This window comes from Natator depressus, chromosome 1 (assembly GCF_965152275.1).
Source record: "Natator depressus isolate rNatDep1 chromosome 1, rNatDep2.hap1, whole genome shotgun sequence".
Classification (NCBI taxonomy): Eukaryota; Metazoa; Chordata; order Testudines; family Cheloniidae; genus Natator; species Natator depressus.
Window position 1 is genome coordinate 219,236,382 of NC_134234.1, and position 576,716 is coordinate 219,813,097.

At 44.4% G+C, this 576,716-nt stretch overlaps 7 protein-coding genes, 3 long non-coding RNA genes and 1 other non-coding gene across 23 annotated transcripts in view; 3 read left to right on the forward strand and 8 right to left on the reverse strand.

The window, feature by feature from the left end:
- LOC141985069 (rho guanine nucleotide exchange factor 5-like) overlaps positions 1-4,001 on the reverse strand; it is a 17,096-nt gene extending 13,095 nt beyond the window's left edge. The window contains exons 1-4 of the mRNA XM_074948812.1: positions 3,201-4,001; positions 789-840; positions 329-393; positions 1-5 (exon numbers count right to left, since the gene is read on the reverse strand). The exon at positions 1-5 is cut by the window's left edge and continues 258 nt beyond it. Coding sequence (XP_074804913.1) covers positions 1-5; positions 329-393; positions 789-840; positions 3,201-3,933 — 855 coding nt within the window. The 5' untranslated portion in view covers positions 3,934-4,001. The remainder of the gene's footprint in view (positions 6-328; positions 394-788; positions 841-3,200) is intronic.
- Positions 4,002-43,620: 39,619 nt separating this feature from the next.
- LOC141981145 (U7 small nuclear RNA) lies at positions 43,621-43,682 on the reverse strand. The gene has a single exon (XR_012637687.1). It is a non-coding gene; the product is annotated as a U7 small nuclear RNA (small nuclear RNA).
- A 7,421-nt stretch (positions 43,683-51,103) lies between these two features.
- On the reverse strand, positions 51,104-57,948 carry LOC141975494 (zinc finger protein 92-like). Its single transcript, XM_074935885.1, has 8 exons — positions 57,896-57,948; positions 57,547-57,598; positions 57,282-57,390; positions 56,597-56,710; positions 55,059-56,051; positions 54,478-54,604; positions 54,279-54,392; positions 51,104-53,858 (listed from the first exon to the last, which is right to left on the reverse strand). The coding sequence occupies exons 5-8, from the start codon at positions 55,137-55,139 to the stop codon at positions 53,677-53,679; spliced, it is 504 nt and encodes a 167-aa protein (XP_074791986.1). The 5' UTR covers positions 55,140-56,051; positions 56,597-56,710; positions 57,282-57,390; positions 57,547-57,598; positions 57,896-57,948; the 3' UTR covers positions 51,104-53,676.
- Positions 57,949-65,110: 7,162 nt separating this feature from the next.
- LOC141986857 (uncharacterized) lies at positions 65,111-96,542 on the reverse strand. Its single transcript, XM_074951910.1, is given in 4 exon segments — positions 65,111-65,344; positions 65,347-66,194; positions 67,420-67,546; positions 94,654-96,542. Coding segments are annotated over 4 exon segments (2,193 nt in total). The 5' UTR covers positions 95,638-96,542.
- Positions 78,487-86,848, reverse strand: LOC141975509 (uncharacterized). Its single transcript, XR_012635943.1, has 2 exons — positions 86,576-86,848; positions 78,487-78,938 (listed from the first exon to the last, which is right to left on the reverse strand). It is a non-coding gene; the product is annotated as an uncharacterized LOC141975509 (long non-coding RNA).
- Positions 96,543-111,848: 15,306 nt separating the features above from the next.
- On the forward strand, positions 111,849-117,365 carry LOC141975485 (protein mono-ADP-ribosyltransferase TIPARP-like). Its single transcript, XM_074935873.1, has 5 exons — positions 111,849-112,154; positions 112,597-112,768; positions 115,147-115,334; positions 115,422-115,691; positions 116,921-117,365. The coding sequence occupies exons 1-5, from the start codon at positions 111,871-111,873 to the stop codon at positions 117,363-117,365; spliced, it is 1,359 nt and encodes a 452-aa protein (XP_074791974.1). The 5' UTR covers positions 111,849-111,870.
- Positions 117,366-132,371: 15,006 nt separating this feature from the next.
- On the reverse strand, positions 132,372-139,693 carry LOC141975502 (zinc finger protein 215-like). Its single transcript, XM_074935898.1, has 4 exons — positions 139,365-139,693; positions 136,388-137,166; positions 135,432-135,556; positions 132,372-132,509 (listed from the first exon to the last, which is right to left on the reverse strand). The coding sequence occupies exons 2-4, from the start codon at positions 136,751-136,753 to the stop codon at positions 132,503-132,505; spliced, it is 498 nt and encodes a 165-aa protein (XP_074791999.1). The 5' UTR covers positions 136,754-137,166; positions 139,365-139,693; the 3' UTR covers positions 132,372-132,502.
- Positions 139,694-139,739: 46 nt separating this feature from the next.
- LOC141975565 (uncharacterized) lies at positions 139,740-148,003 on the forward strand. 3 transcript variants are annotated; one of them, XR_012635953.1, is made up of 4 exons: positions 139,792-139,856; positions 139,998-140,021; positions 141,847-141,902; positions 144,322-148,003. It is a non-coding gene; the product is annotated as an uncharacterized LOC141975565 (long non-coding RNA). The 3 variants fall into 3 exon arrangements; XR_012635952.1 differs by lacking the exon at positions 139,998-140,021 and having other exon boundaries at positions 139,740-139,856; XR_012635951.1 differs by having other exon boundaries at positions 139,775-140,021.
- Positions 148,004-148,181: 178 nt separating this feature from the next.
- On the forward strand, positions 148,182-187,375 carry LOC141975574 (uncharacterized). Of its 2 annotated transcripts, none has more exons than XR_012635954.1 (4): positions 148,182-148,204; positions 151,622-151,719; positions 183,897-183,998; positions 187,123-187,375. It is a non-coding gene; the product is annotated as an uncharacterized LOC141975574 (long non-coding RNA). The 2 variants fall into 2 exon arrangements; XR_012635955.1 differs by lacking the exons at positions 183,897-183,998; positions 187,123-187,375 and adding exons at positions 155,414-155,470; positions 168,090-169,187.
- LOC141975556 (TRPM8 channel-associated factor 2-like) lies at positions 154,057-168,714 on the reverse strand. Its single transcript, XM_074936009.1, has 7 exons — positions 168,098-168,714; positions 165,052-166,037; positions 162,177-162,256; positions 159,507-159,720; positions 157,724-157,963; positions 155,408-155,745; positions 154,057-154,296 (listed from the first exon to the last, which is right to left on the reverse strand). The coding sequence occupies exons 1-7, from the start codon at positions 168,712-168,714 to the stop codon at positions 154,057-154,059; spliced, it is 2,715 nt and encodes a 904-aa protein (XP_074792110.1).
- Positions 187,376-218,918: 31,543 nt separating the features above from the next.
- Positions 218,919-438,250, reverse strand: FAR2 (fatty acyl-CoA reductase 2). Of its 10 annotated transcripts, none has more exons than XM_074935990.1 (14): positions 438,100-438,241; positions 432,991-433,090; positions 416,547-416,601; positions 344,034-344,270; positions 296,415-296,590; positions 293,785-293,964; positions 285,799-285,976; positions 278,070-278,114; positions 260,367-260,485; positions 250,887-250,954; positions 233,490-233,661; positions 228,576-228,705; positions 225,538-225,665; positions 218,919-223,636 (listed from the first exon to the last, which is right to left on the reverse strand). In XM_074935990.1, the coding sequence occupies exons 4-14, from the start codon at positions 344,220-344,222 to the stop codon at positions 223,474-223,476; spliced, it is 1,548 nt and encodes a 515-aa protein (XP_074792091.1). In that variant the 5' UTR covers positions 344,223-344,270; positions 416,547-416,601; positions 432,991-433,090; positions 438,100-438,241; the 3' UTR covers positions 218,919-223,473. The 10 variants fall into 10 exon arrangements, with proteins under 10 accessions (XP_074792091.1, XP_074792058.1, XP_074792051.1 ...); XM_074935957.1 differs by lacking the exon at positions 438,100-438,241 and adding an exon at positions 437,441-437,727; XM_074935950.1 differs by lacking the exon at positions 416,547-416,601.
- Positions 438,251-576,716: the final 138,466 nt, after the last annotated feature.

Here is a 576,716-nt window from a genome sequence, read left to right on the forward strand (position 1 = left end):
CCTTGCTGTGGAGAGAGGCCAGAAATTCAGATTCATTCGAAAGCAGTGACTGCGGAACTCCCTGTGTGGAGAGGACTCCATTACTGTCTCAATACAATCAGTCTAAGACAAATGGACATGTCAGAGCCTGTAGTGTTTATAATGCACTGATCACCAGCACAGCTCTCCACATCTCTAACCACATTGCATGCTGATGGTTACATGGCTCTCACTGATACTCCCACCTAATTTCCTGTAGCAGGGGGCTGCAGATCCCCTCTCTTTCCAGTGCTCCACAGGGGGGATAATGACTGGGGTTTTCTAGAGCAATTAGATGGGAGGTACTTACAGGAGTTGATCAGTTTGGAGTGTCGGCGCTTGAGATTCTCCAGTGTGTCTGCAGATTTCTTCTCCCTGTCCAGGGAGAGGAGAAGATTTGGGGAGCAAGAGGACAGGAGAAAATAAGACCTGCTGAACTGGATGTAGCTTATCCAGATCTCAATAATTAATCTGGAACAGCTGGGACTTCTCTCTCCATCAAGTTCAAAGTCTGCATTCCTTATTTCTACTGCAAAGGACCATTGTCAGGATGATGGATATTCAGAAGTAAAGGGACATGAATTCCCCTCTTGCCCCTTGGGGAAGGGGATCCCATTGCATGGGCAGCCTGGGATGAAGCTTAGGCAGGGGTCATTATCTCAGAGAACATTTGCTCTGTTGTCTGTTTCTTGGGCCCCTAAGGAGTTACTGGAAAGTTCTGGGCCGCTGTACCTCAGGTGGAAGGGATTAGAAGCCAATGGGAGACTCACCGAAGTATGACTGTATCTGAGCTAGTTGGCTGGTCCTTGTGTGCTCCCTCCTCTGAAAGGACAAGAGAGGTTATCCCATTTTCTTCCAATGAGACAGCAAGTGCACGCGCGCAAGAGAGAGATTCCAAGTAGCCAACTATAAGGACATGATGCAATGTGGATATCACATCCTAAACCCTATGTAGAGGCAGCAGTCTAGGACTGGGACCAGTGCTTTTCGGGCTTTGCAGCTTCGTGGTCTTTAACAATACTTGGCACTTACTTAACACTTCATACCTATCATTTAGACAATAATTCTTGTTTTTCATACACACATCTTTCCAAGCCACCAAATGGAAAGAGGTCAGGGTTTTCAAAAGTGACAATGACTTTGGTGCCCAATCTGACATGCCTGAAAGGGGCCTGATTTTCAGGGTGTGGATGGCTCGCTCAGCATTTTCTAGAAATTGGGGCCCCTTTAAAGTGCCTCAAGTTGGGCACCCACCACCTGAGTCACCCAAAGTCATTTCTGAAAATCTGAGCCTTATTCTTGGAGATGTTCAGACCCCAAAGCTCCGATTGACTTCATAGCTGTAAGTACTCAACACCTCTGAAAATCACCCTATACATGTGTTGGGAGCACTGTGATCTAGTGAATTAGGCATGGGACTAGATGTCAGAGCTGGGTTCATTGTGATTCTGATACTGACACTAGGTCACTGGTGACTTTGGGAAGTCCCTCTCTCTCTTTCTCTGAAACAGGGTTCCATTTGTAGAATGGGGAAAATATTTACCTCCTTTGATGGAGGGTGTTGGGAGAGGCCTAACTAAATCTGAGGAAAGAACTATATATCTAGCAAAGGATTATTAAAACCAGCTGGTGGCAGACATGAGAACAGAGCCCAGGGGGGCGGGGAATGGGACCACCGTTATCACTAACTTCTTCCACTTCGGGGCCAAAAATGTATAAATATAAAATAAGTGCAATATTTTGAACCAAAGTGGCTTCAATGTAAAAACACTTCCAGTATCCCAAAATGCCAATACTTATGCAGTGTGAAAAAATGTAAAAGGAGTTGAAGCAAAAATAAGCCGAAAGTGTCACTAATTTCACCCAGCTCAATGTGTATTTATAAAAGGGCATAGAGATCTCATCCTCCCACATACACACTAAGTACAATATTGGCTAGGTGCATTGTGGGGGATTTATGCCTTTGTCTAAAGAATTCGTCATTGGTTTCCACCAAAGACAGGACACTGGGATCTGACAGATTTGCATTCTGATGCAGTATCTGAAATTCTATGTTCTTATGAAATATTTCTCCAAGGGAGGCATGGGGTCAGAATGAGACCTGAAGGTTTCTGAATCAAACTGAACAGCTCTCAAGTCGGTCACTAAAGAGGTGGCACCAAACAGGCCAGGAGATCCAAAAATCTCACTGGCCATATAGCTATCTCACTGTCAATCGTTAAGTGTGTGCACTTTTTGTTGTTGCTTGAAAGTTGGCTATCACTTCATCTGCAGACATGGAACAGCCTTGCGGTGGCAGCAGAGGCCTCTACCCTTCATAGGCTAATGGCTTACTGTGAAAGGGTTAATACCAGTGGGGCCACTGCATGGCTGAGAAAAGGACTAGAACTCTGAATAAGGACGGAGTGCAGCTACACAGCATTTTGGAGCGAGCCTCCCAGCCCAGCTCAGCAGACATAGGCTAGCTCCTGCTAATGCTCTAAAAATAGCTGCATAGACAGAGCTTTAAAGTTGCCGCTTAGGGTGGGCTTCAGAGCCCAAGCTCCAGCCCAAGCCACAACTTCACAGAGCTATCTATACACCTATTTTTAGAGCCCTAGTGTGAGCCCTGGTAACACAAGTCTGTTGGCTGGCGCCGGGAAGCTTGCTCCAAAATGCTGTGTAGACATACCCCCGGGAGTTCAGTGGGCAGGCAAGGCAGGAGAGAAGGGAAGCTGTAGGAGCAGGCTGGGAAGGGGGTGAGAAGAGATGCTGGGCAAGTAGTTGAGGAGGGACTAATTTAGTGAAATGGGAGCTGGGTGTGCTGTTGGTAGCTATTATTGGTATTGGTCAGACTGGAGAGCGGTGATGGGGATAGCGGTCCAAAGCAGGCAAACAGCCTCGCTTGATGCAATAGCTTTTTATCTCTGGAAACCCCAATAATTCAGTTCAATTTTAGTGACAAGAGGGTATATTTCCACAGGGCAGGACTGAGGGGCATTAGCAGAGCTATGAGGGGAGACCAGGACTGGAATAGCAAGGGGACTGCAGGGCAGGATAGAGGGGCTTTGGCAAAGTTGTGTGTGGATAGTTTTGGAAGTGGGTCTCTAGCTATTCTCTGGCTATAGCTATTTTCACTCCCTTACTCCTCCATCTTTTGCTTTATGCTGAGATTTGGTATCTTAGGAGCAGAGGGGTCTCACCTTGTAAGTTGTCTGGCAGTACTGACATCTTCCTCAGGCCCTGCCGGTGCCAGTCTTTGCTTTTTGCTCTGTGTTTGATCCTGTTCTCCTGACTCCCTGAATTGAGTCCCAGCTCCTTCATGTCCACCCTGATGACTTTTTTATCTGGCCAACTTGGTGACTTCTCCAAGGGTACACGTCTGGCCACCTCCTCTTTTACCTGGGCCGCAAGGTGAAGCGGTTCTCCCTGCCTTTCCATCCTTTGCTTGCATGTCCTAGCACCCTCTGCTTTCTCTATCATCATTGCAGGGGCTGTTGTGTTCTTCGTATCCACGCTGGTGGGGCCTGCCTGTGCCTGGTCCTCAAAGACTGCCTCCTGTCGGTACAGCGTTGTGATGGTTGGTGGCGATGGAGGGCTGAACTGCAGGAAGTGGAGTGGGTTGGAGAAAGCTAGTAGTGGGGGTGGCTGTGCTGAATTTCTACTCTGAGAGTCTGTGGATGTTCCCCACCCTCCCAAGGAGGGCCTGGAGGTGCAGTCAGGTGTGGACTTTCCACAGTTTGTAGCCAGGTGCTGACCCATTGCTCCAGGGCTGCTGTTAGAGTGGCCCATGGGTGCCTCATTCTCCAAAGTGGGAAAATCTGAGCTCTCTGCCAATGAAGTGATGCCTGAGTCACTGGTGTCCACCACATCCGGTGTAAGTGAGACGACCGGATCCCACTGGGCACCAGACACTCCCCCATGGGTCATCTGCATTAGGAGGGGGTTCTCTTCTCCATCTTCCACAGCAGGGGCAGGGACCAGAGCATGAGCAAGGCTGTCAGCATCAGGCACAGAGGCTGGAGCCTGGCTAGGGCAGCTGGAATTGGGGGCAGTGGCCTGTAATTGACTAAAGTCTGGTACACAGTTTAGAGGTGGGTTGGAGTTAGATACATGAGGCAGAGGCTGGTCAATATCAGGTGCAGGGGCTGGAAGCTGGTTGGAGTCAGGCACAAGGAATCGGGACTGGAGAAGCTGGTCAGCATCAGGTGCAGGAGCCAGGGGTGAGCTGGGTGCAGGCGCCAGAGGGTGGGCGAGCTGGTCGGCGTCAGGCACAGGAGCCAGGGGTGAGCTGGGTGCAGAAGCCAGAGGATAGGTGAGCTGATCAGCATCAGGTGCAGGAGCCAGGGGTGAGCCGGGTGCAGGCGCCAGAGGGTGGGCGAGCTGGTCGGCGTCAGGCACAGGAGCCAGGGGTGAGCTGGGCGCAGAAGCCAGAGGATAGGTGAGCTGGTCAGCATCAGGTGCAGGAGCCAGGGGTGAGCCGGGTGCAGGCGCCAGAGGGTGGGCGAGCTGGTTGGAGTCAGGCACAGGAGCCAGGGGTGAGCCGGGCGCAGGCACCAGAGGGTGGGCGAGCTGGTTGGAGTCAGGCACAGGAGCCAGGGGTGAGCCGGGCGCAGGAGCCGGAGGATAGGTGAGCTGGTCGGCATCAGGCACAGGAGCCAGGGGTGAGCCGGGCGCAGGAGCCGGAGGATAGGTGAGCTGGTCGGCATCAGGCACAGGAGCCAGGGGTGAGCCGGGCGCAGGAGCCGGAGGATAGGTGAGCTGGTCGGCGTCAGGCACAGGAGCCAGGGGTGAGCCGGGCGCAGGAGCCGGAGGATAGGTGAGCTGGTCGGCGTCAGGCACAGGAACCAGGGGTGAGCCGGGCGCAGGAGCCGGAGGATTGGTGAGCTGGTCGGCGTCAGGCGCAGGAGTCAGGGGTGAGCCGGGCGCAGGAGCCGGAGGGTGGGTGAGCTGGTCGGCGTCAGGCGCAGGAGTCAGGGGTGAGCCGGGCGCAGGAGCCGGAGGGTGGGTGAGCTGGTCGGCGTCAGGCGCAGGAGTCAGGGGTGAGCCGGGCGCAGGAGCCGGAGGGTGGGTGAGCTGGTCGGCGTCAGGCGCAGGAATCAGGGGTGAGCCGGGCGCAGGAGCCGGAGGGTGGGTGAGCTGGTCGGCGTCAGGCGCAGGAGTCAGGGGTGAGCCAGGAGCAGGTACCGGAGGGTGGGTGAGCTGGTTGGCGTCAGGCGCAGGGGGCAAAGGTGAGCTGGGTGCAGGAGCCAGACTGTGGGCGAGCTGGGTGGCATCAGGCACAGGAGCCAGGGGTGAGTTGGGCGCAGGTGGGTGGTTGAGCTGGTCAGCATCAGGCACAGGGGTCAGGGGTGAGCTGGAGTCAGGCTCAGGAGGAGGAGGGTGCGTGTGCTGCTCCAAGGCAAAGACTACCACTTCTTCTGGGGGCTGCGGTATAGCCTTAAGGACACTTCCTGTTCCTGGAACTTCCACCTCTAAACTCAAATGTGACTCATCGAGTAAAGGGTTTTGTTGTGCTGTGTGAACCATGTTTGCTTCCATTTCCTTTCCCTGAAAAACAAAACTTCTCGTTGGGGGCTTTTGGTGCCTCTGGACTTTCTCCAGGTAATTTGGAGGACCGAGAGCCATGTCTGGTGCTTGGGATGACTCCAGGTGCATTGTAGCTGGAGCTGCAGGGGTAGAGTCTACTTCATCTCTGTCCTTGGGCAAGCTCTGCCTTGGAGGGGGACTTCTGAAAGCCTTGGAGATGCAAGGTTGGGCACTAGGCTCTTCATTAAGGCCCTTCTCAGGTGTAAGCAGCCCATGGGGAGTCTGAACACCCTCTGGGCTGGTGGACACTGATGCTCCTTCACTAGAAGCTGCCTCCTGCAGATAAGAAGTCTGGCTGGATGTGTCCTGTACAGAGACTGGTGCTTTGTCGAGGTCAGTACATCCCGCAGGGCTCACATGGGATCTTTCATCAGCATCCTCCTGAGATGGGCTAGCTGCTGATGCTGCTGAGTTGAGCTCTGATGGCGAGGCTGAAGTGAAATCGTAATGACTGGGAAACGCTGGGTTTTCTGCAACAGGATGAGGATCTGCGGGACCAAAAGAGCCAAAGTTCCTGGCACCAGAAGAAGGGTCCAGAGTCCTGGAAGAGTCTGGCTTCCCTGCACCAGATGAGGTTACTTCTCTGCATAATAGAAATATGGCTCCATCATCATGAAAGCTCTGGACTGTCCTTCCATCTCCATCACTATGGCCATCCTCACCATTACTGGTTCTGTTATCCTGACAGGTTTCTTCACAATCTTGGCCATTGAAAGAAATGGAGCTGGAAGGGTCAGAAACTCCCATGTCTCCACAGTGCTCAGAGATGTGGCAAGTGGGGGAGTGCATCATGGAACTCCCACCCACTGGGTTCTGACTTTTGGACATTATCACAGCAGGTGGCTGAGCTCTTACACTTGCTCCTCCAATGCAGGCCTTCAGTACTATGCAGGATAGTACATCCTCACCGGGATGCTGATCTTTGGAGAATGATTCCTGGGGCAGAGAGGCCAGCCCTGTTCCCTCAGCCGAGGAAATGCTCTTCCCCTCATCACAGAGGTCCCAGTTTTGCTTGGAGAGAGAAGGTGATGCCGGATTGAGTGCTGGTGGTGGAGCCTCGAGCTCCGCCTCTTCCCTCCCTGGCTCTTGTTCCAGCTCATCCCACCTCTTTTCCTTCTGATCTTCCCTGTCCCATACTGGCTCCTCCTGCACTGGTTTTGCTTCCTTCTCTAGCTTCTCCCATTCTGGCTCCTCCTGTTCCAGCTCTGGCTGTTTCTGTTCCGACTGCTCCTCCTCTTCTGGCTCCTCCCCCCATTCTATTTGCTCGTGCTGCCACTCCTCCTGCTCTGTTTTTTTTGCAGCATTTGGTATGTGGAAGACACACACTCTTGGAGATTCAGTGCTGCCTTCTGCTCTTCCATCATCTGCTCCTTTCTCCTCCTCCAGAAGGAGGTTTATAGAACCAGATGGACTTTGCCTAGTAGCCACTTCTGTTTTCTGGTCTGTGGCCAAGGCATTGTTCCCTCTCTCATGGGATGACAGAACCATCTTTCTGTCTGCATTTCTTCCAGTTAGCCATGAATTTCCTTGGCTGTCATCCGATAAGGGATAGGGTGAGTGATGTGAAGAGAAAGAGTCTCTATCCTCTCCCCCTCCCTGTAAGCCTCCTACTTTTTCATCATTATCTACAGAAGGCATGGGATTCATCCTGCCTGCTGCATCCATCCCAGGAGATGGCTCCTCGTCGGTCCCTGCCACTGCTTCAGTACGTGGTCGGAGCTGTCTGATGGTCCCATTTGCTACATCCAACCCCTGCAAGGGGGAATCCCCAATAGTGTCATCATGCAAAGTCTCAGTCTTGCAATGAACCTCTGAAACTTCTTTACACACCAGGAAGTGTTTAGTGGCTGGTTCCCTCTGGCTGGGAACAGTGTCTGTCATTGAGGTTTCCTTATGCTGTGCCTGGGGGACAGCAGTATGACATGTCAGGGACTGTTTCTGATCCTGAGGAAATTCAATATGAAGGGCTGGAGACTGTACCTGCGGGTTTTTTTCATGAGTGGCTGTCGCCTGGGGGACTGTGTTGGGAAAGAAAGAATACTGATTTCTTTCAGGATGAGCTAATTTTCCCTGTTCAGAGTTCAAGGAATGATCCCATCTCTCTTCTTCCAAAGATATCTCTTGTACTGCAGGATCTTTCTCCCCCTCTGAGAGTCCTCTCTGGTACCTTAGATCTTGCTCCCCTTGTTCCAGTCCTGACGGAACAGAGTTAGAGTATTTGCCACACATCTCTGCTGATTCCCCAACAGAGAGATGCCTCAGAGGATCCTGGGCAATGGAGACCTGTGCTCCTTCTGCAGAGCCAGGCAGCTCAGTGTTCATCTCTACAGACTCAGTGGTGGCATAATGTCCCCTTTTGGCTGGTGTAGGATCAGGGTTTTCCTCACTAGGGCTGCTGGTTTCTGGGGGAATGGGGTCTCCCCTATTGGCTTCTTCAGATTCCATCAGTGCAACATCCTGTAAATGAGAACACAAATATTTTATATTATAAAATGGCTAGGTTGGAAACTGAGAGTGGATTGACCCAAGGAGCTTTGAGGAGAGAAGCTAATGTCTCTGGGAAAAGAAGTGAAATACATACCCAATGAGTGGGAGGGAGTCAGAAAACAGTGATGGTAGATGACAAATTAGATTCTTTGTAACGTGATAAAGCAACAAATCAAACTGGTGTGGTATTGGGCTGCAGCTCGAGAGGCTGGTCTAAAACAATGAATCTAATTCAGCCTCACCTACACCAGAGAATCCTGCTGACATCAGTAGGGGGAGCATGTGTGGAAAACAAGGAAGATTCTAGCCTACTGCCTTTACCTGTCTGGGCCATGTCCTGTCTCTGTCCGCCCTGAGATGGTTCTCTCTTCCCAGACTCAGCAGTTTCCCATACTCCTACTAGCCTTGGAATGTTTTCTCTAATATTTCAGCCTCTCCTCTAATCAAAGCAATGGAAGATAGAGACCTGCTTTTACACTGCTGCATGCATCATGTGTTAAGTACCATACCATCATGCCAAAGCCACGGTACAATCCCCTCTGCATCTCAGTCCTTTCAGGGCCATTACCAAACAAATCTGTAACAACCTCCTTCCCCAGCTTTTCTTTCAGCTGTCAAACCCTCCAGACAGCCAGTGAGCAGTCCTGACATTCTTCGCTACAGCCATTATCCCATATCCCTTCAAGTAAAAAACCTATTTCACCTCTGTGCCCGATCCTGTCTCTGGAGTCATCAGATAACACCTCCCAGTGAAAAAAATCACCATAGCAGCCCTTCTAGCAGCAAGGAGCTGGGATTTCTTCCTCCCCCACCCCAAATCCGATAAGCAAATGTATGACCCTTCCCTCCCTGCGTATTGCCAGACCCTTCTGAATCAAAGGTCAGGAAACTGAATTCACAATGCCAGTGCAGGGAAAGAAGGGTGCACAGGATGGTTCAGGGCTGGGCCCTCTCTATGTAAAGAGAGAGAGATATCAGGGGGACTGGGGATGTGCATGGAGAGTGAGAATCATGTTAGAAGTCTGTACCGAGGCTATAGCTGGAATTATTGGTGTGCGCGAGTGGGACATGAGTGTATATGGAAAGGGAAGTCTCTCATAACAGAATCAGGTTATTTCACGGGGGCAGGGGTGGCAGTAGGGTCAAAGGAAATCTGTGTTCCCATATGTGTTCCCAATGGAAGGTAGGAAGGGCTTTTCTACACTCTCAAGGGGAAGTGGGTTGGCTAAAAGAGGTGTGGAGAGATGGTAGCTAAACATGGTGATACCCAGATAGTATCTGGAACCAAGGTGTTTAAATCCCTCACAACTGTACTGTAATATAGCACTGACACACTGGTTCTCTGCATGTGATTTGGCGGGGAGGGGATGACTTCTACACTCTCTCTGCCTGTGGGTTTAGTGGATCAGAAATCCTGGCTGTCTGGATCAAACTCTCCTGCTCAGCATCTTGGGCGTGGATGTTCTTCAGTTGATGTCAAAAACGTGACTAGGATCAGGGGTGGCCTCTTTGGCAAAAATGCAGTCCTACTCCTCATAGTAGTTATAGACCATGCAAGTTCTCCCTAAGGTCTTGTTATTGTCCTTCACATTTCTATAACCCTACAGGAGCTTCTTTCTTTGTTGATTGGGTTGTAGGCAGGGGTGGCTAAGGGGCCATGGCCCATCCACTTTTCGCCACAGGCCTGCCCCCTGTCCCTCTTCTTCCTCATGAGGCCCTGCCGCCTGGCCTGGGTAAGAGCGGTCTGGGGAGCCCAAGAATAGCCCCCAGCCCAGGTCCATGTCCAGGGCAGATGGGGGGGCTGCGGCTCCCCACAGCTGCCCGGGTGGCTCTTACCATGGCCCGGCTTCAGCTTTTCGGACTCCAAGGCCCCAGGCCAGAAGCCGGAGCCAGGTTGGGGTAAGAACTGTGTAAGCAGCTGTGGGGAGCTGCAGCCCCTCCAGCTGCCCTGGCCAGGGAACCTTGGGGGCGGGGACATGGGCCAGGGGCTGCTCCCGGGGGCCCCACCCCAGGCAGGTAGAAGGGCCCAGGCTCCCTGACGAGACTCCATCTTCCAGCTTTGCGGGGCGGGGCGGGGGGGGGGTTGCACACATGCTTTAAGGAAAAATCTGTTGCCCCTGGTCCCAGGAGCACCCCTTCTCCTTAATTTGTTCAGATAGCCACTTTTAGATCTGGGCATTCTGCTTACTTGGGCCTGGACACACACCTCTCCACAGAGGGCAAGGAAGTCCAGGACCTCAGCACAGGACAATGCAGAAGCATAGATCATGGGTGGAGACCCACATCTCCCTTTCCTGATCAGGATTTTTCCAGGCTGCACAGCTTTATGCTGTTATTCAGACGGCCGGAATACTCTATCATCTAAACTTTGCTTTCTCTTTGAAGACTGTGAACAACATAATTTCCAGCAGTTATACGTTACCACACAGCCCTTTATAAGCAAGCACATTTATTCTTAAGGTGAAAGCATTACAGTGAAAACATAAAACACAATAGAAGTTCTTATGCACGTGCTAAAAGCTTACCTGAGGTCATCAATCAGTCTTACGTGGTCTCAGTTGGCCAAAGTCCTCCTGACCCTTCCCAGGAAGGATTGGGGCCACCTTGGACAGGAGGTCCCAACTCTTTATTGGATCAGAAAGAAGGCCCTGAGTCAGTTTAAACTCAGGATATTTATCCAAAGTCCTTTCTTTGTCTGTCAGTCTCTGCAGAATCCAGTCTGAACCAGTACCCGAGCTTCTTCAGGTGCCGGCACTTCTCTGGAGGTGTTGCAACCTGAAAGAATTTGCCTAATCTCACACTACCATTTGCCCTCCCCCCCCCCCCACACACACACACACTCTCTCTCTCTCTCTCTTTCTCTTTAGTTCCTGGAGGAGCTGTGGGTCACCCTCCCCCATGAAATTACATAAAACCCCTGGCTCCCAATTATACATACATTTAAATCAATAAGGTCTCCCAAGAATGTGGCAGGAAACGGCCATATCTGTCACAGCTTCCACCCCTACTTTGGTTGTGGGAAAATTCATCCTGAGTATCAGTGAACTTGCTTCTAAAGTGGATTTACTAATGCAGGACCAGATGCTAGATAATTAAAAACAAACTTATGTGTGGATGAAAGGCAATTTATCCCCAAGAAACCCAAGTTAACCTGCAACAAGTTTCAAGTATAGATGAGCCCTTAAATGAAACAGGAACAGGGCACTCCAGAATAAGAGTGTCCCACGTGCAGTTAATCAGGAATGACTCCAAGTGTAGACAAACCCTAAGATTCTCACTCTCCTTAAATTAGAAAAGCTCTAACTTTCTCCGCCCTCTTTACCTTGATGCAACAGGCCCCCAGATTCTTTCCCCCAAAATACACACACACACACACACACACAAACACGGTGTATGGAACACATGGTGCTATCTATCTGTTCCAGTTCCCCCACCCTGGGACATGGCAGCTGCGCTGAGGCAGAGTGGAGTTTGCACATGCACACACCCGTACTGTTGAAACACACCACCTGGCTGAGAAAGCCCTGCTCCACCCTTAAAATGTCTCTGTGTCAGAGCTGAGCTAACACAGACTGCTCCTTGAGATGGCTGGTCTATTTGCCCTTCCTTTGCAGTGGAGCAGCAACCTGAGACATGAAAATCTCCCTTCTAGTAGGAGCTTTTGAGCCTACCTCACTCTCCCTTTGCTCTCCGGTCCCTCCCCCTTCTCAAGCCAAGCCCAGTTCCAGGAGTTCATTAGCTCAGGGTGTGGTCTTGTGTTTATTGCTTCACATTCCATTCTCTGCTTCCAGCGCTTCTCAGACACCGAACACCACTCCAGAGTCCTGAGGAGCGTGGGGGATAGACAGACGGAAACCTTCACAGGTCACCAGGGCCAGTAGTTCTCCTACAGCAGATCTGCTAGTTTTAAATGTCCTACTAAGAGCTGTGCACATCTTTTGTAATGAAACACAAAGGAAAGAAAAACTAGTCTGCTTTTGTAAGAAAATGAACATCTGAGCCAGTCACATGTACCTTTTGTTAAGGGCTTCTAAGAGAGTCAGGCTGGGCCACACTGGCTCAGGGTCTGCCTTTCTACCTCTACACCCTACCATTTCCCTCCCCCAGGCCCTCATTTCCTATCCCCTGTTCTCCCATGTGCACACCCACATACTTGCCTGGTGCCATTCCTAGGGAGTGGCCTATGGCCCCTTGCCTGTCCCCATGTCAGGCTTGCCGACTGTGCTCTACCAAGCTGTCTCAAGGGAATGGGGGTGGCTGGCCTGCCACCCAATCTTCAGAAGCAACTGGACTAAGTTGCTGATCTCACTGCACCACTGCCCTGCCTCACGGCATGATGCAGTACGGACCCTGTATTGGCAATGGGGCCAGCAACTCATTATCACTACTTCCTTGATTAGCCCAGTAGAGGACAGTGCTAGCCCCTAGAGATACATAGAGGGGAGGAGAGTGACAGAAAATGGCATCAGGGAAGAGGTAGGTATCCGCAGCTTGTCGAGAAATGGAACTGGGTGAGGTTTGAAGGGAGCAACTGATAGGAATTTCTCTAGTCATGACCCTGTCTCCTTGACCCAATCTGTAACAGAATGTGCTGTCATCACTCGCATTTATCTCGCTAGTTTGTGTACAGCCACTCCTGCTAGAGTGGCTTCCTTTGGGTGAATGTCAGTCTTGCATTTAGAAATCAAAGCGGTTCTTCCAGAAACCGGTGTCCTCCTGGTATATTTACATAAAACACAGAACTTTCCATCGGGTCAGAAATAGAATGTACTGCCAGCTACGCTGCTATTAATATTACTGACTTTTCTACACAGAGTGGACCAGAAATTTGGCACTGTCCCAAAACACACACGTGTGGGGGGGGGAGAATCAAAAAAATTATGAAACTGATGTTATCTGCTCCCCTAGAAAGTAAAACCCGAAAAAGGGAAGTGGAGCTATTTGCTACTGAAAATTGATTAAAAAGGAGGGGCCCTCCCTAGCAGAGAAGCACAGATCATGCCAAGGTACTCGGCTTACAGTAACACCTCACTACTTTACCCTAAAGGATGGCAGACTCATGGTGATGTACTGAACTTTTTAACGATCTGGTCACTCACTAATTTGAAAAAGCAACATTTACACTTTGTTCTTGTATCTGACCAGTTCAGTTTGGTTTAAATGATGCTACACTGTAGCATTTTAAAAAAAAATGCATGACGTCTCGGCACTATGGAACTCCACTACACCATCTGCTACTGAATCTTTGCTGAGTAGTGGGCAGTGACCATGTGTTGCACTTCCTGGAGGCACAGCAAAGACAACATAGTTCTGGAGCAGCGGGGACGAAAGGGCCTTTAAGTCACCTTTGCATCCTTCCTGGGTTGTATCAGGTGCCAGTGCAGCCCTCAGTCAAGAGCTGCTGTGTTTGATACCAGTCCCTTCTTCTAGGGCCTGACTATAAGATGCTCCAGAGCAGCCCAATAATCCACACAGTGATGTATGTCATGGGAATTCCCCATCTCCTCTTTGTGCTCCTGACACGCCCCTTTGAGCTCCACTCTCCAACCACTGCATGATGTTAGTGTTTGCAAGGAGATTTACATAGGGCCACTTACTGTGGCTGCAGTCAGTTCCTGCACTGGGACAAGTCTCTCCCTGGTGGCAGCAGTGTTTTATGGCCCTTATACACTGGCACAAAGGCAAACGGGCCAGAGCAAGAAACAGAATCCCACAGGTTAGCAAAGTGTGCAATAGCAAGGGTCTATTTTTGTAATTATAAAACATAGGTTTACCTAAAGCAAACGTGGGTTGTGAGATACAAATTCCATTAAAATGCCCCAGTAAAGTAAAACACTTTAAAGATTGGCCTTGTCTGCACTGAACCACTGTGACCCGTTACTGAGTGCAGGTGTCAACGATCACTTTAGCTGCAATGGTACTGAGCACAGTTAAGCTGCAAGTGTAGATAAGGGCAAACAACAGTCAACAACGTCTCAGGTAATGGTTAGCTGAAATAGAGCTGAATACAGATTGTCCTCTGTACTCGCAGCTTAACTGTCCTCACTATTGGGTCAGCTGAGCAAGACACTGGGTAACACTATTGCTGACCCCACAGGTTAAAAAATCAGGAGTCAGTCCCCAAAATATGAGACTTTTTTAAAAAAAAAATTAATACAAGATTATGTTTATTTGCCCTCTTGTTTTTGAGTCTTTAAAGTTCATAAATTTCAAGCTTTTCTCTACAACCATGAGGGCTCAAAACTTTTTTTTTTTTTTAAATAAAGATGACAATCTCACGTAATCACCTGGCTCGAGGAGCTGGGGCTTTAATACAAACAGCAAATAGCATGAGACGTGTGATAAAAATCAAAAGAGTTGGCAACACTGGAAAGGAGGATTCCTTCTCTGAAAAGTATTTCTCTAAGGCTGGCTGGGGAAGGGTTGTACTAACCACTACATTCTCTTTCACCATTTTATTATTGTCTGGATAGCTCTCATCTCTAGTTTGCAGTTTTAAATCGCTTGCACCTTCTCTACACTAAAAATGAAACCATTCACTAACTCAGTTTGAAAAATCATTTAGATCTGGCCTACTGTGCTGCACGTACTAGTAACCAACAGGTGTCAGACAATTTTGTGATCGCAGTCAATGCTAACAACACTCAACAATCAGATCCATCATGCACAAACTATTTGCTGAATCCTGTCAGGCCCATTTGCGTATGGTCCAATCCTGCAAAGATGCTCAGCAACCTCAACTCCCATTGCCGTCAATGCGAGTAAAAGGCACTCGGCACTTCACAGGATCAGGTCTGTGTATTGTTAGATTTCAATTTGACACTGAAGCCTAAGTAAACATACTAGTGTGTAAATTCTGCAAATAAATCCCTCCAGTTCCCATGCATCTCTCTGAATAGGACAGTGAATACTTTAGACTATGAAGGTTGTGCAAGCTAGAAAGCAGGCATGAGCCAACAAGGTTGAAGCATTCATTTTATGTTATAGTCATTTAAACACCACTAGTTACGCTCTCCTAATCAATTTAGGTTTTAAGTGTGCTGCTATCTCTTGAGCCATTGGAAAATATGAAGCTTGATATTTTGATCCCATATGCAGTCACTTTCAAAGGAGTTGAGCTATTCACAGAATGTGCCTTCTGTCCATCAGCGCTACCAGTCATTTGCAAAGAAGAGTATCACATACACTCTGTGATGATCAAAGGAAGGAACCAGAGCCAATGAAAACACAGGAATCCTCCCTAAAGGGACATAACCTATAACGTGGGTTAACTCTAGTTGTAGGGAAGCTCCGAGTGGACAAATTTGAAGCCTGAATGGCTCCTTGAGATATTGGCTGAGTGATTAAAAAGTCCACATTACTCTTTGCCAACCTTTATAGGCACAGGCCCCAATTCTTGATTGGCTTACAGCCTCCTTACCCCATTCCAGTGGCGTAATGACTTTATAAATTAGGCAGAAGCGACTCCCAGGGACTACCCTCGAGCAAGGGGGTTCACAATGGACAGCACAGAGCTAATGGAATGGCTCTTCACCACCCCTCCTCTTAGCCCCCAATGTAGGGGGCATGCTGGGGGAAGGAAGGGTGTGATCAAATGCTCTGTCCTCTGGCTGTCTTTGGCTAGCAGAGGGCTCACAGTGGGCCTTGCAGTCGGAACATAAGCTAAAGCAGCTTTGAGGCTGCTGTAATTTATGCCAGGGGCTTGGCCAAAAATATGGAAGTTCACGCAAGGTGCTTTAGACCACCTCTGTTTCCTCTACCCCATTCCTGTGCCAAATGGAGAAGCAGGGTCTATGTGCCTAAACACTCTGGTGCTCGCTACTTCAGTGTGCTGGCTGGAAGTCAGGGTGTGGGGCAGTTAAAGTCTCTGAACAGTCATCATGACTCACACTGTAGTCTGTGGCAGATACAGTTTCCCTTGCCTGCCTTACAACATCATCTCATCACAAACAAATTTCAACACAAGATACAGGAGATATAAAGGATTCAACAGAGCTGCAGCCAGGAGTGAACAACAGTGTATGCCGGGGCTTGCAAACTTTCCCTGGAGTACAGGCACCAGCAGAGTGAAATTTGCCAACCTTGACTCATTTTCACTGTTAGTGCTTGGAGCAATTTGAGTAGCAATGAAACTGCAAAACCATTTCCTCCATGTGTTCAATAAGCTCCTCTGGAACATCCAGCTCCTGCAGGCCGCCGCTGCCCCCCCCACCCCCCCACACACAGAGCTGCTGTCATCCCCCATTGAATTCCTCCACAAAAATCAGTGAGATTTGGCAGACTGAGCTCAGTAAAGCAGTCCAGAACATGCTAGAGGCTGCCGCAGCAGAGAACTGAGGCGGGTATGTTTCTGAGCATCTTGGAAAGAGAGGGAAACTGTCCAGGGGAAAAATGGGAGAGGGTGCAGAAAAAGGAGGAAGAAAGTGGAAAGAACCCACTATCCTATCTGGGGATTGGGAGGGCGGGGGGAGAGAGAGAGAGAAAGAGAGACTGTGGCCAGGGATGGTTCCCTCCGCACAGTAGATGAGGGGAACTGAAAAAAAGCAGAGAGGAGCTATCACAGCAACTGGGCAGGGAGGGACGGCGAAGAGACTCTCTCTTGCAGCATTAAGGGGAGAGGAGGAAGAGAAGAGACAAAAAGAGTCTCTCCCTTACAGTAGTGGAGAGGGGAGAAGACGGCCCCCACCTCCTGATAAGAAATCAGCCCATCTTTTGTAGGAGCCATGGGAAGAGAGGAGAGGACAGGAGTCCCCTTCTCACAGTTGTGATTGAGGCAGAAGAAATAATGAAAGAAGCTCCTCCCAGTCCTCCCTCACAGCCAGGGCCAGTCCGAGACCAAATGGTACCCCAGGCAAGGAGAGTCTTCAGTGCCCCCGGACATTTATTACATTTTGGAATACCTTATTTTTGTTGCATTTGTAGCTCATTTCACAACTTTGATGCAAGATTTGCATGCATGATTTACCCCTGTCAGATGATAAATTTGCATGCTAGGATCTGTAAATCTGTATTTATTTATGCCATATATAAGCAAATTAAAAAATTGGTTTCTTCCTAAGCTTATAGAAACTTTTAAATTTTAAGAATAACTGAAGTGTACTAACATCAAGAAATTGAACTGTGCACCAACATTGGGTGGACCAGTATTAAACAGCATTACAGTAGATGACAGCCTTAGAATGTTAACCCTAGTCCTTTAGTTCAAAAGGTCGCTTTTCTTGCCTTTGCCCTCACGAAATGAAACACAGCTTCAGAGAGATCCAAAGACTGGCCAACATCATTTTCAAGCAATAAAATAGCAAGCAATGCGAGTCTTTTGTCAGCCATCATCAATTGAAGATATGTTTTAATAAGCCTGAGCTTCAAAAAGCTCACCACTCATGACTGTGATAGGCAGCATGAGCAGAATCCTCAAAGATCTCCACATATTAGGAAAAGTGTCCTTCAGTTCTGCATCCTGAATGAATTGGATAACTTGGAGTGGAGAGTGCTTCCCATGTTGCAAAATGTGACGGATGTTGTCCAATTCAACACAGAGGTCTTTATCATTGACATCTGAACATTCCCCATGTGTCAGAGTCCAGTGAAGGTCCATACAATTGTTTGAGAGTATTTTTCCTATCTGCTGACAGCTTACTAAGGTCATACAACTCCTTCCCCTCCCCCGTCTTTTTGTGGTGCTTCATTTGTCCAAACCTTCCTTCGATGGATACTTGAGCAGTGTCAACAAGCGCTGAGCTTCCCATCACCTCATCTTTGCCCTCATAACAAACTATCCCTTCTTCCAATGAATACAAGTTTCCTTGAAGACAGGGTCAACTGTGAAGTCTTACGCCATTTCTTTAGCAGCAGTGATGGCATCTTCAAATCTGTTGTCTCTGTAGATCACAATGAAATCAAGGCAGCTTTTCATCAAACTAGTAATGGTTGTGATGTCCATCGACTGAGTTTGTAATGCCTTGATTACAATGTTTACTTGGAACAGGATATCGTGCCAAATCACAATTGAGACCAGATATTTGAAGTCAATGATCTGGTTTGCTAGGCTTTGTGCCTCATGTTGGATTCTGGCCTCAGCTTTACTTGACTACGCCAGTTCCATCAGGGCGTCGTAAACTTCAGTCACTTGGTACCTCACTGGCCTTAGGCTGTCAATGCAGCTCTCCCAGTGAGTGTCACTTAACAGCTTCATGGTCAGATTTGTAACATTGTCCCTGAGGATAATTGATGCTGAAAACGGGAGGTATATAGCCTTTGCAGTACTCCAAAGATGACACTACATCTGGCACAACCAGGATGAGGGAGTGGCAGCCACAAGACACAAAGAAAAATCTTGGATTCAGCGCAGTGATCCTTGCCTGCACACCACTGTTTCTTCCTTTCATGTCAGTGCCGTTGTCATAACCTTGACCGCAGCAGTCCTAAAGCTTCATTTTATTCTCATTCAAAACATTCATAAACAGTTCTGTTAGGCCTTTTCCAGTAAAGTCATCCACAGACCAGAAACAGATGAAGTGGTCTTTTACTTGGATACAGCCATTCTCGTTGTCAACAAATCTTACTGTAAATGGCATCTTTTCACTGTGACTAATGTCAGGAGTGCTGTCCCTTATTATGGTGTAGTACTTCGCTTTGCCGAGCCACATTAGTACGTTATCAAGCCCCTTCCTTGCCATAAGGTCAATCAATTCATTTTGAATTGTTTTGCTGCAGGAATGGTCCATAGCTTCTATACAAACTACTTGACATAGGTACTCATGCATGACATCATTGTATTTCTCAAGGAGCTCTATCAAACTGAGGAAATTACCATTATGTTCAGTGAACAACTTATCCAACGAGCCCTAGAAAGCCAAATTATTCTTTGCAAGGAAGAGGGTAATTGAGATCAGATGCTTGAGCATGTTCCTCCAGTGCTGGGTTTCTACATTAATAATGCACTGGTTTTCTGCATCTATGCATTTATTCAGGTTGAGCCTGGACTCAACCTCCATCCATTTGGAGTAGGCCGTAAAATGGACGGGTGACTTTTCATGTTGTTTCAGAGCATCAGCTAAATTATGCCAGTAATTATGCCCAGAAAGTGCAAGCAACGATTTATCATTCTTGTCAAATATTTTGCAACAAAACCAGAATACTTTGTCAGTTGATTTCAAGTAAACTAACCAATGTTGATTCACTTTCTCACCATTCTCGAACACTCTTTCGCAGTGCGACTTTGAGAAGTGTCGCTTCTGCTCATTTACTGGAAATATCATATCCTTGGTTTTGCCTGGCCCATTCAAAATTGTACAATCAATATCGGCAGAGTTTAGGATTGCTGGCCATAAAGCAGAATCTGATGTATCAATCTGTGGTATGCAATTTTTCTCATTGCTGTTTCTGTCATCATGCGAGGCTGATTCTTCTTTATCATTACTCTCCTTTTCATATGGAGTCATTTTCATGTGAGACACATTCTTGTTTATCACTTTCCTTTATGCCACCAGGAAAACTGGATGATTCTCCATCACTTTCCTCACATTTCCATTCCTTACCTTAGTATTAGGACTTCCATTGTTTATGCTTCGCTCCTCGATTTCTTCTGCACTGGGGACAATTGCTACTGCCTAAAGCCTGGTATATATTGTTCTGTTTCAGATATTTTCCCATCGAATTTTCCCCTTGCTGCAAACTAGATTGCAATTGAACTCTTCACTTCCTATATTGAGCTCCTGAAGGCTTCTTCAGGGGCATCTTTTATTTTCTACAGGGGAAAACAGACAGTATTAGGGAAAGCAAAAGTCTATTTTCACAGTCTTAGAAAATTATCAAACTTTACATGTTAAGCTTGGCAAAAGAAGTAACAGTATTTCTTTTATATTGTTGCATAGATAGGAGTTTGATAGATATCTCTGGCATCTCACTAAATATGTCCTTTATTAGTCACCATTTACACTCTTCAAGTCTTAAAACATAAGTATACTTTCACAATTACACAATAAAACAAGGGTCACAATGTTGCAGCTGGGCAGTCACTTCACTTCATTCTTATACTCACTGATTGACTGAAGATGCCCCGCCCCTTATGTATCCATGAGGGCCTGGCTGACAACTTTCTAGGAAGTTCAAGGAAAATGTAGTTCTCAGAAAGTCTGGAAGGTTCCATGATATTCTACAAAGGTCCAGAACATTCTAGCTGGTTCATGAAAAATGAATCCACATATGGAATACCTGAAACATTTTACTTCAAACATTGTATTTTCCCTTTTGTTGCAAACAACAAAAACAGCACCCTGAGCCCAGTGTCCCCCAAGCCCAGCACCCCAGGCAGTTGCCTGGGTCGCCGTCCCCTAAATCTGGCCCTGCGTCACAGCAGATAGGGAGGAGACAGAGGGAGGACAGTGTATGGGCAAAGCTCCCCCTCATTCCCAGTAATTGGGGCAGAGAGTTCTACCTATGAGCCTAAGGCTGAGCCAAAAGAACTAAAGATCCAGGGACATTGTGCTGGGAGCCAGTAGGGAGTGCTCTGGGCTTCTCCACATGGTGCTGTGCATCTTTTGCCTCTGCTGTTGAGTAGCAGGCTTAGTCCTCGGGCTAGTAGGTGTCTGCTAATTAAGCACCAAGAACAGCAAATTCAGACCTGAACCTGAGCATGCCATGACCATGTTAGAGCTGAATATGATCATAAGCCATCTGATTTAAGCGTCAAGAAACTTACTCATATATTGTAGGCCCTTTAGAATGATTCTCCAATTCCAGAGATATAGCATCCACATTTTGCACCTGCCATTATTAGTAGCAGTAGTACAGTAGTGTACAACTGAGATCAGGGCCCCAGTTGTGTGAGGCGCTGAACTAACAGTAGTCAGAGGCAGTCCCTGCCCTGAGAAGCTTACAGCCTCATTAGATGAGACAAACCAAGTGCGGAAAAATTATTCCCATTTTACAGCTGGGGAACTTAGGCAGAAAAATCACCTCACTAGTCTCAGATCACACAGGCAGTCTGTGCCAGAGTCTGAATTTGAGCTGAGATTTCCTGAGTCCCAGTCAGTGCTTAACAACCAGACAAGCCTTCCTCTAACATTCCCTCACAAAAACCCTCCACTGATAACACTCAGGAAGAAATGGTCATGCAGCTTCTTATGGTGCTCCAGAATCCAGCAGTAAGCAATCAAAGTGACAAATGAAAAAAGGCAACCAAAATGAATGAACAAAGGAAAGTTGTGAAACAAGCAACACCATATGGATGGCAATGCATTGGAAAGATGTCTTTGCGTAATCACAGAGTGCTATAACCACATTCATGCGGTTTTAAAAGCATACAGTTATTCTATTTTCATGGGCGGTGGCTATCATAGGCAGGGGGGAGGCTGCGTCTCCCCAAACAGCCTAGCATGGCCCCGCTCATGCTCCGCCCCCAAGCCAGGCTCCTCCTGCAGTTCCCAGCACTCTGCCCTAGGCTCGCTGGGGCTGCCTGGCCTGCCTCCCACAGGGACTCGGGGTGGCTGGTGCTGGGGCACCAGACTACACCTCCTGGCGCACCGGGGCTGGGGCGCTGCGGCTTTTGGAGCTATATAACTCCTTAGCATATTTGGCTATACCACAGTGATCATACTGTTAACCCAGTTGTTCAGTGAGGGTACTTCCTCAGTAATCTCCTATTTAACCAAACACTCACGTTCCTCTGCTATTTTATTTCTCAGGGCTAATAAGATTTTACATGGTAGCTGCATTTTGGTGGCTCACTGTGGTGAACATTGCTGGGATGTGTTACAGCAGGGTTTTTTTACCCTTTGTTTTGCGGACCCCTAGGTGTCTGCACACTATGTCTACAGATTTCCAGAGGTGTTTGCACCTCCATTCAAATTTTTTTAGGGATCTGCAAATGAAAAAAGGTTGAAAACCACTGTGTTATAGTGTACAGGCTTATACCATTCCAGCCTACTAAATGTCTCATTGGTTTTCCTCTGCAATCTCTTCTGTATATAAGTTACCTACCTCTTTGAATAACTACTGTTGAAATCAAGATTTTCAAAAAGGGGTGCCTGAAGTTAGGCTCCTAAATCCACAGTGAGTCACCTAAATAAGTGGCTTTCAAATGCAATTGCAGTATTGCCAACGCCACGTGTTCAAAAATCATGAGCCAGCCCCCCCAAAAGCATGAGATTATCTTAAATTTATGAGATTTTAAAAAATGATAAACTGGAGGCTCTTTTTCTTTGCTTTCTGGTTTGAACCTTTTAGATTACACTCAGATCCCATATTCAAGCTTTTCTCTGCAACCATGAGGGCTAGAAATTTTTAATGAAAGCTGAGATTCTCACATAATCACTCAGCTGCAGAGCTGTGGCTTTAAGAACACCACCAAATATTGTGATGCTTGTGAGAAAAATCCCAAACTGTGGCAACACTGCAATTATTCAGTCAGGCCATACTCATTTAGGTGCCTAGGAATGGATTTAGGAACTTAACTTTAGGCACTCATTTTTTAAACCCTTATCTGAAGGCTACTGTATAACCCAACCATGGGACCAAGGCTCTGTTAGGTCCATACCATTATTACTACCTCAGTAATATTTCCCCTTGCAATATGCAGGCCTGAAAATTTACGCTTTGCCACAGTGTTGTTTCCCTCAGCATAAGAAGCTTAGCTTTTGATTTCAGCACAGAATTGTTACTAATCTTTTTGCATGGACTTGCTGCAATAGTTCTATAGTCAGATCCTGCTTCTATTTTGAATGTGCTTTTTTGTTCATTCATTTCCACTGTCACAAATCAATCTATTGTAGAACTTCGCTGTTTAAATTAATGGATCAAGGGACAACAGAGAACTCTCTCCCCACCTCCTCCCCTATTGTAGTCTTATGTATATATTTTGTGTTTGTATGGCTTTGCTAGTTGTGCTGGGCAAGACATGCTTCTGTCAAATGCCTGCTTTACTGCATGCATGCCCACCACCCCTTGTACTAGACACTCGTTTCCATTTTGCTCTGACTGCCACAAACAAATCTTGACTCTGTTGCTTGTTGTTTACCTTTGGTGCTTATCTTCATGCCTTGACCTTATTTTGTTGTGTACAGAGCAGCGCCATAGAGATGCATGATATTTTGCATGGAGACAGAGAGATGACAGCTCCTTTTCACTAGCTCTGAAAACATCCAGCAGACAACTCGGCTGTCACGTTATTCTCCCACATAATCACAGTCTAAGGCTGCCTTTTAGGGTCCTGACCCACTCTAGTGACTGGGTACTGCACACGTCATGCTGATGAAATTGGCTTGTCTGGCCTTGTTGTTCCTAGATAAGCCAACTTCATGGCCCCAGTGTGTATCCAGATTTCTTGTCCTCATTCCCTGCAGCTGTAGAGGATTAGAGAAGTGCAAACAAGTAACATTGTTTGCTGTGCAGAGAGGAGAGGAGAAGGTGAATAAGAGGGGGATCCCTGAGAATGTCTAAACTTCCTAAGGGAAATCCTGTAGGCACAGGGAGGATCCTTTAAGCTGACTGATGTCAAGGTGCCTTGAGAGGACCCAATGGCAAGGATGCTGACTGCAGTGTTGACCCAGACTTCCATAGAGAGCACCTAGCATTTCTAGCTTTCTCTTCAGCTCATCACACTGGTACTGGATGGCTTCACAGGTGAAATGGCATCTGCCTGTGCCTTGAGGAAGCCCTCTGAGGCTCATTAGGAGGGTAGGATACCTGTCCTCTGAACCATTCCTTTTCCCAGAGCCTCCTTTCCCTGAATTGTATCATGATGTACAGCCCCAGTTTGGTTCTGTGCTGTACTGCGGCCTCCACACATTGCTGTCCCCCAAGTCCAAAACCCTGGTATGTATGTTCCTAACAGATTTCACCTCCTCCCCCTGGCCTCTCCTAGCCTGTATCTGAATCCTGACACTCCCTCCTTCATCAAATGGTTTCTGAAGGAAAATGGAAAGTTAGCTATCTGAAAACTTTCCACCACATTTTCCCCCTACAATTTTTTAACAGCTCTCAAGACTGAAATACTTAACTGTAAGCATGGGTATGTCTAACATGGAATGTGCACAGGGGAGGTGGGGACACATGGTGACAGTGGACAGGGGCAGAGTTATTATTACTAATTATTTATATACCACTAGCGCCCACAGGATCAAAACTCCATTGTGCTAGGCATCATGCAAACATAGAGCGAGAGACTGCCCCTGCCCCAAAGAGCTTACAATATAGTTTCAGACACAAAGCAACAAGTGAATAAAACAAACAATGCAAGGCAATATCTATATATACACACATTGTGTTTGAATGTTACTATACATTTATATATATAATACACACACATCACTTGGTGTTTTCTTGTTTTTCAAATTATTTCGATACTTGCCTTTTTATTTAAAGTAAAGTCCCCTTTACAGTACGTATCTAAACATCTTAATTTTATATTAACAAAACAGATTTGATTTGATTATTGATGGAAGATGTAACAGTAGCTATTGGAGTCAGGAACACCGTGCCACCTTGTGGCAGCCATGAACAATGGCAACATCCAACATGACAGGTTTCAGAGGAGCAGCCTTGTTAGTCTGTATTCACAAAAAGAAAAGGAGTACTTGTGGCACCTTAGAGACTAACCAATTTATTTGAGCATAAGCTTTTGTGAGCTACAGCTCAGTTCATCGGATGCAACATCCAACATGCTGTACAGCTGCCTGGAACCTAGACTAAGCTCTTGTATCCTGGGTCATCTTGTAAAGTTTGTGTTATTACCTCAGCACTTTTGAAACTTAGATTATCACCCGCCCTGGCAGGAACCAGCTCTGAGCAGAACCCTCAGGAGGCCTGGGCAGAACACTTCCTTCTTTGACCTGGACCAGATCCCATATGCAGAGACGGCAGGTTTGTATAATTTTTGGTCGTGCCCAGAATGGGTCCAAGTCCCACCCCACCACACCTGCCTTGTAAGCTGATATATATATATTTTTAAATAATGTAAAAATGTGAGGGCTCTGGGGTGGGGCTGGTGATGAGGGGTTTGGGATGCGGGAGGGGCTCAGGCAGAGGGTTGGGGTGCGGTGGTGAGGGCTGTGGGGTGGGGCCAGGGATGAGGGGTTCACAGTGCAGGAAGGGAATCAGGGCTGGGGGAGAGGGTTTGGGTGCGGGGGGTGAGGGCTCTGGCTGGGGGTGCAGGCTTTGGGGTGGGGCAGGGTGGGAATAGGGATGAGGAGCTTGGGGTGGAGGGAGGCTGCCCCCGGGGCTGGGGCCAGAGAGGAGGACTCCCCCCAGCCCTCTCCCCACTGGCAGCACACTCACCTCACACCACTGTCACTGCATGGGCTCCTAGGCTCCCACTCAGGTCCAGGAAGCCCCCCCTCCATGGTGGGTGCTGGGGCGGGGGCTGCCCTCATGTGTTTGCCTCCTCCCCTGCTGCTGCCCCTCACTGGGGGCAGAGGGTGGGGCTGCCCCTTGCCCAGCGTGGTGCACGAGCAGTGACTGCAGGTGGGGGGGGGGGCCCTCAGTGCTGGTGGAGGGTCCTACCAGTAAAGGGAAGGGTCTGAGGCGGAAGGGCGGGGGCAGGGTCAGCCTGCCCTGGCACTAGTGGATGGGGGGCACTAGGACCCTGAGGCGGCAGTTGATGCCGGGAGCGGAGTTGCAGGTGGCAGCTGCCTGCTTGAGACATGGATGCTCTGGGGACGGGGGGGGGGGGGGGGGGGGGGAACGCAGGGGCAGCAAGTGGGAGCCTGGGGAGAGACCCGGTCCTGAACATTGGTGGAGCTGGAACACCGGGTCCTGAATATTGCTGGAGCCCTGGCACCATGGGTCCATATAACTCGCCACCCCTCCTTTTGGTGGCCAGGCTGCTAATCTCTCCTTCCCTGATACATTCCAATCCAGACAAAACTTTCTGGAACTGGGCTGCTGCCCTTCTTCTTGTGAAATCATTCAGCTGCAATTCCCTAACCCTTGAGAGGCCTCCTCTCCTGACCTGATCCAGCTCTGGAAACATCCTGGCTGAGGCTGACCAAATCCAATTTAGACGCAACCACAAAGGCATGGTTACCGACTCTCCTTCCCTAATCTGATCCAGTTCTGAGGCACCCTCAGTAACTAAGTAGCAGATGCTTCCACCCATCCTCCACATCCAGTTCAAAATATACCCTCCAGCGTCTGTGTCCTCTGTTTGACGCAGTCAGGTTTCCATTCACCCTTTAGTGACCAGGTCACCAAATACTTCTCCCTGGCTGAATCCATCTGGGATACATCATCAGGGAGCTAGTTTATAGCCACCTCCTCTGGCTCAATCCAGCTCCATCGTGCCCTCTGAAGACCAGGTTCCTGATGTCTCCTCACCGGTTCCATCCATATGCCATACACTTTCCACTGATGACCTCTACACACCTTCTTACCCAGGCCTCTTCCAGCTCCAAAACACCCTCTAAGAACCAAGTCACAGAAACCTGCTCTCTCTCCTGATCCAGTTCAAAACCTTGTCCAGCTCCAGAGCCAACACCTTCCTCCCCTGATCCTAGGCAGCTCTGATGCACTGTCTAGAGCAGGGGTCACAGACCCTGCTCTTCTCTGCGCCTATTCAACTCTAATACATCCTCCAGTGTTATGGTCACACACCCTCCTCCCATGTTCTGGCTGAGCTCAGAACCATCCTTCAGCACTGGTGTCACAGGCGCTGCTGCCCCAACCCGATCCAGCTTCTGTCTCCCCTCTAGTAATTCCCCTATAGTTGTATTTGCATAAAAATATTTAAAACTTAACAGGTGAATTAGGTGGGGAGGGAGAAGTGTTTTTATTGACAGACTAATTCAGGGGGTCCTCAAGGGGATCGCAAGGTGGTTACATGGGGATCGCAAGCTGTCAGTTCCGTGGGGCTGACAGCTGCCAAGCCCTCATTAAATTAAATTATCCCCCCATTTTTATTTTATAAGGGGCAGAGGGTGTCACACTCAGAGGCTTCCTGTGTGAAAGGGGTCACCAATACAAAAAGTTTGAAAACCACTGGACCAATTCAACTACACGAGCAGGAGAGCCAGAAGCTCCTGTGAGCTGAAAAGACCAGTTCAGACAGGTTATCACAGACTTGCACCCACACAACTCCATCTGTAAAACAAGTTAAGAGCCCTACATCCACAGAACAGAACACTGTTACCTAGCAACTTTGGCAGGATGAGTGTCAGATACAGCACAACCAGGTCACAACCCCTCCTCACATGATCCAGCTTCAATGCACCCCTGCTGGATTAAACAACATCCTCCTCAGCCTGAATACACGGACCAGAATCCCATTTTTCAGGTCCTGCTAATACCCCCACTCCCCATCCCCAGCACAGAAACTGAGGGACAAACTGACTTGGACACACATTTGTGCCCCAACTGCATATTCTGGGCCCACCCCCCAGCATCACTTGAGGCCGCAGCATAAGCCTTCATGAAAATTTAGGGAATGGTAATGGACAATGTATTAGACAACGGACAACAGATAGGAGTTTGCAATGCAATATTCCAGCAAAAATGGCCTGTGTAATTCTGATAGCAGATAGCTCTTTAACCTAGCAGGAAAAGGCATAACAAGATCCAATGGCTGGACACTGAAGCTGAAGCTTAACAAATTCAGCCAAGAAATTTGTAACAGTGAGGGTAATTAATCTTTGGAACAATTTATCTGTGGATGTGGTAGATTTTCCATCACTAAGTCTTTAAATTGAGACTGGATGTATTTCTAACAGAAAGTTCAAACAGAAGTTTTGAGTTTGCTATCTAAATTATTAGGTGAGGTTCTTTAGCCTGTGATATACAGGAGGTCACACTTGATCCATTCTGGCCTCAGAATCTATTAACTTTGGGCTGCATAAGCAGAGGCTTCACATCTTGGAGTAGGGAGGCAATGCTCCCTCACTACATGGCTCAGACATAGGCACAAGTACATCTGTATCACTGAATTCATTTCTGGGTACCTCATTAGCCGAAAGAAAATAGGGAGTTCAGAGAAGAGCTACAACAATGAAAGTGCCCAGGGAGGCTGGAGGGATTGACTTCTGAGAAGACACTATTACATTATCTAAGCATGTTTAATTTAACTAAACAGTCACTAGGTGGTGGGCATAACAACATGGAATTGGGAGAATAACTCAAAACAATTTATTTGCTTCATTTTGCTAGTTGTCAACAGGCCATGGTTTTTTTCACATTTGTTCACCATACAAAGTTTGAGCCCTTTTGATTAGATACATAAGTCACCACGTAAATTTTGGTTCCCTGATGGGATGTCTGGTGTGAATACTCACAAGTCTGAATTCAAAAATCACTTTCCATAAATATTTTACAATCTTTCTTAAACCGTGCCTTGCTAGGGTAACCATGCAAAAGTGAACACAAAAGGGGCATGAACACAAATGGAGAAAGTTCATTTTAATTTTTTTCAGATTAACATTTGTAAAAAACTTTTTGCCACGTGCATGCACCGCTAGATAACAATCTAGAAGTCTTTGAAAAGAGTGAACCCCAAGGACGGAGAGGACTTATTAGGGCAGTGCAAGAAACTATGACTCAGAATAGTGGGATGAAATTAGGAAAGGCCTGAATATCAGGAATAACTTTCTGTCAGTGAGATTGATTAGGCTGTGAAATAGCTTCCCAAAGAAAGTTCAGAAGCTCCATTGCTTGGGGCAGTTAACACATGACTGGACTGTTTTTGAACTACTAACATGAACTATAGGGGACAATCCCATGTTAGCAGAGTGATGGACTGGATCTGAACTAGCAGGGCTTGTCCATCCATAAGGATGAGGAGTATTTTTCTCCTGAAATGCAGCTTCAACTTCATGGACTGGGTCACGTGTGTCTCTTCCCTGAGACCTTATTCAGTTCCAATACACTGAATGGAGTATGGATCATACATATACTTTTCCCCTGAACCAGTCCAGCTCACGTTCACCCTCCAGGAATGGAATCGGAGATCCTCCCCTCGTCCACTCCATCTCCAATAGATTATCCAATTAACAAGTCACCAGCTCCGTCTCTTCTGACGCTCTCCAGCTCCAAAACATGGTTAAGGACCACATCACAGAAACCTCTTCTCTGGCCCAATCCAGGTCTGCAATATCCTAAGGAACTGGCATACAGCCGCCTCCTCCCCTGACTATATCCACCTCCAATATAACCTCTGAAACAGTCACAAATGCCTCCTCCTTACAACCAGTCCTTCTCAACAAATCTCTCCTTCCCACTCCCAATCCAGTATTCTCTATGGGGCCCACAGAAGCCTCCTTCCCAGCTCTGATCCAGCTCCCATATAACCTCTGGGTCTGTGACAGAAGCAGCAACAGGAAGTGTGAGTGTTATGGGGAAGAGCAGACAGTGCAGTGAGAAATACGGGTGTTAAGGCTTTTAGGTAGGTGGTTGTGACCCCCCACTGTCTTTGCTCATCACATTAAGGTTGCTGGGGGAGGCACTGGAGGCAGAGATTGGGAGAGCAAGAGGAGAAGTGTCGTATTCAGGTACCCTGCACCCCACTCTCCTGACTTCCAGCAAACTCCTTCCCTTCTCCTATATGTCGTAAAAGTCATAAGACTCAGCAAATAAACTGAGGAAGAAAAAGTGTCTAGAGTTCAGACAGTCCAGAGCCCCCAGTCACTGTCCTCAATGACTTCCTCTGGACGAGAGTTAGCAGACACCTCTGAGGGCAGAGCGGGGGCTCTATTGAACTCTGCTGTGAACTGAAACCAGGACTAAACCTAGACCTCAGGCCCTAGTTATTGTCGGGGGGGGGGGGGAGGTTAGGAGATTTACCCCCTGGGCATTAAACCCAGGCTTTCTGCTTCCTGTACTTAGGAGCGTTCTAACCACAGCAGGTTGAACAGAACTCCTGATTACTTTGCCCACAGGGCTCCATCCACTGGGATTTGAACCAGGCCCCTTTGTTACTGTCCCTAGGGATGCAGATCTGCTGATCACTGAACCCAGAACTCCCAGGGTGCCCTCTCCTGAGAGGTCTGTTTCTAGTGAAGACTGAATCCAGACTCTGTGGATACTGTCCCCAAGGAGATATCCATGTTAAGAATTAAACTCAGCCCCCTGATGACTATGTTTGAGGGAGGGAAATATGCCTAGAACCAGGCCCCTGTTTATTATCCCTCGGGAGGGAATACTCCTTGGAGATTTCACTCTGTATCCTAAAATGGTGGGCTGATCTCCTCTCTCTCCTGGCTGCTTTGGTGAAGTTACCTGTCAGACACCATTACATTCTTGATTAACTCTTCTGACACGGCTCAGCTGGAATTCCTATACAAGGCCTCATGTCTCTCCCTCCCCAATTCCCCCAGGAATGTGGCAATAAAGCAAAGTTTTCCCTCCCATAGTACTGCTAAGAGAGACAGAATCCAGTTCTCTTACCTGCTGGGTGTCACATCCTTGATTTTTGGGCCAGTGCTTTACTTTGAGCCCAGTTCCGGTAGCTGCTCCTGCTGTCTGTCGCTCCTGCAATTGGAATCAGGTTTAAGTTTTTCTGTCTTCCCTGAGGCTTGAGGTATTTCATTTGTGTCTAACTTTTCAGGTGAGTAGGGCACACCTACTCTAGCTGGGAGAGACAGGAAGCAAGGAAAGCTACCGGCTGATTGGTCTTCTCTGCAGTGCAGAGTCTAGTAAGGAAATACAGAACTCACAATCACAGACCAAGTTAAGAGAGGGGAGAGAGAAAGCTGAGCACAAAGAAAAGTGAAAGAATAATACAGGTAGACAAGATGGGATGAAAGGAGAGACAGGAAGGAAGGTTACAACCTTAGATTATTTACCCATTAAGAAGTCACCACGCTTTTAAAAACTAAAAAATCTGAGTCTGGGATTTTTCTGGTGGCAAAGCTAGTGCTTGGGCCAGTATTGTCCAGAAACGTAAAGTTGAATCACAACTGGTTTGCTTTTTTATTTCACCTTAAAAACCTAAGCAAATCCAGTATTGCCAACCTCAACCATTCAACAATCAGGTCCTAAGAAATAATGGCTTAAAAATCATGAGGGTTTTTTATTTTTAAATAAGAAGTGTGGTGTGGCGGGGGGGAGAGAGGTGTTATTTGTGCTTTCTGGCTTCTGAGCCTTAAGGGCCCACTTGATATTCTCATGCCAAGCCTCAAATCCCAACAGCTGGACCTCAAGAGAAAATACCAAATCTTGTGTGAGTTGGCAACACTGCAGATGACAGAAATAAAAGGAACAAGAACCAGGGCTCCACTTCTGCAGCAGGAGACTGTGGGGAATCTAACGACTACCACTGGGATTTTCAACGAAGTCTAAGGGTGTTAGGCACCCAAAGCCCATAGAAATTCAGTGGGGTTTGGAACTCTTAACTGTCTTCCGCTCCTTTGAAACTCCCAGCCCACAACAAGCACACATACACAGACGCACGCATAACATGAGTCAGTTAAATATCCTGAGGAATCATCTCATGAATCCTTCCCCATATCCCTGTGCATAGGGGTGGGATGAGGGTGGACAGGAATCAGATACATGTGAAGGGAATGCGGAGGCTATCCCTCTCTGCCAGACAGGTTGCAGCTAGAGCTGGGTGAAATATTTTGACCAAAACATTTTTCAGCAAAATATGCAGATTCAGCCCCACTGAAACTTTAAATGAGTTAGTGTTGACTTTTTCAAATTGTTTCAGTAAAAAACAAAACCTAAACGAATGGCAAAAAAAAAAAAGCAATCAAAATGGTTAACTTCTTCAGACTGAAATGTTTTGATTTTTCAATTCAAAATGCCCTTGTTTCAAAGTTTCCTTTTTTTTTTTTTTTTTTTAAACAGGTAAAGTGTGCTCAAAAATCAGTGACATGTTTTGTTTGACAAACGAGATTTTTTTCAACTTTCTGATTCTCCAAAAATTTCTACCCAACTCAATTTTTTTTTCTGAATTGTCAGTGAACCAAAAAAATCTGTTATCCACCCAGTTCTAGCTGTAGACCTAGAGAGATTCTGTAGGAAGTTCCTTCACTTGAGACAGAAAATGATTGGGGTGTAAGAATACAATGAAAAATAAAAAGGCGTGGGGAGGGGTTGGAAACCCAAGCAATAGAGGAGATGACATGGCACAGGATGAGGAGGTAACAGTGGAAAATGAGATAACAGTGGAAAATGAGATAATATCGATCCCAACTGCCCTTTGTTCCATCCCCTTGGATAATGTCCCTCTCACAATTGACGTCCTGGGATCAGAAGAGAAAACCGAGGGGATACTGGTACATATCATTACGTCCATCCTGCTGGTGCTTCTTTCATTGAGATCACCCTGATTCTATACAAGTGAAAAATGGCAGCCTTCAGTACAAGCTTAACTGATGACGATGAGGATGTGATTTCAAAAGGAGTTTGCCTGAGCGAGGGTCTCAGGAGCTGGTGCATTGTGATTATATTTCCATCTGGCAGATAGGCAGCCACAGGCAGGATATAAAGCATAGTAAAAGGGCATATTAACATTTTGGCCCATCATTCTAGTGGAATCAGCTTATGTTTTTAAAATAAAGTCCAGAGGCTTATTTCCCATGTAACAGGTGTGCCACTTATCAGCCACGTTTTCAGGAGGGTTCAGCACAGTCCTAATCCAAAACTCATTGAAGCCAATCCAAGTCTTGCCACTGATTTCCATAGGCTTTGGACCAGGCCCAGATTTTGTGTGTGTCAGTTGTGGGGCTCCCAAACTTGAAGTATTGTGTGTCTGATTTGCACAAGGTATTGAGTACCCATAGCTGCCATTGACTTATTGCTGTGAAAGGAGGCAGTGTTGCCTAGTGGATATAGCACTGGACTGGGCCTCTGGGTGCTATTCCTGGTTTGGCCACTGGTGTGCTGGGTGACTCTGGACAAATCACTTCCCTTGTCTGTGCCTCAGTTTCCCCAGCTGTAAATTGGAGATAATGATATTGACTTCCTTTGTATAGTGCTTTGAGAACTACTGATGAAAAGTGCTATATAAGCTCTATTGTTAAATGACTAATATCCAAAATGCAAAATCATGACAGTTTTCATAGGAAATATCACTGATGTGGAAGAATTAAGTGCCACTTCTATATCGTGTGTGTGTGTGTGTGTATATAAAACTGAGGATGCAGCGTATAGAAGTGACACTGAACTTTACCAGACTGTAGATTTTATAATAATCTTACAACAGGGAAGGTCAGGAGTCACCTGACAATATAATAAAAGCAAAAAAAAAAAAAAAAAGGAGCAGCACACGAGGGTGAAGCAAAGATGAAACTAAAAACAAAGAGCAATTACAGATTATTGGGACTCAAATCACTTTTTGTGTAGCGAATGAGCTTTTAAACACAATTTTTAATTTTGCCCATTATGCATAAAAATATATTATCCATTAGAAGCCACTAGGCTAAATTAATCTCTGATGAAATTGACCTAGTTTCATTTATGATGTCTCAGAGTTCGAGCAACTCCTTTTGTGACATTTGAAATATCTGGGTTTTTCATCTCATTTCCAAACAATTAGGGTTGTTTTTTTTTTCAGTTTATTCAACACATATTGCTACACCAAGTAGAATTTGCTTTATGTTTGCAATCAGTCCAGTACAACGAGTGCTCAGTGTCACGAACAGTGTTTGGAGTGATGAGAAAAGTTAAATGAGTACAAATGCCATCCATGCTGCCCTTTTGCTCAGAGTGAACGTTAGCACTTGTTCAACGTTTCATGAAAAAAAAATCCACTCTAATAAGAAAGATACACACGTTATTGTTTAGTCAGCAACTGGCAGGGGTGACAGAAGCACATGTTTAGAAAATAAAAAGTACTTTAATCTTTTATATTAGATTTTTATGACCCTAAAACTATCACCCCCAAAGTGTGGGGTTTTTTGTTTTGGAAATATGGTCACCTTATCTCTAGGGAAAACTCAGTTTCAACTCTCTGATTAGATGATGGAGGCTGAAGTAAACTATCTGACCTGCAACTCAATGATGTACTAAAAAAACAAAAAGTTTCTATTTTACACTATGCTCTAAACAACACAGAGATAAGGGGCCTGAATATGATCAAACCAACACCAGTTTTACGCTGATGAAATTCCATTGTCTTTAACAGATTCATTCTGGACTTCCACCAACATAAGAAAGATCAGGATAAGGCCTGAAGTATTTCAGGTATAGAAGAGTAATTATTTGTTGCTCTTTGCTTGTGTGTATAGCGAAAAGGAACTAAAAATGCTTTTCTCGTGATAACTCCTAATGTAATTCTCTCTTCCACTGCACAGATGGTTGCTTGGAGTTGCTCAGATGAACAGAGGACTTTATCTGGTAAAGGGCCTTTATTACATTTTAGACCTTTGCTCATTCAGACTGCAAGGAGAGCATGAAGATAGGTTTGGAATTAGGCCATTCCTTCTGGGGAAGCAATTCTGCTTGTTAGATTAAGTTGTTTTCTGTCTCAGTGAATTACTGTTTTCTGATTGGCCCCTTCCCGATTCTTTGTCAACTCTCTCTCTCGCTGAGTCTGGAAAGCGACGAGGGCTGCACGCACAGACTCAGTTACAAGTGACGACACTTATAATGAGGTTGCAGTGACCTCGGCATGCTGGCTTAGCATGGCATGTCCAGGTGAAGCCTTAGAATTCCTCCCTGGCCTCAGAGTGCTGGAGATCCCAGACACTGGAACATGTTTATGAGGCATGTCTACTTTTAATTTTGTTAGCAAGTTCATCAGCAAATTAGAAATTATGACAGGTGTTTAACAGCCTTTGGAAAAGGATAACATGGGGAGGTAACAGTACAGCAGGGTGCAAAGCCTACAGTTAGCTCTGATTAATATTGGGGGAGATTTTCAAAGGCACAATTGGGGGTTAGATCCACAAAGGAAACAGGCTCAGCATTGCAGTGACTAACTTTTAGGTGTTCCGCCACCTAGTGGAATTCACAGTCCCAAGTTAGGTGCCCAGGCTCCCTGTGCACTGCACAGAGAGAATTAGGCACCTATGACTAGGTCAATGAGACAGAGGGCATGGCTAAACTTGCAGATGTAAAGCGCTTTGAGTTAAACCTGCCTTTGGCGAGCACAGTGGGGAAAGCTCTGCAGTCTGTCCACACTGACAGCTTCAAGTGCACTAGCGTGGCCACATTTGTGGCACTTGCAGCGGCATTGGGCGCTATCCCAGCATGCAAGTGACTGCAACATGCTTTTCAAATGGGGTGGGGTGGAGTGTGACAGGGAGTGTGTTGTGTGTATGTGGGGGGAGAAAGGGTGGGTTGGGTGGCTGAGAGCATGTCAGCATGCTGTCTTGTAAGTTCAGACAGCAGCAGACCTTCCCCCCCCCCCCCGCCTCTCTCTCTCTCTCTCTCTCACACACAGCATTCCACACTAACAGTTGTTGGTCTCGGAGCAGATAAACAGCCCGCTGTCAGAAACGGAGCTTTCAAAGGGCATATCCGCATTCCTACAGCGAGTTCAAAACAGTGACAAGAGTGGCCACTTGACTTAAGGGGATTATGGGATGTCTCCGGAGGCTGATCAGAGCGCAGTAAAGCAACACCTTGTCCACGCTGGCACCGTGGACGCAGCAAACGTTATTCCATTTGCCGAGGTGGAGTACCAGCAGCGCTGTAGCCGCGGAGTCAGAGTGCTCTATGTGCCTTGTCAGTGTGGATGGGTAGTGAGCTAGGGCGCCCTGGGCTCTTTTATTGCGCTGTAACTCGCAAATGTAGCCAAGCCCAGAGAGGATGACTCTATAACCCTGTGGCTGGGCACTCATATGGGAGACCTAGGTTCAAGACCCTGCTTCACATCAAGGAAAGGAAGGATTTGAATCTGCATATTGAGCACGTTTTCAGAGAACTATCCACCATGACTGCAAGATCTCTTTCTTGAGTGGTAACAGCTAATTTAAATGCCATCATTTTGTATGTATAGTTGGGATTATGGTTTCCAATATGTATTAGTTTGCATTTATCAAAATTGAATTTCATCTGCTATTTTGTTGCCCAGTCACCCAGTTTTGTGAAATCCCTTTGTAACTCTTCACCGTCTGCTTTGTCACCTCACTGTTTACCCCTTTTTCCAGATCATTTATGAATATGTTACTCTGTACCAGTCCCAGTACAGACCCCTGGGGAACACTGCTATTTACCACTCTCCATTGTGAAAGCTGACCATTTTGTTCCTACCCTTTGTTTCCTGTCTTTTAACCAGTTATGATTAAGGCTGCGTGTCTGTCATGGAGGTCATGGAAGTCACGGATTCCATGACCTCCGTGACTTCTGCAGTGGCCAGTGATGGCTCAAGGTCTGTCCCAGGCTCCCACCGGCATGTCCCTGCAGCTCCCAGGGGTGGGGCGGCCAGGGGGCTCCATGCTGTCCATGCCCGCAGGCGCCACCCCCACAGCTCCCATTGGTAGGAAGCCAGCCAGCCTGCCCCAACAACCCTTTCCTCCCCCCAGCACCAGCAGGGGTCCTGGGCCACCTCCCTAGCACCTGCAGCCACCGCCCCCCCCCCCGAGACCACCCCTGCCCAGCACCCATAGCCCCCACCTAAGTTTTAGTTAGGGTTATATAGTAAACATCATGGACGGGTCACAGGCCATGAATTTTTGTTTACTGCCCGTGACCTGGCCATGACTTTTACTAAAAATGCCCATGACCTAAAACGTAGCCTTAGTTATGATCCATGAGAGGACCTTCCCTAATCCCATGACTACATAATTTCCTTAAGGGCCTTTGATGTGGGACCTTGTCAAGTCTTTCTGAAAATCCAAGTACACTATGTCAACTGGATCATCCTTATCTACATACTTCTGGTCGTCCTTAGAGAATGCTAATAGATTTGTAAAGGAGAGTCATGCCTCACCAAAGCCATATGGACTCTTCCCCCAATATTTGACAAAGGTGGTCAGATTTACAAGGTAAAGTCTAGTGATGAGTGCACTCTGCACATCTGGAGGACAGACAGTCTGATCAGGATGGAGTCCGTCAAGGAATTGGGACTGTTCTTGCAACATATCTAGCAGAGCTGCAGGAAGGCAGCAGGCATTTGCCTGCAGTTGTGTCTGTGGCCACAAGATGCTGCTGGGGTGCAACACCTCTCCTGATGGAGCAAAGCCAGGAGAGGGCACTGCAGCTGGGAGACAGCAGTAGCGGTGGTAAGAGGAAGACTGCAGCAGCAACAGGACCAGCACCACCAGGGGGTGAGGTGGGGAAGGCTTCCCCAGCACAAATCACTAACTGAACAGTCCCTTCACCCTCAACAGCCCCTCACTGCAAGAGACCCCTATCTTCTCAGCAGTCCCAGCACCTCCTCCTCCAGGAGTTCTAGTACCCCCCTACCCTCCCATCCAGCTGACCCCCTACCCTAGAATTCTTTTCACCACAGCATGCACTTGCTCCCCACCAGCAGCCCCAGCACCTTCTACTCTCCCAGAAGTTCCCTGGAGCTTCAGCACCACCTACCTTGCGTGCCAACGATATCAGCAGTCCCAGTATGCACTGGCCTACCTACACCCCACATCAGCTTCCCACTCAGCATCTTCCCCTCCCGCCAAACACCCAGACAATTGTCCCAGCCAGAGCTTTGTGCAGCTCCATGGCTCACCTGCACCACTGCTTTGAACAAGGTATTCCGCCTATCAGCTTGAGTTTCTGGCTATATATAAAAAAAAAATGGGGAAATATGCCAATTAGCTCATTTCATAATTTGCATAAAGTGTCACCCACAGAAGAAAACTGCCGAAACTGGGCAGATCTGATTGTTATTTGCTGTTCGTTTATGGTGGTGCCAAGACACGCCAGGTAGTTCCAAACATCTCAGAAAGTACAGCCTGTGCTCTAATCAGCTCTCTAGCTACAGAGGGATCCAAAGTCTGAAGAAAAAGACCAGCTCAACATTACAAAGACACAGACACCCAGAGAACTCACAGTCCTAGACTTTACCGGTATTCTAGGACACTACCTCCCTCTACTGGGGGAAGTTATCTTAATCTGAATGCATCTTCAAAGTTCCAAACCTTAAAGTAACTCAGAGTTTAAATATAAGACACCAAAATTGATAATACCCAAAATTAAAAACAAAAAAAAACTTATTTGTCAGCCCCCCCCGCAATGGCTTCCTTATAACAAAAAGAAAACCTACCGAATAAACACTTTAAAAACAGAATAATAAAGGTTATGCTACCTACCCCAGAACAACAGTTACTAAGCTCAGAGTGACATGTCTCACTGTTATCTACAGGATTTTCAAATCTTGGGCCTCAAAGTACAGTAGAAGCAGCAAGTACTTAATTATTCTTACAAAGAATTACCCCCAAAATAATGTCAAAAGGCATACTTAATACTCCTACCTGGTTTGCAAACTAGCCCTTCCTCCCATTGGAGGACACTCACCAGGCCCTGCCCCTCTCAGGCAGATGGCCTGAATCAGGGTCTCTGCGAAATGTACCTGAGCCCCCAATTCACATTCAGATGCCAACAATGAAGAGTGGCAGGGGGAAGGTCTTTGTACTGGCCAACATCTACATGCAAAAATTATATATATATATTTTTCAAACGTGCACACAGGATTTTCGGCCTAGCCTAGATTGCTGATTCAGCCGTTGGTGTAGCTGTAGTGGTGTAAGCCTTCATGTCGTCAGGCAAAGCTGCTATTTGCACCAGTGGAGTTTACCCCAGAGTTTCAAGAAGCAGCAGTGTCCAGATGTGCAAATACTGGCATAGCTGGTTTACACCAATGGCTGCAAGCGTGCAAATTCCCAGTCTAGGCAAGATCATAGAGTGATTAGCAGTGGCACAGGTGTTCTCAACCCATTGGTGAGTTCATGGCAGGTCCTCTGTCGTATTACTGGAACCCAAACCAAAGAAGAGAAGCTGGAAACTCCCATTAATAAATGCTGTCATTCCTAATTCTAGCTCCCAGTGAATTAATGTACTGCCTCCTCCACCACCACACACACGGCTGGATTAAGGCAACCAGGGGTCCAATTATGGCCTTACCTTATTCACTGCCCCTCCCCTTGGAATAGCACTGCAAGGGGACCCTCTTCCCCACCTGCAGAGACAGGAGCAGTGGCATAGGACCACTTTCTTGGCAGCAGCCTCCCTTCTCCCCATCTTTAAGGAGCAGTGGGAATAGACCCTACAGAGAGGGAGGAGCAGCAGCAGAGGCTCCCTTGGCAGACAAAAGAAATCCATAGTAGTGGCTGCATGCGAGGAAGGGCTTGGCCTGCTGCGCTTTTCTCCTCCTGCCTGGTTCTGAGGGCAAAGAACTCAACATGCCATTGAGACAACTGGGCAAATTCACCCTTCACAGAGCTATTTTTCAGGCTGTTGACACACTCAGGCAGACGTTCCTGCATTGGTTACACTGAGGTCATGTCTTCAAGCTTTTTTTCACTACCACAAGAGCTGGAAATGTATTTTAACAAAGCAAACCCACAAAGGGTGAGATACTGATGTAGTCACGTAATACCAGGAACTGTTGTCCTAGGTACTGGCCAATAGTGCTTAGGCCTCAATCCATCCCTGCCCTCCCTTCCTCATATACAAACCACCTGTCAACAAATTAATCTACTACCCTACAGAGATACACAGAAATGCCTCAGCTAATCATTTTTGAAACACACAAATCCTCAATTTTTATTTTGAAAGAGTAATAAATGAGGACAACCCAAGGGAAGAATCAAGAACATGTAAACCAAACCAGGGCATGAAAGTTTGAGAAGTGAGGAAAAGTTTCCAGAGGCACTTAGGACCTGTACCAATGGATACAGTGAAGTCACTGGAAAGGGAGGGCATCCAGTATCTTGCAAATTTGTTCAATGATATCCTCAAGGAAAATACCAGATGAATGGCGTAAAAGCTCTGTGGTGCCTATTTTTAAACATAAAGCAGATATTACACTGTGAGCTAATTATTACCCAGTTAAGCTGCCATCACATGCTATGAAAGTACTGGAGAAGATCATTGTAAAGCATCTGCGTATAATGGTTGAAATGTGAAATGGTCAGTGTGAATTTGAGTTTGCACTATGCATCCTCATGGAGAAGTTCAGAGAAGGGCTGTCAAGTGATTAAAAACATAATCGTGATTAATTGCACTGTTAAACAATAATAGAATACCATTTGTTTAAATATTTTCAGATGTTTTCTACATTTTCACATAAATTGATTTCAATTACAACATAGAATACAAAGTTTACAGTGCTCACTTTATATTTATTGCTATTACAAATATATGCACTGTAAAACAAAAGATAGTATTTTTCAATTAACCTAATATAAGTATTGTAGCGTAATCTGTTTATCATGAAAGTTGAACTTACAAATGTAGAATTATGTACAAAAAATAACTGCATTCAAAACCAAAACATTGTAAAACTTTAGCACCTACAAGTCCACTCAGTCCTACTTCTTGTTCAGCCAATCGCTCAGACAAACAAGTTTGTTTACATTTACCGGAGATAATGCTGCCCGCTTCTTATTTACAATGTCACTGTTGTAGCTGACATCGCAAGATGTTTACATGCCAGACACGCTGAAGATTCATATCTCCTTTCATGCTTCAACCACCATTCCAGAAGACATGCATCCATTCTGATGACAGGTTCTTCTTGATAACAATCCAAAGCAGAGCGGACCGATGCATGTTCATTTTCATTATCTGAGTCAGATGCCACCAGCAGAAGGTTGATTTTCTTTTTTGGTGGTTCGGATTCTGTAGTTTCCACATTGGAGTGTTGCTCTTTTAAGGCTTCTGAAGCATGCTGCATACCTCTTCCCTCTCAGATTTTGGAAGGCACTTCAAATTCTTAAACCTTGGGTGAAGTGTTGTAGCTATCTTTAGAAATCTCACATTGGTACCTTCTTTGTGTTCTGTCAAATCTGCCGCGAAATTGTTCTTAAAATGAACAACATGTGCTGAGTCATCATCCAAGACTACTATAACACGAAATATATGGCAGAATGCAGGTAAAATAGAGCTGGAGACATACAATTCTCCCCCGAGGAGGTCAGTCACAAATTTAATTAACTCATGTCCTCTGAAATGGAGGCCGAAGCATGAAGGGGCCTACGAATCTTAGCGTATCTGGCATGTAAATACCTTGCCATGTTGACTACAAAAGTCCCATGTGAATGCCTGTTCCTCACTTTCTGGTGACACTGTAAATAAGAAGTGGGCAGCATTATCTCCCATAAATGTAAACAAACTTGTTTGTCTTAGCAATTGGCTGAATGAGAAGTAGGCCTGAGTGGACTTGTAGGCTCTAAAGTTTTGTATTGTTTTGTTTTGGAGTGCAGTTATGTAACAACAAATTGATATTTGTAAGTTGCACTTTCATGACAAAGAGATTGCATTACAGTACTTCTATAAGGTAAATTGAAAAATAATCATTTTTACAGTGCAAATATTTGTAATAAAAATATAAAGTGAGCAGTGTGCACTTTGTATTCTGTGTTGTAATAGAAATCAATATATTTGAAAATGTAGAAAAAATAAAAATATTTAATAAATTTCAATTGGTATTCTATTGTTTAACAGTGCAATTAAAACTGAATAATCGTGATTAATGTTTTTAATAGAGATTAATATTTTTGAGTTAATCGCATGAGTGAACTGTGATTAATCGACAGCTCTAGTTCAGATTAAAAAAAGATACTGCAACTGGGTATGGTTTTTGTGGATCTGGAAAAGGTCATTATCGTGTACCAAGAAAATTAGGTTAGTGGAGTTTGTGGCAAAGAGGTGTGCTGGAAAGATATGTCCATCTTTCCAGGATATGTACGATAGAGTGAATATTGTAGTCAAAATTAAATGGGACTACAGTAAAGAATTTCCAGTACACACTGGCCCTCATCAGAAGTCAGTGTTGAGCCTTTTTTGTCATGGATGTGATCAATGAGAATATACAAAGGGAGCTCACTTGGAACATGCTGTTTGCACATATCCCTGTGTTAGCAGCAGAAGATTGAGAGACCCTGCCAGCCAATTCTGAACAGAAGCAACATAATTTTGAGCGGGCTGGATTTATAGTGGATGTTGGTAAAAGAAACCTAGGATAACTGAGGGTGGAGGGCTCACCATAAAGGATATCACAGCCAGAGGGGTCAGAAGAGTGAAAATTTAAATACCTAAGTTCGATGGTTGCTAATGATGATGCCCTCCTGAATGATGCCTGGCATTGTACTAAAGCTGCTTAGTACACATGGTGGGAGTTGACCACACTTCTCCATGACAAAAAGATGCCAATATTATTAAAAGGCATAGCATATAAAACTATAATTCAACCTATCTTAATTAATGCAAAAAAGAGACTTGACCAGCCGCAAAAAAGGAAATCAGTACGCGGTCCACCATGGTAATGAAGATGTTGAAATCGTCAGATGGTTGGACACTCCACAATAGGAAACAAAACAAGGTTATAAGGAGTTTAATGTGGGTTTACTCCATTTGACAATAAGCGTAGTGAGACTAGGTTACATCAGCATGGGCATATCCAGCTGAGACTGTAAAAAAAAACAGAACAGCTGAGCCATTATATTCTATTTTATTTCTAAATTATAGAAGTAAACATATTTACACAGCAAAAGACAGAGAAATCAATTTCCTTTCCAACTAGCCTAATAAGAGTTTCTTTCAAAAAGAAGAAACACTACTGAACAAAAAAAGAGCTACAGTTACACAAACTATGATTCTCAGAGTAAATGCCCAAATCTGGAAGATATATGCTACTATCAAGATGACTCATCTCTCTCTCTCTCTCTCTCTAAACAGTAGAGAGGAAATAGCAATGACAGGATTCACACTAAAAAAGGATTTCCCCAATAATGGCAAAAATGCATCCTTACTAGTTTTATTGGGTATGCAAATTAGCACCTGCTCCCATTGGAGGACATGGAATAAGCCACACACCTTTTTAGGCAAAGCAGCTGGATGGTAGTCATGGAAAATAATCAGAATCAGAGAGAAACTTTTCCAAACTATATGGGCTGGGAGGAAATGATGTGCAGCTGGGTCTTCAAACCTGCGATCATCTTCAGACAGATTTTTTTTTTTTTTAAATGTGCATGAATGTTTTTAGGCTTGGCCTAGACTGGTGATTCACCGTATTACAGCCATTGCTCAGCCTCTAGCTGAAGAGGCTGTGTTTGACCCCACCCCACAGAAAGGCAGGAGCAGCATCACAAGGGCCCCTAGTACTTACCAAAAATCTATCCCAGTAACTGCTTATGTGGAAGCACTTGGCTGGCTCCACTGTTCTCCTTCTGCCTCACACAAAGTCCATGACTGGGTTGCTGTGGGCAATACCCTGAGAGCAAAGAAATTCACATGCCATTAAGACAACTCAGGAAATTAACCCCTCACAGAGTTATTATTTCAGGCAGTCTGCAGAGTCATCATTCCATTAATTACACCAATATCTCCCAGGGTTTCTTTACAGCTGTAAGTGCTAGAAACTTACATTACAAAAGAGTGAATAATGAGATATTAAGGACCTCTCTCCCCACATACCTCCCCAACAAAGACTAATTTAGAAAGACAGAACCACAACACAAGAAAACAAAGACATATTAACACAACCATTCTTTTCTTTCAAACTCACTAAATAGGGGTCTTCTACAAAGGCAGAAAACCCTGTTGAACAAATACTAAAAGAGCTATAGTTACACAAATTACACTGCCCAGTGTGACTGCCCAAACCTGGATGATATCTACTAAACTCAGGGTGACTCAACTCCATTTCTCCCTCTCCCTCTCCCTCCCCCACCCCCTAACAGTAATTCAAACTGATGGATAACACTGGAAATTAAAGAACTGTGTGATTCATTCTTAACCAGTATTTCCCCAAAAATGATGTCAAAAGGCCTATTTAATAGTCCCCTGTGGTATGCAAATTAGCACTTGCTCCAATTGGAGGATACTGAATAAGCCACAGCTCCTCCCAAACACAGGTGGTTGGTGGGAGGCTTTGGAGACATGGTACTGATTCTCCAAAATCAGAGACAAACTTTACCAAAGTATGAGGAATGGAAGGGAACCATTTGCAACTGGGGTCTTCATACTTGCATTCATTTATGGATAAAGGACCTTTTAATGGGACAAGAGTTCAGGCCTGGCCTAGGCTGGTGATTCTCTGGATTACAACCACTGCTGTAGCTGTAGAAGTACAGATGCTAGTGTTAACAGGCACAGCTGCATTTTGCACTTCAAGATTTCAAAAAGGCATAAACTCCTAAAGCTTATAGACACTATAAAGGCACTTATATATAAGCATAAAGTGCAAATAGTGTCTTTTCCTCTCTCAGCTCCGCTGAAAGCTGAGCATCAGTGGAAGCAACTGAGCAAATCCAAAACTTTAGAGATTTAATGTACTCCCCAAAAACAGACTTGGCCGGATAAAGGCAATTCTGGGCCCTGTAGTGGCCCAGCCCCATTCCTTGGCCTTCACACTCTGGCTGTACCCTCACAAAGAACAGAACTGGAAGGAAACCACCCCCCTTTTCCCAACCAGAAAGGCAGCAGTGGCATGGGGCAAATTTCTGTCCCAAGGAGCGGGAACAGACCCCACTGTGCCCCACTTCACCCTTTCAGGAGCAGCAGGAATGGTTGCAGGGGTCCTCTCAGACTCCATCCTGCAAAGGGACAGGAGCAGTATCACAGGGAGCCCCTGTGACGAAGTGGGACTGTTCTTAATGTTTTCTCTGAATATTGTGGGGGTGCCTCAGTTTCCCCTATGCAGTTCTTAAGTATTTAGGTGGTGGGATAAGGGTGTATGGGCGTTGCAGAGCCCTGGAGGGCAGGTGTTTCGGGGGTCTTGGGGATGCCTGGCTACTACTCCAGCTGCTCCCAGGTCCTGCTATAGCCCCATTTGGGTCAGGAATCTGTTCCTTAATGCGGTCATCTTCCTCCAGCTGCACGATTAACTGTGCTTTGGTGAACTTTCCAATGCGCAACCCTCTGTTTTTGCACAGAGTTACAATGACCTTCTTAAGGAGATGGTGATAGGCCATTACTCTGCTGTTCCCAAGTTGTTGTGGACTCGAGGCCTGTGTGCTCTTAGCTCCCCATGGTTTCCAGGGAGAACCCCTAGTGTGCCAGGCCTTCTCGAGGACACCACCTCTTTGCCAGGGTCGAGCTGCAGACTCCTCCGCCCCGGGGACCGCTCGCTGCAATCCCCGGGGGAACCCTGTTACTGCAAAAGTCCTTCTCTCTCCCAGGGCCAAGCTGCAGGCTCCTCCACCCTGAGACTGCTCACCGCAGTCCCCAGGGGTACCCCATTACTGCACAGTCCTTCTCGCTGGTCACACACTCCCAGGGGTTAACCGCCCCCCAAAACCACTCCTCTCTGAGCCTTCAGCACGCCTGGTCCTCGTCAATCCCCCTTCGTTTTACTGCTCCCCAGTCACTTACTGCAGGAAGTGCCATCCATGGGGTGCAGTACATCCCACCACTGCCACCAGTTGTCACGGAGTCCCTGGGCAATGCTCAGGAACTGCTCCCTACGAAGCCAGTCAGTATGAGGAATGGAAGGGAACCATTTGCACCTGGGGGTCTTCATACTTCCATTCATTCATGAATAGATAGACGAAGGAGCTTTTAACTGGACAAAAGATTTCAGGCCTGGCCTAGGGTGGTGATTCTCTGGGTTACAGCCACTGCTGTGGCTGTAGAAATGCAAATGCTAGGGTTAACAGGCACAGCTGCTATTTCATAGGTTTTCAAAGGGGGTCACGACCCCTTTTTAATGGGGGTCACCAGGGCAGGTATTAGACTTGCTGGGGCTCGGGGCCGAAGCCTGAGCCCCACCACCTGGGTCCAAAGCCCAAAGGCTGCAGCCCTGGGTGGCAGAGCTTAGGCTTTGGTTTCATCCCTGGGCAGCGTGGCTGAAGCACATGGGCTTTGGCTTTGGCCCTGCCTAGGGTGGCAGGGCTCAGGCTTTGGCTTTGGTCCCTCACGCAGGGCAGCAGGGCTCAGGCTTCGGTCCCCCTCCCTGGGGTCATGTAGTAATTTTTGTTGTCAGAAGAGGGTGGCGGTGCAATGAAGTCTGAGAACCACTCTGCTATTTGCACCTCAAGGTTTTTAAAAAAATGCATCGACTCCCCCCATTGCAAATAGTGTCTTTTCCTCTCTCAGCTCCACTGAAGGCTCAGCAGCAATGGTGGCAACTGAGCAAATCCACAGTGTTAGAGATTTAATGTACTCCTCCCCAAACACAGACTTGGCCAGATAAAGGCAATTCTGGGTCCTGTAGTGGTCCAGCCCCATTCCTTGGCCTTCACACTCTGGTTGTACCCCTACAAAGAACAGAACTGGAAGGAAACCACCCCCCTTTTCCCCCACCAGAAAGGCAGTAGTGGCATGGGGCAAATTTCTGTCCCAAGGAGCAGCAACAGATCCTGCCCCACCCTACCTCACCCTTTTAGGAGCAGCAGGAATGGTTGCAGGGGTCCTCTCTCAGATCCCATCCTGCAGAGAGACAGGAGCAGGATCACAGGGACCCCTACTACTTAACCACAAATCCATCCCAGTGGCTGCCTGGGCGGAAGGACTTACCCTGCTCTGCTCTTCTCCAGGTGGGCTGGTGTTGACGGGGGGGGGGCAAAGAAATTCACGTACCACTGAGACAATTGAGGAAATTCACCCCACACAGAGCTGTTGTACCAGGCAGTCTGCAGACTTGTCAGCATCAGCTACACCAGGGTCACGTTTTCAAAGCTTTCTTTAGATCCATGAGCTCTAGAAACTTTCTTTAAAAAGAAAAGAAAAAAACGAGATAGCAATGGCTTTTCTGGCCACCTAGAGCCCACCTACCACAGTGAATTCATTTGCTCCTTAGAAGTCAAAACTCAGCATTATTTGGGTGCCTCCAGACATGTCTTCAGAGGTTGATGGCTGCCTCTACTTCTTTGGCTTGTGCACTAGCCCAGACCTTACCTGGTACTTTTCTTCCCAACTCCACTACCTCACTCCCCACCAAACAACAATCGGAAAGACCTTAGAGATAAAACTCCTAGGCTTTAGTCAGATTCAAGTCTGGTAACCAAGAAGCAGCAAATCAGAGAGCAGATTACACTACTTCCATAATTCACAGGTATAAATTAAACTGAACAGCAGAAACAGAAAAATCAGCAATAACCATCTTTCAAACCAGCCAAAGGAAGATGCCTGACACGAATCCCCAGCCCAATCCCGGCAGAAAAAGCCCTTTAAAAACATTAAAGGAGCTGTAATTACACAAACTATCCTTCCCAGCGTAACTGCACCAAAAGTAAAAGATATATGCTAATATCAAGGAAACTTTCTTTCACGCTTACCAACAGTATTTTAAACCCTAAAGATAATGGTAGAGATACAATAGCAATGACCAGATTTATACTTAACAAGACTTTCCTCAGATATAATGGCAGACATGCATCCTTACTGAGCCTATTTGATATGCAAATTAGCACCTGCTCCCATTGGAGGACACAGAATAAGCCATCCCCCCTTTTATGCAAAGTAACTTGGTGGCAGCCATGGACTATAATCAGAATCAGAGACAAGTTTTCCCAAACTATATGGGCTGGAAGGGGATGGTTTATGGCTGGGGTCTTCAAACTTGCCATCATCTTCAGGAAGAAAAAAAAGGAGAGAAGGCAAAGAAGGTGGCCCAGGACTTGATTCTTCTCCAGACTCTCAGAGACCCCAGGAAGGGACAGTATCTCAGGGAGGAGGGGCAGTGATCAGGTTACGGTTGGATGAAAAACTGTTTGTTTTTAACTTTATGTTATTAAAACCAGACCCCAGGAAGGGCTGTTATTGAGGAACCAAAAGGGGAAACTGAGGCAGGCCACTGCAGAGCCACCCGTGGCCACTTATGTAAATCAGCCCACCAGTATCCATCATCCCATGGGTTCCGCTCTGGGCTCCCCAAATCCTGTTTGTTACACTACTTGTGGTGGGGCCACCCCTGTTTGCCAGGTTGTCTCTAATTCCAACCATATTTGCCAGCCTTTGGGGGGGGGGAGGAATTCCCCCATCAATGATTACCACAGGCAGATTGACTCTAGCACTGTTGCCAGCTACCTAGTGGGTAGCGACAAACTCAAACAACCATTAAAGGGGCCACCACTGGTAAATTGCTTCAAAGGAGACCCATGGGAGCCCAGAGTAACAAACTTCAGACACCCAACTAAACTGATACACTCTCCAAACTGCCTCTCCAGCCTGTGCCCCAGATTAATGCTCTCTCTTCCCCTTTGTGGGGGTGATTGATACCTGCCTGCTGTGGGATCTTGTGCCTAGGAGCCTCTGTCCTTGTAGCCCATGTGCTGGGCAGGGCTTCTCCTCTCAAGGGACAAACCTGTCAGCCTGAAAGACTGGCCTGAATGTGCTGCAGCTGCTCTCAGATCCAGGCCTAAAACCCCTTCTCTGCAGTCACCCAGTGTTTGGTTGCCAGCTGACTCTATGGATATGTCTGTACTGCCATTGGAGATTTGATTGCAGCAATGTAGGCATACCTGTGCAAGCTTTAATTTAGTTAGCACAGCTAAAAATAGCAGTGAAGATGCAGCAACATGGGCTTCAGTGCATGCTGTCCAAGTTTGCCCGGTCCCCCTGAGTATGTACGCTCATTGCTAGGCTGATGCAAGGTTCTTGGAGGGGAGAAGTGGAATAAGACTGAGATAAACCAGCTGGTGCTATCATACCATTCCCAGTCTCATTGTGTTGTCTAAGCAAGAAAAAACCTCTGAAGAATACGAAGGGGCTTCATCTCAGGCTTCTGAATAGTCCTAGTGCCTGGAGCCTCAGGACTTATCCTTTTCTTATGATTCTTTAACCAACAAATAGGGGCAGAAAACTTTCCCTGCTTTGCAGCCTCAGATTCATTATTATGTATATTCCAGTAGCAATAGCGGCCCCAACTTTAAAAGAAGTGACACATGGGCTTATGTCTGGGTCTCCTAGAATCTGACTCTAGCTTTGGAAATAGTAAAAGGAACTGGGGGCTTGATGAAGAGCTCTTACAAGGGAGTTTCCTTTAGAAATTTCTCCCCATAACTCTGGCAATCTCTGGTTAAGATTAAGGTGCTGGTGTCAGGGGAGCAGAGTACAGTAATCCAAATGTCCCCATCTGCTTACAAATGTGAAGGGGGGAAAAAAGGCACCTGTTTGGCCTTCATCCTATATCTCTTACTATTCTTCCAAAATTAATAGTCTTAGTCCTTTTAATATCTCCTCATATGAGACCTTATTTTCCAGTTACCACTCTGATGCACCTAATCAGTCCTGCTGTCCCTCTCCATTACATTTCTGTTGCTGCTCTCTTTTTGCTCATGAAGGATTCAAACTGAACACAGAACACAAGGTGAGGATATACTGTCAACTTTAATAGAGGCACGAAGATTAAGATCTATGCCTGCAGGACATCTCTAATAATGGAATCTTTCATTGTCCCCAAGAGATCTTGGAGAAATTTGACATTCACCCAGAGAACAACTGTTTTCCTTGGGATTCCTTAAGAGGATGTTCCAGAGCACTTTTTAAACACAACAGCTGAAATCAGACTCTAGCACCAAGGATTAAGCAACACAGAATATTGAAGAAAGAGTTCTTGTTGCATCTGAGTAGACATTGCAAACTAAACACTGCAAACTAAAGTGTTATGAAAAATACCAAAGTATTGGGTGTAGGATCTGGACATCTGTGATGTTCCCCTCTGGTGTTATCTGGACCGGTGATCTGCTAGGTCACTCCAATCCTTGACTCTGGGAGCCAGCCTTACTCTGCTCTGCTGTGAGAACCCCCACTCCTGGGCTGTTCACGCACAGCCTCTGGCATGTAAGCTGCTCCTTGGATTGTGCAACCAAATGACACTAGCCAATATCTCCGATCCCAGACACAACGCTAGGAACCTCCAGCTTGCAGCGTCCAGTTATGCCCGCTGGATGCTACAAGCTTATATGAATTCCTCAATTTAACAAAGAAATTGATATGTACCAGGCTTGTTATCCTAAGGAGAGTATCTGACACACTTCAAACCAAACACACTGCTTCAGGTAGAATAAACAAACAGATTTATTAACTATAAAGATAGATTTTAAGTGATTATAAGTCAAAGCATAACAAGTCAGATTTGATCAAATGAAATAAAAGCAAAATGCATTCTAAACTGATCTTAATACTTTCAGTGTCCTTACAAACTTAGATGCTTCTCACCACAGGCTGGCTGGTTGCTATTCAGCCAGGCTCTCCCCTTTGATCAGCACTTCAGTCGCTTAGTGTGATGCCTGTAGATGTAGGTGGAAGAGAGAGAGAGAGAGAGAGGATGGCAAATGGCTCTCCCTTTTATCATGTCCTTTCTTCCCTCTTGGGTTTGCCCCGCTCTTCAGAGTCAGGTGAGCATTACCTCATCGCAGTTCCAAACTGACCAAAGGAAGGAGGGTGACTTCCTCAAGAGTCTAACAGATTCTTTTGTTGCCCCCTAGGCGAGCGCCTTTTGTTCCTGTGAGGCTGGGCTGGGTTTGTCCGATACCTGCCCTGATGGGGTCTGCCTCTCTGCTCTTGAAGAGTTTTTGCCTGGCTTGCCTTAAGCCATGAGGATACATTTTCATCCTCATAACTATATACATGAAATTATAACCTATAACATTACTGTAACAATTACTATAACATTACTATACCAACCATGCTCAGTGCATCATGAGCCTTCTGAAGACACCCAACATGACAAACTTTGCATTGGATACCACACAATCATTTTATAAAGATGAACATGGGGTGTAGGGTGTTCCCCCGAGTACAGAGCGTCACAGCATCTAATGGCAATCAAAAGCCTCGGAGGGAGTATAGTCGGGATACATGGACACCTTCAAGGCTGTAATCACAGTAATCAAGATGTTTAAAATAATCTCCCGCTTTTATTTCACTATGTTCCACTCTCCTGCTACCCAAGCTGATTGTCAACACAGCACCCAGCTATGTCCCCTTCAAAACAAACACCACTCTTGGAGAGATATGTTTGTAGAATATTATAATTTAGAGACGCTCCCTCATAATGGACAGTATTGTGGACAAAGGAATTTGGAGAAGTGCTCTGGGGGCGGTGGGGGTGGGGTTTGGGAGCTTTGCAGAGCTGTGTGCGGCAGTTCACCACAGTAGCTGTCCAGTGCGTTTTATTAAAGTTTTGTTCCTTTCTCAGTCACTGGTTTGCTATTTAATGATCGTTACATGGTGTCATGATCGTTACATGGTGTCAGAAGTGCTGAATGAGAAGGAAACTGCAGTCATTTTGAAGTTAACTCCTGTGTTTGCAACTGAAAGAAGAGACAGAGGGAGAAACCAGAGAAGACTTTAGAGACAGAGCTGCAAGCCTATGTGGATTTGATTGTAAAGTCAATTCCCACAGCTAACAGGAAACTGCAACAGATAAGAGAGGAAAGGGAGCAAAATGAATCATTGGCAATCCTTAAAGAAGTGATAATTAAAGGGTGGCCTGAAGAAATAAGCAGTTGCTGTCCAAGTATAAGAGAGTATTTGAACTGCAAACATGAGCTTACTGTGATAGATGGGGTGATTTTCAAGGGCAGTAAGGTGGTAATTACAATGAGCCTCCATAAAGAAATGCTACAGAAGATCCACAAGGGTCATTTAGGAATTGAGAAGTGCAAACAATGAGCATGAGAGGTGCTGCACTGGCCATGGATCAATCATGACATTACTCATGTGGTCAGAAACTGCTTTTCATGCTTGAAATACAAGCCATGCCAACGGGCAGAGTGACTGAGACCTCATCCAGTTCCACAAACGATTTATGAGGAGGTAGGCATGGATTTATTTACTTGGCAACCAAAGGATTATTTAAGAGTCACAAATTATTATTTTCTGCATCCAGACATTGGCACAATGCACAATACTAATAGTAAGTCAGTGATAGTCGGCATGAAGGGAATCTTCTCCAGACATGGAATTCCAGATGAAGTCTTTAGCGATAATGGACTGCAACTTTCCAGGGCAGATTTTAGGAAATTTGCCATAGATTGGGATTTTCATCACAAAACATCAAATCCAAATTGCCCCCAATCAGATGGATTTGTGGAAAGATTTATACAGACAGTAAAGAACCTTATGAAAAAGACTTTTGACAGTGGGGATGATTTGTATAAAGTGTTACTGGTTTACCAAAGTACACCCCTGAAGAATGGCTTTTCTCAGCTCTGATGTTAATGGGAAAAAGGATCAGATCTAATTTACCAATTACTGAGAATTTACTGAAATCTCAAGATGATGAAACCATACAGAAGATGAAAGAAAATCAGAAGTGGAAGCAGAAATATTTTGACAAAAGGGCCCGTGATCTCCCATCTCTTAACCCAGGTGATGGAGTGTGCCTAAGGAATCACACCGCTAATACTTGAGACCAAAGAGGTACCATTAAAGAACAGCTGCATCCAAGGTCTTATGTAGACCAGACAGACCACGAAGACACATTTCGACGTAACCAAAGGGATCTATGAGTAATCTCAGAAAGTTCCAACACATTGATTGTAGATGTGGACTCTGGCATTTCCCATCTGACTGATCCTTTATCATCAACGCACAAAGGAGAAACTGTCAAGGAACAAGAGAACAACTCAGACTGTAATGAAAGGTTGATACTGAGAAGACCAAAGCAGGAGATTAAATGTCCTGAAAGACCATAGAGACTCGCTAACCTGCCCGGGGAATGGGTATTTGAAGAAACTGAGTGGTAAAGACTCAATCAAGAGTGATATGCTGGTAACCTCTCCTCACTAGGTAGATGACACATTGGGTTTATGGAAATGTACTACATAGGTTGAGAATTTAATGCATGTGTTATTAGATAGTTGTTAGCTATATATATGGGTTAATTCATTTCTCTTTAAGAGGGAAGATGTAGAGATATGTTTGTAGATTATAATTTAGAGATGCTCCCTTATAAGGGACAGTATTATGGACAAAGGAATTTGGAGATGTTCCCTGGATGCAGGGTGTTGGGTACACCACATGGCTGCGTGCAGTTCACCACATTAGCTCTCCAGTTTGTTTTATTAAAATTGTATTCCTTTCTCATTCACTGGTTTGTTATTTAATGAACCCCAAGATTGTTACAACCACAATGATCCCTAAATGTTTGATCCCCCCGGACCCACATTGCTCTCCTTCTGGCTCTACACACCCAATCCCCTAATCTCTACAATCACCGCTCCTTCTAGCACATAGTGCTTAGCATCCCGCTCCCTCACATTCTGGTTTATACCTCCCATCCCTCTCTCATCAATTCTAGGTGTTCCACTGTCCTCCTGGGGAAGGATTTTGCCAACAAAATGATCTCCAAAGGATCAATCACCTTAGCACATGCTCCCTCTCCTAATCACTGCTGCCCCGCTTCCCTCATATGATATTGTTTTTAATCTGTTTGTTTTGGGCAGTGCCCCATATTGCCCATGTGCCCCCAGAAAGTGCAGCTTTCATTGATTTCTGTCCCATCTCTCATGCATTATTAATGTATCTTCTACAGGAATCAGTGGGCATGCTCAGTCTGGGATAGGGTTTCACTCTCCCGTGGGTTCTCTGGTGTTGAGTGAGCGATGAATTCTGGCTGAAGCTTTTCCCACATGGAGCACATGTATAGGGTTTCTCTCCTGTGTGGATTCGCTGATGTCAAGTAATATCTGATTTCCGACTAAAACTCTTCTCACAGTCAGAACATCTATAGGGTCTCTCTCCCATTTGCAATCTCTGATGTTTAATAAGGTCTGCACACAGGTTCAGTCTCTCTCTCTTGTGTATTATCAGGGGAGAATTCTCCTCCTTATTTTCACTCAAGAAGATCGCATCATCTGCTGGAATAAAAATATATATGATTTCTTTGGGGGAGAACAATTTCAAACGCCAGAACTAAGAACAGCAAAGGATTTATCCCAAATCTAAAAACTATTTATGAGACTGATAATCAGGAACCAAATCTTTAGAGAAAGGGTGGGGCCAATTCTGAAGCAGAGTAATGAAGACTAAGGCTCATATCCTTAATGGTATTTAGATGCCTAACACCCATTGGACTAAAGGACTAAGCACAGGGCTAGCATCCAGGAATGACTAAATTCTAGTCACAACTCTGACCAATTCACTAAATGAATGCCCTTTAGACATGTGAAACACTACAATGGTCACCAAACATTATTAACTGATGGCTATCTTGGAATTCCAGCATTATACTTTACTCGTGCATAGTTTCACAGTTGGTTCAACAACTTACTCTTTACCTGTCTGGGTAGCTTTCAGAACCTCTCTTTGTTTGGTGCCCTGGAGATCTGGGACACATGGTTCTTCCCCTCGTTCCATCTGGGAGATCACATCAGGTTTGGGAACCAGAAATCCTATTCATGAGACAGAAAACAGTTGATGTCATGATTTGTTAAATAGTTGGGCAGTATTTATTAAACAATGAAAACAATCATTCACCCAGAGAGATCAGAGTCTCAAATGTCTCCCACATGACATCCCTGTAGAGTTCTCTCTGCCTTTCATCCAAAAGTGCCCATTCTTCCTGGGTGAAGTACATAGCCACTTCCTCGAATGTGATCTGTATCTGAAACAGGAAGATTTCCCTACTCAGCTGACAACCCTAATGGTCAGTCACTAGCTGGGTAGCAGAGGACAGAGCAGCAGCATTAGGGTAGTGTGAAAAGCATCCTGAGTGTAAGAGGCAGGATACAAGGGGAAAGGCATACATCTGCATATATCCCCCCTGAAAGCTTTGTGGGTTTGTTTTATGCAATGAAGGAGAGTGAGATGCGGCAAAGAAAAGAGAAGAGAGAAAGAATGCAAAAGATGGAGAGAGTCAGGGAGGCTTGTGGGCTTGTTTTGTTTAAAGACGAGGGAAGGAGGAAAAAATTGGAGAAAGGGAGAGTATTAAATTGCAAAGTGGCATAAATTAAATTCCTCCCACTGTTAAGAATTACCTCCGTTATGTGTGCTTTTAAATGTCAAGTGGATGGTAAGAAGATGTCCCCTTTTTGTCAGCCCAGACCCTCAGGACTCACCATTTTCTGGTGCTGGAAGAGTTGTAATTTCCGACCGAAGCTTTTCCCACACTTAGTGCATTTATAGGGTTTCTCCTCCATGTGGACCGTCTGGTGATGAATAAGGTCTGAGCTTCAGGAGAAGCTTTTCTTACATTCAGGGCACTTATAGGGTCTCTGACGTGTGTGGATCCTCTGATGTTTAATAAGCGTTGACCTGCAGCTAAAACTTTTCCAACACTCAGTACATGCATAAAGTTTCTCGTCCGTGTGGATTCTCTAATGTACAATCAGGTCTGAGTTCTGACTTAATCTCTTCCCGCATTCAGCACATTTATGCTGTTTGTTCCCTGTATGGATTCTCTCATGCTGAATGAGTGTTGAGCTCCGACTGAAGCTTTCCCCACATGATACACATCTGAAGGGTTTCTCTCTGGTGTGGATTCTCTGATGCTGTGCAAGCTTTGAGTGTTTATTGAAGATTTTCCCACATTCGGTGCATCTGTAGGGCCTCTCTCCCCTGTGGATTTTCTGATGATGAATGAGTGTGGAGCTCAGACTGAAGCCTTTTCCACATTCCAGACATTTATAGGGTTTCTCTCCCATGTGGATTCCCTGGTGCTGACTAAGTTTGGAGTCCTGAAGGAAACTTTTCCCACACCCAGTACATTTATAAGGTTTTTCTCCCATGTGGAGTTTCTGGTGTGTAATAAGATTTTATCTCAGACAGAAGCTTTTCGCACATCCTATACATGTATTCGGACTCTCTCCCTGGGCAATGATGCTCTTGTGTGTCCCCAAACCTCTTTCACAGTGAACTGATTTACCCTGGTTCTTCCCTACAGAATTTCCCTCTTTCCTTTCCTACCTGCCCTGACTCTCAGAGATTTTTTCCACAGTCAGTAATCTGGGCAATATCCCCTGCTGGTCTCCCAGCTAATGTCCAGTGTGGTTCTGTCTTTTCAGGACCTTCCTGCTGAGGAGTGACCTCTTCAGTGATGATCCTATCATCTGCTAGAATAAAAATAAAATGAACCATCATTATTTATAAGACTGAAAACCAAGATTTCAGTCTTCTGCATCCCTTCCACACAGGGTATCAGTTCTGCTTCAAGATCCCCTCCGAGCACTCAGATAAAAGATGGATAAAGGGACCACTGATAGATGACAGTGCTTTACAATACTGGTTAACTTGAGATGAGACAGACTCGGGAGACCATTGGGGATTAGTTGGAACTCCATGCATCAATGTCATCTAAGTGTAAGATAGCTACTGTACTAGTGTGATGCAAGACTGCATATTCAAGGCTCTTTGACTGGACTTTTTGGCTAGCTGTCCCTGTTGGAATTCCCCTCAGCAACCAGTCTCCTGGCTAGTGTCTTCTGGCTCTGATTCATATTGTTCTGACCACCATGTGGGAGAATTGAGTATATGCACCTGTTTCTCAAGGAAACATATCCTTTTGATCTAAGTTATGGGAAGGGAGACCACATACAGTACTACAATGAGGGAGACCTTAGAGATGCATATAAATAATGAACATAAAATAAACTCTCACCAGTGCAGATGCCTCTAAAGATCTCTCTTTTCTTGAAGTCTTGGAGAGTCAGGGCATCTGACTTTTCCCCTTGTTCCACCTGGGAGATCACATCAGGCTTGGAAATCAGAAATCCTACTCATGAGGAAACAAAACGAGGGATAGCAAACATTGTTAAATACCTGTAGAGTACTCACTACAAGCAATGACCTGTGATTTTAAAACTATCTCCTGTATGTGCCGGAGTGCCTGTTAGCTGAATAGACGGAGTATGTTTACAGAGCTCTTGTGGGAAAGCAAAACTTTTACGGTGGGAGATTCAGAGATATGCACACATATGGGGACTTGATGACTCAGCACAAGTATTAAGCTACTGGTACTTGATCATTTCCATACTTGCAGATAAGTCAGAGACCCTTCTGAGAATGAAGCCAGAGCCAAGGAAGGGGAATAAATTATTTTGTATTACTAAAAGCATGTACATGTAAATGCAAGCATTCTCCTTTCATAGAATGCTCTTAGCCTGGAAGGAGTAGCACCGCCACTGTATTTCTAAATTTAGTATTTAGTTGAAGGGACACAGTCTCTATCACACAGGCATCTGGGAATGATACACATTAATTCCCTGGAAACACAAGGAACCCAGAAAAGAACCCTGAGCAGAAGCCAGACTGGGCACTAAACAGACACAAAACGTTGCTATTACCTAGCAAGAGCTTGGTGTCACAATCCTCCTGCATGATATCCCTCCAGACACGTCTCTTTTCTTCATCCCAAAGAGTTCCCTCGTCTTTGATGTAGAATGTCTCTGCCACCTGAAAATACAACCATTTCCTGGTCACTGCCTACAGCTCCAGCAATAATTCCACCTCTGGACAGAGCGGGAAGGAGCTGTCAGTGTCAGGGCAGCATGAATAGCTTTTACCAGCACAGGCGGCTCTAGGGATAAGGGCGGAGCTGGTGCAACATACCTGCACAAGGTCTGTGTGTTTATGCAGGTTGATGTGGGCCAGGGTGTGGAAGCTAACAGGAGATAGAGAGGGACAAAATGTCTTTTGTGATAAACAAATTGATTTTAAACTAAAAGGTGAATTTTAGATATACAGTGTCCCCGCCCCCTACCCCCCCCCCAGACAAGGCAGCTGGAGCTCTGTGGAACATAACAACATTAGAAATATAATAATAATAATGAAAAAGTCAAACTGAAGCAACTGAGGAATCCAAGAGAAAAAAAGGAGGGAAATGACAGCAAAAAATAATAAATATGGGGCCAACAATGCACAGTCTGAAGAACAACAGTTCCAGAGTAAAAGTAGCTACCTTTTAAATGTGTGGTGCGATGGATTTCCTGGAGGGGAAATGGCTCTATAGCGTCAGGAAAAGTATGATCGCCTGCCAACTGAAGATGCCACAGTAGGATCCCTATAAGCCATGTTGTGTGGAACACAGATAAGCAGCGGGATGAGGTTCAAGTACGAGGTCACAAATATAGCTAAAACTGCCATTAAAAGCTTATAGTCAATTCACCATCTTAGACATAGCAAGTGTAAAGAACGCAAAGCAGCCATGGTTGCTCAAAACAGTGAGCACAGATGCTGCTGTGGTTCGAACAAGCTGCAAATGACATGGAAGGGTGCTAAGGGTGAAGCACAATAACTCAGCCTTGTGGTCATGAGGCAAGATGCTACTGCTGCAATGGTCATCACAGGACAAATAAAGGCGTACCGTCAAGATTGGTGTAACTCCAGTGAACTGTCACATTATGTCCAACTGGGAGTTTTCTGTGGAAAGGGCATGCTCAAAAGCAACAAAGCGATTCTTAACCTGACTCACTACTTCTGAATAAATCCTTTCAGTAAGTGGTGACAGGAAGGACAAGTGAGGCACCATGTAGAAAAGACCCTCTACCCAGAATCGAGACTTCCGCTCTCCCAGAAATAAGGATGAGGTAGCTCCAGTTCATCCAACCAGTGACAGCATCCGATAATTCCTCCAGAAGAGAGACCAAACTTGCAGGATCCACAGGGCAATGTATCTCATAAGCTATGTATCTCATAAACTATGTAGCTTAGTGATGATACCCTTCCACCTGGCTAAAAATTTTGGTACATTTTTAAAATATATAGCAACAGGGGAGACTGGATTGCTCAAAGAAGGACACTGCATTACAGACCTGTCCATGAGGATGTAATTTTCCATCCCCACTAACTGACTACTAACATTTAGGTATGACTAGATCCTCTGGAGGGCAATTTCTCTTATGGCTTGATCCAGAGCCCACTGAAGTCAAAGGAAAGCCTGCAACTGATTTCAGCAGGCACTGGATCAGACCTTTAGTCAGTAAAGCAACTACCCATGGTTAGTCATATAAAAAGACACCAAGAAGTGCAACATGTCCAAATTGATCCTGTCCTATAATTAACAGCATGATCCTGATCAGCATGGCCTCAGCACCAAAGGAAGCCCAGCACCTGGACTGGAACCTGCTATGATGTCATTTGTGTCCAAGTGCATGTTGGATAAATAGCTACCAGCTTCTCCATTTATCTCCTTCTCCAAAGATAGGAGGGTAGAGACTGGGCAATATTTGATGTTAAGCACTTCAGCATCAAGCAATGTTTTTTAAGGAAGGGCTGAGCCTCTGCAGACTTACAGCTATTCCACACCCTCCCCTTACAAAGTGTGGTGTTGATGATGCCGGTGAATAAATGTGGGGGTGCAATGGAGCAGATTCTGGCAATACGTGATGTTTGGAAGAGGGTGGTTGCAGTCTGAGATGTGGTGAGGAGATACGGGTATGGTAGGAGGCAATGTTTGTGAATGGTGTTTGGGGTAGAGTGTGTGATAGAGGATGCTGTGGAGGAAGCATGTGGTAGATAAAGATGAGCGGTGGGCAGGGTGTTTCCACTTCTGGTTCTACCATCGCTGCAGAGGAAATAGCACCTTCCCGGCATTTCCCAAACTTCCATTGGGTAGCACTAGCTAGTTCTTGGGGAATGTTTGGGCTTGGTCTACATGTACACATTTTATTGGGAGAGCTATGTAGGTCAGGGTGTGTGAGCTTTTACCAACATAGTGAGACCGATGCAACCTCTTGGGTGGACAGTTATACTAGTATAATGGTGCCATATACTGGTATAGTATTCCCCTTCCCAAACAGGAATAAACGATACCAATATGAACACGTTTATATCAATACAAGTGCATCCGCACTAGGGGATTGGACTGTTTTAGCCGCACCCGTACAGTCAGAGCTGTACAATTTACTCCTGTAGTCAAACTCTTACTCACCAATCCCCTTCCTGAAATCCTGGTAGAGAGGGTCAGCTGTCACCAGGCTGTGCTGAGGATGCACACACCCATGTGCGGTGCCTGAACTAGCTGGATTGTTTCTTATTTCCAGCCCGGTGCAGCTCAGACTCTAGTCCCCTTCCTGCTCTTACCAGGCCCTGCTGCCAGCAATTCCAGGCCTCTCTGCTGTTTTCTGTCCTGTGCCCCTCCCCTGCGGCAGCCCACGGCTCTCTCCGCTCTCCCTTTATCCCAGAACCCCGACTCACGGCTCAGCCGGCAACAGGGACGGGGTTGTTAATTTGATCCATGGCGTGTGCCGGGACACAGAGAGTGGGGGCTGAGATGGATCCAGGGTCCAGGTGCCGTGAGCGATCTCAGTGCAGAGGGACACACCAGGTTTCCAAGGGATGGCTGGGGCAGGATGTTCCATGTGCATTTCACTTCCCCTCACGTTACTTCCCGGTCCTCTCTGGGAAAGGGAGGCATCACTTGCTCTCTGGTTTTAATCCTTAACTCCCCAGATTCAGAGAAATAAGTAACTCTTTCCTAAAATGCTCTCAGTTCTCTCCATTCCCTTAGCTGGCTCAGAAACAGCAATTCCCATTCATGCCAGGTCAGATTGGATCATCTAGCCCAGCAACCCCGCCCTGATAGTGAAGAGAAAGTGTAAAGAAACCCTGTAATGGACAGGTTTCAGGGTAGCAGCCGTGTTAGTCTGTATTCACAAAAAGAAAAGGAGGACTTGTGGCACCTTAGAGACTAACAGATTTATTTGAGCATAAGCTTTCGTGAGCTACAATAAATTTGTTAGTCTCTAAGGTGCCACAAGTACTCCTTTTCTTTTTGTAATGGACAGGTAAGGAATAACCTGCCCCTGTGCTATATCACTAACCCCCAAAGTTACAAAATTGAGTTAGGTCGCCAAAAATCATGAGATGATTAAAAAATATAATTTAAAAATGCATTATGGTGGTGTTGTTTTTAATTTGCCTCTGGGTTTTGAGGCTTTGGGGTACAGTCAGCTCACCTTTTCAAACTGTTCTGGACAACCACCGTGGGTAGAAACTTATTTTTTTCAATGAAAGCTGAGATTCTCATATATTCAGACAACTCCAACAGCTGGGACCCTAAAACAAACACTAATTATTTACAAGACTCAGAATAAAATTGGGAGAGATGGGGGATGGGGGAAGTTTCTTCCTAGGCACTAGCAATAATGGGTTGGCCTATATCCTCTAGCATCTGGGATTATCCTCCCTTCTAATATTTATTCTATCTAATGTAATTGTGGATGTTCTCATTGTCCATATAAGTGTCTCATCCTTTTAAAAATCTTGCTGAAGTCTTGGCCTCAATAATATCTTGTGGCAGTGAGTCTCACGGGCCAATCATTCATTGTGCGAAATGTATGGATTCCCTTTAGTCAGCTTTAAAGTTTGTTTTCTGTTTCCTTTCATGTCCATGTGTTCTCCTGAGAAAGTGTAAACAGGAGAGCCTGACTGCCCCTCTTCAGTCTAGTGACCTCGGTCCTATTCCTGTCACTGTTAATGAAGAAAGAGCCTCCTCTGCAGCTCATGCCATCTGAAGCATAGAGGTATGAAGACTTTAGATACACATAATCCCCTTCTATTCCTTGTACTTCCGGGAAAGTATGTCTCTGATTCTGATTATAGGGGCTCAGATCCATGTTCGCAAGGCCCCAACCCAATATCTCCACCTGGAAGAGGAGGGGGCATAACCAGTGCCCTCCAATAGGAGCGAGTGCTAATTTTCATACCAAGTAGTACATTGAAATATTCATTTTGACATTATTTTGGGGAAAATTCATCATTGGAATGAATCAAGTCATTGCTATTTCATCTCTGGTGTTTCCCTATGTTTGAAAATATTTTTGGTAAGAGAGAGATGAGTCACCTGGCACTTAGTAAATATCATCCAGATTTGGGCAGTTATTCCAGGAAGTGCAATTTGTGTAACTGAAACTCCGTTAGTATTTGTTTAATAGTTTCTTGTTTCTGCAGGAGATCCTCATTTAGCTAGCTTGAATGAAAAGTATTACTGTTCTAAGGTGTTTTGTTTATGTATGTGTGTGTAAAAATAGCACATGGTATAATGCAGTCTCTGCTACTTATGGTTGACAGCTGACTAGGTAGGAATCCAACCAATGCGTGGGGCTCTGGGCTCTGTGCATTTTCAAGTTATCTGGAGAGGAATGTTGAAGCTGAGGAGCAGAGAAAAGAGCCAAAGGAAAAAGAGAGGCACCAATCTTTGATGAGGTGTGTTGAGGGAGTCCAAATGATATCAGGGGCTGTTGGGGCAAATCATTCATTGGAGTGGGTTCTCAGTCTGCAGGGACAGAGCCATAGTAATTCACTGTGTTTCCAGATTAGTTGTGGGCGGTGGGGGTCTCTGTGCATGTGCACAGGGGCAGATTAGTTTGTTGGGCAGTGGTTTGTGGGGGGGGGGGGGCAGGGCTGGATTGAGGAATAGATACCGTTGGCCTGAGCATAGGACAAGAGCTCCTGGGAAGGATATGATTACATCAGTATCTCACTTTTCACATTTTTATGCAAGTTTCTAGTGCTTGTGGTTGTGAAGAAACACTCGAAGACATAACTCCAGTGTAACTGATGTGGGGGCATCTGCCTGAGTCCGCAGAGAGCTGGGAACAATGGGGTGAATTTTCCAAGTCATCTCAATTGCATGTTGATTTCTTTGCCCTCAGAGCCCTGCCAATGTCATCCCAGCAGAGGACTCTGTGTGTGGCAGGAGAAGAAGAGCACATTGGGGCTAGCCATCCAAGCAAATGGATTTCTGGTAAGTACTAGGGAGCCTTGTGCTGCTGCTCCTGCCTCTCTGTGGGGTGGGTGCCAGAGACCACACTTGATGCCATTCATGCTGCTCCTGAAAGGGTTGGGGAGATGGGTTTGTTGCCGTCCCTTGGGGGGGAAAGTGGCTCCATGCCACTGCCTTGCTGGGTGGAGAAGTGGGCCTCCTTTCACTGTTATTCCAAGTGGGGAGTGGGGCCAGAGCGTGAGGTTCACGTGTGAGTGTGGGTTTGTGTGTGCATGTGTGTCAGACGGCAGGCCGCAGATTAATTCACTAATAGTTAGGAACGAAAGTGCTTGGTCATGGAGTGGGGGCTTCCAGCTCCTCTTCTTTAGTTTGGGTCTCAGTATTGTGAAGGGTTCATGGCAGCTCCTCTCTCAGTGGGTTGAGAGCAGCTGCCCCATCAGCTTCCCCTCTGTAGCCTTGTCTTAGACTAGAGAGTTGTGCAGTTTCAGCCATTGGTGGCCAATCATTAGTGTAGCTGAGACAGGCAAAGACAGGGTTTGCACCTGAGGAGGTTATGCCTCTTTGAAACTCAAAGTAAGCTCCCCCAGTGCAAATGGCAACTTTGCCTGTCAGCACTAGTGCTTGCACTGATACAGCTACAGCAATGGCTGCAACCCAGTGAATCACCAGTCTGGACTGGGCCTAAAAACATTTATGCAAATTGAAAATGCCCTGTCCCCCTTTTTTTTTGCCTGAAGATGCTGGCAGGTATGGAGACCCTGGTGCAAACCCTTCCCTTACCATTCCTCATTGTTGGCATCTCAGTTGAATCTAGGGGCTCAGGTCTGTTTTTCAGAGAGAACCCTATCTTCACCCATCACCTGAGAGGGGGCATGGCCTCGCCAGAGTCTTCCAATGGGAGCAGGGGCTAATTTGCATGGCAAGTAGGGCCACAAAATATGCATTCTGACATTATTTCTTAAGTAATTCTTTATAAGATCTAATCTTATTGAAGCAGATTGCTGCTTCAGCTGTCCTTTGAGACCCTAGATTTGAAAAACCAGTACACAGCTGCATCTGCTGGTGCTTACAGTGGCTCTCCCTCATCTCCAGGAGCTGCCCCAGGAGATGGCAGTAGTTCCTCCTGCTCGCCTCTGCTGGCCTCCTGGAGCCATTCAGGGAAGAGGAAAATACACTAGTTTGTACTGCTTAGAAGCACTGTACAGCCAGCCCTGAAGTTCCCATGCTACTCCCGCTCGCGCTTCCCCCAGGATTGGCTGGGCAGTAACAAGGGATTCTTGTATTATGAAAACAGCAGAGCCTGGTAATTCTTCTCTAGTACCATCCCCCTCTCTGTCTCTTTGCACATTCTCATCCTCATTGGTTTGAGAGCCTTCCTTTCTGCATCTCCTGTCATACTTCAGTGTCATAAATTCTCCTGTATCTTTGAAAAATGGTTCTTTATGTTCTCTGTAGCAAAGCCTATGAATCCTTCCCTCCCCCATTAACACACTTAGGAGTGAATGTTTCTATTTATTTCAGCTCCCTGTGCCTCAGTTTTCCCATCTGTAAAGCGCGTTGAGACCTACTTATGAAAAGTGATTATGTAAGAGCAAGGTGATAGAGTTATTCAACATACAATATTTTTACACCATTGACTGCTGCATTTCATTTCCCCCCCCCCCAAAGGCTTTCAGCTGTCCTGTAATAGATCCCCTCTTTCATCCCATTTTAAAGCAACCTTTGCCAGGAGAATTGATAAATCCATAGTTAAAGCAAACTGGAGTTTTACTGTGATCCAGTGAAATATTCAGAAACTATTTGCTCCTGCAGATAGACTATTGAAATGACACACTTCTCTCAAAAGCATTTATTAGCTTCAGAACCTTCTAGGCCCCTCTACAGGCAGGAATAAACAGACTTAATTTGTGTTCTGTGTGATTAAACAACTTCTGGGCTGTTTCATTCGTCTTTGTACACCTGTGATTACAAGAGGCTATTCTCTCTGTACACTTTGCAGAGTGTCTGAGTCTGCCTTCCAGAATCAATGTAACTTAATTTGCACAATAAAGAAACCCAAAGGTTTTAATGCTTCGTGGATTGACTTCAAGTGACTGTCTCTTGTGTCTTCTCTGTCAGTAATATAAATACATAAGAGAAGGAAAAAAAATCCCTCTTATCCCTCCCAGTCTCTAGTCAATGACCCCCTACAACTCCTCTCCCTGCTATTCTCCTGTTCAGAATCACTCCCCACAACTTGACTGATCACCCAGTGTCTGTTCTCTGCTTTCTCTTCACTTTACTTCTTATTACTCCCTCTACAAGCATCCAGTCTTTTAGTATGACAGCTCCACCCTCCCTCATGCTTTGAGTTCTTACTAGCCAATGTTCAGAACCCCAAATGAGCAGTAACCTCAGGAACATGCTTGCTCTCCCTCCAATGCTCTCTGCTCCAGAGGATGTATTTTGTTAATTGGAAGAATGACTGATGCACCTAAAAATGAAGCTGCCCCCTGATTTCCACTCCACGTGGAGACTCTGATGCAATAACAGAAGCGCCTTGTTTCGGAGGCTTTCCCCACACTGTGTACATCTATAGGGGCTTTCCCCTTTGTGGATTCTCTGGTATCTAACAAGGTGTACTCTCTGGCTGAAGCTTTTCCCGCACTGGGGGCATTTATAGGGTCTCTCACCCTTGTGAGTGTCGTGAGTGTCTGGTGTCGCAGGAGGTCTGAGCTCTGAACGAAGCTTTTCCCACACTCCTTACAAGTGTAGGGTTTCTTTCCCGAGTGGGTGCTCTGATGATGAATGAGGCGCGAGCGCTGGCTGAAGCCCTTCCTGCACTCAGCACACTGGCAGGGTCTCTCTCTCATGTGGATCCGCTGGTGGTTAATAAGGTGCATGTTGGTGCTGAAGCTCTTCCCACACTCAGGGCATGTATAGGATCTCTCCCCTTTGTGGGTTCTCTGGTGCTTGATAAAATGGGAAGGCTGACCAAAGCTTTTCCCGCACTCAGCACACTGGTAGCGTCTCTCTCTTGCATGGGTTCTCTGGTGGTTAACGAGGTCCGTGTTGGCACTGAAGCTTTTCCCACACACCTTACCCCTGTAGGGTGCCTCTCCTCTGTGAAGTCTCTGATGAGATGTAAGTGGGGAGCTTTCCTGGAAGCTGTTCCCACACTCAGTATATTTAACAGCTCTCTCTCCCATGTGGGTTCTCTGATGTTGAATAAGCTCCAAGCTCTGATTGATGTTTTCCCTACATTCGCTCCATGTGCCCAGCCTCTCCCCTATGGGGGATTTCTGGCAAAGACTCATTTCTTTGCGGTTCTTGAAACTTATTTCCTCGTGAGTGGTTTTACCCTGGCTCTTCCACACAGGGGTTTTCCTCTCACTTTCTGACTTGCACTCACTGTCGTAGACTTTTCCCCAGTCAGAAGTTTGGGAAATAGTGTTGTTGGATCTTTCCAACAATGTCTCTTGTGTTTCCACTGGCTCAGCTCCTTTATGAGAAGGAGAATCCAGCAGAAGCCTCTCCATCAAGAATGCCTCATCTTTTGGAATAAAAAGAAAATACGCACATGATCTGTGTACTTGGGACAAATACAAGTGCGGAATAGGTAAACTTCAAAATCACAACCCCAAATCAGAATAAGATAAGAGGGATAAATATTTAGGAGCCAAATCTTCATAATCCTTGATCAGAGTGTCAGAAGGGGACAAATTGTGCTTATAAACCCCATTTGAATATTAAGGTGCAGGGAAGGATGTCAATCAGTACGGATAGAAAGCCCTGCGTGACATCTGCAACAAGGATATGACGGCAATTGGAACAAGAGAGGACTATATTATTTGAGACAGAATCTGAAGGTCTCATGCTGGCTTTTCTGAAATTCCATCTTCTTATTTATACTCTAATTGTTTCAGATTGCTTATGCTCATTCCTCCCCTGAAGAGAAACCTTTCGGGATCACCCTATCCGCAGAGACCTGGAGATTTGGAAAACAAGTCTCTTCCCCTTGTTTCATACAGGAGATCACATCAGGTTTGGATATCGTAATTCCTGATCACAGGAAGAAAAGCAGGTGATATCACTGTTTAGGAAACAAATCACTGAGGACTTACAAAGAAGACCACGGACCAGATTCTGACACCTTTACTCATATTGGGCTAGAGCTTTCTCCATAAATAGTCCTACTGACTCCAGAGGGAGTATCTGTGGAGTAAGATACTACTCAGCATGCGTAAGTAAATTAGAATATGGCCTTGTGAGGTTAAACTCACACCCATTCTTTGTTGGAGTGGACATGTAATCCAAAACTGATGGGAAGATGTTTAGAAGCTATCACAACTTCCCTACATAGGGACTCATGGTGCACACTTATTATGCCACCTGCCAGTTCCTAAACAGTGCACCGCATTGGAATGGAGAATGGCTTCCTAAGCCTTGAAAGACCAGCGCTCCCTTTCCAGGATGAAGCTAATCTTATTATGAGCATGTGTCTGGCACTGGGGTAGGAGGGGAGTAGAATAATTCTTCATACGTATCATTTCAGTACACTGACAAAGACACAAAACACAGAGCCATTCTTCCTCCTTAGAAAATTCTTGGCATTGGGATGAATGGGGTGGATTTGCACTCACATAGCGTTTTGAAGTTTCCTTTCATACAGGGTGTTGATCCACCAGAAATATAAAAGACAGAGAAGAGCCCTGAGCAAAAGCCAAACTGGGAACTTCATAGAGCATTCTAGCAAACAAGAGAAAGTATAGCTTTACCCAGGGAGACTAGAGTATAGTAACTTTCCTGCATGGCATCCCTGCAGAAGTCCCACTTCCCTTCATCGAAGAGAGTCCCATTCTCCTCAGAGAAATATTTGGCCACCTGATCAAGTGTCACTGCCACCTGAAACAACAAGCAACCACTGCTCAGCACCAGCTGCGCTGAAAGGCCCATTGCGCAACTGCAGAAGGAAGGAAAAAGCTGCTGGTGTTGGACCATAGTAAACATTTCCCATGTCATGGCCCAGATGCAAGGGGCGGGACTTGCTCCCCCAGCAAAGGGCATGTACCTAAAAGGTCTGTGTATTTGTTTTATGTTGGGGCGGGGAGAGAAGAAGTAGTCAGAAAGAAAAGGAGAGGATAAAAGAGGGACAGAGGGATAGATGTAAAACAGACTTTATGAGGAGTCTGCTACAGAAAACCCCTGGCAAAAAAAGGCTGGGATTCACCTCAGATAGATACTCAGGGAGGCAGGATTTGGAACGGGGGGAGTATAAATTAGCCATAAATTCTACTGGTTATACATTTTACCTCCACTTGCTCTGAGTCACCATTTTGAAGTCACTCAGCCAGTGCCATAGAGGCAACATACTCAGGGCTTATTTACATTACCCGATCGACGGGCAGCTATCGATCCAGCGGCGGTCAATTTATCGCGTCTAGTCTAGAAACGATAAATCGACTGCTGAACACTCTCCCGTCCACTCCGGTACTCCACCAGGGCGAGAGGCGCAGGCGGAGTCGACGGGAGAGCATTAGCCATCGACTTACCACAGTGAAGACACCGCGGTAGTAGATCTAAGTATGTCGACTTCAGCTACATTATTCATGTAGCTGAAGTTGCGCAACTTAGATCGATCCCCCCCGCAGTATAGACCAGGCCTCAGTCCCATTCATCATCCAGGTCTACACTTGCTCCTCCTAGACACTGGAGTTGGTAACAGTGCTCCATTGACTCTCATGGTTCAGGTAGCCAATTTCCTAGGCCAGTAATTATTGGCTTTCTATATTATTGGGCTGACAGAGGCCCTCATTCTATGGATACTTTCAGAGCACAGGAATCAACAGTCACTGTCAAGTGACAGGGTTTACCACTTATTGTACAGGTCTTGGTATGAGGACAAAAACCAGATGCTAATCCCCATTTCTTCATGTTCTTTAACTCTGCTGGGCCACTGTTGCCAGCTCGTACAATTTTATTGCTAATCTTGTGACATTTAGTGTTCTTCTTACAGCCTCAGCTCCTGGAGGCATATGATTATGTCAGAATCTCAGCGTTCATTAAAAAAAAGTAAGTTTTTGGCCCTCAGAGTTGTAGTGAAAAGCCAAAAAACATGAATCGAGAGCTCAGAAAAAGAAGACAACATTGTTTTTTAAAATCTCATTATTTTAAGCCAATCTCATGATTTTTGAGCACGTGGGTTTGGAAATACAGCTGTTTGCTCACATCCTCTCTCACACAGAGACTCAGCTTTACTTCTCCATTCTGGTTTCTCATGGGAATAATCAGGTTTGAGTGTCCTTTCCTGTTCCCCACACCTCTCAGATGCTTGATGAATGAGCTGGAAAGCCTCAGTCAGTGTGACGGCCTGCTCCATGGTTTCTGGATGACGTTGCCAGACCCAGGTCTGAATTTCCTCAGGCAAGATGGTCAGTAACTGCTTGAGAACTATCAGCTCCATGATCTGCTCCTTCGTATGATTCTCCAGCTTAAGCCATTGGTGGGAAAGTTCACGGAATCAGCTGCACACCTCTTGGGGTCCTTCTGCCGCTCAGTAGCTGAACAGTCTAAAGGGTTGGCAGTGTGTCTACATGCCAGTATTGTAATCTCACAGGATGGCTTCCTTCACTTTATCATAGTCTCCTCCCTCTTTATTATCTGGTCTACTACATGCCTTTAGAGCTTTTGCACTGAGGCAGGGTAGGAGTCAAATTACCCACTGTCCTCTAGACCCCTGGCAGGCTTCAGCTGCTTGTTTACAGGAGCTGAGATAGTTCACCCTCTGTTGTTATCTTAGATATCTTTGAGTTTTCCTCTGCAGATGGAGGGGGCTAGTACTGGCATCTGGATTACCTCCTCCCATTAGTCTCCTGCTGCTGCTGCTCATTAGTGATTGTTGCTACCTCCTTAATTCTTCCATTATCCCAAACTGGATAACAGGACCGGCTTTCCCTGCTCAGTCCAGTTCCTCCTTTGGAGTTCGGCCTCTGGGCGATACACCTCTCTGCCAAGACACCTTCACCTTCAACAGCTCCTTCCTTGCTTCAGCCCTGTGCCCCACTCCTCCGCTGCTCCACAGATACACCTCAAAACTGACCCGCAGCAGCACCTGTTCTAATGCTGCATTCCAAACTACACTGCTAACCCACTCCAGTCCTGATGGGCAGGATCCCCTGCTGTTCCAGACCCTAAAAGAAGCCCATGTTCTGTCTAGGGCTGCCTGGTTTTTCCTCTTTCCTTTTCCCAGCTGTGACTCTGGCTTTGATTTCTTCTCTCTGTGACCAGTTCCTACAGGCAACAATTCCTTGCTTCTCCGTTGCTGCTTTCTGTCCTCTTCCCCTGGAGCCTCTGCCCTTGTACTCTCTTTCTGCTGTCTCCTCTAATGACAGATGCCCTGACTTACTTCTCCAGCTGGGAGCATGCAAAAGGGATCATTAATTCCTGCTGGTCTTTGGTGGGGAGCCACTTCAAACACCAGGTTCTGCTGTGTGCTCACTGCACTGAGCCTGGGACACCAGGTTGCAAGGGGACCAGTGGCTGAGAACAGGATGTTCCCTCTCTATTAAAAAAGAAAAAAGAAAAGGAGTACTTGTGGCACCTTAGAGACTAACCAGTTTATTTGAGCATGAGCTTTCGTGAGCTACAGCTCACTTCATCGGATGCATCCGATGAAGTGAGCTGTAGCTCACGAAAGCTCATGCTCAAATAAACTGGTTAGTCTCTAAGGTGCCACAAGTACTCCTTTTCTTTTTTCTTTTTACAAATACAGACTAACACGGCTGTTACTCTGAAACCTCTCTATTAAAGTCCCCCCTGGATGGTACTTCTTGGTGGAGGTCGTAAAAACTCTATAGTTTTAATCCTTAACTCCCCAGACAAAGGGAAAGTGCTGTTGGCGGGGAGGAGGTGGGAATTGCTGGATCTTTATATCCAGTTACTGCCCTCCTTCTGCCCCCTCCCACATTCTGCCTGCTGGAGCAGAGAGTTGGGTAGGAGGGGAGGTTTTTAGTAGGGGAAGTGGGCAGAGAGAGCCACAGCAGAGGAGAGGGGAAAAGAAAGGCCAGAACTAGACAGGATACAAAGGGAATCAAAGCCTGAACCACAGGAAAAAAATCAAAGCTCCCTTGGACAGCAGCACATTAGACAGGAAGGACTAAAATAGCAGCAAGGGCTCCCCAAATCAGTCAGCCAGCTCAGGAACTGCATTTGGGGGCACAGCTGAAGACCAGCAGGATTTCCCCCAATCTCAGGCTAGCAAAGTAGCCAGCTAACGGACAGCATGTGGAGTGGTCTGTGAAGTGCAGTTCTACCTAACCTCTCCTTTCCACAACTGAAAGCTCAGAGGGTGACTAGAGGGGACCAGAGTCATTTAGACCTGTGCAGAGAGAGAAAGAGAGTAGTCAGTGTAGAATGCTACCAAATCAGAACAGGGACATTCCCCAACTGCACTGCACTTTCCTGGCATACTGTAAACAAGTCCAGGCAGGCCACCAGGATGAGAGTTTCTGATCTTTGCTGTTTTCCAGATTCATTTAAAACAGAGGACTTGGGGGGTTTTCTGATTGACCCTCCCCCCGCAAAAAAGAGAGATTTATTTGATGTATTTTAATATGTTATTTCCACCACAAATGACAGAGAGAAACCAAGTATGGGTAGGAGTGGGGTCGGGGTGGGTTAGTCAGAAGAAAAATCTCATTCTTTTAAATTTCCCAGTGTAGACAGGAAATGTAGACAGCTGCTGCATCTGAACATAATCCTATGCCCTCAGGCCAAGATTTGCAACACTGACGAATGATTTTGGGTGCCCATCGTTAGACACCTGAAAGGCACCAATTTTTGGAAAATAGGTGCTCAGCAGTTTTGGAAAATCAGACCCCTGTAAAGTGACTCTGTCTGGGCCCCTGAAATCCCTAGTCACTTTTAAAAACTTTGGCCCCACTGTACCAAAAGCTGTTGTCTCAAATGGTACAAAGAGCTGTCTTCTTCTCAGCTGATTTCTTACTTTAATACTAGAGGTCCTATGGGTGGGAAGAGATGGGAACTGTGGACTAAAACCCATTACAAAGCATCCAGATGGGAAACTATTCTGGAATAGCTATAGCAGAATAACTGGTCCAGAATAGCTCTGCCGATCTGTGATAAATGAAGGGGGTGGGGGGTAACTCCCTTTTATGGACCCATCCAGCCAGTTACCTATAAAAGCCCTCTTAGTAGCTATTCTCTAATTGCTCTACCTATAAAGGGTTAAAAGAAGTGAGTGGGCACCTGGCCAAAAGAGCCAATGGGAAGGCTAGAACTTTTTAAAATTGAAACAAGACTCCCCTTTTGTCTGTCTGTTGTTGCTCTCCAGAGAGAGGGGACAAAGCAGCAATGCTATAAGACGCTTTGGGCCAGGTATGAAAAATTATCAGATCATACCTTGGGAGTTTAATATAAGCCTGGAGTGGCCAGTATTAATTTTTAAAATCCTTGCAGGCCCCCACCTTCTGCACTCAAAGTGCCAGAGTGGGGAATCAGCCTTGACATGGTCAATTTCCCTGTATAGACAAGCCCTTAGGATAGCTCTCTTGTGGTGTTGCCAATTTATCACGAGTTTTTTGCAATATTTGTAAAGGCCCTGCTCTAGGAGACTGCTGATTATATGAGAATTTCAGCTTTCATTTCTAGATAGGAAAGTTGCACCAGTTTAACTAGGCTTCGTCTACACCAAAAAGGATTTACCGGTATAGACATACTGGTAGAGCTGTATCAGCAGGCCCCCAGTGGAGACACAGCTTATGCCAGGAAAAGAGTGCATTTGCTGGTATAGCTTATGCCAGTTCAAATTATACGAGCAAAAGGACTTGTTTGACAGTATAATTGCATCCACAGTGCAGCTTTTGCTGGCACAACTAAATTGACTGGCGTGTGGTGTTTTCATAAAACTTTTAAGTGTAGACCAGACCTAAAACTGATCCAGTTAAATCATTATGAACCCTTCTGTGGATACTTATTTCAGTTTGAGTGACTTATTTAACTTAAATCTGTTCCCAGTCAACTTAAACTAAACTGCATAAAGTCACTCTTATACCAAAATAAGTGTCCATACAGGGATTTGCACTGTCTTAACTATATCAATTCAAAGTCACACCTTAGTTTATACCAGTGCAACTTTCCCTCAGATGGCCAGAAGATGGAGCAGTTGTGAAAAATAAAGTATCCCTCCTGTTCTCCTGCTCTCTCAGGAATTTTTTTGCTGTGCATGATGAAGTGGGTCCTTTCCATCAAACTCCACAACTTAAATCAGGTGAGCAGGCACTCAACTAGGGTAGACAGAAAACAATGATACAGGCAAGCATGCAGCCACACAGACAGCATTCACACTGGGATGCACGCACACAGGGAGGTAGTCAATTAGGTGCTCACCTAGGCCAACAGTGAGGCACATATCCAGGCAGAAAAACCCTAGACAAGGGAGAAGACATTCATACAAGCACCGTAGAAAGCAGAGGGACATACAGAAACTCATGAATATGCTCAGGCAGATGCCCATATGCGCTATCTGTCATGTACCTCAGAGGGTTGGAAGGCAGGCTCAAACTTTAGTATGCAGGCCAGCCTCTTGTCAGGGAAGAAGTGTGTCTAGCTAGGCACACAGGCCTAGATCCATAAAGATACTTAGGCCCTTATAGACTTAGGCACTTAAGTCCTGTTTTTAGGAGTCAGTGAGCCACAAACATCCCACTTGGCTGCTGCCTGGCCCTGTAGGCGCCTACATTTGCGAGGCACATACATTTTTGCAGTAAAAGTTCCCTACGTGCCTGTGTTTCTGCCTCTAAGCATGTGCACTGCTGCCTCACTCTAGGCCTAAACCCCAGAGCAACCCACAAAAGGGAGGAAGATAGGCACTCCTTTGCTTAACGTGTGCAGGGCCTGATCATGATTATAATATAGGTACAGGCCAATTTGGGCTATGTAGCTATGTAGTAGGGTCCCCAGTGGGTTGGATGGCCCAGTGGTTAGCATCCACTCAGCTATGGGGTAGTGGTAGGGGAGTCTATTCCCTCCCCCCCCAACTCCATCAGCTTCCAACCCCAGGCCCTAGGATGGTCAGTAGCATTGACTCTGGAGGGTGGGGACCCTCTGAGTTACCCTCCCTGGGATACCCCCTACCACTGCTCCCTCTACTTCTGGTCCCAGATAAGGAAAAAGAAAAAAGAAACCAAACTATCAGCCCCAACCAGACTCAGCATACTGTCCTGGTACTTCAGGGAGGGCTTGGGGGGGCCCCCTTTGGCAGAAGCCTGCAAGATAGAGCTCTACTCCTCTCCTGCCTTCTGAGCCGGGTTGCTCCCTTTTCAAACCTGTCTCCAGTTGGAGCATGCTCTGCAGGGTTGGACCAGCAGGGCTAACTGGGCCCAGGACTGTCCTTTAACCCCTTCTGTCCCTGTGTGGGGTTTGTATACCCCATCACAAGCTGCTGTAGTAATGCTTAATAATATGTGCACTTAAATGTTTGGAATATGTATTGTGGGTAGTATTATCAGCATAATATATATGTACGCTAGCCAACATATGTTAGTCAACACACCTAACTCAGGCTTTGTGGATTGCAGTGTTGTTCCCATAATTTTCAAGGTGCCGAAATGTTAGGTGTTGCAATGCTAAGCTTCACAATGCCTATGCCCCTTTATGGAGCTGGGTTCAAATATCCCCACAAAACAGCTGTCAGGTGCAGAGACATCAAGGAAGGCAGGCAAGCAACCACAGGCACTAAATGAATAGCAACCCACTGCAAAGGCAGACAGGTAGGGATCCAGCAAACATGGCACTTAAGCACATAGGCCAGCGAGCACAGAGAACTGCAGGTGGCTAGGCAGACTATGGGGAGGCTAGCAAGCACCTATACCACTCAATGCCACCTTGCAGGAGCAAAGACAGCTGAATCCCACTGTTTTATCTGGGGAGTCAAGTTCTCAGGTAGCAAATCCACTCTCTTCCCCAAATCAATTCACCGACTGCCCAGCACAATTGGACACAAATCCTGGGACCCACATTCCAGGCACCCCTATTATACCAATAAAATAAAAACCAGCAGGATCTTATTAAAGAAGTTCTGTATTAAAATCACAAATGAGTTTGATTCCCCATAGTTTAAATTTCAGGGTATTACTAATTAAGAGGTCTCCTGGTTTTTGGTACTGTTTCTCTCCCTCTCTGTGTGAAATTTGCAAGCTGCTAATTGTGTTAGTACATCCTAAGACAGAGTCTGTTCTCAAAGCAGTACTTTGTAACAACAACTACTCACACAGAGAGAGACTCAAAGCAATACTCTGTAACAACAGAAACAGCGCCCAGAGACTCCCCGCCCTTTTGTTGTATTCATCTTGCTTTGTTAACAATTGTGATTAAAATAGAGATAGAGGATGTATGTGGATGGATGCTTGGTGTGAATAATACCTGAATGATCAGGGAGGTGCCAGCCTAAGAATCCAGTGTCCATCGACCGAAGAAGGCGTCAAGTAGAAACAACCAGAGGACCCCCGGAGGGCAGACTGGAATCCACCCAACAGCCTCAAGGATGGGAGAACCGAAGAACAACACGGAGCCGTTAGGAATGTGTTATCTGCTGATTGATTCAGCAACAGCATGATGAAGCAATTCCCATAGACTGGCATAGGAATAAATTCCTATAAAAATGGACTCTAGAAACTGAGAACTTTGGGGTCTGATTCTGCAAACCAACTTCCAGGAGCGTCAGATGTGCATCTGACAAGGCCCTGCTCCCTCCTCGTGTCCAGCCCACCTGGCCAGTGGCTTGGCATGAGCAACTCTAAGGCTGGTAACTATGATAACCTTGCAGAACCTGTGTGTGTGTGTGTATATGAATGAATGTGTGAATAAATATGAAATTTAATGGAATGTTATAGCTATAACTAACTGATTACTATGTTTCTTTCTGTATTCATAATAAATGTGGCATTTTGCCTTTTCCTCTTTACTAAGATCCTGCTGGTTTTTATTTTATTGGCATAACACCCCAGATAAGCAATGGGGTGAATCAGCGTAGGCGTGAAGTCTGTTACTGCTCCAATGAGTATCTGCATTTGGCAGCCAGACCAATCTGTACTCCCACTGCACAAGCCCTTTTAGCAAAATACAATATTATTGAAAAAATTAACTGAGTACAAGGGAGTCATGGATTAAAATGAAGAAAGCTTGACTGTCTGTGGCCACAGCCATCCTAGAACACACATGGCTCTGGAGCTCTCACATGTGCCTTGAGGAACCAGTTATCTGTGTGTGATGGAGGGTTGCTAACCATCCAGGATTGTCCTGAAGTCTCCAGAAATTAAAGATTAATCTTTTAATTAAAGATTATGTCTTGTGATGGAACCTCCAGGAATGCATCCAACCAAAATTGGCAACCTTAGCTGTTTTGAGTATAGACCCTATGCTGCAACAGCCACAAAGGGGTTAATGGATAGACCTGCTACTTCCCCACTTGTGGCTAATTATTTGACAAGAAATAGCTGGGATAAAAGGCTGCAGCTTTGGCAGAAAGGGGCAGCTGCTGGAGGGAACTATACTGAGGGAGTGTTTCTGCAGGGAACTAGTGCTGCCTAAGGAACAGACCCAGAAATGCTATGTGGGACTGGACTTTCTTAGGACCATGTTGTTGGGTCCTTAGGAAGACTGCAATACAAGGATAAAAGTAGCTGATATGGGCCTGGAAGATCAAGTGAATGTGATCTTAAAAGGTCAGTATATTCTTAATAGCCCTTTACTGCTGGGGAATAAGCCCCCTCATGCTGGGGTTGCAGATAAACTGCAAGGCTAGACTACCCTGTGCCTATTCCAGATTACATCTCCCGTTGTTGTTGTTATGGCACAGGCATGCCAAGGCAAAAAAAATGCTTGTTAATCTTCCCAAATATAGACTGGGTCAGAGTGTCCTAGGGCAAGCAAGGTGTGAATTTCTTGGGGTCTAGATGTGGTAGTAACTGGCTGTCTGATCTCCAGAACCTCTGCTTTCATTTGAAAGCAAAGGAAACCCTTGAGTTGTTTCTTAGGACTTGTTGTCATTAAATTTTTTTTTCAATTTATTGGTTGCCAATTAATCTGAGGTAACTACCATCTTTGTAAAGCCTAATCTGGATGAAGTAATGGGTTTCTGGGAATTCTGAAGATGTGGGGGAGGAAGAAATTGTTCTGGGTCAACTATTTTGATTTTGACTTTAAAAAAATTAAAATGTTTAAAAATTGCCTCTTCAGTTTGAAATATTTCAAATTTTTTTAAATGTTTCACTTTGAAAAGTCACACAATACTTTTTTCAGAATCTTTAGTTTCTATTTCTAACAGATGCAGTTCAGCAACACCAAAACTTTGTAAATTTATATCCACTTTACTGAATTGGTGCTTCTTCCCCCTCGCCCCCAAAACCTTCAGCAGAAAAAATAGTACTTAACTCTAGTCTGGACATCTTGTAAACTTTTGTTCCAGACTACAAAAGTAGCCTGGAACAAACACTTAGGGAATGTCCAGACTAGGTTTCATAAAAGATATTAACTACATTGGGTAAGAATACTAGTGTAGACATACTCTAGTCTGGCAAAGGCCTATATGGCTCTGCACAGATCCTGGAACAAGAGGGTTAAGAGCTGTAAGCTGCCTATTGACCATTAGGGCTTGATTTAGATGCCTAGTGATGCTTAAACATCAATCATCACTGCTATCTCATTTCTTACGTGAGAAGGGGGGGGCCAGTCACAGATTGTCAAATTACTGTAAGTGACATCTAATTTTGTGAGTGGCATTTGGGAGACTTACAAGTGGTTCTAAGTCTAAAGATCCAGCAGAGCCCATGGGCCTAGTCAATTCTCAATGAAGGAGAGCCAGGTGGCATGCACCATCTACTGTAAGAGGCATCTGACTCTGCTAGGCAGAGTTTAGAGTACCACCACCTTCTTCTCCCACCCCTAAAAAATCTAACCCCTTGAATTTTTAATGTGGGGAAAATAAGCAGGTATTTTCTTTCTCTTTATGAAACTTTTTCAGGCTTTTATCCATCATCAAAAAAGGACAAGCACCCAATTCTTTTCTACCTTTTCAGGTCATCTTTAAAACAAAGTGCCAAATTCTGATCTGATTTGTGTCTATGCTTCTTACAATCCTTCTATTCCCCAATACTCAAGCCAGTCCCTTAACTTCTAATTAGCTTGCCATTAGGCAACTACCCCACATGCTCTCAGCAATCCTCTAACCATTGATTCTTAGACAGGAGTTCCTCAGGGCAGGAGATGTCTTCCTATGTGTTTGTACAGTAATTGGCACAATGGGACCCCGAACCTGATTAGTGTTTTGGTTGCTACTTCAATGCAAATAAAAATTCTCTAAATAGGGGCTTATCTACATGAGGATGTTGACTAGAATAGCTGTTGTGGAATTAAACTATTCTGCTAGAGTGATTCCAGAATAAAAGTAGGGTTTTCATTTCTTTTATTCCAAACCATAGAGCAGGCAGGGACAAACACACAGTAGAAACTTTTCTGTTTCAGCTTCTTTCTTAATTGCTAGTCCCATAGTAGTCCTGTCTCCCCTTTCATTGCCACCCTTACGTGTTGGATTCTTCTTTTCAGTTCTCCACATCTCTTTCCGATGGCACTGAGTGTCCCAAGTACATATTCATTCTTCTGATTCACTTCTCTCCTGAAATTTCAATCAACAGCTCTTCCATCTTCCCTACTAGCGTAACTTCATTTTCTTTGTGTTTGCCTTCAAACCATGGTTTTCAAACGCAGATGTCCACTGACGCCATATTTACCAATTTCTCTTTGCTGTCAGTCAAAAGGGCCAGATAATACGTGAGTTTTCTGTCTCCACAGGGTTAGTCTAGGATGAAATCTCGGTGTTAAAACTGAGATGGAAATATGCTGATTCAGACCTATAGCTAGGCAAACAAAAGAGGACGCAAGGCAAAATCAGGCCCTGATTCTGTAAGTTACTCCACATGGGCTGACCCTACTGAAGTCAGTGGGCCTTTGTGCAGCACAAGGGTCCATCTGCATGCAGTAACTTGCAGCATCACACAGAATTTAATATATAGGTCTTAGGCCTTGAAGTGCTCCCAAATTAGAATGCTGCCTTTCACAACCTCTTTGCATGGGTCCAAAGGCTATTCACCCATATGGACCTGATTCTCTTCTTCCTTTCTCACAGGGCTTACAACCAACCGACAGAGTCAATTCTTCTTTGCAATACCAGGACACTTCCCACGCAGTCTGCCAGCAACAGAAGGACGCTGCTCCTCAGAATCTGCAAGACAAAAGGATTTCCCTTCTCCTAGTCTGCCAGACACAGGGCCAGACTTTTGAAGGTATGACCCACTGGGTGGCAGTAGACAAGTCCCTTCACCACCACTTTGTGCCTTATCTGTAAAATGGGAATGACACAACCCTTTTTTTTTTTAAACTTTGAGATCTACTGAGGAGCGCTATTTAAGAGCTAGGTACTTTATGATTAAAGATGCAGATAGGCACCTAGTGGGATTTTCAAAAGCGTCTAGGCACCTAACTTGGCATGGAGGGAGGCACTGTTGCCTAGTGGACAAAGCACCACACAAGATACCTGGGTTCTACTCCTAATTCTTCTACTGGCCCACTGAGTGATCTTGGGTAAGTCACTTTAATTGCTCTGTGCCTCCGTTTCCCCATCATTAAAATGGGGATAATGATACTGACTGACTTTGTCAAGTGCTCTGGTGATTTTAGTGATTGCTATATAAAGAAAGAAAACAGGAGTACTTGTGGTACCTTTGAGACTAACAAATTTATTAGAGCATAGGCTTTCGTGGGCTACAGCCCACTTCATCGGCTGCATTGAATGGAACATGGTAAGAATTTTATATTAGAGAAGGTGGAATTTGCCATACAAACTGTAAGAGGCTAATTAAGATGAGCTATTATCAGCAGGAGGAAAAAACTTTCGTAGTGATGATCAAGATGGCCCATCTAGACAGCTAAGAAGGTGTGAGGATACTTAACATGTAGAAATAGATTCAATATGTGTAGTGACCCAACCACTGCCAGTCTCTAATCAAACCCAGGTTAATGGTATCTAGTTTGTGTATTTATTCAAGCTCAGCAGTTTCTTTTTGGAGTCTGTTTTAGAAGCTTTTCTGTTAAATTGCCACCCTTAAGTCTTTTACTGAGTGGCCAGAGAGGTTGAAGTGTTCTCCTACAGGTTTTTGAATGTTATGATTCCTGATGTTAGATTTGTGTCCGTCTAGTCTTTTACGTAGAGACTGTCCAGTTTGACCAATGTACATGGCAGAGGGGCATTGCTGGCACATGATGGCATATATCACATTGGTAGATGTGCAGGTGAACAAGCCTCTGATAGTGTGGCTGATGTGATTAGGCCCTATGATGGTGTCCCCTGAATAAATATGTGGACACAGTTGGCAACAGGCTTTGTTGCAAGGATAGGTTCCTGGGTTAGTGGTTCTGTTGTGTGGTGTGTGTGTGTGTGTGGTTGCTGGTGAGTATTTGCTTCAGGTTGGGGGGCTGTCTGTAGGCAAGGACTGGCCTGTCTCCCAAGATCTGTGAGAGTGATGGGTCATCCTTCAGGATAGGTTGTAGATCCTTGATGATGCGTCGGAGAGGTTTTAGTTGGGGGCTGAGGGTGATGGCTAGTGGCGTTCTGTTGTTTTCTTTGTTGAGCCTGTCCTGCAGTAGGTGACTTCTGGGTACTCTTCTGGCTCTGTCAAGCTGGTTTTTTTTTTTTTTACTTCAGCAGGTGGGTATTGTAGTTCTAAGAATGCTTGATAGAGATCTTGTAGGTGTTTGCCTCAGTTTGAGGGACTGGAAACAATGCGGTTGTATCTTAGAGCTTGGCTGTAGAAAATGGATCATGTGTGTCCTGGATGAAAGTTGGAGGCATGTAGGTACCATAAACCACACCCCACACACACTAACCCAGGAACCTATCCTTGCAACAAAGCCAGATGCCAACTCTGTCCACATATTTATTCAAGAGACACCATCATAGGACCTAGTCACATTAGCCACACCATCAGGGGCTCATTCACCTGCACATCTAGCAATGTGATATATGCCATCATGTGCCAGCAATGCCCCTCTGCCATGTACATTGGTCAAACTGGACAGTCTCTATGTAAAAGACTAGACAGACACAAATCTGACATCAGGAATCATAAAATTCAAAAACCTGTAGGAGAACACTTCAACCTCTCTGGCCACTCAGTAAAAGACTTAAGGGTGGCAATCCTGTAACAGAAAAGCTTCTAAAACAGACTCCAATGAGAAACTGCTGAGCTTGAATTAATACACAAACTAGAAACCATTAACCTGGGTTTGAATAGAGACTGGGAGTGGCTGGGTCACTACACATATTGAATCTATTTCTAGATGTTAAGTATCCTCACACCTTCTTCTCAGCCGTCTAGATGAGCCATCTTGATTATCACTACAAGATTTTTTTTCTCCTGCTGATAGCTCATCTTAATTAGCCACTTACAGTTTGTATGGCAAATTCCACTGTGTGTCCTTACTATATGTTCTATTCAATGCAGCTGATGAAGTGGGCTGTAGCCCACAAAAGCTTATGCGCTAATAAAATTGTTGGTAAAGATGCCACAAGTACTCCTGGTTTGTTTTTTTGCAGATACAGACTAACACAGCTGCTATTCTGAAACCTACTATATGAGTCAGTATTGTACTCCTGATTCTCTCCTCCCTCTGCCCCACATTGAAATCAATAGGTAGCTGGGTGCCAAATTTATATCTGTAACTTTAGGTATATAAATACAGAGCTGGATTTAGGGGGCCAATGACTCAGGCAACCACCAGGGGGCACCAGGCTCAGGGTGCTGTTTTTGTTAGCAACAAAAGGGAAAACAGAATGTTGGAAGTAAAATGTTTCAAGTATTCTGTATGTGGATTAAGCATAAAGGGAATTTTTTTGTGTATGTATATATATATATATATATATGGCATGAATAAATACAGAATTTTACTGATTCTACTATACAAATTGATTTATCCTTGTCAGATGATAAGTCATGAAATGGGCTACAAATGCAGTAAAAATAAGGTATTCAAAGGTTTAACAAATAAGGGGTGGGGGCATGAGTTCTGCAGATGCTCCTTGCCTGGGGCACCATTTGGTCTAAGGCCAGTCCTTACACCTTACACAAAACTTTCACCTTTCTCAAGAGTTAGAGACAAAAGCATTTATTCCCCCTCTTTCAGATGAATTTCAATGTATTAAAAAGTAAACTAAGAAATCCTATTTAGTACTAGCAGTGAATGACTGTAATGGAATCTTAAATGGTATTATACTGTTCCACCACTAGGTGGCACTGTATAGAAAACATTCTAAATTAACCTGAGCCATAACTGGCAGAGCATTAAAGGGTCTTATGAACACACCTGGTGTCTATAAGCAACCTCTGTAGCCAGTCCATATGTGGCACAGAAGTGTAACAGGAACCAGGCCCTGATTGGTCTAGGGATCTGAAGAGAAGGGGGGGGAACCATAGGTGGGGGAGCATGTTGGTGGAGAATGGCACAGTATGTGCCTTGCAGGGACCAACCTTCAGGACTGAGAAGTTAGTTCAGCCTGTACAGCCCACTCATCCTTGCCTTCTCCAGTGAAGCTGCCACAAAGGGGCCAGCAGTAATGGGGTGTGTTTGTGGTGAGGCCGCCCATCCATTTTTGGATCTGGCCTGAAACCACCCACTCCTCTCAAGGGCAACTGGCCAGCTGGGAAATGGCTTTCAGTCACTATAGACAGGGGCTAGATTGGAACCACTACCCTGCAACCTACAGCAAGAGAACAAGTTGATTGTGAAATGCCCATGTGGTGGTTTTCTCTGTTTGGGGGTTGAAAAGTGGGGGGAGAGGCGCTAGGGTAGAAAGTACAGGAGTGGGACAAAAGGAGAGTGGATGGGCAAGGTCCCCTGGGGTAAATGGGGAGAATCAACCTCAATATAACAAGTACAATATGGGGGGAATAAGTGAAGGACCAGGAAATACACATATGCACTTGTTCCCTACCCTCCAGCTCCTTCTCCAACTACTGCAACAGAGCTACTGCTGTAGCTCCCTTCATGTAAAAGTTTGGTGTAGTACCTGTGTGCTGGGTACCCCACACTATTCCTCCTCAGGCAAGTTCATTCTGTGGGATCAAAGCTCAGAAATGTGGGTTACCACCATCCCCCTTTGGTCACTCAAGTCTGACCTGAAACAAAAACTAGCAACACTTCTGCCCTGTGCTAGCTCCCCCTTGAATATAGGCTCTGTCCTGACCAAGGCTGCCTGTACTACCTGGGAGGTCATGTCTCTCTGTGTGATTTAAGACCACCCATGGGGAGCTAAGCAGTTCTCAACCACTAAGAGGGGGAGTGGACAGAACTTTGGCCACAGTGATACTACAGCCCTCACTCCCCCCCCCCCCCCCCCCGCAAGAGACCAGAATCACAGTGGACCTCACTGCATTCAGAATTGAATGCAAAACTCACCTCTGAACTAGCTTACCCTCCTTAACTCTTCACAGCAGTGTGTGCCCACAACAAACATACTCTAAACCAGGGCTTCTCAAACTAGGGGTCAGGACCCCTCAGGGGGTCATGAGGTCATTACATGGGGGGGGTTGTGAGCTGTCAACCTCAACCCCCGCTTGCCTCCAGCATTTATAATGGTGTGTGTTTTATTATGGGAGTCATACTCAGAGGCTGGCAATGTGAAAGGGGTCACCAGTGGTGTAAAAAAAAAAAAAAAAAAAAAAGTTTGAGGACCCCCCCGCTCTAAACTCATCAAGCTATTTTCTATTTTCAGATACAGTGATGGGCACTGTCTAAGTAGGCAGGTGTCTGGCCAGAGAGAATGCTACCCCATGAAAATTCATCTAATAATTTCAAGCTAAAGGAAGGAGATACGTGTCTTTAAGTATTCAGAGGGAATCCCCTTTCTACCTCTCCTTGTTAGCTATTGGGGGGAGGGGAGAGAATACTTTCTGTCCCCTACCAGTGGTGGTGTATAAAATGTCAGCGGTAGCAACACAAGACTCGCTTGTATTCCCACATACTGCATTTCTGGTAGCTGTTTTGCAGAGGGTCCTGTTGCACTGCAGCTGTAAAGATTCCACTTCCCTTTCACTCATGTGCTGTTCCTGGGTTTCCTCCACCTTTTCTTTTCCATCCACAGTTTATGCTTGGTGAGATGAATTATTACAAACATCTGTCATTTCCTCCTTTTTCCCTGCAAAGGACTTGATGCAGCTCCTTTGCTGTGAGTGTGTGATCTGCTACTCCTTTTCACAGATTCTTCTCTCCCTGTTCTGGGCTGGCTGATACTAAATGAAACCTTTCCCACGTATACCCTGGTGGGAGAATTAGGAGAGTATCACGGGAGATTGGGATTCATCTCTTGTGTGCTCCAAGCAGGAACACCCAGATAAGTGAAACACTTTATTAACATGTTACCAAAATCTGAGAAGAGAGGGTATTGGTCAGAGCTGGGTACAGAAACCTTAGGCTATGTCTATACTGCAATCAAACACCTGTGGGCTGGTCCATGTCAGCTGACTCAGGCTTGGGGGGCAGGGGCTCAGGCTATGGGGCAGTTTAATTGTGTTTGTAGATGCTCAGGCTAGAGCCTGGCTCTGGGACCAGCCCATTTCTTCCCCCCACAGGAATCAGAGCCCAGTTCCAGCCTGAACATCTACACAGCAATTAAACAGTCATGTAGCCCAAGCCCCTGTCAGCTGACATGCAGGGCCGCATTAACCTTTGGTGCGCCCGGCACCAACCATAGTTGTGGGCCCCCATGTAGTTACTATGGGCCCCTTCTGAGTGTGGGCCTGGTGTGGCGGCACAATAGTATACCCAGTACTGAATCTGAGATGTTTTTCATTTTGATCAGACACCTCTGCTTAACTATATGTATTGCCATACACCACTTCTGCAGCCCCTAGTTTTTCTCACTGAGCTGTACCTATGTAAGTTTACCAGTGTCCACTGTCAGCAGAACTTTCATAACGATCAGGGAAACTCCCCACAGATTTATCTCCTTCAGGCATGCTATAGCCATGTCTTCAGTACATGCTATTTCACCAGTCACTGTATGTGGTCCTAGTCTCAAATCAATAAAGTTCCATAGCTAGCAGATACCTGATCAATTCTGACACATTCCTCCCCCAGCACCCATCCTGTCATTTGAGCAAGCCACTTGCAAACATCATTTCTCCAACCCTGGCTCAGTGAGCACTTAAGGCTGGTGACTTTAGGTTCCCAGGGTTCTCTTTCCCTCTGCTCCCATCTATATGCTATTCCACTACCTGGTCATCACCTCTCCTCATGCTTCTTTCCCTTCTACCTTGGATGTGCTCTCCAGACAACTGGTCCTATTCTCCCCCTGCAAACCTGACCTGCTTCTACTTTCCCTGCTCCCCTTGACATTCCTTTCCTACTGGAGACCTCTGCTCCTTGAGGTTTAATGCCAGTTTCTTTATCTGCTTCTAGCTTAATAGCCCCCAGTAGTCAGAGCTACCTGTAGCTTCTCTGGCTACAGCCATAGGGTCAATTGCCAGAGGCCAGCCTTCGACAGGTGCATCTACTAGCTGCAGGAGAGGTGGCAATTCCAAGACTGAGCATGCTTGAACCTTGCAACGGCAGTCCTAGGGACTCTCAATCCTCAGTGCTGGACTTAAGCAGCTGTAGACTCTGCAGTTAGGTGCTTCCCTACTCCAGGCCAAGGCTTTAAGTACCTGAGATGCCTATCGCCTACAACAGGGGCCCCCAATTCCTATACACCCAACAGCTAACACATAGTAGTAAAGAAGGTGCAGCCTGGATGATTTCTGAGGCAGGGGTGCCAGGAGATTCCCATTCCTAAGCAGCAGCTCTGCAGCAAGCTCACACCATCCCCCTCTGCTGTGGGACTGGGACCCTATGAAGACAGTGGAGTTATCCTATGTATAACCAGTTCCACCCAAAGCATGTTGAAGTCAGTGGGAGTCTTTTCATTGTCTTTAATGGGCTGTGTACAGAAGCAAAGGAACTACTCCTAGACTCTAGGAGTACAGTACAATCTAAATCTATGCTGTACTAGTTTACTAGTGTAAACAGGAGGGACTCACATTACCTAGTGAATAATCAACACCTCCTGCAGCTCTTAACTTTTTCTGAGAGGCCTCCCACCCAATTACTAAATGTAAACCTGCTTAGCTTACAAGGTTTGACAATATCAGGAGGTATGGTTACAAAGCAAGGCACTTCTGAATTCAGTAGGAATTTTGGATGTGCACAGAACGCAGGACTGGTTCCTGCATAGTTACAGAACTGCAGTAAAGTGGAACAATTTTCAGTTTGTGTGAATAGAGGATATCTGGATCCTTATTGTAACACTGTCCCACATAATGAGGTAAAAATTGAGGTGCCTTTGCTGTTCTTTTGTTCCACTCCTAGTTTCTATGGGGAACTTGCCAATGCAATATTACTGTCACCTTTTTAAACAAAACTAAAAAGAAATGGTAATGGTGGTTGAAAATGGCAATTCCGGTCCTACTTAGCATCGGTAAGATGCCAGGATTTTTTTGCTCAATTTTATCCTACTTTGTGTACAGCAAATTACAGTGGATCAGTATTTGATCTGGGAGAAATGAAATAAGAGAGTGGCCCAAATTGAACTTGAGTGCTCCTGAACTTTGAGGGTGTTCAAATCTGAAAAGGAGGTATTAGATTCCCTTTCTGAATATCAGACAAATCCTGGAAAGGAAAAGCCAATTTCTGCTTCTATGGCTCAGAAGTGGAAACTGAGTCTCAACCTCCTGCGTGCCTGGTACTGTACCTAAAGCTGCCCAGTCCTCTAGCAGAGCCCTCCCTCTCTTACTTATCATTTTAACCTCTCCTGGGGGGGGGTCCACATACCTCCCTTGCAAGGCTTCAGATAGAGGTGCATTGGCCATTCGTTCCACCCAATTCCTTCTTTGGGGGCTGCCAGCCGAGGCCACCAGCATTCCGAATCCAGTCTGGGGAAGTCATCTAAGTGTGATATCTGGGCCAAAGCCTTCTACTCCTTGTGCACATGTTCCCCATTCACAGTGTCACCCTCTTCTAGCAGCCAGCTCCCCATTCACAGCAAGCCGGTGCATCAGCTTCCACCAGCCCTGGCAGCTTCCCTACTCCCTCCCCCTCCCTTTCCTGTTGATAGCGGCCAAGGGAATGCTGGGAAATGTAGTTCCTTCCCTGCTCCAGGGGCGACTCTCCAGGCAGGGAGCTGGCCAAGGAACTACAGCTCCCGGGGTCCCTTGGGCTCCTGGCTTCCGGGCCGGATCCCCGGAGGCAGAGGCTGCGAGCTGGAGCCTTGTTGCCAGTCTCTGGGCGGGGCCCGGGTGCCGTGTACAGTACGTCCCGCGGGGCGGGGGATTGGCAGCCTGCCGGCCTGTGGGCGATAAGTGTTCTCTGGGGCTGGAGGGTGTGCGGGCGCTGTGGTAAGCAGGGCGCTGCTCCCTGCTCTCTCTCGGGGCCTCTCGCTGCAGCGCTGCGGGAGGGGAGGAAGCAGATGTTAGGGGCCCCTTCTGAGCCTGGGGCCGGTGCTGCTGACACGTGTTAGCGGTGGGTGTCTAATTGCAATGTAGACATAACCTCAGAGCCCAGAACAGGCCTTTCCGTTGGGGCTGGGGTTTCATCCCTTTTGCCGTCACTGCCCATTCTTGATCTGGTGCCAGGTTTCTACAGAGGTTTCAGGGATAGAAAGCTGGGGTCAGGAAATTCACATTTTACCATACCCATACTTCCTACTCCTCTCTAGGACACTGAGGATTTAGAAGCAGTGTGGTTTTTAACCCTTAACTTTCCAGATGTGAGGCAAATGTTTGTTTTTTTTCCTTCACATTCCCCTTCACCTGTGTCATGCTTCACATGAGTGCTCCTTGAACACTTCCTTGTGCTACCATTTTAAAAACTGGAGCTGCATCAAGGTTTTATTTTATGATCTTTAGAAACAGCCATGAACTGTCTGGAAACCAAACATGTTTGCAAACAATCTTAGGGTTAAATTGCCTCTCCCCATCACCCCCTTCCCCAAGCACCTCCCATCTTCCCTAGTGACTTCAGAATGCAGCTCAAAGTTACCCTTGTGGTTTTCATTAGCCCCCCCCCCATAAACATTCTAGAAACCTCACTGATCTGGTTCGCTACTCCCTTGCAGGGACATAATTAATATTACTACTGTAACATCCTTGTCTCTGGCCTTGACCTATGCAAATTTGCCCCCTGAATATCCATGCAGAATGCTGCTGCAAAGATAATTTTTCAGCCGTTGCTTTGACGATGTACCCCTCTCTTTGAATCCCTCCACTGGCTCCCTCTTCTCTATTGTGTCAAACATAAGCTGCATGTCTTCATTTTCAAGGCCCTTCATGGCCCAATCCCCTCACTACCTATTACACTCATATTCTATTGAAGGCAACTCCAGGCTGACCAAGGCTCCTGGTATGTCAGGGAGATTCCCATTTGCAACCAAAAGACTCCTGACTCCCAATTTAGTGTTCTCTCCCTCATAAAAACAGTGTTACCCAGAACCATGTGCATCAGCCTCTCTCTCTGAGTCAGTGAGAGAGACTGATGACTGATGCACAAGATTCTGGGTAATGTAGGTGTCCTCTGGTCAGTGACTGCCAATGGGAATTTGTGAGGGGTTGAGTCAGCCAGGCTTAATGGCCAACGGCAGGGCAGTGGGATAGATGTGAGGTGTGGGGCTGCAGAGGTGGTGGCACAAGGTGGAGGCAGATGTGTTATCTGTTATAGATGTGTACATTGATCTGTGTGTTAAGGAGGGGTCATGCCCCATTCTCCCCCAGGTCTTGGCTGCAGCAGAGATGGGGTAGATGAAGGTTCAGGTGGGGGGAAACAGCCCTACTCACCCCAGAACGCAGTGTAGGTGGTGGGGTTTAGGGATCAGGCAGGGGCGTTCATCCCCCATTCTCTCCAGCAAGAGGGGGGAATTACAGAGGGGTTGTGCCCCCTCCTCTTCCAGGGCTCAGTGCAGGAGGGCCCTCACAGTTCTGTTCTGCTGCAAACGCTCTACTGAGCGTGGACATCATCTCTGCTTTCTTGGATGTAATTGTGGCCCTGCCTCCCTGAACGCTGCCTACAGCCCCACATTGGGGGAGTGTGTAGGAGGGGAGCGAGACTGCTCCCCTTGCTGTGTGTTCTACAGACTACGAGGCACTGGGTGGGGAGACTGAATGGGGGTAGTAGTGAGGGGACTAGGGGATGGCAGTAGGCGTTAGTGGGGCTGGAGGGGAGCAGTCGTGGGGAGTGGGCAGGATGCTTGCTGAAGTTAATTTGAAAATGTTGGTCAGTGTGGTAGACTCCCGCCTCCCATCAGCCTATGGTGCCAGCCTCCATCACCCACTTGTTAAATTGTCAAACAAGCCCCTACATGCTTTTTCCCATGCTGCCCCTCACATGTAGGAGAAACTCCCCGCAAACATCTGCAAAATGATCTCATTAGCCTCCTTCAAACTCTCCTGGGCTGTGACAATGGTTAGGCTGCTGGCGTGCGGAGACCACTGCCTGTCATGCCTACCACTATTGTCTCCGTGTGCTCCCCTGTCAGTCTATCTGTATTTGTCTTGTCTTATACTTTAGTTTAGTGTCAGTGAGGATTAACTTTTTGTTCTGTGTTTGTACAGCACCAAGCATGATGGGGTCCTGCTCTAGGAGCAGGGCTCCTAGGTACTATGATAATACTGCTAACATAATATTTACAAAAATAAATCCTGGGGACAATTATCCAGATATTGGATGGCCTGGACCAGAAGGTTGTATGGTCATTCCTGCTGATTTCAGCTTATCCTTTAATAGAAACATCTTAATTATTAAACCCTCAAGAAGTCTGAGCCATCAAAAAATGCCCATTCAGAAGTTTGTCTGATTATTTGTACAGAGATCCCCTTCACAAAGACCTGCAATCTTCCATCCCAAACAACCCCCTTCCTCCACAGGTTCCCTCTACTTGCAGTTGTCTTTGGGGAAGACAAGGCTCTCTAATGTCTTCCAGGGACATCTCCTCCACTCCCTGGAGAATTGAGGGATATGGGGCATCTCTACTCTCTTAAGGGAAATAAATTCAGGGCTTTTCCCCTGTCTTTTTCCCAACGCGTGACCCTTGCTCATATAGCTCATAATGGACTTATGAAATCTGTGCATACAAATCATCTTCATACAGTATTAAGATATCCATCATTGCAAATCAAGCCCTAAAAGCCAAGCAAACTTTACCAAGATTTCATTATGCCAATTACAGTGTAATGTTGGCATAGGAGTGGATGTAGAGCTGGAAGCCCCAAACTGAATTCTATTCCTACCTCTGCTACGGCCTTGCGGTAATAATGGTCTACACTTATATAGTGTACATGCTTTTGGCTCAACTCTCCATTTCAGTCGAGATATACTCGATGCAGAAATGGATGGGGGTCAGCGTTGCCAACCCTCCAGGAATTAAAGATTAATCTTTAATTAAAGATTGTCATGTGACGAAATCTCCAGGAATATATCCAACCAAAACTGGCAACCCTAACCAGGGGTGGGGGTGTAAATCTGTTTTCAGTCACCTTTGCATCTCCTTCTATTCTCATTTCTTCCAGGCGTCTGCATAGCTCCCAGGGTAAGGTAGAGTAGCCTCAGGGCCTCTCTAATTTATGCAGTGCTGTGCTACACCAGCCTTTCAGGAACTAATACAGCAGCCAATAGCTGGAGTGCAGCAGCACTGTGGCCACATCCTCTTCCCTGAGGCTATGCCCTCCAGCCCACCCGCCTCTATGCAGGAGCTGTCGGGGAAAGGCTTACATCAGCTCTACAACCCCTGTGGAACCCTCTTGCCTGCAGGTAGTCTCTCTGGTTCAGCCAGACTTCCAGCCAGAGGATCTGGCACATTATTAAATTAGGCCTCATAACACCTCTTCTGAGATAAGTAAATAGCGTTACCCCCATTTTGCAGAGAAAGGTTACATGGCAAGCCAGAGCACACCAAGGACTACAAAACAGTAATCTGCCTAGGCCTGATCCACAAGTCCCTACCTTCACTGTGGCCCCAACCTTCAGGTTCAGATGAGCTGTGCTTCGCACAGGACCCAACAGGGTAGGGGCAAAGGTGGCTGTGAATCCCTTCTACATGCTCTTGATCCCCGAGGCCAGTTTGAGCTGCTGTAACTGATGACTGCCTGCATTGGCCAATAGGGGTGCACTAGCACTGTGATCTAGTCATGGACTAGAGAGTCCAGACTTATGACTTTAGGCAAATTACTTAATCCCTCTGTACTTTTATGTCTCCACAATTTAAAAAGGCCCCACAGCATAAACTAGAGCAGCTCCAATTTGCACTTCTAGTCTATTCAGGTTGTTATGCCACACTCATCATTGTGTTATCTGAGCACCTTCCAGCAGTGCATTAATCAATGTGACTAACACATGTCATGGGTTTGTTCCTCATCCTCTCCCCAGAGGGAGAAGCACGTGCAATGTCTTGTTTCAGGGTTTTGGTTTTTTTAAAAGCCGCTATAGGGTTTGTGACAGCAGGGAAAAAGCCAGTTTGCCCTGGCTATATCCCCCTTTGCTGTCGATCTGCTCCATCTCGCCGCCATTCCACCCCTTACATGCCCCTGCCACATCCTGGATGCCCCTTACTCTGGAAGGAGGACTCCTGCAGAGGTGGCACAGAGCCCACATGCACGGGGCATATTCACTGGGTGCGGCTTATGACTGTTTTACGGCCCCCTTTGGGCTAGCCTAGTTGGTGCAAAGGGGAAGCGATTAATCTGGCTCAGTGTGGTCCACTGGGGTGGGTTGGCTTTTTTTGTATGCACACACTTCATTGATGGCTCCTGAGACCAAGCATAGAAAATTTCAATCCAAAAGGAATTTGCCAACATTATGAGCTACAACGAGACCTGGGGTTATAATGGAAATTGCATTTCAGCCTTCGCTGTTGCGCACTCTGTCACATTTGCTATTCTAAGGAGGAATTACAGAACAGATCACAAACCACCCAGCTGCCAGGACTGTGGGAATAACCCCTCCTATCCAGACCTCAGCTCTGTTGTAGCCACATTCATCTCACAGTGGATTATTCTAGAATGAGATTACACCACTCAGCCGCTCTTGTAAGGGAGTGAATAGGTTGTTTCATGCTCTGGGCTTTTATCTTAGAGTCACACAGATAGATCAGACGAAACTGAAGACAATCGTAAGAATGCCCATCGGCTCCAGGTTGTTATATGGGTTACATGGCAGCTTTGCTAGACAAAACCCATCTCACTGTGAAGAGGTCATAAACACTCATTTCCAAAACTGGTCCCTACTGGGGCCATGAAACTGGTGAGTTCAAGATCTCACTCGGGGGAGGGGAGGAGGGAAGAAGGGAAAGCAGAGAGTATTGGAAAGAGAGATTTTATTTCAGAGACATTATTAATCCATTAATCAATCTGTTTTAGGTACTTCTAAGGTGCCTTAGTATCACTGGTTTCTAAGCACCGGTAGCACAATAGGAAGCTAGAGTATTCTAAAAAGCACCATTAAAACTGACAAAAGGACCTGGGCACCTGATGGGAACCAATACCTGGGATGGGGTGTGGCCAGAACATTGGACAGTCCATGGAATTTCTGTTTAAATGAGAAAATTTACCAAGGCTTTTCCAATAACAGTTAATATGATCAAGAGAGAGGAAACAAACTGTAGAGAAGCTACTAGGGAGGAGACAGGCTACACCCTGTCTGCAAGAGTCCATATATCCAGCAGTTTGGGAGCAGGCTTTCCAGCTCTCAGCGACTTCTTAGATTTACACATACCTCTCTCTCCTGCATTCTGCTTGTGAGGCTCTGTGCCCCCGGTAGAGATTTAAGTCCTGCTGGAAGAGGAACACATATTGTAACCATTACATAAGCAAAAAAAATGGCAGTGCCCAGATTGCCCTTCGACAGCTAGAACACTATGGGAAGGACAGGATGTGGGGAAGCTAATGATTTCAGCTGTGTGGCAATGAACAGGAGAAATAAATCCAGTATGGGGCGCAAAGGAAATTCCAAAGACACCAATTACAGTGTCTTCATAAGAGTGGTGAATAACCTTAGCAGCTCTGGCAATGGGCCCTGAGCCCTAAGACCACACCGAATCTGCATACAATTTTAAATAAGTTTACATAAAGATTTTAATCAGAAATAAATGTACACAGTTATTTTTAATTTATAGAGCACTGTTAAATGTACACAGCACCTTACAAAGCACATAGAAGGACAACATATGCTCAGAGGACTGCAGGGGAAGGAGTTTTCAGTGAGGAAAGCGCCATTGCTTCTCTGAGACCAAATTCTTGATGCCAGGGTTTTCATTTGAGTTGGTCTCAAGCATTAGGAGTTGCTGGCTTGAGTCCATTAATTGGCTGCAGAGTTTTGATTTATTCAGATACATAACAGAAAAAGTTCCATTCACAAATGTAAATGATTCCAAAGGAACTACCCCAAACAGCAGCCCCCATCACTGAATTCTGGAGCGCTGTCACATTGGCCATGCAGCAGGCATTTACCAAAGTTCAGTATGTTTCCTTCATAAAATTTGGATGTGAAAAGATCAGACCATTAAAAGTCAGTCAACTTTAGCTGAACTTTGGCTTAATCTTTGAGTCTGCAAATTGAAAAGCATATATGCCCTTTGAAAGTACGTCAAGCAAATGAATCCTGGAATTTCTGGATCCATCCAGCATCTGGCTGACTCTCTGTCAGATTTCTGGAGCATTTGTTGGGAAGTCAAAACCAAAAACCCATTGGTCTGAAGTTGTCCATGGAAAATACTTGCAGTTGCAAGTAAAAGCCTCAGTTCCCCTGCAGCTTCAAAGAAAGGCATCCACTCCACAAAGTTCCACCACTTCCTTGAGCAGCAGGAAACAAAGGTCCCTACTCCTCCAGGAGTTGCAAGCAAGTTCCCTGCTCCCCTCAAAGTTTAATATTTCAAAATACGTAAAATAATATTTTGTCATCTGTTGAGAGTCCAGAAGTGGTTTCAGGCTCCCAGAGAGTTCTGATCCCTTCGAGAGTGGCAAGTTTTGCCAAGCTAGCTACAGAATGAGCCTTTCACAAGCTTTCTTGGCCAGCAACTGCTCAAACTCCTGGATCTGCTCGGAAGCTTTAGCGCACACAGGAGTCTCCTACCCCTTAGACCCTCCATTTGCTCTCACCAGCACTCCACCCTTCTGGAGATATTGTGAAGCCATGGAGCCAATTAGAGAAATACTAAGCACATCACAGAACTAATACGTCTTCTCTATTCCTAATTTCTAGGATATCCTGCCACGCTGGATAAACACATCAGCTTGATATTTTTGCTAAAATAACTAGCAGTAAAACAGCCAAATATATTACAATTTAAATGTTTCGTGGTGGGTCTTCAGTGTTAGCACCCTAACAGAGGAGCAGGGCATCTCTTGGAGTGGTTTCCCGCCTATTTGCCTGCAGATGCAGGCAGTTATTAGCACTATGTTGGGTCACATTCTGAAGTCATTCTTCACAACTGTAAGGGCTACAAACTTAATATAGGTACAGAGAGGAGAACGTAAATTCTGCAAAACTGAGGCATTACCAGCAGGGTGCAAGTTGTGTGCCACAATCTTATAAGCTGCAGGTGTGACCCAGAGCCAAATTACTGCTTGGCATTTTTACCTTCACTTCAAAATAAAATAATTTAAAAAGGAACAAACACCAAAACAAACAGGAAAATTGACCCTGTCATTTCATCACCTGCCAGGTCTGAGATTCCAGACTGATCAATGTCCCAGCACACAGTTCCTTGGCTCTCACCGTGACCCCAAACGTTGCCTGCCATCCCAGGAATGTGTTCCACTCTCCCCTTTGATCCAGTCACCCACACTCCCAATTGCTGCAGATGTTTCATGTGCCTGCATGGCACCATACTTGCCCAGGGACCATGCCACTGCTGCTTCCTACCACACGTGCACTCTCTGATGTGACACTAGGTATGAGTTGCGGCTGAAGCTCTTCCCACACTGCACACATTTGAAGGGCTTCTCCCCAGTGTGGGTCCTGCGGTGCCGGATCAGGGTGGAGTTGTCGCTGAAGCTCGTCCCACACTCGGAGCACTTGTAGGGTTTCTCTCCTGTGTGCGTCCTGCGGTGCTGGACAAGGTGGGATCTCTGGCTGAAGCTCTTCCCGCACTCGGGACACATGTAGGGCTTCTCTCCCGTGTGGGTCCGGCGGTGGATGATCAGCTTGGAGCTCTCACTGAAGCATTTGTCACAGTCCGTGCACTTGTAGGGCTTCTCACCTGTGTGCAGTCGCTGGTGCGCGATGAGATTGGAGCTGTCACTGAAGCATTTCCCACACTCGGGGCATTTGTAGGGCTTCTCACCCGTGTGGAAGTTGGCATGTCTGATGAGCCCTGAGTTCTGGTAGAAGTTCCTCCCACATTTTGCACACACATAGGGCCTCTCTCCAGTGTGGTTCCTTTGGTGCTGCACGAGGTGTGTGCTCTGGCTGAAGCTCTTCCCACAGTCTTTGCATTGGTAGGGTCTCTCCCCCGTGTGGATTCTCTGGTGCTGGATAAGGTGCGAGCGCCGGCTGAAGCTTTTCCCGCACTCGGTGCACACATAGGGTTTCTCGCCTGTGTGGATCCGCTGATGGCGGATGAGGTCTGAGCTCCGGTTGAAGCTCTGCCCACATTCAATACAGATGTAAGGCTTCTCGCCCAGGAGAGTTTTCTGGTGAACGATAGTGTCTTTGCGTTTCCTGAAGCCTCTTTCACAACGAGTAGGTTTTTCCTGTCTCTCCTCCGGAGAATGTATCTCCTGCCTCTCACAGGCTTTGTCCTGGTCAGAACTTGGAAAAGCTTCCCTTATGAAAAAGTCTGATAATGTCCCAGGGGCTTCCACTGGCTTGGGACCTTCCTGCTGAGGATCCTCCTCCTCATTTTCATTCATGTTCCCATCACCTGCTGGAACAGAATGAGAATCCAGACATACAGCACCCCCGGCTGTTCCAGTCCTGGGCTCTCCCTCTCTTCACTGTTCTGCCAAATCATTTCATTTCTGACCTATGCATCCCCTTGCTATTCCTATGGACTCAGAGCTCTGGCACCACACCTCAGTCCTGATCTGCATCTGTGACTGTCCTGCGCTATCTCTCTTCCACTCCCCACATATTTCCTCCAGTAGCCCAGACCCTCAGAGAAAGAGGACAAGAGCCTGATTCTGTTCTAATTTACACCAGTGTCATTCCAGTGATTTAATCTGAGTTGCCCTGGATTTACACTGGCGTAAGTGACAGAAGAATCAGTCCCCCAGAATCCAGGCTCATGAAGCAGACACCTTGACTGCAAACAATGTGATTAGGCAGCTACACTGGAAGCAGCCTTCCCTGACATCTCTTATCTCCTTCTCTGAGAAGAATGGGAAAGAATTCCCTTCATGGGTACTGTACACTGGCTCCCACACTTCCCCCTGTTCATAAATCCCAATTCACCACTCACTGGTATCATGGGATGTGTTTGGTCCCCCTTGACACCCTTTCACTTGCACAAAGCACTGAGCCTGTCCCCATAGAGACTTTAAAACGAGGGAAGTGACAAAGGGAAAAGGAAGAGAAGACGTAGAATATTGAAGACAAAGATGAGGGAGGTGAGGGTAGAGAGATGAGACAGAGGCAATAAAAAACAAGAACAAGCTCTGCTGAGGGCACAGAGCAGAAACAAACAGGAGGAAGAGACACAGAAAAAGCAGAGAGGGCTGAATCTTGGGATCCGCACATCAGCGTTCCTAGGCCAACGCAAAACAACCGAGTTTAGCAGTGATCTGCAGGGAAGGATACCTACTAGAGGGACATGCAACAAACCAGCATTTAGTCCTCTCCCCTGCCTCCCCAATTACCTCTCTCCGCAGATAGCTGCCAGCATTTGGGGCTACAACAAGAATAAATCCTCAGGGGACTCTCAGGTAGAGTGACCAGATGTCCCGATTTTATAGGGACAGTTCCGATTTTAGGGTCTTTTTCTTATATAGGCTCCTATTCTGCTCCCCCCAGTCCCGATTTTTCACATTTGCTGTCTGGTCACCCTTCTCGCAGGCAACCCACATGCCGCTATTTAGCCCCACCCTTTGTGAAAGTGGAAGGGGGAGCCTGCCGGGTTGTAGCCGCACAGACCCCTGGGCGCTGGCTGGTTTGATTTGTCTTTCCTTTCTCAGGCACAGCCCAGCCTTGCCAGCCCCTTTCTGCTGCAGCCCGGCCTCCCTGGGCAGCAATCTCTCGCCTCTCCGCTGTGGCTGTCTCCCCCACGTCCCCTGGAGCTGCATTTCCACCCGCTCCCCATTATGGTTGGCGCCCCCATCCCTGACTCACCTCTCCCACTGGCAGCAAAGAGGTGTATTTTATTCCCTTATGCTCTCTGGCAGGGGCGGGGGGGGGGATCATTGGAAGCAGGGACTCAGGCACTTTGGACACTAGCTGCTCCCCCAGCCCCCAGGCTCAGACAACAGGCTGCAGGGTAATGGGCTGCTGGGAATAGGAAGTCCCTTCTTTCTGAAGTCCGCCAGCCTCCCCCGTCCTGTCCCCCTGCCTGTAAATACTTCCTGCTTCTTCAGCGGGCGCTGGGCGAGCCGCCGCGCTCTATGGTTGTAACCCTTCCATCCCCAAGGCGAGGGGCCGGCGGGGACTGCCGACCCCGGGCCCCCCAGAAGCCGCGCGCGCGCCAGGCTGGGTGTTTTGCACGCGAGATTTTAAAGAAAAAAAATCAGATTTGCACGGGGTTTGTTTGATCCCGGAGAGGGCATCGACCTTTTGTTTGTGGGCAGTTCAGGAAAATCACCGGCACGATACCTAAAATACACTGGGGAGAAGGGGTGGGCAGTCTCCCTTTCACGTCTGACCAATGCCTCTCTGTGCAGGGAGGGCTGGGACAGTTTGTATAGTGGGGGTGCTGAGAGCCATTGAATGAAACTGCAAACCTTGTTTGTGATGGAAACCACTTCCAGGCAGGGGGTGCTGCTGCACCCCTAGTTCCAGCACCTGTGTCCCTGTGAATTCTTCCCAAGCCTCTCCTCTGCTCCTGTCCAAGGGACTTTCACTAGCGTTCCCCTGCCTCTCTGCTGCTCTCTTTCTTGCCTGGACACTGGCCCCTAGCCAGGTACCTTAACTTAGAGGTTGTCCCCTGAGTAGCTCTCTCTGCCAAGGGAGACATTGCCAGCAGCTTTCCCTGGCCCTGCCTCCTGCTCAAGCCTTTCCTTCCAAAGTACACAGCCTCCCTCCGTCCCCTGCCTTCTCCCTCCTCAAAACAGTCACGGGCCAGCTCCATCCCCTGACACCCTGGGCTGTGCCTCTCAGGACACTGTCTGTGCCCTTTTAGTCCAGCAGCTGGAGAGGTGGAAAGAGACAAGCACAAGTGGGCTGGAGCTGGCTCACTGCAGGTTGGAGAGGTGCATACACTCCTGGTGGGGTGACCAGATGTCCCGATTTTATAGGGACAGTCCCGATATTTGGGGCTTTTTCTTATATAGGTGCCTATTACCTCCCACCTCCTGTCCTGATTTTTCACACTTTCTATCTGGTCACCGTAACTCCTGGGTCTTTTCTCTCTCCTTCATTCTCCTCAATTGCTAAACCTTGTTCTTCACCACTCTGCAGCTGTACGTGGGGAAGGAGGAGGCAGGTACAAGCTGCTGACCCTGAGCCAGCTCCCTGCCCCGCAGTCGGTCTGGTCACCCTGACTAGGGTGACCAGATAGCAAGTGTGAAAAATCGGGATGGGGGTGGAGGGTAATAGGCACCTATATAAGAAAAAGCCCTGAATATCGGGACTGTCCCTATAAAATCGGGACATCTGGTCACCCTAGTCCCTCCCTACAAGTTGCTGCTTCACCATTTTGCACAGGTGGCAAGTGGCACAACAATCGCTGCTAGTAGCAGCTGGGGCTGCAGCCCAAAACCTGCAGCTCGGACCCCTAACACCAGCATCTAATGGCTGAAGTCAGAACTTCAGCATCTGTTACAGCACAGCCAGAAATCCGAAGCTGTCAGGATCTTCTCATAAGATTGTGGGGGAGGAAGTAAAAAATGCCTAACCATCACAGGACTGATGAAAATATTAGAGTTGGCAACCCTGCTATCCTGTCTCCCACCCCCTGCCCCATTCTCATTCTCCCCCTCATGCTGCCCCACAGTCTCCTGTCCCCCGTGTATTCCCTACATTCACCTGCCTCCATATTTTCCCTCCCCTTTCCCTCACTGTCTCCTACTCTCACATCTCATTCTCTGCCACCCCTACTCCCATGCACCACTCCGTTTCCCTCTTGCAATTCTTCAGTCTCCCTCCCACACCCCATATTCCCCTGTTGCCTTAATCAATTTCTACATCTTCTATCCCCCAATCTTCCTTTTATACCCCATATTCCCACCCTCCTCAGTCTCCTTCTGCAACACACATTCCTCTGTCACACCTGTAGAGATTAGAGAGACCACACTCAGCACACCATGCTTGGGATGAACACAACTAAAGACTGTCTTTATTTTCTGTTTACACCAACTCTTACCTTCTTTCTTTCACACTTCACCCTCCTCAGTCTGCCAAGGACTAAAACTCTTTAATCTAACTAAAGTAATTGAGCTCAACATAGAGATATCTGGGGGAAATGCAATGGCTTGTGAATTTACAGGAAGTCAGACTAGATGAGCTGATGATCCCTTTTGGCCTTAAACTTTATGAAACTACTGCCCCTACATTCCCTGTCTCTACCATTTTCTGTCTATTAACCAGCAAGGACCCATGAGGTGGCCATTTTTCCTGAAGGCAGCCTGGGATGTACTACTGGAAACAACAGAAGACAGCCATCTTTAGCAGGGGCAGACTCACATATAAATACAAAGACTGGAGTGACATCTTTACTAAAGTCAGCCTGTAGTAGGGTGACCACATAGCAAGTGTGAAAAATCAGGACAGAGGTGTATTGGGGGAGGGTAATAGGTAGCCTGTATAAACAAAGCCCCCAATATTGGGATGATCCTGATAATATCAGAGCATCTCGTTACTCTAGCCTATAGCTTTAGCTCCATTGTAAGCATGGGGAATGGTGGAATAAGGGAAATGTTTGCAATTTGCACTTCTGATGCCAGGAAGTGGGAGAGCATGAGAAATATTAAAAGCAAACAAACAAAAAGCATGAGACTTTCAATAAAGTCAGAAGAGTTGGCAATTCTGAGCTACCTTTTTATTATTATCATGGGTAATGAATACGATTTTATAAAATCAGAAGAAACCTTGAGTCTGTTTCTTCAGCTAAGCAACAGAAAGCCTATGCACGCATGAGAAAGTATGGTGTGTGCAAAATAACCTATTAGAAAATTGTGACTTTTGCACTATTTGTTTTCACGGTGTGAAATAAACAGGTGTTTTCAGTCTGTTTTGCCATCTCCCAGGACTCAGCTGTGAAGAGCCTTCAGCAGGTCATCTGTGAGTCTGCCAAATTCCACCAGTTATTGAGGGAGAGAGAACAGGTGTCCCTCTGACAACTGAGTCAGGAGGGCAAAGCCTTCCTCAGAGACAAGGAGGTAAATCTGAGCAGCATCAGAGTGGAACTGAACTCTGTGCAGGAGTCGGTTTCTGAAGGAGAGGCCAAATTGAAAGAACAAGATCCTACCACATTTTTTAAGGTGAGGATCTCAAACTCACGTTCCTATCCACTAGGGTTGCCACCCTTGAGGTATGAAAGCCCAGCATGTCCAGGATGATTGTGAGCCCATAAAGTTGGACAGCTGGCAGTGTGTACTGACCACCCTTACAGATTTCCCAGGACAGCTACCTCAGAAAGGGGACAATCCTGGGAAAACCTCGAACGCTGGCAGCCCTACTGTCCACATTACACAGACAGACACATCCACAGGTCTCTTCTATCTGCACACATACCAGCCACCCATTCACCCTTCAATACATCATATTCACCTACACTATGATTTTCAGTTTGGTAGAAAACAGATGATTTGGGCTCAGGGAAGGAGGATCCCTGTGCATGTGTCCTACTGCCCCACTACTGGTTGGGACTGAAACTGCCTGACTGTGTGTTTTACACAGCTAATGGAGAGTCTCTTTCACTCAGGTGATAGGAGCTTTTGCTTTCGAAGTAAGAGAATGGGTTTTACCCTTGCAGCCACCAAGAAATTCCAAGTGACCATGGAGTGCAGTAGCAAAGTGACAGCTGTGAAGAGCTATGTGGCTTGGATTTAGTTGGGGATCGGTCTTGCTTTGAGCAGGGGGTTGGACTAGATGACCTCCTGAGGTCCCTTCCAACCCTGATATTCTATGATTCTATGATTTGTTCCAATATAACCAGTGCTTAGCCTGCCTTAATTGTCTCCAGAAGGTTCCTGATTGTTCTGGAACCTTCCCTGCTCCCTTACCCAGGGAAAAGGGACCTCCTTCGCTTGCTGCTCAGCTATCTGCTTTTTATTCTCTCCTAAAGCCCCCTGGCCTGGGCTTTTCATACTTTTTGCCCCCACTTTAGTCCCCCCCCCAACCGGGCCAGACGCTTTTTCTTCGTTTTGGTTTTTTTGCTGTTTTTCTGCTGCCGTTCGAGTGCTGGTCGGCTGCCAGCTTCCTGCCAGCCCCCCCACGCCTGCCCTCGGACGCTGCTACTGCTCCAGCTGAAACCCCCGGAGGGGCGGGGGGAGGACTGCCAACCTGCTCCCCGGAGGAGGGGAGTGGACCCCCCCAGACCCAACCGTTTTGCTGCTTGTTTGTGGACCTGTAATTAACCGACAAGTTAATTTTTTCTTCTTATCTACTTGGCATTTTTGGAATGCTCCACAAAGCCCGGGAGAGAAGACAGCCGACAGAGACATCGCCCAGGGAAGCTACAAGTCATCATGGAGGGGGCCGTAATACTGAGTAACTTTTGAACTGTACTCTCGTGTGGGGGGAGTTTGACTGTGTCTTAACTGCGTTTGTAGGGGCACAGGGGGTGTGGCACGGAGCTGCCCCCCGATCCATCGGTGCCCCCCCTCAACACTACTACAACCGTCACGGCCCCCCCGCCGTCCGTCCCTGCTGGCAACTTGCCATCTGCCTCTGGATTTAGCTGCTTGCTCTGAATTACATCGTCCGGACCAGAAACGACAGCCGACCAAACGAGACTCTTTGGACAAACGCGCGTGGGTCCACGTCCACGTCCACGTCCACGTCCCCGTCCCCCCCAGGACTGTCCACCCCACAGTTTGCCCCTAATACCTGACCCCAACTCCTGTTTCCTCCCCCTGTCCAGTCTGACCCATTTGCCCCCCCGCCTGCAGCCCAGCAGGGAGAAGTGGTTAACCTGTTCCCCCTCCCCCCTCCTCCTTCTGGTGTCTCCCTGTCTCTCCCTGCTCCCGATGGCAGGGAATGAGAGGGTTGAGGCCCCTCTAACAACCTCAGCTGCCCCTCCCCCACCTACTCCCCTGCCCAACCCCCAAGCCTCCCCCCCACCACTGCTGCCAAAACACCTGCCACCGCCCCCGCTGGGGCATCGGCAGCAGGAGGCACCGGGGCAATTACTGCCGCTGCTACGCCCACTGCCCCCCCAGATTCTAGGAGAGCCCCCCCAGTTAGCCAGAAAGGCCAGGGTGCGAAGAAGGGAAAGGGCCCCTCCACAACCATCAGGCCCTCCATGGCAGGGGCTGCCCCCATCGCTGTGGCCTCGTCATCGACCATGGCGTCCCTCCCTGCTGTTCCCTCCACCAGCTCTGCGAGCGTCCCTCCCCCGGCCCCCAGGGTGTATGCCCGGGCGGCGGCAGCCCGCCCCCCCCGCCTGCCGCCTCGTCATCTCACCCACCCACCGCCTCCGCTACCATCAATAGCGGCCGGGGCCCCTTTCCCACCATGACCAGGAAGCACGGCGTCCGTTGCCTCCTGGTGCCCACCTCGCCCCACGTGGAGACATACGTGCAGGCGTTGGCGAGGGTGGTAGGGCCCACGGCTATTGTGGCGGCCTCCAAAATGTATGGGAAGGTTGTCTTTTTCTTAGCATCGGAGGCTGCCACCCAGGAGGCGGTGGAGAAGGGCCTGGCAGTGGGGGGGGGTGTTCGTCCCCCTGGAGCCGCTAGAGGACCTGGGCGTCCGCCTAGTCCTGATCTCCGTCACTCCTTTTCTACCCAATGCCGCCCTGTTACCTACTCTCTCCACTCTGGGGAAACCCGTCTCTGTCATCAGCCCTCTCCCGTTGGGCTGCGAGGACCCCATCCTCCGTCACGTCCTCTCCTTCTGCCGGCAAGTGCAGCTTCTACCGCCGCCGGCGGCGCGTGACGGAGAGGCGCTTGAGGGGTATTTCCTAGTCCCCTACCAGGGAGCCTGCTATCGGGTCTATTACTCCACAGGAGAGGCCCGGTGCTACCTCTGCCAATCAGCGGGGCATGTCTGAAGAGACTGCCCCTTGGCCCGGTGGGGAAGGGCACCCGAGACCCCCGAGACCCGGCAGGACATCGGCTCCATCGTTGCCGACGCCCCTGGCCACCCGACACCTGAAACCACCTCTCCTCCCGCTCGATCCACCGCTGCTCCCGCCCGGGCCCAGGAAACACCTCCCCTACAACGCCCAGACGAGCGAGGGAACCCCGCCCTTGCTGTTAATAATCTGGCAGAGCCTATGGAGGAGGGTGCAGCAAAGATATTACCGGGCATAGGAGAGGGCCCGCCCCAAGGAGAACCCCCTCCCTATGCTGCCTCACCGTTACCCCCCCCAGCCCCTGAACCATCGCCTCTGCCCCCCAACACAACCCCTGCTAACCAGCCCCCAAACGATGCTATGGAGGGCTGGACCCTAGTCCAGGGGAAGCGAGGCAAGTGGAAGGCTCGAGCTCCGCTGCACCCATCCGATGCGGAGGCCCCCCGGAAGACCAGGAAGGGAGGCACTGATACTGAGCCCTCCGCTATGCCCACGAGTGAGATCCATCTGCCGGTGTCAGGGGAGGAAGACAAAATAGCACTGGAAGGTAGGATCTCCCCTCCACGGGAGACCCTCCCTTCCGAGACCCCTGAGGAAGCCCCTTCTGCCCGAATATCACCCAAAACCCCCGCAAACCCCGAAGCGACCATTGTAGCGCCACCGGAGACCCCCGGGGTGGCAGAAGACGACTTCTCCTCCATATATGAGGAGATCGAGGCCCTAGGTTTGACCCCGGTCACCCAGGGAGAGGATGACCTACTGCCGGCTGGCCTCGATCTGGGCAACCTCACCCCAGTCCCCCTTTCCCCATGCTCCCTCCCCCTAACCGCCTTCCCGGGCGGGCACCCTACAGAAGGTGGTCCACCACCTGATGCCGTGGCTGCCAAATCCACCCCAGAGCCTGCGCCTAGCATCACTGGGAGCCCCCCCCCCCCAACCCTCGAATCTGCTCGGGAGGCGCCACCTCTCAGCTGCTTGCCTCCCGAAACCCAGAGCCTCACCTCTGCCCCCACCCCCACCCCTGTCCCTGCCCAATCCACGTCCTCCTGCAATGCTATTGCTGCCCCTGGGGTTATTTCTTTCCCTTTTCTTGCGGATCCCCCCCAAGGAGCAGCCTTTGCATTTTCCTGCCGCGACCCATTAGGAGCTGCAATTTTCCCTCCACCATCCTCTTCTACCCCAAGGCTTGAGATGGACCTAATAAGTTTAGCCTGTCAGATGCCCTGTCGGTGGTCTGCACCCTGCCTGCCCGCCACAGCGGACCACGAGGCTGCACCAAGAGCCCCACCGGGGAATAACCTGGAAATCGCAACCCCCACCCCCCATGAGCTGAGAAAAGCATTGCGGGAGTTTTTAGAAGACATCCGTGGTTCCCGCAACAGGGTACAGCTGGCTCTCCAGCTATGGGGGGACTTTGATCAAATCCTCCAGGCCACAAGGGCCCTTATAAAGGAGGGTAGAGGGAAAGGAAGGCACGGTGCCGTGGCCTACGGGCGGGCCCGCAGCTTCCGTGATGATTTACTCACTTATGGGATGGGTCACGGATTGTTGCGCGACCCGCTGGGGGCTGCAAACACCCCCGCCAACAAGGAACCCCCACCCCCCCAGCCCTCCGCATGATGCCTCTCATTATCACAACTTTGAACACCAGGGGCTGTAGGATGGCTCTCCGCAGGTCCCAGGTGCTCTCTTACCTTCGGGAAGGGGGGTACTCTGTGGTTTTCCTGCAGGAGACCCATACGGATCCGACCGCCGAGGACAGCTGGCAGCTGGAGTGGGGGGACGGGGTCTACTTTAGCCACTTCACGATTCGACAAGCTGGAGTGGCGACCCTGTTCTCCCCCAACCTACGGCCCGAGGTGCTAGGGGTCACTCAGGCCATGCCAGGCCACCTGCTGCATCTCCGAGTCCGTATGGAAGGGCTCGTGGTCAACCTCGTTAACATCTATGCCCCGACAACGAGCCCGAAGCGGCTGCAATTCTACCAGCGGGTGTCCGACTTCCTCGGCACCCTAGATTCTCACAAGTGCCTAGTCCTGGGAGGGGACTTTAACACCACCCTCGAGGAACAGGACTGCTCAGGGGCCGAGCTGAGCCCGGCCGCCACGAACATTCTTCGAGGAATAGTCGAACATCACTCCCTAGTGGATGTCTGGCGTGACCACCACCCAGATGACACTTCCACGTTCACCTTTGTCCGGGTGGAGGCCCATCGGTCACACCACTCTCGGTTGGACCGTATTTATTTATCCCATTTCCATCTTTCACGAGCCCACTCCTCCAACATTCGGCTGGCCCCTTTCTCCAACCACCATCTAGCCACCATAACAGCCTCCCTGCATGCAGAGAGGCCGGGGCTGGCCTATTGGCACTTTAACAACAGCCTGATGGAGGATGAGGGCTTCGTGACGTCCTTCCGGGAGTTCTGGCTGGCCTGGCGAGAGCAGCGGCGTGCCTTTCCCTCGGCGCGGGGATGGTGGGATCTAGGGAAGGTGCGCGCCAAGCTCTTCTGCCGTGACTACACCCGGGGCACCAGCCGACGGAGAAATGCAGCGATAGAGCAGTTGGAACGGGAGGTCTTAGAGATGGAGAGGCATCTGGCCACCAGCCCCGAGGACCCATTCCTCTGTGGAGTGTGCCGGGAGAAGCGGGAGGAGCTCCGGGCCCTCGAGGACCATCGCGCCCGAGGTGCCTTTGTTCGATCCCGCATCCGCCTCCTTCGGAAGATGGATCGCGGCTCCCGTTTCTTCTACACCCTGGAGAAAACGAGGGGGGCCAAGAAACACGTCACCTGCCTTCTACCAGAAGACGGCACCCCCCTCACAGATCTGGTGGAGATGTGTGGGAGGGCCCGTGACTTCTACACAAGCCTTTTCTCCCTGGATCCGACCGATCCTGACGCTTGCAGGGCGCTCTGGGAGGAACTCCCCATGGTCAGCGTGGGCGACCGAGACCGACTAGAGCTGCCTCTCACCCTGGCCGAGTTCTCAGAAGCCCTCCGTCACATGCCCACCAATAAATCCCCGGGCATGGACAGGCTGACCGTGGAGTTCCACCGCGCATTCTGGGACATCCTTGGCCCAGACCTAGCCACTGTCTGGGCCGAGTCTTTGCAGGGCGGGGTCCTCCCTCTTTCATGCAGGCGAGCGGTGCTCGCCTTGTTGCCGAAGAAGGGAGACCGCGATTTACGAAATTGGCGTCTCGTCTCGCTCCTTAGCACGGACTACAAAATCGTAGCGAAAGCAATCTTGCTGCGACTAGGGTCCATGATGGCAGACGCGATTCACCCAGACCAGACCTACACTGTCCCGGGCCACAGCATTTTTGACAACCTATTTCTAGTCCGAGACCTTTTGGAACTCAGGCGTAGAGACAGTCTGTCGTTCGCCCTCCTGTCTCTTGATCAGGAGAAGGCTTTCGATTGAGTGGACCATGGGTACCTCCTGGGCACTCTACAAGCGTTTGGATTTGGACCTCAGTTTGTGAGTTTTCTCTGGGTGCTGTACGCTTCCGCGGAGTGTCTGGTTAGGCTAAACTGGACCCTGACCAAACCAGTCAGCCGATGACGTGCTCCTCGTGGTCCAGGACCTGGGCGACTTGGCGCGGGTGTAGGCTTGCCAGGCCATCTATTTGGCAGCCTCCTCCGCCCGAGTCAACTGGTCAAGAGCTCTGGCTTGGCGGTAGGGGACTGGCGGCAGGTGAGCTCCCTCCCACCCGCGCTTCAGACCATCCGGTGGAGCACGGGTCCGCTGCTCTACCTAGGCGTTTACCTTTCTGCCACGCACCCTTCTCCGCCGGAGAACTGGCAAAATTTAGAAGGCGGGGTGACAGAGCGGCTCCGGAAATGGACGAGGCTACTCCGATGTCTCTCCCTCTGAGGGAGAGCGCTCGTGCTTAACCAACTAGTCCTGTCCATGCTCTGGTACCGGCTCAACACCCTGGTCCCGGCCCCGGGTTTCCTGACCGACCTCTGGACATCGATTCTAGATTTGTCATATTAATTTGTTGAAACCCTGGAAGGTACAGGAAAGCCTTTTCATCCACCCCAGGGAGGGAGAAGAGGATCTGGGGCCTCAGCTCTCTAACCCAGCTGAAGGGTGGGGATAAAGGAGCTAATGTAGGAGAGAGACTTAAAATGGAACAGGTGGGTTTCTGGAAATAATCTAGTCTTTTTAATTAATGTTGAATTAAATAAACCCACTTCTGAAGAAAGGGACTGAAATTCTGCTGCTGTTGGGAGCATATTGAATGCCCTGGCCGGTGAATTGGGCCCCACTGTCTTACAGACTCTGTCATCTTGCTCCTCCTACAGCAGCTCCCCCTTTGGATGGCCCTGAACACTTCAAATGCTTGTAGATGTTTTATCTTTTCTTTGTTTAGTCCACTGACACATAAAGTCAACATTTACCCAATAGAATGAAATGGAATTTCAGTAAACAAGAGAATGACAAGGTACAAATTAGGTGCAAAATTCTTCTTTGTTGTATTGACTTTTCTCCAGAGAGGCAGACTTTCGATGGGGGCTGCTATCCCATAACTGATGAGGCAGAATTAGGATGGACTAGGTGTTCCATGGTAAACCATTCTGAATATCTAGTCATAATACGGCAATTGTTTAATTTGGATAATCAAGGGAAATTCCATGAAATTAATACATGTTGAGAATGCATTACCTTTTTGTTTTTTCAGATAAGTGAGTTTTACAGGTAACTGAGTCTTGCTTAATCAAGATTTGATGGTGTTTAGTTCTGTTCAACTTTCTTTAAAAGAAATCTAAGGACCAAGTGGGTAAGAGGACTGTCGAGTATAAGGGTTATGGCCCTCCCCTACCCCATAGCATGAATTAACATACTTAGGGACTGATATCTTTCTTGTGTGCCTTACCTTTCTTATCTCATATTTGGAGGGAAATATGGCATGCAACACTGATTAATTAACATCGAAAATGGACTGTTGTTCACGTGTCCATGTCTCAGCTCCAGTTATGGTTCATGGTGGGAGCTGTCACATGTGAAGCTCCACTGGTGCATCAATCATTTTGTGTATTAACACTGAGGACTTAAGAAAAGAGAGAAATAATGAGTGTCCATGTGCAGTGGCTCCTATCAATGATACCAATGGAGGATTTTGATTGGCCCTTTTCCTGTGTTCTTCTAGGAGAAGCGTCTTGACCAATAAGTGCAAAAGGCTCCCTGCATGTCACTCTTCTGTCATTCAGTAACAAAGCATGATGTATCCTTGGGGTTTGATCATGTGAAGTCCCTTGGAGACAGGGTTGTGTTTAATAAAGTTATTTTGAACGACTTACTTCCGCGAAGGGCAAATGAAATTGTAATGTAGGTACTTTCTGCTTCATTAATGAAATACACACCAATAGCAAACCGTCTGGACTGTGGCTGAGGGCAATATGATTAAAATGGGTCAAAAATAGGAAAAAAAGTAGCTAGAAACTTTGGGCATAGTTGAAAGTGTGTTCTGTCTCGCGTTTCACAACAGTTTGACTTTTTGCATGTTCTGATTTTTTTCCCTCAGAATATTTTTCTCAGCAAAATTGTTCAGCTTTGAATTGGGATACTTTCAAAAATGAAAGCTTTGATTTTGATATAATCTCACCATGTGTCTGAGCTGACCCAATCAAAACTGGCATTTCAATAAAAACAAAACAAAGTGTGGGAAAAATACTTTGAAGAACAAGCAACAGGTTACTCTTTTTATTGAAAGTTTGCTTTGAATTTTTAAAATGTAATATTTCAAAAGAATATTTGAAAAAAAATAACTTTGATATTTGATATAAAAAATCTTTTGCTCAAAAAATTCTGACTATCTTTAAACGTGACTTGTTTTTCTTTCTTTTTTGTTTATAACTTCACTTCATGAAAATATTAATTTAATTCTTTGGTGTTGTCTGTCTTTTAAAACAACTACAAAAAAACTAGAATGTTCAGAAGAGATTTCACATGCCTGTAGTTAATGTCTTCATTTTACTGTTTGCCTTGATACAAGATAAACTTCCTCACTGCACTATTTGCCTAGATATAAGATGAAGGGATAGATTTTCAAAGGATTATATGGCATTTTGATCCTAGCCTACTTCCCATTGACTTCCAATGGGAATTAGGCACCTAAATATGTTTACACAGCCTGCAGAAGTGAGCCTCCCATCCTGGGCTGTCAGACTTGGGTTAGGGGGCAATAGCTGTGTAGACATTGCTTTGACTTTGCAGGTCAGGCTGGAACTCTGAAGCCTAGGGATGGAGTGGGCTGTCGACCCGGCTTGGGAGGATCACTTCTGTGCGTTGTCTAGACATACCCTAAGTGTGCCTTTGAAAATCTGTCCTAAACACCTTCATTTCGCTGTCTGGGAGAATTTGTGAAGAAAGCTGTTCTGTGATCGCTTTAAAATACATTCCTCTAAAAAAATCCACTCTTATTTGTAATTACATTCTAAACAAATAATATTTTTATACCAATATAATTATTTTTTTGTCATGATCTGATGCTCTCAGCACCTCTGATACTCAATACTGGGTCAGCTCTGGCCTGCTTATGGTATCTCTCAAGCCTGGAGGAAGGAAGATGGACACCTTCAATGGGAGTGGGCAGGGTGGAGACTCCAGCACTGTCGGGGGAAGATGCGTTGGCACTCCAGTGGTAAGAGGGGGAAATTCTAGCCACCAGGGATAGTGGCTGTTACTGTGGAAAAACAGTAGGTGAACCCATCTGCTATGTGGTAAAACACAGGGAAATGAATCCTGTTGGGAGAGCAATGGGAATATGAGTTAGAATGACACCTAGGTGAACAGACTCCCAGTGGGGTAATTCATGTGTGCATATGCATGGTTGTATTGCTGTCTGCAGGGTTGTAGCCATGTTGGTCCCAGGACATTAGAAAGACAAGGTGGGTGAAGTAATATCTTTTATAGGACCACCTTCTGTTGGAGAGAGAGACAAGCTTTCAGTCTTACACAGAGCTCTTCTTTAAGTCTGAAGAAGCTCTTCGTAAGTTCAAAATCTTGTCTCTTTCAGCAACAGAAGTTGTCCCAAGAAAATATATTACCTCACCCACCTTGTCTCTCGTGTTATACTGCTGTCATTCCCAAAAGACCCGATTGGGATTAGGGACCTTTTGCGGGAGGTGCTGTGAAAGCACATAGGAAGGCAGTCCCTGCTGCAAGGAGCTTACAAAAAAGTTGCAGGAGTGCCACTGTGGAAGGATTGAGTGAGTTGGAGGGAAACAGGTTGACTCTTGGATAGGGGCTTTGCCGGTCACTGTATGCAGAGGGGTGGCATGAGACACAGGGCTGGTCTACACCCAGCTGTACAAACTGGGTTGACAAGTGTCCCTGGCCTGGGGACGAGCATGGAATGCCAGGGCTGACTGTTCAACTGCCATGAGGGTTTAACGCCTGGTTTATTCCAGAGGCAGAGATAGGAGGGGGCTGAGCCCTGGGTTGGTCAGCGTGTAACTCTCCCAAACCAGCTCGCCCCAGGAGTTAGTGAGGAGGATCAAAGAATCTCAGAGAGGGACTGGAGACCGACTAAATTAACTTCTCCCACCCCCACTGCCCTGGACTGAATTTCCCACTTACCCTCAGAAACATGGGGGTGGGGGTGGGGATGGGGATAGGGGATGTCAGGCCAGGGTAGAGCTTGGATCCCACTGCGATAGGTAAAGCTCAGGAGAGGATGATCCCATGAGAAGAGCAGTGTTTGTTTGTAGGGCACGAAGCCCTGGGAAGGGGCTCTGTAACAGGTGTATGGGTGTTGAGGACTAGGATCCAGATTCTGGTCCCCACCCTAACCACTGTATGCCCTTAAGGCTGTGTATAGGGGCTGTGATGGACGAGGGAGCATTCTCCTAGTGCAGGCTCTGGTGTAGGGGCTGTGCTGGAAGTGGGAGGGGTGGGAGGATTCTGGGCTCCAGGATTGTTGGGGTAAATGATAGCAGCTGCTAGGATTCCTCTACTTTGTGCTGAGGGCCATTCCATTCCCTATAACTATGCTTTCTGTAAACAACACCTCTCCGGAGGCACAGCCCGGAATCTAGACCTAGGGATCCGGAAACAGAGCAGCTTCATGCCTCCAGGAGTTGGATTCCTGCAAAAGTCTGGAATCCACTTCCCCCTAGAGAAAGTGAGAAGAAGAAACTAGAGACAGACACTACACATAAATCTGAACAGGAACCTCGAGGTGGCGGGAAAGTCTAGAGAGAGCAAGTACAAGAGACTCAGAGGAGTATCTTACTCCCCTTTACTGCACCAGCTGCTGGTTTTATTCTGACAGGAGATGATGGCTATCTGAGGAAGGGCAAGGAGGGGATAGCCCTGAGACTCACATAGTAGGAAAGGTTTGTCATTGGGGAGAAAGTCCTGGGGACATGGGCTACAGCTGGGGAGGGCAGAAAATGCAAAAGACAAATGCCCAGTTATTGGGGGATCTGCCCCAGATCCTCAAAGTTATTTACGTGCCTAAGTCCCATTGATTTCAATGGCAGTTGATTTCAATGGCATCTAAATACCTTTGAAGACGAGGTCCAATGTGCCTGCATTGAGAAGCACTAAAGAAAGTTGTCCTGTGTAGGAAGCTCTGCATTCAGGGCAGTTTCCTGCCTCACTACATTTCCCCATTTTTCTCCCAGGAGTTGGGTTCCTCCAAAGAACTGAACTTCTCTTTACATCTCCACTTCCCTTAAGATCTCAGAGCTTCTTCAGCCAGTGGGAAACCAGTTCCTAAGAACACAAACAGCATTGTCTTCTCAATGGATTTACAGAATAAGAGGAAATCTCCAGAGCACCTAGCCAGTGAAGATGGGGCCCAGCTCCATATCCATCAGGCAGACGGGATCAGAATTTGTGACCACTTCCTCCTAGGAAACTGTCCTGAAGGAGCTGGCTGCCCACTCCACCACACTCGCTATCCCTACCACTGGCAGTTTAGGCGGAGTGACAACAAAGCCTGGCAGAGTTTGAGTGACTCAGCTCAGCGGCACCTGGAAAATCTTTACTGCAATGTTAACAAAAGTCATGCTAATTTTTTGGACAAGTAAGTGATGGAAAAATTCCAGCCCCAGCATTTCCCAGCAGGAGATGCTATAAAGAACAGCACAAGAGAACTAACTGCAGTGAGGTCACTTCAGCACAGGTCCTAGCCTTGTACAGTAGGAGACAAGGAAAGCAATGGGGCAGATGTTCTAGTTGTCTTCCCTTACTGGAGGAACTCTAGGGAATGGCGAAGGGGCTCCAGCCGTGGCGAGCTCCCTCCCAGCTATGCTCCAGTATAGCCACTCTCAGCTGGAGGTGCCGAACAGAATGGTAGCACTGGCTGTGAGGAGTACATAGTTTCTCCAGTCCCAGTCTCTCCCAGTGGAGGGCATTATAGGGGATGGTGGAGGAGTACTGCCTTAGGGAGATCACCGCTACTGCAGGCTCACTCTCCCAGCGGTACACATGCTTGTAACTATTTATTTATTTATTTTTCCTCATAGCAATAATTCTTCTGGGAAACTTGCCCTGACTTCCTTGGAAGTGATAACCTCTGAGACCTATGACAAAGCGAGGCGTCTTTCCAACACCTGCGATCCACAGCAGAACCCCCATTTCCCCACACAGTGGGCAGTGTTTTGGAAAAATGGTGATAAATGGATAAAATACAAGGAGGTGAGGGAAAGAGGATGAGGCCTCACGGTATGATGTTCTGGCTAGTGTCTTTCATGTGAGCTGTCTCTTCAAATAATGCTTCACTGTGATAAATGCAATTACACAGGGTCAGTGAGGGGGGTAACTGCAGAAAGGCTCGTGCAGCCACCAGGAGCTGCAGGAGAGAAAACTGTTGTGTTGACTCTAATGTGAGACTGAAGAGGCCAAGAGTTCGTAGCATACACATAGAGAAGTTAGATAAAAGCATAAATACTCTTGCTGGAAGGTTGCAATCAAACACTACTTTATTTTTTAGAATTCAGAATGATAACAAAAAATAACCCCAGACAGAGAGACACAAAGCTGTCCTTCTACAGACTGGCTGCTGCTAGACCCAGACTGCATGCACCCCTACAAAGCCCCATAGCCAGGGGCTGGGCAGACATTGCCTTCAGTTCCCCTCCCCTCCTTTGGTAGATCAAAGGGCTGCCCAAGCAGACCCTGCCTCTTCAGTGGGGGGTGGGAGGATGGGCAGGAAAGCCAGGACCCAGGCGGCCACTTCCTTCTCCTTCCCTTTACCCTTCAGCAGCTGTAACAGTTGTAGAGTGCTTATCCCATGTGTCCCACTTACACCTGGACTAGCACGTAAATGGTGCAAAGGTGGGCTGTTCCCAGCCTCTGCTACCCCCACAGCTGCTGCTTATCAATCTCTGGGAGTGCCTGCTTGCCTCCTCCCTCTCTTCTTGCTGAGTATCAGGGGGAGGAGTCCTGGTCCTGACCTTATTAATGCAGGATATTGAGGGTAAGGAGTGCTTGATGCTGTCCTCTCCTACCTCCTGCTGTTGTTTTGGGGGAAGAAGAAAGGGGCTGGTACAGGCACCTCCTTCTCCAGAGCTGCCAAGGAGTTTCTCACTGTGGACTCTTCCTGAGGGATTCCTAAGGGGGCTCTTTCTCAGAGTCCAGGGACTGGGTTTACGTTAGCTAGTGGAGGAGAGCTTCCAGAAGCCCCTAAATCTTCCCTCCCACAATTACTTTTAAATCATATTTATATTGGGTATTTCTAACTATGGCCTCACTCTTTTCAAAGCAAGGTTCAGGGGTACAACAACCCTCTCACTGTAGAGAGGGTGACTGGAAGCGTTGACGGCAGACAGAAGAGAGCAGTGGGCTGAGAACTAAGGCTTGTGGGATTCTGGGCACAAGGGGCCATGGCACAAAGGGGTAGCTGTCATCAGTGAGAGAGCAAGAGCACAGCTCCATGGATAGGAGTGGAACCATGACAGGAGGGAACCAGAGATGTCTGCATAGCTATGAGCACTGTTCAGGAGAATACAGCTCTACAATGTTAAATGTTGCTCTGACAATACGGCTGATGAAAGCATACGCAGCAGAAATTAGGGTGTTTTGGAGGGTGGGTAGGTTTTTTTGCTGCCTAGAGAGGAGTTGCTCTTCTGCTCTAGCCAGAGGGAAACCCAGATAAAAAACAGGCAAAGATGTTCTTGAGTAAGGCCATGTCTACACTACAGAGCTTACAGCTGCACAGCTGTACCATTGCAACTGTGCTGCTGTAAGGTCTCTTGTGTAGCTGCTCTGTGCCAATAGGCGAGAGCTTTCCCGTCAACAAAATTAAACCATCCCCAACGAGTGGGGGGTAGCTATGCTGGCGAAACTTATATCGCTCGGGGGATGCTTTTTTCACACCCCTGAGTGACATAAGTTTTGCCAATATAAATTGTAGTGTAGACATGGCTGAAGAGATGGTTGGAGAGATGAGTGCAGATTTCTTCAGCAGTTTGCTGAGAAAGGGAAGGTTAGAGACAGGGCAGAGGTTGGAGTGTGAGGGCCAAGAGAGTGTTGTGTAAGTCTTGGTCTATGCCTAAAACGTAGGTTGACCTAGTTACATCACCCAGGAGGTGTTAAAAATACACCCCCCTGAGAGACTTAGTGAAGCCAGCCTAAGCCCTGGTGTAGACACCAGTAGGTTGACAGACCAATTCTGCTGTCAAGGTGGTGGATTTACTACAGTGACAGAAAACCCATTCTTTGCTATAACAAGTGTCTACACTGCAGAGGGGTTACTGCAGCCCTTGTAGTGCAGACATACCCTAAGAAGGGGATGGATGAAGACAGATTTGAAAGTGTTGGGGAAATTAGCAAAAGCAAAGGAATGATGATAATAGGAGAGAGCCATGACTAAAGGAGAAGCAAGTGGGTGAAGAGAGACTGAGCATCCATATGCAGAATGACTGCCCTCAAGCACCCAGAAAGCGTGGGGTGGCATTTGTCCAATGAAAGGCTAGAGTGCTATTGAGGGAGCATTGTGGAGGCACACCTGATTTTTTCCTTTATCCTGTTTATCCTAACATCATATCTCCACCTCTTATTCTCTCTGTGCTCAGCCCATCTGCAGTGATCTCCTCTCTGCCTTTGAGGAGGACAAGGAATTCCACAACTTCGAGCTCTGGGGCAAGCACTACAGAGTGGATTTGAAGAGGTTTGTGCAACATAACGTGGAACGGGGATACGTTCGCCACATCCAGCGCCGGCCTTCCTACCGATCACTCCTCGATATGATGCCATACCTGCAGTACGTGACTCTACTGGCAACAATGTTCCTACAGGCATTTCAACAGCATGTGGGAAAATAAATGTTCCTCTCTCGTTATCTCCTTAGGATGATCCCAAGTAAAGCCAGTATACCCTCCTGTCCTACTCCTGACATCCCTGGGGAAGATCCCATGGATGGTTACTATGGTCCATACCCCGCTGCTTGGATTCCACAGCCATCTGTTGATCAGGCTTTCCTGCAAATGGAGGTGATGCCATCAGAAGCTGCATACCGCTCAACTTGTGTTCTCTTCCACCAGTCTCTTCCAGAGGATGAGGTCCTGGTGCTGGCAATTTATAGGATCCGGAACGAAGATCTCTGGCAAAGATATACCAAGTAAAAAGAGAAGTGGATGTTGTTAGAGACAACAACCTCGGAGTGTGAATTGCAGTGCTAGTGCTCAGGATTAAGCATCCCACCATCCTCAGAGGCTGGAAATATGAATGTGGAGCTATAGGGTGTGGCTCCTACACACAGAGGCAGGGACTGTGAATGCCAATGCCAGCAAAGGATAGGAGTGTGAATCCCAGTGCTAGTGCCACAAAACCCATTGTGTTAATAGAGAGTTCCAGCCTCCTAGATACTTACGTGGTCCCCATCATCACAGTATTTGAGCACCTCACTATTTTTAATGTATTGACCCTCACAACATCCCTGTGAGGCAGCCAAGTGCTATTATTCACATTTTATAGATGTGGAACTGAGGCCCTGATCCACAAAGATATTTAGGTTTCTTAGCTTCCACTGATTTCAGTGGAAGTTAGGGGCCTAAATACCTTTGTGGATCTTGGCCTAAACCATTTCCCCAACATCATACAGGAAGTATGTGGCTGAGCAAGTCCAGTCTGACACTAGCACCGTAAGCACTGGATCATCTTTCTTTCCTTGTGAATAGGAATACTGTTGTCAGTCCTCTAGTCTTTGGTTCCTGCTATGCTCAGAGACTGACAGCAAAAATCTTACTACTATTGCCCTGAACTGTGGGTCCCAGTGCACTAAAGCAAACATATTTGTTCGTTAATAGGTACTTCCTTGTGCATTGGTTGGTTGCTTCATCTACACCAGAGTGTGCTTATCTGTGCACTGGGTGAATCCTAGTGCCTTGTTGTAGGTACAAATGTGCATATTGATTTGGTGAGTGAACAGTTGTGCATTATGGGGTGGTGCACTCATCTATGAGTGTGTATTGTTGCATGTATCCATCCATGATGGCTTAATTAGCGTGTTAAGGCATGGATTTTGTGGGTAGATGTTTATTTGAGCACTTCTGAGCTCTCAGGTTTCAGAGTGGTAGCCGTGTTAGTCTGTATCAGCAAAAACAACGAGGAGAACTTGAGGCACCTTAGACTAACAAATTTATTTGGACATAAGCTTCTGTGGGAGAGCAAGAGACTGAACCCTAGCTCCCTGGAATTCAAGACTGTGCTACTTATCTTTTGCATAAGTAAGAGTTGAAGTATGGGTGGGAGGGATTACTCTTCCTGGTCTCCCTGTGAACCTTCAGCATCATCCTGTCAGGGCAGAGACTCTAACCTTCTTCTGTTTCTTCTTTGCTCCCAATTCAGCCGGAAAAAATTCATGACTTGGGGAAGAACAAAGCTTGAGAAACAACATCTGGAGAAGCACCTCTTCTTTGGAACCTCAGCCAGAAATGTGGAGCCCATTTGCAAAACAAACTTCAGCCAGTTCCTCCCGGAACAGCACAGCCCTATCTTTGGCCAGGGCATTTATTTCTCATTGAGAGCAGATTACTCAAACAGATACTCCCGTGCAAAGAAAGGTGGGATGCGCTACATGTTCCTGGCCAAGGTTTTGGTGGGCAAGACTGTGGCTGGGAGAGCACATTACCGCCGGCCCCCAGAACAGAAGCCTGGTGGGCAACTCTATGACTCGTGTGTCAATAGTGTGAGCAAGCCCCAGGTGTACGTGGCCTTTGACAACTTCCAGTGCTACCCCTACTTTCTTATCCACTACAAGCTCCTCTCTGACCCTGTGGTGCTGTACAGCTGATGACACAAGGAAGAGGGGCTTTTCTGCTCTCTCTGAATCATCCACATAATGACTTCTACCATCAGAGCATGAAGAGGGTTGGTTTTAGCCCTTCACATTCCTTTGACCTATGCTCCTTGTAAAGGATTCTACAAACTGTTCCTGGGCATACAGAGAGTGCTGGCTGCAAGTACATGTAGGCTGGGATTTTGAAAGGTGCCTAAAGGAATTAGACACCCAACTCCGATTGAATTAGAATGGAAATTTGGCACCTGACTCCCATTCAAATTCACTGAGAGTTGTATACCCCACTCCTAGAGTGGGATTTTCAGAGGAGCCCTTAATCCTTTCAATATATGGAAAAACATACCCCACTAATTTCCACAGCATTCCTCTACCATCTCCTTGTATTCTCATTGATGATCCCCTCTATTCTTTCCCACAATCCACATTTACCCACCTCTGACTTTACCCTGGTCACCTCCAATTCATTTCACCATCCATTTAAATAAGAATGGCTGGGTAAGATTCCCCTCTAGATTCCACTAAAAAACTGTTTTGTATATTGGCCAGAAGGAGGCACTGTTGCATGAAATGAAGCCATTCTTTCTCATCCTGATTTCTGGAGGGTCTTGTGGACCATGATGTGTTCCTCAAGTACATTAAAAATGCCACCCTTCTGTTTTTGTGAAATATCAACACCTTCCTCTCTCTAAAAACACTCCTCCCCATGTGAGTTATCTGTCAATAATGACTGTTCAGTGCAGCCTGCTCTTAGTATAAATGTTGGGGGTGGGATTGCTAAATTTTTTTATATTAAATACTTGTTTAAATTATTGTTACTATAATGGCTTTATTTGTTGGTAAGGGGTTTTCTTGAATTATTAAAACTAGAGATGTGTTAATAGTTAATTTAAAAAATGTGTGTGTGTGTGTGTGTGTCAAATTAACTTCTGTATCTGATGGGGGGAGTCCACAGACTTGGACTTGTCAGAGTTTCTAGTGGGTCAGGACTTGCTCCAGGCAAAAGTGTCTCACACCGTCTCCCCCTTGCTCCTGGAAAACCTCCCTGGTTCTCTTGCACTGGCCCTTCTACCTGATCCATAAATCCGCTAGAAAGCAGCTGGTTTCAAGCACCTCTTCAAGCAATTTTTGGCACCTACACTGTTTTAGCAAGAAGCTGGGGGAGGTAGGAAATGTCCATTTTTTTGTGGGTTCATCTGTTTGCCACCTCATTGAAATAGCCTCCCTCTAGAGTTTATTCATTCAATCAGGGCCATATTCTGATACCCTTTACTCATAGTATGAACCTTATTCTATCACTTCAGTGGGATTAAGGCCAGTAATGACCATTGTGATCACCTTGTCTGATCTCCTTCATAACACAGGCCATAGGAATTCCCTGAACTAATTGCTTCTTCAACGCCAATAGCTGTGGTTGAACTAAAGTATATATCTTAGAAAAAACACCCAATCTTGATTTACAAATGGTCAGTGATGGAGAATCCACCACAACTCTTGGTTACTTGTTCCAATGGTTAATTACACTCAGCATTAAAAAAATTGCACCTTATTTCCTGACTGAATTTATCTAGCTTCCACTTCCAGCCTTTGGATCTTGCCATACATTTGTCTGAGGAACTGAAGAGCCTTCTTTTACCATGTAGGTACTCACAGACAGTGATCAAATCACCCCTCTCCCCCCCCCCCCTTTTTTTTAATAAATAAATAGATTGAACTCCTTGGGCTAGATTCACAAAGAAATGTAGGCATGGCAATGTTCAGCATTGCCACACCTAACTGTTAGGCACCTAGAAAATCATTGCAATTTACGAGGCTTGAGTTAAGTGCCTAGGCTCCCTATACAATGAATGCAGAGAGAAAGCCACCTCTGAATGGGATTCACAAAAACCAGCGTGCTAGATACTTTCTTGCCTAAAATAGCCAGTGGGAGCTGCCAAGGTGAAGGGTGTGTGCTCAGCCCCACCCTTCTCTCTGAGAGGTGCACCTAAATCCTGGCTGTAGGGAGTGCCTCCCTCTGCTTGGGATTCTCAGCTGCAAACCCTCTCTTGGTGTTAAGAATCTACGTGGTTTTTGCAAGGAGCTGGGGGAGGAGAAGTATCTCTCTCATAACTTTTACTCTAATGGTTATAGTATTCACCTGGATGTGGGGGAGCCCTGATTCAAGATCCTCCTTCTGAGGGGAAGAAGAGATTTGCTACCTGAGCGGTGAGGAGTATGAGATATTCTTATGTGAGGCTTCCTCAGTGTCTCCTGCTGAAGCTGTTCCACTTTGGAGTAAAAATGAAAGAATCAGTGGGCCAAAGAGATTGATGCTGAAGCCCACTGGTTAGCACACTCACTTGGGAAGTAGCAGCGCCATGCTCCAGTCCTCCTGCTCCAATGACATAAAAATTTTTTTTATCCAAATACTATTGTCTCCTATTGTGCGTGCTTCACACACAATTTCTCTCACATGCAGCCTAGCTCTGGTTTCAGTGTAGAAGCCACAGTGCAGGTGGATGGAGTGAATGCATGAAGTGGTTGGGTGGCTCCAAAGGCAGGAATACTGGGATGGTTTTAGTATGGAGAATATTTCCCAGTTACTGTTCTAGAAAAGTTTTCTAAATAAAACAAGTCTGTTTAAAATGAGAAATTGACTCCAGGACAGTTTCTCTGTATTTGTCTTTAGGAATTTAAAGGAATGCTAATCAAGGACAGCCCCCCAGCCTTGCAGCAGGAGGATAAGGAGCTGTGAAGCAAAGCACAATTGTTGTGTTGTGGGTGCCAGCAATACAACACATACAAGTGTGTATTATAAATGGAAAGAAGCCAGCATCATGCACTAGTAAGAGGGCAGCCCCAAGTACAACATAAACAAAACTATCATGATGACTATTAACGTTAACAGTTAACTTGGGGGGGGGAGGTTTAAAATAAACAAAAACAAAGGTGTAAAAATTAACCCATTTCCCATCTTAAGCTGCTTCCTCCTCCTATAAAGGAGGGCAAATCATTCCCCTCTACTTCCCTGAGCAGCCTGCTTGTAGACTGCATCCTCTATTTGAGGAAGCCCTTCTCTTCCTCCAGGTACTGGGTATGACGGCACTTTTGGGCCTCCCCCACCTTTTTGCTGGCAGTGACAGCCTACTCTTGCAGTACATGGGCCTGTGACTGCAGCTCCTCCCTCTGTTGCCCCATAGAGGAGAGTAGCTCCATAGTCTGCTCCCTCACAACTTCCAGATGCAGCTGTGCCTGGCCCACTCAGTGAGGACAAGGCCTGGGTGAGGCATTGGGGCTGCATCTGGGGGTGCAGAGGAGTGGGGGCTGAGGAGCCAGCCTGATATTGGGGTGGGTGGCAGATACTAAAGGGATGGCAATTCCAGGATGGGGCCTATGGGGCCTCTCCAAGCACTTCTGACTGCTTCCTTCAGAGATGGAACTATAGGTCACAGGTCCTGGACTGCCCCCACCCCAAGTCAGGTAGGTGGGGTGCTTAGTGGTGGAGTCAGGCAGCCACATTTGGCTGCCCAGACACCACTAAGACATACTCCCAAAAATTGGAGTATCTCCTTCTGGACTGGTAAGGGAGGGTGCATCCAGTCTCTTTGCCTCCCCACTCCCTCCTCATCATCTGCCATCCTAGGAAGTATTTTATTTGTGAGCTATGAGTCCTACTCACTCTTTCTCACCATCATCTTACCACTCTGATTGATGCATTAAAAATTGAATTCCAAGTGGCCGCTGCTGGACTTCCTGTCAGGTCAGAACTTTTCCTTTAGAAAATATTGAAATGTTTTGTCAAAGGTCATCATAATGTTTCCGAATCAACATATTTTGCAAGATTTCATTCTGCAAAAAATGTTGAGATTTTGACTTTTCATCCCAATTTGTGACAAAAACAAATGTCAGAATTTCTTGGGGAATGGAAATTCCATTTGAAGACCAGCTCTAGTTTCTAGGCCTCATGGTTGCAAAGAAAAGTTGGAAAATGTGACCCAAGTGCACCGTAAATGCTCAGAAACCAGATGGCAAATAAAAAGAACCCCACATGTATTTATTTTAAGATCTCATGATTTTTAAGCCAGACTCATCACTTTTGGGGCATAAGAAATGATTTTTGAATGCTTAGGGTTGACAAGACTGGGAAGAGGTAAATGTGATGCCCAAGCATGATGGTAAGGGATGAACATCTCAATTCAATACAGCAGAAACATTAGGTAGAGCTAGTTCCCTCTTATTCATATATTTTCCCTACCTGCTGATACAGGAGCTGCTGGTTGGTGTCACAAGGACTAAGGCAGATCACTTTCTAAGTAGCCATAGTTCTGTGGATGAAACACCCTGGTTTGGTGACTCCAGGGGAAAAGTCTCTCATTCTTTCTATTTTGCTAGCTCTGGCACATATTTTTGCAACACGCAGGAGACATGACTGAGGAACCACAGGAAACTTGCTGGCCAGTACAGACTGTATGAAAGGGAACCACTCTCACCTCAGACTATATCCCTCCCTTATTTTTGAGCCCATGTTTCAAGTGGCCTCCTGCCTCCATTTCTCACAGCACTATCACACATCCTTAACTAGCTCTGACTACAGAGCAACTGAGATCTCTCTGTGTCTGTCATTCCCACCACAAGGCCCCAATGTAGTTGGCATTGTGTGCACCAGTATCCCCCCAGCACAGATATATTTATAATAAAGAGATTATCTGAATTAGGGCAGGGGTTCTCAAACTTCATTGCACCACACCCCCACTTCTGACAAGAAGAATTACTACACAACCCCAGCAGAGGGGACCAAGTCCTGAGCCTGCCCAAGCCCTGCCGCTCCAGGTGGTGGGGCCAAAGCCAAAGCCCCAGCACCCTAGGCAGGGGGACTAAAGTCAAATCCCAGGGGCTTCAGCCCCAGGCAGGGGACCTGAAATCTGAGCTCTGCTGCCCAGGGCTTAAGCCCTCAGGCTTCAGCTTCAGGCAGTGGGGCTCAGGCTTTGGCCCCAGGAAGTCTAAGCTAGCCCTGGTGATCCCTTTAAAATGGGGTCATGACCCACTTTGGAGTCTCAACCTACAGTTTGAGAACTGCTGAATTAGGGTAATGCCTATAAACCCCAAACAAGGATCATGGCTCTACTAGGCTATATGCTGCACAGAGAGATACCAAACAAAAGAGCCCATGCCCCAGAAAGCTTACAGAATGAGGGTCAGACAGGCCACATAAGGTGGACAAAACAGACAAATGGCATTGGGGAAAGCAGGAAGATGAGATAACAGAATGAAAAGGTTAGCATTGAAACTGAAGTCTCTGCAAGTGTCTTAAAGTGGATCATCCTCTCTTCCCTGCAGACATCTTGGTAAAGCTTCCCTGCTCTTCTCACTCTCCAGAGGGGGCGGCGGCAGCAGCAGCAGCAGAGCAGCAGCAACAACAACAACAGTGCAGTACAGTAGCACTACTGTCTGCTGCTCCCACATGAAGACTACCAACTCTTTACATATATGCCTGTAAGAAGGGGGTGGGTGGGTCGGTCGGTCGGTCGGTCTCTCTCTCTCTCTCACTCTCTCTCTGCCCTAGCAAACACTTCTACCATCTCCCCAGGACCCTCAGCCTTTGCTGCAGTCACCCTTTTGGCCTGCGGCAGTGGGAGGAGCCAGTCCCACCCTGACCCTGTCAGCCAATCACTATCCTCAGCACCTTCTTCAATAAAAGCCTCACAGGGGGTATAGAGAAGAGCCCAGGGGAAGAAGAGGGAGGGGAAAGTTGGAGCATGAGCATGAGCTACAGCTTAAGCACCAGCCCCTCTGGGCCTTATCAAGTGAGCCTGGCCTGAATGTAGGGTACTGTGGTCGGATGGGGAAACTCAGGCACGGGGGTGTGTAGGGAGGGGGAGTGTTCTGGAGGAAACTGAAGGAAGGGAGAGGTGCTAGCAGTGCAATGTGGAGAATTTGAGGGAGTGGGAGGGGGCACTAAGGCCAGAGGGTAGGTTAATACAGTATTGGGGGTGGGATTCCCTGTTGCCAACACTAAGAGCTTGTTGGCACTAGGGAAGTGGTTGAGATTGAGCTATGGAATGTTAGCTAACCCTGATCTTTTCTCTAAGACAGCGGTTCTCAAACTATGGGTTAGGACCCCAAAGTGGCTTCAACCCTGGGAATCAGGGTCAGGTTACAGGCCCCCTGCCTGGGACTGAAGCCTTTAGGCTTCAGCTTTAGTCTAGCCTGCCCTGGGTGGTGGGGCTTGGGCTTTTGCCCCCCTGGGTGGGGCTCAGCTCAGGTGGGATCAGGCTTCAGTCCCTTCTCCTGGGGGTTGTGTAGTAAGTTTTGTTGTCAGAAGGGGGTTGCAGTGCAATGAAGTTTGAGAACCCCTGCCTTAGGATAAACTCTCTTCTCCCGCTCTTAGCTGTAAGATCACTAAACTGAGGCTCTTTCCACAAAACTCTGGGCTCCCTGGCTAACTGCTTAGCAGTGTGGGATTGACAAATTCTCCCCCATTATCTTAACATAACCTGTTACCACTGCTGGGTTGCATTGCATCTGTTTTCTTTCCCACTAAATAAGGTTTCAAACTCCAGATCCCTTCTCTTCTTCTAGATGGAGCTGGGGGAAGAGCCTATGGCCTCTGGACTCCAGGGCTCCAGAAAAAGTATGATCCAAGGAGACTCCTGTACAGGTGAGGAGTAACTTATAGCAGTTAAGTGACCCACCATAAATGAACTTAAAAAGCTGGGATATCAGCACAGGTGTTGTGAGCTCTAAAGTCTCTTCTCTCATCTGTTTGCAGTCTGCCATGCCACAGCCTGTGTTAGGCACCCTAACCCTAAGCTCTCCGTGATGCAGAGTGCTGCTTTTTGCCCTGGGGTTCTTCCACTTTTTAAAAACAGGAAAACAAAATCCACCTGAAATGAGTGAAAACAGAAGCCAGAATTTCTCTTTTTCAGCTTTATCTTCCTCTCCACCGCCACAAGTGGGAGGACACCAAAAGTTAGGGGATCTGAGCAGGTGAACTGGGACTTTCATCTGAAGTATCTCTTACCACTTAAAGGCATTTTGGGGGAGGAGGGGCTGTGAAGGCTACCTGGGTCCTGCTGCACTGTCAGGGTTGTGAGGGCGATTGGTCACTGCAGAGACACAGTCTCTGCCGATCCCTGTAGCTGTTGGGTTTTGGGGGAAGTCTTCCTATTCCTATAATAATGAGTCAAATTGCTCCTTCCTCCCACTGGAGAGATGTGCCAAGGGACGTTGTGATGTTTTTAGCCCTCTACATGTGTAACTCCAACATAGGGAATGAGCTAGCTCTTCACTAATGCATTGAATGGCAGTAACTGAATCCGTTTGCCTGTTAGTCTCACTCAGGAAAGCTTTCTCTTAAACATACATGACTGTAAATCAGAAGGAAGCTCAGGTCCCTAGTGTGAGGGAGAGGAAACCTCATTTTTAAAGCAGGCAAACTGCAGGGAGGTGCTCTCATTCTCTATTAAATGGGCAGAGGTGGAGGGCATGTGGGCTGAGAGAAGAAGTGGTTAAAATGAGATAGTTGGGAGGGGTCATTTGTTTGAACCCATTCCTTTCTCTTCCTGCTTTGCAACAGGATTTATGTGGGCAAAGAGCTTGGCTTAATCTGCCCTGCTCTGAGAGGTGGAAATTCTCAAGAGAGGGGAGAGAGTCTCATCTGTTCATCTTTGTCTTCCCTCACTCTTTCTCCCACTTCTCCATCACCTCTTTCCTTCTGTCCTCTTGTCCCCCTCTTCTCACTTCCCCCTTCCCTTTGGGAAAGGGTTTGGTGGGATTTGATTTTTGGATTTAAGGCCTCAGGAACAGTCACTAATTAGAGAGAGATGCTTTGCAAGTACCAGTCCAAGGCTTTATTTCTCCCGAGGGCAGGGAATGAATCATGTCGGAACTCCCATTTTTATTCCAGCAAGCGATAGCACTATGAGTGAAAATGAGGAGGAGAAACCTAATCAGGAAGATCTTGAGCAAGATGAATTATCGCAACCATCTGAAGCCCAGAGTCCTGGCTGGGGGAAAGCCAGGCCAGAAAGGCAGCAGAGGAAGAGATGCACTAAATCCACTCATCAAGCAAGAGGGTCTAAGAAACTAAAGGTCACCCTTAATCAACAGAAACCCCCCAGGGAAGAGAGTCCCTACATATGTACAGAATGTGGGAAAAGCTTCAAGGGGAGCTCAACCTTCTTAAACCATCTGAAAATTCACACAGGAGAAAAGCCCTTTGAATGTACCAAATGTGGGAAAAGCTTCAGCAGGAAGGCAAACCTTGTGGTACATGAGAGAATCCATACAGGAGAGAGACCCTATAAATGTAAAGAATGTGAGAAAAGCTTTGGTCGGAGCTCAAATCTAATTGCACACCGTAAAACCCACATGAAAAAGAAATCGTATGCTTGTGCTGTATGTAGCAAAGGCTTCACTTGCAGCTCAACCCTTGTCCAGCATCAGAAAATCCACACGGAAGAGAAACCTTACAAATGTACTGAATGCAGGAAGAGCTTCCGTCTGAGCTCAAACTTCCTTAAACATCAGAAAGTCCATGTTAGAGAGACATCCAGTGAATGTGCAACAGGTAACTTAATTGCTTAGGTTAATCTGTATTGGCTTTATTCTCAATGGACAGGAAGTCTCGTACACAGTCCTGTGGCCTCCATTGGATTCTAAACACTTGGCCTGGCCTACCACACTCTCTGGGTTTTGTGTATATCTATGACATGTCCAACAGAGACTCACTTAAGTAAATGCATCCATAATATCAAAGCTCTGTCTAAGGATTTAACTTCACTTAAACTAAGCATGTGAAACTCCTAATCCATAGATAATGGAATTACCTAGCCAGCCCTCCCAACATAAACAGTGAAGATTAAAAATGTCATATTCCTGAAATTTGTAATGATAAAAAAATTAAAGCTTTTTATACAAAATAAGTCCTCCTCTCCAAAAAGGCACAACCTCACTTCCCCTTTGCATCTTGTCATTAAGAAGAAATAGTTTCCCCCTCATTAGATAACAAAGGAACATCGCATCAGTTTAATACTGATCCTACTTAAAAAGAAATTGATTCCATTTATTATGGAATAGTAATACTTACTCCGTAGTTGTATAAAAGACACTCAGTTGCAACAAGGGGGCCCATGTTCCAGGACACCAAAAGAAGGCATATTGCTCTCAGAATTCATAGATTCAGTCTGGTACTGAGTTAGATTTTTGTCTGTCTGATTTGAAGTGAATCAGACAAGTGGCTCAAGAATCGCAATAACCAAAAATGTGTTTAATAGACTTTGGGAAATCTAGCTTTTGCCACTTGGTTGGGCCCTCCCACCAGTGGGTGCTCCTGCCCCCAAAGGGGGCAGGGGGAAGGAACCACTTTACTGGACCGCTATAGCTGCGAGAAAGTGAGTACACAGGGCTAAAGATTAGTTGGTTACAGTCAAATCTGAAAAGCTTTTAACTCTAAGTAGGAATTCATGTTAAGCTTATCAGAGCTAACCATCTATAATAGGTTACCAAATGATACTGGGGACGTGTGTGTGTGTGTGTGTGTTTTAAAAAGGGCCTGACATTCAGCTGGCTTGCACTGTTGGTAGTCACCTTCACTTTTGTAAAATGAGTGAAATATGCTTCCTTCCGGTCTGGAGCCAGGCACTGGAGAACTAGTGCCAAGAGCTCATCCTTGTGGATATAGGTGATCCTGTATTTACAGTTCTGCCTTATGATGCTTATCACATAATTCATGCTAAATGTAAATGTGTGATTTAGTAGTCTACATTCTTTTTACACTTAAAATGTTTAACATACTATTTTCATTCCAATTCTATAGTATGTCATGAGGAACAACAAAGTGGTGGCGTAGAGCAAGTAGCTATGGACCAGTCAAGACTTGTACTTGAAGAATGTAAGTATAAAAAGGGTTTCTTAAGTACCATGCATAACACTTTAAATTGTAGAAATTAATACTCTTATCTTCACACAGTGAGGAGAATGAGGGACAACATGGATATGCTGCTTCTGAATCAGCAAAGTCAGCTACAGGTCCTGCAAGAGATTCAGAAACAGCTGAATGTCCTCCTCCCGGGCAATGATCTCATTAATTCAAATGTGTACAGCTTGGGACTTCTGTTGGGACAGCAGGCAGCTGCTATGGCCTCTTTGCCTTTCCCCCTTCTTCTTAACCCCAGTAACCTTCTCCCAGAAAACGCCCGGCCTTTTTCCTCTCAGATTTCATCCCAGTCATCTACTTCTGAAATTCTCGCTACCACACAACCTCCAATCTCTCAACTTCCTGCTGCTCCAACAACTGCCTGATCCAGCCTCCTTACTGTAAACATAGCAAACAAAATGTTTATATGTGCACCTGTCATTCTGATTTACCCTGTCTGAGGCAAACATGGCTTTTATATTGTATAGTTACAGTTGAAAGACCTTTCAAGTACTATAGCCCTGACCCTGCTCTTAATCTCTGAGGCATCCTTTAATGAGATGCAGTCAGTGAACATAAGAGATCAAATAATCACACATTTGCTTACTGTAGTAAGTGGCTTTAACACCAAGGATGGATTTGACCCAGGCAGCCTCTATTAACAAAGATGTTCTTCATGGAGATGCAGCTAAATAGAGCACCCTTATCTGAGGTGCTCTTAGCTGATGTGTCCCCAACTGTATGAGGTGTATTTAAGTGGCCCTTGTCTGAGATGTCTTCAAAATGCACCTTGTTGATGCACTCTTAATTTCAGCTTGCTACTCCTAAAGCATCCTTGATACTTGTGCTCTTAAATGAGGTGAATTTAACTGAGGGTTCTTAAATGTCTCTAAGCAAGGGGCTCAGAATGGAGCTGTCCTTGACACACTTAACTAAGGCTTCCTTAATTTAGGTGGGTTTAAATAAAGTGACCTGAACAGATTACCACTTAACTAAGCATCTCTACGGGCTGGCCTCTCTGATAAAGCTATACATTTTGGTGCTGTTTCTTACTCCCCAAGACTTCTCCATGAGAAAAGGCTTATAAACCTGCATTAGTTTTAATATAGCGCTCTGGTTTGTGTTTTTAAAATGTTACCATGGTTACAATTAATCTATTCTTTAAATATCCCACATTTTCCTGTATGGAAAATATGGTGCTTGTTAGTGTTTAAGTAGGTATTTAAATTTCTTTGATCTAGTTAATTAGGGTCTAGATGGTGGCATTTAATCACAGCCCCTGAGTCAGTCTCACAAGGCAAAGAGGCACAGATTTGCAGGGAGAGCAGGCACAGTCCCACCTTTAAGGCAGTTTTCCAGTGCCCTTCGAAGTCAGCAGGAGTTGCCTCAGGCCCTAAGAGGGTACAGAAAACAGTCTGGTCATACCCCTCACCACCCTGTTGCAAAGGTTAGTACCAGCACTGACACTAGACTGAAGCATTCCTGAGTATAAGGATTCCCTTTGTGTCAGACCCCCATCTGAATGGCTATGGGGATAAAGAATCCCTTTACCCTTATGGGCCTGTGAACATGCGAAGTGGGATCTAGCCCTTCATCTTTTTATTTATTTTTTTATATTGTTTTAAAGGTGTGTTAAAATGGCACTTCTTCACCTATCACTGTTTGTTTTATAGGGCTAGATTTTACTCCCTTACTCATGTTGAGGAGCACCTCGCCCCAGCTGTGGTTGCACGGGTGCTACTCAGTGTGAGTAGCGGCATCCGAATCTAGTCCATAGATACCTACAATTGTGCTTGGCAACATAAATGTGTTATCTTTGAATTATAAACACAAGTTGGTTGTGACTGCACATTGATTTAAGAGAGTCCACCCAAACCTATTGCTTTAGAGTAAGTCCATTCTTTACTGACCTCAGTTAAATAAATTTAAGCCACTTCTACATGAGTGCAGAATATGGGTTTGCATCAGCTTTACTAAATCTTGTGTGTAAACAAGGCCTTAGTAAAAGCTTATGTCAATGGAATGTTGTCAACAGTCCATCTTTCATGAGTTGAGCATGTCCCATTGTAAGTGTGTAAAGCTGAATTTTATGGCTCTATACTGTGCCTCTGGTTGCAGTTTGCATAGTGATTCTGACACTTGTTTGTCTCTTGCTTTTAAAAGAAAATTGTGTTTTTAATAATGGTTCTCACTTCAGTGTTTTTTAAATTTCTTCAAAAGTAGGGAATTAAAATGTTGCATTTTCTTAAAGTAGATAACTCTAAATCTGTCTGTGCAGTGCTTTTTCTGTCTCTTTTGTGGCCAACAAGGGAGATAAGGTGCGCTTGTGAATCAGTTGCTTTACGGGGGTTTGGGTATGCCACTTAAGGATCATGCTGCATGAAAAGGAGTCTGTTTTCAGTAGCAAGGGCATCATTTCATGGCTGCTGAATTCACTCCTTGCCCTCCCGTTGAGGGAGAGTTGGGCTCAAATATCTTTTCTTTCATTTCTTAAAAAGAAAATATGGTTCTGATGTTCTGTTCTAGCAGAGATATGGTTAGACGAGGGAAGCAGGGAGACAATGGAAGTTATATGAAGCCTCCTGTGCAAGGGCATATTCCCAGTGGCCAAATGCACCAGCTTTTTGGCCCCTACCTACCAGCCAAGTAAAGAGGCTGTATTGGACCTGATGATCAGGCCCTCTGCTTCTAGCCCTCAGAGTTGTGGAAAAAACTAAAATTGAGTGCAGACTGACGTAGCGTTGCCTTCTCAAGTCTGCAGGCAGCTTGAAATGATAGCTCAGAGGTGGGGACTGTATTTTTATCCCTGCTTTTGATTTTAGCAGGAATACCCAGCTCCTGTACTTATCCTGCAATTCTGAACTACCCCCTCCCCACCCATTGCCAAAAGTCTCTTATTCAGTTGCCAAAAATCTCCAGCTTCCCCCTGCTCTAACAGGTTACATGAGTTATGAAAACACTGCAGTGAATCCAAAGCTGAAAGGGTAGGGACAATCAAAATTTTATTTTAAAAATGAATGTACAGCACTGACTGAATTGTGCCTACTTCAATAAACACCTCCAATTTTATAATTCCAAATGAAATGACTACAGAATTTCCAGATGTCCCAGAATCCAGGGACTTTGCTAGAAAAATTATTTCCAGCTTGTCAACATCCACAGGGTCTTCTCTATAGCAGATGCTACTAGCACCTACTCTAATAAAAACAAAGGGGAGACTCCTGAGAGCCAAGCCAGGATCTAGAATAAGTGCAAAGATGATAGACCAGAATGGGTCTATGGGAGGGTTAAACTCATACTTTATTTAAATGCCTAGCAAGGAAACAGCCAGCTATGAGACACTAGTCACTAAGATTCTTCAGAAGGATAAAGTGAAGCCCCTCCACATTTTTCAGGAGTTTCTCTCCATCAGGGGAGTAGCAAGGAGCAGTAGACTGGTTTCAGTCACTGCATTTGTGCTTTCTGCTCATCCTGTTCACAAGCTATACCTTATATCAGTGATACAGAGACTGAGTCTTGGGAGCTGCAAGTGGCTCTTTAATGTGTCTCTTGCAGCTTTTTGCACTACATGATATTAAAATAATGTGTGATTTAATTCTTACCCAATCAGGATGCTTTATTATGTTGTTAGCCAATTGTAGAATACGTGGTCAGTCATTTTGCTGTGAGAATATTATATACAGTAAATGAAACAATGAATTCACACTACTGTGGCTCTTCTAGGTAACGTTGATCACTAATTTGGCTCCTAAACCACTGAGGTCTGAGTATTACTGCCTCATACATACACAAGTAGGATAAAATCAATAGTGCAGCGCTCTACCATCACAGTATCAGTTGGGTCCACCAGGGTCTCAGCTCAGTCCTCCTTGGCCAGGACCTGGCCCCCATCGAGGTTCTTCATGGCCATGGATTGGGTTAGGAACTGGGGCTGGTAGTCTATTCCCAAGGCTTGGGCCTCAGCAGAGTTCTCCATGTTTGGGATCTCGGCATGGGTCTGGGCCTCTGTTTCCACAACCTGGGCCTCAGGGGAGTTCTTGGTGTCCTGGTACTCCATTCCCAGGGTCTGGACTTCAGCCAAGCTCTCCATGTCCGGTGTCTGAACATGGGCCTGGACCTCAGCTGAATTCTTTGTCTGGGGTCTGGGCTTGAGCTAAGTTCTTAACATCTGTGCCAAAGGTCTGAACCTGGGCCTCAGTTGAGTTCTCCATGTCCAGTGTCTGAACATGGGCCCAGGCCTTTGTTTCCTGGGCCTCAGGGGAGTTCTCCTTGTGTGGGCGCTGGGCCTGGTACTTCGGTCCCAGGGTCTTGACCTTTAGTGGATTCTTCACATCCAGGATCCTTGTTTTTACAAGAGGTTTTTTATGACCAATGCCTCCATCCAGGCAGGGTACAGATGGGGTATTTCTCCCGTGTGGCAGTTTCTATGGTGCTTTGTCAGATTGGACTAGGTGCTGAAGCTTTTCCCACACTGGGGACAGGGGTAGAGTCTCTCCCCATTGTGAGTCCTGTGGTGAGATGTGATTTGTGAGGGAAGGTCTTTCCGCATTCCAGACAGAGGTAGGGTCTCTCCCCTGTGTGGCTTTGCTGGTGGATATGGAGATTGCAGAGCCAGCTGAAGCTCTTCCCACACTCAGGACAGAGGAAGGGCCTCTCCCCCATGAACATTTTCTGGTATCTAGTCAGGTGCATGGGTTGACCGAAACTTTTTCCACACCCAGGACAGTGGTAAGGTCTCTCACCAGTGTGGGTTCTCTGGTGTCTTATAAGGTGCGATGGGCAACTGAAGCTTTTATAGCAGGCAGGACATTAATAGAGGGTCTCCTTTCTGTGGACTCTCCCATGGGCTGTGAGCTCCTGCTTCAGCCTGAAGCTTTTCCCACAAGCTCTGTATTTACAGGATTTCCTTCACATGTGGTTGCTGTTCTCAGAGCTTTTCAGGTCCCTCTGCTCCTTGAGGTTTTCCGTACATGCATAAGAAGTACATGGTCTCTTGCTTTTCTCAGGTCTCTGCTGCATAAGGAGAGTGGGAGTCCTCCCAAAGGAAAGTGAAAGGGGATTCAGGGTCTCTCGCTCATCCTCCATTGGCTTTCTTTTTTGACACTGTAACCTATGCTGCCTCCTGCAGACCACTCTCTGGGAAAAGCACTCTGCTGAGTGCCTCAGTAACAGAATGCCAAGCACCAGATCTTCAGGACCCTCTACGGGATGCTCCTTCTCAGTTCTGCTCTGGATCCCATCACCTGCTGGATTGAAAGGGGAATCCAGACATTAGTCTAGTGCAGCCCCACCTCACTCCTCAAAGCAGGGCTTGCCCCTGGCACCTAGGAACTCCAATAGATTTGGCTCGATCTGCCGTGCTCAGAAGATGAGATATGTGAACCACAGATGGGGTGAGTGAACAATGGGTAAGCATAGGAAAAAAGTGAATGGGAAAAGCATGGGCAGGGGAAGGTTTAAAAGGGGCAGAGGCAAAAGGAAACAATAAGAGGAAAGACCATATGATGGAGGGAAGAGAGGTGGGGTGTGTGTGTGGAGAGAAGAACAGATTAAGACAGGGAGGGAATATGTGGGGAGTTTGATATAGAAAAGTGGAAAGCCACTAAGAAGAATTAAGCACAAAAAAAAGTGGTTTTAAATTAAAACCAAGAGAAAATACTGAAAGGAACATAAAAATGTTCTGAAATGCAGCAGCATTGTATATTTACCCATATAAGTTATAAACAGTTCCTTGGAGACCATCTCTCAACCCTCTAGTGACGTGGGGGCCACAGAGCAAGAATTTTGACCCAGATCCGTCTCTGAACGTGAAAAGCTTAAGCAGCAGAGTTTGCTGGAAAGTCAACATGTATTCTGATCATGACATTGCACCTCAAGGGCAAGGAGAGCAGTTTGTCAAAGTCACTATTCCTGGCCCATGCCAGGCTGGAGGGGGTGAGGGTTTGTGTGTGCCTGTGTTTCCAATGGGAAGGGAATAGAGACAAACTTCAAGTTGCTTATCTGGTGTGATTTTTCACAATACTTGGGAGATGAAATGCCATCACAGGGCTAAAGGAGTGTCCTAGAAGTATAAAGAAAAGAAGTACTTGTGGCACCTTAGACTAACAAATTTATTTGAGCATAAGCTTTTTGTGAGCTACAGCTCACTTCATTGGATGCATTCAGTGGAAAATACAGACTAAGACGGCTGCTACTCTGAATCCTAGGAGTATGGCTCCAGTACCCTCTGAGGCCACATGGTTTATGAAGTAGCTAGTTCAAGAAGCCACATGTACTCCCTCTGGTTATGCACACCAAATGCTGAAGCAAAAGGCTGGGAGAGAATGCTTCCTTGCTGTAGGGACAGTGCAGCAAGGGGGGCCTGCTTTGGAAAATCCAAGTTCTGCTAAAACCAGCTCTATCCCTTATTACTATAGTATTCCCAACCCCACACCTTGTAAAATTATGAGTCAGATCTCCAAGGAGTCAGGAGATTTTTTTTTTTAAAAATCATGATTTTTAAGCCAGATTAATACTGCATTGTTTTTCTTTTGCCAAACAAACAATAAATTACACCTCTGGCTGTGGAGGGGAACTCCACTTATCCTGACCTAACCCCTGGGGAAGCTGCCATTCTATCCCTCTCTATTTCACTATCCAGTCTCCTTTCCCACATCTTTCCCTGCCCCATCCAGTCCACTGTGCTCGTCACATTCTCCCTCCATATATTTCCTTCCTTTCACCTCAGTCTCCCACCCCTCAAATCTTCATTCTCCATGTTTTCCTGCACCTCACCCTCAAGTCACCCTCCTTGGTCCTGTACAGTTTTCAAACTCTAGCATGCCAGGAGGGTGGAAAGGGGGAGCCATCATCACTAAGGGCAGCCTTGCTTCAGTCCCACTTGTAACCCATGAGAGACAACGGCCATCGTTACTAAGGCTAGTCTCACTTCCATATCCAAATGCTGTAGGAAAGTGGCAGTCACCTTAAGGCAAGGCAGCTTTCAATTCAAAACATGGGAAAGGGGATGTCCACTGCCAGAAATCAATAAGGTTTGCTTGGAAGCCATGATTAACATCTGCCACGAGAATAGGCTGAATTCTCATAGCAGTACTGCACAAAAAACACAGGCAGCAGCCGCCAGCTCCTGCTGATCAGAAAACAACAAAAAACCATGCTTCTCCACCAGGTTTCCATCCTGTATTGTTCCCTAACCTGAGATGTGCACTCCCATGCTCTATCCCCCATGAGACCCTCCTCTGTTGTAGGTTGTCTCTAAAGCACAGGCCCCATAACACAGCCAGTTCCCTTTCATTCTTCCATCCTACAATGATATCTCATTCATGATGAAAGTGGCAGCTGCCATGACAGCAAACAGAACTCACGATGGCTTTGTTCAAACCACAGCTTTTTAATTCACTCATTGATAGTTTCTGAGATGGCTTAATTTATTTCTCACCTGTGCCAACTTCTCTTGGTATTACCCTTTCTTTGGCATCCTGACAATCTAGGATGCAAGGGTCTTCCTCTTGTTCCATCTGAGAGTTCACATCAGGTTTTGAAGTCTCAAATCCTGCCCATGGGAACACAGTCCAGGCAATACCATGGTTTGTTATGTATTTGTTGAGCATTTATTACAAATAAAGTATCATAGCTGTGAACCCAACCTGTTCTTTCATGGAGGCAGGGATTACAGAATCCCAACAGATGAGATTATGTCCACAGAAACCCACTGAGGAAGTAAAATGTGTATCTGAAGACTGAAGTTGTTTTGTTTCCCTGTTGGAGACTCAAGGATATCCACACATGGGGGACTAGGTAAGTCATGAGCAGTGCAAATGTTAATACCCTTACCGATTTCTCAAAGTCAAGCAGCTTCAGAGGCATTAGCCTCAGAGCTCCTGAGGATTAGTCCCAGGGAGGGTGGACGGGGCACTTCTATGATTGTACTCCACAGCTAAACCACAAGGATGGGGCTGAGGTGTGACTACAGATCACCTCCTCCGATTAAAAGGGCAATTCAGAAAAAAAAATGGTTGCATGGCAGTGACTGTCTCTCTCACACAAAGTTTCTAGGGACCACAAGGACCGAGCCCTTAGAAATCCAAGAGAAGAACCGTGAGCCACAGTTTAACAAGTTCTTGGGAGACCACGCCGCTTTTAAGTAATGAGGGGAAATTAATCTTTACCCAGAGAGAACAGTCTTCAAAGTCTCCTGCATGACATCCCTGTAGAACTCCCTCTGCCTTTTGTCCAGATGACCCCACTCCTCCTTGGTGAAATACACAGCCACATCTTCCAGTGTCACTGGAATCTGAAACAGGTGTACCCCGTTCAATATATGCATAGTCAGTGACAATCGTGCTGCTCAGTCACAGGCTGTACAGGCACAGGGTCAATCTAATTAGGGTTGTGGTTTGGTTCTGTGTGATGAAGTGGAAGAAGAGAAGAAAGGAAAAGAGGGGAGGGAGTGTATGCATGGGGGATAAAAAGGGAGACAGGACAGGTTAGGGAAAAATGTGTTGGGAAAAGAGAATGAAGGAGACAGAAGTGGGGGAGGGTCAGGTTGAAGAATAAGGAGAGAGATGGAGATTTAGAAAAATTCATATGCAAAGAAGTCACCACATTAAGAGTCACTTGAAATAAAATTAAATGTGGGGGACAGACTATTTCTCTCTCTACCTTCTCCCTCGATAGCTTTTCTTCCTTCTCTTTGCTTTGGAAGTAGTATACTTTCTCCACTCTCAGGTCAGCTCTTCATGGGCTCAAGCTTGGACCATCTCAGAGCTACATCCAGAATCAAGACCATTTTCAGAGTACCACTAGCATATTCCTCTTCAACCCACTATCACATTCCCTGACAGAAGATTAGGCTTCCCCTCCCCATGGCTATCATCTGATAGCACTCTGCCAGGGACTCAAGAACTGAAGGCTCAAGAAAGTAAATAAGCTGGCAATATTCTGTCGTAGTCAGGACTCTTTCTAGACATGAGTATTCAACCAATACAAAATAAAATTAGTGGGTTCACCTCAGGTAGTAACAGAATTGTTTAGAGTTCAAAAATACTTTCTCTCTCCCTCACTCTCTCCATCATCTCACCTCTCTCCTCTTCCCTCCTCTGAATTAACATTCAGTGATCCTTACCTTTTGCCCACATTTCCCAATCTCCTGATGATTTAGGTGGAAATCCTCTACCAGGGCAATAACCTCCTCACATGTTTCTGGATGAAGTCTCTGGACCCATGTCTGGATTCCCTCAGGCAAGATGGTCAGGAATTGCTCAAGAACCAGCAGCTCGATGATCTGCTCCTTCGTATGGATCTCAGTCTGCAGCCACAGATGGGAAAGTTCACAGTCGGCTGTAAACCTCTTGGAGTCCTTCTGCTTCCTGACAGCAGAACTGTCTAAAGTGTTTGTGGTGCTTCTCCATGCTGATGCCGTACTGTTGCAGGGTGGCTTCCTTCTCATTACGGGAGTCAACTGTCCCAGACAGGGATAGAGTGGGTGCATTTTCTGCTTGCTCTATTTCCGCTGCTGGTCGATGGCTGAATATGGCTTGCTCCTCCATCTTTACTTCAGATTGCACCACTCAGTTTGGCAGTGTCTGTAACTGAAGGCCCACAGATGCAGTTACTCACTGCTGCATGTCTGCTGTCTGTCTTTGTGAGGTTACTCCAGCTTGGACCTATGCTCTAGTTGTCTCACTTCTAAATCTCACTTGTATGCTTGGTGAAAAACATTCATCCTTATCATCCCACAGTTACGATCAGCTCCGCTGACCATTTCCTGCTGTGCATACCATTTGTGGTGGATTGATGATTTGTAGGCTTGCACATCACACTCTGGAGATGAACTATTTAAACAAATCTAGATGGCTTTACTGGTCCAAGTGAAATTCACTCGCAAGAGGTGCTTCCTGCAGGCTTCAGGGAGGAAAGAAACAAAACTGAGAAAAGGAATGATACATTCAGAATCAGAGCAGGTTTCAGAGTAGCAGCCTTGTTAGTCTGTATTCACAAAAAGAAAAGGATTACTTGTGGCACCTTAGAGACTTGGAGCTGTAGCTCACGAAATGCTCAAATTTTATGCTCAAATAAATTTGTTAGTCTGTAAGGTGCCACAAATACTCCTTTTCTTTTTGAGAATCAGAGCAGGCTCTCTCACGCACCCAACTCCAGGGAACCACAGAGAAGAAAGAGCTAATCTGCCTCCAGTGATGGATTTCTGTTTTTTACTTTCACAGACTGCAAGAGGTTCAGCTCCATCAGTCTCTCTTCTGGATCTCTCAAGACAGCACTGAAATGATAAAAAGCCAGAGGCCCATAGCCTTCACTTAAATAGCCAGAACTTCATTTCACTTACACCAGAGAAAATCAAGAGCAACTCTACCGCACTCAATGGAGTCGCATCTGCATAAAACAGATACAAGAGGAGAATCATGCACATAGCATATAGAGGCATGTAACTCACAACTTTAAATTTCTAAGCGGTCTATCCATGCTGCTGCTGTGGACCCTCCACTTTGGAGATCAGTTTTAGTCCAAGCATCTGCTATTACAGGACAAGCCTCTTGCACACTCTGCTCTCTCATGAAAACTTCCCATTAAACATTTACATTGCGGTAACACCGAAAGGCCACAACTAGGTTGGGCCCATTGTGTTAGGAGTGGTACAAACATGCCATAAATGACAGTCCTTACCCCCAAAAGACATTTGCTCTTTTCTGATTGGTTGTTTTCTTTAATCTAAATGAAAAGCAATTCAGAGGGCAAGTGTGTGTATAGAAAGAGAGCAGAGAAAGGAATTAAAGGAGCAGAGAAAATAGGATGGGGCGAGAGTTGGGAGGCAAACAGAAAACTGGTCTGAAGGTGGAAGAGAAAAAAGGGATCGGAGGGGACCTGCTGTACTTTAAGGGGAAAGCACAGAAGGGAAAGCATAAGAGAGAGAACTACCTTAAGTCCTGTAATGGGTCCCAGTTCCTATTCCTAAAGCTTCCAGCAGTTACTGCTTGCTAGCTCTCCCTCTCCTGGCTCCAACCGAGATGGCTGTAATGAGTCCCCCAGCCCCCAAAAGTTAGGAGACAGATTTTTTTAAAAGGAGTCTCCTGATTCTTTAGCCTTCAGTGTATGCCTACTGCCCCACCAGTGGTGTGATCAGTTCAGCTTGAAGATTCAACCTTACAGTAAATGCACACACAAGAGTATAAGCCACTTCCCTGGCTGCTTAGAGGGGAACTCCACTAATCTTCCCCTTAGCTCTGGGAAGAGACAGCTGCCATTCTTCCCACCCCAATCCCTCTCCTTCCTCCATCCACAACCTCTCAACCCCTCTCTTCTATCTCCTTCCTCTATCTGTCCCCACCATTCTTCTCTTTCCTCCTTCTCTTTCCCCTTCTGCTGTCTCATTTTTCCACCCTGTCCCCACATTCCCTTCCCTCAAAGTATCCTTCCCTACCCCCCAAGCTTCTCCTGTCCTCTAGCATCCCCACAGATTCCCCACAACACTCCAAGCTGATTGGCACACTGTCTCTCTGTGTGTCCCCTAGATGTTTACCTGCTCCTCAATGAACTTCTCCGCCTCCTGACAGCACAGTGTCTGGCATCTTCAGTGAGGGTAGCCTTGCCTTTAGTCCCACTGCATACACTGTAAAGTGGTGGCCATCTGTACTAAGGGGAGCCCTGCATCAGTCCTACTGAGAACAGGAGACAGTGGCCACCCTATAAAAGGGCAAGACTTCAACCCTAGTTCATGAGAGGCTTTGAAGCAAAAACTCCCATTTCCCACCCCACACAATTCCTTCTCTAAAAGAGATCTTTCTGAGAGGTATACTATCTCACCGTCAGGCAAGAGGGGCAAAGGGGCGGGTGCCCTCCCTACCTCCACTCCCAAATCTCTGCATCCCCCTTGCAGGAGACCTCAGCATGAAGGAGAAGCAGCTGAAAAAAGGCACCTGTGTAAAGTGCTTGCAATTCCATAGACAAGTCGAGAGATCCAGGCAGGACTTCCCTGCTCAAGGCTCAAACTATTGCACCCAGGGCAGAAATCTCTTTCCCCCTCGCCCCCTGGACCTGGACTACCAACGTCAGGCTCCCCATTCGGTTTAGAAAAGCCCCTGACCCACCTCAGGCCTCCACTACGAGCTGCCCCTGAGCTGGCTCCCCCTGGCTTGTCTTCTCTTGCCTCTGCCAGCGGCGGTTCAGCCCTGGGTCCCCTTTCTGTGCTGGCTGGGACTGGGTGCTGGCAGGGATTTCTTGCCTCCCTGCTGCTCCATTCTGCAGCCCTCCTGACTCTCTCTGCTGTCTCCCCTTAGCCCAGGCTCACCTCGCTGGGCTGGCAGCACGTGGGACCAGGGGAATCTGGGGCCGATGCTTCTTTCGAAACGGATTCAATCATGCCACTCTAATGCACTACTGCGGCAGTGGGCTACGTTACACGTGAGGAGGACGGAGCGTTGGGGACAGGAAGTTCCTTTTATATTAATTTCCCCCCTTGCCGTAGTTCCTGGTCCTCTCCACAAAGGCGTACGAGCTCTGTGATTTAACCCTGTCACTGCGCAGACATTAGCAGAAAGGTTGCAGCTGCAAGTCAGCTAGCGGAGAGACAGAATGTGCAGGTACTGAATGCGACCCTGTCCTCAGTGTAGGAGGGATGGCCGGGCAGGGATCTCAGAGCTGGGTTTTTTTGCCTCTATAAAGAAAGACCTTCTGTGTTTTCCTTCTGCTGCATCTGCTTTTAATCCACCGCTCTCCGGCAGAGACAGTCATTTTATTAATTAAAGGTATGATTTCCTCAGATGCTGGCTCAGGGTGTAACTGATTGCCATATTTGGCGTCAGGAAGGAATTTCCCCAGGTCAGATTGGCAAAGATCCTAGAGGGTTTTTTGCCTTCCTCTGTAGCAAGGGGCATGGGTCACTTGCTGGATTGAAGTAGTGTAAATAGTGGATTCTCTGTAACTTGAAGTCTTTAACAGAAGATTTGAGGACTTCACTAACTCAGCCAGAGGTTATGGTCCTGTGGCAGCAGTGGGTGGGTGAGGATTTGTGGCCTGTAATATTCAGAAGGTCAGACTAGATGATCATGATGATCCCTTCTGGTCTTAAAGTATCTGAATCTGTAAATCAGCACAATGCAGAGACGTTCGTATATTACCAGCTCTGGAAGACAATCTCTTGCCTCTCTCATACTTATATTCAAATTGTTTACGATAAAACAAGGTATTCCAGCATTACCCAAGATTTACACACCAGTTTGTGCCAGTTTTTTATCCTGTTTTGAAAATGGTATTCCAGAAGTCAGCAAAGCTTAGAGACACCTGTATCTTGGTACAGTCTGCCTGTTGGTCAAGCATCAACAAAATCATTTTTCTTATCTTGTCTTTTTGGCATGTCTCTGTTCCTGGCACAGAAATTAGAACATTTCATATTTTCCCTTGATTAAAAAGCTGAACATAGGTAAAAAGCATTCTGGGAAGAGTTTAACATGAATACAATTAATAGATATACAGAAATATACCAGATGTTATATATAATATTAATATTGTTTATTATATTGGCTGACACTATATTACCACAGTGTGCAGGAGCAGAGAAACTGTCTCCTAGCACAGCAAGGTTACAGAAAACCTGTGGGTTCAGCTAGCCCCACCCTGCTATACCAGCAGCCAATGCCAGGCCTGGAGGCGGGAGAAAAGAAGGGAGCCTGGCTCAGTTGGGGACTAACTGGTGAGGAGGCAGGAGCTCTCTGTTTGCCTACCTGAAGGTAGGGATCTACAACCTGCCAGCCAACACAGCCACTGGAGGCAAGTAAGCCTTCCCCTGCCAGGGGGAGTCTGCAGATAAGCCCCAACTGTGGGATAACTGGACTACTGGGGGCTAAGCCCCAAACTAAAGAGACTTTAGTAGGAAGTACCAGTGAGGGAACCGCCACACCCCCCGGCCAGGAGGGAGACCCACCTCCACTGTTAGGGCCCTGGGCTGGGACCTGGTGGAGAGGGAGGGCCCCGGCCCCCCTACTGGCCAATGATCTAGCCACTATGGCCATCGAAGGCTCTATCACACCTACAGACCTTACACACTTTCTTCATACATATTTTGCAAGACACAGAGGTGCCTTGTACCAACTTGACTCTTCACAGATTCATAAATTCCAAGGCCAAAAGAGATCATTGTGACCTCCTGTATTACACAGGCCATAGAACTTCCCCAAAATAATTCCTCGATCATATCTTTTAGGAAGACATCGAATCTTGATTTAAAAATTGTCCGCAATGGATAATCCACCAATTGTAAATTGTTCTAATGGTTAATTACTCTCACTGTTAAAAATTTACACCTTATTTCCAATCTGAATTTGTCTAGATTCAATTTTCAGGTTTTTGATTGTATTATACCTTTGTCTGCTAGAGTGAAGAACCCATTATTAAATATTTGTTTCTCCTGTAGGTCCTTAAAGACTGTAAACAAGTCACCTGTTAACCTTTTCTTTGTTAAGCTAAATAGATTGAGCTCTTTGAGTCCCACTATAAGGCATGTTTTCTAATACTCTAACCAGTTGCTCTTCTCTGAACCATCTCCAATTTATCAACATCCTTCTTGAATTGTAGACACCAGAAGTGGATACAGTATTCCAGCAGAGGTCACACCCATGCAAAATACAGAGGTAAAATAAGCTTTCTGCTCCTATATATTGGAAACAATTTTTTATTTCAGAAGGCTGAGAAAGCTATTGGGGGAGAGGCTGTTTTAGATTTGATTTTGACAAATAGGGAGGAACTGGTTGAGAATTTGAAAGTGGAAGGCAGCTTGGGTGAAAGTGATCATGAAATGGTAGAGTTCATGAGTCTAAGGAATGGTAGGAGGGAAAACAGCCCAGTAAAATAATGCATTTCAAGAAGGCAGATTTAGCAAACTCAGCGAGTCGGTAGGTAAGATCCCATGGGAAGCAAGTCTAAGGGGGAAAACCAGTTCAAAAGAGTTGGCAGTTTTTCAAGGCAACATCATTAAGGGCACAAGAGCAAACTATCCTACTGCGTAGGAAAGATAGGTAGTATGGCAAGAGACCACCCTGGCTTAACCAGGAGATTTTCAATGATCTGAAACTCAAAAAAGAGTCCTACAAAAAGTGGAAACTCGGTCACATTATAAAGGATAAATATAAACAAACAACACAAGCATGGAGGGACAAAATTAGAAAGGCCAAGGCACAAAAATGAGATTAAACTAGCTAGGGACATAAAGGGTAACAAGAAAACAGTCTACCAACCCATTAGAAGCAAGAGAAAGACCAAAGACAGGGTAGGCCTGTTACTCAATGAGTACGGAAAAACAATAACAGAAAATGTGGAAATGGCAGACATGCTAACTGACTTTTTTTGTTTGTTTTCACCAAGAAGTTTAGTAGTGATTGAATGTCTAACAGAGCAAACACCAGTGAAAATGCCTCAGATCCTCTCTCAATGTTCCCTCTAATTTTTGACAGGCTGTGTGCGCAAAAAAATTCTTCTGTGCAAATTTTTGTGCGCACGGTGTTTCTCCGTGTCTGCGGGGTTTAGGATCTGTGTGCGCGTGCACGTGCACATGTGCACAGCTTAGAGGGAACAGTGATCTGAGGTTAAAATAGGGAAGAATGGGGGGAGGGATCTGGGGCAGAAATTGGGGATTGGTCCTGCTTTGAGCAGGGGGTTGGACTAGATGACCTGCTGAGGTCCCTTCCAACCCTGATATTCTATGATTCTATAAGAACAAGTTAAAAATTATTTAGACAAGTTAGTTGTCTTCAAGTTGCTAGGGCCTGATTAAATACATCTTAGAATACTGAGGGAGCTGACAGAGGAGATATCTGAGCCATTAGTGATTATCTTTGAAAACTCATGGAAGACAGGAGAGGTTCTGGAGGACTGGAAAAGGCCAAATATACTGCCAATCTATAAAAAGGGGAATAAGGACTACCTGGGGAATTACAGACCAGTCAGTTTAAATACACAACAACTTCAGTACCCGGAAAGATAATGGAGCAAATAATCGAGCAATCAATTTACAAACACACCTAGAAGATAATAAAGTGATGAGTAACAATCAGGATGGATTTGCGAAGAACAAATCATGTCAAACCAACCTAATAGCTTTCTTTGACAGGGTAACAAGCCTTGTGGATAGGGATGAAATGGTATATGTGGTATATCTTGACTTTAAAACCCACTTCATCAGATGCATGGAGTGAAAAATACAGTAAGCAGCATATATATTACAATGAAAAGATGGGAGTTGCCTTACCAAGTGTGTGTTGGGGGGCAGGGTCAGGGCTAACAAGGCCAATTCAATCAAGGTAGAAGTGGCCTATTCTATTCCACCTTGATTGAATTGGCCTTGTGAGCACTGACCCTCGGTAAGGCAACTCCCAACTTTTCATGTGCTGTAATATATATATATAGTGCTTACTGTATTTTTCACTCCATGCACCTGATGAAGTGGGTTTTAGCCCACAAAAGCTTATGCCCAAATAAATTTGTTAGTCTCTAAGGTGCCACAAGGAATCCTGGTTGTTTTTGCTGATACAGACTAACACAGCTACCACTCTGAAACTTGACTTTAGTAAGGCTTTTGATACTGTCTCATGTGACCTTCTCATAAACAAACTAGTGAAATACAACCTAGATGGAACTTCTATAAGGTGGGTGCATAACTGGTTGGAAAGCCATTCCCAGAGAGTAGTTATCAGTGGTTCACTGTGCAACTGGAAGGGCATATCGAGTGGGATCCTGCAGGGACAGGTCTTGGGTCCAATTCTGTTTAATATCTTCAAGGATTTAGATAATGGCATAGATAATACTTAGTCTTGCCTTGAGTGCAGGGCACTGGACTAGAAGACCTCTCAAGGTCCCTTCCAGTCCTACACTTTTATGATTCTATGTATATATTTACATTTAGCCATATTAAAATGCATATTGTTGGTTTGCGCCCAGCTTATCAAGTGATCCAGATAACTCTATATCAGTGACCCGTCTTCTTCACTATTTACTACTTCCCCCCAATTTGCGTGTCATCTATAAACTTTGAGTGATGGTTTTGTTTTCTTCCAGATGAAAGAACCTGGTGTACTGCTTTCGTAAGACTCCATCTTATTCCCTTGACGGATTCTTCCAAACTTTGCACATATAGTGGTAGACAGGACAGGGATTGTACTTCAACCACTTGGACTGAAATTTTGTAGGCCAGGTATCTGCCTCAAGTTGATTTTTTTTTTTTTTTTAAAGTTTCAGCTAAATTAGTTCAGCCGTTTGTAACAGATATTTGTAACAGTTTAGCTACCAGTAAGTTTCCACAGCAAAGTTTAGCACAAATATAAAGAATTCTGAGTGTACGCTTCATGGATGTAAAACATTCTATATAATATACCTTATTTGCTATTAGCTACTTTTTTATCTTAATAGCACAAAACACTGTATTCAATCACACTGTAGTTACATCAGTAAATCAATGTACACGTTTTGGTTAATGCATCTGTTTGCAAGAACCAGTTTCATGGTTGTTAGTAGAAATCCATTCCTTATGTGGTGATACTACCATTGCCACATCCATAGGATAGTTTCACAAACAGTGTTTTTCGACTTCACTTATGGCTTAGTCATAAAGTACTGTGGGACTTTGGTTCATTTTGGGCAACTCAGTAAAGCATCAAGTCAACACAGATGGTTTTAGCAGTGCGACGTGGCCAGTGGTGTTGATTCTAAGGTACAAGACCAAAATCTTAGAAATATTTTGCCAGTTACACTAGTGAGATACAGAAGTGAGAAGGCTAGAGCATAGGACTGAGCTGGATTAAGGCAATCCCCTGGAAAGGATTATGACTTCAAAACAGGGTGTGCCTGCACCTCTGTGCTTCCAGTTACATCTAAATTAAAGGTGGAGAAGCAGCATACATTGAACCCTAAAATGGGTGGAACTGAAAAAAGCATTAAAAGCCCCTCCTGTATGCCAATTTGGGGCAATTGTCTATATTAACATACAAGAAGACATCCACTATACTCAAGCATTGGCATGGAGATGCACTGCCAGCACTTCAAGCAATTTTGTTATCAGGAGTCTTAAGGATCCTCAGAAGTTTACAGTCAACTCTGTGAACTTTCCCATCCATGGCTGCAGCCAGAGATCCACACAAAGGAGCAGATCACAGTGCTGCTGGTTCTTGAGCAGTTCCTGATCATTCTGCCTGAGGGAATCCAGACTTAGGTCTGGAAATCTCATCCACAGACTGGTGATGAGGTTCTGGCCGTGGTAGAAGATTTCCAGTTAATTCATGAAGGAGATAAGAGACTTGGGCAACAGGTAAGGAAAATTCCTCCTGTTAATTCCAAGGAGGAATGAGGGTAAAGAAGTGAGACAAGAGAAGGAGAGTGACATAGTGAGGGAGAGGAAAGCCATGTATGTGAATAATGAAGAAATAGGGGTATAATGCCCATTGTTTGTCCTCAAACAAATTCTCTGCATTCTAGGATGTTCCCTGTAGTTTACTGTTCAGAAAGAGCCTAATGAATGAGTGCAGCTGCATAGCCATGAATTATTGGGGTACGAAAGCTAGCCATCTGAACTATATTAGTACTGACTTTGGTCTTCTTGAGAAGGAAGTCTAGTCTTTAGTGTAGGATCTGGTAATGGGGTACATGTTACCAGTATAGCAGAACCCTGTTTATCCAAGCCTCCATTATCTGGCTCTCCATATTAACCAACCAGCCAGGACACACACAGGAATAGGGGAAATTGATGTCACCTCCATGGCAACACTACTGTAATCATCGCATCTTTTCAGCCTTGTAAAATGACCACGACTAGTAAGTGAAAAAGTGTAGTACTGTCATTGGCTGCTAAAATAGAGATTATTAATAAAATAAAAAGGACAGTCCCTGGCAAAAATAGCCCAAGATTATAACATTGGAAAAAGCACAATATTGGACATCAAACACAATACCGAGCAAATTCTTAAATACAGAATGAATAACTCTGCATCGTGGAAGAACAGGAAGCAATTGAAGGACGCTGGTTTGGATGAAGCCCTTTATTGGTGGTTTATACAGGCGGGAGAGTAAGGCATTCCTATTTGTGGTCCTTTACTATTTGAGAAGGCTAAGAGCTTTCATCAAACTTTATGAGGGGATGCATGTTTCTCTGATAGTCAGGGATGGCTCAGTCAGTTTAAAAAGCATCATGACATCTGACAACTGATTATCATTTTTATAAAATTGTACTGTTTGTGATGTCATGTATAAGCCAACTACATAGAGATGGTGCCATTAAACAGACTTTGTACATGGTCCGTATAATGTTCAGGGTTAAAGAGCAAAGTGTGTAGAAATGATCAGTACAACTTGTTAAAAACTCACGTTGGTTTTCCTGTTAATAAATGTACAAAACATTGTTTTCAAGAATCTAAAGTGTTGTATATAAGGTGATAAGAAGGGAGCTGTGTTTTAGTGCTTTTCTAGGAGGGGTCAGCTAGCTTAAAAGCAATGTCGCACCTTAAAATAACCGACAGAAAGCTCTTTGCCCATTCTCATGACTGTCTGAATTTTTGATTATCCAATCTGGCCCCAGTCCCAATTAGATTGGATAAATGGGGTTCTGCTGTACTTGGTAGTCCTGTATTGTTTGCTGGGAGCCATATGTGATCCTAAGAGAGCCCAGTGCTGATCACATAAACATCTGGACTGTGAACTGGACAAGGAGAATTCCCCAAAGCACAGAAAAGGAGGAAAAAATACCAGTGTGGGTTAGGGAAGAGAAAGAGACTGACCTCCACAATTCAGTGTAGGCAGAGCTGGTAGCAGTGCCTATAGTTAAGTTTGCCCAGTGCGTTCCATTAGAAGATTCTCTTTTCAGTTGCTCATGAGCTTCACATACTTCAACCACTTGGACTGAAATTTTCCATGGCAGGTGTCTGCCTCACGCTAATTTTGTTTTTGGAAAGTCTCAGCTGAAATAGTTCCACCATTTCTAAGAATGAGAAGAGAAAAATATGTTTTGTCCATGTTAAGAAATGCTCACAGCTGCTTTGTTGAGATGCACTAGCAGCTCCAGGCATTCGCACAGGGACTTGAAGTCAATGGGAGCTGCGCTTTGAGCATATAAAGTGCTATATAATCCTAAATACTCTGAAAAATCAGGTCCTAACTATCTCAAATTGGCCACCCAAAATTAATAGACACTTTTGGGTTTTAATCTCTCTGTTCCTCATCTTGCCATCTGTAAAATGGGGAGAATAATAACCCCTCACCTCACAGAGGTGTGAAGATAAATTCCTTGATGGCTGGGAGCAACTCAGATATTATAGTGATGAGCACTACAAAAACAACCATGAGGAAATGAACAATTCAATATTTAGTGCAAGGTTTGGATGGTGTGTGGTAAATAAGGTGGGGAGCCACACATTGAATGATGAGTATAAAAAGAAATATTAAAGAGCTACCCGTTCCATAAGCACCATCCATCCATCCTGTGCACTGAACGAGGCTGGGGTCCTCTGGAAAAATCGTACAGATCAAGTAATTAAAACTGTATCATAATGCACGAAGGTTGCACAGGCAGCCTTAACTCTGACAATTCCTAACTTTGGGGTGCTTGACTTTGCCACCTTAACATTCTTTTAATGTAGGCTTTTGTTTTTGTTGTATGTAATTGTATTTAATATGACCCTTGAACTAGTGAATTTTCTAGTAAATATTTGTGTCTCTCCCCATAACCAATCCCGTCCCTTTTCTTTATTTCTTCCCCACCACCACTTTCTCTACCCTGCTCCCCCTTCCTTTTCTCCTTCCACCTCACTACATAAAACAGGTCCCCAGTCCTGTACTAGTAGAGCCCCGACTCTGGATCCTGTCAGCAGTGTTGGGCGCATTATGCCACCCTCAATTTGCTGCTTGTCTTCCTACCCTCATTACTCAGCACTGAGTAGTGGGCTTGTCACTGGAGGTAGGGTCACTTATTATTTCAGGTGCTGGTGACATTCAGTGATGTGTCTGTGTAGTTCAGACAGGAGGCATGGGGTCATTTGGATGAAAAGTAGCTTTACAGGGATGTCATGAGGGAGAATTATGGGACTGTGATCTCTCTGAGTAAAGATTTATTTTCTCTCATTCCATGGAAGCTGTGTGGTCTCCTGGTGCCAGGTCTGCTCTTGCTCTTGGTTCTTCTCTCATGTCCTAGGCCTGGTCTGCACACACAGTGTGCACTAGTTAAACTAAAAACTTTAAAATTTTTAAATTGCCAATTTACTGAATTAAGCTATATTAACACTGAAAAAATTTACAGCTGTGTGAAGAGGTTTGCACTGGTTTAACTAAATCAGTTTAAAAACTGATTTTAGATAATCAGGTGGTAGGTCTGTGTAGAGACAAGCCCTTACACCCCACCTGTCAAACTTTCCAAACCCTACCTGTTAACTTCTGTTCAGACCCCTCTTAGCGCTGCCCTAGGACCAATCAGCATTAAGGGGTGTGACATATGTCCTGCCAGTGAGCATGTACTGTGGGGCACAGTTGGGCCTTCCAATTGTAGATACTCCTCTCCTGGACCAATCAGCTCTGAGATGGGTCTGAAAATCACACCTCTCTATGTCTCCCAAGACCCTGCCAACCCCGCCCCACCCACCCCCACCCGAGGCACATATCACATGTGTTTATTGTATTACTAGGGGTGAGCCAGCCCCCATGATCCCTTCTGTAGCCTGCCCATGCTCATCTCTACCAGTCTGTCTCAATCTAGCCCCTGTGTAGGCCCAGTTGAGAGTATGAGCCAATCGGTGGGACCTTGTGGGTGGTGGGACCTCCAAGATGCACACAAACTAGAGGTGGTTTCTAGGCTGGAAATCTGGCCTCTAGTGCTTAGCCATTGGTTGTTTGGGAGCATTACCCTAGGAGACCTCAAATCCTCAAGGTATGAAAGAGGCCATCTTGTTTCAACAGTACATTTTCAGAAATTGTGGAACATGGACTCCTTCACCACTCCATGAGAGTTACAGAATTTGTTTAGCTCTGAGTATGCTCAGGCATTGCAAATAAAGCACTATGCCAATGACATTTCTGAGGAGGAGGTGAAGCCCTCAGGCCCAAGCACTGCTGGAGATTCCAGAACATGACCAGGAGACCTGAGTGATCGTGAGGCTGTCTGATGAGTGTGCTGCCAGCCCATTGCTTGAACCCATAGAGGGGAGGCCTCATCTGAGGCTGGGGAATCTCCCTCAAACAATCTGAACTGCAGAGCCATGTCACAGGTGAATAGAGTATAAAATACTGAGGAGGCTGGGAGTATTGGTGGGTAGGAACCGACGAGGGCTTTGTATATTTAAACAGGAGTTTACCGGTGTTTGTTTTCCAAAAATTTCTTAATAGCTGGACAATGCCCAGAGAACCTGGACAGCATTAGATCAGAGGACACAGATGAAACAGCTCCAAGTTGATTTTGCTCATCCCTGAGACAAGGTGTTCAAGAGGATGCCGAGAGTGAAGACGAGGATGGCTATATGGCTTTAAGTAGGGCAACTGGCATAGAGCTATCTGAGGCCAGGTCTACACTTAAGAGTCAGGTTGAACTAGCTATGTCAGTGTGAAAAAGTCACACCCCTGATCAATGTCGTTAAGCCGACCTAACCCCCGCTGTAGATGCTGTGAGGTCGAGAGAGGAATAAAGTGCTATAGTAATAAAATGTATTATCCCTGTTGGATAATGAAAGGGCTAGTGAACTGTACAAAATGTGTCTGGGGTAAGTGGTCACCCTGACCAAAACCACAGTCTGGCATGTTTGAGTGGACGCTGGACAAAGCTAAGTGAGAGTGTCTTCTGATGTGAGTGTCTGCCTGGTGGAAACGACTCAGCTTAGGGTCCTATATGCCACTAATTTCCTCTGAAGACTTTGCAAGGACAGGGTGCAGGGGAAGCTTTCATGCACAAGAGGTGGCTTTGAGGTGGGTGATGGTGCAGAGATGGCTGTTGCTAGAGCCACAGAGGGCAACACTGTAGCTGAAGAACCCCAACGTAGGCCCTACTACCCAGCAATCTAAGCTATCGCCACCACCCCTGTGTCGTGTGGTAAAGCGCCAGAGCAGACCAGGCCGCTCCTTCCCTTTGTGGCTAGAGATGGAGCTGCACAAACTCTGGACCCCACCAATCTCAAACAACAAAGAGTGTGTGTGTGTGGGGGGGGAGTGCAGTGAAGAAGAGGGAAGTGGCTATTGCAGGAATACTTTGCCTTACTGGACACTCACACCAGGAGAGGAGGACTCTGTTGAAGACTGTTGTAAGACACTCTGGAGGCAGGGGGAGTCTTATTTTATTTATATATATGTACACAAATGTTAATTAATTATTACTGGCTTTTCCAAGTTTATTCTGTTCCCTTTCCCCCACCGGTGGCTTGCCCATAGGCTGGAGATTCTGGGGCTAAGGTTGCCTTAATTTTACAAGCTGAGAGGAATCAGCCCCACCTGAGAGGAATCAGGTAATTCAAATACAAAAGGCAGCAGGACGGTGCAGGGGTGGTTGGCTGAGAGAAGTAATGGGGACTACAAGAGGCAGGAGGCCTAAGTTAGGGACCTCCAGAAAACAGGAGAGTGTGTGGAGCTGATGAAAGACTTTGTGTTTGTTTTGGGACTTCTGAGATCTGTTTTTGACAAACTCTGTTGCCAGTCTGGTGAAGTGTGAATTAAAGGACTTTTGGGGGTAAGAAGGTAACCAGAGACTGAGTGACTTTTTAAAGGGTCCCCGGTGAAGCAGAAATAGAGGTGGGTGGTGATCATGGCACTACATCCCAATAAATCTTTTCTGTTTTGTTTTGTGCAATGAACTCAGGGCTTTCAAGGAGCAAGCAGTGCCTGTCAAAAGCACATAGTAGGGTATTCAGTTTTCCTACGTTTCTGGGGGGGTAGGTCTGAAGCTGATATTTAAGTTTTAAAAGGGAACTCATAGTAATTAAACCCATCTCTTTTAATTGCCAGCAACACCTGGCAAAAGGGTTAAATAGGAATGTATCCATTCCACTAGTGAACAAACACTTGCCAGGCAAAAGGTATATGGCAGTCAATTCTTAAACCAAATTTTACTAACCACGCACGAACTAAACAGTTGCAGCTAGCAAAGTATCTTGGGTGATTCTGAGTGCATTTTCAACAAGCAGTGCTCCTTAAGGATTGGCTGTGAGGGGGGTGCTCTATGGGGGAATTACAAAACAACCCCTCAGATTTTCTTAACAAACTAGTTAATTTAATATTCTCTGGCTGTAAATTATGGCAATTTACACCTGCTGAGGATTTACCCCTGAGCTTCCCTCACTTTGCCATGCTGTCAAATTTCAGACACATGCAAACCAACTACAACTGTCTCTCTTTCCCACAGTGTTCCTGATGCCTTTGGCACATGCTGCCTTATAGCCTCGAGTCCTAGGGAAGGAAGTTGTGTGTAAAACTTCTCAGCTCCTCAGTTCACACATAACAGTGAGTTGACAGAGGTGTCTAATTCTTAATTGAATAATAACGAGGGGAAAAATATCCAACAGTCTTCAGAGACTCAAACTATTTTTTATGATCATGGAGGGTTGGATTTAGGGGCAGGTGACCCAGGTGACCACCTGGGTTGCTGGGCTTGGGGAGGCACCGGGCTCTGGGTGCTGTCCTTGTTGTTAGTGACAAAAGGGAAAATAGAATGTTTGAAATAAAATGTTTCAGGTATTCCGTATGTGGATTCATTTTTCACTAATCTCCTAGAATGTTCTGGACCTTTGTAGAATCTTGTGGAACCTTCCAGACTTTCTGAGAACTACATTTTCCTTGAACCTTCTAGAACAGTGGTGGGCAACCTGCCACCCGTGGGCCACAGGCAGCCCATCAGGGTAATATGATTGCGGGCCGTGAAACATTTTGCTGACGTTGACCATCCACAGGCACCACCCCCGACAGCTCCCAGTGGCCGTGCTTCTCTGTTCCCGGCCAATGGGAGCTGTGGGAAGCTGTGCCTGCAGGCAAAGGGGCCGCAGGGATGTGCTGGTCGCCGCTTCCCACAGCTCCCATTGGCCGGGAACAGAGAAGCGCAGCCACTGGGAGCTGTGGGGGGCGGTGCCTGTGGACGGTCAACATCAGCAAAATGTCTTGCGGCCCGCAATCAGATTATCCTGATGGGCTGCATGCGGCCCATGAGCCACAGGTTGCCCACCACTGTCCTAGAATGTTGTCAGCCATGCCCTCCTGGGAATATAAGGGACGGGGCATCACCAGTTAGGTAGTAAGATAGAACAAAGTGAGAGCACAGCTACAATGTTGTGAACCTTGTTTTATTGTTTAATTGTGAAAGTATACTTGTGTTTTTACGACTTGCAGAGTATAAGTAGCGACTAATAAAGGACATTTATATATGGCACGGATAAATACAGATTTATGGATCCTGGAGTGCAAATTTATCATCTTATATGACAGGGATAAATCACGCATGCAAATCATGCATCAAAATCATGAAATGGGCTACAAATGTAATGAAAAATAAGGTATTCAAAAGTTTAACAAATGGATGGGGGGACGCTGAGGATGCTCCTCGCTTGGGGCCCCATTTAGTCTAGGGACAGTCCTGTGCTCATGGTAATGTTGAGGTGCTTTGGCAGATGTGTAGGAGGCATCCCAGGACTGACATGGGAGGGAGCAGAGCAGACCAAGACTGAGGGACAGCAGCAGAGCTGTGGGGAGCTAATGGAATTGAAATAGCAGGGAAGTGGCATATCAGAATTGTGGTGTATTGCTCAACCTGTTTTAAAGGCTCAAAGGGAATTTCAAGAATTCCTGAAAGTTAGAATTTGAGGTATTAGCAACATTTTGTTGGAACCCAGGACTGAAGTAGCAAGTGCTGCTGATAGACATACAAATGGACAGCAAAGGGAGAGAACTCAGGCCCCTACCACTGATGGACCGGAATGAACTGCAGTGGGAGAAATGTAGGTGGACCCGGAATAATATGGGTGCTCCAGGTTAATCTGATGAATGTGCAACTGAACAAAAAATGCAGAGGTGAATTTAAACTGGATATCAGGAAACATCTCTTCCCAGGGAGGGATTTTTTAGACTGTGGAATGGTCTCCAAAAGGGAAGAGGTGGGAGCTCCATCACTAAGGACATTCACACATCTCTGTGTGGTATCTATCATAAGAAAGGGTGTGGGGAAACCTCAGCAGCAACTTTTCATCAGTTTTCACCAGAAGGCACGTGGGCAGATACCTGCTTTATGCAGGCAATCAAGATGAGGTATTGTCAGATACTGAGGTATCAAAAAAAAAGTAAGAATGAAACAAATTGATAAATCACAGTAACTCAGGGCCAGATGATATTTTCCCAAGAGTTCACTACAGATTCTAGCTAGGAGTGACTGAGCTACATCTCAAAATATGAAATGTGTTATGAAAATACTAGAAGGTAATTTAGTAATTTAGCCTGGAAGGTAATCAGTGCTGTAGATATCTTTGGTTTGTTTTCCTGACTCTGTGGAGTAATACCTTACTCTATGAGTAGTCCTATTCATGCACAAGTAGCCCTACTAAAATCAATGGGTCTTCTCAGAGTGCTACTCCATGAGAACAAAGCTAGCAGAAGCTGGCCCAGAGAAAGGAACAGAAAATTCAGGTCACAGAAGATGTTTGCCTCACATGGCAAAGGCAACTTATTTCAGAAATACCAACAAGTATGAAACAGATAAGCCTGCACCATACCGATTTGAATCTAGCCTTATAGGAAAGACAAGCAACTCTGAATTATCTCTAAAAATTACAGCCACCATTCTATGTGAATAAAGCATCACACTTTCTTCATTGGGTTCTTATCCCAGTTGGGCAGAGATGCCAACTTCTTAGAGACTTCTCCCTTGATGGGCCAGCCCCAAGCCACAAAGAAAGGGGCCAGATTCTTCTTCACCTGCAGAGAGAACTTCTCTGCCCACAGGTTCATCTTGGAAGGGTTGTCTGTGGGGATGTTAGACATTGTCTGGTATTCAGAGAAGAGCTGGATGAAGGGTTCCCAGCCAAAGGCTTCCTGAAGCTGAAGAGCATGAAAAAACAGTATTAAAAGTGCATCATACTTCACTAAGGTAACACAAGACACTACACCTGGTCCCATGTTATGAGGATTAGTGACCAAACCTACAGTTATTGCTAATCACACCTCATGACTATTACATGGTTATCTGATCATTATATCATTTTGGGGTAAGGTACTGAAATTGTATTTCAGTGATCAGAGTTAGGAGCGAGGATGGGGAGGGGCGATTTTACAGTGTATTTCTACTCTGAAAAGAGACTGTTTAAAAAAACAGTACTGGTATGGGACGCCAGGCCTATTTTCTCCCAATAGTTTCAATATCCAATATGCTTAGTTTACAAATAAAAAGATGTTTTGTCTCTCTATCAGCCCCCCCGCACCTGAGCTAGGATCTTTCCTTTTCATGTATCATCACTAATAAGAAAGTATACAGATACAGTTAGGCCATCATTAACAGCTGTGAAACGTCATTGTGTTACCTGCTAGAACATACACCTCCGATGATGCATAATTCACCTTCCTCTCTCTGAAATGTTGCTGATTATGCAGCGCTAACAGGAGTAAGAACTTAGTTTTTACGGCCAGATTTTTCAAACTATTTAGTCCCCTAAAGAGGCTAAGAGGCTCCTTTTGAAAATCCCACTCGGTGCCTATCTGCATTTTTAGGCCCTTAAATACCCTTAAAAATCTCTCTCTTAGTCACTAAAGTGAGGGACTCTAACTCTGCCTGCACACAGGAAGTGTGTCTTAGAGTTTGAAGGTGTCTTTTTTATATAGTTACTGCTCAGTAACAGTTTATCCTGCATTATTAAATGTGCTAGCTGATGTGAATGTGCCACCACTGCCCTCTACTAGACACACTGAAGTAGGTGTGCTACTGTATGTCCTTCCATGTCAGTATGTTGTGCTGAGGGCTGCAGAATAAATAAGCCATTTAGAGAATGGAGAGTCTTATTTAGCCCAAACAGGAGGGGCCTGAATTTTGAGGGAGAAGTTTCGGAGTTCTCTCCCCCTGCCACCTGCTTCTATGTTTGTGGAACATACAAACCAGCCAGCAACCTTTTAGAATCCTTTGCATTCAGACACATTCTTATGAATCTCTCTGTGTCACCTGCAGGTAGGTCTCCAGTGCAGTCCAGACATTCCAGTCCGTTAGCTGGGCTCCTTTGCCAAGGTAATCGCTGATTCTCTCCTTGCGGTGCTGCAGCTGTAGTTGTTCGTGGGCTCTGTCCCTGGGGATCCCCAGCACCTTCTCATGCACATAGACAGACCACAGGTTGCAGGTGGCCTCAGTAGTGTGAGGGGGGAATTCCCAGCCTGCCCGCTGCTGGTTGTGTCCCAGCTCATGGATGGGTCCCCAAAGGCCATTCGCTTGCATGTATTCCATGTTCACCAACTCCTTTACTGAATCCAAATGACACATGACTGGGTAGCCAGCGTGCATCCAGCCTGGAGGGGGGAGATGGGGCCAACGGTCAAGGTGAGATCTCAGCTCAAGAAAGTTATTCTGTGTTTTTTAGAAGTTGGCAAGTAATTCACAAAGAACAATAAATCAGACCAATTAAATCCTTTATTGTGGTCTGGATTTATCCTCTGGATAGTTCCTCAAATTAATTCTTTTTCAGTGTTAATGGATGAATACTGTAACAGGTCAGTGTGAGTATTTGATAATCAAAATTTGATCCATGTTGTGATTGGTCAGATAAGTCATCCTGTAATTGCTGTACCTGTTTGGGGGTGTATGTGCAGGCTCTTCCACTGAGAATATTCCCATGCTTAAAATTTCAGTTTCTGCAAAGATTCATGCACGCCTCTCTGAAATTCACTTTCTGTGACCTTTTGTGAGAATGAAACTCAAATGCTAATGGAAATCAGAGCCAAGAGAGGCACAAACCCCACCACGGAGGATGCATTAAAGCAATAGAGCTGATATTCATGAGCATTTTTGTAGTGGTGACCCCGGATCTAATGTTTTTTTAATTGTATTTTAGAATGTTTTAATACCGTGTTCATTATACGGCTCTTTAGAAATAAATGGTCTGAATGTCAGAGATGCTGATCCCCTTGGTTTGGGGGCGGGGGGAGGTGGAGAAAAGGAGGAGGGGCAGTATGATTTAGTACTGATATTTAATTTCTTTGTTACAGTCAATTTCAGCATGAAGAAAGGTGCTGGATTGACAACTGTGGTTGGATAACAAAACACACAGTAAATCCACAAAAGAGAGAGAGGCTGGGCAGGGAAAGAACAAGCTTCTAAATTACACACCACCTCCTCTCAAGTGATCTCAATTTCTTGGAGGGACCATCCCTTGTGGTGAGAAGTTAGTTCAGTCTTCATGATCCAGTCTGTCCTTGGTATCTGATTCGCAACACGGGGCACAAATAATTCTAATTATGATGGTTGTTTGTTGGCGTGCACATTAATCTATTGGGGACGGGACTGACATCCACCAAGTGATTTCAGACAGACCACTGAGTCATCCTCAGATGGCACTCAGCCTTGTAAAATGCTACATGCTCCGGCCCCAGTCCAGTAAAGCACTTAACAATCAGCAGGAGCATAGCCCCGTTGACGTAATTGTACAGCTGGACAAGGGTGTATAAGTAGTATGATTAAATTGACCAAGAGACATTTAAAGCGGTGAGATCTACTAACACAGAATATGGAATAGTCTTCTCCAAAGGAAACTCCATGGTTGGAGTCATTTAAATCTAGGAATGAACAAAGGACTAGAAAATATATTGTAGGGGGAGGGGGTTAAATTACATTTGCTAAACTACAAATCTGCTGAAGTTCGGTTCACTAATGCATAATTAAGCCAGTCACAATATTTGCTAATTTGGAATTTAGATTTTGACATATACCAAAAGCAAACAAATGGCATTTGTATGGAGCATTTGCCAAGGATCAGTGTGGGTATTCAAGCTTCAGAATTGACTAGGCAGCTCACTAGTGGATTGAATAAATGTACTGACCATTGAATATGTCTTCATTCAGACCAGTTTCTAACTGAACTAAAATCCGTCTATAAATAGCATATATTTTTCCCTCTCAGTATTTTGACCAGTTCTAGCTGTGTAGAATAATTTTGCACTGGTAAGGAGGGCTGCTGTACTGTGAGTTGGGTACGACCAATTCCTTTCCCCTCACTCCTAGAGTAAACTGAGGCAGCCCGAATAAGAGTGTGCTTGGGAGAGAAGCGTCACTATAAATAGAGTTACACTGTTAGAGGGTCCCACTGTATTCTCCACATCTTGTGTCTTGGTGAAAAGCTCAAGAGAGGTTAGGGACTTTCCAAGGTGTCATACTTAGAGTCAGTAAAGAACCAGCATTGCAATTAAAGAGTTCCTGGCTCTCAACCTCCAATTCAATCCTTTACCCCAGGGTGTTGCTCTTTTGCCTTTTATGACAATACACCATACTCACCAGCTGAGATCTGAACGTCTGCTACAATCCTTTCTGGCCGAGGGAACTTGGCTGGTGTAGCAGCCAGCTTAGCTACAGCTGCCATAATCTGCTCCCAAAGGGTTAGCAAAGGCTCGGGATCTTCTATGGGACGGATGCTGTCAGCAGGCACCGTTAAGCTGATGTTCTGGGTAGCTAGTTCTGCCCACGGAGCTGGATAGTGACGGATGCAGGTCAGCCACTGGCTCTTAGATGTCTTTCCTGCATCAGTATGGGAGAGAGAGATTAAGTGCACAAATCCCATGATGATTTGGTTCCAGGTCAGTTGGGTATAGCTGATTTCATTTTATATTTTAATATAAATTAAAATACTTGGGGCCCTTGGAAGCCTTAAAGATGAGCAGAAGCTACTTAAGTAACCTCATGATTTGATTTGATTTATTATTCTTCGTCCCCTCCTGTTTTTGGTTGCATTCTCTCAAAGACTGATCCAAAGTCCATTGTAGTAAATGGAAACCCACCCACTGTATTCATTGGTTTGTGGACTGGGACCCTGTTACACCTTTTTTCAAATTGGATTATAAGCTGTTTGAGGCAAAAGTGATCTGTTGTTCTGCATTTGTACAATGCCAAGCACCATGTGGCCTTGATCCTGATTGGGACCTTCAAGAGCTGCTATTGAACAAATAATGATATTTGACTTTTCCCTTTTCTAATTAGTGTTATAGTTAACAGCCAGAAATGAAAAAAATAAGTGTTTTTCTGTTTAACATGAAAACTAGGGGCTGAGGATCGATTCAGTCCACTAATTGCAATGAAATGTCATTTGTTCTCACCAGGGCTATATAAATAAGAAACACTACTAATTTCTTTTTTAAAGAGAATTTTGCCATGAGGTTAAAGCACATTCGAACACAAGGAAAATCACTTTGAATACATGGGAACAAGATGTTCAAACTATTTTTGATTCAAGAATGATTAGTGATATTAATTTGTGAGCCAAATTCGGACTCTGTGTGTCCTATCCCAATCCACTGACTTCAGTGGACCCCTCTGAACGTACAGCAACTCTAAATTTGGCCTTGTGCATCTATAAGAAAACTTAAAGCAGCCTGAGATTTTGCTGGATTCATCTAGCTCAGTGGTTCTCAAACTGTTTTAATGGGGTTGCCAGGGCCGGCGTTAGACTTGCTGTGGTCCTGACGCCTGAGCCCCTTCAGCCCTGGGCGGCAGGGCTCAGGTTACAGCCCCCACCCCCACCCCAGGGCTTAAGCCCTTGGACTTCTGGTTTGCCCCTCCCCCCCTCCCGGCTTGGGGCGGTGTGGTTTGGGCAGACTCAGGCTTCGGTCCCTCCTCCTGGGGTCATGTAGTAATTTTTGTTGTCAGAAGGGCGTCCCGATGACTAAAAGCATGAGACTACAATCTCCTCTCCCTGCCAATGTTGGTTTCATCTTCTGCCTTTATCCTCTTCCCGGATCGCATTTTAAGGTGCTATCAAAGTAACCCTTGTTCTTGCTCTAATATCTGGTGAGAAACAAAATCTGGTATCAAGTTGGCAGAGATACACTATTCTGTCCAACAGAGAATAAGGTTTAGTGAATACACAAATGACCAGGAAGAAGGCAGCTAAAGAAGATCTTGCTCAGAAGTGGCACTAGACTTTAAACAAGCAACATGATAAAACTGATCAAGCCCAAATCATGGATAATGAGAGAGGCAGTTCTCTGTGTCTCTTCACGATCATCATCATCAGCAGCAAAACTGGCTAAGAAGAGATGTTCAGACCATTTACCAGCACGCTTACCAAGCCTGAAGAAAGGAGCCTGCGCAGCCCCTTTTACAGTGATAGACACTCCCCCCAGCAGGCTTCCCTTTGGCACAATGATGTAAATGAGGCCCCCCCAGAGAGAGGAGACTGACATCTTCTGATCTTTGACATCACATCTGTGTATTACCACAGGGGGGCGTTTCAGCTCCTCTGCTCTGCTGAGGTCATCTGAGTGACACCCAATCTGCACCTGGAAATGAAAAGGTTGCTTGGTTATGGGAACAATTGAGTAATGAACTTTACCGACCATTGTTTAAACACTTATCCAGGTGGAACAGCTTCAACAGGAGAGACTGCGGGAGCCCCACACCAGAATATCCCATAGCCCACTGGTTAGAGCACTGTCCTGAGAAGTGCTAGTCCCTGTTGAAATACTTTTTGCCCCATCAGGCAGAGAGGGGAATTGAACCTGGATCTCCCACATCCTGGTTGAGTGCTCTAATCACTGGGCTGTGTAGGCAAGATACGGGGTGGGGCGGGGGCAATGCCGATCTTCCCCTGCTTTGTGGATCATGCTGGGACTTATGCGGGAGAGAGGTGTCCGGACACTTGGAGGGAGGTGGCAGTTTGCATGCCCAAAGGCAGAAACCCAGGCGCCTAGGGAAACTGAACCCTGAAAATGTAGGCACAAATGAGTTTTGTCTCATACAGCATGAGGTGGCAGCCAAGGAGGAGTTTTGTGGATTGCAGTGGTGCCTAAAGCGACTAAGGTGCCTAAATCTTGGGTTTAGGCACTTCAGACCCATTGTGGAGCTGGGTCCTAGCTCCCCTGGATTGCAATGGGAGTTAGGTTCCTACATACCGTTCTGGATCTAGGACAAGAAGACAGTTATAATTTAGGCTACATTTTAGTCACGGGTATTTTTAGTAAAAGTAATGGACAGGCCACGGGCAGTAAACAAAAATTTACAGCCTGTGACCTGTCCATGACTCTTCTGTATACCCTGACTAAAATTTGGGTGCTCGGTGGGAGGGGTGGCCCGGGGGTGCCACAGGTGCTCTTGGGGGGGCGGCCCGGGATCTCCACTGGCGCTGGGGGGGGGAAGGGCAGGAGGTGGCCCGGGACCCCCGCTGGTGTTGGGGAAGCTAGAGGAGGGCTGGCAGGCTCCCTACCAGGCTCCATGCGGCTCCTGAAAGAGGTCGGCATGTCCCTGCGGCCCCAGGGCGGACACGTGGCCAGGGAGGCTCCATGCGCTGCCCCCACCCCGAGTGCTAATGGGTTCCCGGCCAGCAGGATCTGTGGGGGTGGCGTCTGTGAGCAGAGGAAAAACAAGAGCCGCCAGGCTGCACCTCCACCTAGGAGCCGGACATACCGGCTGCTTCCGGGGATTCCCCCGAGGTAAGTGCTGCCCAGAGCCCTCACCCACAACCCAACCCCATGCCTCTGCCCTGAGCCCCCTCACACACCCAAATTCCTGCTGCTGCTGTGGGGAGGGGCAGAGGTGCTGAAACAATTTGTATAGTGGGGGTGCTGAGAGCCATTGAACCAAACTGTAAACCTTGTAAGTGATGGAAACCACTACAAGCCAGGGGGTGCAGCACCCCTAGTTCCAGCACCTATGGGGAAGGGTGCAGTGGCCTGAGACTGCCCTAGCAGCAGCTGGTGTGTCTGGCCTGGGGGCTGCCCGAGTTGCTCAGGTGGCCCCCAAGACAGCCGTACCTGCCGCTGCAGAAGTCACGGAGGTCCAGAAAGTCACAGAATACGTAACTGCTGTGAGCACTCACAGTTCCAGTGAAATCAATGGAAACTCACAAGTTATTTGCCTAAGGTCCCAGGACTCTTAGTCCTGGCCTGTAATCTTTGCGCAATGGGTCTGCATGGATTATTGTTATTAAAAGTCTGCCTCCAGCCACAGATGGCTGATCAGGTTGATGCAATTTAAGGTGGATCAGTTTCCATAACCAAGGTACACAAGGCAGTGATGTGACAGTGCGCATCACCTCTGACCTTCTTTGACTTCCCTAACCCTATTGAGCAGGGATCCATTTTACAGCTGGGTGAACTGAAGGAAGATTTTCAGTGTGAGATCCAGTGACAGTCGGCCCCACAAGCACCAGGATTCTAGTCAAGCACTGTAATCACTTAGCTGTCCTACCTCATTATTGATATTAACCATGTATTAATATTATAGCTAATTGAGAGCTCCAAGCTTCGGGGTACACTGTGCAAGGAACTATTACCCACATCCTGAAAAGTATTTAAGCCCCCAACTTCTACTGATTTCACTGGGAGTTAGGGGCCTAAATTGCTTTTGGGGATCTGGGCGTAAATAAATATATAAGATGATTTGGGTCCTAAACCAAAGAGCTTAACATTTATGGGGCAATTCATTAGAACTTAGTAAACAATTCTCTTAACGCACAAGAAGACATAGAATCTAGCTCCCTCTCTGCTGCCTGTGTTTGCTCTGCATGGTAAATGCTCCTACAAAGCAAGAAGACATTACCTTTCCACAGAACTGAATATCCTCCAGGAGCAGCTTTGATTAGGAAAAAAGCTTTGGCTTACATAAAATAAGGGACATCCACATCCTCAAAAGAAATGAAGAAATGTACAATAAGGTGTCATTTTTTATGTAATCACATTTCTGAGTAGAACTACAGTTTAAGTAAAATAACAGGCATCAGAAAGGATGATTAGTTCACCTGAAGGCCAACTCCAGTAACAGTGCTAGGAAATATAAAGGTCACTGTGTTCCCACGCGGAAGATAAAGTCCTGTGCTCCCTCCATGCTGCATCACCTGGCATAAAACACAGAGGACAGGTCTAAATACAGAGCTATTCTTAAACACCTCCGTCTGTTTTCCGATATGAAAGGATCAGGAGAATGGCATGGCCAGTTTGCATGAGGACGGATCTCCTCTCACTGAATGTCATCAGGGGGCAAAGAGTATTCATGTGAGATGGAGCAGGGGAGGGCTAATACTTCCTGCTGCATTCTCCTAGGAAATTAACTTCTTGTTTATAACATTACCATTATGCAGGCATTGTAACAACATGATTTGTATGATATTCTGCTGCTGATGTCAGAGCTGCAAGCAAAAGGGCAAATTACAATCCTTCAGTCTGGTTTCTTTAAACAACATCATTCAGGATGCTCAGTCCTGGGTCCTTGCTCCTTAGCACAAACCAAATGAACTCCCTTGGGCAAAAATCTAAGGTCTCCAGTGTAGGAAGGTATGGCAGGAGCGAAGACCTTACTGGTCATCGCACACTACCTGCACATTAGATTATATTATATGCATATGCCACTGTCATAACACTCCATGCTTTTCTCTGAATTGAACCAGGAGGTGAAGCTCAGCGAGGGATACCAGTCAAAATATGAAACCTTAAACTGTTGTCTCAGAAATGTAAAAACAAGGAGATGTAACAAATATAGCTACTCCACAAAGAAGAAATCCACCTTAGAGGGGGATGGATGAAAAGCCTGTTAAATAATGTTTTCAAAGAAGCAGATTTCCAGATTTCCAGTGATTGTCACTCCTGGTGATTAAGATGTGTGAGGGATAGGCCAAAAGAAGAGACAGCAGTTTTAACAGTGATATGGGAAGTTGGTGGGGGTTGTTAAAAATGTTACAGGGTAGACTAAGAGAACAGACCAGTACCAGGGAGACTTTTTAGTCTGAATAGTAACATTCAATGGGGGAGGAGGGAAGGGGAAGAAACCCAACTTTGATTAGGAAAAAAGCTTTGGCTTACATAAAATAAGGGACATCCACATCCTCAAAAGAAATAAAGAACTTCTCTGGAGGCAGGAGAACTGGGCCTCTCCCCTATTTTGGAACTAAGTTCTGGAATGCAGAGAGTCCAAGGTGGGCTTCTCAACACAAACAAGCAATAAGGCTGCAGGAGCACGTGGAGGGAGGACCATATTGTTCCTTTGCTGATGAACTCAGAGAAGACAAATATGATATAGCTAGTTGTAGCAGCTTTCCCTGTGACTAAATTTACATTGACACAGCCTTCTAGTGTCATGCGAGGGCGGGGATACCAGAAGATGTACGTTGCTACCCATTTAGACAAAGTCTTCTTAGCAAATAGCACTGTCCAGTGAATTGGTATCAAATGAAATAAAAAGTTACTTGGACTTTCTAAGGGTTTTAGTCTGCTCCAAGTAGCATCCCAAGGACCTTTTAAATCAAGTATATGAAAAAGCATTTCACCCACAATGTCATGCAGGCATGGAACGAACGTTGGCAGGCCAATAGGCTCAATAAGGTGACCTTCGGATACCACCTTGGAGAGAAATATAGGACTGTGGGCAAAAAGTAGTTCATCCTGGACAAATTCAAGATAATGTAGCTTGATTAAAACATGCATTTATCAAAAAGCAGATGATTTCAAAAACAGTAGTTCTAGGGATAATAGACAATAATTAGACATGAACTTACACTGTTATGTGACAGCAAAATGGCAAATATGAATTTTGGGGCTACATGGGCAGAGGTTTAATTACATTGTAAAATATGAGGTAAGGGTCTCTTTCTCTGCTTTTCTGGTGACCTCACCAGAAATACTGGATTCAGTATTGGGCACCTCTGTTCCATGAAGATATCAATAAAATGGAGGAATATAGAGAAAAGCAACATGAATGATTAAGGCAGTGCTTAATTTGTGCAAGGGTTTGCCAAGGCTTAGCCCAGTACCTCTGGGCTTGTCAGTTCATAGGCCTGGCACCTCTGGGCTTGCTGCATCGGTTATGAATGTAAAATAATTGCTTGAGCCCCAGCACCTAATTGCTTGAGCCCCATAACCTTTCATTGCAAACTGAACACTTGATTAAGGGGCTGGAGGGAATTTGCTGATGAAGATTAGGAAGGAAATGGGTAAAGGGAAATCCTGTCCTGGTGGCAAAACTCATTGAGTTGAGTTGGGCCAGGATTTTACCTATCGAGTTTAGCCAAGTGATGCCTAAATATGGAAGTAGAAGGGGCTTTCTTTGACATAGAGCTGATCAAAAATCAGGGTAAAATAGGAGAAACTGTTGCAGATTTTCATCAAACTGGTCAGAAGATGGAGGAGAAAGACCAACCAATTGTTTTTCTTGGCTTTTGTTGAAAAAATTTGTTGACAAAAAATTTGTGAAAAGTTCTAATTCGAAAGCCGTAAACTCTGAGGAGAGCAATTGTTTAGGGTGCTCCAAAGGGGTATAATTAGCAGTAATGGCATGAGGCTAATGAAAGTAAATTAAGGCTAAATGTTTAGAAATGTTTCCTGATGGTGAGGTGTATTAGATCATGGATCAGAGAAATTACAGAAATCCCATCACTCAAATAATTTAAAACTGGACTAGATAAAAATGGAGAATTGACTTTAGGGGAAAGCCTAAGTTGGGTCCTGAAGCAGAAGCTAAATGTAACCCAAGAGGTTTCCATCTTTAGCAGCTCTGATCTGCACACAGTGTGACAGGTCTGATCTATGTGATCATGGCTATGGAGGGTTATACACTGTTATACCCTGTGTTCTACAGGCCATTCCATGTTGAAACAGGGGGAGGGGAGATTCGTGAGGAAGGACAGATTCTCTCACCTGTATTTGTGCAGTTGATTTCCACAGTGGTGCTAGGGACTGTGTGGAGTTCACAGAGTGCTAGCCTCGCACAGTCGGACATGGGTTGGCATAATGCTGTAGCCACATGAAGCAGCAAGACCTCCTTGGAGTTCCCCTTGACTGCGTGTTCCTTGCTCACTGGTGGGATCCCATTGCTCTGCACCATCATGTACAGGATGTGGTACAGTGAGGCATAGATGTGGCCATTTTTGACTGGGATCTGAAGGACTTTGGCGCAGTCCTGGCTCAGTTTCTGAAGCCAGCCTGCCACTGGGGGCTGGGGTTCCTCCTTCTTGTCTAGGTGCTGCTGGAACTGAGCGAGTGCCCTGCGGAAGTGGTAATGTCCCCGCTGCTCTTCGGGTCGTAACACAGGGTACTTGCCTGCCTCCTTGGTTTCCCCCAGGATGCTGATCCCAAACCCATTGAGGATTTTGTTGCCAGGATATTCAGCCAGAACATTTCGGCCCTCATTCTGAGAAGCCCACCACCAAGCCTGACCTCCAATCAGCAGGCCCCCTCCTTCTGCCACAAACTCATGAATCTTCTTGGCCTCATTGTCACTGTAGGACTGGCAGCAGTAGATGCTGAGATTGTCGGTAAGCTCTGAAATCTCACATACCACCTGCCTTTGAGTCAGCAGATCATGAAGGTTCTTCAGATTGGGATTGATGCCAATTCTCCCTTTCTTCTCAGCACCCAGCCAGTGAATGGCATTGAGGATGAAGTCTGTGAGCTTCGGGGTGCTAAGATGGACCTCATGTGTAGCCACCACCACACGGCCCCGGCCATAGTGAGCTGCTGCAAGAAAGCATCGATAGGTGCCATCCAAGCCAAGGGGGAAGGCCAGTGTGCCATGGACCAGCAGGTGAGAGGGGACACCATCTGTCACTATGTCTAGCTCTGACACACCTGTTAGGAGAAGGTTTAAGTCTCTGCTGAAATCTAGCCCATGCCTGCAAAACCAAGAGATGTTCCTGTCAGGTCACATGCCAGCACTGTCACAGTGTCATGAGATGGAAGAGGAAGATTGTATAGTATCTCTGCTCTGCCCTACAGCATATCCAAATATTCTGAAATCACTTCTACAAAGATCTCTTCATTTTGAGATCTACTGATGGAAACTTCTACGAAATTAACTGCCTTCATCTGAGAGACAATAGCCTTTAGTTGCAATTGTTCTGAATAATCATTCTAAAGTAGGGGTTCTCAAACTTCATTGCACCATGGCCCCCTTCTGATAACAAAAAGTACTACATGACCCCAAGAGGTGGGACCATAGCCCAAGCCCTGCAGTGCCAGGTGGGGCGGGGGGGGCAAAACTGACGTCCAAAGTCTGAGCCCCGCCGCCCCAGGCTGAATCCATGAGCTCTGGCTCCGCGTGATGGGGCTCAGGCTTTGACTTGAGCCCCAGGTCCCATCAAGTCTAACACCAGCCCTGGTGACCCCATTAAAACAGGATTGCAACCCACTTTATCTCCTGACCCACAGTTTGAGAACTGCTGTTCTAAAGCAAAGTGAGCCTCTTATCCTCTTACCCTACACTGTTCTGTGGCAATTTCATGTCACTTTTTCTTATCCCTTTATCCTATGTGAAGTGGCTTGGCAGAACCAGTGCAGCAGAGGGTAAGGAGATGAGAATGAGAGATACAAAACAGAACAGGGTAAGGGGATGCATAAAGAGAGATGAAATACCGGATGGCAGAGCAGAGGATAAGGTATGATGGATATTTTGTATTCATTGGTTCTGAGCTAATTTATATAATCAGAACTTAGAGAATTTCCTTTGCACAGCAGTAAAGGGCTCATTGTATTTCAGAAAAGTGTGTAACAGTTTTGTCATGTGATCATCCATGCTTTATATGTAAACAGACATTTGTGGAGCACAACTACTTAAAGGTTAATTATTGTTCGTGGTTCTATACTAAATCAATATTTCAGATCTCAAATAAGTAACAGGATCCCTGCTTATTGAAATACACACAAAAAAAGTTAAAGCATTCACTTATTTGCCTTGTCTCATACTTAGAACTTCATGAGTCACCTGAACTCATTCAGAGCATCAGAGCCCCCAGAAGTCAAATGTTTCCTCAAACTTCTTTAGCAGGATTCTGGTTTTATTTCTTTGCTGTTAATTCCTTTTTCCTCCCCGAGTGATAAGGACCCACATACCCCCTAAGAGGGTTGGGGGTGCAACGGTAATGGGATTCTGTGGGGGGGTCCAGGTGAAGGTGGTTGGAGCTCAGCGTGGGGGTCTGGATGTGTGGGGGATAGAGATTGGCAGAGGGGTCTTGGTGTGGCCGTCTCAGCGGTGGGGGGTGTCTAGATGCTGGGGGAAGTGGGACTGAGTGGGGTGGAGATCCAGGTGCAGCTGGTTGGGGCTTGGTAGGGTTGGGATCCAGGTGTGGGTGGCTCATCGGGGTGGTCCAGATGCATGGAGAGTGGGGCTCGTAAGGGGGGATTCTGGGTGCAGGCGGGGTGAGGCTCGGCAGAAAGGTCTGGGTATGAGGGGCTCTGGATGCACAGGGGTTGGGTGGATGGGGGAGCAGCTCCCTGTACAGGGATCCCTCCCCCTGCAGCTGAGAAGCGATGGGTGCAGGAAGCATGGGAGTGGCGGGGAGAGTTTTCAGAGCTTCCTACAGCCAGGGGAGAAATCTGGGGGTGGATCTGACACAATCCCAGATGCCGTGCAAGGGAAGAGGAAGTCCCGTCCTTCCAGCCCAGGGACTAGCAGCTGAGTCTGGCGCAGGGTAGGAACCCCCAGCCCCACAGTGATTTACCTCTCTGCCGGCTGCCCTGGGCACCTGAAACATACTGCTGGGGAGGATCTCATGACCACTCTTGTGGCTTCCCTTTGCTTCCCCATCAGAAAGTCATTTTTCTGCAGGGAAGCAAAGAAATCTGCAGGGGACATAAAATCTGTGCATGTGCAGTGACCTAGAATTCCCCCAGGAGTAATTTTCTTACAGCTTTAATTACAGGTTTTAATACATAGGAAATTATTTCAGATACTCACGGAGTGATCAAGGGAATTGCAGGCACTTTGTCTGAGACGCTGAAGATCCCCCTCTCACCATATATATCAGTGAAATAAACGCCGGCCACGCTGGTTACGTGGTTCCCAGGGAAATCGAACAGCACTCTCTCTGCGCTGTGTCCAGAGGCCCAGTGCCAAGCCTGACCCCCAATGAGCAGACCCCCTCCTCTCTTCACAAACTGGATCAGCTCCCTCCCCTGTGCAGCATCATAGGCATCCATACAGTAAACCCCAAAAGAGGCAATGAGCTCTGTACTGGGCTGCACTTGGGTGCCAGAACTACTGAGAATGCCCACCAGGGAGCTCAAGGTCTTCTGGACACCAACCACCGCTCCTGGGGAGGGACTGAGCCAACCCACAGCATTGCGTAGGAACCGAGACATCTTGGGAGACCCCAGGTAGCTCTCATGGGAGATGACCACCATCCGGCCCTTCCCATACTGTGAGGCGGCGATCAGGACCTGCCCCTGGGGGTTCACCATCACTGGGAAGGCAGTCTCACCAATGAGCAGCAGCTCACAAGGAACAGAGTCACCAGTAAGATCCCAGTCCTGGACACCGTCCACCAGCAAATCATAGGCAGCTGAAGGATCCATGTTCAGCTTTGTCTTGTCTACAGGAAAGACAAATAATAGTTTTTCTTATGCTAAAGACAGTCAGAAGAGAAGTTATTTATCCTTCTTTGCCTCTACTGGATTAGTGTGAAGGGTGCTCAGATACAAGCACAGGCTACAATCAACATGTCTCATTCCTAGAGATAGAAATTTACCTGCCTCCACCTTCTCCCCCACCAGTTGCTCACTGAAAATGCTTGTTTAAACCTGCTTTGGTGGTAGGTGACTGGGACACTGTCAAACCAGCTCAGGTTAGGATCAGTGGACGAGTAACCTGTGTATGAACCTAAAGGCATGTTGAGAGGCATTGCAGTTGTAATCAGGACAATGCATGTGTGTGTGGGCATCAAAGAGATACTAAAAGGGATTAACAGGCTAAGCCCATTCCCATGTGTTGATAAGAAATCAAGGAAGACACTGTGAGTATGTGTGTCTATATCCTGTAACTGTAATTAATCTTAAGATCAAAGATATGTACATACCGCATGAATTAAATGAATATTACCTATTTTGTCTTCAGCTGATCTATTCCTGTTATAATGAATGACCAGCAATTGATTATATAAATCAGTGTGGCTGGATTACCTATTTCTGCACAGGAATTAGAACGTGAACTTGAACAGGTGTGTCGTTGTGGGCTCAACAATGAGGAATCTTTGGACACATGCTGTGCTCAGAAACACTTGGTAGCCTGTTTCAGCTATAAAAGAAAAACCTCAGGCATGATCTTGCCATCTCTTATCTGCTGAACTTTAAACAGGGAAAGTTTGAACCACTGGATGGAGCTCACCAAGTTATTACTTGGGATGCCCTGAAAGAGTAATGGAAGGACTCTATCAGACTCTAAGCTACCATTTGGGCTCTAATCTTTTGGATGTACCAGAGAGACTTATTGCAGAACAGCAGATTATAGGATCATTACAGGATTGGCTAAACGCATCGTCTTTGGGGTTAGATCTAAGGTACCAATTGACCTGGGGTAAGTGACTGGTCTCTTGGGACTGGAAGGAACCTGAATGTGGTGGGATTTTCTTGGTATCAGTGACCATTTCTCACTAAATCCAGTTTGTCTGGGTGGCAAGATAGACTGGAGAGTCAAAGAGGACTGTCTGTGACTCCATGGTAAGAGTGTTAAAGTGATCCAGGAGTTCATATTTGTTGCTGGCCTGGTGAAATCTAATTACAGGACACACAACCAGTTTGGGGTAACTGCCCTGTTTTTGAGCCTGTCCTGAGGTAGGCACTTACGGTTGTGAGCCACTCCAGACAGCAAGAGAGGGTGTTCACCCCATATCAGCCTGGAAAGGGTTAATGAGGTTGAGAAGTGGACCACTGAACCTGATAGGCCACAACTGAGGAGAATTAGACTGATAAGCAACCCCTGGTTGGGAATAGAGCCAAGCTGAGAAGGACAGGTGGGGCTATAATAGAGCCAGGAAGCAGGCAACAGAAGAGGGTCTGAAGTGTGAGGACTGTGGCTACTCTCCAGCTGTAGAGAAGGAAAGGAGGAAACCCAGGGGAGAATAGAAGTCCTGGTGTTATGAGAGACCTGGACTTGACATGGCTTGCAACCATGTTGTATATGGATTGAGCATAACCTGCAGCCAGTTTGTATGCTCAGCCACCATTACTTGGAAACAGAAACCATAGTAAATTTGGCCTTGGCTTAGAATCCCAGCTGCAGCATTGATAACAGGGTAGATAGAGGAAAATCACAGTTTCATGGGAATAAAAGAGCTTATGGAGAAGCTAACCTTTAGTTTCTGCATGTTTCTTACTGGGTGCTTGTGTGAGTTTTTGTGAAAAGTTGCTTTTTCTGGTAAGTAGAAATTGTGAGGTTTTGCTGTCACTAGAGAAATTGTTCGAGCCCATTAGGAGTTCTGATTGGTTACATTTATTGCATAGTCATACTTTAAGTAAACTAATTGGTTCAGGTATAGAGAAGAGACTCTCATTTTACCTATGTAATGAGGGTTAGAAGAGAAGCCAGTTGGAACCTAACTCTGGGACACTCCTTAAGACCAAAGCTGCTGGAACTCTTACACCCTGCATGACCATACCATGGAGCAGCAAGAGCCCCAGGTGAAATCCGATCCTGACTGGCCATCAGAAAACATCTGTCTGCATTATTAGGAGTAGTGAGCATTAGATCCTTGGCATGTGTATACTATTAAATGCTAATAAATGTATGTTAAGGATATTTATTATGTAAAGGCTCTTTCACTGGGAAAAGGTCCTGTTAAGCCGTAGAGGGACATTGCACCCAGAGGGGGAGGAGAGGGCTGTAAATTTGTGCAGGTAGCACTGGGGTTCTGGCCTGGAGGAAAGGGTGTATCCAGAGGAGGGTGGAGGAAGAGCCTGATAGAGGCGATGTAGGAGCAGCCCAAGGAAACAGTTGCAAGGTTTGGGGCAGTGCAGACCTTGACTGCTGATTGTAGGGTCCCTGGGCTAGAACCTGGAGTAGTGCCCAGGCCCGTGTTCCCCTACCGACCACGGGGGAAGTGGCACAGAGCAGGCAGTTGAGCAGAAGACTGCCTAATACAGCCATCTAGTGGGACTTTGATACCCCAGAAGAGGAGGACTATAGTGACATGCCTGGAGAGCCAAGTCATAAAGAGAGAGCACCCTGAGTTGCAGAGCGGGAGAGAGAAGCAGCGAGGTGCATGAATGAGCGACAGATGGGATGGGTCAGAGGTGAGTGCAGCTAAGCCTCAGAGCAGCCAGGAGGAGTCACCCCATGTGGTGAAGTGGATCCTGTGACAAGCTCTTGAAAACTCCTTGGAGTTTTCTTGCTGTGTAAAAGATAAATTAATCATTTTGTTATAGAAATACAACTGAGTGCTGTGTGACTATCCAATGCAAACCCCGATCCTGCCCATGTCTATACTACAACTTCAGGAGAACCACTGGAAGCCACTGAAGTCATGTCTATACTAGGGCTCATGCTGGTGGTGACAACAGCTGGCATTTTTGTGTAAAATTCCTTATGGAAAGGAGATTATGTTCAGATAAAAATGGACAGAAATCAAGATCTGAAAATTACGGGGTGCTAAATTCAGTTGAAGAGATTTTCAGTTCCTAAGTTATATTGCATAATTCCTTAATGTTCACAAAGCTTAAAGTGAGCCATAATCTGTTACTAATTAAACAAATACTTTTCCTTAAAAGATCAGCTGTAACTCTTTGTCATTGGGAAGTTATCTAAGCAAAACTATAGATACTCCACAAAGAAGAAACCCAACTTAGAGAGGAGATGGGTGAAAAGCCTGTGAAATAATGTTATCGAAAAAGCAGAATTACTGTGATATCTGTTGACAACAGGGGGTGCTACTACTCCTGAAATGGATTTTTACTGGCACCTGGTGGAGCAGATTACTGTCATACCAGTGAAAAAGGTTTACAGTAATTATTTGCAATACCCAGCAGTTTATTGAGAAGGAATTACACAAGCGGTAAGGGGTTATATTAAGCACATAACTCCTACTTCAGACATTAAGAGCTATACATTCCTCTTAATGAGTCTCTCTTTCACAAACATACATGAACCAGTCCTGCGCTAGCCTCATGCAGTTCCTGCTTGGCAAACCAAGAAGGTAGTTACCAATTTTATAGATGGCTTCTTCCCTCCTGGTCTGTACTTCTCAGCCCTCTGGTCTGTCTCGGATTCCCTCGAGTCAAGGCCTTGGTTGCCTTGAGACCCGTCTGGTTCACAGTCCTACTTGAGCCCACGGAGCAGAGTTTTGGCTACTCTGTCTGGCAGCATTGCTTCTTCAAGTGTCAGTGAAGGAATCCCAACCAACAGTAATTTATTTTGCTTGATTCTTATACTCTTTTTCCCTCAAAGGAGTCACATGTCTTAAAAGCATGCCCAGTGGGCGTGTGGTTACTAATTTTCACCTAATTACTATTTTAGAAGGGGCTGAGGGATGTGTGGTACCGAACGAAAATCACCCCATGTTTACTCACTCATCAGTCATTCACTCTGGCTCTCTGCGTGTTGTCCTTGCTGTAAGGTCATTATAACCAGGACGACCTGTGCTTCATACTGGAACTTTATATATGTGATATTTACTTTTGCATGGGCCCATATTTGCCTACCAATAGGTTCAATATCGATCGTACATGCAGAATTTGCCAGTCCTTTGTCAAATCTGTTCTGCTTAATGGGAACCTGCTCCCAGGCTGCCATTCAGCCATGTTTAAGTCATGTCAAGTTATGCTCACACCATTCATTCAGTATGGCCACACTACTTTGGCACCATCCCAACAGTATCCCCTTCTTTAAAGATATGTTCTCCATAGGATTCTCATTCTTGAAGATTAAGAAGCTTGAGGATAAGCCTAAAGAAGAAAAGACTGCAGTGCTAAAAGTGATATGGGAACTTGGTAGTGGTTGTAATATTAAAAATGGTATAGGGAAGAATAAGATACCTGACCAGTACTAGGGAGACTTTTTAGTCTCAATATTAACTGTGAACGGGGGGGGAAATCAACTTTGACTTGAAAAAATCTTTGCCCCGCATAAAATAAGGGACTTCCACATCCCCAAAACAAATAAATACCTTCTCTGCAGGTAGAATTGGGCTTCTCCCGCACTTTAGAACTAAGTTCTGGAATGCAGAGAGTCCAAGGTGGGCTTCTCAACACAACCAAGCAATAAGACTGTAGGAGCACGTGGAGGGATGACAATATTGCTCCTTTGCTGATGCACTCAGAGAAGACAAGTATGATATAGCTAGTTGTGGCAGGTTTGCCTCTAACTGAGTGCACATTGATACAGCCTTGCAGCTTCATGCTAAGGAGGGCATAATAGAAGATATACTTGGGTACCCATTCAGATAAGGTCCTCTTAGCAAATAGCACTGTCCAGTGAATTGCTATCAAATGAAATAAAAAGTTTGGTGGACTTTCTAAGAGATTTAGTCTGCTCAAACGAGAATTATGAGGATCTTTAAAATCAAGTATGTGACCAGTCCTCACCAGTAATGATGGTGGCAGATACCCTCCATTTTCAGATAATGAAGACAAGGCCTTCTCAGAGATTGAGATGTCAAAAGAAGTAGGATTGAAGCAAATTGACAAATTAAATAACAAGCATAGGACTACGTGATATATTTCCAACAGTTCTGAAGGGACTGAAGAACTTGCTGAGTTCCTAACATAAATGTTCTCTCATTAAAATCAGTTACTATACCATAAGGTTGGAGGGTAGCAAATATTGTATCTATATTTAAGACAGGCATTAAAAGTGATCCTGGGAATTAAAGAGAAGAGAGCCTGCCTTCAGTACTAGGCAATTTTGGTGGAGACAGTAATTAAAGATAGTTATGAAATAGCTAAATGAGCATACGTGTCTGTAAAGGGAAATTGGACAGACAGAATCCATTAGAATTCTTTGAGGGTGTCCATAAAATAGTGGATAATAGAGACTCATCTCTTGTTAATTTCAAAAGGCCTTTGGTCAAATGTTCTTGTGAAGGACAATAATGAAACTTTCAATTGTCATGGTGTTGGAGGTAACATTCAATCATGGATTAGGGTACAGCAGACCAGACCCTGGCCTCAACTATGGCCAATTTGTGCTGCTCTGGCAAGGCAAAGTGACAGTACCACTGGCTTAACCAGTCACTGAGGACTAATCTGCCATGTAGGGGGATTTCCAGGTTGCTATGCTGACTGCACCCAACCAGTCTTTCATAGTGGCTTATGTGTTGGGTGGGACAGAGAGAGAAAGCATCAAAGGGAGCTGCCCAGCTCCCACTGAAATTCAATGGGTGTTGGGTGCCTAATTCCTTTAGGATACTTTCAGAATCTCAGCCAAGTGTTGATCAAAGATGTTAAGATCATAGAATATCAGGGTTGGAAGGGACCTCAGGAGGTCATCTAGTCCAAAACCCTGCTCAAAGCAGGACCAATCCCCAATTTTTGCCCCAGATCCCTAAATGGCCCCTTCAAGGATTGAGCTCATAACCCTGGGTTTAGCAGGCCAATGCTCAAACCACTGAGCTATCCCTCCCCCCAACAACACAATTGCATTCCTGCAGTAAAACAAGCATCTTAGATAACAGCTCCTCTTCCCTTGCTTAATCCCAACAAAGGCAAAGCTACAAACCCCCTAGCACCCAAAAACCACCACAAATCAAATCATATCAAGGTTGGAAGGGACCTCAGGAGGTCATCTAGTCCAACCCCCTGCTCAAAGCAGGACCAATCCCCAATTTTTGCCCCAGATCCCTAAATGGCCCCCTCAAGGATTGAGCTCATAACCCTGGGTTTAGCAGGCTAATACTCAAACCACTGAGCTATCCTGTCTCCAAGATTTTGGCTAAAGAACTGATGAATAGAAGTTATTCAATGGTCAGTGCTTTAGTGCACTGATATATGATCTCAAGGAGATCGATTTCCTCCTAGGACTCAAGTTATTATCTGAGGAATTGTTCCCAAATCACTGTTCGGTACTAGCAATATATGTTGCTGATTTGGCAAATGCTTTTCCTTAGAAGCTCTGCTGTGACTATGTGGTATTATGAAGTTATCTAAACTTAATCAATGACTGTTTGCAATGCTCACCATGTTCAGACTTACCAGCAATGGATATGTAGAATGACCAGGGTATCTTCAAAAGATTCTTCCCTTGCCTTCTGGAGTATGTAGTTTGGACAACACAGTAGCCCCCAGATAGCTTTTGAGAGATGGAGCCTCTTCCTATTCAGGGGTAGCTGGAAGTCAGCTTGTGGATGATTATCAGTCTGAATCTGCTCTGCTCTGTGATAGCCTTTCTCTGGTCAGTGGTTATGAGAGCAACCTTCTCCAGGTGAAGAACAGCGACTTGACATTCTGTGCCTCTATCTTTTATGTGCCTTCCTTGCACTCATTAGTGTAGTGTCCTGCCCCCAAAGTGGGCGTCCTTGACAGATGAATAACATATTTCTGCCACGATTGGCTGGAGAGTTCTCCTGGTCTGTCTCATGCAAAAATTATTTTCTCCAGTTCTTGCTACTGGATTCACTGGATTGCTACTGGATGCAGATGAGTCATATGGCCTTTGGACTTGAAAACATCTTTAAATGAATTGAGCAGGTTGTAATTCCCTGATTTTGACTTTTGTCCAGTTTTATCTGAACCTGCTAAGATATATCCCTTCTATGTGATATAAAGGTGCATTGATGTATGCTAGTCTTTTGCTGAAAACTCCTTTGATATACATAGCCTAGAGTGTTTTTTTTCCCCTCTTATCAGTCTGCACAGCTAGAGCACAATTCCTGGGCTAAACTGAATGTGCCAAGCTTAGTTGGTGCCAAATCCCACAACTGTACAAGTTATAGTCTGGGTATAATTTACACAGAGGCTGTTATCAAGGACTAACAATTCCTGCCAAACAGTCATACAGTGTTACCTTTCCTCACTGTGGTAAATCAACAAAAAGCCAGAGACACAATCCTTACAGTCTTATTGCTGTGAAAGATAAACAGCAGGTTTTCAACTTCTGGAACAATTTCCTCTGGAAAATGTTGAGGAAGGTTACAACGTTAAGTTACGGTATCTCATGGTTGTAGAGTTTACTAAATTGCTCTGCTGAGAAAGAGAGTCTTGGTTTACTCCTCTATCTAAGGCTGTGTCTAAATTACAGAATTTTACCTAAAAGTCTCCACGGAGGTATCTGTGGGAACCCTAGTGTGCATAAGAATCTGGTGGCTCCTGACATTTTTTGTGTGTCATTATTCACGATGGTTAAAAATGCTTGAAGTCATGTCTATACTAGGGCTCATGCTGGTGGTGACAACAGCTGGCATTTTTGTGTAAAATTCCTTATGGAAAGGAGATTGTGTTCAGATAAAAATGGACAGAAATCAAGATCTGAAAGTTACAGGTTGCTAAATTCAGCTGAAGAGCTTGTCAGTTCAAAAGCTATATTGCATAATTCCTTAATGTTAATCTTAGAGTGAGTCATAAAAATTGCATTTATGGTCTTCTGAGGAAATGACACAGGCGGACACACAGGCAAAGTTACATTTATTCTGCCCACATCTGCATTTCGGCACGTGGATGCCTTCATCTGATTTTACCGGAAAATCAATAGACTATTTAAAACAAAACATGAACAAAGTCCCACTATTGCAATCTCCCAATAGAGCATTGGGTGACTGGCCCATCTATTTCTAGAGAAGAAACTCATTAACTAGTTAACCAGAACTTTGCTTCAGGTTCCTCAATCCATTTCTACTCCCTGAAGCAGCAATCTTCTTGTATATTTTATTTCATCATTCAGATTATCTATGATTTTTCCAAAGAAAGTCACCATACCTAGGCTATGTCTACACTAGAAGCACTTTACCAATATAGGAATATTGGTCTACTACACCAGCAAAGGGCTTCTAGTGTGGATGCAGCTACATTGGCAAAGTATAGGAAAATAAGCTATACCAGTAAAAGTGCAGTTTGGCCAATATAAGTCTGCACGAGGGATTTTTTTTTACCAGAACAGCTATGTCACTCTGGCATCACACTTCTTCACCCCTGATTGACATATTTATGCCACCCAAAGTCAGGAGTGTAGACCTGCCTAAGATTCTCTGCAGGATCTGACAGGACACCATTTTCAGATAGAATTTCCCTCGTATACATAAGTATCTTTTTTCAGGATTTGGCATTTTGCTTTATTCAATTTCAGTTCATTGTCCCTAGCAACAAGCACAGAGGGGACACCATGCTGGAGAACTGTCACTGTTGCCAGCCTGCACCTCAGGTTGCTGTAATTTGGAGGGAAAGAAGGAAACATTTCTCTAGCTGGTTGTGTGATAGATGTGGTCTACTGGTTAGCTCAAAGGACTGGGAGTCAGAACTTCTTGACTTTACGCCTAACTCTGGGGTGGAAGTGTGTTGGAGTGGTTAGAGTAGGAGGAGTCAGGAGCCCTGTGTTCTATTCTTAACCCTCAGAGGGAGTGTTTTCTCTTGGTCAGAGTAGAAGACTGGGATTTGGTACTTTAGGATTTTGTTTCCAGCACTACCACATAGCTGATTGCTGTGAGATATTGGAAAAGCCATTTTAACACTTGTGTATCTTTGTTTCTCCAAGTGTAAAATGAGGATGATAATACTTACCCAATTTTTTACTGCTCTTTGAGGTTTTAAGGATAAACAAGGATTATATAAAAGTTAAATATTATTAAATGAAAGCTGATTGAATTTACTTGTGGTTTTGACATTAGAATTACTCCCAGGGAGATTAATTAGTGAACAGAGGTACATGAGGTAGTCAAAGGTACATAATAAATTGCAAGGTCCTTCAGTTTCCCATACACACGTAGCAACAACTCAGTGAGGTGCTGAGCAGCTCCTTCAAGATAATGACCACCCTCAACTCCCACTGAACTTTAATCAGAGCTGAGAGAGCTCAACCTTGCCAGGAGGCACTCAGCATCTCACAGAGTATCTATTTTATCTGTCTGTTTCTACTGTGCCGGTTATTGCAGAATCTAAGTGTCTCTTCCTAATGTTTAATCATTCACTACATTTGTAATTTTCATTCAAGTGTGGGGTACGTGGGTCTGTGTGCACAGAGGCATCTGTCATATTATGCAAGCAGCTGTTGCCAAGTGTCCAGCGTCCTGCATGATAAGGTTTGGATGCAGAACTGTTAAGTGGGTTGAGTGCCCACACTTCTCCAAGCGGTGTATAATCACACTATACTGTATGTGAGTCCAAACATAACCATTCCCAAGGTTCACCTTTACTGTTACCTTAAACAATTCCAACAAAATATAAACCCCACTCTAAACTCTACCCCAAGCTTCGCTAGTCCTAGGTTTGCTTCCTGCTGGAACTCTTCCACCCTGCCCCCTCCACCGTGGAAAGAGGTCCCAAGCCATCATATATTCTGTGTTGGAACCAATCAGGTAGACCTGCCAGCATGGATGAGTACAAGCACCTAGCAACAGGATGGCTGGACAGAAGAGCTTTGCAGTGCCCTAACACCGTCCCCCCGTTACGGTATCCCCTGAACCGTCTGATAACCTTGAAACACTGCACTCCTAACAGAGAAAACACTTAAGTATTACCTTATAATGTGGAATATAGATATTATAAGTGAGATTAATGCATGCAGCAAATTACAAGGATTCCATAAAGTCTAAGTCCTAAACACATTTTTATACCTATTTTAATAATACTGACACAGAGGTGATCCAGACTGGTTCTAGCTCTGGATTTGTGAGTGTTTCCTTGAGACCTGGCATGGTGCCAGCATCACATATGCAATAAGGAAGGAGTGTGTGATTCTCAGCCTAGGTGACAGGCCATGAACGCAGATTGACCTGAGATTCTCTGGAAGGCTGGATTTCTTGAGAAGGGTGGATTATATGCATTACGTGTTTTTATTATTTGTATTAAGTCAGTGCAGAAATCCGCAGGCTAAATCTGTGAGTTGTGTAACTCTTCTGAAGTTAGGACCAGATTGTGGAACCCACTTGTAGCGCTGTGATGATTCTTGGGGTACCCAGCACTGTTCATCACCTTGTAACCTCCTACCTCCAGCGTGAAAGAGTCTTGTTTGTGCTAATTGGATGTCAGCTTCCTAACACCACCAGCCTTTCAGCCACTCATGCACTCTCTCTGGGGCTATGCCAGCCTTGTCTGCCTTGCAGATTAACAGTAGGTGCATCTAGTCTCTGAGTCCCTTGGAAGCATTCCCCTGTGATATCCTTGACATTCACCAAGATCTCAGATCCTCTGCCCCAAAGGATCAGTGTACCCTAATTTATTAGTTTTACTTTAAATCACAGCTCCTGCAAACCACACGAAAATGTAATAAAATAAGAGAAAGCATCATTAAGAAAGAAGAGAGATTCAACTAAAAACGAGAGAGTGGTGGAAACAAATGGTTATAATATAAAACAAAACAATAAAATGTGAACTAGAGCCTACACTAAATAGTTACATTTCCTGTTGAATAAAGTAGGTTTCTTTGCCAAAGTTCAGTCTGTTGCAGAGCTGGTTGGCTTCACAGGACCCAGGGTTCAAATTTCCATGAAAAACACCCGCGCTGCACAACTGGTTTCCTCAGTGGATGGATCCAGAGTGCATCTTCTCACAGTCTTTTTTTTACTGAAACAGTCTTTTTTTCTCTATTCATAACAGTGCGCTCTCCTGACTGTTGTAATGTTTCTTTTTTACCTCCTTTTTTAATAATGGCCCTTTTCTGGATTTCTCAGAGGGTCTCATTTCAATAAATGTTGACATTTAGATAGAAACAGTATGCATCGTAACTGTGACTGAACACAGAAACAAGCGTAGAAAAAAGAGATTACGCATTCCTTTCAACACTTTAAGACTTGAATCCTTCCATCCATATTTAGATGCCAGTGCCTACCTCCCCTAGGGAAGAAGAGGAACATGTGGGCCAGGTGGGTCCCCCCTTACCCTGTGATTTCATCTTCATCAGTCCATCTTATCTAAAATGGAGCTGATGATAATAAAAATGTTGTTTGTCTGTTTTGTTTAGTTAGACTGTAAAATCCTCAGGGCAGGGACCATGTCTTACCATGTATTTGTAACACAATGGGGCCAAAGTCTAGGCTGGGGCCTCCAGGGATGACTGTAATGTTATTATGAATAATAAAGCACATAGGAAATGTCTCTTCTAACATCATTGTGATGGGTTCGGTCACAGAGACCCCCTTGGGACTGTCACCTGATGTGCTGAATTGCCTCTGAGCCCGTTTTTCCTGCCAGCTTGGGACTCCAGAACCCTGCTTTGTTGAGCCAGACACACTAGCCAGCTGCAAACACAGACCCAGGTCTGGTGCACACCCCCAAAGCTTCAGACTTTAACCGAAAACTGCTCAGCAGGTCACCTATCTCCAGCACCCAGATACCCAGTTCCCAATGGGATCCAAACCCCAAATAAATCCATTTTACTCTGTATAAAGCTTATACAGGGTAAACTCATAAATTGTCTGCCCTCTATAACACTGAGAGAGAGAGATGCACAGCTGTTTGCTCCCCCAGGTAGTAATCACTTACTCTGGGTTAATTAATAAACAAAAGTGATTTTATTAAGTATAAAAAGTAGGACTGAAGTGGTTCCAAGTAATAACAGATGGAACAAAGTAAGTTACCAAGCAAAATAAAACAAAACATGCAAGTCTAAGTCTAATACATTAAGAAACTGAATACAGGTAAATATCACCCTTAGAGATGTTCCAATAAGCTTCTTTCACAGACTAGACTTCTTCCTAGTCTGGGCCCAATCCTTTCCCCTGATACAATCCTTGTCAGTTCCAGCTCAGGTGGTAACTAGGGGACTTCTCATGACTGACAGCCCCCTTTGTTCTGTTCCACCCTCTTTTATATTTTTGGCACAAGGTGGGAATCCTTTGTCTCACTCTGGGTTCCCACCCCTCCTTCTAAATGGAAAAGCACCAGGTTTAAGATGGATTCCAGTATCATGTAACATGTTCACATGTCCTGTGAGACTTCATTTCCCACTCGCTGGCACACAGGTGTACAGGAAGGCTTACAAGTAAACAGCCATTTACAACCAATTGTCCTAGTTATTGGGAGCCATCAAGATTTCAAACCACCATTAATGGCCCACACTTTGCATAATTACAATAGGACTCCAGAGTTATATTTCATATTCCTAGTTTCAGATACAAGAATGATACATTCATACAAATAGGATGACCACACTCAGTAGATTATAAGTTTTGTAATGATACCTTACAAGAGACCTTTTGTATAAAGCATATTCCAGTTACATTATATTTACGCTCATTAGCATATTTCCATAAAACATTCAATGAAATGTTGACCGAGTGCTGAAAGTCACTAGCTGACCCAGCATTCTGATCAGTTAAGCATTAATTAACTCTCCTAGGAAAGGCCTCATGGAGACGGATTGTACTTAATTGCCTATATGCAGTGTTGCTGTAGCTGTGTCAGTCCAAGGATATTAGAGAGACAAGGTGGGCTTTTCATTAGACCAACTTCTGGTGATGAGAGAGACAAGCTTTTGAGACACACAGAGCTCTTCCTTGGATCTGGGAAAGGTACTCAGTGTCCCAGGTGTCTCTCTTAATTGCCTAAGCAGACTGGGGGTTGATGAGCTCAAGAACTAATTATCCCACCAGCTGGGAAGGATAGATAGGTAAAAGAGCAGGAAAGACGTGCAAAGGGGAAAAGCTAGTAGAGCTCAGAGGAAGGAAGGTCTCAGGGTGGTGAGATCTCTCTAGTGCTGCCATCCCCACCCCCTGGAAAGGCCTGAGGGTTAGGACAAGCTGTCAATAGACCTGCTGCACAGGATTGTGATGGTGCTTTGGTGAAGGTAGTAAATAAAACTCTCAGAGGTAATAAACGGTTTTGGATGCTTTTTTGGTTGGCTGTGAGGAACTCCAAGGCGGAAGAGGAGCCTGCCCTTTAAGAAATGCAGCGGTGACTGAAGGTAATTTATATAACTTCTCGGTGACCCTTACAGTTCAGATATTCACTTGTGATAATAGGTACATCTCAAAACTTGCCTTACACATCCCAGTAGCAATCTTAGCTCAGACCCACCTGAGGTACTTATAAATAAGGCTAAGATTTTTGGCATGGGTATTTCTAGTAAAACACAGAAAGGACACAGGCAATAAATGATATATCGCGGAAGCCCGACCCCAGCTGTCCAGCGCTGACAGCTGGAGCCCGGCCACCTGGGGCTGAAGTTGCAGAGGTCACATAAAATCATGGACTCGTAGCCTTACTTATAAACTCTTTCAATGCACATGGCTTTAATAAATGAATGTCTTTGACTATACACTCTATTCTGTCTTGTAACTGTTGAAAGAGTTGATATCAGTGGGAGTTGGTGCTTATGAAAGTCTCACCAACTGCCTGTCTGCATCTTTAGGTGCCTACAGCCCAGATCTGCAGAGATATTTAGGCACCTAACACCAATTGAAATCAGTAGGTGTTAGGAACCTAAATAACTTTGAGGATCTGGCCCTAGATACCTTTTAAAAATCTGGCCCTAAGAGCCGGATCCTACAAACACTAGCGCTCAAGAGAGAGTGGTGGAAACAAATGGTTATGAGCTGTCTCCCACAGCTGGTATCTTGGATGAAATTCTAGGGGCATGAGTCCCAATTCTGCAGCCCCTGCAGTGCTTGCGGGACCCACCCACAGGTCACTGGCAAGGCATTAAGAAAGGAAGTGGTTTCCAAATAGTTGGATTTAAAATGTATGTATTTGTTATGTTTAGGTCTATCTATGTATCTTTTAGGGTGTAATACACTCCTGTGCAGGGGGCAGAACAAGACCTATGCACCATTTAAATTCCAAATTCCACTGAAGCCCTGTTTTGGGGGCTTATATGGGACTTAAGTGTCACATATGCCTTGTGGTGACCCTTTGCACAGGGGTGAATTTCATTCGTCATGATTTTGATCCTTGATGATCTCTGCTTTATCAGCAAATCATTTAGGGCTAGATCCTCAGCTGAAGTAAATCAGCATAGCTCCATTGACCTAAATGTAGCTACATTGATTTATTACCTTTGTTGTTGTTGGAGAACAATTGATCACCCTCTTCTTTTTAAGAACCTTTTACATATTTGAAGACTGTTATTGTATCCTCCTGCAGCCTTCTCTTCTCTAGATTAAACATGGCTAATTCTTAACCTTTCCTTATAGGTCAAGTTTTCTCAACTTCATATCAGGTTTGTTGCTCTCCTCTGAACTCTCCCAATTTGCCCACATCTTTTTTTACTTCCTTTCACTATAGATCACTTGGAGCACTAAAGATAAAAGGATCCATATTCTACATAATATTAAGCAAGAAACCTGAGCATCTAGCACATACCACTAGTTTTATTTTTTCAGGACAGAACAGCTGCAGCTTATGACACAGTATTTGTAAGGCTCTGCTCACAGTGTTGGCTGTGTCCCCAAGACTCACCTGAAGGAGATGCCATGTGAGTTAGACACTGGCAGAGAAATGTTGATTTATAACATAGCTAATTGAAACTGAAACTATATAGAAGATATTTATAACTTTATTGGGCTTGTAAGAAAAATGGATCATGGGATAATGTGAAAGGAGAAGTCAATCTTCATTGCAAATGATTAATTCTGGTTCTGTAATTTCTGAACAATTTTCTATAAAGAGGAGTTAAAATTATCTTTCAGTGATCCCTTGTCTGTTGGAAGCTGAGACTGGATGAACTGCTTTGGAATAGACAAACACCAATCCAAACTTGTGCCCAGAACTCAACCCCTGTGGTTGATCAGGTATGAATCTATGTACATTTGGATTGTTATTGACCCTATTTTGATAATGAAAATTATAGTCAACACAGTTAAACTACTTTGGCTTGTGATCCCATCCAGTCTCATACACATATATATCTGTGGGCTGTGCTGGATATATATGATATATATCTCGGTGGCTAGGTCCATGGCTTCTGCAGTGGCCAGGCACAGGATCTCTTGGCTGCAATCCTCAGGGTTTCCACAAGAGGTCCAACAGACTTTACAGGACATGCCCTTTGAATGTTCTTTGCTGTTTTTGGAGAAAACTTACTCTAAGCTCCGTGGCTTGAAGGACGTTAGGGCAACTCTAAGGTCTTTGGGCTTGTACACTCCAGGCCCATCCAGAAAGCTTTTCTATCCACAGAAAACCCCTGTTACTCTGCCCCTGCTCCACTGCAGGACCTGCAGAGAAAGAAGAACTGGAACTATAGACATAGACCTCCTCCTCCTTCTGCCTCTGCATCAGTGCCTGCTCCATCTAGCAACCCAGGGAGTTCTAGGCAGGAATTTTGATGGGATGCTCAAGGACAACATGCTCGTTTCCAGGATGCCAGATTCCATTTTCCCCATATTTGCAAACCACCTTTCCCACTTACTGCTTGGTCCTGGATTCCTAAGAGTGCTGTGTATTAAGCACTGTGGAAGTGGGTTATACCCTCCAATTTATTTCTGCCCTTCCCACCCACCCTCCCTTTCAGTCCCTCTTCAGGGATCACTCCCACGAGGAGCTCCTAGTCATAGTACATGGGTGCCATCCCCACCCCAAACCACTGATGTTTTGGCTCCCACACCCGGCCTACCCATTCCCCCCTCCCAGAACTGGTCCATTTGGCCCAAGCTCTTAAACAAGAGTTCCAACGTGGCCCAACGGGCCCGACTAGTGGCCCAGTCCGCGATGACCACCCAAATTCATGTTTTAACTTCATTTTGCTTGGTGACTTACTTTGTTCTTCTGTTATTACTTGAAACCACTTGAATCTTACCTTTTATACTTAATAAAATCACTTTTGTTTATCAGTATACCCAGAATAAGTGATTAATAGCTGGGGGAGCAAGCAGCTGTGCATATCTCTCTATCAATGTTATAGAGGGCAGACAATTTATGAGTTTACCCTGTTGTGACATTCCCCTCTGCTGTTATCTGGACCAGTGATCTGCTATGCCTCTCCAATCCTTGACTCTGGGAGCCAGCCTTACCCTGCTGTGCTGTGAGAACCCCCACTCCTGGGCTGTTCACGCACAGCCTCTGGCATGTAAGCTGCTCCCAGCTACTTGCAAGCGAATGACACTAGCCAATATCTCCGGTCCCAGACACAACCCTAGGAACCTCCATCTTGCAGTGTCCAGTTATGCTCGCTGGATGCTGCAAGCTTATATGAGTTCATCAATGTAACAAAGAAATTGATATGTACCAGGCTTGTTATCCCAAGGGGAGCCTCTGATACACTTCAAACCAAACACACTGCTTCAGGTAGAATAAACAAATTTATTAACTATAAAGTTAGATTTTAAGTGATTATAAGTCAAAGCATAACAAGTCAGATTTGGTTGAATGAAATAAAAGCAAAATGCATTCTAAGCTGATCTTAACACTTTCAGTGTCCTTACACACTTAGATGTTTCTCACCACAGGCTGGCTGGTTACATTTCAGTCAGGCTCTCCCTTTGATCAGAGTTTCATTTGCTTGGTGGTGGTGGTGTCTGTAGATGTAGGTGGAAGAGAGAGAGCATGGCAAAATGTCTCTCCCATTTATCACGTCTTTTCTTTCCTCTTGGTTCCCCCCCCCCTTCAGAGTAAGGTGAGCATTACCTCATCGCAGTCCCAAACTGACCAAGAGAAGGGGGGTGACTCCCTCAAGGGTCTAACAGATTCTTTTGTTGCTGCCTAAGCCAGCGTCCATTGTTCCTGTGAGGCTGGGCTGGGTTTCTCCCATCCCTGCCCTGATGAGGTGTGAACTGCCTCTCTGTTCTTGGAGAGTTTTTACATGGGCTTGCTTTAAGCCACGAGGATACATTTTCAGCCTCATAACTATATACATGAAATTATAACCTATAACCTTACTATAACATTACTGTAACAATTACTATAACATCACTATAACAACCATGTTCAGTGCATTGTGAGCCTTCCAAAGACACCCAACATGACAAACTTTTCATTGGATACCACACAATTATTTTATAAAGATGAACATGGGGATGTAGGCTGTTCCCCCGAGGTACAGAGCATCAGAACCATGTATAAGCTTTATACAGAGTAAAATGGATTTATTTGGGGTTTGGATCCCATTGGGAGCTGGCTGTCTGGGTGCTGGAGGCAGATAACCTGCTGAACTGTTTTCAAGTTAAGTCTGCAACTTTGGGGGCATGGATCGGACCCTGGGTCTGTGTTGCAGCAGGCTAGCATGTCTGGCTCAATAAGACAGGGTTCTGGAGTCCCAAGCTAGCAGGGAAAACAGGCTCAGAGGTAATTTCAGAACATCAGATGACAGTCCCAAAGGGATCTCTGTGACCGAACCTGTCACAGTGGCATAGTTGAAAAGTATCTGTGCACAGCTCATTGCTTTGAGACACTGGTAGAGATTTTAAGTGAGTTTTAAGTGTGCTGGGTGGTAAACAGACAAAGTGGTTACTGGTTTGTTATTTTCTTTATGCACCTCATTGTCATCTTATTGATTATTCTTGGTATACTTTTCATTGTATTTTTATACTTATGTTGTTATACCTGGCTGTTGGTTCAGCAAGTCACCAAGCTCCACCAGCTGTTTTGGGGGACCACTGTCCGACAATCCTTATTGTGATCCATTGATCAAGGGGGGGAGGGAGGGAATGTAGCCGGATGCATCCCCTCCATTTTCTCTTTCAAGTGCAGTCTGCACAATTTCCTGTTATGCTGTTACAAAGCCACAAGCAGTGGAAGCTCCTCAATGATGTTAGATGCTTGCTAAAAGCTGCATTACTCTATATTACCAATTGTATTCATGCTTATGAATGTATAATCAATTAATGTAAGGAATGAGTGAGATAGTGTGAGTGACAGCCAATGGCAAAAAAAAGAGACAAATAACTCCTTTTATGGAACCATGGTATTATCTTTGTAAAGGTATAAATCTCGAGACGGGCGGCCATGACAGGTACCAACAAGGAAATGTAACAGCACGCTAAACTCAGGACCGGACAAGAAGCAGTAGAGCCCTCCCACGGATCTGAAGGGACTTTGGGGACTCCCATCACCTCACGGCCAATCTCCGGGCAGCTGTTGCCTGGCCAGCTTCAGCCACTTGCAAAATCAAAACCAACATCCATGCCTGAAGCCTGCCAGCATGAAAGAGTTGTGTGTGTGAGTATAATTGTGTAAATAAGGGAAGCAATAAATCAACCCTCAGTGCTGCTCTAGTTCAACCTTTGTTTGTGGTTATTTCTTGGCTGGTTGTCAGGACAGGCAACAGCAGATACCTACCCTTTTCACCCAATTCCTGGAAGATGAAGGAATCCAGTATGTCTGTACTCCCAGATACTAGCTTCAAGCTAATGTGAGGGTGCAAGGAGATTTAATCTCACATTCCTCCTAGAAATCAAGTTGTTACATGAGGAATTGTTTCCAAATGCCCGTTCAGTACTAGCAATATCTCTTACTCATCAGGCAAGTGCTTTTCCTTAGAAGCTCAGCTGTAACTGTGGAATTAGGAAGTTTTTCAATGACTTTATCAATGACTTTTTGCAATGCTCACCATGTTCAGACTTGCCAGAAGTGGATATGTAGAAGTGACCAGGGTGTCTTCAAAAGATTCTTTCCTTGCCTTCTGGAGCATGTACTCTGGACAACAGGGTAGCCCCTTGATAGCTTTTAAAAGTCTCTTCCTATTCAGGAGAAGCTGGAAGTCAGCTTGTCGATGATTATCAGCCTGAATCTATTCTGCTTTGTGATAGCCTGGCTCTGGTCATTGGTTATGAGAGCAAACCTTCTTCATGTGAAGAACAGTTATTTTTTATGCACCTTCCTTTCACTCATTAGGGTAGTGTCCAGCCCACTGGGTAGGTGTCTCAATTGGCTGGAGTGTTCTCCTGGGCTGTTTTATGCAAACTTGATTTTCTGTAGTTCTAGTTACTGAATTCAGATGCGAAGAGGTGAGATGGCTTTTGGACTGAAAATCTTTTTAAATGTATTAAGCAGGCTGTAATTTTCTGCTTTTAGACTGCTGCTAAAGATCAAACAGGACCAGGCCTGAGTTATATTAATAGCTCCAGTGTGGCCTTGCCAGCACTGGTTCTCCACTCTATTGGATCTGTCAGTGGCAGCCCCAGTTTTGCTCCCATAGCACCCGGACTCAATCTCCCAAGATCATGGTTGGCCGCTCCACGCAAAACTGCGGGCCCTTCACTTAACAGCCTGGAGGCTCCATGACTAAATCCTAGAGAGAAGCCTTCTACCAGAACTACTTACATGTCAAAATGGAGGCAATGATGAACGATTAGTAACTGTTTTTTTTCTCTGTAATCCTTACTTAAGAATAAATGTGCTGGTTTAGAATGAGCAGTGTGGTAACTATAGACACTTGCACTGTTTATCATCTCTGACGTTAAAGGCAAAGCAAGCCTGCTTAGGCAGTCTGTGTTTTGCTGGGGATAACAGTGTGGGCAGGGAGCTGTGAACCCTGGAAATACCCCAGTTGGGGGCAGGGAGAGACGTGGGTCTGCAGCCAAGAGAGGTGACAGCTGGGAGATGGAAGTCTGACAGTGAGTGCCCTTGCTGGACCACAGAGAGGGAAGGGAGGTGCAGTTGTCCAGAACTCTGACAGCATGTATAGATGTTGTATTGTGCTTAGTGTTTTAGAAATGCCACATGCCAGCAACTGCCTTGCTTCATCACCAGACATAGCCTGCCCTTCGTGGCAAAGAGCACGTGATTATTTTTTATGAAAAAGGTAAAAATCAATGCATACGACTCAGAAATGTTTATTCCCACCAGCCTGAGGTCGTGATTGTGATGCTGACAGGCCAGGTGCCAGCATTTGCCCAGGCTGCAGACATTAACTAAGAACTATCAAACTCAGGTACTATACTTAGGAAGGAAAAAATCAAATTCACAGCCACAGAATGGGGAATAGCTTCTGAAAAGGTTCTGATGTTTACTGTGGATCACAAATTGAACAGGAGTCAACAATGTAATGCAGTTGAGAAAAAGGCTAATTTGGGGTGTATTAACAAGAGTGTCATAGATGAGACATGAGAAGTAGTTGTCCCACTCTATGTGGAACTGGTGAGGCCTCACCTGGAGTACTGTGTCCAATTCTGGGCATCGCACTTTAGGAAAGATGTGGATAGATTAGAAAGAGTCCAGAGGAGAGCAACAAAAATGATAAAAGGTTTAGAAGACCTGACCGATGAGGAAGAGCTAACAGGCCACGTTTAGTTTTGAAAAAAAGAAGACTAAGGAGGGGCCTGATAGTCTTAACTTGAGGCCTGTTACAAAGAGGATGGGGATTAATTGTTTTCTGTGTCCACTGAAGGTAGGACAAGCGGAAATGGGCTTTTTCTACAGCAAGGGAGATTTATTTTAGATAATAGATAAAACTTTTTAACTCTAGGGATAGTTAAGCACTAGAATAGGCTTCCAAGGGATGTTGTGGAATCCACATCATGAGAGTTTTTTAATAGGACATTGGACAAACACCTTGTCAGGGTATAGGAGGGGGAAATATTTTGGTAGCCCAGAGCCCAGTAACATGCGTAGACCACTGCCCGTGCCTAGAATACCAATTGTTATGCTTATTGCTGAAAGCTGCTAAACAGAGGCCATTTCTAAACCCTTAGCGCAACTAACAGACCAGGAGGGGATGGGGAAGTGAGTGACCGTGAGGAGTAAATGTGACCCTGTGCCCTCCTGTCTTGAGCTTTTTGCTGAAGCATCCAGTTGTGCAAGATGGGAAGACTGGCAATAGTTAACTGTTATGTGAAATATGTCTGGTTAACAGATGGAAAGTTCCCTGCCTGACAGGCCAGAAAACACCATTCTTAACTTCTGCTCAGCAGGATTTTTTGATGAATAAGCCACGTAATACTAACATTGGGTATATAAAAAGGAAAAGATCTGAGCTCGCTGGACACCTGAATACTGGGACACCTTGAACATTTCTTGAACACCTCACAAGTTCCCCTGCAGCTGGAAGGCTGTCCACGGGAAGTCTTCAGATATCCACTCGAGACCTCCTCAAGGCCTCGGGTAAATATTAATGTGAGGTTAATTTGAGGTGCTCCACTAACCTGTTGTGGATGGGTGTAAGTGCTGGAGACTAAATAAAGTGGAAGCTTTGATTGAAAGCACTTTCGTTTGCTCAGTTGAATCAACTATCTATCGTCCAGACATTCCATGTCCCCAGTGATTTATTGCCTGCCACCGCCTCGCAGAGAGTAAAGTTATCAAGAGCTTTGGGTTCAGCAAAACCCCAGGTAACAAGGGATGGTCTAGATTTACTTGGTCCTGTCTCAGTGCTGGAGGCTGGACTTTGTTGACTTCTTGAGGCCTAAATTTCTAAGGATTTGATGATTTTTTTTCTGAGAAACTTTTTTATTTTTACTTTACAATGTATAAAGAAAGCAAATTGATAAAGCTGGTTATTTGTTCTATAGAAGTTTTAGTGTACTATTTTAAGAGGACTTCACTAAGAATAAAATATAGGGAAAATATTTTGAAACTTATCACCATAAATTCTCTGTAGAGTGGATGTAAATACAATAGTGATCTGTAAGTGCCTGCAGAATATTTTTTTTTGTAAAGTAAGCTGTAAATCTAAAATTTAACCATCTGGCTGCATCACCATGATGAAAAACACATGGACATGATTATCTGGAACACACAAAAGCATGAGGAAAAAGGAACAGGTGTATCATACAAGAATATTTTAAAGCAAACACTTAAGGAAAGTGTTCTAGATAAATATTATTAAAGAATCAAAGAATGCCGCGTGAAATATCATTTCAAAGCCCTCTTGTATAATAATTATTGTACAATTAGATGTATTATGTACGTTCATTTGAAGTATCTGAAATTGGCACTGAGTACTGAATGAGACGCACAATCAGTCTGTCCTAATGTGGCAATTCTAATGTTGTTAGCTGGAATGCTTTGTGGACTTTTCTTACACTATAAAATCTGGTGTAAAATCTGTTGTACTATCAATCTACTAGCCACCTCTAAGTTTATATTTGTAACCATTTCAGAACTTTCTGATGCTATTCAGAAAATACACACACTGAATTATTTTAGTTATTGGTTAATTTTATTTCATTTCATAGCATCTCTAGATATGAACCCGATAGTGGTAACCTGGCAGCAGCTGAAATATTGATTTGGACCTATATTCAAGCCAAACAAGAAAGGGTGATTGTGATATATCATTTCTGGAAAGAAATAATGACTAATGAGTTCTGCATCAAGGATACAGAATTTTCACAGGAAAATTTTCCATCTCTTTTGCTGTCTGAACTCTCACAGGCCTGGAGAAACCAAACTGAGCCCAGAGGTCCCCAGGAGTTACCTCCTGGTCTGCTCTGAAAGACACTTGAATTGATAGTAACACCACAAGCCATCTGTGATGTGCTGGAGGAGCAGTTGTGTAGGTGGGATTGTCCCTGCATAATTACTGATAATGGACTGCAGTTCTTTGTGCTTGTTTCACCCAATTCCTAGCAGATAAAGGGATCTGGCATGTCTGTTAACTCCCAGATACCACCCTCAGGCTAACGGGGGTGTAGAGAGACTAAGCTCACATTTCAGAGTAGCAGCCGTGTTAGTCTGTATTCACAAAAAGAAAAGGAGTACTTGTGGCACCTTAGAGACTAACCAATTTATTTGAGCATAAGCTTTCGTGAGCTACAGCTCACTTCATCAGATGCATAAAAGTGGAAAATGCAGTGAAGATATTTTTATACACACCGACCATGAAAAAATGGGTGTTTATCACTTCAAAAGGTTTTCTCTCCCCCCACCCCACTCTCCTGCTGGTAATAGCTGATAAGCTTATCAGTCCCCCCACCCCACTCTCCTGCTGGTAATAGCTGATAAGCTTATCAGTCCCCCCACCCCACTCTCCTGCTGGTAATAGCTGATAGGCTTATCAGCTATTACCAGCAGGAGAGTGGGGTGGGGAGACTGATAAGCTTATCAGCTATTACCAGCAGGAGAGTGGGGTGGGGGGAGAGAAAACCTTTTGAAGTGATAAACACCCATTTTTTCATGGTCGGTGTGTATAAAAATATCCTCACTGGATTTTCCACTTTTATGCATCTGATGAAGTGAGCTGTAGCTCACGAAAGCTTATGCTCAAATAAATTGGTTAGTCTCTAAGGTGCCACAAGGACTCCTTTTCTTTAAGCTCACATTGAAGAACGTGCTTCAGGTTTATCTGTAGTAGGGTTTGCCCTTTCCGCAAGCTCTCCATTCAGTATTACAGCATGAATGGGCTGTTCCTTAGAGAAGTACAGGTCAGTCCCTGGCTTCCCTTGGTGGAGAAGAAATTATTTTTGAATTGTCAGAGAGATTGGTCTACCGTATTGTACAACCTCCTAAAATTTTAATTGAATGTTAACCCAAGCTCAATTCCCTGGGTTGGGGTGTTGCTCTGCTTACTTAAGGCCTGGTCAATGAGTAATTTTTAGCCAGGACAAGGCATAATATCTTTAACCCTCATAGAATGTTAAGGCAGCCTGAGTGCCTGGTTACAACTTTCCCATCATCTATAAGCTTTCAAGCCAAAAGAACTATTTCAGTAGAGGGGCATTAAGATCAGAATCCCAATTCAGTTCAATGGGTTTGAATCAGTGCCATTGTTCTCAAGCACATAGCTCTAAGATGTATGTTTTATAAAGCAATGTTACAGTTTTTTCTTTCTTTTAAATGCCAGTATTTTATTTCCATCAGATTCCACTACAAACATTTCAGTTTTTCACCATAAAATAGGTCTTTTTTCTTAAGAAGAGAACAGTTTTCACACAAATTATTTTATTTAAAAGCCACACGGGCCTTGGAAGCACCAATGGGGTCCCTCTACACCCCTCTTCAAACTTTTAACACCCCTCTTGTCAAACTGTTCACACAACCAGGTTGGAGGAAGTAAGGGGGAAGATTGAGATTGGATGAGGAGCCCAGGGAGGGAGAAGAGGCCTGGGAGCTAGCGGGGCAATGAGTTAGGAATCTAAATGGAGGTACATGTTCTCAAAAAAACGTGATCAATGTATTTCCCATTCTGTGCCATTAGCAGAACGTTGTAGTCCACAGGATCGGACCCTCCCCACTTTAGAACAGTTAGGTGCACTTTTCTAAGGTTGCCTGTTTACTTGTTGCAAAACTCAGTAATTCGTTCTTTCTAGAAATGATATAGTATAAGGGAAATCCACAAAATAATTCAGCTAACATCATAAGAATTTCCATATTAGGACAGACCAACAATCCATCTCATTCAGTACCCGGTGGCAAAATTTCAAGATACTTCAAGTGTTAGGTGTATAATGCACCTAATTATGTGATAATTATATAAGAGGGACTGAAATGACAATTCACACTAAATTCTTTGGTTCTTACATATTATCAAACACAAATATTTAAATTAAAAAATATTTAAATTTAAAAAAATTTAAATTTAAAAATTACAATACTTTCCTTAAGTGTTTGTTTCAAAATACTCATGTGATATACCTGTTCCTGCTTCCTCATACCTTTGTGTGTTCCAGCTAATCTTCCATTATGTTTAATTATATACGTTTTTTATTGAGGCTCTGTAGCCAGAATGTTCCATTTTATATTTACACCTTATCTTATATTCTGCAGGCACTTACAGATTGCTATTGTATTTTCAGACACTTTACAGAGAATTTGTGATGAGGAGTTTCAAAACATTTTCTTCTCTTTCATCCTTTGAGTCTTTTAAAATAATACACAGACTCCTATAGAGGAAATAAAGCTATCTAAAGAGATGGAAAAGCTGGTTATCAATTTGCTTTCCTTATGGCCTTTCAAGTAAAAATAAAAGTGTTTCTCAGGAAAGTATTATAGAAATGTAGGGTTGGAGGTTCCTCAAGAAATCATCAAGTCCAGCTCCCTGTGCTGAGGCAGGACCAAGTAAACCTAGATCATCCATGGCACATTTGCCTAACCTGTTTTAAAAACTTTCAGTGATGGAGATTCCACAACCTCCCTTGGAAGCCTATTCCAGAGGTAACTACCCTTATAGTTAGGAAGTTTTTCCTGATAGTTAAACCTAAATAGTATCCGAGGATGAATTTCATCAGGACTTGCTGACTTGAATACATCTAACTTATCTATCTATTCTTTAACCTCCCCCCCATTTTGGCGTGCTTTCCTTCCCCTTTGTTGTTAATATTAATTGTGTTGAGTATCTGGTCTCCATGAACATTTTTTTAATGAAGACTGAAGCAAAATAGACATTAAGCACCTCGGTTTTCTTGATGTCCTCAGTTATTAGTTCTCCTTCCCTACTAAATAGCAACACTTACAAGTAGAAGAACTGATCAATTCAAATATATGGTCAACTATCAGGGGGTAGCCGTGTTAGTCTGTATCCACAAAAACAACAAGGAGTCCGGTGGCACCTTAAAGACTAACAGATTTATTTGAGCATAAGCTTTCATGGGTAAAAACCTTGCATCCGATGAAGTGAGCTGTAGCTCACGAAAGCTCATGCTCAAATAAACTGGTTAGTCTCTAAGGTGCCACAAGTACTCCTTTTCTTTTTTCTTTTTTCAAATAAATCTGTTAGTCTTTAAGGTGCCACCAGACTCAAATATATTGGTTTTTTTCATGCAGTTTAAAAACATTTTAAACAATCTCAAAAATAGGAACTGTGTGTGACAGGGTGTACCAACCCCGCACAGGGCCAATGAGGATGGACCAGTCACTGTGAACCCAGGAGGCCATGCCCCCTCACCCCTGCTGAGCATGCTCCAGGTGGAAGGGACAGATAAAAGAAGGCAGGCAGAGGGTCAGAACCCCCAGTTGCTGTTTGCCTGCCTGTGACACTGTACTCCAAAGCAACATCCTGGCACCCCCATATTCACAACAAATCTTGTACAAAACATGCCACATAAGGTGTCAATGTAAAAGTTATGGTTTGATGAATATGATTATCCTATTTGTATGCATGTATCATTTTTGTATCTGAAGTTATGAATATTGACTGTACCTGTATTTCAAATGTGTTTGCTCCTGGGTAACACCCAGAAGGTAGTTTACATCCAGTTTAGCGAGCACATTTGGATGAAGCATTAAAGATGATGGCCTATTAGAAAAAAACAATCATTTTGCAAAAGAAGCTTATCCACACCTGATGGGTTTTCCTGTGGATGCTTCAGCCAGTATAGGGATAATGGTTGCTATGACTCATTAAAGCATGCAAAAGCATGTGACTAGATCATGTAATAATGGACTCCATCTTGTGCCTCTACTTCTCCACAAATTGTGCTGGGGACTTTGCTAGGGACAATGAAGTTCCTTCCACATGAAAGAATCTGTAAAAGGGGGAAGAGACATCATCACTGGGCCTCACTCCCCCAACAACTCAACAGCTGGAAATGCCTCAGGAACAAAGACTGAACCAGGAAGGTCGCCCCAGGTGGGAAAGAAGGAATCCCAGCCTCTGTGTGAAAGATTGGTGAACTGTTTGTACCATCAGGGTGAGAGACTGCTTGATTCAAATCCTGTCCAGTTAATAGTAGTCAGACTGTGATTTTGGTTTTATTTCTTAGGTAATCTACTTTGATCTGTACACTTATTACTTATAATCACTTAAAATCTATCTTTCTGTAATTAATACATTTTAAATTTATTTCATATATTAAATTTAAATTATATTTAATTTAGTTAATGTATTTTTTACCTCAAACAGTGTGTTTGAAGTGCAAAGGGAAATCTGCTCAGGAACAGGGGCTGGTGTATTGTCCTCTCCACATTGAGGGAGGGGCGGACTGGGTAATAAACTTACACTGGTCAGGCTTTTGACCTGGACAAGATTGTACAGCTCTGGGGTCCTAGGCTAAGGAGCTGTGGGGAATTGGCTGGAGCTTTTCTATTGTTGGTTCATGAGTGGCTGGCAAAAGCATTCATGTAACTGAGCTGGGTGTGTCCCTGCCTGTAAATGTTTGTGTGTGTACAGGACCGGGAAGGGTCTCAGCTTGTCACAGCATCACAGTGACAGAGGGCACCCAGGCTGGTGAGACAGAGGGCTTAATGGTACCCCAGTTCCAGGTTGCAGGTCCAGCTCAGGGGCCCTAGACTGCTTGTTTGTTCTGCCCCTGTTTGTCAGAAACCCTAATTGTTACTGTTGGCTCCGGCCAGAAGGCTCGGAGGTTACAGACTGCTTGTTCTACCTACCCCACTTGGGGGCCACAGGTCAATATTTGCTCCACCCCCCGCCCCCAGGTGTCCCGAGACCACATTGTTGCAATTATTTGATCCCAAAGGGAGTCCAGGAAAGAGTGTGATAGGGTGTACCAATGGAGGTGGCCTCCCTTGAGAAACAGGGCCCCCTGTCACACTCTTGATTATTAGTACATCAGGCAATTTTTATTTTCCATTAAAAATAGCATTTCATACAATAAACTGTTACTAACAGCACTACAGTGTCTCAGATAAATGGAACCTGTAACCATAGTCAAAAATAGAGCCATAAATTGCATCTTTTCACATATATGTCCCAACACATTCACAGAACATTGCCATATTGTAAGCCATAAGGCAAACTTCCATAGCTGAAATGAGGGGATGGGGGATGTTTAAAATGCACTCACAAATAACAATTTTAGTTATACAAATCATTTTCACGTACAACTGAACACACATTTAAAAATAAGCTTTTTTAAAAAAAGTTACACACACTCATGTTAATAAGGTTCAAATACTTGGACACTAACATATTGCAAATACAGAACATTTGGCATATTTACCTTAAATGTGAAGAAAATACCACATTAATATTCTGTAACCCTCGTCACATTGTCAACAAACATTCTCTATGGGTCTGATTGAAAACCTAATGCAGTCATTGGAAAGACTCCCATTGACTTTAATGAGCTTTGAATCAGGCCTTACGTTTTCAGAATCCAGTGAAGATTACCTTCTCAGAGAAAGAAATTGTTAATGAAATCCCCATTCCTTTGAAGTCAATGGCAAAGGGCTTCAGTGGGGTCAGGATTTCACCTTGTGTGAGCAATAGCACTGATGACAGAAACAAGCACCGCTTTTCATAGCTGTATGAAGGACAGTCAGTAAAAAGAAATTTCAGTTAACTTGCCACAGGGCAATATATCTACAGTGGAGCTGAAGTTGTAATTCCCAGCCCACATTGCAGAGGCTACACTTCTATTTTTAGCATGCTAGCTCAGTCAAAGCTAGCGTGTGTACATCTGCCTGACCTGGAAGTAAAGCATAGATGTACCCTTAGTTAAAGATGCCCCCCTTAAACAGGACTTCATTAACTGCTCTTTATTTAGGCCCCAGTTTAGCAAAACACTTAAGTCTCATTGAAATCAATGGTACTTAAGCACATTTATAGTTAAGCACCTGCTTAAGCATGTGATTATAGTAAGTCTGCGCTTAAGCAGCTTGCTGAATTGGGGCTATAGAAGGCCCTCTTTCACTAAGTGCAACTCAGTTAAGGGATTTTGTGAAAAATGATCTCAGTGGAGGATTTTTTAGTTAAATGCATCGCATTTAAGGGCTTCTTATTTAAGTTTATTGCGTTCATGTTGTTGGCTGTTTTGGTGCAATCACGACTTCTAGTGGGCAAAAGGAGGAACTGCAGCACTTCTTGGGAAGAACGTATTTTCTGTGGGGAAAAAAAAATCTGCCCAGACATGAATTCTGCGCGTGTGCAGTTGTGAAGAATTCCCCAGCAGTGTATCGTTAAGGACACTTCAATGAACTATTGTTATGCTATACAAAGCACATGAGATCTTTTATAGGGGAGAAGGCAACACACCACATTTATTGAGAATACAGCAATTAGCATATGCTTTTCAGTCACACACACACACACCATGCATACAGTCCCACCAGTTGATGTTTATAGTTACCAGTCCAGAGTCTGGATCAATCTAGTAGCCAGCCAGATTGGTCATAGAGGGGAGCCAGGCTCTGTCGGTTGCAATCCGATGCTCCTGGAGTGTGACAAGACGAACCCAAAGTGCCATGGCAAAGCACCCTGTTCTTATAGCCCTTTTTTCTCTGTTGAAGTCTATGGATTTTGCTGTGTCAGTTTGTGACCAGTTACTCCTTAGTTGGTGTTATCTTTTGATGGCCCAAAACACCTCAGAGAGGGTCAACCTGTCTGGTTTTGATTTAATCAGTTATCTTGTGTTTTAAGTGTGCCAGCCTTCACCTCAGGGCTGTCAATCTGCCCCTCCTCAAACACGGATGCGCCTTGATGGTTCTTTGGCGTCAGTGAATCTCTTCAGTCTCTTCAGTTTCTTCACTCCTCCTCCCTTGGCCATCTGGCTTCAAAAATGGCCTTCACACCTTATCTTTCCCTGATGCATACTTTCCTCATTCACACAAACAGTTCTTTGCAGAGACCTTCAAAAGGTAACAAATAGCAGTGCTTTATGTTGAACAAGAAAGGCATCATAAATTAGACCTTACTAAATCTTGTAACTGTCCTTTCCCACATTGGGGCCTGGGCCTGCGAAATTCCTCTAATCTAATTAACATAGACACAGAAAAAATCCTGTCTGTTACTTACAAGGCATAAAAAGAAAATGGCTAATACTAGTATCTACTATCCTATTCATTTATTCTAATACCTTAATTCTTACTATAAAACATATACTGTATATAGCCAAAACATAACCAATTATATAGCACAGTACCCACTATGTCTCAATTAAATACCATGGAGAAGTGCATCTTACCTAAGGATGCCTCAGTTGTAAGTTCACACCACAGTGAAGGAAACTTACTACAGGTGAGGATGCATTAGTTATGCCTGCCTGAAGTAAGAGTGCCCTTTGTTAAGGACGCTAAGATGTGCATTAAAGTTAGCTGACTTACACTAGGGATGAATTTGGCCCCCTCGAACTAGCCACATATCGTTTAAACATGCTTAAGTATGTACAGCTACAGCACTCTATAGACATCTGGATGCTAAACACACACTAAAATAAATATGTTTACAAGAGAAAAGAAGGCAAGGCATATACATTAAATTATATTGTAGACATTGAGAACATGTGAAAAATAGATGGAGGATGGATCAGGGAGTTCTCAGAGCAGCAGGAAACTGGGTGACTGGAGGTTGTGAGGTAAAAGAAATATAAGAAGTGGATGACTAGGAAGAAATCTGAAAGGAAACAGTCTCAGAACTTTCTGGTAGAAGGCTACAGGGTTTAATGAAATCAGGAAGGGATAAAGTGGCCATTGAAGCTGCCTGCTATCCCGGAAGACATCCTGAGTTGTACATATTTGAACTGATGAGATCACTGCAAATGAAAAGGACATTCATCTGTTTCAGAATTCCCTGCAGGACCTGGAGCTAACTTTGCTGATTCATGAGAAACATATAGACATTTTCCCATGTACGCCTCACTGTGTGAAGAAAGAAACAGTATTTGATATTTTATTTCAAAAGCTTCTTTATACTTTACATGCCTCAAAGGCAAGTCTTGAGACGTCCTTGGCTACTTTGTCTATACTACTATTTTGCTGATCCTTCTCATATATTTGTATTATTGTATAGAAATCAAAATGTGTTCAACAATTCAGTGTATTTTTTTTTGAAGCGACAGTTAAGCTTTGGTAAATGTTTCCATTTCACTGGGCCTTTTACAGCTGCTTATCTGTTACTTTGTTAAAGTTCTACATTTCTGGCAGAAGTATCCCAGATTAGATCTTTGCCCAAGGATAAATTTCTTTAGAAAGAAATGCACGCTCATATTTTACCAGTAAGACTTTTTAATAATGATCTCCCAACATTCTGTTGGCACTGCAAATGTATATATTACAAAGTGATTGGGATTTTAGATGGCACTAAACATTTTTGAAAAGCACACTCTCATTTGATGTGCAATTATCTATGGACAGAGGCAGATGTCTGCCTCATTCTCTCGGAGTTTGAGGGAATATATGGAATAAGTCAGGATTTTGGAAGGTACTAATGAAATGACACAGGGCTTTGACGGAACCCTACCTTAATGAGTTCAGAAAGGGCACATTTAGTGAGACAAGGCTCCAAAACAGCCCTTGCGTTAATGAATAAACATCATGTGTAAGACAGGGGGTGCAATCCTGGCTTTATTGAACTGAACGTAAGTTTTGCCATTGACTACAGTGGGGCCAGGAATTCATCCAATGAGTTTTAGTGCTTTCTAGCAAACAGTGCCACATTACAGAGTTTCTTTTTTTTCTCTTGCATCTTTTCATACAGGAAATAGAATTTCAAAACTGCCTTTCAAAAATGTTAAGGTAGCAAAACGAAACACTTAAAAGTAAAGAATGACAATTAAGGTTGTCCGCACAAGCTTAAATTTTCCCTTTGGACATATTGTGACAGTTTGTACCCCTATATTCACCCCTTTTACAGGACTATGATAAATATTGTACAAAGTACGACTTATGAGGTATCATTTGAAAACTCATAATTTCCTGATCATTCTTGTCTTGGTAAAATATATGTGGCAACATTGCATGTAAAGTTATAGGATTCCTCTGTAGGGTATTACTAAATATGTTCCAAGTCTGGGGGGAGCAGTTGCCCAGAGACAATAGACTATCCAGTGCCTCAGGCAGGTGTCAGCAAGATCAAATGAACCATCTCCTGGTTCAGTGGACATTCTTTGGATGTGGGTGAAAATCTACGTCTTGACTCATAGACTTTAAGATCAGAAAGGACCATTGTGATCATTTAGTCTGACCTGCACACAGCAGGCCACAGAACCTAACCCACTCCCGAAACAGACTCCTAACCTTTGGCTGAGATACTGAAGTCTTCAAATCATGTGTGATGGGTGTACCCCCGGGGTGCAGTATGGGAGCCGTTGGAACCACTGTGCTCCCTAACCATTCAGCTGGGTTGACCTTTCTCACACTGCTCTGCTGGTGACTCAGCCAGCCTCTCCATACGGCGGGAACCCTTTGTTTCAAGCTAAGTTCCCAGCCCAGTTTGTGGAAAAATACAGGTACCAAAAGGGAGTTCAGTGCCATGTGGTCTGGTCACATACCCTTGCATGCTCCCAATGAGCCATAGCAGCCATTGTCCATAGGCTGTCTGAAGCGTTCCCAGGAAGGTTAAGCTCTTCCATGGTTCATTGTCTTTGCTGATGCGCCGTCAACACTGTTTAGCTTCTTCATCATTGTACCTGAAAGGCTAGCCGTGGGTGTTTTCAACTTCACAACATCTTTCAGTAACACATACATAGCAAAACTTTATAACTTCACATATAATGATAACACATACAATCCAACAGGATATTAATGTTCAACAAATCAAGACTTTTAGAATGATACCTTACAAGGCATACTTTGTACAAGATGCCACATAATCATATTACTATAGTGAATGTGGGGTGCCAGAGTGTCACATCATGGTTTAAAGACTTCAAGTCACCATTTACACTAATTTAAACCTGCAAGTGACCCATGCCCCATGCTACAGAGGAAGGCAAAAAAACCCCTAGGGTTTCTGTCCATCTGACCGGGGGGAACATTTCTTCCTGACCCCAAATATAGCAATAAGTTAGACCCTGACCATGTGAGCAAGACCGGCCAGACAGATACCTGGGAAAGAATTCTGTGTAGTAATTCAGTGTCCTCCCCATCTAGTGTCCTGTCTCTAGCAGTTGTGGATTTTTGCTACTGGCAGTCGCCATGGGCCATTGTAGGCAATCTCATCATACCATTCCCTCCATAAACTTATCAAGCACAGTCTTGAAGCCAGTTAGGTCTTTTACATCCACTGCTCCCCTTGGAAGTCTGTTCCAGAACTTCACTCTTCTGATGGTAAGAAACTTTACCCTAATTTTGAGCCTAAACTTGTTGATGGCCAGTTTATATTGACAGATAAACATCCAAGCATTTCCATCCCCACAGACTTTCTGTCTCCTGCACCTCATCTGGAGATGACTTTTGATGAAGGAAAAGAACTATACAGGGAGAGAGGAGGGCCCCCAAATTTTTCCTCCTTTTTTCTTTACTCACAGTATCAACAACACTTGAAGAACAAAAGAAGCAGCATTGGACTGGGGGAGCGATTCTGACTGAAATAATTCAACCAGTAAGACTGCTATAACATGTGGTGAGAGAGGCCTTGGCTTTGAATTCACGTAGGTTGTTAAGTTAGGCATTAGTTGTGTTTTTACTTTTATTTTCTTGTAACCAATTCTGACTTTTATGCCTCATTACTTGTATTCACTTAAAATATAACATTTGTGGTTAATACATCTGTTTTATTTAAACCAGGGTGTTTAAACATAATATAAGGTCAGACCAAACCTCCATCCAGCCCAGTATCTTGTCTTCTGACAGTGGCCAACAGAGGCTAGGGACACCATCCTTCCCCATCCAGGCTAATAGCCATTGATAGACCTATCCTTCATGAATTTATCTAGTTCTTTTTTTGACCCCTGTTATAGTCTTGGCCTTCACAACAAGCTCTGGCAAAGAGTTCCACAGGTTGACGGTGCATTCTGTGAAGAAATACGTCCTTTTGTTTGTTTCAAACCTGCTGCCTATTAATTTCATTTGGTGACCCCCCCTAGTTCTTGTGTTATAAGGAGTAAATAACACTTCCTTGTTTACTCTCTCTACATCAGTCATGATTTTATAGACCTCTGTCACATCCCCCTTAGTCATCTTTTTTCCAAACTGAAAAGTCACAATCTTATTAATCTCTCCTCATACAGAAGCTGTTCCAAACCCCTAATTATTTTTGTTGCCCTTTTCTGAAGCTTTTCCAATTCCAATATATCTTTTTTTTGAGATGGGGAGACCACATCTGCACACAGTATTCAAGATGTGGGCATACCATGGATTTATATAGAGGCAATATGATATTTTCTGTCTTATTATCTGTTCCTTTTTTAATGATTCCCAACATTCTGTTAGCTTTTTAGATTGCCTCTGCACATCGAGTGGATGTTTTCAGAGGACTATCCCCAAATCCCATCAGGCATTGGGATCTCAACCCAGAATTCCAATGGACGGCGGAGACTGCAGGAACTGTGGGATAGCTACCCACAGTGCAACACTCTGGAAGTCGACACTAGCCTTGGTACTGTGGACGCACTCCGCCAACTTAATGGTCTTAATGGTTTTAAGTGGGGACACACACAATTGACTGTATAAAATTGCTTTCTAAAAATTCGACTTCTGTAAATTCTGTCTAATTTCGTAGTGTAGACATACCCTTAGAGTACTTGCTTTCAACACTGTTGGCACTTATGCAATTAACACTGTTATCACCAGATAGGTCACAGTTCAGGGCAACTACATCTGTATTCCTCCTCTGTATTCCCTCTCTCGGGCTTCTGGCTGTCACTTCTTTTGGGTAGACACGCATTTCTCTCTGCATCATGAAAGGCTGCACAACTCCCTGCCTCCATTGTGATATCCCCAGAAACAGATAGACTAACTAAGCAGGCATGCTTTGCCTTTATCCTCAGGGATGATAAACGGTGTTATTGACTACAGTTAGGTTACCACACAGCCCTTCCTAAGTGAGCACATATATTCTTAGGGTAAAAGCATTAGAGAGAAAACAATAAACGAACCAACATACATGCTAATAAGTTTACCAGAGATCAACCCTCACTCCAACTATGGCTCTGGCCCATGAACAGTACTTCAAGTCTCCATCTAGGTGGGGTTTTGGGATATTTTTGGTCACAAGTTCATAACAGCTTTCATTTAGAACAAGCACTTCAGTTTTATGGGGCCTCAGTCCTTCCAATCTTTCCTTGAGGATTAGGGCCATGGACAGCAGATATAATAGGCAAGGGGAGGCTCAGCATCCCCTGACACAACTGCCGCTGCCATCCCACTGCTGGATATCTGGGCCATGGTGCCCCGCCTCTTCCCCTCCCTGCTCCACCTCTTCCCCAAGCTCTCCACCAGCTGCTGCCTGGTAAGTCTTCCTCCTCTCCTCTCCTCCACTCCACTCCCCCGTCTCTGGAGGCCCCCACCACTTGCTGTGTCCCTCCTCTCCTCTCCTCCCCTCCCCATCAGGGGCTGAGGGGTGAGAAGGGACACAGTGGGCAGGTGACCAGGCAAGCAGCAGGCAGGGGGGTCACGCGGCGAGCCAGTGACCAGGCAAGCAGAAGACTGGGTGGGAGGGGGGGTCACACGGCAGGCCAGTGACCATCTGAGCGGCAAGCAGGTGATGAGGCAAGTGGCAGACGGGTGTGGGGGTCTCGCAATGGGTTGGTGATCAGGCAGGTGGCAAGCGTGTGGGTGGCAGGGGTGTCTCGCATTGGGATGCAGCAAGCGGAGAAGGGGTGGGGACAGGGGCAGAGCAGGAGTGGAGTGTGGGCAGGGCCATGGGCGGAAGAGGTGGGACAAGAGCTAACCTCCCCCAGGGAAAGCTTCACCTGCTGCCCATGATTAGGTCCTGTCTGTTTTCCAAATGAGAAAGAAGGCCTCACGTCAGTGTAAATTCAACAGTGTATTGTTATGTAACAAACTAGGGAACTGGTTGTGGGGCTACCATGGAGGCCTACAAATTAATGGTATAGAACAATTCTGTTAACTCCTCTGTCCCCAAATCCAAAAATCCTTTCTTTGTGGTGATGTTTCTCTGGTGGTGTGAGAACCTGAGTGAACCTGCCTAAGTACTCCACACTGTTTTCAGTTCCTGCAGGAGCTGCGTTTATCTTTCCCATGCAAATACATGCAGTTCCTGTTTCACAAGGATACATCAGCCATTCATTTAATACAATGGACTCCATCAATATTAAACTTAAATCAATAAGGTTTAACTTAATTCAGTAAAGTTTGTCCAGGTTAATGAAGGAAAATCATCATATCTGTGTCACACACATGTTTCAAAAATGGTTTTGCCAGAACACTGATATCAATGCTTTTATTCTTGGAAAACGTTCCACTAGACCTTTAATGACCACAAGTCATCAGGATCTTGGTTTTAGGTATCCACCAAAATATAACAACCATTGGAGCATAGTTCCTCCTAACATGACACTGAGATATTGGGTTTAGTACTAACTTGAAGAAAAATGCATCACCTACAGAGGACCCAATTCAGGAAAGCACTTAAGTACATGTTTAACGTTAAGCACATACTTAAGTCTCACTAAAGTCAAGGCTATTTTTGCTTAAGAACCCTTCCAGAATAGGGATGCCTTTCTGAATCAGGGTGCAGCTAAATTGTCCCTGTGTGTTTCTCACTCAGAACAGGACTATACCTGCTTACTAGTGTATATGAGATTGGAGGGGATCATAGGCCAAAGTGGTTTAGCTGTGTTGACTATAGTTTTCATAATGAAAACAGGCAAGAGGAAAGACAACAATCCAAATGTTCATAGATTCATACCTGATCGACCTCAAATGTTGAGTGCTGGGCAGAAGTTTGGACTGATGCTTATCTGTTCCTAAACTGTTCACCCAGTCTCAGTGCCCAACAAATGTGGGCTCACTGAAATATTTAAATTCCTTTTTGCAGAAAAACAATCAGAAATGACTGAATCAGAATTAGAGAGACAAGGTGGGACCAACTTCTGTGGGTGAGAGACAAGCTTTCAAGCTTACACAGAATTCTTCTTCTGGTCCTCTCACCCACAGAAGTTGGTCCAATAAGAGATATAACCTCACTCATCTTGTCCTTCTAAAATCCTGGGACCAACCTGGCTATAGCAACACTGTGTAGAACCAGCATTAATCATTTGCAATGGAGATTTACTTCTCCTTCCGCATTATTTTGTGATCCACTTCTTTTATCATAAACCCAATAAAGTTATAAATATTGTGATACAGCACGGCTAGAGGGCAGCAGGAGAGTGATCATATTGGGTGCTGGGAAGTATATAAGACCCAGGATGATCAGAGCCTTATTCCCTGTGGACTAAGGAGAGGTTTCTACAGGTTAATTAGAGCACCTGGAGCCAATTAAGGCCCCACCAGAGACCTAATACCCTCCCTACCCGCCCCCATGCTTCAGTCAGCCAGGAGGAGGGAAAGAGAGCTGACTGTAGTTTGGAGCTGTACTGTTGTTGACTAGAGAATCAGAGGACCTGGGAAAGGGAGACTCTGCCCAAGCAGGGTAGAGGGACTCCCCCAGTACAGAGGACTAAGAGAAACCTTGCCCAAGGGGAAAGAAGGTAAGAAGCCTGTGAAGCTGAAGGAGCTGGGACCAGAGTAGGGGGCAGACCTGGGTCCCTTCCCTGCTCCCCTTCTCTCTCCCTTCAGGGTACTGGTGAAGCCCAAGAATAGGGGAAGGGGTGGTGCCTTGACCCCCACAATAATATTGGCCATTTGCCACAACATCTTCTGACTGCTTTCATCTTCATAAGCTATGTTGTAAATCAGGATTTCTCAGCCAGTGTCTAGCTCACATGGCATCTCTACTGTTCCCTTCAGGTGAATCTTGGAGAAACACAAGAGAGCCAACAGTGTGAGCAGAGCCTTAGAAATATTGTGTCAGCAGCAGCAGCTGTTTTGTCCTGAAAAAATGAAACAAGTGGTAAGTGCAAGGTCCTCAGGTTTTTTTGCTTAAATATTATGAAGACTATAGATCCTTTTCTCTTTAGTGTGACAAGTGATATTTACAAGTAAAGAAAGATGTAGACATATTGGAAAGAATCCAGAGGAGAGCAACAAAAATGTTATAAAAATTTGAGAAAACCTGACCTATGAGGAAGGCTGAAAAGAACTAGGTATATTTAAATTACTTCCCCCAGTTATAAAGCACCTGGTTATATGCTTCCTGTCCCTATGAAAAGCCCCAAGGAACAAAAAAAAGTAGTAAGAGGAGAGGGAAGGATCAGACTTATGAAAAATAAGTAATAGCTATTAGCAGTGGACAAGACCTAGCGATGGAAAAGCCATCTAATCTATCCCCTGCCAGTGCAGGATTGGTCCCTGGGGAATGTTTTATAGCACTTTTGCTTGGAACATTTAAACCTAGAGTAGAAATGGGGCTCTCAGTATTTTCCTGAGGTGTCTTTTCTACAATCTACTATAGCAGATCTTCTTAGGTGAAATTCCTCCATGTGCAGAGGGCCAAGAGAAGACCTAGGCATCTTCTAAAGCCATTTAAGCACTATTGTGAGGCTACAAGTGGGATTCAAGTGGTGTACAGTCTTTTGTGGTGACCCTCTTCACAGGAATGAATTTCACCCTTTGATAGGAAAATTTTCCTCAGTTGGACTTTTATTTTTAGGAAAATGGGGGGCAGGAGGAAGGGTCTGGAGAGCAAATGACCCTAAATAATAATTTCAGCCTTAGTCCTACAACTGAGCTCTGTGCAGGTAGACTCCACTGAAAATCATGTACCTTAAATTGTAGTCAGTGGGCCTTAGGCAAAATGAGATCATTACAGTCTATCCCTTCGCTTCTCTGGTGCTGAGCAAGAAGCAGTAAATGATAGAGAAGCCAAGTGATTAGGAACATGAAAGACTAACTTGCTAAAGTAAAGACTTATACAATCACCCCTTATCTCTTCCTTGGACATCCCACAGTAGTTGCTGCTGGGTGCTCTGTCAGAGGTGTCACCTTCATGCTCGCTTGACTGATCTTGTTTCCCAACTGTTTTAACAAAGCATTGTCTTTGGCAACCATATCATTAAAAATTGCCATGGGTGTGTGACTGCTGGAATAGCACTAATTCGTGTCCCTCCTCTCAAGAGGGAGTGAGTGACCACCCAGTAGGCAACCCTGGAGCAGTTGGGACTCCCCCATGAAGAGCAGTTGGGACTCCCCATGGTTCAGTGTTGGTGATAGATGAGCAGCATGCAATCTGGCAGCTCTTAGGTTTTGTGGGCAGAATCATCTTGCTTACATGTAACTACCATTACAGTCACTTTTATAACCCGCCATGTAGAGAGGACATCATAGTGCTACAAGCCAGACGTTCACTGGTCACTAGTGTTCTAGGGCCTCATGCCTTGTGTAGTCATTTACATCAGAGCAAAATGAGTGTAAAACGTTACCAAAGCAAAATGATTCAGGCAATGGCAAATTTCCCCCACTGACTCTTTGTAATGTGTACATACAGCATGCTAGTATTGTTCTTTAACTGCTAAAGAGTGAGGATAAGGGTAGTTCATGAAATACTGAAGGCTGAAATATGAATGGTTACCTATGTGTATGCTGTGCGTCATAAATCTCAATACACTATTTACACAGGGTTCTAAAATTGGCAGTTCACAGGAAAGCTGTTGGTGTCTTGCAGGATACTCTCAGAAGAACACAGCACTGAACTCACAGCCGAGGGAAAGGGGCACTAAAGTAACTTTAAGTCCCATTTGCCCACCCAATCCAGGGCTGCTGTGGGGGCTGGAGAGGTCCCCAGTGTAATGTAGACAACTCTGGGTGCCTAAGTTACAGCAGTCTCCCCAGGCTACCCTGTGGGCCTGACCACTGCCCTGAATTTTTGCTGTGTGCTGCAGTCCAATCCCTGACATGCCTCTCCCACTTGTGCCCCGCCCCAATACACCCCTTATACTAGGGCTTGTGTGAAGGATTCCTCAGAAGCCTGCTTTACTGCTGGCACTGGACTATGTATGCTGGAAGAAATCTTCCCCTGCTAGATACAGGGCTTTTAGGGCCACTTTACACTGCTCTGGCACTTCTATCACACTGCCAGGTACACATAGCTGTCCCCAGCCCCTGTCAATTCAGTGGGTTTTGGAACCCATGTCCCTTGACTAGCAAGTGCTACTTAGTTGAGGGTGAGTCCCTCCGTCATAAAATGCCAAGTACAGTTCTATTGTCCTTGATTCATATAACCAGGATAACAACCCTTTATTACTCCTGCCCCAATAACAAGGAAACTGGGGATCCCACAGCAGCCAAAGTGACCATTTGGGCAAGCAGTCCATCATGCTAGGCAGAATGGGTATGCCCATGTAAACGAAAACAGCTCCTGAAGTCCTTTTCCACAGCTCACCACCAGATGTCAGGGTAGAGCTCATTCTGACTCTGCTTGCATCATGAATAAATTTTAACTTTTTTGCCAATGGCTTCAATTCACTGGAGGTGCTGTCAATGGCAAAATTCAATTTCCCCCCCCAGAACTCATTTACATTAAAAATTGACTGACATTTGATGATAAGCATTATATTAAGGTTGTTAAACATGGGTTTTCTTTTTCAGTCCATGCACTGTTTCATCATACTGAAATAGTTATTTTACTGAAGTGCCAGACAGTGTTAATATTGCCATTTGAAGAGTCATTTTTCATGCAGCTTTCATTTAACACTCATGTATATTATAGGCACACTGGCTGGCAGTGGAAGATTCCTACTGAAGCTGTTTACTGTTATCCTGGGCCAGCATCATGAAGAATAGTTTGTGTTCTTAGGGATGATTTTCAAAATCATTGAGGGCTAGGCACCTAACTGCCAGCTCTGCTTTTGAAAATCTCCTCCCTTATCATTACATTGAGGCACCACTGCTACTTGGAAACTCAACACAAGCTTTCAAAATGCAGCTGCTTTGAAATAGCACCATCATAGGGCAGATCCTGCTCCCATTAGTGTTCCAGTAACCACAATGGAAGAAGGATCAGCACACACACAGATACATATATTTAAATAGTTTGGGGAGCATGTGTCAGATTTCTGTTTTCTTCCCAAAGACTACTTGCGGGGCAAGAATGGGCTGGTGGTGGAGGAAAATAGTAGCCATCTTTGCCCCTCCACATATTCTGAGGTCTCCAGTGCAAGCTGAAGTAGCTTCACAGGGTAGTTGTAATCTACATTCAGATGTGGTGGCCATCTAGGGGATATTCTGGGGACTGGAACTAACCAAAGCGCGTAGACTATATCATTCCCCTCCTTCCCAACACATGTCCTACCCGAGGCTGGTTGCTAAAAGCTACTCTGACAGCTCTCTGCCATGCTGGGGATATGCCTTATGTTGGGGGAATTCCTTCAGCTGTGTGGCATATTTCTGCTATTGGAGCAGTGTGAGGGGTCCTGTTGGAGTACAGAACCTGACCTGTATGTTTATAACCAGCTTAGTTATATGACATATTATCATTTCTGGCCATTCTTCTTTCTGAGAGAGAATTTACAGTCCACAGGACTTTGTGAATACAAAAACCAGGGGAACAGTTCAGAGTAACAAAACAATTAACGGGTTTCAGAGTAGCAGCCATGTTAGTCTGTATCTGCAAAAAGAAAAGGAGGACTTGTGGCACCTTAGACACTAACAAATTTATTTGAGCGTAAGCTTTCGTGAGCTACATCCAGTGAAGTGAGCTGTAGCTCACAAAAGCTTATGCTCAAATAAATTTGTTAGTCTCTAAGGTGCCACAAGTTCTCCTTTTCTTAAAACAATTAACTAAATTTTTGAACTACTCACTTTTTTTTTGGTTTTATTTTTACCTGGCCATCAGGAAGTGTGACCTAACTGAATATGCACTTATTACCTCTGCCCACTTACCTCTTAATTACAATCCTATGCTCAGCACCTTCTTTGAAATCTTTTTGCCTGACTTTATTATAAACCTGAAAATGTTGTGCAATATATTCAAAGACTAAAACTAATGGGCGGGAAAAAAAATCTGGGGGAGAGGGGTGGGAAATCTTGGGATCTGCCTGTCTTTTAAGAATGTGGACTGGGAAGGAGGCCAGAGAACCCTCTGAATCTGATCAATCACTTCTTGAGTGTGCTGAAGACTTACTGGAGAGAGAGAATTCTCAGAGCCAGACTGAATGCCTTTGCAAAAACTGCCATTGAAAATTTAACCTGATGATCTGGATTCAAACAATATGAAATGAGGCAGATTCCCGTGAAGGTGAACATTTAATGCAGAATTCAGGGAGACCATGCAATAATGTTTGCAGTATGAAAGGTGGGGGAGGGAGGTGCCATCTGTACTAGCCCTCTAGGCTGCTAACCTCTCTACATTTAGTGCCTTCTGAGAGAGTCCCTTCTACCAATGAGCCCAGTAATAATGGTTAGGTAATGGAGTATTTGCATGATTGTTTACATACCATAAAAAGCCTTTTTTCCCAGAACTATGATATGTACCAGTCATCACCTGGACAACTGTACATGTATGCTATATCCAAAGCTGGTTGAAATGTTTTCATCAAAGCATTTTTTGAATGAAAGAAATGGCTTTTCAAACAGAACAAAAATGTTCACAAAACTTGAATTTGTGTTTGGTTTGTTTTCTTTTTTTTCCAATGGAAAAAGAAACCAAACCAGTCTGTGATAGATAAACAATTCAGGTTTTAAATTTTTTTTTGATTTTGAAAATAAAAACTTTTTATCATAGAATCATAGAATATCAGGGTTGGAAGGGACCCCAGAAGGTCATCTAGTCCAACCCCCTGCTCGAAGCAGGACCAATTCCCAGTTAAATCATCCCAGCCAGGGCTTTGTCAAGCCTGACCTTAAAAACCTCTAAGGAAGGAGATTCTACCACCTCCCTAGGTAACGCATTCCAGTGTTTCACCACCCTCTTAGTGAAAAAGTTTTTCCTAATATCCAATCTAAACCTCCCCCATTGCAACTTGAGACCATTACTCCTCGTTCTGTCATCTGCTACCATTGAGAACAGTCTAGAGCCATCCTCTTTGGAACCCCCTTTCAGGTAGTTGAAAGCAGCTATCAAATCCCCCCTCATTCTTCTCTTCTGCAGACTAAACAATCCCAGCTCCCTCAGCCTCTCTTCATAAGTCATGTGCTCTAGACCCCTAATCATTTTTGTTGCCCTTCGCTGGACTCTCTCCAATTTATCCACATCCTTCTTGTAGTGTGGGGCCCAAAACTGGACACAGTACTCCAGATGAGGCCTCACCAGTGTCGAATAGAGGGGAACGATCACGTCCCTCGATCTGCTCGCTATGCCCCTACTTATACATCCCAAAATGCCATTGGCCTTCTTGGCAACAAGGGCACACTGTTGACTCATATCCAGCTTCTCGTCCACTGTCACCCCTAGGTCCTTTTCCGCAGAACTGCTGCCTAGCCATTCGGTCCCTAGTCTGTAGCGGTGCATTGGATTCTTCCATCCTAAGTGCAGGACCCTGCACTTATCCTTATTGAACCTCATCAGATTTCTTTTGGCCCAATCCTCCAATTTGTCTAGGTCCTTCTGTATCCTATCCCTCCCCTCCAGCGTATCTACCACTCCTCCCAGTTTAGTATCATCTGCAAATTTGCTGAGAGTGCAATCCACACCATCCTCCAGATCATTTATGAAGATATTGTACAAAACCGGCCCCAGGACCGACCCCTGGGGCACTCCACTTGACACCGGCTGCCAACTAGACATGGAGCCATTTATCACTACCCGTTGAGCCCGACAATCTAGCCAGCTTTCTACCCACCTTATAGTGCATTCATCTAGCCCATACTTCCTTAACTTGCTGACAAGAATACTGTGGGAGACCGTGTCAAAAGCTTTGCTAAAGTCAAGAAACAATACATCCACTGCTTTCCCTTCATCCACAGAACCAGTAATCTCATCATAAAAGGCGATTAGATTAGTCAGGCATGACCTTCCCTTGGTGAATCCATGCTGACTGTTCCTGATCACTTTCCTCTCATGTAAGTGCTTCAGGATTGATTCTTTGAGGACCTGCTCCATGATTTTTCCAGGGACTGAGGTGAGGCTGACTGGCCTGTAGTTCCCAGGATCCTCCTTCTTCCCTTTTTTAAAGATTGGCACTACATTAGCCTTTTTCCAGTCATCCGGGACTTCCCCCGTTCGCCACGAGTTTTCAAAGATAATGGCCAAGGGCTCTGCAATCACAGCCGCCAATTCCTTCAGCACTCTCGGATGTAACTCGTCCGGCCCCATGGACTTGTGCACGTCCAGCTTTTCTAAATAGTCCCTAACCACCTCTATCTCCACAGAGGGCTGGCCATCTCTTCCCCATTCTGTGATGCCCAGCGCAGCAGTCTGGGAGCTGACCTTGTTCGTGAAGACAGAGGCAAAAAAAGCATTGAGTACATTAGCTTTTTCCACATCCTCTGTCACTAGGTTGCCTCCCTCATTCAGTAAGGGGCCCACACTTTCCTTGGCTTTCTTCTTGTTGCCAACATACCTGAAGAAACCCTTCTTGTTACTCTTGACATCTCTTGCTAGCTGCAGCTCCAGGTGCGATTTGGCCCTCCTGATATCTTTCCTACATGCCCGAGCAATATTTTTATACTCTTCCCTGGTCATATGTCCAACCTTCCACTTCTTGTAAGCTTCTTTTTTATGTTTAAGATCCGCTAGGATTTCACCATTAAGCCAAGCTGGTCGCTTGCCATGTTTACTATTCTTTCGACTCATCGGGATGGTTTGTCCCTGTAACCTCAACAGGGATTCCTTGAAATACAGCCAGCTCTCCTGGACTCCCTTCCCCTTCATGATAGTCCCCCAGGGGATCCTACCCATCCGTTCCCTGAGGGAGTCGAAGTCTGCTTTCCTGAAGTCCAGGGTCCGTATCCTGCTGCTTACCTTTCTTCCCTGCGTCAGGATCCTGAACTCAACCAACTCATGGTCACTGCCTCCCAGATTCCCATCCACTTTTGCTTCCCCCACTAATTCTACCTGGTTTGTGAGCAGCAGGTCAAGAAAAGCGCCCCCCCCTAGTTGGCTCCCCTAGCACTTGCGCCAGAAAATTGTCCCCTACGCTTTCCAAAAACTTCCTGGATTGTCTATGCACCGCTGTATTGCTCTCCCAGCAGATATCAGGAAAATTAAAGTCACCCATGAGAATCAGGGCATGCGATCTAGTAGCTTCCGTGAGTTGCCGGAAGAAAGCCTCATCCACCTCATCCCCCTGGTCCGGTGGTCTATAGCAGACTCCCACCACTACATCACTCTTGTTGCACACACTTCTAAACTTAATCCAGAGACACTCAGGTTTTTCCACAGTTCCGTACCGGAGCTCTGAGCAGTCATACTGCTCCCTTACATACAGTGCTACTCCCCCACCTTTTCTGCCCTGCCTGTCCTTCCTGAACAGTTTATAACCATCCATGACTGTACTCCAGTCATGTGAGCTATCCCACCAAGTCTCTGTTATTCCAATCACGTCATAGTTCCTTGACATCACCAGGACCTCCAGTTCTCCCTGCTTGTTTCCAAGGCTTTGTGCATTTGTATATAAGCACTTGAGATAACCTGTTGATCGCCCCTCATTCCCAGTATGAGGCAGGAGCCCTCCCCTCACAGGCATTCCTGCCTGTGCTTCCTCCCGGTATCCCGCTTTCCCACTTACCTCAGGGCTTTGGTCTCCTTCCCCCGGTGAACCTAGTTTAAAGCCCTCCTCACTAGGTTAGCCAGCCTGCTGGCAAAGATGCTCTTCCCTCTCTTCGTAAGATGGAGCCCGTCTCTGCCCAGCACTCCTCCTTCATGGAACACCATCCCATGGTCAAAGAATCCAAAGCCTTCTCTTCTCTTCTTTTTACCAAAAACTGAAATATTTTACAAAAAGCAGGGTTTTTCTTGGGGGGAATTAGATTTTGCCATTTTTTTGGGGAAAAAAGGAAATGTAAAAAGTGTTAATTTTTTGTGTGAAAATCATAATTGGCTTTTTCCAAACAGCTCTAGTTGTATCCCTTTGTCTGCTTACCTTTTTAGGCCTTGACCCTGCAACTAGCTTTATATGGGCAGACCCTGTATGCACAAAGAGGCCCTGATAGTCACTGGGGGCGAGGGGCGAGAGAAAAAGATGGTTATAAATAATGACACATTAGAATATAATGGGGAAAGTTCTGCATCTGCTTCCCACCCTCAGACTAGTAAGAAACGGAGATGCCTCCCTCAAAGATGGTATACAGTGTGCTGAAGCATCCAAAGGACAGGATAAGATCACAAGACACAGTGCCGGTTGGAAAGCCGCTTTTATTTTATCATTAAAATACTTTTTTCTGATACAGTTTCCAGTTACTAAACACAGGTTTTATTTCAAAAACAGTAAAAAAAAAATTGATAATTTTGTACTTAAATTTAAGATGCCCTATTTTTCTCTCTCTGCTAGGCAATGTTTCTTCTAATTTTTGACAGGCTGTGTGCAAAAAATTTCTTCTGTGCAAATTGTTGTGCTTCTGTGCAAATTTTTGTGCATGTGGTGTTTCGTTGTGTGCGTGGGGTTTAGGATCTGTTTGCACGCGCACAGCTTAGAGGGAACAATGCTGCTAGGTTAATTTTAATGTATATGCCACCCCCTTCGCATAATGCTTGTGTTCTGATATATCACTTTGCATCCAGCTCCCCCTGCAGTTCATGCAAGCTTAAAAAAGTATAGCCTGCACCTATAGGGAATTGGCTCTGCTATGTTTGGTCAAGCCCTTCCTCTTTGCCCATGTCAGGAAATAGAGAAATCATGAATTCCATGTCAGGTTGTGGGTTTTTTAAAACAGACATCCCTGAACATGCTATGACATTTCTCTCAGAATCCAGACTGTTTCAAGGCAGATGGCCATAATTCACTGGAGTTAATTTTGAACAGTTTAAATGACATGGGGAAGGTCTCCCTGGCCCAGACCCTCAAAGATATTTAGGCTCCTAACATCCATTGAAATCAGTGGAATTTAGGAGCTTAAAATACCTTTAAGGATCTGGATCTCTGCTCACATTTCAGACACTGTAGACCTGTGAGGGAGTCTGTTGCTGAACCCAGACCTTTTGGCATCTCTTTCGTTTAGGCACCTGGAGACCTTGAGCCCCTAAGTTCTAGGTCAAGGTGATTTTCCAGAATGAGTAGGGTTGCCAACCCCCCAGGATTGTCCTGGAATCTCCAGGAACTAAAGATTAATTTCGAATTAAAGATTGGCGGGTGATGGCACTTCCAGGAATATGTCCAACCAAAATTGGCAACCCTAAGAATGAAGCCTTTAGTTCAGTAACCTGTGAGATCTGTTTTGCATGTAAAATGGCCCTTGCCTGCTAGCACTTCTGTCTCTCTGGTAGGGCACATTTTTATAGTCCATCGTTTTATGTCGCTATTTCTAACTGGCTACAATTGAGTCAGAATCTAAGCATGAAGTCACTGCAAGCTGTGTTCAAGCATTGCACTTGCCCTAGGTATTCTGGACTTTTTGAGGGGCAGGCCACGCCAGTTGCTGGATTAAGAGTGGCAGTTTACTTAGTGCTTTAACGTAGAGAAGTCTGTCTGCAGTTTTGGGCATATATTTACAATCTGATTCTCATTTTCACAAGAAGCCCTTTAAGGAGGGTGACCAGACGTCCTGATAATATCGGGACAGTCCCGATTTTAAGTGATTTGTCCCACGTCCTGACCGTACTTGGTTGGGACACCCTTTGTCCCAATATCGGGGACTGCTCACTGCACGCACCTGAGGTCCCGGGCTGGTGGCGCTTTGTGGGGCAGTGCCCGCCTGCCGGCAGGAGCCCACAGTGCGGTCCCTAGGCACAGAGGTGGGGGGGGTCTCCATGTGGTGCACTGGCTCACATCCTGCCCAATCAGAGCTGCAGGGGCGGGGCTTGCAGGCGCTGGCAGCGGGCAGAGTGCCCTCCCCCCAACCTGACTCAACCCTAGGAGCCAGAAGGACCTGCTGGATGCTTCCCGGGAGCTGCCCCAGGTAAGCACCACCAGGACTCCATCCCCCCCCAGCAGGTCCCTCTGGCTCTTAGAGTCGGGACAGGGGGCTCTCTGCATGCTGCCAGTGCCTGCAAACCCCGCTCCGCGGCTCTGGCAGCTCCCATTGGCACTTTTCCCAGCCAATGGGAGCCACGGAGCTCGCGCTTGTGGGGGGGCAGCACATGGACAGTCTGGAGATCCCCTTGCGGCTTTGACCCTAGGAGCCAGAGACCGCCCAGCAGGGCTGGTGAGTGCGGCCAGGGAAGGGGCAGAGTGTGATGGAGTGAGTGTCTGGGAGGTGTGTGTGGGGTGCTGGGCAGTGAGGGTGTGGAGGGCGCTGGGCAGTGGGAGAGCTTTGTGTGTTTTGGGGTGCTAGGCAGTGGGGGCCTGTTGGGGGGTGCTGGGCAGTGGGGGAAATCTTTGTGTGTCTGGGCACTGGGGGCCTGTGTGGGGCATTGTTTAGTTGTGGGGCTGTGGGGAAGGGTACTGGGAGGGAGGAAAAACCTGTGCCCCTGGCCCCGTGGCTTCTGCTGGAGGCTGGAGCTGGAGCCACGAGTCCTGAGTCCTTGCCCCGTGGCTTGTGGTGTGGGCTGCAGCAGGGGCCGTATACCCCTCTTGCAGCGTCCTAGGGCTGTGTGCCCCCTCTCATGGCTCCGGTTGGGGCTGTGCACCTGTGGCTCTCTTCCCCCTCCCCCGCTCACCCAATGTGTCCTGATATTTCACTCTTCCGATCTGGTCACCCTACCTTTAAGTGGGAGTAAATTATATTTATACTGACTTTAAGTTGCCAGAGTGATGCAAAGTGGCTCTAGCGTAATTGAGAATCAGATCCTTAATTTATAAATTAAACATAAGATAGCTTTGGGCAGATCCTCAGCCGGTGGAAATTGTCAGTGTGTCTGGTGGGCACTCATTTAGAAAAAAACAATAAGGATGTGTCTGTATCCCAAACCAGGCTCTGTCCCAAGCTAAATGTAGAAATTCTCTCTTCCCCCACTTTATTGCCCCCTTAGCTGCCTTTTGCCTTCTGAATCCTGTAGGTGGAGGGCTTGAGCTACGTCCCTGTAAAACTTACCCTTTTCCACCCCAAGTTTTGAAATGGTGAAGAAGAAGAAGAGGCATATGGAAAAACACCATTGCTCATAAGTAACTTTTCCTCAGCAACTCCAGTAGCTTAATGCATAATAACTGTTTTAAAGTATTTTATTAAATGTTCAAAATAACATAAAATTAATATTAGCAGTTTTATGGCTGAGGTTCTTGTATTGTGACCTTACAACTTTGACACTGAGGGCTCAAAACATTACATTTTTGAATCAGAAACTTCATAAGTAACATAACAGTAAAGTGTCTCATAGGGAAAAGTGTATAGAAATATCAGTTATAACCACACAAACTTTGGGCAGTGGGACCGTAAATATTTTGCTATAGAGGGTTCATTCTATTGTCAAGATTATGTCTAGTGATCAAGAAATGATATCTAAGCAGTTTCATTTTCTATGGTACTCGCTGAAAAAAATATCACAATTTCTTTCTTTAGTAACTGAGAAACTGGGATAGTACCTTTTTTAATTCTGTTAAATTACTCCTAATGCACATGTTATTTGCCCTTAAGTAAGTTTTGAACCACCTTCTTACCAAGGTGTAGCACCATTTAGCAAGATCATTACTGATACATTTGCTGGGAATGTACAATACATGATCTGTTCTGCGCTAGAATACAAAGCCCAGTTGAACAACAAGTTCATCCTTGTTGTCTGCAGTAAAACTTCAGTGCAGGAGAAGCAACAACATGCTTTAAATGATGAAGCTGCAGTTTATTTAAAAACAAACAAACAAAAAGCCCTCTCGCCCCCACACCTTTTCCAAGTTGCATAAGGTTTCATGAATGATTATTTAACAGTACTGGTGGAGTTGTTTTTTTTAATCTGAGAAATTAGGGTGGGGGTTTTGACTTCATCTTCTTTTGATTTAGAAAAGCACATAGTAAATGGTTATGGCCTGGCCTTTCAAAAAGATCAGATAGTTGCAACGTTTCTGGAAGTCATGTGAGATGATTGGTGCTGAAAATGTATACATATACATACAGATATGTACCCCCCCCCCAGCCCCACAGAGGTTGCCTTGAAAACATCATGAGAAGTACCTAATGCAGCAGCAAAAGCTGACCAAAAGTGCCCCCAAGAAATGTGGCCTGGTTGTCAAGTTTTCCTGCAAATGTATTGAAAAAATCTCATTTTGCAGCAAATTCTTTAGAAATAAATTGACTTGTCAGTCAAATGGCATATTCAGATTAATTTGGGGGATTTTTAGCAGGGGTATTTAGTTTAATTTAAAGTATACAATTTGTTATTTGAAAGCTAACAGCTTATGACAGACTCCATATAACATAGAAATCATCATTTGACAATGAAACGATATTAAGTGTTCCATGGCTTCTACATACCACTCAGCTTATAGCTATAGCCTGGTAGGCGTGTATAATATTGACTAAAACAGGAGTACATCAGATTCAGCGTGTCACAGGTTAGTTTCCCGAGTAACTATGACAACACTGCAGTATTCTGTCACCATATGAGGTGGTAACTGCACGGTAAGTCCACTGGGTACAAATGGTAACTGATCCCATCCTGTTTTGTGATGCTGTGGCAAATAATCTGTCATGATTGTACAGTATGTGACCACCAGCTTTGTCCTCAAAGCTGCTTGTTCATAAAGGGCAGCGGGGGAGCAAGGAAGATTCTAGGTTGGCTCTAGGCTATTGCTTGAGTCCCACCCATGGTGAAAAGAAGCTTGATGTAGCTCTGTGATTGGTCAACAAGATACAAGGAAAGTGAAGCCACTGCTTTGCACAGGACTAAACACGCTGCCTCTGCAAAAATCTCTAGCCCAACTGGCCTCCGCTCATAAAGATGCTATGGGCCAATTTCTACAACCTTTGCTCCGGGTGAGTCGTGTATACTTATGACTCAGCACTGGATGGAATTCTTTTGATTAATGGTTTATTCAACAAAAAATGCAGCTTTGATCAACCCAAACCTAGTCACAAATGTGACACCAATAATTCTGGCCATAGCAGGAAGAGAAGGGGATGGTGGTGCTGCTCTTGCCACCCTCCCTTATACTCTTTAGCTCAGTGGTTGGGGCACTCACATGCGATGTGGGAGACTGTGGTTTAAATCCCTGCTGTGGAAGGGACCCACAGTGGGTTTTTTAATTCACCAAAATTCCCCAAAATGTCACATTCCTTGACCCAAACCAATTTCTTTTCCAAAACTGCCACCAAACTGAAAAATCAGTTATTTGCCCAGCAAGTGTAATGCCAATGAACCAAAGTACGATTTCCTACAGGACCTCTTTAAAACTGCAACTTTTAAAAATAAATAAAAACTAAACTGGATTTGGCTTCATTTTGTCAAAAGGACGGGGAAGGGAAAGGAGAAGCAAGCATCTGTTTCCTTTTAGAGAGAACTTCCCCTGAGCTTTGAGTTCACTGGAAGAGTGGCTGTATGTTGATGAGCACAATGTTTGGAGACCATTGCAAAAGTCCCATAGACCATTGGTGTGAGGTTGTAAAGATCTCAAGAGCCCAGGGAAAATCACTGCAAGCCTGAGCTCAGTAGGAATTTCCACCAGGTGGTCAACATAAGCACCAGAACACCATGGCCAGAGTTGTCCTTGATGAGACCTTGTCTGGTCCACAGAAAGATCTCAGCCAATCAGAGATGATGTTCTGAGCCACATTAAAGAGAGTAAGTTTTATCATGCTTATGATCAGGTTTAGAGGAATTAGCAACCTGGTCTTCCACTCAGGAAAGGCAACACAGGTCAGGGGCTATTTGCTGGCAATGCTGGAGTTCCTCAGAGACACAGATGAGGCTAAGAGGATGGCAGGGCAGACAGTGAAAGCTCTCCTGAATACAGTTTGCCACTTGGAACAAGAAGTAGTAGTCACAGTTGTGCTTTTGCAATGTCCCCAACCAGCTCTGCTACTCTTCAATGGTGAGAAAGGAAGGGCCCACTTTGCTGCTAGGGTTGCATTTGGCAAAACGTGAAGGTACCTGGAAAAACTTAAACTTGGTACCATCAGCCTCCTGCGTGAAATGTACTGCATCCTGCTTCTCATGCAGGTACAAGGGTCCTGACATGTTCAAGGCATGTGGAGACACAGAGACTGGTTGGGGTGGATATAGTATATGCGAATGACCAGTCTGGCCAAAGGAAGGGGATGGTGGGGATTAATATAACTCAGAATCTGTGAAAATAATATGCGTGGCATAGATCCTTTACATCAGATATGTTCAGAGCCCCACTGCTTTCAATGGAGCTCCATGTGAGCTGAAAGGTTTGCCCTGGTGCATCTGATTGTAGGATTGGGTCTTTTGTTTATGTGGGCAGTGTAAGATTTAAGATTGCCATAGCTATTTGAAGTTTTTTTTGTTTTCAGAATGACCCAGGTTTTGTTTATTTTTAACCTTTCATTTTCTCTTGTGTGTCCGTAAATGAAGATAGTGTGTTAAATCAGTGGGGTGAACGTGTCACCTGATTAGTAAAATAAAGGAGTGAGTGGTGCAGGACTAGCTAACAATGGATCCTGCAGAGACAGTCCTGCCTCATTCCATGTGGACCTGACAATTTAGGTGCATTCACTAGGTAGCTATGTTAGTGATACACACCAGTACAGTGCACCTGACCTTCGCTTCAAACACCGCTGAAGAGTCATGGCACATGACATGTCCGATCCAAGGCTAGAAAACCACATCTCCTGATTGCACAAGCAGCAGCTAAGCCAGTAGGATGCAGTGCCTGCTAGACACCTCACTGAACCTCTGTGTCCTACATAGCCATCTTTTTTGTAACAAAGTTTTGCATTTACAAAGCACTTTTTCATCCTAAGACCTCAACACACCTTACAAAGGTGGTTAAGCATTAGTAGCCCGTTTTACACTTGACTTAAGTACAGAGACTTGAAGCAATCTGTATGAGAGGTACTGTGGTCTAGTGAGAAAAGAAATGGTTTTACCATTTCAGAGTGCTGGGGGAGGAGCGTCTATATTCTGGGGTCCACCAAAAGCCTCCTTTGGCAACTTGTTTAAACTCTGTTATTCTCATTTGGAAAATGGCCCTGCAGAGGATGCGGAAGGAGGGGTAACTTTACTAGTTCTTTTCACTTTTTAAAAGAAAAATATTGCTTGTGGCCATGATTTTTTCCTCTGTTGCCTTCACTGTCAGAAGCAGGTATAATTTTGAAATAATGGCCACTTCATAGACGTTTGACTATTTTTGGCCTTGAAAACTGCCTCGTGTATCACATTTTGTGATGCAATGTTACTTGCTTGGGCAGACAGAATGGAAACTTGCAAACATTTTAAAAAGGAGTCATTTTAAAGTCTTTTTAATCTTAACAAATGCTCACTCAATTCACTAAATTCAAAGAAAGTCAATGAAACTTAATCATTAAAAATTGAAAGCTTAATAATGTATCTTTTTTTTTTTTTTTGGTACAAAAATCAGCCTTTCAATGGGACCCTAGTTGCAACTCCTTGTCCGCCTGCTAAGCTGCAACAAGCTGATATGCGCAATCCCTCTCCAACAGAAGTCAATGAAAAATGCCTATTGTCATCCATGAAAACAGGACTGGGCCTATTACTCAGACTGACATCCATGGGAGCAAGATCGGGCTGCATGATCCACATAAAACACTGTCACTAACTTTGCTTAATTACACTTTCTTCAACAAAGTGGGTGCATGAATTTTCAGGGGAATTTAACTATATGGAAAGTTTGAAAGGGGAGTAACAAGCTGTTTTTCAGCTAGACAAAAGAAATGTTTGCCAAAAATCAGAATTTCAAAGCATGGTGATTTTTTAAAATGACTGATTCAAAAACACCTTTATTAATTTTGTTTAAGGTTTGCACAAGCGTTCGCCTTCATGTTGAGCATAAATACAACTCCTCTCAGGCCACACAAACTTTCCAAGAAAGAGCTATGGAAGTGATAAGAGGGCTTTTTAATGGAAGCCAAATTATAGAGAGACTAATGCCTCTCCATAGTAAAGTCACTTTGTGTGTGTGTGTGTGTGTGTATCATGCTGATAAAAAATGTACACAGCTTCTGTATGTCTCATCAATCAGGGCTTGGAAGCATCAGTCCTTGGCAACCTGAGATAGAGATCTAAACCACATTCATCAGCCTTCCACAATTTACTTTTCCTTACTTCCCTTAGCTTTGAGTGACATGGAAAATGTGGTTTCACAATCTAATAACGTATTTGGCCCAGTTGGTTTCATTGAGCTAGAATTTGTGAACTGCATTTAAGAAAACCTCTCAATGATTTATTTCTTTGATATTTTCTTGTCTTATCATATTCCTTTCCTAATTTCTAAGACTAAAATCTGCAAATATTAAGGAGGGAGGTGGGGATGAGAGTGTCTAGCTCTTAGACTTTGGATGGAAAGATGGCAGCTTTGGTTAATCCATCCTCTTGCACACCAGAATCTAGACAAAAGACCCAGAACAACCCATGCCTAAAGCTTCAGTTATGGCTTTAAAATTAGCATGGTCCTATGGAGGAAAGACACATATTAAAGCATTAGTAAAAAGATAATTGTGATCATAGTAACAGGGCACATTGACTGCAGGCAGCTGTTGGTGGTGGATTCCCTGCTACTTTCAAGCCCAGATGTTTAGAGGAGAGGAAGGTCCTTTTGGCTGCTGCTGACTATTTCAGTGCCTGATGGTGCTTGATGCCCTGAAATAGGAAAGGAACTTATAGCAGAGGCTCACAACGAAGTACCAGATGTTGCGAGCCATCTGCGACCTTGCAATGAAAATGCGCCAGATGATCACAAGGAGGGTAGTGTTGAATGCATACTGGATGTTCCTTAGCCTGACAAATAAAAGAGAAGCACATTAAGAAAAATTACTTAAAACAATACCCTGAGATGCAGCCTTAACATCTTTGGATCAAACTTAAAGAGGAATTTCTGCATTGCAGAACACTTTTAAAGTGATCTTATTTATAAAATGGAATGATGTGGCCCTCCTGCCTTTTCTGTTTATTAGAAAGGATACTAGTGCTTTAACAGGTGTCTCCTTTGTGTCCCAAAGCCACCACCTCCTACATGACCCTGCATTGAAATTATAATGCAATGAATGCAGTGATGTGATAGATTCAGCTACACCAGCATGCCCCAGATTTCTTTGATTCCATGCATTCTGATTTCAGACCCAAACTGAGACTGAATTAACATTGGTGGTCGATTGCCTAGGGATGGACTAAGAGATGTCCTATTGTCCATGTTTTACTCTGGTGTGTCAGCAACTTTTAATAACATCGACAATGAGATTTTGGTGACTGGCTTATGGAATGTTTACAGGGATTTACAAAATGCTCCTTCAGTGGGTTTGTTCCTTCCTTGCTGCGACATCTCAGACAGGTAATGTCGGGCAATGGTTCATCCTCCCCAATGGTCCACTTTCAGGGTCTTGCAGGGTTCTGCTCCCCCCCACAACCCTATTTATTGCGCATGTCAAGCCATTTGGGGAAACTGTGAGATGATTTAGGCTAAACTGTTATTATGCTGATTATATTAATCTCTGTTTCTACCTTTTGTCAAACACAGATTCTACAATTCTACACATTTCTTACTTTCCCAGTGTCTGGCCAAGATGAGGATCAGGACAAAAGCAAACTAGCTGTGACCTAGCTTGGTCAAGATTGCTTTGTCTTTTGTGCGTGTGCGCTATGTTTTGATATTTTGGCTTGTACTGGTAGTGATGGAGTTTATGCTACCCATTTGGGTTACTATATAGTTTATATGTTCCTGATTTATTATAGAAGCACTTAGAAACTAGGAATATAAATCTTTAAAATTTACTCAACAAACTCATGATTCATTTGTGACACCCCAGAAATGGCAACAGCCTGTCTTACACTTGTAGTTTCACAGCAGCCAGTGTTTTCCAGAGTGCAAAATGCTGTTCCTTGAAAGGCATAACACTGGTCCTCCAGCAGAAGTACCTGTGTCCCTGTTTGCATGTTCTTTGGCACTTCTGAGTATTTGGTCTGGAGGAGATGAGCAGGGCTTACACTTTTTTTTTAATTGGAAAAAAAGAACCCAAGATCTTTAATTAGAATGTTTTAGAACTTTATATGTTCTAGTTCCAAAATATCAAATCCAACTTTGAAGCCTCTATTTTATTTGGGAATGGGAGACAGGGAGTGAGGGTAAAATCTCCCCAATCTCCAGTACAAGTGTATTTCTAGATTCTGTTTTAAAGTTTTACACAACCCCTGGAAATTGTCATCGACCTTTAGAAGTTTCCCAAAATCCAAAGCTGCCCCTCGCGCCTTTCTTTTTTCCTGTCCTAAATGAACCTCTGGAACTTCTGCAGCAACAGATCTGTAACCCCTCTCTGCCTCTTTAGGGGTAGGGGTGTGTGTGTTTGTGTCTGTGACTAATAACTCACCGGTGAGGAGGATTGACTACTTCCATGACAGTATCATGTGCTGCTGCTGGACTATGAGGCCAGCCCAACCCCCCTTTTTTCCCCACAAGATGGGCAAGGAAATATTAAGCCAGATCCTGAACTGATGTAAATAGGGAGCTATGTCATTTTTATCTCACATGAGATCATTCTCAACTTGACACAGGTTCTATTCACCTGTCCTCATCCCAGGAATCGTATCATTCAATTTAAAACAGAAACCCTTGCCTTAAAAACCCTTAGATACAACTACCCAAGGCAGCTGGGGGCCGTTACCACATTTGACCATGTATGGCTTACTTTCGTAAGTGCTGCTTTGCTGCAGGAATCCCAGACATGTCCTCATTCAGCAAATATTTCTTCGCTCCTATGCAGTAATTTTCAATGTATTCCGACCAATGCAGCTGACGCACATCAAAGTTGAATAACTGGAATTAAAGAAAAGGAAAGTTAATTAAACGCCACAGTCCGATTTGCAGTAAGAGTAAAGCTGTACAACTTCATGCTGTGATCTTGAACTGAGCTCCACTCGGAACAAAGCCTAAAGATTTCTGAACCACAAGATTCAATGAAGAAATGTACAATGAAAAAATATGACTCCAACTCTATCATACTACTGTTCATTAGAGTCACCTGGCTCTGCTTTCAGCTCACAACCCTCTGACCTTAAAAAACTAGTTATTTCCTGCCAACTGTCTTGCATGTGGTTATCTGTAAATGTAGAGTCACTACAAAAAACCAAACCATCTTGCTAGAACAGAGACTGCATATTGAGAATACATCAGAAAAATGTCCCTGTTCACTGGTGTCATACTGGGATTATATTTTTAGTGAAAATAAATGGACCAGACACTGAATCAACAGGTCCCTCTGTGTCAGTAATTCAGCTGGGCAGAGCTACATTCTCTCTCAGTATCTATAGCTCCAGAAATCCAAGAAATTGTTTATTCAGTTGTTTGACATCAGTTTGTCAGATTAATGACATTTAGTTTCATAGATCAAGATTTTAAATGGAAAAGGTGTCAGCGATGCTCTCAGGGGATTGTAGGTCTAACAGAGCGAAGAAACAGCTTAACCAAATAAGAATAAAGAGGAAGTGCTTTCTTTGCAGAGAGAACTGTTAACTGTGAAGCAGGGTTTTATGAATGAATAAGAAGATGGTTGATGTGACTCCACAGAAGTATTTTCAAGGAAGATATGCAGAAAAGAACTCTTCACTCTCAAGACCATCCAACCCTTTCAGCTTGGTGCGAGAGCACTGGCATCATCATGGCTGTGAGCTAGAAGAGAATTCTGGGTATGGCCACAGAAAACAGGAAGGTTACCTAGCTGGATTCACAGTGTAGAGGTTCCATGACTTTTGTGAGGCTTTGTACTACATCTCCTACACTGGGGATCTGCCTGAGTATTTCACAAGGAACTAGACCAATTTTATTCGACCACCGAGTCCCCATCTCTCTGCAAGTATATGATACAGCCCCACAGGTACTTTGAAACTCATCCTAGGTCTGCTCATTGTATTCCTTCAGCCCTGTTGCTGATCTTTCCCTCACTGCCCCACTCATGTGCAGAAGTACTTAAAACCAGCAAAGAGTACATTAGATTTTGACATCCTGCAGTTATTGCTCTACAGCTGCTCAAATCTAACAAGAACTTGTTCATACTGTATGTCTTCTCTGGCTAAGACACTGTACTATTTTCTAAAATAATGTACTTACGGCCCTGTCCAACTCCCATTGACATCATTGGAAAGAAGAGGTTACTGACCTGTAACTGGAGGTTCTTCAAGATATGTGGTTCCTATTTGTATTCCAAACATGAGTGCCATGTGCTGGATCTGAAAGATTTTTGCAGAAGTGTTCATTGACCCGCACTTGCATGAGTCACCTCATGTCTCAAGCGAGGTTATATTAGGTTGTGCGGGTCAACGCTTCTTCAGTCACTCTCTTACCACTGAGTAGATCAGTCTGCAGCAAAGGGGAAGGAGGACAGGTATTGGAATACAAATAGGGACCACACATCTCAAAGAACCTCCAGTTACAGGCAGAGGTGACATGTGGGCAGGTGGCACACAGGGTCATGTGTCCCTCCAGAAATGCTGCTTGGCTTGTACTGAGCATGCTCACATGGACTGAGCAGACTCAGTAACATCTGCTGAAGCCACTGCCCTCACTCTGTCCCCCCACTATCAGCAGGTCCAGGTTGTCTCTGGACAGGTAAGTAACATCTTTTCCTTCGAGTTGTGGTCCCTATATGTATTCCAAATGTGGGTGAGTATCGAGCAGCGATCAGCATGGCGATGGGTGCCAAGATGCAAGAGGTAGGCACAGGCTGCAATATGGCACGGTCCACTGCAGCGTCTTCAGCCGTCTCTTGGGTGATGGTGTAATGGGTGGTGAAGGTATGTACTGAACACCACATCGCTGCCCAACAGATGTCCTGCCAGGAGACATCTGCGAGGGAGCTGGATGTGGCTGCTTGTGCCTGCATCGAGTGCACTGTAATTCAGTCAGGCCGTGAGACGTTGGAAAGTGTTTAGCATTCTCAGATGCAGCTGGATACCCATTTTGAGATTCATTGGGAGGGGAGGGCTTGGCCCTTGAATCAGTCATCAATGGAAATTAACAGTGTTGTTGACACGCGAAAGACATAAGTTTTGTGGAGGTAGAATGCTAGCGCATGGCAGATGTTGAGGGAATGGAGGGTCTTGTCTGCAGGGGAGACGTGGTGGATAGATTGGTTGAGGTGGAACTCTGAGATCACCTTCGGGAGGAACGTGAGATGCAGTCACAAGGAAACCGTGTCTCTATGAAATACAGTGAAAGTGTGGGGATAGGGGGGACAGCCATCATGGCTGCTAGTTTGCTGACCTGCGGAGCCAAAGTGATGGCCACGAGGGAGATTACCGTCACGGAGAGACGTGAGAGGGTGCACGTTACCATTGGGTTGAAGGGTGGAGAGGACAAGATTAAGGTCCCCCAGGGTTGTGGGTTTTAGTACTGGCAGGAAGCTATTGAGAAGACCTTTCATGAAGTGAACAGTGGTGGGGTGAGTAAACACCGAGTTGCCATCTTCAGTGCTTGGTCCATCCCTTCTTTGTTGCATTGCAGAAGCAGAACATCCTCCTAAACGAAACTGAAGGCTCGTATGAGTCTAATTAACAAAACTGGGGGGAAATACATTATTTCTTTCTTTCAAGGAAGTGTTTTTAATGCTGACCATCCCTGGAAGATGCTATTCAAAGGCTCACCCATAACTCAAATATAATAGGCTGGAAGACTAAAGGTAAACAGAACTGTGATTGAGAATATGAGCAGTTTAGCAACAGGTATACTTACTCTCCTGTCCTCTGGACTGAGCTGGGCCATTAACATGTTCATATTTTCTGAAGACCACTCCCAGGACTGACAGGTGAAATATTCCAGAAGCATCATAGACTTGTGCAGCCGATTGAAGATCTTCATCATCCTGGAGCAGTGCAGAGGTGTGGGAACCGTGCAGAGCCACAGCGACACATATAATGAAATAAGGAGAATTTGCTCTTATCTGAAAATTGGAGTTTCGTGCAGGGTTCTCCTACTTCACATAATAGGTTTCTCCATGGAGATTAATGCCTTAGTTGCTTTTGCTAGTTATTGTGAATCTGAGTTTTGAGACTCAGCCATCCAGCAGCCTCCTCTTTTGTTCAGCAGGCCGATAACTTCCTTAGCAAGTATATAGCAATTCCAACTGAGGCCTGGATCCTGTAGCTGGCTCCTCAGGGACAGACCCTGGTTCCTGAGAAGATCACTACTGACTTCAGTGAGACTCAGCATGAGCGTGAGGCTGTACCTACACAGAGCCAGTTGTAGGACCATGGCCTAATTTACTAGTTTGAACTAAACAACAGTAACAAACGGACTAATTCCTGGGTAGGTCTGCCAATTGGGGAATCCATTACACAATGTCAGTTTTTTCAGATATGTACATTTCCTTTCTTAGTGCTTCCTCACTGTGGATAATAGTCTACATATAACATAGGTCCTGGATATCTTACAGACCCCCTGTCTCCTTGTGTACTATTGCAGCAGTTTTGAACAGTTCTGGTGCTCTAAGTGATGTCCCCTTTCTTAAATGGGAAGGTCCTGGTGGCAGAGCACTCTGATTTTTACAGATGTCAAGAATCCTTCACTCACACAACCATAGCTGCTGTGAGTCTGGTAGCTATCTCTGAGTTCCTTTTCTGGAGGAAGGATTCATAGATTCCTCGGCCAGAAGGGCCCATTGTGATCATCTAGTCTGACCTCCTGCATAAAAAACAGGCAATAGAACCTCCCCAAAATAATTCTTAGAGCATATCTTTTAGAAAAAAAATCCAATCTTGATTTAAAAATGGTCAACAATGGAGAATTTATCACAATCCTTGGTAAGTTGTTCCAGTTGTTAATTACTCTCACTGTTAAAAAATCTATGCCTTATTTCCAGTCTGAATTTATCTAGCTTCAACTTCCAGCCATTGGATTGTGTTATACCTTCTGTTAGAGAGCTTATTCCTTCACTCTCCCACTTCCCTGGTCCTTCTCGCATGAACAGAGAGCAACAATACCCGAAGTCCGAAGGTGCAAACAATTCGATGTTTATTGGGGTGAACTTCCAGCAAGCTTAAATACAAGTTCCTTTTTCCTTATTTTCGAATCCCAACTTACTTCCTGTTTGCCCCTAATTTATATAGTAATATTCTTAGCTATACCTTAACCAATCATTCTACTGAAATTTAACTAACCAATCCTAACATACTGTAACATGATTAGCTAACCAATTATATCCCACCACCTTAATTAGATTACACCCAGCAAAATTAATTATACAGCAGACAGAAGCAATCACAGAACCAGACAGAGATTATACAGACAAACAATAGCAAAGTGGGAACTATAATGACAAAACAATACAGAAGTGAGGATTTCACATCCCAGCTATTGATAAGTGAGTTCTTGCCAGACAGGATGCTATCAAACTAAGTTTCCTTTTACATTTTCTAGGCACTTCCCTTTCTCTGGAGGTGATAGGCACTATCAGGACAGGATTGTATTCCTAACAGCCCAATAGCACCTTCTTTCAATGTGACTAGTTTGGAATGTGAGGATGTGACTGTTCGCTTCCTGGCTTATGGCTGCCTCTGCTGCTTAGCCAAAGGCCTTAGCCTAAGAACAGGGCCTCAAACAGTCACAGTAAGAGAGGGCCCTTACACCAGCAGACAGTGATTTTGATTCTTTCTTTTATACCTCTAGAACTAGCCAAGTGATAAGAATACCCCTAAATTCTTAAAGTACAGGCTTTTGCAGACAGGCCTGAATATCTATATCCTAACACCTTCCTTGGCTAACTGAAGATCCCATTATTTAATATTGGTTCCCTGTGTAGATATTTATAGACTAATCACCCCTTAACCTTCTCCTGGTTAAGCCAAATAGATCGACCTCCTTGAGTCTATCACTAGAAGACATGTTTTCTAATCCTTTAATCATTTTCATAGCTCTTCTCTGAAACCTCTCCAATTTAGCAACATCCTTCTTGAATTGTGGACACCAGAACTGGATGCAGTATTCCATCAGTGGTCACACCAGTGCCAAATACAGAGGTGAAATAACCTTTCCATTGCTACTTGAGCTCCCCCTTGCTTATGCATCCAAGGACTGCATTACTTCTTTTGGCCACCACATCACACTGGGAGCTCATGTTCAGCTGATTATTCACCACAACCCCCAAATCTTTTTCAGAGTCACTGTTTCCCAAGATAGTCACCCATCTTGTAAATATGGCCTTTGTTCTTTGGCCTCTCTGTAGAAGATGCTAAGAAGGGTACCAATGGCGAGGCTGGGTTTTGGGGACACCTATCCACAGGGAGTTGAACACTGACCACTAAATCCTTCCACACAAGCCACCAAACAGCTGACAGAGAGTAACAATTCAACCCAGGTTAACTCTGGCTGGTACCTGGAAAGTGAATGCATGTTGATGGCTAAGAAGTTAGGACTGAGTGTTTGTGGGGGAAGATTATGGGTGGGTGCCACAGCTGGTAAGGGGGAATCTGAATCATCTGGGCACTTGCTGGGGAGAGGGAGACCAGCAGAAGATGTAGCATCAGGGATAGAGGAGAAGGCAACATGATGCTGTGTGAAGGAAAGGAACTACTTGAAGGTGTGAAAGTTGGAAGAGGCATCTGAGGGACAATGAGAGAATTCAAGATGATGTGATGGAGGAAGGTTTGGATTTAGACATTGCAATGGGTGGTGGGAAGGAAGTCAAGGCTATATGTAACAGCGACAGATCCTAGTTGTCAGCAGGCGGGATCGAACCTGGGACCTCTGGAGCTTAGCGCATGATCCTCTACTGCATGAGCTAAAAGCCATATGACCCTTAGCTAAGGTTGTAGAGCAGACTCATTAATCTCTCTGTCTCAGTACCACTAGATGGGACAGAACACCACACCCAGGAGGCATTTGCATATACCTATTCACTTACATATGCACTTGTCTGAGGTGAAGAGGAGGGGTAAGGAGAGAGTTTGGCAGCTGGGGCAGGCTCAGCTGAATACTCAATGAACTCTTAAATGCAAGGCTGTGTCCTGTTTGCCCAGCTGAGAGATCTGGGAGGTACTTCTCATCATTTGAAATTAAAATTTAGGATTATAGCTGACGTTTCTGAAGGGATGTCTTACGGCCTATATTATGTAGGGCATCAAACTAGATAATCACAGTGGTCCCTTCTGGCTTTATAATTTATGAATTTAGTGGAACAATCTTGCTGAAAGGGGCCGTCATTTGTAACACCAGCAATAACTATATTTAGCACTTATTACTGTTATTTATTTGCATTGCAGTGGTGGGCAACCTGCAGCCCACGGGCCGCACGCAGCCCATCAGGGTAATCTGCTGGCAGGCCACCAGTTTGTTTACATTTGCATGGCTGCCCATAGCTCCCAGTGGCCGTGGTTCGCCTTTCCTGGCCAAGTGGAGCTGCGGGAAGCGGTGGCCAGCACGTCCCTGCAGCCCACGCCACTTCCCGCAGCTCCCATTGGCTGGGAACGGTGAACTGGGAGCCATGGGTGGCCATGCAAATGTAAACAAACTGGCGGCCTGCCAGTGGATTACCCTGATGGACCGCAGGTTGCCCACCACTGGCCTAGAGGCTTTTGCACTGCTCTAATTTATGCCCAGTTTTCTATGGCTCCTAGGGGCCATTCCTGAAGTTGGGGATAACTAGGGCTCTAGGTGTATGGCCCATTTCCTTCAGCCATGTCAGAGGGTAGGGTAACATCACAGCTGCTATAGCAGCTCTATGCCATCCAGGGATTTCCCTACAGATGGCTGCTTAAACCAGCTATATGCTGCCTGAGTGGGCCAAAGCAGCTGGCCTGGTCCACTGTTTCTTTTGTGATTGTTAAACAAGTAATAAAGCAGGAAAGAAGCTGTTATATTATTTACACAGGGGTCCCCCATACAAGGGTCCTGGATGCCTTCATTTTGCTTAGCCACACCGTTGCCAATGCTCAGAAATCATCTGTAAGTGTGAATGTTCTTTTTAAATGCAGTTCAGAGCTTATGAACGCTCAAACACTCATTACACTTTTCCAACTGTCAGACTGTTGTATGCGGGTTGTCACCTGCTGGACGTGTCACTGACCTACAGGTCAAAATAACTGTGTGGTAACACTCTGAACATTGCAAAGCCTGAGTCTTTATGCATTGACACAATTTCACGATAGATTGAAGTAACAACAGGATATCGCAGTGATCAAAAGCTTGTGTATGCATGGCAACAAGGCCAGGTTTAAGCACAGACAATAAAAGTAAAGGACTGAGGCACCACCCTTTTGTCTACCCACACTTGCTGTTCAATGCTTGACCTGATTCCTCTTTGTGGGGTTCTGGTAGTGGGACCAGAGGGAGAGGCCACTCCTGACCTGCTGGCAGCTTGGGAAACCACAAATTGTGAGACCAACTCCATGGAGCTGAGTCTGATTGAAAATCTAAGACTCTCCCAGGAAAGCTGTGAGAGCTGGGAACCGTATGCTGGGCTGAGCAAATGGGGTTCAGTTCGTTCTTCTTGAGTAAATGGCTCAAGAGTAGTACTGGAGAAAGGAAGACAACCAAGAACTTTAAAGCGAGTGCAGATACTGTAGGGCTGATTTTCTCAGGACATGTTAGAGCCCTTCTCTTCTCCCTGATATTTTTAGGTATGATAATATATGGAGTAGCGCAACTTCTCACCTGGGCTTTCTTCCTGTTAACCTCAAGTAGAAGTCGTAGAGCATGGCTGGAGCCTTATGACTGACAGCTATCCAGTACTGGTTTATCAGGTGGTTTGAGGTTGTCTGAGCCCTGGGTATTCTGAAGGCCTGCTCAAGGGGGTTCCTTTTGAATGTGGATATGACATAGTATCCTGTAAGATAACAGAGAACAGATGTTTTGAATTAGACATGCATCACTTTTAGAATAGGCTGCAATGAGCATATCAATGTGCTCAGATCTATTAATGCTACCAGGTAATAAGGTGTAGGGAAATAGCTGGACTATATGATTTACATTTTGTCAGAGGAGAAAGATGGCTGTTTCATGCTGATTAATTCATACCATATACATATGTAAAAAGTGGTGATGTTATAGATATAAAAATCAACAATGAGAGCCCACTAATCGGGACTTTACATATTTCCCAACTCGTGCATGGCCTTTGTTATATTTATACAAATGTATGTTGGATGTAGTCTCTGTCTTTTCCACTGTCCTTAAAAATAGAGGATGACAAGATAAGCTGGCCCAAAATTTGATCAGTTTTATATTTATACATTTTTAACAACATAAATCTCTTTGCAAAAATCCCCGTCATTCATTATGATTTGAGGGACTGGTCCTACTCCATGGCAGTTTTGCCATCAAGGGGGAAGGATTCAGGTCTATATGCAGTCTTCAGGATTGGATGCCTTTCTGAAATATATGCTTTAGTCAAACACAAATTACTGGGCTGAATAGAGGAGCAAATGGATTACATTCTTTGGCATGCATTGTACAGAAGGTCAGATAAAATAATCTAATGAACCTTCTGGCCCTAAACATCTATGAATCTGGACTGCTAGTTATTTAAAACAAATGCTTAACTAAAACCTAATGGCAACACTTATGAGCAACTCTACCATAATGAAACTACATATGATGGAGGAAACATTTCAAGAGGGAGCCAGTTTCAGCTTCAAACTTTCAACAACAGTGAATTCTAATTGTACTCTCAAATAGAGTGGCGTAAATCCAGGGGTACGCCATGAATATCAGTGGTTACTCCAGATTTACTCTCATGTAACTCAGAGCAAAATTTGACCTATTAACTTTAAACTATGATTGTATTTCTTAAGAAAAGAGAACTTCAATAATTTTCAAAAAAGTGCCAGTGCATGTATTGCGTTGTACGGAGAAGAAACAATTAGCAGATCTGTATCATCTATGTATTGTATAGTCTAAAAAATCCTCCTCATATTCATTCAGAGCAGAATTGGTTCAGGGTAACTAACTGCAATCATCATATACACCACAGGCTTTTGTGGGATTTGTTGTCTATGTAACAACGAAGTTAATTCCATTATAGTCATAATCTATGGTGCCTGAAAAATGAGACTAAAATAGCAACCTTTGTATTCATATCACATACTAAGGGTATGTCTACACTTAAAATGCTACAATGGTACAGCTACAGTGTGGCAGCTGTGCCGCTGTAGTGCATCAGTACGGGCACTACCTACGCCAACAGGAAGGGTTCTCCTGTCAGCGTAGGTAACCCATGTCTCCAAGAGGCAGTAGCTAGGGCAACAGAAGAATTCTTCCATCAACCTAGTGCTATCTACACTGAGGGTTAGGTCAGCTTAACTATGATGCTCAGAGATGTGGATTTTTCACAACCCTGAGTGATGTAGTTAAGCCAATTTAATTGTGTAATGTACACCAGCCCTAAGAAACAAAATACTTAGGGCTGATCCTCTGACCTGCTATATGAGGGAATCCCCAGGTAGCACAGAGTCACTGTAATGTCACCGCTCCTGACCCTTGGGACTAGAGGCAGCTGCCTATACCTCCAAAAGAATTTACTTCTCGATGGGAACCACATGGAACTGTGTTCCTGTTGTTGCTTTATTCACTTGGCTTATGTCACAAATAGAAATCCAAATCAAAATGCTGACAGTCACAATTTACGTCTAGACCATCCTCATACCGGATGATTCCAGACTTAGTGACTGGACAGTCCTCTGCTAGGTATCGTATGGTCTGTTCATCACTGTGCTGTTCCTACGTAAGCATATGTAGGAATGTAGTCTGTGACTGGGCAGATGCCGGTTAGATTTTGCTAGGTGGAGGAGTCAGACACAACATTTAAAAAAAAAACCAAACAGTACAGTATAATTTTAGCTTGAGATCAGTGTTGTCTGTCTTTATTTTCAACATGCTACAAGGAGCTTAATGGCTGAAGTCCAATGTTCCTCAAACTTGTTTTGCAACTGTCTAATCAGAGCAAGTATTCCTTTTATTCTGTAATTCTATAGTTCACTTGTGGGCCACAGGGTAGAGATGCTCTTGTTGTGGAGATGCTTCTTTTTACCATATATTCATTCACTGAGAAAAGTAAAGGGTGGAAGTGAGAGATAAATAGTATTACATAATCAAAAACAAAACTGCAAAAGCATAGGAAATTAGTCTGGTAGAAAATTCTAGAGTGAGGCTATTGTTTTTTTCTTTACAGAATTCCATATGTATCCAGAAGCTAACACAATGAGTAGCCATATACATTCAGTACAGCTCCCTTGGGCAATTGGGGAAAATAATTCACAAGCCTTGGCTCCAAAAAAGCTCAGGTTTGTGCCTTATCAACTGAAAGACCAGCTCCACTAGCTCATCTAGTCAAGGAAGCCCTAATACACATAAACATGTTTGATACAGCATAGCAGAGGTGCACATACACAAAAGCTAGCACCCCAACTCTGCAGTACCAAGGTCCATAATGACAATCTGCCGAAAGTCCTATGGATTCTAGACAGCTGGAATTTTAAACTTGGCTCTTCCTCCTTGTTATCATTCTGCACATTTGGATCTGATGCACTTGACCTTTGAAGTAATGGGGGAGTGCACTTTGCCTACCACTTTGAGCCAGACATATGATGATATTACAGACTCCAGTAAATAGGCTCTTAACATGCTTTCTTTAAAGAATTTCCAGTTGCTTACTGCTGTGGCATCTCAGCCTATTACACACCAAATGAGGATCAATTAAAGTCATGACACACAGAGGGTGGGGGGAGTAAAATGCCTCATATCTGACAAAGCTTTGGCCAAACAGATGAGATCTGACAATAATGCTGAGTTAGCTAACTTGGGCTTTGACAAAACAAGTCCATTGAGAACACCTGCTTGACCCCAGAAATTCAATTCTAGTGACTCTCAGCAGAACTGCTTCATTTAAAACCAGCTGTGATTATGGTGCATGGAGAATGAGATGGTTTCTAAAGACAATCAGATCTCAAGTTATATAGAGCTTTAATGACTACAACCATCACCTTATATTGCACTCAGAGGCACACTGTAAACCAGTGCATTGCATGGAACACAGGTGCCCAAATTAACCCAATCCACTAGGCAGGCAAGTTGCCACATTCAACACTAGCTGAAGCATCCATGTGGTTTTCAAGAGTGGCTCCAAATAGAGAACACTGCCCTTAGCTCACTTGGAACTAAACATGCATGACTGTGGCAAGGTCTGTATCAGCAAGGAAATACCTCAACCTCTGAGCTAAATACAGATTAAAAAAAATAATATGAGCTACTGCAGCTACTGGTGAGTCCAAGATGTACCCTGAGACTGCCAAATCTCTGGTAAGGGAATTACCTGATCCTCTGACAGATGGAGTACTCACAACCCTCATTAATTCAAACCAAAATAATTTTAAGTGAACACACTTGTACACACACTTCTTCAGTTTTCACCTATAAACAGGTATCATTTTATTACAATATTTCCAAGTCACCAACACTGACAGTAAGTAAACGACAAGCAAATTAATAGTCCTAGTTAATTATGTCTGCATTCTCCTGGCTTTGATGGAGGTGGAGAGATATGCAGGAGGGGTTGGGGCTGATGTGTTCTTTCCATAGGCTATGTAGCTTGGCAGGTAACACACTGTAGGAATAATTTCATTCTTTATTTTCCCTGCTTTTGTGGATTTACATTAGGGAGAGTCTCACTTGAGCAGCGTAAACTAGCTGGGTTAACATTAATGATGTTTTGTGGAGAAATTTGAATTAAGCTTCAGAGAATTTAGCATTTTCATCTTGGTCCTTCACTAAATACTAACCACAGGATGACAAAACTCCTTCTGACGACATAGTTTAAAAATCTTTAAAGAGAGGGTGTTAAGGTTGAGGAGGAATTGACACCAGTTCTACTCTGAAAAGTGGCAATGTGAAAAGGGCACCTTCTCACTCAGCAGGCCTGTTTCTTGAGTGTATTCAGAGTCATTTCTGCTTACTTTAGAGACAAAAATAAACATTTAAAGCCTTTTACCTCAGTTAGTCCTGCAGAGCCAGAACAGCTAGGAGAGACGGCTCAGGCTTCTGTTTGTTTGTCTGCATTGACAAGACAATTGTTTACTATATTTAGACCTGGGGAAATCCTTTATTTTCAAGTGGATTTGCCCACATGTAACTGAGGGGATAATTTGAAAACAAATGAGCTACCTCCTGTAACCTAGTGCCTGATTTAGCTTGCAGAACCTTGTGATGAAACCCAAGAAGGAAAACACCCACCTTACCTCTCAGAATCCAGGTGATAGTGATGATAACAATACAATGTGGCACCTCTTGAACATGGGAGTAAAGTGGTAAATAGAGCTCATCAGGCCCAATGCACGGGAGTACTTCCTCTAAACAGCTTCATCATCAACATACAATGAATTCTTTTATTGTGGAAACCAAATGGGTTCCATGGTATTTACAAGTGTGGGGAACCTTATTCTTTGTACTTCAGACAAGGGCAGCTATACTTGACCATAATTACCTCTGTGAATTTTCCTGAACACACTTGGGCTATTCAAAATCTACATTTGGCCATTTGTTCCTCCATTGAATGCTAGCAAATATAGTTCCATGTTTCAGGCATGCATCAAGCTCCAGATTCCTGTCTTGCTATCTTTCCCTCTCCATTAATCCCACTTTGGAATTATTACAATGGTGGGAGGGTGGGTTGGGAAGGGAAGAGAAGAGTTTTAGTATAATTTGACTAGTTATTAAAAAAAAATCTTGCCAAGTAGTGGAGACTGAAAATTCGGGATATAAACCAACCCTGGGGAACAGAAGGCTGTGTTTGGGTGTCGCGCTGAAGGCAGTGTCCAGGCCGTCTCTTTGCTAATTACAGTGTCAAGCATGTTGGTGCTCAGCAAATAATCATAAGAGAGATGCTTACCCCATAAATGAATCTGTGGATCAGGTGGGAAATCCCATGAGCTCTGTCCCTTCTCCCCTAAAGGAGAATTTTTTAATAAGGCTCTTTAAGTCCTGAACAGTGTTCAAGTTTCAGAGTTTATTTAGCCTCTCCCTTTCCTAATGGAAACTCACAAGTGTTACTTGTCACTTATTTAGTCCTCCATCCTCTACTCTTGCTATATTTGGCTGTGATAAAAAAAGACAAATCATTGTTATATTTATAAAATGCAGCCATTGTCATTTCAAATCACATATCATACACGGAATTTGGGCAAATCAGCAATGCCTTCTCTGTGTTAACTAATTAAGGCTTCTAGCAAAACAGCTGCAGCATGTGTAGGATTCATGCAGGGTTCATGCACTTGGCAACATTCAGGGCACACCCTGAGTGTTGTGTAGGAGCAGTGCACACACGGCTCCTCTCAAGGGCATGAACCTTGGAAACTCGCCCAGATGACATGAACCGTGGGAAGCCTCCCAGGACTGGGCTCAAGGCCCAAGAGCAAGGAATGCGGTAGATAGAAATTGGTAAATAAGAATGTTAAACAAAGCCAGTGTATTCCTTTTATCTGTTGGAGTATGTAATGCGCAGGAGGAGAGAGAGAATAAAAGAGAGGGTGGAAAGCTGACAAGGCAGACGAGCCTGCTTGCTTAAAGCCTTGTTCTGTCTTGTATTTGGACCGCAACAAGCATGCTGCAGTGTTTTTCTTCTTGATGTGGAAATCATGTTCAACAAATGGCAGAGGAGACACAAGAGAAAATGCTGAAAAGCAGGAGGCAGACATCACCCTTGTATTGTATTAGTAAATACCTGAGATGGCTGTGAGACCTACATGAAAATCTCAATGAAGGGAGGTTCGGTGACTGGTGGAAAATACAAAAGCATTCTGCACAATTGGCATAACTGGTGCTGTGGCCAATTTATGATTGAAACCACCTTATTCCATCTGGTAGCTTAATTCCTGCTTTTAACTTCTTTCTCTCAAGACTTACACTGGGGAGACCATAGCCCTTATTTCACTGAGGTGGCTGCATTGACATATGTACTATGTGTACTAGCCTCTGTGTGCCTAGGCATGTTGCTCTTTCAGAAGTGCTCAGTACTCACAACTGGGGTCAGATTAAGCAGCTAGATTTTCAAAAGAGGTTTGCATGCTGAGCGCTTCTGAGAATCTGAACCTTATTTACATGCATAAATGGGAGGGAGTTGAGCTCTTTTGAAAATCAGCCCCAACAGTTCAAAATCCCAAATCAGTATAAGAGTATTATAGCTCTCAGTACAACAAGGCCATTATGTAGATAAGTACATGTATATCGCTATATGTGATGGATGTAAAATGCAGGACATATAAGGACACTGGTATAAGAAGCATCAAAAGAGACCGTTAATTTTTAGAATATTTTCTCTAACCTTGTACACCAATTCTGTTGTAAATAATGTATAGTAATAAGTGTCCAAGCACTAGGTTTGTGTGGAAAAGAGGTAAATCTGGGCCTAAAACAAATTCAAGTAAATTTCAAAATGAAAAGTTGGTTCAAATCAAAAAATCAAAATGTTTTATTTTGAAAATATCAAATTGAAATATTTTGACTTTTTCAGAATTTTTTTCAGTGTTTTCAACTGAAGTAATTCAACACAGATTCATTAAACATTTCAGCTGACCCAAATCTGCAGTTTTCAGAAATAAAAAAACCCCCAACCCACATGCAAACAAACAAAAATAAAACCCAACCACCCCACCCACATGTTTTGGCAATTTGGCCAAAAAATTTCATACAGCACTCATCATAATGGATGTGTACAAGAGGTCATATTAAAGTTGTTCAGGGCAGGCAAAGAACCCTGAGCACAAATAAAACCCCAATAGATTTGCTGAAATGACACCAGGACAGCCTTCCTCCTTCCTTAAAAAAGGAAGAAGCAAGTTCTAGAAGTCCATTTAGAATTTCAGTGGGTCAGAATCAGAACTCAGTCTGCCCATCTCAGTTCATCAAGGGAAAACTGGATGGCTTGAAATTCATTAATATTCACACAGAGAAAACCATATTGCAGCCTGTTTTAAATAACTGCTTTTGACTAGAAGTTTCAGAACATACTGAGTATGCTGCAGCTAGCAAGATTAACCCACTTTGATTTTATTGGCCAGACCTAAATTGCAGCAAAGCAGAACAAATTGCTTTGAGATTACTTCAGGCTAATGCTTAGCTGTCGGGCACAGACTTTGTAACAATAATAATAAATAATAACAATAATAGAAAAGAGACACACATATACTTTCAATGGCATGTTGTTATTTGGAAAAGGAATAAAATAATTTAAGTAATTGGAAAATCTGACATTTAGGGCTTGTCTACACATGGAAATTTAGTGAAATACATATTCCAGAATAATTATTACCCTATTTTGGTATAAGTCCCCATTTATGAACACTCTTATTTAAGAATAAGAGTGTCGAGACAGGGGCTTACACTGAAATAACTATTTCAAAATAGCTATTTCAGTAAATTTCCAACTGTAGACAAGCCCTTAGAATCAACCAAGGGAGTACGGGAAGTAGAAGAGAACTAAAGAAATATTAACGTTTTAGAGAAAACACGTTTTAGCCTAAATTCTTCCATCTGCTATTCCACTGAAAATCCACTGTAACTCCATTAATTTCTGTATATTTGTATGGGTGTCGAACAGAATTTGGTCCAAAGCAGGGGAAAAAACATTTAGAAATAGTTTCTCAGTGTAAATTGGCACAGATCCATTGGGGTCACCGGAGTTATGCCAGTTTATGTCTGATGAGGGGCTGGCCATTACTTTCACAGCCATGCCGAATGGGCCAAATTCATCCTTGATTTCACCAGAGTTCTTCCAGGGATAAATTTGGCCCTGGAGGCTTGTTTGGCACTCCTTGCAGCTCATTCATTCTTATGAACTATTTCAACTGCTTGGTGAAAAGAAAATGTAACTCATAAAAGAAACATGCAACTGGTTTCAAGAAAGAAATCCCAATAGAGTCATACAGTCTACAGTCACTCCCATTTAATACTTAAATGTGAGGTACTCCCTATTTCCACAGCAAAATGACACATCAGAGACAGTGAAATTAGTTAAGGCGTTGCTCCTATTACGAGGCTAATCTCTTATCAGGATCTGGCTCCTTACAAAGAGCCAAATTCTTCTCCCATGCAATCTCACTGACTGTAGTGGCATTTTATATCCTGGGACGCTTTATACCAGGGGAAGTGTCATATTAAAAGATGGAAAACAGCTAAATTGAAAGATAAAAGAAAACACTGGATAATGCTGATACACTAAAACTAACTAGAATCAGCCACTCAAAGGGTCAGCAAATCATTGCTTGACTGGTCCAAATTTCTTTGATTGAAAGTTGAGCAACATTTTACTGGATACCACATGAGCATAGTTCAAAAAAAGATCCTTTAAAAAGGGGATGCTAATTACAGATGTCCATGTGTGCAGAGTTTACTGCACATTTAATAATGAACTGTTTAAATTTATGAGTAATTTGTTTCCTTAGTGTAGGATGTAATATGTAGAATGTATGTTTTAGGTGTTGGGACATATGAAAAGATGCCTGCTTTTCTTGGCAAGGAAAGAGAACAGCAAGGTAAAAAACTGAGCCAGCAATCTGATCAGGTAAACAACGGGGTCAGCGTCCAGTCAGGTAAACAACTGAGTTAGCAAATTAATCTTAGTGCTAGGCAGAAAAAGTGCTTACACAATATATAATGAATAGCTTTGTAACAATATATTTAAGGCACACCTGAATGTGGGTGCGTGCTTGCATTTAACCTATGCTGTGCCCTGTTTTGGTGGACCGATCACGCACTGAAGCAATGAATAAATGACACACATTTTCAACTCAGGAGTCTGTCTGTGAACCTGACCGTTCTGGGTAGCAGGGAAAAGAACCAGTCAACAGTTTGGTGCCATGACTGGGAGTGGAGCCCATGATGGTTGGTGAGTACACAGTCCTGTGGGGAATTCTGAAGGTCTATAGTGGGGTCTGGTTGGGATAAAGTAAAGGGTCATAACTGGGCTTTGCTATATGGACTTGGTTATCTTTGTGGAAGTTTGGGTCAGTGACAAGGGAGGTCCCTATGACACTGATCCCCAGAAAACAGGGGCCTGGGAGGAGATTCAGACGTCCCGTAAGGTAATCATGCTAGATCCGAAAGTGAAGGAAGGACAGAAGAAAGTCTGCATTATACAGAGATTAATGAAAGGAATTAATGTGTTATAGGAGCAGTGTGTACTCAGGAGGTTGAACTTCAGACACTGCCCCTTGAGCTTGAGGGGGATGGCGATAAAGGAGAAGCTTTTAAAATACATGCAGTAATGGCTAATCAAGGCTTCCGCCAAACATCTAATGATTGTGATAGCATACAACAGGAATGGGATGAATTGTTGAACAAGGTAGCAAACTTAGAGACCAACTGGCTCAATGCCAGCAAGGGGATCCTCTGGTTTCCAAGGATCCGCCTTTCTCATGTCCCTCCCTCACTACTTTGCCCAAACCTCAGCCCCTCCAATGGTGCCTTATCTGGCTGCCCCTATGATTCTAAAATCTGAGATGGACAGTAATCACATTTGCACCACCCTGGATGATAAATTGTTGCCAGCAGGGGAATTTCGGTCTTCATAGAAAAATCCAGGTCCCATCCCAAGGGATGACTGGAATAAGTTTTGTCAGTGGCTTTGCATGGCTGTGGACACCATGAAGGACAGCAATTTAAATGATAAAGATTGGAACCAGGTGTTGAAAGGTGTATTAGGAGGTTTATACACACGAATTGCTGGATGTGTAAACACTCGCCAGCTACAAAGGAGATTAAGTGAAATTTTGTTTGGTAGTCCATCATCTACAAGTGACATGAGTAGGTTACTTCTTTGCCTGGGGAAAGACCCATAGAGGTAGGGGAAAGGGCTCTGAATTATGGAAGCTGGGCCATGGACTGAACGATTGAGTGGGAAGGAACTCCCAAGAGCATATTGAATCGTTAATAGGACTCCCAGATGAGTGTCCATGGCAATCCTACAGTTTTCACCCCAGCCCCATGATTATGAGGAAACTATTACCCATGCTGAAGCATGGTCGGGGGAAAGAGAGGAGATAGTCCTACCCATAAATGAGGTGAGGGTGTTTCAGGTTGAGGCCAGGAGAGGCACTGGTGCATGGAAAAGAGGAAGGAGATGAAGAAGAGGAAGCGTGAGTAGAAAGAGGGATAAGAGAATGGATTTCTTTCAGGCAGTTGCAGGAAGAAAAGAAGGTTCTGGAGTGTCGGGTGAAAGAATTAGAGGATAAGGCTGGAAGCCCAGCCCCACAATAGAGGGGGCCATGCCCTGAGGCCACTGCACTACAGGTTTGCCCTATTAAATTAGATAAATGGGGGTAGCCTCATGTTCAAACATATATTGAAGGGCAGCAGGAAATAATATTAGTAGATAGTGGAGCAGCAATTTGCATGACACACAAAGTTAGGGAAGGAACGGCCCAAAGGAAGATACAGGCGATTATGGGGATAAAAGAACAAGTCACTGTTAACACTGAGATTTTAATACAAATGGGAAACTTACAAGTATAGGCTACCATGGTAGTAAATGCTAAGGAAAAGATTCTGTCAGCAGCAGTACTTGGAGCCTACAATCTTTTAATAGATCTGGCTAACCTGTGTGTCTGGCACCACCCGCAGGAGTGGGGGGGAGAACACAATGATAACTAGTATCCCACCAGGTCTGAATGTGGTTAAACATTACCAGCCTGTAAACAGAATGGAAGTTACAGAGTTAAAAGCTCTTGCTGCTGTGTGGGCAGAGCACAAGACAGACTGTGGAAGAACAAGTTTTATAGCTAGGATAGAGGGACCTGATCCTCCCCCCCCCCCCCCCCCCCACAAAAGCAGTATGCTGTGCCCTGGAAGGCTGTTGTAGATGTAACAGAGAAAGTGCAGCAGCTGCTGCATCAGGGGTGTCTAAGGGAAATTCGGTCTACCTGTTATGCACCTGTATGGCCAGTAGAGAAGCCTAGCGGCAAATGGAGCCTAACTATAGATTATAGAGCCTGGAATGACTGTGCAATAGGAGGAGCTAATGTAGTCGCGGCATATCCACAAATGATTGCTAAAATACATCCAGATGCAAACTGGTTCTCAGAGGTAGATATGGCAAATGGCTTTTTGTCAATACCACTGACAGAGGAACAGCAATATAAAACTGCCTTCACTTGCCAGGGGATGCAATATGGATAGTTTTACCACAAGTATATAAAGATTCACCTGCCATTTTTCACAAATGCATGAAAGATTTTGGGGGATCTTGGAAATCATAAATTAATCATTCAGTAGGTAGATGATATCTTAGTCCAGGGAAGGAGTAAGGAGGAACATGATGAGTTGTTGACAAAAGTGCTAACCTATCTCATGAAAGGGGGCCTTAAAATTAATCCAGATTAAGATCCAGATCCATCAAAGTACAGTTAATTTCCTAGGAGTAACATCCTAGGAAAAGATGGGAGAAGTGTTAACACGTTTAGGGTGGCCCTAATTGAAAAACTTCCTTTTCCACAAGACAAAAGGAGTTTACAGTCATTTTTAGGATTGACTGGATTCTACAGGGATTTCATTCTTAAGTATGTTGAAGTGGCAAAACCCGTACATGAATTAGTAAAAGCTAAAGTTTTGGAATGGGAGGAGGAACTTAGGGATTCTTTCTGCAAACTAAAAGACGGTCTAGAGAGTACCCCTACACTGGTAGTGCCAAATTCGGAGAAAACTTATTCTTTCTGGATAATGGTGGGGGATGGTAGTCTTGGGGCTGTAGTCACACAGTTTATGGGACAGAAGGGAGACCAGTGGCTTTTGCATCACAGCTGTTGCAAAGTGTGGAGTTAAAATAATCAGTGTGTGAAAAGGTGGTTTTGTGTGCATATTGGGCACTGATGAAGTTTAAATATCTTACAGGAGGTCAGCAAATAATTCTACATACCCATCATACCTCCCTGAAATTATATACTAATAAACTTCCTCTGGGGAATGTTAGCAGGGTTAGGATAGAGAGATGGATGTTCACTCTTATGGCTGAAAATGTGACCACCAAAATTTGACAGGAGCCACAAGCATGGGTAGACGAGGAGGGAAGGCTCAGTGATGCAGATTTTTCCATATGTGTAGAAGAAATTCATGATAGTTGGGTTTGTCAGCCAGGGGAATTGCAACTGGTAAAAGGTGGGTGTTGGAACACAAGTGAGAACTGCCATCTAGAGGAAGTGCCCCTGCCAAAAATCATGTAGGGAATGGGAAGGTCTGCTATCATTTAAACAATACTAATAATGTGTCAAGTGTCACCTTGGAAGGGTATATACATTGTGTAAAGATCTCACAAGTCACATGGTGCAGCAATGTCTCATTAAAGAGTATAAAATTGGGAAATTAAAATTGGCAAACTGTGCCCGACATTACCACTCAAAATGTAACCTAGTCAGGGGGAGATGTGTTTAACAACATAAAATTAGAGATTCAGCAATCAACCCATTGGAAGGCCTTGCTGAAGTCAGTAGAGGTCGTATGGAACACAGCTCAGGAAACAAGCAAGATGTCACGTATCCTCAAATTAAGTGTGAATGAGGTTGGGAAAAGAGTTTAGAGTAGCAGAAGCCAGTAACTGGTGGGATGACTTAATGTATGCTAACATGAGAACTCGAAGACAACACCTGGTCCTGCACCTAGTGGTAATCTGTGTGTTTTGTTTGGTAGGATGGTTGTGTGTATTTCTACACAATTTACAGCAATGGATGTATATTCAAAATGCTTAGCAACAGTTGTTTCTGCTACAGCACAGATTATTGTGTATTCCGGGCCTAACATCTCACACCCATGTATGGAACATTAATTGGCAACATTATCTGGTGTCATATATAGGGATGTGTAGCCATTCTCGAGATATGTGGGGCATGGATTTGGGTTGTGTGTAAAGAGGCCACCAATAGCAGCCTAGCCCTGCTGGTTGACATCTTACGGCCCAAGTCATGCTTTCCCCACATGTATGGTAGTGGGCCCGCTACATAAAAGTAAATTGAGTGCTGAAACCATCTCTGGTATTACTTACATAGGCACGCTGCGACAGCTAACACTGAACAATGTAAAGAGAGAGCTAGGAATAATCATCTAACTCATGGTCACCTGGACTTATTTGGGCACGACAGAGGAGGATGGCAGCTGATAATGCTAGACCAGAAGTCCAAAGTGCAGGCAATGCGATGTTTCGGGGTTAGTTGGGGTTAGTTTCAAGCAAGCAGCTCCATAGCTCTACATGCTGGCAGAGTCTGTTTCCCGGCTCTGATGTCACAGAGCATTTATCCCATGTCCCCCTTCCCAGCTCTGATGTTGCAGAACCTTGCCTGTGTCCCCATTCCCATTTCTCACCTCCTCCTTCTTAGCAGGCCCAAATATACCTGAAGTGCACACCCCTAGTCCCACCCCTTACAACTTATGGTCAAGTTCCGTTTTGGAGGGTAATGGGTCTGGGGTCTTCGTCCCATCTCTTTTGTATCCCAGGGGAGGGGTGAGGAGTGAGGTTTTGTTCTGGCCAAGGCCAGGATTTTCTTTGGCTTTTAGTGTTTCTTATGCCTCCCCTCCCCATCCCCACTTGCTCTTCCTAACTGGCTGCTTGACCTTGGCTTGAGAGAGGAGCCAGGCAGCTGTCCAGTGTATGCTCATCTATTACACTCCCAGCATACCCTGTAACACTTTTTTAACTTTATCTTTTACCTCTTTTCATCCTATCAGCTTGTGGGCAGGTGTAACACACAATGTCTTTGTTCACACATATTAGTAAGGATATAAGAGAATGAAAAAGTCAAAGCCAAAATTCTATCCCTGGCTAACAAACAGGCCTACAGACTAATACACACCAAGCAGGGCGTATTTTTCTGGAGACACACTGAGATGGAAAAAACGGACAACTACATAATAAAGAACTGAAACAAGTCATGGGATAGTGTTGCACGTAAAATAAGAAAAGAAGGGGCTATGTAGGATGTAATATGTAGAAGGTATATTTCCTGCTTGTCTTGCATGGAAAGAGAATAACCAGGTTAAAAGCTGAGCCAGCAACCTGATCAGGTAAACAAATGAGTTAGCAAACTAATCTTAGCACTTGGCAGAAAAGGTGTTCATACACTACAGTACACTGTTGCTATAATGAACCCTGGGGATCCAAGCCATTTGTTCTGTATAGCCAGGGGTTCATCATAGTAAGGTGGTGGTGGGGCCATGGCGGAGGGCGGCGTGCTCCTCTGGGCTTGGGGCTGGAGGAGATCTCTGTCTTAGTTGTGGGGCAGGAGGAGCACTCTGCCCAGGCTGAAGCTCCAGGGCCTGTCAGACCACTGCTGCAGCCCCAGGCTGGAGAAGCTGGCAGCCCCTAACTACAGGCCAACGTTCCCTACTGTGAAGGGCATGATACCGAGGCTCTACAGTGTATAATGAATAACTTTGTAACCATGTATTTAAGGCGAACACCTGAATGTGGGTGTGTGCTTGAATTTAACCCTGTGCTGTGCCCTGTTTCAACGGACTGATCACTCACTGATGCAGTGAATAAACAAACATAATTCTTCAGCTAAAGAGTCTGTCTGTGAACCTGAGCATTCTGGGTAGCAGGGAAAAGAACCAGTCAACATTAGACTTATGTCTTCCACTGGCCTTCTGGGTGACTAGGCATGTCACGTCACTCTCTGTGCCTCAGTTTACCTACCTGTAAAATTGGGATAATGATTTAGACTTCCAGGATTTCTGTTCAAGCATGTTCCCCACCCCAACTTGGAGCAGCCATTACAGGGAAAGTCCTTCTGACTCCCCATCACTCAGGGTTGGAGGAAGCATGCTCAGCCACTCTGTGGGGTGGTGAAAATGCAGTCTGGTCAGCACTAGAAGCTGAGAGAGGTTTGAGCATGCTCAATAAAGATGGAGCCATCAGAGATTTTAACGGTTAAACTCTAAGAGGACTCTACTGAGCATGTTTAAACTGTGATTTTTCAATGGCTATTTGTAGCCAATTATGGGACAATTTTTATAGGGATGGTATAAGGGACATCCATGATACAAAGTCCACTCCTCTTCCAAAGATCAACTACCTACTTCAAAACATGGGCATGCTGGAAGATCTCAAAGAAAAAGTTTGCTCAATTTTTTTTTAACATAGGCAAAACAATGTATTTTCCCCTACCTTCGTTCTCGGAAATGGCTGGACCTTTTTTACTCTAATTTTCCAGATCTGACAAGGGAAATTTCAGCTCAAACAATTAAATTTTGACAAGGTTATAAGCACCTGAAAATAGGGTATAATAATGGGAAGTGCTACCAGTCCTGCCTATAATAAGGATTATTAGGTGAGGTTCAATGGCTTGTGTTATGCAGGAGGTCAGACTAGATGATCTTCATGGTCCCTTCTGGCCTTAAAAATCTGTGTATATGAAAAGTACACACCACAAGTCCTGGAATGTAGGAGCCAACGTGAAAAGGATAGAGGATAGATAGGAAGTTACACAGAGAAAGGTTCAGAAAGTCTGTCATGTATAAAGGCCATTTTAAAAGCGTGTATCCTTATTTATAGGAAATGGAAAGCAGACCATTTGGAAATTCCAATTGTGCACTTGCTTTTGAAGACAATACTTATGTGGTAAACCTGAACTACTAATGTGGTAATCCCTTTTCAAACCCACTTCAGAAACTGTACCGCTTCATTTAGGGCAGTCTGCTCCCAAATCTACAGTAAATCTTTCCATTGCACATTCTGCACTCAGTCCCCATGCAAACTCTCACTGACCTCAATGGCAGCTCTGGGCAGAAAAATATGCATGACAGATCTGCACTGCGGATCAGAGAGAATTTTGCCCTCAGTCCATTTACAAAGCCGAACTACTCATGCACAAGCTTGCCTTGTGCATCTGGATGTAAGTGGACGGAGCTGAACCATCAGAAATGCAAGCTTCTGTTACACAGTCTGATGAATCCAAGTTCCTAGTTAGACTAATGAGCACTGTACTAGGAAAAGATTAGGTACAATCCATTTATCTATCAGCATTTTCATTAATAAAATTACATGCGGAAAATAAAACAGAAAAGGCGACAAATAGGAGTGTTATGAAGGCTTTGATCTCGACTAGCGGTATGAAGACAGTTTGTGCTAGGCAGTGGAGAATCAGGCCCAATATGTTTCTGCTGCAGTATAGTGACTGGTTATGCTGATTTTCAATACTGTAGCTGAAGATACCGCTACAGTATGGACCAAATTCTGCTCTTGGCTTTCTGTGGCATTTTTTCTGAGTAAAGACCTCAGGATTTATCCTTACATTTCCATCGCCTCTGACTCAGCATCATGCCAGATTAAAAACATTTCACTCAAAAGTAAAAAACAAAAACAAAATAGCCATGAAAATGGCTTCAATATTTCTATTGACAAGATTTTTGCAATGAAAGGCAAACTCTGTTAAATTAAGTCTGTTCTTTCCAGGGTCATCTTTTCAAGTGAATCAAAGACATTTCTATTTCAAGACTGTACGCTTAAGGTGCGCCATAAAGAAACGGCTATTTTATTTTCTCTTCATATACTAACTTTTTCTATTCTGATAATTAGAGCGGCCTTTGGAAATTACATCATTCATGTCAAGGGTTTTCTAACTGGATTTAAACACAATAAAGCAAAAAAGAGGAAATTTGGGTCTGGATATTTATAGCATCTTCCTATGGAACTTGAAGTCATGACCTCCTACTCCTTTCTTCACAACCTTAAAAGTTCAGCAAAGCACTTAAGCATGTGTTTTGATGAACGGGGATGGGATTACTCAAACCCTTAAAATTAAGCATGCACTTAAACGCTTTGATGAGCAGGAATGAGATTATTCACACGTTTAAAATGAAGCAGATGCTTCAGTGCTTTTCTGAATTGGGGGTTACATTTGATCTGTGAAACCTCTGCACACAGCACCCCTGTTCACTGTAAAGGGAGTTTCACATGTTGAGCGCTTACAGGGTCAGGCTGCTGCTACTGAGTCTGTCAGCTAAAACCAGGACCATTGTTTCCATGTCTGGAATCCCAGAACCCCACTGATGATTTGTTTTCTTGCTTTAGTTAGAACTTACCTATATCTCCCCAGCAGAAAGGGTTGATTCCACCTGTTGTACAGTTGTACACCATCATTGTTTTTGGTCTGGAAAATACATGATGTGAAGAATGAAGGAAATTTAAAAATGTGGAAGGAAAACAGAAAAAAAATTATCCAGTTATCTTGAGGTGGGGCTTAAAATCATGGACAAGAGAATGGGAGCAAGAAATACTTTAACTGAAATATGGCAATCACGTCTCACTGTACTATATCAGTTTATGGGACAGCTTTGTAATTTCACTGCCTTCAGTGGAGATAGTTGGGTACAAATGAGTAGACTTTATCTCTATATAGTTTAATCCAAGCTAACTAGATAATAAATAATCAAACAAAATACATTCTAAAAATAAAAATATCTTACTTGTACGTAGGGTCTTTCATCCCCAAATGCTTTAAATCTATACACAACGTACAGCACTAATGAAATGCAGCTACATCTGTGGCGAAGCATGACAACCAAACAGCACAGTAGTGAGAGGAGGGCAAATGTTAGCCAAGGACACTAGGCCTCTTATTGATTTCAGTGGGAGTAGGTGCCTATCTTGCTTAGGTGCTTTTGAAAATCCCAATAGTTGCCTATCTGTAGGGTGACCATATTTCCTTATGCTGAATATGGGGCACCTGGTAAAATTACTCTTATTCTAGCGAGGTCAAAGGCGATCAATCAGAACTATGCAGTACAGATGTTCAAATTAACATTTGACTGAGCCCCCATTAAAAAGAAATACTGCGTAGTTGAATTATTTTTATTTACCTTATCTTTAAGGCTTTAGGGTTCACACAGGGAGGGGTGACATACACACCCCATCCTCCTACACACACATGGGGAGAGGTGACACACACACACTCCCGTATGTCTCTGTCACGACTGACCCTCCCCTCCCCTCCCTGCATGGCGCACTCCGCCCTCCATGCCTGGCTGGGCTCCTGGTATGGTTCTGCCTCTCCCAGTTCCTGGTGCCGTGTCTTCCTGAGGCAACACATGGGGGGGAGGGGGGACACACACACAAAGTCACATGCTCCCCCTCCCCAGATATCTGTTAGGGTTCATACCAGAATGTGGCCAGCAGCAGCCTTTCGGCACTGTGCGGGAGGGAAGGGACAGGAGCTGCTACCAACCACAGGGGAGGTGGAAGAGAGGAAAGGGATGACCTGGCCCATGTATTTGCAGAGCTCATCTCTTCTTTTCTCCCCCCTGACCCCTGTGGCTGGAAGCAGCTTGTCCCTTCCTGTCCACACAGTGTCGAAAGACAGCTAACACTTCCAGGCTGCTGCTGGACACCGACATAACCTAACCGCCTCCCGTCCACCCTGCTACAGCATGGGCAGGAAGGGGTTAAGCCCTAAGGATGCATTGTGCACCAAGGCCCAGGAAACCTGACTGCAGGGGCTACAATAAGTGCATGTATAACAAACAACAAATCTTAATTTAACATACATGTGAAAGCCATTAGGCAAGAATACATCAAGCCACACAAAGCCTTATAATGAAGCATGAAAGTCAACAGCTCATAAAACGAGGACACTAAACAAGGTTCATCCTATATATAAATGCAAAATACAATTAAAAATGAAGATTAATCAAATCCAGGCAGTGAATCTAGGTAGCGTATGCAATCAATCAATAAATAACAGATTTGGCTTGAGATAAATTATCTATACATCAGTTATTAAACAAACTATGAAAACAATAAAGGAAAGTATTAATAAAAGCAGTTTTTTATTTACTGCAGAGTTTCTCTTAATGTGTTGTAACTCATTTGTCCAAGCACCAAGCCAAAGTCAGGGAGACACGATGTGCTTTAAAAATCATTTACTTGAAAGATGCCACTTTTGCTAGATCAAAAAATCCAGTGGTGACTTGGGGCAATTCTTGCATTTTCCCCAGTTTCCCCAAAATAATGTGTTTCATTTACCCAGATGGGAGAGAGAGAATCAAAACCTGGAATGAGGCTGCAAGTTCTGTGATAAAGTCCACATTTCTCTGATGTATTTCAAGGTAAGGTTTTCCTGTAGAATGTCACCTGATCAGAAATGACAGTGACCTTCTTGATCTCTGATTTTTTTTTATTAAGACATATAGCAGCACCACTAATAAACAAAGGCATGAAACACCCCAAAGGCCACTGGGTAGATAATAGAAATGTATGTTAGAAATGCTCAGACTCTCCCTTTAGATTTACATGCCACAAAATATCTCATTTCAACACGGAGTGGTTTTGCCAGCCAAATGAAGTCTGTAATGATAATCTGTAATTGCTTTTGAGTCCCACAGGCATTAAACAAGGGAACCACAGAAAAACCATAGTTAAATTACAGGGTAAGGAATTGTTTAATAAACTGCATCCTAGCCCACACTGTCAGCTGCAAATTATTGCATTTAGCAGTGTTATTGTGTAGAAATTACATTGGAGAAGACTATGCTATTCCATATTATATTTACCATGAGCCTGCTCATGACTGGCTATGCACAGGTGCACAAGGAGATGAAGAGGGTGCAATGAGTCTTCCTTCCAACTCCTTTTTGCCATGTAGCAAACGCAAGGACAGAGGGATTAGCCCTCTCCTTAGGGGTAGTGAGCGTGGGTAAGAAAGGGAACTGACCTGAGTTATAGTCCAGCTCTGCTACACAGTCTTCAGGCCTGATTCTCAGTTACATTAAGGCCCTTTTGACATCATGCTGGCAGCGTATAGAGGCCATAAATGTAATTTATGCTTCCTTGAAGGCCTCTTATACTGTCCGAGTCGTGTAACAGGGCTTTAGTATCAATAAGAATCAAGCCAGCTGTGTAGCTGTGGGGATACATCACTTAACTTTTCTGTGCTTCAGTTTTCTCATCTGTAAGATAAATAGCAACATACTAAATGCTCCCTGTGGGCAGTGCATCTCTGCACCTTCCTACTGCCTTGAAGACCTCATCTAGTGCTACACTTCTGCTTAGAATAACACCAACTTGCTCCATGCCTGGGGTTACTCATTTCAGTCACCACTGTGAAAATACTGGGTAAAGTTTTCAAAAGTGTCGAGATGAGTTTGGGTTCTACATCATGTAGGTGCTTTAAAAAAACCCCTCTTACCCATTTTGACAGGTTAGAGGTAAAACCTGACTATTTCCCCAGACATATATAAAGAGAATTTAGAGAACGTTTTTCAAAGCTGTCCAGCTGGTGTCAGTCACTGTTTAAATACATTCTGTACTTACATTGATTATTTAAAGTGTGTTTCTTATTTCGTAAAATAAAAAGCACATCAAGTAAGCAGTTTATCTTTGTCCTACAACTTGCCATGCACTATCTAGGCTCTTACATAATGCCCATCATTGTGGTATCTAACCTCCTCCCAAAATTATGAAACGTACATATAAACTAAATCTCTTTCTCTTTTCTGTGTTCCTTGCAAAGCATTACCTATTTGTTTTTAATTTTTGGTTGTGGTGTCACTGTGGGAAGGCTAGGTCAAAAAAGTGGGTACGGCATTGTGCTTTGAAGATACTGAAGTTCATGGTCATCCTGATCTGTCCGGGGAGTGAGTTCCAGGTTCATAAGCCAGTCATTGAGAACACGCTACCTTCTGTATTCATGAGTTTCACACTTGAGGTTGACAATTCTCTTGTTCCAGTGGAATGTGGTTGTCATAGGGCATTCAAGTCACACAGGGGTGAAGTGGTCACTCATGTAACATGGGTAAATGCCACAGAGGGCTCTGAAGAGGAGGACTGAAATCTTACATTTCACCAGGTATTCAACAGGGAACCAGTCAGGAAAGTGGAGTGATGGGCTCTCAGCAGCCATGCATTGATGGGCACATGGGCTACTGTGATCTGAACCAGCATTTTAAATTCTTTGGTTTCATACTCAGATACAGAGAATGACAGGAATATGGCCTAATGGTCACAAATGCATGAATCACCACAGTTAACTCCAAATCTGACAAGAGGAGGCCTAGTTTTCTTGCCAGGAGAAGATGGAAAAAGACTTTTTTCACTGCCATGGCTGGCATCCAGAAGCAGTGAGGAGATCGGGTGAATACTGAAGCAGTAGTGACTTAATCGGAGGACAGATGCCTTCAGTGAAGGATGTTGTTATAGAGGTGAGGAGTGCTTGGAAGTGCTTCCTTCTCCCTTACCAAGATTCAGCTTCAGGAGACTTTTCTTCATTTAATTGCTGATTGCAACCAAGGCCTTGGATAGATGAGAAATGGTGTTGTTTTCAGCTGATGAGAAGGTAATGTAGGGCTGTGTGTTATCTGCTCATTGTTGGCATTGTAGTTCATGCTGATCAGTCTCCCCTGTGATTTCATATAGATGTTGAGTGGCCGAGAGAACAGATCTTTGAGGAACTCCGAAGGTGTGAGCTCTGCAGAGGAAGGAGCAGAAATCAGTCATGCCTTTCTGGTTGTGATCTGAGCGGAATGACTGAAGTCATCGTGGCATGATCCTAGTAATCCCTGCTGCATGTCTGAAGCAGGACATCAGATGGACGGTATCATGGTCCAGCACTACAAGTGTAGATGAAGGGCCCTTGTCCATGGCTAAAGGATGTTCATCCATCAGTGCTAATAGGACTCTCTCTGTTCCATATCTTGGCTTGAAGCTTGATTGGGAGGGGTCAAAGATATTGTTAGCACCTAGGAAGAGTTGAAGGAGACACCTGGAGAGCTTCTCAGTTAGGTTAGATACCTGCTGGTAGTTACAGAGGTTGATTATGTCAAGGGATGGCTTCTTAAGTATTTGCCAGATTATGACACACTATAGGGGGGTTGCAGGATTTTCCTCCTCAGTGAAGATATAGGTATCTCAGTTAGTAGGAGTTCCGGATGCTCTTGACACTCTTTGACGAGTCAATGCGAATTTAGATCAGAACCATAGGTGGTGGCTCAGTTTTTCTCCTGTATTTCTAGAACTTCCTGTTGTGTGCTGGGCTGGCTTCAGAAGAGGATGGTTTTGTGTTACAGTGGAAAAGGTCAATGTACAGCACATAGTGTCCCAGAAGCACCTCTCTGATGTTGGTGATGTTTTATGAGAAGTAGACTGATAGTTCTTTGCAGCAGGAGATGGTGAGTTTTGGGGCTGAGTGAGAACATTCCCCATTAACAACACAATTCATGGTCCAGAATAGTTCAGTAGAGTATGATTTAACTACTGTTGCTGTGGTGAAGGAGAGGTGGAATTTTTTTGTTTGTTTGTTTCTTCCACAAGTAGTTCATAGATTCACAAGAATTCCTTGTACTGGTGTCTGTCTGCATCTGCCCAAGTTTTATGCCATACACATAAAAGCTCAGCTTCCTTCCACCTGCTGCTTCTGTTTCAGCACATCAAAGAAACAAAGAAGATCTGTAGAGGAGAAGGACACTTCGGTTACAGAGGTGGCTAATGAGTTATCATAGTGATGGGTTAGATTTTCTATTCTGCGATCTTTTTTGGTGGTGAGGCATTATCTACAATAGTGTTGTGGAAATTAACTCAGTCTCTGAGCCTGAGGCCAATTGTTGTTATGGTTCCTTCTTGCCTGTACATTAGGTCAGTTTTGATCTCAGCCTGGGGGGAAGTTGTGGTCAGTCCAGGATAATGGCAGTTTCTTGTGTCCCCTGTATCCAAGCCAAGTCTAAAATCAAGCTAAAATATGACTGGCAGCATGTCCAGGTCCAAAGATGACTTGTCAAAAACAGAGAGTGGAAAATATACAGAAAAGGTTTGGGGCTATTGTATCTGAGTTGTTGTCAATATGGATGTGAAAGATCTCAGGATAATAAGTCTTGGGGACTTCATTAACATATCAGGCAGCAACTCAGGCAGTCCCTCTAGGAACCCTTTGCTCTTTGCAGTTTATAGATTAGCATAATGCACCATGTATAACTGGTCTTTGGATTTGCAGAATGACTGGATCCTCTCTCTATTTTTTCTTGGCCAGGTGGCTTCTCTTACATTTGGAATATGGTGACTGATACCCCTCCACGCTTGCCTTGTACAGGTCTAGGTTTGTGGTATACTGAGGTTTCAGTGAAGCAGGTCAGGACCTCTTGAGTATAAAGGACTTCCTGACAATTCACCTCACATTCAGCAGCGGGAACATGATATCCTGATGTTTGTCTCCCCCCGTCGTAAGTTTGTACGAAATGGCTGTTGTATGACTGCATCCAATTGGCAGCAAATTTATACCAATCTGCATTCGGGGTCCTGGTTTGCACTTCCTGTTTGCATTTCTTCCAGATAAGACTTGGATTGGGGAGAAGTGTTGGGTGATAATTGTGGCTGGTTTTGACAGAGACCTGGGTGTGAACCAATTGGCAAAGGTTCTCAATACCTTTGGGCATTATGCTGTTGCTATGGGAAGAAGCAACGCTGCTCAAACTCCACTCCAGAGTAGCAGAAAGGGGGTTTGCAAGTAGGAGCCATTTCTACCTCCACTATTTTAGGTGCAGGCATTAGGCAGTTTGGGAATGATGGAAGGTGTAGTTTTCCTAGTCCCTGTGGTAAGACAGGCCCTTCTTTCCCCTGGAGGGGGAATGGGTTGGGGTTTCAAAGCTCACAGACCCAGGAAGTCTGGCTCTGGGGCTCTCTCTGCTTCCTGCTTTGCTGGTAAGACAGCACTCCTCAGTCTATGGAGGGTGCTTCTCCCTGGTGGAGGGGAGTGACATTTGTTTTTTGGACTTGGAGCCGTTGTGCTGTCATTCGCTTGTGCTGGTCACTCCTCTCCTTTGCCAGTCGCTGTTGGGTGGGAATGAGGAGAAAAATGAAACTGCAAAGTCTAAACTGCTTTTAAGGCTCATTTCTGGCTCTCCATATTCTGGCTCTTGTTTGGGGGTTTTGTTCAGCCTAGGCTCAAGGGATAAAGGATAAGACTGGCTTTCATGTTTTCTTTCTTTTTTGTGTTGTATTGATTTCACACAATTACTTAGGCCTCTATAATAATCCATGAAGCTTACACCATAGTTCCCACTACACACAGATTTAAATGTCAGAACAAGAAGTTAAACGGGAAAAGATGTTAAATCTTTAATGTGGCTTATACATGTGTGTTTACCAGGCAAAGAACTGGGTTTTAATACCCCCCACATGAACCTGTAACATAATTACCTATTTAAATCATGTAATTTTTTTCAAAACAAAATATTCCATCTATGAAACACCACATCCATTTGGAAAACACCCGTATGAATAGCTGATTCAATGCATTGCTTGGGAAAGGAGGACAATTAAATGACTTTAACTTGACACCTCAAGAGAAGAACCACCTTGTGATTACAGTTCTGGAGTTTTAAAATTCCATTTATCTGGCAAGAGCTGCCTTTTTAAAGAACTGTGTTATTTAATGGCTGTAACCATGTAGGGTAGGAAATACGAAAAAGAAGTAGAATTTTAAAGGTTCAGGACTGTAGTTAGCTGGAGAAAAGTTACTGCTGAAGAGAGAAACTAGGGTCTCCCATCTGTGCTTGCACTGCACAGAGGAACAGGCATTGGTCATAGCTTGTGAGTAAGGATCCCATCCGGCCAATGACTACAGGGAGAGCGCTCTACCTGCAGAGATGAAGTGAGAGGAAATAAATCCTCAGCCCTCATATCCAGAAGCCATACTGAGGACAAAGTGTTGCTGGTATTTTCCAGTCCCTGCCCACAAAACAGGCTTTGCCATGTGAATTACAAAAACTCACAGTAGATTGGGCAGATGTTCAAAATATGACAGTGTGCCACCTGGCTCCGCTGGGCTCCTTGAGTTTGTGCCTCTCTCCCCCTTGAATATGCACTTGGACAGTTGCAATAATCCTGGGTGTGGATCTTTCTTGACTGGGGGTGGGGAGAAGTGGTGCTATGTCCCAAATGCCACCCACTTGTGGCACCATAATGAGACACCACTTACAGTAAATTGTGCAGATGCAAGTCTCCTTTCCTTTTTTACATAAGCATCGACGTTTAAATGATCATCAGTGGGCCTCTGAATTAATACCCCACTGAGATGAGTAGGACAGTTCAAAATCCTCAGAGCTGTTGTTCAAGGCTCTCTGCAGACTCTTCTCTGAATCAGTTATGACTTGTTTAAATGGGAGATTTTTCTAGTTACATTGGCATAATCATATCAGTAAAATTAAACTGCAAGCATTATACAAATATAACACCTCTTCATATTAAACATACGAGTGGCTTTTTCACCTTATCTTATACTGCTTCCAAAATGATATAAGCTAAATCAGAAAAGGGCACTTTTATATTGCAATAAGAATGTCCACATGGAGGCCTGGTCTATGCTACATTGACATAAGTATGGAAAAATCCACAGCCCTGAGTGGTGTAGTTAAGCCAACTTAAGTCCTCATGTAGAATTCTTCCATTGACCTAGCTACTGCTTCTCAGGAAGGTGGATTACCTATGCCGATGGGAGAATCCCTCCCATCGTCATATGTAGAGTCTACAGTGAAGCACTACTGCGGCCCAGCTGTTCTGTTGTAGCATTTTAAGCATATACCAGCCCGGAGAGTTCTACTGGTATAAGTATAGCCATTTAAGGTCACTCCCTACCTTAACGTCCCCATGTAGACAAGCCCTTACACTCAATTCACATTTTAGAGGTTTTCTCTGCAACCATAACAGATGGAGACTTACTTTTTAAAAATGAAAGCTGATATTCTGCAGTGTAACACAGCTGCTTCAGAGAGGTGCTGATGTGGCATATGGGTGTATATTGGCTTTTTCTAAGGGTTCCTCATGTCATATTCATGGCTTGCCCCGGCTGTAGGAGTCTGTGCCCAGTTGTAAGCTGGCTAATAAGGATAGTGTTATTAATGAGTATAACTGGAGGTGAGCTCTGCCTCATGAACTTCGTATACTAAGCAGGAGAGCACCAGTTAAATATAAGGGACACATTCAGAAAACTCATGTATTTACTCTGGCAAAACTCCCAATAAAATCCATAGGAGATTTTTGTGAGTAAGGATTTAGCCCATATAGAATCCAGAGGACACTCCTCAGCAGGTTCTAACATTTTCCCCTCCTTGCCACCCCTCACCCCCATGGTCATATTTATTTGCCCTCTTGTTTACACGCAGCCACCCTCTGAAACCTGTATTCCACCAATTTTCCTTAGGTTAAAGAGGGTCTAGAAGACTAGACAGCCTTTTCAACTTTTCAACACCATTCCCGCTTTGATTAATTAATATTTTTACAGTTCTATGTATTCACGTGTATGTCCCATACTTTATAAGTGCTAAGTAATGATCTTACTGACCAAAGGGATTCCTGCAGAGTGGCATAAGAAGCTCCTCCACATCCCAGGATGTGTCTTCATGGCTTCTGTAGCACTTTTAGCCTTTACCACACCCAGGAAAGAAGATACTGAACTTGGGAATCAAATGCTGCTGTATCATGTAACCAACAAAAGCTGGATGATATTTGCTGTCCCATTAAAATCCATATTGTACCATAATACCTTACCAGCAATCTGAAAAACAAGTGCTCATCCCTACCTGTGAACTGCTGTGTGCCACCCAGCTGCTAGGATGAGGTTGATGACGACATCTACTGGAATCAGATCTGCTACTGCATCATTATTGACTTTGACAGTTTGCAGAATCCCTTTACCAGCCTGTGTGACAGAGGGAGAGAGTCAGTGACAATATGCCATGACAGGATTTCCTTGGCCTATAGAGGAGGCAGCATCACTTAGTCACTTTTCAAGCCCACTGTGCAACACAGAAGATCAGTCTGCCTCTGTGGAGAGCCAGCACTTTATATTCTTGTGCGGATCAAGCTGTTTAGTGTTGTCAGAGGAAGTTGGAAATGTGATGTGCAAATGTCAGTAGAAGTGTATAAAAAGGCAGTGGCTGTGTGTAACTCATGATGCTAAAAGGACATCCAGCAAGACAGACATTTTTATGTTTTGTGGTAAAATTTTCAAAAGCACCTAAATGACTTAGGAGCTTAAATTCCATTTTCAAAAATCACATGGGAGCTTAAGTCCTATTGATTTTCAATGAAACAGGCTCCTCAGTGCCTAAATGTAACATTTTTGAATGTGCTCAAATGACTGAGGGGCCTAAGTTCCATTCTCAAAAGCCACGTAGGCATTTAGGAGCCCACGTCTCTTGAAAGTCAATAAGCACTCTAGAAATGGCTCTTAAGTCACTTAAGCGCTTTTGAAAATTTTACCCCAATCTTTTGGATTTAGCTATACATCCATTCTGAAGTTTACCTTCCATGCTATGATTTGTTCCAAAAGTACCATCAGTGTGTGTGGTACTTAAACAAGACATGGTCCTTTCTCTGAGGGCTTACAGTTATAGGATATGTCTGCACTTCAACAACGCAATGTAATTCAGCTCAGGGTTACATATGTGAGCTCGCTTCAATCTCACTAGCTTGGGTCCTGGAACAGTGAAAGCACAGCTATGTGAGTTTCAGCGCTGGCTACCCAGGGTTCTAGGTGGCTTTGTACAGCCTGCACTGAAGGTCGCACTGCTGTTGCTTCACTGTTCTGGAACCCAAGCTAGCTAGATTAAAGCTAGCTCATGTGTGTCTACTGTGACAGGGTCAGGCCAGATGGCTACAGGAGAGTGATAGAAGGCAGATATATTAGCCCCAGGTTAAGTAGGTGCCTTTTCTCTGGGTAAGGTAACAGGGAAGGTTCCAGAACAATCAGGAACTTTCTAGAAAAAATTAAGGCAGACAGGCTGATTAGAACACCTGCAGCCAATCACGAAGCTGCTAGAATCAATTAAGGCAGGCTAATCAGGGCACCTGGGTTTAAAAAGGAGCTCACTTCAGTTTGTGGTGCATGCGAGGAGCTGAGAGCAAGAGGTGCAAGAAGCTGAGGGTGAGAAGGCATACTACTGGAAGACTGAGAAGTACAAGCATTATCAGACATCAGGAGGAAGGTCCTGTGGTGAGAATAAAGAAGGTGTTGGGAGGAGGCCATGGGGAAGTAGCCCAGGGAGTTGTAGTTGTCATGGAGCTGTTACAGGAGCCACTGTAGACAGCTGCAATCCACAGGGCCCTGGGCTGGAACCCGGAGTAGAGGGTGGGCCTGGGTTCCCCCCATCCCTCCAGCTCCCTACGTGATACCGGAGGAGTTGAACTGGACTGTGGGTTCCACCAGAGGGGAAGGTCTCTCGCCTGTTCCCCAATCCACTAGGTGGATCAGCAGAGACTGCGGGGATTGTTCATCTTCCTTTCCCCATGCTGGCCCAGTGATGAGGCTAACAGTGAATGGCAGATTTGAGCCATGAAAATGGACAAACTGAGGGCTGCCGTGAACCTCTGAGGGGAGAAAATCCGCCAATAAGCGCAGGACCCACCAAGGCAGAGGAGGAACTTTGTCACACTACTCAAGGTGCAGTCACGGTCTAGACACACTCTAAGTTAAGATGTAACTTTGTTGAGTGCCAATGACAAATGCTGTGAAGAAGGGAGGAGGAAGTCAGAGCCATAAGATAATGGGCTTGATTTAGTTGGTAATGCACTTCTCGGGGGTTCCAAAATGATTTGTTTTTAATTGAGTGTTTGTGATGATGGTTCTGTGCAAGGGAGATGAGGGTTTGGAGGCTTCATGGAAGAAGTCTTTTAAAGAGGGACTTGAAGGAGCAAGGGTAGCAGCATGGCAGACTGGATCAGCCAGGCTGTTTCAGAGTGGGGGGCATGAGACATGGAGGTGAAAGTGGGGGAAGGAAACTAAGAGAGTGTATTGGGCATGAGGCCTACGTGCAAATAGCTGAGTGAAAAGTTATGAGGATAAAGAGAGAAAGGCAGGAGTTAAGGAGTGTAATGCCTGGACTACAAGGACAAGGGACCTGAATTTGATGTAGAAGGCAATAGAAAAATCAGTGAATGGGTCTGGAGAGCAAAGGATGCAGTAACATCAGCAGGAAAGAAAATGTTTCTGCACCCGCATTTTGGGCAGCTGTAAGAGACTAGGGAGGAGACGAGTGGTGTTACGAGAGAAGATTTGGAACCAGTGTAATCAGTGATCTTCAAGACAGATTGAAGAGATTCAAGATAGTTATGTCCAAACTCCAAAGCTAACTGTGAAGAGATACAGAGAGATCTCACAAAACTGGGGTGACTGGGACACAAAGCAGCAGATGAAATTCAACACTGATAAGTGCAGAGTAATTCACGCTGGAAAAAATAATCCCAACTACACATATATAATGATGGGTTTTAAATTAGCTCAAGAAAGATCTTGGAATCACCTGAAAACTTCAGCTTAATGTTCAGCAGTGGTCAAAAAAGCTAACAGAATACTAGGAACTATTAGGAAAGGGATAGAAAGTAAGACAGAAAATATCATAAAGCATAATATAAATCTAAGGTGTATCCACACCTTGAATACGGTGTTCAGTTCCGGTCACCCCATCTCAAAAAGGATATGGTAGAACTGGAACAGGTTCAGGAAGGACAACAAAGATGATCAAGGGTATGGAATGGCTTGCGTACAAGCAGAGATGAAAAAGATTAGGGCTTTTCATCTTAGAAAAACGACTCAGAACAGGAATATGATAGAAGTCTTTAAAATCATGAATGGTGTGGGAAAAGTGAATATAGATGTGTTATTTACCCTCTCCCACAATACAGAAACCAGAGGACACCCTGAAATTAATAGGCAGCAGGTTTAATACAAACAAGAGGGAGTACTGTTTCACATAATGTAGTTAACCCGTGGAATTAATTGCTATGGGATGTTGTGAAGGACAAAAGTATAACTGAGTTCAAAAAGGAAGTAGGTAAGTTCATGGAGGATAGGTCCATCAATGGCTATTAGCCAAGATGGTCAGGAACACAACTCCATGCTCAGGGTCACCCTAAACCTTTAACTGCAAGAAGCCAGGAGGGGAAGACAGGGCTGGATCATTCCAACTTCCCTGTTTTGAATATTCCCCTGGAAGCTCTGGTACTGGCCACTTTCAGAGACTGGATACTGGGCTACATGGACCATTGGTCTGACCCAGTATGACCATTCTTATCTTCCCTTACCACTCCTGAGCTGCCCATACCTCTCAGGGCCTTTGTGTGGCTTTTTAGTGTCCATGTGTGTGGTGAACGACACACACAGTCAGGATCCAAAGGGGAGAGCAGAGTGCTGGTTAACGGTGAGCTGCGGGGAAAAGAGGAGCAATGAGCAAAAGGACAAGCCTTGATGGAAGCTGCCAAAAATCCTTTCCCCAACATCTCCTTCCCGCTAAGGCAGGAGTGGAGCTTGCACAGGAAGTGGGGGAGAGAGCAGAGATACTCAGCAGCCACAAGGTGGGGAGAGAGGGAGAGAGGATTTTGCAACATCACCTATTTATAAGCAATGTTCCAATGTGGCCATCACATCAGACTACCGTGATACAATTCTTTTTTGTCAGTCTGTACCTCCCTCGGATAATGAAGTAGCTCGCTAGTTGTGAAAGGTTGAGGACCACTGCTATAAACAAACAGAGCATGTCCAGCCCTGCATAATCACTTGTCTGAAATCTGGGCTGAAAAACCCTTGCTAGAATGACAGTTTTTAAAGTTTGTTCTTAGCCCATAAACAATGCATGTGTTGTGTGTCATTCTGCTGCTTCTTAAAGATATTAGAGTCACAAGAAAGTTGCAGATAAAGTATAATCATGTAAGCTCCCCCACCCAGCTCTGACAATGTACCTCAATCATATCCTGCAGCAACCTTCTGATGTTCTAGTCTTGGGCCACAAAACAACTCTGCCGAAACACTTCAGTTCTAACTTACAACATCACCTTCTGCTAGCCCATTCCTAGGCTAAACACCACTGGCAGCGGCATGTAGAACATGTGTACCTACACACCGCAGGGAGAAGCACACTGTATCCACGCTGCGGTGTGTAGTTACACGTGTCAGTGAAAGGTTCTGGCCGAGGGAAGGCAGCGGGGAAAGGCTTCAGCTGTTCCCTGCTGCCAGAGCCTTTCACTGCAGCAAGGGAAGGCTCAGCCTTTCCCCCCCGCCAGAACCACCTCCGGTTGCTGGAGTCTTTCACTGCAGCAGGGAAAGGCTCCAGCAATGGGGAGGCAGCGGGACACTACACTGCTAAAAATAGCACTGTAGACAGGGAGGCACAACTTGGGCGAGTAGAGAGCTGTGTAGGGTATGTACTCAAGTACTTACCCACAGCCTTCAGCCAGGCCTCCACTTGACTCACCTAAGCCCTGCCTCACCAGCTACACGGCTACCAATACCTGGGCTGGGGAGCTATGCACATACGTACACTACCTACCACCCAAACTAGCATGCTGTGTAGATGCAACCTTAGTGCTCTCTTCAGAAGAAGCAGCCAATCATGTTGAATTTTGTGATGTGAACAAATGGTGATCACATACAGGTGGACGAACGCACGTTCACTTGTGCCCCCAATTACTACTTGAACCCACTAGAAGAGAGAGGCTGATGCATACTTATTTACCTATTTTAGTAGTTATGACGTGTTATAAACACACACTGTATTCATATTGATGGTCATATATATTTGAAGTAGATCTTTGATATATTAATATATAAAGAATTCAACAAATTGAATGCTGCACATTATTTGGTTCATTATTTATGGTACACTATTTCTGTATAAGGCATGGTTTAATTTTTGTATCAGATTGCTGACATTTTCTTTTTGGTATAATAAAAGCTACTTCAACTGAGGTCTCTGAGATCACTTCCCTGTTTGAGTTTGACATTTTTAGGCAGTATCCCAGCGGAAGAGCTCAGGGGCCAATCACAATTCAGGGCACACACCAAAAGCAGAGTTATTTCCCACACCAGCTAATCATAGCTTTGTAGGGGGGAAGGAAGGTTGTGCTACACTAAGACATAACTCTTCAGTTATAGTCTAGCAGAAATGTGATTCACTTCACACACCGTCTGAAATCAACAGATAAACCAAAGCTGCTCTTCCCAGTAAAAGAAGCAATTTGAGGCAAAGGGAAATAAATCACTCTATGCAATAAAGCAGAGCTCTGCCCCCTCACACGGTGTATTTAACAGAAACATATGTATTTGTGCAGACAAACTATTAGACTCTCATCTCTACATAAATGCTAATGAGGGGGAAAAGTTCAAAAGGTTTGGAGTTCAGGTTCAGTTTGGATAAAGCAGCCAAAAGATGCTTATCTGAACTATCTACAAAATTTGGTCTGGAAAAACAGTCAAATCTCTTATATTTATAGGATGCCAATAACTGCAAGATATAGGAACAAAATTCACTTTGCTTGATGAGCACAGAAAATCACCCAAATGGAATTTTGCTTTTGTCATCATGGGTTTCAAACCACTAACCTTCAATTATTCCTTCTTCCCTCATCACTGCAAGTAGGATCAAAAGAATGGGCTCTGAAAACAGATAGACAGGGATCCATTCAGATCTCCTCAGCTAGGGCAGTCCAGCACCCAACATTGAGAACATCCTGCTTTCAGCTCCTGAAAGTTTCACCCTAAGCACTTCTAATTTCTATGTCCCAGATTAATTCAGTTGTCTTGAGTGATCACTGATAGAGAGTCAGTCTCTGATGTAGCCTGTCTCAAGACCACCAAGGGATTTCAAGATAAGGACCAGGACTTTGAATTAGGCAGAGAAGGAAACTTAACCGGAGAGGGCACACGTATGATATGCTCTCAGCTACTTGTCCAACATATACACTTTGAACAGGACAAGGTGGAGTTTTTGCTTGACCGTGACCAACAGACCTACTTAGAGGAAGTCCAGCCCTGAGAAGATGAACAGGTGGATCACAGTTGCTAGCTTGTCATTTGCAATGGCTAGACATGGCCTCCTGCCAATCAGAAATGAAAAAATGTGTTCCTCATGAATTTCATTCACTGGTTATCATGAAACAGAGATTCAAACAAGTATTAAGATAAGAGCATGCATTTTTTCCCCACTTATTGCCTGGTCCTGCACTCAATGAAGTCAAAGGGAAAATTTCAATGGTGCAAGAACAAATCCTTGAAGAACAGATGGATACTTTTTATGGAGGGCCTGTTTGGTAGTGTATTAGAGTGGTCTGCCCATTTAGGGCCTGCAGAGTCAGGGAGCAGCAAGCCCTGGCCTCCAGAGAATCCCAGCAGGCAGGTGTTGGGAACCAGCTGATCCAGCTAAGAGGCAGCTAAAGAGTGGCTCTGGTTTCCAGCTGGAAGATATAAAAGTGAGGACCAAACTCTGCAAGTGGGGAGGGGTCAGGCAAGAGAGACAAACAGTTCCCTGAGCAGCCCTGTGGTTCCCCTGAGGCAAAGGGAAGGTTGTGACCCTTGAGCTACTGGGTGGGCACAGGACCTGCAGTATCAGTCCAGGTCAGGACTATCATTTTTGTTACATATTCCATATTTTTTGCATTTCTATGTCAGAAAAATAACAGAGCCCGTGTAGAAGGATATAACATAGTTGGGCATGGCTGACTGTTTTTCCCCAAGCTGGTGGATGGACCCACCAGAGGACAGTAGTCCCTGTGAAATGTGATGACCATCCGAGTCCAGTTTTTAGGAGATGCTGTGATGTGAACACCTCTATCCTATCTAATGAAAACTGACACTCTTTTTAGTCTCAACAGAAGTAAAGGTAATCCCTCCAATGTCAGTGTTCATGCACACTGGCAGGGTAGAGTGGCGAAACTTGCACTGATGCTGCCTGTGTTTCTGTTATTCCTCGGCTAAACTCCAGGGCTGATGATCTAGCCCTTTTCATGAGTACTAACTTAAATGAAACATTTTAAGAATATTGATACTTTTCTATACTCACTCAGTTATAGCAGTGCTCTACAGCAATGGTTTTCAACCTTTTTTCATTTGCGGACCCCTAAAAAAAAATGTGAACAGAGGTGTGGACCCCTTTGGTAATTCAACCTGTGGTCCACAGACCCCTACCACAGAAGACAGACTGAAAAAACTGACAGAAGAGAATTCAACTATAAATGATACACATGCTCAGCACGGCATTTGACACAGTGTAAGGATGCTAAACTGTGGGCTTCTACAGTAATGACAACACTTCTGGGTTTTGACCTGTAGGTGGGGGTATCCACATACTTTTGATTGATCAGAAAAACAGAATGCCTTTTCTGGGATCTGAAACTTTATTTTCATAGTCACCTTTCACAGACCCCTTAGACATAGTCTGCGGACCCCCAGGGATCCATAGACCACAGTTTGAAAACTACTGAACTATATAGTGGAAAATAGTTATTTTGTAATATATAGGTTTTATATATCATATAAAATATAGTGTAGATATTTTAAAAAACACAGTGATCTTGCAATACGTGAAAACCTAAACTTTATCACTGTGTAAATACTTCAACCGCTTTTCTTGGGAAAGAAAAGACAGATAAGTGAGCTGTCCCCTCTGGGACTCTCAGGACAAAGTTATCAAAATGTGTGAGAAACCCCTGTATTGTCAAACGAAACTGCAGAAGTGGGATTCTCCTTCTCCGACTTTCATGTGTGATGGAATTAAATTGTCAGATCTTGCACGGGGTTGTTAATGTGTTCAGTGTAACCTAAATGTATGCTCATTCCTTGTGATTATTTTCTGCTGTCTCTTCATTTCAGAGATATAAGAACCTAGAACGTTGGCACCCGATCCATTTGAACAAAACCAAAATCTTTCACAACTTAAAAATATTCAAGTCACAAAATGTGGGCAATTTTTGTAAGAGAAAACTGCAGTTTAGGAAGAATTAGTAAAATAGTCCTGCAGTGTCAGAAACCCCAACTGTACACTAGAATTCATTCAGTACTAAAGACGTAGCTTTAAATCCTGACCCTCTTGAAATCAATGATAGTTTTGCCACGGACATCAATGAGGCCTGGATTTCACAGATGGAATTCAGGAAAAGATATAGTTATATGACGGCATATGGCTCCATTTCCCCTTTGTTGTTGAGCCAAGGAACAATGACATGAAATACATACGGGACCTTGTACAACTTCAGCAGATGATTTAATGAAAGAAGAAATATTATTGGTGGATGAAGATTCAAAATACTTCAACATGTAGGTCAGGTCTGAATTGCTGATAGTCAAAAAAAGTGCAAGAAAAACATTTTACAAAATCAGTGAAACACTTCAAGTCACAAAGTCACACCTGATCGCTGCATTTCTTGGGTGGCTGAAAGCACTCGGCCTGATGTATGGGCCTGATGTATGCAGGTATCCAGCACAACTAACTCACAAAACAATCTCAAGGGAAATAAAGGACAAAACAACAGAACTTTATTTTGTGTAACATCGTTCATGCAAATTGTATCCCAAAGAATATATGGAGTTAAATAATACAGATATAAAATTAAAACAATAGCAAATGGAGAGAAATTCAGAGATGTTGGCAAAGAAGAAAAAAAAAATCTCTTTTCAGTTGATAGTGAAAAGCAATAGGGAGTTAATGAAGCAAAGATTTACATTTACAAGGAGTTTCCAGACATAAGTTGCAGAGGAGAAGGTTTTCATGCTAACAGTGGCAAGGCTGTGTGAAAGAACACAGAAGAGACACATACTAGGTGAACCCAAGATGCTAAGTGTGGAGGAGAGAGAAAGAGAGAGCGAGCGCAACATTTGTGAGCTTGTCCATAGAATCATAGAATATCAGGGTTGGAAGGGACCTCAGGAGGTCATCTAGTCCAACTCCCTGCTCAAAGCAGCACCGATCCTCAATTAAATCATCCCCACCAGGGCTCTGTCAAGCCTGACCTTAAAAACTTCTAAGGAAGGAGATTCCACCACCTCCCTAGGTAACACATTCCAGTGTTTCACCACCCTCCTAGTGAAAAAGTTTTTCCTAATATCCAACCTAAATCTCCCCCACTGCAACTTGAGACCATTACTCCTTGTTCTGTCATCTGCTACCACTGAGAACAGTCTAGAGCCATCCTCTTTAGAACCCCCTTTCAGGTAGTTGAAAGCAGCTATCAAATTCCCCCCTCATTCTTCTCTTCCGTAGACTAAACATCCCCAGTTCCCTCAGCCTCTCCTCATAAGTCATGTGTTCCAGTCCCCTAATCATTTTTGTTGCCCTCCGCTGGACTCTTTCCAATTTTTCCACATCCTTCTTGTAGTGTGGGGCCCAAAACTGGACACAGTACGCCGGATGAGGCCTCACCAGTGTCGAATAGAGGGGAACGATCACGTCCCTCGATCTGCTGGCAATGCCCCTACTTATACCAAAATGCCATTGGCCTTCTTGGCAACAAGGGCACACTGTTGACTCATATCCAGCTTCTCGTCCACTGTAACCCCTAGGTCCTTTTCTGCAGAACTGCTGCCGAGCCATTCGGTCCCTAGTCTGTAGCGGTGCATTGGATTCTTCCGTCCTAACTGCAGGGCTCTGCACTTGTCCTTGTTGAACTTCATCAGATTTCTTTTGGCCCAATCCTCCAATTTCTCTAGGTCCCTCTGTGTCCTATCCCTACCCTCCAGCGTATTTACTTCTCCTCCCAGTTTAGTGTCATCTGCAAACTTGCTGAGGGTGCAATCCACACCATCCTCCAGATCATTTATGAAGATATTGAACAAAACCGGCCCCTGGACCGACCCTTGGGGCACTCCACTTGATACCGGCTGCCAACTAGACATGGAGCCATTGATCACTACCCGTTGAGCCCGACAATCTAGCCAACTTTCTATCCACCTTATAGTCCATTCATCCAGCCCATACTTCTTTAACTTGCTGGCAAGAATACTGTGGGAGACCGTGTCAAAACCTTTGCTAAAGTCAAGGAACAACACGTCCACTGCTTTCCCTTCATCCACAGAGCCAGTTATCTCATCATAGAAGGCAATTAGATTAGTCAGGCATGACTTGCCCTTGGTGAATCCATGCTGACTGTTCCTGATCCCTTTCCTCTCCTCTAAGTGCTTCAGAACTGATTCCTTGAGGACCTGCTCCATGACTTTTCCAGGGATTGAGGTGAGGCTGACTGGCCTGTAGTTCCCAGGATCCTCCTCCTTCCCTTTTTTAAAGATGGGCACTACATTAGCCTTTTTCCAGTTGTCCGGGACCTCCCCCGATCGCCATGAGTTTTCAAAGATAATGGCCAATGGCTCTACAATCACATCCGCCAACTCCTTTAGCACACTTGGATGCAATGCATCCGGCCCCATGGACTTGTGCACGTCCAGCTTTTCTAATAGTCCCGAACCGCTTCTTTCTCCACAGAGGGCTGGTCACCTCCTCCCCATGCTGTGCTGCCCAGTGCAGCAGTCCATGGTGGGATATAAAAGGTGGCGCGTATGGCAGATATAGCACAAATCCCTGATTAGAAACACAGCAGCCAGGATGGCAGACTGACTCTTGTATTACAAAGAGAGAGAGAAGAAAAACATAGTAACCACTACATAACAATAAATTCAGCATAAGCATCTACTTAAGAAACTATAACTGCAAATTCACACAAACAGATTCAAAACTCTACTCAATACAGTCAAGTATATCACATCTGTCCTTCCCCTTGAAAAATGGAATTGACACAAACCTTCAGAAGGTGGACGAACAACCCAAGGTCCAGTTACAAGTGAAGTCTTTAAGGTGGCTTGCTTTGTCTTTCTGCATAGCGTCTGCCAACATTTTGAACACTTCTCTGAGGAAGTGATGTGTCTGCAGCAATTTCTGACTCAGATGTTCCCTCAGATAATGCTGGTTGTTCAGCGCACCTGCTTCTTGGTTGCTGCTTCAAGCTGGGGCATTGATACTGGAATAATTGGCAGTTCCCCAAATTTTGCTGCTTTTGTCAGCCACAGGGTCACCCCTGAATCTCACACTTGATCAACATGGCAGAACCAAAATATATTGGGTTCCCCTTGTACTATATAAGACAAAGGACCTGTTTGTGCGATAATAGTTGCTGGAAGCCACATACTGGTTCCCCGATAATCATGCGCCAACACTATTAGACCCACTTGTAGCTGACAAGGGGCACTGGTCCCTCTCACCATAGCTTGACTTATTGGACAAATTCTGACTTGTAGGAGTACATCTGACTTTAATAAGTCCAAGTGTGACCTGAGATTTCTGCCCATAAACAGCATTTCAGGTGTTTGGTTTGTCATGGAATATACTGTATTTCTATATGCTAGCAGGAAGCATGCCAGCTTCTGCTGTAATGACCCCTTCTCATCTGCCATAGATCTCAGGGCTTGCTTAAACTCCTGTACAAACCTTTCAACTAAGCCCTTTGTGGATGGGTGGTGTGGTATTAAGGTGAAATGCCTAATACCATTTTTCTTCATGAGCTGCTGAAACTCTTCTGAGCAATACTGAGGACCGTTGTCACTCACAGCTTGTTCTGGCAGTCCAGTTCTTGCAAATAAACTTCCAGTTTTTTCTATTGTCTGTGCAGCTGTGGTAGTTTTCATGCAAAAAAACTTCTGGCCATTTGGAATGGGCACCCCCCACTACTAGATACATCATTCCCAAAAATGGTCCGGCAAAGTCAATATGCAGACATTGCCAGGGAGCTTATGGCCATTCCCAGGGGCAATGATGCTGGTTTAGGCATGTGTTGTATCTGCTGGGTGTCAAAACATTCCTTAGCAAGCTGCTCTATTTGTTGTTCAATGACTAGCCACCATACAAAACTTTTGGCAAGTGCCTTCTTTTTTACTATCTCTAGGTGACCTACAAGGAACTCTTCTAAGACTCTTGTGCACAGTTTACTAGGTATAACAACATGAATTCCACAGGACACATCCTTAATGTATGGTAAGCTCACCCCCAATTAGGGCTGTTAGAATATTTTCAGCCCTTCAGAGTGGCTTCATAAACCTGAGCTCACATGGGATCCCTCCTGGTTTCTTGCTTGGTCAAACTTCAAATCAACGGGGTGATCTCAAACTGAAACAACCTGACAAATTCAACAGATTCTGTCTCGATTACAGGTCACCCTTCAACTAGAAAGTGCACATGGAAAAGCCTGTCTGCATTTGCATGCGCTTCTGTTCTTTTGAATTCTGTGTCAAAGATGTGACCAGCTAAGAAGCGAGCCCATTGTTGCATATGTGCTGCATTTGCTACAGAAACTCCCTTCCTCAGACGAAGGATTGCTACTAGGGGCTGGTGGTCTGTGACAAGGCTGAATTTCCTTCCATATAGATATTGGCTTAATTTCTTCACACCCAATATCAGATTTTAAGTCTCCTTGTCCATTGTGCAGTTACCTTCTGCCATGGCAAGCAATCTGGAGGCAAAAGCTATGGGGGTCTGTCACTGTCACCTGGCATGGTGTAGGATATAGATGCCTCAATTCCCTATGAGGAAGAATCACGTTAACTTGATAGGTAAGGATGGGTTAAAGTGTGTAACTACACTGTCTGATGTGACCAATGGATTTGCTTTGAAAAAAGCTTTTTGACACTCATGTGACCATACCCACTTTTGTTTAGTCTGCAGTAAACAGTTCAATGGATGCAATACTGCGGCTATGTTTGGTAAAAAAATGGCTACAGTAGTTGATAAATCCTAGAAATATCTAAATTATGACACATCCTTTGGTGGTGGAGCTTCCAGGATGGCTTTAATCTTCTCCTGAGATTTGTGCAGGCCTTTTGCACCAATAACATGCCCACAACAAACTACCGAGTCCTTGAAAATTTCACATTTTATGTAAGTGGCTCATAAGTCATATTCTTCTAGAGATTTAATACCCGTTTCAGGGTTTCCAGATGTTCTTCATCACTTCCACCGGTCACAATAATGTCATCCAAATAACACCGTGTTCTCAGAGAACCTTGGAAAACTGGGTCCGTTGTCTATTACCATATAGCAGGAGCTGCAGCAATACTAGACACTAGCTTGTTGTACTGCCACAGACCCTTTTGTGTGTGGATTGTGAGAGATGACTTAGATTATTCCTCAACTTCCATTTGTAAGTAGGTCTATGACAAATCAATTTTGTTGAATTGTTGCCCCCTCTGCCAGCGTAGCAAAAATGTCTTCAATCCAATGCAGAGGGTATCTGTCAATGTTTAGTACATGGCTTATGGTGACTTTAAAAGCACCACGCTTCCTTACTGCTTTTTACAACTGGAACCCCAGGAATTCCCCCCTCCCCGAGGTCACTTTTTGAGAGCATGCCCTATCTTTCCAGACATTCCAATTCACGCAGATACTGTAAGAGACAGGTTGAGCTTTGTGAAGCTTGGGCTGTGCCTTCTCAATTAGGATTATTTTAGCCTTCCTGTGTTTTAGAGTTCCTATGCCCTCCTTGAATACTCCTGATGCCTGACAAAATACCGCTTCCAGCTGTTGTTCAGTTGTTTTAGTGGATTCTGCTGAAAGTGACTGCAATATCTTTATAGATTTCCAATCCGGAGGAATCTTACGTAACCATTCATGGCCTCACAGGGCTGGGTCCCCCCTTCTCAATCACATGCAAGTCTAATAAACATTGCTTATTGTTATACTCCACATTCGCTTGCATCACTCCAATTGGCACTATCTTTTCTCCCATAGATGTTTTTAGCAACATTGGTGTCTCCCTCAATTTGGTATTTTTAAAAGTTTTCTCATATTTTGAACGTGACCTAACAGATGCTGCAAAGCCTGCATCCAATTTCATTCTCAGTATTTTTCCTGCCACTTGGGGTGTCAACTAGATTGCTGACTTGCCCTTTTTGCTCACACTCTATATATCCAGGCTGGCTACTCCACTTTCTCAGGCAGTGTTACTGTTGCTTCTGTGTATAGAGTGTATGCTGATACTGCTTTTTCTGTACCCTGATTTGGTCTCTTTCTTATTTCTCTTAGTGCTACAATATGCTTCTGCAATATGCATCTTTAAATTGGCAATCAGAAGGCACGTGGAGCCCTTTTGTACACTAATAACATGTCTGTCTGCTGAGTGTACCAGCTCTTGCTTTGGATCACAGAGAGTGTATGCATTCCTACTTCAGTTTTAGCTTCAGCATGCAATTCTATTGCATCCGTTGCTGCAGTTTTCATCGCTACTCCAATTTCTACTGTACATTTAAAGGTAGATTTTCCTCAGTTAAGAGCCTTTTTTGTATGCTTCCATTAAGAACTCCACACACAAATCTGTCTCTCAAGGCCTTGTTAAGACTATCCTTAAAAGGACAGTGTTTTGATAATCTTTTTAACTCTGTCCCAAACGAGGAAATAGATTCACCTTCAGGTTGATTCCGCTTATGAAACCCAAACCCACGGGCAGCATGTGAACCGCTGGCTGGAGGAGGCTAGTACATAGCCCTGCCCCTTACACCTGAGGCCGGCCCCGTCCCTTCCCCGCCCCCGGAACCCAGAGCCCACCACGGCCGCTGGCCCCCGCCCCAGGCTGGCTAGTGCCTGCAGCCCCCCGCAGTCCCGGAGCGCTGGGAGGGAGAGCGCATGGTGCCGCTCCACCCTCCCCAGCCCCGGAACGCCAGGAAGGTGGGCGGCATGGCCCCAGCCCCTGGAGCCCAGTGGCACCACTGAAATGGGGCCCTGGGGGCGGAGTATGGCCGGGACCACGGCTGGCTGTTTGGGGAGGCACAGCCTCCCCCAGCCTCCCCTACCTGCTGCCCATGCCCAAACCTTTCAGCCATAATGAGGGGCTTGGGCGCCAAGTGCTCTTGAACAATTTGCATTCTCTTTTTAAAAGTTTTGCTTGCTGGCTTCTCTGGGATGATCTAACTGCACACTGCACTGTATGTTTTTCCGCCCAGCACTCTTAGTAATGGCACGTTTTTCTGAGGGAATCTTGTTTACTTCAAAAGGCTGGGGGACTACACAAAAATGAGGATGCGAGTTAAAACAGAAATTAAAGGGTGAAATGCCTGCAAGCTGAATGGAGACTATTTAAAAACACCGTAATAGAGGCTCAAATTAAATGTACACCTCCCATCAAAAACAAAAAACATCAAGGGAACCAAAAAATACCACCATGACTCAACAGCAGAATGAAAGAGGTGGTTAGAGGCACAAAGGCATCCTTTAAAAATTGGAAGTAAAATCTTTCTGAGGAAAACAGAAAGGACAACAAATGCTGGCAAGTCACATATAAAAGTGTAATTAAGGCATGCCAAGAAAGAATTTGAAAAACAACTAGATAAAGACACAAAAATGAACGACAATTTTTTTTAAAGTACATCAGAAGCAGGAAGCCTGCCAAACAGTCAGTGGAGCTGCTGGACCATCAAAATACTTAAGGAGCACTCAAATAAGACAAGCTGTTGTGGAGAAGCTAAATGAATTATTTTTATCAGTTTTCACTGCAGAGGATGTGGGGGAAATCCCCATGCCTGAGCCCTTTTTTTAGGTGGAAAACCTGAAGAACTTCCCCAGACTGAGGTGTCAGTAGAGGAAATTTTGGAACAAACTGATAATTAAACAGTAATAAATCACCAGACCTGATGGTATTCACCCAAGAGTTCTGAAGGAACTAAATATGAAATTGCAGAACTTCTAACTGTAATATGTAATCTAACACTGAAGTCAGCCTCCTTACCAGATGACTAGAGGGTAGCTCATGTAATGCTGATTTTTAAAAAAGGCTCCAGAGGCGATTATAGGCTGGTAAGCCTAACTTCAGTACCGGAGAAATTGGCTGAAACTATAGTAAGTTACAGAATTATCAGACACATAAATGAACATGATTTGTGGGAGATGAGTTAACACAGCTTTTGTAAAGGGAAATTATGCCTCGCCAATCTATTGTGGACAAGGGAGATCCAGTGGATATACTGTACTTGGACTTTCAGAAAGCTTTTGACGAGGTCCCTCACCAAAGTCAATTAAGCAAACTAAGCAGTCATGGAACAAGAGGGAAGGGCTTCTCATGGATCAATAACTGTTTAAAAGATAGGAAACAAAGGTCAGGAATAAATGGTCAGTTTTCACAATGGAGAGAGGTAAATAGCCGGGTCCTCCAAGGAACTGTACTGGGACCTGTGCTGTTCAGCATATTCATAAATGTCTTGGAAAAGGGGGTGAGAAGTGAGACGACAAAATTTGCAGACGATACAAAGTTACTCAAGATAGTTAAGTCCAAAGCTCACTGAGAAGAGCTACAAAGGGATCTCACTAAACTGGGTGACGGGACAACAAAAAGGCAGATGAAATTCAATATTGATAAGTGCCAAGTAATGCACACTGGAAAAATAAATTCCAACTACACATACAAAGTGATGGGGTCTAAATTAGCTGTTACCTTTCAAGAAGGAGATATTGGAGTCATTGTGGATAGCTCTCTGAAAACATCTGCTCAGTGTGCAGTGGCAGGCAAAAAAGCTAAAAGAACATTAGGAACCATTAGGAAAGGGACAGATAATAAATCAGAAAATATTATAATGCCACTATATAAATTAATGGTATGCCTGCACCTTGAATACTGCATATAGTTCTGGTTGCCCCATCTCAAAAAAGGTATGTTAGAATTGGAAAAGGTACAGAAGAGGGCAACAAAAATGATTAGGGGTATGGAACGGCTTCTATATGTGGAGAGATTATACGTTGTTACTTTTTTTTTTGATCGGCACCCAGCAAGCAGGGGCTTAGCTTGATTTTTGGCTTATTGTGAAAGTCGGGATGCTTATTTACCATGTGAAAGTCGGCAACTGTACCTACCATCAGGGGTGTGCCTTTTGCTAGCCCCATGAAAATTGCCCAAATATGGCCAATTTATAAGCCTCTGAAAATCCCAGTTCACACATGCTCAGTAGAGCTTTAGTACAAGCTGGCAGCTAGATTCTCCCAAGATTCTGTCTGCAATGAGCATGCTCCATACCCACACAGATCCTACATGCTGACCAGGATGAGCATTTGGTATCCCCAAAGAGCTTGGCACATGCTCCTTAATAGCTGCCACTGTTGTGCCAGGTACCAGAACTGAAAGCATGGAGACTATGCTCTCAATGCACCTTCTGCTGGTAGGAGGCCAGGATCCTGTGGAAAAACTAGTATGTGATCATGTAATTAAAGACTGTATCATAATGCATATGCATAAGAAGGGGGACAAAGTAAGCTTGTACAGGTAACATTAATTCTTCTATTTCCTAACTTTTCAGTACTTGACTATGCAACCTTAATTTTCTTTTAAGGTAGTTTTTTTGGATGCAGTATAAACAGACAACACTGTCAGGTGCTGTAGGCATATGCCCATAAAGATGTATGGTATGTGTCTGTATTAGAATCTACGAAATGCTATGGAATTATCTGCACACAAGTTTTCAGCAAAATAATTTTTTTTTAACTAGTAACTATACGTACCGCAATAATAATTCCACTTGGTCCATTGAAGTTGTCAATCCAACCCTGCAAAAAAGGAAAGGCATTTTTAAATTATTTCTTTCAACAATATTTAGCTCATACAGGCTTCAAAAAGTATTACAGTGCTGTGGTATGGATGAAGTCACTTAATCAGACCACTGTTAAAATGGATGCCAATTTAGCTTGGACGACTGCCAGAGAGCAAAGATAGCGCAAAGTATTGATTTTAAATAAAGGATGCACGGTAAACAGCCAGTGTTGTCTGTAGTTTACGATATAGTCAAATATAGTCAAATTTTGTTTTAAAGATCACCACATTAGGGTGATAATTTGACTGCATGAACCAGATCTGACTTTCCAAATGCCATGTAATCTTGGTGTTGATGCAATCACCCCTGGTTTATAATGATCAGTGTGGCATATCTAACGGTCAGATTGGAGGTAATTTATTTGATTTTCAAAGACAGTAAAGAATATCAGGACTCTTGAACAGCACTCTCTTGCAGTAAGGTGTGACGATGTGACGCAGCAGGGAGGGGGGAGTGTTGACCTGGGAATGTGCCCTGGGGACGGGAGACCTGAGAGCCTGTCACCTGAGCCAGGAGGGGGAGGGGGAGGTGACACCTCTGCCCAGGAATGTGGACGGAGGCTGCAGCAGGGAACCTGCTCGGTGGGTTTAGTTTTCAGTTTGGGGCTGGGTGGAGGAACACAGGGAACCCCAGGGCTGGGGTCTAAGCTCCCTGCTCCCCCAGAAGGACTTCACTGAGGGGTCCTGGGTGTACCCACAAGCTCTGTTTTGGACTGTGTTCCTGTTGTCCAATAAACCTTCTGTTTTACTGGCTGGCTGAGAGTCTCAGTGAATCCCAGGAAGAGGGGTGCAGGGCCTGGACTCCCCCACACTCCGTGACAACTGGTGGCAGCGGTGGGATCTACTGCACCCCGTGAACGGCGCTTCCTGCAGTAAGTGACTGGGGAACAGTAAAACGAAGGGGGATTGACGGGGACCAGGCGTGCTGAAGATTCAGAGAGAGACGGTTTCAGGGGGCGGTTAACCCCTGGGAGTGTGTGACCAGAGAGAAGGACTTTTGCAGTAACAGGGTCCCCCGGGGGATTGCAGCGAGCGGTCCCAGGGGCGGAGGAGTCTGCAGCTCGACCCTGGCAAAGAGGTGGTGACCTCAAGAAGGACTGGCACACTAGGGGCTTTTCCTGGAAACCGTGGACAGCTGCCCGGCCTGCGAGTGGCCAGCCGGGAGATGTACGCTAAACGCCTTAAGAGCGACCTGGTGGAGCTGTGCAGGCAGAGGGGGCTGCGCGTCGGGAGGTCCACCAAGGAACAGCTGATTGCCCAGCTGGAGGAGAGGGATCGCTTGGATGACCCGATCCCTGTCCCTGAGGGAAGCCGCCCGGCGGACGCAGCGTGGGCCCTGGGGCCTGACCAGGCTGGGAGGGGTCAGACTGCTGCCCAGGACACCCCGAGACCCTTCCTACCTATGCCTGGGGGAGGGGTTGTGGGAAGCCCAGCGAATACCGAGGGCCCCCTGACCCCAGCAGCCAGCAGGGGATCCTCCCAGCGGAGCTCCCCATCCCTGGAGCGGATGCGGCTGGAATGGGAGAGGGAGAGGAAAATGAGGGAGCTGGAGGATCATGAAAAACAACGTCAACATGAGGAGAAACAACGTCAACATGAGCAGGAGGAGAAGGAGAAACAACGTCAACATGAGCAGGAGGAGAAGGAGAAACAACGTCAACATGAGCAGGAGGAGAAGGAGAGGGAGCGTCAGGAGAAGGAGAGGGAACGTCAACATGAGCAGCAGGAGAAGGAGAAACAAAGGCAGCATGAACTGGAGCTGGCCAGGCTGAGGAGCAGTGGGGCCCCGGCTGCGGTGAGTGCGGGGGGACCCAAGACTGCAAGGAGCTTTGATAAGTGCTTCCTGGCCCAGCGGAAGGAGGGGGAGGACATAGATAGCTTCCTGACGGCCTTTGAGAATGCCTGCGAGCTGCACAGGGTTGACCCTGCAGACAGGCTCCAGTTCCTCACCCCCTTACTGGACCCCAAAGCCGTGGAGGTCTACAGCCGGATGACAGGGGCAGAGGCAGGGGACTATGAACTGTTCAAACAGGCCCTGCTCCGTGAGTTTGGGCTGACCCCCGAGATGTACCGGAGAAGGTTCCGGAGTCAGCGTAAAACGCCTGAGGTCACCTACCTACAACTGGTCAACAGGATGCAGGGATACGCCCGCAAGTGGACAGCGGGGGCCCAAACTAAAGAGGACCTGCTTGACCTGTTTGTACTGGAGCACCTGTATGAACAGTGCCCTTCCGACCTGAGGCTGTGGCTGGTGGACAAAAAGCTCGCGAACCCCCAGCATGCAGGGCAGCTGGCCGACGAGTTTGTGAACAGTCGGTCAGGGGGTAGCCGGGAGGAGTCCCAAAAGAACAGGCCCCTCCCGATGCAGAGAGAGAGTCACCAGGGGGCCTCCCAGCAGGGAAATAGGGAGAACCCCCTCCAAAGGGGAACGCCTGGTGTCGGGCCCCTCCGACCCGTTCGAGGGGACCAACGTGACCTGAGCTGCTATCACTGTGGCCAGAGAGGCCACGTACGGGCCCAGTGCCCCGGGCTCAGGGACAAACTGAGCAGACCCAACCTACCCAGGGTTAACTGGGTAGGGACTCAGCTGGACGAGGGGCAGCCGACCCAGGAAAGGGGGGCTACCAGTTTGCCACCTGCTCAGGAGGGAAGAGTACCCCCAGCCAGCCCCGCCAGAGGGCTGGAGGCTCTGGACTCAGGGTGCTTGGTTTACAGGGTGGGTGCGGGGCTGTCCCTCCGGAGAGAGTGCCTTGTTCCCCTGGAGGTGGATGGGAGGAAGGTCAATGGATACTGGGATACGGGCGCGGAGGTGACGCTGGCCCGGCCCGAGGTGGTGGCCCCAGATCGGGTGGTGCCCAACACCTACCTGACCCTGACGGGGGTGGGCGGGACCCCATTTAAGGTGCCCGTGGCAAGGGTACACCTGAAATGGGGGACCAAGGAGGGCCCCAAGGATGTGGGGGTACACCACCATTTGCCCACTGAAGTTTTGATGGGGGGAGACCTAGAGGACTGGCCAAGCGACCCCCAGACCGCCCTGGTTGTGACCCATAGCCAGAGCCGGCGAGGGGCACTGCGACCTGACCCTGGGGAGGGTACCACACTGGAGGCGCGAGACCCTACTCGGGTGGGGAGGGAGCGCCGAGGGGCACGGCTCAGAGAGGCTGCGGCCTCAGACCTGGCCACGGAGGGGGAACCGGGCCCCATCCCTTCCCCAGCCGCTGAGTTCCAGGCCGAGTTGAGGAAAGATCCCTCCTTGCAGAAGCTCAGGGACCTGGCCGACCTCAGTGAGGGACGGACCATGAGGAGAGGCTGCCAGGAGAGGTTCCTGTGGGAGAAGGGGTTCCTGTACCGAGAATGGGCTCCCCCAGGGGAAGGGGAGTCCTGTGGGATCAGGAGGCAGCTGGTGGTCCCCCAGAAGTACCGCCGCAAGCTCCTGTCCCTGGCCCATGACATCCCCCTCGCAGGGCACCAGGGAATCCGGCGCACCCGGCAGAGGTTGCTACAGAACTTTTACTGGCCCGGGGTCTTTACCACCGTCCGGCAGTATTGCCGATCCTGTGACCCCTGTCAGAGGGTGGGGAAGGCCCGGGACAAGGGGAAAGCGGCGTTGAGACCTTTGCCCATCATAGAGGAGCCTTTCCAGAAGGTGGCCATGGACATCGTGGGGCCTCGCAGCAAGACGACCCGGTCGGGGAAGAAATACATTCTGGTGGTGGTAGATTTCGCCACCCGCTACCCCGAGGCAGTGCCCTTAGCTTCCATTGAAGCAGACACCGTGGCAGATGCGCTCCTGACCATTTTCAGCCGAGTGGGGTTCCCCAGGGAAGTCTTGACAGACCAAGGCTCCAACTTCATGTCGGCCCTGCTCCGGTGCTTGTGGGAGAAATGTGGGGTCCGGCATGACTGGGCCTCAGCGTATCACCCCCAGTCCAATGGGCTGGTGGAGAGGTTTAACGGGACGCTAAAGATGATGCTGAAAACCTTTATGAACCAGCACCCGCAGGATTGGGACAAGTACTTACCTCACCTGCTGTTCGCGTACAGGGAGGTGCCCCAGGAGTCTACCGGATTTTCCCCGTTCGAACTGTTATATGGAAGGAGGGTGAGGGGCCCCCTGGACCTGATGAGAGACGAGTGGGAGGGGAAGGCCACTCCCGATGGAGAGTCAGTGGTGGAGTATGTCCTGACCTTCCGAGAGAGACTGGCTGAACTCATGGGCCTGGCCAGGGAGAATCTGGCCAGAGCCCAGAGGAAGCAGAAGGTCTGGTATGACCGCACGGCGCGGGCCCGTGCCTACGCCACCGGGGATCAGGTGATGGTTCTCATCCCCGTGAGAAAGAACAGACTACAGGCCACCTGGGAGGGCCCGTTCAAGGTCGTCAAGCAGCTCAATGAGGTAAACTATGTGGTGGAGCTGTCGAACCGGGCCCACCACCGCCGGGTGTACCATGTGAATATGATGAAGCCATATTATGCCAGGGGGAATGTGGTGTTAGCTGTGTGTGGTCAGTGGGAGGAGCAGGGAGATGACCCTTTAGTAGATCTATTCCCTGGGACCAGAGCTGGTTCCCCCCTGGAAACAATCCCCCTCTCGGATCAGCTCACCCCTGCCCAGCAAGCTGAGGTCAGGGGGGTGCTGCATCTGTACCGACAGCTGTTTTCCAACCAGCCTGGACGCACTAATCTGACTGTCCACCGGGTGCAGACAGGGTCGCACCCGCTGATAAGATGCTCCCCCTTCCGAGTCACAGGGAAAACTGCTCAGGACCTGGAAAGAGAGGTCCGGGACATGCTGGCTTTGGGGGTGATCCAGCCATCGGCCAGCCCTTGGGCCTCGCCGGTGGTGCTGGTCCCCAAAAAGGATGGGTCAGTCCGGTTCTGTGTGGACTATCGGAAGCTCAATGCCATCACTGTATCGGATGCCTACCCCATGCCCAGGCCGGACGAGCTCCTAGACAAGCTGGGAGGAGCTCGGTACCTTACCACCATGGACCTTACAAAGGGCTACTGGCAAGTGCCGCTGGATGCAGATGCCCGGCTGAAATCGGCCTTTATCACCCCTCTGGGGCTCTATGAGTTTCTGACCCTGCCTTTCGGCCTCAAGGGAGCGCCGGCCACCTTCCAGCGCCTGGTGGACCAGCTCCTGAGGGGGATGGAGAGTTTTGCCGTGGCGTATATTGACGACATCTGTGTCTTTAGCCAGACCTGGGAGGACCACGTGTCCCAGGTTAGACAAGTGCTGGACCGACTCCAGGGGGCTGGGCTGACTGTCAAAGCGGAGAAGTGCAAGGTGGGGATGGCTGAAGTATCTTACCTGGGCCATCGGGTGGGGAGCGGCCGCCTAAAGCCGGAACCGGCCAAGGTGGAGGTGATCAGAGACTGGCCCGCTCCCCACACCAAAAAGCAGGTCCAATCCTTTATTGGGATGGCAGGATACTACCGAAGATTTGTGCCCCACTTTAGCGCCATAGCCACCCCCATCACTGAGCTATGCAAGAAGGGGAAGCCAGACAAGGTGGTCTGGACCGAGCAGTGCCAGGAGGCTTTCCGGGCGCTGAAGGAGGCTCTGGTCAGTGGCCCAGTTCTAGCAAACCCAGACTTTGACAAGCCCTTTGTGGTGTTCACCGACGCCTCCGACACGGGACTGGGGGCGGTGTTAATGCAGGAGGATGAAAAGGGGGAGACACGCCCCATCGTGTACCTGAGCAAGAAGTTGCTACCCCGGGAGCGACACTACGCGGCCATCGAGAAGGAGTGCCTGGCCATGGTGTGGGCCCTCAAGAAACTAGAGCCCTATCTCTTCGGGCGACACTTCACCGTGTACACCGACCACTCTCCCCTGACCTGGCTGCACCAGATGAAAGGAGCCAACGCCAAGCTCCTGAGGTGGAGCCTGCTCCTGCAGGATTACGACATGGACGTGGTCCATGTGAAGGGAAGTGCCAACCTGATAGCGGATGCGCTGTCCCGGAGAGGGGGCCCCGAACTTCCCCAGGTCACTGGTCACAGTGACCCCGCTCAGTTCAGTCTCGAAGGGGGGAGAGATGTGACGATGTGACGCAGCAGGGAGGGGGGAGTGTTGACCTGGGAATGTGCCCTGGGGACGGGAGACCTGAGAGCCTGTCACCTGAGCCAGGAGGGGGAGGGGGAGGTGACACCTCTGCCCAGGAATGTGGACGGAGGCTGCAGCAGGGAACCTGCTCGGTGGGTTTAGTTTTCAGTTTGGGGCTGGGTGGAGGAACACAGGGAACCCCAGGGCTGGGGTCTAAGCTCCCTGCTCCCCCAGAAGGACTTCACTGAGGGGTCCTGGGTGTACCCACAAGCTCTGTTTTGGACTGTGTTCCTGTTGTCCAATAAACCTTCTGTTTTACTGGCTTCAAAAAGTATTACAGTGCTGTGGTATGGATGAAGTCACTTAATCAGACCACTGTTAAAATGGATGCCAATTTAGCTTGGACGACTGCCAGAGAGCAAAGATAGCGCAAAGTATTGATTTTAAATAAAGGATGCACGGTAAACAGCCAGTGTTGTCTGTAGTTTACGATATAGTCAAATATAGTCAAATTTTGTTTTAAAGATCACCACATTAGGGTGATAATTTGACTGCATGAACCAGATCTGACTTTCCAAATGCCATGTAATCTTGGTGTTGATGCAATCACCCCTGGTTTATAATGATCAGTGTGGCATATCTAACGGTCAGATTGGAGGTAATTTATTTGATTTTCAAAGACAGTAAAGAATATCAGGACTCTTGAACAGCACTCTCTTGCAGTAAGGAAAATCACATCTTGTGGGAATGTTAATTAGAACCAATAATATTTGGAATGACATTATTATGCTCCACTCTGTCCTTCCAAGATGGTATTTTGGCTCAGATCCTAGGTGATGTCTGAGCTTTGCCTGGTCCCACTCAGGTACGGTAGACTATGTCACCTTTATGACCCAGGTGCAAGCCTAGGACATGTTGCACCTACTAATGCCAGTAGTAAATTTGGCCTAGAATATTTATTTCAATGTATAAATGTAGCTGCCTTCAATTCCATGTGTGATACTCCTAATATTTGCAACACTCCCCATAAGTGTGCATCTGGAGCATCTCAGCTTGGTGAGTTGTTAAATGTCATGTTATGTCATCCAAAAAACCCTCATAAATGGCCCTACCTGACATGCCTAGCAGACTGCCTTAGCATAAAGATCAGGATGGAGAGCCTGACCAGTCCTATGAGCCCTAGGAGTGTTCCCCGAGCTCAATGCTGAGATATGCTGGCGTGGCAGTGTGTAGAAGCTCTCTGGATATAGGACTTCAGTCTCCAGTATTGCAAGTCCAGCATTTCCCACCAACAGTAAATCCAATTAATTTGTTTTTTTATTTTAAATTGCCTTTTTCACCTTGCAAGTGTGAATCTTTCCTGGAGATGTTGAGCAAGTCTGCACCAGACACTGCCTACTCCCATCTCCCACTGCCCTCCCTGGAGACCCTGAAGAACCAGAGTGCACTTCTAAGATGATCAGCAGGCATCTTTGTAACATGGTGTTGCCCCCCGGCAGTAAGGCTGGATGTAGAGCAGGAGCCTCAGCTGGATCTGGAGAGCAGACCTGGGAAACGGTTAAAAGAAGGAGTGTAATCAGGCTTACTGGGAAAGGCTCATGCCAGCTGGCTCCTACGATGGATGGCCTGATGATGGCAATGTTGAAGTGCTCTTTCTCTTGCTGGACCAGGTACTCTGCCAAGGCTTTGGTGTATGTATACGTGTTCGGCCAGTCCCCAATCAGTTTGGGTGTGATCTCTTGAATGATAGATTCATCCAGCCACCTAGTGGGACAAAGAAAAGAATTCTGTTGACATAAACCACATAGACAGATGAAGGAAATGAGGAAGAAGTTATGCAAATTGGTCAGCATACTCAGCTGTCTATAGTTTCAAGACTCTTACCTGCAGTGGGGAAGTCAGCAACTAGAATACTTTTAGGCAAAAGAAGGAATAACTGGGAGCTTTGTTATTTACTACAATGGAGCCAGGATTTCACCCCTAGTACAGATGTGCTGCACCAGCATTGTTTGCATCCGACCAAGTGGGTATTCACCCACGAAAACTTATGCTCCAATACGTCTGTTAGTCTATAAGGAGCCACAGGACTCTTTGCTGCTTTTACAGCATTGTTTAGTGATGTATTAGCTAGCACAGTCCCCAGCTACGCATGCAAACTCTTGGTAAAATTCAATTCCACCAAAAGTTTAGCAGCATTATAAAAGTTTAAAATGTCAATTATTTTCTTCAATGATATTGAAATTGCATTTATTATGCAAATATCTGACATTATCACTGTGTTTGCATGCAGGGTCCCTTTCCAAATCTCCCCACCAGCTCCCACCACCACAAAAAATAAAAATAAAAAATTCATGTGTTTGGTTCTGCTCTAGCCAAGCACAAAGTTTTGGCTCATTTTTTCTGAGAGGTAGTATGGCTCAGTGGATAAGCTGAGCCTGCTATTTGAGAGACCTTGGCTGTACCAGAGGTGGCTTTGTAGAACCTCTGTTGTCCTCAATTTCTCCATCTGTTATAGGAGATGAATGATATTTGCTTTCCCCTCTGCCAAAAGATATTTTTATGGAGGTGAATGAATGCAAATGGCTGGCTCAGTAAATGTTATGTGTTCCCTTCTATTGGCTGGTCCAGATAGGAGACTATTACTAAGACCAGATGAAGGAGTTACTAATTTGGCTCCTGGAGTCGAGGTCATTGCTGTTAAAATGGAGGCCCTGGGTTCAAACTGTGCTCTGGCAAACCAGCAACACTTTGCTCATCTGCCTGTGTTCTGGTTCAGAGAGGAAGGGAGCTGGCTGTGTTTCTGAAGTCTACAGACAGGGCTGGCAATCTAGATAGGGTTCACAGAAGTCTGGTGCATAACTCCATAGAACCAAAAATAAAGTCCAATAACCTTTTATTAAGTTTTGGAGCTTTTTCTTTGTGCTGGACAGTAGAGCTCACTGGGGACATTCCAGTGATGCTCCACCACTTCCTTCTCTCCCCTATCTCTACATAAAATAAGGTCATAAGACTTGATATCTTAAAAATAGGCCACTTGGGGGCAGTAAATGGAAGGGTGCATGTGCTATATCAGTGGTCTCCAATCTTTTTACACCCAAGATCACTTTTTGAATCTAAGGGCAACCCAGGATCTACCCTGTCCCTTCCCCTTTCCCAAAGCCCCGACCCGCTCTCACTCCATCCCCCCTTCTCTCTGTCGATCACTCTCCTCTCTACCTTTATTCACTTTCACTGGGCTGGGGCAGGGGGTTGACGTTCGGGAGGGAGTGCGGGCTCTGGGCTGGGGCTGAGGGGTTCACAGTGTGGGAGGGGGCTCTGGGCTGAGCCTGGGGTAGGGGATTGGGGTACAGGACCTCCTGCCGGGCAGCACTTACCTCCGGTGGGTCCCAGTTGGTGGTGGGCACAGCGAGGCTAAGGCAGGCTCCCTGCCAACCCCGGCCCCACACCGCTCCTGGAAGGGGCTGGGGGAGGGGCGGGGGGCATGTGGCTCTGCACGCTGTCCCTCTCTGCAAACACTGCCCCCACAGCTCTCCCAGCCAATGGGAACTGCGGGGGCGGTGCTTGCAGGCAGGAGCAGCGCACGGAGGGAGACCCATGCATCCTCCAGGGGCCAGGGGGCTGCACTGGCTGCTTCTGGGAGTGGTGTGGGGCCGTGGTAGGCAGGCAGTCTGCCTTAGCTACAGCCACACTATGCTGGAGATTGTGATTGACTGGGAGATCCTCTAGGATCAACCTGTCGATCATGATCGACTGGTTGGTGACCACTGTGCTGTATCTTGAGAACCACTTCATCAAATGAGCTCAAATTTGCACCACAAATTCTGTCTCTGGACTAGCACAGTGATTTTCAACCAGTTCTGACAGGAGACGGTCAGGAATCTTCTGACAAAATGTTATTTTTTTCCAATTGGAAATAACAAATTGGTGAAACCCAAAACTGTTTGCAGGAAAGGGTTGGTTTTTATTAATCTTGATTGTGAAAAAAAAGTTTTCAAATGGTCACAACAAGACTTTTCAACATTTTTGAAACAAAAAGTTTCCTTTTCTCGTTCAAAATGAGTTCATTTTGAAAGTATAGTTAATTCATACTAAATAAAGTGAAATTCTATAAAATCAAAACAGAACATTTCAACTGACCCCTGGAAAATTTCAGATCAGATTATTGGTTCATGAAAATTTTCAAGATTTCAACTTTTCATCCTAAATTGGGATGGGAGAAAATGTTGAAATCTCAAAAACTCTTGTGGGATAGGAAACAGTTTCCTGCCCAGTTCCAGTTCTGACCATTTATGTCGATTTCAGAAATGATGCAAAATTCAGCTTTAAACAGAAACCCTGCCTACAGTCATAGCTATGGTCAGAATACTGCCTTTGCTTTCCCAGTGTAATTGAGCTACCATGGGAATAAGCCATCGGGGTACCAGGGCCAATTATAATGCTGATTTACCAGATGGTGCAACTTGTCCATCTAATATATCTAGGGCCCTACCAAATTCACGGCCATGAAAAACACATCACAGACCACGAAATCTGGTCTCCTCCCCCCGGGAAATCTGGTCTTTCATGTGCTTTTACCCTATACTATACATATTTCACCGGGGAGACCAGCGTTTCTCAAATTGGGGGAGTCTTGACCAAAAAGGGAGTTGCAGGGGGGTCACAAGGTTATTTTTGGGGGGGTCGCAGTATTGCCACCCTTACTTCTGTGCTGGGCGACTGCTGGCTAAGGGCCCGGCGCTGCAGGCAGCAGTGCAGAAGTAAGGGTGGCAATACCATACCAGGCCATCCTTACTTCTGCGCTGCTGCTGAAGGTGGCTCTGCCTTCAGAGCTGGGCTCCCAGCCAGCAGCCGCTGCTCTCCGGCTGCCCAGCTCTGGAGACAGCGCTGTCACCAGCAGCAGTGCAGAAGTAAGGATAGCAATACTACAACCCCCGCCCTACAAAACCTTGTAACCCTCCCATCTCCTTTTTGGGTCCAACCCCTACAATTACAACAACATGAAATTTCAGATTTAAATACCTGAAATCATGAAATTTATGATTTTTAAAATCCCATTACCGCGAAATTGACCAAAATGGACCATGAATTTGGTATGTCCCTAAATACATTCAAAGTGCCCAGCTAAAGTGCCCTGTCATAACTCCAGTATCGTGGGTGTGCCTCCATGCCGTTCTGAGCGATAGTTGAGAGCTTTGTGCCACAGACCCTCACAAGTATCCCAACCTCCCAGGTGCTATGATTAATCAGTGTTCCCATCATGGAAGCACCGAGCCGACAATTCAACAAGCCTTATGCTGCCCTACATTTTCTGTGACCTACATTTGCGGTTTTGAAAGGCTAATTCATATAGTAACTGCTTTTGCTCACTGCTGTTGGTGCCTTACGAAATCAAAGAAAAATGCTTTGGTTAGCTGCCCACTGTCCCCCACTCCACCAAACAGACAAGTCGTTTTCCCCTGAGAAAAAGTGACTTTCTGTATTAAGATTTTACACTTACCACAAATAAGATGGTCCCTTATGTAAATTAGAACTGACCTCCTTTTACATTTCCTATTATATTATAATCAGGGACAGTGTGCACCCTGCTTTGGTCCACACTTTATAGACTGTGCGGTGCTCCTTACCTCAGCGCACCCTCCAAAGCGGATTTCCCTCAGATTTAGATTAAGGCAAATCTTGCCTGATGTAGCAGATTATACGTTTCCTCTATTGGCCTGATGGTATTTAGTAGTGTGACTTTTGGTTTCCACAGATCAATCTTAAAGTTTCAGTTGCAGTTAAAGAAGCATCATATTTGAAATCAGGGAGATAGAAGGAGGACGAATGGAAAAAGAAACAGCTTGGAGCCTGACCAAGAATTCTAGCTGAGTAAATAATCATAAATACAAATTAAATCTGTCATCAAGAGGACCATTAAAGGATCTGTTATTTAGCTATGATTGTAGGGTCATGCCTTTTAATAGCTTTGCAAAAATTCTACTTTCCTATTAGGTCTAAGAAGCTTCTTTACACATTAGCCTTAAAAATCCCCATTACACATCATAACCGCCAATGTCCTACAACTGTAGAAGAGTATATCTGAATGACCTTGTCATAAATATAAAAGGAAGAGTAAACCCCTTTAAAATCCCTCCTGGCCAGAGGAAAAATCCTCTCACCTGTAAAGGGTTAAGAAGCTAAAGGTAACCTCGCTGGCACCTGACCAAAATGACCAATGAGGAGACAAGATACTTTCAAAAGCTGGGAGGAGGGAGAGAAACAAGGGGTCTGTGTCTGTCTGTATGCTGCTTTTGCCGGGGATAGACCAGGAATGGAGTCTTAGAACTTTAGTAAGTAATCTAGCTAGGTATATGTTAGATTATGATTTCTTTAAATGGCTGAGAAAAGAACTGTGCTGAACAGAATGACTATTCCTGTCTGTGTGTCTTTTTTGTAACTTAAGGTTTTGCCTAGAGGGATTCTCTATGTTTTGAATCTAATTACCCTGTAAGGTATCTACCATCCTGATTTTACAGAGGTGATTCCTTTACTTCTATTAAAAGTCTTCTTGTAAGAAAACTGAATGCTTTTTCATTGTTCTCAGATCCAAGGGTTTGGGTCTGTGGTCACCTATGCAAATTGGTGAGGATTTTTACCAAACCTTCCCCAGGAAGTGGGGTGCAAGGGTTGGGAGGATTTTGGGGGGAAAGACGTGTCCAAACTACGTTTCCCAGTAAACCCAGTTAGAGTTTGGTGGTGGCAGTGGTTATTCCAAGGACAAAAGATAAAATTAATTTGTACCTTGGGGAAGTTTTAACCTAAGCTGGTAAAAGTAAGCTTAGGAGGTTTTCATGCAGGTCCCCACATCTGTACCCTAGAGTTCAGAGTGGGGGAGGAACCTTGACAGACCTGTTCCAGTTTCTGCTGGCATTGGCTACTATGAACCTGAACAGCAGGTGAACAGCCAGGATTATAATGTATTGCCAGCCTCAGACATATGAAACAAGAAAAATATCGATGCTTGTTCAGTTGAATGCTTTAAAATCAGTTTTCAAATAGACAGTTGATGTAGATATGAAGGGATGCTTTCACAGCTGGCTGGCCCAAAGTATAACTTGCTATTTCTTTCCCCTTTTTGCTGACACAATCCATGTAATTATTTGGAACTATATGGGGTGGAGGAAGGGATTAAGGGGAAAACTTCCTTACCTATTAATTATCTTTCTTTGAGCCCTTCTGGACTAGTGCCCACACTTAGATATACTTCCTCCTAGTTAGCTGAAGACAGAATAATGAAGTATTCTGATAGCATCACCCCTGCCTCCATCCTCCTACCCATTCTTTGTCTTCCTCTCTGCGCCAGCCAGTTCTCTGCTCCTCACATTTTCCCTTAGTCTCCTGTCCCCCACCTGCCTTTGTATTTTCCTTTCTTTTCCCCATCACAAGTCCCTGATCTTGACTTTCTCCCTCCTACTCCCCCATGTTCCTCTGCAGCCTCCACAGCCCCTGCCCACAAGTCTTCTTCCTGCACCCTTACAGTTTCCAGACCACTTTCCAAACCAAGAGTCCGGCAATCTTCGCTGAGTGCCCCCTAGCTTCAGTGCCTTTATAAACAATGGGAGACAGTGGTCATCTTCACTATGGGCAGCCTTCATGCCACCTGCAAAGGCTGCTGGGAAGTGGCAGCCATCTTAACTGAGGGCGGCCTGTGGCTTCCAGCCCACTGAAAGCAATGGAAGATAGTAAACCTGTTGAGCAAGGACAACATTCACAAGAATGCTGCCAGAGTTCAGGAAACCATGAGAAAGTGTAAGAAAAGCAAGCAAACAAAAAACCAAACCATGTGGAGACCAAGAGTTGACAGCTGTACATACTGCTGAGGCAAACGTACAGCAGAGCAGAGAAGATAGTGCCTCACCCCGTAACTCTCTGAGGCTTTCCTGATTACTTCCTTTGTCTGTGCAACCTGGAGCCTGTGGTAGAGGCATATTGTCAGAAATGCCTGCTGGTTTCAGAGGCTCATTGTGTCCTTTGCTCAAGTCTTTTTTCTGAGTCAGCACTTGCTGGTGACAGAAAACTGAACTCTGCAAGCTGGCAAACCCCTTTTTGTAAGTGGGGAACGTGGGAGATCCTGATATCATTAAAAGACTTTTTAAATTATTCTGACTTCATATGCTGGCTGGGGAGAACTATACTCAAGACTCTGGGCTGCTAGAGAAAAATTAAAGACAGAACAATATTTGACATTACATTTTCCAGTTAGCACTCAGAGAGTGCAATCATTTATTTTGGCAACATGGGATTCAAGAGCAAAAGCCAAATTCTATTCTTCTCTCAGAGAAAAAGCCAGCAGATACTGCTTATGCCCATCTCTGAAGAAGTCCGAAGGACAAGAAGGCTCACACCTGCATTCTGAGCTAATGGCTGGCACAGTTAAAGTTAATGTCATGCAAATGGAAAATTATCTTAAAAGAAAAAGGAAAGCAGAACAAACTGCCATGGGGAAGTTTAGTTCTTCTCAGGAGAAGGCTTCCCTGGAATCCCTGTCAGCAGGTTTTGTTTTTCTTTCTAATTATCCATCTATTCAACAAACTCAGTTAAATAAACACTTTTGTTGTCCTGCAGATTTACTGAATTCTCCAGCTGAGCTGTGGTTTTCCATACAGAATGAACCTGGCCCTGCAGATGCACAGCTCATACATGGGGAGAAAGCAGTTGGAAAGGAACCATTAGAAAGAGCTAAACGCAGCAGTCTGGGCTGGGATTCTTGCAGGGTTAGAATGAGGGGTCATCATTTTAAATCTCTTTCTGAAACAGTGAGTCTGATTCACTCCAGTTTGACACTATTTGGGACTGCATTGAAATAAGTGGAGTCACACTGAGTGAAAACAGGAGTAATGCAATGGTGAATCACGCTCACTTTCTAAAACGTTACAGCTCCTATTGAGGGAACAAGAGCGTTGGGACTTAGAAAAGGAAGAAGCACTGCGTCATTCTCACTAACACAAATAAGCACCTTCAACTGACTCCATGCTGGACCATAGAGAGTCACGTGCCACTATAAATAAAGACTGTGGAAAAACATCTGAAATAATAGGATTGACACATATGGATCATTTTATTTGCTAATTCTTTCCTATTCAAAATGAAATCAAAATACAGCTGGAAGGTCGATCCAAATAACAATCTAATGTGACTTTAAGAGACCTCCAAATAAAGACTCAGAGGTTATGTCTATATTGCTAATATTTCCAGAAAATATTAATAAAAATAGGTTAAAGGGGAAGACCAAAAATGTTAACGTTATTGGATACAAGCATGTAGGAATGATTCCTCCAATCAATGTTTTGAAAGTTGATCTCTTGAAGATACTTGGAATCCAAGTTACCACCTCCCTTTGTCTCCTTCTTCTGTTACACACCCATTTCCCAGCACTGTTAGCTGATATGCAAATATGAAGGGCACTGCAACTATAACTGGTCTGGGGGAATGTTCCATAGCATAGGTGTGTGAACAATCCAGTCACAGGTTTTCTACAAAGATGGCGCATCACACCAGCATCAGGAAGGAAAGCTGTGTCTGTTTCTACTTACTCCACTAAGTCGCAGAGCTTCTTGGTCTCAACAGGTGGTGGGTAGATGACTTCATCTATATTTCTCCGATTACAATTTGCATAGGCAGTGGAAATGTGGATAAAAGCTTCGAGCTTCTGCATCTGCCGGGCCAGCAGTAAGAGCTGTTGTGTGCCCATGACATTCAGCAGCAGGGCATGTCTAAACAAGGGGAGAGAAAACAAACAAAAGGGGTTCATAGGGGATGAATGTATTAAAACTACATACACTGCAAATCTCTCCTGAGAGGCAAACCTCCACAGTGAGGAAAATAGCACAGCAGAAGAGGAAGCTTAAATGAGATGCAAGAGGCAAAATTAGTTTTCAAACCTGTAGTGCTGGATTCTTCTACTATGGATCCACTACTCTGGTCAAAAACTATAACTCAGGGGTATTTCTACCCAATCCAATGGACTGGAGGCAAAAGTTCCTCTTTAATTTATTATGGAAATTAAAACTGACAGCACCTCCTTGCTGGCATGTTTGCTGAACAACCATTCCGCCTCAAGAAAAATACAAGTATTTAAACAGAAGGACATGAAGTGTTGTTCTTATTTACTTTTTAACTCCATTCAACATTGTCTCATATCTGGTCTTGAAAGACACATGCTATACCAACATGCAAGGGATTCCAGATAAGTATATGGGGCCTTGTCCAAAGCAATGGAACAACACTAGAAGAAGCTGAAGTTACAAGTAATAAAATTAGTGATTCCAAGAGGTTTGGGGGGTGGGGGGGGGGGAGAAAAAGGGTACCAGTGTGAAGGTCCTCCCTGAAACACTCAGGATATGTTCAAGGTGTTCTGGTTGTTTTCTGCATGGGCTCTGACTGATGTGTGGGCTCCCTTTCCCTGAGCTTGCTTGCAGGCTTCATATTAGAAGAAATGTGCACTCCTCCAAGGAGGCAGAGACACTGGGGAAGATGGGGCCAGTTTCAGCAAACTTGTCAGCAGGAGGAGCTTTCAGTTTTTTAGGGGAAAAAGAAGAACTCATTATCAGTTCAGCTGGACTGGACAGAAATACCCATGAGTTATGATTTCTGGCCAAAGTAGTCATCTAAATTCATTTATTTTGCACACACCGCACAATATCACCTAGTCTCTAATTGGAGCAGAGTGAATAATAGGTTTTTCAGCTCACTGACAATTCTGAACAAAACAAAACAAAAAAAAGGTTTTGGAGAAATTAAAATAATTTTTTGAAAAATGTTCAGCAAATAAAAAAGTTGAAAAAAATTTGTTTCAGGTGAAACAAAACGATATGTTCGACTCAAAATGCAATGTTTAATTTTGATTTAAAGCCTTTTACAACTTTTTAAAATATAAGTAAAAGAAATTCTGAATCAAAAAGTAATTTCAAATTGAAAAATCAAAATGTTTAATTTCAAAAATGTAAAACCAAAATATTTCAATATTCCCCCCCTCCTTGATGTGAGCAATTTGATGAAACCAACATGAACTTGCAAAACATTTTTTCAGTGTTGCCAAATACACATTTTTTTTTTAAATAAAAAGTAGTTTTGGCTGAAAAAATTCACCTAGTTCTATCTATAATCTCATTTTAAGGGCTTTGTTTTTGGAATACAAGAACATTCAATCTATCGTGCTATGTTGAATCAACAGTCATGGAATCCACTATCTTGCCCATAGCAGCAACTCACCCCTCATGTTTCAAAGGAAGGCAAAAAATACGTACCACATTTATACAGTGCTCTGGGAGAAATTCCCCCCATCCCTGTGTGAAAAAACCCCTCATATTGAGCGATATGGAGACAATCAATGTAACGTCTCAGAGAGGGATATTATAATTGTCATTAATGAAATTCTTTTGGGGCCTGTATCTATGACCACAATCAGATAATTATCATTATTAAAGTGGGGCTCAAAGGGACCAATCACAATTCAGACCCCATTGTGCTAGGAACTCTTTCATTTATATGTGACAATGAACAAACCAAGTGCTTCTCAAGGAAATCCCCTAAGTAACAGACCACCTTTTTAAAATGCCTCATTATGAAGGCAACATTTTCAAAGCTGGGTGAATATTTTAAAACATTACGGTACCTTGTGATTTGCTATTTAAAATATGCTGCTTCAAAAATATATCATTTCCCTCCTTGAGTTACCTTTAGTGAAAAAGTAGGACCAACAACATTGGCTGTAGAGTCAAAGACAGCGTAGACCCACTTCGCACTCCTTCCGTGTAGCCCTGCCAAAACATCTCAGTCCTGACCCATAGCACCCATCTGCTGTTCCAGTTCTGGAGCCACACCTAACTCTGCCAGTGCACTGCAATCCTAATTTGCAGAACTCCCTTTTATTCTGGTCCTCGGCTCCATGTAGCAATGCCACAGTACCTCAATCTTGATGTGTGTGTGTGTGTGTATGTATTTTTTAAGTTCTGACACACATGATATTTTAGGCAGTCAATAATTTGAGCTCTTTAAATTGTATATCCAATCCAGAATTTATGTGCAGTTTGAAAACATACCTGGAGAATTATTACTGTAATTGTACAAGAAATTACAATAATGGTCTCTCATATTTTGTGTGTCCCAGTAAGAAGCTAAGTTCTACTTAATAAATGCAAACAGCAGAGAACAAGGGACATACTTTAGAGGCTCATCAAAGCGAACTGTTGCTGCACAGTGGAAGACAACATTGACCCGGGACAGGAGCTCCTGCGAGTCCTTGGCGCTGATGGCCAGATTTGGCTGAGTGAGTTCTGCATTAATAGGCTTAATCTTCTCCTGGAAGTTAGGGCAATCTTCCCGGACTCTGTCAAAGACCTAGAAGCACAAACACAATGATCAGCTACTGGATCATGGACTATTGCTATCATTCCTATTGATGACAATAGCACCTTGATTAACCGCCCGTTTGCTATATTTGCATCAGTTGATGAAGCTAACATGACTGAGAATGACTGATACTTCCAGATGTCATAGTGGTAGGAGGTTCTTTATTGGGGCATGTAGGCAGACAAATAATAATGGACCTGATTGTCCCCTCCCATAGAAAAACCTGAGAGAGAGAGAGTGACCTCCCAAAAATTTGAGGGGGGGATGAGTTGATCTGCTGAAGAATGAACAAAGGGTTCTCTCAGCATCCCACGTCTCCTGGGGAATCCACAGGAGGTCCCATGCCTCCGCAGTGGCTCTGCAACTCCCTACATACAATCTGGCTAGCATGGCACCAATGAAGCTGCATTGCCAGGACTTCCTCCACTGGTGGCTGACCCTAGAACCTTATATGAACAGGTAGGGGATGAGGGTAAGGTGTGGAGTGGGAAAGTTAAAGCAGCATTAGGCTCTGTTAGCTTTCCTGCTGATTCTACAAAGAGCTTGAGGGGAGGAGGGAGACAACGTGCACCATCCTACGCCCAGTTCACCCTCTGTCACTGCCTGCCGATTCCCTCTCACAGTTCGTGTATTCCCAGTCCCACAAAGAGACATCCATGATATCTGGAGAAGAGGAGTCAGTACTGGGGAAGTGGCTGACCACTGCCTACCCTTCTGCATGTAGGGGTTCCTCTTCCTGCAGATCTCAGAGACAAGTGGGCTCAGCATAAACTATATTTTGCATTTACATCCTGCTTTCCTAAGACCTCAAAAAGTAGATGCACAAAAACAATATTTTAATTGTCCAAAATCCACCTAAAAATAAGTGAAAAAATGAACAATCCTTTAAACTATACTTTTAAAGTGCTGACAAAATTAGCACCTTTCCCACTCTACAGTTCTGCTCCCTGTGTCTTTGAATAACATGGATTTGCTTGCCTGAGAAAAATGCAGTGTTACAACTGTCAGCAGAGTGAAGATTTGATTCTCCCTTGTGCATCAGGAACAAAATAGCCAACAACTGTAAATCCTAGTTGCAAAATCTTTGTTATTGGTGATGAAGTAAGAGGCAAAGAGAACATGGCTTGATTTTCAGAACTCCACATGAGTTTGCTGGATTAGTAGTTAAAATTGTTTTTTGACTTGCAAATTGGTCAAACTATAAAACTTCTCTTACGGCTTTATACTTCCACCCATTACTGTAGTATCTGAGCACCTTTTGCATAAAATCGATAATAGTGAAGTCTCTAGTGGACTTGATGATGTCTCTGCCCTTTTGGGGTACAGAGAGAATAATGAGAACACCTATGAAATCACAGAGGTATAGCCTAGTGAGATTTCAGAGCAGAACCACACTTCAAGGATCACTTTTTTCCTTGCTTGTTACACTAGAGGTTTTCTGCCCAGTCCAGTGAGGGAGGGTGTGGGGCTATGTTTCTTTCTATTACCATGATCTCTGTTTTGATAGACACTGTCCTACCTGTGACTTGTCCAGTGCTTATGGAAGGGTATGAAGTACTTGATTTAAAATAAACATACACTAAATAAAAAGATGTACAAATATATTAAATTGCAACTAAAGCAAATATTCTGTCATCTGACTAAGGGATGATCATTCTTCTGTTTATTTGGTCAACAAATCCAGATATGCCTCCATGTTTGCAGCAATATAGCAGTGATCAGGATATGATCCACCTTCTCTCTAAAGCAGTGTGTTTGTCTGCTATGTCTCTTTTCTTCGACGTATTGCTGTATGGCCTTAACAAACAAGACGTTCCCAAATGAGCGAGTTAACAAGACAATGGACATAAGGATGATGTTTTATTTTTCCAAATTGTACAGTTACTAGGTATATGTTGGGAGCAGTGCTTTAGCTATGGAAACTGGGTTTACAGCTATAAATCATTCCCAAAGTATGGGTGGTGAAACTACAGCTGTTGGAGGCAGCTGGTGGTGATAAGAACCCGGATGTTGGGGAAAGTGGTTTGGAGGTGACATGGTGGCACAAGAGAAAGAGTTTTGGGACAAGGGCTGCAGGGTGGGGGCGGGTGCAGTAGTGCTCCGCCTGCATGGCTACGTGCGCCTGGATCAAGTCTGCTTAGCGCCCCATGATGCTTATCAGCCGCTCTGTGCTTTGGTGCCGGCGATCCACATTCTGCTGGTGGACCCTCCTTTCACTCTCCCACCACTCCTGCACTTTTTTATTTTCATTAGTTGAATGCTGCATGACTTCATGTAGCATGTCCTCTTTGCTTCTACATGGCCTCTTCCTGATTCTTTGCAGCCTCTCGGCCGGTGATAACACGGACAGCTGAGATCTCAAGGTTGCATCTGTAAAGGCAAAATGCAACACTTAACAGAGGCAGCATTGTTCACACCAGACAGAGCAACGATTCCCCCATACTCAAGGGCAAGCACAGTCTACAAAATACCATAATTTGCCTGTCCCAAAGCAAGTGCACATAACCCACAGGAGCCCCAAAATGGTGAGTAAGCACAAGGTCAAGCGTGACTGATTGTTTCAGGGCCATACTGTCCTCTGGGTTTCTGTGCCTTGGGGAGAGCCAACAGCTGCAGGGGGCCCCTATACTGAACACTGTCCCCACATTTTCCACAGGAGTTCATCCTGGAAGATATCTCGCTACTGAGGGTGACCAGGGAAGCAAGGGAGGGTCTTCTACTGCAATGTGGCTTCCGCCCTGGCCCATATGCAGCTTGCCTGTGTGCAGCAATGGTCCCCCCACCCAACCCGGCACAGTGGCACAGACAAGTTAGCCTTACTGGGATGAGGACAACAGTGGCTCTCCCAAGAAACCTGCGTAAGCACATTGTCCAAGTTCTGGCTGAGACCTTTGAAGAGATCACTGAGGCTGATTACCGCTATGTGAGAGAGCACTTCAACGCCCTATTCCGCATCTAGGCATGCATGCAGCCCTAACCCTCCTTGCTCCAAGAGCCCGCACCAAACAACTTCCTTCCCAAAATAAAAGCTGCTTACCGGGACCCTCCTCATGTGTTTGTCCTTCCCAAAGCACCAGCCACTGCGACTGGCTACCTTCCTCCTGGCTTGAGAACAGCTCCTGGCTGCATGCATCTAGGGATTCCGGGGTGTCTTCCTCCATTGGAGCACCCTCGCTCCCATTTTGCTGCTCCTCCTCCTCCTCCTGCCTTGTTGCACTGGCCTCTGAGGAGTCCATGGTGGTACTTCGCATGCAGGTGGGGTCGCCCCCAAGTATAGCGTCCAGCTCTTTGTAAAAACGGCAGGTCGCGGGGGCAGGACCGGAGTGGCTGTTTGCCTCGCGGGCTTTGTGGTAGGCACTCCCCAGCTCCTTCACTTTAACCCTGCACTGCAGTGCTTCCCGGTCATGGCCCCTTTCCAGCATGGCCCTTGATATCTGCCCAAAGATATCGTAATTCCTGCAGCTGGAGCGCAGCTGGGCCTGGACAGCTTCCTCCCCCCAAACACTGATGAGGTCCAGCACCTTGCCATTGCTCCATACTGGGGATCGTCTGGTGCGTGGAGGCATGGTCACCTGGAAAGATTCGCTGAGAGCACTCCACGCCTGGCTGAGCAAACAGGAAGGGGATTTTCAAAATTCCCAGAGAATTTAAAGGGAGGGTCTGATGGTTGGTCACCTGAGCGCAGGGCAGTAGAGTTCAAAGTGATGACCAGACTGGCTAGAATAGGCATTGTGGGATACTTCTGGTGGCCAATCACAGTGCACTAACAGACCAGGGTGTCCACACTGGCGACGCGGCGCTCCAGCGCTCCCACAGTGTGGAGGGGGAGTGAGCTAGGGCGCCCGGATCTCCTTTATTGTGCTGTAACTCACAAGTGTAGCCAAGCCCTTAATCTGTGAAGATTTAAAAACAAAAAAACACAGCCAACTTCACAGAATCATAGAAGATGAGGGTTGGAAGAGACCTCAGGAGGTCATCTAGTCCAATCTCCTGCTTAAAGCAGGACCAACCCGAACTAAATCTTCCCACCCAGGGCTTTGTCAAGCCAGGCCTTAAAAACCTCTAAGGATGCTGCTTTTTAGCTGGAGAAATGTCTAACATATCCAGTCATTGTATCCTAGGGTTAGGCAATAATTGCATTTTTAAATACTGATTTTCAGTTGAAATCATCATGTTTATCTGATTAAGCTTCACCAGTGATATGAGACTTCAGGACTGTTCAGGCTCCTCCTCTTCACAAGGGATCTTCAAAAGCAAGCAAGGATTTAAAAGGCAGATGTGTCCGTGGGTTATCCAGCTGGAACTACTAAACGTAATACCCAGAGTATGTACAGAGTCAGAGGACTACCCAAAATGGCTGACTCTTTACTGCAGTGAACAGCAGAGAGAAAGAAAAAGAGTGTTCCCCGTGGCCCCCCCGGCTATCTATTTAACTATAGCCACAGGTAAGAAAACCCAGGAAAACTGAGGCTAGTATGTCACAGTTTTAGTGCAAGTTATTTCTTCTTATTGTCATGCGGCATACATTCATCCCTGCACAACAAGGTCACCATAACAGCCACGTACCACTGAAGTCCCACTCCAAATCCTCAAAATAAAGCTTAAGTGGGACTTAAGTGGTGCATAAGCCTTGTGCTGGCCCTCTTCATATGGGTGAGTTTCACTCCAGAATCTGCAGAATTGTTTTTATTCCATACCTCCATAATTCCCTGTTCCAGGACTAGTCAGATCTCTGGGACTAAAATTTATTCCATTTTACATGCTTCACGACAGAGTTGCGTCAGGGATCGTCCCTAATGCAATGCATCAACTGAAAATGTCCGCTGGACGTGTGTTCCTAATGTTTAGTCTCCCTTTCTGTTGTCTAACCCAGGCTTGATCTCACTTTCCCCAAAAGAGAGAGGAAAAAGCAATGTTTTGTTCCTTACGCCCATCCCAGAGGGTGGATATAATTCGTAACCGCTCCTGCCTGTCAAGCTTTTAATTAGAATGATTTCTACATAATTTGATATAAAAGTTAAACAGTTTATTTCAGGTCACCTGCAAAACTGAAAAAGGAACTCATTAGGCAGTTTGAGATGCCGAACATTTAAACTTGTCCTCTTTACTCAGACAAAATTCCCAATCAATTAATATGTTGAAGTAAAGACAACGAGATAGTTCACCGACTTTAAAGGAACACTGTCAAGGCTGGCAGGCCCAACATTTGACCAGTTCTGTTTTCTGACAGCTATTTGCCAAAGGTTGTAGCCTTTTCTTTCAGATGTGGGCCTCACTAATTATCTATACCTTTATCACCAATAGACCGGATAACTGTCATATGCTCCACACAGGTCAGAAGTCCATTCAGAATCTTTAGCTAGAGCAGAAAACAGGGCTCAGTGTGCTTAGCCCTGATTCCCAAAGCAAGCCCATTACATCAGTGCCCCCCGTGGTCTGTACTGGCTGCCAGTTTATCACTAACTGCCATTCAGAGTGCTGTTTTTAGTCCTTAAGGGAGTGATCTTGCGAAGTGCTGAATATTCAGGCCCTGATCCAGCACAGTGTAATCCACTGAGGAGCATGTGTTATAAGTGCTGGTCACAGAGAGTATGAGTTGTTACAGCTCCCACCTATACAGCCATGGCTCTTTAGCTTAAGCTGTAGCAGCTCACACTTTTAGCTCTAAAGGTCGGCCAGCAGAACAACTGTCACAGCAGCACTTTACATGTGCTTAACTTGAAACATATGGGCAGCTAAGCATGTGCTTATGTGACTTGCTGGATCAGGGCCAGAGTGCTTGGCCCATTTCAGGATTCAGCATTAAGTCCTTATATGGTCTGGGGCTTGGCTATGTGGAAGACTGCCTCTCTGCTTCTGTGGTACCAAAGCAGTTGAACAGTCTGAACTACAAGTCTCCTACTTGCACTGGGAGGTACTGGTGTTTTTGGTAAAAAACCCTGAACTGCAATGTGGTCCCTGCTTGGTCTGACAGGCCCTGTGTCTGCAGATCTTGAAGACATACCATTTTATTAAGCTTTTGTGAAGGGAGTAGGGAAGAGTGAAACTTTGAATACTGAAATACCAGAAAGTTGTAAAATTGAAAGAAATTCAGAGAACAGCAACAAAAATGATCTTGAGACTGAAATGTATTATATATGAGGAAAGATTAACAGGATCAAATACATATAGTTTGACCAAACAGAGAATAAGAGGAATAAGGAATCTGTCTACAAGTATTTAAAAGTAAACATCAAGAAGGGGTAAGAATTGTTTAGCATAATCCAAAGGAGCATAATTAAATAATAAAGAAAAACTACATAAGTTAAGCAAAGGAAAATTTAGGCTGAATGTCAAAGCACCACCTAAACAGAACCATTCCTAACAGTGAACTCCATGAGCCTGTAGATAATCTCAGAAAGCAAGTGGTGGAAACCCCCTTTGTTTGGGACATTTAAAAGTAGTCTGGACAACAATCACTGGTATACACACTGAAGGGGACAATCTTGCCATGATAGTATATTTATACTATGCCTCCCTAGTGTTCAGGTCTATATCTAATTTCTATGAAAATGTGGCACTGTTATAAATGGACAAAACTAACCAGCATGTCAAAATTTTAGAAAGATTTACTCAAGTTATAAAAATAGCTCAGCAAGAGCCAGAATGATCCCTGCTCTCTATTTCTGGAGAAAAGAGCTTACCTAATACATCCCAGTTGTGTTTACTGCTGATAAACCCATTCTAATAGTCTGCAAAAACTGTGTGCGCCTGATGCCTACTTTTAGAACTTCCATTATAGCAATATTCTCAATTAATTAGGCAGCTTCCCAACATCAGATCATTAATCTACCATTAATCATTAACATGGCCTATTCTGAGTGAACTGCATTGCTTAGCCAGACAATGTGTGAAAACCATAGCTTGAGCAGTGTTAATCAGGGCTACACTGTTGCCCTTCTCCTCCACCCCCTCTTTGCCTCCTCTTCTCTCCTGAGTGACTTTAACCATGATTTTTCTCAATGTAAATGAGGCATAATTAATCTAATTAGTTAAAAAATGCACTAGGGATTTCCCCGATTATCAGTTAACAAATTACTTCTAATCAGATCCAGATTTACAGCCTTTTCTTAAGTAGAAGCAGTGCAGTGAAAATGCAGTATCCGTGACCAATAACTAGTAAACAAAAGAGCTGATTATTCCAAGGCAAATATTGACAATAGAGATACAGAGATGACAAAACATGAATTCCATTCTGGGTCAGCAGAAGCAAATGTGCCCAAGTAGCTACTCAGCATGTGTTTTTAAATGGATGTTCTTGGGTTGACATTGTATTTAAGCCAATTTCCATGAACTTTGCCTGTTGCCAATGCTTAGCTCTGGAGAGAGCTCTGAATTACACAGCATTTAACAGGAGCTCTGGAAGAACCCTTTCAGATACAACCGTTAATATCTCTGTTTACAAGATTCTATAGAGACAGGAAAGCTTTCCATGGTATGTGATACTATCATGCAGGAAGATATGCAAGGGACAAAGTTTGATGCTTTCATAGTCCGGTGATCCACTTCTCAGGTCACTCACACACCCTTGTAATCTCTAGGCTGTGTATTGGAATGCATTGCCATCAGAACTGATAGCGTGATTGATGATGTTAATGACACTTTCAAAGTGGCGGAGAAATTAGGGTGCGGAGACTGGTTTTCTGTTCTCCAGATGGTAATTAAGAAGCCGCATGTACATAGAAAGTGGAGGTCTAAATATACCGCCATACAACGGATATATGTATGGATATGGACACAACGGACAGAAGTGAAGGCAGAAGAATTCAGAGACAAACAAAAGGTGGGCGGGTACATAAGAATATAAGAATGGCCCTACTGGGTCAGACCAAAGGTCCATCTAGCCCAGTTTTCCGACAGTGGCCAGTGCCAGGTGCCCCAGAGGGAATGAACAGAACAGGCAATCATCAAGTGACCCGTCCCCTGTCACTCATTCCCAGCTTCTGGCAAAGAGAATTTAGGGTATTGTGTCAGGAACATTTTCTAGTGATTTATCCGGACCAGTTGCATAAATAGCCTAAATGATAAAAGTTTCCACCACTTCTCAAAAGAAACTATTCCAAAATCTAAACAGATATTTCCCGTTCTAAGCAGCTTTTCAGAAATTTTCCCAGACTAAAATTTCCTTCACATAATTTCCATCAATTACCCTTGTTATACCCCAAGGTTTCAAATGAATGAGGAGAAAAGTCAAAAGGGAGTCAGCAGTGACCAGAGAGGTGGAATGGGGAGTGGGCAATTATCAGAATTTTATACCTCTTTCCTCTTCCCTTTCTACTTCAATCTCTTTGAAGAATGAGAATTGATTACTGTAGCCTTAGTTTGCCTAATTACAAATGTTATTGTCATAAAGTTATCCAGCCACACTATTTAAGCCTGGCTCTCCACTCCCATTGACTCAATAACAGCTCTTTGCAGCTTCAGTAACAGACCTTGCTTGGATGCCAAGAAAGCTAAGCAGCAGCTGATGGGCCCCGAAAGACTAAACAGCCAGGCACACAAGCCATACCAAACACAGATAGCTGCTTCTTTGAAATAGTTAAACTATGACTGTGTCTGCTTTTATTTTTAAGTGGCCATTATGATTTAAGTAATTTAAGTTCCTTTTCAAGGCACCTGATATGGGTAGGAAAACTAAAAAAAAAAAATCTGAGCTGTTTAGTATATCTTTTCTTGTTCTGCACCACATAACTCTGAGCTCAAAAGAGCCTGAAGGCTGGATCTCAGCTCTCAGGAACTCTCCCCTCCCTGACCTATTGTGACCTCATCTTCAATGCACACACAACAGGGAGCCCCCTTTGGAAGCACTGGTTGCTCCTTAATTGGCTGGGAAAGAGAGGTCACTACAGCCCACAACTTTCCATTATGAGGGACAAAGAGAACAGATTTGTTTTTCACACCTTTTTAGCAGTTCTTTAGGGATAAAGTGCAAGGCCACAGCAATGCTATTCAGACAGCAATCTGGAGCCTTCAAGGATTAAATGAACAGCAAAAGGACCAAGAGAGATTTTATCAGAAGGCACCAAAGGCAACAAGAGGACTAATAAATGCACAGTGCAACAACGAGGGCAGAGGAAATAAACATTGTAGATACAAAATAAGGAGTTGTATCTAAGCATCCAAATCCATTTAATTAAAGTGAGATTTTCTAGTTTCCTTAATATTGTCCTGTTTCAGATTTGTTTCATCATATACTAGAGATGGCACTGTTGAGAGTTTGTAGAAATCTTTCAATTTTTGATGAAAGTTTGAAATTTTAAAAAAACAAACCAAAATCTGGACAATTTTGAACAACATTTTAGCTAAATTTACCTACATTTTTCATTGAACTACAGAGGTTGTTGAAAAATTTCAAAGTCCAAAATAAAAACAGGTAAATATTTTAAAAAATACTTTGCAACACTTTTTTTTCCTGACCAGCTCCAGTGCTATCATCTTTGATAAAACCTCCACTATGAATCTGCATGTCTGAAGTACATCAGTCAACATGCTGTGACCATGGTTGCTCGAGGGGCTATACTGAGAATGCTCAATCAGGGCAAACTGCAAAGAATGGGGCTGACGATCCCCCCAAATCGGTGGTTTATTCTAGAATTAGATTCACCAAGCCAGTCACAAAACAGCTTCTTCAATACCTTACTGGTTACCAAGAAGCTAAAACACAGCTCCCTTAAAACAATCCAGTCTGGGGCTCCCATCTAGACAGCCCAGGCTAATATAGTGAGAGTTACTTAAAACCTTATTCACCATATATAAAGTTCTACCAATCCCAAGAGACTGGATACATTACCCACCAGGTCAATGAATATTTCAGATCTTACCCAAATACACGTTTAGAGACATTTCTTATTAACTAATTTAAGATTTGTTAAAAAAAGAAAATTATTATTGTGGTTTAAAGATCATATTATATACAGATATGAATAAAGTTCTTAAGTCAGTTTCATAACAGAGATGGTAAGACTGCTGGTCCTTCCAGAAACAATTCAATAGGTTATAGTCCAATAGACAGTCCATGTGTAGAGGGACAATCCTGGAGACCTCTGTCTTGTGACTTGAACTTCCCCTGACAAAGTTTAAGCAGATCTAAGATAAAACAGGATCAGCTTCCTTTATAGTTCTCTAGCAGGCTGATAGCCTCTTGACAGCAGACATCAGAGCAGGCATTCCTTGGATGAAGAACAGGTAATATACATTGTTGCTCTGAAATAAATCTCTATTTCCTACGCACACACTGGTAACTAGTTGCCTTCATTAGCAGAAGGTGATTAACCATTCAAATGGTTCACAGGCAGTTTACTACAAACTTAAAAGAGAAATAAAGACAATGATACTATTACACCACAAGTTTCAACTAAACATTAATATCCCCTTTTGCTCTCTGAATCAGTAGAATATAGTAATGAAACATTACAGACAAAAACCGAAATTTAGCATCTACAGGTTAATTAGATCACATTGTTAAAATCCAAAAATATATAGGTAAACACAGACAAACAAAATTAGTATCTACTTCTGATTCTCTGATAGTACAGGCTTATATTTCAGGAACTCTATTCTACTTAATATGGCTTTGCTAACTATCTACAAGAAATAGCCCTCTTTACCATTTCTGTACTTTCCTAATATATCCTGAAAGCTTGATTTTACTTCAACCAGCCTGCCAGGCTGCTTAACCTTCGCTGGCTCAGCATCACACATACACTTATGTTTTCATGTAACCGAGCTACTGTATAATGTCATGTATGGTGTCAAGGTTCCTTCCCCATTCTGAACTCTAGGGTACAGATGTGGGGACCTGCATGAAAACCCCCCTAAGCTTATTTTTACCAGCTTAGGTTAAAACTTCCCCAAGGTACAAACTATTTTACCTTTTGCCCTTGGACTTAAGACGCTTGGTGGTGGCAGCAATAAGCAAATATATAACAGGGAAAGAGCTCACTTGGAAACGTCTTTCCCCCCAAAATCCTCCCCAAACCCTACACCCCCTTTCCTGGGGAAGGCTTGATAAAAATCCTCAGCTATTTGCATAGGTGAACACAGACCCAAACCTTTGGATTTTAAGAACAATGAAAAAAGCAATCAGGTTCTTAAAAGAAGAATTTTAATTGAAGAAAAAAAGTAAAAGAATCACCTCTGTAAAATCAGGATGGTAAACACCTTACAGGGTAATCAGATTCAAAACACAGAGAATCCCTCTAGGCAAAACCTTAACTTACAAAAAGACACAAAACAGGAATATTCATTCCGTTCAACACAGCTTATTTTATCAGCCATTTAAACAAAACAGAATCTAACACATATCTAGCTAGATTACTTACTAAGTTCTAAGACTCCATTCCTTTTCTGTTCCCGGCAAAAGCATCACACAGCCAGAGAGAGCCTTTGTTTCCCCCCACCCCGCCTCCAGCTTTGAAAGTATCTTTTCTCCTCATTGGTCATTTTGGTCAGGTGCCAGCAAGGTTATCTTAGCTTCTTAACCCTTTACAGGTGAAAGGATTTTTCCTCTGGCCAGGAGGGATTTTAAAGGTGTTTACCCTTCCCTTTATATTTATGATATATGGTTACTGCAAGGAAAGTGTTGTCTCAGTATTGGAAAGGAAGGCATTCATGAGAGGATCTTTTTCTTAGGAAGTTGTCAATAATATGAAAAGATCTGAGAACCAGTGGCCTACCTAGTATCAAGTCATTCTTTTGTGCCAAAATCCTAAACAAGCAAGAAAGTATAGAATTACCATTAATCCTTGATTCACATCCAAGAAGCAGGCAGCTTAGGGAATTTATAACCTCTTTAAGAAGATAGAACCATCTGTCAAAATAGGGCCAGCTACTTACAATGCAGGGTGGCTCTAAGCATAGTTTTACCAGGGACCAACTGCAGTCACTACCTAAGATTATGGGCAAGTCCTTGGAAGCACCTACAGACATACTTCAGAAATGGTCCTGAATCAAATCTCTGAGTGTGAATCCAACATCCATAGTCACAGCTCAAAATTCTCCCCCTGAATCCAAACTCCCTGTACACTGGGAAAGCTAGAATCGTGTTCTGCAGATGAAGCCCCATGTTTGTGAGTGTTGAGATCTTTTGGTTTTGCCCATATCAGACACAGTGGATAGGATTCGCCTCTCGCTTGCACTGGTGTAAATCCGGAATAACCCCATTGAAATCAACAGAATTGCACGATCGAAATGAAAGGAAAATTCAGCCCATGAAGTTCAGATTCAGATCCAGAGTTTTGGGTTATGGCTCCTGTCTAGTGGTGTGAATTGTAACACACACTAAAGTGTTGAACTGTAAACTGCCCTGTATAGACTTTGCTAGCATAAATTAAAAGGTACTTAGATTGCATTAACGTGGTCCATAGGCCTGGTATGTGTGGCCAGTTACTGGTCAGATGTGGTTGTCGTTCCTGTAAATGAGCCTAGATATTTTGAGAAGTGAAATATACATTTTTAATGAATATCAAGAAAGTCCTATCAAGTGTCCTGCATCTGGAATCAATTTTTAAGGCAGGTCCTAAAGATCTCACTTGGGTAATACAGGAGTTTGTTGTGTATTTCAGAGAGACATTTACAAGCTTCACTTATTAGCTTTGGAGCTCTCATTCCTTTTAATTGTCAAAACTAAGCCATTCTGTCAAAAGCATTGCTGATCAGGGAAACTGCCATATAAGACTTGTTTCAAATTGACATGCAGTCTCCGTAGATGAATGAACTTTTAAAAAGTATATTCATTAAAGGAAAAGTTAGTTCCCTCTGCAATTAATTTTAAGCATACATCCCCATGAAGGAAACCACAAAGGAGAAAACACTTGCAATGGCATTCATGGATTCTATGTGTCTCCCAATGCCAGACCTCACTGATTAATTATACTCATCCATCCAGTTCATGCAGGGTATAAGAGTGAGCATGTGTTGAGGGGGATAGGGAATTTGCTAATTAAGCTTTGAGTGAATGGGTCGCTTGCCAATGAGTCAGCAAAACAAGCAAAATTTTCAACAAATGGTTGAACACAAAAATGTTGCTTGTACCCAAAAATCTGCTGAAGCCATCTGTGAGTGGGGATTACTAATAATGAGTCTCAGCACATGGCACCAGACCTACCAGGTTATGAATACTTAAATGCATTAATCTGCTGCTGAAAAATCCTCCAAGGAGGGGGAAAAAAAATTACCTATATTGAAATTCTTGGACACACACACACACACACACACGTAAAATTAGGTGGTGGTTATAACTACTGAATCATTATCTTTTCCAAAGCTCCACTTGCAACAAACTTTATATCTAGATTATGGATTAATTTATGACACTTGCCACTCATCTGTATATTACACAAATATATATATATTAGAGCCAGCCCTGAGGTGATGATGAGTTTTCCAGGTCTCCAGAATACTTACTTACTATCTGTAATCTATAGATAACAAAGCACTTTGCACAGGCTGGTAAGTGTGTTTTACATCTTTAGACGGTCAACCCTTCAGTGCAGGGATTGTCTCTTTTCTATGTTTGTAGAGCTCCCAGCACAATGGAACCCCAATTCCAATTAGGGATTTTGGGCACCACCAGCATATAAATATTTACTACTAACAACAACGGATACTGAAAATAAAGCACCCAGAGGTTAATTTAGTTGACCAAGGTGACACAGTGAATTTCAGTGAGAGAGAGCCCCTGGAGCAGGACCCTGACTCCCAGAGCTGTGCCCTGTCCATCACTAGGACAGACTTCTTCCCTGTGACAAGGCTATATTGTTGGCAGATGCGATCGTCACTGACTGATCCACCAGTACCATAAGATTTGAGTTTTTTCTGAAACCATACCACAATGTCACTCCATGTGACCGGGGGAGCCTTGTGGGCAGCTGGGCCATCTGACTGTGTAGGGAAAGTAAACAGGTGTGACCCAGTGTCTAATAAATTGTGATGGCGGCCACAAAACAAAGTTAACCCCATAGCAAAAAGTCCTAAAGATAAGTGAATTAGAAATCTGCAAAATAAGATACCAGACAAACACACCAATAATGCTCTCCTCTCATGTGGCATCTTTCATTTTCAAAGCACAATGCAGTATTTACTGTTTCTCACTAGGCATCTGTAAGGTGGATAAGGGTCATCACCATTTAAACAGAAATAAAACTGAAGGCAGAGCGGTTTAAGTGTTTTGCCCAGTGCCAAAAAAGAAGTCTGTGTGAGAGCAGAGATTACACCCAGGAATTCTTAGTTCCTATTTGTGAGCTTTGACCACTATACCATGCCACTCTCTGCCTTTTTCTTGTGCAACCACAGTGGAGAGGTACAATGTTACAAAAGCTATTTGAGGAAATCTACAGCATATTCCAAATGAGAGGGGGATTAAGGTTGGTCACCACTCACGTAATGAATGTCATTTAGTGCTTTGTTGGTGCAAACAGAAGCTGTGAATGCCACCTAATACATTCCCTCAGCTCCACTTGCTGTGCACAGCAAGATGCAATATAGGTCTAAAAGCAAAGGAGTCTGAATTATCATTGACTGTAGTTGCCAATCCCCTGCTGTCATCTATTCTTGCCTGAATGCATGTCTACAACTCCTGTGACTGTATGTGTGGGTGTTGCGCACACACATAGTCTGCCTAATGAATGTATTCAGGCTGGAAATGCTGCAAGAACAACAGCCCTATAAAAAGAACAGGAGGACTTGTGGCACCTTAGAGACGAACAAATTGATTTGAGTGTAAGCTTTCGTGAGCTACAGCTCGCTTCATCGGATGCATTCAGTGGATGCTGTAGCTCATGAAAGCTTATGCTCAAATCAATTGGTTAGTCTCTAAGGTGCCACAAATCCTCCTTTTCTTTTTGCGAATACAGACTAACACGGCTGTTACTCTGAAAACAGTCCTGTAGTAATTCCTACTCTTTCATTTATACATGTATTTCATTTGGGATCAAATACAAGTGGGTTCAGATACTTGTTTCCACAAATATACATACAGACTGCCACGTCTGGACTGAGTGTATATGAACATTAATGTGCTGAAAAATAGCGATTAAATGTTTTCATTGAAAGTGTTTGTAACTTGACACCTTAAGAGGAACATAGGGGTTGAGTGGAGTGATAATTTCCTCCTGACAATGAACACTATATGGTGGGTTGATTCCCTGGGAAACAATGGCGGGCAGGTTTGAAGTCTCCTCTGCCAGTAGTAGCAGCTCCGCTCTAATCTCACTGTCAGTCCATTATACTCAGTGCGGTTGTGGCAGTTTGCCTATCCTCTGAAGCAAGGGGGGAGGTGGAGGAGGAAATAGTGCCGAAGATCAGAGGAAACTTACTAAAAGAAGGACATGCTGTCTTGTTGCCTGATGGATATATCCCCACACAGCTTTCCTGGTCTACGTCCTTCATTACAGGTTCAGAAGAAGGAAGAAGAGGGATGGCTGTGGAATGTGAAAATCCTGGGCAGCATGCAGGTTGCTAGCCTCAGAGCCAAGAAAAGCAGTAGCTCAGTTTATTCATTATTATTTGTATTGTGGCAGCATCTAGGAGTCCCCGTCACAGAGCAGGACCCCATTGTTCTAGGGGCTGTACAAACACAGAACAAAATGATGGTCCCTGACCCAAAGAGCTTACAGTCTGAGTAACATCAACTTAAGTCTGAGACTGGGGGATCCTCTCAGATATATCCATTTCTTTGTACTCGATCACATTGCTCAGAACAGATGATCAGTTTAGGATCTGATTTTCTAAGGCAGCCCACCCTCATATATAATAGCATTCACTCATGCAGTCTTCAGCAGTTACACCATGTTGTTGCAGCTGAGAATGCTGCTGGCTACTTCTAATTGGTTGCTAGGAGATTTTTAGTTTATGATATAAATGCCTACAAAAAGTGCTGAAGTGACAGCCCTGGAAACTGAAGCCATCTATTCACAGAACAGGTACAATCAGAGCAGCAGCTGCGCAAGCTGCTGTCACACCCTTGGGTCTTGACCCTGATTTGGAGGAACAAACTTGGAGGGTGATAGATTAGTTCAACTTCTGTGCCCTTGGAATCCCTGGCCTGTCTGCTTGAGGTGACCAGTGCTGGTGGTGTTTGTTTGTGAAGTCATTCTGGAGACTTGTCGAATAGGAACAGGACTGAGATGAATTCTGGTTAAGGTGCCAGAAAAAAGCTGAGGTCAGCGCATCCCACAAGAAGGCACAACTACCTCCAAATTCTTCCTTACTGCTGGTGTGGAGCATCTGCTGGTTCAGCAGAGGTGAAGAAGAGTTTATGAAATTTACCTCTTGCACTAAGCACAGAAGGATGCAGGGCAAATGCTTTAGTGTGTCCTATACTGATCAACACAATTATAACTTCAGTTTCAAATAATACACTTTTTAATTAGAGAGAGTGAGAGAGAAACAGAGGAGGAAACAGACACAGATGCAAATATTTGTGCTGAGCAGAAAATGATATTCTAAAGCTGAGATGGCTGAGGGAACATTGTTCACCCTACATAAATGGGCTTGCCTGTGTCAGGCACTCGCTGACGGAGCACTGATGTGGGACTGTTTTTTAGCTGCTGTGGCCCAGTTTTAAACAATATACCACAGTATTTAGAGAGACAGAAAGGATTGGTATGAAGAAAAGTGATTCAGCAGGAATGCCCTGATCATTTAGAAAGAAATCAAAAGTAAGCAGAAATAGAGATGCTGTGGATTTTTGTGTGTCCAGTTGAAATTCATTTTAACTTTACCGTTATTTTGACCATTTCATAAGTCCCAACATGGAGTTCAGTACTGTACCAGATGGAGAAGAAGAGGTGGGGTTAGATCCCTGCTCCTCAGTCTGGCTGCCTTGTGCTGCTCTGGCAGCAAGAAGTGTTTGACCAGCTGGCTTAACGGGCCACCTGAGGGAAAAGATTCTGCAACTGGAGCTTGGTTAAAAATTCTGCTGAGCATGAGTGCAACCAGAATAGGCTCTTGCTCACCATCCCAGAGCTGTGTTAATTGTGCTGGGTTAACAGGAATAAAAATGTACTTTATGCAGTAAAGTAAGCAAGTGAGACTTGGAAAATACACAGAGAGCAGGAGATCTGTTGAGTAAGAAGGTGCCATTTTTACAACTTTAGCAACTTTAACCTTTCCGACCTGTAAAATTGAGACATTTCCCTACTTCCCAGGGGGGTTGAGAGGTCTAATTAGTGTTTGTTATACACACTGAAGATAAAACACACTCTATAACCTGAGCTCTAAGTTATCAAATGGCTCAGTAGGAGCTATCAGCAGCTCATTCAGGACAATGTTAATAACCCACATGAGTTGCTTCTGAATTGGTGTAGGGGCGGGGGAAGGATTTAAATGGATCAGTCCTCTCCTAAGCCTGATGACTGAAGTCTTCTGTGCTGGGGAATGGTGGCCATTTTCTGAACAGGTAATGAAACCAGGGGTTAAAGGAAGGAAATCATTGTAGTTGTGTGTTGTACCACCAATGGTTTTGAGTGAGCTTGGATGAGGAACTTGCCCAAATACTGGTATCCCTCATTGTCTCTGTGGCACTTCTTGAACTATTCAAGACTTTTATGAAGGCCATGTGAGAGCCAAGTGCTGGCTTTCATTGGATAATCAAAAGTGTTTCCTGTGGCACTCTTGGATTGGTAGAGGAGAGTCTAGAGAAATAGGAAAGTTGTCATGGGGGACTGCTACTAGATTAGACTCGCCTGTGTTCAGCCTAATTTTAATGTCTTTGTTTGGTGTCTTTTGATCCAGTCCAGCCCTGTATCTCCCGCCGACCATAGTAAATTAATTAACAGCCTCAAAACAACCTAATGTGAAGACACTTTTGATCGGACAGAATTTAAGAAGTGGTTTCCCCTTCATATCATGGGTTCTCCCCATGAACTTTCACAAACAGTGTCAAATGTACAGTTTGAAGACTTGCTTCATGGTTAATTTTTGCGTTTACATCCTGGTTATCTTTCATATTTTCATTCTGTGGTAAATAAGCACAATACATTCTCCCCTCTCTGAGAATTTGTCTTAGTCATAGACTTCATTTACCCAGAATCACCTGCTCCCCAGCTTTCAAAGCCAACACCCCACGACTGAACTAAACTCTCCATTCATTTTGTCTCTTCTGTTAGGAAGGAAATAACCACAATCACTTAGGAGACCTAAGTCTTTGAGGGGGCCAACATGCAGTACTTGTACCATAGCCCACACTTATTACCTGTACAAAGAAAACTTCTCTTCTCATGGGACTGTTTGATGTGGCCACTCAAAGAATTGTGGTTAAAATACAAACAGGTTTGTGTTGGTTTGAACTTCTGTAGCAAAAGAGAGCTACTGCTTGGTTTTAGACCCTATCTAAACTATGTTATAGGTTAACATAACACATACTTACTAACAGTTTAGACCTAAAGGGAGATGGCAATCTTTAGGCGTTGATCTGCCAGAAGTATTACTCCAAGAAGGACTCTAGGGGAGGACTAGTGAATCTGTAAGTTCTACCCTAATGAGTTAGACCCTTTTTTAGGAATTTTAGGAATAATGCTGCAAACCACAGTGTTAGAGGGATGGATATAAAAAGGATACAGCTGCCAGAACAGCCCCAGCACAGGAAAGGAATATTTAATAAGGGGAGCTCTCCTTCCTGGCTGTCATATCCCTAGTCAGTCACATCTCTACTTCAGGCTTAACATTTTATAGGCTTTATGTCATGAGGCTATATGATCATCTGCTCTGTGGTGATCCATATACAGTGCACCAGATCTTCAGCTGGTATAAACTGATGTTGCTCCATTGATTTCCGTGGAGCTATGCCATTTACTCCAGGTGAGGACATCGTTGTATATTTATAAATGAAAGACTATATAAAAGGTTTGCCTGTAGAACAGAACTTTATATTCATACCTACTGTACAATAAGAAAAGATTGGTGATCAGTGGATAGTGTGCTAGCCTGGGGTTCAAGAGACCTGTACTAAATTCCCTGCTCTGCAACAGACCTCCTGTCTCACTTTGCGAAAGTCATTTAGTCTCCCTGTGCCTCAATTCCCCATCTGTAAAATGGGGTAATAGCTTTGCCCAACCTTATGGAGAATTGAGAGGATAGATGTCAGATACTACAGTTCTGGGGGCTACATATAAATACCTCAGATAGCTAGATTCGTTAATAAGCTCAAACCAAAAGTTCTAATAGATCTACTTAATGAGAACCTACTCTTCCATCAAATCCTCTACACATGCCAAATAGTAATAAAAAAAAGCAATGAACCTGATGTTGGAGACCTCATACGAACTGCAGAGCACAGACCATAGACCAGAAGCTAAATTTCAGCCTGCACTGTGTGTTCATGCTTCACCAAATACCAGGCCCAAATGTATCATGGGTAGCTGTCACCTTCATTTATGTTATTCAAGCAAAAAAACCAAACCAAAACAAAAAAACCCAGCAAACTGCAGTGGAGAAGTAAGTTTATAAATACATGCCATGCCTGCAACAGAAAACAACCGGGGAAGCAGTGAGAAAGCCAACTGCTGTATTCAGGTCAGGAGGGGATGCTGTTAAATAAATGGCATTTCTCTACATTTTACCTCTAAGACATTTTTCACTTAGTCTTACAGTGACCTGCTAAAACAAATCCCTGGAGCACTGCTGCTGGCCCTAGAGAGGTTACTGAATTACCCAGAATGGAAATTTCATTTCTAGGCTCTCTTTCTTTTCAGTGTTACAGATTCAAAGCTTTGACAGGGGACTACTGCACAGGCACCATCCATGCCTTGGGGTGGTAGCTGGGTTAACACTGCTGCTAGAGTGAAAGCTAAGGGGAAGATTGGAAAGGAGGGTTGGTAAGATAGATGTAGCAGTTGCTAGAGAATAGAATAAAAAAAAAAAAAAGGAGGCTCTGACAGATGAATCATATAGAAATAGCCACACTAGAACAGACCCAAGGTCCATCTAGACAAGTATTCTGGCTTTGACAGTGACTAGTCCCAGATGCTGCAAAAGAAGGTATAAGAACTCCACACTAAGCAGCTGTGGGATAATCTATCCTCCCTGCCCCCACGCACTCGGTCTCATCCTGGTCTCTAATAGTTACTGATTGGCTTAAACCTGAAGCATGAGGTTAAATCTCCCTTCTACCATTTTTGTCATTATTAATTATTTAAAATATCAAATCTCCTTTAAAAATTGCTAAGTTTTTGCTCTCAGCAACATCCTGTGGCAGTGAGTTCCACAGTTTAATTACATGTTGTGTGAACAAGTATTTCCTTTTATCAGTTTTGTGTGCGCCACTAGGGAGAGGGAGGGGAGATTTTTGCATAACAAATATTTCTTGGCCCTCTCAGTTTCAGACTCTAATATCCATAGCTGCCTGCATGATCTGTTGTCAAGCACATATTAACTGCTCAGTTTTTCTAGCAAGTCACTGCATTATAAGTAATTCATTTTTCGTAAAGCCCTTGAGCTATGGAACACACAGTACAGAAGAAGTTCTATGCAGGGATTCATGGAGAGACTGAACTACTTTCTCCCTATCAGAGGTGGGTCAGTCTTTCTGGGCAAAATGGTGGGTCAGAGTATGGATGCTTTCATTTCTTCTTTCTGTGCTGTACTTGTTTCTTGACTAAAATATTACAATATTGCAATAATAATACATAAATAATACATAGTGCTCTTACATATATTGTGACAGGGCAAGGCCAGCTGGCTATAGAAAAGTAGTGGGAGATAGATATATTAGCTCCAGGCTAAACAAATCCCTGGTACCAGGATAAGTGAAATGGCAGCTGCTCCAGGTCAATTAAGACACCTGGGGCCAATTAAGAACTTTCCAGAAGGCAGGGAGAAGGCTAGCTTGATTGGGACACCTGAAGCCAATCAGGGGCTGGCTGAAACTAGTTAAAAGCTTCCTAGTCACTCAGGTGAGTGTGTGTGTCAGGAGTTGTGGGAGGAAGTTGTGCTGTTGGAGAGACTGAGGAGCACACACCATATCAGGTACAAGGAAGGAGGCCCTGAGGTAAGGGTGAAGTGGAGCTTGAGGAAGTGAGGGCTGCTGTGGGGGAAGTAGCCCAGGGAATAGTACATGTCATGTTTCTAAAAGGTCAGCTACCACAGCTGATGCTATTAGGGTCCCTGGGCTGGAGCCTGGAGTAGAGGGTGGGCCTGGGCTCCCTCCTGCCTTTGCCCCCTGATTAATCACTGAGACTGGGAGACAACAGAGACTGTGCAAGGAAGGATAACTTCTCCTCACCTCCCTCGCTGGCTTATGATGAAAATGGCTCAGTAGACTGTGACCTTTGTCTCTAGAGAGAGAAGGGAAAATGGCTCAGTAGACTGTGACCTTTGTCTCTAGAGAGAGAAGGGTTACATGGAAGGTCACAGTGAGCCTCTGAGGCTAGCGAAATCTGCCAGGAAACGTGGGACCCACGGAGGCAAGGACAGAGCTTTGTCACAATATATATATCTCTTCATCAGTAGATCTCAAAGCATTCTACAAAGGAGATCAGTATCATTTGATCTCATTTGGCTAAATATAGACCCACAGCCACTGCTAAAGTAGGAGTGTAATGGTACAAGTGTTCACCAGAAACATGATCTCAGATTCTAAAAACAGCACATTTGAATAAGAGCAATTCTGATATCACACATTTTCTGTAAATTAATGGGTAGTGCGTACTTAGACTAGGATACATGTATGTAACTGATATAAACAGCCCTGGGGCACAAAAACCTTTTCATAAATGAAATACTGAAGACAGTTAGAGCTGTTCTTTCATGCCCTGTTTAGCAGGAGGTTAATCCTTGCACTTTGGCATATGACAACCACAAAAGGCACTATTTAGCCAACACTCTGAGCCTTTTGTCATGAAAAATGTTGACATTCCTCCAGCAGTTTCTCAGTCTCCTCACTCTTGCATTATAAAATGAATGAAACATATTTTCCAAAATACGTTTCTTGGCTGCTCCCAAGGAAACCGGCCACAAATATTTTTTTGACATATCTACTTATGAATGCAATTCTTCTTTACAAAATAAGATTAATACAGTCCATTACAAATAAAGAAATATACATATACTATATATTTGCATTTAAAAGCTGTGGCATCTGTTAAATGTAATTGCTTTCCACTGTAGTTTGCATGATGAAGGTGCAGCTTTCAATCAAATACAGAGGGCATGTACCTACATGTATACAACCCCCTATTTTTGCATGTGTGTCTATATTTACTGCCACTTAAAATACAAAATGATACAGACCAGAAGAAACACCAGAGAAACATTATTTAACAAGGACTTTTCAACTAAATTGAATATGATGGCTCTTGATTTTCAGCAGAGTTGCCAAGGAAACAGTTCCCAACCTCTATGCTTGAGGTTAAAGGTTGGCTGTCAAAGACATCGTTTCCTTTTTCTGGTGTTCAGTTTGATTTTTTTTTTTTTGGTCATTCAATCTACTATGCTGGAGTTTATGCTAATATAGAGTAATGGGTTCTTCATGCAAGGATAATCATCAAATTGGCCAAACAGGCTTCCAAAAGAGACATTCAAAGAAAGAGGCAGTGCTGATGCACACAAAATACATCAGACGTTAAAAGAGAATGAATCCAATTAACATTCAAGTTAATTTCAAAAGTGGTTATTTATATGTGTGCGTGTGCAAGTCTAACACAACATAGATAAACACCGACTGTAGATAATCTGCAATTTCACTGTTTATTCTAATAAACAGATGGGCTCCCACACTCTGCTTAAGAAATGGAAACACATTGTGAAAGAGAAGTAAATAAAGCAAACCATTACATCACAGCGCCCCACAATGAGAACTCAATGGAACTATTCATGTACTTAAAGATAACCATGTAAGTAAGGGCAGGACTGGGGACTGTGTGTGAGATACAACACAGAAAGCACAAATTCCAACTGTGTCCCGCAGGCACACCACTCTCCACCATTGATCAAAGGCTCTTTGGCTTGAGCTGGCCTCTTTGGTCATGAGACACAGTACAGTGGCTGAGTTAGAGGATATAAGGGCTGCTGGACAGTTTCATACCCAGAGAAATGAGACACATGACCGGGGTTGTTGTGCTCACTAAAAACACAATGCATGCAATCCTGCATACTCACTCACTCACCCAGCCCCTTGGCAGAGGAGATGTGACGGCTGTCATTTCCTTTTTTTGTCTTGCCTCACTGTGTTTTTTTTTTCCTTTTGTACCAAAAACTAAAGTGGGGAATTCTGGTGTTGGTAAGTGGGGGGCTTTGGAGTTTTCTCTTAATCCTCTTTCCCTTCCAGAAAAGCTAGTTGAGCTATTTTTTCTTCTCCCCCTCATCCTCTCTAAGAACTCTCTCAAGTGGTCCAAAGCCAAATATAAGATCAGAGAGAGCAGCAACTTCCATCAGCCAGAGAGAGTTTATAGAAACAACTGTCAGGCGCTCCCTCCTCACTCTACCAGGAACTGAGCACAGCCCCTCTGTAGTACTCCCACACCTTGACAGCCTTGGAGAAGGTGACTTTAAGCTACCTTTTGACCCCCTGATCCTTGGCCGAATCTGCATTGGGCTGGTTTGCTGGCCCAGATGAGAGCACCTTGAATGCTGCTCTAAATCTCTCTGGCTGCTAATAGCCCAATAGGGTCTGTTCTGCCAGTTGTAGATCACTGAGGTGCAAGGATGCTCTGGTTATGATCTCTTTCCCCCAGCCACAACCCTATGCTAGCAGCTGGGAAAGGCACATAATAAGAGAAACTATGTTGGCTCTATGCCAGCCAAGGATTCCTTTATATATGGAGAATCCTCTACTGCCCAAGCGTGACAACTTTAGACCAGTTTTGTACCAGTCTAACAGACTGGAGAAACTGACCCAATATTTCTACGATTACTTTTTAACAAAGTATTCTACTTACACAGCCTTCTCCACATGCTGTGCTACCAGAAAACTGGTCTTGACATCTGTCATTCAATCAGAGTCGTTTGTTGGATGATAGAAGCAAAAATGAAGAAAGTGATTGCTTTTAGGGGGACTGAAAAGCTCTCTTTAAAAGTGAAAAAGAACCACCTGGTACAGAATGTAATAAAGCCTGAGACTTGAAGGATGGAAAAAGGAGCTAGTTAGTATATTTTGTTTAATGGCAAAGAAGCAAATTCTGTTTTATGGGCCCTGAATGCCTGTCCTACTGCTGACAATGGGAAAGCATAACTGCTTGTCTCAGTTCTTAAATATGACACATAGGCCAAGATTTTCAAAACTGGGTGCCTAAAATTAGGCTGCTTTACATAGTCCCAATTTGGCAAAGCACTTAGGGAAATGCTTAACTTTAAGCCCATGAAAAACCCCATTCATTTTCAGCAAAGTAGCTCATGAACCCAGTGACTAGCTGATGATTTGGCCCATAGACTTAAGCAAAGTGACAACTGACATTTAAAATAAGATACTGGAAAAGCAAGGCTTTGGTCATGAATTATTGGGGTCACAAAAGTTCGAAAATGCAACATGCTACATAAGTGCAAACCGCTTTGGGCTCATTCCTCCACGGGGCCAGAATAAAGTCTGGGTGCCGTGATGTGGGGGAGGCAGTGATGGTGACAAGATGTCAGACGTAGCTCCCTAACTTTCAGTTGCCTGGTGAAAGTTAAAGTTGCTGGAAGACAGCTTTAATTTATGCTGCTGGCACAAGCTCTTATGCCATCTGAGGATCAGGCAAAATGGAGCTTTGGTGGGCCATGTCCCATGGTTTTTCCCGTGATTCCTCTCTCTGACTCCAACATGCAACTTCCCCCTTACACAGCTCTGGCAGAGGAGGCAGCAGGTGATGGAACTGCTGCAGGAAATACGTGGAGTCACCTCTGCCGACCTTACCCTAGCTGGCGCTTCACCCTTTGCAGGGGCAATTCCCTAGGGGAAACCTCTGGCTGGTGTACATTAGCACAAAGTAAATTCAGTGGACCAGAGAATCCAGCCCTTTTTCTTTACTTACCTGCAAAGATCTGATATCAGGATTATATTCTTCTCCCAAAGAGTTGACACCAAAAGCACTTAATTAAGTCAGGGTAATAGTATGCTTTAAGTGCTCATTATATCATCCTGGGAGAAGTGATCCCTGGACTCAGTTCCTGACATGCAAGCAATAGATGGACTTTCACATATTTAATAAGAAAACTTGTCCTGAACATCTAGGACCACATTCAGGCTACTGTTTTCACTTATGCATAAGTTAGAGAGGCAACCAGAAGGGGCACTGTACAGTACTACCGTTACCATTTGCTTCTGGCTCTCTAAAAACCCACTGACTTCACACTTTTCTGGTGCCCCAGGACTTTGGGGCTGACGCCAGAGCCTATGGCTGTCTGTGCATCTTAGGACTTGTCCCACTGATTCCAACAGGCTTGGGCATCACTCCATTGATGTCAACTGGTGTTGGATTGCAGGCGTAGGGCCTAATTCAGCAAAGCACTTTAGCACAGTTATGCACATGCTTAAGTGCTCAGCTGAGCTGCAGCCTTAGTTTGTAAACTCCCTGATAAGATGCTCTATTTTTTTTTTTAATCAGATTCCTTTTGCACTTTGCAGAAATGATCATAGAATCAGAGGACTGGAAGGGACCTTGAGAGGTCATCTAGTTCAGTCCCCTGCACTCAAGGTAGGACAAGTGTTATCTAGACCATTCCTGACAGGTGTTTGTCTAATATGACGTGTGCAAGTAGCTGTAACCTTGGTTGCAGACAACAATGAGCTCAAAATAACACTGCTTTAAATAACACTGTTTTAAAACAAACAAAAGGAAGTATTTTTTCACACAACGCACAGTCAACCTATGGAACTCCTTGCTAGAGGATGTTGTGAAGGCCAAGACTATAACAGGGTTCAAAAAAGACCTGGATAAGTTCATGGAGAATAGGTCCATCAATGGCTATTAGCCAGGATGGGCAGGGATGGTGCCCCTAGCCTCTGTTTGCCAGAAGCTGGGAATGGGCGACAGGAGATGGATCACTTGATGATTATCTGTTCTGTTCATTCCCTCTGTGGCACCTGGCATTGGCCACTGTCGGAAGACAGGATACTGGGCTAGATGGATCTTTGGTCTGACCCAGTATGGCCGTTCTTATGCTTATTCACCATTACAGGGCGTTTCATTTTAATGAAACTGGCACAAAGCTTGAATTTGGCCTCTACCTCTTACATTTTAATTAACAACGTCTTTGTTCAACTTAAAAAAAAAATAACTAAAATTTGCATCATTCTGATTTGCATTGCCTGCTTATTTGCTTCAGGAGTGGAACCCTTCATTATTTTGTCATGTGCCTACTAATTGAGTTCTTCACTGCACACATCACAGCCTACCATACAGCCACATTTAATTAACACATTGGCTCAGCAATACATGGGGCAATTAATTGAAACAAGAAATTCAACCAAAATGAACCTGATCCAGGAAGACCAAAAAGGTGCACAAGTGTTTATATAAAATGTGACAGTGACATTTACTCTGTGTAAGCAGAGTCAGCTGTAGTGTTCTCTTGATAAAATACATTTATACCCGGATCCATCAAAGTACTCAAACATGTGCATGACTTTACATTTGTGATCAGTCCCATTGACTTTAACAGGGCTACTCACATATTTGCAGTTACACATGCACTTAAGTGCTTCATTGGATCAGGGTCTAATGCAGAACAGAGAGATTTCTACTTTCTTTATTTCTTTCCTTTTCCCATCCAGAAATGGAACGAACTAGAAGGATTTTTAAAGTATGTTTACATTTGAGGTTTGTTTGGCTTTCACTTTGGAGGTATGCACTTTTAGACCATATTTTACTTGGACGGCACCTTTCTTAGAGGCCATAAAATGCCATATTTTACCATTTTGCGAATCTTTATAGTTTTTATTATTCCTAACTATTATGATTCCAATTTTTACAATGATTTTTATAACACATTTGATAGCTAGAAATTGACATGGGGAAGATATAAGGTAACCAAAAATGAGCAGAATGCTGTTCTATGCTACTTTTTAGATGCTGGATGTTTTTGCAAGATATTAGCTTGCAAGAGAGAAAGAAACAACTTTTTGTACTTTGATAACTGAACTCTAGGTTACATTGTTTGTTGCATGGGGAACTGTACTCTAGCATGGAAAGACCCTGAAGTGATCTTTTTAAGGAATTGCTTGACCCCATGCATCCCAGTCATGATATTTTCCATTCACTTGTCATTTGTTGCACAGCATATATTCAGGGCTTGACAAGTGTCCCAGACACCCACTAGCCAGAGGCTGATATGAAAGATGGAATTCCCCCACCATGGGGTCCCAAGGTGGTACCCTGCTGAAAATTCTGCTAGAAATAGCAGAAATTAGCTACTTTCACCAGACCGCGCTGAGGCTGCTTCTTTCACATTATTTTTGGCTTGTAGGTGTCTGGTGAATTTGGAGCATCCAGACATTTGTCAGTGTCGTTCCGCTGCTCTCAGCACTCACCCACTGACCAGGGAAAGTTGCCTATTCAGCAGTAGTGTGTGGGCAAGTGCATTGCTCAAGCCTTGCTCACAACATTCAGACTTTGAAAACAGTGAAGCATAGCTACAATACATGGGTAATGGTATTTGTTAATGAATTTCATGGTCATAAAAATGAGGGACTAATAGCCACTCCTAGTGCTGTATATTGCACGTCATGCAGATTTTAAAAATATATCATATCCTTTGAGATATAAAATAATATTTAAAACTTTACAAAATCACATGTAATGCAATGCCTTGAGTGGGTGATAAGCACTGAGTATGGGACTTGCGATCTCTGGATCTAAAGTATGAGCTTCTATTGCCTGAACTAGACTCAGCTCTGCTAGCTCAAAGAATGTAGTGGACTCATGTTTCCTTTTATGTAGTCCAGCCACTAAGGAGACAAAGAACCATACATTGTAAGCATTGGGTACAGATGCAAAAGATAGTCTTGAGATAGTCAGCTAAGTGCCTTTCTCCATGCTGGCACATAAGAACAGAGTAGGAGCTGGTGATCAATCAGTACTTCTTATGATGGGATTTAAGTGAGCTTTACATTAACGAAGCCCAACTTTCAAGGAGGAGAGCTCCAGTGTCACCTGCAAATTGTGCACACAAACAGGTAACTGTGCATGCAGACCATGCATTTAAGCACACAGAAGGGGGTGCTTGAACATGCACACACGAATGGATGTTTTGGAAGCATAATTTTATGTATGTGCGCATAGATGTTTGTTGGGCACAACTTGTGTGTTAAGAATTGCCACATCAGATCTGACCAATTAGTGATGGCGAGGCTCAAGGGAAGATGGGGATAGTGCATGCTTATTTATTTATAAGGTATTTGTAAAGTTACAAATGTGTGTATATGTATACTAAAACTGTGTACTGTATATTTGATTACACTGATGTATATTTCATTCTCCCTTACACTTTGTGTCTTTGCCTCCAATCCCCTCTTTGGCTCTGATCTTGCAAACTATTCCTGTGGGTCAAGCAGTCAGTCCTCACTCTACTCTTTGTAAGACTAAGTGTTAGTTCCAAATCCTGCAAACACTCACGCACTGTACGTAGTCTTCATGGCTAAAGCTAAGCACATGAGTAAGTGACAGCAGAAAAACTCTTTGGGGCAGTGATCAAATCAAACTTTGTGTCTGGTACACTGCCAAGAGCAATGCGGCCACAATCCTAGCCATGGCTTCTGGGAGCTATTCCAATATAAATATAAAGTAACTACAACAAAACACAACAGTTATACTAATACTACCAGAGATCCATCTAATGCAAAATACTGTCTATTACAGATGTTCCAGAGTAAGATTCAGGAAACTCTAAATGTTTAAGAAAGGAATAATCTGTCCAAAAGAGAAGTCACTTCCTAGCCCCTATCACTTAGGTGTTGGTTTATGCCCTGAAGTATGACAGTTTACAGCCCTTATACAAATTAAAATATCTCAAATTTGGCTGATAATGTATGAGATGTCTCCAGTATCTTGGGTATTGGTTGCATTTCACACATACTGCTACAGTTAAAAGAACCTGGTAAAATGCATTTGTAAGTCACCTTTAATAATTTTCAGTGCTCTTTTACCGTCTAAAAACACAAAAACAGAACAAATAATTGCTAGCAGTCCAGAATATATAACAAATGATACAACAAAGCAGTGTGTATAGGCAACAGCAAGGAAACAGCTCAGGAATGAAAGATATGCATTGTCAAGCTTCTAAAGCATTAGTAGAAACCACACTGAATAGAAAAATATTTTTAAAACAGCTGGAGTGTTCTTTTTAAGATTCCCTACTGATTAAAAATAGGACACAAAACTTGTTTGGAATGTATCTACTGTAGCTTGAGAATATCCAAGATTGATTTTAATTAAAAAAAGACAGATATTTTTGACTGGCTGTGGTGAACAGTGCCTCTTTCATACCTTTTTATGGCACTGATGAAAAGCAATGGATGACTAGTCAACCTTAGGCTCATCCACACACAGTCATGGGGAGCGGGAGGGGTGGCCCATGAGAGGAGAGAAAGAGAGTAAGAGAGAGAATTTAACTGACCAAAAAACCTTTACAAAGATTTTGTTGTGTAAAATAAAAAATAGCCCTGTGTAACCTTTAAAGATTGCAAAGAACAGTGGGGACACAGAACAAATCATTTGCACACTTAACCTCTTTCTGTTATGCAATGTGATTAAAATCTGAGAATGGTAGATTACTTCAGTTTAGTTCAAAAGGGTGTTGATTTCAAATCACTTGGCCTGTTTAGTAAGTGACAGCAAGGAACTGTAAAGGGGAATCTGTCAGTCAAAGATATAGACCTTCTTCTCTGAGCTGAACATCCTGAATGAGCCAACAACCTCCTCCCTTCCTCCATAAAGCCTCAGTGAAGGTGAATGTTTAGTAAATCTTGACTGCTTGACAGGGAGCTTTTGAGGTGGGGAAACAGATAAATTCAGTATGGCAGATGCAGGGTCTCCAATTTTAATCAGGCACGGCTCGTGGTGTAATTTGAATCCCTGTTGATAATTCACTCCCTTTGACTTCCTCATAACACTCCAAACCAGTTCCACTCTCTCTGTCATAATCATTCAAATACCACCAACTTTTTCATTCAGGGACAGGGCGGGAGCCTTCTTTTTGTTCAGTGCTTGTACAGCACCGACCACAATAGGGGTTCTGGACCATAACTGGGGTTCCTAGGTGCTACCACAATATAAATATTATAGTCACATAACATGACAAGGAGACATAACCTATCTCCTTGGTGATTTCTCTCCCCTTTTCCTCCCTCACCCCTTCCAGCACCCTCTCATCTTTCTCCCCTGTTGCCATGGTTGTGGTTTCTCGCTTACTTCTTGACTTTAATCCCTTCTCTTGCCCCCTCAATCCCATCCTCTCCCAAATATGCTCACTTTCTCCGCCTCTCTCCTCTTCAAACTTTTGCTCATAGCTGGCCTGTTCCCCTGTAAGTAAAAGCACATCCTGGTTACCCACATCCTTAAGAATGCATCCTTGACCCCACCAGCTTCTCCAGCTACCACCCTATCTCCCTACTTCCTGCATCTCCAGACTCATTAAACATGATGTTCACAACCGTTGAATTCTTCTCCAACTCCTTGGGTCCCTTCCAGTTCCTCCTTCATGCCATCTCATCAAGGTCTCGAATGACCTCTTAATGGCCAGACCAGGCTGCTGTTCCATTCTTTACCTCCTTGACATCTCAGCTGCTTTTGATCAAACCCTTCTTCAGCTTTTGCCAATCTATCCTCTTGCTGATCCTCCTCCTCCTCCTCTCTCTCTCTCTAATTGTTCCTTCAGGAACTCTCTTCAGTGAGTCCTTTCCAACCACTCTTGTACTCTCCTTGGGAATCCATACTTAGCCCCTTCTCTGGGTGATCTCCTCTGCTTACACTATTTCCATGCTGCCACCTTTATGCCAATGACTTGCACATTTTACCTTTCTGCTCCTAACCTGCTTCCCTCTATCCAATCCAGAATCTCATTTTATCTAGCTAGCATCTCCTCTTGGATGTCTTGCCATTCACTTTAACTTAACACAGCTCATGACCTTTCCTCCAAAATCCCTTCCATCCCCTCACTTTCTCTGCTCTGTTGGCAACACCACCATCCTCCCTGTCATTCAGGCCTGAAACCTAGGCTTCACGTTTGATTTCTCCCGCTCTCTTGCTCCACACATCCAGGTTGTATCCAAACCCTACCACTTCTTCCTCTCTCTACGGTATCAGAAATCTGATCACTTCTGTCCATCCTCATTATGAAATCTCCTATCCAGGACCTCATCTTCTCCCATCTTGATCAGGGCAATATCCCCCCCAATCCGCCTCAGTGTCCCCAGGACCCACATAGCTCTGCTCCAATCATGCAAAATACAGCTGACCATGATCGTGTTCCTTGCCCATTACTCTCATCACATTACCAACCCCTTGTAACCCGCTCACTAGCTCCCCTAGTCCCACCAGAACAAGCTCAGGATTGTTGCTTTTACTTTTAGCTCCACCCATGACTCTTGCCACTCCCTACTTAGCTTGTCTCTTATCACATTGCCCTCTACCACTTCCATTCCACCAGTAAAGCCAGCTTCAAATATCAGCTTGTCCACTTCTCCAAGAAGCATCTTCATGATTTCCTCCATGTCACCCCTTACCCATGGAATCGCCTCCCTGAACTGATTTGCAAACTCACAACCCTCTCCTGCTTCATCAAAATCCTTCTCAATACAAGAAGCCAGGCAACAAATGCTGCCTAGACTTAGGGCAGTTGGGGAAGGGATAGTGAATATGTATTCATATAATATGAAACCAAAGAGAGGGAAGTGTATAATTGTACACTAAAAATGTATTTATGTGAATGTTTCCCTCAACCTTTACATGTTGTTTGAGTTATGTTGTATGTTCTTCAGGGCACAGACCGTACTTAACATTTTCAAAAGCACCTATGTGACTTAGAAGTCTAAATCCTACGGATTTTCAATGAGATTATGTCACTTTAGGATATGGGACCTGGGAGTTTTTGAAATTTTTACTCCATGTCTACATTTGTGTATTGACAGTTCCTAGAACAACCAGGGCCCCTGCATCTGTTTGGAGCCTCCACGTGCTGTGAGAATATGATTGAAAATTTTGGCTGTTATTATTTAACAAACTGACTATGGATTTTCAGTGTCTCAGTTTTGGGGTTCCCAATTTGAGATGCCTTAAAGGGGCCTGTAGAAGGATTGCTATTTACTGAGTGCCCCCTTGTGGCCAGAGGTGCCTCTACAGCACCCTTGCTCTCTTCCCTCTCTGGGGCTCCTTAGGAACTCCCACAGTATTTCTTGTGACTTACCGCCAACATTGCCTGAGGCTGGGTTAATAGCCAAAAGCGGTTGAACACAGTCCTCAGTGTCCCAAAAATAAAGTCCATTACAACAAAACAAAAGTTCACACTCATCTCTGGCTCTTATTCTGTCCCAGACTGTTCTTCACAGAGCCACCAATCCTATCCTTCCAACCACAGGCTCAGCCTTCTGGCTTCCTTCTCCCTCTCAGCACACTCCCTATTCTGACAGACAGAAGGCATCATATATACTGCGCTCCTTCAGAGAGCTTCCTCCTGATTGGTTGGGAGAGAGGGAAGCCCTGCCCACCCTACATTACAGGACTCCAGGTCCCAGACCCTTAAAGGGACAGTGTCCTGTTTTTTCCCCAATCCAACTACTAATTTTCCAGAACCGCTTCCTTTCTTCCTGCTACTAGACCATCTCTAGGGCCTTTGTTTATTCCAATGTCACTAGAACAGGGTCTTCTGGCCCCCTCTATTTGTAAAGGGCCAGTATACACTGTTACAGGGCCCGATTTTCAAGGGGCAGATACTCAGTACTTCCTGAAATTCAGACCCCTTTTAAAGTTGTTTCAAGTTGGGGGCCCCCCAAATCACTAGACCCTTTTGAAAGGCTTGGCAAATAAATAGACATTTTCTCTTTATACAATACCTGACTTAAGATACACTTAACACATAACCAGTGACAGTAACAAAAAAATAAAATATAGTATAAGAAAGGAATGGTTGTTTCCAACCAGTGACTGCCTTAGCAAGAGAATGTAACTCTGAACAGGTTATGCAGCATAGCTGGAGATATACAGGATTACCAAATGATATCAACTGCTTACACAGGTAATCACCGAAGGTCACATTGTGCCTTGATCTGTGGCATAGACTAAATAAAATATATTGTCACAGCCAAACAAGGCTATCCTTTCCTCATCACCTGGTTCAAAACTAGATTCATGTGTGTGATGTGATGAATGACAAAATTCCAAACATCACATTTCTGTCTTCACCATCACCTGGCTCCTTCCCCCCATCTCCTATGATTTAAAAACTGAAGCTTACTTTGCCAAATTGCACTTTAAACCTCTTCAAAGGAGCCAACCTGTGCTGAAAACTCTGGAAGGGCAATAATAGCCAAAGAAGGTGTAAGAAACCAAGATTAATTGGTGCTAATGGCTAAAATGATGAGGTTTTATGTTGTCCATCAAGCTACACTTACTGTACTACACTTACACACACTGTGGTGGTGACAGCATAGTGTGTAGGGCTGCTTTAGGCAGAGGTGGGAAAGGCAGATGTCTTGTGCTCCATGTGTTAAAGGGGCACTGTGAGGGGGCTCAATCCCATCTTTCTACTTAAGGGACTATTGAGGGTACATCAGCCCTTTAAGACCCTATTCTCTTGGTCTTCTCACCTACACCCAAAACCTTTTAACCCCTGTGTTGTAATCTTCCCAAAGGACTCACAACATGGACCTTAGAAAGTCCAATTCTCCCACCATCTTGTGGTGTGGAGGGAAAGGACAATCCACTTAGCTGTTCCCCAGCAATCTCACCTCTTTCCCTATGGGGTTTCTTGATCTGTTCCTTGGCAGTTCCCTACCAGACCACTGCTGAGGCACTTCCTCAATGTAGTCCCCAATCTCTCTGGAGCCACAGTCTTCTGCCTGAGCTTCAGTTTTTTATTCCAGCTGTTGCTAGTCCATAAATTAGCCAAAGGTGGAAAAGTTGCTGTTCTCTCCATTAACTCCTTTGTGACTGTTGCAGTGTAGGCTTTATATAGCATATTACAGGCACCTTAAAATGACTTTTGGAGGAGTTCGACTTCAGGAAACATCCATACGGCTAGAAGCCCTGGGAATTCTGGGAGCCTTTTCCTAAACTGCAGGTAGTAGGCTGGCCAGAAGTTACCTGCCATCAAAAAGTGAATGGGGATGGACACAGAGAGACAGGATGAAAAGAGGGAGGGAGGTTATCCAGTGAAGTAGGAAGAGAGAGATTAATACTACCTGCTTTGTGTTGTACGTAATGCTAGGACACTTAGGGCTAAGCTCCGGCTATACCAAACCAATTTTTAAAATGTGGTATCACTGTAAAAAGAGATTATAGAAAGATGGAACCTTCTTACCCAATAGGCCTGTTCCTTTTGTATATTCAGAATCCTATCTATTGACGAAAGAGAGAAAGAGCTAGCTAGCTTTTACCACAGTTTACGCCTGGTAGCACAGCAGAGCCACTGCACCTATCATGGAGCGAGCTAGATTGTATTCTACCTTGGGTATAACAGAATTGTTTAGTAAACTCCAGTCATTTACACCTGTGCAACAGCATTATGATATGTCCAAACAATCTTCATTCCATACAACCTACCTCAAACCAACATCTATTGACACAGTGCAGCCAAGAAGATATGAGCACTATCATTGCCTGGTGGCATTGGAGATGGATTGGCCATGTGCTTCGGATGGAAACTGATTCTATCACCAGATTATTATTAAGATGGACACCTGAAGGCAAGTGAAAACGAGGCCACCCGAAAACAGGGCAAAGAGCTGTGGAAGCCAGGCTGAAAAACCTGGGGCACAGCTGGGGAACCATTGAAAGACTGGCCAGAAACAGACAGGAGTGGAGGAGCTTTGTTGCTGCCCTAAACGCCAGAGGTGTAATCAGGGCTGGCTCTACAGTTTTTGCTGCCCCAAGCAGTGAAAAACACTGCCGCCGCAGACGGCAAAAGGAAGAAGCTGCTGCCGATTTGCCACCGCGGCGGGCGGAACAGAGAAGCCGTCGCCGATTTGCCGCCGCAGCCAGAGGAACTGCCGCCCTTTTCTAACTGCCGCCCCAAGCACCTGCTTGGAATGCTGGTGCCTGGAGCTGGCCCTGGGTGTAATGGGAACATGATGATGATGATGATGATGAAGAGCAGTGAGTTAGGGGAGAAGCAAAATGTGAAGACAATGAGATTGCGCAGGTGGCACTGAGGTCTTAATTTGGCCCGTGGAACTTTTATTAATACTGATGATACACAGATGAAGGGCGGGAAGCTCAGCTCAGCTTGATTCTCCGATCCCAAGCTGAACTAGCAGGTAGGGACAAACAACATATTTGCTTGTAAACTGAACACACTTGACTAGGAAATTATTAAGAGACAAGAAACTTGGGCTTCCCACAATGACTTTTAACAAAAAAAAACAAACAAACAACCCATCACTTTTCAGAGTACAGCCCTACTTTAGAAGTGTGGTTCCAACCCGAGAGACAGACAGACAGACAGACTCACTCAGACTAGGCTTTAAGGCCAGAAGGGACCATCATGATCGTCTAGTCTGACCTCCTGCACAGTGCAGGCCACAGAACCTCACACTTTTGCAATAGGCCAATAACTTCTGGCTGAGTTACTGATGTCCTCAAATCTTGATTTAAAGATGGTGAGCTACAAAGAATCCACCTGTAACTCTAGTTCAAACCAACAAGTGACCTGTGTTCTTGGTATTAGCTGAAACATTGTATATACTGCAGGAACAAGTTGCATTTGGACAACAGTAGAAAGCAGTAGGTTTTCACTTTACTTCAGAAAATACCCAGTAAAATCTGACTCCTCACAGCCTTCTCTCAAACGTTAGAGCTCTTTACAAGAGTTGTTCCCATTCCCAGTGCTTTCTGATTGAGCTCTCTGATTACAACTGATGCAAAAACTGTTCTGAGGAATGACAGAGCAGCAGTTAGCAGTCCTGTTCTGTTACTAGCAGGGCAGGGAGAGAGGAAAGCTCTGGAGGAGAACAGAGGAAAGGAACAGCGACAGGAAGAATAGATGATATTGTCAAAGCAGACGTGTGATTCATGAAGTCTTCTGCTTCAGTGTAATAAATCATAAAATGGAAAAAAGTGGAAATAAAATTTCCTACTGAAAGAAATATGACAGCATTGTACTGCACTAACACTGTTGCAAGCCGTAGGGTATGGTACACTATACGTAGGGCAGATATTTCACTACCAGAACCTCATCTGAATCAGCATGCAGTATAATTTTATATACGAATAAGGAGGGCATTTTATTCTAAAACACCTCCATTGTTGCTCATAGCTTACACAACTTTATGTATTCTGCCTGCCTATTATAATCAGGAATGCCAAACGGAAGTGAAATGGAAACAAGTTTCTATGTCCAGAGAACCTATTTATTGAATTTAGCTACTTGAACAAGTATGGCTAAAGCTTACCTTTTCCGTAACTGGTGTTCTTTGAGATGTGTTGCTTATGTCCATTCAACTTAGGTGTGCGTGCTCGACACATGCACCGCTGCCAGAAGTTTTTCCCTCCTCAGTATCTGTAGGGGACTGGCTCCAGCGCCCCCTGGAGTAGTGTGCACATGCCGCGGTATATAGGGTGCAGCCAGTTCCCCCCACCCTCAGTTCCTTCTTCCCGGAAACTCTGACAGTGGGGAAGGAGAGCGGGTTGAGGAATGGACATGAGCAACACATCTCAAAGAACACCAGTTATGGAAAAGGTAACTGTCTTTTCTTCTTCAAGTGATTGCTCATATCCATTCAACTTAGGTGACTCCCAAGCAGTACCCCTCAGAGATGGGTAGGAGTTCACAGATGTGTAGATGGCAACACAGCTATGCCGAACCCAGGATCGTCCCTGGCCTGTTGAGTGATGGTGTAGTGGGCCGTGAACGTGTGCACCAAGGACCATGTCCTGGATCGGGAAGTGTGCCAGAAAGGCCACCAAAGATGCCTGCGCTTTGGTTGAGTGGGCTCTGACGATCAGCGGCGGAGGGGCTCACGCCAACTCATAGCAGGTCCGAATGCAAGAGGTGATCCAGTTAGAAATCCTCTGCACGGACACTAAGAGGCCCTTCATCCTATCAGCTGTAGAGATGAAAAGATGAGTGATGAAAAGTTGACTTACGGAAAGGCTTTGTCCGATCTAGGTAGAAAGCCAGAGCACTTCTTATGTCCAAAATGTGAAGGCACCTCTCTTCACCAGTCTCATGGGGCTTAAGGTAGAAGACCGGAAGGAAGATCTCCTGGCTCATGTGGAAAATAGACACCACCTTGGAAAGGAAGGCAGAGTGGGGCTGGAGCTGGACAGTGTCCTTATAGAAGACCATGTACGGCGTTCAGAGGTCAGGGCTCGCAGCTTGCACACTCGCCTTGCTGACGTCACTGCCACCAGGAAAACTACCTTCCACGATAGGCGAGACAGGGAGCACGAGGCCAGAGGCTCAAAGGGCGGGCCCTTGAGCCTGGACAGAACCAAGTTGAGATCCCACAGAGGGGCTGGTGACTAGACTTGAAGAAAGAGCATCTTGAGGCCTCTAAGGAACCTGACAAGTCATGTCATGGGAGAACACTGTCTGCCCCTGGATTGGTGGATGAAAGGCCAAAATGGCCGCTAGATGTACCCTAATAGAGGAGTGCACCAGGCCCTGGTTCCTTAAATGAAGCAGGTAGTCTAAGATCGACTGCACCAAAGAATGCGAAGGGGAGATGCCCTGTTCAGCTGCCCAGGGGGAAACCCTCGTCCACTTTGCCAGGTAGGTCTGCCTAGTCGAGGGCTTTCTACTCTCAAGGAAGACCTTCTGGACCCCTTCCGAACAGGCCTATTCATCTGGGTTCAGCCATGCAACGTCCATGCCGTGAGGTGGAGGGATGCAGGGTTGGGGTGCAAGAGTCTGCCGTGATCCTGTGACAGCAGGTCCAGTCAGTTTGGAAGGGGCCAGGGAGGGATTGCTGACAAGCTCAATAGCGTCCCGAACCAGTGCTGGCAAGGCCATGCTGGGGTGATAATGATAACCTGCGCCTTGTCTCTCTTGATTTTTGCTAGGACCTTGCTGATGAGTGGAATCAGAGGGAACGCGTATCTCAGGCTTCCTGCCCACGGCAGGAGGAAGGCGTCTGAGAAGGAGCCCTTGCCCACACCCCATCTGGAGCAAAACCTGTGGCACCTCCTGTTCTGCCCGGTGGCGAACAAATCCACTTGGAGTTCCCCACTTCCGGAAGATCATGCCGGCTACCTCCGGGTGGAGAACCCACTCATGGTGAGGGGAGAAGTCCCTGCTTAGGTGATCTGCTAGCATGTTCCTGGCACCTGGAAGGTGACAGGCTTCTAGATGAATTCCATGGTTGATGCAGAAGCCCCAGAGACAGAGTACCTCTTGGCAGAGGGCTGAGGATCATGCTCCATCTTGTCTGTTGATGTAGAACATCAAGGCTGTGTTGTCCGTGAGGACTCTGACCACTCTGCCTGACAGGTGAGGTAGGAAGACCGCGCATGCTCTGCGTACTGCCCTGAGCTCTTTGACATTTATCTGACATCGATTCCTCTGGGAACCACATCCCTTGGGTCTGGAGGTTCTGAGGTGCGCCCCCCAGCTGAGGTCTGAGGTGTCTGAAACCAACTAGACTGAGTGAGGAGTCCACCAGGACTTCTAGGACTTTCCCAGGGTCGGTCCACCATCACAGTGAGGTTAGTACTGCTGCAGGGATAGTGACAACCTTCTCCAGGTGTTCCTTGGACTGGGAGTAGACCATCACCAGCCATTGCTGCAGAGGTTGCATCCAGAACCTGGCGTGGCGCACCACATATGTACACGCTGCCGTCGTCAGGGGAAATGTGGAGACTTCCGCCATGAGGCCCATCAGTGCCCTGAATCTTTCCAGTGGCAGGAAAGCCCTGGCGCAGGTTGAGTCAAGCACTGCTCTGATGAACTCTATCCTCTGTACCAGAACTAACGTGGATTTTTTGTCATTCACCAACAGGCAGAGGCGATGGCAGGTGGCTAACAGCATCAAGACATCCCTTTGGACATGGGACCTGGCTCTGCCCTTGACTAGCCAGTCATTGAGGTACAGTTAGATCTGGACACCCCAGCATCTGAGGTAGGCAGCCACCACTGACATGCACTTGGTAAATACCTGCAGTGTTGTTGCTAGGCCAAACAGGAGGACCGCAAACTGATAGTGGTCAGGACCTACTGTAAACTGGAGGGAGCGTCCGTGTCCCTTGAAGATGGCGATGTGAAAGTACGCATCCTTCAGATCAAGGGTGGCATACCAGTCTCCTGGATCCAGGGAGAGGATGATTGAGGCCAGGGAGACCATGCAGAAGTTCAGCTTTGCTAGGAAGCAGTTCAGGTTTCACAGGTCCACCATAGCTCGTAGACCCCCCCTTGTTCCTGAACTCTGGAGGAATGATCTCCGCCGCACCTAGCTGTAGTAACCCCTCTACCTCCTGTGCAAGGAGACTCTCATGAGAAGGGTCCCTGAAGAGGGACGGGGAAGGGAAGGTTGAAAGGAGGGGTAGAAAGCAACTGAAGGGTGTAACCCCGCGCCACCGTACTGAGGACCTATCAGTCCCGTGTTACAGATGCCCACACAAGGAGGAAAGGAGAAAGGCGGTTGGCAAAAAATAAGGGAGGAAGGATCCTGAGAACTGTCTGGTATGTCACCCTCGGGCATACCCTCAAAGCAAGTGCTTACCCACCTGCTTATTGCGGGCCAAGCTCGACTGAGGGGCCTGCGAAGGTTGTCGGCTAGGATGCTGCTTGTAGCCTCTGGATTTCTTAAAGGGAGGCTCCTGGCAAGGGTGGGTGGTGTCCGCTGCATCCAACGCCTCCTGGAGCATCGCCCTGGCTGCAGTCATGCCCTCCTCCATAATAGCCCAGAACTCCTTCCTAGAAGCCTCAGGAAGAGAGCCCTTGAACTTGGCCATGGCTTGCCACACGTTTAAAATCATAGCATCCCAGGAGGGCCTGATGGCTGGCCACCCTCAAGTGGAGGCTGAAGGACAAATAAACCGTATGCCCAAACAAGTCTAGTCTCTTGGAGTCTTTGTTCTTAGGGGTAGCCCTGGGTTGACCTTGTCGCTCCCTGTGGTTAACGGCTTCTACCACTAGGGAGTTGGGAGCAGGGTGGGTGTACAGGTACTCGTGGCCTTTGGATGGCACAAAGTACTTGTGCTCAGCCATCTTGGAGATGGGTGGCAGGGAGGAGGGAGTTTGCCACAGGGCATTAGTGATTTTAGAGACCCCATCGTAAAGGGGCAGAGCCTGGCTGGTGCTGTGGAGCAGAGCACATTGAAGAGAGAGTCTGAGAGCTCCTCTATCTCCCCTGCCTGAAGACCCAGGTTGACAGAGACCCTCTTCAGTAGTTCCTGGTGCATATTAGCGTCATCCGGAGGAACCGTGGGAGGGAGTCCCGTTACAGCCTTGTCTGGCGGCGACGAGGAAGATGCTGGTGCTGTAGGGTCCTCCACAACCATTGGTGGCCCAGTGGCTTGCTCCCCTGCTCCCTCTTGGGCTTGTGAGGTCCTCGCACCCAAGGCTTCGTGTGCCAGAGAAGGGTGGGAGAGAGAGGCAGCTGGTCTCTTTGAGGCTTTGGACACTGAGCGGGTGGCTTGGGAGGGCTGGGTGAACCCCCATGGGTATCATGGCGCCAGCCACTGTGCCTGAGGCCACCGGGCCGGTTTCGGTGCCAACAATGTAACTGGTACTGCCGGTACCGGAGCCTGTCCCGCCGTCAGGGAACCTTGCTTCAAACCAGGGCTGGATCCTGAGCGGTTACCCCCAGGTGACCAGGACAGAGCAGAACGGTGGGTCTGTCTGATTTGGAGCAGAGTCTCAGGGACCGCTGGCGCTCGATGGATTCACGACGGCTTGGAGCCACTGATCTACATCTCGCAGTACCACAGTCTCGGAGATACTGGGTGCCGGGACTGGTACTCCTGCTGGGGGGCGCGGTGCCTCCAAAGGTCTGCGCCTGCTGGCCAGCGAGCTGTGCCTCAAGCCTCTGCCCAAGGTTCGGGGACCAAATGGGGCTGCTCTATGTTTGCCTATCACAGTCAGATGCATTGCAGCTACGGGAGGGCAAACGCGGCAGAACGTCCCCAGCAATGGGGAATGGTGCCGCTGAGGCAGGGACTGAAGCAGTCCAAATGTGGGTTTACCCCATGACCAGGAAACCACAGGAGCCAATGTGGGTGGCACTGGGAGGAACATGATCTCCTGCGCTGCCTGCAGGGCCTCTGGCATGGATGGCACCTGGAGCTGATGGAGGCCTCTGCCACTATCCAGAGTAGCCAGTGGGGAGCAGGTTGGGCTACACTGCTCCACCAGAGCTTGGGCCCGAGATCCCAATGCGGGTGAAGAGTTGCCCAGCATGGGACCTTGCTCACTCCCAGTCTTATCCTTTCCCGTGAGGGAGGTTGGAGACCAGCCCTGTCCCACTTTTTTGCGCTTCTTGATCGAAGCCACGGATGGGGACCAGTGCTGGCTCATGGTCCTGACAGGGTGCTGCACACAGAGGTCACATGTTGTCCGGCACCGAGTCGGAGTGTTGCTCTGGTGCCAGAGCGAGGGCAGACTCAATAAGGAGCGCTCTTAAATATCGCGCTCCTTCTTAGTCCTTGGCTTGAAGGACTTGCAAATTTTGCACTTCTCACTAATATGTCCTTCACCCAAGCAATACAGACAACTTCTATGTGGATCACTAATGGGCAGGACTTGAAGCCTGGGGATCAGGGCATGCCTGAGGCAAAGTCCCGTTTGAGACCTACAAAGTCTCTAACTATAGCTTCGGGATTTATAAACACTAACAGAAAACTATATACAGTCTAATACAGGAGATAACTCGTTCGTACAAACCAACAGCTACAGCACTAACTGAAGCAGCAACAGTTCCAGCACCATCACTGGCGGCAAGATGGAACTGAGAGTGGGGCAAACTGGCGGGACCCTATATACTGCAGCATGTGCACGCGCCACTCCAGGGGGTGCCGGAGCCAGCCCCCTACGGAAACTGCCGAGGGAAAAACTTTTGGCACTGGTGCATGTGGCGAGCACACACACCTAAGTTGAATGGACAGGAGCAATCACTCGAAGAAGTAGTTTACATACTGGGAGTGATGTAGTATTTAAACAGCCTTGTGCCCTAGTCACACTGTGAGTAGGGGGGGAAATGGTATTCCCTAATAGCAACAATTCTCCCTCTGGATAATAAAGGAGCAGGATTGTGGGGTTCTAACTAGAGTCCAATGCAGAGCTCTTTGGATCAGAGAATTGGTGGAGCTGGTGTAGGGCCTCTAAAAAGGGAGTGTTTAGTTTGAATGTGGCTGGCACTGCTGAGGTCTCTCTCAGTCTAAGAGGAATACAGAGACAACTCAACCCTATGTACCTGCCTCTCACGAGTTGCTCTCCTAGACATGCAGCTGTACAGTATATACTGGCTCAGTACCAGGGACTAAGCTTTTATATGCAGCATAGACTAGATCTATGGCATTCAGCATGTTTAAAGGATACTTAATGAACACTCCAATACTGTGATTGTAGATTTCACTTGGGAGGATTCCACTGAATTCAGTGGGCTTTGCATCAGGCCCTTATACTGCAGTATGTTTATGTACAAAGGAATATTCTTTAGGTAGACAGATACATTTAGCAAGTCCAACTCTTGGCCCTGGTCTACACTACAGGGTTAGGTTGAATTTAGCCCTGTTAGGTCGATTTTAAAATGAATGCGTCTACACAACCAACCCCATTCCATCGACCTAAAGGGCTGTTAAAATAGACTTCTGTACTCCTCCCCGGTGAGGGGACTAGCGCTAAAATTGACCTTGCTGGGTCGAATTTGGGGTAGTGCAGATGCAATTTGACGCTATTGGCCTCCAGGAGCTATCCCAGAGTGCTCCAATGTGACCACTCTGGACAGCACTTTGAACTCCGATGCTCTAGCCAGGTATACTAGCCAGTAAAAGCCCTGGGAAATTTTGAATTTCATTTCCTGTTTGGTCAGCATGGCGAGCTCAGCAGCACAGGTGACCATGAAATCTCCCGAGAATCACAAATGAGCTCCAGCATGGACCAAACAGGAGACACTGGATCTGATTGCTGTACGGGGAGAAGAATGTGTGCAGGCTGAACTCTGATTAAAAAGAAGAAATGCAAATATATATGCCCAAATCGCACAGGGCATGGTGGAGAGAGGCTACAACAGGGACACACAGCAGTGCCGCGTGAAAGTTAAGGAGCTCAGGCAAGCCTACCAAAAGACAAAGGAGGCAAACAGTCGCTCCGGGTCAGAGCCCCATACATGTCGCTTCTATGATCAGCTGGCATTTTTTTTGGGGGGGGGGGGGAACACCCTACAACTACCATGCCACTGTCTGTGGACACCTGCAAGGGGGGAGTCACACAATTTTGTGGAGGAGGAGGAGAATGCGCAGCCGGCAAGCAGTGAATCTGTTCTCCCCGGCAGCCAGGACCTTTTCATCACCCTGGAGCCAATACCCTCCCACGGCAGGATCCCCAACCCTGAAGCAGGAGAAGGCACCTCTGGTGAGTGCACATTTGTAACTACAGTACGGGGTTTTAAAGCAATAGTGTTTAATGTTTGATTTGCCCTGAAGAATTGGGATGCATTCGCGGCCAGTACAGCTACTGGAAAAGTCTAACATGTATGGGGATGGAGCGGGAATCCTCCAGGGATATCTCCATGAAGCTCTCCTGGAGGTTCTCTGAAAGCCTTTGCAGAAGGTTTCTGGGGAGGGCTGACTTATTTCATCCTCCATGGCAGGACACGTTACACACCAAGCCAGTAGCAAGTAGTCTGGAATAATTGCAGCACAAAGCATGGCAACGAATGGTCCTGGGTTTTGGTCACATCCAAGCAACATTCGGTCTATATCTTTCTGTGTTAGCCTCAGGAGAGTGATATCATTCATGGTCACCTGGTTGAAATAGGGGAATTTTTGTAAGGGAACAGTAAGAGGACTCCGTTCATGCTGGGTTGTTTGCCCTTGGCTAAAAGGGATCATCCCAGAGAACAGCCACGCGGCAGGGGGAGGGGTGAAGGGATCATCCCAGAGAATGGCCACGCTGTGGGGTGGAGGGAGGTGTGTGCTGCACATCCACCAAAAACCGCAGCCCCTCCTTTTAAATGTGAAACCCAGCCGCCATTGCTTGCTATGGGAAAGGATGGCACTGCAGTTTGAAACCATTCCCACATGTTATGAAGGTGTAAGAAGCCAACCCCGCGTACCAAGAGGCTTACCATGGCTGCCTGGAAACCGAAATCTGTTGCCCAGCCGTGTGTGATATGTCACCATACTGGCAGGCGCTCAATATAAAAGGCAAAATGCGACCTTGTACCTAAAGCACATGTGCTGTCTGCTGTGAATTGCTTGATTCACTGTGAAAGAGTCTCCCTTTTGTTCTCAGAAATGTATCATCTTAAACTTTACTCTCCCTTTTTATCTGCCCCCAGGTGCAAATGTTTCTATGCTCACCCTATCATCTCCATCCCTGAGGTTATCGCAGATTAGAAGGTGAAAAAAACGTACTCGCGATGACATGTTTTCCGAGCTCATGCAGTCCTCCTGCACTGATACGGCACAGCTTAATGCGTTCAGTGGCAGAGGCCAGGAAAGCATTAAGTGAGTGCGAAGAGTGGAGGCAGGAGGCGATGCTGAGGCTAATGCGGGAGCAAACGGACATGATGAAGTGTCTGTTGGAGCTGCAGGAAAGCCAACAAAAGCACAGATCCCCGATGCATCCATTGTATAACTGCCTGCCCTCCTCCCCAAGTTCCATATCCTCCTCACCCAGATGCCCAAGAATGTGGCATGGAGAGGCTCTGGGCACCCAGCCACTCCACTCCAGAGGATGGCCCAAGCAACGGAAGGCTGTCATTTAAACAGTTTTGATTTGTAGTGTGGCTACAATAAGCAATGTGGCCTTGTTCTTCCCTCCTCCCGTACCCCACCCCACCCCACCCAGGCTTCCTTGTCAGTTATTTCACTTTTTTTTTTTTTTAATTAAGAAAGAATGAATGCATGGCTTCAAAACAATAGTTTCTTTATTTTCTTTGCCAGCTGTGATCGAAGGGGGGAGGGTGGTTGGCTTACAGAGAATTAAAATCAACAAAAGGGGTGGGTTTGCAGCAAGGAGAAACACACACAACTGTCACACCGTAGCCTGGCCAGTCATGAAACTGGTTTTCAAAGTCTCTCTGATAAACCTAGGTCCACTGGTTTCTTGGGCAGCAGCCTTAGTTGTTGCACCACACCGATCCATCCAATTACCAAGGAAATCACAGGTTTGGGTGCGCCAGCTTCCAGGGTTCTATAACCTGCTTCCTGATTGGCCACATGGTCTTGACCCTCACTGGCTGGTGGCTATATATAAACTTCCTGCTTCTTTCCTGACCTTGTCTGAGCAACAAGCCATTGCTTGCTACTTGGACCCTACTTGATCCTGCTGTGCCACCTCACCTGACCCCTGTCTTATCACCTCACTTGATCTTGCCTTGCCATCTCACCAAGCCCCGCCAGCAGTCATGCTGTACCTTTCCCTTGGATAGGATCTCCTGGCTATTGGACTTCTTGCTTGACATCTGACTACTGATCTAGACCTCTCTCAACCTGCCTGATTTCTGAGCATTACACTAACTTCCAGAAACTTATCTGCTGATTTTCTTTAACATTTACTCCTTTTGGAGCCCATTGAAGCATAATGCCATAAAGTTCAAGGAGAGGTTATCAAGCCCTCTATGCCGTTGGCGTGTCTAAAACTGCTGACACATTACAAAAGGAGGGTAATATCTAGTAACTGACAGCTGCAACAATAAAATAGATACCAGGGAACCTTACCTAGAGCTAACAACAACAACAGTATGCTGTGCTGAGCTATTGAGCGAATAGCTCATTAACATTTATCACAGGAAATGCAAACAGAGCTTTTAGAAGTTTTGTAAAAATAATATCCTTCATTTTATTTTGTGGGAATGGACTGCATTTGGACTTTTGTTGTTTTATTATGAAAAATGTAGCTGCAGTTGTCAATGAAGAAAGCCGTAGAACTATGTGGAAAATAATATTCACTGAAGGCAAAATGATAGAAAAATTGTGGATTTGACAGATTTGCAAAAAGCAAACAATAGGATACTTCTCCATTGAACCATTTGCTAGATGTAAGTTACCTCTGCAGGTAAGTATGCAATTCTAGTTCCAGGCCGTAAGGGGCCAGCAAAGACTTTTTTTTTTTTTTTTTTTTTTTTTTTTAACACAACATCCCTTCCTCCTCCTAGCCCTGTTTGTTAAGTCTTTAACTCCCTGGGGACCACTAGTGGGACATCAAATAACATCGCTCGAGTCAGTTTTGCCGAGGACAGAGTTTTAGATACTCTAAATTCTCCCATGGCTGCTACTTGTAGCCTCAATACAGCCTCTGTACACTAATGTTTCCCAGTATTTTTAATGTTTCATAATCGAGGTTGATCCTGTAACTGGCACTGATGGACAGCAGGATGTGAATGGACTACAAAGTCCCTCCACTGGTTTATCAGCTTTACTGCTGTGCCCTATGAGAGAAAACAAGTATCGTAATTGTTAGCACCTGTTGATGTTGTGGTGGTTCAGCAGCCCTGAGAAGGGCAGGGAGATCCCACAGGGGGGTTACTTTGAATTTTACTGATGTTTGAGCAGTGTTCAGCTTTCCTCAGGGGGCGGCGGGGGGGAGGAGTTAGTTAATGGCTCATAAATGTCACCATGTAATTTACAATGACGACATTTGTTAAATGTCACTGAACTCTGTTATGGATGCACCAAATTTGCATTGTGATTATGGTGATTTCACAATGTCTCACCACATTGATGTCAACATGTTTTTGATGTTCATTGGGAATTATTTTCCATATAAAAATCAATTAAAAAAAAATTAAAATATATAGTTTTCAAATCCTGTATATCATTGGGGGGATGGGATAGCTCAGTGGTTTGAGCATTGGCTTGCTAAACCCAGGGTTGTGAGCTCAATCCTTGAGGGGGCCATTTAGGGATCTGGGGAGGTGGGGATTGGTCCTGCTTTGAGCCGGGGGTGGGACTAGACAACCTCCTGAGGTCCCTTCCTACCCTGAGATTCTATGGTTTAAGTGATCTGTGTGCAGCTTATTTTTTCCATACTAAACCTATGTAGGGTTTGTAGCAGAAGAGTGATACTGTCCTCAACAGGTGAAATATAACATCTTGTCATCTACTGTACACATGTAATTGCCCTGTTGATTACAGTTTAGATTTCTTTGTAAAATGCAGCAACCTACCTTGGATTTCACCATATTTGCCACTCTCTCCTGCATTGATTGTCCTGCCTTTGGCCTCACAAGGATATAAACAGCTTCCACATTAGGGCTGGCACGCAGTAGCTTTTCCATCAGTACTTTGCCCATGAAACCCGTGGCTCCTGTGATGAGTACGGTCTTTCCATTGTAATAAGCTGCAATTGAAGACATGGTGCTCTCTCTCTCTCTGTCCTCCTTCTGACTTCCTGCAGGAAGTACCTGAGGGGAATCAATAACAGAGCAAGAGATTAGATGCTGGGAAGTTTGACTAAGAATATGGTGCACACTTGAGGCCCAGACCAGACCATGCAAGCTGACATCTGCAATAGCCGTTTCAGTCTGTTAGCTGAGGCAGCTCCCATAGCAGACCAATCAGCAGCAACTTTAAAGATTTTTTTTTTAATAGAGGATTGAACATGGACCAGACAAACTCATGAACTTGCAAAGCCTAAACTCCAGTGTAGCCTTAGCCTCCATATTACTATTTATATTATTGTAGCACCTAGAGGCTGCAATCTGGAGTAAGCTAGGCACTGTCCATACACATAGTAAGAGACAGTTGCTGCCTTGAAGAGTTTGCAGCCAAAATAGACAAGACAGACAAACAGCAGGATGGGAAACAGAGGCGCAGAGAGGCAAAGTGACTTGTTGAAGTTCACGCAGTCGATCAGCTGCCGCACAGGGAACAGAACTCAGGCCTCCTAATGAATATCTTATCCACCAGAGCACACTGTGTCAAATCAACTGGGATTGTGTCCCAGCATAAAGAGTTCTCCTTGGACAGCCACCTTGCCATGGGGCCAACCTTTCCCTACCACCTGTGATTTGGGAATAAGTTCATTTGGGTAAACCTGGTGAGGTAAGTGGGTCTCAGAGCCCAGGCTCCAGCTCGAGCATAAACATCTACATTACAATTTTTAGCCCCACAGCTCAAGGCCCACAAGCCTGAGTCAACTGACCTAGGCTCTGAGACTCGGTGTCATGAGTTTTCTATTGCAGACATGCCCTAAGCATGGGCTCTGACTCAGGTCTGAGGCCGAGCCCAAGCCCAAGCCCCCCTTCCATCCATGCACAAATCAGGCTGACTTGGGTAAGCAAGCACTCAGGACCCAGGCCCTTGGACCCTGCTAAGGAGGTGGGTTAGAACCCGAGTCCTGCTGTGACTTGGGTCCAAGCCCTGTCATTTTGCAGTGTGGATGCAACTCAAGCCACTCACCCAAATCAGACCTGGGGCCAACAATTGTAAGCCCAGGTATACAATGCAATGTGGATGCTCAAGCACAGGCTTGGAAACACAGAGTCAACAAGTCCAGGTCCCAAAGACCTGGGCTTTACATGCAATGTAGACACACAGACATCTCCTGTTTCTCTCATCACCCTGGGTTTCTCCTGAGCACAGATTTCTTATCTATTTGCTGTATTACTGGTAATCTAATAATCTATTGATCTATATACCTATCTGGATTTATATATGACCAATCATGTCACAGTTTTGTGATATGGGCAACTGTTTAATAAGTACTACTTGAGGCCATCCATTACACTCATTTAATTGTGGCCTAGGCTGGATTTGAAAATAGGCTAGTGCATTAACTTACTGAGCCAGAGTCCCCACAATTATTAATTTGTGAAATAACCTCATTTGACAGCGAAGTTTCTCTTTGACCCATTTTCTAAATTGGATGGTACACCTGAAGATTGGTTTTGGATCGCTTCTAAAGCTGGGATTTTCCTTTGTTTTATATTATATAATGCAGAGTCTACAAGGCTTGGGATAATACTTCAGCTGGATTTGATTCACTAACTTAAGCATCTGGGCTTCTTTCCTGTTCACTGTTTTTTCCCCTATAGTGAATTTAGTGCTGATGAAAATTGACAGAGTGGCAGCACTGGAGACTGAAAATTCTATATAGATCCAATAAATATGTAACGCAGGTAATGACAATATAAAATTTCCCAGCACCAGCTAGCCACTGTGCCACAGCACTGCCATAGGAGGACCACGACCTGGAAAGGTCGGAAGTTACCTGCTCTATATCTATACAGTCCTTGACCATGAGGCTTTCTGCCAATAATGATGCCAGTTGTGCTATGCTTGTATTTATCCTCTAAAATGATAGCCTGGGCTATTAGTTGTATTGATAGATTCCAAGGCCAGAAGGGACAATTGTGATCATCCAGTCTGATCTTTTGTATAGCACAGGCCATAGAACTTCCCAGAAATAATTCCTAGGGCAGATCTTTTAGAAAAACAGCCAATCTTGATTTAACAATTGCCAGTGATGGAGAACCCAGCATGACTCTTGAGAAATTGTTCCAAGAGTTAATTACCCTCACTGTTAAAAATTTGTCTTCTTTCTGGTCAAAATGTGCCTGGCTTCAACTTTCAGCCATTGGATCATGCTATACCTTCTGTTAGATTGAAGAGCCCAATATTAAATATTTATTCCCCCTGTAGATACCTATAGACTGTAATCAAGTCAGCCCTTAACCTGCTCTTTGTTAAGCTAAACAGATTGAGATCCTTAAATCTAATCACTAGAAGGCTTGTTGTCTAATCCTTTAATCATTCTCATGGCTCTTCTGTGAACTCTCCAATTTATCAACATCCTTCTTGAATTGTAGGCACCAGAACTGGACACAGTAGTTCAGCAACGGTTGCACCAGTGCCAAATGCAGAGGTAAAATAACCTCTCTGCTCCCACTTGATATTCCCCTGACTATGCACCCCAGGATCGCGTTAGCTCTTTTGGCCACAGCATCACACTACAATAGTTGAAAGTCTTACTATTTGATGCATTAAAATGGGTGTTCAAAACTAGGAGAACCAGGTAAAATTTTCAAGACTGCCTACTCCCAGTTTCAGGAGTGACAGGTGCCTGTTTGCCTAAGTCACTTCTGAAAATTTTACCCTAAATAATGAATTTGACACGTCCACTAATTTAGACATATTTAAATATAGTATAGAGGCTTGGTAGAAATTCAGTATTTCTGGGACTGCCATCAAATTGGTTGGTTAGTAGAATTCAAAAATTGGATATTTCAAAAATTCAGTTTCTTTTTTGTGGACCCCTTTTGCGAACAAGTGGCTGGTTTGTCATCCTTCAACCTTTCCATATAGTTAAGACTTATTACCAACTATCCTCAATTGAACATTAGGTTGTAATTAAGCAAAATTATCAATAATTGTCAACATAGCAGCAGAGGTGCTGGAACAATTTGTATAGTGGGGGTGCTGGGAGCCAATGAACCAAATGGTATATAATGGAAACCACTTCAAGCCAGGGGATGCGGCAGCACCTCCGGCACCCCTAGTTCCAGCACTTATGTACAGCAGGAAACATAGGAAAATAAAGAGACTCAAAATAGTGGTTATGTGCTTAACTTACACTGAAGTGCCTCTACATCACCAATGGATGATGCCACTAGTAAAGATGAATACCATTCAGTTCTTTCCTGTAATTTAAGGTTTAGAATCAGGGTCAGGAACTTTAATACGGAACCAATGTCCAACTTTTAGTTCCACCGACCTTGCCAATGTGCCTTTTCTGGTTTGTTCACATTTAGATGGGTAGGTACATTTATTTGTGGGTGTGGGTGTCTGTGGGGAGTCTATATGAGGTTGTGCAATTATCCTCTCTGCTTGCAGCAATGATTAGTGGGGGTCACACAAATATTGACTTATGTACACTGAAGTGAGAACAGACCCAAAAGGCCCTGATTTCCGGAAGGGCTTGGTCCAATCCAGATAGAAGGCCAGTGCTCTACGCACATTTACTGTGTGAAGGCGACGTTCCTCGCTGGAGGAATGGGGCTTAGGACAGAGCACTGGAAGAAAAATGTCCTGCTCCATGTGAAAGACGGAGACCACCTTCGGGAGGAATGCGGGAGGTGAGCAAAGCTGGACTTTATCCCTGTGGAAGATCATATATGGGGGTTCCGAGGCCAAGGCCCTGAGCTCCGAGACACGTCAGGCCGACATGATTGCTACAAGGAATGCTACTTTCCATGAGAGGTAAGACCAGGAACACATGGCCAGGAGTTCAAAGGGGGGTCCCGTGAGATGAGACAACACCAGGTTTAGGTCTCATTGCAGTACGGGGGATCTAGCATACGGGAATGAATGGTCTAGGCCTCTCAGAAAGCAAGAGGTCATAGAGTGGGAAAAGACCGAGTGGCCTTGCACCGGCGGGTGGAAGGCCAATATGGCCGCCAAGTGTACCCTGACAGAGGCGGTGCCAGCCTTTGGGTCCGAAGGGACAGGAGGTACTCAAGGATAAGCTGGAGTGATGCAGACGATGGGGAGGCTCCCCGCTCCTCTGCCTATCTGGAAAATCTGGACCACTTCGCCAGGTACGTCTGGCATGTGGACGGCTTTCTATTTTCTATTAGGACCCGCCTGACTTCCTCCAAGCACCTCCTCTCCTCTTCGCCTAGCCAGTGAGCAGCCACGCTGTTAGGTGGAGCATGGCTAGATTGGGATGGAGGAGGCAGCCTCCATCCTGTAAGAGGAGGTCCGGGCGAAGCGGCAACTTTGTCGTGGGGGGCTGCTAGGAGGTGTAGGAGGGTCCCGTACCAGTGCTGGTGGGCCCACGCTGGGACTATGAGGATGACATGCGTCCTGTCCGTTTTTACTTTTTGCAGGACTTTGCCGATGAGGAGAAACGGTGGGAAGGCATAGAAAAGCTGGCCTGATCACTGTAGGAGGAAGGCGTCCGATATCGCCCCCCTCCCAACTCCTCCCCTGGAGCAGAACTTGGGGCAATGCTGGTTCTGGCAAGTTGCAAAGAGGTCGACCTGGGGAACTCCCCACTCTCGGAAGAGCAGGTGAGTGACCTCTGAGTGGAGCGACCACTCGTATTGGGGGGAGAAAATCCTGCTGAGGCGATCGGCTCGTGCATTGCGGATGCCCGGCAGGTGAAAAGCTTGCAGGGAGATATCGTGGGCTATACAGAACTCCCATAAGCTCAGGGCTTCCAGACAGAGGGCCGAGGGACGAGTCCCACCTTGCTTGTTGATGTAGTACATTGCAGCGGTGTTGTCCGTAAGGACCCTGACCACCTTGCCGCGAAGGTGCGTGCTGAAAGCTTTACACACACCAAACGAATCACCCCGAGTTCCTTGACATTTATGTGGAGGGACAATTCCAAAGCCGACCACCTCCTTTGGGTTTGCATGCTCCCTGTGTGAGCTCCCCAGCCAAAGTCTGACGCATCGGACACCAGGTCTAATGACGGGGTCACCTCCCGAAAGGCAACCCCTTGCAGCATATTGTTTGGGTAAGACCACCATTGCAGGGAGGTAAGTATCGGGGACGGTACCGTGAGAACCTTGTCTAGCCCGTCCCGGGTCTGGCAGAACTGGGAGGCTAGCCAGAGCTGGAGGGGCCTCATATGTAGCCTGGCATGGCGGACCACATATGTGCATGCTGCCATGTGTCCCAGGATCCGAAGGCATGCTCTCGCTGCTGTCACCGGGAACCCCGTGACTGAGGCGATGAGGTCTCGTAGGGCTGCGAACCTGCCCAGCGGGAGAGATGCTGCGGGCCTGAAGGAGTCGAGCAGCACCCTGATTAGCTCTATGCGCTGTATTAGAACTAACAGTGATTTGGTCTCATTTACCACTAGGCTGAGATCTGCGCATGTGGACCTGAGCAGTTCCACATGGGCCCTTACCTGGGCCCGAGAGTTGCCCTTGAGAAGCCAATCGTCCAGGTATGGGAAGATCTGTACCCCTTCCCATCTGAGGTAGGCCGCCACCACGGACATGCACTTTGTGAAAACACTGGGCACTGTGGACAGGCCAAACGGAAGGACCGTAAACTGGTAGTGGTCTAACCCCACTAGGAAGCGGAGGAAGTGCCTGTGCCCCTCGAAAACGTGAATGTGAAAACACGCATCCTGAAGGTCCAGGCCGCGTACCAGTCCCCTGGTTCCAGGGAGGGGATAATAGAACTTGGAGTGGACCAGGAAGTGGTTGAGATCCCGCAGGTCCAGGATGAGCCTGAGACCCCCTTTTGCCTTGGGGATCAGGAAATACCGGGAGTAAAAACCCTTTCCCTGGAATTCTACCAGTACTCTTTCCACTGCCCCGCCTAGAAGGTGGGCATGTTCTGGGTCCCCTGAGGCCATCGGGAAGGGGGGGTGGTTGGGCGGGGGTAAGATGAACTGCAACGTGTAGCCCCTGGAGATGGTGTTGAGGACCCATTGGTCCGATGTTATACGGGACCACGCCATGTGGAAAGCAGACAAACGGTTGCAGAACACCAACTTTATTAATAGGGGGGGGTCTCCCTGGCAACTGCCCTGGTACCCCCCTGCACATAGTCAAAACTGCCTCTTTCCCTGCTTCTTTCCCTTGAAGGGCCCGGGCTGCGGGGCAGGGCGGGACTGACACTGAGACCGAAGCTTCTGGTCTCTCAGCCTCTTATACGGCCGCTTGTATCTGCTCCGCGCAGGTTGAGCTGATGTTTGTGGCTTGGCCTTGTCCTTAGCCAGAGGAATGTAGAGTCCCAAGGTTTGCAGGGTGGTACGGGAATCCTCCATCCCATACAGGCGGACATGTATCTGATCTGCAAATAGTGCTTTTCCGTCAAACGGCAGGTCCTGCATGAGGGACTGAGCCTCCGCCGACAGCCTGGACAGGAGGAGCCACAACGCCCTGCACATGGATATGGCAGAAGCCATCGAACAGGCTGCCGTATCAGCTGCATTGGACACGGCTTGGAGGGTTGCTTTGGTCGCCGCCGCCCCTTCCTCCACCAGAGCCTTGAAGTCCTTCCTCTCCTGCTCCGGGAGGAGTGGTTCAAACTTTGGCAGAGACTCCCATAAGTTAAAGTCATATCGGCTCAGTAGGGCCTGATGATTGGCCACTCTGAGCTGGAAACTTGCTGAGGAATAACTTTTCTACCAAAGGAGTCCAGTCTCCTGAGTCTCTGTTTTTGGGGGTGGGCGCGGGCTGGCCCTGTTGTTCCCAATGGTTTACCAATTCCACGACCAGAGACTTAGGTGCCGGGTGGGAATAGAGGTACTCATGGTCCTTAGCCAGCACAAAGTACTTCCTCTCAGCCTTCTTGGAAATAGGGGGTAAGGAAGAGGGAGTTTGCCACAAGGTGTTGGAAATGTTGGGTACTCCCTGGTGGAGGGGTAGGGCCACACAGCCTGGCGCTGAGGACGACAGCACATTAAAGAGCGTGTCGGACGGGCCCTCCATCTCCTCAGCCTGCAGCTGGAGGTTGGATGCCACCCGCTTTAACGGGTCTTGATGCGCCTTGAAATCCTCCTGTGGGATAATGGGCAGCGGTGCCGTTATGGCGTCATCCGGTGCCAGAGAGAGGGCCGGCTTGGAGCCGTGGGCCTCTGGTGGTACCGAGGAATTGACTCCCAGGTTCGGAGTCCGGGCGAGGGGCCGCCGACTTGTGACCTGTTGACTTGTCCCTAGGCCAAGATGGAGAGGCCGATGGAGCCTGGGATGCCCCAGCCACTGAACGGGTTCCCGTCTGGGCAGGCATCTGTGGCCACGGTGCCCATTGGCACCGCTGCCCCTGCCATGGGGCCCCTTGCCACGTTCCAAGTTGGGGCCCTGGCAGTGCTAGCTGGTCCAGCTGAGCCGTGTGACCCGGTGATGGGTGGCTGGGTGCCGAGGCTGAGGTCACCATCGAATGCATGGTCCCATAGGAGCGGCGGGAGTGAAAGTGCCTGCGATGCAGTCTTCCGCAGGACCGGGATCTCAACTTCGAGGACCGGTACCCGTCGGAAGTGCTGCTCCGGTACTCGCCCTGGCGCCTGAGGCTACGATGCTCCGGTGCCAGTGAATCGCGAGGAGAGTCCCGTGTGCGACGTCTGGCAGAGCGGGAACTCGAACGGGAGCGTCAACGTCGATGGTGTTGGGACTGGCTGCAGTAGCTGTGACGCAAGGAGGAGCTTCTCTGGTGCCTGTCACGGTGCCTGCGTCCGCTACTGCATGGCCTGGAGGGACCTCGAGACTCCTGTCCAGGCGGCGAACCGGTTAGCCTGACTTGCGACAAGGGCGGTGGGCAGGCTGTGAGATGACTGGCCACTGCACGTCAAACGAGGCAAGGAGTGGTCCTCGGAGTGGGAGCTGCGCTGCGCTGGGGAGGTCTGGTGAGCCCCCAGCGGCAGCTTGCCGCAGGACACCTACTGTGGAATACAGTGATAGTGTGTTGACTTATTTCTAGATCTGAGAGGGAACTTCTGGCGTCTTTATATATTTATTCGGGTTGTGATGGAAGTTCTAAAATCTGATGTATAGGCTTTAAACTAGGTTCACCGGGGGAAGGAGACCAAAGCCCTGAGGTAAGTGGGGAAGTGGGATACCGGGAGGAAGCACGAGCAGGAGCGCGCGAGAGGGCAGGGCTCCTGCCTCATACTGAGAAAGAGGGACGATCAGCGAGTTATCTCAAGTGCCTATACACAAATGCAAGAAGCCTGGGAAACAAGCAGGGAGAACTGGAAGTCCTGGCACAGTCAAGGAATTATGATGTGATTGGAATAACAGAGACTTGGTGGGATAACACATGACTGGAGTACTGTCATGGATGCATATAAACTGTTCAGGAAGGACAGGCAGGGCAGAAAAGGTGGGGGAGTTGCACTGTATGTAAGGGAGCAGTCTGACTGCTCAGAGCTCAAGTATGAAACTGCAGAAAAACCTGAGAGTCTCTGGATTAAGTTTAGAAGTATGAGCAACAAGGGTGATGACGTGGTGGGAGTCTGCTATAGACCACCGGACCAGGGGGATGAGGTGGATGAGGCTTTCTTCTGGCAACGCACAGAAGTTACTAGATCGCAGGCCCTGGTTCTCATGGGAGACTTCAATCACCCTGATATCTGCTGGGAAAGCAATACAGCGGTGCACAGACAATCCAGGAAATTTTTGGAAACTGTAGGGGACAATTTCCTGGTGCAAGTGCTGGAGGAACCAACTAGGGGCAGAGCTCTTCTTGACCTGCTGCTCACAAACTGGGAAGAATGAGCAGGGGAAGCAAAAGTGGATGGGAACCTGGGAGGCAGTGACCATGAGATGGTCAACTTCAGGATCCTGACACAGGGAAGAAAGAAGAGCAGCAGAATACGGACCCTGGACTTCAGAAAAGCAGACTTTGACAACCTCAGGGAACTGATGGGCAGGATCCCCTGGGAGAATAACATGAGGGGGAAAGAAGGAGTCCAGGAGAGCTGGCTGTATTTTAAAAGAATCCTTATTGAGGTTACAGGGACAAACCACCCTGATGTGTAGAAAGAATAGTAAATATGGCAGGCGACCAGCTTGGCTTAAGAGTGAAATCCTTGCTGATCTTGAACACAAAAAAGAAGCTTACAAGAAGTGGAAGATTGGACAAATAACCAGGGAAGAGTATAAAAATATTGCTCGGGGATGCAGGAGTGAAATCAGGAAGGCCAAATCACACTTGGAGTTGCAGCTAGCAAGAGATGTTAAGAGTAACAAGAAGGGTTTCTTCAGGTATGTTAGCAACAAGAAGAAAGTCAAGGAAAGTGTGGGCCCTTACTGAATGAGGGAGGCAACCTAGTGACAGAGGATGTGGAAAAAGCTAATGTACTCAATGCTTTTTTTGCCTCTGTCTTCACGAACAAGGTCAGCTCCCAGACTGCTGCACTGGGCAGCACAGCATGGGGAGGAGGTGACCAGCCCTCTGTGGAGAAAGAAGTGGTTCTGGACTATTTAGAAAAGCTGGACGTGCACAAGTCCATGGGGCCGGATGCGCTGCATTCGACAGTGCTAAAGGAGTTGGCGGATGTGATTGTAGAGCCATTGGCCATTATCTTTGAAAACTCATGGCGATCTGGGGAAGTCCCGGATGACTGGAAAAAGGCTAATGTAGTGCCCATCTTTAAAAAAGGGAAGGAGGAGGATCCTGGGAACTACAGGCCAGTCAGCCTCACCTCAGTCCCTGGAAAAATCATGGAGCAGGTCCTCAAGGAATCAATTCTGAAGCACTTAGGGGAGAGGAAAGGGATCTGGAACAGTCAGCATGGATTCACCAAGGGCAAGTCATGCCTGACTAATCTAATTGCCTTCTATGATGAGATAACTGGCTCTGTGGATGAGGGGAAAGCAGTGAACGTGTTGGTCCTTGACTTTAGCAAAGCTTTTGACACGGTCTCCCACAGTATTCTTGCCAGCAAGTTAAAGAAGTATGGGCTGGATGAATGCACTATAAGGTGGACAGAAAGTTGGCTAGATTGTCGGGCTCAACGGGTAGTGATCAATGGCTCCATGTCTAGTTGGCAGCCGGTATCAAGTGGAGTGCCCCAAGGGTCGGTCCTCGGGCCGGTTTTGTTCAATATCTTCATTAATGATCTGGAGGATGGTGTGGATTGCACCCTCAGCATGTTTGCAGATGACACTAAAGTGGGAGGAGAGGTAGATATGCTGGAGGGTAGGGATAGGATACAGAGGGACCTAGACAAATTAGAGGATTGGGCCAAAAGAAATCTGATGAGGTTCAACAAGGACAAGTGCAGAGTTCCACACTTAGGACAGAAGAATCCCATGCACTGCTACAGACTAGGGACCGAATGGCTCGGCAGCAGTTCTGCAGAAAAGGACCTAGGGGTTACAGTGGACGAGAAGCTGGATTTGAGTCAACAGTGTGCCCTTGTTGCCAAGAAGGCCAATGGCATTTTGGGATGTATAAGTACGGGCATTGCCAGCAGATCGAGGGACGTGATCGTTCCCCTCTATTCGACATTGGTGAGGCCTCATCTGGAGTACTGTGTCCAGTTTTGGGCCCCACACTACAAGAAGGATGTGGAAATATTGGAAAGAGTCCAGCGGAGGGCAACAAAAATTATTAGGGGACTGGAACACATGACTTATGAGGAGAGGCTGAGGGAACTGGGATTGTTTAGTCTGCAAAAGAGAAGAATGAGGGGGGATTTGATAGCTGCTTTCAACTACCTGAAAGGGGGTTCCAAAGAGGATGGATCTAGACTGTTTTCAGTGGTAGCTGATGACAGAACAAGGAGTAATGGTCTCAAGTTGCAGTGGGGGAGGTTTAGGTTGGATATTAGGAAAAACTTTTTCACTAGGAGGGCGGTGAAACACTGGAATGCGTTACCTAGGGAGGTGGTGGAATCTCCTTCCCTTGAAGTTTTTAAGGTCAGGCTTGACAAAGCCCTGGCTGGGATGATTTAGTTGGGGATTGGTCCTGCTTTGAGCAGGGGGTTGGACTAGATGACCTCCTGAGGTCCCTTCCAACCCTGATAGTCTATGATTATATTACAGATTTCAAACATCAGAGTGAGCTCAGTGAAAATGGTGGCACCAGCTTTCCATCAGTGAATGCAAAGCAAACCAATGATTTTTTATAAGCTCCGATACAGTCAGTGTTTTGCAGCCAGTAATATAAATTTACCCAATTTCTGAGCAGGTGGCATTCCTGAAAGTATCACACACTATGTTTTCTCTTTTTTATAAAATTTAATTTACCGTGCATGAAATATGACAGACTGACACCCCTTGAGGAAAAAACCCTCCTCTGTTGGCCCCAAAAACTTGTACTATACAGGTAACAGCAATGTTCCCTTCGTCACACTGCCCCACAAATATGCTTCAACCTTTACCTGAAACAATGTGACCAAAGACCAATTCAGTCCATCTGTCTGCTCAATCTGGTAATTACTTTGAGTTTAAAATGACTAATAGTGGGCCCTCTTCAGAATAAATTATGTTAATAGAAGAACAACAGACTCTTCCGAGTTTCCATAAAACTAAGGCATCTCATGTGTAGGCTCCACCCGAAGAAATTAGTTTGTAATTAACCTAAATTATTAGCAAGTGTGCTATCTCATTGTTATGGTAATACTGGGATTAGGTCAATGGCACAAGCTTATGTGGCACTAAGGTGACAGCAAAGGTTACTCAACCAATCAGCACCCTTCCTCTCAAGCTAATTTGCACACTGCAATTCCATGGTTTGAAGTAAATCAGTGGAGTGAAGGGATTGTACACATGTGAAGAGTTTTCATTGGTATTTGACTTTGTCCCAATAATCTTAACAGCTCCATTGCAGCATGCTATCTCCTGTGCTTTACTGGAAGGAAGGCCAGTTCCAACATATAAACTGTACATAAATAAAGTGTCTTTTCTACCTTCCCGATTCCTTCAACCACAGAATGTAAACTAAGGGGTATGAAGGGAAAAAATGACAAAGGGAAGACAGCTTCACCTTTCATGTTCTTGCTTTTGTGTCTTTGTGTCGTGTATGTTGTGTGTCTAGCAATCTTTTCACAGTTAAATTTTATGTGTACAAATATACGTAGGTGTGCAGCCTGTCATCAGAGATGCTTTAGTTTTATGTCAAGGCTTTGTGAAATCACTAGGCTATGCTTCAAAGATTTCACACAATATTTTGAGCCTCAGGACATGCGGAAGTAATAGAGCATGCTATGCTCTTAGAGTCACATAGTCCCAGACCATGCTGCAAATACGTACAGAAGTTATTCAGATTTCATTACAGAGAAGCCAGGAGGCTGAATCTTCAGTCACTGTAAAAGAGGGAGGGGACAAAGTCATTCAGCTCTACTGTAACAAGACACTGGGCCAAACTCACCAGTGGTGTAGTTCCACAGTAGTCACTGAAGTTACACAAGGAAATAATTTGGCCTCGTATTCTTCCAGGCCTCCATATTTTTAGGTCTGTGCTTTAAGTGGTGGAAAGAGTCAATATAGAAAGAGGCTTGAGTTCTGACACGGCACAGCATTTTATGACAGTAGGTATGCGTCAGCCACAGGAGAAAAGAAAAACAGAAACTCACAACAGCCATGCTTTGAAGTTTTATTGGGTCAGATTTTCAAAGATATTTTGGTGCCTAAAGATGCAGATAGGTGCATGATTTCCATGGGAGTGAGCCATCTAACCCGCTTAGGGGATTTTGAAAATCCCACTAGGTGCCTATCTGCATATTTAGGCACCTAAATATTTTTGAAACTCTGACTCAGCAGTTTCTCGCAAGAATCTCAAGAGCTTTTCTAGAAAGGTACGTCTGATTATCTCTGTTTTACAGTTGTGGAAAATGAGGCAAGGGCAGGTTAAAGTGATGTGCCCAAGGCCATGTAATGACTCAGTTTAGCTGACATACCGTTAAGAGCTATTTAGTGACATTAAAATCCATTTAATAAAAACAAAAAACAAACAGTGCTAGTTAGCCATAAAAATAAAAGCAAAGAAAACATCTATCCTTCATATGAGCACCATGAATGTTAATACAACTCAAGAAAATGGATAGCTTTACACTGCATTGTAAACCCAGGCTTACAATTGCTGTACGTGGGTCATGCTATTGCATCCATAGTGCACTATGTAGACCTTCAGAGGGGTAGCCGTGTTAGTCTGTATCAGTAAAAACAACGAGGAGTCCTTGTGGCACCTTAGAGGCTAACAAATTTCTTTGGGCATAAGCTTTCATGGGCTATAACCCACTTCATCAGATGCATAGAGTGAAAAATACAGTAGGCAGGTATAAATATACAGCACATGAAAAGATGGGAGCTGCATTACCTAGTGCGGGGGTCAGTGCTAACGAGCCCAATTCAATCAGGGTGGATGTGGCCCAGTTCTCAACAGTTGACAAGAAAGTGTGAGTATCAACAGAAGGCAAATTACTTTTTGTAGTGACCCAGCCACTCCCATTCTTTATTCAGGCCTAATTTGATGGTATCAAGTTTGCAAATTAATTCCAGTTCTGTAGTTTCCCACTGAAGTCTGTTTTTGAAGTTTTTTGTTGAAGAATGGCCACTTTTAAGTCTGTTATTGAGTGTCCAGGGAGACTGAAGTGCTCTCCTACTGGTTTTTGAATGTTACAGTTCTTCGTGTCTGATTTGTGTCCAGACTTCAACAAGAAACTGCAGAACTGGAATTAATTTGCAAACTAGACACCATCAAATTAGGCCTGAATAAAGACTGGGAGTGGCTGGGTCACTAAAAAAGTGGTTTTCCCTCTGTTGATATTCACCCCTTCATGTCAATGAATGACTGGAGTTTGAATTTCAAGCTTCTATCGTTGCTTAAACTTTATCTGCCCAGCTACACAGATCATCTCATTCATACAGGCTGTCTCCATCATGTATTAATTACTCCCAGACTGTTAGAGCACAACAAGTGAATCAGAATCCCTGCTGGTATGATAAAAGTAGGTGTGTCCTCTTGACTCTTCAGAGAATCTTCTAGTCTCTCTTGGCTCCATTAGTTTCTCTTTAAGATCTGTGAAAACCAGCCAATGCCCATAGCATGTCACCACAGTTACCTTTTAGGAATAAAGGGCCTGTCTACACGAAGTTATTCAGGAACAGCTATTCCCTCCATGTGTAGATAAGCCCTAGTTCTTACTTACAGATAAAAGCAGCAGTACCGCCCACAGAGAGCTCAGCATGGCTGCTTTTGAAGAACTGCACTACTCAGATCAGGTTTCAGAGTAGCAGCCGTGTTAGTCTGTATCCGCAAAAAGAAGAGGACGACTTGTGGCACCTTAGAGACTAAAATTTATTAGAGCATAAGCTTTCGTGGGCTACAGCCCACTTCATCGGATGCATAGTGTTTGTACTCAGCATTGCTCTCCTTTTATCAGTGCTAATTTTATCAATGCTGAGCAGCTCATGAGACACAGGGCCTCCAGCACTGCACATGGAATGGCACCGAGCCCATGTTACTCTGAACTGGAGGAGATTCTGCTTCCTTTGCTTCAATATAGTTCAATGTATCATCATCATCATCATTTGTAATATCGTAGTGCCTAGGAGTCCCCACCATGGAACAGAACCCCATTGTGTTAGGTGTTGTAGTTTTCTTATGCCAGCATATTCCTGCAAATATCCTCTCTCTTTTCCCCTCCTACCCTCCAAAACTACGTCACTGTGTTAATTCTTTATTGACATAACTGAGATGTCCATAATACCACCCTCCCACCCAAAATCATGAAATTAAAGTCACATGTAATCCACTAGATTTCCATGCCCTTTACATTGGCCAGCTTTCTGAGACGGAAGCTATTGTACATAACTTCACATTATTCACCAAAGCAGACATGTAAGAGATGCCCTCAGCTCCGAATATATATATATACACACACACAATAAACGCTCTGTACATTACAGATTGATCTACAATCGCACTACAAGTTAGCGTGCAAGACAGTTCTCTCTCGTCGTAATGTCGTCAGAAGGCTATAATTCATATCAGACAGAATAGTGATAAAATAACAACACCAAGCTCTTCTATAATGCTTTTCATCCATAGAGTGCAGAAAGCTTTACAAAAGGAGGTCAGTATCACTATCCTCATTTTACTGATGGGGCAACTGATTCAGAAAGAGTGAAAGTAACTTGCCCAGGGTCAGCCAGCAGGTCAGTAGCAGAACTAGGAATGTGTCCTAGTCCAGTGCTCTAGCTATTAAGCCACACTTCCCCCCAATTTTTGCAGCAGCCCCACCATTGCTGGTGCAATGAAGTCAACTGCATAATGACTGGCTACATCATCACCACTTGCACCATCCCACTTCCCAACAAATAACTGTCCTCTGGTCCTCTAAAATAAAACTGAACGTTGAAAACAAATATCTAAAGCATTTTTCTCATGTTTATATAAAAACTAAAAGCAGGATGGTTGGTAATTATTATGATTTATATTGTAGTAGCACCCGAAATGTGAAAGACACTGTACAGACATTTAGGAAGGCATTGCTTCTGCAGAAAAGAGTTAGTGGGTATTGATCCTACAAAGACTTATGCACTTGCTTAACTTTAAGAATGTGCGTAGTCCAGTTGAAGTCAATGGGACTACTCACGTGTCTAAATTTAAGCATGTGCATGAGGGTTTGTGGAACTGGGGCCTAAAAAGACAGAGAAAGGGGCGAGGGGGCAACATACAAAGAAAGTGGTCAAGGTGCTGACTTTAGGATGGCTTGTTTTTAAAAATGTTATGTAGAAATCATTCCCAAATTCCCCTCTACCTAACCATTATTAGATGGTTATTTTTTTGTAGGTATCATGGTACACATGAGGCTTGAATGCAGAGGTCAGTGGCTTGGTGCACCAGCTCAGAACATTTTACCCAAGTTTCTCTTGTTAAACATTTATGCTAAACTCCATATATTGCATTTTGCACATGAAAAGCTCTGAATGACACTATCTGCAGAAAAAAAATAAAAGCATATGCTCATGAATATATACTCCTCCGGGTTCTGATGACTCACTCAATATTCCCTGCCACAACTAGCATATGATGAATCTCCCAAACTTTGTTATATTATTCCTCCTCCAAACACTCAAAATATTCATGCTTTTACTAATGATCACTTTTCTACAAAGTCTATTTTACCTGACTGCACAGGACCGTATGTATGTGTATGGGCACAGAACGGGCAGAGCAAGGACATTTGCTAGTTTAATTTAAATTTCTTTTCTTATTAGGTCATGTCTATGTTGCTATTTTGGGCACATCAACACCACAACTGTCTATCCATTACCCATTTAGTGTGGAACATTCATTATTTGGCTCTGCCAGGCCCTAGCAGAACAAATATTCCTTCCCCTTCCCCACATTCATATTCCCTGAACTAGCTTGCAGGTCTTTTGGAGTCAACTTCACAGCTGGAGAAACTGTGGCATGTTGTCAGCAAAACCCCTCGATGAGTGTGTATAAGCAATTCACGTCATTGTACCACATCACCAGATATCAAATGCAGCTTCTATCCCAAGGAGCCTAACAGTCTTCTGACAGCAGGCTAAAATGTAATTACACACTATACTAGGAGGTCTAAGAGACTGGAAAATTTGCCTTTTGTGTCCTGCCTTAGAATTTTGGGGTCAGTGGAAAGCTGAGCTCAGCAGTTTTTGTTTATGTTTAGCTACAGGCTTTTTTGAAAGCCCACCCTATATCCCTTCTCAGGGCACAGCCTCTGCTTGATCTGGATAAAAGACAAAAATGTTTGGCAAGTTTCTTAAAGAGAGACATCTCCTTTAAAAAGGGTGATCTGGCTGACATCAGAGCCTCAAACATCAAATTCAAAGCCAACTAAAAATACTTACCCTTTCCAATACACACCTTTAAGATCCAATCAAATCTTATTTTCATATTGTGCTTAAAAGGGACACCATCATCCCCCAACATCATTCCTCTGCCTGCAAACCTTTCGTCTACCTTTTTGACAAGTGACAACCCAAAAGAATTCAGAGGAAAGTATTTTTCTCAGTTCTTTTTTCATTGTCCAGTTTGAGCATTTCACAGCACTCTGAGACCCATCAATGAAGAGAATTTGTCTGCTTTGCACTACCCTCATTTCTCCCTGCCGCAGACCCTTCCACTGAGGTGGGTATCTCTCTCCACTTCACCTTACAACACCTGCAGGAGCCACAGATGGGAGCAATTTGGTGTCCACTCAAATCTCAGGACCCCTGCAACTAGCTTGGAAAGAGAAGCCAGGAGCAGTGTTGTCTGGCAGGTTTTCTCCTTCCCCAGGCCACTTCACAGACCTGGGACAGCAGAGATGAACCGCACAGAGGCGGGAGGTGCACAGTAAGGCCATTGGGAGCCCATCCACAAGGAAAGGAAGCAGTGGAGTCTAGAAGCAACCTCCTTGGGACTCCTCCCTGAAAGCAAGAAGTGCTGCAAGCAGTGATCACCGCGGGGGCATCTGCGTCCTGTTAGTGTATGTCAGACATAGTATAATCCACATTAATGGGTAATACATGCACAGTATTAGTAGAATATGCATGTATGTGTTGGGATGTTATGTCAACTGAATGTATGATGCTCTCCCCACGATTCCGTTCACCCCACAGCACTGTGCAAAGCTGACATCAGCTTTGGTATTAGAAAATAGGAAGCCAGTCAAAGGCAAGATACATGATAGGCAAGATATCTTAGAACAGGTTGGGACACCAAACTGATTTGGAATGTAGTATCCAAAACAGAGATAAGAAAAGTACAGAACAAAACAACCAGTTAAGGGACTGTTATGAACTGGTGGGTGGATTCTAGCACTGTGTAAAAAGAGTTTGGTAACTTGTAAAATCATAATATAAATACTACAAGCTGAAATGCATATGTTTGAAGCAAATCTTCTGTGTAAGGTGAACATACTGTAAGATAAGAATTGCTTCCCAGAAGGAAGATATGCATGTCACCTTTTTGTATTGTACTGCTTTGTTTAGACAATAAATTTCACTAAATTCAGTTATTTGGACTCGAACATTTTTTAAGAATGAGTCGTGAATATAGTCAAACAATTGGCTCCACCTTTTAGTCAATAATTCCCTGGAATCCCAGCAGGCAATGGAGGTCAAGCATAGAAATTTTCAGGCCTAATGGTGAAAGCTTCATTAAATGTATGCAAGTAGGTGGAATGTGTTAATAAGGATCAATCACGTCTAATAGAGCCAGAAAGCCCTTTGGATTGAGTGCTGGAGGAATGGAGCTGAAAGATTGCAGCTTTTTTTTTTTTTTTTTTTTTTTTGAGAGAGAGAGATTGAGAATAAAGTGAATTAGATACTTTCAGTCCAGGACCAATCAAAGGGCACCCCCTCACCCACCCACCCTCCATCCCCCTGGGACAAGGAATCAGACAAATTGTACTTGTGTCCAGGAGATAGCATTGGAAGGGAGGCAACAGAAGATATAACTACCCTGTTGGAAGGGAGAGGAATTGTATAAAATATCCCCAAACGACTCTAGAAAAGTCCGACCTGTCTGGACCAAAAAGTCAAGACCAGCGAAAAAGTAAACAAGAGAATTGGGGGCCGGGGGAGGATACAAAATGCTGCTTCTTCCCAACAAGGTAGGAGAAACATCTCAATAGTGAAAAGGGGCAGAGCTCAGCTCATTGATGGGCTCCAAAACTATTCTGTACCATTGATTGCTATTCTGATTAATATGACATTAATATGACAGAGGAGCTACCCATCTGTCCTGCACCAGTAAAACTGGTTCCCAAAATGGGTTATGTAGATGAATGTAGCACAGCACTTGTCTGCATCATGCCTAGATCTATCCAGTGCTACTCAGTCCTTCAGAATAATTTTAGGAGCCCTACATTCACTGGTCCAAATTCATTGGTGTAATTCCAGGGAGTTATTCCACGGATAAATTTAGCTCACTGATGTTTGAAATTTATTTAAGGCTAGTGCAAGGTCACAAGATGAAAGCAATGGAAAATGCCCCAACGAGCATGAACTTAAACTGACTTGGAAGGACTACCTTTAAGGATGAGAGGGATCAGTTGCAATGGACTCTGTTAACAAAGGTCCAGTGGCCATTTGGTACTTAAGTCTGCCAAAAAAAGTACAATTAGCATTCATAGTGATAGCAGGATTTTGGACACCTTCCCATTAGGAAATAGGCTGAGACCAGTTCACTTCACATAGGCTTCCAAACAGCTGTTAGATGATAACTTGGTCATTACAATTCTCTGATCCACCCAGTCCTTCAAATATTGCAGGAATTGGCCAATTCCACAACATTCTAAAATATATTTTAAAGATACATGCAGTGTAGTTCATAAAATATATTCAACCTTCTAAAGGGAATATTAGCATTTTTCGTACAGAAATACACAGTAGGCTTTCCCCACGAGCCATTCCCTCACCCTGAAAATTCTGCTGTTATTGCAGTTCATTCTTACTGAAAGAAAATGGTTTGGAGAAATCACCTGCCACAAAATACTCCTTAATTCAAAAGGGCTGCTTACTTTAAAAGTAAAATAATCTCCTGTTAGCTCACTTTTAGCTTTCAGCCTAGTTACTGCCCTGCTGGCAGACACTGTCCTTGAGTAACATGGGGAAAATGCCAAAATGAAAGGTAAAATTAAATTAAACTAAACAAACATTGTTGCAAAAAATAGCCATTTTAGAACCTTGATTTCATAATTTAAGTCATTTGATGCTAATCTCTGCTAGTAAATTGACAGCTGCACGAGATGGAAATGACAAGACTTGAATTAATGTATATTGCATGCTGTGGAGACAATATTTTTAGCGTTTTATGAAGGAAAATATGTTTAATTAGCTAAATACTTTTCCTGTCACATTACCCCATGTGTGGAACATTACTCTGGTATATGAGTGTTATTGTGTGATATTATTTGGTTCTTTTAGGTCTCCTTACCTCCATTCCTCATCAAAGCTTATAGGATTTCGGCATTAGAACTGGGAGGGAAACAGTTTTTCTATCCAACAGGAATATTGAGAAAATTTTTTAAAAAAAAAGGTTGTTCTCATCCTGAATGGGGATGAAAATTTTTGCAAAGCACAAAATAAAACAAAAAATTCAGATCAGGCCAATCAAAACATTTTGTTTAAATAATTTTGAAACTTTTCATTTGAATGTCAGCCTTTTAATTTTTTAATTCTAATTTAACTAATGTAAACTTTGAAATGAAATATTGTTTAGAACTGAAAAACAACAGTTTTGGTTTTGAAAATGCCAAAACAGGATATTCGTCTAAACCAACCATTTTGTGTGAAAACTCAGTTTTGAATCAGCATTTAACAAAAAAATTCTCAAAAAATTCCCGACCAGTTCTATTCACCTTAACTTCAATCTAGTGGGAAGTATATACTGGGAAGAAAACTTAAGTAACTGGACCTCAGTCAGTAACTGGACCTCAGTCAGTGATATACGTGCTACCCTGAAACTTGTCTCACTGCAGTAGATTACACAAATTTGCTAAAGTGCAAACACAACATTTGTAACGGTATTTTAAATCTTCTATTCTCTAGCCTTTTTTCACCGAAGTGTTCAGAGTCAAGTGTGCCCGTTTTCTCTAGTCTCACCCCTTCAAAATGTCCCTACTAATTTCTTTCTGATAGTGCTATAAATCTGAATTAGCTATATCCAGTATACAGTAAACATAGTCTAGTAAAACACATAGTATAAAGCTGTACTGTGTAGGCTTTTCCAGAGTCCAATTAAGTGCATGATAGATAGTTATTATATGGTAAATCAAATTGCATGTAATCACACATTAAGCAGAAAAAGCCTGAAGGAATTCCCCCAAAGAAATGCGAAGACATTTATGACTCTCTTCTGTCAGGCATCCAGGAACAATATTTTCATTGCTCTGACAATGACAAATTATGCATAATAAATATTCTATAAATCCTTTCACAAGAGACATGCTAATATGGTTCATGAGGGCATTTATTCAGTATTGCTATCTACAGACACACCAAAACCAAGAATCATGCCTAAAAAACAAAACACCCCCTCCCCCGCCCCACCTTCCCCATGAGATTGGCTTAAAAGTCATGCAATTTAAAAAAGTAATAATAATAAATTTTGGCTTCCTTTTATTTGCCTTCTCAGTTCAAGCCTTTAGAATTGACGTTTTCAAACTTTCCTCTACAACCATAGGGACTAGAAACTTTTTAAAAATGAAAACTGAGATTCTTGAATAATCACACGATGCCAGCCGCTGTGGCTTTAAGAAAGCCATCAAATAGTGAGAGACGCACGATAAAATCATGAGAGATGGCCACACTCTCCCTTGGCTGTCTTCATATTTGATGTTAACTGAGACCTTTTTTTCCTGGTCTGTCTTAAGCATTCCTAGAAATGGACTTTTGTAATAATTTAGAGAGTGGAAACGGAAATGGAAATGAAGTAGGGAAGAAGGACCTTGTGAGAGGAAGAGTGGCATAGTGGATAAGGCACTCAGCTGGGAGTCAGGAGACCTGGGCTCTCTACCATTGATCTGCTGGGTGACCTCAGGAAAATCACTTCACCTCTTGTTTCCTCTCTCATCACTTTTTGTCTATTTAGGTCATAAGTTCTTTACATAATAAGGGAGAGTCTCTCTCCTAAAGTGCTCCTCAAAATGGGATCAAGACCACAGCTGGGCCTTTAAGAGCTACAACAGTTCAAATAATATTTCTAGGTTTTTATATCTAAATTAGACAATTTTGATTCATGATTTGTATTCCCCCACGTATACTGTTCAATGCTCTACCCATTCCATGTCTGATTTACTATAACAATACTTTTACACTTTGGGCTTGTCTGTAGGAACAATTAGTTTGCAGCACTAGCACTGTACTAGCCTGCTGCCCGTGCACTGAAAGTTCTCTGATATGCTTTGATCTACCCCACTTTGAAATGGGAGTAGATGAAAGTGCACTAAGAACTTTTAGTGTGCAGGAGCAGAGTCTATATGGACAGTTAGCAGGCTAGTGCAAGGTAGATTTATACCCTGGCTTGCTGAGAACAAAGTGTTCATATAGGCAAGTCCTTGCATGATGCTTTCCTTCTTCAAAGTGCTTTACAAACAAATAATTTGTCTTTGAAATACCCCCAACGAAATAGAGTAGGTATGTATAACACTATCCCCATTCTTAGAATTGAGGCGCATGACTTGTCCGAGGCCTTTGTTAGAGTCAATAACAGCGTGCTAGGATGGTGATGCTGTAGTTAAAGATGATACAGCCCTTCCCTCTCACTTTTATGTTAAGTTGTGCACAGTCCTTGAGGCACTTTGGGTCATGCTAGAATGGGGAACAAAAGTGCCCTCAATGGAAACAAAAGAAACATTAGAACTATAAAGAAGTATAGTATAGTATAATATGTTGCTACATTTCCAGCGATACATTCTTTGCAATGCTGTGGTCTAATGTGAGTCATATGTAAATACACTATTGTAAATGAGAAAGTCTACAAAATACGATCTATTTACAGTCACAAAACTAGTTCCCCATTACACATCTTACTCCCAAAAATCTGTGCTATGCAGTTACGCCTGGAGCAGAAGAAAAAGCAGTTTGTACTGTGCATTTGAAAGACCTGGGTTCAAAGCCTGCACTCAGGCCCATGTTGGGAACTATATATATGGAAGAAGTCAGACTAGGTGATCACAGTGACACCTTCTAGTATTAAAAATACATAAATTACTTTTCTGCTGAACTTGCAATTATTTTGTTGTTTGACCCACCCTGTGTCTTCAAGCAAAGTGAAAATTAAATATTTGTATGCGTTAGATAATGTCTTTTTAGGTTTCTCTGGGGTGGGGAGAAGAGTGAGAAGTTGGTTGCATTTTTCCTCCAAAATTCTCCAGTATGACAGCAATTCATCCCCTGAGGAGACAGGAAGAGGAAGACAAAAAGAATTCCCTCAGGTTATTGAAGAATGCTTTAAGGAGCTTTGCTTGGCAATCAACAATTCCCTGAAGAAATAAAGAATCCCTGGAGCACTGGGAGCTTTTGAAATATCCTCACCAATGAAAGAAAACAAAAATGTCAAGAGCACAAATGCCCTCGGCTGGCATATATCGGTGCAGAGAAAAGATTGTTTCTTCGGAATATGATTAGGATGCCCTTTTTCCACCCTTCCCCAGCAAATATTTAGGCAAAGATCTGATGAAAGATGACATTTTACATTTCATACGTCTTCAAAAAGGGGCACTGAATAAAACAGCAAGTACTAGAAAAACACTGTCAGGCTGTACTAATGTCTTCTAATACCCGGCTGTGCACCAAAATACAGAGAAGGAATGGAAATGAAGGGAGAGAGAGAATAAAATGCATCTAGCTGAATCCTCATTAATGTGCAAAATAAAGAAATCCACTTTACTTGAGATTCCAACTAAATGTTGTTTAAAGAACAGCTGGGAGATTCTGATCCATTAGACATGAAATTAAGAACCGTCACTTAAAGAACAATAAATCCCACCCTATCCTATTTTTCCAAGTTCCTAGCTTGTCTAAACAAGCACTGGCATAGTCCACCAAAGTTTAGATGATCACTGAAATGATGATACATAGGAATATAGATAATATAAAAGGTTAGTTCGATCAAGGTATTTAATTACAAAGGTGAATGAATCACTAGCCTAAATAGTTTTATTCCTTACTGTGTTACTGGCTCAGTGTGTGACCTTGGGCAGGTCATTTAATTTTTTTCTGCCTCAGCTTCTCATGCTACAAAAATAGGGATAAAGGCATCTATCCTGCACTGTAAAGTATTTTGAAACCTATGGAAGAAATGAGTTCTAAAGATGACCAGTAGTCTTGTGGATATATCCTTTGGTTAAGACTTAGAAGACCAGGGTTCTATTCCTGGCTCTACCACTGACCTGCTGGATGACCTTAAACAAGTCATTTCCCTTCTTTGTGCCTCAGTTTCCCATCTGTAAAATGAGGATAATACTGACCTCCTTTGTAAAGTGCTTTGAGACCTACTGATGAGAAGCTGTATTTTAGAGCCAGTATTATTACAGAATAACCAAGTATTATTAAATATTAGTTATAAACAATGAAAATAATCAATCAAGTAATTTGATGGCGTAGAAGAGAACTCAGGGAATGAGCTCAACTGTGTGTGGAAATAAAAGAAATAATATAATTTACACTACACCACTTTCATAATCTGATTTCCCAAGCATTCAAGCAGTGAAGCTGATTCCCTGTTCAACTGTGTGTCATCAAACTGGTGCTCCTGCTGAGAAGTATTATTAGACTGCCAGCTTTTGCTGGTAGTGACAGCAAGCACCATTCACAGTGCTGATGATACAACAGAGAGAGAACACTCACATGCTGTTCTTATGCTTTCTTTCCCTATCACTGGTGATAAACAAAATTTTTAAATTATAAGGAAAATATATTTTTATGGAGAAAAAGCTCCTCCTATCAGTGCATTCAGTCATCTCACAAGTGCGGCACGACAACATCAGTGAACACATCAGACAGGAGAAATGTGTTGATTATAAAGGGGAAAGCATCTCTTAGCATAAATCCTCTCAATAATCAGTAATGATATGGAAGGATATACTGAATGAACACAGAGTCTTTTAACCAGGTTTTTGGTGGAATATTTGTTTTAAATTCCCCAGATTTCAGCTGTAATTTATTAAAGTAAACTTTTAAGATGAACCCAAATGATAGGGTCTATCTCCTGAGGAATTTACACCCAAATTACAATTTACATCTTGCTCCCAAACTGCAGGAGAGTGTGGGCCTAATACCACAAAACACTTAAGCATGTGCTTAATTTAAAACATATGCATAACCCTACTAAAGTCAATGCAAGATCAAAGCACATGCTTAAGTGTTTTACTGGATCAGGCTCTTTCCTGCCCTTAGAAATAGAAAACAATCATTTAATCAAAGCTTTGCAAAATTTACCAGCCCACTTACTGTACAAAATTTACTCAGAACATTTTCTATGATGACTGATGATAATCACACAATTAATATCTTACTCTTCCATTAAAAAAACAGAACACTATGGAAAATCACTGCTCATCTGCAAAGTAGAATTTAGCAGTGCAAGTCTATCTACCATGATCCTATAAGACAAAAGAAATAGTTCTTAGTCCTAGGGAATTCCATGGGACCCTATTTAAGTCTACCCATAGCCAAATTTCTAGATGACCTTAGATTAGGTTAGCCACATGTCAGCCAATATACCTTGCAGCACAGTTAGATGTAGGAAATGCTGAAGCCATCCAACCTAAGAAGGACAACAATAAACACATCACCCCAGCTAGACAGAAAGACAACTTTCTTCTCTTCCTGCCTTGCCTTAAGGTATACATATAAAATTCTAGTTGCTCTCACATTATTGCTTCTGAAGTGACAATAAAAGCCTGCCCAAAATTTTCAAAGCCCATAGGAGGTTGTCTAAATATGAGGCTCAGTGTTAGTCACTGCACCAAAGCATGGCTCATTTATCCCAGAGAAAGACTGCTTTCCATTTACAAGGATGTGGCTATTGGCTCTTGACAAAATGGATTACAAAATATACAATGTGAGCAAGTACATTAAAAATAACTATGAAACTTCTCAGTCATTACATTATACAGTACCAGTATTCTGTTATAACAAAAGCTGCACTATAGTGACTCAGTGATTTCAGGCTTAAGTACAGTTACCATATACCCACAGCTCCTTTGTGATTTGCTCTGATGTTATAATAATCCATTTCTGCTTTATAGGGATTGGAAACTGTTATGGACCAAATTAATTTATTTAGGTGCAATGTGATTCCATTAGTTTTAACCTTTGATCAAACACAAAAAAAACATATAATATGCTGTTGAGGCCCACTTATCAAATGAAAAGATTTTATTGACACAGTAAAAAATAAGATAAATAAATGAAAAAAAAATAATGACTGTGTGCTCCATTTAACATTTTATTGTATTTTTCAGAAAATGAAAAAAATGTACTCCTTGATTTTATGAGACCCACTTCCTTTGGCGGCAAAGCGTAACTGAGAGATGCCTACTATTCAAAGTTATGGATACCAGTATGCCAATAAATCCATCAAAAGGAAATGTCATCATATCTTGCATCTCTCTTTTTTATGCATTTAAATAAGCCTGCTTTTAAATTAAGAAACTAAGCCTAAATTCAATAAACTCATGCTATTGTGCTATACTGCCACATGGAAGACTTGGGTTCGAATAATAAGTTAGGTGTCTCAGTCTATATCCTGGAACTCTTGTGAAGATGGATATAAGTGACTCACTAGTGACCAGAACTTAATTTAGAAGATGCATATATGAAGAAGCAGAAATTTCCATTGCTACAGCTGAACAAATAAATTACTGTCTAATGTCTGGCTCTATAAATTCAGTACCTTTCTAGCCAAGAGATGCATTATCCTTTTCTGTCGTTCACAGTGGTATGGTTTGCATTATCATGTTTGAAAAATTCAGGATAAAGCATACACCTCAGCACAAAGCATTGAGTTGTTTATCTGACAGCCCCTTCTGTTGGAATTTTACTAATAAACCTCTGTCTATACTGACTGACTTAAACGTATGAAAGGGGTCTGAAGGGAATGCTATCCAGATCTGCTGTGCTTGGGGTTCTTAGCCAAGACCCAGGGCTCAATCAGGCAAGGAGGGAATGCGTTATCCACAGAAGGCATTTTAAAACATGGATGATAAAATCTGTATATACTGACAGCCAAAACATAAAATTTTATCTGCCAAAAATTGGGCTTTAGGATAGGGTATGTCCTGAATTACAAAGACATTTATCAGAATAAGCAGATAGAGCAGTTGTGGGCAACCTGCAGCTCATGAGGATAATCTGCTGGCAGGCCGCGAGACAGTGTTGACATTGACCGTCCACAGGCACAGACGCCCACAGCTCCCATTGGCCAGGAACGGTGAACTGAGGCCACTGGGAGCTGTGGGTGGCCATGCCTGCGGACGGTCAGTGTAAACACTGCTTCGTGGCCCACCAGCGAATTACACTGACAGGCCACGTGCAGCCCATGAGCTGCAGGTTGCCCACCACTGTGATAGAGCAAGGCTCAAGCTCAATTACACCTCCTGGGAAAAAAACAAATAGGAAAAGCATAGGTAGAGTGTAACAGCCATTTTCCTCCTCACCAGCTTAAGAAAGAGTTTGGAAAGAAGATACCACTCTCTGTTTCCGGCTGAAAAAAGGAGAGTGGGAAAGCACTGGTTCAGTATTAAAATTCTTGAAATCTCTCTAACACACCTAGAGCCCTGTTCTGGGGGCCACTTAAGTGCTGGTGGTGCAAAGCAGCCAGAACCTTGGCAGATCTGGCCTCCTGAGAATTCTTCCTGGATGGAAGAACTCAGAGGTGGCAAAGACTCACGTAATCTACACCAACCTCCTTTCTTGTCCCCAGCACAAGAGGAAAATCAGCACACTTGTGGCCAGATATCTCTATGTCCCAGGGATCCCTGACTGTCAGAAAGGCTCCTGAGACCATTGGCAAGTGTGCACAGGTCAGTGTTGAGGCTGCTCTAATTTATAGTAGAGGCTAGATGAGCCCTTGAGGAGCTCTAGGATTTACGCCTCCCTCATACCTTGCAATGGGCACAATTCAGCCAAACCAGGGAATCTGGGCTCTTTAACCTGAAGGATAGAGATGTGGGTGCAAGAGAGATGTACCTAGATATATGTGGGGAGTAGGATGGGGAAAAGCCTATATCTGACCTTAGTCTGATTCACTTGGCAGAGAGAAAAAAGGTACCAGGCACTGTACTGCGATGCAACCAGGATACAATAATTCAAGTTATAAGGAAAAATTAAGGGACTTTAGATTATTTTTACTGGAAAGGAGAATAATTTCAAGTGATCTAATTGAACTCTTCAAAATTATGACCAGGATAAATAAGGTTGATAATTAGAAGTTCACACTGGTGAGAGAATTAAAGCACAAAGCATTATTTTAAACCCTTCATGGATGGTGAACTGGGATAGAAAGAAAAGAAAGGCACCTTTGTGTTCCCTGGGGCCAGGGCCATCTGTGTGATGGACCACTCTGCCACAGTAACTTGTTGCCAATTTCTCACAGGCCTATGGCAGCTGAGGATTATAAGGTGCAGCCAAATCCTCACCTCTCTCCCTTTCCCCCAGCCACAAGGAGAGGCGGTGGCATGGGAGCTGTTAGGTCAGCTTTACACCACAGTAGCAATTTAGGCTGTGGTGAACCTCCCAAGATGGGTCACCTTGCACCAGTGTCACAGCACGAAGAGCGCCTGGGCCAAAACATTTCCTAAAAATCAGTCTGATTATCAGTCTTACTTTCCAATGGGCCACAATTCTGACTGTGAAGTGGACACACTTAGCATCACTACAGCCCCATTTAATGTAGGAAAAGCATCACTAGTCTTACCAACTGATTATTTTTAGTGTCTTTATGGCATGGCTGGTGCGAGCAGAACATCTGTGAATGTGAATCTCCAAACTGGCGGCAATCACATTTCATCTGTCTTGTTAGCAAACTTTGCTATTTTAACACATCTGAGCACTGATGTCATTTTTGCTGAGCACTTTTAGGCTGTCTCTGCTCACAGTGACAGGAGAAACTCAAAAGGCAGAGTTGAGTTATTTAGCCAAAGTTCTGACATTACCCTTCCAGGGCCTTCAATTCTCTTTCTCTATCCCTTCATAGTCCCCTCCTCACAACAGGCCATAACTCACATGACTTGCTGTTTTGTCTTCTAGGTGAGGAGGCCATTGATGGCCTGCTATCTTCTCTGTTCATTCTCTTCTATAGCAAATCCCTTCCAACACCTAGGTAGCCTGATTTTCCCCAGCCCACCCAATCAGGCCTCATCTCTTTGTGGCAGCACAGTCCCCTGTTCCGATGCACCGGAAACAAGCAACTCTCTGCAGGGTCCCACAGATCCACTGCTTTAAAATGTAAAAGGCGCTCTGCAGCTTATGCCAGACCACCGGAGATAACCCTACAATTTCTCACAAGATGAATTGTTCTAATCTCACATGGCCCAGGATTTCATAACAGCACAGCACTCTGTGTGGCATATGATACATTGCTTTTCACGTTTAAAACTGGCATGTCAGGGCACTCCTTGGAGTAACTACTGTTGCACCAATGCAACCGTAGCTAAAAGATGACTGGTTGGCCACCAATCTGCCCACAAAGGCCTGCAGATGCTGCAACTGGAGAGAGAGCAACAATGAGCAGCAGGAGAATACCAGGAGTGTAAAAAACAGAGAGAAAGTTTCGGTCTGCAGGAAATGAAAACCATCCATTATTATGAACAACTTATATGTACGCAGAACCCTTCCACTCCTAGCTATGTTTCAGAGTAGCAGCCGTGTTAGTCTGTATTCGCAAAAAGAAAAGGAGTACTTGTGGCACCTTAGAGACTAACAAATTTATCTGAGCATAAGCTTTCGTGAGCTACAGCTCAGCTGACGAAAGCTTATGCTCAAATAAATTTGTTAGTCCCTAAGGTGCCACAAGTCCTCCTTTTCTTTTTACTCCTAGCTATGGCTCTCAGTCTGCTTTCAAAGCAAACATTCCATCAGACAGCATGGAATGTTATAACAGCAGGAAGAAGTATTACTACAGCTATGGCACCCAAAGGGTTAACACACTTGCTAAGATGGCACATTACTGACAGTTTTTTTCTCACAAATCTTTCTGTAAGATTCATTTCCTGTTTATGCACAATGCTTCTGTTTTTTTGTTACCTATAGTTGGGCCCTCTGAAAAGGTGAGAGTCATTGTTTTCACAGAATAACTTCACTATAAACTGAGCATCTCTACATAGAGATAGTTGTGCAATATGCACAAAGCAGTCCAGTGAAACAATATGGGATTCTCATTCTACAGCCTAGAAAGAGAGCTTCTTTATAGTAGAGTTCACTGTACACTGAATGACTGTATTTACCCCAAACTGGGAGTCATGAGCCAAATAAGGTTGGTATCTTCAATGATGCAACAAACCGGGACACTTTTAGCGTTAAGCCCATTGTGCTCATACCACAGCAGTAAGAAATTCCAGTCAATTCCTCTCCACATTGAAACCAACCAGGATGATGAGAAAGTTGAGAGACAGAACAAAAAGTGGCTCAAACTAGCCATAGAGCAAATTCATATTCTTACTAGTACTGTAAGTCTGCCGTTTTATCTTGGAAGGATTTAGTAAATAAAGGAAGTGAAAAGGTTAAAATTTCACTCATACAATAAATCTGCCCATTTACAAAGCACAATATTATCACTGCTGATAGAACTCTCATGATAGACATCTTTCTTCATATAGCTGTCTTTATACTCCCTGGCACAAACTGCCATCCTAAGCTAATAGCCTGCAGTCACTCTCACTCACAAACAGCAACTAAACATTCTATATGAAAGAGCTGCCCTTGACAATTCCCTTTTGGGATGAAGGCCATCTTCAGAAAAACAAGTAAACAAAAGCAGTACTTTTGGAGTCTCCCTCCTTTTTTCCAAGGGAGAGGAAATGCTTTCCATTCTACTACCAACCACCACCTTTAAATGGATGCCTCTTCCTCCCACCCTACCTCACCTCCCCACTTATTCACTAATGGACATGACCCTTCAGGTGATCTACACCTCTCTGAATGTTGGGTAGCATGTCCCTCAAAAACAATGAAAAAGGACTACCCAGGGAACGAACAGATTTCATGGTCCGTGACATGTTTTTCGTGGCTGTGAATTTGGTAGGGCCCTAGGGATGACCAGCGGAGCCACACACCGATTTCTCTGCTCAGTTGTCCTGGCTCAATCTTATTTTCTATTTCCATCCTTAACCACAAGAACTTGGGGAACTTTTCCATTTTCTTTTGACTGAAATTCAGCGCCCCCACTCAAGTGTTAAATCATCAGCTCAATGCCAGGGAGTTAGTCATGTGACTTCCATTAAATATAATGCGAGAGATGCAAATTAACATCCACACTCTGCAATTGGTCCATGAGAAATTAGACAGCCTCATTTTTCGGGTCCAATTAGACATGGCTTAAATTAGATCATTCTCCAACTCCCATTTTTACCAGTGATTAAAAGTAAATTCAGATGATCTTTCAGTGTTATCATCTGAGAAACAATTAGTTGTCTTCCTATTTCAGGCTTTTACTAATTTTACTCTTCGCTCTGGGAACACAACTTCTATTTCCAAGAGAGTGAAGTGATCAGTCATCAAATGCAACACACAACAATGCATACACGTAATTTAAGCGAGCAAATAGCAACAGGGCAAAATTCAGCTCTATGGCAACAGATGCATCTTTACTGACTTTAAAGAATTTGCACCACTTATGCCAGGGGTGAATTTAGCCCACAGAGAGAAAACTAAAATGTCCAATTTGTGATTTACATGTAATAGATGACCCTTGCAGAGGCTAATCTGTTTCTTTTCTGTTATCTGAAACTCACAGAATGGGAGCTTCATACACTGTCAGTGTGACAGACTAATTCACATGAGCCACTCCTGGTGCCTTTCTCAATCAAAATGTCAGAAAGATTGTCCTGATTAAATACCACCCCATGAGAGAAGCAAAGAGATGACCAAGTATCCCTTTTAATGAAAACAGTCGTGGCAGAGCTACAGCTAGTCACTGTGTGGAACGCACAAGCTGAATTTGAGGATCTTCCTCTCTTTAGTTAGTACAGTGTGGGTTGCACTTTCATTGACTATTATTTGTATTACAGCAGCATCAAGATGCTCCAGTCAGGGATCAGGTCTCCATTATGTGAGGCAGTGTACAAACACATAGTGAGAGACAGTTCCTGCCCTGAAGAGTCCTAAATTAGCTTGTAAGCAAAACACAGCAAGGTGGTGTAAGAAACAATGATGAAATGGGGAAGTGAGGACAAGGTTACCACTAACAGTGAGAGAAACACAGACTAGCCAGATACATAGTTAGTTGATTCTGAGTCATGTGAAGGTTTTTATTTTGTTTTTTTCTAGCTGTAAGATGTAAATAAAGAGGTGGATATTAATAAGCCTCCAGCATATGAGGTATTAGTATTAGAATGATTACCTGTTATTTGTAATGTGGTAGCTCCTACGGGCCAGAACCCCATTGTGGGCTCTGCCCTGAAGAGCTTCCAATCTAAGTAGGAGAAAGTAGAAAATAGGTGGATACAACAAACAGTGAGACCATAAAGATGTTACTTGCTAGTGTGATAAGCAGGGGTCACAGCACATGATCCGCTTAACCACTGTTGAGCTTTTTTATAGGCATCATGGGAAAGAAAAATTTTCAAAAGGGATTTGAAGGAGAACAATGAGGTGGCTTTGTGGTAGTTGGTGATTTGTTACAGGCTTCACGTAAAAAGTGGGTCTCCAAGAGAGATTTGAAGGAGGATAGGGCAGTGGCTTTGCAGAGGAGTTCAGGGAGGGTGTTCCATGCATTAGGGGTGGCACAGAAGAAAGCGTGAAGGCACTCAGAGAAGTGGACAGATGGGTGATTGCAGAGAGTATTGCTGGCAGAACAGAAGCAGTGTGAGGAGTGACATGATATCATACAAAGGCAGATAAGTAGAGAGGGACGGATTTGTGAAAGACCTTATGGGAGTCTTGAATTTGATGTGGACAAGAAATGGAGTAGGAGCATGCGGAGCAGTGGTCAGAATGATGGGACAGGAAGATGACCTTATTAGCACACCCTTTGAGTGTCAATAATTCATTTATGAATTGCTGTTAGAATGGTCACCAACGGCAAGAGAGATGGGAATTGTCCAAGTGGCAGCCCAGTACACAGCCAAAGAAAACCAAAAAACTTTCTTCCTTCAGTGTTGTTTAGGAAAAGGTTTTTTTAGAAAAGAGATTCCAAGAATGCGGGCTCAGTCCTGCAAGATGCTGAGCAGTCTCCATCCTCTCTGAAGTCAAGGAGCACTGAAGACACTCAGCAATTCCAGGAGTTGTTCAGCACCCTGCAATATTAGGCCCTATCACAGCAGGTTTTGCAGATTAAGGTGCAGAGCTTTCAGCCAATCCAACACCAGAGGAGCAAGGAGTGCTGCAGATCAGGATTGGGTCTATATGAAAAGCTGTCTGGAGATCTTTGGATTGGAATATCAGGGGATGCACTGCGTTGCATCAACAGAGCTTTGAGGTACACTGTTTAATTACATAAGGGGAGTAAAAAATAAAGTTTCAACCACAGTTTGTACAAACTGACTTGGGGATGGGGATAGTTGTTGGGGAGTGCAGGGTCTTAAACTACTTGAATCTTTACCAAGATTTGGATCAGTCCTCTCTACTCTTATTCACCCTTCTGTCTCCATATGCCTCAGTATATTCCCTAGTCCACCTTTCTTCGCAGCTTTCACTAGCCCCTCTAGCTTTGTTGCATTCCCATTGCAGGATTGCAGTCTCTGCTACAGACCTCACTCTGCTCAAGTCCTATGCACTGAGACTTTCCCAGTTAGAAATGCTCCAGAATGCACGTGGTTTTCTCGATATTTCACACACACCACACATACATACTGCACTATACAAACAAGGCCCTCTTAACAATATGCATTATTTTGGCTGTTTGCAAAATACTGCTGTTTGCACAGATCTCAAGCATGTTTGGATCAGCCTCTGCATCTAGAGGTATTTTATTAGTTGTATCATGCAGTTACATAATCCAACACTAACATCATCTGCCAGTAAAGTGGGAAAATATGCTTCAAAGGAATCAAAGAAACTGGAGATGGAAAATACCTCTTAGGTCATTTTGCTAATCCTCCTGCCACAGCATGGTTGTTTCTTACAGAAGATTCTCCAATGATTTTCCATTCTAGTCTTATGTGACTTGAGCATGGGGACTCCTTGTACATCCCTTCACAAGCTATTCCATCTTAACAGTTCTCTCAGTTAGAATCATTGCCTGAAATTCAAACTCCAGTGGAGTTAATGATAAAAGTCCTATTGACTTCAGTGGGCCAAGATTTCAGCCCTTTTCTTGAAAGTTAACCTAATTTGTCCTGTACTGATTTTCACCCCATTACTCCTGATTATACTCAAGTCTAGACCATCCAAAATATTAATAACTCTTTTGCTGTAGGGTTTACAATGTTAAGATACATGTAAGCTGTTATTAGAGCTGACTGGGAATTTTCACTCAAAATGTTTTCTTAATAGAAAATGTAGTTTCCACAAAATTGTCATTTTCTATGGAAAAATGTCAGTCGCGCTAAATTTTTTAGATTTTCTGTCAGGAAGATCAAAACAAAATATTTCGTTTGGGATCAACTCATTCTGAATCAAAACAGAACCCACTCAAAATATTTGTTTGGACTCAATTCAGCATTAATCTATGTCTACCTGAGCTCTTGTGATTCCTCATGGGAGTTCTAGTTTGGGTGACTCATGTCTCTATTGGGCTGGGCTTCCTGGCTGAGCCACATCTCAGTCATGGGAATCCCATGTTGTACCAAGGTCTCTCCTCTGGCTGAACTGTTGCAGTGCAGCATAAGAGTCTCCTGAGCGTGGTGCATCATGAGAGAAGTAGTCCAGTCAGGGAGCTCATATAGATGAATGGGGGCAAGAGGCATCTGAACTACAACTCCCATGAGACACCACAGAGGCTCAGGTGGACATGGTTTAATGTCAAACTGACCCGTAGCAACATTTCCAAATCAATTTATTTTTTTGAATCTTTCATTCTTCAAAAAAAATTTCAACATTTTGACTTTTCATTCAGGACAGGAACACATCCTGAAATGATCAGACTTTCTGCAGAATGGAAATTCCAATTTTCAATCAACTTTATCTTTCCCTTTTGGTTATCGCTTAGCAGTACCGCATGTATTTAGTTCTTTTAATCTTTCCTCATAAGTCTATCCATCCAGAACCTATATTGGTTTTTCACTCTTCTCTGAACTTCCGCCAGTTGGCTGACAATTTTCTCACTGTAACAGGGCAGCTCACCCCTTAAAGCCTGGAGGGGCTGAGGCTAGCCAGCCCTAATTACTAAAGAGGCACACCTGGGTTGGCTTAGGCTTAAAAAGGAGCAGGAAGCTGAAGGGTTTGTCTGACAGGAGAAAGAAGCCTGGGCCAGCTGGATGAGTGCCAACCAGATAAGCTAGGAAGAGCTCTGGATGTGGCAGAAATACCAAGACTGTGTACAAACTTTTGTGTAATGGACTTTTCGGGGGGACTCTCTGGGGATTGTTTGAACCATTTTTGTTATTAAAGATTCAGAGGATGGTTTGAACATTCTGTTATTAAAACCAGCCCTGGGTAGAGGTGCTGTTAGCCACAAGAGAGACTGTGTGGTGTACTTAAGAGACCTGCAAGAGGGGGATAATAGGGGCAGGGTGCTTGCAAAGTGACTCCTGGCCATGAGAGGGCACTCCGTTTGTGGCCACTCTGCTACATTCATGGAAAGATTCCCAGATGTGGACATACTAGTCAATAAACTATTCCCATAGAGAGAGGGATATTCACCTTCTGAATTGTGACATGGTGCCTCTTTGTATATAGTTGAAACTATCATTTGCTTTCTAGCTATTGCATAACAGTGTAAGAGTTTCTTCATTGCACTCTTTGTTATCATCCAAAGGACTCTTTGAGCACTACTTATTTTCAGTTGTTCCCACCCTTCTACTGAATGTGTGTGTTCTGGGTTGCTTTGTCCCCTGAGATGTATTAGCTTGTTCCTTTCCAGGCTGAACTTCAGTTTCTTACCTGCCCATGTTCCTAAACTCTTCTTGGTACCTTTGCGGCAAGTAGATATATTTTAGGTTGTTCATAAAATCCACATCTCAGTATTTCTCTCTGAGTGTACTGATGCTGTATAAGATCCACATAAAGTAAGTTACAGGCAACAGTGAAGTATAGAACTAGTTATTTTGAGGGGGGAGGGATTCTGCTGATACAGCATTAACCCACAAGAGCAAAACTATCCAGTTACCAGAATCCTAAAATGAAACTTCACTGAAACCCGCTTATTCAAAGTGAGAAGCTTTGTGTAACGCCTATTTTCAGCAACCACCTCAAAGCATTCCAGTGCTTCCAGTACTATTTTATTTTTAATTAATGATCACCTCTCCTGCGTAACTACATTTTTCTGGTCCCTTAACACAGATGTGGCTCAGTAAACCCCTCAGTTAAAATGTTACCTTCTCATTTTATGGATAATGGCCAGATGTACCCTTAAATAAAGAAGTCTCCTTTGTCCTTCTTTCTTCTGGCCCCTTCCTTCCTGTTTCCCATTCCCCTTCTGTCTTTCTGTTCCTACCACTTTCCTTCAAATGTGCATTAGAGCAACTCATGGATTACATCCCAATAAATGTTTTACTTTGCAAACAAACATGACAAGAAACATAATGGCAAATCCTGTCCACCACAAAAAGAAGAGCTCAGGTTTTCTGCATTGACCTAGAGAATGAAAAGTTTGTTGCAAATAATCTGAGAAGTTAGGCTTCCACTTATTTTATTTTTTGTTTTCTTGCTTTACCATGAAAGCATGATACAGTACACAGATATTAAGAGATCCAATACAAACTTCACGGAAGGGCAAATTCTGATTTTCTGCCAGAACTTGATGAAAAATATTCCTATGACTCATTACTAAAACAACCAAGTTTCTTGTCAGATTTTCTATGAGAGGCAGAGAGAAAAAGACTCTCTGTTATACTTAAGAATGAAGACCCTCTTTTTTGTTGTTTTCCCTCCCTTCATACCTAATTTAAGATTTTCTATTTCAAGTGCAAGGTTTTCCACATGCCTACAGTAAACGGAATGCTACTTTTTCTTATCCACATGTAAGACTAGAGCCAAGAGATCAAATTTTCATTAACACTTCAAAAGAGAAAAGCTAAGAAGTTCAACACAAAAATCTCCCATTTCAAGGTGAAAAAAAAATCCTGCAACAGATTAGAAGATTTAAACAATGTAGGCAGACCCAAGGCATTGGGGATTTCTGACCACAGCTGCTAGGGCTCCTAAGCAGTACAGTAATACAAATGATAAATAATAATAATTACCCAGTGTCTGAGCAGGAACAGATAGCAGATTTGAGCTTGAATTCATTTTCAATTAAGAGATTTTTTTCCCCCAATCAAAAAGCAAGGTCTTATTGAAAACAACTGTTTGTCAAAAAAAACCACCCTGAAAAATATTTTGGTTTTCAGCAGCTGAAAGTATTTTTCTTTTTTTTTTTTCCCCCCTCGAAAAAAACCTCGATTTTTCAATGGAAAAAGATGTTTGCCTGACCTGCTCTATAGAAGATAGAGAAAGAGGTAGCTGGTAGCCAACCCCATGAATGTAGAAAAGTCTTTTTATTATTACCTTTGTCCTCTGTCTTTCTGCTGGCTGTCAAATTTTTCAGTGTTCTTGGCTGCTCTCTACTTTCTTGCAGGTCTACTTCCCTCCTGCCTAGCATTCTTTCCATTAGCTCTATAACATTACCCTTGTAAAAGGGAATAGAGAAAATAGCTTCCCTTTAGAGGCTCCTGCCAGCAGCTGTATAGAGCCCCAAATTAAATGCTGCTTCCTAAGCCACCAGCCTGACCTGAGGACTTTAAAAAAAAAAGGGGACAAAGAATGGATGCAACTTTAAACAGCCTCGTAACATGGGAAACCTGGCTGATGGGATAAAATCCCAACTCAAGCAGTGTCTGTCAGTCTCTCGACATGTGCCTTTCTTTGCCACCGTGAAACAGTTTCTTCCAACCCTGGGAGTGGATGGGTCATTATACAAAGTAAAACTATTTCCCCATGTTTATTCCCCCCCACACTCTTCCCCTCTCTGCCCCCCCCCCCACTGTTCCTCAGACGTTCTTGTCAACTGCTGGAAATGGCCCACCTTGATTATCACTACAAAAGGCTCCCCCCCTCCCCCAGCTCTCATGCTGGTAACAGCTCACCTTACCTGATCTCTCTCCTTACAGTGTGTATGGTAACACCCATTGTTTCATGTTCTCTGTGTATATAAATCTCCCCACTGTATTTTCCACTGAACGCATCTGATGAAGTGAGCTGTAGCTCACGAAAGCTTATGCTCAAATAAATTTGTTAGTCTCTAAGGTGCCACAAGTACTCCTTTTCTTTTTCCAACTCTTAGGCTCCCTTGCCTGGTAGAGGAGGAGTGTGTTTTGGATTCAAGGGGTTGGGGATCTCTGGCATAGACTAACTTCTGCTCTCCTCCCCACTTGGGGCTCTATCCTTACTGTGTTGATACCACCCCTTGACACAAGGGGTAGCTGGATTCCCAGGAATGTTGTGTTGTGGAGATAAATAAAGGCTTCTCTGTCCTACCTTAATCCTCATTGGAGTGAGGTGGGGAAGGGGAAGCATTGTCAACCTGCACATACTGGGATTGCCTGCTGAGACTGGGAAGCTTCAGGGACTTAGGTGGGAACACCAAGTGGTCTTGGCCTCCCCACCCCATTCAGCCAGGTGGAAGGGGAAACCATGGGTGCTCTGATTAAGGGTGTGTGTCTTTGCCTCCCCATGGAAGATGTTCCTAGCCCCTCTTCTGCATTCAGTGCAACTGGAAGCCTCCCCTTAAAGACACAAACTGGACCTGGATTGCTCTAGTCTTGTGTGCTCAAATGGGATTCTCATTTTGACAGACACTGCAACCCAAGATTCTTAGCAAGACAAGTTTGCTGAGACTAGTGGTATTGTGAAAGCTGTAATAAGTACTGGAAGCTAAGCTGCAGGGCTGCTGGAAAGCCAACACCTTCACTGGATATTATTCTAGACAGACTTTGAATTAAGTGACTGTGAAGCATAGAAATGGATCTTAATACTGCCCTCAGCACAGTGTGCAATGAGACTCGGAGTTAAGAAATGGTTCTACATTACTCCACAGCTTCACTTTGCTCTGTCCTCTCACTTCTTTTTCACAGATGCTTAGCACTTTCTTAACCTTTCCCCACTTATCTATCTACCTCCAGTATCTATAAAGGTACCTGTCACCAAGGTATCCAAGCACCTACACTGAAGCCACTAGTCATACCCTAGAAGTATAAATTTACTTCTGTCATTAAAAGTTACTCTATGGTCTCAAGTCCTAGGACATACCAGTATGAAGTATTGCCATAGATATAATCCAGGTGTCCTAACTCCCAATCACCTTCTCTGGGGTGCTTTGGAGGCAGGACAGGTGCTGACTGGGAAAAGGGAGGGGGGGAAGGGGAGGATCTGCCACTATGTGTTCCCCATTCTTTGTTCCTCCAGAGAGAGGAGAGCTGCTTGGACCTTGGATCCTATTTGGATGGTGAACAGGGTAACAGTACAGTTATTTCATGACTGGAAGAGGTGGATTCCTCACTTCACCTTGTGACGAGTCCCAGCACCCAAGCCCAGCAATTCAGGCTGCAGAGAGGATTTGCCTCTTACAGCATTCCACTGGACAAAAATATTTCCATCATGGAGAAGCAGCATATAAAATTCTGCAAAGCACATGCAAAGTCAATTTCTTTGTTGTTGCCAACCTGCAACAGATAATTTGAAGTGAAAAATCCCTCCTTAGCTTCTTAGAGAAAACAAATGGGAGAGTATGAACACATGATGGAGTTGCTAAAGACCAAAGAGAACTGTTAGATGGCATCCTAATGGCAATTAATCATACACAAGATCCTCTCTGAAACAGAAATAAGCGGAAATACAAGAGCAGATGAAGCGTATGCAAAGTAGTATAGAGATGGCCTGAATCCTTATTGTAAAACTACAGCCATACGTGGGTGCACAGGAGACAATGGGAGTTCCAAAGATGGCTGTAAAATGAGCTCTCAGACTAGACAGAAGCTGCAAAGTCATCGTCTTACAATATTAATGCAAGTCTCACAATGCTAGGGTTTTGTTGTTACTCACGCCATCAATAAAAACAGCTTAGTCATGATGGGTTTCCATCCTGACGTACAATACTATGGATTACTGGTAGGGCCACACTCTATTCCTTCAGATCTAAGTGTGCCCACCTGAGCAAGTCAACCCTGATTTCCCTTCTCCTTAAATGTGCTAAAGCTTCCAGAAAAGGAATAGGAGCTTGTGGCCAGGACACGATCAAAGCTGCTTCCCTAAGCAGTGGTGAACATCTGCTTTCTTATCTGTACCATATCTGTTTATCTGTGAAGAGTCATCAGCGGGCAACAAATGAGGGCTAGCCTGATTATTCACAGCTCTAGATAAAAGAAAAAGGAGTACTTGTGGCACCTTAGAGACTAACAAATTTATCTGAGCATAAGCTTTTGTGAGCTACAGCTCACTTCATCAGATGCATTCAGTGGAAAATACAGGCTAGTCCTTGCTTACAGACAGCGCCCCAACCTGAAACAAATACTCACCAGCAACCACACACCACACAACAGAACCACTAACCCAGGAACCTATCCTTGCAACAAAGCCCGTTGCCAACTGTGTCCACATATCTATTCAGGGGACACCATCATAGGGCCTAATCACATCAGCCACACTATCAGAGGCTCGTTCACCTGCACATCTACCAATGTGATATATGCCATCATGTGCCAGCAATGCCCCTCTGCCATGTACATTGGTCAAACTGAACAGTCTCTACGTAAAAGAATAAATGGACACAAATCAGACATCAAGAATTATAACATTCATAAACCAGTCAGAGAACACTTCAATCTCTCTGGTCACTCAATTACAGACCTAAAAGTTGCAATTCTTCAACAAAAAAACTTCAAAAACAGACTCCAACGAGAGACTGCTGAATTGGAATTAATTTGCAAACTGGATACAATTAACTTAGGCTTGAATAAAGACTGGGAGTGGATGGGTCATTACACAAAGTAAAACTATTTCCCCATGTTTATTTGCCCCCTCCCCGTTCCTCAGATGTTCTTGTCAACTGCTGGAAATGGCCCACCTTGATCATCACTACAAAAGGTCTCCCCTCCACCCCCGCCCTCCTGCTGGTAATAGCTCATCTTAAGTGATCACTCTCATTACAGTGTGTATGGTAACACCCATTGTTTCATGTTCTCTATGTATATAAATCTCCCCACTGTATTTTCCACTGAATGCATCCAATGAAGTGAGCTGTAGCTCACGAAAGCTTATGCTCAAATAAATTTGTTAGTCTCTAAGGTGCCACAAGTACTCCTTTTCTTTTTGCGAATACAGACTAACACGGCTGCTACTCTGAAACAGCTCTAGATAGTTTACACTACTCCATGTTGTCATCTCTGAGCACTCACAAGCACAGCCGCGGTCCCTTATACAGAACCTACTATCTGTACCTAGGACCTGTCTCTCTAGTCCCAACATCAGGTAAATATCTTAAGGATGAATTCACCAAGAGATGTTAGTAATGGTTCCTGGACAAGACCTTTATATACTGATTTTCTGAAATTACAGGATCTTTATGTACACAGGATTTTCAGGAAATTACAGAAGCAGGCTGTATATTCCTGTTATTCTTATTGTGGAAGAGGAGAAGCTGAAATTTCCACTGCTGCCACGTGCACAGCTAGAACTGAACAGAGCATGTGGTATGTACATTCTTGTCCCAAAATCACACCCTCATTTCCTGGAGGGTTCAGCTGGCAGGTTGGTCTGAATATACAGTGTGTAGCTAGGATCTGGAATTCCATTTCTGCACCTGTTCTATTGGCTTATGTGCCACAGCCAGACAGCACATAAGCTATCCACCTAAGCCCATGCATCAAAAATACTGTTTCTTCGACTACTTGGTACTCTTAAGCATTTGATAAGCAGAGGCTAAGTAGGCTTCACTGAGTTTAGTGATGGCACAAAAAGATTATCCATAGATCCTGTTACATCCTGTCAGTATCAATTGACAAATAATGCATTTCAGATCTAAAAGAATTCTTCTTATGAAAAAGTAATATAGGGCATGATGAATAGTTATAGGAGGGATTTCTTTCAAGGATTTGTCTTGTCATTCATGTTTGTTGATTACAGAAAGGCAGGCTACTTCGATAAAATGTGAGAAGTATTTCTAAGTTGTACCAAGGAAAGAGGTTCATACAGAAGTGAAGTACCATACCACCAGGTACTTTATACAGTTGCAGACAGCTTATCATGTTATGGAACAAAACACAATGATAGTAAACTTGTATTTTCCTTGTTGTGATGTGTTGGGCAAATCCCATGCTGGCTCAGGGTAGAAAGGGATTAACACTATGGTTACTGCTACCCTGTGAACTCAGGGTGTGAAATCCCAGCTCACACTGATACCCTTGCATTAGCTCTCATCAAGACAGTGGGCTAAAAATAGTAGCAGCACTAAGGTAGCACGGGCAGCAGCGTGTGGTGGCACAGGCTAGCTGCATCCAGTACAAACCCACCTTCAATCTGTACACACGTACCCAGGACGCCACTGCTGCCGTCTGTGCTACCACAGCGACATGACTGTTTGTAGCCCACTAGCTCCATGCAAACTTGCGTGAGTAGGTCTGTATGAGCCGGGAGTCAGATCTCTTGGTCCTAGTGTAGATGTAACCTGTGTTTTGGAAGCTGGTCCACTGCACAACACCCAGAAACAATATCAAGCTGGCGGGAATAAAAAGGGAGGAGAGCAGGTTTCAGAATGGGGCTGCCCTTATGGAGGGACTGAAGATAGAGGGGATTTAGGGGGTGGGCTCAACTGCACTTAACTGGAAACAATGAGAGCTGTAAAGCCTGTGGAGAAAGCTTGGACTGGACTTGATCTCATGTTGTCTATTGTCAATGAAGCCAGTCCATGAGTCCTGAGCAGCCCCCAGTGGTTAAAATATAGGTTAAGGATTATTTAGAAAAGCTGGACATGCCCAAGTCCATGAGGCCCGATCTAACGCATCCAAGGGTACTGAGGGAGTTGGCTGATGTGATTGCAGAGCCATTGGCCATTATCTTTGAAAACTCGTGGCGATCAGGGGAGGTCCTGGACAATTGGAAAAAGGCAAATATAGTGCCCATCTTTAAAAAAAGGGAAGGAGGAGAATCTGGGGAACTACAGACCAGTCAGCCTCACCTCAGTCCCTGGAAAAATCATGGAGCAAGACTCAAGGAATCCATTTTGAAGCACTTGGAGGAGAGGAAGGTGATCAGGAACAGTCAACATGGATTCACCAAGGGCAAGTCATGCCTGACCAACTTGATTGCCTTCTGTGATGAGATTACTGGCTCTGTGGATATGGGGAAAGCAGTGGATGTGATGTATCTTGACTTTCGCAAAGCTTTTGATACGGTCTCCTACAGTATTCTTGCCAGCAAGTTAAAAAAGCATGGATTGGATGAATGGACTACAAGGTGGATAGAAAGCTGGCTAGATCGTTGGGCTCAATAGGTAGTGATCAACGGCTCAATATCTAGTTGGCAGCTGGTATCAAGCGGAGTGCCCCAGGAGTCTGTCCTAGGGCCGGTTTTGTTCAACATCTTAATTAATGATCTGGATGATAGGATGGATTGCACCCTCAGCAAGTTCACAGATGACACTAAACTGGGGGGGAGAGGTAGATATGCTGGAGGGTAGGGATAGGGTCCAGAGTGACCTAGAAAAATTGGAGGATTGGGCTAAAAGAAATCTGATGATGTTCAACAAGGACAAGTGCAGAGTCTGCACTTAAGACGGAAGAATCCCATGCACCGCTACAGGCTGGGGAGCAACTGGCTAAGTGGCAGTTCTGCAGAAAAGGACCTAGGGATTACAGTGGATGGGCAGCTGGATATGAGTCAACAGTGTACCCTTGTTGCCAAGAAGGGTAATGGCATATTGGGCTGCATTAATAGGAGCATTGCCAGCAGATCCACGGAAGTCATTATTCCCCTCGGCACTGGTGAGGCCACATCTGGATTATTGTGTCCAGTTTGGGGCCCCCCACTTAAAAAAAAATGATGTGGACAAATTGGAGAGAGTCCAGCACAGGGCAACGAAAACGATTAGGGGGCTGGATAACATGGCTTACAAGGAGAGGCTGAAGGAACTGGGCTTATTTAGTCTGCAGAAGAGAAGAGTGAGGCGGGATTTGATAGCAGCCTTCAACTACCTGCAGGGAGGTTCCAAAGAGGATGGAGCTAGGCTGTTCTCAGTGGTGGTAGATGATAGAACAAGGAGCAATGGTCTCAAGTTGCACTGGGAGAGGTCTAGATTGGATATTAGGGAACACTAATTCACTAGGAGAGTGGTGAAGCACTGGAATGGGTTACCTAGGGAGGTGGTGGAATCTCCATCCTTAGAGGTTTTTAAGGCCCAGCTTGACAAAACCCTGGCTGGGATGATTTAGTTGGGGTTGGCCCTGCTTTGAGCAGGGGGTTGGACTAGGTGACCTCATGAGGTCTCTTCCAACCCTAATCTTCTATAATTCTATGCTGTGCAGACATGACAGAATTTTTTTACCTTAAGGTTGCAACTTTAGGCAGGCTAGATTTTTTTTTTTTAAACTTGGGGGAAGAGGGAACCAATACTTTCAGATGTGGTTGGAGTATGGCTACTCGAAGAAACACTCTACAGAATGGTAAACTTAAAAATTGAACTATCTTGATAACCTGATATCTGACATTCATGGCTGCAGGCATTTTGTTTCATTCCTCATGACGGATGGACCTCAGGAGGTTCAGTTTGGTTCTGACAAGCACACAAAAAAGTTCCAGATATGCTATTGGCCTCAAGAGATCAGGCTCTCTTGTGAGAGTCCCACGCTTGCATTTCTTGTCCTGACCAAATCCAGGAAGTGCGAAGGTACAAAAACATTTTAAAATGATTAAACTAAGCAAACTTTTCCACTTCTGAAAAAAATGGCTTAGTATGAGCTGAGTTCTGGACAAAGGTTCTGCTCAGTATCTATTTCATTCTAAATGGTTTTCCCACCTCTAATTTGTTCTCCATTCCACTAAGTGTCTGTCAGAGGTATGTCTAAGACAACTTATCCCAGTATATAAACACCAAATGGGTATTTAAGCCAATCTTCTTGCCAGGCAAGGAGGAATTGGAAGTGAGATGGAAAAAACTAGCGGGTTTAACTTTTACTTTATGCCAGAATACAATTTTTATGGTAGTTTGAATAGACTAGTTCAATTAATGTTTGCCTTTTTCCCTTACCATTCATGGTAGGAACGATCATTTGGAGTGGGGAAAGACAAGTTTTAATACCTACTGTCCCAAAGGTTGAGGCTTTCCGGATAGGACAACAATCCAGGAACAGTACATAAGCTTTAGGCTTTTCAACCTTGAAGCTGATCGTTCCTTTAAGTGACTAAATTTCATGTTATCAGCTATGTTAGTTGATGACCTCATATTATTCTTTTCAAATACAGTATCTGTTCAGGGTCAAACTACCGTATTTCTGCACTCACCCTTACTACTGGAGATCCAAAGAGATACAGCAGAAGACATGCTAGATCCAAAAGACCTGGCAAAGAGAGAGGAAACCTTCTGTGCTGGCTTAAATCCTTCCTCTTGAAACAGTCCTCAGGGGCTACGGTGGGCAATAGTGTCTCTTCCTCCAGAGCCCTCATCTGTGGAGTTATAGAAGACTGTCCTCCCCAACAACCCCAATCAACAAAGATATAAGTCAACTAGAGAAGATCATGAGACATCAAGGTCCTAACTGCCAACTGTACAAAGATAACACCCAACCAGACATAACCTTGACTGCTAATGCTAACAGTCATTTCTTCTGGTCCCTATCTGAGACTGATAAATACACAGAAAAGAAAATATACAATGGATGAAATCCTGGATGCATTGAGGTATGGTACCATTGACTTCGATAGAGTCAGGATTATACCCCCCATGTCAAAGGCCACGGGAAATTTTTCACCAGTCTAAATTTCACTCGGGTCTTTTCTAATGCTTCAGAAAAAGGCTTGATTTGTCCATTTTCCATTACAACTCCCTTCTCCAATTAGTGATCTTTGTTCTGCAAGGTACTTCAATATTCCATATGGCTAATGTTTTCTTTCGATCTCATTAGGTAAAATCTACTGACTAGTGTGGGAGAGGTAGTTACTATATTTTTAATGGGCTCAAATAGCCAATTGAAAGCTATTTTCCAATCAATGCCTTTCATTGATTATTCTTGTACAGGGGATATATTCATTTTGCTGAGCTCCAGCTGCATCCTTCACATAATTGATGTCATCGTGAGTGGCTGACTTGTTTTCATTCCCTCACAATGAATCCAGTGCTGTGCCAAGCAGACAGATTTGAAAAAAAAAAAAAACACACATAACCTATCGTGACACTTAACCCTTACTTCACTGGCCAATCCTGGAGTGTTTCATGTGATCAGGACAGGCCTGTCCTAACCTAACCCTCCTCCCCTCTGCCAGTAACCTGTCTCTTCACATAGCATACCTGGGAGTCTTATTCTTCCTTCCACCATTACTAGACTCCCCTGCCTGACATGGGGAAGCAGCAGGATGTGGTAGGCTCAGAACAGTAGCTGTGGTGGGGACTTCCTGGCACATTGCTCAAGAGAACTCTATGCGGAGGGGACGGTCAGCAGGAAAGGTAAGTCAGGCAGGGAACACAAGAGCCTGTATTTGCTAAGGGGGATATGGGCAGTGCTGGGAACATAGCAGGGAAGTGGGGCTACATGGAGTGGGGAAGAGTGGGAGAGAGAGATGGCAGCTGAGGATTTTGATACTCTACCTACTCACAAGTATAACAGCAGCAGGCAGACAGGGAAGAGGGTACATTATATATAGATCTAGATAATATATCTGTCTGCCTGCTTTTTTTTGTTTAGAGAGAGAGACACAGTCAAACCAATACACCAGAGCCAGCAGATATAATTTCACACCTACAGCCCTTAACCACATCCCATCAAACAGTGCTCTGTCATCCGTTAAGCAAAACAGCTCTCTTGTCCTTTTAAGTAAGTCTGCAAACCCAAGTAAAAAAAATAACTATCCATTTTTGCCTGCTATTATTAGCATATTACATGGGTCCTGGTAACCATACTCACAATCACAAATAGCTAGATTCTTGTGGATCTGTATTTACCAAACCCCTCTCTGTATAACATTAGAATAGTCAAAAAAGTGAGAGAACATATCCCGGTATGTTGAACTGAGATAAAACACATTTCTCATGTCAGCCAACTGTTTTCTGTTCAGACTCCTCCCCCCACCCCCCCCACCCCCACACACACACTCCCCACCAAAAGAAATATCAATTTATCAATCCGGACTTTCCAATCTCTCCTACTGCAGTCCAACAGCATATGTTAGAGAATGTAGAGCTCTCCTGGGACTAACAAAATGGGGAGCGTTCCAGTGGTCCAAGCAAAGGTCTCGGCCCAGGACTCTCTGCTCAGCAAATAACACACAGTGCATCCCTTGACTACTCTGTGCCTCAGTTTACCCAAATGTAAAATGGATAAATCTACCTAACAGTGCTGTTCAAATAATTTTTCTTGAGAAGATCCTCAGATTAACGGTATTGTGTAAGCAAAGAGTATAACTCTCATTATGGTTACCAAATAAAGTTTAAAGTTGTCAGATCAAAGTCTTGGGGAATCATACCACCATTTTATAGGTGCATAGCATATGTGTGACTTATACTGAAAACAATGACTATTCTTGCAGTTTGCCTTTGACTTTTCACATGTAGGCAAAATACCAGCGGTTTTAATGGTACATCTCATTATAAAGTATAGTGAATATCTGCTCTAACTAGAAGCTGTCTGAATTTGAATCTTGAAAAGATGGAGATGAGAGGGAAGTGAAGATTGAGGGAAGTTATTTAAGGAATTCACTGCCTCCCTCCCAACCCACACCACTGAAAGTCTCTGTCTTCACACTCAGTAGCACTGGGGTTGTCTGAGACTCTGCACTACCATTGGACACCTACATAGCCATAGTGGCAAAGAACTCTACACCTGCTTAGAGGATTATACTCCATCCTATCAGACACTGCTCTGGCCCCATGTACCCATGTTTGTAGCCTCCAGGCTTCACTACTGCAATATCTGCACCTAGGAATGCAGCTCCATGCTCCGAGGAAGCCACAACTGACCCTGAATGCAGCAACATGCCTGTACAGTAACCCGGGTTCCTGGGAACCCTGATTTGCCACTCCCTTCACTGGCTCTTCATTGAGCACAGCATCCAGTTCCAGGTCTCTGTACTGGTTTACAATGGATGGCTATGGATCTAACTGCCATGGCAATGGACCTAACAGAGATTGCCTCTGCTTTTGGAATGGTGGCTTCACCCAAAAGCTTCCCTCCACCAGAAGAATAAAGCTGTCAACAAAGAGCGGAAGACTTGTATCCCCGGGAGATGGAATTTTCACAGGAGCTGGACCATGATTTTGGAATTCTCTGTCAGGTGAAATTAAAAGGATCATAAACCTCACTTCATTCACAGCCACCTGCAAAACACATTTCTTTGACTTAGCTTTTCTGCAATAACTCCCTCAAACACATCAGCACCCTCATGCTTTATTTTAAATAAAGGAAAATTCCCAACAATAACTTTAAACTTGTTTTTAACAGTGGGTATGGAAGAGAGAGACATTTTTGTGTTTACTTCTCCTGGAAGTTGCTCAGATACCACAGTTATGGTTATTTAGAGTGTATAGGTTAGATATACATTAGCCCACTGGCATAGTCTGCTGTGTTTTTATTCCTGGGAGTAGTGCTTTCATAGGTGATACTTTCCAATCCAGAGTGGAAGGGGTTTCTGTTGACATCCCAGCAGGTGTTGGAACCCTGCAAGGAAATATTGCTTGACTGAATAAATATAGTGAGGCTCATTAACCCATCCTGAACAAAAGGGAGGTGGAAATACTTCTCTAGATAGAGAAGACTGAAGCCTGGAAGAGAGCAATGCTGGAGGCAAACCCAAGGAGCAGCCTAGCAGGAGGCATAAGCATAAACTGTTATTTTATTTGCCGATAAACGAAGTCTCGCAAGAAGATGGGTAATTTGGGACACTAACCAGGACTGTGAGTGGGGATAAGGATTCAGCCTGTTTACAATTATCCAAAAACTTTTCTGAACCAAGGTGGTCTATAATGAACTACCCATGATGTCCCTACAGTATACAGCAGGGATCCTCAAACTTTCCCAGGTGAGGTCTACACTATTAACTTGCCAGATGCAATTATCAATATCTAACAATAAAGCTTAACCACCCTAAATTGAAAGTAAGGCGAAACTTATCTTATTAGCCCTAGACTATTATTACTTTCAGGATGGCTTGCATCTAATTTTCACATTGCACCACACTTATCTTTAATGTAGAAGACTGGCTCATAGAGAACACCAATAGTAGCAGAAAATGGGGGCAGGAATTTCAGGACAAATTGGAGCACTCTCTCTATATATAGGTTGCACATCCCTGTTAAAGGTTAAGGCAACCATGGGCCCCAGTGCAGAACTCTGGAACTTATATGGAAGCTGAGAGTCAGATTTAGATGGGACACCAGTGGTGGAAGATGTACATATTGATAAATCAACATAACTTATAAGCCAAATGTGTACTAGGAGAAGGGTGTCATACAAGACATTAGCTCACATCCTTCTGTTGGTTTCTCTCCCTGCTACAGACCTTCCTTCCCTGCACCTTGGAATACAACTTACACTCCCATAGAGTTACACCTATTTACCAACATCTCATTTGCACCATAGGGGTGTCACTTGAATCTTGTCCATGATGTTCCATCACCATGCAATTTATAGGGATATTACCTTTTTCAGTTCAAGTGGCAACATTTAAATTCAGAGCCACTTTCATTTTTATATAATAGGCTTTGTTCTGCTAGTGCAACAGCTAATCTTTCCATTCAAAGGACGTGGAGGCAAGAGGGAATTTTGCAACTCTCATATGAATAGCAGGGGAAATAACATCAGTGTTTTGTATAAATTATGACGCAGGTGTCATCTAGTAGTTGGCCAACACAGACAGGGAATCACAACACAGCTTCACTCAAGAGATAACTTGCTGGTTGTCTCTTGCGTCACTTCAATTTATTCTATTTTGCTTTTCCTCCCTCCTTCCAGAGCCTGTGTTAAACATTTAAATGTTACAAGGAAGAGCATCTAGGTAGATCCCAAGCTTCTAGTACATTATTTAAAACCAACACACAAAACAATTGCCTATTACTTTTTATATGATTCCACATAGAACATCAACAGAATCCTCTTATTAAAAGCAGCCAAGGAATTTAAAGTATGGGCAACATGTATTTCTGTGGAACTAAACAGAGGCACTTTCCACCCTAAAACAGGAAGAACTGCATGGCGCACTTATTTTTTAATGTGACAGAATAGTTTGATTTACTGAGCTGACCACAGGAGTGAGAGCCAGAAAATTTTGAACTCAGGAGCTGCTGTGTCCTCAAACTAATTTACTTAAGCTCTCTGCCTCCACTTTCCCCATCTGCAAAATGAGAATCTGACTTACCTCTCCAGGGAATTGTGATGATTAATCACTTCATACTTGTAAAACACTTCGAAGATGAAAAACATCAAGTATATTGCACTATATGTGAAACAGAATACTTGTTTGTAAATAGTAATTTCTTATCTGATAATTGGATTACTATGCCAAACCAGACAGTGGGTATGCGATCTATTCTTTCAGCAGGTAAAGTCAGAAAAAAAACAGAGCATTTGGTAATCTAAGTGTCCACATACAGAACCTTTGCTGGCTACCCAAAGTGAATTGTGTAAAGTAGTAATAGAGGCCTTATCAGAAAATCAACAATCTGCCATACCTGTCTCAATGAGGAAATTGGGGGAAAAAAAACTTATTATGCTTGACTTCATTACTATGAGGAAGGCTATCTAGGCTGTCTTGTCTTATAATATAGTTGTAAAGGATATATAAATGCAGATAAGTGAATTCCAAAAAATTCAATTACCAGTAAAGAAATTCCCCTTCCCTGTTATCCTTCTATGCCAGCCCAGATAATAGGACTTTCACAGCAGCAAGAAATCAGAATCATGAGTCTGGAGTTGTCCACCTGCAATAATATCCATTGTCCAAATGCCACATTCCGGGGACATAGTCGCATCCTGTCTGTAATGTCAGAAAATGGCCTGAAGACAGACCCAGAAGCTTTGCATTTACTTGTTTCCACCAGTCGGAAGGAAGGGTAGGATATCCACTGTCTGATACAACACAGAAGGACATTAGGGAACACAAACTAAAAACTGACAAAATGTTTTAGCAGGTTTTGCCAGAAGTCTGGTAAGAAAGTTACTTGTTTTCTCTGTGACATCTGGATGGATTTTTCCACTGTTTCAGCATAAGTTTAAATTAATAAAACAACTATACTTGTATCTCATGGAGGTTAGGAGGAGAAAAGGGACAAGAAAGGGAAATGTATGAAGCACTGGAATGCATTACCTAAGGGAAGTGGTGGAATCTTCATCCTTAGACGTTTTTAAGGCCAGCTTGATAAAGCCTTGCTGGGATGATTTAGTTGGGGTTGGTCCTGCTTTGAGCAGGGGGTTGGACTAGATGACCTCCTGAGGTTTTTTCCAGCCCTAATCTTCTATGATTCTATGTAGGTCAAAGGGTAAATTCTCTTTGGAAAGAATTTTTTCCATGTTTAGATTCACAATGGGAAAAGCAAAGAGTGAACAGGGATTGTATAGGGAAAAATGAGTTCATTCGTCCATTTGGAGGCCGAATGAAACACAGACAGAGCTAGAGAAAATTAAGTGGATGAAATTGGGTAACACATATGGGGTTGAATTTTCAAAAAGATTTAAGTGATTTACGAATATAAATCCTATATAGCTCCTCAGACACTTAAGTGCTTTGGAAAATCCCACCCATGGTCTTTTTCTATATTTGAAATTTCATGTAAAATGGCCAGACTTACTGCAGTTTTTTCACACAATGAAACCTAGATGTTTCATCTAATTCTCTAGATGCATAAATTGCAATTACACACAGTGCATGCACATTTACAAAACACATTTATCTGGGCAAAAATTGTGAATTTTTACTCCTGGAGCAGTACTTAGAAAGCAGCATTATTTCACCGTAAACTTGACTTTCTAGAAGATAAGTCAAAAGCTGAAGGGGTTAAACAGACATAAGAATAGCCATAGTGGGTCAGACCAAAGGTCCATCAAGCACAGTATCTTGTTTTCTGACAATGGCCAATGCCAGGTGTTTCAGAGGGAATGAACAGAACAGTTAATCATCAAGTGATCCATCCCCTGTCACCCATTCCCAGCTCATTCATTAGTGAGCTTAGGTCTGGCAGGTAACATGTTTGTAAAACAGAAATTAAATGTCCCTGTTTCTCCTCTATGACATACCTGTTTTTTCCCATCCTAATCTCAATATTCAGATTACCAGGGGAAGGTGTGGTCTTAGTGGGCGGGGCATAGGATAAGGAGGCAGAGTTGGCTGGATTCTAATCTAACCTCTAGCACCCATTTGTCTGTGATGTGGGCCAAATCATAAAGCCTTGCTATCTTAGTTTCCCTAGTTGTAAAATGAAATATTTATTTGCACGCTTTAGAGTGGTGGGAGGATTAATTTGTTAATGTTTGCACTGAAGAAAGAAATGTGATATGACAGTGCTACCCAACAACATAAGGGGGATGGAGATACCACAATGATTTTCACTGACTAGAGAGACTGGATCCCTGCTCCTAAGACAGATTGTATTTGGCAGTTTAACTTGCACCTCCAGGAAAGAACAGTCTCTGATCTGCCACAGCAGCAGCTGCTGCCGGTTGTAGAAGCAGAAGGGGATGGGTATTCTAGAGAGAATCCAACTCCTATGCTATAGATCAAATATTCCAGGTTGATGCAGCACTTCATGAAAGCCGGGGAGCAAGGAAGCTCCTCCCAGAGACCTGATGTTAAGACATCCTCATCAGGAGTAGTTGTGGTAGGGTACTAAGGATGCAGGTGGGTGTGGATGGGGAAAATATGCTGCCTGTTGCTGAAACCATAGCTCTGAGCCTTCAAGCTCCACAATCTGGACCCTTGCTCTGGCTCATCAGAAAAATATACAGCTCTGGGTAGCAAGCCGCTCATGCAGACTTATTCCCATTTGGTACATTAACTAAATGCCAGATCAGGTGTGTTGGGGATTGCACTACAAATGCAGAGCCTCATAAGAGCATTGACAGTATTGATGTCTGGCAGCTTGAAACCTCAAAGTAAATGGACATCAGACTCAGATTCTCAAACTCCTGCCCTCAGCACTTCCTGCTGCTTCCCCATGATGCACATTAATCAGATACAGTCACTCGCTTCCCCTCTCACTTTTTTTGCCTGTGGTATTAATATAGACACGACACACTTGGCAAGTGGTGGCTACACCAAGGAGGAAGAAGGAAAGCAAAGTCCAGTGGCTTCCGGAAAGCCACAAATATTGTAACTGAGCCCAGTAACAGGTCATTTCCTTTTAGGATGACCAGATGACAAGAATAAAATATCGGGACACATGGGGGGTGGGGGGGCAGCCACAGGCTCACAACTCCCACCCCACTGGAGCTATGGGGGAATGGGGATACACAGCTTGAGGAAGCTGCGGGTCGGGGGCTCACGGCCCCCGGCTTTGGCCGCAGCCCCGCCGCGGGTCGGGGGCTCACAGCCCCCAGCCCCCGCCACAAGCACACAGCCCCAGCTCCCACCCGCAGTCCCGCCGCAAGCGCAGGACCCCATCCGCAGCCCCACCACTTACCTAGGGGACAGTTCCCACCCACTGGGAAGCACCTGGTAGATTCCTCTGGCTCTGAGGGTCAGCGGCGGCCAGCGGGGTCTCCATTCCATGTGCTGCGCCCGCCACAAGCACTGGCTCCAGCTGCCATTGGCTGGAAGCTGTGGGGATTGGACTTACTTGGGGGCGTGAGTAGCACGCAGCGCCCCAGGGTCACGGGCAGCTGGGGGGGTCTGCGCCCTGTACGCGCCTGCAGCTCCCATTGGCCGCGATGGAGCCAGTGCTTGTGGTAGGTGCAGTATGCAGAGACCTCCCTGGCCGCCCCTGTGCCTAGGGTCTGCAGAGTCCTGCTGCCCCATTTCCTGGGAGCTACCCCAAATAAGCGCCGCTGGGACCCCAGGTGACTGCTCACCAGTGTACTCCTCTAGCCTCGAGCCAAAATATCGGGACAAATGGCATCCCACCGTACATCGGCCAGGATGCGGGACAAACAACTAAATATCGGGACAGTCCCGATTTTATATTTCCTTATGAGAAATCACAAACATCTTGTTCTCTGAAGCAATTATTTCAATATCCTACCTGCTCACAAGAACAGAACAGACAGGCAGAGTGCAGAAATGTCATAACATGCGTCCACAAACCAAACCAGGGCAGGCAGTTCTAATTTTAGAGCCAGCAGCCTGGACAGTGTCCCTCCAAATACGTAGCATGACAGTAAAGGGGGGAAATCCTTTTGTTTTTGTTTCTTTGATTATTCTGAACTCAAAAAAGCAACTAAATGGAAATTGAAGATTTAATGTGGTATATAGCTGGTGGACTTATTTTAAGATATATATTGAACCAAATTCTTCCCTGGTGAAGAGTACCTAACTAAAAGGCCAGCAAGAGCTAAGTTGAAGTGGGGAGCTGCAAGGAGGCCCCTGCAGAAGCCCTTGGGTTACCTGAACAGAGAGGGACTCCAGGAAGAGCAGCCCAGAGAATCAGCATTCTATAAAAGGGAGGGTGGGGGCTTTGCAAGGAACAGAGGGACTCCCACGGAAGCCCTAGGTTAGGGAAACTCAGGAGAACCCAGGAGGGTTGGAAGAGTATCTGAAGAGAGGGTGGATGGAGGGGTGGGAATGCGCTGTGACTGGCAGCAGAAAATTATTTTTGGTTTTGTGGTTTATTTGGATCTTAATGCCCTGAAAAGGGTGGACTCAAGTGACCCTGCTGGAGGGCTAAGTCACCTCAGCAACTGAACATGCTGAAAGCTGTGTGAATTGCTGAAGCCCCAGGAGAGAAAACAAGCAAAGTGTCTACAGTAGCAATGCTGTGTCACAAGTGTGACATGCTCAGAGACTGCACTCTGCTACAGACTGTTGTTATAACCCTATGACCATCATGATGGGTCCATTTATAAAGGACTACATAAATACCATTCTACGGCCACACTGCCTGATTGCAGGTGTCTCTTCTCTAGGCCCCTCAGGGGAGGGCTTCCAAAGGTGCTGGCTCTGAGCACCCACAACTCCAGCTGAAGTCAATGGAAGCTGCAGGTGCTTGGTATCTCTGATAATCAGGCCCACAGTCTCATGCTCTGGCAAATCCTATCCAGTCACCCAGTGTTTTTAGACATTCCTATCTAACTTTATCATAATTCTTAACTTCCCTCTTTCCCGCATGTATGACCCCACCACAGTCACCACCAGCTCACGACACCATAAACAGTAAGAACCAGAAGATGCCCATATAATCCTAATAGAGAGTCAGCACCACACCAACCATGATGCTCAGTTACAACCTCAAATGCCCCAGCTCCCCACACAGACTGACTCAGCCACATTTATCTGACTGAAAGCATATGTAACAATGACTACAGGGGCACCTCTGTGTTCACTGTAGTAAAGATGTTATCCAATACACATTTCCTTGTGTCATACCTATGGCATAAAGTTCCAATTAGAGAGACAAGATAGGTGAGGTAATAATATTCTTTATTGGACCAACTTCTGTTGGTGAGAGAGAGAAGCTTTCAAGCTTATACAGAGCTTTTCTTCAGGTGACCAGATATTACCTCACCCACGCTGTCTCACTAATATCCTGGGACCAACATGGCTACAACAACACTGCATAAAACTTCCACTGACATCTGCCACCTTGGTAGCACACACAGGAACACAATCTACCAAAGTGATGAGGGCCATAAGTACCTAGACCGAGGTAACATATCACCACAATTTCTGTGCAGCTCACTAGTAATCACTCCTATCTTGAAGTACATCAGAGTGCCATTCAAATGCTTGCAATTAGTTCATTTAAGCAGCTCTGGAAGATCTTAATTTTTCTTCACAGACTCCAAGAGTCGTGGCTCAACTCTCAGCGGATCCCAGTTTCTAGTGTGGCATTTGATTGCATGTCTCCTCAGTGGAGAAATATGCTGGGGGTTAGACTGGTAATGGGCAGAGGGTATAGCAAAAATCACATCGGAGAAACACAAAGAACCACTAATGAGATTCCTGGGCATGAGTGGAGCAGTTGAGGCATGTACCAGCACTACAGCTGCAATAGCATATGCTGGGATGGGAATGCACAGACCTCAACTGTTGAAAGGTACCAGGGATGGACTAGTAAACTGTGGATTACAGATGAATATGAAATGAGGTGGCAATATTAGCAGCTACAAACTAGCTCTCATGCTGGACCTCAATGTTCAATTAACCATAACTGTTCAAAAAAAATTATATTTTCTGCACTTTATGCAGTATATACCACCACAGAGAGCCCCGCTTTTGTTTCCTCTGAGCATAATGTGGATTCAGAAGAGTGCACATTGCTACAGACTACTCATAAACAACCATCTGACTTACATCCTGTGATCAGCACGTGTTCAGATTCTGGTCACAATTGGCTGTGCCATGGACTATACAATGTGCTCTGTTAGACAAAGGTATCTCAGGCAGCTTTACTTACTTTAAATATATTTTGGACTAAATCCATGCCCTGCCTGACATAGCAGAAAGGGAACAAACACATTGTGCTTTGTGCATCCTTTTTTACAGAAGTTCTGCCAGCCAGAGCACGATACCTCAGGGTGGCCCTAAAAGGCATGCTCAGGAGCATATTTTACCATTCCTTTCAACAGATTCCAAGTGTGCCTTATCTAGCAGCTGCTGCTGACAATACACTACACCCTTAGCTAACTGGGGGAGCTGGATCCACCTCCCTAAACTGTAAGCTAGTCCTCAAAGAAGCAGTGATGTGTAGGTCAATAGATAAGCCATTCTTTCCTAATGCTTTCAGGAGCTATACAAAAATCTTACCCTGATATTTCTCTAAGAAAAGAAAGAGGCATTGGGGTAGCATAAGTTACTCCTTGTCACTCTAGGACACAAACACAGAACAGGACATAACTGGAGCTGTGCAAATCACCTTACTCAGTTTGGCGTCTGAACCAAAAAAAAAATCATTGGGGAGGGAGGAGACTGAAATGATACAGGTCAGCCTGAAACAAATTGTTAAGCAAAACGAAAGTTGAAAAAAATAATTTCAGATCAAACAACATGTTTTGTTCAGCCCAAAATTCAATTTTTCAGAATTTAGAGATTTTTTCAAACTTTAAAACAAAATTGAAGGAAAATTCAAAATGAAAAGTTATTTTGAATACAAAAAAAAAAGGTTAGTTTTCAAAGTATCAAAACAAAATGTTGATTTTCAGAATTATTATTAATTATTATTATTATTTTGGCAAATCCAACTCTAATTTGTGAAATGTTTCAATCAACCCAAATCTGCATTTTTTCAGCCATAAAAAGTTCCACCCAACTCTAGACATAGCCACTAGCTGTATTTGAATAGTTGGCCTGAGAACAAGGTTTTGGAAAGATACCCAACCTCTACCACAACTATCAGCTTGAGTCAACCATTACATGTGGAAAGGAATCTTTGACTCAAATACAACATCCTACCGTATCAATTTCAAAACTCTTCTCCATAATTTTGATTTATTTGGGGAAGATGTTTTCCCCGACCCATCAGGATTGTCCAGATGTCATCAACTACAAGAAGTATCCACAACGCTGTAGCTGGAAGATTGTAACTATTGGGATTTTGCTTCTTTTGCAGGTCACCCTTTTTCGCACCTATAGAGGAACACTGAAGAACTGTCTAATTTTAAGTCCCTAATATCTGCCAGTTTATGCAGTTCTGTGGGGAGGCAACAGAAGCCTGAGAATGGTTAGCAGGTCTTGTATTGTAAGTTGTAATGCTTGACACACAGCACTGAGAGGTGAAATTGACTGCAGCCATATCGCCACAGCTGAAGAAATGTCCGGGAGGCTCTCTGTGCAGAAAATACACATTCCATATTGCAGTGTTGTTTCTGCTATTTTATATATTCTGGGCCTGATATTCAGAGATGCTGAACTCCAGCTGAAGCAAATGGATTCTGCAAGAGTTCAACAACTCTGAAAAACAGGCCCTATTGGCCTTGGGAAATGGGATGCTAGCAGCACGTCTTTTGTGCTACGCCTACACTGCTGATGTCTCATTACACGGCTGGCTACAGGTATCAATTTGGTCCTGCAAAAACCAAGGAATCCTCAGCCCTGACATCCACATGATGATACATAACACATATGCAGCATGCTGTACTGTAACAAATATTCCCATTTGTTTGTGGGACATTCAGTTGCTGGGAATCACACTTCAGGAGAATATTTAGGTCCTCTAGTTTAAGATAACAATACCCTTGTTAGTATTTTTGTCTGCAAATTCATTCAACCAATTGTGATCTTCATTCCCATGCATTATACAACTTGTTAACAGTAATCAACATGCCCATAAGTCACATATATCTATTATTTAAGCTGATCTTGCATAGATATGCCACAATGACTGCATTTGGATCCAGAATCTCATCCTAAGAACATGGCAGTTGTAGGATTCATTTAGGGAGGTAACCTGTTTCATGGTCTGGTTCAGTAATGTAATTGCTCATCTATGGAGAAACAGGTGGTAAATTTGCATCTATGCTTCATATTCTGCTTACTTTTTTTTGCCCTTCGGTTCAACTTGGGGGATCTTTGCAACCTGAGATTTGTGTGAAAGCTTCACATGTAATCAAGTGTATCAGACATATTGTCCAGCTATGGCCTCACAGAGTTTGAATGTGTTGAAGTTGCCACACCTTCCTCAGTTATTCATAGATTGAGACCAATATATTGGTAGGATATACACAAATCATGTGTGTAATTATAGTGTCACTTTAAATAGTCTGATACTCTGTGATACAATAGGGACTGGGGTATAGTTTCTTCTAAACACAAATCACCATTGCTACCAGTGCTACTTGATCTTACTTGATATATGGTTCATACATCATTTTATACACATGCGGTTCAAACCCTCACTAGTTGTGTTAAGGCTGATCAGTTAGGTTTTCCTAGTCATATGTCATTGACTGGACTCACATGCCTGTACAACCAGCTGGATTGGAAGGAAGTGCTGTCACAGCAAAGAGGTCCACATTCTCAAGATTTACATGTTATGTAATGGCTGGCACATTACCATCCATGTCTTTGCCAAATGCCCTGGCTTTACACAAGATACTCATGTAACATGGATGCCCTGGGTGGGTCGCTAGGAGCAGGTATCAAACTTGAGATCTCTGGATCTTAATGCATGAGCCTTTTCTGCTTGACCTAAAAGACCCTAAAAGATCTTTTAGCCAAGGCTGTAACATGCTTGTAAACTTTTGTGGCCTAGCCACTACTAGAAGGAGACAGAATGCCATAACACCACATTGAGTGTGCATTACTTACCCTCATTTTCAGTGTCTCATGCATTAAACAGTCAGCAGCCAGAAAGGTGTTGATGGCTCCTGGGTGAATATCTGCTTTTTGTATGTGGGGGCCAGATGGTGGGAGATATTCACTGGAAGAACTGTTTGTGTGGCTACAAAATGCACATGTCTTGTCATTTGTTGCATCCCATGATGTTTCCCAATTGTCCCGGGTGATGCAACTCGTATCACCTTATCATGGGATGGATGTTATTTAACCCACACAATGTTGATAGACATGGGAGATATTTTTGTTTGAATCAACCATGGAGATGAGTGTTTTGGACTCATGATTATCTTTATTACATGGCACTGTTTATATCAACGACATGTTGATGGCATGGGTATTACAATGAGCAATTATGTCTAATTGTTTCAAATTTGAATCACTATCTCCGCTCACTTCTCAGAGTGTGGCTGATGGTATAACAAGCTATTTCAACAGGTAAGAAGATTATTGTCTGTGTTACAAGCATTAGATATCTGCAACTAGCAAGGCTGGGGCCTCAAGGCATAGCTAGTATCTGCACACTAGTAAGTCTGTCTACTGTGGCATGCCTGTCTCATGCCCATTTATTGAAAGGACCCCAGCATGTAATGTCCAGTGTGACAAACTTGTCAGATGTAAATAGACGAGATATGCTATTGGTGGGCTGTACATGAATGTTTAGAGCAGTGGTACTCAGACCTCAGTGGTTCAGGAGACAAATTGCGATCAACAGTACCCAAAACAGCCACAGTAGTGTGAATTCAGTATGACAGGGGAAATATTTAGTTTTTATATAAATATTATTCTCACAGCAAAATGACTGGCCAAGTATTTTTATTTTATCACCTGCATTTGGTTAACAACATAGTAAAAAGCATCCTGATTGGTTTATAATTAAATCACAGTGTTTTAATATCATGTGCTGCAAAGAGCTGTAGGAGACACATTAAAAAAGGCACTTGCGGTGAGCTAGAGGATAATGGGAGTGATGGTAATGGCTCATAAGGAATTTTTAAGTAGCAAGCCTAAACACGATAGAGAAACAATGACACATGACAGGTTTCAGAGTAGCAGCTGTGTTAGTCTGTATCCGCAAAAAGAAAAGGAGGACTTGTGGCACCTTAGAGACTAACAAATTTATTTGAGCATAAGCTTTTGTGAGCTACAGCTCACTTCATCGGTTACAGCCACTGAATGCATCCGATGAAGTGAGCTGTAGCTCATGAAAGCTTATGCTCAAATAAATTTGTTAGTCTCTAAGGTGCCACAAGTCCTCCTTTTCTTTTTAATGACACATATGATAGGGTGTAGGCTCTCGGGAGTGGGGTTTCAGTTAGTTTTAATTGTTGTCTCACCTTTGCCCCAAATCATTGCCCATAAGGATGAGAAAGAGGAGGACTGTATTGCAGACATCTAATAGGAGATTTTTATTTATTCCACATCAGTTTGCCTACCATATTCCTAATTATGACTTGACTGCTAGTTTGAGAAGGGAGGAAGCAGCTAAAAGACAAAGTTCTTATATAGCTTATTATTAGTTAATTGTATTATCATAGAACTTAGGACCCCCAGTCCTGTACCAGGGCTGGCCAGTGTTGCCAAAGTCTCTGATGATTAAACCAAAACAAACAAACAAAAAGGGAATAAGTAAAACAAGGGAAAAAGGTATTACAGATGAAAGGATGTATAATTTAAGTAAAGTATATATGAAGTTTTTCCCCAGTATGAAAATCCTTGAAAAGGAACCTTTTTTTGATTGCATAAAGCTTAAAACTTCAGTTTGGGCACTAATGACTTTTCCGGGACACAAATTGCCAAATTTTCAGTGGTTTAACTTGTTTTTAACTGGGCAGAAATCTTAGAAGTTACACATCTAACTACTTGGTTGCAAGTATAAATCAGATAACTAGACATGAAGCTAAGACTTATGCCTACAATTGGTTTGTGGGCACATCTGTAGCAGTTGCAAATTATGCCTGCAAAAAGGGCCTAAGCCCGACTGAAAATTCATTTAAAAAATCTCCACTTTCTAGAAAATCTCCTCACATTAGGCCTGGCAGAAACAATGCCCATTGAAGCAATTTGACAGAAAATTGGGTTTTCAATGACTTTTTACCAAAAAGTGTCTGCTTTGTGCAGACAATTTTTCAATCTTTTCAGCCAAAATATATTTAAATGTATTATTTGTATTGCACTAACACCTAGGAGCCCCAGTCATGGAACAAGACCCCATTGTGTTGTACATAAACAGACCAAAAAGATGGTCCCTGCCCTAAACAGCTTACAATCTACATAAGGAACCAGCCTTTGGTTTTTAAGAAAAAAGTCAACCTTCCCTGTTGGTGGGCAGACACTACAGAAGTCTGAACCAATTAGTGGCCTTCTCTCTCTAGTGGCTGAATTTGATATGCAAGCCTTCTGCGCACTAATGCTGCCAAACCTCACGCTAGGCCCCTTTGAGCTGTAAACAGCAGCTCTGACAGGTGAGGCAGGAAGGGAATGTTGGAGGACCCACTAGAATCTTAGGGCTTGTCTACACTGGCGCTTTACAGTGCTGCAACTTTCTCGCTCAGGGGTGGGTTTTTTTATAGCGCCGGGAGAGCTCTTTCCCAGCTCTGGTGCTGCGAAATACACAGCCATGTTAAAGCGCTGCTGTGGCTGCGCTTTAACATTGCTAGTGAAGACATGCCCTTAGCTTATCACTGATGGAAGTCACTCTTTGCATGTCTCACCACAAATTTTCTGCAAGCTGACACCATTTATTTAGCAAACAGGAAAAAACACTTGACCTGAGCAATGTTTTCGATTAGAAAAACCATTTCATTTACCCATCTGTCCCTTTCCTGAACAGCCAATCTCAGTACCATGTTAATTGCCCAAATGGGAAATCGTTTGAGTAACACTATCTGGAATCAATATGAAGACTTGAATAAGCATGGATGAGAGGCTATCCATACTACCCCACTTCTGCTGTCTTCCTAAGAAGAGGTAGGCCCAAGCCAGCTCAGTTTGCCCCACTTGCCTAAAGTTTCTAGAAAGGTAGACCAGTGAGCTCAGTCGGTTAGACCCAATAGTTGCCTAGGTGCCTGGTGTTCCTTTGAACCTAGGTTTGATATTGTAGTTGAAGAAGACTGCGCTCATCTTACTTCCATGCAACAGCTGACTCCTTTTCCCCCCTCAGGGAGGGCTAATCTGCTCCAAGCAGTATCTCCACTAGAACAGCAAAATGACAGAATGAGGAACTTGGAGGGAAAATGCATGAAGCAATCACTGCTACCAGTAGTTTTACTCACAGCTCCACTGTTCCTAATCACAAACTGGAGTGCAAACCTTCCCCCACATAGTGAGAAACTGAAGAAAGGAGGTATGGAGAAAGGACAGGGTAAGGTGACCCCATAGCTGCTTGCAATGTGGAAACTACAAAAGCCAAACGTTTTCTTCCAGCTAATGACTTCCTGATTTCTCTGCCATTTGTGAAAAAAATAACTGTATTTTTTAATCAGTAAAATAATACAGCCCCTCCAACGACAGTGGAGTACAATAATTGAGGATAGCTTTTTTGCAGCCTACCTGAACGGCGCCCAATACTCTAGTCCTCCTCAGTTCTATTCAAAGTTATTCAGTATTGACAAACCCCAAATGTTTGCGCCAACCTCATGAGTCAGGCCCCCCAAAATTGTGAGATTGTCTTAAAAACCATGAGATTTTAAAAACCATCATAAATGTGGGTTCTTTCTTTTTGAGTCTTGTAGGGTTTGAGCCTTTATGGGGCACTCAGGTCATAACTTCCAGCTTTTCTCTGCAACTATGAGGGTTAGGAACTTTTTTTTTTTTATTTTTAACAAAATCATAGAATATCAGGGTTGGAAGGGACCTAAGGAGGTCATCTAGTCCAACCCTCTGCTCAAAGCAGGACCAATCCCCAATTTTTGCCCCAGATCCCTAAATGGCCCCCTCAAGGATTGAACTCACAACCCTGGGTTTAGCAGGCCAATGCTCAAACCACTGAGCTATCCCTCCCCCCAAAAAGCTGAGATTCTCATATTATCACAGGAATCTAGGAGCAGGGGCTTTAAGAAAAAAAACAATATTGCAACTCTTGTGATAAAATCATGTGAGCTGGCAATGACGGCTATTTCCATGAATGTCATCTTGGTCTGGGAAGACAGGAGGTCTCTGTTAACAACTTGAAGCTGCATCAGTTTTGAGACACAGAGGGTGTTAGTCATATAAAAATAGCCGAAAATTGACCAGAAAGCCAATACAAGAAATGCAATCTCTCAAGCTCTGTGTTCATTTGGAAAAGCTTCCCAGGAAATATTTGAATATTAACAACAACTGTATGGTAAGGAGGAATATTTCATCTTGAAGCTTTTGTTCAATATATTCTTATACTCATCTCACCCACTGAGGACCAGAGCAGGCACCAACTTCTCTCTCTACCACTAAACATGGGCAAAGGAATATTAGACCAGATTCTCTGGTTTGCTTAGTTCACATGACACTGTGTAAGCTGCGCCCTTGCAATTTTTATTTACACTAAGGCTGGATGGCTGTGAATCAGACGGCTGTGACCGACTCCTTGAGAACACCCCGGCTCCTACATACCCCGAACACTGCTTGTGCACAGTAGAGAACGGAGCCCATTATATTTTGACTCTAATGTTTAAGCTTTGTGCCTTTAAGTCACCCTCCACCCTCACACGCCTGCAACAGCCTGACTCTTCCTATGCACCCAGTGGCCTCCCTCTCCTTCAAATCTCTGAAAAGGTGCTTCTTTCAGTTTACTCTTCATGACAGAGGCAGAGTGGCAGTGGATAGCACTGGACTGAGACTCAGGAGACCTGGGCTCTATTCTTAGCCCTATCACTGGTCTGCTGGGTGATCTTGGGCAAGTCATTGCCCCTCTCTGTGCCTCAGTTTCTCCATCTGTAAAAAGGAGATCATGCTTATCTCTCTTTGTAAAGTCCTTTGAGATCTACTGATAAAAAGTGCTCTATAAAGAGATTGGTATTATTATTATTTTTAAAGCTCCTGCTTCTGCCAGTAAAGAGTCCTTACAAACCTTTGCATTGTGGCAGAATTAACAAATGGATACAGTTGAATTATTCAGGCGGCATTTGGGTGATCAGATACTAACTGATTAAAAAAAAATCCCTCTCCTTCCTTTTTCTCTCTCAAAAAAATACACCCTAGGCTCTTGAACTTATTAGCATTACACTATAAGTGTCTGTCTGGCAGTTCTTTTCTCACTTTATTTACAAGCCCTGCTTTTTCATATTGTCACTCTTTGTCCCCAGCAGTACCTGTCTCTGATTGCCTCTCAGAGGGGATGACCAGCTGGAAAAGTCTGTTAATAGTTAATAAAGTCAATCTGGAAGCATTTTACCCACCGGCTTGAAAAAACAGGAAGTGATGCACCCTGCTAATGTGCTTGTCACACTGAATGTAAAAGGTAGCACACGAACAAAGTTATATAAAAAGAACAATGCAGATTATGGTTTTTCCTGTCTTACTAAGGTGGACAGAAACTGAACATATTCTGAAAAATCTGGGATTTTACTTTCAAGGTGTTTTGACTACTTCAGTACTAGGCAATAGTTACTGACCGACTCATTGCTTAAATTTTCTTCTGGTTTGTGGTAACACTGGAGGTAAAATCTTGGCCCTAATGCAATCAATTGGAGTTTTGCCACTGACACCAGGGAGGGCAGGATTATATCCTGGGTCAATTTGTCTACCTTCCTACTACTTTGTAGTTATATAGCGTGCCCTTATGAAAGGTTAGACTGTAATTCAGGATGTATACCCGTGCAAGGGAATAAGGATCTACTATATCCCTGTGTCGGCTATCCAGAACAAATGGGTGGTGAATTATGGATAATGGATGGAATCTTGGATCCACCTCCTAACACACACCAGCCAGCATAACTGTGCGGTCACAGGAGGGTTCTATAATTTGCTGCTGGTATAGATCCTCCCAAAGGAAGGGAAGACAGGGAGGGATTTGGGCCTAGGAGAGGTGTTTCTGAAGCACACTGCCACCTGGGGTTTTTGGGGTGGTGCATGTTACTCCTCACCCTAAAGGCACAATCTCGACCTAGTGCTTTAAGGGGGTGATGTAAATACCTATATTTAAATCAAGATAATTGAAGGACGATTATAACAGAATTCCATGTACCTGCAAGCACACACTAGATCGGGGATTGGCAACCTTTGGCACGTGGCCTGACAGGGTAAGCCCCCTGGCAGGCCGGGCCAGTTTGTTTACCTGCCACGTCTGCAGGTTCGTCCAATTGCAGCTCCCACTGGCCACAGTTCATCGCTCCAGGCTAATGGGGGCTGCGGGAAGCGGTGGCCAACAACCCTCGGGCCGCATGCCAAAGGTTGCCGTCCCTGCACTAGATTTTGTTCTGCAATCTACATGGCAAGAACATTTGAGTGCTACACTTTGCAACCAAAGTCATTGCAGGTTTGCATTACAACACAGTCTTTAATTATACAATCATTGTTAATTCATAGTCCAGTAGCACTGAGAGACCCTAGTCAGGAAGCAGGCCCTGTGGTGAAAGGCACCGTACAAACAACATACCTTTGCTTACTATTTTTCCATAAGACCCCCTGTCCCAATTCTGTCACCCTGGCTCACGTTGTACTCAATGAAGTCAATGAAACAACTCACAAAGCAACGTACTACTAAATGTCAATAAGGATGTCAAATCTGGATGCCCAGTACACACGATGGATGATGTTCAGAGATTGAAACAGCTATTCAATATTTCTCTTAGTGTCATCATGTAGGTGCTCCATGCTTCATATAATGCACTCCATCCAAATGACCAAGTTTAGGAAAGAATGAAGGTTTGATCATCTGTACCCCAGTTTTATTCATTACATAATCCTGCCTCATTCACATTCAAGTCTGCACTCTTTCCAAATCAGAGCCCTTCCTGGGCTTGGAACACACATGCCAAATTTCAATCTGAAGGGGGAAAGCTTGACAAAGTTGTAAAGATCTGAAAATGAGCCTTTTGAATAAAAAATGCTTGTACAATATAAGTAGGGCCCTACCAAATTCACGGCCAGGAAAACCACACCACAGACCATGACATCTGGTCTTGTGGGCACTTTTACCCTATACTAAACAGATTTCAGAGGGGAGACCAGCGTTTCTCAAATTGCGGGTCCTGATCCAAAAGGCAGTTGCAAGAGGGTTGGAAGGTTATTTTATGGGGGGCCCCAGTATTACCACTCTTACTTCTGTGCTGCTGCCTTCAGAGCTGGGCGGCCACAGAGCGGCAGCTGTTGGCTGGGTGCCCAGCTCTGAAGGCAGTGCCCCGCCATCAGCAGTGCACAAGTAAGGGTGGCAATACCAGAGCATGTCATCCTTATTTCTGTGCTGCTGCTGGCAGCGGTTCTGCCTTCAGAGCTGGGATCCTGGTCAGCAGCCACCGCTCTCCTGCTGCCCAGCTCTAAGGTAGCGCCACCTCCAGCAGCAGCGCAGAAGTAAAGGTAGTGAGACCGCAACACCCCCTACAGTAATCTTGCGGCTCCCGCATCCGCAACTCCTTTTGGGGTCAGAGCCCTACAATTATAACACCATGAAATTTTAGGTTTAAGTGGCTGAAATCATGAAAATTTATGATTTTTTAAATCCTATGACTGTGAAATTGACCAAAATGGACTGTGAATTTGGTAGAGCCCTAAATATAAGCAACAAGCATCACAGTGTACTCTGGTTATAAGTCCTTCAAATAAAGCTATGTAACGAGAGGCCGCACAGTTTAATCACACAAGAGTCAAGCCAGGAAGAAGATAAAACGGGACATGCAGCGTTAACTCAATCCCTTTGCTTCCTATTTTATCACATAATATGACATCATACATTTTTTTCTACAATTATTCAAACAGGTCATAAGAATCATCAGTTTTTAATCAGGTTTTTTTTCCATTCCTCCACAGCACTGCTGGACAGCGCTGAATTGGCACTCAAATTGATTTAGTACTTACAATCAACACCTTTCTGGTTTTTTTTTTTTTTTCCCCTCAGCAGAGAGGGGGACAGATTCTAAGTACTTGGAGCAGGGACTATTATTTATGAAGTGTAATGGTGCTTAGCACAATGGAGCTCCAACAAAGCTGAGGCCTGTTGCTACCACAATATAATTATAAGTAACCATAAAAAATGAAAAAGTGGAGAGCAATCCCCTGCTCCCATGGGGAAATTCTTGGAATGTTTCATTCTCCCAGTGGAGAGGGAACTTTATTGTGCATCTAGTGCAATGTTCTTCCTTCCAGGATTAGATTACACAGGATTTGTTCTCAAGATGCAGCTAACAGAAAGAGCAGACAATTAAAATGTAAAATCCTTAAGTAAAATTCTAAAGGGAGGGGAGATAAATTTCATGGGGAACCTTATTGCTGGCATTTGAAACTCCTGAGAGCTTGACTTTGTAACCTCAACATTCTTTTAAACACAGGATTTTTTAAGGTAATATAATAATAAACTACAAGTGACAATAGCATTTGGATATATAAATTAAGATACACTTTAAAAAAAAAAAGTGTCTTAACTGTGTCTTCCCATTATTTCAGATGTTTGGAGGTAAAATTTCCTTCAAATTTCCTGACTGATTTGTCTGTCTATTGTTTACTACAGTATTCTCATACAGATTTTTCTGCTTATGTTTCCGTTAGGTATTTTAGTCTTAACTTCACCCACATGGAGTTCCATGCCTGGATAGGTTAATAATGAATGACATTATTTTACTGAGCTACCAGTTTTGGTGTGTGTGCTTGCTTTGGAAAAAAGACAATACAAACAACAAAACAGAATCCAAATTAAAATTAAAAAATGCTAACATACAAATATAAAACACATTTATCTTTCCCACCAGTGAGGGCCTGAAGCCACACAACCTTGAGATGTGATTGCCTCAGAATCGCAAGATGAAGTTCCCTTGTAGATCCAACTGGACCGCGTGTTTCCTGTTGAACCAGTCCTATAGTAACATTGTGCATAGTTCAACAGCTGCTGCCTTTTTACCCCAGAAGTGACTGTATTTGGCAGTACATGAAGCAATTCCTGATGTATAAAATGCTTTGGGATGAAAGTTATTACAGTTAATGAATGGTACTTAAGATAATATTTCTTTTATCTCCTCACCTGAGTTTTATCAATACACTAATTATCTACAGCCCAAATCTGAAGTCCTTACTCAGCAAAACTGCCATAAATACAATGGGAAGGAAAGGTGGAAGCTCTCAGACCATATCACAAGTTTTACCAAACCAATTAAAAACACCCTATCAGAACAGCTCAGGAAATACAAACACAAATACAAATATAACTGAAGCCCAAATGCAAATACTTCACCCTGCAAAGACCACTGCTAGTCTATTCAGCTTTTTGACTTTAACGTCAAATACCTGATTGCAGAGATGGAGAAGCAGAGAGACGGAGATGGCAAAGAGCAGGCAGGGGATGAGCAATTAAAGTTTTACTGGGACTAAAAGCCAACAACTACACAAACAAAAGAGTTGGTGACTTATTTACAACCTGTAGCAAGTACTACAGGAAGTAAATAAGCCTGAGTTTATTTTTGCACTATCACCCTGATTCTATTTATCACACTAAAGTAGCCGTGGTATATAGAACATTTCTCCTGGGCTCCCCACAGCTACCACAGCTCAAAAGATGAGCAATTGTGACAGCCGCCATCTTGACTCACATACCAGAAATTAAAGCAGGGATCTCCAGAGCTAAAATCATGAGCTGCTACATCTCTGGCTAGGGTTGTAACAGGTTTTGTGGATTGGGCACAGAGGAGGGCCTGTACTTTATGCTCATCAGGGGTTTACACAGGTCCCACCACCCATTTGCACTGCTACCATGCCTCCTGTAACAATTACTCCTTCTGTCATGGGAGGGTGTCCATTCCTAGCCACCAGACAAAGCAATGGAGAACTACACACCTTAATACCATTGCACATTTCTAGCACACACCTAAGGCTCCCCAGGAGTTTTTGGTAACTTAGCCCCTCCAAAAGGCTAGCAGAGGGGCACAGAGATGAAATCGCATTAATACTGTAATCCCAGTATGTGCCATGAGACACAGGATGAAACCACCTGGCCAAACGTCAGAACATTTTCAAAGGCCTAGATCTGGATGGTCCCATTTCTGAATAACAGTGAATTATTTATTCGGCAGTGGCACTCTATTAAAACTCGCTTCCACTCCTCAGGAGCAGCCGTTGGTTCACTTGAAATTTCTAAAAAGTAATCTTATATTTATAGATCCAAACGTTGTCCAGGATTAAAAATCAGGAAGACAACATGACAGACCAAATTACTATATTCTCTTAATTCCAAATTGAAAACCGAGTTTCCTGAAGGATTTTTATTTCTGTGTAATTCCACTTAAAAATGAGTGAAATGCTGACTTGCTACTGAGAAAAGGGGGAGTAGAGAAAAAAAACCAACAGTATCTGAAGCACAGCTTGTGAAACTAATATTTAAATGTTCCTATAGAGTTGTTCAGTCTCAGAAAAGAAGTCTAAGGGGAGACATGGCAATATAAAAAGAGTACAGGCATTAATTGTTCTCATTAGTCAATGAAAATATAATAAGTAGTGCTGGGTTTAAAATGAAGTAGGGAAAATTTAAGGAAGTTAAGGAAAGTATTGCCTTAGTATATTTCCACTTTTGGGATGAATCCCAGAGTCCTGTAGGCCTCTTTCACTCTAGGGAAGGTTTAATTCCCCAGAGGACAGAAGACTCACTGAGCTGAAATAAGGCAGTATCTATGGCCTGTCTCTGTAACGTAACACTTTTGGAAGTAAATGGACTTGCCACTTGGGATTTCAGTGCACACTTTTATACAGCACTGCTCTCATGCCTTTGCTTCCAGATCAGATGCTTGGTTTGGCAGGGCAGTTTTACAATCACCATTTAAATAGAACTGTTCATCCCACCTTCCTGGGGGTTGTACCACTAGCCACTTTCTCACAAGAGAGAATATGCTAGGTGAAAAATACTGAATTGTTTTTTACAGATCCAAAATGCTACAGGTCTGACAGGCAAACTCTTTGGCAAATGTTTTTTTTTACCTCCCTACTCAAAGAACACACCAGGAAGTTGTTAGATACATGACTTGCAAGTTCCTCCACTTAGGACATATTGCGAGACGGTTAAATCATGTAATTCAAGAAGCAGTAATATGTTAACAAATAGCACTCATTTTAACTACAAATCAAATGGACGTGTATTAGCAACTGAAGTTGCGCAAAACCTACTTTCTGAAACCCAAAACTCACCAGGGTGAGGAGAAGAGAGAAGAGCTCAAGATCTGTAAAATAATCAGAAGTTCAGAGTATAAACACTCATTTGGCTAATATTGCTGAAATATCATTATACTAGCAATAAACTTAAGTTACCTAGAACAGAAACATTTGCTATATAGAATGGCAGAAAAATCTCTTCTCTCTCCATTCAGTCTCTCTGGCTCTCCTTAGCCAAATTTGTTAGCTATAATATCACATGAGTCGCTCTAGCATAGATTCCGGAAAGGTTCCTGCTTTACAGGAAAACAGATGCCTTTGTTTCCCTAACAGACCCAACTGTTGTATCCACATCAGCAGTTCAGGAACCCATTACAAGACCTTCTCAGACTAGTTGTGTGGGGCCTTCTTTTACCAGGCATCCAACCTAATGGACCATAAGTCACCTCTTCTTGCACATTCCATTTCCCCTATAAGAAACAGCTTCTCTTTCCTCCCCGTCTGGTTTTAAGGGGCCCACAGCTCCTAATGTAACACTTATGGTATTAACCCTTGTGTTGGCAAGTCTCAAGAGGGTCTTCCCCAGAATGAACAGAAAAGGCATATAAATTTTGCCCGGACTCATCAACCAACAGGTTATGCTAGAATAAAGTCACATGGAGTTTAAGATGCATTGGAACCATAAATTCATTTCAACATCTACACCATTTTTTTCAGGTATAGCCAAATAACTATAAAAAAGCTTACCGCTACCACAGTGTTACCAACTTTCATTATTTTATCATGAGTCTTGTGATATTTGCTGTTTTTCTTAAAGTACCAGCTCCTGGAGCCCTGTGATTACATGAGGATCTTGCTTTTCATTAAGTTTCTAGCACTCATGGTTCCAGATAAAAGCTTGAAAATGTGACCACTGCCATGAAGGATCAAGACCCAGAAGGTGAATGAGAAGAACCCAAAATTTATTACTGTTTTACAGTCTCATGATTTTGGGGGCCTGATTCATGACCATTTGGAACTGGCAAGACTGGGATTATTAGATGGTGAATATTCAAGGTGGGCTCCCTCCTGAAGCTTTTATTCAAAATGAGCAGGAGGTTTTTTTGAGTAAGGGCTCCAGAAGTGGAACCCTTTATTCATATGCCATTTGCGGGGGGTGTCCTTTAAACAAACAAACAATTTACAGTTGGCATCTTTTCAACCAAATGAATGTTTACTACCCAATGGTATCTACTAAATATTTGATACTTAGAAAAAGAAAAAAAAATGGCAAAAAACCCAACTATTGCAGGTTATAAATTTTATATTTTAATGGACCCACTGAATGAGTCACCTAATACAAATACGATCACAGACTGCATGCTACTGTATTTCTCAGGTCTAAACGAACTACATTTTATTGACATTTGCAGATAATACAAGACAATTTTTGGGTAGTAAACCCAGCAATTTTACCAACAGTCAGGACTGTAGAGTTCCTTCATTGGGCATTTTAAATTGTTCTGTCAGCCTCACTAGTTACATTACTCAATATTCATAATTTCCAGATTTAATATGCCAACAGAATCTAATGAAAAACAATAGAAACTTTGTCTTTGAACTTTACCAAATTACCTTTCTGCAGTTCAGTTTCTCAGCAGCCTGGAGAGTTCTCTGTTCTGCACTCCATCTAGTCTCAGAAGGCAACAGGAATGCAGGTTACTGGCATATCACATATCCCTTTTTTTGAGTACTTCTGAAAACAAACCAACCACTTTGCAAGACCAACTCATAACAAAGGACTATGGAAAGCAAGCAAAATTCTACCTGCACAATCATAGCTTTTGAAGGACTAGTTGTATTAACTTTGATCAAATTCATGAGTTTAGAAAGGACATTGTCACTTCATAATTTTAAAGAGACTTTTCACTCCTTAGTGGATAAACAAACTCCTACATACAGACACACATTTGTTTCCTTCCCTAAAAGATTTTCTTCCTCGGCACACAAGTTTGGTTTTTGTAAAGTTGCACACAAGTGCTCTGCCACTGTCATTTTTTTTATTTTTAAACCACATTGTAACACGCATGAGATCCTCATCTGATGTAAAACAGTGTACCTCCTATGCACCAATTTACATCATCGGAAGATCTGACCTGTTATTTGTAAAATAAAAACAAATATTATAATATATTATCCTAGAAAACTGAAAGGGGTTATAAAGTGGGGAAGGGGGTCATGTGTGGGCCTCACGAGCTCCAGAACCCATATTAATCATGGTTCTGTACATATGAGTAGTACGCACTAACAAGGAGCTTTGTAACACCTAATGGTCATGTTCTGGTGTTTTTAGAGGTTTCCACTAAGACCATGTGATAACAAAAGAGAAATTATGGATCACTTTGCCACTTTTTTATAACCTTCTACTCTTGCAACAATCTTCTGCAGCGGTCCAATACATACTGATGTGTACAAGTGTATCTAATGGCTTTGGAAGACTCACATAGTTCCCACCACTAAACACACTGCAATCAGCTTTGTTACAAATATGGAGGCTAGAAAAGCCATCAATGTGATGTGACATCCATGCGCTGTAATCTCGCTCTCTCCTCCAGAGACCAGTGATTTCATTTCTATTATACATATTATTATGGCAGTGTATTTTATTCTCTCTTTATGGGCTAGGAAACTAAACACTAGTTTCTTTCTCTCTCACTGAACCATGACACATAGTACACCTCAGGGAATGATCAACCAAGTTCCATCCTGTGGTTTTCACTCACTTCTCTATAGTTCCTTGACACTTTCCTCAATGGGAACATGATCCTATTCCCTCTCTCTACTCTTGCTTCCCTGAAGACACTTGGGCATGATGCACCCAAGAGGACTTCTGAAAAAAATCATTCAATAAACCACCCAGCTCCCCGATCCCCAGATCCAAGCAGCTCCCATGTTAAAAGGTCAGTCGCAAACCAGGTCCCAGAGCAGATTGTACTGCTAGTGAAGTTAACAGGCCAGTCATAATTATGCCATTTGAACCAACCTGGAGGGACAAAACAGGGTAGGATTTAAATTTATTTTGATGCTATAGATAAGATTCTCCACCATTCATTAGGGCAAACTCTTCTGGATCTTGGAGGCTGGACTATCCAGAGACGTTTCAAAGAGAAAACAAGAAAATACTTAGCACCAACTAAGCTTATGCATTTGTTCCCATTACAAGGATTCTGGGCTTGTGATCAAACCTTGACCACTCACCAATACATGGTCTCTGTTACCTCCTGTGCTGTAGCAACAGTTACACAGGCATTACACAATGTATTCTGTTGAGTCAATAACGGATTATAAGAATAATAACTAAAAATGTAATATTTAAGGCTCAGATTCAAATATCCCTGCTCCGGTTGAGTAGTATCTTCCTCTACCAGTAACCTACTGCAGCAAATATTTACATTGACATTAATGACAGTGGAACTACTCAAAGTAAGGCACCATGCAGCCTGAGCAAAGCAATCAGAGTTTGCCTCTTGATGACACATCTTTAAGTCCCAAACAGGATCATTAGAACATTTCTACTCTCCAGGTGCTAATTTGCTTCCTGTATTTATCCAGCCAGTTATGATGCATTCAATTAAAATCCATGATTGGCTTTCTTCAATAGTTACAGCACATTTGAGCATGGACACTTTTCCCACAAAAATTACGAGGCTCAAATTTACAAATCAAATGGTCCCTAGCAGATTATTTTCTCTATGAAATCTGCATACGCTCTACCCAACATGTCAAGCTAATATCTGTCCCCCCAGTAACATAGCCAAGTCCATAATTATTCCCTTGTAAAACTATCCAACTGTTGTGACAGAGAGAGACACATGCACACCAACAGTGTTTCTCAGGGAAACCACTCTAACCGCTGAATAGCCTTACAGCTAAGACTGATAAGCTTTAACCAATATATGAAATCCTGAGACACAAGAATGACGAATGCATTTCTTTTCTGGTGACAACCTCCCAGACCATCATTAGAAAAAGCTGCCTTGATATAAATGATTTTGCTGAACTGAAATCTAGTTTATGGTGCATTTTTTTCCAGATTTATCTAATTACCCTTGACATTCAGCTGTTCACTTCCTCAGTAAATAGTTCTATAGATACAGATATATATTTATTTTATATTTTTTAAGGGCAACAGCAACTTTTACAGTTATTTCTCTCCAAACCACAGAAATGTCACTATGGTGATATAAACCATAGGAAATCCACATTGACTCAAAATGTCGTTTTTGCATATTACAACTTCACCTCTGGCAGAGTTTACTAACAGGAAGTTATAGTAAACCAACAGCAAAGCCCAAATTTTTGAGCTAACCAAATGGGTGTAGTCTAGGAAAAGTTAATAGCTGTTACTATACTCACAGAATAAATAGCCTGAACTAGAAAATGAAAGATTACATGTCAAGTAAAGTTAATGTTTATAGACACAGATTGATCCTCAATGCAGCTAATGCCAGCTACAGTTAAGGGTGCAGAGGGTAAACCAGGGTCTTCCAGTCCCAAACCACCTCACCATCAGATCCAGAAGGACCCACTCAAGAGCATCAGGCCCAGCAGCTTTCTGTCTCCCATGCCACACATCAGCAACCAAGAGGAGTCCTCACAGCCACTGACATCATCATCATCCATTCAACTGTGAAACCTAGACTCTGGATATCCCTAATTTTTGTCCTCCTGCAACATAGCATTGGTTGTCGTCCTTCTTCCCCTTGCCCCTCTCCTACCACTTTGACCTTTCTGATACTCAACCTCAATATCCTGGCTTTACATTTTTCATTTCACGGTCCCTCCTTCCCTCTCCCCTCTTTCTCACACACTCTCTTTCCTACTACTTGTCTCCCTCTCTTCAACCCCTTACCAAAGAGCCTGTAAGGCCCAGATCCTCAAAAGTATTTAGGTGCTAATGCTCATGGAAGCCATTGAATCTGGGCCTATGTTTTTATAATGTAAATAAAATATTGAATTGACTATCTTAAAGAAAAAACAAACACCTGAACTATCAATATGGTTGGCTATCACCACCCTGACAACTCTGCATATCTTTCTCCCCACCGTTTTTTGTCCTTACAGATTATAAAATAATTGGAGTGAGGACCGTGTAATCCTGTACATTTGTACAGCATGTAGCACATGTAAGGTGCTACCACAAGAATTACGAATAAATAATATAGTTGTTAAGCTTAAAGCAACATGATTCGGGTTCTCATTTTTCCCATTGTATTTTAAACATGTTTTCACCACAGACATTACATGTGCAGTTGAAAGGACACTCAGATGCTTTTAAAGTTTAATTGACATTAACATAAAAATGGTGGAGCCTGAAGGGTAACAAGATCTTGCATGTGGCAAACATTCAAGATGATATTGAGAAGCACCATGTTGCTTGAAATAGTATTTTTAGATGAGATGTAAAATTGATGTCCTACCCATTTTGTTGTTGTTAAAAATCTCACGGCAGTGACCATTGTGCACAGGAGGCATGTTATAACCCAGCTGTCCAGGCCAAAATCCATATTGGATAATCACATTCTGCCGAAAGGGTTCCTTTGGAGTTTTACAAAGACAAAATGTCCCACATTTCATCTCACACAGTTCCTAAGTGCTGCCATTCTAGATACTTTTTGGTATTCTGTAAGCAATACCTGGAACAGGAATTCTCTCTCTCTCTCATTCTGCCGCTCACTTTGCAAGAGAAGAATCACCTTCCCTCCAAACACCCCATTTCAAAACATTCCATTCTGAAGAACACCACAGGGTGACCAGATTGCAAGAGTGAAATATCAGGACACATTGGGCGAGCGGGGGGTTGGGGGGGGGTACACAGCCCTGGGAAGCTGCAAGAGAGGTGTATGGCCCCTGCTGCAGCCCACACCACAATCCACGGGGCAAGGACTCAAGAGCCCAGCTCCAGCCCCCAGCAAAAGCCATGGGGCCAGAGGCACAGGTTTCTCCTCCCTCCCTCCCCACAGCCCCATCAGGGCCCTTCCCCACAGCCCCACCACCACAACTAAACAATGCCCCACACAGACCCCCACTGCCCTGACACACAAAGATCTCCCGCATTGCTCAGCACCCCCCAACAGGATCCCACTGCCTACCACCCCAAAACACACAAACCTCTCCCACTGCCCAGCACCCTCCACACCCTCACTGCCCAGCACCGCACATACACCTCCCAGACACTCACTCCATCACACCCTGCCCCCTTCCCTGGCCACTCACCAGCCCTGCTGGGAGGTCTCTGGCTCCTAGGGTCAGAAAGGCGAGGGGGTCTCCAGACTGTCCACGTGCTGCACCCGCCACAAGCGCGAGCTCCGTGGCTCCCATTGGCTGGACAAAGCGCCAATGGCAGCTGCCGGACCCGCAGAGCGGGGCTTGCAGGTGCTGGCAGCATGCAGAGAGCCTCCTGTCCCTCCCGCCACGACCCTAAGAGCCAGAGGGACCTGCCGGGGGGCGAGGCAGGGAGTCCCAGCGGTGCTTACCTGGGGCGGCTCCCAGGAATCATCTGGCAGGTCCCTCTGGCTCCTAGGGTTGGGTCGGGTCGGGGGGGGGGGGGTGCTGGAGGGCTCTCTGCCCGCTGCCAGCGCCTGCAAGCTGCACCCCCACAGCTCTGATTGGGCAGGAAGGAGCCTGTGCAGCAGACGGAGACCCCCTCCGCCTCTGTGCCCAGGGGCTGCCTGCACTGTAGGCTCCTGCCGGCAGGCGGGCACCAGGAGCTGCCCCAGGAAGCACCACCACACCAGCCCCGGGACTTTGGCTGTGATGGTGAGTGGTCCATCCTCGATATCGAGACAAAGGGAGTCCTGACCGACGTGCGGTCGGGACACGGGACAAATGGGTTAAAATCGGGACGTCTGGTCACCTTAGACCACCAGCATTGACCAAGCCACTGGTGGTCTGAAGATCAGTTTGTGATCCATCTAGTTAAAACATTGCTGCATGTAGAGGGCAGCACTGAATTAGGAAAACCTAATTATCACCAATGCACAAAATATCAGACCAACTGGGGACCTCTCTTAGGTAATTATATGGTACCTATTAATATAGTATCTGAGTGCCTCACAATCTTCACCATATTTAGCCTCACGACACCCCTGTGAGGTAGGGAAGTACTAAAATTGTATCGCCGTTTACAGATGGAGAACGGAGGAAGTCTGACATTAAGTGATCTGCCCAAAGTCACAGATGCAGAGCTTGTCTACACAGACAGCACTGCAGCTGCACCACTGTCACACTTTAGGGAAGATGCTACTACATCAATGGGAGAACTTCACCCATTGGCATAGCTAATCCATCTCCACAAGAGGCCGTAGTTATGCCGGTGGGAGAAGCTTTCCCATCGACATAGCATTGTCTGCTCTGGGAGTTCAGTCAATATAACTACATCGCTCTGTTTTTTCACACCCTGAGTGATGTAAGTTTTTAGTGTAGACCTAGCCATAGTCTGTGACAGAGCAGGAAACAGAACCCAAGTATACCAAGTTCCAGGCTAGAGTTCTAAAAACTGGACCAAGAGCAAAGGACAAAAATACAGGACTCTTGAAATAAAGACACTAAAGAGTTTCAGACAATTCTTATGTCTTCCAAACAGCAGGAACAAAGAGGAAGAACAATACATCACTTTTTGGCAACTGTTCATTCCTGAACTATAGGAACAAAAACTAGAGGTTTTCACATGTGCTCTGTTAGAAAAGGGTAAAAATAAAAACCAATTTCATTAGTACCAGAAATATCACAGTGCTGTTATAGAGCCTCCACAATACATATCTGCTGGCATATAATGTGTATCTGCTACATGCCACTTCATCTGAATCGACCTGAGATTTACTGAGCTTTCCCAGACAAAGGAATACAGTGACTACTTGCTTCCAAGTCCAGAGGGTTATCACAGGAAGATGACCACAGGAATTAAGTACAGTGCTGCATCAAGCCATCATCACTGACACCTGGTCTTGTACACCTAGAAATTAGATCAACCTAGCTACATTGCTCAGGGCTGTGAAAAAATTTGCACTCTGAGCACCATAGTTAGGCTGACCTAACCCCCAGTGTAGATGCATCCAGGTTGATGGAAGAATTCTCAACCGAAAAACCCCTTCTGTCAACACAAGAAATGTCTACACACTGTACTCCTGGGAGAATTCTGCTCTACTGCGCAAGTGCAGAATTAATGTCCCCCAGAGATTTTTCACCCCCGCAGAATAATTGATTCCGATGCCGAGGCGAAGGGAAGCCATGAGAGAGAGGTCACGCTGCAATTACACCTTTCACCCACCAGGGGCTGATGTGGCACAAGCAGACAGGGCAGCTGGCTCACAGGCTGAAGCAGACAGCCGCGGGGATGGACCAGGCAGAGGCTGCCTTCCTCATAGTGCCCTACCTGCAGGGCCATGTGAGGAGACACAGGATATGGGGGTGGGGTGGGTGAAGGACAGAGCAGGGCTCACAGGGCTGCTGGGGCGTCACACAGACTGGGGGTCATAACGGTTAGTGAGGCGGGGGTCAGACTGAGGCAGGGGCACAGGAGCTAAATGGGTGACAACATTGAGCCAGGGCCTGAATTGGGAGTGGGGGTGCAGCCATGCCTGGCTGAATGGGGGTGCAGGGGCGCATGTGGACAGAGGGGAGTGAAGGTGCAGGGCCACATGGGGACATGTGCAGATGTACCTGACTGAATGGGAGAGGCTAAGGGTCAGCCAGGAACTGCATGGAGGAGGTTCCTCAACTCCCTAACAATCCCTCCCCGAGGGAAAAAAAAAAATTGTTCTATACTTCTCCTACCCACACCCAACAATCCAGGTTCCCTCCCAGGCTCCTTTCCATTAATTACTTCCCTTTCCCTCAGCCCCTCCATTACCGCCAACTTACCCAAGCCTTTGCCCTGCTTCTGAGGGGTGCGGGACATACAATACAGAAATGTATGTCCCACACCCTTCAGAAGCAGTGCAAAGGCTTGGGTAAGTCAGGGATAGTTTAAATGAATTATTACTCAGAATTCTGTATTAATATGCCTAGTAAGGAATCTATTTGTCAAAATCATTTCCTGAATCTTTTTTGTTGTCTGTATTGTTACAGACATACTTGCTGACAGGTATTTTGAAATAAATTACCATAATAATTGAAACTGGCATGATTATGTTGTGTTATTTTGACAAATAAAATGCAGAAATTTGAACATTTTAAAAATACTGTGCACAGAATTTTTAAACTTTTTGGCACAGAATTCCCACAAGAGTAACACTGGAGATAGAGTGCTATAGCTGTGCTACTGCAATGTAGATATACCAAGTCAGTCTTAACAAATTTCCTTCCGCCACCTTGCCACGCATACCTTCTTACAGTGAAACAGAACAAGCCATTGCCACTGAAGGGAATAATCATATATACGTTTAACATTTCTCCTTAGAGTATCTGTTAACTTTCTGCATCCTTGCATTCATCCTCTTTCGAGACGAATGTTAATTGTTTATACTGAAGCTGAGGACACATTTGCAAAGTGGAGGCAGTTGTTTACTTGTTTGCATCTTCTGTAGGAGACACTGGTAGCTTTCTGTATCTTCACAGCAGCCTGAGGTCTATCTTGCTTTCAGTAAACCTCACCTTCCTGTAGCTGTATGCAGGAGTATCATTTTTCTCCTCTGCTATGCTACCTCCACTACGGAAGGCCGATAATGCCAATAGTGTTATATGGATAGCAAAAGAAGAGGATAAATGATACAGAATATCCAAGTAGGATCGTATAAGCCGGAAATGTAAAAACCCTACAAGATCATTGAGATCTTCAACTCGTAAGTGCAGGATATAAATACCCTGACAGATGACACAATACATCCATCCACAAGATCATGCAGGACATCTCTGGCCCAACAGAGGAACTCAAATTTTGTTCTTGTATTCATGTTTCTTCAAGGGAATCTCCTAATGGAATGTTGTTGCTTCTACTCAAAACACTAAATGACACATTCTGTTGCAAACGCTACTGTGAAGATGTATTTGCAGTGTACACTAAAGACATGCAATCAACAGCGATGATTACAAAATACAAAAAGCAAAGGGATTCCATCAAAAAAAGTTGTTAGCTTACATCTGACCACCCATTCAGAGCAGACTTCTGAACAGGCAGACAGATGAAACAAAAATGGACACTGTTTTCTAGCTCTTATTCTTCAGTCAGGTTCCTTCTAAATCTGCCTTGAAAAAGAAAAGAGGATCAGGTCAGGTAAATGCAACATTGTACAGATGTTTTCTTTGTGATGTTCTACATTTTATCATTTGCCATAAAGAGGGAATAACTAAGACATCTTTGCGTAGCCACTCACATTACAGATTGAATTGATGTGGCCAAGCTTGCCTTCAGCTGGTCTGGTAAAATACCTTTAGACAACTATTCAGGTGGGACAACAGAAATGAATTCAATTGGAAATCTAAATCTTTCAGCGACTGTGCTGCACTAAGAGGAGAGAGACTATGAAGGAGGCATGAATCTTTGTTGCTGCTAGTTTTCTAACAGTAAGATTTATGGGTGCCAGATTTCCTATTTGGAAGATAAGCCACCAGATTTTGTCCTTTTGACAATGGAAATATAAAGTTATGTACAATCCTGGATGTAGATTCTGTGCCTGATTCTCACTGCGCCTTCTGCGGTCATTTACATATGAGCAAAGTGGGTGTGAAATGTTACCTCCCATGAGAGTGGAGAATTCTGGTTTGCCTGCATTTTTACACCAATTCTGCACAGATGCTAATGATTATACACAATACAATGCAGTGGAAAAATCATGCCCTTTAGGTATCAGTTATCAAGAAAACCATTTTCGAAGAATTCACAGCATCTTGGATAGAAAACACCATTTAAGAGCAATTATTATTTCAGAGCTGCGGATGGGCATGGCAGAGGATTGTATTTGTCAGATACATATTTCACAAAAAGGTGTGTATGGAAGCATCCTATTGATCTACAAATGCAAGGAATTAGCACTACATCAACAAGTGGAATTTATATAAAGACTTCTAGAACATAGTGCAGTCAAGTAGCCACCCTTTGAGACAATCCTGTAGTTGTGAAGACCCATACAAAGAACTGGAGAAGAAAAAAAATTACATTAAAAATCCTTAAAAAACAAAAGAATTCGTACCGTATGCATGATGCTTAGAAGAATCCTATTTTCTGTTAGCTTGGAACAATCAAAACCCCAATCTGAAGAGCCAACATTTACTCTCTAGCCATCCAACAAACTACTAAACTGCACTTCAATATCCTGGGAGCTCTGACCACTGGGACCAATTTTATTATTCAAATGATTATTTATATAAAGGCTGTTAGTGTAAGCAGCTGTGCAATATGCAAATAAAAACCATGAATGAAAAGAGCAGCAAACCATATCAAAAGGCCTAACGTCTAAAATCACAAGAGTACACAAAGAGGCACAGAATTAATTCAAAGTGAAGAGCAGTCCTGATAGCGGGATTTCTTTGCAGAGTAGCTTAACTTTCAGAAGTGAGTGGGAGGAGAAGAGACATGGGCAAACATTAATTGGTAGTGTGACAGACAGCAAAGTTGTCACAAAAATACCCGAATGGGTGAAGGAAACAGTAAGCACAGTCGGAAAAGCTTGGGTAGCATGTAGTGAGTGGGAGGAGATGGGCATGTAGGGTGGATTTGTGCAGAGCCTTTAAGGTCAAGATAGGGAACTTGAACTGGATATGAAGAGAGAAAGGAGGTCAGTGAGGGTATTTGAGAAGAGGAAGAGAGAGATGATCAGGCTTGTGGCTGAAAGTGAAGAATGACCTCCTTTCCTCTCTGTTTCCTCATAAATGGCACCAAAGAGCAAAAGAGGAGGAAAATTTGCCCACCAGGCTGCTACTTTTCTCAAACTCCTCTTCTGACACTTAGCCAGTTATACTCATTCTGCATTTAAGAAACATGCCCATGGCTTAATTGCACATACACTCAACTCCAAGTGCCTTTTTGGGACCCTACTTGCTGTTCAGTGGCATTTACAGGCAAAATGATGCTGAAGGCGAGTTTTTATTTTCAGCTGTAGCTTTTCCATGCTGAATACTCCATGCAGCCAGGATTTTTAAGTACTGGTTAAATCAGATCAGCAGCTTTTCCACTGAGGGAAACCACACAACATCTAGGAGTCTTCCTCCTGCCTGAACTCAAGGCAAGGTTTCAAGCACTGAGAAACAGCCAGGTAGCCCGCTCTTCTCAGACCCAGCTACTACCTTTGTTGCAACATTGGTTCAAACTGTGCAATCTCCCTTTACTGCTCTAGGTCCCAGTGAACATTGGCTCTGCCATGTAGAACCCATTGTGGCCCCGTCTCTTTAGCAATAACACAATTTAAAAAAAAAAAAAAAAAAAAAACCCACAACTACCACAAATCCAAACACTGCTGTGTCACTGCTAACACACACAAGGGGAAGTGGCAATGGCCACATAGTGCATTCCCATCAAGTGAACTGACAACCCTGAATCCATAATGCCAAAGGTCAGCCTCCCCTCCACTCAGAGTATATCCATCAAGATAGCAAGTCTGGGAGAATCTTGCATTGAAATGAGGAACACTAGTAGGCTTCAGGGCCAGCTCCAACAAGTCAACTCAGCCAAAGGAAATATACCGTATGTCCCATAGCCCCCAGAAACATCCAAGCCAGTCTTACACGTAGTACAAATGTATGAAAAAGAAAAAAAATATTTTGGCTACAAAATAGTTGCAGGCTCATTTTCTTGCTGACAATCAAATCAGAAATCCAGGCTGACCCTGGACAAGTCATTTATTTAAAGATTTTTTTTTCTTTTAAAATATTGTGGATATTTGAACACTGGATAAGATAACAGTGAGGTGGGTTCCTTTCAGAAAGGGGTCTGTATCTCACAGCTTTCAGCAGCACAAGATGCATAAGTTGCCATGGAAATTAAATGTTATTGAACAGCAGAATATTTGTTTTTAAAAGAACTGTGGGTATTGTTCCATGTAAAGGCTAGGATTCTTCCATAAATAAGTACTGGGCTATTATCAGTGCTGGGAAGATGTGTTTCAGAATATTTTTGTGGTGTTATAATATAATTTTAAAGGTGAATTTAAGGATAACTAAGATGACACCCTAGAGACTAAAGTTTTTTATTTATTCTACTTAAATGGTACAGCACAGACAGTGAGAGTCTTACCTGCCTACGTGCCTTAATCCTGACCTGGGGAACTATAGCACTGGGAAAGAGAAGGCCACTGAGATATGCTGCTATTTAAATGTTTACTAGTTACTAAAATAAAGGTGGCTGTTGAAACTTTCACATCTTGTCCATATGAACTTTGCACTGCTTGAGAATTAAAGGCACACTAAACATTATTTTAAACCAACCACAAAGATAAACAATTTTGTTACTCGTGGTAGAGTCCAATGTCCTGGTTTTCAGGTGTCATTGTCATATCGCCCTGAAATAGAGCTGATCTTGTCTGAGCCCAAGAAGAGTGTATGAAGTCCTCTGTAACAAGTTTGGAAGTAGCAAGTGATGCCCAATCAGGGCCTTTCAGTGGCTGTGGGAGTTCTGCAAGGACTCACCCAAGTGTCCTCAGCATCAAGCTTTCAGCTGACAGAGTGAATGGTGCTGTAGCCAGCAGATCAGGAATCACTTGCATACAAGTTCGCAAAAAGAAAAGGAGTACTTGTGGCACCTTAGAGACTAACCAATTTATTTGAGCATAAGCTTTCGTGAGCTACAGCTCACTTCATCGGATGCTGTAGCTCACGAAAGCTTATGCTCAAATAAATTGGTTAGTCTCTAAGGTGCCACAAGTACTCCTTTTCTTTTCGCGAATACAGACTAACACGGCTGTTACTCTGAAACCTTACATACAAGTTGTGTATCATCTGCTGTGGTCACTCAGTAGAAACACTGCCAGACCTTCAAAGGCCCAGACCACTCTGAAGCCAGTTTCTGCTCCCCGTATAGTATGCTAACTTGGCCCCTGCAATTTACTAACACTTTAGGGAATTCAATTATGTATGCATACAAGAATAATACCCTTTAACTGCCCCATGCCAAGGCAACTTAAGAATGGGGCAGTTAAATTCCCTTCCAAGCATAAAGGAGGCAAGAGAATGCATGTTAGTACTATGCATAGACTTATGGAAGTAGAGAAGGGTAAGTGAAGCGCCAAATAGAAGGGATGAGCCTGTGGCTCAGAGGAGAAGTCAATCCTTCTTTATGAGTGCAATTAAACCTCTCAACTCTTCTGTCAGCCTGGTGATGGAAGAAGTGGATGAAATGCTAGAAATGACAGGCAGTAAATTGGGACCACTGTCTGTATCAATATGTGATGCACACCATCAAGTTAACAGATCATCTAGGATCCTCATCATGACCTGAGACTTTAGGGCCAAAACTGGAATAACTCTAGGACATTTAGGTATTTATTTTATTTATTTATTTGGGGGGGGGGGGGAGGTGTCAGTCAGCGAGCAGGTATTTGACAGTATGTGGAGAAATTCCCCAGAACTTGAGTTGGGTATGGTGGCAATTTGGGGCCCCAAATATTTGCCACTGAGTTGACAGGCTCTGCAGAATTTGACTAAGGTGTCTGTCAGGACAGAGCATAAATGTCCTGGTATCTCTGGTTTAAAAACAAAAAAACCCAAAACAAACACATGCTTATTCCAGATGAAAGCAAAGATGTACTCAGAATGCAACAGGTTCCAAGCAAGGTAATCACCTCAGACAAATTTGCTGCAGAGTAACGAGTATAGAAAAAGGCAATCAGAGCAGATGACCTGCAGTAGACAGTCCCATCTTATGCCAGAGCCCTGACCAGACTAGAGGCTTGTTTTAATTTCTTCCTGAAGATGGCAAGCTGATGAATTCTAAAGAGAAGTGCAAGCAAATCCACAAAGGAAGAATGCATGCAGAAAAAGGCATGAAATGACAAGTAAAGGAGCCAAAATCAGAGATTTCTCCCAAAGATAACTGAAGCTGGTAATTAAGTGGTTTTGTCCATAGGGGAATATATTGGCTCCAGCACTAGACTGCAGAGCTATCAGTGTCTGTGGTTGTGTGTGAATACCACAGAATCTGCCAGAAAAGCAGACATCCCATTTCTCTGCTGCCCACAAGCCTGGAGGTAAAAGCAGTCAGGTTGCAACAGTTCTCAACAAAGGAAAACCGAAGGTATTCTTCTGTCACCTCCAGTTTAGAAATTTGGACAGAGACAATCAATTGAGGCATCAGGTTTCCTGTGGTAGACAAAGAGTATTATTCCAGGATGACGGCCTCATTCACTGTCTGGAGATCAACACACCCCCAATCATTTCATGAATGTGTTGGATAACAAGGCACTTGGGCACTTCACATCAATTACATTCAATAATGGTTCAATAACGATAAATTAGGTAGCTGAGCAGAGACTGGCTTATAAAGTGCCAAAATGTTTCATGATTTTTTAATCCAAAAACCAACAATTCAATGCATGACCTGTGAAACTCATTGACTGGTGCTTGAGTTATGTGGCTAAAAACAGCGATTCCACAGATGTATGAACAAGTCCAGGGTGAAATCCTGGCTACTGTGAAATCGATGGGAGTTTTGCAATGACTTCAACCAAGGCAAGATTTCAACCCAGGTATTGTAAGACCCAAGGAAAGTCAGCCTGTAGGATGAGGAGGATGCCCTCCATTTCAAATCAGCACTTGGAAGCAGTAAAAAAGTCAGCCACAAAAATATTAGTCCTGTTGTAGTTTCTTAAAGGCTTGCCAAAACCTGTGGAAGTGCTTCAAGTGAGGTGCTTCTGAAGATTGAAACAAAACCCTCCACTACAGAATGACCTGAGATTTACAAGTGTAGCTTGGAGCAGAGCTCAGGGTGCACAATTACAGATGTTCCATCCCAAAACGGGTGGAAAGGATGATTCATTTTCTCCCTTCTGCCACTGTCTGAATGCCAGAAGACAACAGAAAATTAGAAACTATACTCTGCTTTCTGTAAGAGACATGAGGTTGCTGGTACTTCCAAGAAATGTGTGAAGATGGGGAATTACATAACTGGAACCAAATATGCTGGAGCAACACTTGTGACTACAGCGTCTGTGGAGAACAGTTTGCTGTAATACCAACATTCACCGTACCTGTGAAAAGTGCAGTCTTTTCTATTTGAATATACTGCACCCACCTCCATGTATCTGCACCTCATTGTCATCTTGTAGCATTAGTAGAGACAGCTGAAACAGCTCATTACAGTATAATATTAGACTGGCTCCAGGTCACTAAAACAAAGCTGGCTGCTAAAGCTTCCATTTCTTGCCATGTTTCAGAGTAACAGCCGTGTTAGTCTGTATTCGTAAAAAGAAAAAAGAAAAGGAGTACTTGTGGCACCTTAGAGACTAACCAGTTTATTTGAGCATGAGCTTTCGTGAGCTACAGCTCACTTCATCGGATGCATAGCATATTAGTTAGTCTCTAAGGTGCCACAAGTATTTCTTGCCATGTTACTTGGTAAGTAAGGCTAACCTATTAATAATAAGCTATGCTATATTTTAAACTAGAAACAAATACAAGAGAGTAAGAGGATAGGCATACGCTGTCACTGTAGTCATTCAGCCCTTGGCTTCTTCACTAAAGTGAAGTTACAGTCAAAAATCAACCACAGCCCTGGATTTTGTGATATGGGCAGCTGTGCATTAGGAGAACTGAGACCAACTCATTTCACATATACCACCAAGAAGCCATTAAATGGAATCAAATTTTGGCTACTACCAACCGAGGCTCTGTATCCCATTATTAACCCTCCAATATATTCAACTCTGCAGCACGTCATTTTATCAGTTGGTGTGCTTCTGCTAACAGAGAAAGGAAAAACAGTGACCCAAGTGTCTGGGTATAACATAGGAATCTCTTGGGATTCACTAAGGAGGACTATTGTAGGAATTAACCAAACAGTATTTCAGCAGAGGCTACAGCACTCTTTTACAGATGCTACAGTGAAAGTAAAGAACCTTTCATTCCTTTTACTGAAAGGCGTGCAATTGTGTCAAGACAGGTAAAGCAAAAGGACACTGCCAATGTAGCTGGTCCCAAATTTAATTTTGGTGTCAGATGGCATTTTACACTAATATGGATAGAAAATGTTTCATGATTTTTTAATCCAAAAATGTATCTCTCTCTTTTATTTAATTTTTATTATTTATACTTCATACATCAGGGTGGGTAGCTATGATGAACTCTCTAAAAGTGCTGAGGTATACATTTGATATTAAAGACACTATAAATTATAAAGCTGTATTGCATAACAAGTTTATTAAAGAATTATAGTGGAGCTTGGGTTACCAGAAAACAAGAGGCTCCTACTTACAAACCTGGGTGCTTAAAGACAGGCTTCTAAGTCGATAGTAATCACCTAAATAAAAGTGGGCATACACCTCTGGAAATCAAGCCACTTTTATTTCAGGGTCTGAATACTGGCCAGGTTCTGATACCCCTACTCATGTTGATTGGTTCCTTATTCCTGAAATAGCCCTACTGAAGTCAACAGGACTAATCTGGAGTAAGGCCCAGATCCTCAAAGATATTTTAAGTCAATGGAAAGTTAGGCACCTAAATACCTTTGAGGAACTGGACATAAGGTACTACCTCATGTAATTGAGGGTATCAGAATCTGGTTCTATACATTTTAGCCTTGCTTCAGCAAAGCACTTAAGCCCTTGCTTAACTTCAGAGGGACTTCAGCACGTGGTGAAGTGCTATGTTGAATGAGGTTCCTAACTGTAAGTACCACCCTTGCACACACTGAGTAGTACTTTATACTGCAAGTTGTCCCATTAACTTCAAATCGGACTTCTTGAGGAATAAATTACTTCTCAGTGTACACAAGGACGACAGAATCAGGCATACATAATAAAAATAAAGTTCAATTCAGGAAAAGACTCTAATACACTACACATCCTATGGGCCCAGTTATTCCGCTTTGATTCCTGGCAAGTAGAAGAGAGAGGTATGATCGCACAACTTGTGGAGGAGTAAGGGTGCTACTCACTGTGATCAAGGATGGAAGAATCTAGTCTTTTGTGATTATTCACCACTTGCATTCCCGATTCTATGCATGTATATTCGGGCGATTGTATGTACAGTTGAATCTTGTGAACAAGAGAGAGACAGAATTATATTATGTTTGAACATACTTGTAGTCAGATTACAGAAATTCTTGCCAAGCCTTCAATAGTGTCCAAGTGTTTTAATAAAACAAACTTAGTCAATGATTAAAGAAAATAATTCCCAGCACACCCATAATTACTCAATTGAAGACTAATTACATATTGTTCACTATTTACAGTACAGAGACACCGTTAAACACGATTTTTGATACCATGTTCTGTATAAAGGCATCACCCAATAGCTATTATCATTTCTGAAGGGTCATCAGCAATTTGGAAGCACTAATTTGAAAAAGAATTTGTTGAAAAAAGTAGAAACAGGATAAAATGCTAACTCAGATGGTGTCAGAAAAAAGAGGAGTTACATGCTTGGCAAAACACAAAAAGACTGGGGGAGGGGTAATATAATAAAAGGCAGAAGATGCCTCTGTTATAAATACTGCCTGTAATAGCAAAATGAAAATGAATCTGTGCCAGATGTGTCTGAAGGCCAGAGTTAGCCCTGAAGTGGCTACCGTGTATTAAGCCATGTTGGAATTATGCCGGAGTCCACAGCGACAGAGCCCCAGTAGCCCAAACAGCAGCTCAGGTTCCCTCACAAAGAGAGATCAGACTAAGCCAGAGTGAAAGCATCACTATGATCGTGTAGCTAATTTCTAAGGCCCTGATCCTCCATTCTTATGGGATAAGATACTACCCAGTGCAAGGCTGGCATCACTGGGCCAAAACCTTGGTTCTTACAGTGAGACTCCTACGGCCCTGATTCAGCATGCGCTTAAGTCCCATTGTAGATAAGCACATGCTTAGCATTTTTCTGAACTGGGTCAAAAATCCATAGAGCCAGAATGTAATACCATCATTTACATGACATAGCGAGACTGGCAGTAAGTAACCAGAGAGAGATCCAATGACTCTATTGCCTGGTAGGGGGAGTCACATGGGTTCCAATGAAGGTGATCAAATAGCAAGTGTGAAAAATCAGGACAGGTATGGGGAGTAATAGGTGGCTATATATAAGACAAAGCCCTGAATATCAGGACTATCCCTATAAAACTGGGACCTCTGGTCACCCTAGTTCAGGGTCGGCAACTTTTAGCACCCGGCCCCTCAGGGTAAAGCCACTGGCGGGCCGGGACGGTTTATCTGGAGCCTCCGCAGTCACAGAGCCCCGCAGTTCCCACTGGCTGGGAACGGCGAACCACGGCCAGTGGGAGCTGCGGGGCTCCGTGCCTGCGGATGCTCCAGTTAAACCAACTGGCCCGGCCCACCAGCAGCTTTACCCTGATGGGCCAGGTGCCAAAGGCTACTGATCCCTGCCCTAGTTCCAGTCCCTGCTCCATATCAGGCAGAGCAGGGAATTGAACCCAGGTGTCCCACATCCTGGGGGAGTGTCTAACTACTGGGCTATTGGGTAAAGTAGCAGTGAAGTGCATAAATCCCTTTGTAGATCTAGCCCTTGAGTCTAAGTGACTTTGGTGCTGTTGACAATTTTATTCACAGTGCCTAAAATGTTTAAACTCTTTGGCTAATCAAAAATGTGTGTATCCAAATTCAGGCAGAGAGCACAGTGAACAGAATGCAGAATATTCAACTATCTCCCTGCTGTTTCCCCTAAGTCCAACATAGCCAAATAATATATGCACTGAAAATGCATTGTATCAAACAGATATCAATCAGAGACAGAGTCTCTGATCCCACTCCCACCACTTCCCAGTCCCACGCGCAGAGCCCAGCTCCTTAGTCACAGCTGGTTGCCTGGTTCCCTCACTTCCATTCCAAATAGAAAATTATCTTTCCCCTTTATTTACATGATCATTTCCTTTTATGGATGAAAATAAATGGTCATTAAAGCAAATATACAAATAAAGGGGGAACATAATTTTCTATGTGGAATGCAGGTGGAAGGTCCATGTGACTAGGGAGACCAGACTGCATGCTGCGACCAGGGAACTGTGCTCTACAGCAGATCTAGAGACCAGTGAGATAGTGAAGAGCTCTGCTGCTCACTCCTGCTCCCCAACTCTTCTGCAGTAACCACTTCTGTCTCTCTACCTCACATCATCAATGGCACCTTATTCATTCCCCCATATCCATACCCCTTCTTTCCCCACAACACATAGTCTTCCTCCCTCATAGTCATTAAGCCCTGCAGATGAGTTCCAACCCAAAGGGCTACCACAGGCCTGCCAGACCAAGGCTGACCTCTGAGAAATCACAGGAGGTTTCAGCAGAGTGGTCTCTGTAGCAGAGATGCAAGTTAAAGGCCTGGTTGTCAGAGACCCACAACTCTCCTGGCCCTCTCTACGAGCCTATCAGCCTCTCTAGAGATTCACCTTGACCGACTCACATACTCTATCTACGCAATGTTTTTTTGTTTTGTTTTTTAAGTGTCCATTAAAACTTTTTAGCCACTGTGTTTAAAAAATATGCCTGGCTGAACTATCATCTGAATATGCAGGAGTGTTAAGTGTGGAGTTTGAGGGGAGTATGGTTGTTTAACTAAAGGATTCCCCCATCGCACTGGCCGAAAATATAAAGAAAACGCGGCAAAATTTCAAAAAGGGAGCATTTTCAAACATTGCTACTACAAAAATTGGTAAGTATCTTACTAAAACTTATTACATACAACATGCAACACTGGAGAGTTATTGTCAACTTTCAAGACTAAATTCAATCACTAAATTATATTAGAGAGAGGATTTAGACCAGTTTTAAGTGCAAATCTCAGTGCAACCTGACCTAAGAAATCACTATGATTACCCCTATGATACATGAGTCCTCTCTCTATTATATAGACATAGACACACACACAGAGAAGCAATTTCCCTGTTTAGTAAGAACATTGCTTTACCCCTCTAGCAATAACAAACATAATCTATATTAGCTGCTAGCTACATTTCAGACACTACAGCTTCAGATAAAAGAGCCACAATGATATGTGCCTGTAACATCAATAATAACGTGCTCAGCCACTTGGGTGGAGCTGAGGAATCAAGAGTGCAGACAAATGCAGTAAACTGACTAGTCTGCAAAGGGAATATCATAACTTGTGATTTCTGATTGAAAAACTCATAAAAACTCATGAATTTTGATACCTTTTGCATCTGTTTATACTTCAGTTCCTTTTTGTTTTAACACCAATTCAGTGTCAGAACTGGGGTGAAATTTGGGGTATACAGAAAGCCTTTACAGCTGTCACAAAATTACAGTTTTAGTTATCAATTTATGTGCCTAATCTGCTCACCAAATTTCTGGGATTATAAAACAATGTATTATTACAAAGATAAAGCTGTATCTGATCATTTCCGGCTCCTCTTCTCTAGCTAAATCCTTTAAAGACACAGAGGCAAATTCATTATTACTACACAAAAAAAGTTAGCACTTAAACTAGTTTATCAGCATGCATCTTCAAAGTGCTATACAAACACAGCACAAAGAGATGCCTCTTGTTCCTGAAAAATTGAAGATCATCTCAGATTTAGGAACAGTTAGGACCCCAATTTAAAATTAAGGATATGTCTTCATATTGAAAAACCTATGCTGTTTCCTGGAACTACCTTAGTTGCAATAAAATGTGAGCAGAAGTAGTGCTTGTGGGGATCATAATTACACTTCCTCCCATGTATTAAAAATCTAAATAGTTGCATCCAAGCTGCGTGTTATATGCCGTTCTTTATACTGACTGATGGGTAGAAAAAAATTAAGGGGTGGGGAAGAAACCTGCAATTTTAAAAGCACCTTTAAAAAAAAAACACACACACACACACATTGGGTCTCCTCACTGCACCACAAAGTCTCTATTCCTCCCCAGAGCAAATCTTGTGAAACGGAGTGTGAATATCCACTCATGGCATTCCTGTCCTCATTCATATGTCTGCACTTCATGTTCCACTCTCCCAAGGAGGAACCCAAGCGAGTACACGTGCGGGGGCCGGAGATGATCACTAGCCAGCCTAGGACAGACTCGTGTGCGATGGAGAGGCAGGTACCAGCACAGCCCCCGTTTCCATTGGCTTTGAAGCACCCTCGCGAGTCCCCAGTCCGGGCGTGTCTCTCGCTCTCTCTAAAGCTCGACACTTACCCACTGTGAAAGTCAGCAGCGTCCTTGGGTTGCGGTTTGTGTCCTCCCAGCCCTCGCTCCCACACTGAGCCCAACCCGAGTTGCCCCGGCTCCTTTCCCTCCCGGGCGCGCCCCGCTGCCCAAAGCAGCCCCACCCCAAGCCAGGCTCTCTCACTCCCGTCCTCCTCGCTTTCCCCGCGGCGGGGGGCGAAAGGCAAAAATCTCTGCTGGGCTGAAACCCGGACTGACCCCGTTTTCCAGCGGGCTGTTACCTTCGTTACCGTTTCCGATCAATTCCCGGCTCCAAAACGCTTCCCGCACCTCCCCGATCACAAGCAACTCTAGGCAAGGCGAGGGGTTGAGGGGGGGCACACAAAACCTCTTCCCTCCTCCTCCTCCAGCCGCTGATACTATATATCCGGCTTTGAGACAGGAGGTGGCGGGGAAGAGGCGCCCTGCCTGGCTCTGCCTCTTGTAGGGAGTGCTGGGCGCAACCTTTGCGCGCGCACCCGCCCCTACCCGAAGGGAAGAGGCAGGCGGAGAGGCTGCGGACCCGCCCGTGCCGCCCCGCCCCGGCTCCCGTTTCTGGCCCCGGGGCTGGCATCAGGGTGCGCCGACCTGCAGTGGACACGCGCGGCGGCGGCGGCTTGCTGCTGCTGCAGCCGCCGCCGCCGGGCTGCTTCCCGTTGATCCGAAGACAACAAAAGCGGCAGCGGCTCCGCTCCCTGGCTCTGAATGAACTCTGGGCGCCCCCCACCCGCCCACAGCCGCGCCTCATGCAAAGCAGCGGGGTCCCTGCAGTCTGTACGCGCCTCGCTCCACCTCTTCCCGTGTGCCCCTGAGCCCTGCCGCAGGGAGCCCCACTAGGCAGTGGCGCTTCAAGGAAAGCGCAGGGATATTTGGGGTAGGGAGTTGCGATGTCTTTCCCTACCGTGAGCATGGATCTCCTCTGTCGGGCTTCCCTGGCTCTCGGATCGCCTTGGAACTTGGGAAGCAAAGACAGAAGCAAGGAGAGAGAGAGAAAGAGCGCGCTAGAGCTGCAGCTGCGCTTGCCTCGCCTTCCTGGCTGAGCAGCGCCTCCCTGCCTCTTTTATTATTATTATTATCATCATCATCATCTCACTTCTTACTCTTACATTCCAGCTTTCAGTAAAAGGAGGCGGGGGGGGGGGGAGCAGCCAAGCTTGACAGAAAGGGACGGGAGCCGTCTGGGCTCTAGTACTCACACCAGGCGAAGGGAAACCATCAGGGATGGATGGGAATTTAGCATGCTCTAAATTCATCCTGAACTGGCCCATGTAAAAGACTATTAGGCCTTGAATGCTTGGCTTTCTGGCCGGGGCACCATTTCAGATTTTTCGGAAGGGGGACTTGAACCTTGATTATAGGGGCTACTGAGGACCTGAAAACTCTAGGGGTTGGTTTGTTTGGTTTACAGATAACAGAAATTAGCTGACAGGAGCATTGTATCTAATTCCTATACAAAGAAAAAAATAAATAAATATTAGACCCACCCAGCTCTAATACAAACACCTTAGGATATCTTGTGTCAAGTCCCTTAAGGGACATTGGTTAGGTTTAAAATTGTAATGTATATTCTGACTCTGTTACTAACTCTTGACTACAAGGACTGAAACAATTGTAGAAAAAAATCAAGATCACTCTTTTGTGGTTCATCAAGCTTGAAATAGATAGTTAAACTTTTGGAAACATTGTACTAGGGCACCTACCTGGGGTGCTAGGGTTTAACCTCACTACAAATAATAGACTACAAACTGACCTTAAACAGGACTGAAATTGACACTTTCAAGTCATTTTCATGAAAAATGTTAAACCCCAAATGTTAAAAAATCATTAATCAGGCTCACCCAAAATCATGAGATTACGTAAAAATAATAGATTTGGTGTTCTTTTTATTTCCCGTCTGCTTTTTGAGCCTTTAGGGTGCACTGTGGTCACATTTTGAAGCTTTCTCCACAGCCATGAGGGTTAGAAATTTCATGTTTCTTTAAGAATGCAGGCTGAAATCATCACATATCCACTTGACTCCAGGAGCTGGGGCTTTAAGGAAAACAATAATTATTGTGCAACTCATGGCAAAATCATGAGTTGGCATCACTGTTTTCACTTCTGTTTAAAGACTAGCAGCGCTAGCCTTAGTCACAGGCAAACTGGGCAAAAGCCCAGGGTGCCATTATAAACAGGGTGTTTCTGGAGCAGGGGTGCTCCTCCCTCTACTGGCGTCTGCAGCACCACAGCTCCTGCGCCCCCCCCGCCTTGGAGCTGCCCCTGGCCAGCTGCTGCTTGGAGCTTCCTGTTCGCTGTACGGCGGGGAGGGGCACTGATGTCAGGGTGTCCCCTGCCCCCCCCCATCCATGTACTCCATCTCCACAGAGCGGGTGGGGGGGGACAACAGGGGTCACCAAGAGTGGGACGGAGCTGCTGGCAGCTGCTGCTGTGTCTGAAGGAGCGTTCCTTCAGACTGGTGAGTGCAGCTCTCTTAAAGGGGCACCGCGGGGTCTCTCACCCACTCCCCCAGCTCACATGCTCTGGCTCTTTCACCCTCGCCCCCAATACATACTTATATTATTGTTGTTACTTGTTGGTACTTCCTGCAGTGCAGATATATTCTCTGTAATTGTATTCTTTCAAAGTGCTGTTATTTTACTTTTTTTGACTGGTCTATGCATTTCATGATTGTATTTCTCTCTTATGCTTAACTTTAATTCTTTGAGTAGTGAGTTCTAAAATGCCTAACCTGTCCTGGCTGGAGTAATTATCATTATTACTTTTATTATCATATTGTGCTTTGTCATTCATTATTTAAAGTGGTACAATCAAATAATAGTATCCTTCTAGAATGTAACTTTAGCTTGTACTAACCTTAGCAGTGCCAGTTTTAAAAACATTAGCTAAACACATAACTTTCGACACTGGGCAGATGAAGGTTGCTTATTTTCAAATTGTACTACTAGTTATATCTGTAAAAGAACTTAAAATTTGCATGAAAATAAATGCAGTTCCAACTATGACACGAACAGCAGTGATGGAGTCACATGCTAGTGAGTCACATACATGATTGTGACAGTAAAGGTAAATGCCAAAATAATTAGAAAAATTAATTCCCTGTCTTAATAAAAAAGAAATAATGGCAGTAACACAGTGTGTCTGTTGGAGAAAGTAAGCAGATTTTATTTATTTTTATTTATCTCTACGAAAGATAGTGTACAAAGTATCAGACATGTGTTTCTGATATCTGTGTTAAAGCTCCAGAAATGATACCTCAAGGCTTGGGATTGAGAATATCTTGCTGTATTATCTCCTGATTGTTCTAAATTTACATATAAACTTTAAACGTGGCTTTAATTGGAGTTTGTGTATATTTTGTCTTTTTTATATAACAATTAGAGTGCTGCTGTCAGCTAATTCGTAAGTTATTATCTGCAAAAACCCTAGAGTTTTCAGGTGCCTAAGTAGTCCCTGGAATCATAGAATATCAGGGTTGGAAGGGACCTCAGGAGGTCATCTAGTCCAACTCCCTGCTCAAAGCAGGACCAATCCCCAATCAAATCATCCCAGCCAAGGCTTTGTCAAGCCTGACCTTAAAAACTTCCAAGGAAGGAGATTCTACCACCTCCCTAGGTAACCATTCCAGTGTTTCAACACCCTCCTAGTGAAAAAGTTTTTCCTAATATCCAACCTAAACCTCCCCCACTGCAACTTGAGACCATTACTCCTTGTCCTGTCCTCTTCTACCACTGAGAATAGTCTAGAACCATCCTCTCTGGAACCACCTCTCAGGTAGTTGAAAGCAGCTATCAAATCCCCCCTCATTCTTCTCTTCTGCAGACTAAACAATCCCAGTTCCCTCAGCCTCTCCTCATAAGTCATGTGTTCCAGACCCCTAATCATTTTTGTTGCCCTTCGCTGGACTCTCTCCAATTTATCCACATCCTTCTTGTAGTGTGGGGCCCAAAACTGGACACAGTACTCCAGATGAGGCCTCACCAATGTCGAATAGAGGGGAACGATCACGTCCCTCGATCTGTTCGCTATGCCCCTACTTATACATCCCAAAATGCCATTGGCCTTCTTGGCAACAAAGGCACACTGCTGACTCATATCCAGCTTCTCGTCCACTGTCACCCCTAGGTCCTTTTCCGCAGAACTGCTGCCTAACCATTTGGTCCCTAGTCTGTAGCTGTGCATTGGGTTCTTCCGTCCTAAGTGCAGGACCCTGCACTTATCCTTACTGAACCTCATCAGGTTTCTTTTGGCCCAATCCTCCAATTTGTCTAGGTCCCTCTGTATCCTATCTCTGCCCTCCAGCGTATCTACCACTCCTCCCAGTTTAGTATCATCCGCAAATTTGCCGAGAGTGCAATCCACACCATCCTCCAGATCATTTATGAAGATATTGAACAAAACCGGCCCCAGGACCAACCCCTGGGGCACTCCACTTGACACCGGCTGCCAACTAGACATGGAGCCATTGATCGCTACCCGACTAGCCCGACAATCTAGCCAACTTTCTACCCACCTTATAGTGCATTCATCCAGCCCATACTTCTTTAACTTGCTGACAAGAATACTGTGGGAGACCGTGTCAAAAGCTTTGCTAAAGTCAAGAAACAATACATCCACTGCTTTCCCTTCATCCACAGAATCAGTAATCTCATCATAAAAGGCGATTAGATTAGTCAGGCATGACCTTCCCTTGGTGAATCCATGCTGACTGTTCCTGATCACTTTCCTCTCGTGTAAGTGCTTCAGGATTGATTCCTTGAGGACCTGCTCCATGATTTTTCCGGGGACTGAGGTGAGGCTGACTGGCCTGTAGTTCCCAGGATCCTTCTTCTTCCCGTTTTTAAAGATTGGCACTACATTAGCCTTTTTCCAGTCATCCGGGACTTCCCCCGTTCGCCACGAGTTTTCAAAGATAATGGCCAATGGCTCTGCAATCACATCCGCCAATTCCTTTAGCACTCTTGGATGCAACTCGTCCAGCCCCATGGACTTGTGCACGTCCAGCTTTTCTAAATAGTCCCTAACCACCTCTTTCTCCACAGAGGGCTGGCCATCTACTCCCCATGTTGCGATGCCCAGCGCAGCAGTCTGGGAGCTGTCCTTGTTAGTGAAGACAGAGGCAAAAAAAGCATTGAGCACATTAGCTTTTTCCACATCCTCTGTCACTAGGTTGCCTCCCTCATTCAGTAAGGGGCCCACATTTTCCTTGGCTTTCTTCTTGTTGCCAACATACCTGAAGAAACCCTTCTTGTTACTCTTGACATCTCTTGCTAGCTGCAGCTCCAGGTGCGATTTGGCCCTCCTGATTTCATTCCTACATGCCCGAGCAATATTTTTATACTCTTCCCTGGTCATATGTCCAACCTTCCACTTCTTGTAAGCTTCTTTTTTATGTTTACGATCCGCTAGGATTTCACCATTAAGCCAGGCTGGTCGCCTGCCATATTTACTATTCTTTCGACTCATCGGGATGGTTTGTCCCTGTAACCTCAACAGGGATTCCTTGAAATACAGCCAGCTCTCCTGGACTCCTTTCCCCTTCATGTTAGTCCCCCAGGGGATCCTACCCATCCGCTCCCTGAGGGAGTCGAAGTCTGCTTTCCTGAAGTCCAGGGTCCGTATCCTGCTGCTTACCTTTCTTCCCAGTGTCAGGATCCTGAACTCGACCATCTCATGGTCACTGCCTCCCAGATTCCCATCCACTTTTGCTTCCCCCACTAATTCTTCCCTGTTTGTGAGCAGCAGGTCAAGAAAAGCTCCCCCCCTAGTTGGCTCGTCTAGCACTTGCACCAGGAAATTGTCCCCTACGCTTTCCAAAAATTTTCTGGATTGTCTATGCACCGCTGTATTGCTCTCCCAGCAAATATCAGGAAAATTAAAGTCACCCATGAGAACCAGGGCATGCGATCTAGTAGCTTCTGCGAGTTGCCGGAAGAAAGCCTCATCCACCTCATCCCCCTGGTCCGGTGGTCTATAGCAGACTCCCACCACTACATCACTCTTGTTACTCACACTTCTAAACTTAATCCAGAGACACTCAGGTTTTTCTGCAGTTTCGTACCGGAGCTCTGAGCAGTCATACTGCTCCCTTACATACAGTGCTACTCCCCCACCTTTTCTGCCCTGCCTGTCCTTCCTGAACAGTTTATAACCATCCATGACAGTACTCCAGTCATGTGAGTTATCCCACCAAGTCTCTGTTATTCCACGGTTAAAGTTTCCTTTCCTCTCCCACCCCCCAAAAAAACTCTGAAATGGTGAGCCAGGAATGGCCAGAGGGATGCAGGAGAACCCTGGGCTCTGGCAAAATGCAGCCAAGCACCAGGCACCACAAGCCACAACAACAGCGCAGAAGTCAGGGTGGCATTACACCATCTACCAAAGACTAGTTACTTTCCACAAGGCTCTTAAACACAACACTACAGTAGTTGAGTTGCAGTTCTCACAGGAGAATATTTAAAACCAAATACCAAGAAAACTCCACATATTAAAGTGGAGAAAAAAATTGAAGCTTCTGAAGTAGATCAGGGCCGCTGCAGGCAGGAAAGGAAAATAAACAGGCACAGGAGCTCTGGGAAGCTCTTCCTCTTAAAAGAAATTTGGAAGGTCAAATCTGCTAGTCCTGAATCATGTAAAAATTCTATTGCCATCAGCACCTCCACTCATAGATATTAACATGTGCTCAATAACTATACACTTCATACTTAAATATTTGAGCCATCTTATCCAGGGCTACACATCTTACACGCATTAGCTCAGGGACTACATTTTCTGGCATATTCTGAGCAGTGCTGAGCACATAGATGGTGCCCAGTGAATAACACAAATCACAATAATAATCAACAACTTTATGGACCCTGTGAATGCAATTTCTGTTCTTTATTCCGGAATTGGCCTGGATACAGCAGAAACCCTAAGAATAAGGCATAAACACATCTGATACTTATACAACACTCTCTCATTTCTTCCTTTTCGCGAACTCAGAACAAAAAATGACAAAACAAAAAGGTTTTCAATTAAAATGTAAAATTGCACAGCAGCCATTTCTCTACAACCCAGCAGGGGGCAGAACCTGCCACCCCGTGGGCGTTAAGTGATCTCTTCTCATCTACTTCTCATTATCTCTTTCTTTCTTTCCTCATCCTTCCTGACCTCTATGGTGCTTTTCATGCTGTCAACCACTACATCCTTCTCAATCACCTCAGACTCTTTCCTGGAGTCTCAGAGAACTGGCCTTCTTCGTTTTGCTCCCATCTATCAGAGTCCTCTTTCTGTGCAGCATGCAGCAGAGAAAGAGGCTGGTCCAGTGGATCGGGAGATAGCCCTGAGAGACCTGGGAGACTCCCACAACGGACGTCCTGTCTGACCTCAAGCCAGTGCCTTAGGGACGGAGTTTCAACGTCTTTTAGGCACCCAAAGATGTAGCTAGGTATCTAGTGGGGTTTACAAAGCACCTAACTTTCCAGGTGTTTTTGAAAATCCCACTAGGTGCCTAAATATCTTTGAAAATCTGGCCTTTAGTCTCTCTGTGCCTCAGTGTCCCATCTGTACAATGGCAATAACAACACTACTCTACCTCAACAAAGGGTTGTGAGGAGAAATAGGTTAGACAGTGTGAGGTACTTAGATAATATGGTGATGGGGACCACATAAGCACCACAAGTAGAGTGGGAACTTCTCTTTACCACTGCTATTACTTCCCTGGATTTGGGACCCTTCTTTTCAACTATGCCCCTCAAATCCCCCTCTTTTCTGAATGTAACCTTGGCTCAGTGGACTTGGCTGTATTTCTTCTGAGCCCTTGTCTACACTACAGAGTTTTGTCGACAAAAGCTGCCTGGCTATATCGCTCATATAATACAACTGGGAGTAACTTACATGCTGGAGGCTGAGAGAGCAGACCAGGAGCGATAGCTCTGACTGCAAAGTCAGGTAAAAGGCAGCCCAGGTTGGAGAACAGAAGGGACACAGCTGTTCCGGGTCTGGCAAGATAGGGGCTTAGGGGGATCCTGCATATTGGCTGGTCCTTTGGGGAGCTGTCTCCCAACCCCAAAACTGTACATATGCAAAAAATCCAGCTCCCTTTTTAGGGTTATCTTGTGTTTCCCCCTTCCAAGCACTGAGTCCTTTCCAGCCCTCTTTTCCGAGAAGGCTGTGATCTGTGCTGTGTGGGCTAAATGTGTTTCCCCTTTGATTAGATGCACCTTTCTCCAGTAGCTTTTTCATAACTGTTTTCTGTATCTCACCAGCCTTGGGGAAAAGACCCTGCCCCATTAGCTGCATCATTTGCATTCTCACAAACCACCACCTGACAAGTTTCTGGTCTCAACTCCTCTGCTATCACAGACGTTGGAGCTGCATCTTGATTTAAAGAGACACAGTTAACATTCCAAAAGCCTCTGAGGAACAGCATCCTGAAAAACAGGGACCTGGATTAAGGTACCCTCGGTCACCCCTTTTTCTGTCCCCAAGAAGTCAGCAGTGTGACTGATCACCTCCAGGAGGTAAGGTATGCAGTTCTTTCTCCAAACCTGGGTCACAGGATGAATGCCTGGGTTCACAGATGCTGAATCAACCATTCTGTCCTGGGCATCCTCTCCCAAGCGACCAGTGAAGAGACATTCCCGTCACTTCCCCAGTTTCGCCGTCTGGATCTCCCTCTAAGACATGTCCCTCTATCTTCTCTAGAGTAGGATCTATCCCCTCTTAAGCTGTGAAGGGCTCACAGCTAACAGCCTGGACAGTTTTCTCACTGACAGATGCTACACCCCGCTCCCTTCGGGGGTGGTGTGGCCTCCAGCTTCAGTGCACAGGCTGGTCTCAACCACTCCTACACACCTAGAAGCATGCTGCTTCCCCCTGCTGTAGAGTTAAAGGAACCATCATCCACCTCAGTGATTTCTAAGATTCCATCACCCTTCTCTGGGCTCCCCTCTGGGACACATCTCCCTGTGCTCTTTAGAGTGGGGTCTATCTTTTGCTCATCTGCAAAACCCTGGCAGCTAACAACTGGGACAGCATCTTCAGTCACAGGTGACATTTCCCTTGCCCCTGATCCCAAGGATATTCTGTATTCCTTGGGCGTGAAGGAGCTCGTTCCAGCCCTTCCCCTACCCGAAAGCAGAAGAATCAAAGAAACTTTCTCCATTCCCCTCAGCAGCTCCTGGGGCTTCGACCCCTCCCCCTGGGAACCCACTATATTATTCCTTCTTGCTATGGGTCACCACACTAACAGTCTTCTTAGCCTTGTGGAAGAAACCATTTCCCACTAACATGTCAGCCAGTATGCCCTCCATTGGGGGTAATGGTAACAATCAGATTGCTTTCCAGACCTTCCCACACCACATGAATTTTAGCTAGTGGTACGGAGAATCTGGTTTCACCCACCCCCACAATCTCTGCCATTTGGCCTTTGGGACCATGCTCTGTTTAACCAGAGAGGCCTGGGCCCCTGTATCTTTCCACCCCACATCTTCTCTGCCATTAATTCTGACAATTTTAATGTGCTCCACATCTGGTTCACAGGAGCCGGTCCCCACAAAACTTGCTAGGTAAAATGCAGGTGTTCCTGCCTGGTTCTCCTCTGTGGCCTCTGGACTGAAGACAGAGGCACTAACATGGGCTATTGGTGGCTTATTTTCCTTCAGGTTGGGGTCTTTATTCTTCAGGTGCTCAGTGGAGTTACAGAGGTAGCACCTTCTGGGCTCCTCTGTTTTGACAGGAGGTTTAGGATAGGATTTACCAGTAACAGGATGTTTTGGGGGAAGAGAATTTCTGGGCTCCCAACCCCCTTATTTCTTTCTAGGGATGAAACAGGATCCTCCCTTCCCACCAGGTTTAAACCCCTCTTTTGATGGATTGCTGTCAACAGACGCCTGGGTCTATTCAAAGGCATCAGCTAGAGATGCCATCTCATCCAGAGTCTCTACATTTTTGTCCCATAGGCACTGCTTTACATCTGCCTTACATATGCTTAGGAAATACTCTTGAGCAACAAGATCCAACATTCCTTCAAAGCTTGCCGCTCCTTTGCCCCTCCCCCATTTTCCGATCAAATTTTCAAATTTGTTTACGTATTCCCCATTACTAATACCCCTCTTAAGATTCCTAAATTTAGCTATATATGTTTCAGGGGTAATCTGAAACCTTTGCAAAACAGTATTTTTAAATTTACAAGAGTCTAAAGCATCTTCAGTGGGCATTTCACTGAATACATTTAGAGCTTTACCAGTTAATTTTGCCATCGGGGTAGGAACTCTCTTGGCATCAGGGATTTTGTGCACTGCACACAGATATTCAGTAATATCATCTGCCTTCTTGTATGCAGGACATAAATGGTCCTAATTATGGATTTTTGGAGTGACAGGATTCATTAGGTCAGTGATTTCTGGTTCTGTTTCTCTAGCAGGTCCACTGGGTGTTTTTGCGCTCTCTCTCTTTCCTCCCACTCTCTTTGATTCTCCTTTATCTCCAGTTCTTTCAGCTCCAAGATTCTCTGGTGCTCTCTCTCTTTTTCTGCCACCTGCAGTCTGAACAGCTCCAGTTTCACAATGGCTTCACTGCTTTCACTCTCTCTTTTTTCTTTTCTGTCCCTACTTCCCTTTCCAAAAATAAGCAAACAGAATATAACAAACTGATAAACTCCTCTTGACCATCCTTAGCCACCACACTTGAAGCCTCACTTAAAATCTCTATCACAGTGTATGAAGTGCCAAATTTGCTCAGTACAACAAGTTGTGCAGTTCATCCTGCTTGCTGCACCACTGTGGCAGGATCCCCAGATGGAACCTGGGACTGTGGAACCACTGTGCCCCTTTACTCACTAATCTGGGTTGTCTCTCACAATGCCTTATTGGTGACAAGCAGAAAACCCCTCCAGGTGCTGTTACCACTCACTACAACTGCATGTGGAGCCCCACCGCCAGCCAAATTGCATGAACGCTCCCAGAGCCACTCACGAATCACACAGAAAAAGACACCAGTCTAATCCAACCAGCTCCCAGCCTTGTATCACTGGAAAGTGATACAAGACCCTTTCCTGAGCAATGCAAGTTTATTAATTGGTTCACCACATACACCAGCCTTCACAAACTGAGTAGATTTACCAAACACTTCAGTCAAACTCACTGGTAAGGATAAACATTAGAATAAATGTATTGATTACAAAAGATGGATTATAAGTAATAGGCAAAAGTCAGAGTAGTTACCAAAGGAAAATAAAAGGTAAGCACAGTGTCTAAATTCTCAGCCTTAATAGAGTAGGCAATATCTGGGCTAAGCGGTTTTTCTCACCCCCCTGGATACTTGTAGGTTGGTTACAGTGTTTCATATGCAAGCTCTCCCTCTTAGCCTGGGGACCAGTCTCCTCAGTTCCAGTGTTCTCGTTTCTTTCAGTGTGGGTAGGGAGAAAAGAAAGGACCAACCATGAGGCCTCTGTCCCCTATTTCATATCCTCATTTCATGTGGCATGTTTGGTGGGCATTGCTGAGTCACCAGGCAAGGTCGAGCAATTCCCCTGGTGTGGCCTTGTGCAAATGAGTCATTGAATTGTAACTTCCTTGCTGGACAATGGCTGTTGATGTTTTTTTGACACCCGTGCAGGCATCGGTTACCTCCCCTATTGTTGCTTCTTGGGATCTAATATCTGGGCGATTCCCCAACTCACAGCATATTTTAGTGACAACCATACAACACAATCTCATAACCTCATATGCACTAAAGATATACATATTTAGATAGACCAGTGACTTTCAGCAGATCATAACCTTTCCCATAGTACCTTACATGACATGCTTTAGACGAAATATCACAGTTTATATATAAATGATTAATACTGGGGTTACAAGGCAGTCCCCCCAGGTATAGAGTGTCACACCCACACAATATACCTTTGAGGATCCTAGGTCCTACACATGCCTTTCACAATGTATGGTGCACCTCATCCAGTTCATGAAATGCACCCACAACAAATATGTAGGTGAAACCAGAGAATCACTGCTCTCAACTGAACTCACACAGAAAAATGATAAAAGACAAAAACACTGTATCACCTGCGGGTGAATGTTTTTCACAAAATGATCACTGCATATCTGACATCCCATGCTCAAAGAAAACCTGCACAAAAGATGAGCCTGGCAGCTTAAATATATAACTTTGCTAGACACTGAAAATCATAGACTCAGTAGACACACTGGTTTTATATCTCATTACAGCAATCTGCAACCCATTAACTCTCCTTTTTCCTATGACTGCAGAGGTGTTAATTGCCCACTTTGTCCTGAATGGTCTCTTGCAACCTCTGTTAACTCCTTATGCTAAAAATCTGTTCCACCTGTATTTAGCTGTGCCACTCGGATTACCGTCCCCAGACCTGAAGAAGAACTCTGTGTAGCTCGAAAGCTTGTCTCTTTTACCTACAGAAGTTGGTCTAGTAGTAAAAGATATTACCTATCCCACCTTGTGTCTCTCATAGCCTGGGACCAACACAGCTACAGCAACATTGAAATCAACTACAGAGTGACTGTCATTCTCTTTCTGGCCCAATATATATTTAATTAAAAGCAGAATGGCTTCAACAAGAGAAATTGAGAGAGACCCACATCAGAATATCCCATTGTTCAGTAGTTACATTACTCACCTGAGAGATGGCAGATTCCTGTTCAAATCCTTTCTCCGTATCGGGCAGAGGGGGGACTTGAACCTTCTCTCCCACATCCTGGGTGAGTTCCTCATCCGCTGGTCTAAAAGTTAGGAGAGAGGCGGTTTCCTCCCCCGGGGTGGTTGGTGTGGAGTTAAGCATGCCCTGAGCACACCTACCAGATCAGGCCCCTCAGGAAAGCTAGGCAGAGGAACACCTATCTTTCCCTGGTTTGTGGCTCATGCTGGGGCTTAGGCATAAGACAACAATTCACATGCCTAGAGTGAGGCAGCAGTGCATGTGCCTGGAAGCAGAAATGTAGGTGCCATGGGGACTTTTATAGCAAAAATTTAGGTGCTGTGTAAATTTAGGTGCTTCGTTCCCTTCCTCTTACAGGATTAGGCAACAGCCAATGGCGGTTTGAGGGAATGCTATGGTGCCTAAAACTGAGACTTGGGCATCTAAATCTGGGATCTAGGCACCTAAGTCCCTTTGAGCACCTTTTTTCTCTATCCTCACCTTCCCACTTGGAATCTCTAACCTCGCCCTTCACCAGAGCCCCACTTCCTCCCCCCACCCATGCTGGTGGTCGCTGGTAAAAAGGACCTCTGCCATCTTCTACTCCCCTGGGTAAGCTACTTAACTGCCACTCCACAGCCAGCTGGGGCAGGGCCTACAGTGGGAGCTGGATTGATCAGCAGATAGAGAGCTGGGCAAGCAAGTCACTTCACTATCAGCTGCTTTTCAGCTCCCAAGCAGTAGTGCATGATTTCTGCAGCAAGGATGGAGGTTTAATAGCTTTCCCTAACACCTGATGGTTCTCCCTTCTCCCCTCCAGTGTCCCCCACTTCTTCTCCTCCTCTGTCCTGCAGCAGTAATAAGAGTGATGTTGCGGGGAAAAATAAGTGAATGATTGTGAGGTGCTCGGATATTACTGTAAAAGGGATAACAGAAGTACCTAAGATAGACTGATTCTCTTTAAAGGGAGGATCAACATTTTTATAGCAACCTGTCCTCATTTATTAGAATACTTCAATCAGTGACTGAAGAATCTACCATGTACAAGTTAAGAGCAAACAGAAATGGTCCTTTATCAGTGGGTTGAAGTTTTGCACCTTTTAATTTCTAATTGACCTGACTTCAATCAAGTAATCAACAGTTTTTAATATGGTGTCTTTAAAGCAAGCACCTGAGACACTCCAGCAAGTAGTAAAGAACAGGAAGTTCATTAAAAATACAATCAAATCACCAGCTCTTTAGTTATCTTTTAAACGTCTTGTTAACCCTTTATAACATTTGCATTACACTGAAGGACGTAAAGCTGATATTCAGTGGCAGGCTGGAAAGACACACTCTCAAAGTTGGTTGGAGCAAGATGAGACCTAGTTTGGTTTCCTTATATTCAGCTGCTAAATCCAGGCAATTCTATTTCCTTTTCGCAAAGCAACTACTCCAGTCCAACCTAACCCTGTGCCCCAGAAGGACAAGCCTAGGGATCTGTCTCAGCATCCTGCTCTCCTTCCTCCCTCCCTCCCTCCCCTGAGATGGGAATTAGCAGCAGCAAGGATTTGGAAAAGATCTAGACCCTCACATCTCCTTCCCTACAGCTGCAGCTGCCAGTGAGGGTGCACAGGATAAATTCAAGGCCTTTCTTCATTGTTTCGGAACGTGAACATTCTGATCATTATCTGGTTGTCAGTTTCACCTTAATTATGTTCCTCTTCCACCACATCCATGGCTCGCTAACTGGTTTGTCTCAGTCTACCATACATCTGATCCCTCTCCTCCCCTGGGTTTCTCTTTTTCCTCCTCCCATCTTCCCACACAATTACAGCCATAGTCTCTTCTCCTTCCCCTCACCACTTCAACTCACCCCAAAATCAGTAATGTTTTATAACATATCAGAACACACTTAAAGAAACCCCTTCACTTAAAAATCAGTTCAGATGGCTCCATACCTGTCTAAGCCAAGTCTGTAACCTTTGTCCTCTTCATTTCCTTCCTCTTTTTTTCCTTGTATCTGCTTGTTGTTTCAGCTCTTTATATGGACCAGAAATTCTCTAAGGTGAGAATTTTTCCCCTACACATTCTATACAGTATCTAGCACATTTCTGGTGTTAATTAATAAAAATAAAATTCTTTGGGTCTCACTATTTCAGGGGTAGAAATAAAGTTGATCGTGCAGTAAGCGTAACGTGAGCTTTTTCCCATTCAGAGAAAGGATGCTTCAAATCTTGTTTTGGGCACAATTAAAATGAATGTAATGTCTCATCTAGTCCCTGGTGGATGGTTTTTCATATCAGAAAACAATCAGAAATTTAGGAACACTCGCCAATCTCTACTTAAGGTGAAGTTCTACTTTTCCAAAGGTGATTAAGTAAAAAAAGGGCCACTTTCTTACTTTGCAGACCTGCTCCCTGGGTATGTGTACACTACAATCAGAGGTGTGACTGCAGCACACGTAGACCACGTCTACATTTGTGGCAGCATGTAGAGTACATGTAGCTACATGCTGCAGTTAAAGGCAGGCTGTGTCCACACTAGCTGCAGGGTGTGTAGCTACACATGGCAGTGAAAGGCCCAGGTAGGGGGAAAGGCTCAAGTAACTCCTCACTGCTGGAGCCTTTCACTGCAGCAAGGAAATGCTCTTGCAACTGCCAGATCCTTTCCCCACTGCCTCTTCCTCCTCCCACCAGAGCTCTCCCTCATTGCCGGAGCCTTTCCCCAGTGCAGCAGTACTTAAATTTGTGGCTGAACTCCTTGGGGGAGAATTGTATGTCTTCTGCTCTGTTTTACCTACATTCTGCCACATATTTCATGTTATAGCAGTCTTGGATGATGACCCAGCACACGTTGTTCATTTTAAGGAGACTTTCACTGCAGATTTCACAAAACACAAAGTAGGTGCCAATGCGAGATTTCTAATGATAGCTACAGCACTCAACCCAAGGCTTTAGAATCTGAAGGTTCTTCCAAAATCTGAGAGGGATGAGGTGTAGAGCAAACTTTCAGAAGTTTTGAAAGAACAACACTCTGATACGGAAACTACAGAACCCAAACTACCAAAAAAGAAAATCAACCTTTCTGCTGGTGGCATCTGACTCAAATGAGGAAAATAAACATGCGTCAGTACACACCATCCATGCTTTGGATGGTTATCGAGCAGAACCCGTTATCAGCATGGAAGCATCTCCTTTGGAATCATAGGTGGTTGAAGCATGAAGAGACATATTAATCTTTAGTACATCTGGCACATAAATATCTTGCAACACCGGCTACAACAGTGCCATGGGAATGCCTGTTCTCACTTTCAGGTGACATTGTAAACAAGAAGCGGGCAGCATTATCTCCTGAAAATGTAAACAAACTTGTTTGTCTGAGCGATTGGCTGAACAAGTAGTAGGCCTGAGTGAACTTGTAGGCTCTAAAGTTTTACAATGTTTTATTTTTGAATGCAGGTTTTTTTGTACATAATTTTATACTTGTAAGTTCAACTTTCGTGATAAAGAGGTTGCACTATAGTACTTTTATTAGGTAAATTGAAAAATACTATTCCTTTTGTTTTTTACAGTGCAAATATTTATAATCAAAAATAAATATAAAGTGATCACTGTACACTTTGTATTCTGTGTTGTAATTGAAATCAATATATTTGAAAATGTAGAAAATATCCAAAACTATTTAAATCAATGGTATTCTATTATTGTTTAACAGTGTGATTAATCAGGATTAATTTTTTAATCGCGTGATTAATTGCGATTAAATTATTCTCCTGTATGTTCATAGTGTACAAACAGAACAAAAATTGATAAAAACTAGGGCTATCAAGTGATTAAAAAAATTAAATACATTGGGCTTGCACAGGCACCACTGGGGCCATAAAAGAAAGACAAGAGGATTTCATAACAATAGATGTAAATGAAGGACTAATCTGATCTATAGAACCTTTTGCTGGTGATGATGTGTGGGAAAGAAAGAGTCCAGCTTGATTCTTAGAACCACGGTTAAGTTTTGCCTTGTCTACACACAAAATTGTACCACTTTAACTGTATCAGTACAGCTAAAGCAGTACAAGCCCACCTAGCGTTGACTCAGTTACTTGGTCATGGCCCCTTTATACTGGTATAATAACATCCGTACTAGGGGTTGGCCAGTTTTCCAAAACTTCAGTTTTTTGTTGGTCTGTGGAAATTTCTTCTGCACTTATGGCGTATCCCAGGTATGTTGTTATCTTCTTTTGAAACAGTTCACACTTCTTTGGAATCAGCTTCAAAGTAACTTCATTAAGCCTGTCACAGACCATTTACAAATGCATCACTTCTTGTTCAAAATCCTTAGCATGCACCAATATGTTGTCTAGATATAGAAAACAAGTGGAAGGGAGCATACCATGAAAAATCCTGTCCATAAGCCTTTCAAACACTGCATTACATAGGCCAAATGGCATCTCCTCAAATTGCCTTGATGTAAATGCCATTTTCTCCTTGTCCATAGGGTCCACTTGCACCTGCCACTACCCACTTTCGAGGTCCAATGTGGAAAACCAAACTGACCCTGCCACAGCATCCAGTGTATCATCTATCCTTGGCAAAGGATACAAATCTTTCAAGACGGCTTCATTCAGCTTTCGAGTGCTGTTATCCTTTTTCTTTACCAGTATTATGAGCAAGGCCCAAGGGCTGACTGAAGATTCAACTCTACCTTCATGTTGCATTTCTTCAGTAACTCTTAAAGTTTCTCCCCTCTTTTCAACTGATAACCAGTAAGGTGTCTGTTTTACCAGTCTGGCTTCCCTAGTGTCAATCTTGTGTGGTATCAGCACAGTTTGCTCTACGTCAATATTGGACTGGGAAAGCAATCTCTAATTTTCCCTCAGAAAGTGTTTTAAACTACTCTGCTGTTGTGCTTTTAAATGTACAGCACTGCACTGGAACAGTTCAAGAAGGAATTCTAAGAACACTGCTTTGTTCCCTTCCTCTGCTGAGTCCTTTTCTGCATTGGACACTACCAAACTCTCCAGCTCACTAGCCTGAACAAAACAACTTTGGTATACTTCCTTGAGCCACCAGTTTACCTATAAACAAATCTAGTGTTCTCCCTTGAACCATTTTTGTTTCCCTACAAAAATCCCTACCCACGCTCAAGTAAGGGGTCTGATGCCTCCTGGATCCAAAATCCGTATCAGTTCCTTTGGGACTTCATCTTCTTTTGACTGATCGTGCTGGGAGCTCCGTCTGTCTCCAGCACTCCAGACCCTCAGCTACCACCACCACCACCAGGGAACCCCGACTGGTTCAAACTTCATGGAGTGGTGAGAACCCAACTCTCTCTCTCTCTCTGTACTCTAGGTATAGCTTTCTAACCCTGACTTGTGTGATCAGGTATAGTTTTCTAAATCTGACTTTGTAATCAAATTTAAGCTAGATTTAATATTGTAACTGTTTTGTTTGTTTGGCTCTCCTTGTATGGTTATGACCTGGCAATAAATAACTTTTATGGTTAAGCTGGTTGCTTCCCTCAGCCCCCCTCTCTCTTTTGTGTTTTTGGCTTCCCCATTTGTTCTGCTGCAATGCTCCTCTTACTTCTGCATTCATTAAGAGTCTACAAATAATATTTTCTTGCTGCGTCAGTTCCTCAACTGGTGTCAATCAGCATAGCTCCATTCCTCCCCGGATTTGCCAGAGGCCAGTTTGTTCTCCAGCACAAGTTAAATTAGTCCAGAGACTGCTTTAAGTTACAAAGGCTGGTGACAGCCCCTCAAGAAGCCTTAACATCAGCTGTAGTGCTAAGTGAATAATTGATTTTTTGGTTCAGGGGCCAAACCAAAAAAAAATTCAGTTTAGTTTGAACCAAAAATGAACGTTTTGTTTTTTCTTGCCAAAACAAAAAGAAAATTGAAAAAAAAAATCATTTCAGGCTGAACGTTCCATTTGACCCAGAACTATTTTTATTCTGTTTTTTCATTTGGGGTCATTCTGGGATATTTTCCACTCCCCTTTTTTTGTTTTTTATTAAATTAGCTAAAGTTCAAAATGAAACACCTTTCCGACATGAAAAGCAGAAACGTTTCATTTAGAAGCGGCTGAAACAAAACATGTCAAAATGGATGAAATGAAATGTGTCAAAATGAACCCTCAAAATTCCTTTTGAGAATTTGGGTCGAATTGAGCAATCAGTTTTGGCAAAAATGAATGAATGAATAAATTCTTTATCAAAAAACCAAAACTATTCATTTTCAACCATTTAGAAACCAAATAGTTTTAGTGCCCCGCAAAAGCATTTTTCTGTGAATTTACTATTTGCCAAATAATAATAATAATTAATAATCAGCCAGCTCTAACTGCCTGAGGATTGCCAGAGCACATCAGCACTCCAACCTCACTCCATATTCCTGGTATGTCCCTTGACACATCCCCTCACCAGTGCCACTCAAGGAGCCCCCAATGCTGAAAGAACTGGATCATCAAAAGTGGGTCATATCAGGGTCAAGGATCTGGCCCACAAAGTCTGTGCCGGTGATCTCACAAATAAGGCAAATAGTAATTGGGCAAGGGACATCCCTCCTTACTGGAATTCCTCTTAACAATCAGAGCAGACAGAATCTCAGCTATTTAGTCTTCCTGTGGATATTCTTGAACAGAACCTGGAACAAAACTTGCATACTGGATTCCGAAGTCCAAGTCCTCAGGTAACAGAAATAAGTAATCTGCTCTACCTGGTCAAATGTCTTCTCAATATCCAGTGATACTGGAGAAAAATCATTTGACCGAGAGGAATAGATTCCCTTCAGGGCTCCTCTGAAGCTTGTGTACACTTGACAAAACCTTTGACCGTTGTCAGTTAACATGGCAAAATGCCTTTCACCCTCAGCATTGTAACTGGAAATTTAATGTAATTATTTAAATATTTAAAGTCTAATATGAGGCTCTGCACAGAGAGATTTCCTCCTTAAATGAAAGGCTTATGGGCACCTCTATCATAAGTGGGGAAAGGTTCTGCTTTTGGTGGCTTATTATACACAGTAAACAATAAGAGGTTGATTCAAGGCACTTTTTTAAAAAATAAAAACCCTATTCAATAATCACACGATACCAGTGACCTTTCTCCTGAGAAGTCATTAAAGACACCAACTATTCTTGCTTCATTTATTAGTACCTCTGACTTTTTTCAGATATCCACCTTATCTGCTGTCCACGCACGACTAGCTGTCCACAGAACACTTACTGGCAATCTGCAAAGAGGTGGCTGGTCACATTGCAATGGCTGTCCATGTTATCAGCTGCTTCTACCATTCCTCCTGAATCTTCATTGCAAAGAGAAAGCCTGTAAAAGCAGATGGAAACAGGAAAGAGAAGCTAGCCTTGCTGCCTCTTCTAATATCACTGATATAGATAAAGGAAAAGGAGAGGAAACCAAAGCCAGCTTTGGGGGAGCCGAGCCACCAGAAAGAAAGAAGCTGCCAGCAAGCAGTGGGAGATGATGTTTGGGGGGCAAGAGAGAAAGGAGTAAGACAGCCAGGCAATATAACCCAGGGAATAATGACCCAAATGGCAGGGAGGCATGCACATTATTCATAATCTTTATGGTTACTGCATAGCTTCACAAGAACAAATTGTTATAAACTGGCCATCAATAAGTTTAGGTTTGAAATTAGATGAAGGTTTCTAATCATCAGAGGAATGACGTTCTAGAACATAAAATCAATGGGTCAACATGCTTCCAATGGGAGCAGTGGGGGCAACAAACCTAACTAGTTTCAAGACTGAGCTTGACAAGTTTATGGAGGGAATGGTATGACGATGTTGCCTATAACGGCATGTGGCCCATCCGTCACTGCTATGAGCAAATATCTCCAACAGCTGGAAACGGGACACTACATAGGGGAGAGCTCTGAGTTACTACAGAGAATTCTTTCTCAGGTGACTGGCTGGTGGGTCTCACTCAGGTATCAGGGTCTAACTGAATGCCATTTTTGTGGTTTGGAACGAATTTTCCTCCAGGTCAGATTGGTAGAAACACTGGGGTGGGGGGGTGTCAAGGTTCCTCCCCCACTCTGAACTCTAGGGTCCAGATGTGGGGACCTGCATGAAAACCTCCTAAGCTTACTTTTACCAGCTTAGGTTAAAACTTCCCCAAGGTACAAATTAATTTTATCTTTTGTCCTTGGAATAACCACTGCCACCACCAAACTCTAACTGGGTTTACTGGGAAACGTAGTTTGGACACGTCTTTCCCCCCAAAATCCTCCCAACCCTTGCACCCCACTTCCTGGGAAAGGTTTGGTAAAAATCCTCACCAATTTGCATAGGTGACCACAGACCCAAACCCTTGGATCTGAGAACAATGAAAAAGCATTCAGTTTTCTTACAAGAAGACTTTTAATAGAAATAGAAGTAAATAGGAGTAAAGGAATCACCCCTGTAAAATCAGGATGGTAGGTAACTTACAGGGTAATTAGATTCAAAACATAGAGAATCCCTCTAGGCAAAACCTTAAGTTACAAAAAGGACACACAGACAGAAATAGTCATTCTATTCAGCACAATTCTTTTCTCAGCCATTTAAAGAAATCATAATCTAACGCATACCTAGCTAGATTACTTACTAAAAGTTCTAAGACTCCATTCCTGTTCTATCCCCGGCAAAGCAGCATATAGACAGACAGAGACCCTTTGTTTCTCTCCCTCCTCCCAGCTTTTGAAAGTATCTTGTCTCCTCATTGGTCATTTTGGTCAGGTGCCAGCGAGGTTACCTTTAGCTTCTTAACCCTTTACAGGTGAGAGGATTTTTCCTCTGGCCAGGAGGGATTTTAAAGGGGTTTACCCTTCCCTTTATATTTATGACAGGGGGGTGTCCCCCTTTCTCTGTATTGGGGCACGGGTCACTTGCAGGTTTAAACCAGTATAAATGGTGGATTCTCTGTAACTTGAAGTCTTTAAATCATGATTTGAGGACTTCAGTAACTCAGCCAGAGTTTATGGGCCTACTACAGGAGTAGATGGATGAGGTTCTGTGGCCTGCAATCTGTAGGACGTCAGACATGACGATTATGATAATCTCTTCTGACCTTAAAGTCTATGAGTTAAGGTTGTTTAGATACATTTAGAGTACAGAAATGCTCAGATAAGGTGAAAGAAATCCAGATATGGTCATCTTAACTTTGAATTTCATAGGTTTGTAATGTTAGTTGGTTTGGGGATAATTGTTGGATCATATTAAAGAAGTTCTGTATTAAAATCACAAATGAGTTTGATTCCCCATAGTTTAAATTCCAGGGTATTACTAATTAAGAGGTCTCTTGGTTTTTGGTACTGTTTCTCTCCCTCTGTGTGTGAAACTTGCAAGCTGCTAATTGTGTTAGTACATTCTAAGACAGAGTCTGTTCTCAAAGCAATTCACAGAGAGAGAGACTCAAAGCAACACTCTAGCAACAGAAACAGCACCCAGAGACTCCCCGCCCTTTTGTTGTATTAACAATTGTGATTAAAATAGAGATAGAGGATGTATGTGGATGGATGCTTGGTGTGGATAATAACTGAATGATCAGGGAGGTGCCAGCCTAAGAATCCAGTGTCCATCGGCTGAAGAAGGCGTCAAGTGGAAATAACCAGAGGACCCCCGGAGGGCAGACTGGAATCCACCCAACAGCCTCAAGAATGGGAGAACCAAAGAACAAGATAACATCTAGCAGCATGGAGCCGTCAGGAATGTGCTATCTGCTGATTGATTCAGCAACAGCATGATGAAGCAATTCCCATAGACTGGCATAGGAAGAAATTCCTATAAAAATGGACTCTAGAAAGTGAGAACTTTGGGGTCTGATTCTGCAAACCAACTTCCAGGAGCATCAGATGAGCATCTGACAAGGCCCTACTCCCTCCTCATGTCCAGGCCATCTGGCCAGTGGCTTGGCATGAGCAACTCTAAGGCTGGTAACTATGATAACAACCTTGCAGAACGTACGTGTGTGTGTGTGTGAATATGAGATTGAATGGAATGTTATAGCTATAACTAACTGCTTACTATGATGATAACCTTGCAGAACCTGTGTGTCTGTGTGTGAATGAATGTGTGAATAAATATGAGATTGAATGGAATGTTATACCTGTAACTAACTGCTTACTATGATTCTTTCTGTATTCACAATAAATGTGGTATTTTGCCTTTTTCCCTTTAATAAGATCCTGCTGGTTTTTAATTTATTGGTATAACATAATTACAACATGCCCTGTAATGTTCTGACTGTAAAATTACTGATGTGCACTCTCAACCTTAACTCCATCTTAATGCAGTTTTTTGTCTGAGAATAGTCTATCATAATAGTTAATGCAACAATTAATAACTTATTTGTAACTTAATTTCTTCAAACACAACCTATGCAAGAGATTCCAATGAATTTTAATGATATTGAATATGTGAAGAGTGTGTGGTGGTCTTTATCATTTGGGACCAAAAAAGGCTGAATACAGAATAAATTTAATAAAATCCCATAAATGAATATTAATTCAAAACTAATTAATGGATTTACTTGTATATTCTCTAAAAATTGAAACACTATTCAAAGAACAAGTGTTACAAATATAGGAAACACACACTGTATTCTTCATACGTAACAGAGATTGCATCCCTGCTTTGAGTACAAAACTAAGCTCACCTTTAACTATGGATACACAACCAATGTCACTATAATTTAGGTATGTCAAGATTTTGCAGTATGGAATCTAAACAGAAATGTGGATGGTCTCAAAATATAGTGGATTGATCATATTTTGTGAGCAATGAATACATAATTCAAGAGATGTTTGTATGGTTCCAGTTAGGATACTTTTAGGAACATGTTCTCATACATTTGCAAAACAGGGGCAGTGCCAACCTTGACAAACAATCCCTTTTTTCTTGTCATGAGCAGTCATTTGACTGATGGAGATTTCAAAATGATCTGAAAGTGACACTTTATTTGAATGTAGCCTCAGTAACTGTTATATCTCAGAAACAACCAATATGCCTTTTCACAAGTGTCTCCACTCAGAAACTGTTTCCAGCCCTAGATATTGCTAACTAACTTATTTTCATGTAGGCTACTCATGAGAACTAGTGTCTGTTTGTTATCTCTGCCTACCCCTCATTTGAATTCATAGTGCCAGATCCTGAGCCGGTGTCAAAGCGCTGTTGCTCCATTAAGGTCAATGGAGCTATGCTGATTTACTCCAGCTAAGAAACTAGCCAATAGGGCGAAATGTTCTAAGAGACTCTTCCAAGTCGTACATGAGCTCAAGTGCACTTATGTCCACTTGAACACTCTCAAGACCACAAAAGTCAGATATTTCAAAAGTAAAAGTTCCCCAGAGCAGTGGTAACTAACTCACTCTGCAGCTGTGACATGTGCAGCATTTTCGATGACTATTTATATCTTTAAGTGCACATTTTTGTTTGAGAAAATGGCTGAAGAGAGAGGTTTAGAATGAAATGCTCTTCTCAGCCTTAATGATAGCAAGCCTATTCTGATAACGTTTAAAACAAAACAGCTTCTAAATACAATGTTCTTCAAAGATTCTAATGAGGCATCAGTGGCATGGTGTTAATAGCCTATAATGAATGTGGCATTTTGATTTCAGAAAGCTTTCGGGATTTGGGGTTTTGTTTTTTGGATAAAAAGCATTGTAAATCCATTGTCTGTGAGGCTGAATGGGAATGACACTTGACATGTTCTTTGGCAGTCAGGGCAAACAAGAGAGAAACTTGAACATATCCGAAATTGCAGAGATCATGGAAATTCAGTTGCTTGTTTTAATGAAACAGCATTTACTCCAGCTTCCTGTGGGTGCCAAACACCACATTCATTCAACATCACAGAAAATGATTCTGTGTATGCATTCCTCTGCCATGGTAGGAATGTCATTAAGAGGTGGAGGGAAGAACCTGTCTCTCTCTACAGATGAAAAACTGATTTTTTTAAAAAGACTAATAACATTTGCAGCTTGATTACAAAGTATAATCATTGGGAATATTGTTAAAGGTGAGGATTTTTTCCCAGGCTCCCCTATTTTGCGAGTGAAGAGTCAGCTTGTGCATCTCAGCCCTGGCAGCAAGAATGTAAAATTCCAGTCCAACATAAATATTTTCTTTTCATAGCCACATGGGCCTATAGTGACAAGAAGAGAAGGCAGCAAAAATAAGTGGAATGGGGCGGGGGGGGGGGGGGGGGAGAAGAGAGACACAAGTTTGACTAGCTCTTTCATATCAATTCAGCCTTTACAATAGCTAAGAGAAACAGGCTCTGAAGCAAGTGTTGTGTCAGACACCAGAACAGAAACAAACCAAATTAGTAGAATCCTTCTCCCAGTGTCTGGACTCATTTGCAACCAAAAACAGTAACTTTGTAAATGAGCCTTTCACACAAACAGAGTCAGTAGGGGCTGTGGTAGCCATGTTCCAGCTGCAAGTCTTTCTTTATATACCTTACACTATCCATCCAGCTCTAGGTATTGATATTGTTTTGTGGCACAGTCAGCAAATAGTCTTGATAAGGGTCTTCCAATCCATGGTGTGTTTTGCTTCACTGCAGATTCCACGTGTCCTCCCTCTGGGCAAATAAGAAAGGAGTATCTTCAGATGAAAACTCATTAATAGCTATGGCTCATAAGCTTTTTTGAACACACTAGTGATGTGCTAGAAGGTACACCTGTGGTTTCTCAGGAGCCCCTTGTTAAAATCTGAACTCTACTTTGAAGGGATTGTTATTGTTGTTATTTATTTGCATTGCAAAAGTGCTTAGAGGCCCCAGCCAGGATCAGGGTCCCATTGTGCTAGGTGCTATTCAAATCCACAACAAAACAATCTCTGCCATTGAAAATTTACAATCTGGGATGATTCTCTTTTCTGCCTCTATTACTGCAGTTCCTCCCTGATCTGTATTCTAAGTTCTTATACCGTGCCCATCACAGCAGTATCTGGACACTTTCCAGTGATCCATGAAGCTCTATGACCATCATCTGTCATGTGTGGTGCTTTCCCTCTTCTTCTACCCAGAGGGAAACGTATATATATATATTTGTTGTTATAATGTGCTAAGTGCTTTAATTTGGGAAAGCAAAGTTGAACAAGTGCATCCAGCTTTCAGAACAGAAAGTGGTGAGGTAGCTCTCAGCCTGAGCAGGAGTTTAGTCCATTCAGTTATGGACCAGCCCATGAGGAAGCGCTCTCTTCTGCACATAGCAGCTTTATCCTTTCAGTAGAGAGTTCTACTGTGTCAGAGCAGGGGTTTGATCAATGGAGTCCTCATCCTGGAGCATTAGACAATCTTTTATGTCTGTTGGGCCCAGATTGTTAAGAAACTCGAAGATAAAAGATGAAGACCTGGAACAATATCCTTTAGGGAGGCTGTAGGCTGGCGGGGCCATCCCGCCACGTCTGCTTCTGAGAGTGGCCACGCCTCCTCGCAATTTGGGTCTGCTAAAGCCTTCTCTAAGCTGAACAAGAGTAGGGGAATTAGCGATTCACAAGGGGGCCCATCCTTCAAGTGGGGCAGGCCATGCACAGTCTGGGCTCTGGCGGATGACCAGGGTGGGCTACAGCTGTCTATTCACCCAGCCCTTAGGCAAGGCAAGGCAGGGCAGCCACAAGTTAAGGCTCTGGCCTGCAATCAGGCCGAGCTGTCGTACCAGCCCAGTGTAGGGGCTCAGGTTTGGGGTTGAGCACCACATGCAGTCTATGGAGCTCAGGAGCACAGGCCTCCTGGCCTACAGAGGGGGAATACTACCACCCCAGGGGTGGGGTGACAGGAGGGACATGGGCCCACCCAACTCCACCTTGTCCTAAGCCTGGGCCCTATCAGTGGCAGAGCAGTCCACCACTGGGTCAGCAGGGATCCGCCCACATGCTGACCTGGCTTCAGGCTCACTCTCCCGCAGACTACTGCCTGATTCCCCTGGGATGCTTGCTTCTCTCCCCCTCAGGCATACCTGAATCCAGGGGTCATTCTCAATCTCCTCTGAGTACACTGTCAAGGGCAGAGGTAGCAGCTTCTCTGCCTCGAGACAGTCAGGGCTCCCTAGAAGCTCATGCTGGACCTTGGGGCAACAGCGGTTCTCCTTGGTGCTCGCCTCCAGCAGTGGGGAAGAAGAGTTTATTGCCTCCGGCGGCTTCTTCCCAACTGAGCAACTGGGCCAGCCTTTTATATTTCTCCTTCCTGTCCCACCCCTCTGCTTCCAGTGTGCTGGGCATCGCCCTCCTGGCTCCTCCCACCAGGCAGCCTGCCGCGTTCCCTCCGTGTCTGCGTCTGAGGGGGGCCATGCCTCCTCACCACAGAGGCAAAGTACTGAGTGGAGGATAGGTTGGTTATGCTCACAGTAAACAGTATCCTTGAGGACACAAGCTGGTGAATTCTGTACTAGTTGTTGCTTCCCAGGCAGATTACATTGCTAAAAGTCTCTGAAAGGTGACAAAAGCATGTCCTATCAAAGCCACGTTAGTCTCTGCAAGGATGAGATGTAGCCTCCTAGCCAGCCAGAAAAGTGTGTTATTCATCAACACTGTTGTGTCAGAGCTCAGTGTCATTGAGGAATGTGTGTGTGTTTCTTCCATTAGTGGGGACTGTACCATGACAACAAACTCCTCAGAGTGTTTTCTTCTGCCAATCAGCATAACCTCCAAATTGCTGGGGTTTAACTTAAACCAACTTTCCTTCTTCTCTAAGATGATCTTGGCCAGGCTTTGGGTTAGTTGGGTGACAGTGATGTGGTCTGTTGTAAAGGACCCAGAGCCACATGTCATCTGCATATTTTTGCTATGACAGCTTTAGGAGTCTCACCAAATCTCCTGTGATTACATAGCTTTCATAAAAATGAACTGGAAAGGTGGGGGGGAATCATTTGGGTTGCACTAGTTTAACACAAAGTGTTTCATTGAACATTTTATAATTTTTTTCCCCCTGGGCTTGGTTGAGAGGAAAATGTGTTTTAAATCCTGCCCCCCCCCCCCCCCGGAAGGCCTTCCCACCCTAGCCCCATTTTAAGCTCGACAAGTTGAACACTGAGCTACACTATCATATATACTATTCTTTCAAAGAGAAAACGTGTAAATATTTCCAGCATGTTGCAAAGAAATCAAAATTTCTTTGCCAAGTTTTATTGCCTCTACTGTGGGTTAAGATAATGCATTTTTCTTTGGTTTTCCCATTTAATCTATAGATTTTCCTATTGCTCTTCAAGCACATTGACCCCCCTCGAAACAGATCCCAAGAGCCTCAATTCCCCAAATTCTCTAACACAGCCTCTAGGCTGCTTGGTAATGAATAGGTTAGACTAGTTCTAAATGAGTCAGAAAAAAAGATAAAGCACAAGAAATACATGCAACCACCAATTAACGGATTGCGGCTTATCAGCATTTTTTCCAGGAGTGACTGTAACAAATTATGGCAAATAAATTAGGGTAAGATCAAGCTACTTCTTCCCCCCCCTTGCAGCATTGGTACCTATGCTAGCACTTATTCTGAGATATGTAGTTTGTTTCTGGCACAGTTCCACTGAGAAGGACCTTCACATTTCAGATGGGACCAGTCTATATGTATTGTCCAGATGTTCTCCACGCAGATCGACAATTGTTAGCTCCTATCTTGATGTCTGGTGGAACTACATAGGGAACTAGTGTAGTGTAGGAAAGGCAGGGATGAGCAGCTAGAGGATGCTGTGAAATAAAAATGCCTTCAAACAGCTTCCTCAGAAGATCTTAAGCCACAAGCTGTTTCCTACAGAGCACTGACAAACACTTTGAAGAAATGGCCCAACTCTTGTGAGGAAGACCCTGACAGGCCTGACTTATTTTTTGTTTTTATCAAAAGATAATAAAAATTTCTTTGGCTCCTTCCCAATGCCTCTCTGTTAGATTGAACTCTTCTCAATGAACTAAATTCAGTCTTTCTGAAGTACCCAATCTCAGATCAATCCGCTTCCATTAGCTATTGTGGGGAAACAGAGAAAGAGGAGTGTTATTACAGAAGACATACAGAACAAATTAATCTTGATACTCTTTCAGAACTTTCTACGCCTCCCTAAAGGGAGTAACAGTGTGACCTATCATTTCTGGATTGCAGCATTTGACACTGGCCCATCAACTCCTGTGAAATGTTGAAAGAGGAAGGTAACTCTAGCTATTATATGGTATAATATAATTATATTACATACTATAAAATTTTACTCATCAACTGTCATTTACCTTTATATAACTCTGCTGTGAATTTGGCTTCCTAGGGTGAAGAGAATGTGTTGTTGACACAGAACATAAACCTCACTCCAAGTGAGTAAGCAGGAGTGTATTTTCCATAGGCGTATCTCTTGAGATCTTGATTTGAATATAAACTTATGGGGTGAAAGATCAGTACAACAAACTTCATGTTGGAATTATGGTAAATCTCACCAGGGCAGAGCCCAGCCTTCTTTAACAATGATCCCAGGCCTCTCATGTGATGACAGAAAGAATGAGAGTTTGTTTCTAATTCTGCCATGTGAATTCCCAAACATAATAAACCAGCGATTCATTTTTGCTTGTACCTGCCAAGCCTCAGCTGTTGTAGGAATCTGTAGGAGGAATTTGGTGATTAGCTTTTGTTCTGTACCTGGTAACAAATATTCTATTCAAATTAAGATCTAGCAGTATTTCTCTATTACCATTGAGTACACACATCTATAAATGTCAAACATAATAAGCACATGTGACACTCTGTAATTTAACTTTCCTTGATGTGTGTATGGTCAGATTCACCTGTACCTTCTGGTTATTCTGCACCACTCTGGCTTAATCAACTAGTTAAGTCAGATCTATGGCTGATTTACATTGTCAGACTGGTGCAAAATAGTCAGTGTTAGTACCTTCACATTCTTTTAGGGATCAGCACATGGTCACTGAACAATAATTCTGGCATATTGTTGTTTGAGGCAAAGTACAATCACCATCTCTATTCAGGAATGAACTAACCAATAGCAAGATAATCAGTATGCACAGTTTCATGATATTTTATTAGAAACAGAACAATAAAGCTATGTAGTATGTAGCTACGAATGACATCCCCAGTGGGAAACAGCATAGAGCAAGCAGCAAATGGTCAAACAAACCAAACATGCCTTTCGAGAAGCAACAGACTGCAGCCATGAAGGAATAATAATTAATGATTCCTCACACAGGTAGGAAACGATCAATCATTGATCATTGAGGACCTGCTCCATGATCGAAAATCATGGAGCAGGTCCTCAAAGAATCAATCCTGAAGCACTTACATGAGAGGAAAGTGATCAGGAACAGTCAGCATGGATTCACCAAGGGAAGGTCATGCCTGACTAATCTAATCGCCTTTTATGATGAGATTACTGGTTCTGTGGATGAAGGGAAAGCAGTGGATGTATTGTTTCTTGACTTTAGCAAAGCTTTTGACACGGTCTCCCACAGTATTCTTGTCAGCAAGTTAAGGAAGTATGGGCTAGATGAATGCACTATAAGGTGGGTAGAAAGCTGGCTAGATTGTCGGGCTCAACGGGTAGTGATCAATGGCTCCATGTCTAGTTGGCAGCCGGTGTCAAGTGGAGTGCCCCAGGGGTCGGTCCTGGGGCCGGTTTTGTTCAATATCTTCATAAATGATCTGGAGGATGGTGTGGATTGCACTCTCAGCAAATTTGCAGATGATACTAAACTGGGAGGAGTGGTAGATACGCTGGAGGGGAGGGATAGGATACAGAAGGACCTAGACAAATTGGAGGATTGGGCCAAAAGAAATCTGATGAGGTTCAATAAGGATAAGTGCAGGGTCCTGCACTTAGGATGGAAGAATCCAATGCACCGCTACAGACTAGGGACCGAATGGCTAGGCAGCAGTTCTGCGGAAAAGGACCTAGGGGTGACAGTGGACGAGAAGCTGGATATGAGTCAGTGTGCCCTTGTTGCCAAGAAGGCCAATGGCATTTTGGGATGTATAAGTAGGGGCATAGCGAGCAGATCGAGGGATGTGATCGTTCCCCTCTATTCGACACTGGTGAGGCCTCATCTGGAGTACTGTGTCCAGTTTTGGGCCCCACACTACAAGAAGGATGTGGATAAATTGGAGAGAGTCCAGCGAAGGGCAACAAAAATGATTAGGGGTCTAGAGCACATGACTTATGAAGAGAGGCTGAGGGAGCTGGGATTGTTTAGTCTGCAGAAGAGAAGAATGAGGGGGGATTTGATAGCTGCTTTCAACTACCTGAAAGGGGGTTCCAAAGAGGATGGCTCTAGACTGTTCTCAATGGTAGCAGATGACAGAACGAGGAGTAATGGTCTCAAGTTGCAATGGGGGAGGTTTAGATTGGATATTAGGAAAAACTTTTTCACTAAGAGGGTGGTGAAACACTGGAATGCGTTACCTAGGGAGGTGGTAGAATCTCCTTCCTTAGAGGTTTTTAAGGTCAGGCTTGACAAAGCCCTGGCTGGGATGATTTAACTGGGAATTGGTCCTGCTTCGAGCAGAGGGTTGGACTAGATGACCTTCTGGGGTCCCTTCCAACCCTGATATTCTATGATTCTATGATTCTATGATTAAAGATAAGCAGCCCAGGACAACACTAAAGGACTCTTCAAGAGTTTTGGAGCCAATTTTCCATTTTGTCTGAGCCTTTTTATGCCATTGTAGGTGAAAAGCAGAGCTATAAACCTAGTGGAAGCAGACAGAGGGGATGCGTATAGGACAAGAAGCATTCTATTCTTTGGCCCTTCTCAGCTGTTGGATGGCTCCTAGAGGGCTGCTGCAGCCAGGTGTAAATTAGAGCAGCCTTAGGGATACCCTAACTTATGCCGGAGACTGAATGCATGAAAGTGGCTTTAAGTAACCTTTCTATGCCCCCCTCCCCCCAACTCATTCACGTGCCAAGTGTAGCTTGGATGAAACTGAGACTCAACCCCCTTGTGTGATGAGAAAGGTTTCTGAGCTTCAGCACAAGTGTGAGGGTAGGCTTCAAATAAGATGAAGTGCTACATGCAGTCCTCTGCACTGATGAGTAAGTTTCAAGCATGCTCCTTTGTTTACAAGTATTCAGGGTAAAAAAGAGCTGGGGCAAAGGAGCATCCATAAAAATAGGAGCTTTAATGCCATCCTCCTCATGCTAATAAGGCACTCAGCTACATGTCCCCTTCATAAGCCTGACTTTGGCTACTAGGCAAGGCCAACTGTGTGGCACTGCCCTCATTAACCCAGGCTTGAGTTCTCCTGACCCCTGGCCTGCTTTTATCTGCATTTTATCTTGCTCTCATCTATGCAAGATTTCACATCCCACACTGTACACAATAAAGTCATAATATTCAGTGCAAAGTACCACCATGCATCTATCAAGAGCACCCCATATTCTTACACAAAACATCACCCTGATGTGTGCCCTACGCTGAACAGGGCCTGACTGTCTACAAACAGCTTTATATATGCTCCTATATAAAGCACCAGTATATAGTGTACCTTGAAGACAACACTATAGGTTGGATTATCTCCTATGCTGCGATCTGCTTAGTGCAGAAGGAGGAAGGGAGACCATCAGGAAGCTGGTTATTACTCCCCGATTGTCAACATACCTCATCCCCAACCCTCTCATATGCTAGTGCAGCCTTGGGGCTGCTCTAACTTAGAGAACCTATGGATCCTAAGCTGTGAATTGGAAGAGCATAGCTCTGCTCCTTCATATTATACATGTTCCTCCTTCCCCTGACACACATCCCTAAACCAGAGTGAGAGGGCAATTGGTGTAGGAACCAGCTCTGCTGTCTTTATGATAACGGACAGTGCTTCCCCAAAACTGGGCAGCTGCAGACAGATTCCAGCTCCTTTGTGATTCAGGAACCAAGGTACAGAACCTGGCCCGATATGCAAAGTACCATCCTATGCTTTACACAGAACGGTACCATATTTCCACCCAGGCAGAGAAAAGGAATGCCAGAGCAATGTTTGCCATCAAGTAACTAAGCGTAGAAAATAAGATGCTAAGAAAATTGTGTTAAAAAACTACAAAAGAATCAAAATAAAAGAGAGGTTCTCATTGGCTACTCAGGACAGCAGAGAATCAGTACCCTTAACAGTCCTAACAGACTACATAGGCAAAGTGGTACATCGTGCTGCGGTGGAACCTATAATTTTATGGTGTTAAGAACTTAGCTAAATAGATGAAAGCCTTGCGGATTCAAAGTAGGTAGAAGGTATCAAAAACCTGTCATGACCTGTAAATCTGTTATCTAAAATTGATAAGCAGCAGCACAAATTGAAGTGCAAGGAACTGCACGGACTGAATTTCTTTAGGCTGAAATACAATGATGAAGAAATTACTTCAAAGGACGCTTATAATGGAAAAAGATTCCTTGAGACTGAAAGAAACACCCACTGTTGGGACATCAGAAGCTTAGACTGATGGAACAGTGATGGTTAAACACATTGGAGTCAACAATTCAGAGAGGGCAGCACAGGGGCACTCCCATGCCCTCTGGGTCTTTACGGGTCACAGGCCTTGTCTCCATTGCTATAAAAAGTGTTTTATCTCAGGGAAACTCATGCACGTGAACTATCCTGAGGTAACAGCACAGTGAACGTAAAGGCATTTTAGTTTTACTGCCGAGTTAACAAGGTGAGGTCAGCACTAAACCCCCGCTCATGGTCGACAATACCGAGTTTCTCTCACAGTAAACCTATAATGCTTTGTCTTCACTGTGTTTTTACCTGATGCAAGTTAGAGCTTGTCTACATGGGGGGAGGAATAATGCACTCTAGAGGGGCTGATTTCTAAAGTTCACTAACTTGTTGCACATTAATTGGTCCATGTAGAACTTGCTGGTGCGCACTAAGGTTCCCTAGTGCACATGAATGTACTGCTGTTTCAAAGAGTCTGCACAGACCAATGAACGTGCAACCTATTGGTGCACTTTAGAAATCACGCCCCTGTATAGCGCATTACGCATTACTCCAATCTTTTTTAGTAGTAAAAACAAGACATTAAAGAGGTCAAGAAGGTCTTTATTTTAAAGTAGGGACAAGACTTTTGCTGTGGTCTTTGGAAGGTTTTGTTTGATTCATTCAGACGCAAAAGGTCCAGTGAGGATGTCAGGCCATCATTGCCAGATTGAATGAAGCCTAAGCACCTCTGTGATGTAATACTTAAGGGTGGGGTTTTCAAAAACCCATAGCATTGGTCTAACTCTAGTCCCTCTGAGGTAAATGTAAAACTATTGACTTCAACTACAGCACAATATTTTTAATCATCAAAGATGACTAACCATTGGAACAAACTGCTTAGGGAAGTGGTGGACTCTCCATCTCTTGACATCTTCAAATCCAGACTAGATGCCTTTAAGTTTCTGCTTTACACAAACACAAATTATTGGGCTTAAAACAGGAATAAAAGTGTGAAATTGTATGGCCTGTGTTGTACAGGAGATTAGAATAGATAATCTAATGGTCCCTGCTATGAAGTTAGGCCAACACTGAAGGTTTTGTAAAATTCCCTCCCTAAGTTTCCTGCGATCCCCTCACTTGCGTTTCACTTCACCTTCATTCTATTTGCTCTTTCTGCTTGTCATTTATCTGATCCATTCAAAGTCCAACTGGCTCTGGAACTAATTGAAATCTATTGCTGTGGCCAGCAAAACAGGCGAAGACATTGCAAGCAGCCTCACCCCAATGTAAAGGAGGACGAGTTAGAACAGACCAGATCATGCAAGCCGGAAGTCATCTGGAGTCCAGAGGTGAAAGCACACCCATTTGTGACTAGCCTGAGTACTACATCCTGCCTCCAGCATGTGAGCAAAGAAAACAATGGGGAGACCATTTCTTTTTTGAACTATCCTTTAACTTCCCGCATTGTGGGTGGTTTTGGAGTTTGTCTAAAGAGCAGGAATACTCTGAGCACCCACAACCAACTGTTGAGCCAAAATCCAACAGTGGATTAACTATATTTTCCTCACAAGATAGAATTTTGGCACCAGCAAGAGATATTTCTAATCAACGCTTTTCTTCTGGAAGACTTTACTGAATGCAAACTAAGGAAAGGGGCAGTATCCCCAGAATGACTTGTTCTTTAATATTTGAACGCCAAGTGTTTTCGTGTTGCTGCCTTGTTCTTTTCTTTTATGCTTAATAAACATTGGCAAAGATTTCTGTGGGGTGGATGAAGACGAGAGTCCCTTTACATAAGACCCTAATCCTACAATTAACTCTTTAATTGTATGACAGTAAAAAGAGGGCCTTAGTAACATCTCAACACCTGGGAGCTTGAGGCCCCTTCATAACAGCAGGTGCTGATTTAAGCCCTAGCCATGCAATAGAAAGCTAACTGGAGACTTCAGACAGGTTGAATTTCTTGAGCAACAGTAGTACTGCTGTTTGCAGCTTCTACATGTGCTCATAATAAATACCAGCAGGCAGGAAAGATGGCAAGTTGTGAGTGTAAATAAAGAAGACAATGTCAAACTCTTAAAGGTATAAGGCTGGGGCAGGAGCTACAATGTGAAGTCATTTGTATGGTCTAATGGTTTCAAGAAGGTCAGATTAACATAATGTGCTGCATTGCAGTTAGCTGCTGTTTTGCACTGTTTCAGTGCCAGCGCTGAAAATCATTATCATGTACCATAAAGCAATGATTAAGCTCTTCATATTTTTTCCAGGTCAAATTAGGAACAAACATTACTCTGCTCCTCTGAAATGCCTTGCATCCGAGAATCGCAAATTGCTTTACAAATGTGAATGATGAAAGCCACAAAAGAGACAGTTTGAGATACCATGTTGTAGGAAAGTAGTATTATTCCCATTTTACAGATGAGGAAACTGAGGCAAAAAGAGGCTTAGTAACTTGCACAAAGTGAGTCTACACCAGAACAAGGAACAGACCCCTGTGCTTTAACGACAGGATCATGCTTTTCTTCCCATTACATAGATATTTGTAATATAAGTAAATCCTTTTCCTAAGGATTTACTACTGGAGGTCCTAACATGGGGAGGGTTAGGTTATTAGGTGACCTAAAAATCCATTTATTATGATAGTCAAGGAGAGATGTAAGTTTGAGCATTCCATTGATTTGTTACACATCTCAAAAAGTGGATGTTTATCCAAGCCTATACAATTTAGAAATCATGCACAAAATCTCACACAAATAGGTGCTTATCTTCTTACTATATGTTCCATTCTATACGTCCGATGAAGTGGGCTGTAGCCCACGAAAGCTTATGCTGTAATAAATTTGTTAGTCTCTAAGGTGCCACAAGTACTCTTGGTCTTTTTACAGCATTCCAGTAATTCCTAGGTTTCAGGTATGTCACTGAAATTTGATGAACCTAAAAAACAAACAAACCCCAAAATGTAAATTCCATTTGGTTTCTGAGGAAAATGTTCAGGATGGTTTTTCATATAATCTCAACTAGCTTTCCCATCAGAATATAGAAAACTATATATAGTATATGAGTACGGTTACTAACAGAGGACACCTAGTGGTGTTTTGTAGGAAGTGATCTATCTGCCTTGGACCTTACTTGGCTGTTGTACCAGGCATTCAATAATATTCATATGGTAGCTTAGCTGATTATTTCCTCCTCTGTCCCAGAATATAAGAGAAGATAGAGGTACTATACATCTCCAGGGAATCTTAACATTTTCTTCAGTAATGGTCCCAAGGAGTGCAGTCTCACCATAGTAAAATGGAATATTTGAAGCATTACTGTACAATATTGTAGCATTTTGAAAAATGAGGTTTAATTTATATTTATTGAAGCATTACAAATAAAATATAGATTTCAGGCTTTTTCCCCTCACTTTATGAGGGAAATATGCAGTGAGTACAATTCTAAATAAAGTCTATTACACCGGTGTACAAAGGCTTAATCACAGAATTAAGAAGTGTCAATACACATATAGGAGACAATCATGCATTTTTCAAGAAATTCTTATGCATTGAGTATATTTCAAAATTAAGTCTATTTAACCATTGCAGAAAGGCCACAAATATTAGTGATAAAGAGAAGAAAATATAACTTTAAGGTTAGCCACTTTGTAGAGCAGAGGTGGGCAAACTATGGTCTGCGGGCCACATCTGGCTCACGGGACCGTCCTGCCTGGCCCTTGAGCTCCCGGCCATGGATGCTAGCCCCCAGTCCCTCCCCTACTGTCCTCCCTCCCCCACAGCCTCAGCTCACTGCACTGCCATCACTCTGGCCTGCCACTCCTGCTGGGCAGCACGGCGGCGTGGCTGGCTCTGGCATGGTAAGGGGGCTGGGAGCAAGTGGGTTGGATAAGGGGCAGAGGGTCCCGGGGGGCAGTTGGATAGGGTGTGGGAGTGCTGGGGGGCCTGTCAAGGGACAGGGGTGTGTTCGATAGGAGGTGCGGTCCTGGACAGGAGTTGGGGCCAGGCTGTTTGGCCCTCCTGGCCCTCCATACAGTTTCAGAACCCCGATGTGGCCCTCGGGCCAAAAAGTTTGCCCACCCCTGTTGTACAGTGTACAATTGTTCTACAGCCACCTTTCAGAGATGACCAAGTTTAAACACACAGAGAAAGAGATAGGAAGGAAAGGAGACAGAAATGAAACAAAGGCAAATGGAAGAGAAAAAATCAAGAAGATATGTTATGACATTGGTGGTGGAGGAAGAAGAAGAAATGAAAATCCTCTTTCTACTTTGGACCCTCACAATATACCTAACTAGGGACTAGATAGTAGCCCAGAACAGGGGCTGATGGATGGGCCAGAGAACCAAGACTGTTTCCATGAAGGGCAGTCTGCTGCAGCCCAGTGGAGGAATGATGGACAGGAAAGAGAAGCAGTTAAGAGAATCTCAAGCTAGGCATACAGTCAGCTATGACAAAGCCAAGAATCTGAGGCCACTATGCAGAGGTGAGCAGATCTGGGTCCAATCATCAAACAGCCATGTAACGCAATGGCAAAAGGCAACACTCAAAGCTGCAGGGGAACACAGGTAATATGAGGTACCTATAGACTCAGGACTGTGGTGGAGATGAAATCAAGCACAGTTGTGTAGTAGTGGCAGACAGACAACACACCCAGACATACAGGGCCAACGCTAGGACTTAGGCCAACTAATAGCTGAGGCTCTCTCTGATATGGGAGAGTCAGAAGAAACATGATAAATGAGAAATACAGAGGACCAACAGGATGGAAGACAGTCCCCCACGATGAGCAACACCACAAACAAGGAATGGGAGGCTGGTTCAAAGACCAGCACACTTGATGGACTGTGAGGCATAACAGGACGCAACAGCCTTGTGGTAAAGCCCATGTCTGTGCAATGGGTTATGCACCAGTAAACTCTGGCCCTAGCAAGTCGGCAAATGCTGGCACAAAAGACAACATTGTTTTAAAAAGTACTAGAAGGAAAGATGTAGCAACCTGCAGGAAAAGGAAGGAAGGAGCACAGATTTCAGGTGTGAAGAGTTTGGAGGAGGCACCAGGAAGTCAGTTTGCAGCATCTCTATAAATCTGGTGGGCAATCTGCGGCCCATCAGGGTAATCTGATTGCAGGACGCGAGATATTTTGCTGATGTTGACTGCCCACAGGCATGGCCCCCCACAGCTCCCAGTGGCCACGGTTCACCATTCCTGGCCAATGGGAGCTGCGGGAAGCAGCAGCCAGCATGTCCCTGCTTCCTGCAGCTCCCATTGGCCGGGAACGGTGAACACCAGCCACTGGAAACTGCGGGGGGCCACGCTTGCAGACGGTCAACATCAGCAAAATGTCTCATGGCTCCCAATCAGATTACCCTGATGGGTCGCATGCGGCCCTTGGGCTGTAGGTTGCCCACCACTGCTGTAAATAGTTCCCTTAATAAAGAGCCAGTTTAGTTTTAGAAACATGGAGTCTGTCATGTTATTACCCAGTACACAGTGCATGAAACAGTGGGTATATCATCATCCTTGTCCCTCAGGGTTTCTTGGGTCTCCTACCCACCTCTCCTCTGGTGACAATGTAAATTCCTCTGTGTGTGTGAACATTTTATCTTCTCCAGGATATTTGCTCGTGAATGAAAGTCCTTCAAACCTCATTCTATTCTATACAGTACCTATTCTAATGTAATTCTTGCTAGAAACTTTCTTGGCATTGTTGAGGAGTTATACTACTTTCCTGAAACAGCTGAAAAATGACCTGATTTCTTATTAGGAGATTCAGCAGCGGATAGAGGCAGAGTCAAGTCCCACTTTTTTATCCAACTAAGGATCTGAAGAAGAAATATCTACTGAGCTGCAAGAACAGAAAATTGTTGAGCTGTATTATGGAATAAAAATCATTTCTCTCCTCTCTTTTCTGGACTTGAAACTCTCAAGTCTGCTCTTTCAAGTAGTAGTAATATTGACATATCAAGGGCTGACAGTAAAGGTTTTCTGTGAGGACTCAGACTTTGAATTTTATTTGGCTCTGATTTTCAAGTAGCCTTCTTGAGAAGCTTTGCATTGTGCCTCTCACTCTGCAAGAAACAGCAACAAGCTGTTCCTCCCTCTATTTGAGCTATCTAATTTTCTTCTCAGTAATAAAAGCAGAGGGAAAGAAAACTAATTTATCTGAGCAGTCTTGGCTGTTGTGACTGATACAGATTCTGGAGTTTCAGAGTTCTGAGGAACATCCAGAAGCAATAGGAGCTTGAATAATTATCAATAGCTCTAGTTAGTGAGTGCTCTATCACTATTGAAGTAAAATATTTTAAATACAGCCAACTCCAGAAGCTCTTGAAACTGGAATAATGTGCTGCTGCAGCAAACAGATTAAATACACTGAGCCAGATCCTCAGCTCGTGTGTAAATCACTATACAGTCTATTTACACCAGTCCGTTGACTGATCTTATGAGAATGAAATCTCTGATGTTTGTGCAGTTAATAGTTACTGCTGACTTACTAGAGAGCCATCACCTAAAGGAAAGGTGCCTTAAGAAACTAGTTATGGAGGTCTATGGAAATAATTTGCTGGGAAAAAATTACTATTCCGTAATTTCCATTCTTTAGAGACTTCAATTAACTCTTACTTATTTTGGCTTAAAATGAAAGGACTTTCTCTTCTTTGAAGTCAATAGAAAGCACAGTTAAAAGAACAAAAATGCATTAAGGGGGGCTGGAACAATTTGTATAGTGGGGGTGCTGAGAGTCATTGAACCAAACTGTATACCCTGTATATGATGGAAACCACTTCAAGCAGCACCCCCAGCACCTCTAGTTCCAGCACCTATGCAAGAAATACTGAACCAATAAAATCTGCAGTTGGGACTGACAGGTCTGCGAGCTGAAGTGTGAGTGACATCACAGACACTTCCACAAAAATATCTGAATATACATATTTTATAATTATTGCAAAGGAAATGTGCAATTACTAACGGAGTTTTGCAGTTAAAAAATTATAACCCAACCTGTTCACTTCTACATTATCTAATCACTCATCTTTCTTCCCTTCCACAAGTTCACTCCCATGAGATCTTGGTTTGTGATCACAGCACCGCAACAACTTTGTAACAGTACTCAATTGTCTTTACCAGGGTAATCAAAGACTTGCCATATCTAGGAACACTTGCCCCAAGATGTAGAAAGCCATGGTCAGGAGTTGAGCTGAGTGAATAATTGATTTTTTCAATTCCGTGGCTGAAAACTACTTTTTTGTTTCTTTCAGGTGATTGTTTTCCATAAATTTAATTTCCAAGTAAATGGATTATTTAAAGGATACAAGTTCACAGAACACTTACGAAGTGAGGAAGCATTGTCTGAGGGGACTGGGAGTCTGTGTGACCTGGGGTAAGGTAATTAACCTCAGTTCCTCCATTTGTAGGTATAACAATACTTAGCCACTCAAGCACTTAGTGATGCTTGGATGCTGTAAAACTGATCAATTAAATTGTTTAATTGTTCACCTTATTATTATAACTTCATAAGCAAAGTTTTATGAATGAAACATTCATTCATAAAACCGGTTACCCCAATAACTGGCTAATTGACAATGAAGCTGCTTGCTAAGAGCCACAGCTATTCAGGTGTCTGCCCTTGTAAGGTTCACTTTCAATCCAATTGCTGCTTAAATTGCTGAAACTTACAGTGTTTCAACACTAACTTCTGGTCACTGTTTGTCATTCCTTACACTTGTCCATATTGTAACTCAAACTCCATTTTAACTTGTCCCAAACTCCATTTTAAAATGCTCACTCCATTTTGTAAACCCTGCTGCAACCTTCATTTGGCAAAACCCTGATGTAATCTTATTTGTGTAGTTTAGATGTATGAATGGGGTATGTATGGATGAGGGAATCAACCTCCAGCCCCAGCCTGTCCTGATGAAATAAAGTGTAAACACCAACGGCTGAAGATGCAGACAACAGCCCTGACAAAGCAAGAAGAGTCCACCCTAAAAAGAAAAGAACAAAAGTACAATTGAAGAAAAATCAAAGCCAGGTCCCAGGCTGAAAGTCATGTCTGCAACTGACGGGTGATCAATCACACCGAACCCAGAGGCAGCGTGACACAGCAAGACCTATAGACTCTGGATTCAAACTGAAGCCTACAAAAAGGATGAGTGAGATGGAAGACTTCGGAGGGTAACGTTCTGCTTCCAACATCAAGGGGCATCGGTGCGTGCCCAACAGATACCAAGCCCTTCCTCGTGCCTGGCTTTCCTGGCCAGTTAGCCACCACGAACCATGATCCCAAGCTGCGAAATCAAGCCACAAACTCAAGCTACGTTCAGGACTGGTAACTATACAGCAGTTGCAGAACATTTGGGGGTGTGTGTGTGCGCGCGTCCGTGCGTGTACATAGGTATTAGATATTAGTTATTGGTCATAAATCAAATTGTGTTATAACAAACATGACATCTTGTTTTGTCCCCTGAAATGATCCTGTGTAGTTTTTTTCTGCATAACAATGCCTCCTTTCCCCATGAGGAGAAGTGAAGAGGAAACGTGAGTATGGCCCTTGTGCTGGCTGTATGCCAATGCAGAATCACATATGCACTGATATTAATCTTGCTGTGCCATTTAGTAAACTTGTGCCCTAAATATTCTAGTGTGTGCAGAGTTGGCACAATTCACCTGAAGATGTTGTCTGCAATGGACCTCAGGCAAAGCCCATTGAAGTCAAGGGATGCTTTACACTGATTTCCATTGAGTTGGATCCAGCCCCGTATTTGCAATCGAAAGCAAACAGTATATCCACTAAGATGACCGGGCTTTCGTTTACGCCAATAGGAATGTAGAGGTTCTATTTTATAACAAACATATAGAAAATAAAAAGGAAAAAAATAAAAATCAGATATGAAGGCTACATGCAGTTCAAAGTGATTCCCTCAGTTCATAGCTGGAACCGTGTGCATTGAAAATTGCACAAAAGTCAGACAGTTCATGTGATTTTTTTCAATAAAACAAAGCGGAAAAAAATGTTCCTGAATTCCAGTTGTTACTCCTGCCTGGGTAAAGTTAGAAATCTTGGGTGGAGGAGTGGACACTGATCAAGGGAAGTTACTGGTACAATGAGTATTGGCTTATTACATACAAAAAGATACAACCCACTAACAATCCCCCCAGCTGCTTCTCCACCCTTCCTTTCTGCCTTATGTCTGGAGGGGTGTTAATGGGCCACTTCACCTTGAATAGGTCCCTTGGAATTACTTATACTAAACAATCTGTTCCACCTTGTATTTAGCTGTGACAGTCTAAGGGCTAGTCTACACTGGCAGCGCTTTAATGTGGCCTGTGTAGTCACGGCAGAGAGCTCTCCCAACACTCTTAAAAAAACAACAACAACACTACCTCCACGAGAGGCTCCCAGTGCTGGTGCACTGTTTACACTGGCACTTTACAGCGCTGAAACGTGCTGCGCTCAGGGGGTGTTTTCCCACACCCCTGAGCGAGAAAGTTGCAGCGCAGTAAAGTGCCAGTGTAGACAGGCCCTAAGTTTCACAGATGTGAAGAAGAGCTCTGTGTTAGCTCAAAAGTTTGTCTCACCAACAGAAGTCGGCCCAATAAAAGATATTACCTCACCCAACTTTTCTCTCTAATATCCTGGGACCAACATGGCTGCTATAACACGGCATACAACCAATAAGGTGTCTGTTTTACTGGCCTGGCTTCCCCAGTGTCAATCTCATGTGATGCCAGAGCACTTTTTCCTGGTCCAATAGCAATATAGGGAAACTACCCCTTATTTTCCTGCAGAAAATATTTCAAATTTCCCTACTGTTCGATCTTTAAATGTACAGCATTGCATTGAAAGAATTCTAGGAACTTTATTTCACTCCCTCCTTCCACAGAGTCCTTTTCTGCATCAAATGCCACCAAACTCACTGGTTCAAACTGTACTATTGTAGTACTCCTTTTATTGACCTGAGGTTTATGAGAGACTTTCAGCAATCTGACAGGGAAAAAACCCTGACTCAGATCAACTAGAGCTTTAGCAGTGAGAAACCTTCTTTGACTAATCTTGCCCAAGCAAGTCTCAATATTTGGCCAACTCTCACTTGCGGGGATGTCTCCCACACATTTACTTGGCACAATAATTTCAGTTCCGGAAATTAAGATAACTTGTTTACAGTGCACCAACCTCTTGCAAGGCATTGCTCTTGAATGAATTATATCTGGAAAGGGAATTGCCACTGATCACATCTGCAGAACACCTCCATTGGCATTAGTAACAGATTTATTAGACGTGACAAATTCTAACCCAAGGATAAACTCATCCTCTATTTCTGCTACACAGACCTGTTGTTCAAGCTTTAGGGGGCCAACTTTTAAGACCAATGTCCCCCATTTGGGGACTGGTGCTTGGTCCCCAGTTATTATCTTCAGTTCACCAATTAAGCAGTTTATTTTTGGAACCTCCAATCCCTGGCCTTCTCAGCAAGTCTGGTCTAATTACTGTTAGATCTGAACCAATATCTACAAGCCCTCTGCATTTTGTAGTCCCCACTTCACATGTAATTGCCAGACTTCCTCAGTGGTTAGTCAATTGCCCAGATTTGCACAAGCACAATGGGGATGTGACATGCACGCTTAAGATTTGCCACTTTAGCTTCATTTCCTGAACTGTGTGAGGGAACCTCCCTAAGCTCCCGTGACTCTCTCTACTGACTTGGTCAATTTTGCCATAATGCCAACATTTAAGTGAGCCAGTCTCTTTATTCTCGCCACCATTGCTAAAACGTTGAATTTTCCGCCAGACTTAGCCCTTTCCTAACTGCTCTACAAGTTCAGTTACCTGATTAAACTCCCCTTTTCCTCCACTTGTACTGGATGCAGATGGGCTCTCATAGGACTCCTCACAAATGGCAGCCGTCCTCTCTGCTGAACTGCAGCAAGGAAGCTCTCAAGTTCAGTGAGGATTTCCACACTGTCTGGAGTAAGCCTGGTCTCCTTTCGCAGAGTTTCAGCTGCACGTCTGTATCCAGCTGGGCATCGTAAATGCTCCATTGCCAGCTGGTTCTGGGTTTCTGGACTGGTACAGGGATAAGCCAGTGAAACCAGCCTCTGCAGGTCCTTTGCCAACTCCAGTGGGGTCTCCCTCTTGCCCCTCCATATGGCCTGAGTCCTGGCCAACTCTGATGGGTGATTAGCTCCAGTCACATGTCCAAAGCTTGCAACAAATCTTTATAGCTCTGTCTCTTACCCTGGGGCAAAATCTGCAGCACTGTAAGGGCCAGCCCATCCAGGTTAGTTGCCAGAAAACTTCCCCTACCTGCTTCTCCCCAGCCATTCATTTGGCATATTATGTCAAACTGTTTTAAAGTAAGCTTTCCAATGAGTTTTCACTCTCAAATACAATGGGCTTCCACATTATCCTTGCAGGGATATGAAGGGAGATGGGAGTGCAAATGTTTTTGAAATGTTCTTGTTTACCTGGATGTCTACCCATCTCTCATCCAAAATGCTGGCTTCTAGGGTGGGCTGCAAGACCAGAAATCTCCTTTCCAGTTCTCTCAATCCCTTTTCCATCTCAACTCTGTTTGCCAGTTGAAGATCAGCTAAGTCTTTTTGGATCTTCATTATCTCCTAGAATAAATTCAGATTTAACTTCTTGTTGCTGGCCTCCAAGATCAGCCTGAATGCTTTGTAGCTGCTGATTCAACAGTCTATCTCCAGATGACTGAATAAAATATTTCCCTCCAGTGCAGCCTGATTAAATTGAATCTTTTTCAATACAGACGCATGATAGGATCTTTCCCTCAAGCATTGCCTGGCTGGCATGGATTGAGCAAGCATCTCAGCAACTTGCTCTATGTCAGCTCATCAAGATTACCAACTCAGTGTCTCCTCTCAGAACTTCTCTATCCCACATGTGACACCAGTCGTTACTCTTCTCCTCCCCCAGGGTAAAGTTAGAGACTCCGGGTGATGGAATAGACCCCGATCAAGGGAAGATCCAGGTTTATAACTAGAACCAGAGTGGGAGGAACCAGGAGATCAGTTACTGGATGAAGAATGAATTAGCTTTTATTGTTTACTGCTGACTGGTACCTCTGGAACCAGCTTAAAACAAAAGAAAAGAGTTTGCTCACCAACAGTTACAACTGTCTGACTCCACAAACGCTGCATGCAGCATCCCCAAGAGCCTCTCTTATCCTGCAGCCTTTCCCTCGTTACCACTGCTAATGGCCACTGCCTCTCTTCCTCATCCTCCGGAGCCAGCAACTGAAAAACACTTCAGTTTGGTCAACCAGGGCCAAGGCTTCTACAGGGGGAAACTCCTCCCACTCTGATTGCCACAGTCAGCTGCACCCTTGTCTGCTCTAGGCCTTTCTGCATACAAACTGGAGTTCTTCCTGCAGCCTCTGTCTCCATACCCTAGGGGTCAGACTTGTTACACCACCATCAATTTCTCCATAATAACAAACAGAATATCTGTCAAAACGAGTGTTAAATGTAATACTAAAGTCTTCAGATCTATGCAAAATCACTAGAGAGTAAAAATATCTGTTTGGGAAGAACACACAGATCCTCCTTTAAATCTGGGGCTGAATAATTACTGTTTGGGGTGCTCTTTTTCAGCCTAATCCTGCAGTCAATGGCAGCACTCCAATGTACTTCCACTGATGCACGACAAAGTCCTCTCTCAATTGGCTCCACTCACGAGTGTGTTTTTCAACACTATCACTCATGTGAACAGGTCTATGTTTCTTCTCCCTTTCTAGGAGTCTGTCACACAGAAGGAGACTTGAGGAGCCTCACATCCCCATCCCCGCTACCCTATTTTAATCCCACCCTCCACATGCCATTTCACAGCCACCAACCTTCCTGCTGAATAGCACTGGATGACAACTATTTAGCAACTGTTCCCTCCCGCATATACGTTGGTGGGGTTTTGTGTTTTGTTGACTATTTTATAAGTATTACAGATTTCAATAGCCAAGACTGCTTCCGCTCTTAAGGACAATAAGATGAGCTCAGCAGCAACTTTTGCAGTCGCATCCGTTCAATATTATTTTTGCTTTAAAAGGATTAATTGCTAACAGACAATGCTGGAAGACTGAACCAGTCATTCTAAATCAGACGCTTTATTGCTTTTTACAGAACTGTAGCTAGTTACTGAAATGTGGAACCATTTGTTATAAAGCAATGAAAGATCTTGATTTTAGGTTTGAGGCTTCATTAGAAGTTGTATGGATTAAATAACAAAGAAAATTAGGCAGGTGATTGGAAGTTGTTTTTCGAGGTGGATTGTCTTAAAATCTGCATTATTTATACTTGTTGATTTTTTTTTAGATTTATGTGATCTTAATTAAGCCCTATCATTCCAGATACCATGCTTGAAAGGGAAAGGGTAAATGGAAAGGGTAGTTATTTACTAGGAGTAAATGGTGACTGTTTATCAAAGCATGAGACCAGAATAAAATGTGAGCCGTTTGCTTTAAAACTAATTCCAGTGCCTAAATTATAAATGAGTCTGGCTGTTGAAGTCATTCCCGTCTCAGATTTATGAATCAAAGGACCAGATTTCATTCTGCCTCTAACTACTAGAAGGTATTTAGGCTTAAAGCAACAGACCCAAAGGCTTGCAGCAGGCTGGGTTGCAGGCATGGCCAAAACAAATAAAGATCTGTGAAATGGATGAGAGACACCCTGGTTGTTAGGGAGTAGATAGAGACATAGCCAAGTATTCAGATGTTCTCCTTGTCACAGTTTCAGGGTAACTGCACCTGTATTTCCACCTCAGTGGTCCCTCGAGCACAGAGGTGACATGTAACCGTTGATAGTGCAAGGGGCACAAATTTAAAGTTTCAGAGGGGAAGGGGGGCACATGAATGCCTCATTCATCACCTCTGGATCTAGCACAGAGGTTTGCAAGCTGTGAGGCATGGGCGTGGAGGAACATTCGGTGGGGAGGGAAAGCAGCAACACCAGGCAGCTCGGTCCAGTGACACCAGGCAGCTCAGGCCAACCCCACACGGTGGGACTCAGGGAGGGAGCACGACCTCCCCTCTTGATTCACCTTAGAAGCTGTTGTTAAATGGAAGTCAGGACAAGCCCCACTGCAGTGCAAGGGGAGCAGTTTCCCTTGGGCAGAGCCCCTGCTATAGGAGTGGGAGAGCGGCCTCTGCCCTGGGAACTGGCACAGGGCATTTGCCCCAGGGCAGTCTGGAAAGCGCTGGGACTTCAGCAGCAGGGACGGAGAAGCAGCCCCATGCAGAAGGGGGTGGGGACTCAGCCCGCAGCCAGGTGCCCTGCTGCGTCCTCCTTCCCCACACTGCACACAGGTGAGTGCCACCTCCAGGGGGAGCTGCTGCCTCCTCGCTGATGGGCGCCTGAGTGAAAGGTGGCCCATGGCCTTGCCCATCCCCACTGCCCTGTGGGGCACAGTCTGCAAAGGCCCCTTTGGATGGGTCCTCTAGCAACATTTAACTGTTTGTAGTGAGGCGGTGTGGTCCCCTGCTGCTGCGGAGAGAGACGAGCCCCTCCGGACACCAGAGTGGGCGGAGCCAGGGAGCTCTGAGCCCACCCCCCAGAGGGTCAGGCGCTGCTCTGGGAGTATAAAGGCCCAACCTCAGGGCTCACTGGGGAAGCAGCCGCCAGGGCCAGACGCCTCCGGCCTTGCTTGCGAGTGGGAAAGCCCACCGGCCTGCGGAAGACCTGAGGACTGGCCCGACCTGCCCCATGCCAGCTACCCAGAGGAGTTGCCGAGTCTACCCCCTGGCCAACAATCCCGAGGAACCCATGGTGCTGGATCCCCCTGAGGACACCACCCTGACCCAGGTACCTCAAGAGGGGGAGTCTGGAAGTAACTCGGGGGCAGCCAACCCTAGTCTGGCTGCATCACTGCCAGAGCCCATGTCAGTGTGGTGTGGCCAGGATCCCCACTGACTCCGCAGCGCGTCTTCTGCCACTGCTAGGGCCCCGGACTGGGACGCAGTGGAGTGGGAGGGCCTGCGTCCCCCCACCACCCAACTTGCGTAAAGTGTAAAGCTGTAACCCATATATTGCCCACAGTTATAAATTACCACACAACTCGTCTAAGCAAGCACATTTATTCTTAAAGTGAATGCATTACAGTGAAAATATATCAAAACTATAAAAACCTACACCCATGCTGAAAAGCTTACCAGAGGTCACTCCCCCAACTCCAGCCCAGGGTTTTGGTAGGTTTTAGTTGTTCAAAACCCACAGCTGGGTTTTCCCCATGATTACAAGCTCATCCATTTTAGAACCAGAATGCAGATCAGCTGTTTTAGTACACCTTGGGCCTTTGATGCATATTGGGAAAAAATAATCCCAACTATACATACAAAATGATGAGGTCTAAATTAGCTGTTACTCAAGAAAGATCTTGGAGTCACCCTGGATAGTTCTCTGAAAACATCTGCTCAATGTGAAGTCAAAATACTGCATACAGTTCAGCTTGCCTAATCAAAGAAGATATATTCTAATTGGAAAAGGCACAGAGAAAGGCAACAAAAATGATTAGCGGTATAGAACAGCTTCCATACAAGTAGAGATAAAAAGACTGGCACTGTTCAACTTAGAAAAGAGACAACTAAGGAGAATATGATAGAGGGGCTACAAAATCATGAATGCTATGGAGAAAGTGATTAGGAAAGGGTTATTTACCCCTTCACATAACACAAGAACTAGGGGTCACCCAATGAATAAATAAGCAGCAGGTTTAAAAAAAAACAAAAGGAAGTATTTCTTCACACAACACAGTCAACCTGGGGAACTCATTGCCATGGTATGTTGGAAAGGTCAAAAGTAGAACTGGGTTAAAAAAAAGAATTAGATGTATTCATGCCCATCAATGGCTCTTAGCCAAGATGATCAGGGACACAACCCCATGTTCCAGGTGTCCCTAAACTGCCAACAGCTGGAACTGAAGGCCAGGGGATGGATCATTTGAAATTGCTCTGTTCATTGCCTCTGCAGCATTTGGCAATGGCCATTGTCAGAAGAAAGCATACTGGGCTAGATGGACCATTGGTTTGACCCAGCATGGCTGTTATGTTCTTGGTCTTCTGTAACAGATAATCAGCAGACAATGACCCTGTCCTCAGGGTGCAACTTAAAAAGTCTGGGTTTTTGTATAACCAGAGTTGAAGAATTTGTATGAACCTTTCCCTACGGATTCCCCAAGAAATCTGCTTACTGTCCCAAAAGTCCATACCTACCTAGCACATTTTCAATATAGTCTTTTGAACTCCCAGGTCTTATATCTGTCATGACTCCCCCACTAGAGAGGTTACTTACAATCCTTGCCCACAATAGTACATCAACTTAATACAATAATATCGTTCAAAGATATTGCAGGACTTACCATGTGTAGCAAAGTGAAGACTCATGGCACGGCACCTCCTGCTGGTTGTCTTGGGAATTAGCTCTCCAGCGCACAGAGCACCTCCTTCTGGCCAGAGTCTCGTCTGCCAGTGGCCCCGTCCCTCCCAGACCCCAGTGCCCTTTTCCTTGGGGTTCTTCTCCAGCAGTACCCCCACACTCTGGGTCTCCCCTCCCAGGGGAACCCCCAACCCTCTAAACCCACCTTGCCTCAGTGGCTACTGCCAGTCATCATCTAGCCCCTGCTCACTGAGGCAGACTGCAGTCTGTAATGGCCACTAATCACTGGCAAGGGGTTAAGACCTGCTACCTTTGCCTATCCTTGGGCTACCCCTCTGCAGCCCCAGGACCTTTTCATAGGCCCTCCTCAAGGCCTGCAGTGTGGGGGTTTACCAGGCTCGAGCTCCTTTGCCCTATTGCTCTGCTCTGCTCCCAGCACCTAACCCTTCCCACTCTAGGGCTAGAGTGAGACTCTTCTTCATTTCTGGCCCACAGCCCTCTTATAAGGGCCAGCTGGACCCTGACTGAGCTGGTCACAGCTGTGGTCAGCTACTCACTCAACTTCCCCCAGCTGTTCTCATTCCTCTTCCCCCCAGCCGCAGCCCTCTCCAGGGCTGCTTTTACTATTGGCTCCCAGGGCTGTTTTAACCCCTTCTGGGCCAGAGCAGGGTGACCACCCCACTACACCATGTCTGTTGCATCCCTTCCTTGGCAAAAAAGGAGTCCAGCATGAACAATCCCTACCTTCTGGCACTTTCCTATAAGCTTCCTGTTCTTTCAGGACATGATAACCTGGCACTTGCAATGGTGCGTTTGGGTTTGGCAATATTGCTGTGTGACAACTGGAGAGGTTGAGGTCAGACTCTGCCATCTAGCCTTTAAATGACACAGTCACTGAGAATTTTGGGGCATTTCATTTAGTTATATACTATATATATATACTATATATAGTTATATACTATTGTATTAAAAAACTACTTCCATGCCCAACTCAAAGGAAACATACAGCATTTCAGTTCTTCTGTCAGTCTGCATTTCATGTGCAGATGAAACACCACACAAGTTATCAAATTATTTTGTGATTGTTACCATGACTGCATACCCCTATCTCTATCCATGTAATAATAAATAATACTTGCATTTCAACAGTGGATTTCCAAGTGCTTTACAAAGGGGTCAGTGCCATTATTCCCATTTTACAAAAGCAAACGGAGGCACAGAGAGGGGAAGTGACTTTCCAAAGGTCACCCAGCAGGCCAGGAGCAGAACTGGGAATAGAACCCAGGTTTGATAATTTACAGAGTGGAACAGGTAAAAGGAAACAAAGACAAAAACCCAAACCTGGTCATTATTCATTTTACTGCACTCAGTGGCAAAAAGGGAAGAAGAAAAAAATCTGAAATTTTGAAAATTCACATTTTTTCAAAATCTATTTAGTGAAAATCTTTGAGAAATTGTTCCATTTTGAACCCTGCAAGTAGAAACAACTTCAAAGATTATTTACATTCTTTGCAAAGTTGTTTTTCCATTTTTTCACTAGCTCCAGAAAAAACAAATTCTTTCACTTGTAAATGGACTTAATTGTATATGAAAGCCATTTTTAACGGTCGCATTTAGAGGAGGATCTAAATTGTGTGTCCTCTGGCATGCACACATACAAAATGGGAAATGACTGCCTAGGAAGGAGTACTGCGGAAAGGGATCTGGGGGTCATAGTGAATCCCAAGCTAAATACGAGTCAACAGTATAACACTGTTGCAAAAAAAAAAAAAAAGGGGGGGGGGGGAGATCATCATTCTGGGATGTATTAGCGGGAATATTGTAAGCAAGACATGAGAAGTAATTCTTCCGCTCTACTCCATGCTGATTAGGCCTCAACTGGAGTATTGTGTCCAGTTCTGGGCACCACATTTCAAGAAAGATGTGGACAAACTGGAGAAAGTCCAGAGAAGAGTAACAAAAATGATTACAGGTCTAGAAAACATGACCTATAAGGGAAGATTGAAAAAATTGGGTTTGTTTAGTCTGGAGAAAAGAAGACTGAGAGGGGACATGACAATAATTTAAGTACATAAAAGTTTGTTACAAGGAGGAGGGAGAAACATTGTTCTTCTAAACCTCTGAGGATAGGACAAGAAGCAATGGGCTTAAATTGCAGCAAGGGCGGTTTAGGTTGGACATTAGGGAAAACTTCCTGTCAGAGTGATTACGCAACGGAAAATTGCATAGGGAGGTTGTGGAATCTTCATCATTGGGGATTTTTAAGAGCATGTTGGACTCTCACTTGTCAGGGATGGTCTAGAGAATACTTAGTCCTGCCTTGAGTGCAGGGGACGGGCCTAAATGACCTCTTGAGGTCCCTTCCAGTCCTATGATTCTAAGTAGTTACCATGATAATGCTGAGTCACTGGCTGTGACTCTTGATCTTCCCCTAAGGAAGCAGAGCTCTCTCCCTGCCCTGCTAGTAACAGAACAGGACTGCTAACTGCTGCTCTGTCATTCCTCAGAACCGCTTTTGCACCAGTTGTAATCAGAGAGCTCAATCAGAAAGCACTGGGAATGGGAACGACTCTTGTAAACAGCTCTAATATTTGAGAGAAGGCTTTAACATGGGTTGTGTGGTTGCAGCAGAAAACATCTCCATGTGGGGTGTAGTTACCAGTGCTGGGAGCATGGTTCCCAGTGCTGGTGCACTGTCTACACTGACACTTTACAGCGCTGAAACTTGCTGCACTTAGGGGTGTGTTTTTTCACACCCCTGAGCGAGAAAGTTGCAGCGCTGTAAATTGCCTGTGTAGACAAGCCCTCTGCTTCTAAAGACAGCAACATCAGTTAGAAAGCATAAGGTCACATGCAACACAACAACAGCCAATACCTCATGATAGCCTTCCTGTTGTGGGCCCTTTGAATTCCATCAGCTTTCACGTGCAAAGCAGTTCCAATCTCCTCCTAATGCATGTGTAGCGTGTGTCTTGCGGAAGATTATAACCTCTTTGGGTTCAAGGACTATCTTTTTGTTCTGTGTTTGTACCGCATCTAGCACAATGGGATCCTGGCCCATGACTGGGGATCCTAGGCACGAACATGATATAAATAAATTATAAAATACGCCTTTTTTACTAGGACACACTTATACATTTTAAATCTGTGGCCATCTTTCTTCCTACATCAATTTTCTTTCCTTTCTTGAAATCATTTAACTTACCCCATTCTTCTTCTTAAATGCAGAGTCATAGAATCATAGAAATGGAAGGGACCTCGAGAGGTCATTTATTCCAGCCCCCTGCACTCAAGGCTAGTATTATCTAGACCATCCCTAACAGGTGTTTGTCCAACCTGCTCTTTAAAAATCCCTAATGATGGAGACTCCACAACCTCCCTAGGCAATTTATTCCAGTGCTTGAGTTAGGACAGTTAGTAAGTTTTTCCTAATGTCCAACCTAAACTGCCTGTTCTTTTATCAAAATGACCAGCTGGAGTCCTTCCTAGGCTTCTTCCTGGCTTCCAAGCCTCTGCCTGGGAAAGGGCGCAAGCTCGCCCCTCCACTGGCTTCCTAGGCCTCAGCCCTTCTCAAACTGCTGGCACTGGCTCTTCAGCTCAGGAAGGTCAGCAGGCTAGTTCCTACACTGCTTTCCAGGCCTTTCCCCTAGGGAATTCAAGCCTCTCTCTTCAGGGACCTCCTTCCACCACAACTGTCTTCCCCTCATCTATTAGCTCCAGATTCTGCCCTACCCTTTTAATCAGATCACCCTGGGGATGACCCTGTGCTGGCACAGGAGTGCTGGACCCACTTCACTTAAAGAGGCCAGCTACACTGTGACAAGGGGCTACTTTGTCTTAGTTTGCTGGGAACTCTAGCAAAAGAATAATGTTTTTTTTAAAAAGTTAAAACAAAATTTTCTGTCTCTCGTATGTTTTTAATTGTACAAGATACAGACCTAGAACTCCAGCAAAGGAGGTGCTGAGCACCTTCATCTTCCCAATGGGAGGTAATGCTATGTTCATGGCAAACAAAGAGAGAAGTAAGATTAAAAAACAAAATACTCTTGCTGGAAGGTTGCAACATAACACTATATTTATCCTTAGAATCCAGAATGAGAACACACAGTAATCAAAAGCAGAGACAAAACAGGCTGCTCCATAAGGCAGTGAGGCACAATTCACCCCTCCTTGTTCTAGGCTGTTTTTCTTCAGACTGACTGCTGCTCCCAGATGGCATGCTTCACTCACAGCCTCCTAGTCTGCAAGTAGAATCCCTCCCTGCCCCATTCTTAAAGGGATAACTGGCAATTCCAGCACAGTTCTCAATACACCACAGTAAGGGCACTTGGCAATGTGAAGGAGAGGTGGATATTTTGGTAACTATGGAAACTGGTCATTTTCAACTGACAGTATTGTGTCAAAGTACATATTCAGCAATTAGAGTACTGTAAAGTATGTATCCTATGATTAGGGCTATCGTTTTGTCATGGAATTTTTAAAATAAATTTTATGGCAGACATGCAGGGAAAAAATAATAAAGTCACCGAAAAGGAGAAAGCAGGCGACCTGGGGGTAGGGGTTGGAGAGCGAGAGCACGCTGTATTCGCCCCACAGTGGCAGCTACTGTCTTGTGAGGCTGGGCCTGGTTCCCTACTCGGGGAGTTGCGACCTAGTGTATGTGGTTGCACTACCACTCAGGTCTGGTGCATCCACCCCTCCGTAGATGAAGATGGAGGGGCAAAGGGCCAAATTTGATTGGCATTGTGACATATCACACAGGTTCACAACACCACTTAGATGTGACCTGTCTGACCCTCCGTAGATGGAGATGGAGGGGCCCTGTGTGTCAGGTCACAATACCACTGTGTTTGGAGGCATGTCACGGACTTTATTCAAATTCACAGCTTCTGTGACCACCATGACAAAATCATAGCCCTACCTATGATTTCTTAAGCCATTATAATTCATAGGAGGTTGTCAGGAGTAGAGCTGTTCAAAACTTGGAATTCCTGTTCCACACGAAATTCTAATCTTTCAAAGAAGTTTTAATTCCATTTTGGAACAAAAAGTAAAACACTGCAAAATTTCCCATGGAAAAGAAAAGCTGAAAAAATTTATTTTGGAAACACTGAGCAGCTTCAATTCGATTTTACTGAAATGAAATGGAGTAGTGAACTCCCCTCAACTCTAGAGGATTCACTGGACTGCCTCCAAGTCCCCCCAGAGTCAGGGGGGTCCTCTGCCAAAGAATGGGGAACCTAGAAGCCCTGAAAGCCCCTGATCCAGCTAGGGCTCCCAGGAATGGGGAACCTAGAAGACCTGATAGCCCCATCTTGAGCATGATGGGTTTGCCCCAGAAGCCTGCTGGGTGTGCTGACAGGAAACCTGTGTTTCATCAGAAGTTTGTCAAATCAAATATGTTTCCACAAAGCATTTCAGGTTCAATGAATTGGCATTTTCTGATGAACCAGGGTATTCCAAAGACGTCTGAAAAATCTTAGTCTTTAACGATAGCAGAAAATAATATAAACCATAGCAAGAGTAGGATCCTAAAATTAGGTTTCTAAATCCATATGTAAGCATCTGCCTGATTTACAAAATCATTGAGCACCCAACAGCTCCAAATGGGAGATAGTTGGAAGGTTTTGTTAAAATACAAGAATAAAATTAAATAAGTGGGTTTTTAAAAAGGCTGAATTCATGGGAGTAGGCTTCCTGCTAATGAATGAAGAGGAGATTTTCAAAGGCACAAAGGATAGTTTGCAAACTGAAATTGAACGTTGATGGGAGTCAAGCAGCCACCTTCTCTTTTTTTGCCTCTGCAGATCTTCCCTGAATAGTCTGGACTCGAGTATTAAGTGTTGGTAATTCTCCTTCCTTAAAATGGGTTTTCTGAGGTTCATATGTGGAAAGTAGGGTTGATCATAACTCAGCTTCCAAAAAACTGTGTAAAGATAATTGCCTGCAGCTGAGAAGGAAAAAAATATTGCTGTGACTCAGTTTTCCTGTTTGAAACCTGGGCCTGGAGGCAAAGAAGCTGAACTAACTGGCAAAAGTGAAGGGCTGTTGAGTCCGCTTTGAATTATCTGATGTTCCAATGAAAAATAAGTCAAGAAAAACATGGGATATGGGTCTTCGGGATATGTACAAACACATCTTGAATTTACTGGACCTCAGAAGTCCTGAAAGGCATTGTATGCATGCAAATCCTCATTACAACAGAACGGAAAGGAAGTATTTCTGGAAGCAAAATAGCAGTTTTCCATTACCAAAAGGAAAACTACTCTGTGACAGAACCCACTCTTCCTGGCCTCCTTCCCACACCCCCTCAATCCTCTGCCATCTGTTTTAAAGCATCAGCAAGTCTTCATTATTCACAGATTTTCTAGTAAGGCACTAATGGGACTTTCTTTAAGAGTGGGTTGTTGGGTTTTTTTTGGCTGGAGGATGAGGGGATCTTTTTATTTTTTAAATTAATGTTATTAAAGTTTTCTTAAAGGTGACCAGCAAAGGAAAACAAACTGAGCGAGGTGAAAGGTTTTTTTTTTTAAGCCAAAAAATCCCGCCCCCCCGCCCCAAACAAAAACCCAAACATTAGACATTCTGGTTTGTTTACCTTGAAATATTACACAGAAATACTCTTAGTTTATTATATATTAAATACTATCTGTTGCAACTGGAGAACAAGCAAAATGTTGACATCACAAGAATCAAGAAAGTGAAAGCTAAGTCTTGAATGTGGAAGGAATTGTTAGAATGTTTAATACTGTGTTTGTTATTCTTAATACCTGTTAAACTCCAAAGCCTAATCAATATTTCAGTGAAAGGATGTATTTGTTAAAGGTTCAGTATCCCTACCCCTTCAGTTAAAGTATGAGGGCTCAAAATACACATCTCTGAGATGCCTAGATCCTTTTTGTAAGGTAAAAAAACAAGCAGAATACTCCCTACCAATGTCTTAAAAAACTAAAACCATTCAGGCCTTATGTCTATCTATAGATATAAAACACAATGTAATATAGGTGTGTGTGTGTGTGTGTGTGTGTAAAACCCAAATTTAAAAAAATTCTTTGCATGTCATCTTTAAAGAAAAAGATACAACATTTTGCAATAGAATAGGGAAAAAAGTAAGGACAAGAACATTACAGTTGTTTGTACGTTTATTTTTTTGTTGTTTAGGTAATTTGTGTTGCAGAATTCTGGGGGGGAGGGGCAAAGGTTATGCTAAAATCAATTCATTAAATAAGTGCATGTTTCAAAACTCTACTACTGTTTTCAAAGTGGCAGTTCTTGCATTCCTGCAGTGATGTGCTGCCAATGTTTTAAAAGAGGCTTACACAAATAATCATATTCTCTTTAGCATGTAATAAACTCTGCTCAAGGTGAACATGTTTACATAATGAAGGGGTTACCACATGCCACAATCTATTAGGCAGACTTTTTCTATATTTAAAATATATGTATTTAAATAATTTTACTCTAGGAGGAGGAAGTGCAGTTTTGTGATTAGAGAAGAGACCCGAAGTCTAGACTTCCTCCTTATTTCACTGTAATGATCTAAAGTCACTTTGTTACCTATTCCTCAGTTTACTTCTCTGCAAAATGGAGATAATAAAGCTTATGGGTGAGATTCACAAGAGGACTTAGGTGCTCTGCCACCTAACAGAATTCACAACTCTGAATTAGGCAACCAGACTCCCTGTAGAATGTATGGAAAGTGAGGCACTTAAAAAAGGGATTCACAAAAGCCAGCACCCTGAGTGGGGAGCCATGTTAGCCCATAGGAAATGTTGAAGAAAGGGGTGTGGCGTAAGCCTTGCCCTTCAAAAGGAGTTTGGTAGGCACATACTCTGGGCCAGAGCCAGGCTCTTATCTCCAATCAGGATTCATAGCCATGAATCTTCTCCGCTCATCGAATCATAGAAGATTAGGGTTGGAAGAGACCTCAGGAGGTCATCTAGTCCAACCCCCTGCTCAAAGCAGGACCAACCCCAACTAAATCATCCCACCCAGGGCTGTGTCAAGCCGGGCCTTAAATACCTCTAAGGATGGACATTCCAACACCTCCCTAGGTAACCCATTCCAGTGTTTCATCACACTCCTAGGGAAATAGTGTTTCCTAATATCCAACCTAGACCTCCCCCACTGCAACTTGAGACCATTGCTTCTTGTTCGGTCATCTGCCACCACTGAGAACAGGTGAACTCCATCCTCTTTGGAACCCCCTTCAGGTAGTTGAAGGCTGCTATGAAATCCCCCCCTCCTTCTTCTCTTCCGCAGACTAAACAATCCCAGTTCCCTCAGCCTCTCCTCATAAGTCATGTGCCCTAACCCCCTAATCACAACTCTCCTGGAGTTTTCACCTGTTTAAAAAAAAAAAAGAGACGCTTCCCTGCCCCCAACCTTTAACCCAGTGGTTAGAGCACTCACATGGAATGTGGGAGACCTGGCTTCAACGCCCCACTCTATCTGATGTGGAACAGGGACTTGAACTTAGGTGTCCCATTTCAGCCCCCCTACCCCCTGTAACCACTGGGCTATTGGGTATTCTAGAATGGAGCACTTGATCTCTTCTGATGAAGCTGTTCCACTTCGCTTAAATAATTAAATATTCATTGGAGCAGGGGGACTAGAACCTGGCCCTCCCACAGTACTGTTGGGGACACTGGGCAGTACACTAGGTAACTCGGGAGGGTGGAAGACCACGAGTGTCGAGGAAGCCCTCCTCTTCTAGGCCCGGATAAACCAAGGCCCCTTTGCTTCTTGAACTCTCTGTGATCCGGCATAACTCTGAGGAAGCTAGCACACAAACAGACAGGTTTGCACACAGATCGCCAGCCAAGGCCAGCTTCGGCCTGGGAAACAGATAGATAAGGCAGAAATGTGTAGCAAAAACCGGTAACGAATAGGACCAAATAAGGCAAGGCTCGGGCAATGCTACTGAAGAAAAACACAACTGGCTGCTTTAGCTGATTGGCTACGGTATTGTATGGGGCAACAGGTAATTGGTTGCATAAGCTTGTGTAGTGAAGTAGGCAAAGGTATAAAACGTATACTGGAATCTGCTGCGCGGCTGCAGGATTTGAGACAGCTCAGCCTCCCTGCGCTCTATTTGGAGCTCCAAATAAATCTCTCTGCTTCTCCACCCCGTTGTGGTCATTGGCGCGACGCATACCGGGCAACGAACCCAGCTGTTGCTTGCCTCGGGCACTCTGTGCCGGCAACAGTTCCACCCTAACCAACAGGCTATAAAAAGTCATTCTCATATGCTCTCTGGCCCTCCTCCTCCAACCAATTTAGGTGTGAGCAGAGTACACCTACTGGTTGGGCCCTAGTTTGTGAATCCCATTGAGAGTTACGTGCTGGGCCGTGACAGGAACTAGACAGCTGTGCACATGCCCTGGCATGAACATTTGGGAAACTCAGGGTAGAAACTTTGGTCCATAGAGATTTTAGGCACCTACAGGGTTACACAGCTGAGCAGAGATTTTGTGATTGTCAATGGCTTGAGGCTCCCAACGTGGAAGTTTGGCACCTAAGTCCTGTCTCACAGGCGGAACATGAGGATTAAAATCAATTAATCTTTTTAAAGATCCTCAGATGAAATGGGCCATACCAGCACAAAGAATAATAAGAGGATTGTTAAAATTGTTTCATCTGCTTCTATAAATAACTGACTCTTTTCTTGTGTCACCTGTCTGCCTGCCATTTTGACACGTTGCTCCTACTCCAATAAAGAGGCCTTTACTTTTCTTCTTATTTACAGTAGAGGAAAATTCTAAAAATACTCCCAACATATGTGTACAGTATCTCAGTGTTTATTTTCATAGCTGGCCTTACCAGTGTTACAGCCCTTTTGGGAACCGTGTATAAACATATTTAAAGACTTCCAGACATTTTTTTTCCATGTGTTCTTCCTGCCAAACACACAGAAAAATATTCAAACCTTTGCAAATGTATTCACCGCTAAGCACCACTGAGCAGGTGTTGATGTCAGCAGAACCACTCATGTGAGTAAATAAGTGCTTGCAAGACCCAAGTTTGTAAAGAAATTTGGATTTTCCTGGATAAAAGTTGTGATACAAATGTAGATTATCACTATTCTGTAAGAAAACAAATAATCCACATGTATTCCCTAAGGGAACAGATGTGCTGTGTTCTGCCTGACATATGCAAGCGCTACAACAGGAAGACTGATGGGAATAAAGTATCTGGGCCAGGTTCTTATTTACACTAAAGCTCTTTTACACCATTCTGGCAGTGTAAAGAGGCTATAAATTGGGTGTGTAAATTGGGTATTCCCACTTTATGGTTCCTTTATACTGCTAGAGGGATATAAAGGGGTCTTAAGGTCAGGTCCTTTGACTTCAGAGGAATTATTCATATCAGTAAAGTTACTCATGTGCATAAGTGTTTGCAGGGTCAGGACTTAAACTGATCCTGGATTCAAATACACAAAATATGCAAATAGTCACTTCAACTGTTACTAAAAGGTGAGACTCAGAAACTGCTTAATAGCAAAATTATCCATAAGCCCCAGTTTAAGACAGAAAGTGAAGAATATTTTAACTTTTCCTCTTGAAACTATATTGCGGATTTAGCTACTCACTTCCTCCACAATATTTCAACACAAAACAAAAACTCTGGGGCACATGGCTTTGGCCACTGTCGGATGACAGGATACTGGGCTAAATGGACCTTTGGACTGACCCAGTATTGCCGTTCTTATGTTCTTAAGAGACCCACCAAGATATAAATGTGCCGAAACTGAAGACTAAGCAATCATCACATAGTGGTTACCCTCACCATTCCTGATTCCACTGCCACCTGCATTGGTCACTTAGTTGGCTAGCACAGTAACCCTGCATTGGTCACTTAGTTGGCTAGCTAGTAAACATTAACCATGCTGTGGTGTGGGTTTGGTACCAACTCAGAAGAGAAAACACCACCTCCTTTATCACTATCACTTCCCTCAGCACCTGTGTGGTTCTTAGAGGTCTCTCATCCAAATAGTGCCCCGCTCCTGCTTATTTTGCAAAACCAGAGGGCACCACAGGCATGAGGTAGTTAGGTTCTGGTAGTGCATTAGTTCTCAAGCTGGGGGTCATGACCCCAGGGAGTCACAATCAGGTGTCAAGGGGTTGCAATCAAAGGCTAGATGGGACAGGGTGTGTGTGTGCGGGGGGGGGGGGGGGGAAAGCAGGGAGTTCCCCAAACTTTTTCTGTTGTAACACGGTGTCATAATATAGAAGAAGAAGAAGAAAAAACCTGAGAACCACTCTCTCACAGCAGTTAAATTAGGTACAAGAAGTACAGACAAAATGGGCTTTGCAAATAGGAAGGGAATTGCTTGGCTACAATTTCAGTAAGGGAGATTCCAAATGCTTGGAACAGAGCTTATATAATACCCTAGGCTATTTACTGAGCCAGCCATTTATCATGAATAGTGAGGGCGTGGAAAAATCTTGAAGGAAGAAAGGACACACAAAAACTGGCTTTTGAGTTTAGACAACTGAACTGAAGTAACTGTACTTGCTCTAAATTTAATAAGTCAGCTCCAGTCCTCAGAGCATCAGTCTAAAAAACAAGACCTGAATCTTATCTCATTTACATTTGTATAATCAGGCATAATTCCAATGAAGTGCTAAAGTTCCTTTTTGCTCCTGTTGTCTTTCTATTAAATCAGGGGCTCCATTGTGCTAGGGACTATACATATACATATATATACACACACACACCATACATAATCCTTGCTCCAAAGAGCTTTCAATCTAAGGGCTTGTCTACCCAGTGCAGCAATGTTCACTAAAGGGGTGTGAATTCTGAAGCACATCAATGTTTTGCACTAACTGGCCTATGCAGATCCTGCTGGATGCACTAAAAGTGCCCTCGTGATAGAAACACACTGGTAGCTATGAGGAAATAGCTAAAAGAATGGGTGGAGGCTGTGGGTGCATCCTGTATTATTTGTCTACCCTTTAACAATATGGTTTGGATGTGCCTTGCATTGCTGCCAAGTAAGTTGTCATAGCAGGGATTGAACCCAGGACCTCTGGATCAAAAGCATGAATCACCACTGCCTAAGCTGAAAGACTCCGCTCTGCCAGCTCAAAGTCTGTACAGACTCATAAAGCTCGCTGCGCCAATCCCTAGAGCAGGGGTGGCCAACCTGTGGCTCCGGAGCCACATGCAGCTTTTCAGAAGTTAATATGCGGCTCCTTGTACAGGCACCAACTTTCCAATGTGCCAGGGGTGCTCACTGCTCAACCCCTGGCTCTGCCTCAGGCCCTGCCCCCACCCCTTCCCACCCCCTCCCCTGAGCCTGCTGTGCCCTCGCTGCTCCCCCTTCCCCCCCTGCCCCCAAGCCTCCTGCACACCACAAAACAGCTGATCGGGAGGCGCGGGGAGGGGGGGGGAGGCGCTGATTGGTGGGACTGCTGGTGGGCGGGAGGCGCTGGGAGCAGGTGGGGGGAGCTGATGGGGGGCTGCTGATATATTACTGCGGCTCTTTGGCAATGTACATTGGTAAATTCTGGCTCCTTCTCAGGCTCAGGTTGGCCACCCCTGCCCGAGAGGGTGTCAGATAGCCACACTGAGTAAGCATGGGGTACATATGTGTTGTGTTATTTTGGATATATCACTGACCCCAGTTTCTCAAATGATACCAGTGGCAAATAGTGCCTTTTCCCATCTATGGTTAGTGAGGAGCTGTGTCCATTTCTCTCTGATGTGAATGCTGCAAGTGATCCAGGTCTATACAAACCTCATGATCAGAGTCCTACAATATGCGCCATTTGGGTACGTCTGCACAGCAAGCAGGATCCTGCAGCTTTGAGTCTCCGAGCCCGCTCTACAGAATTGAGCTCACACTACAGTGCTAAAAATAGCTGTGTAGAGGTTCAGTCTCGGGCTATTTGTAGCACTGTAGTGCAAGCCCAAGTCTGTAGACCCAGGCTTTGAGACTCACTGCCATGGGATCCAGCTTGCTGTGCAGACGTACCCATTGAGTCTATTCTCTAAGACTTCATTGAGTCTATTCATTAAGACTTCTCTAAGACTCCTTTCCTCAAAATTGTCCTACCATCATTACCACAGTTACAGCCCTCTACTGAGTAGCAGCAGGTCGGAGAGCTAATGTAGACCTGGTGCTTGCGTCCAACCACCATGTTGTCCAGACCTCCTCCATGTAATGTTAGATGACATGGTGGTTAAAATGCTGCTAGCCAATCTATATGAGTCCTCCCTAACAACAGAGATGCACTGGTGATACCAATGGTGAGAAAATTTAGAAATACAGGCTAATGCAGACACTGCCTAAGAAGGTTCTGAAGCTGGACTCAATGCAGAATGCAGCAGCTTGCCTCTTGAGTGAGATGAGCACAAAGCTAGCACCCCAAAACTTTCAGTGATTATCTGTTATCTTCCAAGTGCTTCTCCAAGGTGTTGGTGATGAGAATTATCCTCTCACTCTACACACTGTCACTGCAAAAAAAAAAAACCAAAAAAAAAAAACCAACAACAAAAACCCATGGGTGGGTTGTCCTTGCTGTCAGGATTTGCATGTAGGCTACCCAAGTCCCAGGACAAATTCCTAAATAAAGGTTCCATCTAGCTCCTATTGGAAGTCAATGGGAGCAAAATTGGGATTAGTTCAAAACTCCATGGCCAGACATGGTGGTTAAATGTACACAAATAGCATACAGCTGTGCAAAAAATTACTTTTTGGTTTGGTGCCACATTGAAAAACAAATTTAGGTACACATACAAGTAACATGTTTTCATTTTGCTGAAAAATTTGAACATCGGAAAAAAGTTCATTTTAGGTAGATCAAAATGTTTTGTTCAACCTGAAACTAAAGGTTTCATTTGATTTTGAGGTTTTTTAAAAACACCATAAAAGAAACTGTACATTTTTTTTAAAATAAAATTGAGTGAAATTCAAAAGGAAAAAACTTCTGAAACAAGTCAACCATTTTCTTTTGGAAATGCTAAAACAAACTGTTTTGACATTTCTAAAATGTGTGTGTGTTTGTTTCCCCCCGATCAAAACAACTTACCAAAACTGACTCAAATTCTTAAATTGTTTCATTGGATCCAAATCTGCACTTTTTTGGCAAAGAAAGATTTAGCACAAATCTTTGCCCAGCTCTAATATAGCGTAACTTCACTTTTCCTGTTGCATCCTTCACCCACACCAGCTGCAGTGAGCTTTGATGGCTCGATTTATATCTTTGGCTCTGGCCTTCCCTTTTCCCTCTCTGAGCGCTGAGACCTATTTTTCATGCATCAGTCAGGAAAGCATTTTGCTGCTACAGATGAGCATTTTAACATCCTGTCTGTTTGTTTGCTTTTTGCTTGGTTGCTGTTGCTTTGCCCCTTGGCTATGCTGCCATGAGTCAGATTGCCTTGAAGCTGAGCCATCGTGAGTCATTCATTTGTCCATCCCAAGAGGAGTCAGGGGAAGGAAATACATATAAATAAAATAAAAAGTACAATGCTTCATCTGCTCTGCTTTAAATGTCAGATTAGTGTCTGCTTGAGTTAGTTCATTTCTTGTGCACAACCTTTCAAATAGCTTCATGAACATTATGGGACATTTGTTGAACACAGTCTTTTCTTAACGATTGGAGTCAGGGATTCTAATCTAGATCATTACAGCCATGACATGAGTTTTAAGTGCTCACACACCACAAAGACATTTTTAGGAATGGAAAATGTCAAGTGTATCACATAAAACAAATCTATTTAACTCTGATACACCTGCCATAAACTGGAATATGTTTTCTAGTCATTTCAAGAGCTTTTGGCATCCAGACAAAAGTTCCCTCATGATCCCTTTGTTCTTACTATTCGATTCTGCAGTGAAGTGATAATCGTGCATTTCATGGCACATGGTTACAGCATAGGACTAAGGAGCCATGACATGTGAGTAGAGCTGGTCAAAACTTAGATTTTTCGTTTCAGGGGACATTCCAGTGTTTCAAGAAATTTTTATTCTGATCAGAAATTTCGAAATTTCCTGCAGAAAAAAAATTCCAAAAAACCCAATTGCTGCAGAAAAATCAAATAAATGTGATGAGGTGTTTTTTGTTTAAAAACAAAATGGACTAGCGAGATGCCCCTACACTGCAGGACTCCCCAGGCTACTCCCCCTGGAGCTGGGAAGCCTAGAAGCTATGAGAGCACTACCTCAACCCAGGGTTCCCAGGGCATCCAGGTTCTGAATCAGGGAACCTGTAAGCCCTGAGACAGTCTGCACAGCAAGGCTGCTCTGGAAACTCTGGGTCCCCAGCTCTGGAACAGTATGCATGGTGGGGCTGCCTTGGAGCTGTAGACCCTGGAAGGCAGTACTCCCCAGCAGCCCACAAGGCGATCTGGCAGGAAAATTAGGCAGGGTTCCAATGAAAATCTGCCTGTGTTTAGGGTGAAAGTTCAGCAAAACTGTCACAGATATATCACTTTATTGCCCATGACCTGTCACGATTTTTACTAGAAATATGCATGACAAAATCTTAGCCTTAATTATAACATGTCAATAGTAGTGGGGCATATTATGCTACCAATATGTTATGAAATAATGTAAAAATAATATAAAAATGAAAAATCATTAACAAAATTCTCAGCTAAATCTTGGAATTCCCAAACTGAAATTTTTGGAATTTCACTTTGAAGGAAATTTTGAAAATACTGGATTTTGTTCTGATTCAAAACAAACATGTTTCAAAATGTCAAAATTTCCTGCTAAATGGAAATTCTGAGTTACAAAAAGCTCTAGTTGTTATTCCTTTGCCCCCTACCACCCCTCCTCTTTGCATTATGTCTGAATTTAGATTATAAAATCTTTGGGAAGGGGGCCATGGCTACTAGTTTGCATTAGGAGGCATCTAGCAAACTGCAGCGCCACGTAAAAAAAGTGCATACTTTATAGTACGGTTCAATTTATAAATAGTTTATTAATATAGGCTTTAAGAAATGGTTAATCAATTGTTATAGAGTCCAACAAGTCAATAGATTGTTTATAACCACGGCTTATTAATAGAGCTAGTCAAAAATGTCCCACTGAAGCTGTTGTTCGATGGAAAATTGCACTTTTATCTAAATGGCATTTTTCATGAAAAGTGCTTACTTTCCATGGAAAATTGTAATTTTTCCATCACAAACGTGGAATGCCTGAAAACTGAAATATTTTGATTCAGAAATGCCCTTATATAGCATCTTTTTAACCACAGATCTCAAAGCACTATGCAAAAGGCAGGCGAGCATTATGAGCCCCATTTTATAGATAGGGTACTGAGGCATAGAGAAATTAAGGGTGAAATCTTGGCCTCACTGAAGTCAACTCCAAAACCTTCATTGATTTCAATAGGGCCACGATTTCACACTAGGTGATTTGCCCAAGGTTATATAGTAACGGTGAAATCTTGGGCCCCATGAAATCAATAGCAAAACTCCTATTGACTTCAATGGGGTCCAGATTTCATCCCAAGCCTATGGCAAAGCCGGGAATAGAACCCAAGTCTCCTGAGTGGCAATAGTCTCCAAGATCTGAATATCGGTTTTAAAATATCCACATCTCTTGTCACGGAGCAAAAAAAAAAAACCAAAACCTGATTAAAGTATAAAAGGGGTCTGCATGTGTATAATCATCTGTCATTTGTTTGCACAAGTGGTAATAGAGCAAAAATTGTGTGTGTGAAGTCAAGCACTCACAAAATAGAGTTGTGATTTTAAAAAATGAAGGTATCAGTCTCTGGACAGCACCGCCATCTTCTTGCAGCTTAATTAGGAAAAAAAAAAAGAAATCAGCTACCCCCCACCGCCCGACACTTCTCCTCTCCCTAAGCACATAAAGGCAACATTCCACACAAGGTATCATCATCTAAAATCCTTTTCACTGTCCATGCTTTCTCCTGTATCTCTGTTTACATAAGTGCACAAAAGGCGGTGACTTTCAAATCCCTTCAAACAGAACTGGTCGAAAAATGGAAAGGGTTTTGCAAAATGTTTCCACAGCAATTTTAATTCCACATATTTTGAAAAGGAACTTTTGTTTATTTGTTTTGAATTTTTTAAATGAAAATTAACAAATTTCTAGCTTTGATATGCTTGTTTTTATTTTACAATTTTGGGACTTTTCAGTTATCCTTCCCCCTTTCTTTTCCTTTCCTTTTTCCATTTTGCCACTGAAGAAGGCAGTGAAAAGAAAAAAGGGGGGGGGAGGAGGAGGAAAAAACCCTCTTTTTTTCATTTTTCAGTTTTGTCCAAGAAAATATGAAACATTTGGAAACAAAGTTTTGGGGAGAAAATTTCTGATTTTGAAAAAAGGCCATTTTTTCCAAGGTAAAAAAAAATTTTTTTTTTAACATTTTGACCAGCTCCGACTAAAACCATGGGCAGGATTTGAACTGGTTCCTCAGAAGTTCCATAGCCCTCTACCAATTACTCATGCCTTCTTAGTCTATTTTTAATGGGTTTATATTTTCCTTTATTTACATCTTCAGTTTGGCTTTTGTCAACCATCTTCATTCTTCTGGACCAAATTATTGGCTCTCACAGCTGGAAATAAAATGTCAATATATATTGCTCCCTCTCCGTTTCTGCTCCATTTGAGGTAAAGAATGCCTTGGGATTAGTGGGATGTTTTAGGAACATACTTGAGTCCAGTTTATACTGTTTTCTTATACAATTTCTTTGTCATTCAAATGACTTTTTTTCAAAAAGGAGGGAAAACAAGCTAACGAGTCAGTAATTTATTTTTAAAGGCCAGAACAGCAGTAGCTGTACTGCATATTTCCTTTAACATTTCATCCCTCTTTAACTTCAATCCCCCCTCAAAAACAAGATTCAGTGTGTGAACAGCTATGGGTGATCCAGGCTAACAATAAAACCGCAGTATTACCCAGCCAGATTTCCATTATGCTTGCAAAAGTAGGCAGGGCTGTGAGAAGGGGTTTCAAATGGCTAAGGCCAGTCAGGGGCCTGTAAAGGCCACCCCCTTTTTTTTGTTTGTTTAGGTTAATTGTTTTTTATTTATACTTGCTCATCTGTCGTGGGGCCCTAGCCTACTGAGTTCCCTGAATGGACCATTTGGGGCCCCATTTATTGCTCTGTAGCTTTCATTGATATCCTCATCAATGGGGAGGGTATTATAGAGGTTATTTTAGGGAAGCTGAAAAAAAAATGGCCAATATTAGATAAGGCTGATTGCAGGGTACAACACTATGACAATGTAGTTGACATAGCTGCAGCATACAAAATCAAATTCAGCAGGTAACATTAGGAATATCTGCTCAGAGAGAAACACTCTTGAAGGAGGAAAGTAATGCCAGGTGAACTTGCAGAAGTCATCAGATCCAAGAACAGGTTTGGAATGCCGGGTTTTGAACCCCATCTTAGACACGATATTAACCCAATTAGATGATAGGATTCAGAAGTATGATGGATTCGGAGAAAGTTTTGCTTTTTTGACAGGCGAGAAACTGAAAAGCTCAACAGTAAAGACATAATGAGGTACGCTCAAAACTTGGCAAGCAACTACACTGAGGATTTAAACAGAGTTCTGAGAATGAGATCGAGCTCTTCAGCAGTTATTGCAAGTGAATATTTAAGGCTGACTTGGAAATGAAAGCACCCACTGATTTCCTGACTATAACAGGGTTCAAAAGGGAGCTAGATAGATTCATGGAAGATAGGTCCATCAATGGCTATTATTGGCCAGGATGGGCAGGAATGGTGTCCCTAGCCTTTGTTCGCCAGAAGCTGGGATTGGGTGACAGGGGATGGATCACTTGATGATAACCTGTCTCTTCATTCCCTTTGGGGCACCTGCCATTGGCCGCTGTTGGAGGACAGGATACTGGGCTTGATGGATGTTTGGTCTGACCCAGTATGGCCGTTCTTATGTCCCTTAGCTTCATTCTCAGAGCTTCTTTAGATGTGAGGTTCCCTAACACAGAAATAGCACAGCATACTTTTTGCTGTCTTCCTGTAACTGGGTGTGATGTTCACCAGTGGCCACTCTCCCCTGCCCCCCCGCCCCCCAGCTACCTTCACGCCTGGTGTTACGCTGTTTTTTACTGGGGGTTGACTCGATCCTCCGGTCAGTATGCCATTCAGTCCTATCTCCCTCCAGTGTGGTGGGGTTTCTAGAGACAGATGAGGTTTGCCTACTCGCCCCTCCCTCCCCCAAGTGTCCAACTGCAGCTGGGAGTTGCAAAAGGTATTAATCCTTCCCTCCCTCCCTCCCGGGGTAGTTTAAAACATGAGGGTTTTCATACCCTTTTTGATGAGGTGGGAGGTTGGTATGGGAACCTGGGCCTTCCCACTTCACTTGGCTCCGGCTCTGTAAGCGCCTAGTATGCAGGACGACCTTAAGGCTGCCTCCCTAGGTCGCTCTCTTGTTGACGTCTTGTAGTTTGTTGCAAAGTTGTAAAATAAAAGGTGCCAGTTGAATCTTCAGCCCCCCCCCCTCCCTTCCCCCTGGGCTCAGCAAGCAGGCTCTTCCTCTACTGAAGAAGGTTTGTGCAGTGTTCTTCCGCAGGAGCCCTCAGGGCAGGTACTTCTCCCTCCCTTGTCAGGCCCTTTCTGAACTCTCTGGCTCCCTTCTGAGCGCCACCTCCAGCTGGAGCATGCTCGGCAAGTGCAGCTTGGCAGGGATGCCTGGGCCTGCAGTTTCTCGTGAGTCCCTTCAGTTCTAGTGCGAAGTTTATACACCCTGTTGTTGGGAACACTGGGCACTACACTAGGTAACTCGGGAGGGTGGAAGACCACGAGTGTCGAGGAAGCCCTCCTGCTCTAGGCCTGGATAAACCAAGGCCTCTTTGGTCCTTGAACCCTCTGTGATCCTGCATAACTCTGGGGAAGCTAGCACACAAACAGACAGGTTTGCACACAGATCGCCAGCCAAGGCCAGCTTCGGCCTGGGAAACATATAGATAAGGCAGAAATGTTTAGCAAAAACTGGTAACAAATAGGACCAAATAAGGCAAGGCTCGGGCAATGCTACTAAGGAAAAACACAACTGGCTGCTTTAGCTGATTAGCTACGGTATTGTACGGGGCAATAGGTAATTGGTTGCATAAGCTTGTGTAGTGAAGTAGGAAAAGGTATAAAATGTATACTGGAATCTGCATGTGCTGCTGCAGGATTTGAGACAGCTCAGTCTCCCTGCGCCCTATTTGGAGCTCCAAATAAATCTCTCTGCTTCTCCACCCCGTTGTGGTCATTGGCGCGATGCACACCGGGCAACGAACCCAGCTTTGCTTGCCTCGGGCATTCTGTGCCGGCAACATTGTCACAGTAGGGTTGCTAACAAAAAGGCATTTCAGCAAACTAAAATTAATCAAGAACCTCAATGAGAACATCCAGAGGGTAGGAAAGGTTACGCTATCTGGCAATTATTTCTATAGAGAACTCGGAAGCAAGATGGATGGAGTGGGATGAGCTAATTAACAAGATTGCTTCAGAGAAGACTAAGAAGGTCTTTTTGTAAAAGTAATTAGTGGTGATTGTGGGGTGGTTTGTAGGGGGGAGGAGGAGTATTCAAACTGGGCCCGGAACACCCTTGGTATGGCACTGAAAGCAGGAGCCTGAACTTAATTAAATCATGAATGGTGCTTACATTATACCTAGACTTAGACTAGCATATTTTGAAATAGCTGCAGGGCATGGAGATTGCCTGAATCGGGCTAGGGATATTGTTAGGGAAACAGAGGTGAATAAGAAAAATTTTGGTCCCTACAAAAGCGAAGCTTGAAATAAATGGCACATTGGCAACTAAATTAAATATATGTACTGGGTTTTCTTTCAGAGGGATAAGATGAAAGATGTGAGAGAGTAAATAGAAAAAGAAAGAAAAATATATCTTGCCAAAGACATTCTTAAAGCTAAGACTGGGAAAAATCTTATTTTCTAGTTCAGAAGTTTTCTACAGTATTTCCCACCAAAATAAAGCAGACACAATGCTGTGACCCTTTCTGAGTAATTCAATGATACCTCAACTCCAAAATAAATAAAACTTTCCAGTATTTTTTGAGAGCCTAAAATTGTGCTAAGTATTTGACCAGCCAAAAACAACCAAGCAAAAAACCCCACCCGTCCTACTTCCAAAGAACTTAATCTAAATTCTACATGACCCAAGTATCGTTCAACGAGATAAAACTGGGGAATGACGACAAATGCAGATGACGAGAATGCAGTCATGTACGTAGCTTGAAGTTTCCAGGGTTTTCTTTGTTTTGTTATTGCCTTTCCTCCCCCACACTTCTCACAGGCAAGAGATGAAAGAGGCATTTTTAGGAGCAATTTCAACAAAGTGAGAGTGGTGGCTTGATGAACAAATGACACTTAGTATTTACATAATGCTATTCATCATCAAAGTGCTGTACATACATGTACTAGTAATCAGCAGAACCATCCCTGAGAGGTAAACGTTGCTGTACAGAAAAAAAGACTGTAATATGCAGTATTCATTCCACAGTGAACTTCTGTGTAATTATGTGGAATGTTCTCTGTTATTGATATTATCCTTTCCAGCTTCCATAACCCCATGATGCCTTAGCTCCATTTTGGCCTTCCTTTTAGTTCCTCTTAAAAATTGTGTACCTAATTCTCAGTTGCCCTCGCACAGTCGTTTACCCCACTGCAAAGTGGTGTATCCAATCAGAATCATAGCATTTTACATCCACTTCGAACCAGTATAAATGATGACACCAGGTACAGGACAGTGGAGAATCTGACGCTTTATCTATATTAGAGCTCATGCTAACACCCAATAAGTCCTGAAAACTCCCATGCAAGTAGTAAGCCAGTCGAAGGTGAGCCGTTCTACACCTACTATTTCTCAGTGCCATCTTTTTCACATGGGCTCCTCTCTCCAGTGTTACCAGCAATGATTTTTAAAGAACACTCAGAGTGGTTGATTTTCCTTTTAGGTGGGCACTTATAGATCATTACAGCTTCTTCCTAGCAAGAGTCGTCCCTTTAGAGAGAGATGTGTGGTGTAACAGGCAGGAGGCAGGATTCACCTAGGTAGCAGATGTTAGAATTTGAGAGGGAGCTGCAGGTTAATTACTGCTGACTCACTTGAGCAGAAGTGACTCAGACTCCACTCTGAACAACAGGCAGGTGGAGACAGGTGATAAGGGAAGGGCCCCTAGGAGCAGACAAGTCTTGGGAGAAGGTTTAAGCTGGGATTCATATCGTTTATTATTTAGGAGCATAGGCATTGGAGCACCCACGGGAAAAAATTAGTGGGTGCTTAGCACCTACCAGCAGCCAGCTCCTCCCCCCAGTGCCTCCCACCCGCTGCGATCAGCTGCTCTGTGGCATGCAAGAGGCAGTGGGGGGAAGAGAAGAAGAAGTGGAGACAGGGTGCGCTCAGGGGAGGGGGCATAACAGGGCAGGAAAGAGGCGCGTGGGAGTGGAGTGCGGGCAGGGCCTTGGGGGAAGGGGTGGGGTAGGGGCAGGTCCTGGGGCTGAGCAGGGGTTGAGCACCCCCGGGGGAAAGCAGGAAGCCAGCGGTGTTTAGGAGTTATCTTTTTGTAATGAAACTAACCCTGGAAGGGGATGACTTTGGGCTGGGTGCACAGTGACTCAACAATTCACATGTAGCTTTTGTATACCCTTCACCAGATTTCATTTGGGTCTCCTCCAAATTAGCATTCTCCTTGTTTGTAGATCCTGCTGGCCAGCGGGGCAAGAGACTGTGAAAATAAGCACTGCCTAACCTACACAAAATTTACCAAATTGGACCCAACTACTGGTCCTTTAATTCTAGCATCCTGCAGTTATCAGGGGCCAATTCCAAAGTTAAAGGGGATTAAGAAGGAGAAAACAACATATTCCCCTCCCCTTAATGAACCAAATATATTATGCAACAGAAACTCGTTCTCTGACTACTAACGCTTTTATGCCCTGAACTATGGGATTTGGTTATTCTTGTGGTGGCTAAAGTACTCTAACTACAAATGATAAAGAATTATTGCAGTTTTCCTGGGATGAGTGGGTTTTGGTTTTTTTAAAACTTGTGTCCAGTCCTTAATGTACTGCAGCCTCTCTCCAGCTACGTGTGGGTGTCAATTTCTGAGTATGCTGTTGTTAGAACTGCTTGAAATGTTGCAGAGTTGAAGTTTTGATTACAGTTTGATCAATCTTTTTCCAGGTTTTCAACCAGCTCTATATAGCTGGTTGAAATTTCAAATTTGAGGGGGAGAAATTTGCAAAATATTGTCTTCCTTTTTTCTCCTGACAACCACCTCTAGCTACTGTGAAGTGCACTGCCAGCTATAACAGAGACTGATCAGATGACTTATCTTTGCTTTCCCACTGAGTATCTTCCTGCTGTACAGCTTATCAAAGGCAGGTTTCAATAAAGGCTGCTTAGGATTTACAGCCTTCAGACATTAGTTAAAATCTTCCATTATTGGATCACTGTATTTGCTCAGAGTATTTTTTTTTTAAAAGAGCCAGGCAGCTCATGCTGCACCTGTTAGCTGTGAATTTTTTTTAAGCATATGATCAAATAGAAGAATATGCAAGAGTTAGCCTCTTAAATAGCTCCCTGTCTCAACACACCTTTTATTTATTAAATAGGTGTTGGGTGCTGTTTGCCATCTCTACAATACGAGAGGTCTCTTGTTGAAAAATATCATCCCTCCTGGAAGAAAGAGAGATAATCTTACTCCGCTGCATATCTTGTTAACCTTTCGAAAATCATAATACACAAAATAACCCACCTGGCATTTGGCCTTCCCTACAAGTAATACCAATCAGAAATCCCAAAGTCATTATTGAGCAAGGGACTGTCATCCACAGCCCCAAAAGGTTACAAAATGACTTCACATATAGCTGCTTTTACATGGAGTCTGAACTGAGGTTCAAGACAGGAACCGTATGGGGACAAGTCAGCTGTCCAGTTCTCATTATAGCTAACACATGTAATGTTTCCTACCAGGTGTGCACAGTAATTAATGATCCTTTGCAAACTGGTTACTGGGGACGCTTAGGGCAGCTGAAGGGCACCAAGAAGATGTAGCTGAAAGCAGCAGAAGAGAGAAGATAAACAGAAGGGAATTTGGATATTCCTAATCAGTCAAGCAGACCAAAAGGAGGAAGATACTCACTCAGGAGGACTCTTGAAACTACACAATAGTGGGATGCATCCAGTTTGTCCTTTTGGTTTCCTTTCAGCTGCTATCAATCGAAGTATTACTGACTATTGTCTTCCTGCTAACAGAACCCTGCTTGCATTTCTTTTCATGAGATCAGTAACATTTATGAGCATTGACACATAGTTCATCCCAGAAAGAAAGTCTGAAGCAATTAGTGCTGAGAAGATTCAATTCCAGCTCAATCATGCGCTATCATTCATCCTCTCATCCCCATGATAAGTGGCCATTGGACTGTGGTGGACATATCCATTTCCTGCTATGCTAGAATGTCCAGAAGACAGATGACTTTAAGAAAAGTCCAGACCAAGTAAAACAGAATAAGGTGACATCTACTGCTGAACTGGGCAGCATTGTCCTTGTGTGTATGGGAGGAATACATAATTCTCAGAATGAATCTTGCCATTTTATGGTGAAATTCAAGGGAGTTTCATCTTGTGTGGGTATGTTTTGCCAGCATTACTACTGCAGGAATTGTTTAGATGAAAAGACAGTCCTGTCCAAACCAGTCAAATTTGATTCAACAGACTCAAATCTGAACACTTAATCTTGGTTTGTCAGATCTATGACTGTAATATTGGGTCACCAGCCCAGCAGATCACCTAGTCTGCCAGCTCATCCTCCATATGCAGGTGGCAGGAGGAGGCCATCTTCTTCACCACAGCTGGGTCAGCAGAGTATGGCTGAAAGGAGAAAATTCTGTTTCCTCCGTGACTGGCCCAGGAAAGTCCATGTCTACGGACCGGGAACAGTTTGACTTCTGTAAATTCGCTGAACTGTGGCAACATAGCAAACAAGAAATTTCTCCAAATTGGTTTACCTGTATACACCTAAAGTTACAATTTGTAAATTAAGAGCCCCTATAGTATAGAATTGAAACACGTCTCCACTGAAATATATTGCCAGAAGTCAGATGTCAAAATTCATACTTTGTAATCATTAGGCCTCAGGGTTAATATCCATTGAGATGAGTGCAGGTAGGCTGCACCTCAGAGCTACTGTTTCAGTCTCTCTGCAAACGCCTGAGGACAACAGAGCATTGGGTCACAGTCAGTGGTGCACACATAAGGACCACAGGAAATCCATTTTTTGGAAAGAAAGTTTAAATTTTGCAGAAACTGAAGGGGCTACCTCAGAAGGGTTAGGGCAGTGTACGGACTACTGAGTAGTACCAGCTCAATCTGAGCATGGAGCCTGAGAATTACCATTGTGGGCTGATCACCCAAAGGAATCAAGGGGCCAAAAAGAAAAGAAGACAAGGGGCCTGCCTTGTCTGCAGCGTGCCAAGTACCAGCCCCAACAATGAGATCACAATAAGCCACTCAGATAAGACTACCTGCAGCCAGCAGACAAAAGGATCTTTCACTCCGCTATGCCTAAGGTTTGCAGCACATGCAGCTAGTAAGAACACCACTGTATGACAACCCTGGCTTATTCTGTGAGCATAACAGGTTGAATGAAATGTAGTGTTTAAGACTGTAAGGCTGGCACATGCTGTTAAATAGCTGCTACGTTCCATCTCAGAGGTGGACACTTTTCAGTGAGACATGATCCATGCATAGCAATATAAATTAGTGAATTATTAAAGGATCATTTGAGACAAATTACCTATCTAATGTGGAGTGATATTGCTACTCAAGTGATGTTCAAAATACAGTATATTACTTTTTTCAGTTAGAGAAAATGACAACTATTATTCTAGGATTGATCTTCTCAGTCCTAAAGAATAAGAAAATCAGGAGGGAAGCATGACAAAAGGGGCAGCTAGCTGTTTCATACCATCTACTACATTTCTTCTTTCCTAAGGTTCATCCCAAATCCAAAGCAAAAGCACCTTATGGATAAATAACCATTTATTGGGGCACTTGACTTTGCAGCATTGCCAACACTTATCTAGTGAGACAAGGTGTATACAGCAACTATTCTGGCATTTTTCCTCTTCGAAGTCACTCTGGAATCCTTCCTCATTTCTCTCAGATAAAAATCATAGACCTGCAAAACCTTGACATGAAAGACACGTTCTGTTGGCACCTCATACAAAACACTCTTTGGGGGACCTTTTTGTTTTTTCACTTCATCTCTTCCTCCGCTTTATTACCAGGGGCATTTTATGAAAACAGGATGTTTGCTTTTTACCAAAAGTTTGTTGCTTATTTGTCACCTGAAGTGATAATACACTGTGACATCACAAAGGGTTGCTGTGGAGAGGCATGCATCAAGTAATAACAGGTCTCCTCCAAAGCCCACTGAAGCTAATTGAAACACTTTCAGAATGGAAGAGAAGAACCTGAAGGCAGACAGGGAATAAGCAACAGCAGCTAAATGCCTAATTATAATTAATATCATTATTAATTTGTATTGTAGCAGTGGCTAGGAACCCATCATGGACCAGTGCTCTACTGCAAACACAGAAAAAGACAGCCCCTACCCGAAAGAGCTTAAATCTGATTAATAAAAAAAAATCCTTTTGATAGATTCATAGTGTCATGGCCAGGGCATGGGTGGTCAGGCCTAGTGGATGGAGCCAGAGTCACGGGCCCAGGACCAGAGTCAAGAATCAAAGCTAGAGCCAGGAACCAGAGCCGATGGTCAGAGCTGGAGTTGGAAGTCAGGAACCAGAGCAAGGCAAAGAAGAATTGTCTGTCGTAGCAGCTACCTGGGGATCCACCCAGTTGCACACAGACAACTTCTTGGTGTCTCAGGCTTAAGTTGTGCACTTGGACCAAGCAGGGACCCAGGAGCCCTGCCAATCAGGCCCTTTGTGGGCAGCGCATCCTGTGGGTCTCGGGCCCACAAGGCTTACAGCCTGCAGACTGCTGCTCTACCAGAGCCTTCGGGTGGCAGCATGGCTGTGGCCATCCCCTAGGGACGAGCAGCAGACCCAGGTCCCAGACCAGCAGATCCTCACGCATAGTGTTTAAAGTCATAAGGGACACTAAGATCTCTAGTTTAACCTCCTACATATCACAGGCCATAAAATCTCACCCCTGCATTGAGCCCAGTAACTTGTGTTTGGCTAAAGGGTATGTTTCAGAAGGCATCCAGTATTGACATGAAGACATCAAGATACAAAGAATCCACCTAATCCTTTGGTAGTTTGTTCCAATAGGTAATCACCCTTACGGTTAAAAATTAGTACCTAATTTCTGGTTTGATTGTGTCCACTAAAAAGAAAGGTGGGAGAAAAAACAGAGCTAGAACCAGTCTTGTTTCTAAAGGGATTATTTTTTCCAAGTTCTACAGGAGGTGTGAGCAAAGCTCAAGTTTTTAGATGGAAATAATCACTGGAAGACATTTTAAATTTCTCCCATTAAATTTGTCCTGCCAAGTGCTTTCAACGCAGCTTCAACAGAAGTTAAGAGTGCCCAACAATCCAGCTCATGCTCATCATGCTGCAAGATCATGCCCATACTTACAAGCTGAAGCAAGCCCTAAGGCAACAACGTTCACCCCAAATCACTTAAATCTGTTGCTTGTTTGACCATGGAGCCCCCAAGCTTTAAAGGAGGAAAGGGCAAAGGGAAGTTTTGCTGAGGGGGAAACTAATGTTTTCATCTGAATGTGATGTGATGTGATGGCACTTTTCTGCTTCAATTATCCTCTTCCCCATAAAACCATCTCACTGTTTCCCAACCAGCGGCATTCAGAGCCAGTTTATTCAAATACTAATGCTAACATTGGAAATGGAACATTAAATCCCCAAGCACTGTAAATAACTAGGGTGCTGCGAGTTGCTAGACGTACAAAGTATTAGGTGACTAGTTCATTTCCTGGAAAAAAATGGAAATTCTAGTTGAAGCGTGAATGGCTCTAGACTGTAATCCCCTGGGGCCAGAGATGACTTCTTTATATGTATTTGTACCGCTTGCAGCAAAATGGGACCCTGATCCTGACTGGTGCCTCTGGGTACTACTAGACTATTAAATAATAATCAGTATATGTCAGTAGATCAGTTGTTTATTAATGGATAGCAATGGTGGAAATTGATGTCATTTTGGGACCAGATGTCACTGTACTGATACAACCAAAGGGAGCATAGCTAGCCTTTTGAAATGAAAGGCAAGGACGAGAATAAGGGGCAAAGCAAAAGGGAAGACAGCAAGGAGCATTAAAAGAAACAGAATTCACATATTGAGCTTAAGATTTTCTAGCTTTTTAGCATCACAGTCAAAGCACTCTGGAGGAACCAGCTCAGTAGCTGTGCTTATTACTTATAAGCAAGAGATTAGTGTTTGATACTTTTTTAAAAATTTGTATTTATTTGTAATGTTTAAACACCACTAGTCCTCTTGGTCCTCATCATTCAATCACCAATCTAGTAGAGAGTACTGCAGTGTGCTCAGCTCAGTGAAAGAGAGACTTTGTATTATTTAACAGAGACCTCTTTAGCTAGTACTGGTGGATGTCCTGTCTCTTATTTCTAGGGTTCACTGAGAACACCCCACTTTGGCAAAGGAACCCCAGTAAGTTATACTGGGAACAGGATTTTGTTCTAGCTTTCAACATAACAGACAGCTGGCCTTCCCTCCCCACATCGTGCAGAACTCGACTCCATATTTTAATAAACAAACCGAGGGCCCAGTGGTGTCTTTTTATTATGTCTGTACTGTGTCTAGTGCAATGGGGTCCTTGCCCATGACGGGGGCTCCCAGGTGCTACTGTAATACAAATAATTCATAATAATACACACTGGCATGCAACAGAGCCTGAGATCTTGATCCCAGAGAATGGTGGATTGGGTGTCTAGGGGGACGTAGAGTTTACTTTACTATACAGAGTCAGAACTGCTCAAGTGTGTGTCCTATGCCCTGTACTGCTACCTGCTCCAGAAGATTTCCTTTAGTGCAATTCAATACTTTGGGTTCAGGAGCACCCATGTTCCATCCCTGTTGCTGCCAAAAAGTTCCAAGTGGCTATTAAGTGCAGCATAGATACAACTGTGAAGCCCCTGATGATCAAGGATGTCTTGCAATAACTACTTTTAAATGCAGACACTTTCTCATATTATTTTGCTAATAAAGTTTCTCAGATCTGGACTGAGGTGTCAGCATCAATGGTGAAAGGTCAGTGGCTAGGTTGTCTGTGGCTGTGTTTTGGCCAGCATGGTTCACTGAAATTCCGGATGCGCTTGGCGACTGTTAGTCTCTTAGTAGAATCTGATACAAAACTACTCAAGATAGTTAAGTCCCAGGCACACTGTGAAGAGCTACAAAAGGATCTCCCAAAACTGGGTGACTGGGCAACAAAATGGCAGACGAAATTCAATGTTGATAAATGCAAAGTAATGCACATTGGAAAACATAACCCCAACTATACTGTGACAAAGCTCCGACCTTGTCTCAGTGGGTCCCGTGCTTCCTGGTGGATTATGTTAGCTTCAGAGGCTCACTGTGATCCTCCATGTAGCCCTTCTCTCTGTCTAGAGGCAAGGGTCACAGCCTACTGAGTCATTTTCATCATAAGCCAGCAAGGGAGGTGAGGAGAAGCTATCCTCCCTCGCACAGTCTCTGTTGTCTCCCAGTCTCAGAGATTAGTCAGGGAGGCAAGGGGGCAGCCTGGGCCCGCTCTCTACTCCAGGCTCCAGCCCAGGGACCCTGATAGTAGCAGCTCTTGGTCGCTGACTTTTTGAAAACAGGACGAGTATGATTCCCTGGGCCACTTCCCCACAGCAGCCCCCACTTCCTCAATATCTACGTCACCCGTACCTCAGGGCCTCCTTCCTTGTGCATGATAAGGTTTGTACTGCTCCATTTCCCCAGCAGCATGGTGTCCTCCAGCAGCTCCTGACACGCACCCACCTGACTAACTGGGAGGCTTTTAACTAGATTCAGCCAGCCCACTCTCCTGCCTCAGCAACTCCACAACTACAGATCACTGCTGCATGCAATTCCCTCCAACTTGTTTTGTGTGTCATGCCAGCATTCCCCCACCTTGCCAACCCACTGTGCCACAATCATTCTCTGACTTCTATGGAGATTTCTACAGCTGAGCAAGCCATAGAACAAATGAGAGCAAAATCCCATCTATTGGTTCCTAATGATTGCAATTGATCAAAAAGTAAACTATGAACAAAACCTATTTAACAGCTCTCCCTGCCAATGTAAAGCCATTGGTTAGTTATAACAAAGAGACAGGGAATTACTATACACTAGAGCTAGGTGAAATTTTTTGTGCAAACCGTTAATTTGCCAAAGTCACTTATCTAGGTAAGCTGAAACAATTCATAAATTCAGGTTGCTTTCAGGAAATGCTTTGGGTTGAATAAAAAATAAATCACAAATATCAAAAGGATTCATTTTGGCACTTTAAAAAAGGAATGTTTTGAAATGGAACTACTTATTTTGGAAAGACATTTTTGTTTTGGAATTTCACTCAGTTTTTTTAATAAGCTTTTCTAAAAGATATAAACCCTCAGAAATGAAATGTTTTGTTCAACCCACAATTAAGTTGTTTGACTTTTTCATTTTGCTAGAACAATTAAATGTTTGTTTTTGTTTCAGGTCAACCTGAACCAATTTTTATTTCAGGTCAGTGACCAAATCAGAAAAATTGGTTCTTCACACAGTTTTTGTATAAGTATTTTAGAGACTGGGAAACCGAGGCACAGGAAGTTTAAGTGAGATGTCCAAGGTCATGCACAGTGGCAGAGGCAAGAATGTAATGCAATAGCCCTCACACTAACCAGCAGCTCACATTACATCTTGATCGAGATCACAAAATAAGATTCCCTCTGAACATACTGCAGAAGACCAATCAACCATTAGAGACTGCAAAATCTGAGAAAGGTTTCACATATTGTACATAGCAGAATGAATCAATATATACAGGCAGATGTCGAAACCACAGACTGAAGTATATACAGACTGCTTTATTCAGTGGCCATTAACTACATTTTAAACAGTGCTGATTTCTAGATGAAAGATGGGAGCTCTGGTGTGCTCTAATATCTCATTAGTAAGGCTGCGAGTTTGTCACAGAGGTCATGGATTCCATGGGAGGGTGCAGTGGGTTGGAGCATGGGGTGATTCCCAGCCAATGGGAGCTGCGAAGCCAGCGCTCTGAGCTCAGGCAGAGCTGCCTGGCCATGCCTCCACGTAGCAGCTGAACGAGGGGGATGTCGCCGCTTCCGGGGAGCCCCCAGGTAAGCACCGCCCAGAGCCCGCCTCTCCCTGTCCCGTGCCCCAATCCCCTGCCCCCTCCCAAACTCTCCTACTGATGGGGTGGGGTGGCGCGGAGCCAGGTAGGAAGCCTGCCAGCCCTGCCCACACAAACCCCAGCGGGGGTCCCGGGCAGCCCTCCCCCCACGTTTTAGTCACCAGTATTTTTTAGTGAAAGTCATGGACAGGCTACATTTTAGTCACAGGTATTTTTAGTAAAAGTCATGGACAGGTTGCAGGCAGTAAACAAAAATTCACGGCCTGTGACCTGTCCATGACTTTTACTAAAAATACCCGTGACTAAAACGTAGCCTTACTCATTAGCCAACACATGTTTTAGTATCATACTCCCAGATGAAAAACATGATTAATCCCTTTAATATTTTGTCTGCTCTGTCTCGAAAAGCCATCTTTCGATTTGTTCAGTTCTGGTTTCATATGTCTACCTTTTAGGTTTGTTTGATAATCCATGGCATAGTCAGATTAGGTGATATATACAGTATTTGCTCTGTTATATCAAGCTACTAATGCATTACAATACACAATGTATAGAGTGTTATTCATATATGTAGAATATGCTTTATTATGTTGTAAGCTGATTTTTCTTAAAAATACAATTAAAAGATCACTAAATGAGCTGGCAAATTGGTTAATATCTACATACAAATTAACCATAGATCAGTTAATAAGTACAATGGAATAGAATGACCAGATGTCCCAATTTTAGTCATGATATTTTGTGCTTTGTCTTATATAGAAGCCTATTACCTCCTCATCCTTGTCCCAATTTTTCATATTTGCTATCTGGTCACTCTAAATGGAGACACCATAACTTAATAGAAGATGAACAGACTGAAAAAAAGAAAGATCATGTTGATTCTCCCTCTGTCAGATGCATCGGAATAGTAAGTGCCCATTAAAATCAGACAAGTACTTCATCAATAACTGTTTAATTTTTAAGACGTGTTCACTCTATTGACTCAGGTCGCCCAAGAGCTTGGAGAACATCAATTACTTCCATTCACCATCTCTGGGTTTTACATTTAATATTTCCCCTTGCACAAGATGACTCCTCGTATACTACATGGAATGATTATTAGCGTGGATCTGGCAGCAGCTTTTCTTTACAAGTGATTCTTCTCAACTCCTTGCTCTACCAAAGGTAGATATGTTTCAGGGAGAAAATTGACACAATCTTGCAAGAGTCTTCACCCCAGCCTTCCCTCACCAGCCCATCCCTTGTAAACTTCTTCCTCCCCACCGAACATCTAAGCCCTTTCATCCCAGTCATACACACTGAGGCTTCTTTCTTAACATTGGCTCTCCTAACCTGGCAACCCATCCCCTTCCCCCTGTCACTCACTGTTACATTCCTTCTCTCCCCTATTGCCTCAAACTCTCTCCCATCTGGCTCTTTTCTAACAACCTTCAGGTGAGCTCTGATATCCGTTGTATTGGGAAAAAAAAACAAAAAAAACCCCACCACCCTCATGACTCATTCTGATTTCTGAGCTAATCCACCAGAGATGCACGATGCTTATACAGGCAAAATATTAATTATTAGAGCTGATTAACATTTTTTGCACACAAAGTTTCCCCACTGAAATACATCAGTGGTTTTCAATCTTTTTTCACGTGCGGATCCCTAAACAATTTTGAACGGAGGTGTGGACCCCTTTGGAAATTCAACCTGTAGTCCCCTATCTAGTTGAAACACAACCTATGTAGTGTTTACTATCATAAAAGTTTTAGACTGAAAACTGACTGAACAGAATTCAGCTATAAATGTTGCATGTGCTCGGCACGGCATTTGACACAGTGTGAGAAAGGGTGCTAAACTGTAGGCTCCTATGGTAACAACGCTTCCGGGTTTTGACCTGTAGGTTGGTGTATTCAAATACTTTTGACTGATCAGAAAAATGGAATGCCTTTTCTGGGATCTGGAACTTTATTTTTCTAGTGACCTTTCGTGAACCTCCTAGACATAGTCTACAGATCCCCTAGGAATCTGCAGACCACAGGCTGAAAACCACTGAATACACTGTCTACCTGAAATAACATTTTCCCACCAAAAAAATTGATTCCAACCAAAAATTACAACCTTCCCATGGGAAACTGGAATCAAAATGAAAACATTCACATTCTGATTAAAAATGACATTTCCATTTTGGTTTAAAAACAAAATGGAAATGAAGAGAAATAGAGTGTTATTAGTTATTATAGTAGCAACCAGAGGCATTGATCAGGTTCCCACTGCACTAGGCACTGTACTGACACAGCTGTTGCCTTGAAGAGCTTAAAATGCAAAAATTACATTTAAAACATATTACTGCAGAGAATGAGCCAGATTCTGACCCCCCAGATGCCCCAGGAAAGCCTGATTTAACTCTGGGGAAGACAAACACTTGCTTGGTTTTTGGTGTGTGCGCGTTTGTAAGTTTTGCAACCCTGAGAAAGACATATTCCAAGCAGCAGAGGGCAGTAGTGCACCCACATCAATGAACATTGCTATCGGCACGAGGTGAGCCATTTGACTTTTTTTTTTTTGTGGATGTCATTCTTATTGATTCACTTTTAACTTTGAGAGATTTGCCCCAGAGTAAACATTTCTCAGCCAATTCTTCTCAATAGCTCTTCCGTTACTGGAAATGCTTTACAGTATTTGTCTACATAGGTTTATGAAATGTATTTCCACATCTTAATACAGAAATACAGTGTACCAGCTATATCATGAACAAAAACACAGAACCTACATGGAGGTAGTAGTGCTCCCTGTATGGGAAACAGATGACTGAAAAGATGTGGTGCTCAGTGTTACTGCCAACTTTGAGACATCATTGCTGGTGATGTTTAATTTGCTGAACAAATAGATTACTTATTCTTGCAATAATCCAAACACTGCAAAGTGTAGATCCCCGAGAACACTTTTCCACACTTTGATTAATTGTACCCTGTGCACATAAAAGTTACCCGATGTACAGTTTTTGCATAAGCACTTTAAATTTACTCAGAGAAAGACGTTGGACTGAGTGCTGTATGCTTTGTATCTGCTATGCATACTTCATTACAGATGTTGCTAGTTTTCAAGGTCCTGAAGAAAAATTTATGTGATGTGACGCACATTATGAGATCCTTTCATCTCTATTGCTTGAAGCCAGCTAAGAATCCAAGGTATTGTATGCACTAATTGCTTGTAAACATAGCAGCAGGCTTTCAGGTATTCTTTGTAACTGATATATTGTCTTGTAAGTGCTATAAATCTCTAGCACCCTAAATAATGAAGCTCAAGTATAGCAACAGGAAGGTTGGCAAAAAACACGGTCTGGCTCACTCACTTCACTGGACATAACTGAACCTACTTCTCTACTTACCACATCAATGCATATCTAGTACACCCATCACTGAGATATCTAGGTGTCAAATATAAAATGAAAAGTTGCAGTATGCATGTCTATAAATGACCCTCTTCTCTCTGCTCTTCAGTTCAGTCATCATTTCTAGCGTTCTTTCTTTTCTACCCAGAAGACATTATGCAGAATGATTTTCAGCATCCAGCACTACCATCCTCCTCATCACTCCACACATCCATAGGGACATACAGTAAACCACAGTGCTACTACTCTTTAATATTTATGTTATGGCAGCATCCAAAGGCCGCAATCATACATGGGGCCCCCATTTTGATAAGAGGTGTACAAACATGTACGAAGGATCCTTACCCCAAAGAAACTGCAATCCAAATAACTATTTATAATGAGATCAGGAGACACCACAATCATTAGGAAGGGGTAAACTTTGAGTTTTCAATGGCAACCACTGTACTACGTATTCCTTGTATTTTTCTCGGTTTGATCAATAATAATCCACACATATAATACATTCACATGAAATATATACTTAGATATACTTGGGCATATGCTATATTTAATGCAATGTATGTTACCAAACTGATAAAAACATAGGGACAAGACAGGAAGTGTGATTAAAAAAAAAATCAGTGTTTACTATTCACCATATTTTGCTTCACGATTTTCTGCAGTTAAAACACAAACACCTCTCTGAGATAAATCAGAGTAAAAATACTGGGCCTGACTCACTATAGTGTTACTCTAGTTTCACTGCAGGGTAACTCCACTGAGTAACAAAATGGTGAAGTAGGCCCCAAAACCTCAAGTGCACCAACCATATTTATTTTTGCCTTTGGCAATAGGGACATTGCTGGCAGTCTACAGACTAGAAAGTTTCAATATTAAGTTAAAAATCCACCAAAGGTGGTTGTATTGCTTCCATTACCATAGTATCTAAGCGCCTCACAATCTTGTAATGTAATTATCCTGTGAGGAAGGGAAGCACTGTTATCCCCGTTGTACAAAAGGTCACAAAGAAAGTCCATGGCAAAACAGGGACTGGAACTCAGGTCTCTCAAGTCCCAGATGACCAGCATGCTAACTACTGGACCATCCTTCCTCTCTAACAGTAACAAATAATGCTAAGAAGAAACAATTGAGATTCTTAGACTGATGGAACTTTAAAAGTACAAAGTGCTTTATAATAAAGTGCCTTTCCCCATTTTACACAGGGAAAAGCTGAGACACAGACGGAACAAAGGTCTGTTCAGCTACAATGTAGAGGGGGGTTATGCAGATTATATTAAAACACAAACGGTAGCTAAGCATGGTTGGTGGAAAGGGATAGACAATAAGACAGGAAATATCACAATGCCACTATATAAATCCATAGTATGCCCACACCTTGGATATTAGTCAAGATAGTCGGGGATGCAAACCCGTGCTCCGAGTGTCCCTAGCCTCTGATTGCCAGAAGCTGGGAGTGGATGACAGGGGATGGATCACATAATTGCCTGTTCTGTTCATTCCCTCCAAAGCACCTGGCATTGACCACTGTCAGAAGACAGGATACTGGACTAAACTGTGACGGACTATTGGTCTGACCCAGCATGGCCATTCTTATGGTGAAACTCCCCCTAGTGTAGAAGACCAGCACAGTTTATGCAACACTTAAGACTCACTTAACTCCTCATTACAAGGCTTAAGTGGGACAAAAGTGACTTATATGCCTTGTACTGGCCTTCTGCGCATGCGTGAATTTCACCCCTACTAACAGGCACCATTGACCAATAGCAGGATACACACCCCACAGGAATCTTTACTTAGCCTTATAACAATGAGTCCTGAATCTGACTTCTATAATTTAGTGCAATACAAAGAGCCACAGCAAAGTCAAGGGAAATGAGAATAATGGGAGAATATGAACAGCATTTGTAATAGCCAGTAAATGAATCATGTCCAATGAAAATGGTCACTGCTGTCATTGAGTTTCATAAGACTTCACAAGAATCACTTTCTCACTTTTGCTCACTACCTTAGTACAGACTTTGATGGGCCAGACATTCCACTGTTTTATATGGGTGTTGCACCATTGAAGTCAATGGAGTTACAATGATTTACACCAGCTGAGAATCTGACCCATAGCTTTTAAAACAATGACATGATTTCTGGTCTTTGATTTAGTACACCATATTCAGAGGAAGATGCAGTAAAGGAATACTAAAAACTCCTACTTTGTACTTCAAGCAGACAGCACTGAGGACATGGCTTGGGAAGACATTGATCAATAGTCTCATTAGCCCTTAAAATACTCTTTGGCTCACTTCAGCCTCATTCTGTCCTCTCTCAAGTTCCTTTTTGTTATTGTTCATAACCAAAGTCCTTGGAATCATTGTCTGTGATCCACAAACATCTACGTGGCAGCATCTGTTAATTGTCTCATTGCTCTTCCAAAGTAACTTATAGCAAACAAAGCAACTGCCTGATCCATGGATGACACAGTAAGCAACACCCATGGGTGGACTAGTTTGTACAAGGCTACTTCTTCCACGAGAAGCCACAAACAATGTCTTGCCCTGAAGGTAAGATGAGCCAGTAGATCAATAAGCCACAAGAGGGCATGTGATGGTGTTAAATTCACCCCTGTGCAGAGGATCAGCAAGGCCTACACACCACTAAAGCCTCACTTAAGAACCCAAAATTGGGATTAAATAGTACACAAGTCCTTGTGTTGGGCCCTGTGCAGGGCTGAATTCCACCCTTGGATGCATTTTATTGGAATGCCTTTGCCACACAAGAATGTGCTCTAATAACCTACAATACACGCCACAGAGTGGCATTTGCAGGGGATTGTTCAATGTACCCCTTCACTTGTAAAATGATCAGAGAAAATGCAGAGAAAAGGTGCAAGTGACTTTCCTATACAATCCTCAACATTTTTAAATAATTGTTAAATTTTTCATACCTATTCTCTCTTCTACACTAACTGGACTCCTTCCTTCCCACACTGACTACCGCAAATGACCACCTCACTTTCAGCAGCGTATGGCTCATCAGCCAATTATAACTCACCTTCTTTGATCAAAACAAAGGGCAATGTTACACAGCACTGAGCTACCTGTAAAGGGCTCTTTCCTGCTCAACCCCACGTTGCTGCAGCACAACCTTTAGCAGCAGCCTTGATGGCTCAGAGCACTGGCTTAGTCACTCGTCAAGCCACCCACTGGCTGCATGCAGGCCTGAGAGCAACTGAAGTAGTACTTGACTGCTCTTGGCTTGGCTTGGCTTGGCCCCACCCCACTCAGGACCACAACCATCCAAGGTAGTACCTGGCTGTTCTTGACCCTGCTCTGTACCCCAAAACCCCAACAGAAAAAGGTAGTTGAAGATTACACAGCAAGTCCACCCCTGCAGCTGCACGCCCCTAAGTAAATCTACTTACCTCCCGCCATGGTTCTCCAATACCTGCTCATCTCCTCACTCATGAGGAGCAGTACTTTCACTGGGTTCCCTGCTGAGCTGGATGAGGGAAGAGGGATGGATAGGCTGATTTGGCATTAGGGCACTGGAAGAATTCTCGCCTGGGCCTGAGCCATTCCCATCCTGGATCCTAGGTGGAAATGTGAGAAGGAAAATGTTAGTTCAGTTAAAAGGCAAAACACAAGCCAAAAGAAAGAAGAACATCTCAATGCAACAAAATTAAAATGGTAAAAATGCTTGCGGAAATGAAAAGAATAAACATCAAGCTCCTAATCTCCTCCACCACCACTTTCCAAAAGATGGTAGCACTCATCAGAAGGGACCCCAGGTAACTAGACTGAGAGGTAATCCAGCCGCAGTTCGGGATTGGTGGGAGATTGGTGCACAGCAGCTACGAGTGTGAAGGTGCTATAGGGCCTACCCTGTGCCTAAGGTTACCAATTTTGGTTGGACATAGAATCATAGAATATCAGGGTTGGAAGGGACCTCAGGAGGTCATCTAGTCCAACTCCCTGCTCAGAGCAGGACCAATCCCCAACTAAATCATCCCAGCCAGGGCTTTGTCAAGCCTGACCTTGAAAACCTCTAAGGAAGGAGATTCCACCACCTCCCTAAGTAACCCATTCCAGTGCTTTACCACCCTCCTAGTGAAAAATTTTTTCCTAACATCCAACCTAAACCTCCCCCACTGCAACTTGAGACCATTACTCCTCATTCTGTCATCTGCTACCACGGAGAACAGTCTAGAGCCATCCTCTTTGGAACCCCCTTTCAGGTAGCTGAAAGCAGCTATCAAATCCCCCCTCATTCTTCTCTTCTGCAGACTAAACAATCCCAGTTCCCTCAGTCTCTCCTCATAAGTCATGTGCTCCAGCACCCTAATCATTTTTGTTGCCCTCTGCTGGACTCTTTCCAATTTTTTCACATCCTTCTTGTAGTGTGGGGCAAAAACTGGACACAGTACTCCAGATGAGGCCTCACCAAGGTAGAATAGAGGGGAATGATCACATCCCTCGATCTGCTGGCAATGCCCCTACTTATACAGCCCCAAATGCCGTTATCTTTTTGGCAACAAGGGCACACTGTTGACTCATATCCAGCTTCTCATCCACTGTAAGACCTAGGTCCTTTTCTGCAGAACTCCTGCCTAGCCATTTGGTCCCTAGTCTGTAGCAGTGCATGGTAGTCTTCCGTCCTAAGTGCAGGAATCTGCACTTGTTCTTGTTGAACCTCATCAGATTTCTTTTGGCCCAATCCTATAATTTGTCTAGGTCCCTCTGTATCCTATCTCTACCCTCCAGCATATCTACCACTCCTCCCAGTTTAGTGTCATCTACAAACTTGCTGAGGGTACAGTCAACGCCATCTTCCAGATCATTAATGAAGATATTGAACAAAACCAGCCCCAGGACCAACCCTTGGGGCACTAATCTTTCATTAAAGATGGACTTTTAATTCCTGGAGACTCCAGGACAATCCTGGAGGGTTGGCAACACTACCTGTGCCCGATTTGATAAATGGGCAGTTCCTCATGCAGGACACAGCCATTCAAACCATCCACTGGAACAAAGAGAGAATGTGCACAGTTGTACACTATAGACAGCATGCACTTGCTCCAGGGAGATGTGTCAGGAACCGTGGGAAAAGCGCAACTCTCTGGAGGCCCTGCAGCACTTGCAGCCAGTGGTGTGAGTGAAGGTAAGGTACTGTGTGCACCTGTGGCAGCCAGGCTAGAGGAGAAAGGCCCATACAGTGACCTTAACATCGGTCTTAAATATTTAATTATAACTCAAGATTTAGCTGCCTGAACCATTAAACTAACAAACAAGTCACAAAAGGTGACTGCTCAGTCACAGTGTTTAAGCAAAGCACCCAACCTGGCCCTGGAGTCCTAGGCCAGTTCTGGGGAACTCTTTTCCTTTGCCACACCCACTCAGCACTGTCCTTCGAAGGAAGCAGGGAAGCCTTCTTAACTAGCCTGCTGGCTCCCTATTGGTCAGTGGCTCCTCCTGGCGCTTTTAGGCCTCTTGAGAGCCATGTCTCATTTATAGCCTGCCCTGAGTGGGTTTTCCTTAAGCAGGGGGGTGTCAGGGTGCTGAGGCCCCCAGCAGGAGTTAGACCCCATCACAGCACCCCAAGCAGAACATAAAGTGGGGGACACACCGCACAACTGCAACAGCTCAGTCACATGACCAGTCAGTACCTAGATGTTGCAATGGTGTGATTCCCCAGGGTAAGCAAGGCTCTTGGAAAGAGGTCACTTGCACTGGATGAAAGAACTACCATCAGTGTTGCTAGGATATTTTATTCCCTTTTGCTTGTCCCACTGTACTCAACATTTGTCCATTGCCTAGAAAGTTGTTACTCATGGATCCTCTGAGCCACATTTTTCACCATTCTTCTATTGTCGCATCAAAGATCCTAGACACGAGCTGCCCTCCCGTGACCAGCCAAGGGTCAGTGCTGTACAAATAAAAGATGACAGATCCTAAATATTTAAATGGGCTGTATATTTCTTTGGGTAGCATTCCTTATTATTCTAACCTCTGTCATTCTAGGAACTCAGAGCCTAATGTTTATGGAGTCAGATGGACTAGAATCTACTATATCTTACCAGGAGTTTGGCACTAAGTCTAACCTTTGAGTCTATGGAACAGGCCCAGACTACTAAATTGCTACACATTAAATATATTTATATTCAACCAAAACCATTTATTTTCCAAAGATAACATTTTCTATAGATTTGGATTTTAGAAACTGGGGTTTTTTTTTATTATTTATAAATCAGATTTTAAAAGAGTTCCCTAAAATATGCAACAAATATGATTATTGGCTTCAGTGTGTAACCTTAGTGCATACTATGGATCTATGTATATTAGAGAATATGGTTTCTGGTACTTTTCAAAAAGAGTTGAGGTGAGGCATTTCAGCAGTTCACAAGGTTTAACATTGCTTGGCACAGCATGATTTCACGGATTTATATTGGCCTATATTTATTGAATTCGACTGAAGAACTGAATTTTGTTTACATTCTGGCTGGAATTTTGTAATGCTAGGACCAGACACCCACAAAAACCTTAATACTTCTGAAAAGTACAGGTTGTACCCAAAAAAAAAGCCATGCAACATGTAGCCTGTCAAAACTACTCCAAAGCAAACAGGCAGTTCCTAAAATTATCATTCATACAGCCCCAACTCACTCGAGCACAGAGGCTTTGCTGCATCTGCCGCCCCCAAGATCGATTTAATGTACACTTTAGGAAAAGGCTATTCAGCTTTCTGGAATCACTGGGAATGAAGTTTTATGTGGGATTGAAAAAAATAACCCTTTCCAGGTTTACAGACAAACTGCAGCTGGGGCCGTGCAATCTCTGCCTTTGCTCTGGTGTTTGCTACATACAGACAGACATATACTCAATATTCAACTCACACAGAAGAAGGCAGAAAGCTGTTCACACCCAAAAAAACCAAAAACAAAACAAAACCCCCTCTCTCAAGGATGTCAACAAGGAAGAGAGTCCTGAAAACTTTTCCTTATTCCTTAAAATAGCTCTCTCCTCTCTCCCTTCCATTTCTGGCAGACAGCTACTGTAGCAAGTAATTAGAGAGGGACTTTCATGTTGGGACAAACAAGAAGAAATGAGAGCATTTAGGCTTAAACATTTTTCTTTGCCAGTACATTGCTAAATAAATATTATTAAAAATACTTAGGTAAATCTGGATGCTGGGAGAATAAGCTCAGATTCTCACCATTCTGTTTAATCCTTTAGTCAGCAAGCTCATGATCAACCTGTTTGTGAAATCACAGTCTTGCCATAGGAATGCATAACCAGGCCAGCTGCCTCCCATGCAGCTATACTACAAGCAACCTGCCTGTTTCCTCCCACCCAACCCTGCTTTCAGGGCCCCTTAAAAACTCATTCAGTTCAAAGGTAGGTCAAACAATCCCCTCCAGGGGGTCAAATTCATTGAGTCTTCAGATATGAACTAGCACCTAGGCCCCAGCCATACAGCATCTCTCTAGTTCAAAATAACAAAGTCTTTCAAGTAGAACACAAACTCATACGCTCCCCAGAACAGTTTCAGCTGGGCACATTGCCTCCCTGCTGATTGATTGCCTTTCCACTTCCCCACCCCTCATGCCTAGCATTTGCCCTTCTCCTTGGCCTCCTTCAGCTGTTGTCTTCATCCTATTGACTCAGGATACTGCAGAAGCCTTCGTAATACTCCCTACAGTATCTACAGGCACAGCTGCAGCTTCCTAAGCATCCCACCTACCCACTCTGGGTCCTGCAGACACCCTCTTATTCCCACAGTGCTTACAGACTTGGTATAGTTTCTTGAATTTCCCCCTTCTTGCTCCTTTTGTACTGGAAGCATCTGATTCCTCTCAGGTGGGACTCATCCTGTAATCAGGGTTGACTTAACTGCAGGCTCTCCAGCCAATGGGTCAAGCCACCCTGTTACAGAGAGATAACGATGTAACTAATTCAATGTTATGACTTCACTGCAGAGCTCACCATGAGAGGTGGGTTAAGGGGGAGACAACATTTGCTGAATTATAAACACAGTAGGAAAGATCCCCCTCTGGTATAAATTAGAGCAGCTCCACTGGACTCAATAGAACTTTGTTGATTTGCAGCAGCTTGAGATTTGGCCCTGATATCTGATCATTTGATTAGCAAAATTGATTTAAAATTATATGAAAAACACAGGACAAAACAATGACACCATTTTAGGAGATCTTTTAAAGCATTTCCTAGGGTAAAAGTCATTTTCTGCAGGAATTTTCCTTAGATGAGGAATAGAGGATTGGGCCCTGACACTGCATCAATTTGCTCCCAAACCATTTGGAACATTCTTCCCCATTAATTTACTGCATTTGTATGCGTCTCTCTCTCTCCATTTTGTGATAGAAAATTGTTCTTGCACTACAGAGTCACACATCTCAATTTTGTAATTAAAAATCTTGGCAATGCAATTGGAAGAGGAACGTTATACTCTATAATTAGGCTCCAGTGTCACATAAGATGTGCAATTGTGTTATTAGTATGTGTGAATTCGGATTAGGAGACTATGTGAAATTTAGTTTTGGGGGAAAAAAATGTACTGTGCTGACATAGTAGGTGACAGTTAATGTATCAGATGTTTGCCAGACTCCACATTCCAAGCCCTACCGTATTAGTTCACCGTGGGTGAAACACACTCCAGTGCAGCAGGTCCTCAGGAGGCCAATGCATCAGTTAAGTTCCACAGAGACCTCTGAACATGGACCATCAGGCTGTGCGCGCTCTAGGGTGGAATTCACCCTTTAAAAACTGATCACATGAGGAAATGAGATCGAAAGGGGCTTGAGTTAAAAAGAATGAAAGCACTCCTGAAAAATATTCATTTCTGCTATTTTCTCCCCATCTTAAAACTGACAACAGATTAAAAAAACAAACAAACACAAAAAACAATTATTACCCACAGAGGGTGAAATGCTGGCTTCATTAAAGTCAATGGGAGTTTTGCCACTCACTTTACTGGAGTCCGGATTTCACACAGAGAGAGAAAATTTTCTTATCCGACTTTATTTTATGGCTGAAATATAATTCAAACTTCTTTCATACAGAGGTTTCGATTAGAAAAGTTGTCCTACCCTAGTTATTATAAATAGTGGGTGCTGCCATATAAACAAAAGAAAGTCCTTATGTCACTGAAGCCTACATGAAAGAGCAACTCTCACCTTCAGGGAAAGGAAGTGGAATACAAAGCCCTTGATCCATGCAAGAGCACCCTCTACTGGCCAGCCTGCTTTCCTGCTGGTATGCCTGGCTCCCTAGGCTGCCTAGCCCCCTGGGACAGCCAGCCCCATGGGGAAGTTGGGAACATTGCCGAATGTTTCACAAGGATGGAAGTTCCATTTCCAGGCCATTTCTACACTCATAAGGTAGTGCTGAGTTGGAAAACGGGATACAAGTTAGTGATCATTGTTTCAAGTTTAATGTTTCAACTTTTTTTTTTTATTTCTAATGTGATTTTTTTAGTACAAGTGCGGTGCTGTGTTCATTCCATATCTTTCCCATCTCTCCTTTAGCAAAGTAGTAAGAATTAGAGTATGATAACATCAGCTGGGGGGAAAAAAACCACCCCACACCCTACGAGAAATAAAGGAATTATAATGAAATTCCACTACCACAAAAACGGATGGGAAATTAAAACACTAAATTGAGGCACCATAAAGAGCCTGTTCAGTTGCATGAACTAAAAAAATTGTTAAAGAAAAAAAAACCATTAAAATGTGCTCACTAGCAAAATAATGATCATCTATGGCCCCAGTCACGCAAATGCAGATCTTCACTCACATGAGTAGTCCCACTGATTTTTAAGCACGGGCAGGATTGGGGCCGCTATCATGAAAATAGATGCTTGACATTAAAATTTCTGGACATAAACTATCTTTACGAAAAAAAAATCATAGAAACTCAACCCTGTATATGCTGCAACCCTGCTTAACTAAACGCTTGTTTAACCAGGTGTGGATTAAGACTATGGCCCAATCCTTCAAACACATACACGTGTGCTTAACCTTAAGCATGTGCAGAGCCGTTTTTAGGCATATGCAGCATATGCAGCTGTGGAGGACATCCAAAAATGTGGAGCACCAACAAGACCATAGGTGCCGACTTCTCATCTTGCCAGGGGGTGCTTGACACCGCCCCCTCCGCTCCAGGCCCTGCCCCCACTCCATCCCTTCCCCCAAGCCCCTGCCCTCGCCCTGCCTCTTCCCCGCCTCCTCCCCCGAGCGTGCCGTCCCCGCTCTTCCCCCTCCCTCCCAGAGCTTAAACGCCACGAATCAGCTGTTCGCGGCACTCCAGAAGCGCTGGGAGGGAGAGGGAAGAGTTGGTAAGCGCAGGGCTGCCAGCACACAAGAGGTGCGGGGGGAGAGCAAAGGGGGTATAGCTTGGCGCTGATGGGCTGCACCCACTAAATTTTCCCTGTGTGTGCTCCAGCCCCGGAGCACCCACTCCTGGAGTCCACACCTATGACTAGGACAGCAGGTAAGAGCGGATCTGCTCCCGCACACCCAGTGCACACGCTGCAGTCTCCTTACTAGGCAGAAGCCCTATTCCCAGAGCCGAATGCGCTAGCCTAGGGGCACCAGTATTCCAAGAGCCAAATGCTCTGGCGTAGGGGCACCAGTTGCGCTGGCATAAAAACACCAGTTTAATAATAATGTGTAGGGCCCCATAAATCCTAAGGAGGGCCTGAGCATGTGAATAGCACAATTGACTTCAGTGGGACTACTCACATACTTCAATTTAAGCCTCTGCTAAAGTGACTGCAGGATCAGGTTCTATATGTGGCCCAAATGAAATCCAGCAGAAGAGCTCTCTCAAACCAAAAGGCTCTTCATTCCAGTAAACAAGAGGCCCACACCCCCGAAACATGTTTGTGATGGTGCGCATTATTTCTCCATGTCTAACATAGCCTGTCTTTTCTGACTTTCAGGGAACTGGTTTTATAAATCTCTCTTTTACTGAATGCTAATTAGTAAACCGTTGCTTCGTTGAAGAATATTATGTTTAACAGCATGTAACCAAAGAACAAGGTGCTGCAGCTGGGAGCTATAACAAACTCACAGCCTCTGTGAGTCAGGCATGGAGGGGGATGGATAACACACTGACCAGCAGATTACATCTGCATACTTTGGAAGATTATTAGATCAATGTTAAATCTGACTAGACCTGAGTCTGTAGTGGAAAAATTGTGACTTCAAAAGTGTAATTCTATTTGATTGTATCCCTTTTGAACTTTGCTTTCTGTGAACATAGAAGTGCTCAAGTATTACCAACATATATGTGAAGAGAAGGGAACTTTATGCTAGATTGGTTACTGAAAATGAAATTCAACTTGTATATTTGATTGTGAAGACCCAGTTTGAACTATGGGTGAAATTCATCTCTATGCAGGGTTTCCTAATCAAGGCTAAAGTAACAAGTAAATCCTCTAAGGTGAACTTCACTGTGCATAACCTATATGGTAGCCCTCTGCACAGGGGTCAATTTAGCTTGCAGTATTCAGCCTTTGCCAAACTGGTTGGCTTGCAAACTTGTCAAAGTGCAACTCTATGTATCCTGAGAACATATCAATCTCTAGATAAACAGAGTCACAATGCATATGCTTCTGGTCATCATGTCAGATTTGCAAGGATTAAAGCATACTCAACACGTAGATCAAATACTTGCTGATTCCACACAAGGGTCATCAATTTAAATTTTGTAATCTGTCCACCCAATACAAGCAATTTCCACTTGCTTTATCCTTTAGCGACAGTCTTTAATACCATGTAATCATAATCTCTATAAAAAAATTCCATAAATGTATTACATGTATTTGGATCTGAACATGTCTCTACCTGTTCATATCCCAGTTGAAAAGCATTTTAAAACATTGCCACTGGAGGGCTCTCTGGTGTAAGCTTTACAGATGTGAAAGTGTGTGTATTTGGGTAACATTTGCAAGAGGTTTAATTTTTTCCCCCTTAAAACTGTGTACATCAGTGCATTGCTTACGAATGTGAAGGGATGAAGAGCATAGGTTTAAGACAGACATAGTGGCCACTCTAGACAATCAATGTGCCAGGGACCCCCTGCATTCCCATGCCAGGTTTCTCATTGCACCTGAGTCCTGACCTACAGCCTTCACTTGCTTTTCTAGTCTCAAACCCTTTGGAGGAGAGATTATCACTCCCGACAAGCTACATGACCGTTTTAATGATAGGGACGATGGGGACTAGAATGAGGCAACCTCATAGACTCATAGATATTAAGGTCAGAAGGGACCATTATGATCATCTAGTCTGACCTCCTGCACTACGCAGGCCACAGAATCTCACACACCTGCTCCTGCAATAAACCTCTCACCTATGTCTGAGCTACTGAAGTCCTCAAATCATGGTTTAAAGACTTCAAGGTGCAGAGAATCCTCCAGCAAGTGACCCGTGCCCCATGCTGCAGAGGAAGGCGAAAAACCCCCAGGGCCTCTTCCAATCTACCCTGGAGGAAAATTCCTTCCCGACCCCAAATATGGCAATCAGCTGAACCCTGAGCATGTGGGCAAGATTTACCAGCCAGATTCCCAGGAAAGAATTCTCTGTAGTAACTCAGATCCCACCCCATCTAACATCCCATCACAGGCCATTAGGCCTATTTACCATGAATAGTTAAAAATCAATTAATTGCCAAAATCATGTTATCCCATCATACCATCTCCTCCATAAATTATCGAGTTTAATCCTGAAGCCAGATAGGTCTTTTGCCCCCACTGCTTCCCTTGGAAGGCTGTTCCAGAACGTCACTCCTCTGATGGTTAGAAACCTTCGTCTAATTTCAAGTCTAAACTTCCTGATGGCCAGTTTATATCCATTTGTTCTTGTGTCCACATTGGTACAGAGTTTAAATAATTCCTCTCCCTCTCTGGTATTTATTCCTCCGATATATTTATAGAGAGCAATCATATCTCCCCTCAGCCTTCTTTTGGTTAGGCTAAACAAGCCAAACTCCTTGAGTCTCCTTTCATAAGACAGGTTTTCCATTCCTCGGATCATCCTAGTAGTCCTTCTCTGTACCTGTTCCAGTTTGAATTCATCCTTCTTAAACATGGGAGACCAGAACTGCACACAGTATTCCAGCTGAGGTTTCACCAGTGCCTTGTATAACGGTACTAACACCTCCTTATCTCTACTGGAAATACTTTGCCTGATGCATCCCAAGACCGCATTAGCTTTTTTCACGGCCATATCATATTGGCAGCTCGTAGTCATCCTGTGGTCATCACTCCAAGGTCCTTCTCCTCCTCCATTACTTCTAATTGATGCGTCCCCAGCTTATAACTAAAATTCTTGTTATTAATCCCTAAATGTATGACCTTACACTTCTCACTATTAAATTTCATTCTATTACTATTACTCCAGTTTACAAGGTCATCCAGATCCTCCTGTATGATATCCCGGTCCTTCTCTAAATTGGCAATACCTCCCAGCTTTGTATCATCCGCAAACTTATTAGCACACTCCCACTTTTTGTGCCGAGGTCAGTAATAAAAAGATTAAATAAGATTGGTCCCAAAACCAATCCCTGAGGCACTCCACTGGTAACCTCCCTCCAACCTAACTCATTTTCTCTGGTGACCACATCTAGACTTCTGATCCAAGCTTCCCTCTGTGAAGGTGAGCACAAGATTTGACAAAAAGAGTTTCCCCACCCAAGCACAGAAAAATTAAACATTTGCATTAGATGAGACCCATTATTCTTTTTAAGAAACAGGTGAAGGGCTGGAGGACAAAGAGCAAAAGCAGTTCTATTTATTAATGAAAGTTCAGTTCTGAGTTATGGCTTTTTCCAAGTCTTAAGGATTAGGAACCCCCTCCCCCCCACACACACTCACTTCCCTTCTCATTCACACACACACACACAATCTGAGATCAGCATTTCCTCAGGATGTTCAGCATCAAACCTGAGAACCATTGTAATGCATTAGTCATATCAGACACCATAGTTTACATCAGTGAGCTAGTATAAGTAATCGTAGCCCCATTCAAATCAATGAGGCTTCACTGATTTACATCAGCTGAAGATCTGACTCCTTGCATTCATGGTAATAAATTATATGTACTGGTCACTGTCTTGCAGAGATTTGTGGCTAACCTCAGAGACTCTCTTGCTACAGTAAATGGAGCGTGGGAAAATCCATGCTCTTATGCCTAGGGCATTTTGAGTATTAAATGTCAGCTCAATCTCAAGTACTGTGGTAGAATTTTAATAAGAGGCAGGTAGGTATATGACTATTAGTGAGATCAGAGAGACAAGATGGGTGAGGTATTATATTTTATTGGACCAACTTCTGTTGGTGAGAGAGACAAGCTTTCAAACTTACACGGATGGGCTGGGTACAATATTTTGGGGTTCCTCTTAAAAATACAAAAAAGAACTGGCTCAAGCCTCAGTAACCCAGAAAAACTAAACATGACCCCAGGGCACCTCTAAGAAGCAATACTTGCTCCCCTTGTGAACACTGAATCTGTATACTACAAAAGAAAAACTTTTATTAAAAAGGGACAGGGAACCCAGCATTAATTTGGGAGACCACCACCACAACATTCAAGAACAGGTAACCATAAGCAAACACCCAGCACACAATATGTTGGGCAGTGCCATTTTCTCACCTTAGGATGTGAAACTCCAGACAACCGTCCCTTTTACACACCACCTCACTCACTGCTGGTTGTCCTTAGTCAGCAAAGACACACAGTTCAGAAGTGCATTCACATGGACCCACTTCCCACCCCTGAAAGGTTAGTGAGATTTGTAGTTATGTTAAACAAACCAACCTCATGCTTCAGGGTGTAAACTGAGCCTCCCTGTGGTCAGCCCATCTCTCATGTGCATCATTGCTCAATTACCTTGGGGTGAAATTCACCCTGTACAGCTGACTAGCACAAGGAGTATGTATCACTAATGAGAAAGGGAGACCTGAGTAATAGAAGTCTGTCTGTGCCCTCTGCATAGGGATGAATTTCACCCTAGATGAATTATTGGTGTTTGTTTTTTCCCTCCTCCATCCTTTTCTGGAGCTTCAGGTATTTGACAAGGCCAGAGGTAGGATGCTATTTGGTAGATTCATGGTCTGACAAAATGTGGCAATTCCAGTTTCTTACAGCACAGTGTTAAGTGGCATAAATTGTACATCGAGATTAATGGTTTTACATACCGATTCTATATACATACATGTAAATTGCATAAAGTTAATGCACATTAAATTAAAAAAAAAGTAAAGCAATGGCAAACTTGTACAGTTGGAGCCTAATTCTGATCTCACTTGATGTGCACTGATTTAAGAGTAACTCTAGTGAAAGCAGTAGAGTTATACCAGTATAAATCTGAGAAGCAGTATGAGGTCTTTAAAATTAAATAAAGGTTAACTGTACAAGTTAAGATTCCTAGACAGCTACATAAACAGTCCTGGTGTACACATTTGTGTTTTCTATTCTTGTTTTCTTTATTGGATGTGTATCTTAATATATTTTAAGTTGTTTATAAGAGAAAGAAAACATTTTTTCCGCAGCTTTGCAGAATTCGAAAACAGCTGAATGGATTTTCCCCTCAAACTTTCCCATAAAATTCTCATTTTGGCTGAGACCAATGATGGAAAATTTCAGCCTAGAAAGTAGAACCTTTCAGAGAGCTATGAGCAAGTGAAAACATTGATTTATAGCAGAAACTGTTTTGTCACCTTAACTACAATATTGTATTTGCTACCAAGCAAAAGCCTGGTATGTGTGTTGTGTTTATTTATGAACACATACATTGATGTTGGTACAGTGAGTCCACACGGTCTTAATTATTTTATTGACCAGCAACATAGAAAGACATGGAAAAACCCCATAGAGTCAAGACATGCCTCTGGGCTGATTTAACCTAAACGCAGTCTTTAGGGAAGTGTTTGAGTGGTTCTTTCAATAGATGAAATTGGCATGCCTGAACATGGCACACCTATTTGTTTGATGTGGCTTCTTTTAGACTTGCACATCCTTCCATTGCATCACCAGGAGGGTTCTGCTAGTGCTCGGGGCAAAATTAAATTGGCTAAATATTAAATGGTAAGCACATGTGCTGGCACTGCAGAGATAAAATGGAAATCTCTTGTACTGTAAATACTCTATCTATTCATCATCAGGACCCTGATAATGAACTTTGTTTTCACAGTTATCAGCCTACCGTAGCCAAATTGTGGGACACAAATGTGAGAAAGAAACACATAACGGACACAAAAAACTGCAGTGCAGAAAGCTTAAGGTGATGTGGGTGAAATTCATTTCTTTAAAGAACACCATTACACAAATTACATTCTCCAGGCGAGACAACTGGGTCTTCTAGGTCAGAACACTGGACAAGGAACCAGAAGATCTGAGTTCTACTCCCAGCCTGTAATGCAGGGCTTGTCTATACAAAACACTGAATTTGTGGCAAGCTGCGGTGAAAGTCTATCCCACATTAGGCTGGTGAGTACCAAGTGTCCATGTGGGCCCTGCTGCTGCATACCAAACATTCCATAGCATGGTTTGATCTACCCCGCTTGAAAGTGGAGTAGATTGAAGTACACTAGAGAATGGATAGTGCTTGGCAGCAGGTTCCACATGGACATTTTGCATTCAGAAGGCTAATGTGGGGTAGAGTTACACTGCAGCTTGCCACAAACGAAAAGTGTTCTTACAGACAAGCCATGACTTGCAGCAGCATCTTAGGCAAATCACTGAAACTCTGTGCCCTGGTTTCCTCCCCCATCTGCAAAATGTGTTTAATAATAATGCCTAATGCTCATATGTATATCTAGCCTGAATTAAGGCTAGATTGTGACTTGAGCTATGCACTCATGTGAAGGAATATGAACGCTCCTTGTGGCCACACTCCAGCTATGGAGACCTTAGGTCCAGTTGTGCAGCAGGAAGTGCATACTACATGCCAATTTCTCTTCGCACACAGCAACTGTCCCAGCACAGAGCATGTCACAATTTGCTGCTGATAGAACCCAGCAGTAAAGTTACTAGCTTCTCAGATGGGATTATGTCTCAGAGGGGGTGTCTCTGGGTCACAGTGCTTCCTGGGCCAATGCACTTTTTGCTCTACCCCTTGTTCAGGGCTGTGCCTAAAGACAAAAATCTATCCCTTATTATTTGTAAAGTGCTTTTTGATTCTGGGCTGAATGGGACTATCCCAATGCAAAGTGTTATTTTTCCACAAGCTCTGGTTCCTGATTTGACATTCTGTATATAAATCATTTACAATAAAAGTGAGATAACCTGTAGTGAATGTTGGAGGTGGAAATTAACTGGGTCTAACATGAAAGTTACCTCTAGCAGTAGTGGATAGATGAGAGAACATGTTCAGCATTGTGTCCAATTTGCCTCTTTATGGCATAGCTGCTGTTTCCTCTTTATTTCCATTAGAGGGTGCTCTTGTTTCAAAAATCCCTGAATCCCATGTCTCGCCATCAAAGTATTTCCTTTAAAGTAAGTCTTCAAGTTAGGTGGTCCAGTCCAGCAACCTAAATGCTAAGCCAGGTAAGAGACAGTGTGGTTCAACAAGATAGCATTTCTTATTTTTTCCTGATCTATGAGTCAGAATCACTGTAGACATTTAAGATCAAGAAACAGCAGCTGTGCAAAAACTGTTCTCCTTGGAATCTCCCATTACACAGACCCTGCTCTGAGCCTCAGCAAATGGATTAATAGTACTTTTCACAGTTTCTTTTCAAGGACGGGGGAAAGGAGCATTTGTATTTTAAAGTCCATTTATTAAAAAAAAAAAAAAACAACAACAGTCATTTCTGTGGTGGATTGTAAAGATAAACCCAACCCAATTGTCACAAAACTGTCAGACAGGGACATTTTAAACAAACAAACAAAAGAAACTTCACACATAGGGCAGGAATTTCTACTTTATCAGGAAGGTAATGACGACAGGGTCTGCTGGCACAAGGTCAGAACTGTCCCCAATAGAACCTACAAAGCCCAGTTCAATGGAAGCCTTCACCCAGCCAGCATGCTATTACTGTGTTCAGTTTTTGTCCTTTAATGTCAGATATCACGTGGCCACTTGACATGGGTTTTGTACATTTGGAAAGATTTTAGTTCTTCTTTTCATTAGTCCATTAGGTTGTTAGAAGTTGCATCACTTGTTACCTTCCCTACCTCCCAGGCAAACGGCAGTGCGACCAAGGTGGTAGCCTAAATTCATCACTTCCAATTGCATTGTGTTTTAACAGTGCTCAAGCCTGAATGATTGTAAAAGAAGACAGCACCCCAACAATTCTCATAACACCATTTTGACGGGCTCTTTGAAGTACAATGGGGCTGAGCACTGTCCATATTTGGGATCTTTGTAGTTAAATACGCTTGCGTCTGCTTAGAGACAGTTGACCCTTCAGGCAGTGGGGGGAAGCCCTCTTTGGCAAGATCCAGCTGGAGATAGGAAGAAGGAAATCTTCTCTCTCTCCACTTGAGTTGCAGGCTGCCGCATTTACAACCGATTCTTCTGGCCATGGTTTTTACTTGCGCTTAGCAGCAGCTGTGCCCCCAGCTGGGAGTTTTCACTTTCTATTTTTAAAATCAGTGAAATCAGGAGCATATGGGGTCTGTAATTTACCATGAATTTTTAATAATAAAATCCTCTCAGTGTATCAGGCTGTAATTCCAGCCTGGAGATCCTGGGGACACTGTTCCACAGCTTCAGCTTTGCTCCTTAAGCCAAACATCCTTTGCTGGAACTTTCACAAACTAGGAATGCCTAATGAGGTGTAGCGGACGGTGCTACGTTCTCCATGTTGTACTATTGACTACCATAACCCAGTGCATTGCCCATAGCTTTGTCTACTGTATGTTCACCAGCTTTGGGAAACAGAGGTTAATATTCATGACAGCTTATTTGGTTCAAAGTTTGTGATCAGCCAGGAATATTGGTTACCCTTCAAGATGCTCTCGCCTCCCTAAACTGTGCTGACAGCTGTGTTCAGCCCATCACACTCTCTGCGTTATCCATTCAAGTATTTTTTTTTAATCAAGTTGCATTTAAGTAGGCAACTACCTTCAGCTAAAAGACCAAAGGGAGGAGGGGGAAGAGAGAGTTGAGACAATGCCTGGATAAGCATTAGAGTGAGACCATGGTATAATGGGAGGTAAACTGCACTCAGAATGAACAAAAAGTGCTGAGCTTTTGAGGAGCTCTGTAACTGAATTTTAAATGTTCTGTTTTTCTTCCTTGGGGCTAGGATCTCAAAAATATTTTGTTGTCCAACTGCCACTTTTGGCACACAAATAGCAGAATCAGCCCCCCCTTGGATTCACAACCTCCCACCCCCATCTCACAGCTGATGCTGAATACTGTTGGTGCTTAAACTCACTTAGCACCTAAATTTTTACAGTGAAGTTCCCTAGGCACCTGTAGGCATGCATGGCCATCCCTCACCGTCAATCTCCGAGGGCGGCCATGCCTCTTTGCTGTCACACACCTGGAACGGCAGTCTGTCTCTAGGTCTCAAACCTACAGGCAGGGTAAAGCAGCGAACAGTTCAGGGGCCCAGGCTCTTGGGCAGGGGACCAAGCAACCTAGGGCTCCAGTCCTCAAGCAAGGTAGAGAAGGTAAGAGTCCAGGAGCCTGGCCTTCAGGCAGGGGTGAGCACCAAACACAGTCTAGGGCTCAGGCAGTAGACCAACACAGGCCTCCTGGCCTATGGTGGGGAGGCTGCAACCCCAGGGGTGGGGTAGCAGAAGGTAGGGGGATGTAAGCCACCCAACTCCACCACTTCCCAGCCCAGGGCCCTAACAGTGGCAGGGGGTCCACCACTGGGTCAGCATGGATCCGCCTGCAACACACGGACCTTGTATCAGGCCAGCACTCTACCAGACAGGTCATCTAGTTTCCCTGGGCTACTTCCTATTCTCCCCAGGTTTGGTACCTCAGTGCAGTGAGTGTGTGGTGTCTCCTCGGGGTACACCAGCAGTAGCAACCCCAACAGCTCCTCAGGGTTGGCTGGGTCTAGCAGCTCCAGTAGCTTAGGTGAGTCCTCAGAGTAACTGAAGTCTCCTGTGAGCTCCTGCATCAGCAGTGGGGAGAATATATCCACCCCCTTTGACAGCTACTGCCCAACTGAGCTACAGGGCCTGCCTTTGATCCTTCCTGGTCCTGTCCCACCCCTCTGCCTCCCGTGTGGTAAGCATGGCTTTCCTGGTTCCGCCCACCAGGGGGCATCTGGCCATCCCTCACTGTCAATCTCTGAGGATGGCCGCGCTTCTTTGCTATAGCACCTATGTTTCTGTCTCTGGGCATGTGCACTGCAGCCCCACTCTAGGTGTCCAGATGCCTCTCTCCCAGTGCAATGCGAGAACCAGGGGAAGATGGGTATTCCTTCACCTGCAGGGCCTGTTTCGGTAAGAGTGCTCAGAGCTCACCTACCGGATTGGGGCCCATCTGCAAACTCATACAACACAGCTGTGAAGGGAAGACACTTCCTTGTAATAGCTTTTAGCTCAATGGAGAGGGTACATACCTGGGATGTGGGAGACCTCCAGTTCAAATGCCCCCTCCAATTGAGTGGGAGAAGGGATTTGAACAAGGATCTGCCACCGCTAAGGTGAGTGCCTTTGGCATATAGGATATTTTGATATTGGGAATCCCCCAGTCTCTTTTTTTGAAGCTGTTCCATTGTGGTTAAATAATTTAAAATTACACTGGAGCAGGGGGACTGGATCCTGGGTTTCCCAAATCCCAGGTGAGTGCTCTAAGCAGGCTATAGAGTCACTTTTTCTCTCTCACTCATTGTTTATTGGAACAGGTTCAAGAGGAGGGATTCCCTATATCAAACTATCCAATATCCCCATGGTTGGAGCACTCTCCTGAGAGATGGCAGATCCCTGTTCAAATCTCTTCTCCCCCTGAGGTGGAAGGGGTACTTGAAATAGGAAGTCTCTCTCATCCCAGGTGAGTACCCAAACCACTGATCCAGTAAGCATGCTCGGAGCTCACCTACCAGATTGAGGCCTGTATGTGAGGTCCTTCTCCTTCCCTTCACAACTGTTTTGTGAGAGTTCACATACAGGCCTCAATCTGGTAGGTGAGCTCTGAGCACACTTACTGGATCAGGCCCTGCAGGAGAAGAAACGCCTAACTTCCCCTGGTTTGTGCACTGCACTGGGGCTTAGGTGGGAAAGAGACAACTGGACACCTAGAGTGGGATACACTGCACTTGTCCAAAGGCAGAAACACAGGCACCTAGGGAACTTGTTACTTCAACAACTTAGGTCCTGAGTCAGTTTAGTGGCAGCTGACTAGATGTTTTGTGAATCCCAATAGAGTCTAAATCCCAGAATAAGGCACCTAACACAGAAGTTTGGCACCTTAATCCTTTTTTGAATCTAGCCCTATCTTCCAGCCTTATCAACTATGAATCTAGTAAGTGTCCCATTGCCTTAGAGGCTTGAGAATTCAGTGGGAATGGATTCTGCATTCTCCTCTCAGTCTAAGTCAGAGCTGAGGCACATTGGCAGTGTAATGTGAGGAAGCTTGCACTGATGCTGCCTAGACTGTAGATATCCTGTAGATCTACAGAGAACCCCAGACTCTAAGGACGTGAATCCAGCACTTTTCAACAGCACTAAGTTCAGTTTTAAAAGACGAAATAGAAGCCTGAACCCCACTGATGCATGCAAGAAATGAAACAAGGCTGAAGAAAACAGTGTAAAACCAGATGCTGAGTGAATGCCCCAACTTTCTGAAGCCAGATTTGCTTTTCTTTGGTAGTTAATTAGACACACAAGTTTCCCTCATGCTGCTTGTATGACTTCAATTGCTGACTTGATTTAACCCAGAGGTTAATTGACATAAGATAAACAAGTCTTCATGGCATCACACTTGGCTTTCCACCAAATCATAAAGTTCTGTTTGCATCCTCTTTTGCCATTTCTGACTTCATAAGATTGGGTCTTGTTTTTGTTAGTTTTTTTACCTTTTATGCTAAGCCAGTTATCTTCAAAATTCAAGTTGGTAATTACCGCTGATTAGGGCAACACCTATTGACAGGGGTAGTGCTCATCAGCTGCAGTCTCATCATCTGCTGAACAGAGCCAACAGGGCTCTTGGGAACCAAACAAATGTTTCATCTTTTAGATCATTAGATCATTCCCCTGCAGCAGCATCCAGTATAGATAACAATCTACACACTTAAAAGGCAGGCCTGGAAACTGAAGAGCAACTTGGCTAATAGCATGCCATACTTGGACGGACTTAGTAGGGGGATGGATAAGATGACCTAATGGGGCTTTTCCATCTCTTGTTTCTATGTTGTCCTTTGCTCTCAGGAAATGGTGAGCCAGTTGGTGAGAAGATATTTCTGTTTGTGTATTCTCCTGGTTCCTTTATTTGTTATATTTCTCTTGGTTACTTTGGGAAGAAAAATCATATGATGTAAGTTGGGAGACATAGAGAGGTCAAAACTGAACAAGGTTAAACAAACATCTGTCATAGGATTTTTTAGATAATAACATGCCATAATCTCTGAGCTGGTAGTCAGAGGGAGATCTGAACTCACATATGGCTTCTGCTTCCTGAGACAGGTTGATAAGGTAAAGGGGTGAAACTTCAATCAGTGTCAAATCCTTCCATAGCCAGGTAGCTAGCTGACTAGCATTCAGCACACAAGGGAGCATCCTGCACATAGTTGGACATCACAAGAGTTATGATCTTCTTTTTTCTTTATGCCGCTTTGCCTGGTGAGGGTCATGGTGGCAGCAGGGAGAGTAGGGAGGACCAGACCTCCCTTTCCACCCCAACAGGTTCCATCTCCTCCTAGGGGGATTCTCCAGGGTTCCCAGGCCAGCTAGGAGATATAATCCCTCCAGCGTGTCCTGGATCGGCCTCGGGGCCTCTGCCCAGTAGGACGCGCCCGATAGAGTTCCAATGGAACCCTCCCCGGAGGCATCCTTATCAGGTGCCCAAACCACCTCAGCTGGCTCCTCTCGATCTGGAAGAGTAGTGGCTCTACTTCGAGGCCCTTCTGTATAGCCAAGCTCCTCACCCTATCTCAGAGAGTAAGTCCAGCCACCCTGCGGAGAAACCTCATTTCTGCCACTCGTACCCATGATCTCGTCCTTTCGATCATTACCCAAAGTTCATGACCATAGGTGAGGATGGGGATGCAGAGCGACCTGTAAACCGAGAGCTTCATCTGAGAACTCAGCTCCCGCTTCACCAACACCGATCGGGACAGCACCTGCATCACTGCCGCTGCTGCACCAATCCGCCGGTCAATCTCCCGCTCCCGCTTACCATCACTTGTGAACAAGACCCCTAGATACTTTAACTCTTCCACTCAGGGCAGCTGCTCCCCCCTCACCTGGAGAGAGCAGTTCACTTTCTTCCAGGAGAGGACCATGACCTCTGATTGGGAGATGCTGATTCTCATCCCAGCCGCTTCACACTCAGCAGCGAAACATTCGTGTGCGCTTCAGAGATCACAGTCTGAAGAAGCAAGAAGGAGGACATCATCTGCAAACAATGGGGATGCCACCTCCGAGTCCCCATACCGGATGCACTCCACAGCTCAGCTGCACCTTGATATCCTGTCCATGAAAATCACAAACAAGGGTTGTATGATATTTAATATTAATTTGATGGTCATGAAAATGGTGGATTAATAGAAGAGGCAAGAGCCAGGCATAGTGCTAGGATGGCCCATGTATACTCACACACTCACCTTTGCCAGTGCATCAGAAGCCTTGAGGTTCAGCCTCCTCTGCTGTTCTAAGCCTGACCTCTCCCATGCAGAGATTGCCAATTAGCTTAGTTCATATGGTGGACAAAAATCTAGTAGGAATTAAGATAAGACCAGCATACTCGATTTTACTTGTGACTTGAGGTAAGATCAGGGGCCATGTCCCCCGCAGTGAAAACACAGTATAGAGACCGGAGATGAGCAAAGGGTTTTGGCAGAAACGTTTTTTCCAGGGAAAGAAGCAGATACGACCGCAGCAAAACGCTTGCAGATTCATCTTGGTTTCACCAAATGGTTTGGATAAGAAAAAAAAATCTGAAAAAACCATCAAAACATTACCTTTGGATATTTTCCCCCAATGAAATCCCTTCCATTTTTTGTTTTGAAGTGTTTGTTTTCAAAGTGTCTCTTCGTTTTGCTATAAAAACTATAGAGACATTTTTTAATGGTAGAAATCAAAACATTTCAGTTTTCTTGGAGCAAAATGTTTCATTTGACCCAACCTGATTTTTTGGGGGGTGGGGGTGGGGGTGGGGAAGAAGAACTAAAAAATTGTTTTCAGTCCAACCTGAAACCTTTTTTTTAAAATTACCAGCAAAATAAAAAATCATTATTTGCACAGCTCTAGTAGTTACCCACTGCACCATATTTATGGTGGTGATCAAAGAAGACGATAGGAATGAAAACCCCTTGGCTTCATAGTTCAAAGCCTTTGGAAAATAAAACCTCTGTGAGCTCAGACTGAATTTAGGGAGGGAGTCCCCAAGCACCCAATATGTAAGCACAGTAGAAATAAACCTATTTAAACACAACTATTTTGTTTATATAGACTCCCATTATACATTCTGACTGATAGTAGGTTACCACTGTGTTGAAGTACCAGAAGGTCATGGATTGAGAAAAAAATATTGCGTGAAATTGTAAAAATCACTTATGCCGTCACTTTTCTTTTACAGTGTAGATTCCAACCTGGCCATCTTTTCAGGCAGGGGCTCTGTGCATGTTCTGTGGAAGACCGGAAGTGGGCCATTTTCTATGAGCAAAACCAGCCCCCACCATTGTGTTCTGTGCAGTCTGTGGCACTGATTGTCCTTCCTGAAGGCAAGGAAAAGGCTATCTCTAGCTACACAACCGTGCATGACCACCAGAGGGATGAAACAGCAAAGCTGCACCTTCTCCCAAGAAATACATAATGCTACCAATTGTGCCACTGTCAGTCTCAACCTCTCTCAAGCAGGGAGCCCCATTAGACCAACCAATTCTATCCGCAGAGTAATTTTTGTTGTACTATACATATTTACTGCTACTGGGTAGTAGTCCTGTGTTGTCAGGTGTGGATGTCACACAGGAATAATGTAATGTAATGAAATGCTTACAGAATGAAATGCTTCCTTCATTTGCCCGTAAATCACCTGAACGTGCAGCCTCCATAATTCTGCAGATCCTCTTCTCATCTAGGGCAAGAGACAAGAACTGAGCTTCAATCCTCTATGTAGCAGCACTACACTGGCCTCACCTTAAAAGACACACATGCTGCAACTCTTTTCCCCAAACTTTGGTGGAGGCTCGGGAAAGGAGAGCATGCCTTTTGCTGTTTCTAGTACAAATAAGTTGACAAGATGTTTTCTATTTCTTTTAGCTGTGTTCTCCAGGGGTGACGTGTGCTAGCCCATCACTACTCCCGGGCCTTCCAATGCTACTTAATGACCAGAGTAAGCCCACATTCTCCTCAACTCTCTCTTAAAACAAAAAAAGGCAACATGTTGTTCCGGTTGGGCAACATGAGCCGTCAGCACAGCCTCGCTAGTGAACACTGATAATGTAACGTGATGGCACTGGCTGATCTTAAGCTAACAAGCCAAAAGGAATATCCCTTCCTCTCCAACCTTTACACTTCCACATATGGCTTTAATTGTGGTTCTTGGTCACATGGGAAGTGATTGTGATGGCCTCCGCTCAGAACTTAGTGGGCAGTAATCTATAAAACAGAGCTCTGATTCTTGGAAAGGGGAGCATGGGAGTGGGGGATGCACTGCATCAGGGCTTGTTTTAAAAGATGGAAGAGTAGGGAAGGTATACTTTACAAGGCAAATTATTTGCTTTCCCACTTCCCTTAATCAGGTAAATGAGATCGAAATGATTCCTGACAGGAGACAGAAGACCTGAAGTTAAGCACTTGCCAGGAGGAAAGAGAGACACCCCCAAAAAACTGCCTGAATGTAAATTTTCAGGAATTACCCTTTTAAGAGATAAAGGAGGGAGAAGGAACACAGAACATAATTGTGCCCTGCAGCCATTTTGGGAGGGGAGCTAAGCTGGGCTTGGCATGGTGCCAGTTCACTGGCTCAAATTTCACCTGTAAAAGCCCTGTAGACATTAAAAAAGCATTCATTATCCACACTGACACAAAAAACTTATTATGCTCTATTTTTCCAATCCTGCTAACTATGCATGAACCGTTCCTGCTGGAGGACAGTATTACCTGCTTCCTTCAGACTCCTTGCCGATCATAGCATCCCATGGGTTTTTGTTTTTAATTACATGGAATATTCTGTGCTGGACTCTTGGACAATGGGCATCAGGATGAGAGCTCCTAGTTAGTTCTCGTTTGAGTGGCACTGACAGCAAGCATGGGCACCATGAGCTCAAAGCCCACCGTCTCTCCAGCCTTCTTAGTCATTCAGAGTCAGATGTCTTATTACTCAATGCCTGATGGATTCAGCTGAAATCCACTAGTCCCTTTGTGGGCAGGCTAAAACTGGCACATGTCTTTATATAATAAGCTGTGCATTATCTATTAAGACACCTAAGGCCTTTTGGTAGCATGTGTTTGCATTTTAGTACATGTGACTTTCCCCCTTGTAGGCCTATCCTGGTCTTATTGCTAAGCATGTTCAAGGGCTGGGCAAAACTCTTTAATTAGACTTCACTGGTTTTGAGATAGGCTTTCATTAGCACTTTGCCTTCAATGGCAAATCCACTGTGGCTACTCATAACCAGGGTGTAATAGCAGCTAGAGTGGCAGTGGTTAATGTTCTCTTCCAGTCTAATGCAACTGTTGTGTCTGCAATGTGGCAGGCAAATGCTAAGACAAAATTAACCAGTGAATTAGCAGACCCCACTCCATGGGATGGCAGCTATACTGAGTGTGCTTCCTGAAGTCAACGCTGAAATCAGGACCCTTGTGTGGGCTAAAATCAGCGCATTTTCCAGGTGAACCAAGAGAGTGAGCAAGCAGGAACCTATCTCAGCCAGCAGTCACTTTTCCCAGCTCACATCAGTGAGATGGTCATCAGCTACTAAGGAGATTCCACTAAAGTTACATTATTGCAAAACACTACCCATTGTTTTGTGGCCACGATGCAAATAGCTTACATCAGCACTGTATTAACAAGGGAGGAGGAAATGGCCTCTGTGTATACATGACAATAGATTTTCTCCAAGACATGTTGCAGCTTTTCCCTCAAGACCAAAAGAGAATTCCTCCCATCTTGCCAAGGACGCTTTTCCCAGCATGTGTATGCTCTGCTGCACAGCATTGCAATTTGCGTGGTTTCACATCATCAGGAGCTGAGAGTTTACTTGAGACAAATGTTTAACAATAAGTCTGAATGCTATTCAGGACTCAAGGGTGGGGCAGCCTTTTTTCCGTCCCAGCTAAAGAAGCTTAAAACGTTTATGTGGTTTGGTGCATGTATGTTGTTCAAGAGACACAAGAAAAACAAGCACTGAATTTGGTCGGGGGTAGAGTGCTGGAGGGTAAGGAAGGTGGCACAGTGAGTGAACTAACTACCATTTGCAACCCTAGGTTCAAATCTAAATTGTCGATCGTAAGGAATTTGGCAGCCTTAATATAGTTAATGTTGACTCACGTCTATCACAAAGCATATGGACCACTGGCAAACCTTAGCAAACTGACAAGGTCTGCTCAAAAAACACTAAGGACTGGAATACTAAGAGTGTTCCAGGGCAGGAATGAGGTGCTGGAAGATGTGAATGGGGAAGCTTGTGCAGCTCTTGCTTGCATTGGCATTAGCCAGAGAATTAGTTGTTGACTCTCATAAGTACTAGGATCACTTGAAATCTTGTCTGGTTAAAAACAAACAAACAAACACCATCACCAGCAAGGAATAATTAAGAAAACAAATTAGAGGCAAAGATGAAGCTCCTGTTCTAAAGCCCAATGAAATTAAAAGGGGAAGTCCCATCGATTTCAGTGGGCTTTGGATCAGACTCAAAGTAAAATTGGTAGTTGCAGATTTTGTTGAAGAAATAACATGGTAGGTGTTTGTAGTTATGTACTGCAGCATTTTACCCTAAAAAGATAGTATGAGAATTAAACCAACTGCTTTTCATCAACGCCATGTACATTTCTGGTGGGGGTGGGGGAGAAGCCATTAGCATCCCTTTGTGTGAATGTCACCTCAGACAAGATCTATTGCTTCAAGTGATCAAGGTCCATTTTGAATTTAATCCCTCTCAGACCTCTCAATGGGATCTCATACTTGATAGGTATAGTTCTTCCATCTTTTGGCTCTTTTTGATCCTTGGTGGTTTTAGCAGACCCCAAACAAGCTCTTATGCTGCATGCACAGATGGGTCTGTAGTGTTTAATAGTTGCAGTAGAGAAGTCAGGCAAATCCTATATTTAGTCCCAACTGTGCCATGCTCATAATTTTGTTCTTGGGATAGGTAGGTCACTTGGCCTCACCTGACCAAGCTAGAGAACTGGGCAAAAAGGAAGACCTTGGAAAGGAAGGATGATCTTGTGTAGAGCCGTGTGAATAATCAGTTTTTTGGCTTGCTGACCAAACTGAGGAACTGGTGTGGGGAGGAAGGGAATCATTTTGGGTTGATCCAAAATAAACTTTTTTTGTTTTTGTTTTTGGGCAAAACAAAAAAAATTATTTGTGTAGCACAATACATTTTGTTTCCTTTTGGGGCATTTTAACGTAACTGTTATTTTTTTAAATCAATGTAGTGGCTCAGTGCGGGGGCCCTCCCACTCCGGGTCCTCGGGAGGCCACCCCACCTCACTGATACATCAGCTGCCGTGGGGAATGAAGCGGTCTCCGCTAGCAGCTGGGGCCCAGGCCAGTGCTCAGGCTGAGTGGCAAATAAAGTCAATTAGCCCAGGCCCAGGATCAAGGTGGGGTAGCAAAGAGTCTGAGGCTCAGGCTTCTGGCCTGGGGAAGAGGAGATTGCCACCCCCAGGTTGGGGTGGTGGTGGGATGCAGGCCCACCCACTCCACTGCATCCCAGCCCAGGGCCCTAGCAGTAACAAAGTGCTTTGTCACTGGGTCAGCAGGGATCCACCCTGCAACATGCTGATTCACCCTCTGTCAGCATTGTGGCCAGACAAGGGTCTGCTACCCCTTGGCCACTTCCACACTCCCCTTCTTGGTGTCCTGTTGCTGTGAGGAGGGGTTGAGGTTGACGGTGGCTTCTGGGACTGCGAACAAGTCTTTGGGGGTCTGGTCCGTCAGCAGTCTGGGCCAGTTGTCTGCTTCCTCCAGGTCTGAATCAGCTACCGGCCCCAGTGGTCCAGGCCAGTCCTGCTCCATCAGTACCCTCTGCCGCTTCCCAGCTCGGCAGGCCACAGGAGGTGTCTGGTCTCTCCGGTGCTTGCCTCCCTACGGAGCTTTCTGAGCCGCCTTTTATACTTCCTGCCCCTCCCACCCACTTCCGGGGGGAGGAGCAGCTAGGCCCTGGCTCCGCCCACCAGGGCTCAGTGTGGGGGCCCTCCTACTCTGTGTTCTAAACACACACCCTCTTAAGACCAGCTCCCAATCTTCGGAGCTGGGTTCTTGGCTTTCCCTTACTTGGGACAGAAAGTTTGCATTAGCATTCTGTTTCCCCACACAGTGTTGGATAGTGAAGGCATACTGCTGCAAGGTGAGGTACCATCTCATCAGCCGAGCATTGGCAGTTTTCATGGTACTCAACCACTTTAGGCGCTCATGATCGGTTATCAGAATGAAGGGTTTCCCGAAAAGATAGTATCTGAGGGCCTTAATCACCCATTTGGTGGCGAGGGCCTCCTTTTCTATAACCGTATAGTGGCGTTCTCTGGGGAAGGGCTTCCAGCTAATGTAGAGGATAAGGTGCTCTTCCCCATCCACCTCCTGGGACAAGGCTGCCCCTAGCCCCACCTCCGAAGCATCCATTTGGGCCAGGAACTCTTGGTCAAAATTGGGGCTGAATAGTACAGGTTCCCGACACAGGCTCTCCTTGAGGGTTGGAATGCGTCTTCACACTCCACCGACCATCGTACTCGACGTAGGCTGTCCTTAGTTAAAAGGGACTGTGAGGGGAGCCACAATGGATGTGAACTGGCGGATAAAGTGTCGATAGTATCCTGCTATGCCCCAAAACTGCCTTACCTGCCGCTTTGTAGTTGGCACTTGGCAGGCCTGCAGGGCTTGAACCTTCCCTACGAGGGGCTGTACGAGGCCTCGCCTAAGGGTATATCTCAGGTAGGTAGTTTCCTGCCATCCAATCCGACATTTCTTCAGGTTGGCCATGAGGCCTGCTTTCCAAATGGTCCACAGGACTGCCACTACCTGGAGTAAGTGTGCTTCCCAATGGTGACTATAGATAACAATAAGAAAAGGAGTACTTGTGGCACCTTAGAGACTAACAAATTTATTTGAGCATAAGCTTTCGTGAGCTACAGCTCACTTCTGCGAATACAGACTAACATGGCTGCTACTCTAAAACCTGTCATAGATAACAATGTCGTCTAAGTAAGCAGCTGCATAGGCAATCTGCGGACTCAGGAGGTGATCCATCATATGCTGAAAGGTAGCCGGGGCCCCATGGTGGCTGAAAGGCTTCTGGATAAATTGATACAGCCCCTTCAGAGTGGCAAATGCCGTCTTCTCTATCGAACGTGGATCCAAGGGGATCTGCCAATACCCTTTTGTGAGATCAAGTGTGGTGATGTAATTGGTGGTCGAGGAGCTCATCAATCTGGGGCATCAGATAGACATCAAACTTTGAGATCGTGTTTACCTTCTGAAAGTCGATACAGAAGCAATGGCTCCCATCAGGTTTTGGGACCAGTACAATGGGGCTGTGCCATTTGCTTCGTGACTGCTCGATGACTCCCAATTCTACCATTGTTTGAATCTCCTTTTCCACGATCTCTCAAGCTTCAGAACACTTCTCTGATGGCATGGGGGAACAACCAGCTGGGTCTGGACCTCCTGGATCTGGGGGTCCCGCTCTACCCGACAGAGGTGATTGGCTGTAAGTTCAAACCCCAGCCACTGCAGTGCTCCCTGGGGGTCTACTATGGTCCTGTTGATGTGGGACACTTGGTTATAGGCATGATAAAGGGTGGGGTCATCCCGCTGGTCTTGAGGGAAGTTGGACAGGGAGGTTCTTGCAGGGCCTTCCCCCACTGGATCTGGGGCTGGGTTTGGGTCCGGGACTCATCGGGGTTTTCTTCTCCCTGTTCCTATCTCTCTGGTTCACTGTGTCCTTCTTCCTTGGCCTCAGGGAGGGGCAACTAGGCCCTGGCTCCGCCCACCAGGGCTCAGTGCGGAGGCCCTCCCACTCCGGGTCCTCGGGAGGCCACCCCGCCTCACTACAATTGAAAACAAAGAAAATTCTGAAACCTCAGTCGCAAAACCATCAAAGGAGGAGGTGGCACTGATGCGGCCCTGCTTATAGCCAATAAGTAGTCATTGGGCCAGAGGAAGCAACTGAGAATGACTCTATAGCCTGGTGGTTTGGGGACTCACCTTGGGAGGAAGGACACCTGGGTTACAGTTCCTACTCTGGTGACTATTTCAGTAGTTTATACAGAAATGGAATATCTTCTACAGGAGAGACTGAGATTGAGCCCACTCATAATACCACATAGCCCAGTAGTGCAGCCATTCATGTGAGAGGTGGGAGACTCCTGTTCAAATCCCTTTACTGAATCATACAGAGTGGGGAGTAGAACTTGGTTCTCCCACATTCCCAGATGACTAGGCTGGGCCATTGGGTGGCATTACCTGTGGTAGTCTTGTGAATAATACCTAAGTCCCCTTGTGAACTGAGCCCTAACACTTCTGGTTTCTCCAAAACTATGCAGCGAATTGGTGTCAAATTTGTGAATAGTTTGGTCAACCCCAAACTGCATTTTTAGATGAATGAACTATTAGTCCATACAATTTCAACTAGCTCTAGTCTTGTTAAGGCACACAGCTGAAAATCAGGAAGATCTGGGTTCTTTTTCTGGCTCTTCCTCAGACTCCTTGTGTAACCTTGGTCTAATTATGGGTTAATTCCCTCCTGTAATATAGGGAAAATAGCAACCTTCCTCACAGGGGCATTCTGAGGGTAAATTCCTTAATGTAGGTGAGGCACTCAGATTCTATGATGATGAGTGCCAGTAAAAAACCTCTATATAAACAAATATCCTGTGAAAACAACAGGCTGTATTTGAGGTGCTTTCTAAAGTACATTCCAACATCACCACCCCTACACACATCCACAGAAGAGAAAAATACTATAATATATATAGTGTCAAACATTAAAGAGCCTCAAAACTAGCCAAAAGTGACAAGGACCCTTAATACAATCTTTATACATCATGAGGCTAATTCTCAGGAGTGCTGAGTACCCTCTGCTTCCACCGACTTCAGTTGGAGTTGTGGGTACTCAGCAATGCAGGCACCATATCATCATATAGTTTACAGAAGAGGTGCCAATGTCAGACATTATTATGAAACCTTAGGCCTCAATCCTGCAAATACTCATGCACATGCTTAGCATTATGAATAGTTTCACTGATGTCAGTGGGATTCTACTCACTGTAGTATCATTAAGTATTGTCTGGGCTGGGATGCAGGCAGCCAGGCCCAGTGGTTACCACGGGGTGGGAGGCCAGGTCCCCACACTGGTCAATGTTCAGAACCAGTAAGTCAGGAGCTGAGATCAGGAACCACAAGTCAGATACCAGGAATTAGGCTGAGTCAGGAAACCAAGATCAGGAGAGAGGAATAGGTAGCACTAGGTGAACAGCTCAGAGCATAGTGAAGCCCACTTGTGCAGATGACTTTCTGTTCCTCCTTCTGGCTTAAGTAGGGCGAGTAGGCCAATCAGGAGTGTTCCACCAATCAGGGTCTGGGAGTGGAGACTTCTATCTGACCAGGCTTCAAGGAGTTCTGTTTCTAACTGGTGTTAGTAAGCTGTCAGGTGGAGGGGTGGTGCGTGATGATGCCTGCAGACCTGGGTTCAGGAGTCATGGCTCATGATAAGCACATGCATAGCATGTGCAGGATAGCAGCCTAAAACAACCTATGGAATATTTATTTTTCTCCCTATCAGAGAGTCCTCCCCAGAGGAAAATTACTTGTGCACATCTGCAGCAGGGCCACTGGGGAAATACAGGAGAGGTTTCTGTACGAGTGCAGTTACTTTCCCATATTTCTATGATGACCTCAGATATCAATCTGCCTGCTTCACTGAGTTTCAAAAATGGGAGCAGCAGGTCAACACACACCAGTAAACCTGTGGGAGAAGATTCTATCTCAAAATCAATGGGGTTATGCCAGCATCTGGGCCGGTGCACTTGCTTCTTGATGGGCGGGTTGGGGAGAAGAGTGGAGTCCTGGAACATTATTTTTCATTTAGTTCAAAACAATAATGCTTCTAATGGCAGCATTTTAAGTGTTCTCAAAAAATATTCCTAATACTTTTCAGGGCTGGGAAACTTTGTTTAACTATATTTATAACAGTACCCTGATTTGGGGATGGGACTGAAAACATTCTAACTCTGAGGAATTTCATACCCAGTGTGACGGGGCAAGGCCAGCTGGCTATAGAAAAGTAGTGGGAGATAGATATATTAGCTCCAGGCTAAACAAATCCCTGGTACCAGGTTAAGTGAAATGGAAGCTGCTCCAGGTCAATTAAGACACCTGGGGCCAATTAAGAACTTTCCAGAAGGCAGGGAGAAGGCTAGCTTGATTGGGACACCTGAAGCCAATCAGGAGCTGGCTGAAACTAGTTAAAAGCCTCCCAGTCAGTCAGGTGGGTGTGCATGTCAGGAGCTGTGGGAGGAAGTTGTGCTGTTGGAGAGGCTGAGTAGTACACACCATATCAGGCACAAGGAAGGAGGCCCTGAGGTAAGGGTGAAGTGGAGCTAGAGGAAGTGAGGGCTGCTGTGGGGGAAGTAGCCCAGGGAATTGTGCATGTCATGTTTCTAAAAGGTCAGCTACCATAGCTGATACTATTAGGGTCCCTGGGCTGGAGCCCGGAGTAGAGGGTAGGCCCGGGCTCCCCGCCCCCCACCTTTCCCTCCTGATTAATCACGGAGACAATAGAGACTGTTCAAGGAAGGATAACTTCTCCTCACCTCCCTTGCTGGCTTATGATGAAAATGGCTCAGTAGACTGTGACCCTTGTCTCTAGAGAAAGAAGGGTTATGTGGAGGGTCACAGTGAGCCTCTGAGGCTAGCGAAATCCGCCAGGAAACGTGGGACCCACGGAGGCAAGGACAGAGCTTTGTCACACCAGATATGGATTTTGTGGCTTGTGCCCCCTTTGAGGGTGTAGGGAATTGGGCTTTTATTCTTGATGGTACGTGCAGAATGAGTAGCAAGGTGAGAGGGTGGAGTTATTAGTCAGAGGGGTGCTATGTGACTGTATCAGGCTACATAGAGACTAACCAGTGTGGCATCATGGCAGGGTTTGATGTGTTGCTGATCCCGTCACTGGCAGGTAGCAGTTTTATCAACCCTAGAAAAATCAAAATTTGGACAACAAATAAAAGTAAATTCTAATCTTAATTGCACACAAAGCTCATTCCCAGGGTCCAAGCCCCCATCCGTCACACACGCATTATGGCACATTGGCTAGTAGCAGCATAGTCTGAAACAGAGCAGCAAACTTAAAGGAAAATACCTACGGGGTAGTCAACACTGCACTCCCTGTTTGCCAATCAGAGCACGCTACTTCAGACTTGGCTGTGTCACCGCTCCCTCACCAGTGACCAACCTGCCTCAGACCCACCTCAGAGCTCGCTATTATTTTTGGCGGGGTCTACGACCCTGGGCAACCCAGCCCTGGTGTTTAAGCCTTGCCCAATGCTTTACAGACCTGAGAACACATGGTTTTTTGTTTCAAAGACATTGCTTAAAATAACTTCATCTCTAGAAAGTTGGAGCTGAAGCCCCTTTTCCCTTCCCCCCACTTTGCACAGCTATAGCTCTTGCGAGTACCTAAAACCAGATGTAACATGAAACTCTAGTTATCACATGCCTCCCACCCCCGCACCTCTCAACCCCCGCATCCAAAAATCTTTCGGTGGGCTGCAGAAGAAGTGTATCTGTTTGGGGGTGGGGGGGCGGAGGGGAAGGATTGGCTGAAAAACATCCCCTCCCCCCATCATCCTGTGCTTTCTTCAGACATGTTTTTAAACACAACCAGTTTTGGTCTGGTTTCCTGGATGGCACATCCTTGTGTCTAGTTAGGATTCATCAATCATCTCATGAGACAGGATAGGACCTGAGGTGACAAGACTGCTGAGAGGTTTCAAGCAAGAAACAGGAAGGCTGGAAGAAAGGATTCCTTTTAGAAAATTGAGCAAAACTGTATTTCTAGAGGGGAGAGGTAATTTAGATTCTAAGAGATAATTTGGCATTCACTTTAATTTGTCCTACCTAAATGAAGAACTTTTTTTTTAATTCAGTACCTGAATTTGTCCATGCTTTCATTTCTGTGGTTTGGAGGGGGTGAATTTAAAATACCTGCCCTACCTAGAGTTCAGAAGGAACCAGCTACTTCCGATGTCTGGAGGGTCCTATATTTTATTCCAAACTGGCACAAGATCTGTTCAGATATTCTTAGCCTTGCTGACACCTTTTTGCTTTTGTTACATTAATGCATGGATGTGAAAAGGGAAGGGACTCTGAGTTCTGGATCCTGTTCCACTGAGCTGCTAATTCGTATTAAGAAAGGTCAAATCTAATAGAGTGCTGCCTTATGCTGAGGCCAAGAGGAAAAAGAGTGCATTTTAAAACTGCCTTCAAGGTGTATTAACCCCTTCAAGTACTGTTAGGTTGCGTATGTGTCAAAAATATAACCCCCCCTCCTGTTCACTGGCCCAGTATGAGGTTGTTCAAGATAGGGGAAGCCTGCCTTGTGACTTTTTACACAACTTTGGGAAACTGGGCCTGAGGCTCCTTTGTGTGCTCTGCGTTGTGTGTCAGTGTGTGTTCTCCTCAGACCAGACCCACTCAGACAAACCACCAGGAACAAGACTTTATTCTGTAAAGAACATAGAACAGGATTACAGGCCAGCAGCCTCCTCTCTGCTTGCCTGCTACATGCTCTCAGCTCAGTCAGTGCTGAGACCTCCTGCTGGGGAGACAGAGGGTACATCCTGGCAGGAAACAGGAAGTTCTCCCAATATGCTGCCATTTATAGTCCACCTCTTGTAGTTCCCACAGCTGTTGTAGCACACTGGACCTTGGACTACACCAGCAACAGTTCTTTCATGGAGGACCTCAAACAAACTTCCTCCTTTCTGATCTTTTAGCTCTAACTCTTTCATAATCCTATTCATTCATTGTGAAGCTGCAATATTGTTCCTACTACTGTAATTCATAAAATCTCTCTTCTCTCCTTCAGCTACTTCCTTTCCCAGTAGCCAGCTGTTGCCTTCTACTTATAGTTCCCAAGTGTAAAGTCATAAAGAGTCCTGGAGCTACTACAGTTTATACACAGCTCTTTACACAGAAGGTCACACTGGGAGTGTGGGTGGAGAAAGGGTCCTCAGGCAAATATATAAGAATCATTCCACTAAGAGTCTTGTTTTTGTAGTCAAAGCTAGGAGCAGTGCCATAGGGGAAAATGCTTCTTCTTGGAAAAAAAGATGGAGGGGAGGGGGGGTCTGTAACATTCAATGAAGACTGTCTCAACTGATTGCAAACTGCACTGCATTCTCAGAAGGCAGAGTTCAGAGACAAATTCAGGCAGAATGAAGGTGGGGGGTGGTGGTAGAGATGTATATCACAGACATCACATGCTTAGTTGCTAAAAGAGAAAATTTAAGTGGGAACACAGAAGGCAGGCAGGCGGGCGGTGTGGGAGGAGGCTGCTTACAAAGGGTCCTTGGCAGAGCAGAAAGACTTTTTTTTTAAAAAAATGGACAAATACAAGAAATGGAATTTACTCCATGTGCCCTGTTGTTGCATATAGCTTTCCCTAAGGAGCACAGAGAAAAATGAAATGATTACAAGAAGCAATGCAAGATCTGTGTTACAGTTAGCAAAACAGAGACTGGGTTGAATGGTCCTTTGCACTCAATTCAGAATAAATATTACACAAACCTATTAAGTCATTTGAACATTTGAAAAAGGGAATATCACATACTAACCAGAAACCTGGGCTTAGACACAGGGGATAAAACAAACTATCTGCTTTGTTTCCTGTCCCAGTACAGGCAAAGTGAAGAAATATTTCTTACCAGTGGAGATCTAAAAAGAAACCAACCAACCAAAAAAAATATCTCTACCCAGGAGACTCTGCATTTCTGCTCAGAGTTCAGTTTTTGTTTGGACCCTGCAAGAGAAGAGTCCCAAATGGGTAAATTCTGCATAAGAGTTAAATGTACAGGTAACATCAGCCTCCATCATCCACATACACTTGTTAAAATGCTCAGAGACCACAAAATGAAATGAAAACAAAATAATATTCCTCTTGTGCACATTCTAGGTTTTCATGATACCCTCTCTGCCATTTGGAATTGTTCACTATTTTATTTTGATCTCTTTTACTGTTTGAAATGTTTCCTCAGTGGTAGAAGATTTCTTTCCCATTCCTAGAAGCTTTCATTTATGTCCCCACTGGAACCTAGCTTGGGATGCAGACCAGGACCTGAAAAAAAATCATTCATCTCCCACAATCAGATATTAAGAAAAACTAGATATTGTCCCTTCTGAAGCTTTGAACCCCTCACCCCTGCTGTTTCTAAATAGCGGGGGCTCATATACCACCCACAGCTATCCAGGCTAGCTTTGACAGAAGAAACAGGGAAGACTGTGTCTTGCTTTTTCAGTGAGCCAAGGAAGAGACAGATGCTGCATTGGACAGGTGATGAGATGTGAGAGGATGTCATTGGAGGGCAAATGGATGAGTCCACAGCCACTGACACTTGGAGCTCCGTGTTGGCGCTATGCTTTTCCAGGCACTCTGTGACACTCAGTGATGCTGGCAAGCTTTCCCTCTCCAGGAGGGAAACTCCCTCAACTCTGGCTCAGAGCTGAAGTCTAGGTTTTTACCCTGTCTCCTTCCAGAAAACAAGAATCTCTTAGTTTGTGTTTACGAGAAGATTGTGTGTTTCACTCCAGCTGGAGGGAAAACTAGGGGGAAAAAGTCACCCTTTTCTCAGTCAGATTGATCTTGGAGGTTCCACACACATGGAGGTGGGCGGGGAGGGGAGAACTCATCTGCCATCAAGGGATAGAATATGATATTATTTCATATTAGTGTATGCGTGAGTGCGCATCTCCCTGCCCCTCTTCAGGAGAAGGACGTATTAATACAGGCTCAATCTCATGGATCAGTTAGTGCACCCATATACGTATAAGGGCTGTAAGACAGGCAAAGAGGGATTTCCAGCAAAGGCAAGCATCGTGTGGCTCCTACCACAGGTGAAAGGTTCCTCCGGGGTTTGGCTCACTGGCTAGAGCTGTTGCCTACAGATCACGTTGGTGTGCATCTCAACTCGCATAATGTGCACATGCAGTACGTGCATTCTCGTGACAGCCACACCAGGGCCAAGGCATGGTTACACAGAACAGGAGCTCTTGGACTTAATCGTAGAGATGTCCTGAGATGCAAAGTTTGGTTCTGGATCCACATTTCCTCTGTGAGTGAAGATGTTGGTTTCAGGCCCTTATGGAGTTAGGGGCCAGCTGCTAAATTCAGACCCAGATCCAAGTTTCTGAAGAGTGTTCAGATCTGGAGCTTTAATCTGCTCCATTCTGGAGATAAGAGTCAGAGGTGATGTTCAAACTTCCTCACAGCTGGAAGGTTCTTGGATTTGAAATTCTGGTTCAGGCCTCTCTCTGCTTAAAATAATAATCCCCGCTTGCATTGGAGCAGTACTCAGGAACTCCTCAGTTGCTGGGAGCAGACATGAAAAAAGTATACATCTATACAAAATCTTCATAGCTTTGGATCACTGCATTTATTTTCCCTTCCCCAACTATAACAAGATGGAAATTGAAGGGGCACTGACCACACAAATTGAGGGGAAAGAAGGGGGAAACAAATGCTGCCCTGAGGCTCCAATTCTCCTTAATCCTCCTGAGTCAACATGCTGCTACTGAATCATTTCAGTGGGTGAAGTTGCTGGAAAGCAGCATTTGATGTTCCCCCAGGTAAAGAGAGAGTTTCTGTTACTGCAGCCCTTGCCTGCCATGGTGGGTGGGTGGGTGGGGGATTTATGCCATACCAGCCAGGGCCCCCACAGGTTTACATTTAAATACATATCTTTTATGTTCCCTATCTTACATTTTGCTGAGCAGTGAGGTGGGGATGGGATAAAAAATTAGATTCAAAACAATAATAATAATAAATAATAAACACAAATGCTAAATGTAATTCCCATTTCTCATTACTATGCTACTGTAGCTATGGTTTGGCTCTCTTCCTGGACTTGGCAGACATCATCCACTTCATCTCCTGCTTCTCCTGTTGGCTAGGTTCCCATTCTTCTCTTGGCTCCTGCAGCTGAAGTCCTGGCTGGCTGCAGTAATCCCACATAATATTTCACGCAAATTTATATGAAGCCCGTTACAAAGCTTAGCAAGGAGACACTGTTTCTTTTTCTTGATACAATTAATCATTTGTAGCCCAGCTCCAAGAAGCAGCCTGTCTTGCAAGTAACTGTTTCTCTGTCAAAACAAGATTTGAAACGTACAGTACCGAACATGGCCAGAAAGTAGCCTTGCTTTCCCACCAAACCCAGGTGAAATCACTGATGCTTTAAAAATCCCCCATGCCTTGCTTAGTTCTACCAAAACAAGCTGCTCTTCTGAAAATCCCCAAAGCTTATTCTGTGCCCCACTCTCCTTTCAATCATGGTTAGTCTGGAGTTTTCAGAGTGACTTACCCTGCTATCTGAATTAACATTCGATAAACACACTCCAGCTGCTAGGATTTCTCAGCCCTCAGGTGGGAATGCCTTACCAGTTCTCTCTAACAATTTCTCTTCTAGTCATGTTGTGCCTTTTAATTAATCCTACAGAACAGCTCCCTTTTCCCTCCCTTTTTAAATACAGTAATTTCCAGTGACATACCTGTGTTTAGTGAAACAGAAACCTAACCCACACTACACCTATGTGCCTAAAACAGAGGACTGAAGTCTTTAGGACGGACCATCCAGCACCTTTCATCAGCAATCAAACAAACAAACCACTTCTATTGTGACATCTACGGCTGCATTCACATTAAAGGCTATTTTCCCACATCCACCCTTTGCATCCATAGACCGAACTTCTCTTCCTCCTTCCAGAGTAACAGCACCAGGGGACAGTTCAAAAATACCATGCCAGATAAATATATTATCCTTTCTTTAGCTTTAGAGGCAGAGCATGACCAGAGACAGGATACCAAAACTAGATGGACAAATAATCTGCCTCAGTAAGACAACTCATCTGTTCCCATGTTCAGACAGTATAATCATGGATTCGTGGTAGGTCAGTTCAGATTGCAATCAACAGGGAAAAGGTAGTTTAATAAAATGCCTTAAAAATTCTTACAGAGAATATTGGATCTGCTGATTTTATTTATTTACTATGCTAACTAGGCCAAAAAGTACCAGGAATGTCAGCCATCTTCCCTCCTGGCAAAAAATTTACTGCTGTGGGGTGACAGTCTGGGGGTGGGGGAGGGGGAAATTAAGAAGGAAGCCAGCCCATCCCTCTTCATTCCTGCTCAATAAAAAAGCAATGCAGATATGGCCAGGTTCATTATGGAAGTTTCCTGAAGCATCACACTGAGCTACTGCCAGCAGGTCCCAGCTAGGATAAAACAGAGAAACACCAAGGCAGATAGGCAAATCGAATGCTCTGGCACTGCAAGCACAGCTCCTGTTCAGAACATATCCCCTGTTTGCCCAGGAGTTCAGTGAGCTATTATAATCCACCTGCCTTTTTTTTACTGTTATAATTTTTACTGCCAGGTAATTATCTTTTCAATGGCATATTTGGCTCGATGTTGGCCACCAATGGATAGTTACCATTAATTGGATTTCCGAGGTGAGACACCTCAGGAGCTTGTTCCTTCAATGGTAGCTGGAAAGATGACTGACACATACCCATTAATAGACAGGCATCTCTGAATGTGAGACCCTGCATGCCCCATTTCTCATATGACCACCATTTCGAGAAGTATGGTCTCCTGGAGTGAGTAACTTCTTTACATAATGTTTCAACATCAGAATGGTGAACTGGCAAAAAAACTTAGTATCAGAATGTATCCTCTTTGGTTGGTGGTACTTCTTTAAATGCTATTGTGGGCCAGGTGATAAATGGAAGTTGTTAACACACATGGCATGAAGTATTATATAAATCAGATGTACAGTATCGGTTCATCTCCAGGTTTGTTTTGGTACAGTACATTTGAGTCACTGTAGCCACACTTTTTGTTACTTGTCTAGTTCTGATCACTGCCCCGTGGATAAGACCCCCTTACATGGTATCCTCATTTTTGTAAATTTCACATGAACTGAGAATTATTTTATAATCATTTTGTATTCATCACCCTGTAGAGCACCAATTTTACCACCCTCAGTAGTGGACCAGACTGAGATGATCCTTTCCATGTTAAAAGCTGGTGAATTTCTACATCAGTTGGAGTGGTGCACTTCAGCGCTGAGAGTGGGTAAAGGTATTAAACCTGTGAAATTACAGAACATTCTGTTGCACCTTCCCAAAAAACTGCATTTCCTTTAGAAGATAGTGATGGGATCACTCCTTTAGCAGAAAACATTGGAGGCCTGTACATTAGACACAGATCTGAAGAAAAATAGGATTTAACCAGGGGAAAGAAAAGAATCCCCTTGCTTCTTTCTCCACTCACCAGTTTTCCCTCTTTTCAATGGTGTACTTTATATGTAACAATTTTTTTTCTCCTTAAGTTTCTGGCCAATGTATGTTATTCTAAATATGCAGATCTTGGCAGGATAACTGCATGGACATTTTTTATATGCAGAGAAATGTTTAAGTGAGGAAACTCCATCAGGAACTGTGGCCACCTTTCTGATGGCAGATGACAAATTGAAACAACATGCTACAGCGTGGTGCTTTCCAAAATCCAAGCTGCTGAGCCTACATCACGCTCCCAGGAAGGTGAGTCATGAGAGGTCTGATCCTCAGGAAAGGAGGTCTAAAGTCTTTGGGAGGGTTGTTGTTATAATATTCACTTTTGCTTCTTGTGTGGTAAGACAAGGAAGACAGCGCTGCACAAGAAGCTGTTGATCTCTCAGCTGGGTGGAAGCAGCAACCGTCTTTGATCATTATGGACGTGGTTGCATATTCCTTGAGAGTGAGTGCCGCCGGATATGCATAACCTCGAAGATGCAGAGAGAGAGAGGGAGAGGAGGGGGCTTCTTTCTGTAAACCATCCAGAGGGAGAGAAGTTAGCCCAGCTTCTAGATTTGAGCGGACTAAGGTGCTGTATTTTGAACTTCAAAGATGTGAAAGCTGCCTGGGTTATAGAGAAGCACTGCCTGCAGTACAACAGAAGCCACACTCCAGGCATGCTGGAAGGCCCAGAGGTTTATCTAGGCTTTTTATGAGGGACAAGATTGGATGGAGTGGGGGGGAGGGCTCACTTTGGTAGTGGAGTTATTTTGTTTGCAATATTGATTTGTTCATATTTTTTTAAAAAGTTGGAAAAGTTAACAAAACAAAGTTAACAAAACATTACTCATCTAAATCCAGTAAGTAACAACCAGCAGCTCCAACGACACTACGAAGAGCTTACGAAAGTTGATACCCTCCCAATAACTCCTAATTAAACAAAGCCCCCCTCACACACACACACACACACACATACACACACAGACCGCATCCCCACCACCTCCCTCCTCAAGAGCCTGAGTTAAAATACACCCCTTGCAATACATCTGGAAGGTCACTAAAAACAGTATTTGGGACCACAGGAAGGAGTAGGGACCTCCTCAGGTAATGCTTTACCTTAAGCCCCCTCTTTTAAATCAGTGAGACGTCAGTTCTGATGCCTGCACTGATCACAATGGCAACAATTATGGCATGAGGAAGTAGGCAGGTCTTGAGTCGCTTATGGCTTTCTAGGTCAAAACTAACACCATAAGCTCCATGCAGGAACTGAAAGACAGCCAGTGAAGATCACAGTGCCCAAGGGTCATGTGCTTCCTCTGAGAAAAATTGTACCAAATAAGGATTCCAGTTGGGCTTAAAGTATAGCCCCACATTAGCTAATGATACATTTTTTAAAAAATTCAAAATGCACGTGGAAATTGAGGCTAGGCGCATTTTGTTAATGGAAAGGTGTCCCAGATAGCTGGTCTCTTTCATATATACAAAAGAGCTATGGAGGTATATCAGCTCCTGCAATGGCAGGCTGACACACAAGCACGACAGCAACAAAGACAGCAACAACTGTTCCAACAGATAGCATCACATCAGCAACAGTTGTTACAATGGATGGCAGAACTGGTACCGGCTGCTACTCTTCTGGGTCCCACCCCTAGAAGGAATGAGCCTCTCATAATTCAGGGAACCATTCTGACCCTGATGCTTCCCAAGATAACAACAGATGATGACCCATTCTTGGTAACTTTTGAAAGGGTGGTGAGGCCTCTCAATGGCCTCCAGCCCCCCGCTCTACTCCTCATTGGGAAAGCCTAGGCAGCATACCAGGGACTTGATGATGCAGCAGCCCAGGACTATGAACAAGTGAAGGTGACCACATTGGACCAGCTTAGTTTGGATGAAGAAACCTATCATCAATGCTTTCACCATGAGTGCAAACCCCCAAAGCACAACCACCATCTGCAGGCTGAGATTGGGTTTGCAACATTGACCAGTAAGCCTAGTTGATGCCACCTGCCTCATGGAGGACTGTTCAAGCCATCCAGGGACCCTCTGCTATGGAAGTAACTGCTCCATATACACTGGAGAAGGAAACAGACAGGTATCCAAGGGAAGTGGTAAACCCCAAGAGAACATAGGTAGCTGACTGGCCGGCAGGCAGGATAGGTGACAGGTGGCCCTCTCATGGTCCCTAGGTAAGATTTCCCTGAGACAGTAGGCCCATGACTTGAAGCACCCCACCAACCCCACTCCCCATGCCTACACAGGACATGACAATAGCCCCATTTTCCCCTTAAGATGGACTTACTATATCACATAGACCAGGACAAGCAGATACAAGAGATACAGATGCAACTACTAGTACCCTGGGTATATCATCACGAGTTCCTACATCTAGCACATGTAATCCCATGTGGCATTTTGGGAAGGACATGACACAGCCTAGGTTCCTGGCCAACACCTTAAAGAAGTCAAGAATTTCTGTGCATCATGCCCTGAATGCCAATTAGTAGCCCCTAAATAAGTCCCATAGGCCCCTCTAGTATCCCTTCCCTGGGTGGAGACCCCTTTGAATGAATAGGAATTGTCCTTATAAGCCCCCTAGAGAGCTCCTCCAGACATCAGCATATACTTGTTATTGTGAGCTATGCAACCCGATGCCCAGAAGCCATACCACTCTGGTCTACAAATGCAGAGGCTACTGCTAATGAGCTGCTGAAGGTCATCACATGGGTAGGGATTCCGAAACTGATCCTCACAGACCAGGGAACAAATTTCACATATATCTGATGAGAAAGGTCTGGCAACTATTGAAAGTCAAAGTGTTATGCACATCCATGTACCATCCGCAGACACACAGCCTAGAGGAAAGATTCAATCAGATGCTCAAGAGAATGCTCAAGCAATTCATTACTCAGGACCATTGACACTGGGACCAACTATTCCCATCCCTACTCTCCACCATCAGAAAAGTATCACAAGCCTCAACAGATTTTTCACCATTTGAACTGCTATATGGGTGACAGCCAAGAGGCATACTAGACCATGGGAAACATAGGAAAGCCAAGCACCAAGAGCTGAAAACATAGTACAATATGTTTTAAAGTTACATGAGAGACTGGAGACTATGGGGACGTATGCTAGGAAAAAAAACACAAAAGAGCACAGGAACAACAACAAAGATGATATAATAAAGGGGCAAGAATATGTGTCTTCCAGCCGTGTGACAGAGTTATACTATGGTACTTCTTCCAAACTCTGAATCAAAGCTAATGACCAAGTAGGAAGCCTCTTATGAGGTGGTAAAGAAAGTAGGAACTGTGGACTATTTAATCAGACAATCATGAAAAATACCCAACAAATTATCATATCGATTTGCTGAAGCCCTGGAAGGCGAGGGAAAGCTTCTTCATAATGCCGTATCCTGAAGAACCAGAAATGGGACCCCAAATTAATGACAGCCTGAAAGAGAGCTCAGTGCCCCTTGGAAAGAACCTAAACAAGAAACAAAAGCAATAGGAACTCCAACTAGTGGCCACTTTTCCAAAGGTATTCTCAGCTTTCCCCAGGAAGACGTCCTTGGCCCATCATCACATTAATATGGAATCCAGTAAAATAATATGAGAAGGGCTCTGACCAATCCATAAGAAATTGAGGGAGACCACTGAGAAACAGCTCAGAACCATGTTAGAACTTGGGTAATAGGGGAATGCCAAAGTGACTGGAAGAATTCTACAGTGCTGGTTCCAAACCCGGCAGGCTCACTGTGTTTCTGTATAGACTCCAGAAAGGTGAATGCAGTTTCAAAATTTCATGCCTACCCCATGTTGCAGCTGGATGAACTCTCAAACCAGTTGGGAGAAACCCAGTGAATTACCACTTTCGATTTGATGAAGGAATTCTGACAGATTCCCTTAACACCAGATTCCCAAGAGAAGACAACTTTTTCTATGTCACTCGGCCTATTTCATTTCAAGGTTATGCCTATTGGATTGCATGTGGTGGTGGCTACTTTTCAATGTTTAATGGACTGATAACTCCAGCAGCATAATCAATATGTGGCAGCATACTTGGGTGATGTAGTCATCTATAGCAAGGATGGGGATAAATTACCTACCATTTGCCAATCACTGGGAGAAGCTGGGTAATGGCAAACTGTGCTAAATGCATGATAAGAAAAGAGGAAGCCTGTTACCTGTGCCACACAGTCAGTGGAGGGCAAGTCTACCCTTTGTAGATAAAGTCCATGCCTCACAGGCATACAAGACTCCAACCACAAAAGGCAAGTGTGTGCCTTCCTAGGCCTACCCAGCTACTATCACTGGTTCATACCACATTTTGCCACCATAGCAGCCCTGCAAACTGACCTAACTAGAGACACAGCCCTAAGATGAGTGTTATGGACTCCCACCTGCGAAAGGGCCTCTCAAGTGCTCAAGTGTATACTCTGCAGACACCCAGTGTTGTACAGTCCAAACTTCAAGAAGGAATTCATATTGCAAACAGATACATCAGAGGTAGGGCTAGGGACAGTCCTTTCTCAAGAAGAAGATGGAGAAGAACATCTGATAGTGGACATCAGCCAGAAACTCTTTCCTCTCAAGAGGGTATACTCGATGACAGAGAAGGAATGCTTGGCTGCCAACTAGGCAATAGAGAGCCTATGGTACTACCTCCTCGGGGATGAATTCACATTCGTTACCGATTATGCCTCATTGGGCTGGGTGAATGTAATGAAAGAGATGATCCCAAGGATCATGAGATTGTACCTGTCACTACAATCATATGCCTTCCAGACACCCCACCACACACAGGAAGTTTGCATTGCAATGCTGATATTTTTTCAAGAGAAGTAACCTTTGCCAGCCCAGGCCAGACCTCAGTCTTGGGGGTGGGGGTGGGGGATAGGTACTGGGTTTTACAAACCCCATAATGAGCACAGGCAGAAGGGAGAGGAGAGTCTTCCCTGCTTACAGGCAGTCAGGCTGATCACGTCCCCATGGAGCTGCCAGAACTGCCAATCGTGGAGACATATACCCACAGCTGTGACCAAGAAAGAAAACAAGGAGGGAGAACAAAGTGGGAAAGGGGGCAGAAAGGCCTGGGATAGCAGAGGGACAACAGCCCCATGCTAGGCTGCCTCTGAGAAACAAACAAGGAGACAAAAGCAGACAGTAAATCCTGGAGTTTTATGGCTGATAGACTCAATTTACATTAATTACATTATAGGTCCTCCTATAATACAAATACTTAATAACGAGGAAAGATACATTTTGTGTAACAAAAGAAAAGATAGTTTTGTTGCTCAGAGCTTATTGTACATTGGATAACAAAGGGCAGCATGCTAGCTACAGTGCTCAACAGGCTGTGACAATGATACAGGACACCTTTTAAGGAAACAACGTGCTTTTCTTTATAGGGTACTAATTCTAAAATAGCTCAGGAACTGAAGCATGCTACCACCCTTTCCAATAAGAAAAAATGTGTCCACCAGTTGTGAGGCAGCAGAATTTTGGCTGAGAAAGGGGCTGTAGCTATTTGCACTATTTTACTGGTACAGACACCCAGGTACAGATGCTTTCATGGAAATTCTGGCTACATATCTGTATTAACTTTGGCTGAGACTTGGGACTATTTTCAGAAGCCTTCAGAAATTTACAGGAAGTACCTTTCCTTATATACAGTATTATTGTTATTTTTATGTGTTAAACAAACAGAAAGACTTTTACTTTGCTCCCACCGTGGTAAGAAGGCAGCGGGGGGTGGGGGAATCTTGGCTGAGCCAGTTCAAAAAAACTAGCCCAGTGGCAACCTGAGAGATGAATGCTCTTTCTAGAAAAGCCTGGTCATGAGAGCAGTGGTCTCGTCTGAAACTCCCTGGCCTGCATCATGAGCTGTGGCCAAATAAACAAACAAACAAACAGAGTAAAGTCAAGAAGAGAACGTCCACTGAGATTTGGGTCTTGCTGTCTCTTTCATGAGCAATGAATGGGGCGACCGCACAGACTTGGAAAGCTCTGTGATGCTCAGATCCACTGCAGACTTTCAAGTAGGCAGAGCACAGGATTATAGGGACTCACTGGGAGGATTAGCAAACCAATTAGAAGGCCTTCAAGGTAGACCAGTAGTTTTTATTACCTAAACCCACACAGGGGAAATCTAACAAAAACTCTTTACTCTAGCCAGCAGTATATAAGCAAGAACTTGAACTATGCAACTGAGTCCTAAGAAGCTTTTGTAAAAGGTGTTTCTCCATCTTGGGTGTCCAGGTCAGATGTCATGGGACCCTTTTATGCATATGAATCCAATGCCCATCAGAAGCAGGGAAACTCATGCTCAGCAGGCCCACCTGAGGTGACCACCCATCCCAGGACATTTTCACATTAACTTGGGTGGTCTCAGGCCCCTGAAAGCAAGTGTCTTTCTGCTCAGAAATGACACACAAGGTAAACAGAATGTATACGGGTGAGTATAATACTTTGAAGTTCCCCCCACAAACTAACACATTAGTTAGAGAAGCTCTTTTCTCTCTGTTGTTTTCTCCTCCAGCTCCCCTCTCCATTTTTCATAGGTCTTTAAATCAGGCTTTTAAGGTCATATTGGAGCAGAAACTTTCTTCAGCTCTACAAATCAGCAGTTAGAAAAGTTGGCTGAAATTATACTGTTTCACTTAGTCCTGTATGGTGCAATTTCACCATCTGTACCAATAAAGTCATATTTGCCTTTTGTAATGAAAACAACAAACTTTAGTCCCCATCCAGTGATAAACTCCGAGTGTTCCCCCAACAGAAATGTACCATTTAATAAAATAAAATAAAACAGCTTTTTGTAAATAATATAGCCTGTCTCTGCCTGTGAAAACACTTCTTTTTTGCCAGTGAAATGAAACTATTTCAAAAATCCAGGAAAACAAGATTTTGCTCCTGACCAGCAACACCTGTAACATTATTGTAATTCATCAGATGGCACTTTTGCAAATGCTTTTGGAAGCTCTGTTTAACTACATGCATATGAGCAGTTAGCTTTTGAGAGAAATACTTACTGGCAGCTGTGATGCAGTTCTTTTTAGATGCTGAGCATAATCAGAAGGAAAGTTTGTTCACTTCCTTAATCTCTCTTGCTTTAGCCTCACTCTTGGATATTCATTTTCACATGGTGCGGATACAGAGAGGGGAGGAGTTTCTCTTTACAAGTTGTTCTGTTCTGTATAGGGTCTTATACTGCACTGATCACTATAATATCCGAGTACCTACACACACACACACACACACAAAACCCCATGGTTTGGTGTCAAAACACTACCTGGAGAACTTAGAAACCTTCCCCAGAAGGGGAAGAACCACTTCAAATCTGCAATGGGATCTCACTAGACATTCAAAACAATGAAGTGTATCTGTTTTTGTGCCAGCAGGACTCAGTCCCATGCTTGTACGTGCTCCCTACCAGTTAGTATATTGCAGAGCAGGGACAGTTACCCACACTTGCTCACAATATTAAGTTCATTTTAAAAGAAAAGAGGTCTCAGTCAATTTATTGTTGGTGAAAGGTACTTCATTGACAGCTCTAAAGGATGGAGCCCTCTATTTATTCCCAAGAGAGAGAGAATTGTGGCCACAGCACAGGAATGGGGGGAAAAAGGACTCTCCTGACTGCATATCTGAGCTATGACACTGACTCCCCCTCGGTTGTGTTGGGCAAGTTACTTTACTTCCCTGCCTCACTTTCTTCCATCTGCAAAAGTACGGGGATAATAATGCTGCCCTACCTCCCTCAAAAGGATACTGAGCCACATATCAGCAAAACTTTAAGGACCATGCATGGAATATGCATGATAATCCTTAATTATAGGCATTATCTTTGCACAATCCTTACATTAAACCTTGATTAAAAGGTTTTCCCTTTTGTCACTGTGGAAAGATTAGTTAATGTTTGTAGCATTCTTTGAAGACGGAAAGCATTATATAGGTGCTAAGAGCTGTATTATTAGAACAGGTTCAGCACGGGCAGTGGAGAGAGAAAACTTCAGTCTCCAGTTCTATCATGGTCTAGTACCTTTCATTAGCACCACATTCACTTTCAAGTCATCATAAAGAATAAAATGTTAAAGCCTATAAAAATTGTAAAAACACACTATTAAAGAAAGCCAGCTGTCTGAGAGAAAACGGTGCTGGGGTTAGCTGGACCTACAGCTGCAACAGCAGCAGAAAAGATTTGCAAGGGAAAAGAGAATCCATGCATTTTAATTTTGACGTTCCTTTTGAAATGGGCCAGAAACAGAGCCAGTTGGCTTTTAGCTCATGTGATAGAGGCTTATGCTTTAAGCTCTAGAGGTCCCAGGTTCGACCTCGCCCGCCAATGACCAGGGTCTGTCAGTGTTACAGATGCACAGTGAGGCTAAACAGGGAGAAGCACCATGGAGGGTTTTAAAGATTCATAGATTTTTTTAAGGCCAGAAGGGACCATTATGGTCATCTTGGCTGACTTCTGTGTAACACAGGCCATGGGATCCCACCCAATAATTCCTGCATCATGCCCATAACTCGAAGACTGAAACCTCAGATTTCCTATATTCTCAACCAACCACAGCTTTTTTTAAGGTCAAGAGTTTCATAACCACTATAGAAAGTTACGATAATCAACTCATGAATAAGCAAATCACAATGGGTAAGCTTGAATCTAGACAGGATTGACAGTCTTTTTTCCCAGCTGTAGATGGAAAGGGATATTTTTTGTGGTCATAACTATCAATCCAGCAGACTATCAGGGCGGCAGGCTGTCTTAACATGCTGAGACCAGATGCCTTCAGTGGAGGATAATATTATAGGGGAGGTGAGTTCTTTGAACTACTTCCTTCTCCCCACCTGATTCACCTCAGCCTTTCCAAGCTTTAGGTTCAATCAGCTGTCTTCATCCAGTTGTTGGTCTGAGCTAAATTCTTAAACAGCTGGGAGATCGTGCTGTTTAGGCCTGGTCTGAAGGTGATATAGACCTGAGTGTCTTCTGCATATTAGTGGCATTTTCAAGTCCATGCTGTTTTACAGTCTCTCCTAGTGGTTCCATGTAACTGTAGAACACAATGAAGGACAAAATGGATCCCTGGGGACTCATCAGATGAGGGCCTTGGGGGCAGAGGAGCCTATCACAACTCTGAATGAAGCCATAGAGGAAAAACTGAAGCCATTTTTAGCATGATAAATTAAACCCTGCTACTTCTCAGAGGCAGGACAGCAGATCAACTGCATCAGCCACTGAAGAGAGATTCAGCAGCATGGATACAGATGTGATGCTCTTGACCACTGCTAAGAGGAGGTCACCTCTTTGTGCCATCTCTGCAGAACCCTGATTGGAGGATGGGTCCTAGGATACCAGCTGTATTAGGTTGTGGTTGGAGGCATTCTTTGTCGAGCATCTCAATAATTTGCTCAGGAATGGCAGATCAGATCCTAGATGGTAGAGAGATCATTTGCATTTAGCAGTGGCTTGGGAAGGCCATATGATTGTTGTTCTGGGGATTTGTAGTAGGTTTCCCTCTAAGGAGGTGTTCACATTCACAGTTAGCATGGGTCCCAGTTACTCTCTGTCACTAGCCAAGAACATGAATCAGAGTCAGTTTTTCTGCAGTACTTCTAAAATTTCCTGTCAGGTATACTGGCTGAATTCAGAAAGGGAAGGTTATTGGGCATACACCTGTTGTATGGCTCCTGGGTTTCCAACAGGCCATCTCAGATGTGGGTGATTTTCTCTGAGAAGTGGGCTGTCAATTTTATTCTGAAACAAATGCCCAAGTCTGGTGCCTGCTATCCACAACAATGCCACAACCTGGAGAGGAAATCAAATTCTTATTTCTTAGTTTTAGGTACAAAATGTGCAATGACATTTCAGTCTGCTGGATGCCACAATATCTTGACTTGTTCTATAAATTCCCTACAGCAGAGGTTCTCAAACTGTGGTCCATGGACCACCAGTGGTCTGTGAGCTCCATTCAGGTGGTCCGCGGATAGTTCCCTCTAAGGTATGCACCTGGGCAGTCGCACACAAGAGAATGAAGGGCCACCCCCCCTAATTAGTGGAGCTGCGCAGGCGTGGCTCCGCTAATTAGGTACCTGGATCCTGGAGAAGACGCATATGTAAGGTGAGGTGGTGGCCTTGGGGGGAACAAAGGGGGATAGGTGGGAGGGGGCAGTGGGGTGAGAAGAGGGGGTGGAGTAAATTTGGGATGTGCGGCTGCCAGAGAAAGAGGCGACTTCCCCCAGCTCCAGGACTGTGGCTGCTGGGGAGAGATAGCCCTCCTTCCCAGCCCCAGCTCGAGGACTGCCATGGCAGGGGAGAGAGGGCACATCCATTGCATTAGAAAGGTAAGACTACTGATATTAAAATATGAGTTGTGTGCTTTTATTTGTAGAACAAAAAACGTTAATTATGGGGGGGGGCGTTTTATATAGCACTTTTATCCAAAGCACTTTACAATAGTTAGCTAATGGTAAAACAATATTTGGAAAGATCATTAAGTGGTCTGCCGAGACCCTCGGCAATTTTCAAGTGGTCCGCGATAAAAAAAAAGCTTGAGAACCACTGCCCTACAGTATATGTTAGAGCCCTGTGTAACATGATATAGTGTCAAGTACTAAAACCAGACATACTGCCTTAATTAAAGCACTAGATCAGATTTGTTCAGTAATTATTAGTTACACTTGTCATTGAGATAACAGATTTTACTGGGCATGCCCACATAGGGACCACAGGCTAATACAAACAGTATCTCCCCTGAGGGAAAGAACCTCCATAAAATATATTGGTTAACTGCAGCTAGAGGTCATGGGTAAGATTTATAATCCAAGTCTCTAATGCCACTTAAATTAAACAGGAAGGGCATGTCCATACTACAAAATATAATCAACTTAAGTTACATGCATGTACAGCCACCACAGTAATTAAATCGGATTTGTATGTCCATGCTAGCACCTTCTGCCAGTGGTGCCCATCCTCACCAGTGTGGGACTTTGTGGGGCACTGATACCCCGAGCCCTGCTGCCTGAGGTTGACAGATGGAGGTGGACGGTGGGGCTCCTGCCCTAGCAGGGCTCCAGCTGTCAGCCCCGGGACAGCGAGGCTCCGGGGCTCTGGCCATCAGCCCAGGTGGTGGGGATCTGGCTGTCAGCGTTGGGCGGCTGACAGCCAGAACAGTTAATACAGTGTCCACCTAACTACATCAGCCTAAGTACTATGCCTCTCACGGAGGTGGGGTTATTAAGCCAATGTAGTGGGTGATTTACGTTGGTGGGAGCAACATTGTAGTGTACACTTACAGAGTTAGGTCAACGTAAGCTGCCTTACTTCACCCTAACTCTGCACTGTAGACCAGGGTGAAGATCCCCACAGCTTTCCCTGCAAAATACAATAAAAGCTATTTCCCTATTTCCTCCACAGACATGCCAGCGTAGTGGGCATTACTGGGAGAGGAAATCTCATCCAAGGTTCTATAATTTGTGATTAGGTAATGATTTATGGCTTACCTTAAGGCTTAAGCTCTGAAACAACTTTTTAAATATTCATATAAGTAGTTCTGGCTGAGCTAATTAAAGTAAAAAGTGACTGATTTATGCTTTAATTTTCTAAACTTTTTGCCACACCTTTAACGACAAGCCTCTTTTTTTCTTTTCCTGATGAGGCAGATTTTCCATTACCACCAGGCCGCTACTGCATGAAGAAAGAGTTGCCATTCCAAACATCATTGGAAGGTTCCACTTCTTCCTGGAAGTTGTTTAAATTACATATTTAAACCCTTCTCTTTTTCTTAACATTAAAATCAAAACCAAACTAACAAAACAAAATAAGCCCTCACAGTGCACTCTAAAAACATTTACTGTCTCTCATTTTTTCTCCGTGTGAAAGAAAGCCAATTAGATTAAGGCATGTATTACCACCCTATTGCTTATTAAAAATGTTGACGGCTCTTCATACGTTGATAGGTTCATCAAGGAGACCCTATGTTGCATTACCCATCCCTTCAATAAACCAGTTCAGACGGTTTTAAAAGTGTAACAGGAGACTTTCACTTTCAAGTCCCTGGTTGAAATCCAGCTCAGCTTGACAGTGACTCAGGTCACATAGGGACTTATGTATTGCTCTGAGCATGCCTACCGGATTGGGTCCCAGAGGTGAGAAAGGTATCTATCTTCCCCAGGTTTGAGGGTTGCTCTGGGGCTTAGGCAGGAGGCAGCTATCCAGAAACCTGTCTCAGGCAACAGAGCACATGCCCAAAGACAGAAACTCTGGTGCCTAAGGGACTGTTACAGCAAAATGTTTGGTGCTTACAAGGTTGGTCTGTAGCTAAGTGGGGGTTTTGTGGAGTACTGTGGTGCCTCACACTGGGACTTCCCTAACTCAGGGATTTAACTATCTATGTCCCTTTGTGGATCCAGTCCTAAATCATTGTCAGCTGATAGCTGTCTGCTCAGTGATTTCTCTACAGTGAGAACTAGGCCCTGATTTGAAGCTAACTGAAGTCAATGGGAATCTTTAGATTGACTTCAATCAGCTGTGGATCATTCCCTTGGTCATAGAATATAGACTCATAGAATATCAGGGTTGGAAGGGACCTTAGGAGGTCAATCTAGTCCAACCCCCGGCTCAAAGCAGGACCAATCCCCAACTAAATCATGATGATCAGAATCACTTTCTTGCACAGCAAGCACACTACTAAAAATGGTCATTTCACTTGGCCTTAATCAGCTCCTTTCCTGGAAGATGGAACCATGCAGCCCTCAAATGAATGGTATGAAGAATGACCTATATTTATCCCTTCATTGGTAGTCCCTTGCAAACAGATCTATCTGTAAAAAGAAAAGGAGGACTTGTGGCACCTTAGAGACTAACAAATGTATTTGATATAAGCTTTCGTGAGCTACAGCTCACTTCATCGGATGCATTCAGTGGAAAATACAGTGGGGAGATTTATATATATTTATATTTCCACTGAATGCATCCGATGAAGTGAGCTGTAGCTCACAAAAGCGTATGCTCAAATAAATTTGTTAGTCTCTAAGGTGCCACAAATACTCCTTTTCTTTTTGCGGATACAGACTAACATGGCTGCTACTCTGAAACAGACCTATCTGTATTAGGCAGTGCTGGTGGTATTATAAGGTTACCCAAGCTTTCCCACAATATAACCCTGTTTTCAGTTGCTCGTAACTTTGACAATCTTTAACCAGCTGGGATGAAAATTTCCTTGTCAGGTGCCTGCCTCAGGCTGAATTTTGTTGGAAATTTTCAGCCAACACAGTTCAGCTGCAACTGAGAACAAGGGTAGAGAACAATACAACATTTTGCCCATGTTAAAAAATTCTGGTGACCTTTTCTTTGCAGAGTTCTAATGCCCCCATGCTTTGGAGCAGGAACTTGAAATTTGGCAGGAGTCGGGGACCGCGGGACTTATTTTGTGTGTCAGGGATGTGCTGTTTGCTTTTCCTGTGACAATTTTGGCCAAGTTATGAGCATTTTATGAGCGTGCTTGAGTCTCTCACAGCTCCAAGTGCTCACCAGACTCGGCATGTGCTATCGCCACAGACTGACTGAGCATGCACCCTC

Excerpts from the sequence above, each read along its gene's own strand:
- FAR2 (XM_074935921.1), bottom strand. Across the intron at positions 228,706-233,489 it reads TTAACAGGAAGAAAGCCCAG|GATGATGAAGATCTTCAATC; the intron begins GTGAGAAGTTGC and ends GCACTGCTCCAG. Across the intron at positions 223,637-225,537 it reads GCAAAGCAGCACTTACGAAA|GCTAAGGAACATCCAGTATG; the intron begins GTAAGCCATACA and ends TTTATTTGTCAG.
- LOC141975485 (XM_074935873.1), top strand. The coding sequence starts at position 111,871 with ATGGATTTACAGAATAAGAGGAAATCTCCAGAGCACCTAGCCAGTGAA. Across the intron at positions 112,769-115,146 it reads AATGGATAAAATACAAGGAG|CCCATCTGCAGTGATCTCCT; the intron begins GTGAGGGAAAGA and ends CTCTGTGCTCAG. Across the intron at positions 115,692-116,920 it reads CTCTGGCAAAGATATACCAA|CCGGAAAAAATTCATGACTT; the intron begins GTAAAAAGAGAA and ends CTCCCAATTCAG.
- LOC141975494 (XM_074935885.1), bottom strand. The coding sequence starts at position 55,139 with ATGGAGGAGAAACCCTATAAATGCACTAAGTGTGGGAAAAGCTTCGGT. Across the intron at positions 54,393-54,477 it reads TGAGACTCTGATCTCTCTGG|GATTTCTGGTTCCCAAACCT; the intron begins GTGAATGATTGT and ends TCTCATGAATAG. Across the intron at positions 53,859-54,278 it reads TCTGAAAGCTACCCAGACAG|CAGATGATGCGATCTTCTTG; the intron begins GTAAAGAGTAAG and ends TTTTTATTCCAG.
- LOC141975502 (XM_074935898.1), bottom strand. The coding sequence starts at position 136,753 with ATGCACCCACTCTATCCCTGTCTGGGACAGTTGACTCCCGTAATGAGA. Across the intron at positions 135,557-136,387 it reads TTGGGAAATGTGGGCAAAAG|ATTCCAGTGACACTGGAAGA; the intron begins GTAAGGATCACT and ends CACCTGTTTCAG.
- LOC141975556 (XM_074936009.1), bottom strand. The coding sequence starts at position 168,714 with ATGGATCCTTCAGCTGCCTATGATTTGCTGGTGGACGGTGTCCAGGAC. Across the intron at positions 166,038-168,097 it reads GCAATTCCCTTGATCACTCC|GCATGGGCTAGATTTCAGCA; the intron begins GTGAGTATCTGA and ends TTGGTTTTGCAG. Across the intron at positions 155,746-157,723 it reads AGACGTTCAGATCTCAGCTG|GCTGGATGCACGCTGGCTAC; the intron begins GTGAGTATGGTG and ends TCCCCCCTCCAG.